Source organism: Elgaria multicarinata, chromosome 8 (assembly GCF_023053635.1).
Source record: "Elgaria multicarinata webbii isolate HBS135686 ecotype San Diego chromosome 8, rElgMul1.1.pri, whole genome shotgun sequence".
NCBI classification, from domain to species: domain Eukaryota; kingdom Metazoa; phylum Chordata; class Lepidosauria; order Squamata; family Anguidae; genus Elgaria; species Elgaria multicarinata.
Window position 1 is genome coordinate 69,529,539 of NC_086178.1, and position 543,667 is coordinate 70,073,205.

At 41.4% G+C, this 543,667-nt stretch overlaps 7 protein-coding genes and 2 non-coding genes across 11 annotated transcripts; 3 read left to right on the top strand and 6 right to left on the bottom strand.

Moving 5' to 3' along the window:
• The first annotated feature begins 170,469 nt into the window (after positions 1–170,469).
• On the top strand, positions 170,470–171,315 carry NANOS1 (nanos C2HC-type zinc finger 1). Its single transcript, XM_063131586.1, has one exon. The coding sequence runs from the start codon at positions 170,470–170,472 to the stop codon at positions 171,307–171,309; it is 840 nt and encodes a 279-aa protein (XP_062987656.1). The 3' UTR covers positions 171,310–171,315.
• Positions 171,316–179,408: 8,093 nt separating this feature from the next.
• Positions 179,409–214,436, bottom strand: EIF3A (eukaryotic translation initiation factor 3 subunit A). 2 transcript variants are annotated; one of them, XM_063132718.1, is made up of 22 exons: positions 214,313–214,436; positions 208,571–208,761; positions 208,078–208,214; positions 207,543–207,706; positions 206,994–207,193; positions 205,805–206,013; positions 205,435–205,606; positions 204,432–204,536; positions 203,191–203,289; positions 200,967–201,083; positions 199,660–199,845; positions 196,785–197,132; positions 195,477–195,581; positions 195,255–195,368; positions 194,439–194,561; positions 191,910–192,063; positions 191,453–191,637; positions 189,498–189,586; positions 183,589–184,637; positions 181,971–182,145; positions 181,363–181,550; positions 179,409–180,640 (listed from the first exon to the last, which is right to left on the bottom strand). In XM_063132718.1, exons 1-22 carry the CDS (start codon positions 214,359–214,361, stop codon positions 180,414–180,416), a joined length of 4,386 nt encoding a protein of 1,461 aa, XP_062988788.1. In that variant the 5' UTR covers positions 214,362–214,436; the 3' UTR covers positions 179,409–180,413. The 2 variants fall into 2 exon arrangements, with proteins under 2 accessions (XP_062988788.1, XP_062988789.1); XM_063132719.1 differs by having other exon boundaries at positions 196,785–197,128; positions 199,656–199,845.
• LOC134403216 (small nucleolar RNA SNORA19) lies at positions 201,277–201,407 on the bottom strand. Its single transcript, XR_010025755.1, has one exon. It is a non-coding gene; the product is annotated as a small nucleolar RNA SNORA19 (small nucleolar RNA).
• LOC134403217 (small nucleolar RNA SNORA19) lies at positions 203,753–203,882 on the bottom strand. The gene has a single exon (XR_010025756.1). It is a non-coding gene; the product is annotated as a small nucleolar RNA SNORA19 (small nucleolar RNA).
• Positions 214,437–218,098: 3,662 nt separating the features above from the next.
• DENND10 (DENN domain containing 10) lies at positions 218,099–230,162 on the top strand. The gene is made up of 9 exons (XM_063132737.1): positions 218,099–218,159; positions 219,492–219,688; positions 222,160–222,239; positions 223,817–223,965; positions 224,711–224,822; positions 225,996–226,096; positions 228,141–228,248; positions 228,962–229,056; positions 229,875–230,162. Exons 1-9 carry the CDS (start codon positions 218,114–218,116, stop codon positions 230,049–230,051), a joined length of 1,065 nt encoding a protein of 354 aa, XP_062988807.1. The 5' UTR covers positions 218,099–218,113; the 3' UTR covers positions 230,052–230,162.
• A 1,726-nt stretch (positions 230,163–231,888) lies between these two features.
• Positions 231,889–251,006, bottom strand: SFXN4 (sideroflexin 4). Its single transcript, XM_063132738.1, has 14 exons — positions 250,921–251,006; positions 248,641–248,706; positions 246,040–246,114; positions 242,921–242,947; positions 242,758–242,812; positions 241,515–241,540; positions 239,889–239,942; positions 239,707–239,796; positions 239,546–239,608; positions 237,962–238,052; positions 236,376–236,491; positions 234,988–235,073; positions 234,208–234,325; positions 231,889–233,271 (listed from the first exon to the last, which is right to left on the bottom strand). Exons 1-14 carry the CDS (start codon positions 250,957–250,959, stop codon positions 233,194–233,196), a joined length of 984 nt encoding a protein of 327 aa, XP_062988808.1. The 5' UTR covers positions 250,960–251,006; the 3' UTR covers positions 231,889–233,193.
• Positions 251,007–254,763: 3,757 nt separating this feature from the next.
• Positions 254,764–268,589, bottom strand: PRDX3 (peroxiredoxin 3). The gene is made up of 7 exons (XM_063132739.1): positions 268,517–268,589; positions 267,558–267,681; positions 265,810–265,951; positions 261,334–261,469; positions 258,346–258,449; positions 256,990–257,155; positions 254,764–255,893 (listed from the first exon to the last, which is right to left on the bottom strand). The coding sequence occupies exons 1-7, from the start codon at positions 268,559–268,561 to the stop codon at positions 255,840–255,842; spliced, it is 771 nt and encodes a 256-aa protein (XP_062988809.1). The 5' UTR covers positions 268,562–268,589; the 3' UTR covers positions 254,764–255,839.
• A 14,843-nt stretch (positions 268,590–283,432) lies between these two features.
• On the top strand, positions 283,433–462,568 carry GRK5 (G protein-coupled receptor kinase 5). Of its 2 annotated transcripts, XM_063132734.1 has the most exons (17): positions 283,433–283,691; positions 337,689–337,784; positions 374,973–375,085; positions 389,501–389,578; positions 420,798–420,898; positions 424,667–424,759; positions 428,800–428,863; positions 430,110–430,250; positions 430,868–431,058; positions 439,329–439,366; positions 442,567–442,656; positions 444,397–444,605; positions 450,211–450,348; positions 454,608–454,745; positions 458,083–458,214; positions 461,192–461,260; positions 462,205–462,568. In XM_063132734.1, exons 1-17 carry the CDS (start codon positions 283,640–283,642, stop codon positions 462,226–462,228), a joined length of 1,767 nt encoding a protein of 588 aa, XP_062988804.1. In that variant the 5' UTR covers positions 283,433–283,639; the 3' UTR covers positions 462,229–462,568. The 2 variants fall into 2 exon arrangements, with proteins under 2 accessions (XP_062988804.1, XP_062988803.1); XM_063132733.1 differs by lacking the exon at positions 462,205–462,568 and having other exon boundaries at positions 461,192–461,710.
• Positions 462,569–498,649: 36,081 nt separating this feature from the next.
• RGS10 (regulator of G protein signaling 10) lies at positions 498,650–523,600 on the bottom strand. The gene is made up of 5 exons (XM_063132720.1): positions 523,510–523,600; positions 509,021–509,139; positions 508,187–508,273; positions 505,302–505,445; positions 498,650–499,140 (listed from the first exon to the last, which is right to left on the bottom strand). Exons 1-5 carry the CDS (start codon positions 523,556–523,558, stop codon positions 498,994–498,996), a joined length of 546 nt encoding a protein of 181 aa, XP_062988790.1. The 5' UTR covers positions 523,559–523,600; the 3' UTR covers positions 498,650–498,993.
• Between the last annotated feature and the right edge of the window lie 20,067 nt (positions 523,601–543,667).

Here is a 543,667-nt window from a genome sequence, read left to right on the forward strand (position 1 = left end):
TTTGAGACTTAAGTTAATCACTAGGGGTGTGCAAAGTGGGTCTTCTCTGCCTCGAAATTCGATCTGGAACTCCATAGAGCTGTTTCTCTGCCTTGATTTCAGGGGCAGGTCCCTCTCGTCTGTTGGGCAGATGCGAAAAGCACAGGAGACATTTTTCAACAAAAAAATAGTTTTGATTTTCTCAGAAGTTCACCCTTTTTCAAAAAGTTTTTCAGTCCCATCATGGCAGTAGCAGCTGACCATCACTTTGTTTAGACACATCAGCATTTACATTAAGTAACTGAAAAAGTGACAGCAAGAACAAATCGTCTCGCTTTATGGAGCTGATTGATACCAAGCAGAATTCAAGGACTGTAATCAACTTAGAGTGCAATCCCATGCATGTTGAGACAGAAAGAAAGCTTACAAATCCAATCATGCTCCAGCCATCCATGCTGTCTGATGCATGTTGGGAGTTGTAGGCCTTTTTTTCTGTCTAAACATGCATAGGATTGAGCCTTGCTATTATCGATAATGAGTTCTTCCCCCACCCCACCCCCTACCCCATTCTTAGAGCCTGTATAATAGAAACCGTGCTAACAAAATAACAGAAATGCATTTTGTGTTACACCTAATTTGGTTTGTTTTAAAAAAAGTGTATCTCAGGAACAGCCACCCTTGTCAATATTAAGGAAGGTGCCATGATGCGTTAATGTGCGCTCTTGTCGAAATTGTCAGCAGGTGGGCAACTTCCGCTGCTGGGCTGTGTGCTGTGTTTAAAAAAAATCACACACACACACACACACGCGCCGTGCAGGATATTAAAAGTTCAAAAGCTGCAGGCTGCTGAGCAAGTATAATGAGGGTAAAATACAGGTCTAGTTAGGTATGAAAAGTTGCTTCAAGGAAAAAGGGGTATTGAAGTGCAAAAGAAGATTCCAGGAGGACAATTAGCAGCCATAACAAGGTTCCTGGTGATTTGTGTAAGCTCAGCTGCCATCCCAGCAGGAAGAGGACGAAAACTGTTACACGAGTTTTTGATCGTTGGTGAAAGAAGACCAATGTAAAATGTCAGCGTGAACCTTTGGATTGTGTATGTTTCTCCTACAGCAGGAAGGCATTCTCTCTAGAATGGATTTGTGGGTGTTGTTTTCACTGCTTTAATCAAGCCGCATTATTAAAACATGCTCTGGATGGGGAAGGCTGATTGGCAATGGCTCTGCAGCATTTCAGACAGGGTTTTTTGCCTGCTCTACCTGGAGAAGCCAGAGAGTGAATCTCAGACCATTTGCATGCAAAATGTGTGCTCTCTACCACTGAGCTACAGCAGTTCCACCAGATCAGACATCGGCCTGCAATTGTCCAATTCATGGGGACCAAAGGAGGGCTTCATACGAACACGGCTATATGTGATCTCCACGATGCTTTTTCCTGAATTTTCTGGGTCCCTTTTGGATAGTGACGCAATAGAAATATCTCAGTGTCTACTGCTGAGGCCACGCCACTTCGAAATGAGCTAAGCTCATTGTGAAGGCCAAAAGGTCATTTAAAACCAGCTAAAGAGAACAGAATGCACAACCCCTAAAATCACAAAGATTCCTCCCACACCATTTTTTAAAAACTGCTCCTTGTTTTATTTTTTAATAATATGCTTAAAGCTGTGTTTTACAACCACCTTTTTCCATGTTTTAGGTTCTTGATGTTGATCTCTCCTTTTAAAATTTATTTTTAAATTATTGTCACTGCTCTTGCTTTTAAGTCCTTTTAGATTTTTATTTATTTATTTATTTATTTATTTATTTATTACATTTCTATACCGCCCAATAGCTGGAGCTCTCTGGGCGGTTCACAAAAATTAAAACCATTCAAAGTATAAAACAGTATAAAACCATAATATAAAATACAATATAAAAGCTCAACCGCAGCAATGCAAAATTACAAATTTAAAACACCAAGTTAAAATGTATTTATAGATTGTTAAAATGCTGGGAGAATAAAAAGATTCTTCTAATGCGTTTTATCATTGATTTTATTGCAGATGTTTTTATTATTCATGTCATCCCGAGAGCTTTGGCTATAGGGTAATTCATAAATTGATTAAATAAATATCACAATAAGATATTGCGTAGGCCCTACAAGAGTAAAGGACTCATTGGTTCCTTTCTTTCCCTTGTACTTCCCTGTCTTGGGGAACATCTAAACGGGATCTTTAAATCGAGCTTTAAATCAGGCTCTTTAAATCTGCCTGAATCCCTGGAGAGCTGCTGTCAGTCAGGGCTCATCTACACCAAGCAGGATATTCCACTATGAAAGCGGTATATAAAAGTCTGGAGCCACACTACAGCTTTATAGTGGTACTGAAGTGCACTGACAAAAGTTGGAGCCCATTGACACATACCATATACCGCTTTTATACCACTTTCATACCGCTAGATCCTGCTTGGTGTGGATGTGTCATGGGCCCCAACCATTGTCAGTGCACTTCATTACCACTATAAAGCAGTAGTGTGGCTCCTGCCTTTTATATACCGCTTTCATAGTGGAACATCCTGCTTGGTGTAGATGAGCCCTCGGTGTCGACAATACTGGGCTAGATGGAGCAATGGTCTGTATAAGGCAGCTTCCCATGTTCCTAAGAAGGGAAAGAAGCTAGAGAGAAAAGATGGGTCTTCAGGAATCTCTTGAACGTGTAACAAAGGCCGTGGATGTCAAACAGGGGGGTATTCCAGTAATAGGATGTGGCATGAGGAAAGAGATGTAGGCAGGCAATAGAGACTGCAATCTCAGACTTAAAAGGATACAGTAAGTGAAACCAAGGGCCTGGGAGGAAGCATATACAGAGGAAGAGGTTTGTAAATTAAAAGTAAGGACAAGAATCTTATAATGAAGAGAAGGTGAGAAGAAGCCAACAGGGGAGAATGAAATGTAAGCCTATGCGGCAGGGTTTTGTTATTTTATTGTTTTACTCTGTACAGCACCATGTACACTGATGGTGCTATATAAATAAATAAATAAATAATAACAACACAAAAGTAATGAGCTCTGAATGACAAGCAAAGAATACCAAATAGCAGCATTTAAGGAAAGAAAGAAAAAAAGGAAGACTTAAAAGAAGAGAGAGACTAAGAGCATCATCAGACAAGTGTTTTATCGCATGCTCGTAACTCCCCACTTACGGATGTTCGCAAGTCCTTTTGGCGATGACATCCGCCTCCTATGTGTCTTCCATTCCTTCTTGCCTTCTTTCCATCACAAAATAGACACCTTTAAATTCATTTTTTTCAAAACGGAATGTGCTGCCATTTCCTACTATGTGCAGGGAAAGCGGCATGATAAATACAGCCACCGAATGGGCCACGTGGTCATTGTTTACTTCCTCTTTCTTCCCTTGTGTGAAGAAAGAGGAAGTATCATGGGGCAGAAGCAGGGAGGAAAGCGACAGTAAGGAAACATGATTTCCCCCATCTGATGACGCTCTAATGAGATGAATAGAAATAAATTAATCACAGTAAAAAAAAAGAGAGAGGATTTTGATGCATATTGAGTATAGAGTATGCATATTGGTGGGGGAGAATGGATCCTAGATGTATAGATAAACTTAAGCCAGGAAAACTTCATAACATCCTGGACGTATAGGAAAAGGGAAATGGAAGAAAATGGTTCTAATAGGAGAGATGTCAGCAAAAAAGGAAGCAGAACTTAGTCCAAATTGCCAGGCAACAATGCATCAGAAAGAGAGTTGTCCTCTTTTATGAAGGGCCAGTAGCATCAAAAGTCTGACCCATGAATGAACTACTGCTGCACAGGCCAGCCAACTCTGCCAAAGCAATCAATTCAGAGGCTGTTGTGAAATTAATGCATAGCATGTGTGTGTGCAAGTAGTAGGAGCCCCATATTTTGCCCTGCCAACCGTGGCCTCCAGGACATGTTCCAATCACAGGTGGTGCTGATGATTTCACGTGCATGATTGTCCACTAGAATGAATTGAAGCAGCAGGGAAAAACCAATACCGAAACAAGCAAACACAGAGACCCATCACACCAGCGATTTAGTGCACTCTCAACATGGATCCTTGATAACAATATCTTGGGAGAAGAACAGATTGGCTTTAAAGCAGGCTGCTCTACTCTTGACCATTGCCTGGTACTGGCTCACCTGGTTCATAAATATTCTACACCCAGGGGAGGCAAATTATTCACCGCTTTTATTGATCTCAAATCTGCCTTCGATTCAATATGCCGAGCCCATCTTTGGAGCAAACTGGAACAGCTTTCTATCGAAAGCAGGCTTCTGTTCCTGATTCAATCTCTGCATCATAAAACATCTGCCCAGGTTCGTTGCAGTAGACAAGGACATCTCACAAATGAGATTGTCACTTCACTTGGTGTCAGACAAGGATGTGTTCTCGCCCCCATCTTGTTCAACCTTTATCTGGCAGACCTCCCTGTCTGGTTGGCGTCATTACCATCGCATGCACCCAAGATTGGTTCAACAAAAGTTTTCGTTCTTCTATATGCTGACGATGCCGTTTTGATCTCCCAGACTCGACTGGGCCTCAAGAGATTACTAAATGGTTTTGCCAAATACTGTGAGAAAAATCTGCTGACAATTAACTATTCAAAAACCAAAGTGGTAGTTTTTGCCAGGAGGAAGGTAAGATTCCCCTGGTCCATGGGGGGAAACAGAATCAACCAAATTGACGCATATAAATACCTGGGCATATGGTTTCATGAAGCTCAAAACTGGAGGACACATGGCAAACACACCAAGAGTAAAGCTGAACAAACTATTGGTGCGTTATCCCGATTCTTCTTTGCGAAAGGTGGGAAATATCTACCGGCAGCCATCCGGGTTTACAAAGCTAAAATAGTGTCTCAGACTCTATTTGGAGCTCCAATATGGTTCCCACACTTCAAAAGTTCTCTTGAAGGAGTGCAACATCTCTACCTCAGGCTTATATTTGAAGTCCCTAGATGTGTTTCTGGTGCTGCCCTCAACTTGGAGGCTGGACTAAGTACACTTAAATGCCAAGCTTGGATATTCACCATACATTACTGGCTCCGCTGTCACCTAATGCTCACTCCCAACTCCTTGGTTACCAAAGTCCTGTTAGAACCCTCCGAATCTCACTGGTCTAGGGCAGTGGTGCAAAAAGTAACCTCAATAGGGCTATCCCCTTTTTTCCTGCTATCTCTGGACTTGGACAGCGCTAAACAGATCACCAAACAGAGACTACTGGATATAGACCACCAAGAGCTCCGGGGAACTGCCTGGGGACCATGTTCCCCCCAATCATTGGGTCTCCTAGTCCCTTCTTGCAAAGATGGAATGCCATATCTGGGTTGGTTAACCATTCCCAAATACAGGAAAGCATTCACCCTAGCAAGATTTAATGTCCTCCCCTCCAAGTTGCTGGAGGGCAGATATAAGAAAATTCCATCCAAAAACAGATACTGCCCATGTAATAACATCGAGGTGGAATCCATTCTGCATGTGCTCTTCCATTGCAATTTTTACCAACAGGCAAGAAAAGACTTATTATGTCCTATTATGCAACGTCTCCCTGGACGATCCCCTGAGTCACTCCTGATTAGTCTACTTCAGGGCTCCAGTAAATCTACCACTGAGCAGGTGGCCAAATTCCTGAATTTGGCCATCCGCACCAGATCGCTTATAGATGTTGATTGCGTTTAAATCCACAGATTAGCAATTTTATTATCTATATATCCCTCCCTTTTTCACTATGCTAGGCTCCAATAACCCAATTCTGTTCCCTTTTCAGAAACCAACAATCTAGTATCTTTAGTGATTTTGTAACACTCCTTCTTTTTTATCCCTACTCTGTATTGTTTTATATAATGGTGTATCTTCTTGTTTTATATTGGTCTGTTGACTGTAAATAAAGAAATACTACTAAATACTACTAGTGCACTCTCACCATGTCTGGTGTGCGGACTTGCAGCACAGTATTCACATGACACCATGCCTGTCCTGCTGACACCCCGCCTCTTCCCCAGCCTTTTCTGTCTTTTCCTAGAATGCCTAAAATCTGGATTATTTCCCTAAGCACGTTTAATGTGCCCTTAAGTCTCCATGTAGTGCTGTACTCACATTTTCCTTTGTTGGGGGCATGTGCTGTGACGGGAGACTTGCTGTTGGCTTGAAGGGATTGCATCAGGTCCTGGCAGGGAAAAGCAACCTCTCCCAGCAGCCGACTCGAAGCCTCAATATAAAACCCAAACCTTGCATCCCAGGCTCAAAAGCATTTTTAAAAATCGTACAAGCCAGACTAAAGAGTCGTTCCATTTTTGCCAGGCAGGAATGTGGTCTGGTTGAAGTACTCAGCTCACAGGACCTGCTTGTATATTCTTGTTCAAGGTGCTGCAGGGAGCAACCAGGGAGAAAAAGAAGGGGTGGGGTGGAGTGGAAGAGCAAAGGAGCAAAACAGCATCATGGGTCGATAAGCTTGACGCACTTATGCATCGGAGGTAAAATTTTAAAAAAGCAGAGGGAAAGCAGGGGGAAAAAGTATGTGTGATGGAGCTGAAACAAACAAAAAGCCTTTTGCTGCTTAACAATGCTCTGCCACTCCCCAGTAATTCTTCATATTTTGGCTGGCTGCTGGGCCAGCAAATTGATTTACTTGGTCAGTTTTATATAAGATGGTGGTGGTGATGTTTTTATTCTTTTTTTAATGCTGTTCAAACAGCTTCCTTCTTATGTGAAAGCACTGAATCCTCACAGAATCCTTTTGCCGCTTGTCTCTTTTGTGACACGGACCCAGGACCATCCATTATCCTTCAGCCCAAGTGCTATATTTAACTCAGCCTTCTGCTCTCCTAACTCTGGTCTGGCAAAAAGGGGAAAGAAATTGCCGTCATGAATAAAACACCACAAGGGAAGTCAAATTGTTCTGCCAGCTTTTAAGCAAATTATATATAAAGGGGCTGGTTTCGAAAAGGTCCTTCCATATTTCAAAAGGTTTTCCATGCCATTACACTGTTTCTGGAATGAAATATAAAACATTAACATAATATTAAGGATAGAGCATAAAATATTCAAGGGCATAGCCCTTCCCACAACAGTTGTACTATCTATTCATTCATTCATTACATTCAGTACATTTATATCAGCAGTGCAGAATTTTATATAGGTTGGTGAGTAGATTGCCACACCCACTGACGTCATTGTCCTGCCCTGCAGCCATCTTGGCCTTTCTTCATGATGAGAGAGAGGCTGAGTTCGGATGACACGCTAATCAATGGTTGTTTCCGTTCTTTTCCTATTACCCCCCACCCCCAGTTGATTTGTGTGTCGTCGAAATTCAGCCAGAGACAGAGAAGGTTCCGGCCTTCCAGCAACAGCTGAATCTGTTCCTGCTCACATCTCCAATCAGCAGGGATTCCTCTGTGCCCTGCTCCCTGGAGGAACCTGTGGCTGTGAGGGCCATACTGGGGAGCCCCTCAAACTGTAATAGGGAACCTGGTAGACTGGGACTTATGCACCCCTTATTTATATCCTGCCTTTCATTCATCATGCAACTCAAGACATCATGCATGGACTTCCCAATTGGTCTTACATCCAGGTACTAACTATACCTAGATCCACTTAGCTTCATTAACATGGTTGCATCATGTGCCCTGAGACCATGCCCTTTCCTGTTTGCTTCATGATGTTGGGGAAAGACCAATGGCATGGTACCACACACTCCTTCCTCACGTGTACATTGAATGCGCAGGAAATGGCTGAATAGGGCTAATGGGGCAAAGAGGTCCTGCAAAATCAGCTTGGGGTATTATTTTTGCCTTTGCAGCAGCTGACATGTTCCCCTACTCATCTCTTCCCTGTCCCTTCTAACCTATCCTCACTTCTTTCTCCCCCTCTGTCCTTAATACATTCCAACTCTTACATGCCAAGCAGTTTGGATAAACATGCAAGAAGGGGGAACCTATTAGCCCCACCCTCTCCTCATGCATTTCCATCATCCTCGGCCATGGGGGGTGACATTCTGAAAAAGGGAACCCCCTGGCTCCATGGAGCTTCTCCATGTAATCCAGAACACTGGGAAATGAGCATTCAAAATTGTGTGGACAGCCTCCATGGAGAGAGGAAATTGGACATGGCCCTGCACATGTAGAGGGCAACAGAAATGCCCAAAGAGGGGGTGGAGCTAGTACACTCCCCTTCAGCGTGTGTTTACCATGCACAGCTAAGGAACACTTGAATAGAGCTTATAAAGAAGCGGCATGACCCCTTTGTTGATATCTCTCCAAGCCTGTCTGGTTTAGTGGGACCATAGAATTGCCTGTCTAAGGGTTACATAAATGATAAATGGTATTAACAAAGACTAGTTGTCATCTATGTTCCAAAAGTAATATAAATGTTTACTGGGAGAATGTCCATGTGATACAGCAGCTCTTTCACAAAGGCATCTTTACTGTTGAAACTAAAAAAATGTTTATCTCAGTTTGGACACCAGAAGATAAGTGCTGTCGGACAGTTTATCACTACAACACATTCCTGTCAAAATATTTTAGCCTTACTGACAACTGGTATGATTTTGATAAGAATGTGTGACCATAAAAGCATTAGCGGCATATCAAACGAAAATGTATGCAGTTAAAATCATTCCCTTGCCTTTCTGAAACAAGTTTACCTCACATACCACTGACAAGTAGTGTTATCATTTTGCTTATGGGCCCTTTATCTCACCAAATGGGCATATGATTGCATCAGTGTTATCTGAGGACATTACACACAGCAGAGCCAACTTTTATTAAGTAGGCATCTTGATGATATTTCTTGCCTAATCTGACTGGTCTGCTTTGTAGAAGTTCTCCAAAGGTATCTGCATGAGTTTGCGGGAAAACTGGTAGAGGAGATGGTGTGTATATTCTAATAATATTGACTTGCCCGTCAGCAGTCCTACAGGGTAATCAGAATCCTCTCCTCCATTAGGGCCTGTGGAAGCAGGAGAGACCTGAGTGTAGCCATTTTATTTTATTTAGTAAAACATTTATATATCACCCTTTCGTTGTAAAAGCACCCCTCTGAGTGACTTAGAACATTTAACAATCACTATTTTGCAAAAACAACAATATAAAACAATGAACCAAAAGTCTGCACTTAAAACCAAAACATAAAACCTTTGCTTTCTTAGACGATTCCATTTAAAACTGGATTTTTGTCATTTCAAATTTACTCCTCCCATGGCACACATTGGGCCCATTCAGAAGACACCTTAAACCATGGCTTTAACCACAGTGGTTAAGCCTAAAAGCTGGGCCATGTTCAGTAGACACCTTAAACCATGGCTTTAATCACGGCGAAGAAGGTTTTTTTGCTTTATTCACCATGGTTAAAGTCATGGTTTAAGGTGTCTTCTGAACACAGCCCAGCTTTCTGGCTTAACCACCATGGTTAAAGTAGGGTGACCATATTTGGGAAACCAAAAAAGAGGACACCTAGTGTGTGTGTGGGGAAGCAGCTTTCTGAGTCCTGCAGAAAGTACGTTATTCCCACGCCACCTTAAAGAACCCGATTGGAGTGGCGGAGGGGAAAAGATTTCATTCTGCACCACCACCATCAACTCCAATTGGGGCCTTTCCTATAATGTCCACGAATGACCCACTTTCCCCTTTAAGACCTCAATTGGAGCTCGGGGTGGGGGAATGACGTGCCTCAAGAAAGCATGTCATTCCCTCCTGCCATGCTAATGGCAGCCTTAAAGAGGAAGGTGTATCATTCCAGGACATTATTGAAAATTATAGAAAATCCCCCCTGACACCATGGAAAGAACAAAAACCAGGACAAATCCGGGGAAATCCTGACAGTTGGTCACCCTAGTTAAAGCCATGGTTTAAGGTGTCTTCTGAATGGGGCCATTGCCAGCTAATGCAGCAGATACCTTGGGGAAAACCCACTGTCGCCAAGCAACTGTCAGTAGGAGAAACCACATTGTTTTGTGCATAAATAGTTTGGTCTCAAGACCAAACAACACGACATCAAAAAGTTTCCTTCCTTCCTTCCTTCCTTCCTTCCTTCCTTCCTTCCTTCCTTTCACAGTCATTAAGCTTGGTGCAAAAGAGGGGACTTTTTATGTGTGTTTTTAAACCTCATCCCAAAAGCAACTTGCTGACTTTCTCAGGAGTAAGTCTCATTGAAGAGAATGTGATTTATTTTTGTGAACAGGCATGGTTATCCGTGTCAGCTAGTTGTTCCTTGAGGCAAAGACATAAAAAGGACAAGGGAAAGAATGTGTCTCATTCATTAAGGTTATTCAAGGGTGCAATGATGAACAGGTATGCATTAACAAACAAACAAAAAATCCCAATGGTCACTGGAGGGTGAAGCCGACAGGAAGGCTTAATTCCATCCATCTCTGTCCGGTCCATCCTTAACTGATGCAACTTCCTCCTTGCAGTGCTGAAGCCACTCATACGCCTCTCAAGTAGTACTGCAAGCTTAGGAAACCCTGAGTCCCAAAACATATGGAAGTCGCAGTAAACGAAAAATCCATCACAAAAGGACTTTGTGAAAATGCAGTTTTTATGGCAAGAATACCCGGGACTGATACAGATTGGGGCATGTGTCATGCCCGTGTGTGAGGCACATTAGCACTGCAGTAAATTCCCTATGTAGATTGGGCTATTATCTCACAGAGACAGACAGACAGACAGACACCCTGCTGGGACAAAAAGGCCTTCAGCAACTAGTGAAAAATAGTAAGGCAGGGGAGCAGCCATACCTCATAGAGCAAGGTGTTCCATAACCTGGGTGCAGCCACTGAGAAGGCCTCTGTCTTGTCCCATTCAAATGTGCTTCCCCCCTAGAGAGGTGTAGAAAATTTGCACGTCTATGGCCTAATCTACACCAAGCAGGATATTGCACTATGACAGTGGTATGAAAGCGGTGTATAAAAGGCAGGAGCCACACTACTGCTTTATGGCGGTATTGAAATGCACTCACAGCTGTTGAGGCCCATATACCACTTTCATACCACTATATCCTGCTCGGTGTGGCTCCTGCCTTTTATATACCACTTTCATAGTGCAATATCCTGCTTGGTGTAGATTAGGCCTTATGTTTCTGCACCCTGCCAGGAATAAGCTAGTGCGAAGCTGAACCCTGAACCCTGCTTTCATGACATTCTTTCCTCCATGTGAAAAAGGAACTGCTTTTCTGCATCTTTTGCAGGAGAGTGGAGAATTGAGCAGAAAGTTCTAATTGAGGAGTGGGGGGGGCAGGGCTCATGGTTGCACTGCTCACCTCAATTAAGTCTGGGGCACAGGACAAAGGGGAGAGACAGCTAAGGAAGATGTGGTCAGACTGATTAGGTCAATGTTTCCCTTCTCCACCACTACCCCCAACCCCTGAATTTCAACTGTTCTCATACCACTCCACATGGGAGCCTACACTCATGGTCAGAGAGGTAGAGGTGAATCAAGACCATCCCAAGCCATTTTGTTGCTTGAATTGAAGGACAAGATAGTGCCCTCTCCATTCCATATAAAAAAGCCAACTGGACTGGTAGTAGTTGAATCTTACTCCAGTACTGGTGATGGGATAACATCCTCCACCATACCTGAGAGCAGCAGACTAGTTCAGGGGGCACAGGGTCAGCTGCATGACACTCACAGTTCCACCATCCCCAACACTTCCTACCTCTCAGCATCTGCTGCCTGAGGCAGTTGTCTCACGCTGCTTAATGGTAGGGCCGGCCCTTGGGTGAGCTATGCCAGCACAAGTTCTAGGTGAGTCAATTGACAGCAGAGGATGGTGGACTAGAGGGAGAAAGACTGTCTCCAAATCAATTTGCTCCCTTCCCCAGCCATGTCAGTAGCTCAGGAGTGTGAAACCTCAGGCCAGGGGCCAAATCTAGTCCTCCAAGGTTCCCTGATGGTCACAGCCCTTTCTCCTGCCACCCCCCAACCACTGATTTTTGGTGATTTCCAGGCTTTTGTCCAGTTTTTCCCCTGTTCTAAAAAGTTGAAGTGGTTCTCCTAAGGCTTAAGAACATAAGAAGAGCCATGCTGGATCAGGCCAGCACTCTGTTCACACAATGGCCAACCAGCTGTCAACGAGGGACCCACAAGCAGGATACAGCAGCACCCTCCTGCCTATGTTCCCCAGCAATGGGTGTATACAGGCTTATTGCCTCTGCTACTGGAGCAGCATATAGCCATCAGAACTAGTAGCCTTCTCCTCCAGGAATTTATCCAACTTCCCCTCTTGAAGCCATCCAAATTGATGGCCATCATTACGTCTTGTGATAGTGAATTCCATAGTTTAACTATGCACTGTGTGAAGCTACTGGCAAAAAGAGCTTTAAGCTACGATATGATGTTCCTTTTGTATTTTTGGCCTCAATTCCTGTTGCTTTCAGTTTTGTCGCTGGAATGTGCCCCCCCCCCCCACACACACACCCGAGCTTCTTTGAAACTGAATCCGGCCCTCGAGCAAAAAGAGGTTCCCCAGCCCTGCTGTAGCTCATTCAGGGATCACACCTAGGATTTGGTTTGAGTTTTAATGCTGATGTCTGGAAAACCTGGAGCACAAGGCAACAATTCTGGTCCTCCTCCCTGCCTTCTCTCCCCTGCAGCGGGGCCCCTCTTCCACCCTCTTTTACCATCCAAATGGGCTTTGTTAGCAAGTGAGCAACATCAGTAGCAGTGAATGTTGCTGTTTCCTTGGTACGGCAGAAAGAGATTATACAGAAATAGCACCGGGGCTTAATAACAGGCCTACTACTCTGGGAATCATAGGCACTTCCATTGGATTTCCTGGCAGCAGCTACACACACACACACACACACACACACACCCTCAAGCTGCCCTGAATAGCCAGGCCACCTTAAAGCCTCCCCCCTCTTTTCAAAGCACAGCATTGTTGCACTTCCCTCATTGGATACATTCACATTCAAGGTGAATGTGCAGAGAGCCAAGAACCAAGCACCTCTGAGCCGCTGTGGAGTCCAGCAATCACATCTTTGTTGCAAAGAGGACAAGGAAAGCTGCTGTGCTTCATTATCCTGTAGCTGGAGATGGGCCAACCTGGCTATTCTTGGGTGGGTTTTTTTTTAAAAGAGGCATTCACAAAACCTTTCTTTGGTGGTGGAGGGTGAGGCAGGATATATGTCCTTTTTGTTACACCAGGCCCTGGTCTAAATCGGCATTTCCTTCTCCCTTAATGAAAGCGGCTTTACAAGTTTTATCTGGAGGCTGTAATCTCAGCCCCACCCCCGGTTCAATTTAAATAGCTCTTGTTTGGGCAGCAAGCTTTCTGGATCCCGTCTCTCCCGCTCCATGCCAAAAAAACAGAGATGGAGAGATTTTCGCCCACTGTTAAAAGCCATCTGGCTGTGTAGCTCTGCAAAGTGAGATAGATAAGGAGCTGTGTGATACCCATGTAAGGCAATTTGCTGGCCTGTTCATCATACCTGACTCTGGGGTGTGCACAGCTTTATTTTTGATTTGATCAAGAGATGTGGGGCTGGGCGGAGGGAGAGCAAAGAGTACAGCTGCAGCACACTGCTAAAGCCAACAGATGGGCAACACCGTAAGAAAGCCACATGGCATTTGTTGTTGCTGTTGTTGTTGTTGTTGTTGTTGTTGTTAAATTCAGCTCATTAAGTTTTATCTGCAATATGTTGCTGTATTGGCAGAAAAGCTGCCAATACTGCAGCGTTAGCCAAAGTTTGCCAACAGCTATACGGAAAATTTCATTGTGGAAGTGTATTTGCACAAGTGAAATTTGATTGCTTTTAAGGTCCAAACCCGCACCCCCAGCCCAAACTCAGACCATTCTTCAAACTTCTGTTAAATCCCTCTCTAAATAACATGTTTCAAAATGGCATCCCTGACTAGCATATTAATTGGATTGCTATTCAATCTTTACAATTGCTGGTGTACTTTGGATTTGCCAGCACGCACATGAAGAAAAGAGAGAGTTTTGCTCTCCTCTTCCATATAGGGAGAAGGGAAAACATCTCGCAAGTCTAAGATTACTATATAGCCCCTGTTTTAAAAGTTTAAAAGGATATGACACCCCTGTGGAATATGGTTTTGCTCAAAGCAATGCATTTAAAACTCCAGAGGGAGAAATGTTGCTGGGGTAGTAATTTGGGGGGTGTCTATATGGCAGCACTTTGGCTACTGATTTCCCCCCAAAACCTGCAGCATCACTGCTGCGAAGCAGCAATGATAGCATTACATGGAAGGAGTGAGTGTGGGCTACCCAGCCAGGAAAATTCGCAGTGCCGTTGTCACACTGTGGTAATGCGCAGCAAATATCAAGAGACTGAAAACCTCCATTTTTTCCCTGACAGCTCTGCGCAACATTGTAACTTTGAAAACCTGCAGCTGCACAGTTGCGCAGCTACAGTTCATTGAATTTATGCATTATACATAATAATTGTCCTTACTTCCATTCCAGAATTGGTTTTCAATGTTGCCATGGTGACCATTACTAAGCACTCACCTGGGGCTCGCCATCTACCCTGTCTTCTTGCGTCTATCCTGCTCTGGGATCTGCCCCCTAACTACACCCACTCTCTTAACCCAAACTGAAGCCACCACTGACATATGCATAAACAACCGTGATGACATTGCAGCAAAGTAAAAACCTGCAGTAAAATGAGACATCGAAAATGCACAGCTTCAGTGTGGCTGCAAATTGATGGCTGTGTCATATAAACAACAGAGCACAACAGCGCAGCCTCTCTGCTTCTGATTGCCCCTATCATAAGTGGCTTTTCCTCATTTAGAGGAACAAGTCAGGCAACCACTACGTGTATGTACAAGTAACATTTTATTTGAACCCCAGTAAAGCAGAAATCTGGGTTACTCATAATGACTCGACAGCATGCCCTATCCAATAACCTTCATAGGATTGTGCAAAAAAGGACTAGGTACCTTTTTTACATGTGGTGAATATGTCCTATTGCAACTGTTTACTGGATTTAAAAAACCAGGCAATTAATTAATTCTGTCACAGAGTTAAGTTTGAATCTGAATCCTTTATTTCTACTTATACATATACAAAAGATATTGCAATAAAAAATAAAGAATTACTCATACGTGGTCACTGCCACATATCCAATGCTTTACTCTATATGTGAAGCATTGGGGGAGGGGGAATGGCACCTGTTTGACTAGGCCACAATGGCAAAACATATGTATGAACTAAAGAATGATTTAGTTTACAAAAAAGTGATTTGTAGAAGAATGGCCTGCTTTCATAAACTGCTGGAACAGTAATATACAATCAGCAACGTATGTACTGCATGTAACTACAATAATTTGACTTCATTCTAAACGTGTGTGTATGTGTGTGTGTTCGTTCATATATAGAGAGAGGGAGGGTAGGTATAAAGCGGCACAACAGCAAAGCAACGAAGAGGCTCTGGATCCACTATGGATGCCATCCATAGTGCATTTAACTTTCTTAAGTTAAAATGTTTAAGCACAATAGAGTCACAACATAGTAATTTCAAAATAGAACGAAATCTTTTGGCTTCCACCACCATCAATAGCTGTGTTGTGTGTGTTTTAATGTCATAGTTACTAATGAGGGCAGAAGCCAAAGCATTTAGCTCTAAATATATTTTAAAATTACTCTGTTGTTAGTCTGTCTTTCAGAGATTAATAGACAGACAGACAGATCGATCTTTTACTCTATTTTTCTGTTATACATTTTTGATTTTTAAAGAAGTCTGGGCTACTGAGAATGTATCTGCTTTTGTATACAGCCCTACTAGCAGTCTGGGATGATTTGAGATCGTTAAAGATAATCATCATCATCATCATCTGAGTTCTCCACCACAGTATTAATCGGGAAGGGGGGGAGGAAATGACCCTATCAAACAAAAATGCTTGGAAAAACTATACAGCTATTTAGTTGTCTATTGGAAAATGTTGGCTCTTTTGCAAGTTGATATATACCTGTACACTGTATTCCTTGACTGTCAAAGCATCCACAAATGCATTTTCATCACTTGATGACTGCAGCATCACCTGAAGTCAGATCAAACATAGTGCTTTTCAACAGAGACAGCTCATAAATTCAGCTGCATGTCATTAAGCAATATAATATCAGGTAATAAGTGAATTAGTTTGAGCTGCTGTGTTCTCTAAATACAGCACAATCCCATGCATCTTTACTCAGAAATAACTGTATTATATATATTTTGGGCTATTGAATCCCTACAAACTATGCACAAGAGCCTCAGTTAACTGAGTTGTATTTGGATAGCAGGGACCTTCCCATATGCAGCAGAATACTTTGATGAGGAGGAGGCACGGGATCCTTTCTTGGAGGTAAGTCAGTCAGTACCTTATTCAGGGCTGACCTGGCCACAGCACTGCCATTGTCCTCTGACTCAGCATCTCAATCTCCTCAACACATGAGCCCCAGCAGAGCTTCACAGATGTCTAAAAATGCAAAATCAGGTGAGGGCCCTTTAACAATCCAGTTAGCTCCTCCACATGGGGTGGTCTTGTCAGCTTACATAGGACTTCAGTTGGTTTTAGCTCTCTGCTGAGACAACATCCTCCTATTGTCCTAATAGGAGAGAGCTCCAGCCAGCAATACTCACTTGGACTGAATCAAGCTCCTATCTTCATCTGCCCTCTGCATGAAAAATAAATGCAATGTCTCTGAGGGAGGGAAGCAAGCAACAACACACACACACACACACACACACACACACTTGATGTATTGCAACAGATGATCATGTTCTTTGGATATCTGGGGCGGCGGGGGGGGGGGGGTTAATTGCCTTTTTTACTCCAACATCATTTGCAGATTCTCTGCTTCCAGATGGAGAGCTGCTAACGCTACCAATAAAAACACATTGTGAAGCTTTCCCACCCTTTTCTCTTTAACAGATTGTTTTCATGGAAAGAAAAAAGAAGAAGGAAGCAGCAGTGGGAAAACATAGAGTGTTACAAGTGGGAAATGACATTGTCTAGACACCCTATACAATTCCATAAATACATCAGGCTACTTCCATGATGAAAAAAAAAGCCTTGTCTGGAGCCACACAGGGCAATTGAAACCAACCACTCTGAAAGCAAATGGTGGTTTCATCTATAGAAGAAAATAGTTTTTTTTTAATCTTTAGTGCTATCATTATGACTGTTTCAGTGTCGAAACTGCCCAGGCATTTTCTAGTGAGCGTCAACCAATGCAAGTCAGATAATGAAATAAGAGAAACATTTAACCCCTTGAAAATATTCCCATTTCCCCAAAATGACTCTTGCCACTACTTGCACAAAACATTTTCCATTCTGGGGTCAGTTAGAAATGAAGGAGGAGGAGAAGGAGCAGCAGCAGCTAAATTCCACAGTAATTGAACTTGGTACCCTTCTTCTGCTGCCAACATTCCAAAGTGTATAAAAACATTGCTATGAATATTGCCTCACAGTCGGCTTTCAAAGGCAGAAGTGGAATTCCTCATACAAAAGAGCATTGTATTTACAGACGCAAAACAGAAAGAACAATCATAGAATCCTACAACGACACAGGAGGAAAGCTGGCAGATTTTCCCCAGGAAGGTTTGGGGATTAGATATCAGCTCTGGAGAAAGCTCCAAAAGATCCTCTGGAATCTAAACTGTAATTGTTCAGGATGGGGCTCTTTTCAATGGAAAGAGTCAAGGCCTAGATGGTACACAATTAAGGGCAGAAGAGAGGATATTTTCTTGAGGAAAGGCAGAATGCAGCAGAGAATCAAGGATTATCAGACAGCTGAGAGGAGCAGGGAAGGGTAGGGAAACGGGGTGAACATATTTCTCCATGCAGTAGGATAAAGCCATGGTAATTATGAGTCTGTATGGCAAATGTGAGGCTGAAAACCCAGACCACTATTGCACAGTGGTAGGAGAGGGAGTGGTTCACAGGGCATTAAGCAGTGAGAAGGAGTTGCTTAACCTATCCTCTACTCACTGTTTTTCTCTACACCCCTGTTGAACATGTGCCCTGTCCCTGGCTCAACTTCCATGCATGTACTCACCCCAACCCCTCAGTCCCAAACTACCCTGCTTTGAGCAGGGAGGTGTACTTGTGTTCACTTGAACATGAATAGAACCCACCCACAACTGGGTAGCCTGATAAACTAGAGACCCCAATCATGTAGTGGGTTCTACTCATGAAGCATGGGTAGAACACCCCTTCAGATGTTGTTGCTCAATCTGGCAAGGCCAGAAAGAGGGACTTTAGTGCGGGGGTAGGTCCAGTATTCATGTCCCTATGAATTCTGGCATTTCGTTGTCCTCTAGTCCTTCCTAGCTTCTTCTGGTTTGTCCTTTGATCCTGGCTACTGATGTTGTTCCACAGTCTTTGTCCTAAATAAAGGATTTGTCCAGCTCATCTCAGGCCACTGCCTTTAGCCTAGCCCTGACACTGGGCTTGGTGTTGAGATGCCAAACAATTCTCTGCACATTCCCAAAATCTTGATAAGATTAATTCTGAGAACATTCATAACATAATTTGAACTACAGCATTCTCGTTGAAACAAGGGATAATGTACTGGGCAAAGAGGGATATCTTGTGCCAGCCAATGAGATTGCTAAATCAGAATGAATGTGAAATCTCTGTCCAAAAGTATTTCGTGGGTGAGATTCCATTGGCATATCACCCAAGAAATCTTCAAACTTGGTTTCTAGTTCGGTACACTTTGAGTTCAGACTGCACTGGGGTATTTCACAACCTGTCTTGATGAAATCGAATATACAAATGTGGATGTTTCAAAAATTAAAAACTTTAAAGTTTTGAAATTTTGAATTTAAAATCTTTATGTTCAATTCAGTATAGATTTTATTCAAACTAAATTCACAAATTCAGAATGATTTGATTTCTTAAGAGCCCCAGGTTTACGAGGCTTATATCAAGGGACCAGTGCATGAATTTTACTAGAACCAAAATTTATCTGTGTAGTTAGACTACATATGATCAGATTCCTGGGGGACATAGAAGTTGTGAGCTAGGAGATAAAAGCTGTTCAGGGTCTTAGAAGTAAGGCTGTGCACTGCCTCAGCAGCAGCTCTGGGTTGTGGGGGACAAGGGTAGAAGGGGAATGAGGGGGCTGTGAGCAGGAAGTGGGGAGTGAGGAGTCCCATGGACTCCTGCTTGGCCTTGAACCCAGCCCTGCAAGACCTGACCCTCTTTGGTGGTGTAGGGGGGAATCTCGCTTCAGCGCCAATGCAAGGCAGGCACCTCTTAAAGTGCTCCAAGTCAAATTGGACCCATTTGGAGGCTCTGAAACAGCTTCCAGGGTGAGTCAGGGGCTGTGCACAGCCCTACTTAGAAGAAGCACATATAAAAGAGACCAGACAGCATGAATGGAGACCAGACAGCAAATGTTTTATTTGCACTGTATGTTTTTATCTATAGCACCATAATTTCAACCCCTCTAAGCATCACATAATCATATAAATGAGCCATTAATATTTACTTGGAGGACTGAAGACGTTTATTTTTTCTCTTATTTAGGGTGCGATCCTATGCCTAATTAGACTGAAAAAAGCCCTACAACTCCCAGCATGCTGAAGAATGCTGGAAGTTGTAGGACTTTTTTTGTCTGAACACGCATCGGATTGCACCCTTAGGGGCTTTATTAAAAGATGTGGTTCATAGTGATCTGAAGCAAGGCTAAGAATACATGGTGTTCTATTCCAGCCTTCCATTGTGACACTATCTAGATGTGTTGAACTACAATACTCATCATTCATGCTGTCTGGGGATCATGAGAGTTGAACTCTAACGCAACTGGACTGCAGCAGTTCAAGAATGCCACATATTCTAACATAAATAAAACTGGATTTTTAGTAGGGAGTTCCCCTTACAATTCCAAAATAAATGCAGAGATTGTGAGCTCCATCACACCAGGCTGATAGTGTGCTTTCATGGCGAATTTCATGCAAAAGTCTCCCATGACGATCACCTTTTAGTCTGCTATCTCGGCGAAGGACTCGGGTGACATCGAATATGTCCTGCTGTGATTGCGGCTCTTCCCCCCCTCTTGGCGACATAGTTTGCCACTCAGAAAGTATGATTCTTCTTGAACTCCAAGCAGCCACTGGGGCGCGGAAGGATAACGAGGAGCAGAGCCACCTCCCTTGGCAGCCCCCAAGCAAGCGCCACAGAGCCCAGAGCAGACCCCGCCCTCCTGGGGCACGGTCTGCTGCAGGAAGACAACGAGCAGGGCCTCCCTCGGCAGCCCCCAAGCGAGCACCGCAGAGCCTGGCCCAGCCCTCCCAGGGCACGCACTGGAGCAGGGTGGAGGCACAGAGGCTGGTGTGATGGAGTTCAACAACATCAACAATAACAGCTTTCATACGCTATGGGATAATTTGAGGGAAAACCAGGGCAAATGGGTAGGTGTGATGGAGCTTTGTATGTCTGCAGTCCAATTTGTTACAGAAATTTAAAGAAAGAATGAAAGAAAGAAAGAAAGATGCCATGTGAGCAACAGCTACACTTTTCGGCCCACTAGAGCCTCAAGCCCTTTCATTGTGCTCGCAGGTCAGTGAAAGGAATGCACAGGAAGGATTAAATGCCTTTGAAAGAATGATGGGAGCTCAGCACCAGGCAGGAGATATACAGGTTCCCATCTGAATGGAACCCCTTCCATTGTTGCTTAAATAAAGGTTTTATTTGTACCTCTGAGAAGTAGGTCGCAGATAACCTTTGCAGATCCCCTTTTAAAAAGAGCCGTTCTGCAGTGGATGTGGACCAGCAGGAAGCAAGTTTCCTTTGTTTCATTGTCAAATAAAGATGATGCAAATTGTCGTCCTCCTTGTAATTAATTTCTCCGAGAAGACAAAAAGGCAGCATTTCTGCTTTTCCTCATATATAATTTTGATCTGTAAATTCTCAGTGGGTTATTAACACCTCCCTGCCAAAAGCAGCATGTCACGAAAACATCCCTTTGTCATTAGGAAGTCAATCGACTTCCCCCACTGACACCAAATATCCTGGGAGAAAGCATTTTCTAACCTATTAAGTAGTTTCTGAACAGAAAAGAGCTGCTTTCTCTTTCTTTCTTTCTTTCTTTCTTTCTTTTTGGTCAAACACTGCTAAACAAAATTGATAACTTCCCTTAGGGGTTTTATTTTTTAAGGGAGAAGACTTTGCTTAATGCCTGGCATAAACCTGCTGAGCTCTCTCTCCCCCCTCTGCGCATTACATAGGGATAAACATCACAATTTCTCTTTCTTGGGTTTGTCTTTCTGCTTGCTCCTACTGTGCTACGCTTCTGATCCCACATGGTGTACCTAGTTGCGTGCGCAGAGAGACTGCTGTTGGCCAAGCTCATCAAGACCAAATCAGTTCCCCAGGCAGCCTTTCTTGTAGTTTAATTGACTTGTTCTGTCTCTGAGAATTTTATAGGCCAGTTTAGCTTATCTCCAAAGCAACACTACATGTGTGCAATAAAGGCATTCATACTCAGCTTCAAGGACTGCTGTGCTAACTCGCTCTCCCCTTTTAGGCATCTGTGACACTGTCATCACCATGGTGTTTTCTATGGTGGAAGGCTCCATGAGGCCTCTCAAGAGGCAAACTATGATGTACTATTCCTTTCGACCCTTGGCTTTCATCCCAGGCAAAGCTCCGTCTTCTGTTTCCTGATTCCCACAGCATATTAAAGAAGTCATCGAGCACTCGTTGTGCTGTCCTGTGTAAGGCCCATTTCACACATGTTCTCTGTGGCATGATAGCCATTGGCATGTAACTATGGGGAGATGTTTCCACAAGGCCATCTGTGTGAATCAAGCCTCAGTTTCTCTTCTGAGCCCACAAACTGAACAATTCAAACCTTACTCATCCACAAATCTAAAAGGAGCATTCTTGTTAGGGTGGCACATGTCCTACTTAACAGAGCACTTCTCTATTTGAAGGGCTGTCAGAGGTCAGTCCTCTATTAGAGAGAGCTTTGAATGTGAAAGGCTGTCCAATCCAAGTCCAGTTTAAAAATAACAAACCAGAAGGGAGAGCAAGGGTCTTGGAGTTGCCCATCAACATCAGGACAGCAGACTGAGCAAGAGACACACTTCACCTGTCACAATCTTCTGCACTATTGTGTGATGTATTGTATTACCATATACATTATAGTACGTATCTCTGAGTGTGCATCTATCCATACATAGAAATTAACACCTGCAAATTTCATGCAGCTCTATATCCTCTTTTGTCCTCTTTTTGTTGATGATGCATTTCCTTTTTCTGTCTTTTTTTTTGGCTATGTATAAGTGGCCATCCTAATTACTGCTAATACTACACTGCCCTTTTGTCTGCTAAAGAGCCAGTGTGGTGTAGTGGCTAAGGTGTTGGACTGGGAGTCGGTTCTAGTTCCCACTTGGCCCTGGAAACTCACTGGGTGACTCTGGGCCAGTCACAGACTCTCAGCCCAACCTACCTCACAGGGCTGTTGCTGTGAGGATAACATGGAGAGGAGGAGGATTATGTACACCACCTTGGGTTCCTTGGAGGGGAAAAAGGTGGGATATAAATGTAATAAAATTAATTAATTAATAAATAGAAGATTAATTTCTAGAAGCAATTAAGTTAAGATCTTAAGTTAAGATCTTAACATAATATCTAATATTGAATCACCATGTGAGTAGGAAGCAGGACCACACCAGCTAGCACCACCCTAAGGTCCAGGCAGTCTGTCATCCCAATTGAGCAGGGACCTAGATTGTGTGGATGCCTTTGGATCTCCAGTTTTATGGGCATATGTTAGTAGGTAGAGCAAGCCAAGACACTAGTCAGTGTGGCCCCACTCTCCACTCACACGTTGATTCAATTCAAGAGTATTTCTTTTCTGAACAGAGCTACAGCCCTTTTTTAAAAAAAAAGTCCCTTTTTTGTACTGTCTTCTGTCTCATCTCTGCTCTGTAGGAGCATCTGAATGAGGTTAAAGCAACTTCCCCATAGCTCCCTATATTGTAGACTGGGCATGCTCATTCAATTACAAATACATTTGTTTTCATATTCCAAAATAAATAAATAAAGGCCTGAGAGAACTCTTGCACTGAAAATGTTCAATTGAAGCAATGTCAGAAAAAGAAGGGAAATTACTTCACGTAAGGACTTCATGTAAAATCCCTCATGTAAATTTGGAGAAATCAAAAGAACGCAATAGGAAGTACACCTTCCACCCCCCACCAGCCACAGCTTCAGAATCTGTTTCATAAGGTACTCAGCACTGAACTACATCTGTGGCATTTAATGCATTGGGCACTACATATGTATCTTTTATTTAATTTAGACACTGCACACACAGCCCAATTTTAATAAGGACTGCAGCATAGAGGATTATTTAACCATAAATAATGGTTTCCCACTCCTTCTGCCATTTTTTTCATAGTAAAATAGTCCAAACAAAATGCAACTGCTCTGAGTTATAATGAAATTGGTCGCCATTTCCTGCCAAAAGGCAGAGAAGTTTCACTATAAAACACCCACTATAGGGCGCTGCCCCACTATACTGAATGGGCTATGTGGTTGCAGCTTGTTTCCCCTTTCTCTCCTGTGTGATTCTTCTCCTCCCTAGAGCGGAAGAGCGGCAGGAAGCAAGAGCGACGGTAAGGAAATGTGATTTCCCCCCGTCTGATGATACTCTGAGAATGGAAGGTAATTCAGCGAAGGAAAAAAACATGCCACATGTATAGCTTGAACCATATGGTACAATCTACTGGATTTAGAAGTCCCCCAGCTCAGCCTCTGTTGAAATGAATAAGAGTAGCAGAAGAACAGACCAGTGAATATTGTCTTCTGAAAAACATAAATGTGATGGTAGTTCCTTAGTTTGGAAACCTTATGGACCAAATTAGGTATTAACACCACCACTGTCACATGTCGCTTTGCCAGTTTTCTAATCTCTTCCAGAAGTCTTTCTTCCTGTGCAAAAAAAAAAAAGAAGAAGAAGAAGAAGAAGAAGAAGGGGCTGTTGGGATAATGTTGTACAATCTTCTTGTAACATCTAACTCGGCACTAAGAGAGGCATGTTGCCAAGAATCTGTTGTTGAAGTAATTCAGATAATTTAGAGAAAGCTGTATTCACTACTGTTCTGAGAATAAAATTGGATTGTACACCTAAGTCTATTCAGTGTAAAATTATTCATAGAGTCCATTTGTTCTTGTTACACACTTTTTTGGTTTATACTTTTTTATTAAACAGTTGGCAATATTTTAAGTCCAGAATATAATAATTAAATATAACTACAGTAGGGGGGAAAGTATAGGATACAAATTAGGGAGAAGTGGGGAAGGATACGCCAGGAAACACTGCTTTGAACATATGTTGGCAAAGCAGCAGATAAATGCTAATAAACACACATACACACATACACACACAAACACACACACACACACACACACACACACACACACACATTATATTTAGCTCTCAGAAAAGCACAACTGTTCGTGTTATAGATCAGCCATAGGGCTATCCCACATGAGGGGGAGGGAGGAAAACTATGAGGAACTAAATTGTTGTTACCTAGGATTTATTTATTTATTTTGATGAAATTTATACTGTACACATTTTTGTGGTGAATGTGGCACCACTTTTATAATGTTTTTTTAACCTTACAAAATATAATTTTTTTAAAATATAAAAGTTAAGCAGCTATCTCACCTCATAAAAAGGCCAGATGTATTCCTAATGCCATGAGTTACGACTTTGTGAAATGCTACAGTTTTCTTTATTTGCCTTTGAAGCTAGTTAAATTTAAATGCTACTTACAGATTTCTGCCCAGATTCATAAGGTAATAAACAGCTTTAGTGGTTTCAATCTCCTCTTCTTTGGAGATCTAAACTGATGGCCTAAACCACAAAGAAATAAACTTTTCCATGAATATGGAAGGATAAATTTATCAGGCCATTTGACTTGTTTTATTTCCTTCCCTGTTTCTTTCCCACCTAAGGGACCCCAAATACAAATACATACAGCAATACATACAGCAATGCAGGGGAAGAAGGGGGAAAGGTGTCTTTAGAACCAATCCTTAATACTCTTTAGGTTCTGGAGACTGGATGTTGATAAGGACAGATACGTGAACAGCATTTTGTAGCCCTTTCAGTAGAGTGACAGGGAAATAAGAACAGAAGACCGGAGGGATAAAAGTATAAAGAAGATCAAGCTCAACACCAGCTCTGGGAGAAAAAAATGAGTCATATCCAAAAAGAAAAGTTTACTTTTTTATCTAACATCCATCTATTTTTGTGATCTTCTGTCCTAGGGAAAGCTTTCACTTTTATAGGCAGTTGTGCAGTTAGGGAATTTTATACTCTGGATTTAATAGTCTCCCCTCTTTAAATGGTCATGTGTATTACTTCACTCAATTCAAAATGTGATAAGCCAGCCCTGCTTCATTTGAGGGCCCTCCTGCTCATTCTGAGTGGGACCCCAGACATCTGCCCCATAGTCCTGCCCAGAGAGCACTACTATGAGCATTGGAGGTTGGTGACTCGATATCAGTGGGGCAGTGAAACCACTCTGGATTTCAGCCAGAACCTGCCAGAACTCTAAAGGAGCTATCCGGAATACTCACTCCTATCCCCAAAATAGATTCAGCACCTTGGATAGCTCTTTTAAAGTTCTTATGTGTTCTGACAAACCCAAAGCAGATTCACTGCCCCACTGACATCAGAACCACCAGCCTCCACTAACTGCTCGTAAACATGCAAGGTACTACTCAGAGAGTCAGATGAGCAATGAGTGCCTATGAAAAAGGGGAAATCAATCACATACTACCTTTGGCCATGATACTCACAATTTGCCTGGTTTTGGAACGGAAACTGCCTTGGTCGCCCTGTGGGATGATAGGGGGAGTGTGACCCTGTTGGTTCTCCTGGACCTCTCAGCGGCTTTCAGTACCATCGACCATGGTATCCTTCTGGATAGGTTGTCTGAGCTGGGAGTTGGCGGTACTGCGTTGCAGTGGTTCCGCTCCTACTTGGATGGCCAATTCCAGAAGGTGGTGCTGGGGGATTATTGCTCTGTGCCATGGCTCCTAAGCCATGGGGTTCCACAGGGCTCTGTCTTATCCCCTATGCTGTTTAACATATACATGAAACCACTGGGGGAGGTTATCCGGAGATGTGGACTGAGGTGTCATCAATATGTGGATGATACCCAGCTCTACCTTTCCTTTTCATCAAACCCAGGTGAGGCAGTGGCTGTTCTGAACCAGTGCCCGGGCACAGTAATGGACTGGATGAGGGCTAATAAACTGAGACTCAATCCAGACAAGACGGAGGTACTGTTAGCGGGTGGTTCATCTGTCCAGCGAGGTGATGTTTGCCCTGTCCTGGATGGGGTTGCACTCTCCCTAAAGGATCGGGTCCATAGTTTGGGGGTGCTCTTGGATCCAGAACTGTCACTTGAGGCACAGGCGAACTCAGTGGCAAAGAGCACCTTTTATCAGCTTAGGCTGATATACAAACTGCGCCCTTATCTGGACAGAGATAGCCTAGCTACAGTTATCCATGCTCTGATAAGTTCTCGTTTGGATTACTGCAATGCGTTATACATGGGGCTGCCTTTGAAAATGGTCCAGAAACTTCAACTGGTACAAAACAGGGCAGCACGGTTACTAACAGGGGCTGGCCGACGAGACCACATCACGCCAGTCCTTTTCCAGCTTCATTGGCTGCCAGTCCAGGTCCGGGCCCGATTCAAAGTGCTGGTATTAACATTTAAAGCCCTAAACAGCTTGGGGCCAGGCTATTTGAAGGAATGCCTCCTCCCGTATGTACCTGCCCGGATCCTAAGGTCATCCTCAGGGGTCATTCTCCATGAGCCCCTGCCAAAGGAAGTGAGGCAGGTGGCTACCAGGAGGAGGGCCTTCTCTGCTGTGGCACCCCGGCTGTGGAATGAGCTAAGGAGGTTCGCTTGGCACCTACATTATATTCTTTTAGAAGCCAGGTGAAGACCTTTTTATTCTCCAAGCATTTTAACAGTCTATAAATAAATTTTAACTTGTTGTTTTAAATTTGTAATTTTGCTGCTGTTTTTATCTGGTTGAGCTTTTATATTGTATTTTATATTATGGTTTTAAACTGTTGTTTTATACTTTGAATGTTTTTCATTTTTGTGAACCGCCCAGAAGCTATTGGGTGGTATAGAAATGTAATAAATAAATAAATAATGATGGGAATTGTAGGCCAACATATCTGGAGGGCACCGGTTGGAGAAAACTGCCTTCAACTCACCCTCCCCAAAGAAGTTAGTCATATCTCGGCCTCTGTGCATATCCATAGGATTCAGATTAGTGGCTGTTTTATAGTTATTTTATATAAATTGTGCTTGTTTAGAGAATTTTATTGTAAGCCACCCTGAGAATTTTATTTAAAGCTGATGTGTGTCTGCATGTCTCTGTGTTAGTGGGTGTATGTATACACACACACACCTCTTTATTTGTGAACCACCCAGAGAGCTCCGGCTATTGGGCGGTATAGAAATGTAATAAATAAATAAATAAATAAATAAATAAATAAATAAATAAATTTGCTACCGCACCACCAAATTTTGGTGGCAAACCATGATGGATTTCCTTAAGGAAAAAGCAGCCTTTTTTTGGCTGTTGCACTGCTGAATATTGGTGGCAAGTTTAGGGGGCGGAGGGGGGGGGGCAAAAAAGGCCAGGAGGGAACATGCAGCCCAGCGCTGCCATAATCAGTCATTAGAAAGACTGCCACCCTTGAATCAAAATGAAATAAATAGGCCTTAACCACACTTTCAGCTATTGAGTTCCAGTGATTTCAATTGGACTACTGCTTCAATCCTAACAGTATACTTATTTGGAATTAGCTCCCATTCAGATCAGTGGGACTTCCTTTTCAATAAACCTATTTTCTTTAGGGTTTCATCTGTTCTTTGAAAGTTGGTTCCTTTGAAATTGACAGAGCTGGCATTCAAATCATGTGTTAAGACTGGGTTGATGGCGTCTTCACTTTTTAATGCAGATGGTGAAGCACTGAATATGCAATTACAGCATATACACTTCCTCAAGAGAAGGACTCTTTTAAGAGGCTATTGTGAAAGGTAAGGGTTGGTTTGTTTTTACTCCACAGCCTTTTCGGTAGGTCAAAGTATTTTGTTTAGATGACAAAGCTGCCCCTATTATATTTTGTCCCTGCTCTAAAACAGGTAGGCAAGACAGCTGAGCACAGTACACAATTATTTTCTTGAGAGAAATATAGGACAACCATGTTTTAACAAAACACCTGGGGTTCAAGCCACTCATCTGTTGTACACTGACAGAAAGAGAGCAAGTAGCACCAAATAGCTGTTTTGTTTCTAAGTTATGAACCGAAAATGCCCCTGGCAATTGGAGTATAAACACCTCCTGCACTATAGTGAAGTTGAACACGGACCAGGAATGTGAGGTTATGATTAAAAAATGCAGATGACATTTTGATATGCATTGGAAAAACCATGGCCCACAACCAAAACCTCACAAAGAACGCATTCCATGTTCAGCTCTCACATCTGAAGCCCCAGCATGCTGCTGACAAAACTCCAGGAGGAGCACTTATTTGGCCTGCATCGTAACCTGCTACTCTGTGATCCTCTAGCCCCTATCAGCCTAAAAGGTTCATCAGACAGGGGCAGGGATCGTGTTACCATCGCTTTCTCTCCCCCCCCACTTCTGTCCCACAATACTTCCTCTTACTTTACATGGGGAATAAAGATACGGTGACCATATGACCGGGTTTGCCCAGATTTGTCCAGGTTTTTGATGGCAAATCCGGGAGGGGAGGGGAAAAGAGCAGCTCTAATGGGAATTAACAAAAATGCTTATAACTCCATCATTTTTTAAGATAAGGACATGAAACTTGGCACAAAGGTAGCTCTTAGGAAGGGCTTTAGTCATACCAAATTTGAAACAGATCCATTCATCCATTGATTTTTTAAGGAATTTTTTAAAAAATGAGGTTTTAAAATTATTATTTTTAAAATCATCATTTTTAAAGATAAAGAGATGAAACTTTGTACCATGATACGATTTAGGTAGAGCTTTAGCTGTACCAAATTTGAAACAGATCTGTTCATCCATTGATTTTTTAGGAATTTTTTTAAAAATGAGGTTTTAAAATTATTATTTTTTAAACTTGTCATTTTTAAAGATAAAGAGCTGAAAGTTAGCACCATGAAAGCTTTTAGGTAGAGCTTTAGCCGTACCAAATTTGAAACAGATCTGGGGGCAGTAGCAAACCCAGTTAACAACAACAGCAGATTGCAATGAGTGAAGATACAGTCAGAAAAGATATTTGAGGGAAGGGGAGAATGTAACACACAGAGTATAGCAAAAGCTTCAAAGTACAGCAAAACGTACAAAAGTAGGAGTGAGTGAAGTTCATTTCAGATACATTGAATCTCTCACTTGTTCTTTATTTCAGTGATTTTAACATTAAGATGTTATGTAGAACAGATTTGTCTTAAATGTGTGCTGTAAAATCAGACATGTGACCAAGGCTATGTTCGGGTGGGCACGCCCTCTTGGTACTGGACACGCCCCCTTGGGGGCGACCATATTGTCCTCCTTTTTGGTTTCCAAAATATGGTCACCCTAATAAAGAGAAAGTAAACAATGACCACGTGGCCCATTCAGAGAGCTTTTTTATCCTGCTGCTTCTCCCGCACACAGCAGGAAATGGCAGGACGTTTTGCTACAGCTGGAAAAGTCAGATTTTCGGGTCTTTTTTGCGATCGAAAATTGTGCAGAAGCGGCAGGAGACGTGCGGGAGGCAGACGTCGTCATCAAAAGGGCCCACAAAAAAGCGTGAGTGCATCTGCTGCTAAACGCTACAGCCATGGCAAATTCAGTGCAGCTGGCTTTAAATATTCAAATAAATTATTAAATTATTCAATCCAACTTTTGCTTTAATTATTCTTTTTTATTTATTTATTTATTGAAAGATTTATATCCCTTCCTCCTAATGGGTTCATATTGGGAGGATCTCACAATAAAACAATGCCGTAAAAACCAAACCCTATAAAAACAGGCTCCACAAATATAAAAGAGTGACTCCACCTGGGAAAGAACAATGAACGCTGTCTTGCTTCATGGTGTTCACATCACAGGGTGGTTTCCTCCCTCATCTGCCTGGGATCCTGATCCCCAAGAATGCCTTCCCTGTTCCTGCAACATGTGCGCTGACAGCAGGCTTGTGGTGGCTCAGACCCAAGGGCTCCGATGCCCCAGAAGGAAACTTAGTGCTGTTTTCCCAATCTGGGAATCCTGAATACAGTTGGAGTGTGATTTTCATCAACCTCAGCCAACATGGCTAATGATCAGGGACGATGGGAATTGTAGTGCACCAAAATTTTGGAAAAGCTGCTCTAAGTGTTAGTTGGGAAAGGCTGCTTTAGTATATGTACATTATCAATGTCAGCAGGCTGTATGACTCAGGCACTGTGCTTATAGAGACGTATATAGACATAGGATCACTTCCCAACCATTCTGAAGTGATTTCTGATGATACAAATTTAGACCTATGTATGGCACACCTGCTCACACATTACAAGCATCATCAGATGGGGGGGGGGGAATCCTTTCTGTTGCTCCCCGCCCTGCTTCTGTCCCACAATACTTCCTCTTTCTTTACATGGAGAAGAAAGAGGAAGTAAACAATGCACGCAGCAGGAAATGACAGCACATTTCACTTCTCCCCCCCCCAAAAAAATTGGATTTACTGGGGTCTTATTTTGTTGTGGAAAGAAGACCAGAAGGAGTGGGAGACATACGAGAGGTAGACAGCGTTGCCAAAGAGTGAATGACCAATAACGAGTGTGCAATAAAATGCTTGTCTGATGACGCTCTACATCATACATGTGCAAGAGGGATATCTCATGCTTGCCATTACACTATTCTGTTCTCAGATGATTTTCTTCCTAGCTCTTGAACAATCCCTCTTTCAATATTCCCAGAAGGAAGGGGTACAATCTTTTCGGTGTCAACGGCCACATGCATTCATGGCTGGGGCTGCAGGACACACATATGCACTTTTACATACACACACTCAAACGTTCCCAAACTCTCTGGCCAGATCTACACCTTCTGTCAAATCACTACAAATGTGTTATAAAAAATAGGAAATAACACTATGAAAGCAGTATATGGAATGTGGATTGTGCCCCAACAGTTATCAGTGCACTTCAATACCACAGTAGTAGTGTAGTTCTAGACTTTGAGCATCATCACACAGAGAAAAATCACATTTGCTTACTGCCACTTCTCCACCCATGCTTTTGTCCCTTATTACTTCCTCTTTTGAAAGAGGAAGTAAACAACATGCACATAGCCCGTTTAGTGGGCCGTTTTGATTGTGTGGCTCCTCCTGCACACAGCAGGAGATAGCGGCAACTTCTGTCTTTAAAAATAAGTCAGACTTACTGGGGTGTTTTTTTGTTGCGCGAAGGCTAGATGGGGCAGGAGGTGCTCGGGAGGCAGACGAGATAGTGAGAAGGACCCGCGAAAATCCGTGAGTGCCCAGTAATGAACGTGCAATAAAACACTCATCTGATGGAGCTCTCTGCCTCTCTCTTTCTCTTACACACACACTTCAGCATGCAGGGATCAGGACATTTAACTTCCCTTCTTTACCTGCTGAGATTTAGGAGAAGTGATAACTGTTTCTCCACTACTGCTAGCAGCAGAAAAACTGTTGTCTTGGAAGTTAGAGTTGGGAGACATGCGGGGGAGCCTTTGGCAGCTGGTACTTTCTCTTTCTCCATTGAAGTCCCTCAAGGACTATTTTCTTGGCCCCACTTTGCTTTGTTTCTCTCTCCTCCTATATCCATGCCTGTGACCTTCGCTCATCTAGCTCCAGCAATGACGACCATCCAAGAGTCCACTGTTCCCTCAAATGATGCCACCATCACTGCCTTGCTATTCTTTATGCCTGGAACTGCCTCCTATCGCAACTGCTTCCCATCCGAGAATGCCATTGCAATGCCACATCTTTCATTTCCTCATGCCCTGCCTTTTCCATTAAACCTTTGGCATAATCTATTAGTCCTGTAAATAAACCTAAGTCCATACAGCTGAAATAATGACATATTCTGCCCCTCTTTACCCTTGCCTCCATCCCTTTCCTTTATCATCTCCCCTGTGTCAATTTTTTAGGATGGAAACTTCTTGGGGTAAGACCAGCCCCCTAGCCAAACATAGCAAAGCATAAATTGTCCTTCTCAGTGACAGAAACATTTAGAAAACGATGCTGAAAAAGCAGCGTACAGGGTCCAACTCGAAATTGTACACCATGTTAAGGAGGAAGGGGTGATATAGCAATGCATCTGCTTTGGTAGCAAGATTATTTATTTGTTTCTATTTAGGGCCAATTGTTACACACTGACACTATCTAGGATATTTATTATATTCAACTTTTTGACCTGGTTCATTCATAGCACTAACACAAAATATGGGTTGTTGGAATTCTGGGCTGTCATGATATGTGAATGTGGCCATCTAATGAATCACGGTTCGTTAATTATGAACAATCCACAAAGAGAACATCTGGTTTGTTGTTGAAGTGTGAATGCTGGTTGTTTAAACCATGGGTTGTCATTATGTGAGAATCCAGAACCATAGGTTGTTTATCAGTTGTTTCGCCATGTTACAGAGGTGGTGAGAAGAGCAATAAAAATGTGGTGCTATAGTACTTGCCTACATAGCAGTACTATAGCACCACAAAGACATTTGGGATAAAGGGAGATAGCAGGCAAAGGAGGACGGAAACAAACAACCTAGGGATTCAGAAAAGAAACTATAGTTTGGTCAACCATCTTGCCAGACATAACCTGGGTAGGGCAACAAACCATAGATTAAGCATTATGTTCAAACCAGGCCTTTATCTAGCACTATCCTTGGTATGCAACACAATGCTTGAGTAGAGAGAGTGCAGAAAATAATACATTGCTGTAGGGGGAATCAAAACACAGCTATTCAAGAGACACATAGATACCTTGGCAAGGACATCAGGCTCAAAACAGCTCAAAAATGGAAAGAAATTAGCATAATACATCTTATTAAAACAATGTATTTTCATTTTTGCCTTGAGTTGGGATGGTCTTTCCAGTATTTTAGAAGCAAGATGAGACAGCTCATTATTCACCGATCACATGGACCCATAGGCTGGGAACATTTTTGAAAAGAAATATTTAATCCATTATTCAGTCCTTCAGTTTCCCTGTGATGCTGCTGGACCATATTCTAACATACAAAAGAAGATTCACTCAACAAAGGAAGAATTACATCTATTAGAGGATTGAATCCTAAACATACACTGAGTCTTTCTTGCTCTGCGTGGGATAAGAACTATTACATTTTTTCAGGTTTGTATTTTAAAGATAAGCTTTAACCACAGATTACATGATGGATCCTTTACAGTCTCCCACTGTACAACACAGAGATGTTTTCAAATATGGTACTGTGAGCCAGTTCTTGCTAGCTATGAAGGTGGCTGGCTTAGGCATCATTAGCATATTTTTATTACTTGTCACTCTGATTAGCATTCTCACTGTAGCAACTTTCTCCATTGCTAAAACGAATTTCACTGGCAAAGAGAAAAATCTGTAACAGCTGGAAAGACAAAAGGCAGTCAGGGAAGAAGGCCATAATTATATGCAGTTGGCACCATGATATATAGCCTGTAAGAGCCACCCAGTGAACCAGATGCCCCAAGAGACGCAACATTGCCATGGGCATCCAAAAAGAAAAATAATTAAAGGGGCAGCTCATGAGATACCACTACAAGTATGACTAATGATGACTTGGCATCTGAGTGGTTAGAATCAACATGCGGTACTAAAAAGGGAGTGAGGGAAGGAAAATCAAAATGTTTAAAATGTGCATTAGAATAAGATAAGTTTTGTGTTAGCAATGTACTGGACTGGTAGTAATGTTCATATTATGGATGGAGAGCAAAATCTGTACCAAGATCTGCAATAGATGCATTCCATTTAATATGCATTTCTAATCTGGAATCTGGGGAATGAAGTAGCAAAAATCCTTAGCCATGAGAAAATGGTTCGAATCAGAAGCTGAACTGCAAAGCTGAAGAAGGGATACACACTAACAAGAGACTGAGCAAGGAAATGACAGATAATATTTGATACTTGCAGGAACAGCAAAGAACTGTGTCACACTTAACGCACTTTTGTAGCGTGAGCTTTTGTAGATAGAAGCCCATTGAGGAAACTCATGCTGCAACCTCTTCCTTGTTTTTGCTACTGCACACTAACAACTACAAAGGTCCAAAAAGTTGTTCTAATTGGCTATATATATTGTTGTTGTTTTTATTTTATTTTATTGTGAATATTATGGGCACCCCGGTTGTGGAATGAGCTCCCCAGAGAGGTCCGCCTGGCACCTACACTGTACTCCTTTCGTAGCCAGCTGAAGACCTTTTTATTCTCTCAGTATTTTAACACTTAATTTTAACTTAAATTTAAATTTTACTGTTCTAACTCTGTATTTTAATCTTATATCAATTTTGCTGCGTGGTTTTATCCTGGTTGTGCTTTTTATACTGTATTATGTATTTGTGCTTTTAACCTGTTGGTTGTTTTATTATGGTTTTAATTTTTGTGAACTGCCCAGAGAGCTTCGGCTATTGGGCGGTATAAAAATGTAATAAATAAATAAATAAATTAGCAAAATAGAACAGAAAATACATTGTGAAAATGGCAGGGGGGACATACATTACGTATATAGGATTATCGTCAATTTCCATCATGTGTACTGTTCATTAAAAAAGGGAGAGAGTTATACAAAGGTTCCAAAAAAGCAGACCAGATATCCATGTATTTATCCACTTACAAGTTGGGCCTAGAGATTGAGGTAGACCACAAAAATCTAGCCAGGTGAATGCAGAGCAAAAGCTATAATGACAGGAAAAAGGTGAGGAGCTGTCAGGCCTTGTTGGTGTTGCTCCACTCTTCAGTGATGCCACATGTTAGAATGAGTGTTTTGGCCTGGCAACATTAGGACTAGAAACTAACTTTAATAAAATAATATTCAATAATAATATTCAATAATAATAATAATAATAATAATAATAATAATAATAATAATAATAATAATGGCACCATTTGAAGTAACATGTTAAATCTATACTTTGACAGCTGGTATGATAATGATACTCAGACAGCTTCTCTGCTACAAACATTATAATGAAGGCTGAAAGAAAGCAAAACACCAAAAATTGAAAATAAACCCAAACGCTTGTCACATGAATGGAACTTTATGGCATACACAAATGTGTGGTGGGAGTGGAATGGGAATGAGAAGTCCAATTTCAAAACTAATATCTACATTCTTGTTAGAGAAACGCCCCTCATGTTCTTTGTGTTTCCTATTTGTGCAAAACACCCCTCCGAATTTTTTTTTTACTAAACATATCAGAATTATTTTAGCTTCCTTCAAAGTTCCTACCAAAGTTTTGCCTCACTGAGGCCATCAAATTTTACTTGTCATTTTGCAGATGTTTCCTGAGAAGTGTCTCAGGAATCTCATCAAAAATTCTTCAAGCTCATCTCCAAATTTCTATGAATGACCAGAAGCTCTTCAAATTCACCTCAAATTTTGCTTCTGATGAAATTTTATGGCAACTTTAATATAATTCTTTTGTGGGGCTTAGCCAGAGCATGAGCAAAACAGCCAATCAGAACCAGTGGAGAGTGGTTGCTCTGACATCAGTGAGATGATAAATCCACTCCAGGTTTCAGTCAGAATTCTAATGGAGCTATCCACAGTGCATAACCCAGAGTTCTGACTACAGTAAAGGTCTCAAATGTGGCACTCAAATGACACCCCCCCCCTTTTGTCACTGCCTTGAGCTCCCTTGGAAGGAAGGATGAAGACTCATCATCATCATCATCATCATCATCATCATCATCATCAGGAAGAGGGAGAAGATCCGGCAGGAAAGTAGTGACCCAGCTGGGGACTAGGAAGAGAAGAGTAATAAGTATATAAGACTCAGTGTCTTCTGGATCTTTGCTGGTTTAACTTTGAGCCATTATTGCCACTTCCAATTCACAAACATGAAGGCAGGGAGCAACCCCATGCCCCAATTTCATACTACATGTGATTTTTCCCAAGACATTTTGCTGCTTGGCGCAATTACACAACAGCCAATTGGACAGGTTTCTTGAATGCTGGCAGTGTCTTTCACTGCAACTAAGGGCAGCAGGCTAGTTTAGCATGCACCAGGCAGGTAGCACACAAGCTTTCCTACAACACCATGCCACCAAGCATCTGACACATGAGCTGGCTGCCTCACTCTACCTTACAGTAGGGCTGGCCCTGAAGTGCCTATGAGCTTCATCACGCCTACCCGTTTGTCCTGGTTTTCCCTCGAATTATCGCATTTCATCTCCATAGCGTATGAAAGCAGTTGTTGTTGTTGTTGTTGCGAGCTCCATCATACCAGCCTTAGTCCACCTCCACACCTCCACTCTGCCCTGCTCTGGTGCGCGCCCCAGGCTGGGCCAGCCAGGCTCCGTGGCACACGCTTGGAGGCTGCCGAGGGAGGCAGCCAGGCAGTTTGTCTTTCTGCTCTGGCACGTGCCCCAGGAGGGCTGGGTCTGCTCTGGGCTGAGAAAAGAAGGGCTCCGCGGTGCTCGTTTGGGGGCAGCTCTGCTCCTCATTATCCTTCCGTGCCCCCAGTGGTCATCCAGAGAACAAGAAGATTCGCACTTTATGTGGACCAAAATACGTTGCCAAGAAGGGGAGAAGAACCGCAATCACAGCAGGACATGGTCGCCGTCATGCGAGTACTTTGAATGCAATTCACCATATAAGGTCATGTCATATGAGTCCTTTGCATACCATTCGTTGTGAGAGCACACTATAATATGAAGTATACACAATTATTATTAAGTATGCAAAATAACTACATTGAATGTTCTTAAAATACACCATTAAGGACAAAGTAGCCTTGTCGAGCTGGGGCAGAAGAAGTTGGCAAGCCTACCTAGAACTAACACATTTTACCATGGATGTTAACTTCCTGTTCCCCTACCCCCGCATTTCACAACAGCCAAAGCATCTGTGTGTCTGGTCAAACCCGTGCATTGTGTCACGAACCACCACAGATTTAAGCTTACCTTAACACAACAACTTGGTGTACTGAAAGTATTTCACCGTATGCCATTTTCAAAAGGAGTTACAGTATGCTGGTATCTTCCAGCTCACACAGTGTAATTACATTCCTTTAGCTACAGTCTGAAAAGAGCCTGATGGTAGCAACAGCTAAATCTGAAGATGAATCACTTATTGCCAATGGATGCTGCAGGTGGTTTATCACAGCAGCAGGCCAATTGGCTTTTTGGACAGGTGGCATTTCTTGGGAGGGAAGGCCTTTTTTGTTTCTGGCATTTGCTCAAACACAAAGTAAAAAATCTCAGCCATTTCATTCTATCTGAAATAGCTCGCACATAAAATGTTCATGAGGCAATCTTACCAAAAATACAATGAGCCACCAATACATTTTTCTTTCCTGTACTAAAACATTGGCCATGCATACAAAACAATCTAAAGGTGGCTTGCTTTACAGCCTTGTAGACTCATTAAAGCAGTTGCTCTGTTGATTGTAGCATAAAAATAAATATGAGATAAAATCCCTGTCACATCAAATGCTTTTGCAATCCAGAGGCAACAGTATAAGGCATAGTTCTTTAAGTAGAATCCTATCAAGCTTCAAATAGATGTTACCAGTATCAGTGCCATGTTTGGATCCTGAGTCGAGTGGCTTCAAAAGCCAAATTGTGAGTGTATAATAATTGGAGCTGAAAAATAATGGCTGGACTCTAGTGTAATTTATGAGTCATCCAGAAGGAGATGGTGGCCTTGTTGGGCTGCCCCATCCTGAACCTGTTTCTCACTTCTATAAAATGATTCTCATGTTGGCCCATTAGGATGGGTCAAGTTAAAACAGTATCTTTATTTGGACTGAGGCTGCAATCCTGTGCACCCTTACCTGTGACTGAGGCGTGCTGCACTTGCTGAGATTTACTTCTGAATAAACAGCAACAGAGGGACCAAGGTATTATCCAAAGACAAAAATCAAAAGGACAGGTCATAAGTCTGACTAATGTTCAAGACAATAAGGCACTTTGGGCATGCTTTATAAATGTAGCTGTTTACATGCCCGGTAAAAATGCAAGATGTGAAAGGGAAGTTACATAACTCATCCAATGGCAGATCATATCTGGCATTTAAATATTGGAGGTCAAGCACCGATGACAAAGTGATACACATATCTGATTAAAACCTTCACTAACATAACCTGCACATTGTTCCTAAAACACAACGAACCATGTTCAAGAGCATAAGCGGATGCAATATAAACCCTACATTCACTACAATGTCTAAACATGTTAACATTGTTCACAAGGTGGAAATGCTTCATTAGTTTCTGACTTGAAAATAACTCATGATTTTATCAATTATTTTGAAAATAAACATTGCAGATTTGAGGAGTAATGTTTACATTCTTTGGATCGTGCAACTCGTAATGGATATCAAGGTACTTAAGTTACAGGCCTTAGCTAGACTTACCTCATAGTCCACGATGGAGGAGGGAAGATCTCACATTGTGATTAACGCGAGATCCCTCGTTCGTTTACACGTGAGGCGCGATGACCTCAGGAAGAGAGGCGGTGCGCCCGCCATATTTTTTTAAAAAAGAAGACGGAGCGCATAAATGCTTGTGTGTTAAAGATAGTTTTTTTAAAAAAATTAACTTAATTTCCCCGCTTCCCCCACCCTATCCCCGATGGGCGCAGCTCCTGGCTCCATGAGAGGAATCACGCGGAGCCAGGTCAAACTGTGGCAACGGGCCACACGTTCTGTGGTCTTGGGCTTAGCCCAGGTCTGCAGAAAAAGCAGGCCCAAAGGGGAGGGTGAGATCCCGGGGCAAGGGAAGGAATCATCCCTCCCTGATCTCAGGATCCCCTGTGTGTCATGTGGAAGCACAGGGACTATCCTGGGTTTTGCCCCAGGATTTCGCCTGGTCTAGCTAAGGCCAAAGTCTCTGGCTCATTCCCCCCCCCCCACAACCTTTTGCCATCCGTTAATTGCAAATGCTGCACAATAGGCCCTGTGAAGTTGTGAGGCATTAACTGCCCTCATTTTACAACAGGGCTAGCATCTGAAAATGTGCAGCAGTAGTTATGACCGGACTGCCGCTGAATCCAAGGAAATCCTGGTAAGATCTATTCATTGGGAATCAGAGCTGCGAAATATGGCCCCAGGTGTGGAGAAAATAAACACTTTTTTTTCCTCTTTACTTGACAAAAGAAATCTTGGCAGGAGAAAAGCAGTTGGTTTTTCCAATTTCCATGTCATGCTTCAAATCATGTCATGGTGAGTGGAAGGAGTTTCTCTCTCTCGTTCCTGGGCAAACAGCAGATACAATTAAACACAGGCAGACGCAAGTCATGTTCAAAAGCCATTCTTTTTAAAGAGAAGAATTAATCAACTTAAGAAAAAAAATAAAAGGGGAGGAATGCAGGCAACATTAGCGTTTCCCTGCGGCTTGTTTGCTTATCTTGCATCCTAGCCTTTGAGACCCATTACAAAAGGGATTCCTGGTCTTCTTTGTCATCTTTGGTTCTTCTTTTCTTTTCTTTTTTCCTCCCATCCCACCATGACACAGTTTTCCTGTTTTGTATGAGCAATTTGAAGGATTGGATATTTCAATCTTCACCCTTCAGACTTAATACGTTTTCCAGGCAAAATTTCAAAGCAAATTCCAATGTGATTATGTCAACACATGGATGTTGCAGATTTACCCTGCACAATGCTCCTCTTTGTTGTTGTTGTTGTTGTTTTAATTTGCAAGCGCTTCTGTATGCTCGCTTTGCTCCCACCATACAGTAACTTATTACACCCTGCTGTGGTAAGATGGGGACTTTATTTAATCCCATGACAGTTGGGATTCTCATTGGCCCTGGTGTCTTGCTTTTATTCATAAAAGAAGATTCACAAAAGGAGATGCCGGGGTTGCAGGGAGGAATAAAAAAAATCGTCTAAATCTTCCTGTTGATTAATGCATGCAATTAGTGGAGTGGAGAGAAAGCAGGTTGATATGTTCCAGTCCATCATGGCTGTAAAATTGAACTGTAAGTGGTACCTAGTGCACTCAACTGAAACAGGCACCATGCAGCGAGTTAATGGAAACGCAGAGAGCTTTTCTTTTTAACAAAGTACTTCAGCAATTATCTCTGCATACCCATGGTAAAATGAGATAAAGTTGATCTGAGAATTACAAAGGCCGTTAGTGGCAAAATAAATTTACTGCCGCTACCAGTCATTTGGAACCTGTAGTTCATTGTTCCATTCTCTGCACCTATTAGCGAAAAGATGACAAGCAGCGCATGTCAGAACAAACAGCCAGCATGCTTCAAAGGCGATATCGCATTTGTTAAGGGGCCTGTGAGAGGCCCACAGTCAGGGCCATTTTGAATCTGAGGTGCTCATATTGTAACTAATGAAAGAAAAGTGAGGCACATATGTGATGGGATTCTTGCACTATGGGACCTCAGGCTGTTTGTATTGCAATGCTTCCCCCCACACTGTCCCAGAGGAAGGCAGATAGAATATGTTGTTACACACTCCCTGCTTCTCCAAGTGGAAGAAAATCCCAAAGCTAATCTGCCTACGGGCCTGTTCAGATGACATACCAACCATGGTTAGGCCGCTCACCCTTTTGCAGCAAATGGTTAGTGAGCGTGTTTAAACCATGCTTATACAGCCACCATGGATAGGAATGGTTCACATGACATGCTAAGTCATGGTTCACACAACCCACTAAGCCTTAATGTTTAGCTCAAAATGCTTAACCACCATGGCTAAACATGTCATCTGAACAGGGTCTATGAGGAGAAGAGAAGAGAGGAGAGGAGAGGAGAGAAGCCACTTACCAAAAGAGAGGACAAAATAGGACAGTAATTCACATAGACTTTGCATATGTAGGGTGACCATATGAAAGAAGGTCGGAGCTCCTGTATCTTTAACTTCTGTATAGAAAAAAGAATTTCAGCAGATGTCATTTTGAATGCATGCAGCACCTGGTGAAATCCTTTCTTCATCACAACAGTTAAGGCTTCAGGAGCTATATTAGAGTGACCGGATACAAAAGAGGGCAGCTTTAACTCCTGCAGCTTTAACTGTTGTGATGAAGAGGGGATTGCACCAGGTGCTGCATGTATTCAAATGGCACCTGCTGAAATTCCCTTTTCTATACAACTATTAAAGATACAGGAGCCCTGTCCTCCTTTCATATAGTCACCCTATGCATATCCTAATTTTTATGTGCATATGTGCAAATGTAGAAATGCTTACTATAATTTAAATAGAAATACAATACATCTCATCATACTGGGGGAAACTGTGACCTGTTCAGTCTGCTGCCCAGGTGATAAAATAACCGTGGTGGGCAGGGCCAAAGGCACAAAGGGTAGAACCAAAATACCTGTATATTTTAGCTGAAGCTTCTACTGCCTGTAACTAAGTTTAGGGAAATACGTTTCATAAGAACATAGGAAGCTGCCTTATACTAAGTCTGATGATTGGCCCATCTAGCTCAGTATTATTTGTCAACACTGACTGGCAGTGACTCATCAGGGTTTCAGCTAGGATCCTTTCCTAGTCCTACCAGGAGAAGCAAGAGATTGAACATGGGACCTTCTGCATGCAAAGCAGGTGCTCTATCACACTGAGCTACGGCCCGTCCCCATTTCATTTCAACCTTTTAAAATGAGGGGGGGAACTGCACAAAACCCAGGAAATAGCCAAATGTTTGCTGAGTGGGGGAAAGGGGCGTGGACTTTGGGGGAACCATCAGAAGGCCGGATTTAGCCACCTGCCCTGAGGCTCTGCACCCCTGATTTAGAAAAACATAGAAATAAACAGGTTCTCTCACTTTGCTAGGCCCAACAGACTAGCATAGCCCATAACTATGCTTTTATTTAACACCTTTGCCTGGTTGCCATAGCCAACAAGGAATCCCATGCAGCAGGCGAGTGAGCGGGTTGGCACTCTTCCAGCTGCCTGCTTGGTTTCCATGCTGTCTCCATGAAGGACTTCCTCTTCTCCTGCAACCACCATAGAAATGCAGTGGGCTAGTGGAAGAAGAGGAGAAATTCAAGCCCCACCTCCATAGAATTGCTCCATCAATTTATTATTGTGTGTCCTGGCTTTCTTTGTAAAGAAACAAAGAACACCAGAAAGAGACGAGCATCCAAAGGAGGTCACAAAGGAGAGAAACACATTCTCAAGATACAAAATAGATTTACTGACAAGAAGCCTGACTCGTTTCAACCTGGTCTTTATTTCCATGCTTTCTGCAGGGGGCTGGAGCATCAATAATAAAACAGAATATAATGAAACAACATAGTTTTAATACTATGTGTTCAGAGATTCACACTATGGGTGCAATCCTATGCATAGGATTGCTCCCATAGACAGAGAAATGTCCCACAACTCCCAACATTCCCCAGCCAGCACTGCTGGGAATTGTAGGAGTTACTTTCTGTCTAAACATGCATAGGATTGTGTCTTAAACTACTTTTCTCTTCCTGGATTTATTTTATTTTATTTATTTATTATAGCATTTATATCCCACCTTTTTTCCTCCAAGGAACCCAAGGCAGCATACATAATCCTCATCTTCCTCTCCTTATTCTCACAAAAACAACCCTGTGAGGTAGGTTGGGCTGAGAGTCTGTGACTGGCTCAAAGTCCCCCAGTGAGCTTCCATGGCTGAGTGGGGACTAGAACCTGAATCTCCCGACTCCCAGTCCGACACTTTAGCCACTACACCACACTGGCTCTTCCCAGCCATCCCTGCCTTTGCAGCAGGGGTGGCCAACCACAGGCCCAACAATCAAATCTGGCCCTCCTGGAGTCCCCAGAAGGCCATGCCCCTTTCTTCTAGCCACTGATTGGCCCCATTACTTGATGGGGTCCCAGCTTTTCCAGAGATTCCCCCCCAATCTAAAAGGTTAAAATCATCTCCTAAGGCTTAGTTACTGGCAGTAAGAGCTTTAAGTGGAAATACACTGGCATGTTTGGTGGCTTTGGCCCCACCCACTTTTACCTTTGATCCCACCCACCAATGAAATACATCCCCCAAGAGTTTTTCCAAAATTGTATTTGGCCCTTGGGCTGAAAAAGGTCCCCCAGCCCCGCTGTGCAACTTTTCCAGTGTGTTTCCAAGATCAGATTAATGATGATAGCACTCTTCAAGCACTTGTAAGGTTGTCACCCAGAGGAGGGCCAGGAATTCCGGCCAGACATCAGTGGGGGGATCTACACAACTGCTTTTAAAGCACTTTAAAGCACTTTGAAAACGTTTTGACAACTGTATATGCAGTGTGTCCTGGGCCCCAACAGTTGTCAAAACTGTTATAAAGCGCTTTAAAGCGCTTTAAAACAGTAGTGTAGATTCCCCCCCCCCCCAGGAAAAACTTCCTGACTGTAGGAGCAGTACGACAGTAGAACCAATTACCTATGGAGGTCGCGGGCTCTCCCACACTAGAGGTGTTCAAGAGGCAGCTGGACAGCCATCTGTCAGGTTGCTGTAATGTGGATTTCTGCATTATGCAGAGGAGTTGGATTTGATGGCCTTATAGGTCCCTTCTAACTCTACTGTTCTATGATTCTATGTTGTTGAGCAGTGATGTTTTCAAGGTTGGTTTCAATGTGGGCTAACAATTAGTGAAGCAATCTTATCTGTCATAATTAGAGACCCATATAAAAATAGATGAGCCAAAGTGGGGTGAAAGATGCTATCATTTGGTCTCTGGCCTCTTTCTCATACATGCAGGGCAGGCAGGCTTCACAAACGAGAAACAACAGTGGATACATCTCTATGTTAACAAAGCATCCTTGAGTTTTTCTTTAGCTTTATTACACATCATTTAGCCCAGCCATTATCATTAGCAGATCTCAATGATGGCGCTACATTTTTGCAAGCAATTATAACGGAGGTTGCTGGGGTGTGGGTCCTTTCCCTTTGCAAATACCTTGAACAAATGCGAAGGCCTTTCAATCACTAGGAAAGGAGAAAGAATGCATTTACTTATGAATGACACAGAACTCACTACTGAGAGAGTTTTTACCTTTAAATTTGTTAATATAGATAAAAGATTTGTATGCCTTTGATCTTCTCTTATTTAATTACTAGCAAGACCAAGCATGGTTGAAAGTGACACCTGGTTTAAGCAGCAAAATACAGTAGCAGGGATTTGGTGGCCCATCAGAGATTTCATCAGCCTTTCATCTGTGCTGATCAAAGTGATCTGCTCTGACCTAGATGGTGTACAACCATGCTGCTCAGACTCCTTGATAAAGGATTTCTCTCTTTTTATTGTTATTAGGATTTCAGGGAACGTCACAGCAGGATCTCAAAGCTCCCATTGTTCACTACCTTTTACTAAGCTGGGCTTAAAGTGTATCAGAACAAACTCCACAGCTTACTCTAAATGCCTTAAGGCAACAGTGAAGAGAACTAGGCTGGCAATACATAGTAGAGTTGGAAGCAGTTTCAGAGAAGAATTGCTGCTCCTCTGGTAAATAGGTTGTGCAGGTTTGAGGGGACAATACAAAAACCTTCAAAAACTGTTTGGCCGCAGACAAAAGAAATATTTAAGTGCACTTATCAGAACTGCTGCCTCTCACAAAACACTTTCCATCATTTCTTACAATAATTCCCTGTTTTCCGCCCCTATTTTCCCTTAGGAAAGCATTTTTCTGGGATCCCAAGGCTATAGGTCTCTCCTTGCCACAAGAAGCAGATTCCTGAGGTAAACAAAATGCAGCTATGGGAAGCATTCTGGGCAATGCCCAGTTCAACCCTCACACTCGGTCTGCCTCTGTAGCCATGCCCACATGCTCACACCCTCATGCTGTGTGCCAATGTAACAGTCAGTGTGGTCAGCTTGTGCAGTATTCAGAATGTTCAGCTTTCTGCTGCCAGCATAGGGTTTTTTCCGGGGGTGGGTGGGGGGGAATATTGGCTTTTCCCAGTAAATGTTCTGCACCTGTTTGGAAGCTATAGAACCCATCTGGCAGCCCAGGCGGTTGCTGTGATCTCTTGTAATCACATCAGGGATGGGGACATGGTTATTATAACACTAAGGCCAGATTAGTTACCACTTCCAAGCCACCGAAGACTTGGAGAAGCCAAGTGACACCCCACCATTGCAAACCATGAGCAAGACTGCTTTAACTGTTGAGAGGCCAAAGTGGCCCACATCAATAGAGGGCTTACGGGGGTCTCAATAAGACTGGTCCCAGCCCTGTCCCTTCAGTACAGGCTCCTGATGGAGCACTTGGTGTGTGAGAAGCTCAGACCGAGGCAGTCCCAGCAGAATTGACTGGAGCTGGGCACAGCCACTGACAGCCACTTACCTCCCCTCCTTGGTGATGCTACTCCTCAATGCTCTATCAAGGAGCAGCATCGGCAACAAGAGGATGTCTCACAGGATGCGAGAACCTGTGGGCTGCCAAAGGCATGCTGGGAGGTGTAGTACTGGCATGTAGAGTGGCTGATTTTAAATAAAGCATAGGTTAGCAATCCAGGTTACTATGTGCAAACCCGGTCACTATCTCTCAATCCTAACTCAGCTCCCACTTCTCTGACCTCTCACTAACTGTCTTTGTTCTCCTTCTAGCTGACTTTCTCCAACTGCCACTCACACCACCCACCATTCCATTCTAGCCTCAGCTATCAGTCATTCCTCCATTCACTCTTCTGTTTCAATGGTATAGTCAGGCTTTTACATAAAAATCATAAACTTTATTCAGTAATTCCTGCATCTGTCTTGGAATGTTGTGGTTTAGTTATAACGGGGGGAGTGGGGAACACAGCACTAAAACATCTCATCAAGTTAAAAGACCTTGGAAAATAAAAATAAAAAATCACTTGGCACTGGAAAGCCATTCATGCTGTCACTAGCCAAGCCTGCCTGAGAAAAAGAAATCCATGAGAAGGGTGCCACAACTAAGAAGGCCTGCTCTTCACTTGTCTCCCACCACACCTCAGATGGTGTTCAAAGTTTAACATGTTATTCAGGGAGCTAGGTTTGCACCTACAACTCCCAGCATGACTTGGGTGGGAGGAAAGGTTTACCAGGCTTTGGCAGCCATCATCTGGAAGTGGCTCACCATCCTGGGCCTGAAGGGAGAGCGCCTGGTGCTGCTTGCCTCACTCGCTAGGCACCATCAGGAGCGGGAGGGTGCAGCTCCAGCCTTGTTGCTGACAGCAATGACTGAGCTAACTGGCAGTCAGTCAGCCAGCTGGCTCCCTCATGGCCTACCTACGGGCACTGATAGTGCAGTGCAGCATGGACCGGCTCGGCCAGACTTGCTGGCCCCGGCCCTTCAGTACAGCCTCCTGCTGGAGAACTTGGTGGGTGAAAAGCGTAGGCTGAGGCAGGCGCAGGCCTTCAAACCAGCCACCCTCAGAGGTTTCCAAGCACCTGCCAAAGGACCCAAGCAGAAGATGGTCGAGCAGGCCATGGAGAGCTGTGGTTTTAAGGCAGCCCTGGTCTGCATCAGGCGGGGGGAGAGAGAAAGAAGAATTTAATTAGATTTTAAGTTACCTCACAGGCCTAGCACCAGCCTACATTGCAGGGTTGCCATGAGGGTGAGAGAGGGGAAAAAGAAACAACTTTAATTCATTTAAAAGTTAACTCACAGGCCTAGCACTGGCCTACTACCCATAGTTTAAGATGATTACCTCGCAGACATATATCTTAGGGGGCCTAAGCAACGCCAGGTATATCAGCTAGTATATTCTAAAATAAATAAATAAATAAATAAATAAATAAATACTAGTGACCACATATTTTAGTATTTCCACCTGAAGAGAGATTGTCAAAGGAGGCGACATACAGTCTCACATTAAGCAAACAGTTCACATTTGTGAAATGCTTTCACGAATACGGGTGGAAAGCTGTACTCGCTCCAGCATCAGCACTAATCTTTGCTTTCATACGCCTGTAATTGCCACTGAGCTAGTTAAATGCTGTTTCCATAAAGAGCATCAGTGAAGCCAGTGGTTCTCATCATTAAGCAATTTTCGCTAATTGTAGGTTTGGGTCTTCAGTTTCCTCAGTGTGTAGAGCTAGCCTCTTCCTGCAAAAGAACAATCTCATTGAACAAAAAACAGGAACCTGAAAGGAAATACACATGCATGTATTTCACAGGCAACTTCTCTGAGTAATATCAGCATTGCTTCAAATTGCTCTTTAGGACTTATTTTAAACTCGTTGCGATAGTGTGCCACTCTAATCAGACTCTCACATTTTCCACAAAATGTCATGCATGTTTATTATTAGATTAGACTCGAGAAGATTTAATTTTAGATCTTGTGATTTAAGTGCTGCAGTGAAGATTAAATTCTAGTCATAATTAAAGATGCTGATGTAGTTTTGAGTGAATTATAAACCTCATTAAGTGTGATGTCCTAAACAAGTTCAGGAGATAAGCTACAAAGGAAATTCCTCCCTTGATCCTAAAGTTAGTAAATTTAACTACAGAGAGAGAGAGAGAGAGAGAGAGAGAGAGAGATGGAAATTGCAGTTGGAAGGATCATTTCTACAATTTATTGCAAGAGTCCCATTTTTAGTGTAAATGATTCTCTATTTGGAAATTATAAGATTTTCTATCAAACTGAAATATTTATTCTCTGTGGCATTTGCACAAGAACAGCCTATAACTCCTATCATCACTCACCATTATCCTTCACCAACTTCCCTCACCACTGATAAGAGTGGTGGGACAAAACAACTGGAAGGCCATGAGTTGTCCACCTCTGCAACAGCATTTCAGCACAACCTACTGTTCAGTGCAGCAACAACAACAATATTAGTAATAGCAGGAACACTTTGAGATCTGGGAATCGGACTCTGAAGAACATCTACCCCCAACTCCTGCCACCACCACCACCACCACCACCACCACCATCATCTTTGGAGGATGAAAGGTAGAAACTGCAGCAGTTTGTCTGTCAGCTTGGATGAGGAAGCCTACCCTATCCCAGAGACTTTAAAAGAAAAGAAAAGAAAAGAAGCTATAAAGACTGATCTCTTCCGGCAGGCCTACCCAGTCAAATTTTAAGAAGCCTGGCTGTTATTTTAACAATGTATTGGTTTTATATGTTTTAAATCAGTTTTATGTATTTTATAATATTTTTGTCTTCTATGATGTTCTCCGCCTTGATCCAGAGGGAGAGGTGGGTAAGAATTTATTATTATTATTATTATTATTATTATTATTATTATTATTATTATTTCAACACAAGGCTGTTTCTCCTGCATCTACTTTTCGTTTCGTTTCAGAATTAAGGTCTGAGCACTACACAAAGAACATTTCCTTTCCTACTTTTCTTCTACCTAACCTCTAGGTGGTGCTGTGCTGTAGTGGAATAACACAATTACACATCTAGGAAAATACATTTTCTTTCGCTTTCACAATAATGCCACATTTTCCCTGCTCTTAAAAATCTTGCTGAAAGTTCTGTTTAAAAACAGAAATGAAACAAGAGGATCATGTTGTCATATAAAAAACCTGTAATGAACTGTCAAGTAGGGAATGATAAGCACATAATACACGCCTGATGTATAAAAGCTCTTAAAGCATCTGTCTTTAAGGCTAAAGCAGCCTATTTCAAGAGGCAGTTATCATCCCATGGTCACTGCTGCATTCCAGGGGTGATTCTGGACAGATGCTAATGCTACTCAGTGTCATGCTCCTACTGGAGGAATCCGCTTCAGAGGAAGAGCTGGAGGCCCTGGAAGCTCAAGGCACTCCAGACCAGGGACTGCCACCAGACCCATAGAACCCTGAGCCCTCAGGGAGGTGGTTGCAGGGCCAGCCCTGTGAGGAGAAAGGAACTCTGCCTCTGAGGCAGAGGCTGAGCAACCCCCTGATCCCTGGGAGCATCATTGCCTCAAGCGACAGGCTCATAGGGCTGGCTCCTGTGTGAAGGAGTGCTTGCCTCCAGAAAAGGTCTCCTCAGGAGGAAGTGACTCCTTGAGAGCAGGGCTCTGGAAAGAGAGCTCTGATGATTGCAACTGGGCTCTGACTGGGATCCAGCAGGCTTTGGGCTTAAAAGCCTTCACTAGAAATCCAGCCAGTGTTCAAACAACTTGATCCATCCTGCCTCTGCCATGTCCCTAGCCTCCTGAATTTTGCCTAGTGATTGATGACCTTTGGACTGCTGAATGACCCTGCTTCTGGGCTGCATAAAGTACCTGACTGATTTACTGTGTTTGACTTCTTGCCTGTTCTCATGACCACTCCTGTTGTTGCCTGATTGACTGACTGTGCTCTGACTTCTGCCTGGATATAAACCACCTCTGGTGTAGCCTGAACCCCATTGGCTAGCCACCTGTGGATCTGAGTGTTTGGTGATTCCACTGCATTTAGAGGTTTCTAAAGCAGGACACCAATCAAAAGACATTGCGTGGCTATTCTGTCTTTTCCTACTTAATTTCTTTTCTTATCTTTCTTTTCTTTTTGGTAGAAAGAAAAAAAAAGGAGAAACTGAGGAAATGACCTTGAGTGTTATTTTGTTGGTAGAAAGGTGAGGTACAAATCAAATAAACAAATTACATGGGAATGCTACTAATGAAAGACAATGGTGTCAAGACCTCACACAACTTTGTGGGCTTTTCTCCACAAGACTGCTAATGTGTTGTATCCCCATTCAGTTTTGTCACAGAATTTAGAGTGCTACACAAAAAGAATTTAGAGCTCCTTTTCCACTAATTACCTCTAGATGGCACTGTGGTATAGCAGAATACTGCAAATGCATGAGTGAAAAAAGTATTTTCTTTCACGTTTACAAATAATATCACATTTTCTCTGATCTAAAAAATCTCACTGAAAGTGCTGTTTAAAAACAGAAACAAAACTGGAGGGTCATAACTTCGTTTAAAGAACTTGTAAACAACTGTGAGTAGGAAATAATGAGTACACAATAAATGCCTTATGGTAATAATAATAAAAAAGCTCTTTGTTAATAAAACAGGCCAACTGTATAATAAAAAAAAACTTGTTTGGAAGCATTCCCAGTGAGGCAACATCACCAGCAAGAATCCCAGTGCCTCCAATAGCCACTGCCCCTGAGAGTTCTAGTCTTAGGAGGCATTTATAACATCTGCCCAGAGCAGCAGCAGCTGCAGCAATAGTGGCCATAGGAGGAACACCTGGAGGACAACCGAGATGACTCTCAAGAACATCTGTTCCGCTGCTACCCCTTCCATTGACGAGAAGCAGAGCTAGGAGCTGTAGCAGCTGGACAGCAACTCAGATTTAATACTGTCAACAGACCATGTAAACCAAAGACAGATGTTTTAAAATGATGTCAACACCTTGCCAGATCTGATTAGCTATGTAGTATCATGACAGCATCCCATTGAATTCTAATTGGATGGGTTCACTCATGTGACCGATCCAGCAAGAAGAAGATGAAGTAATTTGAAGTGGGGAATGGTTCCAAAACAGCAGCTAATAATGGAAACAATGAGAGCGAAGGAGCAGAAAAAGTAAATATTCTCACAATTAAGGTTTGTTGTTGTTTTTCAGAAATATTTCTCTTCCTCTGCCCCCATACATACACCAGAAGGACTCTTTTAAAGCCTGAAAATTAAAATGGCAGAACACTTAGTGAAACCCTACTTTTAATGAAAGAAATGTTTAAAAGCATTCCAGAGGATAAACTAAGAGCTCCAACAGACGAGCGTTTGTTGTATGCTCATCACTGGGCACTCATGGATTTTCACAGGTCCTCACAACATCATCTGCCTCCTGCATGCCTCCTGCCCCTTCTGGCCTTCCTTGCGCCACAAAAAGTCACCCAGAAAGTCCAATACATTTTCTCCATGTGAAATAAAAGCACCCTTCCGTCGCGATGTATTGCTGTCCTCACACTATGCTGCTTTTGTTGGGTGTGGTCCTGCTGACGAAAAAGGAGGTGAGGGTGGTTCTCCTCCAGCTTGCCGTACTAATGAAACAGAGGTCAAAAATTCAGGTGCATACCAGGAAAAAAAAGTAGGTGTGATGGAGCCCTAAAACTACAACCCAGATTTTAACAGGAAAATCAGCTTTGAATGTGAATTTGAACATCTGTCTTCTTGGAATTCACCTCAGCTGATTACGAAGTGGAACTTAAATGCTGGTTTCATTTTAGCCTTCTTTCCACCCTTTCATAGCAGCTTACATCTTTGTTTTTATTCAATATGGTTGTTTACAGTGGATCAGAATGTATTTGAGCAAACTAAACCTTCAGTCATGTGGCTTGTGCTGAGACAGGTCTCTTTGGAATTTAGCCTTTAGTCTCTGGACTTTTCTGGCTTACAGTCTGATTATCATCACCTTGGTAACCCTTAACGAAACAGCGCTCGCTCCAAATGTTACCTCCAATCGTAGCATAAATCTTAGTGAATCAGTGTTATGCATATTAGATTGTGACTCTCTATTTGTATTTCTAGCATGCTATTTTGATTTCCATGAAACCCTTTTTGCCACACTCTCCTGTCAGCAAAAAGGGGCAGATTTCAGTGTCTAAAGACACAATCCTATACATGTTTAGACAAAAAGAAAAAAGGTCTACAACTCCCAGCATGCCCAGGCCAGCATTTCCACATCCAGCAAGCCAACTTCCGTTCAAGCAGAAGGCTATTAGGTTGTCCCCTGAAGAAAGCTGCTTCTCCCTTGTGCTGCTATCTGTTCATAGTCCTCCAGCTTCAAACACACCTTGACATTTTGCTGCCTGAGGCATAAGAGCAAGTGATGCCCCTTTCCCCAAGTGAAGGTGTTTAGTACCTAAGTCTGGCCAAGTTATTTTGGCACCTGTGGCAGAAAATCCCCAAAGTGCTTCTCCCTTGGAATAAAAATGCAATAATAATAATAATAATAATAATAATAATAATAATAATAATAATAATAATAATAATAACTTAAATCATTAACAATTTGCTGCCTTTTCATGTCACTCAAAATCTGCTGCCTGAGCTGATTGCTCCACATTGCTTAATGGTAGGGCCGGCCCTGCCACTAGTACTAAGTTGCAGCCATGAGATACTCTGAACAAGAACCTTTGTGTGATTAAATTGTGTCAATACAATTTAGCCTTTCATCTTCCTTGAATAGCTCAAGCAAAATTATTTATTTATTTATTTATTTATTTATTTATTTATTTAGCTAAAATCTATCTTGGCCACCTTTCAGGGCAGAAGCCCTCCTAAGGTGGCTTACAGCAATAAAATACATTAAAAGAATTAAAATATTAACAGCAATAAAAAAAACACATAAAACACAGTGAAATAGCAATAAAATCAGTAAAAGCCGACACTAATACCAACAACAGCAGTCATATCAAGAGAAGGCCAAGGTAAAATAATACGTTAGGCCTTCTTAAAAGCCTGATGGAATGTGGCGGATATCTGATGGTGACTTGTTCCACAAGTGTGGAGCTACTGCAGAGGCCTTCTCACATGTCAACACCCACTTAACTGCTCTCACAAGTGAGCAAATGAGAATCTGATCTGAAAGTGTGGGCAGGCTGATTTGGGTGAAGGTGGTCCTTCAAGTAATTCGGTCCCAAACCATTTGAGGCTTTAAAGGTCAAAAACAGCACATTCAATCAGGCTTCGAAACACACCAGTAACCAGTGCAGCTGGAGCAATATAGGCATAATATGATCAAACCATCTCATTCCCACCGGGTGGCCACTTTCTGCACTAGCTGAAGTTTCTGAACCATCTTCAAAGGAAGCCCCATCTACAGTTACAGTAGTACAGCCTGGATGTCACTAATGCATGGATAACTGAGGCAAGGTCTGTCCTCTCCAGATAGGGCTGCAGCTAGTGGGCCAACCTAAGCTGGTAAAATACACTCCAGGACACAGCAGCCACCTGGGCTTCCCCAGTGAACTCAGAGTCCACGAGCGCTCCCAGGGGGACCACTTTGGTCTTTTAGGGGGACCACTTGGTCTTTTAGGGGGAGTGCAACCCCATCTAAGACCAGTTTATACCTGAACTTTACCTACTGAACAGCTCCTCTATTTCTTGAACCTCTGCAGCTAGACATGTAAATGAGACCTGCTGAGCTACATTGATTAGATGTGATCTTAAATACATCTAATTTTGCTTTTTGCTTTTTCTATCACTAGATGGCAGCATTTAGGACCTATTATTTCTAATTTATTTTATTTTGAAAGTTTATAATAGGTTTTTTAAAAAGACACTTTATATAGCATATCCCCACTCTCATATCCAATCAGCAAAAGAAGAATTTTAAAAAAAAACCTGAAATGGAAAAAGACTCCACTTTCTTCATATGCAATAGGTTTTTTAAATATATATATATATATATATATATATATATATATATATATATTGTGTCTTTCTGTTTCAAATTGAAATATGCAAGGCAGATAACATCAGCCTTTAAATGCGCAGAAGCACTGACTTTTAAATACCTTTACATACACAAAAACAACAAGACAGGATGCAGTTACAATGGGTTGTATCCAGTGTTGGTTCCAAGTCAAGTCTGTATCAGGTTGTGAGCTGTTTGTTTGTGTTTCGCATGAAAATCCGTGCATTTTTTTTCCAAATGTACACATCAATTCTTCACGTCTTTGAAATTTATGTATTCTCCTATTGATGAAAGTGTATTTATGCACATTTTTCAAAAGTAGGCATTTTTCCGTGTTCATTTTTCAAATATATGCATGCTGTTGAACACTTTTTTCTTTTCTTTTTTGATCCGGGAATCACACTGCAAGCTCAGAAATGTTGGACCTTAACTACAGATTGCATCTGAGTGCATGTTCAATTCGGAAGGTGCGAAATGGATAAATCCTAATCAAAAACAAACAAACAATTTTGCCCTACATTCCTAGTCCTACTTAGAGTAGACCCATTCTAATGAATGGGACTTAAGTTACACTGACATCGGATGGGGCACATAAGTTGCCTCCAATTACACAACTGATCTCCTAGCCTGCCCAACTCTCCATTTGTTCTCTTCCGCAGAAGTATAATTTTGACTCATAGCAGGCAGGAGACATTGATGTACCCCATATAGGAGATGTTACTGAAGAGTATACCTTTGGCCATTCCTTATCTCGAAAACACATCAGGTGCAATATGGAGTAAGTTAAGCATAGCCAAGTCCTGCTGATTTCAGTAGCAATGTATTTCAGCCCAGTCACTTAGAAGTAACCGCAAACCAATGCAAGTTAACCCATTTAAGTTCACTGAAATCAATGAGCTTAAGTGCACTTAAATCTGTATTATAATATGGCCACTGAGTTTAAGGGAAATGGGTTGGAAGTAAATATCCAAAGAATACCGCTCTGGGCAAGAATCCAAAATCCATTTTTCCTAGAGCCATTCCATGATAGGGTTGGCTCACAGTGGGTGTGGGGTGGCACAGTGTCAGTTATACGATGCAGCAGCCACCTTGCAGCCATTGTGGGGCTTCCCCACAAAGCTGAGAGTTTAAAAAGTCAGGGGTTTACCCCAACTTTTTTGCCATTCGCTCTGGCATCATAGCGGAGGCAGCAGATGATGACCCCTGATTGGTCGCCATCCCCAGGGGCAGGCTTGGCAGGCTGAATGCTGGAAACTCCACCCTTTCTCTGTTTTGGGATTAGTCGGCTCCACCCTTCAGCAGAGAAAGTGCAGGGTTTCTTTAAATGCAACTTGGGACCATCTAGGCAGCCCCCTTGGTGCCTGCCTCAACAGGTAAGTGGGATAAGATAATGGGTTTTTTTTTTTCATTTGCCCAGCTAAAGTTTTGCATGTGTGTTGATTAAGATATTGATTAAGCAAGGATTTTCCCTTTCCCTGCCAAATTGCTGTGGACTAACTGTTTAGAACTAAGTGAGTTTATTTTACATATAGTGATGATTCTGGCGAATCAAAAGACTTCATCCCAAAACTCAACAACACACCTTTCCTAACCCTCTACTCAAAGCATTCAGTTGGGATGTACCTTGCCTATGAATAGCAGCATTCTAGCTGCCAATTTCCCAAAGATTCAAAAGGTCATTTGTAGGTGTTTCTGTATAATCTTGTGCCTGTCAAATGACATACAGCAAAGCAACCTCATTGGGCAATGTAGGGAAAGAAAGAAAGAAAGTGGGGGTGGGGGGACTCCAGGATTTTCAATTAGTATCACCATGTCATGTGAAAAATAATACAGTGAGACTCAACTTCCTGCCAAGTCTCCCAGACTTTGCCTTTCTCTTGTCATTGCAACACAGGGCTGCTTTAAGCAAACCTAATGAACTTGCATTCCTTGGCTGGGCCGTTCCCAGCATGGGAGCAATGCTTGGGATTTTGCTGATGAAGACCTTCCTAAGGAAACTGATTTTATGAACAATGAACAGACGAAGTTCTCCTGCCCATCCCTGTCTTGTGTTTTGCTTTGTCTTGAATCTTAATTGCTGTAGCATTTTATGGGTCTATTTTTATGCTCTCCCATTCTTCAGAGAGAACGTAGTTTTTGCCTCCCAACGTAAACAAAAGCGTGTGTTAGGTCCCTCATTTTCAAAGTGGAGAAAACTGAGGTGGGCTGCGTCACAATTGCATCCGAGGCAGATTTGCTAAGAAGTGATCATCCGGATTTGATGCAAGATCAAGGCAAGCCAAAGCAAGTCACAAAAGCTGATGGCATTGAGTGGGCTGAGACAAATGCAGTGTCAGAAAAAGCCAAAGGTAAAAATGGGAAACTGCCTAAAATGCTGTGACAGAATGGAGAAGTCCGCGGCAACTGCATGTTCAGTCCTGTACATGAGGCTGTTCAAATCACATTGACTTCAACAGCCAAAACGTGCACAGGAGTGCAGCTCTGGTCAAGTATGAGACCAAGGTGACCAACCAGGTGGTGGACTTCAGTATTGACTACAACAGGGTTTGACAACTTCTAGGGGTTGGGGATCTGCATAGCCTTCACAAAGCCCATCAGGGGCCACAAATTTTGCCACTGAAATTTGGTACTGTGGTGGCAGCAAAGAAGTGGCAGTATTGCCTTAAACTAGAGTGACCATATGAAAAGGAGGACAGAGCACCTGTGTCTTTAACAGCTCTATTGAAAAAGACATTTCAGCAGGTGTCATTTGTATGCATGCAGCACCTGATGAAATTCCCTCTTCATCACAACAGTTAAACCCTGCCTTCTTTTGTATCTGGTCACTCTAGTATAGCTCGTGCAGCTTTAGCTATTTATTTATTTATTACATTTCTATACCGCCCAATAGCCGGAGCTGTCTGGGCGGTTCACAAAAATGTTGTGACGAAGAGGGAAGTTCACCAGGTCCTGGATGCATACAAATGACACCTGCTGAAATTCCCTTTTCTCTACAATGGTTAAAGATACAGGAGCCCAGTCCTCTATTCCATTTGGTCACCCTACCCAATATGCCTTATTTTAAAGCAAAAGTGCTGCTTTTTCCTCACCATGGCAAATGCGGCAGCAGTTGGTGGTCCATGGGGGCTGCACAAAAGGCCTAGAGGCTTCATGTGGCCCAGAAGCCACGCATGGCCCACCTCTAGACTAGAGGTTAGAGTACCATGTGAACAGGATCCAGATCAAACCCATAATACAGATGGAGAAAAAGCCATGAAATATAGGCATACAGAGACAACAGATGGAATATAGAGAGGTATGACTAAGGTCCAAGAAGAAAACAGAGCACAAAAGCTCTATTTGCAACACAAGGAAATTCAAGCCATATCTCCACACTGGACTGCAGGTCTCCAGTATTTTGGCCAAGCTAATACATTGGAAATTTTCTTCTCCTTACTCTTTTTTTATATATAAGGTTACTCCATGCCATGTGAACCCGGGCACTTTGAGCTATTTTTTTAATTAATTCTTGGGTTGACTTTGGGTTGTTTAACCCATGAATAACCCATAGTGCCGGATTTGCATATCACAGAGCAACCTATGATCAGACTGATTGAAGGTTGCATATTTAAAGAGATAGCAGCACACGGACAGCACAGAACCCATGCAAATCAGGTCTGTGCCCGCTGAAGGCACATAAAAAATATCACTTGATGCTCCAGCCATCGAGTGATCATAGATGTTAATAACTGTGAATGAAGAACTAGGATGTGATAGGGGGGTTTTCTGATTGAATTAACACAAATATGATCTTGTGTATGCAATGTGCAACAAAAAAAGCCCTAGGATATAACCTCTAACTGTAAGCAACAGTAGAATTAGCAGTGATTAGAAGCATGCTATGATTTAATTGGAGATTAATATGTAATAAAACATGTTCTTTCAAAAATAAATGGTAAGCAGGTGGTGAGCTGTGATTACAATCATTATGGCTACTTACTAGCTATGAAATATACTAGGCTATTGGCTGTGAAAAATGCCAAAATATCTCACTACTTGTGTTTCCGTTCCCGTTCCTACTCTGCCACCTGTTTGTTTTACTGACCTCTTTAATCCTGCTCTTCTGTGAGAGAGCCTGCTGAGCCAAAGAGTGATGCATCATTTTAACTCACTGGAGGATGCTGGCATGTGTGATTTCTTTCATTTTAATCTATTGAAATCTAGGCCCAGTTGAACTATGCGAGAAGGTTTTATTTCATTATCGACTGATATCTCTCAGTAAGTATATTTAACTTGTCTGGGTGATACAGTGACCCAATTTCGATTGAAGGCTCCTGGAAGTCACTACATTTTTGCTTTCAGGTACTAAAGGTCTCAACCCTGGTCCTTGGGAGAGCACTGCACCCTTTGCCAACAAGGGTAGTGGTGTAATGCAGCCTATGTTTACAGAGACTCATTTCCAGCACTTTTGAATTGGCAGGGACTCTGATGTCACTGTCCCCCACCCCCGCCCTCAGAATTCCCTGTTCCCTCTGAGCTTAACTGCCATCCTCACAGTGGATGGGGAGAAATTAATTTCCCAACCAAGAATATATTCCCTGATGTTATACAAAGTATTTTTAGATTGGGTTAGTCTGGAACAGGCATTTAAATCGAAGCAATCCAAAATTAATCCAGATATCTTGTAATCCGGTCCATAGATTTCATGCTGGACCAGGATCTTCATATCAGGTGAATTCTGTGGACATACAGCTTTAAAATAAATCCAAAATTTATGTAAGTAAATTTGTAAGCCAAACTGCAAGATAGATGAAGAGTGTTATGTGATCCAAAAATAAAAATTCTGTAAATTGTTACAAAAATACTTCTGTAACTTGCTGTGAATTTATTTAGGTAATTCTCTGAGCGGGGGAGGGGGGGGTACCGAATTTGTAACTCTGCAAACAATGGACTACAAAACTCCATCCAGTTCACAGAACTCATGTGGAACAGATTAAATACAATCTGAACATTCCTGATTTTAAGAACTATTCATTTTTCAAACACCTGCTCATGGTGGAGATGAAAACTGCTAGAACTGGTTTGTTGATATGGGTCAATACAGCAACCTGCATTGTTTGACTCTCCTTGGGGGTGTGGTATAGCTATGGGACTCTCATGATGAGCTCCTGCACTTCAGAATTTACCACCACACTACTGATCAAGGGTGGAAGCAGATGATTTCCAGGCTTAAATCCCTCCTTGTTTTCCACAGTGATGCTCAATGATTCCTGCAAGAGTCCCAGTTCCCCCGTTCACACACTATTAAATGGCATTTTGTACCCTGCTTTTCAGACCATAGAGTGCCCAGGGTAGTGAATCTAAAAGCAAATACCTTGAAAAGAAATTTCGTTTTGGAAGACCAGAGAAATTCAATGATTAAAAAACCTGCCAAATTCAGAATCATGTTAAGGCTATCTCATGTTGACTCAAACTCTCAAAATGCCAGAAAATTGGAAGCTAAGGCTGATGCCTTAACAGATGTGCCCCATGATCAGGATGATGTTGCAAATTGTGCTTGCTTACAAGAGCGTCATCAGAAGAGGAGGAAATCGTGTTTTCTTACCGTCGCTTACCCCCCCACCCGGCTTCTGTCCTGCGATACTTCTTTCTTCGCACAGGGAAAGAAAGAGGAAGTAAGCAATGACCACGTGGTCCATTCAGTGGTCACTTTATTGTCCCACCTTTCCTGCACACAGCTGGAAATGGCGGCACATTTCATTTTTAAAAAATCATATTTAAAGGGGTCTATTTTGTAATGGAAAGAAGGCAAGAAGGAGTGGGAGGTGGATGACATCATCAAAGGGACCCACAAACATCCGTAAGTGGGGAGTCATGAGTGTGCAACAAAATGCTTGTCTGATGATGCTCCAACTTATACCCATACTTTTTCTTGGCCTTCCAGGCCCAAATCCAGATGGAGAAGATGGAGTGCCTGGGACCAGCAAAAATGAGATAGCCTGGTCTTAAACCAGCAGGTTTTTTTTATGTCATTGATGTATGTTCTCTCTCTCTCTCTCTCTCTCTCTCTCTCTCTCTCTCTCACACACACACACACACACACACACACACACACTAACACACGCACAATATAGATTCTTTTAATTTGTTTCTTGTTTGATATATATTATGGTCATTGACTAATGGTTCCTGTTTAGAATTTATTTATTTAGATATATACACACACGCATGCATGCATGCACACTTACACACACATTATAACTATGACTGCAAATCCCATATCTATAGTCTGATAGATTTTGTGCACCTGAGTACAAACAAGGTGGATAGTAATAAGTAGAATATTCTTGCCTGAAAATAATGGAAATAAATTTAAGTCTTCCAAATTCCAACTACTGTCATACAGGAATGTAAATTGCAAAACTTAAAGTCCATATCTTTATACTCCCACAAATCTTTTGCAGACAATGAATTGCTTAGAGAATTCAGCAAGAGCAAAAGTCTTGAAAGAGCCTGACAGTCCTTCAGAGTGTTCTTTAGAGGTTATCGCTGCAAGGCAGGTGGAAGAAAAACCAGATGAGCTTAACCCTGGACGAATAATTATGATGTATTATTAGCAACTAATGGCAATCTAATGAAGGCTTTTCAATAGACACACCACAGACTGCAATCTTTCTCTGTCAGAGGCCTGAAGAAAGATACCTGAAATGCAAGTATGTTTTCTGGTAATATTTCAAACTAAATGAGAATTAGGGATCTAACTAAATGAGAATTAGGGGGTTTGATCTAGACCAAATTAGTTTAACTTAGTTCCCTTTGAAATCAATGGGAGTTAAGTCGGGGTCATTTATTTCATTGGGACTTACATTCAATTAACTTGGGGGGAATCCGCACGTCGTTCCAAGATCGCTTCTAAGCGACCCCAGTGCGGCGTGAAAGCGAGCGTGTAACTTGCCTTTTGAAGAGCCGACGAAGAGACGTCCTTCCCGCCACCACCGCCGCCGCCGCCACCCAACTCCCTCCTCCCCGGCTGGGACGGAGAGCTCGGGGGAAGAAGGCGGGGTGGAGAGCTTCTTCCGCTCTCCACCCCGCCTTCTTCAGCCGAGCTCTCCTCACCGCTCGGCGAGGAGGTCTGCGGGGTGGCGGCGGGGGGCGGGAAGGACGTCTCTTCGTCGGCTCTTCAAAAGGCAAGTTACACGCTCGCTTTCACGCCGCACTGGGGTCGCTTAGAAGCGATCTCGGAACGACGTGCGGATTCCCCCCAAAGTATGGATATAACCCTATGGGTAGTATCCAACTGTGTCCCAGGCTTATGCAATGTAACTAGCACTCGCTAGGTTAATGGGGGAAAAGTGGCAGAAGGGGTCTCCAGAGGGGTTGTTTTGTCTGACCAAAGTGAGAGGCAGATGGTGGTGGTGGTGATGATGGTGATGATGATAAATTTATATAGCACTTTATTGTAAAGTGCTATTCATAAAATAAAATAGGTCAGCAGTTTACAAAAATACAATAAATACAGTAATCCCAATAGAAAACCACTGAATTAAAAGAATATAACAATAAAAGCTTAAAAAGAAACCCATACAAAAGATATATTGTCCGACACAACATAAACATTGCAGACTGTAATGGAGAAGAGGAGGAGCAAGTCCAGGGTGCTCTTGTCAGTGGGCCCCTACTGGGGCATGGGCCCATGGCAGGTGCCTGGTCATGCCTACCTTTGATGCTCTCCCTGATGAGTAACAAAACTTGCCAAATTCAAAAAAAGAAAAGAAAAAAGCATTACACTATTTTTTAATTAAGGGTGGAATCCTCCAGGTGTATAGAAACAAATTTATGGAGCCCAACCCACTCTGAGACACAACAAACATTTGTCGTCGCACCTCCAGTTCTTCTGTTGCTCCTTTTTAATTAAGGAAGCAAAGAATGACAACACCCAGGAAGGGCTAGACAAAGTCATTTAACGTTCACACAAATTGCCACATTTTCATCAGGACGAAACTCGTTAAACTCATGACTGGAAAGTGCATGTTAACCATCCATCCATTTATATGGCCAGTGATTAAAGCACCCTTTTTACTAATAGAAACGTTACATGGAGTAGAACATTCAATCAAAGACATTTTGTGTACTAGCAGAAAACACACACGCTTAACCCTTTTTGTTGTTCAAATGGCACATTTTAATATGGAACAACCTTCTTACTTGAAAGAAGAGCCCTGTCTTGATGAGGGGAAACCCCAATGATGCAGCAGCCATTGCAGAGCCATCCCGGGGCTTTCCCCTGAAGCTCCGAATGTAAAAAGTCGGGGACTCCAACTTTTTTCTCTTGGAGCGAGGCAATGATGGCATCTGCTGTCTGTTGCCTTGCTCCAGAGCTGCTTCGGAGGCATGTCTGGGCAAATGGCAAACCCTGACTGGTTGCCATCTGCCCAGATAGGGGGGAGGGGGTGGGCCATTGAGCCAAATGGCCGCTTGCCCACCTCCATGCTTCTCCAGCATGGGAAGAAGCTGAAAAAAAAGGTCAAAAACACACACACACACATGGGGACATGAGTTGGCACGGGTGTCCCAGTGCACAGACACTCCTCCTCACATGCAACTCCCCTTCTCTCTCCTTTGTGTGGGGACAACCCCTGCCTCCTCACATCCCTGTGCAAACAGGGGGGTTAGAGGGCTCACAGCGCCAATCAAGATGGTCCCAAGGTTTCTGGGTTCTCAGAGACATTTGGAAGGGCATGAGGGGCCTTTCAGACAGTGGTAAATTAGGATATTGTCTCTGGAGTCCATTTGTGTGATCTGAATGGATTAAGTTATGTTGGATTCAAGAAAAGCAATATTCGCTACAGCTGTTCTGTCTTTGGCTACCAAAGAAAAGTTTTGGAGGAGCAGGAGGATGCAATTCTCACCAGGTAAAACCATTACACATTTGCTTTCACAAAAACTGAACCGATCTGGGTGCTTCCCAGTTTAGTTTTTTCAGCAAAACTGAAGAATACATGCAAAAGCTTCTATACTGTGAGAAAACACACACACACCCCAAAACATGTCTCATCTTGTATCCGTTTCTCCTGCCCAGTCTAGCACAAGTTATTTGTAGAGAGCAGAAAAAGAATCCAAGGCACTGAAGTCTGGATTTGGATTTTGAACATCTAAAAAAAAGAAAAGAATATCAGACATATTCATATTTGGATTTCTATATATTATGGAGATGTTGCATTTAGAAATAATAATCCCATAGATTTGGACAGTCAGTATGAAATTTTAAAAAATCACTATTGATTCTCCTCTTTGTCCATTACATTTCCTGTAAAAACTACTGTTATTTATTATTGTCATGGGTAATTATCACTGTCTGTACTTTCTGCATTTCAGTTTACTTTGTCCACTCTGTTTATGAAACATACACTGCCCAATGATGTGTATGTGCATGTAAGTTACAGGATAACACTTCAGGCATCTGCTGAAGTGGACTGAAGGTCAGAAAAGTATATGCCATAATACATTTCTTAGGTTAGTATTGAGTGATGTCTCACTGCTAGTGCAACAGGAAAAAAGCAGCGATTTGACAGCAAAATTCAGCTGCATGGCAGCAAAAAGGGACAAATTCTCTTTAAAACAACATGATGTATTTATTTAATTAATTAATTGCATTTCTATACCGCCCAATAGTTGAAGCTCTCTGGGCAGTTTACAAACGTTAAACCAATCAAATACAAATCAAAATATAAAGCAAACACAATATGAAAATACAATATGAAAGCATAACCACGGTAAAACCAAGCAGCAATGCAGAGATTCATACAGATTTAAAATACAGATTTAAAACAGTAAAGCTTTAAAAAAAGCACTAAGATGATTGTGAACATTCACCTTTTTTTTGAAGGGAAATCACCCCTTTTTTGCCACTGCACTACCAAAGCGCAGTAGCAAATCACCCCCTTTCCTGTTGAATTAGTTACATTGCACAAACTTTTGTTTATGCTATTGCAACATCGTTGGCGTTAGCACCGGGACTAGCATTGGAGACTAGCATTAGTCTTTAAGTTCCCACAAGACTCTTTTTTATTTTACTTTTTCTGCAACAGACTAACTTGACAGACTGTCCACACCACTAGTACCCAGGACCACTTCAATCCCCCCTGTGCTGATGATGTGTGTGAGGGTTTAGGCCTACTGCTGCTGCTCCTGACTCGCCTTTATTCTTTAGGCCCCACAGTTCCACAGCCCAGCAACCTAGCCCTCAGTTTCCCATTCCGCTGCCACCATTAATTGTTTTCTCCTCAGTCACCCCTCCACAGACCACACCAGTTGTTTTTAATGTAATTGGAATTTATTAACATAAGTATGTGTACATAAGTGTATTGGTTTCCTCACTTCAAATGCATATGGTTACAAGGTTCCTAAGCATAATGGTTTCTGTCAGTTCTTTCTTACAAGGTTCCACTATAGAATACTAAAATCATCCACTTTTCTCTACCCCACTTCTACCCTTCACTTCACAGAATCATCAGCCACTTCAATTCTCTACGTCTCTTCACAGAATCCTAACCCACCCACTCTCTGTCTCATACACTTTTCCCACAGAATCCTACACTTCCGTCTCTTATCATACTCCTTTTCCTGTTGCATTAGTTACATTTCATAAACTTTTTTTCATGCTATTGCAACATCGTTGGCATTAGTACTGGGACACCGTTGGAGACTAGCATTAGTCTTTAAGTTCCCACAAGACTCTTTTTTAATTTTATTTTTCTTGCAACAGACCGACTTGGCTAACCCTCTGGAAATTAAAATTACTTGAAAGCATTTGTCCCCTTCCTCGCTCGCTTCTGTGAGAGCCAGTAAGGATCTTTGTCAGAGCAAGTTTATTGAAGTATCCAGTTTGCTCCCAAATGGTCATTTCATTTATTTCATTTCTATACTGCCCAATGGACAAAGCTCTCTGTGTGGTTTACAAAAATTACCAAAGAAAAACATAATATTAAAAATGTTGACATACAAAATTTAAAAACAGTTTGAAACAATAATACACCGGAACCTGGACAGGATCCACACTACTGCTTTAAAATGGTTTATAACAGTAGTGACAACTGTTGGGGCCCAGAATACACCCCATATACAGTTTTCAAACTGTTTTCAAAGTGTCATATCCTGCTTGGTGTAGATCTGGCCCTGATAAAACATCTGAGCCCAGGTAAATATTTTAGGTTTATTCCTGTGGTCCCAGAAGAAATCTGTCATATCATCCATTGATCACATTTTATTTTATTGATTTAATTACATGTGTATCCTACCCTTCTTCCAAGTTGCTCAGGACACGATACATTGTCCTCTCCCACACATACACACTTCATCCTAACAATGTCCCTGTGGAGTACATAAGAACATAAGAAGAGACATACTGGATCAGACCAAGGATTAGTCCAACATTCAGTTGGACAATGTCACCTGCTGAAATTCCCTTTTCAATACCACTGTTAAGGATACAGAAGCCCTGTCCTCCTTTTCATATGGTCGCCCTACTTAAGGACCACCTGACCCTACCTGTAATCTAAGACCAGTATGGGGGATCCTGCTCATGTGCCCACTACTGACATCAGCCAGGGTTTTCTTTGTGGTGGTCTTGCAATAGTGGAACTCTTAAATTCATTTATATCTTCTGGCATTCAAGAAAGCCATAAAAATTATTATTATTATTATTATTATTATTATTATTATTATTATTGCATTACCTTAATAAATTTTGTGATTTAAGCAGTTTTTCTTATGTATCTATTTAGCTATATCCATTTTATGCTTATATATACATTTGTCGAATGTTCTATTGCTTTTAATTTTGTGTGTGCATTGCTTTGTGAAGGATTGGCCCCGAAAAGGAACTTACATATATTTGGAATGACTGCATCAATGAATATCTATCCAGAGAGCTTCAGCGATGGGACTGTATACAAGTGTAATAAATAAATTTAATGAATGAATGATGCTATAGGAAAACCAGTGGCTACTTGGCAATCACAACAAACATGGTGTCCAAAACTTCAAACATCTAGCTATACTGCTAATGCAATCCCAACTGCTTATGCATCATTTTCTTGGGGAAAAGGTGGGATAGAAATAAATAATAACTGTGTTGAGGTAAGGTTATGTAATATCATCTTCTTAGCCAGGTTACAGATTTTAATCCCATTTACTTCAATCGATTTGTATTTTTTTAGCAACATCCCCATTCACTTTCATCTGTCAAGGTACTCCAGAAAAGCTGATACGTACTATTCTCTTCTCCACTCATTCTTTAATAACACCTTGAATAACACCTGTCCTCCTACTATATTTCCTAACATACCAGTCTGCTGTGGTATGCTCAAGAGAGGCTCTCTCTTTTTTCTCTTTTTTCTTTCTTTTTTGGCAAAATGTGAGTCAAGCAATAAGCAGGAGAGCAGCACAAGAAGTTTAATTTAGCCAAGCAGTAAATCTTGCCTAATGACAGCTCATCTCTGCATCCAAGTAGCAAGGAAACAGGTGATACATTCATAATGCAAAGAGCCAGAGGCATACATCCCTGCATTTAGAAAATGACTTCAGGAGAGATATGTATTTATTTTTTTGCCATAGAATGTCTCTCTCTCTCTCTCTCTCTCTCTCTCTCTCTCTCTCTCTCTCTCCCTCTTTGCTTAAAACATCAGAGCAGAGTAATTGTAGAGTTTGTTTAAACTGACAGATGATTTTTCCCCCTCATGTATTTTGCTGTCATTTGATGGCAGACACAAGTGGGGAGGCAAATGTGCTCTCCAAAGGCTTTTATCAGTGAAAACCAGTCAGGGAAATGTCACCCAAGACCACAATATTTTCATGTGTGCTAGAATTCTAAGGAGAAAACCATCATTATTACTAATGGCATGGCAGGGGAAAAACATAGTTTCATTTACAGGTCTGGACCTTGTGAAGGAGATCTTCCTCCATGTTTGTGGGGAAAGAAAGCATCCAACATCACAGGTAAGTAAAGGTATGTATATTTCATCATGATGCCTGGATTTGCATGACATGGTCCCCCCCCCAAGGCTTGCATATTCAAAATGGCAGCCAACATATGTCTCAGAGCCCCATGGGTTAACTAACCCATGGCGGCTTATCATGACGTGCAGACTGAGTCACTTCTTTAGTCATAGCACTGCGAGGGACTGAACGAGATACAAGTGTTCCAAGTTTAAGTCCATTCCCCACCCCCAAGATATCCCTTAAACACTGCCAACTCCAAGTTTTTGCAGGGATTTGAGCAAGTCACCCTCAGTGGCCCCTCTCTTCCAGTGAGCTTTCCTTCTCACCACCATTGCCAAAAGCTGCTATTGCTTCACCTCCTCCTCAGCTCTGTTACCATTTGCTTGCTTGATGGACAACAAGCCAGTGAGCAAGGAGGCAGTGGCATCTGTCGCTTCTCCTTCTCACCACCACCATTGTCTGGGCCAGAGCGGGAGGCGGATGAATAAGCAGGTTGCAAGAGTGAAGAGGAGGATCCACTTGCCATGACACAGGCTCTTTACAACAGGCCTGTCCACGGACACTCCCTGCTCAAGCTAAGTGCCACCACTTTATGAGCCTGAGGTGAGGGACAAACACCACCTTTCTACAAACTATGTGGAGAAAGGGGTTAAACAGGAATAATTTCAGGAATAAAATAATGTGCTGTGAATTATATGTGCTGATGGTGAATTAATGTCAGAACAGGTGTTATATGTATATAACTGCAGATGATAAATGCCAAGGAGACACGTGGGATTTTTGTGGTAGTAAAACAAACTGAATAAAAATTTATTTCAATGTTCACAAACTTTGTTTCATAATAAAACTTTTCAGACCCTTGTTAAAACCTCTCATCCAGTCCTTTCTCTCTTCTCATACACGCTTTCCTTTCTCTCACACCTTCACTCTTAAACTTTCTTTATTATCAGGATTGTTTAATATACACCAACTGACTATCTGCACACTACACTCAAAAGACAACCCTCTTTACCCTGATCCTCTAATTCTCCCTCCTACCAAAGTACTTTAAAAACACACCACACTATCACCTCAGTCATTCCCTTATATATCCTCCTCCCCCTCCTAAGATATTCAATCTCCACTCACTCAGGTCAACATTCTAAACACAATAGACTTACAAATCTTAGACATACATTAGGGAACTGACTTGTGCGGTGTAACGCCACAGCACTCTGGGGCACTTTTGTCAGTGGGACCTTGGCAGGTGCCCAACCATACCTGCCTGCCCGTAAGACATATATCTTTGTTAAGGTTGGCCTCTGAGACCAGGAATTGGTTAACAGAGGCCAGTTGATATACAACTGAAGAAGATTTATATTGAAACGGAACACACAATCTGGAATGACCGTTTTGATTGTTGATTGATATTATTTTGATTGTTGATTGATGTGGTTGTGTCACTATTATGTTCCTTTGGACTGTATTATGATTCATTATTGATTTGATTGACACTTTGATGGTATATCTATATCTGCAATCTTGACCGTCCATTATTGTCTGTAAATTGGACTATGGTTGGGAGTTGTGATATTCACTGATTAGTGTGTAAATACATATTATTGAATAACAATTGTTGGATACTTCTTGTTAATATAGGAAATTGAACCATATCCCTTAGGTTCTTTTTCTTACCGACTCTACGTGAAGGCTACTCCCCTTTTTTCTTCTGGTTTACATTATGTCATGCTGTGCTTGCAGAAATGCTTGAAATGCTCTTTCTGTGTTCAGGCCTCCATATGAAAGGCACAATCATTCAGTAGCCAGGTCACCATCCCTCTGAGGTTTGGGGAAGGGAGGAAAGGGGCAGAGGGCACATGTTTTGCATGCAGTGGGTCTACACCAAGCCTTATCCCAGGGATCGCCCCGGGTTCATCCCTGTGCATCCACATGGCACACATAGGATCCCAGGAGCAGGGAGGGAAGAGCCCTCCATTTCCCCAGGATGGCTTTTAGCCTGATTTTTCCTATGGTCTCAGGATCATCTTGAGACCGCGGGAGGTGTGGGCAGCCATCATGGTTTCATCCCAGCTTCTTGCGAGTAAACGCGAGGAACCAGGAACTGAGCAGGGAACTCTTCAGGTGCTCCGTGCCCATCAGGGGTGGGGAGCGGGAGCGGGACTTCCTTTTTTTACCTTTTATTTTTCACTGGAGCACTAGTGCACTCCAGCTCTTCTTGTATGCAAAAATAAAAAATGGCCACTGCAACAGCCAGAAAGTTGTGTGGCCCATGTGGCCTGAAGGGGAGGATCTCACAATCAGCATATCGTGAGATCCTCCCCCACCCCTCCCCCTGGTGTAGACATGCCCCTAGACTAGGGAAGTTCAACTCCCCACTCATCCACAAGGGTTGCTGGAATAAGCAACAGCCACTAGTTAAAACCCACTGTATGGAGGGGGAAATAGCTGATTGAAAAGCCCCTAAACATTTAACGCCTTTGGGGTGCTCTTTTTAGTTTCCTTTTTACCTACTTGCTTTTCACTGTAACAAGAAGATTCCTGTTAGTGTTAAGTAATGGTCCTGTTTAAAGCATGCAGTTGATTTCTTTCTCAAGTGTGGTCAGACGAAACTGCCTCAAGCACAGTCAGACAAAACTTGTTCCACAGGTGTGGGGCCACTGCTGAGAAGGCCCTCTCCTATGTGGAGACCCACCTAATTTCTCTCATTGATGGGCAGATGAGAAGGGCCTCTCTTTCGGAAGTGTGGGCAGGCTGATATGGGTGAAGGTGGTCCTTCAAGTAGTTTGGTCCCAAACCATTTAGGGCTTTAAAGGTCAAAGTCAGCACTTTGAATTGGGCTCTGAAACACACAGGTAGCCAGTGCAGCTGGTGCAGTATAGGCGTTATGTGTTCAGATCGCCTTGCCCCCATCAATACTCAGGCAGCTACATTTTGCACCAGCTAAAGTTTCTGAACCATCTTCAAAAGCAGCCCCACATACAGCGCATTACAGTAGACCAGCATGGATGTGACTACTGCGTGGATAACTGAGGCAAGGTCTGTCCTCTCCAGATAGGGCTGCAGCTGGCGTACCAGCCTTAGCTGGTACAAAGCACTCCTGGACACCACAGCCACCTGGGCTTCCCCAGTTAGCTCAGAATCCAGGAGGACTCCCAAACTGCGTGCTTGGACTTTTAGGGGGAGTTCAACCCCATCTAAGACCTCTAACTGAAATAGTTGGGTTCCCCACCCACAATACCTCCATCTTGTCTGGATTAAGGCCTTAGCTAGACCTAAGATTTATCCTCGGGTCATCCTGGGGTCATCCCTGTTCATGTAAGTGACACACAGTGGATCCCGGGAGGAGGCAGGGACGACCCCTGGACGATCCCAGGATAAACCTTAGGTCTAGCTAAGACCTGAGTTTCATCTTGTTCACCCTCATCCATCCCCAATCAGCCTCCAGACACTGGTTCAAGAGTTCCACAGCCTCCCTGGGATGTGCAGCTTGAAACGAGAGGTAGAGCTAAGTATCATCCACATACTGATGACACTTCAGCTCAAACCTCCTGGTGACTAGTTTGCCTTTAAAAAAAAAAAAAGCCATTTTATTGGCATTAAGCTGCCTCTGTTCTATCCCACTTTTCTGTGTACATGTGCTGCCTGCCAGAATCTGAATTCTATTGGGGAGGTTTGGAGGAGAAAGACATTTGAGAAAAGTATGGAAGAAAGAAGTGGGAAGAAGGACGAATTTAGAAAATGCTAAGAGGAAGAGAATGGGTTAGGGGACTTAGGGAGCCTGACAATCAGGAGGGCACTATGAGTTTGGAATAAATATACCTTATTCCTTTCAATTCCCCGCCCCCAATATATACAAAACTATTATTCAAGCCTACAAAATGAAGCCGATACAAGTTACATGTATTCAGCATTATTACAGCCTTGGTAAAGGACATTGCTAAATGAATGGATTTTGTATTGCAGAAATACATTATGGATTTATGTAAATACGCATATAGCTCATACTTAAAATGCTTCTCAATTAAAGTATTTGTATTTAAAGTGCTCGTTATTCAAAGTATGTGTGTTTTGTATTTGAATGGAAATGTGTCTTGATTGAAGTTTTTGCATTATGTATCCGAATTGCTCAGTGATCATCATTTCGCTCAGTTTTACCCCTTCTGTCAAGCACCACATTCCAAAAGCAGTAGTATAAAACACGAGTAAAGGCATTAGCAACTTCCTGCTACAAGTTGGAAGCAGGATGACCATAATACTTCACATGCCATAAGTAAAAGAAGGTCTGAAGCAAGCGAGCTATGCTATAATGAGAGAGTAACAAATCCCTGAGTTACCGTCGAATCTGGCTTCATGTTTGTGGGGAAGGAAGATCCTTTATGCTTGAATTACAGTGCAGGGTGGCCAGGTGTCCTACTTTACAGAGGACAGTCTAGAGCTGTCCTCTATTTTATAGACTGCCCCATCTAAGGCCAGATCTACACCAAGCAGGATATAACACTTTGAAAATGCTTTGAAAACTGTATATGGAGTGTGTTGTGGTCCCCAACAGTTGTCAGGAGTGTTATAAGCCATTTTAAAGCAGTAGTGTAGATCCTAACCAAGTCTGGTTTAAAGTCAAAGATAGGGTGACCAGATGCACTGGGAAACCCGGGAAACCTCCAGAAAATGGAGGTATCTGGGGCAACTGGGACTTGCCCCAAATCACCGGGGGAAAGGCTGGGAGAGACGCATTCCCAAAGTCCAGAACGCGTCTTCCAGCTCCTCCCCCCAGGGCCGATCTAGGCTTCTCCCATGCACTGGCATGATGGCGCCAGAGCACAGGAGAAGGCCTGCATTGCTGGAGGTCAGAGGAGCTGCAGACACGTTCACAGACTTCCAGGAATGCATCTACCAGCCACCAGCGACGCTCTACCCTTCTCTTGTGCGTTGGCGGGACAGTGACAGCACACAGGAGAAGGCCTGCATCGCTGGCGGGGGAGGAGCTGGAAGACGCATTCCCAGACATCTGGGAACGCGGACGCTCTACCCTTCACCTGTGCATTGACACGACGGCGCCAGTGCACGGGAGAAGGACTGCATTGCTGGTGGGGGGAGGAGCTGGAAGACATGTTCCCAGACTACTGGGAACGCATCTCCCAGCCCCTGCCTCCCCCAGTGCAGGAAAAGGGCGAAATCGGCTCAGGGGGGCAGAAAACATGATCCATCCTCCAGCTACCACCCCCAGCACGATCTAGCCCTCTCTTCCTGGGCTGGTGCGATCTCCAGCCGAGGAGGAGGAGGAAGAAGAAAAGGAGGAAGAAGAAAAAAGAAGTAAGCAGGAGGAGGAGGAGGAGTTGTTAAGATTAAGGGGTGGGGTGGGGGATGTGCACGCATGCTGGCAGTGTGTATTCATGTCTGAATGGGGTGTATGGAGTGTTTGACTATGAATGAATGCATGTGCATGTTTGCAGTGGGGGGGGCTGTAGTTTTCTGTGTTTGAGTTGTGGGGGATGATTTGGAGGTGATATTCCTATTAAATAATGCATTTTGACCTATAGACCTTCCTCTCCAATTTGTTTGCTGTAATTGGCATGACATATATTTTGTAACAATGGCTGATAATTGTTCATCCTTCTTTAAAATCTTTTTTAAAAATTACAGTGTAGCCATTATCATCATCATCATCATTATCATCATCATCATCTATGGATATGAGAAAGGTGTTAAATGTTAGGAAAGGTTAGACTGTGGTCATCCAGTGAAGGATTTGCAGTCAGAAAAGATATTTGAGGGAAGGGGAGACTGTATCACACAGAATATAGCGAAAGTGCAGCAAAAGTGCAGCAAAAGCTACAAAAGTAGGAATGACTGCAGTTAATTTCAGATACATTGAATCTCTCACTTGTTCTTTATTCCAGTGATTTTAACATTAAGATGTTATGTAGAACAGGTTTGTCTTAATTGTGTGCTGTGAAATCAAACATGTGACCAAGGCCATGTTTAGGTGGGAACTCCCCCTTGGGCACTGGACATGTTGGTGGGCACGCCTCCTTGAGGCAGCCATGTTGTCCTCCTTTTTGGTTTCTGAAATCTAGTTTAGGGTGACCATATGACCGGATTTGCCTGGATTTGTCCAGGTTTTTGGTGACAAATCCGGGAGGGGGAGGGAAAATCCGGATTTTCCCAATCTTCCCCAGCCAAAGAGCAGCTCTAATGGAAATTAACAAAAATGCTTATAACTCCATCATTTTTAAAGATAAAGACATGAAACTTGGCACAATGGTAGTTCATAGTTAGGGCTTTATTCATACCAAATTTGAAACAGATCAGTTCATTCATTGATTTTTTAAGGATTTTTAAAATATTTGAGGTTTTAAAATTATTATTTTTAAACTGTCATTTTTAAAGATAAAGAGCTGAAAGTTGGCACCATGATAGCTTTTAAGGAACGCTTTAGCCATACCAAATTTGAAACAGATCTGTTCATCCATTGATTTTTAAGATTTTTTTAAAAAAATTGAGGATTTAAAATTATTATTTTTAAAACATGTTATTTTTAAAGATAAAGAGATGAAACTTGGCACCATGTTTGCTCTTAACAAGGACTAGCTATGCCAAGTTTGAAACAGATCTGTTCATCCATTGAGTTATAGGATTTTTTTTAAAGTTTGAGGTTTTAAAATTATTATTTTTAAAAAATGACATTTTTAAAGATAAAGTGCTGAAAGCTGGCACCATGATAGCTTTTAAGGAGAGTTTTAGCCATGCCAAGTTTGAATCAGATTTGTTGATCCGTTTTTTTTTAAGGATTTTTTTAAAAGTTCAAAGTTTTAAAATTATTGTTTTTTTAAAACTGCTGGAGCCATATCAATCAAACTCAGGTTGTCAAACCTCCTCTTTGGGGTGTTGCACATTGAGCAGTTTCAGCCCTTGGCATTAAGGGGATCTCCAGTCTTTAGGTAAGAAGTCCTGGGCAAGCAGGGCACCTTTCCTGTTGCAGATTTGGTGTGCAGTCGGGTACCTGGAGCTCAGCAGGGGCAAGACATCCACAAATCAAAATGTGGGAAAGGAGAGGTCAGTCAAAGCATCCCACAAGGCAAAACAGAATGGGCCAGAGGCCTTTTTCTCAAATTTCCACATCATGGGCGATGAAGGGTCATCCTTAGAGGAAAACTCTCATGACCAACAGTAAGGTGCCAGTCGAGAGAGAGGCTCTCTTCTTTGCAGATGCCCTGTTGCTGCGAATGTTGGAACCTGGCATATCATTGCTTTGCTTCGCTACCACTTCCCTTCCACTTCACTTTGTACACTTGTGAGCTGGGTTCTGACTGCACTGCTGGGATGCAATGCAGAACATTTGAAATGCATACCAGAGAAAAATAGATAGATTTGTGGCTTTGGCTGGCTGGCATATCTCTTAGAGACAGAGTTGGACTGAAGACACAACTCAGAGATGGCTGTAGCTGAGCCCTGAGAGGCTGCTGTACCACACAGAGCCTTTTTAAGAGTGTCTCAGAGTCCAGTTTTGGTGCAGGCAGAGGCGGCTGGTGGTGGAGTTTTTTTAAAAAAAAACAAGAGTCACTGGATGAAACCAAGCTATAAACTGTTGCCCTACCCCCAGCCGCAGGGTACAAGTGCACAGCCTGGCTGGACTGTTGGGAGACTTTGGCAGAGAGAGAGGGGGTTGGCGGATTATTTGAGGCTGGAAAGGTTGGCAGGCTGGCATAAGGCAGAGAGAGGCTGAAGGCAACCCAGATGCACCTGTAGCTTGGCCCTGAGGCTGGTTTGCCACGCAGAGTGTTTTAAGAGTGCATCAAAGTTATGCAGGAGGAGAGGAGGTGGAGGCGGCTGGTGGCAGAGGTTTTTAAAGTATTGGGCAAAAGGCGGGATATAATAATAATAATAATAATAACAACAACAACAACAACAACAACAACAATAATAATAATGTAAGAGTCACCAGACATGACCAAGCAATAACCTGCAATAAGCTATATCCCAAGCCACAAGTGTGTAGCCCAGCTGGACCATTGGGAGACTTTGGGAGAGAGAGAGAGAGAGAGAGATTGTTTGAGGTTTGTCTGCAGTGACTTAGAGTGAGAGACAACAGAGGCTGCGCAGACAACCCAGAGACATCTATTGTAACTTAGCTCCATGGTGCTGGCATGAAATACAGGGCATTAGGAAGAGGGTCTCAGAGTCGCATGTTTGTGCAGGAAGTAGACAGGAGTTCAAAGTCTAGATGTGCGAAGTGGTGCCAACACACAAGCCTTGAGAAGCTAATGTATATAAGTGAGAAGTGTGAATGGGCAAAGTAGTGTTCACTGCCACAACACCCACCCTAATGTTAGAGTAGAGAAACTTGTGACAATTATACGCAAGCTTTTTAAAAAAATTGAAATTAAAAAAAGCCAGCCATCCAGCCAGCCAGTAGCAAACCCAGTTAACAACAATAGCAGCTTGCAATGAGTGAAGATAGAGTCAGAAAAGATATTAGAGGGAAGGGGAGAATGTTACACAGAGAGTATAGCAAAAGCTTCAAAGTACAGCAAAACCTACAAAAGTAGGAGTGAGTGAAGTTAATTTCAGATACATTGAATCTCTCACTTGTTCTTTATTTCAGTGATTTCAAGATAAAGATGTTATGTAGAACAGATTTGTCTTAAATGTGTGCTGTAAAATCAGACATGTGACCAAGACTATGTTCAGGTGGGCACGCCCCCTTGGTGCTGGACACGCCCCCTTGGAGGCGACCATGTTGTCCTCCTTTTTGGTTTCCAAAATATGGTCACCCTACCCTAGTTAAAAGGCCTTGGATTTATTATTATTATTTTAAAAATCCACTTGGCATTGAATAGCAATGAATGCAGTTACTAGGCAAGCCTGCCTGGGGAAAAGAACTCCTTAAGCAGGGTGCCGCAACTAAGATGGCCTGCTCTCCAGCTGTCTTCCACCACACCTCAGATGGTGTTGAGAGATTAACATGTGACATCCCGGCTGTGGCACCCCAGCTGTGGAATGAGCTCCCCAGAGAGGTCCGCCTGGCGCCTACACTGTATGCTTTTCATCGCCAACTGAAGACCTTTTTATTTTCTCAGTATTTTAACACTTAATTTTAACTTGAATTTAAATTTTACAGTTCTAACTCTGTATTTTAATCTTATATCAATTTTGCTGCATGGTTTTATCCTGGTTGTGCTTTTTATACTGTATTTTGTATTTGTGTTTTTAACCTGTTAGTTGTTTTATTATGGTTTTAATTTTTGCGAACCACCCAGACAGCTTCGGCTATTGGATGGTATAAAAATGTAATAAATAAATAAATAAATTCAGGGACCTAGGCTTATACCTACAACTCCCAGCATGCCTTGGATGGGAGGGACGATTTATCAGGCTTTGGCAGACATCATCTGGAAGTGGCTCACCATCCTGGGCCTGAAGGGAGAGCGCCTGGGTTGGCTGCCTCAGTTACTAGGCACCATCAGGAGCAGAAGGGAAAGAGGTTGTAGCTCTGGTCAAAAGGCATGCTGGGAGTTGTAGTTTTTGTTTTCTGTGGGGAAAAGGAAAATCATGATGACAACTTCAAGGTGGCCCTGGCCAGGCTTTGAGGGAGGGAGAGAGAGGGGGGTGGATTGGGTTTGTGGATTTCATTTGGAACCAGTGAAATGATGGAAACTTTCCTCCCCTTAATTCAAGCACTGTTTCTCTCCCAATGGCAATAAGGTAGACCCTGAGATGCAATAGTTACAAATAACAAGGGAAGATCACTGCATGTAAGCCTCCAAGAGGCATCTGTCTTTCTACTGATAGAGTCTTGAGACCAGATCTTGAAGGGCTGATACTAAAAGAACTGTGCTGCACCAGTGGTGCAAAGGGTGCAACATAGCTCAGCCCTTTGGTGAATCCATTCGGTGAGGTCTTGGACAAGGTCACCTTACCCTACATCTGAGCCATGAGGGATTTCTCTCCCTTTTTTCATACAACATTGTACATTGTTGGATATTGACCCACTTTAAATGTCTTTAATGGTTTGGGGGAGGTGGATTGCACAGAATCTTTAGAAGCTTTTACTTTACAACTGTCATGTAACACTTTGTGTTACTTTACACATTGTTGTGTTAGAGTTGTGTAACACTGAGAAAGGGAACAAGGAAGCACAGCACTGGCCTTAGATGGACCCTTGGGTTTTTCTCATATTCTGATATCTTTTAATGTTGAAACACTGAAGCTTGACAAATGATATAATATTAGTCATCTCAGAAGGTGAAGCAGTCTAAGTCATCATTCTAGATATGTTTCTGTTGCTTAGTTCAACAGATTGGGCGCAGCACATTATTATTTATTACATTTATATACCGCCCCATAGCCGAAGCTCTCTGGGCAGTTTACAAAACCACAAGCAGCAATAATATTAGCAATATGTCCCAAAGCAGCCTTCCCCAACCTACTGCCCTCCAGATGTTTTGAACTACAACTCCCAGTATCCCTAACTATTGTCCATGCTGGCTGTGACTGATGGGAGTTGGAGTCCAAAACATCTGGAGAGCACCCGGTTGGGTAAGGCTGCCCTTAAACTTCTCTTCTCCCCCTACCCATTAAGTTTGTCTCCTTTCTAAAATGGACAACTGATTCATTTCTGTTCAACACGAGAGTGACGTGGATTAGCAGCATTCGTAGCTTTAATTAACAAATAATTTCCTTTAAGAGTAAGCTTAGCAGGCACTACTGTAAGAGCTTTAATGCAAAAGAAAAGCTCATCTTCATACACTTCAAAAAGCCACATTGTTAATATTTCATCTCTTTGCAAATTATATACACAGAGCCGTTTTTTACTCTCTTCAAGCATCACTCCCCTCTTTCCTCAAAGGTCAGCTGTTAGTCATGAGCTTCATCCATCAGAAGCTGTTTCACATTAGCAAGTGTTGCACCTCACCAACAGCGATGCAATACAATCCCTTATTTGGCCATGCTCTCGTCTAAATCACTCTTTCCTTCCATGATGTCATCTAAGAGCCAAGAAAGGCAATGGAATAAAAACTGTTTTTAAGTCCAAACCTACTTTCATACAGCCAACGTCAGCCATAGATGAACTACAAACTATATTGAACCTGGGGTTGGGTTGGTTCCACCACAGCAAAGGTGATAGGATGACAATTGGGTAATGAGTGGATATAGGTGCAGATACCCTGTGACCAGCTCTGATTTAGCCCATGTCAGTCAGAGAAACATTCCAATAATCCTCGTGTATCCACTAGGTCCATGGTCTTCAACTGGTCCAGACCTGAGGCCCACCTTGGATTCCCAACCCGCACCACGGGACCCACTTTCACAATTTCACAATTGCCCAACATGGCAGAAACAGCATCATGACTCACTTTTGGGTCACAACCCACAAGTGGAAGACTGCTCCACTAGGAAAACATAGCTGGTGCTGAAGACTCATGACACAATGACTGAGTTGCACATGGTAATTCCCTTTAAACACTATAGTTTGCTCCAACGTTCCTACTTCCATGTTTTCTAGTAGTGTTAATGTGCTAGAATCAGGAGCAGTTCAAGCCCAGATTTAGCACTGGCAATGACTAAATTCACATGTGCTTCTGAAGTGACCTTACCCATACACTAAAGTCTTCATCTGAGAGCCCCCTCCCCTCTGAGTGTCTCCTGTGAGGGAGGTTCAGAAGATGGCAACAAGGAAGAGGGCCTTCTCCCTTGGTGCCCCCTCCAGTTATGAAACACTCTCCAGTGAGGTCCACCTGCCACCAACATTGTCCAGAGCCAGTTTAAGACTTTCCTCTAGTTCCAGGCATATGACAGCATATGATAAGAGTGTCAACAGGTACAGGGATTTTTATTGTTGATTAAAGTTTGTTTTATATTTTTGTATGCAAAAGATTTTATATTTAAAATATATTGTATTTTTAAAAATACAATATATTGTATTTTTAATCTTTGTAAGTAACCCGGAGAGCTTTGGGTATTGGGTGATATGGAAATGTAATAAGTGAATGATAACTTTTCTACACAAAGCTGTTAATCTGTTGCATCCACTTTTGGTTTCATTGCAGAATGGAGAAGATTCGAACTCTACACAAAGAGCTCTTCCTTTCCTGCTTTTCTGCTACATAACCTCTAGATGGCACTGTGCTGTAGCAGAAAAGTGCAATTACACAAGTAGGAAAATATGTTTTCTTTCACTATCAGAAATGATACTCCATTTTCCTTGCTCCAAAACAAACAAACAAAACAAAAAAACAGGATTGTGCTCTATGAAAACAGAAGCAAAATTGGAGAGTTATGACATTAGCTAAAGAACCCATAAACAAATATGAGTAAGGAATGATGAACACACAATGAATGTCTTATATAGAAGAGCTCTGAATTGATTAATAAAGCATTCTTGAGCCTCTCCCTGGGATCACGAAAGTTGGTTCTTCACCACTTTCCCATGGCTCTGAGCGATTCACTTTCCCACTAGCTCATGGTGGCTTTTAGTTTAACACAAAGTTGCAGCTTATAATAAATAATAATAATAATAATAATAATAATAATAATAATAATAATTCCCAACAGCAATGCACTTGACCCTCCCTAGCCCTGGAGCCAGATGCCATGGCCAGTTTGGGATGGAGCCAGGATGTAGTTGAGTAACAACCAGGCTTCTCGCTCTTGGTCACCACCCTCTGACACAAGACACAAATGCCTCTCTTATGTTTGGTATCCTGGATAACATAGGACAGATAATCTGTCAGAAATATTCAGGTTGGAAGCCAAGAGAGACCAACTGGTTCATTTGCCACCTGAATGTTTCTCTTTCACTTCAGTTCTCTGCTTCAGTGCTAATCAGTTCCCCTATATTTAAATGATAAAAAGCAAAACAAACATAAAATATGGATGCATTTCATCCCTTCTGGGAGTAATGGCTATTCTATAGCAAATGGATAGAAGGCAGAGAGATCACTGGGAAAGAAAGGAGAGGGTAGCCCGTCAAAGAAGAAAGCGTTGAGGAAACCATGATGGAAACAACAGATCAGATCAGTTTCAAAGAGGGCAGTTTCACAGATTAAACTAATAACAAGTCCCCAGGCTTCGTATAACAATAGTAGCCTACTTTGTTTTAAGAAGAAGTTAACTTTTATATGATAGGGGGGTTATTAAGAGGTACTTATCCATTTTTCCTTTGTCTGCAGCACCGAACAGGGCAGCAAAAAGGTCAAGCGGAGTTCTGGACAGAGCAATTACAAATGGGGCCTTGCAGAGGAAAAACACTCTGTTGACATGAATAACCCAGAGATTAACCATTCCTTTGCTCAGAAGGAGAGGCGGCTTGAATTAAAAGGTGCTATCATGTCTCCTGACTTCCACACTGAACAGACAGATGCTGCAAGGCGTTCGAGAGGCAGCTGCTTATTTCTTTTGCACAAGGTTGTTTCGAAAAGCTACCGTGGTGATTGGCAGTAAGCAGAATGTAATCGCAGTTGACATTTCAGGTCAATAGGAATGCAGGTCTGGAGCCAGGCATTTTGGAAGCCATCCAGATTGTCGTTTCAGTTCTAACGAAGACGGCGCTTTGACATATTCTGCGCAATAAAACATCAAGAGTGGATTTTCTCCACTGTGCTTTGAACAGAACTTAACTGTTCTGCCTTTAAAGTTCATGTGTTATTGTTTCGCTGAATCGAGCTAATAGCTTCCCTCCCACTCTGCTTCAAAAAATAGAAATGTACTGCATTCAGATTTTTCTATACTTGATTTGAATATGCAGCCTTTACAATGATCAATCCCACCTGCCCTTTGGATTACATAGGTTAATGGGGGGAGGGTGTGCTGGAGGTGCTGGTCCTGACATGTGACAGTGGGTTAGGCTGGGTGGCGGTGTGGTTTCTTTCAGTTCTATGATTATAAACATGGATGTGTCGACAAAGAAGTAGCTGCTCAGTGACATATTTCTCCAAATGTAATGACACAGAAAATTGTCTAGTTTTGAATACAAAAGCAAAACATTACAACCATGAGATTTGTCAAATCAAGTAGAAGCGCAATAGGAATTCAGGTCTGGAGCCAAGCATTTTGAAAGCCATCAATGTTCAAGTTAGTGTAGTAGAATCGTATTTGGGAGAACTGTACTACCTTGCTTTATTATTATTATTATTATTATTATTATTATTATTATTATTATTCATTTTACTCTGTAATTTGATGGATTGGTTCCATAACATTTGCAGCCCTCAAGCAATCTGAGTCTGGGTCAATGTAGCAGATATACCCATTTCCCCTTTACCGCTTCAAAAGAAATGTATACCTTTCATTTATATTTATTATCTGATATGATATAAAGATTGCAGATCAATTGCCTTTTTTGCCGGCAAAGCAGTCAGAATAATAATAATAATAATAATAATAATAATAATAATAATAATAATAATTTAAAAAACTTTGCTATGGCCTTATTCTTCGCTATATTTTTGCAGCATTTCAGAGGTTTTATAGATGTTTATATTTTAACTAATAGTGACATACTCCTAAAGAAGGCTGGTTGATATGCATATTATTGGTAAGTCAAAGGTGAAATCACAAAATTGTAGGACCTCAGATATAAGATTGTAAACTATTTAATGAAATAATTAATGGGGAAATAAGATTGCCCAAAAAATGTGGTTTAGACCCATTCTGGGCATCCAAATGTCCTCAAATGAGCACATCCATTTGCCAAACAATTTTTGCAATGCTTCAGTGGTGCAGGCAGGAGAGGAGAGATCAGAAAGTTCACAGGGAGAAAAAAGGAATTAAGGGAGCTTTTACATTGAACATCTGGTTGAGCTTTTATATTGTATTTTATATTATGGTTTTATACTGTTGTTTTATACTTTGAATGTTTTTAGACATTCAAAGAGAGCTCCGGCTATTGGGCGGTATAGAAATGTAATAAATAAATGTAATAAATAAATAAATAAATTATAAATAAATAATAAAAATTGCTCCACTTTCATTCTTTCATTTCATTTATTATATTTCTATACCACCCCATAGCTCTCTGGGTGGTTCACAAAAATTAAAAACCATTAAAATATATTATACAAAGTATAAAACCATTTACATTAAAAACATATAAACAGGTAGCACATACATAGAGAGAACATATATCTAAAAATTATTTTTAAACAATCAACCAAAGACAATCCTGGACTTGATTAAAAACTCATTGTATGCTATCAAATGCCTAAGAGAAAAGTGCATTTTTAGCCTGACACCAAAAAGAAAACAATGTCAGCGCCCTGTGGGCCTTGTTGGGGAGTTCATTCCATAATTGGGGATCCACCACCAAGAAGGCTCTATCCTTTCTTGCCACCCTTCATGCCTTCCTCGGAGGAGGGACCTGGAGGAGAGTGTTAGATGCTGAATGTAGTATACGGGTCTGTTCTTGTAAACGAAAGAATTGACAGTGGTGGTTCCTACTGATTTATGATGTATTTTGTAGCGGGTTTAGTACTAACATCAATACTTAATGAGTGAACTTCCTATAAACTGGTTCACCAATGGCTCAGGGGGCATTAGGGTAAGGAGCAGGCATGGTTCTTCCCAAGGACTCCTAGATTTTTCCACAGGAAGAAGTGCCATCATGAGACAAGCTGATACATGAATGCTTTCTGCTTAATAGAGGACCACACAGGGTCAGCATTAGCATTCAGCACCCTGCCTAGGCCCACCAGCATTGACACCTCTTTTGGCTTTCTCACTCCCCTGGCACCAGCCTAATCTGAAGCCCATTTTTTAAAAATCCCACAATTCCCTGATGTGCCCAGCATAGCAACTGCCCTGTAGAATCCTGGACAATTAAAATGGCGGACCATTCCCAGGCCTAGCCACTGCTACCAGGTAAGCCTGTGGCTGGGAGGGCAATGAACAATTGGGACCCAACTGGAGGGCATCTTGCTGGGTACCTCCTCAGATGTGGGTCCAGTCCTGAAGCTCCATACATATTCTCAAGTTTAAAACAAAGACCCATTTAGGAGAACTATGTGAGAAATTATGTGCAAAAGCTATTGAGTCTGCATGCATATTTTTAGGTTTATTTTTATATTTAAAAAAATGGAAATCATACACTGGAAAGAGCTGAATGGTTATAAATAATCACAGTAATCACTTCAGAATGGTGAAGGACGCTTTTCTCTCTCTCTCTTTCGCTTAATGAATATCCTGTCAATTCAGTAGGATAAACACAATTGTTCCAGCTGCTATGCGGAGATGAATTGCCCTGTCATTTACAATTAAGGATGCTAATATGATCATTAATATATTACCAAGGGCTCCTAAGCATCTTCTCAGATTGCCATGATGCACGTGGGGTTCATGGCTGATTTTAACATACAGGATAGTGATATCAGGTTCTTGACCTGTGGCACAGCAATAAGTCTAAGATTACTGATTCGTGTAATCTGATTGCACTACCTGACTAATGTTCAGAAGGGCATCAAAATCATAATCCAGAATATCCCATCCAGCAAGATAAATACAGAGTCGTTCAAGAGCAAGAACAAAATACCATTGAGCATGAAAGCTGTAGGCAAAAACAACAAATTCAGCCAAAGTTATTTGCAGCTAAGGGCAAATTATCATGACTAACGCATTTTGTCTGTAAATCCTCAGCAATAGTCCTTCCTTTGTCTCTTGAATAAGGAGCACTTTGTCTTCAGGGAAAGCACTCTTTCCGATCACACATATAACCTGAAATGAGAACCTGCTGCAGGGTTGATCAGTGTTATTACCCTCATACTACAAATGCAGTAGTTAGGGCAATAATGGTTTGCCTAAGGCCCCCTTGTGGATTCATGGCTATGGTGACATTTGAACCAGGTTCTTCTTCACTCACACTCTTAGCCACCATATTAGCAATAGCTGTCCCCATGCAGGAACTCACTATTGGTCTATTTATTTATTTCAAAACATCTGAGTCACTTTTCCAGAAAACCTCTCCAAAGCCACATAAGAGAGCCAAAATCATGTGTGTCAATAAAAAGGAAAATAAAACAGTTATCGCTGAAAGGTGAATCACATCTACATCAGTAAAGGACTAGTATACCAATAGCCAATAAAACAGTAGACCAAAATCATTGTAAAACCTCAAGGCCTTAATTTGGTGCCTAAATGACAATAGTGAAGACATTATTTGTTTGGGGAGAATGTTCCAAAGATGGGAAGTCACCACTAAAAAGGCCCTCTCCCTGGTAACCAGCTGGGTAGCTTTGGGGGGCACCCCAAGAAGGGCCTCTGAAAATGATCCTAAAGGGCAGGTGAGTTCATATGAGAGTCAATGATCCTATTGGTACCATGGTTCCAAGCCTTTTGGCATTTTAAAATTTAAAACCAGCACATTGAGTTAACTGAGCCAAGGGTGTATGCCTCCAAATGTGACTAGGGCCCTTTCTACACCATACGGGTGTAGAGGGAGGGAGAGGGGGCAATCCCGGACTTACCTTCTTCTGGGATCATCCCACATGTCTAAATGGAAGTGCGATGTCCCGGATGGAAAGAGGGACATCATGCGTGTCACAATTGCCTCTTTTTTAAAAAAAGGAGCTCCAGCAAAAGGTAAATGGGAAAAGAAAAGAAACCCCCCAACCCTGCTCCCCACCACCTCCGATTCTTCCCAGCCCACAGATCCCCACTACTCGCAGGGAGGAGGGAAGAAGCCACGTCCCGCAGTCTCGGGACAATCCCAAGACCACGGGAAGAATCGGGTTTTCCCTGGGATTACTTATCCCTGGGATAACCCGCACTTGTCCCCCCTTACCCCCAGGAGTCCCTGTGTGTCATTTGGACCCACATGGCCTCAGCCGTGTCCAGCCTGGGTTTTTGGGCTGTTGTAGAAATGGCCTAGGACTCAAGTTTCAGGGGAGGTAAAACTAGCTTGAGGCTAAACCAGGAGTTTAGTATGGAATTCAGCAGCGGATAGTGTCAGACAATGGCCAAAATATGTTAGATATTACTTTAAGTCCATATCTAATAGCAATGTCTTCTTCTTCTTCTTCTTCTTCTTCTTCTTCTTCTTCTTCTTCTTCTTCTTCTTCTTCTCCTTCTTCTTCCATTTTTAATCTAGAGTAGGCACAGGGAGGTAGATGATCCATATTGGGATCCTAGCATAGGGGTAGGGAGTTTAAGATCCAGATCAAGGGCCCTGCACCTACTCTAGAGTCAGAGCCAGCATCAAAGTTTGGTATGGCCAGGCACCCGCCCGGTGTCACACCCCAGCAGGAGCCCCCTGACCAAAGCCCCCTGGAGTTGTTCCTCCTCTTCAGCAGTGCAACTTCAACTGCTCTTGCTCTAGCCAAGCAATGGTGGTGATGCAAAGGAGGAGCAGTAGCCACTATTTCCTTACGTGCTCACTAACTCTGAGTCTGTCTGCCAAGCAATTGGCAACAATGATGATAGACAAAATGAGGAGCAACAGCAGCTGGTGACAATGCCAATGTGATGGGAGACTCACTGAGGGAGGGGGGCCATTGAGGCAGCAAAAATGAAAAGAAAAAATGGTGTAGCTGGTTTAAAGTAATGCCTGTTTTGGCCCTTGGACTGGTGAGACCTAGCTTCAAGTTTCACTATTCAACAGATAACATTGGACAGTCAGAATTAATCAGTCTAACATATCTCAACAAAGGAGAGGGAGAAAAGAAACATGTACAGCATCCTAAAGTAATTGGAGGAAGGATGTCATAAAAATATAATCCACACACCAACAGAATAGTACTAGCTATAGCTGAGCTATTGATTCATGTTGTTGCCTTCAGATCACAAAAAAAATCATTGCATTTTCCTACATTATAGGAAGCTACAGATTGTGTGCCTCTTGTTTTAAGTCTTATTTGTGTCTTGTGCAGAATACTGATATTGACATAGATAGCTGTGTGCTCCCTTGAACTCCATTTTCTCCTCTATTTAATTCCACAAGCCAGTTGGGAGTTGTTATATTTTCAAGAGTTTAGCTTACAAAAGAGCTAAAAATAAACCAACTTCCATGAAAGGTTTGCACTCAGTCTCATATTTCAGAGAGAAGGATACATCTGGTTGTGGCTTTAAGCTGCCAGGAGATTCAGAGCGAACATAAAGGAGTCGTATTAGATTGGGTTGGGAAAAGACGAGAAGATAAATGGAATTCAGCTCAAGCTAACAAAGCTTCTACTGGAAGTTTTAGTTTCGTCTTTCAAGGCAGTGGAGGAGAGGAAAGATGTATTTAGATTCAAGAACCCATTCCGCAAACACAACCATTCTAGTTTAACACCATTGCTGTTTCGGAGTACATAGGTAACTTTTCTGCAAGTTTGAAAATACAATCCCTAAATGTGTTTAAGAGTGCAGCCAATTAGCAAGTCCTGCTGGTTTTAACTGGATTTACATACATGTATATTTTGGGTAGTTATATTGAGTTTAAATATATCACACTACAATGGCCTGCTTGTTGCAGAGGCTCACAATGGCGGTAATTTTGTTCCTACATTTGTTGTGTGAGGGGAATATTGTGTTCAAAAATATCGATATTTATAGATTTACAAGTCATCTGTTGTAATGTCACAGAGGGCAGGATTGTAGTCTTTGTAGTTATTTGCCTCTTGACAGATTAAATTAGGTTGCTGAATAAGTGAGTATGGAATACAATGGTAAACCTGTTACAAAAGCATGTTAATCACTGAGCAACTGATACTTGACGTCCACTGGTGAAAGGCATTTTTTTACAGTGTTTCATTAAAACTAAAAAGAGGATTAAGAGGCCTGTTTCTTGATTAATGCCTTCTGCGACTGCGAGATGTGAGTTCTAGATACGGTTACAACAGAGTGGAACAAAATTAAATTTCTGCCAGTGGATCATTCTCGACACACACTTGAATAAGCAGTAACGTAATTAGTTTCTTCGTCATAGATTAAGCAAGGCATAAAGGTGCTTCTTTAAGACGTAGCCATGGCGAGGGTTGTCAGAGAAATCTGAGGCGGATTCAGATGAGCTTGGATTGGTGTAAATCTGGGGGGGAATCCGCACGTCTTTCCGAGATCACTTCTAAGCGACCCTAGAGCGGCGAGAAAGCGAGCGTGTAACTTGCCTTTTGAAGAGCCGACGAAGAGATGTCCTTCCCGCCGCCGCCACCCGCAGACCTCCTCGCTGAGCGGCGAGGAGAGCTCGGCTGAAAAAGGCTGGGTTGAGAGCGGAAGAAGCTCTCCACCCCACCTTCTTCCCCCGAGCGCTCCGTCCCAGCCGGTGAGGAGGGAGTTGGGTGGCGGCAGCGGCAGTGGCGGCGGCGGCGCGAAGGAAGTCTCTTCGTCGGCTCTTCAAAAGGCAAGTTACACGCTCGCTTTCACGCCGCTCTGGGGTCACTTAGAAGCGATCTCAGAACGACGTGCGGATTCCCCCCTGACCTATGGATTCTGCAGTGGACCGCCTTTTTCTGAGTCGCACAGATTCCACAGATTTGCAAACCTGTTTTTACTTTGGGGGGGGGATTTGCCCCATTTTGTTCATTTACCAGTGCACATTTGCACACGTGCATATTAGCGTAAGTGCACACTAACTAATGCATATTTGCACTAATGCACATTTGCAAAAAAATAAAAAAATAAAAAAAACCTGAAATTAACTAGTGCTGGGCCAAATCCTGTCCTGTATTTTCGGGAACGTTTTCACTTCCTGCAAAAGAGGCATTATTTTTTCTTCCTCTTTCACAGGGAGGGGGAGAACTTCTGAGAATTTTCTCCTTGGGGAGAGGGACAGGGTTTCTACATACCTTTTTAAAATGTAGCCAGTTGTTGAGGGGTCTTCTTTCAATATATATTTTTTAAACCACCCCTGACACTTTGAGGAGCCCAGCAGTTCTTCCTGAATGCATACTGGAGACCATTTGACCTCACACTTTCCAATAAGCATTCAAGAAGAACTCCTGAGTTGCTGAAAATGCTGGGTGTATTTTTTTTTAAATAAACAAAATAGAAAGAAGTCCCATCAACAATTTCCTACATTTAAAAAAGTATGAAGAAACCCTGTCCCCCCTCCCCAAGGAGAAAATTCTCCAAAATTCTCACCTCTCCCAGCCTCTTTCCACAGAGTTTTTTTTTTCCTCCACCTGCCCCCCACAAAAGACCAAAAATGGAATATTCACAATTTTTGGCACAGCACTAAAATTAACATACAAAACCTCCAATCCTGTCAATGAGTGGAAGAGAGAATGAAAAATGCCTGACAAGCCACAAAACACAGATGGAACAAATTTACCAAAATCCTCATATCCCTATGTACAGCAGCATGTATTGTATCTAACATTCATTCTAATTAGGGACTTAATGAACACGACTTAAGTAAGACTAACAGTGGATGCAATTCCATTTTACTGTCTGAAGTAGAGCACTGTCAAGGTAGGGCCCAGGCTCCCTGGTTTGGTTTCAGATTCTGAGTCAGGTTTGGAGGCAGAACTAGAAGAAACTCAGTCAAAACAGAGAGTGGGGGAGGAAATTCCCCAAGACTCTCCAGGAGTAAGGATGAATCTTCCCAGGAACTTATCAAACAGGAGGCCCAGGTTCAGTTACTATCTTCCCCCTCCCCACACTTGGAAACTCAGTCTTATTTGGAGGGGGAGGGAGCACTGGAATTGACAGCTCCAAAAGTCCACCAGATTGGATGCATGTCAAAAGATGGGTCAAGAGGACCTCCCTGAAGGAGGAGTCCAGTAAAGGCCTGTTGGGTGTGGCGGGAAACCATCTATTTAGCTGATAGGCAACTGCCTTGCTTTGTTTGACTAATTAAGGTTAGAGGACAGCTCCTAGCCTTCACAGACATTACAAGTGTGGTGTGCTTTTTACGGAAGACTTTATAGATTGCACAGCGAGTCTCTGTTACCTCAAATTTTGGTAGGAGGGCTTGACAAGCGCAAATGTTATACACACATGCACATTGCTGGGGCCACCTTAAAAAGTCTTGCTGCACCATTCAGATACCAGTTCCTTCCTTCATATATTCTCTCTTCTCATGTCAAACAAAGAAGTTGCTTCAAACTGCTGCATGGCATGGCTGTTTGTATCGCAGCCTTTTCCCAAGGAGTTCAAGGGAGAGTACCTCCACATTTATCTTCACTGCATCTCTGTGAGGTAAGTTAAGCAAGATCCTATCTCTCAGCTTAAGGCTACAAATGTGAATCCAGCTCTATCACTTTCCAAGGATAGAATCTCTCTAAGATTACTTGGGATATAGCCTGAGTTTGGGGACACATTGATAATTGTTTATGCTCTTTTAGAAGATTTTGTGAAGCCCACTGATAGCATCTTTATAACCATAGATGCATGAGAATTTTGTTTCTGTGCACATGCAAACATGTCCTGTTAGCAATCCCGAATGCAAACACGAGCACAGCTTCTTCTTTTTTTGAGAAGTGTTAGCACATGCAAATAATTTGTGATTGCAATCGAGAAATGTGTATTTTTTAATGAGCACTTTAAAATGTGCATTTAAAAATGTGCATTTTCACATTTTAGTCAATGGGGGAATGCTCACTTTTGAAAAATATGCACAGAAATTCTCACTTTCTCCATACAAAATGCAGGCTTTTCCCATTTGAAAAGCCACAAAACAGGTCAAAAATGAAATGGGAGTGTGGCAAATGAACTTCAATGTGATTCTGGAGAATTTAGAGCTCCATCACACCTACTTTTTTTTCCTGGTACGCATCTGCGATTTCCATCTCCAATTCATTACCACATTAAGCACTGGTCATTTTCAAATGTGTGCACTGTTATGCTATTTCAGCTTGTTTACCATTTATTATTATTATTATTATTATTATTATTAATTTATTTATTTATTTATATAGCACCATCTATGTACATGGTGCTGTACAGAGTAAAACAGTAAATAGCAAGACCCTGCCGCATAGGCTTACATTCTGTTAAAATCATAGTAAAACAATAAGGAGGGGAAGAGAATGCAAACAGGCACTGGGTAGGGTAAAACTAACAGTATAAAGTCCAAACAGCATCAGGTTTTAAAAGCTTTAGGAAAAAGAAAAGTTTTTAGCTGAGCTTTAAAAGCTGCGATTGAACTTGTGGATCTCAGATGTTCTGGAAGAGCGTTCCAGGCGTAAGGGGCAGCAGAAGAAAATGGACGAAGCCGAGCAAGGGAAGTAGAGACCCTTGGGCAGGCAAGAAACATGGCGTCAGAGGAGTGAAGAGCACGAGCGGGGCAATAGTGTGAGATGAGAGAGGAGAGATAGGAAGGAGCTAGACCGTGAAAAGCTTTGAAGGTCAACAGGAGAATTTGTGCCACCTCATGCTTCCTGGAATCGCCGCCCCACCCCGCCCTTTCTTCTTCCCGCTCCAGTTCATTGGTTCTTGTGGTTGATGGACATTCTGATACACGTGGGTGCCTCCCCCACCCCGTTCTACTTTTGTTGTCTAAAGTTTAGCAATTTAGCATTTCATCAGCTGGGCACCTCGTACAGTGGTCAAAATAAAGAGGAAAGTTAAAATGGGTGGATGATAGAGCAATGAGAGTAGGGTTGGAGCAGCGAAAGTCCATTCGACCATCTCGGCGCACTGGAGGAGAATCGCCCTGCCCTCCTTTTTCATCAGCAAAACTGCCCATCAATGCACACGCCCCCAAGAAGGGACATTCTGTGACATAGTGTATGGACAGCAATACAATGGGACAGAAGGGCGGTTTTATCCCATGTGGAGAGAAAAATACCGCATTTCCCCCACCCCAGAAAAACACAGAAAATGGAAGGGAAGAGGTGAGATGCACTCATATAGATTACAGAATGTTTTCAAAATTATTAGAATTAGTGTAACAACAGATATGTTGCAAAGCAGGCACTCTGCAGATGCATCACTTAAGCCACAATCATATACATACTTACCTGGGAGTAGGTCCCATTGAACTCAATATACCTTACTTCTGCGTAGTCATACATAGTGTGTGTGAGAGAGGGGGGGGGAGGGAGGGAGAGAGAGAGAGATTCATAAATGACCTCTTTGGCCAGTGCTCAATCACATATTATTTCGTGCTGTTCCACCAACTCTGCATTGCGGTGACCTAATGGTGGAATAAAGAAAGGAGACAAATTGCAAAAGAAAGGGAAGTCAAGCAAGGCTGAACACTGTCAAAAAAAGAAATAGTATGAAAAATAGTCTGTTTACTGCAGCTATTTATTTCGTCTCCCCATCCCTCTGATTCTTCCTCAGTCCCCAACCAGAAAATAAAATGAGGCTGCAAAAGACTTTTCAAACAGGAAAAGAAAAAAAGCACAATAAATGGGTACAAAGACCATCTATACGAATATATGGTTGTGTTTAAAGGAGATGGAAGAGAACTCCATCATCAACACATTGAATGTTTCAGAACCCCCACCTTTTGATGCAGTTATGACTTTCACTATACTGATGCAGAGGAACAGTACCTACTCCAGTTTTTAAGGTCCCTTGGGCAAGACACCCTCAATGGATCCCCCTACCTTCTCACTGCCATTGTCACCTGCTGCTATTGCTCCTCATCTTCTTTCTCATCGTTGGTACCACTTGCTTGCTTGACAGGCCAGAGAGCTTGTGTCAGGATCAGGCCTATTCTCCTTAGTGTGAGGGACTGAGTTTTGGAGACTCAATCAGACTTGAGGCTGAAGAAGCAGAAGCAGATGTACACCAGGAAGTGGGGGAGGAAATTCTCCAAGACTCTTCAGGAGTCCAGGCAGAATTTTCCCAGGAGCTTATCGGACAGAATCCCCAGGCACAGAGATCACCCTCTCCCCACCCCCAGTATACTCAGTCTTTGTTGAAGGGGGAGGGATCATCAGAGTTGACAGACCCCAGAGTCTACCACAGGGTCAAGCGGGCGGAGTTGAGAGGAGGTGGTCCGCAAGTCTGGCCACTAGACAGAGGCTTCACCTTGAAAATGCACCCTGGGGGAGATATTCAGTAAAAGGCTGTTGAGAATTGTGGGGTAAACTGGCCATTGCCTTGATAGGCAGCTCTCTCCCTTTATTAGGCTGGCTTGCTTATTTATTTATTTAATTAATTTATTACACTTATATACCACCCCCATAGCCAGAGCTCTCTGGGCGGTTTACAGAAATTAAACTTAGAGGATATGTCCTAGCTTTCACACTCTCTTAATGTGCGAAGAGGCTGAATGAATTTACTGAATAAAGCTTTGTGGATTGCATGATAGCCTCTTTATTGTCTCACATTTCGATGGGAAGGCTTGGAACCATGACAGCCAATGAGCAAGTAGGCAATACCACTGACTGCTCCTCCTTCTCACCACCACTGTTGTCAGAGTAAGAGGCAGGTGAGCAAGCAGGTTGCAGTGGTAAAGGGGAGAAGCAAGTCCAGCGGACTCTTGAAAGGTACCCAACCTTGCCTACTCTTGATGCCAGCCCTGTAGAGGAGTTAAAGGTGGATGTCTCCATTAGATATTACAGATACTCACAATTTTTCATATCTTGTTACCAGGTTCACATCCAGTATACTAATAGTGAGTGAGCCCATTCTCCTCGTTCTGATCCTTATGTAGCCAAAACTGCACAGAGGCAGATCTGAGCAGGGCTTGGGGGAATCCCAGCAGAAATATAAAAAAGGAAATGTTAGAAATAAAAACACATGGGGGGAACCCCGAAATCGCTCAATGAGGACTGGCTATATTCAGTGGCTACAGACACTGAGCGTCCGTTGGAGGAGGGCAACAGAAAACTGGGAGGGGTGGGAGAAAGGACTGAGATATCCTGGGCGGGGTCATGGCTGGCTGAAACCTATAACAACATTCAACACGATTGCAACATGTTTATTTTTACTTTTTTGCAGTTACCATTTGTAATATTAATGGTTTTTATTTAAGGAAAACAAGGCCACATAGTTATCAAAGATATCAAGGTTATGCAACTTGTTGATTTGGATCTAAACTTTGCAAGAGGAACAGAGGAGCGTTTAAGCAGGTAACGTTTTAATTAAGGCTGTGCACCAGCTCCCCGAACCGCTTCATGGCCCGATCTGGAACTTTTGGATCAGACCCGAACTGCTTCGCGCTGATCCGACCCTCCCCCGACCCGCTCCAGGTTGGATCCCAGAGCAAGATCCGAAGGGTCGCATGGTGATTCGCCCGCCATTTCCCTCCCCTTCCCCACTTACTTGCCTCCACAGCGGACAGCAGGTAAGTGGGGAAGGGGAGACAAAATGGGGGGCAAATAGTCCCCCTTCCCCTTACCTGGCTCCACCATCCGCTGCTGCATGGACCGCGGCGGGCAGCAGAGCCAGGTAAGGTCCCCCTCCCCCCCACTACTTATCTGCCTCCATCTCAGTCCAGTGCTGGCTTCAACTGAGGGCCAGACTTCAAACCAGAAGAGTAGGCCGCGGCCGCGGCCTGCTGTTCCGGTTTGAGGCCTGGGCCTCAGTTGAAGCTGGTGCTGGACCGAGATGGAGGCAGGTAAGCTCCCCTCCCCCTGCCTCCTTACCTGGCTCCGCCGCCATCACCACACAGACTTCGGTGGTGGCGGCGGAACCAGGTAAGGCCCCCCTCCCCACCACCACCACTTACCTGCCTCTGTCACAGTCCAGTGGCGGCTTCAACTGAGGCTGAGGCCTCAAAGCAGAAGCTCTTCCAGTTTGAGGCCTGGGCCTCAGTTGAAGCCACCGCCAGACCGCAACGGAGGCAGTTAAGCCCCCCTTCCCCCTGCCCCCCTACCTGGCTCTGCCACTGTCACCGCACAGACTGCGGTGGTGCCAGGTAAGCCCCCCTCCCCCACACTTACCTTTTTTTCAGAGCTCTGGATCGAGGCGAAGGATCCGCTTCGTCTCGATCCGCTTCATCTCAATCCACAGCTCCCCCGACTCGATCCATCTCCGCCTCTGGCAGAGGTGAAACAGGCCGCTCTGCTATCGCTTCTGTGAAGCGAAGCGAAGCACATCCCTAGTTTTAATCATTCCGCATTTTTGCCCAAAACTGAAACCCAAGCAGCAAACAGCTGTGAAATGCAGGCACCCATTTCCCATCTTTCTTTCAGCAGGCTCGTCATCTCACTCCTGTCATGTGCAATTCTTGGCCCACTCTGGTCCCACACGCACTGCCTTAGTAGCATGGACAGGAAAGGACAGGGCAAGGCCAGAGGGAGAAGGAATTGCTGTTTGCGCATCTGTGCCCCATCAAAATGTCATCTGAACGAACCCGTCTCCTGTTATCTGCTCTTTATTTTCCCCTCGTCGTCGGAAGGGAGCTTATTGAAAGAGACAAATAGAAAGAAGCACCGTGAAAGGGAGATGGAAATAGAATCACGCCTCAGCCCTATGTGTATTTGGAAAATTATACAATTTGAAAAATGAAGAACAAACGTGGTCCATTTTCTTACTTGCTCAAGTGCCACAAATCAGACCTGGAGATAAGTAAAAATCTTATTTCTGGACTAGAAAAGAGATGGCCAAGCCAAACTTCTGGCCACCAGCTACTCTAGCAGCCACTATCCCAGGGATAATCCCAGTAGGACATAGTCATGATACTCTGTGCTGGTTTCCAGGTTGTTGGGGGTGGGGTGGCATTGGGCAAGGTGCTCTCAATGGGACCCCTTCCCTTAGTGGGCCTCCTCTGCCTCCTCCCTACTGCTGCTACCATGGCCCATTTGCTTCTAGGCCCAATCTGCACCATCTCCCAGAAGGAGAGAACAAGAGATCCAGAGGCTGCTGCTGCTTCTCTTCACTTCTTTACTTGTAGAGGGCAGAAGAAGAGTACAAGAAAGAGGAGGAAGAGCCAGGCCAGAGGACTCTGAGGATCAGCAGTGGGCTCCTTGCTGGTCTTATGGTGGCCACTTATGCATCACCCCAAAAAGAGGACAAAAGAGAACACCCATTTGGATATATTAATTTATATTATAAGTGCAAATTTAAATTATTACTATAATTTAAATAGAAATACAATGTATCGCACCATCATGGGAAAGACTGACTAGTGACCTGTGTGCCTGCTCAGGTGCCCTGCTTAGCCCGGTCCAGATGTGATGTGTTGATGGGGAACTTCAAGAGCATTGATGCTCTTCCTCCTCATGCTTCTTTAACATTAAGCCAGACCTAGGCTGGGCAGCCCATCAAACAGAGGACACCTTCAAACAGAGGTCTGTCCTCTGACAGCTCTTCAATTAATGGACTGACCTCTGTAAAGTAGAACCCCTGGTCAACTTAACTGGTCTTGACAGTTGCCCAATGACACCAACCTCTGATGCCGGCACTGATGGCCCAATGCACTGACAGCAACAAGAGTTGATGTAAAAAGAAGCACTATCATAAGAATTCCCGCTGTACACCTGATAACTCTGCTACTACCCAACAATCACAGTATCATGCTCTGATGATGCCCCCACGTTACTCATGTATTAAAAGGCACCAATCAACGCACAGTGGTAGCTGAAATGCCAAAATGACATTTCTATCCAGTCCATACCCCTTGTAATTATGTAAGAAGAGCCCTGCTGGATCAGGCCAAGGGTCCATCAGTCTGTTTCCAGCAGGAACCAGCCAGATGCTTCCAGTAAACATACAAGTGGGACATGAAATCAACCACCCTCCTCTGCACTCTCTCCCTCTGCACTATTTAAAATTTCAATATACTGCCTTTCACAGTATTCTGGTTTTAGAGTACTAAATCAGCAGTTGACACTTAAAACACTGAAACTAAGCTATATCCTGCACTAATTGGAGCTTCTGAGTCATCTTCCAGGACAGCCCCACATATAATGTATTGCAGTAATCCAAGGTTATCAGAACTTCTTTTACCATGGCCAGAATTATCGCAGTCCAAAAATGGTCACAACTGGCAAACCAGACAAATCTGGAAACAGGCAATCTATACCACTGAGGCCACCTGAGTCTCTGATCACAAGACTGGATCTAGGAGCACCCACAAGCTGTTAACTTGCTGCCTCAGACAGAGTGTAACTCTGTCCGGAATGAGTGGAAGACCCAGTCCTCAGACATGGTAACTATATTCCTATAGTCCCACTATCCTTTCTGGATTAAGTTTATTGACCCTCATCTAGCCTATTACTGTTTCCAGGCACCAGTTCAGCACCTTCACAGCCTCACCTGAGTAAGAAGTCAGGTGAAACAGAGCTGAGTGTCATCAGCATACTAATGGCTCCTCACTCCAGATCCCCAGATGACCTCCTCCAGTAGCTTCATATAGATGTTAATGAGCATGGAGGACAAGATAGAGTCCTGTAGAACCCCATAGCACAAGTCCCATGGGGTCGAGCAGCAATGCCCCAATGCCATCATCTGGAATTGACCCTGTAGGTAGGAGAGGAGCTACCATCTCACCATGCTTCTCACTCCCAACCCCCAGAGTCAGTCCAGAAGGATACCATGGTTGATGGTATCAAAAATTGCTGAGAGTGGTAGTTTGATGCTGGAATTGGTGGCGTGAGACATCCACAAAAAAGGGGTGATTTTTCTTTAAAACAAGGCATGCAGGAAGCACACTCCTTGTTTTGAATCAGAATCATACTCCCAGAATCCTGGCAAGAGCACAATTTTGCTTCACAATGAGACACATGAGCCCCACATGCCTCATTTTGAAGAACAATCACCACTTGTTTGCCACCGCCATGCCATTGAATTTCAGTGGCAAATTCAGCAGGAGAGCAGCAGCAGGAGGGCAGGGTCCTTGCCCACCCCGGTTGGAACAGGTGGAGGCCAAATGAACCACAAAAAATGCACACCACAGCAGTAAGCTTACATGTGACCTATCCGGTAGCTAGACAAGAAACTATCTTGATCTTTAGAGTATAAAACCAGGGCCTACATCAAGGGTAGACATAACTAGGCACCAGCCAAGGAGGGCCCACATGCCAGCACAGGCAAGGGCCCCATGGACTTGCTCCTCCCCTTCACCATTGCAACCTGCTCATCCACCTGTCTCTCACTCTGGCTCAGACAATGGTGGTGGTGGTGAGAAGGAGGAGGAGCAATATTGGTGCCATTGCCTATTTGCTCAGTGGATCTCTCCCTGTCAAGCAAGCAAGTGGTGGCAGTGATGCAAAATAAGATGAAGAGCTATAGCAGTTGAGGACCATGGTGGTTGGAAGGTAGACTCATCAGGGGAGGTAACCCATTGAGGCTGTCTTGTCCAAGGGCCCTCAAAAACCTTGAGCCAGCAGGGTTTAAAACACCCCAGTTGTGTTCTGAGCATATTTTATTCCTAAGAATTTTATAATGCCGAGGTTCTGCCCTGAATTATCTATAGTTTTTTCAAGAGAAAAACCTCAGTTCTAAGAAAGGAAGAACCATCACCGCTTATTCATGATACGTCCATGTACTAGGCTGGCATCCCATTGAGAGAGCATGAAATCATATACAAATAGATATTGAATCTATTTTGGGTAGAGCAATGAAATGGCATTCACGAACCAACTGTGAATCTCTGATTGCATATATGAATGGTGTTAGACTTAATTTGAGTTTCTTGTTAACAGTCAATATGTAAATGCTTTCTATGCACATTGCACATTCTTTTTCCTCCTCCACTTTTTTTCATTACCAAATATGAAATGTTAAAGAGATTGACAAGGTTGTTAAATTCACTTTTTGTGTGTGTCAATCTCTATTTTAAAATTGTAACTTTTTTCTTTCTTTTCCCCCTTTTGTAAATGTGTTATAACATCCAAACAATCAAAATAAAGCATAAAATGTACTAAATTAATAAATAAATAAAACAAAACACATTGTCTTCCAAACATATTCATCTCTGAAGATTATTTCAAAGTAGCCCTATCAAGGGAAAGACATTGCATTGGATGTGACCAAAAATCTTCCTTTGCACTTGTAGCAGAACAAAAACAAATCATTCAAATACTTTGGGAAGTTTGAATGAATTCTCTCCATTTATTATGCTTCACTTCAGAACGTCATCAGCCCATCCACACAAACAGCAGCACAGCCAAAATAACCCACGAACTGGAGGCACCGGGGTGCATTTCAGCAGATAACATTTTCATCCTTCAACTGCCGTACATGGTTACAGCATTGGGATTATGGGAGGGGCTTTATTTTTACGAAGAGCTCCTACATTTATCATCTGATTAAAAACATTTATTTATCTCCCCCGAAAAAACATCCATCTCCTAACAAGTGGAGACATTTATAAATAACTTATGGCGCTGCAGCCAACTCAGAAACCTAATGATTTAGGATGAAAGAAGGAGGCTCTCTGATCATTGTCCTTTAGAGTTCCAAAGCCCATTTTTCATGTTGATTCGCTGTCGCTGATAAGTGATTGCTTGATGGTATATTGCATTTCCTCTGCCGTGCTTAAGTTGTTTGCAAAAGGAACAGAGGACAACTTGTCACATCAATGAAAGGACTAAAGCCTACTAGGAGGTGAAGCAAGGGTTTATAGTCCTTTGCCCTGCATTTTGACAGTTAATTAGTTCTCATCCAATTTATGTGCTTGTGACAGCTAGGCGAGGGTCAATTGAAACAACTTCAAGGTTAGACCAGCACAAAGTGTACCTACGAGTGGCCATTTCTTCACCATCGCAACTGATTGAATAGCTCCCTTGTTGATTCTTACCTGGTATGAAAAGAACATTCAGATCTTCTTCTGTATGGATCTGCACATGACAGAATGGTTTGTTTACATGATCTGGGGTTGTAATAGAGGCAGTTGGTCTGAGATTGATAATCCCAGGTAAAGCTTTTCGCTTCAAACTTGTTTGCCTAGATTGTGCTGGGCACCTCACCTGCCAGGGTAACAAATGTGGAAGCTGGCAGCACACAAATGAGTGGCTGCTTTTGCTCTCTTCTCTGTCTCATGTGCCAAAAACATTCGTAGTCTCACAAATGTACACCCATGCAACCCACCACATGGGAGATGCACAGTTACGATAACCACACTAGGGAGGCTTGAAAAACGTTGCCCTTGTGAATACTGATACAAGCTGACTTGATCCACAACAGCCAAGCTAATGTGTGGATCCCAGTGTTGTCTACTGGCTTGCGTGCTTCCTGAGCGTTCCAGTGCACCATTCTCAGTTCAAAAATTGTATCAAAATGTTTTGCAGAGAAAATACATTTAGAAATGTGAATTGAAAGACTATTTTAACATGAATTTTCATGCAGATGACTTTCTTTTTAAAACTGCAGTTTAATGCAAAAAATGGGTAAGAATGAGCCTATGAGTGATTCCATGTGAAAGTGATTGTAAATCGACTGATTCATCCATCACTGAGTTACACCACCACCACCCAGGGAACAAGTGTGTAAATATTCTAACTATGTGGGTAGAAGCCTATCAGTTGGGTCTTCCTTGTGCACTCAGCACCCTTTCCCCTAGCGAGATGAGGCAGGGCTGCGGTTCAGTGACAGGGAAGGCCCCATCACCTCCAGGTAGGGCTAGGAACACTGGAGGCAGGTAGCTCCAATGTCAGTGTGGTGGTGAATTCACTCTGGGGCCGTAGCTAGACCTAAGGTTTATCCCTGGATCATCCAGGGGTCAAACCTGTTCACCTAGGTGACACACAGGGGATCCAGTGCTCAGGCAGGGGTGAACCCTGGATGATCCCAGGATAAACCTTAGGTCTAGCTGTGGCCTGGGTTTCAGTCAGAACCAGTCAAAACTCTAAAGGAGTTATCCAAGTTGCAGAATCATCTTGGATAGCTTCTTTAGAGTATTATTATTATTATTATTATTATTATTATTATTTATTTATTTATTTATTTATTTATATAGCACCATCAATGTACATGGTGCTGTACAGAGTAAAACAATAAATAGCAGGACCCTGCCGCATAGGGTTACATTCTAATAATTTTGACTGGCTTTGACCAAAACCCGGAATGGATTCACCACCTCACTGACATCAGAGCCACCAGCCTCTGCTGGCTGGGAAGGAGTCCACCTGAAACCTTGGAGAGCTGCTTCCAGTCTGTGTCAACAATCCTGCATTAGCTGGAACAGAAGGCTTTTCTTCCTTTCTTCTTGTGTTCCTATATCAGTTAAGTAGGGGGAAACCACATGGTTGTGGTATCCACACTCCCCAAAATGTAAGATCTCCCCATCCAAGGAACACCCCTCTGAATATGTATATCACTAAAGCCCTCTTCATGTATTCTTCTTACTGTGTTGAATGAACATGCAGGGAGAGGAGCACTCCAGCATCCGTCACCCTTGTGGCGGGGGGGGGGGGGCAGAAGACCCTCCTGTATCCATGGAAGTTCTCCACACCATCAAAAACCCTGGAAAATCACATACTGTAGGGAAATGGAAGGACGGGCAATCTTTTGTTGGCCTAGTGACCTACCTTTAGAAGCAACTGGCCTAAACCAAATGTATTTATGCTTGTTTCATTCTGGGGTTTCCATACTATTTCACCTGGCCTGCAAAGCTCCATCTCACATCCTGAACAGAATACTTATTTAAGAAGGTGATTAAGCTGCCACCATGCAGCCATTGCTTTATGCCTCATGCTCTTATTAAAAACAGACTTTTTACAGCAGCTTTAAGAAACGCATCGCCACACAGCGAATGCCTCGTGATCACATGCTGGAAATTTGATGGTGAGCCAGGGACCGTAGCTCACTGAAGAAATAAGCTATTTACACTCGTCATGAGCTTGAATCTACTACTGTTCAAAACCAGGATTTTTCCAACAACTTAAAATCAACTCAGAAACAAGATATTTTCACAGTGGCATAATATAATTTGTACCCACCATCCATGTACCAAGATGGCAGCTTGATGATAATTAGAGTAAGGCTTCAAGCAAATACTATGAGATTAATTGCAACACTTTTGATCTTTATCAGCTGTTGGATTTCATTTCTTTCTTTCATCATCTATATTCTATAATTGGCTAATGGTTTTTAGTCCCTCTGCCTGCCTCTTATTTTAATTTTCTAACACACTGCTCTGATCCACCCTCTCTTCACTCACACTACTTAGCTCTTCTTTGCTTATTAATTCAGCAGCAGCCTTTCTCTAAAAGCAGCATGTAATGAAATGTGTTTCATTACTATTCTGCCTCTTAGCTAGGACATGCAGGGCATGTCCAGGCCACTATAATTTAGGGAATGAAATGCACTATATCAGAGCACCCATCCCCAGTATACACAGTAGCAGACTGCTTCAAAATGTGCTGGTCCCCAGTATAATCCTGTGGGTATTCACTCAGAAGTAAGTTCTGTTGAGTTCAATGGGGCCTACTCCTTAGCAAGAGTACATCAGATTGCCACCTAATGCAAGGCCCAGAGAAGCTCCACAGTTCACATGGTTGTGCTCTTGTAATGAGTATCTGGTGGGGGGATTTGGATTTTAAGCTCTCTTGCATAACATACAAATGTGGGTATTGCTTTTGAACTGTGCCTTGGCTTAAATTGCCTTTGCTATTAAGGGGCCACATGTTCCTCTTGATAGAAGACAGGGGTAGGCAACTTGTGGCTCTCCAGATGTTCTGGCCTACAACTCCCATCTGCCCTAGCCATCATAGGCTATGGTTAGGAATCATGGAAGTTGTAGACCAAAACATCTGGAGGGTCCTATATTGCCCTCCCTGATCCATGATATTGGTTTTTTAAAAAATAAATAAAATAAATAGATTCCATTTAAACTCAGTTGGTTTTGACATTTTAAAGAAGTAATGTTTCCCACACTGACCACTACAACATAGGATATACAATCCATACATTGAGTTCCACCTCAAAGGTATTACTTCATGTGATGCTCAACAACATGTAACATCCACAGGACAAATGTGGCCACTAAAAAACACCATGTCAAGCAATCAGTTTTCTCATCTTGTCTCACTTCCTTGCTTTCCTGCCTGTCTCTGTCTTCATTTCCTGCTATTATTGTTGTCACTAAACTGGGCATAAGAGCACAGCAGCCCTGGTGGATCAGACCAAGGGTCCATCTAGTCCAGCATCCTGTTCTCCACAGTGGACATCCAGATGTCTCTGGGAAGCTCACAAGTAGGCCTTGAAAGCAATAGTCCTCTCCTGCTGTGGTTCCCCAGCAACCATCATTCCAGGACATGCTGCCTTTGAACCTGGAGGAAATATATAGACATCATGACTAGTAACCATTGTCAAGTTTTGTTTGTGAATTTAGCAAATCCCTACATCCTGAGCCAATATGCGAGCTAAGACAAAGCTGCTTGTAAGGAAACAAATGTGCAATAAAACTATGTGTGTTACTGAAAGGTACACACAAATTGTGTATATTTGGGGAAAGTGTGCAGAAAACTGCAGTACATCAATGAAAAATACTGGGGGAAATGGATACATTAGAAAAATGTGCATACAAATTGCATACATTTGGAAAAATGTGAACAAAAAACAGGAATTTACATGTGAATTTTTAAACAGAATCCTCGAAAAGGTGTGTAAAAATGGGACAGAATGAGCTTAATCCTGAAAATCCGACGATCTCTTTGAGATCCATCCAGATCCATCCATTCCTCGTTGGGACTTTATGGACAGAGGATACTGTTTCAGTCTAGTTTTAATTGTGAAGTGTCCAGAGAGACTCAGCTATTATATAAAAATGTAATAAAAAAAGAAATAATAACTCTCAAAGTCTTGCGTGCCAATGCAGAAAGTCAAAATAGAGCCAAAATAGAGAAACAAATTATTTTTATCCTTTGCTTTCTTTTTCAAATGTCTGTATTTTTAATACCTTTATTGCTCTATATTTACCACACACAAAAACACCCCCACTTTGTTTGCTTTTATCTAAATGTTCTAAACTGTCATAGTTCTGTGCTCAGTGTGTCCAAGCACTTGAGAAACACTATGGTTTTGAAGAGGATGAGCTTTGCAAGAAACCTCACAGAGATAATGGGGGGTCATTGATCTGTCCTTGAACATAGCCTCCTAAGGATTCTTTCCAGAGTGGATACCTGTGTTGGGGTCTGGTAGCTCCAATGTCAGTGGGCCACTGAATCTGCCCTGGGTTTGAGTCAGAACCGGTCAGAACTCTAAAGGAGCCATCCAAGGAGCTTGGATAGCACCTTTAGAGTTCTGACTGGTGGTTCACACTGGCACTGAGATAGCTGTGCGTTAAATCTCAGAACAGACTTCGTCTGAAACCTCCTCAGGTAAGCAGGCACATTGACCACTGCTTTATCACCAACAGAAGGCACTACTAACCCACAAAAATCAGTTTGACTCACATCAGAGGAAAACATCTTTAAAAATAGTACTCATCAATCAAGCAGAAACCAACTTGCAGCGGCTTTCCAAAACGCGGTGGTTTCCTGCTGTCAAAACTACTACGACACAACATCGTTCCAACAATATTTTCTTAACATTTCTGATTCATTTTTCCACCCATGCATCAACGATAGAGAAGATGTTCAATAAAAAAAACAAAACCTACCATCCACTTTGACTTCCAAGCCCAGCCCCCTAGAGAACATTTGACACAAAAGGCCTGCTAAGTGCAGCTGATGAATTCGAAATGTGACAGATTGGCCCACGTTTCTTTATTGTGCTCTTAAGACTTTGCCGAGATGCTTTGGGTGGATGAGCATTCTTGGATGAGAAGGGTGGGTGGGTGTTTTTTTAAAAAACCAAGCAAACAAAACATTACATTAAATTGTGCAACAGATTAAGCGTGCCTCTGGGTGAAGTCTAAATGAGCAGTATCTTACAACTGCGTTAAAAGTCAAGTCAGCCACATTTTATTCACATTCCCTAGGTCGTTGTTGTTGTTGTTTTTCAAATCCTTTTCAACATCACTGTTATTGTAAAAGCTTCTTCTCTGGCAAAGCTGGAGCAACCTGCAGAGATTCAACTTCCCTTGTCCTCTTGTGAGAAGCCCAGGGGATGCCGCCTACGTTTGCCCTCTCCTCCTGCACATCCCAGTCTTGTTGCAACACAGCTCCGTATGGCATTACCAGATATTTGGGGAAGCAAATGAGAAGTTAAAACATGCTAGCAGCATCCGCAGCACCCCTGCTGATATTTGTGTGTGTGTGTGTGTGTGTGTAGCATTCCACATTAAAACAAAGCCTGAAGCATTTAATAACTTTGATCAATACCAAGCCTTTGCTCATCCCCTCCCTCTTGCTCTTATTGGTGACAACCCTCTGCTTTTTGCTACCAAATACAAAGAATTAAATACCCACAGCCTTTCTAGTTACTTCTCATTTTCTTTTTCTTTTCTCCCCCACCTTGGCCAATACTTAGGATTAGTGTGGGTGGGGATGGGGGGATGACGCAGGATCCTTATTGCCAATGGTTAATTTAAAAAAAGAGAAAGTAAGTCCAAACAAAGGGCTTTTATTGCATAGAAACACAGGAAGCTGTTTTGTACTGAGTCAGAGCCTTGGTCCTTCAAGCCCAGTCTTGTTGACACTGACTAGCAGTGGCTCTCCACAGTTTCAGGCAGGAAAGTTCCAGTCCTACTTGAAGGTGCCAGGAAGTGAGCCTGGGTTTTCTGCATGCAAAGCAGGTGCTCTGCCAATGAGCTACAGTCCCTCCCCAGATGTGTAGGACCAGGCAGTGGTTGCACTCTTGTCAAGGAGCAATCAGGGCCGGCCTCACCATTATGCAGAAGGAAGCTGGCACAGCCGAAGGAGGAGGCGCAGGGAAAGAATTGTTGTTCTGAGTTCCTTAACGAAACGGTAAGGCTACACCTATGACTAACGAATAAATGAGTTCATGTTTAAGGGTTGGAAATTTGGGTTGGCCCACAAGGTTCACATTTATATTATGAATATGTATTCATAAAATATACTTCTATTATAGAGTGGTTTTAAAATTGTAATAAATAAATAAACCACCCAGAGAGCTTCAACTATTGGGCAGTATAGAAATGCAATAAATAAATAAATAAATGAATAAATAAATGATTTTCCTACCATAGTACACAAAGCAATGCACAACAATTTAAAAATCAAAGTGACTTAGCAGCAGGACAGTCAAGAGCTGTTTGCTTTGCCTTGATATTGTTGATACTAGATTAGTCTACCCAGTTTCAAAAGTTGTCAAAACAGCAGCTTAAGAAAGCTGCACCTGGCTTCCATCCTTTTCCCAACCTCACTCCTGGTGTTATAAATGCAGTCAAGGTCAAGCACTACAAATAGAGGAGATAATTAGCGGGCAGCTTTGCGCTATTTCACAAACAGATCAGACCTAGGAAGATGTTCTCCTTTAGGGAGGGAAGCTAAATTGCATGTCGAAAATCAGCCAATCGTTTTTATTGTTTTGTATATGCACACCTTTCAAACGTCAGGCAAACTCCCAGCTGAAGCGGTACAGGGCAAGCATATTAGCAGTTCACATTTGTGTTTTCAGCAGTAACCTTCTTCTTAATTATTCAGCCAACCCAGATGTGAGCAAGGCTTTCCAGACTTGAACAACAACATTGGTATGCGCAGCTGCACAGCTATATAGGGCTTCTCCACATTTAGCAAAAATCCCACAGCCTTACCGGGGCTTTGTCTTCCGGAGTCTTTACAGGTTTAACGAGCAACGCAATACATATGCTCTCCCACCCTTGTTTTTGCCAGTTCCTTCCCATATGTTTCAGTTATACCACCAGCAGATGGCACTATTTCATTACACCGTTTCAATTTATTACAGATTTTCAGGCTTTTATCATTTATTTATTGGTTTGTTTGTTTGTTTATTTATTACATTTATATACCGCCCCACAGCCGAAGCTCTCTGGGCAGTTCACAAAAGTTAAAACAGTTAAAAGTTTTATACATTAAAAAGTATAAAAAATTTAAAAACCATCAGAAACATAAAAACAACAGTATCCATTTAAAAAACAACAGTTCTAGGGTCCGTTAGCGATGTTAAATGCTGTTAAATGCCTGGGAGAAGAGAAAAGTCTTGACCTGGCGCCTGAAAGATAACAGTGTTGGCACCAGGCGAGCCTCATCGGGGAGATCATTCCACAGTCGGAGGGGCCACCACCGAAAAGGCCCTCTCCCTTGTTGCCATCCTCCGAGCTTCCCTCAGAGTAGGCACTCGGAGAAGGACCTTAGATGTTGAGCGCAGTGTACAGGTAGGTTAATGTCGGGAGAGGCGTTCCATCAGGTACTGTGGTCCCAAGCCATAAAATGGTGGATTCCTGCTTGAAAACAGCAGGAGAGGCATCGGAGATTGATGACGTCATGAAAGGACCCGCAAACTTCTGTGAGTGACCAATCACGAGCATGCAATAAATCCCTTGTGTGGAGAAGCTCATAGTCTTTCTGTCCCCAGTTTTACCAGCAGAGAGCTTGGAACTTGAATCCCTTCAAGACTTTATGCAAATTTCCCTTCCCATGATGCAACTTACCCTCTATGGAGGGCTGGTGCATTGCACTGCCTAAGACAGGCATCCCCCTTCCCCTCTCAAACTCATTTTGATTTGTTGTGGCTTTTGCCTGAAAGAGCCCTTGGAGTTATTTGGAGATAGGCACGGCAAGAAAATAATCTATTGGCACCACGTAATAATGTACTAATGGAGCAGGTATTACTAACATGGATATAACTGCCTTACCATTGGGAAGTGTGGTGCTTGCATGCAGGGCCAGCATCAAGGATCAACATGAGTGGGCAATCGCTGAGAAACTACACCCCAGCAGGGGGCCCCTGGACTTGCTCCTGCAATTCAGCATGGCAGCTGGCTTGTTTATCTGCTTCTCAGTGGAGCCCAGACAACAGTGGTGGTGAAGAGGAGGAGCAGTAGAGGCCACTGTCTCCTTGCTCATTGGTTCTCTGCCTGACAATCAAGGAAGTGGTAGTAATGATGAGAAACCGCAGTAAGAACAAAAGCAGCCAGAGAAATTGATGGAGAGAAGGTAGAATCACTGAGGGAAGAAACCCCTTAAGGATGTCTTGCCCAAGGGCCCTCAAAAACCTGGAGCTGGCACTGCCTGCATGAATGTAACAGACAGCCAAATGATAGGGCCGGGAAGTTTTCCATGTTACTGAAACTGAGAAGGAACTAAAATAATATGTAAGTTAACCTAAAGAATCTTGGCTAGCATTCAATGCTCACCATAAACTGGCTCTCCTAGAATCATAGAGCTGAATGAAGACCAGAATCCAATCCAACCTCTTGCTCAATGCTGAAATTCCAGCACTGGAGCATCCCTGACAGATAGCTGTGCAGCTCCTGCTTGAAAACCTCCTGTGAGGGATAGCCCCCCCCCTTCTCTAGATAATTCGCTTTGTCACCTGCTGCGGTCAGGTACAAAGGTCAATTCTCAATTTTCCCAAGGAAAGCAAAATCAGCCAGAAATGCACACTGTACATGCTCAGTTGTTATCATTAGATCCTTTTGTTCCATTAGGTCCTTTTTCAGGAGGAGAGTCCTGAGGCAAAAGGAATTCTGCACACGCATACAGGCACTCCAGCCCATGTGCCAGAATTTTTGCTATCTGACTTCCAGGTTGCAGGCTCATGGCTGCTTTAGTGCCATAGTACACCAGTGGCTTTTACCAGAAATGACTGAAGATTATCCTCTTGTACTTCCACCTGCATTTGTATGGCGGGGAGTGGAAGATAAACATTGTAAAAGGTAGGGGAAAGCATTCAAGCCCATGTGAAGCCACTGTAAGTATAAATGCTCTTTGAATGATCACAGAAAGGCAAGGAATCTTGTAGGAAACAAGAATAAAATCCCTTTGTGCCATTATAACCCCCCTATGTTTTTAACATTTTTAAACCTTTTATCTGGCATTAAATGAAATTTAAGCAAATATTCTTCAATGTTATAATAGCTGGAACAAAACCCATTAGCCAAGCTAAATGAATTCTGCTCCCAGGCATTGTGATACATTATCAGTTACTTCCTTCATCCCAGGGGAAATATTTCACTATAGCTGTCAGTCAATTGCTTGAATGCTTCAACTTGTACCAACTGCATCACATATATTGATTTTTGATGAATGACATCTCTCTTTCTGGGCTATTGTGGTTTTGTTTTCAAACCTTATTTAATTGTTTGAGTATTTCTTGTCCCTAAGAAAAAGAAAGGCAAAATGTTTATTCTCCAAAGGCTGTAAACAGAGATCTCAGGTCTAGTTACTATGACAACCCCACTTGATACAGTGAGCCTAGATTATCTCTAATGACAGACATGAAGTTTAAATTGCATATTCTGAACAAACAGTGCACTGTTGACCTTTTATTGAAAAATGGAATACAGCGTGATTAGCATAATGTGTCTGATTAAAAGAGAGAGAGAAAGTCGTAAAATAGCGTGCGTTAATCATTACCTACAATACTAATCTTTAACAACCTATTTGCCCATACATAAAACTCTAAAGTATGGGAGATTTATTCCAATGCCATTTTTGAATGTAATTTTGAAAAATACATTTCAGGAAACACTTGTGGCTCCTGTAATTTCTCCCCAGTTGTTCCCTTCAATAGGGGAATAAAAAACAGATGTGGAAATACAGGCATTCATTGTGATGATGACGACGACGACGATGATGGTGAAAGAATATAAAAATAGAATCAACTGTGCTAAGTTCTCTTATGTTTATATCTCTGCTAGAAGAAGTGCATGTTTTCTTCATTTGTCAAGTGCCATCTGCTAAAATATACTTCCTTCACTAAGATGAGAATCCGCATGAGTATTGCTCTGCCAGCTTCATTCGCCATATCTGTATGGGCATTTGAGTGATTTATTTGACAGCTCCCATTTTGAATCACCTGGAGTGCAGAGTGGAGATTCTAGAATGCCTCTATCAAGAGTTTGTGGGACAGTTCAACTGCAATAATGTTCTGCTTCCATTTTTAAATTTTTCTTTTTTCTTTGAAGTTTTCCACAGAAATTTCATAGGTATTCATGATCTGAATTGTGGCTATGAGTTCCCCTCCACCAAACAAAGATCTAGACAATATCCACCTTGCAGGCCCAGAGCTTGGGGGGCGGGATTTCCTCTGCCCCCCCAAAAAAAAAATTGTTTACAAACAATTAAATAAAACCAGTTCAACTTGCCCACAGATCAGATAAACTGCCCCCTACTTTTTTTGGGGGGGCAGCAGAACTTTTAGGCTGACTACAGTCTGCCACACTGATATGCCTCCATTAAATCCTTACCATCTGCTCTTTCTCATCCCTGGCCTTGTCTTGATGAAGGGTTTGCGCCAGGGTGGATTTGGAGTAGCGGCAGGTCATCTACATGACATAGCCGCCATTGTGATACCATCCAGGGGCAAACCCCAGAAACTCTGTTGAAAAAAAGTCAGTCACTTGCCCCAACGTTTTTGGCTGCGGAGGTGTGTCACAGCTGATGGCGCCCCCTGATTGGTCGCCATCGGCTGGACAGGGAGGAGGTGAACGTCCAGGATCTCAGGAGAGCCCCGTGTGTCCCTGTAAATAAAATAATAATAAAAATTGGGGAGGAGAGGAACAGGGACCCACATGTCCTGTAGATGAAAAAAATAAAAACCAGGGGGGGGGAGAGGAACTGGGCCCATTCCTCCCCTCCCACTGGTTTTTTTTTAATTATCTGTATCTGCGAAGCTTCTCAGATACAGATAATTTTTTAAAAAAAAACCAGTGGGAGGGGAGGAATGGGCCCAGCTCCTCTCCCCCCCCCCTGTTTTTATTTTAAAAAAATGGGGGGAGGAACAGGCAGCCAGAGGGAGGTCAGAGGGTTTGGGCACTCTGTGTCCTCCTCTTCGTCCCCCATTCCCCCCCCCAGTGCTTAGTGTGGTGGCAGCTGCAACTCCGCACATGCACTCCTTTCCATGCAGATGCCAGGAAGGCACAAATGCAGGAGCCGGAGGGCTCGCAGCACCAACACAGGGCCATCAAGACAGGGGCACATTGTAGCATGATTTGGGCATATAGGGAAAGAATCAGCAAATAGAAGCCCTTGGGTCAAACCTGCCTCCCAAAGAGGTCCAACAGTTCCTAACTCGGAACCAGAGAAGTTGAGAAGTAGGCAGGTATATCAATGTTTATGGCACAGCAAAAGGGCATGTTGGGCCATACTGGGACACATACTAGTATTGGGGAAATGGAGAAAGTAGCAATTGTGGCAATCTCCAATTTTTAAGGGTGGAAAACAGCCTTAGCCCATTACCGCCTCCACTATTCAGTACTTAGAGTGGCTCTCTGATGATACTAATCCAACAGAAGACCTTCCACAGACCTAAAGGAACTCCCTATCTGTGATATGCAACTCTTCTTCCCTTGCTTCTTCACCAAAAGTCTAAGAGAGGATAGTACACGATACAACTCCGTATACTTATCACAGTTGCAAATTTCATCAAGTTTTAAATTGCCAAGTAAATACATTAGCAGATACATTAGCATTCATAGTAGCAGTTGCAGCATTTTACACAGTGTCAATAGACAGGAAGGATGGCACATACATGGAGGTTTCTATTGCACTAATAAGAGCTACATTGCCTTAAGCAATAACAAAGTGCTTAAGTGTTTTGCCTATGTCTTACTCTGTGGTATACCTTTAATTTTATTCTTTCAGCATTGATAAAACTACCAATGAAAACATGTGTGGCATCTAAAGAGATGTCATCCACATTTTGTGTTCATTCGTATGAACAGCCTAGAGACTGTGGAAGCATACAATGCCAAAAATAGCTCTAAGTTGTCAAGAGAGTGGCGAAAACATTTGAAAACTAAGCTCAGCTTTTGGCCTTGATGTGTGGCATTCTTAAGCAGTTGTCAGTCAATAATAGTGGGGGAGGGTGTCACTCATCAGGCTGCAAGCCTTCTCATGTCATTGACTGAACTGCTGTGATGTCAAAGAAGACAGAAATAATAGGTCTGATGTCAGTTTTTGGAAATGAACATGTGTTAAGTTTGCATGAGAGGAGTCATTTTCTAATCAAACACAATGCTGGCTAATTTAGCTTTTACATTCAATTTACAGCATAGGAACAAGAATTAAACATTGCTTGGGGGGGAAATCAGCTCTCTTATACTTCTTTCTGACTATGATGGGCCCTTCAGCTTGCTGAATTTATTTACCTTGCAATATGTCAGGTCTTATTGAACTGTAATGACGACTTTTCTCTCTTTACCTAATTATCTCATTACCATGCAAATGCACTTTTGCTGTCTCACCTACAAAGACCAGGACAATAAGAAAATTCTACAAGGATATAACAAGAAGCCCAGAAACCTAGTCGAACAAGTTATTCTCTCTCCAATAAATTAGGGCTTATAGAAGCATTGAGAGCTCAAATTTACCAAAAAAAAACACCACAAAAAACAAGGGCCTTTTTTACCAGTATCCTGTCCTTCAAGAAGCCAGACAGCTGATCCTCCTTTGCTTTGAAAATTAGTCTTTAACTCAAGACAAGTGCCCACTTAATATGCTGTGTGTTTGTTCTCAGAGATGTAACTAGGTTTGTGAAATGTCGGAAAGCTAAGGCAAGTTTCATTGCCAGAAACAAAACAGTGTTTTTTACCTTGAGAGATTGAGACCTATTTATCTCAGCCTACATACATCTTGGGTTTTCTGTAAGACTGACAAGTTAATCCCAGAACTAATTTAAACAATCAGTGATACCACAGATCTGGGAAGCTTGCCTACCATGACAGTGACTGCCACAATGTCTCATGACAAGAAGTCCGTGGGGGTACCAACTACCTATGAGAATGGTTTTCTCAGAATACTTCTTCCCCTTATGAGTGCTTCCACAGACTATCATATAGCTGGGCTACTAATGGAGAAGGCACAATCCTATGCATATTTAGACAGAAAAAGTCCTACAACTCCCAGCATGCCCCAGCCAGCTGGAGCATGCTGGGAGTTGTAGGATATGTTTCTGTCTAAACATGCATAGGATTGCACCCTAAAGCAGCCTTCTCCAATCTGATAAGATCCTGATGTTTTGGACTGCAATTCCCAGTCATCCTGACCATTGGCCTTGCTGCCTTGGGCTGATGGGAGCTGAAATCCAAAACTTTTGGAGGGTATCAGATTGCGGGAAGCAGCACTAAGATCAGCCCAGTGGGGGGCTGTCTTCATGGCGCTGAGTTGGAACCGCCTTCCCCCAGCCCCCTGCGGTTTTACTTATCCAGGGTGGTGTCAGGTAATCCTGACACCAAGGAGGGAGAGCGGGCTTTCTGGCCATCTTCTGGATAGTGGAGCCACTTCCCCCCTGCCCTGTTCCTGGATTCTGGTGACAAATCACCAGTTGCCTTCCACCAGGACCACCTCCAGGATCGGCCCCAGAGCAAGGTCAAACAGTGGAAGAGCCAGGGTGACCTCACTCCCACTGGAATAGTCAGGGTAAGTCCCTGACTATTTCTGCACAGCTTCATGGGGAAGCCCCACAGTGGTTGCAAAACTGTGGCTGCGTCATATATTATACATGATGCACCGCAGATTCACAGGCACTGCAGGGCTTTGGGACTCCCAGGATCCATAAATATATGCCAGGTTGATGGTGTTCAGTATGCAGTTGTGCAGCTCTGTTGATTGCCCCCACCCCCACCAACCCCACACTGATGCGGCCAGTATTGCTGGCCTGAAGACTGGAGCACACATTACAGTGGGGTGGTGGGAATGCTGCCCCAGGTGGCTTCTTGGTTCCAAGTGTTCCCTTCCCAGCCCACAGTGTTTAAAAACAATTAGGAGACTTGTCAACTGAACAGTGTTTTAGCTTTCAAGAAAGCTATAAAGACTGATCTATTCTGGCAGGCCTATCCAGTGGAATTTTAGGATGTATTTAGGATGTTTGAATAATGTATACTATGTTTTTAATTCAGCTTTATGAATTTTATACTTATTGTTGTTCCCCGCCTCGATCCAAACATAGAGGCGGGTAAAATTATTATTATTATTATTATTATTATTATTATTATTATTATTATTATTATTACATTATTATTAGCTACCACATTTTGATACTCAAGCCCTTCCTGGCAGCTATCAGGAACACAGACAGAGTGAGCACATGGACACTCAATGGCCGATCTCCACAAAACAGATGCTTTTTAAACGTTGTGGTCATGTACTCGTCCCTTACCATGGAGAGAACGTTTTTGGCAGCATCTCCATGACAACTGTAACAAGGGCTTTTGGGCCCTTAGTTTTACACATGGCATAAGGAAAGGAGAGGGGCTGGACAAGGTAAGGTCAGAAGCCAGAACTGAGCCTCCAATTAGGCCTCCTACATATACTTGGGAATAAGCACTACTTTGTGGTAGAAAATGATAATGTTTTTTTTAAGTAAAAATAATAAAATGAGAATTTGTAAACATGCATATGCTCAGCTAGCCAACCCCTGACTGTACTTTTTTAGAGAGAGAGAGCTAAGATATTGTGGTATCCGGTGACTTTTATACCTTTGAATCTGTGATTTTATTAGAGCTATCAAGCAGCTATTCCCACCCCATGCAATCTTTACCACACATCTGTCACCACCTCAGCAGTTCACATGTCATCCCCTGAGGATGCAATCTTATGCATATTTAGATAAGGGGTTGGGGGGAGTCCTAGAACTCCCCGCATTCCCCAACCAGCATGGATTGTGCTGTAAGGCTGCACTGAACTTTGTCTTTTATGTCTTGTTAACACTCACAAGGCATAAACCTTGTGTATAAAACGGAACCACACGTGTCCTTTTCATTACAGATATGAATGTGGGGAATGTGACCAAAATAAAAACATTTTTGTCTGACCGTTTGTAAATTGCAAGACACATGAAATTGAAGCCCTGAAGACTGCAGCAGAAGCTGGAAGCAACGCAAAAAGGCAAAGAACTGTACAGACTCTCTGGCACTCCCTCAGTTTTATCATTATCCACCCTGTGGTAAACAACAGAGACATCCCAAGCTGCCTGGCATGCAAGGAATGTTAGGCAAAGGTGTCTGTAAACTTCTGCTGACCCTTGACATCAGCCCAGTCAAGAGCTCTTTCATTAACTCTAATGGTTTTCATATTAGAGCTCACATGAAGAAATCTTATTGACTCCTAGGGTCAGGAGGTTCACAGGAAACCTTCAACAATACCTTCGTGGTTCTTTCTGACATGAGGCCTTTGCTTATGAAGGGCTGTTAGTGAGAGGCTCTAGGAAAGGTCAGAATCAAGTAGCAGCTGAGGCAGCCTATTAGGTAGTTAAACAGAGTGGGGGTATTTAAATAATTAACAGTCTTTTTCATATATGTAGGAGTGACTATATTGAAATTGTAAGTCGGGGTACTTGAATGGCCAGGAGGACACTCAACCTGTTCAGATCTTAAGAGGTTTGGATTAACGGGACTGTTACTCGGCCAGAGACCTACTGGCATGGTGTCGATAAAACAGCTTGTAAGGATTTCACCAGTCAAGGAGACCTAGGGCACATCTATACAGCTTGTTTTCCCCGACTTAAATGTGCATATTAATGTTTTAGGTTACATGCCGCAGCTGTCCATTCACCCTAGCGGCAGGGTTATAGCGTGATAATGCACATCTTCGCATTCGTGATTTACCACAACTTTTAGATAATGTCCGAGTTTGCACCGCATTATGGTTATGTGTCTTTGGGGAAGTTGAATCGCATTTTGACATGTGGGCGGATCCACTCAGCATTCCCTTTCGGTGATATAATGCGGATAGTAAATGACAACAGATGAGAAATAATCCAGTATAAATAATCCAGTGTAGTGTGGATTATGCCCAGTTAATATCACTGCAGAACACTCTGAATTTGAATATCACACAGTGCAGGTTCATCAAAATCCAGCTGCATTTCTACGGTAGTGCTCAGCAACTGGCTGCCTTCGAGCTAAATCTGCCCCCCTCAGTTGGGTGCCATCATGATCCCAAATCAGAGATAAGATGGAGCTAGCAGTGAGTTTCTTCAGAGGAGTGCTTTAAAGCACGCTCATGACTGGCCACGCATGGATCTTCGTGGGTCATTTTAATGACACCGTGTTCCTCCTGCATGTCTCCCACTCCTTCCGCCACTTTTTTCGTCATTAAATAATCTTCATTAAACGCAACTCTTCTGAGCTATAATACGATTTCCTGCCATGTACAGGAGAGTTTTTGCTATTAACACCCACTAGAGGGCACTGTCCCGCTAAACTCAATGGGCCACGTGGTCACTTCTCTTCCTGCACTCTTCAGGCTTATCTACACCAAGCAGGATATTCCACTATGAAAGCGGTATATAAAAGGCAGGAGCCACACTACTGGTTTATAGTGGTAATGAAGTGCACTGACAACTGTTGGGGCCCATGACACATCTACACCAAGCAAGATATAATACTATGAAAGTGGTATGAAAGCAGTATATGGTATGTGTCATGGGTCCCAACAGTTGTAAGTGCACTTCAGCGTTACTCTAAAGCAGTAGTGTGGCTCCTGCCTTTTATATACCACTTTCATACCACTTTCATAGTGGAATAGTGTAGATGAGCCCTTCATCCGTGTAATTGCAGCTCATTGCAGAAGAAGAAGAGATACAACTTCAGAGCAAATGGTAAGGGAACATGATCCCCCCGGCCCCATCTGAAGGAGCTCAGTATCTATGGTAAGGCCAGGCAACCTTTTTGGATGTATGCTGCCGCTGCTGCTGCTGCTGCTGCTCCTCCTCCTCCTCCTCCTCCTCCTCTTCTTCTTCTTCCTTCTCCTATTGGAGGTTAGCTATCATTACAGCTATTTCTGGTTTTGACGCTGCTGGCTGCTGCTCTTAATCATTGTATAGGACTACATCTATATCGTTCCCACAAGTTCTTTAGCCATGATGTTCATCTTCTTCCCACTGAACTTTTTCCTTCAATTGTCCTTTGTATAATAAGTCAAGCAGCAATTTTCTCCCTCCTCCCCGCCAGCATACGAGATCGCTTCCCATCTTTTTCTTAGTGGCCAGGTGCACTGCAGAGCAAAGGATCTGCCTGCAGCTGCCCACCATGTTCATATCCTAAGCACTCTGGGCTACAAGTGGCCCAGTAACATTTATGGGAAATGAAGATGTCCACAGCTGGGGGCCTTCACTTTGCTTTGAAGTGATCCCAGCTGCTGGTAAGAACATGTGTTTTTGTTTTAAGTGGGAGGGGTAGGTCACCTCGAAGGTGTCCACAGGCACACGTGCCTGTGGGCATCACATTCCCTAGCCCCTGTTCTATGGTGACAGGATATGCAAGTAGTGATTTTAGAAGATGAAGATGGTCTGCTGACAAAACTAGCTTCTTCTACCCACCCCCCAGATCCTGATAATCTCCAAAGTGCCCCCCCCCCATCTGTAGCATACCTTGAGTAACTGTGTGGAGAAGAAAACCATAGAAGTGGAAATGAAGTGCATCCAGGAATGAAAAGGAAGATGGGAGGCAGATCAAGAAGCAGCTGCGCCCTAAAAAGTTATTTCCTTTCCTACTTTGAAGAAATGTATCCTTGTTTTGATTGAAATTGATGTAAAGGGTTGGTTAGAGTTTGTGTGTTTCATTTTTGTTTTTATCCTGGTTGCAATATTGTTTCCATATGTATGAGTAGCTGCATGTAGGCTCTATTTTTCAGACATGTGTAAATGATGGGTTCCTTTTTTTAAGCATTAACTAGTGCAATTTGTGGTGGTAAACACAGGACTTTTATTTCCTGCTTACTTACTAAGATCCAGGCTCAAGCAGTTGATCTTTATACGTGAGGCACAAATGACATTAACAGTACAATCTTATAAAGGTCTAGTCAGAAATAAGTCCCATGGAGTTCAATGGGGTGTTCTTCCAAGTAACTGTGTATAGGATTGCAGTCTTGAAGTCCAGAGCAAGGAGGTGAATGGTCATCAGTCAATTATTGGCCTATGGGTTTGGGGGCAAGTTGATTTTCTTTTTGTCTCACCTGTTTGCCTTCTGCAAAATGGGAATTTTGTGATGGACTGTGCCTACCATGATTGTGAGAGTATCTGCAATACTCTCTCAAAATGTCAAATGTACTCACTGACCTAAAAAGGTTGAGGATTCCTGGCCTACCCCATCTTTACAGTTGCAGCATCAGTTTCAAGAGTGGAGAAGGTGTGATTTTTCTTCCTTCTCCAGGAAGAAATTGCTGAAATGGAGAAGGTTGACTTTCTTAGTAATATTTCCCGGGGCCTGTCTTCATGGCACAGCTTCGCTGCCCCTTTCCCCTGAAACCCCCTGGGAACCGCTGCTGTGGGGTAGGGGTAGGAAATCCCCTTGGGAGCATGGGGGTTTCTAGCCATCTGGGTACTGAAGTCCCCCACTGTGCCCTCTTCCCAAACTTCAGGTGACCAATCAGCAGTAGCCATCCACCTGGAATGTTCCCCGGATCGACTACAAAGTGAAGTCACATGGCGGAAGGGGCATGCTGACCTCGCTTTGAAGGGGGAAAAGTCAGGGTAAATCCCCGACTTTTTTAAAGTGCAGCTTCAGAGCAAAGCCTCATGGTGGCTGCAAATTGGCGACTGTGTCATATAAGTGATGCAGCACTGATTCGCAGCCACCATGGGACTTTGAAGACATATAGGCAGTCCCCTATTATTCATCACTATTTCATAATTGGTTCTCTTTTTTACCTGTCTTACCTTACTGTGGCTGGACTGATGTAATCAATACAGCTTTAAGTAGACTTTTAGTGGCACTTTTAGGAACATAGGAAGCTGCCTTATACTGAGTCAGACCAGAGTTCCATCTAGCCCAGTATTGTCAACACTGACTGGCAGCAGCTCTCCAGAATCTGGGGCAAAATGCTTTCCCAGCCCTAAGTTCAAGCCAGGGATTGAACTTGGGGCCTTCTTCATGCAAAACAAGGGCTCTACCACTGAGCCACAACTCCTTCTCAGCGTTTCTAACCCCATTGTGCTTTTCTCTCCTTTTTTAGCCCACCCCATTTTATTCATCTAATAGACGTAGGAAGTTAATGTATAGTCAGCACAAATGGGTTTTCCAAACTCTTATGACAGCCAAAAGACTGATATTACCATGTTGGAAGATAAATGTTCACCTTCCATAATGCAATGGACTAAGGATTTAACAACACTATCAACATTTAAATGAGTGGTATATAGGCACTACTTGTGAGTGGATAAATATATGGATATTTGGTCTACTTTTCTTGAAATTTATGTATAATCTAGCACCCACCCACCCCGCCCACACACACATTTTTTAAAAAAGAATGTTGAACTTGATGGGATATTGATATTTCTATCCATGTAATTCTCTGTTCTTGTTCTTTTTTGTTCTTTTTATGATTTGTTTCCTGTTTTGTTAAATTCAAAATAAAAGGGGGAAAAGATTATTTTTTAAAAAAATCCATCAAACAAACTATACATTATACTGAACAAAAAGAGCTGGCCTCGATGAATTTTGTGTAAGAGGGGAATGTGCATAATGCCTCTATTTTTCAAAACAGATACTTTTAATGTGTCTTAATGAACACTGAACGAAAGAAAAAATACGCTTAAACCTCTATAAAGCATTTGTCACTATATCACACAATATTGCAATGAAGACATACATATTAATCTTTCAGCCATGCGCTGAAGGTCTCATTATTCCGTCTTTTATATCTATCCTTCTTCTGAGTCAGTACATCTTGACTAGAATTTGGGGTTTTCATTGTCTGGTTCTATATCCGATTACAGACTATTTGACTGCCCTTAAAATCTCTTCATACATCTCAAACTTTTCCATTGGCGTCAGACAGATATGCATAGATTGGAAGATTTCCCATATTATTTTTCTGGAACTAATGAAAAACAAAACAATACACTTGCCAAGAACTATGCTCAGCCTAATGAATTATCTCTGCTTCATTAATTCTCCAGCATTATTAATCAGACAAGAAGCATAAACTGGACTTCATTAGCAAGATCATAAAAGAGTCATAATGACAGCGATCATTTGACTTGTGTTAGGAAGGTCAGTTGCCTATTAAAGCAAAGGGGGAGAGATTAGTTTGCTTGATTTTCTCAACTACAAGAATGTGTCTTAGATCTAAAATAGACCAAACGATTCCAATAGCAGAGAGTAATTCATAATATCTTTGTTGGACTTATGCCCATGGAAATACACTGCATTAAAAAAAAATCTGGAGGATAAATGGGTGAATGATTTCCATCAGGGAAAATAAACTCATGTTTCTTTACTCTGCCAAAGCATAGCCAGCAAAAAATATTTTTTTGAAAAAATAGCCATATACTATAGATTTCCCCACAATTCTTATCATCTACTTCAAGTCAACAAAGGTCTTTACTTTAGGTAAAAGGCTGCAGCCTCCTGCTTCTCATGAGGTGTTTCCTGTAGCAAAAATGTTTCCCACAGAATTCCAGAGTTTATGAATGCCTCAGGAGGAGCTGCGAGATGGTTTGTAACTCAGTTCAGTGTTTATTTGGACCCTGCTTTTTCCTCCAAAATGAAGCCCAAAGTGATTAACAGCAATGCCATACTAAAATGAATATAATAATATCAAAATAATTCAAAGCATATGGAAAGTTAACAATAAAAGTTCTATAGTAAAGCTAAAGAAATTCAATTAAATAGAGAAGGCAAAAAACAATATAAAATATGAAATTCACAAACTTTAAATCAATAAACACACAACACATCTTTTAGCCCAAAATACACACTTATAGCCCACACACTCCACCAGTCAATATATAACAAGCCATTAAAGATAACTAATGCACCCTAGAGGCAGCGGAAAGCAGAACCAGGAACACCCGAAAAATTTCTATCTGAACATCCTCGTTGCTGAATTCCCCTTAGAGTGACCATCTTTTTCATTGGCCTTTAACCATGCCCCCCTCCTGGTTTAAATACATGTTGCTGTCAAAGCCATTTAAAGCAGTTATCTGCATGCCAGGAAAAGAGTAGTGAACCTCTTTCAGTCATATTTTAGTTTAAAGCTCTTACTATCAGTAGCTAAGTCAGGATCTACACTACTGCTTTAAAATGGCTTATAACAGTAGTGACAACTGTTGGAGCCCAGGGCACACTCCATACACAGTTTTAAAACTGTTTTCAGAGTCATATCCTGCTTGGTGTAGATCTGGCCTTAGAGTGTCTCTACATTAAGGGAAATCCCATTGTTTACCAGGCATTGTTGTGCTCCTGGTTCTTTGGCACAATTGATATGAGCTGGATTACATGGGACGAAAGGGGCGTCAAGGCGGAAGATCCTGCTGCTTGCTTCCCAGGCCACTTGAAATGGCAGACACGGTTGAATCAAGGAAGCACCTCCCTCCCTCCCTGGAATGTGTGCAAAGGAGCAGGGTGGGGGGAAGTCTTGCTTTTGTCTGTTTCCTCACATCCAAATTTATGGGGGGTGGGGTGAGGTGGATGTGATCAATCTCTAGTTCTCCTGCTATTTTTCATTATTTTTAATAATGACTGCTGTTTTTAATTGTCTGTCATAATATATAGTTTTAATATTGTATGTTATTATTTATTGTATTGTTATTTCATATATATATTTGTAAGCCACTCTAAGTACTCATTGAGTAGAAGAGCAGGGTAGAAATAATTGTGTTCCTCAGTAAGGCAGGTTTTGTAATAGTCAGCAGAATTTCAGAGTATTGTACTTGGTCATATCAAAAGGTCAGTCCAGAGTTATTATTTGGTCAATTAGGGCCTTAAGGTATCCTTAGAGCCAGTCAGTTTTATGATGTTTAAAATCAGCAAACACAGAAAGTAACGTATGGTGCCTGCAATCACTCCTTGTTTTTCTGGTATATGCACACACCAGCTCATCATCTTTTTATACAATGTCATATATATGCTTTTATAGCCAATCATGAAATACATCCCAGGACCCTCATCAGAGTTCAACTATGATAATGTGGCATGTGAAAGAACTTTTAGACTTCAAAATATTCCTGAAGGCTTCATCTCAGAAATCATCTTTCCTATTGACCATGGATGGTTCTCAAAAAGAATATATATAGTAAGACTTATCCCAAGTTACCACTCGTGAGGATAATGGACGCATTCACTACTGAATATCCTGCTACTGATGGCTTTATCTTGACTATCCAGTCACTAATCGTGCCTCCACTCAGTGCATGGTGCATCTATAAGATGCAAGTCTGAAGAGGTCCAAAGAATAATTGCTATTCACAGCAACTTTATAGAACATCTCATACCTCCTACTGACAAGATTGAAGAGCTACCAAGTGTTATGAGTTAGCAGTGGAAGAATTAATAATTTGGTTTTGAAGTGAAGTTCTTTAGATAAATTAATTTGGTTTTAGGAGCAATCAGTTGGATCTTGTTATGGACCAAATTACATATGATCTGAAGTCACATGTTTGAACAAGTAGGCTTAACCTGGCACTTTATTTTAGTCATGGGAACAATGCAGCTGTGGGGCCCCAATCCACAGCATGCTCCCAATCCATATCAGTGTCCTGCACCAGTTTTCTACTGAAAATCGCTCCCCTCCTGGCTGTTGTTTGCTCCCAAAAGTGCAGTTTGCTTTTGATAGCACATTAGCCAGCAAAGAGCAGCCAGGTAAGTGGCAATGTTCAAATTAAACCTTTGTGGAGCCTCATTCCAGATCAGGAGTACACTCCAGACTAGGGTCCCAGGGCTGGTCCCCCTATACTTCAAAATTAAAGCAGCCAAATTAAGCACACTTGTTTAAACATATGACTAAAGTCTTGTACAGTTTGGCCCTTCACCATCCAGTTTGAGTTGTTTCTCTACCACAGAACAAGAGGAAGCAAGTTCCAAGGTGATAAGAGAGGATGATCTATGATACCAGATCCATGAAGGTGTCTGCCTGCACCATGCATAGACCTATAGTGGGGACAGGTTGAGGGTGTGCATGTAAGCCCCACCCCAAATTTCCCCATTTCCCCGGCTGCCATTGAGATCTTTGCACATTTGGCACAGAGCTCTGAAGTGAGTTTTGTAAGTGTGTTCAGCTTACAGAGCCCTTTCTGGATTTCCATGCTCAATGTGTGAAAGTCTCAAGAGCAGCTGGGCACGCAAAGAAGTTGGGGGCAGGGCTTACATGCATGTCCACATCTCCCTCCTCACTTTAGCATGTGCAAGCAAAGGGCTATCATATTTCACACATTTAAGTAATTTAGTTAGCATAGCAGTTCTCACACATGCAAATGTCTAGTGTGCTAGCACTTTAATTGTCCGAATGAATCTGTCCCAGGTTTTGTTTAAATGCTCCTATGTAGCTGCCAGGTACAATTGAATGCCAGTGATTTATTTGTGCTGGGAGCTGGACATGAAGAGCATTTTATTTGAAAGCATTAAAATCACACTGAAAGCATCAAAATCTATTACAAATGTCAACCATTCCTGCAGTATTTATTTATTTATTGAATAGCATGAAAATCCATCAATTGATCAATAACAATGAAATGAAGTGTTTTCAGGAATGCCTGAATGAATGTAGAAAATAAAGGCACTTTGAGTTTTATATCTTTATCTAGCTTCCCCAAAAAATGTCATCAGGGAAAAGTTTTCATTCAATAATAATAATAATAATAATAATAATAATAATAATAATAATGAGAGGGAACCTTCCAATTAAAGCCACATAATGCAATAACTTCTTAGATCGTTAAAAGCATGCTGGGGATTTGCATCACAAATTGTTTGGAGTACATAATACCGGTCTTAACACTTAACTGTGTCCCATGGCTGGGTCCTTTATATTTGCTAGATTGACTAAGGCTACACAGCTATTAGCTCTCTGTACATTTCTTCTTCAATTTCTCCTCACAGTAGGAGAAACATAAAAATGGGGGTCAACGCCTGGTCATTACATTACCTCTGGCTGAGAAATGTATTTTGTAGAAATGGGAGAAATAGTGTAGAAGTGACAAAAGGCAGGCGCCCAAAGTATGAAAAATTATAATGATATCATAACAGAGATTTCATAAAATAACATTAAACTAATACGCAGCATAGCTTCAGTCTTCTCATCTGGTGAATCTCATTGCTCTCAGTTTTAAAGGGCCATTAGCAAAAGCCCTGCAAATGAATTGCTCAAGGTCGAAATGAAACCAAATGAGAAGGCCCAAGCAATAATTCAAAAGCATTAAACCGTTTACTGCTCTGAGTGGAGAGAAACAGAGGAAATCAAACCCCAAAATCTTTCAAGCAGATTCCATAATAACTCTGTCGTCTGGAATAATAGACTTTCTATTGAAAACAGTTTATCATCTTATTATGCTTGAGCATAATCTAGTTAAAATCAAAGTAAGCAATGATGAGGCTACTAAGAGGGCTGTAGAAAAGGAGGGCTCTCTTTGCAAGGGCTGCCTTGCTTATGTACTCAGCCCACAATGTCTGCTTGGTTATGATCTGCCTTGTGTACCGGGAGAAGAAATCAAAATATCACATGCTATTAAGCAGTAGTACACACTGAGAACGCACTAAGCAAAATGTTGACTTCTACCCACATCAAAGAGGAGTAAGATGACATGATCGCCATGTCAGGCAGCCTCCATGGACACAGGGAAAATAGCCACTCACAGCTTCTCTACACACAGGAAAAATCCTGTGTCTTACCGTGACTTTCATCCTTACAGTAATCCCACCGTTACGACACACTCCTTCACACATGACCATGTGATTTGTTCCATTTTCAGAAAGACCCTGAAGGAGTGTGTATTTTAATGAGACAGTGGCCTCATCTACACCAAGCAGGATTTTGCAGTATGAAAGCAGTATATAAAAGGCAGGAGCCACACCAAGCAGGATATAGCGGTATGAAAGCGGTATATGGTATGTGTCAATGGGCCCCAACAGTTGTCAATGCACTTCAATACTGCTATAAAGCAGTAGTGTGGCTCCTGCCTTTTATATACCACTTTCATACGGCAATATCTTGCTTGGTGTAGATGAGGCCAGTGCCATCTATACAGTTTCTCTCTTTAGTTGTTGTTGTCTTTGAAGAAAACCAGCATAATTGGTGTTAGGGATATTTTCATGACCAGCCAGACCAGCAAGAGTTAGCAGTGGCTGGTGACATGAGAAGCATTTCCATGTCCGTAGGTGAAGGGGATGCCTCCTAACGAAAAACTGCCCTGCTGGGTCAGAGCTAATTCAGAGGTCCATCTATTTTCACATTCTGCAGTCTGATAATGCCTTCAGCAATCCACAACTAGGCCACCAGACCAAACCAGCATGGCTTGATTTTGTAGCCACATGACTTCTTTCCCAATGAGGTGAGCAGGAAGACATCTTAAATTTTATACAAAATTTAGATGGAATGAGAACATACATGGGAAAGTAATGGCTTGTGTTTTTGTCTGAGCAAAGTGATGCTCCTAAAAAGCAATCTCATGCCACCAAGGGAATCAAATCAACTGTATAAAGCTGGCGAAGAACACTGGCTGAAGCAGCAGCAGCTTTTGGTTACCACAGTAGTTTTTTTTGGGGGGGGGGTTAAAACTCCCATAAATCCATTCCTTTGCTGCCAATGGTGCTTGAATGTGTACACAAATCTTTCAGCTTGCTTTTTACCCTTTGGTACTGTCAACATTCCTAACAAAAATTGTGTCTGTCCAAGATCACTATCATTTCATCACCACTTCACTTTAAGGTATGCGTTCTAATGAAACAGCTGCATGTCTTTGCTACAGTTCCTCCTGTTCCCATGGTAACCACCAGTGTCATTTACATCTGCCAAGGTTTTACCACAGGAATGCAACACTCCTCATTTCTTCCCCTTCAAGGTGGCTGGATGAAGCATTTATCCCGGGAGCACACATGGGGCACACTCCACCTCACCAACAGGTGTGCAGAGCTGCCCTCAGCCGGGTGGCTTTAACCAGAGTCACAGCTAGAGATGTAGGGATTTTGTTGAATCAGTTCTGTCTGTATTTTGCAGATGGTCAGGCGTCTTTCTTTCCATTGTCCACTCATGGACGGAAATGGATTTTTTAACCAAGAATTTCATTCTACTTGCTGGAACTTTGTTCTAATTTATATCAACTCTAATGCACTTAGCGGTAATGTGCATTAGTTAATGTAAAAAAAGTGCAAATCTTCTTCCCCCACCCCCCACCCCAAGAAAAAAAAAACCTGTCCACAAGTCCAAGGACTCTGTGTTACTCCAAAACAGCCAAACTGCTGCAGGTCAGATTCATAAAAATCTGAACTCATTTGAATCCACTTGAGATTTCTCTGACATCCCTAGTCATGTTCCCACGTTCTATAGCTGTCATGATGCAAACATGTATTTAGTTCATTTGTTTGTTTAGGCTGCAAACCTAACTCTGCCAGAAGCCAGCTAAGGGGCCTCAGGAAGTGCTGGTCCACCAGCAGAATGATAGAGGTAAGTCTGTGGAACGGCACTTGCACTGCCAGAAACCCCCTGACAAGCCCACCAGCATAGTTTACCTTAAGAACATCCAGTCTAGTATTCTGTTTACATAGTGGCCAACCAGCAGCCCACAGGAAGCCCACAAGCAGGAAATGAGTAAAACAGAACCCTCCTGCCCATATTCCCCAGCAACTTCTATACATAGGACTAGCTCCCATTGACAGACTACTTCTCCAGGAATTTATCTGACCCCCTTTTAAAGCCATCCAAATAGGTGGCCATCACTACCTCCTGTGGTAGAGAATTCCATAGTTTAACTTTGCATTGTGTGAAAAAGTACTTCCTTTTCTCTGTCCTGAATCACCCACTAATCAGCTTCATGACATGACCCTGAGTTCTAAAATTTTGAGAGAGGAAGAAAAATGTCTCCCTATCCGCATTCCCCACACTGTGCATAATTTTGTACATTTCTGTCATGTCTCCACTAACCCTCCTTTTTTCCAAGCTAAACAATCCCAGCTGTTGTAACCTTCCCTCATTGGGGACGTGCTCCACCCCCTTGATCATTTTAGTTGCCCTTTCCTGCCCTTTTTCCAGCTCTACAATATATTTTTTAAAAAAAGTATGGTGGCCAGAACTGCACATGATATTCTAAGTGTGGTTGCACCATAGATTTAGATTATTTATTTATTTATTTATTTATTGCATTTTTATACCACCCAATAGCCAAAGCTCCCTGGGTGGTTCAAAAAAATTAAAACCATTCAAAGTATAAAACAAACAGTATAAAACGTGATATAAAAGATAAAGGCAGTACAAGCTCTGGCTGTTAGTAACTAAGCCTTAGGAGAGGCATTTCATCCTTTCAGAATGAGAAAAATACATAAAAGCTCAGGGAGCACTGAACAGTCAGTGGTTGGGGAAAGGAGTGAGACCAGGAGAAGGGGCGTGGCCTTCTGGGGAGCAAAAGAGCAACCCCAGGTGAGCCATCTTTGGCTCACGGACCTGAGATCCAACACCCCTTGTCTAAAGTAGCAATGTTGATGGCTCCTAGCCTGGAATAGAGTAAAGAGCTAAGTGTCATCACTGGAGCCCTAATCCTGATTCTGACAGTCTGCAGAGAACACAACATGGGTTCCCTCTATTGCCATAAAACTTAGAGGGACAAGCATTGTAAACCAGTTTGCAAAATATGTAGCTATCTACTAGTCATTTCTCAATTGTCAAGAAAAACGCAGTGGGATGCATTTGGGGTGTTCATGTGTGAATTTGTGTTACAAAACCCGTGGCAAATTAATGCCATGTCAGAAAGCGTTAAAAACAAAAATCTGTCCTGCCTCCCTGTATGAATGGAGGCTGTTGTTGAAATAGCCTGCCATTCATGCTACTGCTGTACCATGGGAGTAAGGAATGTCAGGATGTGACCCTTCCCCTCTCCTCCTTCACTTTCCCTCCCACATACAGTACACAGCATATGACAGCAACAGCACTCGCATGTTCGGAGAGATTAAGTCCACAGTGAGAATGGCAGCATTAAGTTACCAGCCATTGTTTTACCACCAAGGCTTTTTCTGACAGAAAGATGCCTTTAGATTGAAGTGCTTCCTTTATTTTTGTACTTTGCTCTATTTCCACAGGCTTGCGATATTATAGTATATACCAGCCTTCCCCAACCTGGTGCCCGCCATATGTGCTGAACTGCCACTCCCATCATTCACAGCCCATCTATTTTAGAATGTTTCATATATAAATAATGTGATTTAGAGGTGGTTCACACTTCACCCACAGACAACTTCATCATGTGTGTGTCTTAGCTCTCTACCAGTGTACACTTAAAATATTAAAGGAGGCATGAGTATCTCTAAATACAAAGGGACATGTGCCATGTAAGTGCCAATGAGCCAATATTGACCAGAACTCCTTTGTGCATGTCTAGGAACAGACATCTCCCCCTCATATTTTATGGTGCTCATTCTGGCAAACAATATTTACACATCAAACGAACCTGTCATATAATGTGTGAATTGGCTACTAAACACTTGCCAATTCCACACACCCACCCCCAGTGAATGACTTTGGGTTGCATCTGGATTTATGTGTGTGCAACTGAGCTGGCAGAAGTGGATCTCCCTTCCTTTCCTAGCCACAGCAGCACATCCAGCTCCCTCACCCACGCCAGAAATGCTGCACAGAGGGATTTTGGGGGGTTGTTGAATGGGGTGAGCTGTATGCAGGGGGAAAGGAATCCCAAGATTGTACGCAGGCACTTCCATGAATGATGCCCTTCTACTCACAGAAGGCAGACCCTGAATCCAACAGGAGTTTTAAATTATATATTGTTTTATTCTGTGTTTGTGTATAATGGCAATTTGCTAAGACACGATAAAAAACTTCTCTGTGTGTGTGTGTGTGTGAATCCAAAACATTACTTCTAAAATAGGGGTACCATTTATGGTGCCAGCGGGCCCCTCTCACCGCACCCACAGAGATCCCCAACACGGTGCCTATGGACACCTAAAAAGTTTTGTTTTTTCAAATATACATACATGGATTTGTAGCAAACTAAATACATAAGTATCCATTTGAAGGTGGTGTCTATATGTCAGCAGTGCAAATATTGAAACTGTTGCTAGGCCCTCAAACCATTGCATTATAGCAAGTGAACGTTTATCCTTCCAATGTTGTAATATCAGTCTTTAAGCTTTCAAAAGGGTGTAGAGAATCTGTTTACATGAGGATTTATTCATTTCCATGAAGCAGGTAGATAACTTTTAAAAATAACTTAACTGAATATTAAAAACCATTCCAGTACAAAATGTATCTGTGTAATAATGCTTGCCCTGCCCTACTCCCCACCCCCCAAAAGAAGCAACTACTGGACATTGCTAAAAGAAGCATTCACTGTATTGCACCATCAGCAATTAGCCAAATTAGACAATCCCTTAGTAAAGAGACGCTTCAGCATCCAATAGGCATGAAATTTATGATATGTTAGGTAGATGTCAAAGTGGTGATCCACTGAATAGGCATTTTGTGCTGGTACCCACAGCAATTTCTCAAATTCCTAAATGTGCCCACAGGGCCAAAAAGGTTGGGGACCCCTGCTCTAAAAGATGCCCAGACTTTGGCAGACCTCCATGAGACAGGAGCTGCTGATATGAGTAACAGCTGAGAAGCTCTCTCTTCAAGTTCATAGCACCTTCCATAAATCATATCCAAATGTTGAGAGCATGTAGACACCTCCAAAAATTACATTGGTAAGGAGTTGTATCCATATATATTAGGACTCAAGTCAGTTAAGGTTTTATAGGCCCGAAGTAATCCAATGTAGATTCAAACGCTGGCCACCGTGTGGTCCCAGTAAAGTCCCCCAACCTGCTCAAACACATTATGAACAACCTCCAACCTTCCTTCAAGGTGAGCCCTAATTTGGACCCCAGGAGAAAAAAATAAGGATCAATCATTTAGTGTGCTTCTATTCAGTCAAATAAAGGGCAACACACTAACCAAAAAATCTCCGTTGAACTTGGCCACAGAATCAAATTCTTTTATTGAAAGGCTATGTATAAAAAGCAGATTACACATTAAATAACTTGTAAATGGAAAGCATTCACATTGTGTACTGGTAACTGCTGGGCAGCTCACTTGGAACAAGATTTATTGATGCTTGAAATAGATTACCTTTAATTTACTGCCTGAGTGTGGATGTAAGAGAAAGGGGGGGAAAGCTTTTGCTTGCAGTTCCATTAACGTCTTGCACCTGGCTGTGATAGACTGCTGGTGGAAAGAAACAGCACAAAGGACAGAAATGCCTGCAACATAGAAACATGCTTCTCTGGATGTTTGACTTGCAAGGTTTTGAATCAGTCGAATATTGGAGAAATAACTCTTTTTACAGTTGAATTACCACCTCTTTGTCAATGACCTGGAGTCTGCTCAACAGACTGCTTTACTGATTGAATACAAATAGTTTAAACTTTTGGAAAAAGAAAAACAAGATATGCAACCCATGCTGGGGATACACAAGTAAGCATGCACATTAGGCCAAACAATTTTGTTCTATTTAAATATGCAAACACATTGCTCAGAGCGCCTTTTTTTTTAAGTAAAAAAAGTGAAATCCAGTCCTAGTACATTTATATTCTAGCTTTCTTCCATCACAGAATTCAAGGGCAGGATATACACTATTGCTTATTACAGTTTATAATGGTTTTGACAACTGTTGGGGCCCAGGACACATTACATATACAGTTTTCAAAGTGTTTTTAAAGTGTTGTGTCCTGCTTGGGGTAGATCTGGCCAAGGCTGCAGATATGGTCTCCCATTCAAACATGGACCAGACGAAGAACTGCTTCACTTCAGCAAAGTGCCTTCAATGTGCTCTCAAACCATACCCTAGGAACAATGGCTTGTTACAGTTAAAACCCCACAACCACATAAATTATTTTAGTTATTGTTTTTTTGAAAAACAACAACAACAACAACACAGAAACAACAAAAAGAAATGCATATAGACAGCTGGAGTATGCAAGACATACTATCCAAAAATTATCAACAATGTAAACATTTATAACACAAACTGATTAAATAAATTATATAAGAGAAATTTAAAGGGTCACAGTAATGCACCTTTAGCTAAGGCAAGTCACACAAAACATCTTTGCCATTTTAAGCCTCAAAGGCTTATTGCTTAGAGAAATGACACTTGTTGAGCTAATGACTTGAAACATAGCAGCTATGATCTACTTGATGAGGTCTACAATTCAGATTTTACACCACCCCGATAAAAACCACCAGAGGTACAGCAATTTAAAAGTGATGAAAGCTGACACATCTCCCCTTTTTACTCCAATTTTCAGACAGGCATATCATATTTCTGACATGTTTTTTTTATGAAAAACTACTGCTGTACTTTATTCAGGTTTAGAATCATAGAATCATGGAATATTAGAGTTGGAAGGGGCCACTAAGGCCATTGAGTCCAACCCCCTGCTCAATGCAGGAATCCACCCTAAAACATACCTGACAGATGGTTGTCCAGCTGCATCTTGAATGCCTCTAATGTGGGAAAGCAGACTTTCATTGGTTTGGTAATGTTCTGAGCAACATTTCAAAAGTTATTAAGATTTCCCTGCCCCATTAAAGCCTACGGCAGCAAGTACTGACAAAGTTATCTTGTGCATGGTCAGCTCCATTCTGAGGATGCTGCCAGTACTCCAGTGTTTTCAGAGGGAGTCTAGGGCGCAGAGGGAAACTAGTCTATCCTACATGCAATGCCTATTCCTTTATTTATGGAATGTGACCTTACAAGGTCAGACTACTTGTTATTACACAGATTGAGAACCTAGCATTGGGGAATAGGGGGCTTTAAACCTTTCCCCCCTTGCAGGATGCCTTGAACACAACTATTTTTGGCCCTGGAGAATTGCCGTAGGGGATTCTGAGGGGGAGCTTTTTGTGAGACAATTCTGAAGGAGAATGGAATATTTAAGAGAGGAAAGAGATTGGAGACACCATAGGGAGCGAATGAATAAAAGCACCAACTAGAGAAGACAGTAGAGGCTAGAACTGCAGCCAAATACTCTCAGACAGCATTCAACCAGGGATTAGGAGAGCAAACTTAGAAAGCTGGGAATGGTTGGATAAATTGTGTTTTGTGAATAGTCAATAAACAGGCTAAATTTCATTGAGATCAGCTCAGTGGGTTGTTGTTGTTAAAATTAGCTGTTAAGTGGCCCAGTTCATTTTAGTCAATGGGAATCTTATCACAGAAGTCAAGCTTGCCCAGTGTAGTTTTCCTGCCACCATTCTGACAGTAGACGAGGGGTAGCAGGGAGGGAAATGAAATAGGTATGCTGGAAACCTGTGGTTTACTCAGAAGCCTTTCTGAACATGAATGTATTTGTTCGTTTACACCCATCTACTTAGTTAATGACTTGTTTGTGTTTGTGTTTGTATTCTGTTTTGCTTGTGTTTTGCTTTTCAGAACACCGTAATGATAAATTTCCTTTTTAAAAAAAAAAACACAGGATAATTAAGTGATTTAAAAACCCTGCCATTGTCTATAGGGCCTGTTTACCCCAACTTAAATGTGCATATTCACATTTCAGGACACATGACACAGCCATAGCGCCGTGTTTTTAATGCGATAATGCGCATATTCGCATTTGCGGTTTACCATGACTTTTTGATCACGTCCGAGTTTGCACCACGTTATGGTTATGTGTCTTTGGGAGAGTTAAATCACATTTTGACATGTGGGCAGAGCTTTGAGGGTAGGACAACATGATTGGCCGATTTCCAACCAATCGGCTGCCTTGTTTCTTCACACCATTTTTAGTTTGAATTCTGATTCTATGGAGCTCCACAGACAAAGCCTATTAAAACAAAGAGGGAGAACAGGCATCCTTGTCTGCTGCCTCGGTCTTTCCCCCACCCCCACACACACACACACACTCCTGGTTTCCCTGTTATATGAATCTGCAGAGCTCCACATATAAAATGTATAGTTTCTATCATCTCTACTCTATAGCATCATATCATTGTATATAGGCAGCATGTGGGCATCTTCACCAGCACCGTCCCTGATCAGTGGGCACTGAAGCTTCTAGGGATGCTCTGGGTAGCTGCCATTTTACACCATTGGGGGATTTTCTGGTTGTGTGTTTATCTCCTGCCTCTCTGGCCACGTGCACCTATCTGTTTTTTGTTTTTTTGTTTTTTGGTAATGCAAATTTAGAAAGAATTGCTATAATTGAAATAGAAATACAACACATCTCACCATAGCGGGGAAGATTATGGCCCGCTCAAGCTGCTGTCCAGCTGCTAACCACTGATGGGCAACTTCAAGGCCCAGCTCTCCCTTATTTATTTATTTATTTTTATAACATTTTTATACTGCCCAATAGCCGAAGTTCTCTGGGCGGTTCACAAAAATTAAAACCATGAGGAACATAATAAAACAACCAACAATCTAAAAACTTTTTCTTTAAACCAGACTTGGACTGGACAACACTTCAAATAGAGGAGTGTTCTCAAAACTAGGGCACCTGGCCAGTCTAAGCACACATTGGATATAGCAGCTGTTGCAGCAACATTTATTTACACACACACTATTGTGTGATGTGCATGTAGGATTGTTCTGATCCTCCTTTAATCCTAATCTGGAATAGTGCTCAATTATTGACATTAAATTATAAACACCCACCAAACGTGTGCTTACTTTCTCATTTATGGGAACGTTTAAACAAAAAGAATACTGTGATTAATTCATTTTAGAATTAACTACCCAGTTTTTAATTTTAATTATTTAAAGCTTTCATTATTTTACTGTCAAAATATTCATCCCACCGGCAGAGGAGTGATACTGATTTTAATAGGGTTTTTATTAAGCAATTCATGTACAAAATGGCCCCAAATCTTTATTCGCTTATAGCACCATTTGTGTGCATGGAGTTTTACGGAATACAGTAAGACTCTGCCCCAAGGATCTTGAAATCTAAAATTTGACTTGGTGGATAAAAGGAGAGCTTGGAATAATCGGGGGGGGGGATTATGATTTCAATTACACATACTTTGGCTTGGGTATAGGTTTAGCATTTCAGTAAGGCATGGGCATTATGAGGTTGTACCAAACACTTCAATAAAAAGGTGGATATTAAGGAGGGATTTGAAGGAAGTAAGAGACTGGGTTCAGAAAACACACTAACCAATGGTAGTTTAAATAGTTGACGGTTGGTTATTTAACCCACTGTGGGTTATCATGTTGTGTGGCAGGAGTTTTTTAACCAATGGTTGGTTATTTGGCTGAAGTAACCAGTGCAAATAACCAAAGCTGTTCAGAGTTGGCTATTTCAACCACCATTGGTTATCATGTTGTGTAGAAGGCACTGTTGGTTATTTCTTCAGCCACCATTGGTTATTTCATCAGCCACAGAGTCACAAGGCAAAAGCGGTCAAAGCGGCATCTGCCGCCACTCTAGCTCAACCAACAGCATAGGTTTTTGGCAGCAATGGCTGATGGGATACTAGCAGAAGGACTGAAGGGGGGACGGAGGGTGTGGGATGAGTGAGCCAACTCAACATGTACTAATAGTCAACTCAAAGCTGATCCTAATCCATACCAAGGTTGATTATTTTAATGTCATGTGGGAGGTACTCCCTAGATAAACAACTATCAAGTTGATTATTACTAGTGCTGTGTTGAAAATTTCAACCATTCCATTTTCAGCATTTTGTGAGGGGTGCGGAAAAAACAAAAACTTAGGCAAAAGAGTCTGAAGAGGTGAGAATTTCAGAGGAAATTGGGGAGGGGAACAGGTTTTCCACATACCTTTTTAAATGTACCCACTAGTTGAGGGGTCTTCTTTCTTTTTTTAAACACCCCTGCATTTTCAGGAGCCCAGGAGTGCTTACTGGATGCTTATTGGAGAGGGTGAGGTCACATGGCCTCCAATAGACATTCACTTAGAGTTGCTGAGCTCAGCCAAATGCTGGAGAAAGGGGGAGTGGTGTTTTTGGAAAAACTAAAAAATAGGAAGAAGAGCCCTTAGCATCCAACTACACTTTAAAAAGCTATGTGGAAATCATGTCCCCCTCCCCAAGAAGAAAATTCTCCAAATTTTCCCCCCTCCCTGTGAAAGAGGCAGAAAAAAACAATGTGTCTTTCGCAGGGAGAGAGAAAGTTTCCAAAAATAGGGAGTAGGTCCAGCCCAGCACTAACTATTACCCCACCATTGACTATCACAACCTCTGACTTAGCAAGTTAGAGGTATTCCAGTAACAGGATGGCTACCTGGCCAAAAATTTCCCTAGATTGGTAGTAATTGTCCTGGTCAGGTGCCTAGTGATTGGTCCCATGGCAGCCAGTGGGGACAGCCATCTTTTCTTCCCAGCAATGCCCCTGGGAACAACAAGTTGTTTGGGAAAAACCCATTTTAATTAGTACAGATAATCCACTGCAAAATTGATATTTAAAAAAATTCTCAAATGGAAATGAATGCCTTTTCCTACAGTGTACTTCTCATGTGCTCCAAAACAATCGTGCACAAGTCTGTGGTACTTCCCCCAGAATAAGTTGCCGAGGGGTTGCTGCTTCTGCATTTTAATGAATAGAAACCTGTTCAATTTTGTGTACAAAGAAAGAATATGATTCCAAAACAAAAGTAAGTGTGTGTGTGTGTGTGTGTGTGTGTGTGTGTGTGTGTGTTTTCCCCTCAGTCACCAATTTAACTCAAAGACATCTTGAAAATATTTGCAGCTAAGTTTTGAACTGTGGCGCTGGGTCAGTACCAAAACCAGACTTGCTTCACATTGATGTGGTTAGTAGCTAGAAGGCATAGAGGAAGTAAAGGATTTCCCCCTTGGTTTTATTACTGAATGCTTAAAATGTTTCCTCAAGTAAACAGCATGAAAGACATCAGATTTTTTTTCCAAAATAAAACCAGGAAAATAAGAAGGCGACTGGCAAATGGGACAGTACAGGTTTAGAGACACATAATGGGCCCTGCTTTCATCTAAACAGAATACATTTATATTCCTGGTGCACACTCTAAACAGCATTTAGAAAAGTTCAAATGTTTGATTTCTGGCCTGGTAGAGTCTGCCTAATGAATGAGGGAGATCATGACCAGGCTGCCAGCTAGCTCATTAAAGACTATATTTTTACCATGAAAAATTGCTCTTTCCAAAGTTCTTAAAACACAGCCTCCTGACTTAATAATTCACATCAGTTTCTCCATTGTTAAAAGAGAAAAGGCAAGGCAATCGGGCCATGAAAAGTTACTTTAATTTAAGCAAATCCTTCCAACACATTTATGCCTGTTCTAAGGTCCACTTCATCTATTACCTACAGTTGCACGGGAATGCGGCCTATTGGCTGGCCCAGTGAAGGGGCTGCTTCATGATAGCCACTGTATCATGACTGCAATATCTCTAATTTTAGGATATCCATGTGTAGGGTGATCATATGAAAAGGAGGACAGGGCTCCTGTATCTTTAACAGTTATATTAAAAAGGGAATTTCAGCAGGTGTCATTTGTATGCATGCAGCACCTGGTGAAATTCCCTCATTACGACAGTTAAAGCTGCAGGAGCTATTCTAGAGTGATCAGATACAAAAGAGGGCAGGGCTCCTGCAGCTTTAACTGTGGTGATGAAGAGGGAATTTCAACAGGTGCTGCATGCATGCAAAGGACACCTGCTGAAATTCCCTTTTCTATGCAACTGTTAAAGATACAGGAGCCTTGTCCTCCTTTTCATATGGTCACCCTATCCATGTGAGATGAGCTTTAGCATATATATATGGTCGCCAGGTGTCCTACTTCACAGAAGATAGTCCTCTACTGGAAGAGCTGTGAGACGGCAGTCCTCTATTCGAAGGTGTCCTCTGTTAAATAGGCTCTCCAGTCCAAGTCTAGTTTAAAGTCAATAACCATAAAGAGGGAGAGCAGGGGCTTTGAATTCGCCCATCAACATTTAATAGCTGGATGGTGCTAAGCAGCATACCTGAGCAGACACACAAGTCACCTAGCCTGACTATCCCACTATAGTGAGATGTATTGTATTTCTATTTAAATTACAGTCATTTCTAAAATTTGGATCTATAATACAAATTAGCATGTGCAGGTGTTGTACAAATTGGTGTTCTCTTTTCTCCTTTTTTTTGTGTGTGTGATGTGTATGTCCTCTTTTTTGGCAATGCATAACTGGTCGCCATATATTTAACTTATAATTGCTGACTTTAGCCAGCTTGACATGACTGGCTTCCACTTTAAAATACATTTTGGGACACCACAAAGCTTGCAGAGCTGGTAGTCTTAACTGAAAGTGTGTATTATGTACATTTAATCTCCAGTATATCAATCTTGTCTGTGACGTTGAGGAAGAACGTTTGTAGATTATGCCTAGTGTTCCGTTTCCTCTTAGAATACTCAACTACTACTCCTGGGTTGGTGGGCACTTTTGGTAGAATATCATGGGCACTCTTACAAAATGGCTGCCACAGGGGCCTTGCCTAATCACAAAATGGTTGCTATGGGGGCATGGCCAATCATATAACATCCATTTCCCAGAAAGCAAATGCTCCATTATTGCAGGCTTGTAAGGCGGCCTTGAAAACTTATTTTACCTTGGCCTTCTCTTGATATGACTGCTGTTGCTGGTATTATTGCCATTGTTGCTGTTGGTTTTATTATCAGCTTTTATTGGTTTTATTACTATTTTACTGTTTTATATTTTTATCATTTTTAATATTTTAACTCTTTTTAATGTATTTTATTGCTGTAAGCTGCCTTGGGAGGGCTTCTGCCCTGAAAGGCAGCCAAGAGGTATTTTAAATTAATTAAACAAACAAATTGCTTGGTGAACTTGGACCATGACTTGCTCCTATCCAAATACACCTAGGAGTTTAATAGTAAAATGGTGGAGAAAATCTCTTGCACCAAAACTGAATATCCCAGATCTTGCTAACTTTTTCATATTAGCGTCCTGCTACTGCTGAATCAGGTTCAGCTTTAGAGAAAACTAGGGAACAAGTCCAATAGCAAGTCAGTAAACAGGCACAGGTTGACAACATAGCATTATCAGTCACCTACGTGATTTCCAGAAAGCAGAGCCAAGGCCCAAACATGGGAGAGCAGTCAAACAGAAACATAATCCAAAACACAGACTTAAAAGCAGGAGTCCAGAGGTCAGTAGCATTGAGGTTCAATCACAAGGCAAGGTCACACAAATGTTATATAAGACACTAGGAGCTGAGGTAGATGTTAACAATAACTAAAGTGAAACTGAAGGCTTATATAGGCAGAGATTTTAGAGACCCACCCCAGGCTCAGCTGCAGTTCATTACAGGCTTTCTGGTAAAGCCCTGCTCATGAGGTGAGACTTGCTCATGAGGAGTCCTTTCCTTTTGTAATCAAGCACTCCTTCTCAAAGGAGCCCTACTGGCCTGCCTTTTGAGGTAACAATACTATTGGGGGCTAGGTGGTCATCCAGCTTCTGCAACAGAAGCAGAACTCCCCTTCTTCTGTGGGGATGGACCCACAGTCATCTTTCCTTAGGGCCCAGGTTCTCCTGATATGATGTTTCCATGGAATCATCTGTCTCTGTTTCTGAGAGCTATCTCTTCAGTGGAGGAAGGTTCCTTGGCAATTTGGAACATTTGTATCATTTCTAAGTTTAGCAACAACCTTGTTTCAAAATAATTATGTGAGCCCTCCCATACTTGAATGGTACAACTGGCAGCACTCAGCCTGTGCAGAGCTGGCTGTAGCACTTGTCTATGTTATCTCAAGCCCTGGCCAATATATGCAAACGATATGCTTGCAGCGACATTCACATAGCAGTCACTATCACAACAATTACTGAACTATGTGTGGTAGGGAGATATTTGTATTTACAAAATAGCACAGCTTGAACACAACATACTACCATCATCAAATGATGACATCATGACCCAAACATCAATTATCACAGCATCTGACTGTCCTTTACTTTGACTGAGACCTGTGAAGCATAAAGGGGTCAATAAAATCTTTGTCTCTAATGTACAGTAATGTTGTTGTTGTTGTTTATATTCTTGTTTAGTATAACAAGTGTGTTATAAACTAACATTGTTATAGGCCAGGAATGGAAAACTTGTGGGTTTCCAAATGTTTTGACCTACAACTCCCATCATCCCTCATCATTGGCTATTATTATTATTATTATTATTATTATTATTATTATTATTATTATTATTTATATAGCACCATCAATGTACATGGTGCTGTACAGAGTAAAACAGTAGACAGCAAGACTCTGCCGCATAGGCTTACAATCTGGTGAGGGCTTGTGGGAGGTGTAGGCCAAAACATCTGGAGGGTCACCAGTTGCCCACACATGCTCTAGACAATCCTAATTTTTCATAATTCCCCCTAGTTTTCTGTATTGATCCTTCTGAAAGCTGGTAGTTCCAATGATCTATGTAGACTGGAACAGAGGAAGTTCCCTTATATCAAGTTAGCCCATTGGTCCATCAGGCTCAGTATGGCTTACACTGACTGTCAGAAGTTCTCCAGGGTTTCCAGCCTATCTGGTGACACAGAAGATTGAACCTGGGGTTTTGTGCATGCCATGCATATGCTCTGCTGCTGAACAACAGCCTTTTCCTTGACTACAGGGCTTATTTTTAGGTAAGTGTAGATTGATTTTATTTATTAATTTAAATATTTATATCCTGACTTTTGGTTCCACAGTAGAACTCTTAAGGTGGCTGACAATGCCAATAAAAGCAACGATAAATCAAATAAAACAAGCCATTATAGAAACAGCAGGAACATTAAAATAAAAGTAGAGCAACAAGCAGCAAGTCATACAGGCAGAAAATTACAAAATCAATCATTGAAAGGGACAACAATATGTATTTGTTTATATAGTCATTTCTGTGCTGTCTTTTTGGACCAAGTCCTCATAAGGCAGCTCACATAATAAACACACACACACACGTAATACAGTTTTTAAAATCCAAATCAAACAAACAATGATAAAAAGCAGCAATTTCATTTATATGTCTTCAATTGGTGGCGAATTTCTCTTAGGAGAAAATGCCTTACCTGGGAGCCATTACTATGAAGGCCCTCTCTTCATCATCTGCACTTTAGATTGGGTGGTGGGACAGAGAGGCCAAAGTATGCAGGCAGGTTTGTATGAGTGGAAGCACTCCTTTGGATAACCTGGTCACAAACTACTTAGGACCTTATCCGTTAAAACCAACACTTTGAATTGAGCCTGGAAACAAACTGAAAGATTTGGGAGCCAATGCAGAATGCTCCTCACAGTGTTCTAGTTGCATCATTTTAGTGTTCTCATATCTTAACAAATATAAGATTCCATTTGAGATAATTTAAATTTGAAGCTACAGTTGCACAGGGTTGAGGGACCATTCATGAAAGAATGCCCGATGTACACTGATGTACCAAAGAAGGAATGGCTCCCTTCCATCTTCCTAAATATTGACTTTAAGAACAGCCATGGCAATCCCTCATTCATGTAATGTGGCCAAAGTCATCTATTTGCAGGGCTGCCAGAGGACAGCTCTCTATTTTGGAGATGCTGGGGGGAATCCGCACGTCGTTCTCAGGGCGCTTCCATCCTCCCCCAGTGCACCCCGAAAACTATCGTGTAACTTGCCTGTAAAAGAGCTGAGGAAGAAGCATCCTTGCCGGCGCCGCCACCCAACTCCCTCCTCGCCGGCCGGCTCAGAGAGCTCAGCAGAAGAAGGCGGGGTGGAGAGCGGAAGAAGCTCTCCACCCTGCCTTCTTCTCCCGAGCTCTCCGTCCTAGCCGGCGAGGAGGTCTGTGGGTGGCGGCGGCGGCAAGGACGCTTCTTCCTCTGTTCTTCCAAAGGCAAGTTACACGATCGTTTTTGGGGTGCACTGGGGGCGGATGGAAGCGCCCTGAGAGCGACGTGCGGATTCCCCCCAGTTCAAATCCTATTTGAAGTTCAAGGACCATCAGAAGGAAAAGCTAAGCCTTGGAGATGTCCATCCACAGCACCTGGAGAGCAGACTAAGCAAAAGCCACACACCTCACCTGGTCACATTCCTCCACACTATGGCCAGATGTATTGTATTTCATAGTAGTGATTTCTAAATGTGCATTTATATCTATAAATTAGCATATGCAAAATTTATGCAAATATGTGTCCTCTTTGGTCCTCTTTTTTGATGATTCATAAGTAGTCACCATACCCCTCAGTCTTGTGTTTCCTATGTAATCGACAGAAATAACTGCTTAGTTATCATATTTGATGCAAGTAAATGTGCTGCCAACATAGCATATATACCACTTAAGCAATTAATTGTGAGCCACATAACTACAATTAAATGCAATGTGCATCTGCAGTTGCTTCAATTAACTGTTTAGGGAAGGGGGGAATTTGAGGGAACTGGGAAACTTTAAAAATGCTGAAGCAGACAGGCAGACAGTTTCCTCCCAATCCTTACCCAGGCTTACACATACACACACACACACACACACAAATCATTCAGCACTTTTCTTGCTGTTGCTGCAGTTTGAATTTCCTAATACCTCATTAGCCATCCTGAACATTTGCTGTTTAGTGACTTTGCCAATGCAGTGGGGTTTTCCCCTCTATCCATAATGCTTCACTGGAAATGCTCATACTTAAGTGAAGAATTAATGGAAAAAATCAATATTTTGCAAACTCCATTGAGCCCTTAAGTTCACACAGATCATTGTTTTGCTGACTGGCATTATTAACAAAAAGTGGTGAAAATCTAGACAGCTACTTGAAGACAGGTCTGTTGCTTGGAGGAGGCCGTCAGATCAGCAGGCTCCTTGCAGAGCCTTTGGCTGTTGCCAGAGACTGTACACAGCTTTTCGATGGCTTGACATCATGGCCGTGCAGTGGTTGAACTAGAACAGCGGAGCAATGTTTGTGTTCAAATGTTTAAGGGCGTGGAGGAGAGCTGTGTCTTACAAGCACATGCATGCTAGCCTCAGTGCACAGCCCTTCTCGAATTGGAGGTGGGGGTAGGGGGTGAAGAACTATGAACTGTCTAATCCAGGCTTTCCCAACCTGGTGCCCACCAGAAGTTTTTGACTTCAACTCCCATCAGTCCCAGCCAACATGGCTAATTATCAGGACAGCTGAGAACTATTGTCCAAAACATCTGGATAGTACCAGATTGGTTTGCTGTAACCTCCTGTATGGTTACAGCTGTATGGTTATGTAAATCTATCAGTATATGATTACAATGATTCAACTTCTTCCTATCTCCACTAGATTCCAGCAAGAAAAATAAAACAAACAAGGCAGGATTCATTTGTTTATTTGAGCAGAACGTGAAGGCTTTTGCCAGATGGGTAAGCAATGCTCCAGCAGAGTCATTGCTTTAAAGGACAGAAGCACACTTACGCATCTCCCAGCTGTTTAGAGCTGACGAAGTTCCTACTCTTCAAAAATCATTGCCACTGGCTTCCTCATTATAATTAAGCAAAGTTAATACCCTTTGCTAGCCTGTGGAAAAGTCTGAAAGATCACCCTTGTGGCCAGCCACACACAAGAGGCACAATGTCATCATGCCAAGCTGTTAGCCAATTCATCTCTGGAGTAAGTCAACCGGTCCATAAACTTGGATTTCTTTATCTCAGGACAGCAGACTGAGCTTTGGTTTAATTACTCAGCTATGCTAATGAGGCTAATACGTGACCTCAGGTGCTTTGCGGTAGCTCCGTTTGGAAACAGAGAAGAACAAGTCTCCAAAATGGCTAGAACAAAAGCAACAGTTTCTCGCTACCAGTTCTTTCAAGGAGGCACATTATCAAAAGCTTCAAGATTCATTTTCCTGGACATTCTTGACAATGAAATAACAATAACTAATAATAATAAAAATGAAGTTTTGAGACAATCAGCCACAAAACGAGAGCAAGGAGAAACCCTGGGTGTGTTTGCATGTACCTGCTGCAGCTTTCAGCTGTTCTGATTTCATTGCTATAGGTAAAATTCCTACATAAAAGCTAAATCTCAGACAATTTCTTTTAATAGCCTTTCATGGTGCTCTTATGTTTTAGATATTGGGACTCTTCCATGATGTCATCATGGAAATTAACTTCCTTCCTGTTTGGTCTCTCAGCACTGGGGGAAATGAACTTTCTTTCTGGGAAGCTTCTCAGCCAGGGATATCTCCAGGTTTGGGGGGTCCCTGGTCCATGTGTCTTTTGGTGGGTCCCCTCCTTGCCTGGGAGATTCCCTGGCTCTAAGGCTCTAAGCAGCCCTGAGTGGCTGGGTGTAACGACTTTCCCACAATGCACCAGAGTAACTCTAGATCAGGAGCATTGTGAGATATTGGAAGAGTGACCAGAGCCAACTGCTTGGGCGCTACTCGGAGGGCTGGGCCACACACATATGCACAAAACCATGTAAGGGTGGGGGCGGGGCAGGCATCAGCAGTGGGCCTTACCTGGGTTTTGGGACCTTGGCAGTTGCCTAAGGTTGCCAGGTGCTGATGTTGGCCCTGCTCTTGGCCTTCTGTGCAGGCAAGTGAGGAAAAAAAGAAAAGGGTGGCAGAAGCACAGCAGATGGGATAGAAGGAAGAATAGGATAATACTCAAAATAATAATAACAACAACAACAACAATGATCCTATCTTTATACCAATGGCTAATAGGACTGCTGGAGCTCCTGATCACTCTTACTTTCAAGGGAAGCATCAGCCCAGTGCTCTCTTGCATCAAGCAATTTTCTCTTTAACAGATTTTTCTCTTCATGTATATAATAAGTTGACAGACACAAAGGTTTCTATAGGGGCATCTGCCAGCTTGGGGCTCTGTGGCAGGCCACCGTGTGAACAGAGTGCTGGATTAGATGGATCCTTGGTCTGATCCAGCATGGCTCTTCTTATGTTCCTATGTTCATACAGGTGCCCATATGTGCTGAATCCCATTCAATGTCCTGGACTGATCTGACAGATCTCCTGAATACCGACATAGCTACTTTGACAGATTAATACCATCACAATCATTCAAACATTAAAGCTACACTGCCATGTGCCATTTCTTGAAAGTAAGTTCCATTGAGCTCAATGACCTATTCAATAATCTGCAAGTGTGTCAAAACAGATTCAAATGTGTTCCTTTCCCATAATTCTAAGGTCTTCATAATCGTTTATTCAAAACAGCAGTGAAAGGAAGACACATAACTGGGGAAATTATATTCTGGTTCTTCAAAGGGGGCTGCCATGGGCTTGCTGGGATTTAAGTGGATCTGAACTCAGAAAATTGGGGTAGAACAGCTTTCCCCAGCCTGATGTGCTGCAGATGTTTCAGTTTAAGGCTCCCATCATCCTTGACCATTGGCCATACTGGCTGGGGCTGATAGAAGTTATAATCCTGATCATCAAGAAAGTACCAGATGTCCAATTCTGTGGTTACTTGAAGTTGGTAGCATCTGATATAATCAATTCTGATATAAGTAAGACCAAGGCAGGAAGAAAATAACTCCAAGTGGGTCCTGCTGGATGAAAAACTCTCCTACTAGGACAATGGGAGATTGTTGTCTCAGCAGGAAGCTGAAGCCTTATGCAGGTTGATAAGACCTGTGAGGTGGGCAGGAAGGAGGAGTTGACTGGACTGTTAAAGATCCCTCACCTAATTTTGCATCCTAAGACTTCTGCAAGGCTAGGAAGATTGAGTTTTTGTTGGAGATACATCCTTTGAGCCAGAGGACAATGACAGGGCTGTGTCCCCTGGCCGGGAGGGCCCCAAATAAGGCACTGACTGTCCTACCCCTAAGGAAGAAACCTGTACCTTGTCCTCATCAGAATCCTTTGCTGCACACAAGAAGGTCCAAGAGCTGATGGTCATGGCACAAGGTTATGGAAGGCTGGCTAGAGAGTTGAAAGTAGGTATGATTCATAGCAGGTTTGGGCATGATTCACACTCATTAGGATACAGGATACAGCATGTCTGTCAAGTGAGGCATTCAAGATGTCTGTCAAGGGATACAGGCAGCTAACGTGGGAGACAAAGCAGGGCATAATGGAGAAACAAATGAAGACAACAGACAAGTTCAGGGGCCCAGAACACAGGAAAACACAGAGAAGAAAGTAGGTCCAGATAACAGTGGTTGACTAGTTAGTCAGCCAGCAGTCTCCTCCCAGCCATTGAAGCTGGGGTTGGAAATATAGTCCCAGGTGAGCTTAACAGAAAACTAGCAGGGCAGAAGGGAGGAGTGATTCCTGTGCAAACATTGCAGTCAGCAGATTTAGGTCTCTGCTTTTAGGCAACAAAGAACTGTGCTCCGGTCTGGGCCTGTTTCTTTCACAGCAGGTTAGTCAATGTTCAGTTGAATGAAACCATGCTTAATGAGCATTATTTCAGGAACACTGCTGATAACACCATTGCTGCAGTTATAAATAATAGTAGACTGAGTATTAGTCCTGAATTGTATTGCCCCCACCATCCATTTAATGTAATAGCATTATACCCCAGTTGGTATTCAAAATTTGCGACTGGGCAGATTAGATATTGTAGCCTGACATTTTTGTTCCTCTGGTGTTTTGGCTTTCATCTCAGCATTTTTAATGCTAATGCGTGCCGCTTGACATCTCCCATTGTACTCTTCATCATAATTGAGGAGGAAGAGGAGGAGAAAACTTATTCAAGGACTCTACAATCCATCATTTAAATTAATCTACTACATTGTTGTTCTTCTTAGACTGTCTTAAACCATTTCCGGGTGAATGAAAGGCATTGTACTGCCAGCAGATTGAGCTAGGATCACTAAAAATAGAATTACCAAAGAAGGCAGATGTGGAATGTCACAAATGGCAAAATATATTGTTGAGGACTACCCACTTGCTCAATCTTCTACATGCTTGAAAGCTTTAAAAAAATGGGTATAATATAATGTTCTGACTTGGATCAACTAGCTGGTGTTAAATAACTTAAAATGCTAATAATAACATTTATAATTTTAGAGTGTTATTTCTAGCTGCTCAGACCACTTCACATCCTTTACCTCACCAACCTTAACAACTGTTTTATAATGCAAGTGATGGCCCATACTATTATCCCCATATTTCAGATGTGAAGACTAAGTCTGAAAAATTGCAGCAAGGGATTTCTTGGATGCTTATGTTATCATACATGCTTATATTATGAATATGCATTGCACTGAATGAACTGTAGCTATATAGTGCTATTTATTATAATCGTGTATTGTTGTTTTCAAGATGTTTTATGGGCTTTGTGTTGTTACTGTAAGACAGATTAAGTTCCACTTGGTCATAAGGCAAGATATAAATCTAATTAGTATTATTAATAATAAAAACAAGTACATAGTACGTAATCACCATGCTACATTTTTGTCTCAGATTGGCTCTTTTTAATGTACTATTTCCAGTGCAATGTTCTGTGGTCCCAGTAGAACATCTAAAGCAATTAAGTGCGCAATCCTGTGCATCTTAGGTAGAAGAAAGTCCTACAACTCCCAGCATCACAGACAGCTATGCTGGTTGGGAATGCTGGGAGTTGTAGGACGTTCTCCTGTCTAAAGATGCATAGGATTGCACCCCAAGTGAGTGCCACTATATGGAACATTACATGGGGGATTAGGCATCCATGTAATTTTTCCAGAGGTGAATCACTAAATAACATCTAACCGATATCCAGAATCCTTTTTATGCATCCGTGATGGAAATGGTACAACCACCACCATTACCCCACCCCACAGACGTAACCTCCTAGTCATGGCATTGTCTGAATGATTGCTTTAAAAAAATCTGTTTGTGGCACAAGTGCAGAATATTATCCTGAAAGCAGCCCCATGTGGTTTAGGTTGCACATAGACAAAACATTTTTAAGAGAGTTGAAGGTGAAATGATAAAGCCATTATAATTCCTGGTTTATATGCACTCATTGTCTTGCCCTGCTGTCATCTCTAATCATACAGGTTTGCAGGTCTCTGAAGCACAACAAAAGCCTTCCAAGCTGTGAACACAGATGATCATAAGATGAGTGTACACACCAGGGCTAACAATGACTTTTCCATATAGCCTTCAACTCTCTGGAAGAAAGATGTCATCTCTTTCCAGCCCAGGTTTAGAAGTACAAAAGTATGGTGCTGCTTGCATAATTGGGCAGTGGGGATATGCAGAGGGATGAGGAAATATGTCAAGCTCATTCAGGTTCTCCGTTTTCCACTCTCCCACCCACCCACCCACCCACAGAAATCCATCCATATTTTTGTGTGCATTTTCAAATGGATACATCTTTGTGTGCGTGCACCGATTGACTATTGTATGTTTGTGCACATTTTGGAAATGTACCCTTTTTTTTTTTTGCTTGTGCTTTTTTCAAATGTGTGCATCTTGTCAGAAATGTATGGGTTTTCTACCACACTTTGCATTTAGGTCTGCATTTAGTTCCTGGAGGTGAGAATTGGATAACCTCGCATTAAACCTCTCTGAAGCAGCACCCACCCTGTCGAAAACCCTCCCTTGTGCAGTTCAGGAGGCGGAAAATGTAATATATTTTAAACGCCTCCTAAAAACATATATTTTTAGACAAGCCTTCCCTGGACTGTGACTTATTCTGGTTTTATATGACTTTTAAGTTTTCAGTTTTAATCTGGATTGTTGTTATATTATGGTTTTAGTTGTAAACTGCCCAGAGAGCAATATAAATATGTAAGAAATAAATAAAATAAATAATTAATAAAGTGGGAAGCCAATGGAGTTCTCTCTCATCCCTAGATACGCAGGACATCTGCTTCCAGGCAGTAGTGATGATCAGGCTATGTCCTTTCCCCATCAAACAACAGGCATAGCAACGTTCTGGCTTAAACTATTTTCGAATTTGGGACTGTGCTGTTAAATAATATGACGTATATAGGAGCAGGGGAATCAACTGAAAAGACAATGACACAAAACGTTTTCTTCTTTGGTTATCTTAAGTGAGAAAGTTTTATATCAGTCTCTGCTTTTGGGAAGAAAAATATCAGACAGGTTTCTGCTGGGAAGTTACAGCTGCTTTGTCTCTCTAATAAACTTGATTTCTGGGCCTAGATATGCCATTATTGCTTAATGGGGTTGTTGTTTGTGGTAGCTGTGCCCTTGAGCACTGACTAAGAAACCAGCCTCATTGCACATTTTATCTTATGAAAGCTGCCCAGAATGATAAAATGAGCTCAACATGAATTTTCAGTATGACTTGTGCCATGTAAAAATAATAAGCCAAGGAAAACGGCACAGTCAGGTGAGAAGTGTGTAAATAAAAATAAATACTATGTTTTTGTTGTATTTTAATAGGTTTTATTGTTATCTATTTTAAATTGTTTTTGTAAGCCACCTTGAGTACCAGTTTTTTTTGGTAGAAAGAAAGGGTATAAACCAAATAAATAAATAAATATGTTTAGCCCTGATTCTGTGTGGAAAAACAGGGCTACCCATCCTCCATTCTGAGGACCTTTTCTGAGGATTTTTAAATGACTTGACATGGCCCGTTGAGCCCAGATAATGGACTGAAATGTACCAGAACCCTGGTGACATTTCAGGGTTGTCCCAATATTTATATTAATATAGTAAATATTCATACATTTACTATATATGCACACTTTCCCATGTTGAGACTGTGGGTTGAGGTCTTCCTCACCACTACCAAAGGAGTAATGCTGAATGCATGCAGTTACACCAATGTGCACCATTTACATGCTGAACCCTTTGGGTGGGAATGAAAATGGTTCCATTTATGAAGGAGAGGTAAGCCAATGGCCAAAGTAAAAGGGAACATGTGGCATGACACCAAATGACTGAAGCAAAATGAGCAAATATATATATTGCTTTGATTGTTGAATTTAAACTGAATTTGCATTTTGATAATTTTTTCAATAGGCTTTGCATTTTTTACTTCAGTTGGGAAAGATAGAGAGCTGCCTCATACTGAGTCAAACCATTGGTCCATCAAGCCCAGTATTAGCGACACTGACTGGCAGCAGCTCTCCAGAGTTTCACGCAAGACTTTTACCAGTCCTACCTGGAGATGGCTGAGATTGAATGCAGGATCTTCAGCATACAAAGCAAGTGCTTTGTATGCTGAGCCACGGACACTCCCAATGAGACCACGCATTTATACTTTTCCTATCTCACAATCACCACGTGCAGTGAAAGTACTTAAGTTTAGAACTTGGCTTATGATACTGAGAAAATATGAGGAGAAACAGATTCAAGTTATCTAAATTTCTTAAATTCAATGGCTGTTTTCTTTTTGCTGAGGAAAAAAATCCAGTCAGTTCTAGACAAAACTACTGATCAAAAAGCAAAATGTCCTCCCAAGCATCATACTATTTTCACAACCCCATATAAAATATGACCTCTACACAACTTCTCAAAGGACAATGCTCCTCTAGAGACCTGTTATCTGCCCAGGTGAAAACCCACGGTAATAACTCATTAGTACATGAAGAAACATTACATCTGCAGTGATATTTCTCTCATTCTGACTGTAATAATGTTTTCTGGCTAGGAAGCACTTTCTAGTGAATGGGAAAAGGAGAGCAATGTATTCCCTACAAATTGCTGATACTATGGTAATTTTCTTTTTATAAAGAGAAGGAAAAATCAAATTCCCAAATTTGAGTAAGGAATAAGGAACCCACATATTATAGCTTTGAAGATCTGTAGTGTACTGTTTCGTGAAGAATTGTGTGTATTCACACTGCTGAGCAATATTTCCTGTCGTTTTTCTTCTAAATGCTTTTTCTTGCCATTTGCAGAAGATATTTTTCAAAAAAGCCAACTGTCAACAACAACAAAAGTTCCCCTCACTCCCATTTCAATTGCTCTAATGCTATAAAATTAGAGCCAAAAGTGGGGGAAATGCATATCCACTGAAGTAGCAACATATCAGTACCAAACTGGAAAGATTCTTTCACCAAAGGAGGAAGACTTTCAGAACCAGGTGAAGGATATATATTGTAAGAATGCAGAACATTTCAAGCCATTTCTAGTTTAAGAAGCAAAATTGGTACAAAGTGTTTTCTTCTCCCCCCCCCTCACCCCCACTTTATAGATACATTTTCCCCACAGGGATATTAAGTTGTTGTTTTCACATGGCACATTATACTGGGAAAATGCTTGTGTATGTTTATTAATGCAAAATAAATGGATGCAATGATTTATTCCTCTGGTGAGGCTGAAAGCTTGCACAACAGCAATGAATCAGAATAGCAATATCCATTTAGCAAAATATTCATTGTTAAGATGTGATTTTTATTTTTTGACAGTTCAGTTATTTTCTCTCTACTTCCTTTAACTATAACCCTGGTTACCCATATTGCTCCTCTCATTTTTAGATTCTGTGAGTGTGTGTGTGTGTGTATGTATTACTATTAACTTTTTTACTCTTCTCCAGCCCTGAAATATACAAGCTGTTCTGTGTATGCAATTTATAACTCTTACACAGGATTCAGTTGGTATAACTCCATATGCTCCAGTTTAAGAGGTAGACAATATAAGTGTCTTATTCCTTTCATGTACAACTGATAACAATCCAAACTTCAGCTATTTGGCAATATTGAAATGTAATAAATAAATAAAACTGTTCAGCCTATTCAGCTGAGAAATGGCTGATCCATGCATTATGTTGGATAAAGCATGTGGATTTAAGCATTAGTCTTTTCCTAAGCTCATTCATATGGCATCTTCTTGCTGTCCAGGTCTGGCATCCAGGAAAAGAATACTCCTGCAATGAGGCCCAAAATACATATTTTGGGCAGATACATGGGTACCACTAACCCACATCTTTCCCCCCTGAAAACATGGAGGTGGTATGTGCGTGTGTGTGTGCATGTTTTAAAAAATGATGTGACAATGACATGATCATGTCAGGATATTTTCTTCCTCTCCCACCCCTTCCTGGTGGCAAGCTATGAAAGGAAGGCAGGGGCAAGGAAATGCTAAATTCATGCCATCATTTCACATGGCTCTTTAAGTTCATGTTACCAGGGAAATGTGGGTCCACAGAATCCACATATTTCCCTGCAACATATCATTTGGTCCCAAGTAATGAGGTAGAATGGGATAGCTGACCTATAACCAGCCCAGATTTTTTCAGGTAGACATGACTGAGTCTGGCTTAACCACCTGTGTTGCCAAGAGGCAACTGTTCTTTTTAGGATTCAATAAATACACTAATGCAATAAACACACGAATGGCTGAAGGATAGAGATTTTATTAAACAAAAGCAAATTAACGAAGTAGCAGAAAGCAAGACATGATGGTTGCAGCAATCTACTTCAATGCAAGATCATATGCTTACATCGCTACAGTCATCAGGGGATCCCAGAATCACAATGCAACAATGGATGGATAACAGCCTCTGGTACCCAGCACATCTCCAGATCAGCCTGCATCAGGATCCCAACCCTGGGACTCTCTCAGTGATTCATAACTACTATTATGCTCATGTTAAGCCCTCCCTTTTCTGATGCTCTACTCCACTGACTTCAAGATTGTGTGGCAGTAAGCCAACATAGATATAACGATCCCAGCTACCCTCTCAACAAGTGGCCAACCTTGAGATCTTGCCAGAGGCTTATCTGTTTGTTTGTTTGTTTGTTTGTTTGTTTGTTTGTTTGTGACGCTTATATACATTACCCAGGCACTGATTCAGACCAGCCACTGCCTTGCCTGGATTTGATGAAAAGGAAGGATAGAGCTGGGTGTCATCTACATAAAGGATGACACCTAAGCACAGGGAAGGATAGGGAGGATAAACATAGTGCACATATAGCATCGAATCTGATATATGGATTTTATTAAATCCATTCCATCTGTGTTTCATGGATTGTCAGGCAACTTTGGTTCTGTTATCCACTAATTGATGGAATGACATTTTTTTAACCAGAATTTCATTCCACTTGCACTCATTCACATTAGCACTAATGAACACTTGCGCAGTTACACAAATGTACTGATTCACATTAGTTGATGCGAATTAGCACAAATGTGAATTAGCACAACTTCTCCCCAAAAGTGAAAACCTGGTCTGAACATCTGCTGAATCCACGTGAATCAGAAAAAGGCAGTCCATAGCAGTATCTGCTGGTCAGATTCACAGAAATCCAAACTCATTTATATCTGTTGCAGATTATTCTGAAATCCCTAACTGTGGGCAAAGACAGTGGCCAGATCTACACCAAGCAAGATATAACACTATGAAAGCTGTTTGAAAATGGTACATGGAATGTGTCATGAGCCCCAACAGTTGTCAGTGCATTTCAATATCATTTTTTTTTCCTTTTCTATTGTGAATATTAATTAAGCAGTAGCATAGATCCTGCCAGTGTGAACATACCTAGGCTTCAGGTAAGTCCATTCTTAATCACCAGCCATGTTGTCAGTGGTATGTGTAGAGGGAAAACTCTATGAAATTATGCTGTGGTTTTATTAATAATTTCTATACTTTAAACTTTTTCAAAATACAACTCCATCAGTGTCCAAAGAATCCTTCTCGCTTGAGCGCAAGTGCTCTCTCTGTCGTTTCACAAATGTGTCCTGTGTGTGCACAGTCATCCAAGTTCTTTACCAAGTTCTTTACTAATGAGCATCAGTTTTAGTTAACTAGAATATTTGGTCTGGACTTGGATTAGCTCATAGCCTGCAGAATCCTTGAAATTAAGGGCCTCCAAAAAGTACTTGTTACATAACGTCCCTATCAGGTTTTGGATACTTGCACATTCTTTTAACATCCCAGCGTGATTATCCAGTCTGAATCAACTCATTATGACAACTGAGCTATTCCACCTCCCCTCCACCACCACCCCCTTAAGTCAACATTCCATTTCCCAGTGAATAATCACAATGCTTGAAAAATCGGCTTGGCACTTAAATGGAAGCATGTGACTACTTAATGCAATAGGTCTACAAACAGAGGCCCAAATGTAGTGATTCACAGCGGTGGTGATGTGTTTAGGAATTCAGATTCCTCTGAGGAAGGAAAGGAGATTCTTGTGATAAAAGGGTAAGAGGTTGCTCTTTTTTCATTCCAGTTCTGCCACCAGCTATCAGTATGGCTTGTAGTGTTCATGTTGCCTTTCCCCACCCCCAACCCACACTCCTAATCATTGAGACACACAGAGTGGTTTACAGCTACATGAAAGCCATGTCGCCTCGTTCGAGAAGTGTGTGAAATTGTGACATGTTGCCTAAAAACAAGCAGATGTTCCTTTTGGTTGCAGAGCTGAGGCCTAGCATTCGAGCTGGGTTCCATGACTTGGCCTTAGCAAGACTCAGCTCCATAGAAACAGAGCAAGATGTTCAGGGGGTTGTATGTGAAATGATTCCCTCACTGGTTCAGTATGAGTTCATTTGCAGGGTCCAACACCCTGCCAATGCTAGTGATGTGCAAGGAGTACAATAGAGTAACCCGAATCTGTAAGAATGGTATTGGAAGGCTAAGAATGGTGTTAGAAAGGCTAAGACCCAGTATAAGCTCATGCAAGAGATGCTAAAACCAATGAAAAGGGTATCTTTGGTTCTGTTCGGAGCAATAAGCTCAAAGAAGGGCTGGGTCAGCTTCTTAGGGAAGTTGGTGAGTTGTTAACAGGAGAAAAGGAGGAACCACTCAACTCCTATTTTGCTTCAGTCTTCTCCCACAAGGGAAGTTATGTTCAACCTGGGACAAGTGAAGAAATGATAGGATAGGTATGAAGATGATTAGAGAACACCTAACTATTTTAAATGAGTTTGAGTCCCCATAACTAGATGAATTATATCCCTGGGGCTGAAGGAGCTTTTGGACATTATTTCAGAGCAACTGTTCCTGGAGATCAAGTGAGGTGCCAGAAGACTGGAGTCAAGCAAATGTTGTCCATTTTCAAGAGAGGAGGAAGGTGGATCCAACTACAGACCAGTCAACCTGATGTCAATATTGGGGAAAGTTCTACAACAGATTATTAAGCGATTGGTCTGTGAGCATCTAGAAAATAATGCATTGATTATTAGGACGATTTGTCAGGAGTAAGTCATGCCTGACCAACATTAGCTCCTATTTTGATAGAGTTACTAGTTTGGTAGATCATGAGAAAGCTGTGGACATATATCTCGACTGCAGCAAGGCATTTGACAAGGTTTCCTATGATGTCATGGTTAACATGTTGGTAAAATGAGGGAGGTGGAACAAAACCAGAGCCATACTCAACCACGCAAGGCAAATGTGAGAGGGGAAACTGGACCTTTCATTCAATATAGTAGTTTCCATTATGGACATGAACTGGACTAGATTCACTTGTAATGTAAAAAAATCGTATTTATGTTAAAGTAAGTGAATGAGGCCAGAACAGAAGAACCATATAGTTCTTTAATTAACTATCTCAAAATTCTCTGATTATTAATTTTCAGCCCATCACTTTGTTCACTTTCGTTCTTAGGCCTCAGTGGTTTTATATTAACTTCCTCTACATAAGTCATACATAGAGTCCCTAAGTCAAATGTGTTGTTGCTGGTTTACAACCTTCTTCTCTGGTGTAGGGTTGTCATTTTTATATTCCCCCGAGGTAAGATCTATGCCCTTAATACAACAGGCATAAATTCAACAGATGCAGACTTAATCACTGTTTCTTGAGGCTGATCTGTGTAGCCATTAAATATGGTGACCATATGGAAAGGAGGACAAGGGTCCTGCATCACCTGGGCCGGATCTACACTACTGCTGTAAATTTATTTATTTATTTATTTATTTATTTATTTATTTATTTATTACATTTCTATACTGCCCAATAGCCGAAGCTCTCTGGGCGGTTCACAAAAATTAAAATCATAGTAAAACAATCAACAGGTTAAAAGCACAAATACACAATACAATATAAAAAGCACAACCAGAATAAAAACCACGCAGCAAAATTGATATAAAATTAAAATACAGAGTTAAAACAGTAAAATTTAAATTTAAGTTAAAATTAAGTGTTAAAATACTGAGAGAATAAAAAGGTCTTCAGCTGGCGACGAAAGGAGTACAGTGTAGGCGCCAGGCAGACCTCTCTGGGGAGCTCATTCCACAACCGGGGTGCCACAGCAGAGAAAGCCCTCCGCTTTCTCCGCTGTATATGGCGTGTGTCCTGGGACCCAACAGTTGTTAAAACTGTTATAAAGTGCTTTAGAGCGCTTTAAAGCAGTAGTGTAGATCTGGCCCTGGTGCATTACCTGGTGAAATACTGTCTTCATCACAACAGTTAAAGCTGCAGGAACTCTGCCCTCTTTTGTATCTGGTCACTCTAGAGGACCCCTGCAGCTTTAACTGTTGTCATGAAGAGGGAATTTCACCAGATGCTGCATGCATATAAATGACACCTGCTGAAATTCCCTTTTCTATGCGTGTACCTGTTAAAGATACAGGAGCCCTGTGCTTCCTTCCATGTAGCCACCCTACATTAAAGGCATTTAGAGTGTCTCTCAGAGAAGAAGTTTCACTAAAGAAGGCTGCAACCTTGAAAGGCAGCTAAGAAATGTATTAAACCAAACAAACAAAACCCAGTTTTGCTAAACAAAGAGCCTGATCAGGCCTGTCTCTACTATTAATCAGACTGAGAGCCAAAAACAGACCTTATTTTAAATCCGTATCCAGCAACTCCAGCTTTTTTTCAGTTGTACTTTAGAGTAGGTGCCAGGAGCCCTATCCAGATTGGGACTCTAACATGAGGATAGGGGAACTTTTAAGATTTGGAATGTGGGGGGGGGGGAGCGTGCCTACTCTAGAGTAAAAATAAAACCTAGGTAGTGCTAGATACAGATTTAAAGTAATGGTGAGAGGGGGCAGGGGTGTTGGAGAGTAGAGCAGCGTGCTCCACCTGGCCTGCATTGCACCCCCTGAGCTAGTCCGATGCCCTCAAAAATGGCAAAAATCCTGTAGAACTAAGATTCAACTACCAGTCCAGTTGGCTTCTTCTGTATGTAGAATTGATGGGGGGGGGTAGCAAAATGTCTTTGAGACAGCCCTGACCCTGAGGCTAGGAAAGTCTTCGGATATTTAAAGCTAAATCCATGCTCCTGCCACTTCAAATAATAGACACTGCACCCTTACTATATTGTTTTGTTTGGATTTATATGGTGTTCTGGATTTTCATTAAGAATGTTAATCACTGACCATCTTTTTCCTATCCTCTCCTGCAGGGAAGCTTATAATCCAAATCTTGTGATATCTCAAAAATGGAAGAAATCTAGGCCCGAGTGAAGGAAGGAAAGTTCAGCTTCATTATAGAATCAAAGGCGCCCCTAATCAGCAGCAGAAGCAGAAGCAGCAACTACACAAAAGCAAATCAATTTAATTCAGGGTACCGAGTATAATGTCAGGTCATAATGCAGGGCAAAGCAGCTTGCTCTCCAGATGTTGCTGGACTGCAAGACCCATTATCCCTTACCATTGGCTATGCAGACTAGGACTAGATGGGAGTTGCAGTCTAACAACATCAGGAGAGCCACAAGTTGCCTAAAGCCACATTTCTCAGTTCCTTCCATTATAACCATTCTATTTTTGTCAATGTCAGAATTTGGAGGGGGGAGGACCGGAGCTCAGTTGGCAGAGTACTTGCTTTGCGTGCAGAAGGGCTCAATTTCAAACCCCTGCATCTCTAGTTCAATATGTTAGTGGGTGATGGGGAAATTGTCTCCCTCAGAGCCTATAGAGTCATTGCTGGTCCAAGAAGGCAACAGTGAGTAGATCTATAGTCTGACTCAGTATGTGGCAGCTTCCTGTGGCTTGTGTTTTCAAAATAAGGTAGCCACTGATGAATCACCAAAAGAGAGGATGAAAGATGACATCGATTTGTATAAAATGTGCATATGCTAATTTATATGTATTTCTCCCTGAAATCTTGCTTTAAAAAAACACAGAGATAATCCAGTATCTAAAATAATCATGGGATTAACTCAGCCACTAGATGGCACTGCTTCATTGAGCTTTATGGAACATTGCCGAGAGGGGGAGGTTTCAGTTACAAATGACGTGATCGCATCTGAAGGAGCCCATAGTGAACGCGGAAGGTCCCGAGAAGAAAAAGGTCTGGTAAGGGGGAGGATTTTTACCTTAATTTAAAAGGACATTTTTAAACCAATCAGGTGCTGCTTTGGGGTGGACACTGCACAGGGTGGTCTTTACATTGTTCCTGTGCCTTCATAGGCAGTGTCCCCACCACCACCACCACCACCACCGCCAAAGGCAGTATCAAATTGCTTCAGTTCGCTACCACACACAACTTTAAAATTGCATGCCGGGCTGGCCACCACAGCCACCACCGCCTGCCTCTCCACCAGGTTAAAAAACACTGGGCGTATGGCTGGGGGGGCGGACAGCGGTGGGGCAGATGGGTAAAGGCCACTGAGTGGGGGCTTCAGCTGCAGTGGGGGCATGAGTGGGCAAACGAGAGGCTGCAGTGGGTGGATGGGTGTTCTGGGATGGCAAGTGGGGTGCTTTGGTGATGGGGGGTGCAGATCAGTAGCAGGGAACACCGGCTGCTGAGGGCCCAGTGGAGTTTAGGGCCAGCCCCAGACCAGGTGACCTGCCTAGTCAATCTGCCATCCAGGTGTGAACTATTCATTTCTAGCAGACTGGTAGTCAGACGGGATGAAGAAAAGAGCACTGCTCAAAGAAAGCAAATGCATAGGAAAACATAATATTTGTTTACCCTAATGTTAGAGTTGCCAGGTTGCAAGGTGAAGATTCTTCCAGTCGCTTCAACAGCCCAGCTTTTCTCACCTGTTTTGCCATCAGCTCATTCATTCCCGCCCTCCATTGGCTGGGCAGAACACCTGACGTCCTGCTTGCTACTTCAGGTGGGAGGTGGGGGCGGGGGGGCAAATGAAAGAAGTAGGGTGGAAGCAGGATGCTGGGGACAGATGGGAGTAAGCACGGCGACCACTTTATCTCCTGACTCAGTCATACAAAAGGTACTGCGGGGAATCATTTCCACTTAAAAGCGAGAGCTGCACCAGGAAACACACATTAGCCAATAGGTGAAATGAGAAGGGCCTCTCCAGAGAAATGGCCTAGATTACCACAGTCACATGTACCAGTGTAAATGGCTCCGTTGAACATTGATTGCATTCAGGCAAAACAACCTGTAGACCTTCCTTTTCAAAGGGTTTAATTTCTGTTTAATCCCATTTGGTGATCCCTTTGAAGCTGGGATATAATATTTTGGTACCCTTCTTGTCTGTTCTCTCATTCAGCGTTTTTTCCCCTTCACTCACTCTGTTTTTCTATAGAACAAAGAGCTGGCATGGAATTTCTTTGTTTTACTTTTTTCTGTTTTCATAAACAGCTTGGAAGCTGTCACAGTCCTGGGATTAGGCTGATGGGTTGACCAGGGGCTTTCTTTGCAGGCTGTTTCTGAAACAAGAAAACCAAAATGGAACAGCAGGGCAATACAGAGGTTTACGCTGCACAGCAGAAGCGTGCAATGTACCAGTGGCATTGCAAAAGGCATATATAGGTGTTGAGGTGGGAGTGTACAGGGAATGCATATTGCATACCAAAATATATACAAGCATACAAAACTGCTTTATAGACAAACCATAGTGCAGCATAGGCCCAGTTCAGGCATTGACTGGGGGGGGGGGGAATATCTACACTACTGCTTTTAAAGCGCTTTGAAAACGTTTTGAAACCTGTATATGCAGTGTGTCCTGGGCCCCAACAGTTGTCAAAACTGTTATAAAGCGCTTTAAAACAGTAGTGTAGATCCCCCCTGGGATGATAGGCATCTTCATGTGATGGAGCGTGGAGGAAAAAATGAACCTCTATCATGCAGGTAATCATGGAAGAGTTCCCATGTAAATACTCAATGAGGGGGAAGAAGGTGTTCAAATTAATTTTAAGGTATTGTAAATTTAGATTTTATTCCAATAACTTTTTAACAAGCTGTTTTCTCCTTGAAAATATACAACATTTAAGCTGCAATCCTATGCAAGCTTAGACCAAAAAGAAAGGCCTACAACTCCAAGGTATATACATTTTATACACTGAGTGAAATTTCCAAGACCATGTTGATCCCAGTTAGGACCTCAAGCCAGAAAGCATCACAATTGGGCAATTCCATAACACACGCCCTAGATTATCCTGCAGATGGGGCTTTTTTATGGGAAGCTGTTAATGTGCTGTATCTACACAAAGAGCATTTCTTTTCTTACTTTTCTGCTATATAACCTTTAGATGGCGCAGTAATATAAGGGAATAGCACAATTACATAAATGGAAAGAGCATTTTTTCACTTTCACAAATAATACCGCATTTTTCCTGCTCGAAAAACACTTGTTGAAAAACAGAAGCAAAACTGGAGGGTCACAATTTCATTGGGAGAACCTGTAAAGAATCATGAACAGGGAATGATGAGAGCAAATTAAATGCCTCGTATAGGAAACCTCTAAGATGCCCAGGCATCTGGTATGGTTAATTTCTCTTCTATTGCAACCAGTAGGACGGGGATGGAAAAGAAAGCTTGAAGAAGGAAATGAAAGAGAAAAAGGTTTAAAAGCTTTGCTCCCTCCCTCCCTCCCTCCCACACACACACACACACACACACACACAAATACACACTCGCACACACATGGTCTGTCTTGGTGCAAATCTTCATATAGAGGACTGTTCCCTGACAACTCTTCAAATAGAGGGCTGTCCTCTGTAAAGTTGGCTGCCCTAACTCTGGAGCAATGCTGCAGTTCACAGGCCTTCTCTCTGAGACAGTTGTGCATATTGGCGTTCGCCTACTGTCTTGATTTGAGAATGACTTGTAAAAGCCAACACAGCAAGCCTTTAGAACATTGCATGTGAAGCAGCCTTGAAGGATGCCTTCTGTTTCACATTTCAGGTGAAAGCTTCTAACAAAAGCACCCAATATTAGTGGGAAGAGTGGGTTTGTAAGTGATGACCTAAATTACATATGCGATGAGAAATTTGCCAGGCTTACCAGCTCTGTCTCCTTTAACTTAACCTCAGGGCAATTTTTCTTCTCTTCTAAATGTGGGTCAGTTTAATTTATTCTCTCTTTCTCTCTAGCTTAACCTACTTGACAAATGTCCCTAAGGACTCTGCAGTGGTTTCCACTGAGTTTTAATTCCACATAGCTAAAACCTGGAGAAAATTTTCTCTTGGGTGGGATTTATTTATCTTTGAGACTGAGACGAATTCTTCCCCTAAGTGTTCCTTAGTTATCGCCTCTACACCCTGTAGTGTATGACATTCTATTGTGACTATTTCCCATACCCCAGGGGAAAGAACATGCCAAAATCCTCATCAGCATCTGTATTTTACGGAATCTTACAACAGTTTTATACTGCAGTAAAAGGAAACTTGAATCAACTTGTTCAGGGCTTTCGGGCATATTAAACGAATAGCATGCACACTTGGACATACATTGTGGAGAATTTCAAAATAGCTGATTAAGTCAGGAATTGTCATACCATGATCTGGGTATCCACTGAAACATTCACAAGATCAATGATGAAAATATGTTACATCACCCAACCCCCACCAACAATTCCCATAATGTTTGACTAGTTCTCACTTCAAACTTTTTATTTTTCCAGGCTTTTTAAGGCTCCTTTTAGGGCTATAAAAGTTTTTGAGGATGTGGTTTGTTGAAGTTTTAAGACCTTCCTGTGCCTAATCATATTGATTTATCTCTACTATGATATGTTTTTATTGAAACTGTATTTTAATTGTCTATATTGTGTTTCAATCATTTTTATGTTTGCTGCCCAGAGAACACAGGTTATGGGGTGGCATAGAAATACCATTAATAAATGATTTTTTTTAAGTTCAGTGATGAATGTGGTGGAATGATTTAACAGAACTTCTGCCAGTAGATATAACCTGTCCACTTTCACTTACACTACAAGTTGCTTTTAGGATGTTTTTGGTATGTTTTTAGGAAGTTTTAATAATGTATATTGTGTTTTGATTAATATTTTATGTATTTTATACTTGTTGTTCCCTGCCTCAATCAGGATGGAGAAGCAGGTTAGAAATTATTATTATTATTATTATTATTATTATTATTATTATTATTATTATTATTATTATTTTAACAAACAAAAATCCATTGGAAATATAGATTGATTGATTGACTGATTGATTGCAGGGCACCACCATTTTAGCCTCATGACAACTTTGTGACATAGGTTAGGCCAAGAGATAGTGACTGGCCCAAGATCACCCAGTGAACTTCCTCTCTGATGGGGATTTGAATCTAAATCTCCCCAGTCCTTGTCTAAACCAGCCCTATCATTAGGCAAAGTGAGGTGGATGCTTCAGGCAGCAGATCCTGGGGGATGGCAAGTCATGCACATAGAATGAGGTAACTCCATCTTATCCTTCACTCCAGGCAAATAACGTCACCAAGAAACGAAGGACAAGGCAGAGAGGGGGCTGAGCCTCAAGTGACAGTGGCCAAGTGTCCTCTTTTCAGAGGACAGTTCTTTATTTGAAGGGCTGAGTACTGCCCTCTATTATGAAAGTGTTCTCTATTTGAAGAGCATTGCAGTCCAAGTCTAGTTCAAAGGTAAAGAACCATCGAAAGGAAGAGATGGGCCTTGAAGTTGTCTATCAACTGCACCTCGGCAGCAGACTCAAAGCCCCATCCAATGAGCGTTTCATTGCACACTCGTTACTGGGCACTCACGGAGTTTGCTCAGGTCCCTCACATGATGTCGTCTGCCTCCTGCATGCCTTCCACCCCTTCTGGCCTTTCTTGCACGACAAAAACCCTCCTCATAAAGTCTGATTTTTAAAAAAAATCAGAATCACTGCTCTCTCCTGCTGTGAGCAGGAGAAGCAGCGCCATTAGAGCAGCGGACTCAGTGGGCCTCGTGCTCGTTCTATACTTCCTTTTTTGAAAAGAGGAAGTAACTGAGGAATGAAGACATGGGCGGAGAAGCGAAGGTAGGGAGCATGTTAACCCCCGGTGTGATGCAGCTTTGAGTAGGTACACTGGTCACAGCCGTTTATATAATGGATGATGTACTGTATTTCTATTTAAATTATAATAATTATTTCTAAATTCGCATCTGTATATATAAATTAACTTATGCAACTTTTATGCAAATTGGTACCTTCTTACATCCTCTTCTTTGGTGATGCATTTCCTCTTTTTTGGTTATTCATAAGTGGCCACTGGGTTTCCCAGATTCTCAGAGAAACATAAACACACATGGGCAAAACACTTACCTATCCCCCACCCACCCAAAAACAAAATACAAATACACCACACACATAATCCAGGCCAAATACACATCATGCACACAAATGGCACAGGCAATGCACACCTCTACTAGCACACACACCGGATCCTCCCTACCAACCCTTCAGGTTGGGCTGTAGCCACCACCATTTTTATTTTCTCTGAGGCATTCTTGGTAATAAAGATAGCTATTTATTTTGCACCAATTAAAAACATTTTTTTAAATTAAAGTATCATTTTAAAAAATCATGAGATGCAGTGATTCTGGCAGGTGCCAAGAGAAGCATCTGCAGGCACATTGATGCTCATGGGCCCAGCACTGGAGAACCCAAGCTTACACTATTTATAAAATACTTGACCTCAGTCTTTACCTTCCATGCACCATATGAACAGCCAACAAGTGCTAAAGAGCACAAAACTACAGTAATTAAATCACTGAACTTTAATATGCATACAAAAGTCTTATATACATTATATTACAGGGTGCATGCATATACATTCTATATCGAATAAAATCCAAATATACAATGCCTGAAGGTTGATGTATAATAACTCCCACCCAAAAAATCCAACTCAAATGCGCACATGTAATGTTGGAATGAAAGGCAATAAATTCTAATTTCTGAATAGATGAGTATGCAATTATCAAAAAAACCTGCCAGTTTAAAATGAGACTTAAGGCTATCTCATGTTGGCTCAAAGTCCACAAAGTCAGGAAACTGGAAGCTAAGGGTGATGCCTTAACAGACGTGCCCCATGATCAGTGATGATGTTGTGCAATGTCACAAATTGTGCTTGCTTACAAATTAGCCTCTGTGCACCCACAGTTTTTCAGGCCCAGATGGGGAGGATGGAGTGCCTGGGACCAACAAAGGTGACCCACTGGTCCAGTATTGCCTTTTGAAGCATCTGAGCCTTACTGTGTTGCAGTCCGACACATCTGGAGGGCACAGCAGGTTGAGTCAACTCACAGGAGGGTTCCTCTAGCAATACAGCATGTAAATAAAAACAGTAGGATCACCCACATGCTACACACTTAACATAGTGTGTCATTTTAGCCCTATGACTCAGACATGATGTTTTTATTAATGCAGACTAAAATTCCCTTAGCCTTTTTTGCCATCTTTACATCGCGAACTCCTGTTCCGCTTCTGATCAACTCCAATCCCAAGATCCTTTTCACATGAACTATTACCAAGCCAGGTATCCTCCATCTCATACCTGAGCATTTTGGGTTTTTTTGCATTTTATTTTTACTCAGTTCAGAATTTTGCATTTGTCTTTACTGAATTTCATTTTTTTTTCGTTCCAGCCTGACATTTGTCTGTATTCACCTACTGATGACATCTATTCTAAATGACCTTCTGCTCTCAAGAACTCTATTTGGATCTTTAAAAAATATATAATAATCATCATTTCAAATCTTCTCGCTTTCTGACATCCCTTACCTTGACTGGTTCCATTTGGAGATCCACAAGAGTCCCAATAGGACTTAAACTGCCATGCAAAGCTAAGAAAATCTGTGCAACAGCCCCAGCAGACAGGGGGAATGAGTATTAGCATTCAGTGAGCTCTGAAACCAACAGCAGCAATAACTCCCAATTTAGGCATTAAACCTCCCAGAAATACTCCAAGGGTCTCCTTTTCATAGAGGACGGATCAATAAAATGAATTTGGAGTTTATTACCCAATTTCTTTTTCAACTAGTCTTTGGGAAGAACACTTCGAAAGACTTTTAACAATTACAAACTCCTCTAACATAAACAGCCTAAGTAAAAGTGCTGAGAATGGATTAATACTGGCCTGCCATACAAGGTTGTTGTAAGGTTTGCTAGATAATGAATTTCAAGTGCTTTGAATGCTCTTCAGATACTTATTTCATTTCTATACCTCCCAGTAGCCAAAGCCCTTTCAGATGGAAAGCTAACCTCTGGAAAAGAGGACCTATGGCCACCCTACATTACATCAGGGGTGGGCAACTGGTGGCCCTCCAGATGTTTTGGCCTATAGCTCTCATCCCTCACCACTGGCTATGTTGGTTAGAGCAGATGGGAGTTCTGGGACAAAACATCTGGAGGTGTCATGCTTAGAGTACTGCCATACTTAAGAGTACTGGACTGGGCAGACCCAAGTTCAAATCCCCACTCAGCCATGACACTTACTGGGGGACCTTGGGCCAGTCTCTATCTTTCAGCCTAGCCTACCTCACAGGGGTATTGTGAAGATGAAATGGAGGAGGGAGCAAATGAAGTATGCTGTCTGGAGTGCTTTAGGGAAAAGTCGGAATATAAACGTAATAAAATAAAATGCAGCTGCTTCAAGCTACAGTCTGCTGCAGTCGAAATGGACTGCTAACAGGAGGCTCGTGCGGTACCATATCATTGTGCTGGCTGCTCTGATCAGCTTCCTTATGAAATGAAAATCCTTTTCCACATTTGAGGACTGATATTCTTATACAACTTGTCGCACTGCTTCTTTTCTGCTATGTTTGCAAAATAAATCCAAGCAAACTGATCTTAAATAAAAGATGCCTTTGGAACTTCAATTTGTGGAAGGCTGCTTGGTTTTCATCTAAAGAGAATATATGAATATCTGTGCAAGTTTCGCTTTACCTCCAAGCTATCTGAGTTATAATAACCTCTAGGATTTTTTAAAAAGTATTTTCATGACAAACATTAGCTCCGAGGTTGTAGTCATTTCATAGCAATGTAGCTCTGGCTGATAAGATGAAATTCCATTACCCTTTTAAAACCTATGTTTGTGTCTTTCATTTAAAAGACAGCAAGCTGGATCTACCATGGAACGGATGGACGCCCGGGCTGTTTGTTGACAAAAATACAAACTCTTGTGATATAGCTTAGATGTGTATTAGTCTGCGTGGAGCCTAGGGCCAATGTCAAAGGTAAGTATGGGTGGGCACCTGCCCGGGGCCTACACCCCAGCAGGATGGGGCCCCTGAGATGAGCTCCCTGGCCTTGCTCCTCCTCTTCGCTCGTGCAACCTGCTTGTTCACCTGCCTCTTTCTCTGGTCCAAACAATGGTGATGGTGAAAAGGAGTAGATGCCACTGCCTACATGCTTCCTTTTCAGAATGTCCTTTCCATGAGCCACATGAAGACTCTTGATGGCGCTGCTGCCATTCCAACGTCTATTGGTCTCACTCCCAACCCACCTTGAAGTCAACAGAGATGGGATTACGTTCACACAATATTTAACACCTACCCTGATGACGAAGGCCTTAGCTAGACCTAAGGATTATCCCAGGGAAATGGAGGGGTCGTCCCTGCCTGCTCCCGGGATCCCCTGTGTGTCATTTGGATGTACAGGGATGATCCCAGGACAATCCCAGGATATAGGCCTGGTCTAGCCATGGCCTAATTCAAAGTTAACAAGAAGTCTTCTTTCTGAGTAATGATTTTCAAAACAGAACTATCAGTAGAAGTGTTTGTGCATAGTTAATCTATAGAATCTGTGAAATTCACTACCACATGGTGATGGCAACCAGCTTAGATGCGTTTAATAGAGAATTAGACAAATCAACAGAAGATAAGGCTGTCCGTGAGCTACAATAGTGGTGAATAAGCTATCCCTGGGATCAGAAGAACCATGCCTCTGAATAACTGGGAAACAACAGCAGGAGAAGGATGTTACACTCATGTCCTGCTTCTGGACTTCCCACGGGCATTTTGGCTAGCCACTATGGGAAACAGGATGCTAGAATAGATAGGTCTTTGGTCTGATCCAGCAGGGTTCTTATTATGTTGATGTCACTTATGTGTCTCAGTCTCCACAAGACAGCTTTTTAAGTAAAAACATAGGCAGAGAGAATCACTGGACTAATATTCCCATAAACCCACATTGTCCTGTACGGTGACATTCCCATATCTGTCAGCATTAATGACAAGTGTATTTTTCTAAAACGTATATTCCATCACAGGTATGTCTTCATGCTGTTCTGTATGCTTTGCACTCCTCATACATTGACAGACAGGGACAGGTCTTTCTTCTCTAACTTATTTACTCTTATGTTTGAGTTCATTCACTTCCTCAAACTGACTGTAAATCAATACCTGTGTAAATGGTGAAAAAGATAGTAAGAAAAATGTAGCTGTGACACATGCAGGTTGACAAAAGGAGCAGAAATTATTCAGAGTAACATTTGTTTGCATTGGTAATATCATGATTTGTGAGTGATGATCATCTCCAAACTTCAGAATGTTGAAAGAAGCAACACTGATTCAGCTCCTTAAAAAAGCTTTAATATATAGATAGATAGATAGAGATATAGATAATGCATAACGTCACCTGTTATATCTAATGGATTAAGGCAGCTCCCATCCCACCATTAGAAAGTGGACTTTCTCCCATCAAAAGCATGTCTTAGGGAAGGAGGAATTTATTGGCATAACTACACAAGAGGTAGACAAGTAGATGAGTGGGGAAGAACTGTCGTCCAGTGTCTGATTCCAGACTTGCAATTCTTCTAACATTGCCCTTCTAATTCAACATCGAATAAGGGATTCTCTATATGAGTGACTTATTCTATGCTCATGATTGGTCATTCTCGGAAGTTAGCAGATTCTTTACATGATGTCAGCAACCTCCAGGATGTCTCCCATGCTTTCCCCCATTTAGCCTGTTTTCAGAAAGATCAGAGATAACGCGAAAAGTGGCATTATTCTGATCAATCAGCTGTGTGACATGCTGGTGTTGAGCTATAATTCAGCCTATAGGTGGTGCTGTGCAACAGAAAATATAGGAAAAGGAAGTTTTCAATTCAATTCAACTCAAATCATGTGACTGCCATGTGAAGAAGCCCATCATAATCCTGGAATGAAAGCAGAAGCAGAAAGCCATGGTAAGGATGCAGGATTTCAGCCATGTGTGATGATCCGCTGACTCAGTGGTAGTTGATATGAATGAGATTGTAGCATTGCTTCCTTGAACAATGCGCACGCGCACGCGCACACACACAACTTACACTGCTAATGTGAGTGAACTAGGATCATAACATACATTATTTTAGATTTGTGTCTAGCAGCTATGTCTCTTTTTATCTTTACTCTAGAATAAGTGCAGGGTCCCCAATCTGGAATTTAACCCACCCACCCCCATGCCCACCACCACCATTACCATGCTAGGGTCCAGTCTTGATCAAAGTCCCTGCACCTGCTAGGGGGAAAATGAGAGAAAATCATAGCTGCTAGATACACATTTAAAGTAATGTTTGTTTTCACCTCTAGTGGTTTTACTGCAAAACTTCTACTGGTTTAAGCCGAGTCATGACTTTACCCTTATTCACTCTACTCTAAGAGGGGTTGTTGGGTTTTTTACACTGATATTTCAGCTGATTAGAGCCGAATAATACACAGTAATCTGTATTTAATTACAAGGCTAACTTGTGTCATGGCTAGGAATCAAGGTTGTCCTAGCAACAGCAAAGAAAATTTAACCTCTGAAATAGGAAAGTGAGCTCACTTTTCTATGCACAGCTGATTTGGAAAGCAATAATAGCATTCTGTATATTTCAAAGTGGTTAAAAATGTTTTAGAACTGCATTTGTCTTCTTCAACTCTGACGTGAAGCTTCCTGATAACTTTTGCTCTCCTTCCAGCACACAGTAATCTTACTTGCCTATTTTCTTATTTTCTTCTTTATTAGGTTTTACATCACTTCAAGAATTTTACACAGCAGTGACTAATAAGCATTACAAATAAATGTTAAAGTATATATTGGATAACCTGGTAGAAATACTTAGATTTAAATGATGCCTTAGTGCAGAGTGCATTGCAAGTCCTGTGCATTATGACTGGCTGCAGGCCATTACCTGTGAGATACCAGGAATATATCTGCCAAGCCCAAAGCCTTTTCCTAGGGGCTGTCAAGGCTGCTTGCCCCAGTGTCACCAATGCACAATAGCCATGCTGTGTCCTGAATCCAGGCATAACTGGCTTTTGCCTGGGCTAGGGGAGAGGGGAGGGGACAGCAAAGCACCCCAATTCTGCAATGGGCAGCAGACTTGTGAATCTGGCCCTACAATTCTTGCCTCTGTGTAGCTTGCCAAGAACCACACAAACACACACCTTCTCCCTGCCTGGTTCTTAAGATCTTCAGGAAGGGCCCTTCTTTTGAGACCACCATCTTCAGAGGCACATTAGGTGGCAACGTGAAGGAGGGTCCTCTCAGTGGCTGCTCCCTAGTCGTGGAGCGCCCTGACAAGGGAGGCTAGGTTCACTCCCATTCTGCTGTCGGCGGTGGGCTTTTGGAGCCTAACCAGCTGGATCCTGTTTTACTCCATTATTGTTGTGTTTTTAAATTGTTTTCATTGTGTTTTAATGTATTTGCTTATTGTTTTTATCAAGTTTTATTAGTGATTGAAAGCCACCTGGAGTGTCATTTTTGGTAGAAAGGCAGGGTACAAATCAATCGCTTCTTTAACATGAAAGGATATAACTTTGAAACAAACCACACTGTAATTGTTAAATTAGTGTTAAAGCTAGCTTTTAAAAAAAAAACTAAACACCTCAAAGGTTTTGTTGTGCCATTCTGCTTGTACATCCAACTGCATTGATTAAGACAGCAGCACTGCACATTTACATGGGAGTAAGACCCATTGCGTACAGTGGGACATCTCTCTAAGCAAGCAGGCATTGCGCTGTGCAGGAACTGTACAGGTTTAGCCTAGCCAGATTTGCTCCCAACTATTTCTGGCGCACAACGCTATGATAAGCAAATCGAAGTGAAAGGTTTCTCTGCTGGGTAGTGGCTTCCTGTTCATAAGCAAAGTCCTTGTAAACATACACTGTAGCTGAGCTTAGGCTTACACTGCCTTAAAACAAAAGCAGTTATGTTCAGCATTTTTTTGCTCTGGTATTGAATCCTCAAAGGAAAAGAAACATAGACCTATAGAAATTCTACCTGTGAAACTGAAACCATTTTTACAGACCTAAGATTGCAAATATTATATACGTACATTTCCAAGCGAACTATGCACACTATGTGTAGCCCACCCATCCCAAAACATAAAATGACACACATTGTACAAAATGACACACATTGTTCTCACATTGTACATTAAGGTCAACTTGCATCAACTTCAGCAAAGTTGGGAATTCAGACTGGTGAGCTATGGGAAGTTATAACGCAAGCACAGTCTCACATTACCAGTTTTCATGCAGTGATCCATCAGATCTAATCTGTTAAAGTTTCCTAATCAAGTGCTTCAGATGATGATGATGATGCATGGGAATATCTGCATAGTAGGGTCATTCGTTGACCATATTTCCTGATGGCACTTACTACTACTGCATGGATAGAGTGTGAGAGAGGCTCATAATGGAATTAACTGGGATTATTATGGGGAAAGCACAACAGAGACCTCTTGGTCTGTCCGACCCCCTCAACCTTACTGACCTTAATCCTTAAGTAAGTACAGAAGATAGTGTAAGAAAGAACTACATGTGGCTATTTGTCAGAGATCTTGGCTTAAGGCTTAACAAAGTGCGAGGAAGCTTTAGCATAGACCCACTTATAACTTGGTAGCAACGGAAAGAGATCGTGTTCATACATCCATGCAAACATAGTGACATAATAGCAGTAGATGGTTCCACACATATAAGTATTGCTATTATGTACTCTGTGAGGAGAGAAAAAAAGGCAGTGGAGAGATGCCCTTCAGTTAAAGGGATTTCCCCCCCTGTGCCGTTTCAGTTGTGGCAATAGCAGCAGTGATAGGCCGTTTCTACACCTGCCTTTTTCCCCGGGATCGTCCGTGTGCATCCAAGTGACACACGGGATCCCAGGAGCAGGCAGGGACAATCCCTCCATTTTCCCGGGATTACCCTTAGGTGTAGAAAGGACCATTGTCTGTAAACATACAGGTAATTGGTGGTATTGCAGAGTGCAAGTGGTGAGTGAAAAGCACCTACAACACAGACAAATCGTGCATCTCTCCAGATGCATGTGAATTAATCTATCCTATGCTGTATGTGTCAGAAGGATCTTCCAGTTGGGTTCTTGTTTGCTCTGAAACAGTTATTCTGTAGGAAAGAAGGTCCAGTATAAACATAGAGCTAAAACTTCCAGAGACATCCTGCCTTGAGTATGCGTATGTCTCAGTTAGAAAGAGATGCTGCCTGAAAGAAGGGGGTGCATATATCAACAGGGGGCTGTCTACACATGGGGAAAGCCCCGCGATGGCTGTGGATCTGTGCCCCATCAGTTAGACGACACAAGCGCAGTTTCGCAGCCACCGTGGGGCTTCCCCATGATGCTGCGTTTTGAAAAAGTCAGGGATTTACCCCATTTTTTTCAAAAGAGCAACATCAACATGGCGCTTCTGCCACGTAATGTCGCTCTGCGGCCAATCTGGGGCCAATCGCACTCCCTCCTTGTTGTTGGGATTACTCAACACCACTCTGGGAGAGGGAAAGCACAGGGTGGAGGAGGGAGGGGGTGCCAACTGGCACCATAAAGACAGCCCCATGGTGATATTCTGCATGCCAGGGGGATATGATTGAGAGCATTCTGATCTTCATCAGCTGTCCAGCACATACATACAGTTATGTCGGGAAAGGCGTAGGGCAGACACTATGGGGGCTTCTCCACAATGGGATCCTAGTGCTACTAATCAGAAGACATTGTGCAACAGTTCTGTCTTTTTTCTTTAACACATTTTCAGCAGTAAGGAAAAAAACCAGAAGACGACGACATTTGGATGCCCTGGAGAAGTCCATGAATGAGGCAAGCCAATGGCACAATAAAAGTCTCCTCTGGAGGCACCCTAAAAATGAACATTGGGATATTCACTCTTTCTTTATTACTATTTTGACACCACTTAATATAATAAGACTTTTGTGTGGCTAACGCACAAAAATACTTTAAAAACCATACTGTTAAAATGCATATAATACAGTATAACAATGAAACCATTACAACTTACTACAACAATAAGGAAACAAATAAGAAGAAACAACAAAATGGAGCTGCAGCAGCATAATCAGTTACAAACCAGGGAAAGCTTGTGAAAAGAAATAAGTTTTCAGGAGGCATTCAAAACCCACCACATTTTCTGCCTCCTGAACCACATGGGCACAGATGTTCCAGAGGGTGGGCATCACTATAGTAACACATGGTCATTTTGCGTGTTATTGTTATGCTGCTTGGCAGATGATGGTGTCTTTTTAAGCAGGCACCTTGTCCCTGCAAAACCCTATACTGCCTAGAAATTCCCCTAAACAGATGCACAGAGAAAAACCAGCAGACTTGGGCAGTATGATTGGGACACATCATGCAGGAAGCACTCCTAGCGGTATGTATGTGCATGCATGTCTATACATGCAAACCGTGTGCATGGTACTTTCCCTCTTACTGGAATATTGAACCACAAAGGCAGAATGCTCAGGTTAGGGCTGCCACCATTTCGAAGAACGGTGAGCCTTTGTGCCTTTTTTAAACAGCTGCGTAAGAGGCAGAGATCAACAGGTGATGCTTTTTCCGCCTCGTCAAGGAAGCTTCAGCTGTTGATTCCCACCTGTAAAGAAGCAGCTGTGGAATCACAGACCCTCTCTGCCAGTAGGGGAAAAGTGGCCACCCCCGCCGTTGCACTGACATGCCATTCCTGTGGCAATGGAGAGCAATCACTCCTCTGGGAGTGACTATGTGTGGTGGCCAAGTCATTGTCAGAGATGCCAGGCTAGTTTGGGGTCACTTGATGGTTAAAAAGAGGCGTCAGTTCATTCTGAGCCCCTAAAAGCTGGGCTTTGAAACACTGAAAACAGGTTCTGGGGCGACCTACTACCTTACAGAGAGAGAGAGAATCCGTCATGACTAGTGTCCAAACCTTTCTGGCTGTCGTACCTGCTCTGGATCAAAGCACTAGGCAGAATCACGGCCGCCCATACCCAGCTGTAAGAGATGAAAGGCTACTAAACCTCATCAGCCAATGATAGGCGGCCAGGGCGGTGGGACAGCTTTGGCTGCTGGCCAATTAGAGCGCAGCCCCTGGGCTGCCCCTCCTCCGTCCCTCCCCCTCCCCCTCCCCCGAATGTATCTATTTCAGCAGCTGCGAGCGCTAAAACGCTCGCAGAGGAGGAGTTTGGGTGAGGGGGTTGTTTTGGTGCGCGGCTGCTTCGCGCTGACGGGTCCCACAGGTCGCCTACGCGGAGCGAGGGCTCGGTCGTTGCGGACGCGCCGAGCGAGCGAGCGCCGGTTCCGATGGAGGCTTTCCACCCCAGCCAGCTGGAGAAGCATCACCACCACCACCAGCCCGTGGAGTTCTTGCAAGGCGCCGGCCGGTACGGCGCCAAGAGCCACGGCGCCTACGGGAACGCGTTTAACTCGTGGAATGATTACCTGGGGCTGGCCACGCTCATCACCAAGGCGGTGAGCCACGAGAAGGGCTTCAGGACGGTGCCGTCCTCCGTGGTGGTGGCGGCCACGGTGCAGCAGGTCCAGGCGGCCGAGGAAGGGGATGACGAGGAGGAGGACGACGACGAGGAGGAGGAGGACGAGGAGGAAGAAGTGGGCGCCCCGTATTTTGAGAACGCCCTGGATTTGCGCGACTTCGACTTGTGCAACCATCACCATCACCACCACCACCATCTTAGCCCCGGCGAAAGCCTGCTGGAGGAGCGCTTTGCCGATTTCAGCCCCTTCTCTGGCCGATCCAGCCCGGCCTCGATGGTGTTCAATTGCTCCGCGGATCACCTGGAGCGAGATCGCTCCCCCCACGCTTGGGGCGGCCGCTTGGTGGTCGACGGCCGGCTGCAGGCTCCCCCGAAGAGCGGCTCCAGGCTGCTGAAGCCGGAATTGCAAGTCTGCGTCTTCTGCAGGAATAACAAGGAAGCCGTGGCCCTCTACACCACGCACATCCTCAAGGGACCCGACGGCCGGGTCTTGTGCCCGGTGCTGCGGAGATACACGTGCCCGCTGTGCGGAGCCAGTGGGGACAACGCGCACACGATCAAGTACTGCCCCTTGTCCAAAATGCACGGCAGCGCCCCCAAACAGCCGCTCAAAAGCTCCCGGCACATTCTGGGCAAGAAGCTCCGCTAGGGGGCGCTGTGCTCCAGGGTTTGGCGTGGCTGTGGACGGGCGGGCGGCCTGGGAGCAAAACCCACGAAGCCGGCTCTTAATTTTTGATTTGTTTTTGCGCGCGCGCGCGCGCCCTCTACAGGAAAAACACACACCACATTTCCTTTGGGATTTTTTTTTTTAAATCATCTTTAATCGAATGATGTTTCTTCTTAATATATTTAAACACGAAGACGGTAGAATGTACAGAGAAAAATGTTCTTGATTTATGTATCAAATAATCGAGTATAGTTTCTAGTTTGTATACGTAGTAGCCAGGATACCTGGCCTCTGAATTAACTCTATTAAGAATTATAACATACCGTTTAGAGGTACTGTATTTGTTTATTGTAAAACATATCTAATTTTTAAGTGGGATGAACTATATCCTTTAGGAATATGCTCCAACTGATGTAGCTTTCTTTAATATTCATTCTTGGCTGGGAAGGGAGCCCTCTTTTAAAAAAACAAAAGAACTTTTAAACGGAGCCTGAAAAGAGCCCTGCAACATGAACTGTGGCTGATTGACATGTATATGACCCAAATGAAGATTACTATTTTTTAGTTGTGGATATAAATGGGTGGGTCCTACCATGGTTAAGAAGCAAGGCTCGAAAGGGTACTGATGAATTAAATGTATTAGACTGGCGTTTGTTTCTATTGATGTCTTCAGTGTCTCTAAGCAATATTTGGTTGTAGAAGTTGGAACTGGAGGTTACAGTCTATGTATGTTTGGGAGATTTCTTACGGTACAGAACTACACGTGTTTAACCTCTTTCTGATAGTCATGTTTTATTTTTAGTGCATGTTTGCTTTTTGTTTTTCATTCCAAACAAGACGTTTTTATTCAATGCCACCCCTGCCTTTCTTTAAATGCCAGTTATCTCCCTATAGCACAGCTGAGATGACTTGGTTGATTTTATAAAGTGAAAGTAAAGGTGTTGCAAAGATCTGACTTCAGCCTATTTTTTTCCTCCTGACTTTTCTCCCCTCCCTATCTGTTGTACTTTTAATAACAATGAAGGTAGGGAGAAAGTAGAAGGCATGTTTTAATTATCAAGGTATCTGCCATAAAAGCAATAAGTCACTATGACTCACTGCAGATGTCTTTGAGGTATCCAACCAAGCAAATCTTCCTCCACTTTATTATGGTCATAGGATACTTTCCCACTTAAAAACAAAGGCAAGATAGTTGCAACACTTCCTACACCATCTTTAAAATTAAAGGAAGGTCATAGTTAGTGGCAAAATGCAAGGATGTGTATATTGTATGCATTACCCTTAAACTTCTAAAAAAAAATATGCTTCTAGCATTCTGTTACATAGAACATGAAAAGTGCATAAGCAAGATGTAATAATTACCCAAGTGATACTGCAGGAAGGATTGCAAAGGTAAGGGTGTTGTGTCCCATGCTTAACAACTTTCCCACCTCTAGTAAAATAGTTCTGATATAGTTTTGAGCAAAAGCCACAATGTCTATACTTAATCCAAAACAGAATGTTTATGTTTTGAAAACTTAAGTTCTAAAGCAGCCCTCCCCCCTTGCCAGGGGCCTTTCAGATGTTTTGGAGACAACTACAACACATTCTGGGATTCCAGGAGTTGTAGTCTACCCTCCACATATGGAGGGCAGCAGGTTGGGGAAGACAATCTCATTAACATGACTAAGGGCAGACACTGTCACTTTAATGGGTTTATTAAACTAATGCTTGCCTCCAGCAGCTTCTGTGGGAGTGCTTCAATATGGTTTTCCCAAGATGAACATCATTTATAAAACAGCCATGCTTATTTCATTTTTTAAAGGTTATAGGCTGCTATTCAGAGGACTAAGAAGCATAAATAAGATAATACAAACCAATCAAAACTGAAAACGAGCACCTAAAACACTGAATCAGAAGATCTGAAGGAGAGCCCTTGCAGTAAGGGACAGCAACTGACTTTCTCATAATTTCCAAAGGTGCTCTGAAAATATCAGCTGTGGAAAGTCTGAATCCCTAAGGAAGAGCCTCAGAATGTGGGTGCTTCTACTGAAAAAGTCCTGCAGCTAGTGGCTCATCTAGGTTCTGCATCAAACAATTCAGAGTAGAATCTCATCAGAGGATTTTGAGGGTTGGGGAAACTCATACAGACCGAGACATCCCCAGAGATATCTGGGAATGAAGCGGTTTACTGTAACTTTGTGGCTGAAAGCCATGGTGTGCAGCAACATCCAAGATAACATTGTGGCAAAATAAGACAATTGCATGGCACACTCTGTGCTGGTGAATACATTTTCACACCTTGGAATGCTATGTATGTTTGTAAGGAAGCACCGATGTTTAAAAGTGCATTTGCAATATTTACTCAGCAGTTCCACGGAGTCCAACTGTTTTTAAAAAGTGTGTTTAGGTATGGTAGCTTCCACCTAAATTGAAGCCTAGACTTCTGTGTATTATTTGTGTTGATGACTTACATGTATGGATCCCTAGAGCAGCCGTTCCCAGACAGGTGCCCTCTAGATAATGTTGGACTACAATGCCCCTAGTCCCTGACCCTGATCATGCTGACTGGGAAGATAGAAGTCCAACACATCTGGAAGGCACCCAGTTAGGAAAGAGTAGTCTAGAGAACAGAATACTACGAAACTGGGTTTATTCCCTATGGTGCTGGGTGGCGGGGGTATGTACTTTCTGCAAAAACAAGATTACAGCAGTGTAGTATATCATGGTACTACAGCATGTGTAAAAACCTGATGATGCTCTTTCAAAGAAGAGGATGATCAAATGGCAATAGGGAGTCAGGTGACTTCATTCCGAAAGATCAGTAATTATGGTAGCTTATACGTCCTATTTTAAGTTCAAATCTCTTGCTTTATTGCAGAAATATTCTCTCAGCAGTAACTCTGGTTTCTTGAGGCACCCCAAAACCTATGTATTTGGACAGGTTTTAGAAGGTCAGTAGGTTGACCAGTTTTTCTCCTCTCACTTTGCTCCAGATAGCTGTCAAATATAAAGTTTACCTTTTGAAGTCTGAAAACTGGTGGCATTTATATAGAACCTACCAATAGTTTTCCCAGTCTTTAAGTATCTTTGTGTTGGATTTGAGACATGAAATCTGTAAGAACTAGTTTCTCAATGCTTCTTTTCAGATGTAAACTGTAATATGAAGAATGTAAATCCTTCTCCGGTTCTCATAACTGACTCAGCTGGTTCAAGTAATGTACCTGTCCACATCACATAAATGTGGTATAAGGAAGGTGAATCTTGGTGATTTTCTTGCTATGTGCAAAAGATTCTTTCAGCAGCAAGGGTGCTTTCTTTTACGATTGAGAGCATGAACTTTGTTTTTTCTCCTTATCCTGTTCTGCTTCAGCACTAGCTAATGTTAGTAAACTTAATAGTCTGTCAGCTTGTTTTGTGAATAAAACATTCATCTCAAAATAGTATGTAAGCCTCTTACCCATATTTCTGGAATGAAAGATGCTCAGCATCTCCCTTAGCATACACTGTTTGATGATGAAGTTACATTTGATTAGAGGTTATATAAGCCAGAATACCAAAGCAGCACACAATGCAGTGTTCAAGTCTACACTTTTGCATCCTGTTCTGGCACACCTAAAAAGTGATTGGTTTAACATTTTAGTTTCCACTCCGTTACATGTCTAGTAGGACCAATGATTTCTTTACCAGGATTCTTCTGGGATCTCTACGTAGTCTTCTCTACCTTCATAGCCAGAGGTCAGTGGCCTGACAACAAAATAGCCCAATTAAAATTTGATACACCTTGTATTTTTGGTGTTTTCACATCTTTTTAAGACATCTGTCAGCTCTCAAAACGTAGGGAGGTCCTGCATTGCCTGAAGAAGCCCATCTCAATCTCTTTCTGTCAATGATGAGGTTTTTGTGATGATGGATGAGCTCAAGGAAACTATTTGTTGTGACATTTGCAACAGAATTCTATATAGTTTTCCCCTATAATACAATGATAATTGGAAAAAGGTATCTCCTGGGCAGATTTTGCATCCTTTTCTTTGAGTGGTATCTTCAAGTACTGTGCTATATTGATGATGAAATATATATCAATAGCCTTGGTGGTGGTGTTCGTAAAAGATGTTCTATTTAATATTATGTATTGCTTTTAAGAAGATTTAGAAGGCCTTGAGACTGCATGTAGTGGCTGCCTTCCTAACAGCTCCTATAACTTTTAACCCATACATACTATGCTCAACTAATACATCCTACGTAAACTACTAAAAACATATTTTAGCCTATTAAAACATTCCTTTTGTACATTTTTTGTGCCTTAACTACAAAAATCAAACATGAGAGCAAAGCCACTTTTGTCATTTTCAAAACTGTATCTGCAAGCCCAATATTCTTTGTCATGGTGTTAGAACCATTTCCAATGGCTCTGTTGACCTCAAAAAGAAACCCATAATTAACATCCATATTATGTTTCTAAATTACCCAGGAGGGGAGATGCATGCCCAAACAGTATAAAAGGCAGCCATTTCACAAAATGGCATCATCCCAGGTTCTGTACCGCAAATTGTGAGTTCTGAGTTTTTCCATATGCATTCATTGAGATGCAAGAGGTTAACTAAGTGACTTTACCATGGAGGTATATACCAGGGATTGAACTAGGTTACTTCAACTGTCTGTCACTTCAGGCTCTTTCCTCCATTGACTGGCTAACTTCTTGTATCAGAATTACACTGAAAGAAAAGTACTGCAGAGAATAAGCGCAGAGGTAAAATAGGAAGGGTGGAGGTTCTACTTTTGTTTAACTACTAAGGTTCCCCCGCCCTCTACCCATGAACACCAAACCTTGGTGCACTATCATCATGTCTAGCTTGGCCTTTGGGCTAAAGCCTAAAACCACTAGTGAAGTATGAACTTTCAACCTATAGCCTTGAAGGTGGGAGATGTGAAAACGTACACCCTCTTTTCTCCCATTTCATTTTCACGTTTTACTTGTATGACTGATTTGTTTTAAATGGAAGTTGTCCACTGTAGGCAACCCAGTTTCCTTTGTTAGTTTAAGATCATTTCATCTGTATTTAGGGCTAAACAAGAAGTGGCTGCTGAGGTGGTTAGCTAGGTGGAAGCAACAGCAGCTCTCACATGATTGAAAGAAGAGAATTCTCATTCGTACCTTTAAGCACCAAGATGCAGGTGCACTGTAGCAAGAAGAAGGGGATCACTATCCAGTCAGCAAATGCATACTTGCACAGTACTGGCTGTGGCAGGCAAGCACTTCCTCCACCATTCTGCTGCTTAAGGGTCTGAAAAGGAATTCCTCTCCAGAGGGGCAGTCAACTCTTTTGCCTAGGAAATGATATCAGTTTGGTGCTGTGTCATGGGAGTGGAATGGATTTTAACAACAAAAGGAGTGTACATGGATGAGGGTATAGAATGAGAACCAATGTGGTGTAGTGATTAAGAGTGTTGCACTGGGAGTCGGGAGATCTGGGTTCTAGTCCCCACTCAGCCATGGAAACTCACTGGGTGACTTTGGGCCAGTCACAGCCCGACCTACCTAACAGGGTTGTTGCTGTAAGGATAAAATGGAGAGGAGGAGGATTAGGTATGCTACCTTGGGTTCCTTGGAGAGAAAAAAAGATAAGATATAAATGCAATAAATAAAATTAAATACAGAATATCTCATAGCCTCTCCCCCAAGGGCTTTTCCAGTGGCTGAGATATTTCCAGTGTACTCTATACCTTTGTGCCCTTATGTCTTTGATCAACACATGTTACTGTTGCCAACACATCAGCTACATGTCTGAAAGCTTTTTCCTATGACTACTGATGCACTCAACAACAAATACAAGGTTAAGTGGCTACTTGATGATTAAGAGTTCAACTTATACAAATAACAGTTTTTCCCACCTCTGAATAGTACAACAAAACATGAAAGGCAGGAATCAATATAGCAATGACAGCTGCTAGTTTGTTTATGCCAGAAGTGGATGCTAAAATATCCTTTTTTTTCCCCTAAGGCTCCTGCTCCCTAGCAAACAAATCAATGTTTTGATATTGCAATTTATTTCAAATCAGTATATTGGATCAAGAAAGGGTAGTGGCAAATGTGAAAGTAATATTGGTCTCAATAAATACTGAAACATTAAGTGTCCAAGTTACATTGCATTCAAACTGTGTGTGATGAAAAGGTATTTTTAAGAGTTATAGTCCATTCCATATAATCTGAATAAAATCAGGAAATTCAAAGCATAAAATTCACCCAATTAAATTCAAACCGTGACCTCTAAAAACCAGTTCAAATATAAAGGTCTTGAAGAGCTTTTGAAAGAGACAGGCTCAACCCACTCTTACTATACTAGCATAATTATTGCCTCAGTTGGTTTTTATTCAGAAAACAGCATGGCATAGCTTGAGTTTTATATAATCCCTGTACATATTAGAACCAATAGCCAAAGAGTTGCTCTAAGCATGCTCAAGTGCTTATGCTGTACCTGCTGGGATGTTTCCTTTTTTTCTCTGTCTCAACAGCAGGACTTTATGGCATATCTTAAAACTGTTTTTGAAACACTCCATAGTTTTGAAACAACTCCACAGTTCCCAAATGGCATGGGCAGCTGCTGTTTGAGAAAAGTCCAAACAAATCTTGGACACACAAGTAGGTACATGATTTGCCTGAGCAACAACTATTATGAAACACTTTCTCTGAGAGTGTACTGAACTGCTGCAGACAACAGGGGCCTTATTTATTTATTTATTTATTTATTACATTTATATACCGCCCCACAGCCGAAGCTCTGTGGGGCGGTATATAAATGTAATAAATTTATATACTTAAATTATAAGTTTATAATCTTACACCTTTTAGATTATATATTTTATATAGCAAGACAGAGGACTATTTCTCAGATAACAATTTTCATTCCTGAGGGTTTCACCCAAGTCATTTATTGATAAAGGATTGAAACATAGACTTCCACAAATTTGTAAAATCCAAGTTAAATCTTAGTGGATCATTTAATCTTACTGTATATTAATGTGAGATGTTTAGCCTATCTGTATGACTATTTTAAAAATGAGATTTGTAATTCTTAGTAACTTCTCTGAAAATGTTGCTCTTTTATGTCTCCCACCCATCCACCAACCCACCCCTGTGAGCCGCTTTGAGCATAGTTTTACCTTGGAAAAGTAGCATACATAATGATGGAGGAGGAATTTAATTTGTTAAGCACTGGAGAGCATTTTGTCCATGTACAAAAAGGATGGGCTCCACTTGAACCAGAATGGAACCAGACTGCTGGCACTTAATATCAAAAAGGTGACCAGAGCAGCTTTTAAACTAAACCCTGGGGAAAGACCAACAGGAGCTAGAAGGCATCTGGTTTAGGCTGAACCATCCCTAGGGGATGAAAGTGAAAATATTTCCAGGCCCAATGGGGACAAGAAAGAAATAAGCCAGGCGCATACTGTAAAACATGATAGCCACTAAAAGGAGCATACTGCTATCATCAAGGCCAACAAATAAATAATAATTATTTAAGGACGCAGTCCTATGCATATTTAGATAGAAAGAAAAGTTCTACAACTCCCAGAATGTCCTAGCCGGTTATGCCGACTGGGGGACACTAGGAGACATGAGTGGGACATTATTTCACTCATGTCCTGCTTGTGGGACATGATAGCCATTTGTGCTTAACCCAATGTGAGACTCATTTCTGAAAACACAATGCTTAAGTGATACAACTTTTCTAGGAGAGATGGGCAAATGAAGAGGCTACATTTTCTTTACTGTAAACCCTATGAGTAAAACTAGGGCATGGAAAAATACACTTGCCTACATTCATAGTTGGATAATTTTTGTGATCAAGACCAAATAAACTTAATTTCTCAACTTAAAGATTTGAGTTTACCTGGTCTCTATCCAAAAATTAAAGACACTAGTTCTCCGTGATAGACGTCAGAAGAAGGTTAAGCATGATGCCTTGCCCATCCCTTAGGTTCTGCAAGTCAAAGTTACATCTCCTTAAACCAGACCAGCATGGTGAACTGGCAATGACTCGGGGTCAACTATGATTATACAAAGTTGCAATATTAATAAGAAGCCACAACAAGATAGCACCTTATTTTGTTAAGTTTATTTATCATTGAAGTTAACACATAGCAGAAAGTTCTGTGTTGGCTTCAATTAAAAACAATCATTAACATTGCTACTTCTCCCCCAAAATCGAAGACAACCCAGCCCTTACTACAAAGCACTTGGTTTAAAGGTAAAGCACTTACCCTGAAGACAAGGAATTGAGAAGGAAGGGAAGAGTGAGCAGTTCCTCCAGACCACATATTTGAATATGACACTATATATGAATGCTTCAAAAGGCATGAATTATCCAGAACAGAAAAAGCAGTCTCTACACAGCAGGAGAAAAAGAACCTCAGCAGTATGTTTACTCAAATGCTTTCAGTTTTAAAAGCCTTGTGTTTTGGTGTTTTGACACTGCAGTGGCATTCGTTGTGAGAATAAAGACTGCAAAATGGCTTGATAAGAATATGCATTCAAGTAGAATCTACAAAAAATATCCCAGTGTAACTAAAAGGTCCATAACACTTATTGTATGTAATTCAAATTAAAACATATAATACCACCAGCCAAAACCTCTTGCCATCAAAATACCCAAATAGGAAGTGTGTTCTTCTGCCTACTTTAGACAGTACGGTCTTACAAATTCATCACTTTATGTAACTAGAAATATAGTTTCAACATATGTTTTGTAAACCATATGCATTTCCAGGTGAAGAGCTACTTAAAATCAAAATTAGATTTGTTTTTGACTTGAGATATACATGCCACTCAAAGATACCTACCGAGTTCATTTTTTTATTTCTTACCACCAAGTGATCTGTGACATATACAACATTTGAAATTTCTGATAACCAGTATTTAAATTTCCAACTTTTAGTTGCAAGTTCTGTGCATGATCAGTTTACATACGAGTAAGAGAGTTTCATGCTTTCACATTACCTAGAAAATTTTGTTAAAGATTTCCAATTCAGAGTGTTAAAGCACCAATATTATACTCTTATCAAATCAATGCTAAACACCAACTTAAACCCATATTTAGGTTTTGAACTTAACGTCGCACGGTGGTCCAACCATCTTCATCAGTTTCATTTTTAGTGCGACGAAGGGCTTCACGGTCTTTTTCTGTTCTCCAGGCCCCCTTCTCTTTCTCACTATCATTTTCTCGCTCTTTTGAAACAGAAGGAGCAGGAGTAGGAGCAGCAGCAGGCGGTCTTCGGACTGTTTCACGTTCTTCCCGTTCCTCCTTTCTGTCATCACCGCGTCTCCATGAGTTCACTGAAAAATAAATAGACAATATTTCATCTGTGTCTCATTCACTGCCCTATACAATAATCAAATCCAGCAGAAACTTTAATTACACTGGAATATAAGCTATCGAAAACAGTTTTGGAACAATTCAAAAGTGATAGCCATAGTTCTGGCTTAACATCTTTTACACAACTTAAACACACAATCCCAAAATAGAAGTTTCTATTTTAAGGAGGAAGAAAGGATGATCAAGTATGATTCTTGGAAAATAGTTGCAGAATGAAAAGTAAACATGATTTACAAGTTTGATTAACTGATATGCTCTGAAATAGCAGAATGGAAAAAATACTTATTCTAGCCCAGAGTATTTAAGGACGCAGAATGAATGTGTGTGTGTGTGTGTGTGTGTGTGTCAGGTAAAAAACTGAAGGAACCACATTTTGCAAGCCTTGGAATGATAAAAAAGTATCATAGAATCATAGAGTAGTAGAGTTGGAAGGGGTCTATAAGGCCATCGAGTCCGATGTGAAACATTTTCATCAGCAAGAAAAGGCTAATACCATATTTTTCACTCCTTAATGGGAAAGCATCCCTGTTTAGATCATTTCTTAGCTCACTGTTGACTTATATTTGTTTTTAAAAGTATGTGCTCAAAGTCTTCAGAATTATGTAAACCATGTGCATACTTAGATAATGGGAGTGCCTTCCCTAACATGACATCAAATGCGGGGAACAGAAAACAGGTCTACCTTCTTCCCGATCTGCTCTGGGAGGTGGCAGCCTCCTTTCTCTCTCTTCACCACGCCGATCCCGAAGATCACGACTACCTCGGTCTTCTCTAGAGTCACGGCCAGCTCTGTCCCATTCATCACGACGACCTGAATCTCTCCAGCTAGAGACTTCCTCAGCTGGTCCTCTTCTCCAGCCAGCATCATCCCTTTAGTTATAAATATATATATATATTAGTAATAAGAAAAACCCTTTAATTGCAGCTTTGGTTGCAACAAAATTAATTAAATTGGCCATACAATCCAGAAGCTATTTTAATATAAAATGCAGACCATTACTAGAACAAAACCAAACTTGATTTTTTAAAAAAGTATTTCAATCCATTTTTTTCAATGGATTCTCAAGTGTTGTGGTAAAGTAAATTGCGAAGTCTTTTACGGCCTTTGTAGGAACCCATGCACATTCTGTCGACTTAAAGCAATGATAAAATTAGACATTGCTCATGTGCTCCAAACTATCGAGCCCAATATTCCTTTGTAATGAAATACATCTATGAAAAAAATAATCTGATTCTTAAGGGAGAAAAAAATCATACTAACAGACATTGTTAGAAGGTACAAAATCAAACCTTGGGCGCCTGAAACGATCTTCCCGATCAAAGTCACGGTCTTTCTCAACTTCCCGGTCCTTTTCATTCTCATCACGATCCTTATCTCTATCCCATTCATGATCTTCTGAAGGTCTGGATTCTCGTGGAGGCCCCCAGCTGTCTTCGCGAGCCTTTTCTCGTTCTCTCCATCCACCTACCAAAAGGAAAACATCTCAGTTTTTGTGGATTAATCTCACAGAATCATAAGATAGTAGAGTTGGAAGAGGCCTTATAAAGCCATCAAGTCCAACCCCCTGCTCAAATAGTACAGGAATGAACGTGCTGCTTCTGCTCGTGCAAGGTCTCTCTCCCCGATTTCTTTCAATTACCCACCACCAGTGCAGCATCCCATGCTACATCCCACACTATTCTGGGAGATTCTCCAACTGTCAGGGGTAGCTTTTCAAGGGATGCGGGGAACTACAGTAAAGAGGAGGGGGTTGAAGCCTCCTAAAACAAGCATCAAATCTGGATCCAAGCTGTTGTATTTCCAGTTAGCGTTACAGCAACAAACACATCATAAAACTAGAGGAATCTGAGTAGTTACTGAGATGTTCAACACACACACACACACACACACACACACACACACACACACATATATATATTCAAATAAATCAAGAATGACATACACTTGATTTCTTCTAAACACACTGAAGAAAATCAACTTTGTTCATTACAAGCAATTGCAATGATCTGTAATCTACGGATAATAGCCACAACCAACAGAATTGGAGAAAACCTGACTACCAAGTTGCCTAGAAATTTGACACTGATACTGAAGAATGCAAAGTGTTTTCTAAATCTGGCTAAGTAGGCTTTTCTTTGTAAACAGCAGGAGTTCCTAGAATGCATGGCATACATGGAACATAATGTGTAATAACTTGTTTCATAGGTTTATATTGTAACAGTCTTAATTTAGTCAGACTTCTTTGTAAAAGGAAAGGGCTTCCCCCCCTGCAATCAGTATACATACTATTAATTCATTTTAGATTCATCAAGTTACATATTACAACTTTGAATTGTCTCCATTTTATTCCATTTGCTTATCTGTATTCAGCAAAGTACAAAACCTGCACTTTAGGATAACTTCAACTGGTTATCGAAGGAATGAAAATCTTACATAGCAGCAGCAACAATTTAAGAGACTAGAAAAAAACAAGCACATTTGCTATGCTATTTTGCTGCATTAGTGGGTTTTAACTTCAATTATCTGTATCTTTTAACTTCTTATGTAACTATCGTTACATTTCAGGCAATGATTAACAAAGCCCATTTTGAGATTTGTATCAGTACGATGCAAAATAATGCAATTGTTTTTATGCAAAATTATGCAGAATATATACTAGTTATTCTTCAGAAATACTGGGCCTGTTCAGACAACACGCTAAACCATGGTTCAGCTGTTAAGCCTTTTGCAGCAAACGGTTAGTGAGTGTGCTTAAAACCATGATTATGTAGCCACCATGGTTAGGATTGGTTCAAGCGACACGATAAGCCACAATGTTTAGCTCAAAATGCTTAACCACCATGGCTTAACGAGTCATCTGAACAGCGTCACTGAGTAAACATTTACAATTTGTATGAATCCACTTACCTGGTTTACCAAATGGTCTCCATGGTCCAGGTCTGGAATCATCCCCACGCCTGGAATCATCCCCACGTCTAGGACCTCTATCATCATCACCGCCACGCCTGGGCCCCCAATCATCATCACGCCTTGAAATCCTATCCTCATCTGTGTTACGCCATGGTCCCCTATCCTCATCACGCCTAGAAATTCTGTCATCATCTAGCCCACGCCGGGGGGGCCTATCTTCATCTGCGGCTCTCCAATTTGGCCTGTCGTCATCCAAGCCCCGTCGGGGGCCCCGGTCGTCGTCAAGTCCACGGCGGGGAGGCCTGTCATCATCCAATCCACGGCGGGGGGGCCTGTCATCATCCATGTTGCGCCAACTTGGTCGGTCATCATCCAGTCCGCGGCGGGGCGGCCTGTCGTCATCCAGCCCACGCCGAGGGGCCCTGTCATCATCCAAGCCACGGCGGGGGGGCCTGTCATCATCCAAGCCACGGCGGATGGGCCTGTCATCATCCAAGCCACGGCGGATGGGCCTGTCATCATCCAAGCCGCGGCGGATGGGCCTGTCATCATCCAAGCCGCGGCGGATGGGCCTGTCATCATCCAGGCCGCGCCGGGGAGCCCTGTCATCATCCAGGCCGCGCCGGGGAGCCCTGTCATCATCCAGGCCGCGCCGGGGGGCCCTGTCATCATCCAGGCCGCGCCGGGGGGCCCTGTCATCATCCAGGCCGCGCCGGGGAGCCCTGTCATCATCCAGGCCGCGCCGGGGAGCCCTGTCATCATCCAGGCTGCGGCGGGGGGCCCTGTCATCATCCAGGCCGTAACGGGGGGCCCTGTCATCATCCAGACCGCGCTGGGGCGGCCTGTCTTCAGCTGTTGAACGCCAATTTGTTTTCTCATCATCCACAATTTTCCTAGGACCTTTGTCTTCATCAAGATCATTCTTCAACCCTTTGTCATCTGGCTCTTCATGGGGAGACTGTGCTCTGTCAGCTGAAGTGGTACGAGTCGCATCTTCTTTTTGCAATGGTTTTTCATCATCACGAACTTCTCCACGACGCCACTCTCTATTCAAGCACAAAAATAGTGAATTTTGAATACATAAACATTTTGGGTTCAGTTGTCTAATAGCCAGTTTCTACATTATTTCTACACAGTAGTGGTATTTACATACAGGATGGATTTAAAAAGTATTAGTAGCTTTTTTTTTAAAAAAATGAACAAATTCTTAATTTAAATGAGGGTTTTTTTGGACAAACATTAAAACATACATCTCTCTCTCACTGAATAAATAATAGTTGCAATTAAATCTAAATATAATCATGCTAAATTTACACTTACAGTCTCATAAACATGAATTAACAACTCTGTTGTACTCACACATTGAGTTATCTATCAATCAAACATGGACAATCATGTTTTTAACCGCAAAAGGAAAAGAATGGCTTTGTCTAGCTCTTGCTTTTAAAAAAAATCTGGGCTTTTCCATAGCTCAGTGGTAGAACATGTGTTTGGAATGCAAAAGATCCCATGTTCAATCCATGGCATCTCCAGGTAGGGATAGGAAAGAATACTTCCCACAACCCTATAAAGCTGACTATGAAGAGTATTAAGCTTCACCTCCAAATCAATTTTCCTCTGTAGAAAAACTAGCAACTAAAGAATTCTAGGATCCCATGGGATCCTTTGCTGTAACACCAATTTGTGATATGGACCCAAGTGTCCCATAATCCATAGTCAAAATCCTTCTAGATGTTAACAGTTGATTGGGACCCTGCCCCAGCAGACAGAGAACAGAGTATCAGCTATATCACTGCAGGTCCCATGAAATCAGCAAACCAGGGACACCTTTTCTTTCTCCCAATTATGGCAACTACTCAAGATAGGAAGGAAAGGGAGGAGCCCTTGGGTTCCTCCAATATAATTCTTCTTGCCAATGGGCCTCTTGATGTGGCAAAAAGTTGCCCCATTTTACCAGAAAAAAATGCCAAACAGGTTCCAGAATGGCACTCCATATCTTCAACAGATAACTTGAAACAATGATTCAAGCTCCCAACTGATCCCAGGCCAGGAGAGACTTCTTTGGAGAATTAGGATTTCACAACATTCCCCAGTCCCATAGAAGATGAGGGGCAACCTGAGCAGTCTTGTTGCAGGGATACTTTGCCTGCAAGTCTCAAGCCATCTATTTGACTCCATCCCAAGCCCTGCCTTGTCTCCTGACTCTCCTTCCTCATTCCATGGCTCTCTGGAGCACTGGTGGTGACTAGATGTGAAGGCCTGTGGAAAAAACCAGGAAAAATTCGGGAAAAACCCATTTCCCCCCACCCCATTTTTTTCTGAAGCCTTTTTTGAGCTTTTTCCAAAAAAATGGAAAAAATTGAAAAAAATGAAGAAAAAATGGTTTACGGAATGTTTTATTTTACCATGATGAATAAAATGTTTAAGACAAGGTGTTCAGATATTTACTTCTCCAAATGATTTCTAAAAACTGTACAGTATCAGATTATTACACTGTCTGTGCACCAAGGACAAGCAAGCCCTAGGTTGCAAACTGAGACTACAACTCTCAAATGCAAGAGGAAGATGCATTTCTGCCTCTAGGGGGCACTTTCATGGAAGCAGAGACTGAAACTAATACTGATAGCTAGAGGTCAGAAAATAAGTCTGATTACATTTCATGCATATTCATTGAATCTTGGTCGTCGTCGTCCCCTCCCCAATTTTTCTCAGTTCTTTTTATGGGAATGGGGGCTTTATGTCTTGACACTGGAGGACTAGCGGAGACATAAATAATTTTCTTTGTTACTAATGTTGGTGGTTTCTTCAGTTGTTGTTTTTTTAAATTGTTTTTTGCCTGCTACTCATAAACTAGCAAAACCAAAGAGGTTCATTACAGTTCAGGTGTTCCTAACAGTTCAGGAGCTTGTAGTTCCACTTGTTACCAAAAAAAAGTTTAAAAAGTAAATTAAATTTGTAATAATTGTTTGAATACACTAGTTTTAATGTACCAAATGTAGTAATTTTATGCCAAACCAACTTGGACTTAATTACATTTTATGTTCCTAAAGTAACAAAGTGACTTTCAATCTGTAAAAAGTGCAAATATTGTATTATTTATTTTTTCCAAAAATTTCCGTTTCCCCCCGGAAAAAAACAGTTTTTTTCCATGGTTTCAAAATTTCCAGAAATTTTTACATCTCTAGGGTGACACATCAGGCAGGAGACTCCGAATCATCATCCAAGCACCTGCCTAGCTGGCCGAAGACCCTTTTACCCAGGGATTACTCAGGAGGAAGGGTCTGCACACAAGGAGGGGAAAGTCCTAGCTACAGTCAATGAAGAAACAGAACCAGCTGCTAAGGCTGAACCAGGAAGAGAGTTAGCCAATAGCATGTAGTCTCCCAGGTCTTTGTTGGGTTAACTACTCCAGTTCATTGCTCAGGACACTAAGCCAGATGGCCTACACATTCTCCTCTTTGTTGATCAACCCTGACAAGACTTGCTTCCAGTGTGTTTAACTGGACTTCCCTTTGCTTGCTGATGTGTAACATGGCCTAACAATTTATTTATGTGGATCACATGAAACACTATCAGGGTGTACCTTGGAAGTGATGGCATTCCAGAAAATGACAAATGACTCTCAGGTTTAATACATGGAATCTGATTCAGTGATTTTTTTTTTTTAAAAAAAATGTTTATCCCACGTATGAGTGACTAGCTTTTGTTGCATGGTTGAACTAGGACTCAACTATTTTGAAAGCCAGTATATCTCTGAATTGAACATGGTCTGTGGTTATTCAGAAGCAAGTCTAAAGTGCTCTATATATGGTCAGAGCCATGTTAGTTGTTTATGCACGATCTTGATGAGTATCCATCGATACACATTTGGTGCTTGAGATCTGAGTATGCTCAGATCCTTATTTGATAGTTAAGTTTTTGGTTCCCTTATTATCATGGCATGAAATGAGATTGGTATTGGGGTGATACTTATCTGAACTGCTGTGAAATGCTTATTTCTCAAGGGATATTTGATAGAGGATGGGAAATATTTGCATTTGAGCTCATTTTTTTTGCCAAATATTGGTTATCTTCCATGGCTAGATGCTATCATCCTTACTGCAATGGCTTTGGAAGGAGAATATGACAAGAATTGCTCCTGCAGGCCCAAGGACAGAGCAGAACAAGTGTGTTCACAGAAAAATACTATTTCGGCACCACATTTATATTACACAAATTTAAGAATAGTATTTCATATTTTAGTGTCTGAGGTGGAACTTTGTTTAGTTTGATTTCTGTTGAAAAATTAGGTACACAGAGTGGGCAATTTGGCTTTTACACTTCTAGAGTTTGACACTACAAAAGTAAAGCTGTCCAATGCAGGCCAGGCCATCTTATCCTATTTTTTCAGGATATTACTGCAGCTCAAAATGCTCAGCTCAAAGGAATCCCCTTCCAAGACTTGACCGTAGGGGTTAAGAAAGCAAACTTCAAGATTGATAGACAAGAGACCTCTGTCTCCATGCCCCAACTTTTATGATACCAGGAACTTTGGAAAGGTGGAAAACCCAGTTTTGCCTCCCTGAAATGCTTAAGAGCTCACAGAAATCAAAAGGACTATGTTCCAGCTGTTAATTCAGACAGAGGGATGGTTTCTGTTGTGCATTCACTTGTGGTCAAGATATCTTTTCAGCAGACTTAGACACTTGGGTCCTTTTCTCACCAGAAGTGGAACACACCAACACATTGGGGTGGGTGGGGGAAAAGAATGACTCATCCTTCACTGTTTTGTAGCAGATTTACCAGGGAGAGTATGCCTATTTTCCTTCAAATACACATATGGAAGCTGAAGTCAACCACAAATTTCCAGAACACATGTACTTGTTTGTCTTCTTTAGAATTAGTCAAGCACAGATACATATCCACAGTTAGAATTGAAAGGAATCCCATGTACACCAGAGATCTGACTTCCCCTACTAACTATTGTTTCTACTGATATTATTATTATCATCATGATCATCATCATCATCTCTATACCATCCAATAGCAAAAGCTCTCTGGGCAGTTCACAACAATTCAGGTCACAGACAAAAATACAAACTACAATGTCAAAACATTATACAACATTATGCTAAATCAGAGCTTTCTGTAGACTGGGGTGGAACTAGAGGAACCTAAGAACCTCCAGAGTATACATAAACGCTCCCACATGTGCCCAGAAGCTTCACATGGTGCACTTTGTATCCCCTTCTATATGAGCATTTTTACTGATATTATAAAGGCATAATTTAACATTTTCAAGCATGTTTCTGATCCCCTAAACTTAATTCCTAAGCAGTATCTTCATTTTATCAAACCACTAACTTTTCATCCTTGAAATTAAAGTGATTGGATAATTAGGCCACATAAATTTGCAACCATCAAAAACATAAATAAGTGATTTCTCGGGCATCAAGTAAGCATATGGAGCTTTTGAAAAAAGCAGGGGACTCTTAAACTATATAATTAAAAATACAAGAAACAAAATATAAATGGGGGGGGGGGGGGAGTTGTAAACATTCTACAAACATATCCTGCCCTCAAAGACTAAGATAAAAGAAACCCATGTCAGACATACAATTGGCTTGTGGTAGTTGTTATACACAGCTCAGTTCAAATATATAAATAATTGACTCACTCCTTATTTGCATGACAAAATACCTGTATGTGAAACACAACTTCACAAAAGAGACGAAGTTTTCCAATAACTTTGTGGAATCTATAATGACAACTATTGCAGCATAGCAATAATTTCTAACTAAGTAAATACTTATGCAGCCAAATATTTTTGAAATCTACAATGATATTCATTCTTGCACAGGACATTAGAATCACAAAGGAAAACATTAACAAGTTGTAGAATGTTTAAGTATTATTCCAATAACTACCTCTCTGGTGGTGGGCGCCTCCATTCTGAATCTGGCTCAGCACTTCTTCTCCAGGTGCTGTCACCTTCTCTATCACCCCAACGAGATTCCTACATTTAAACAAAATAAAAAAGAACCTTCAGTAACTCCCAATAAGGTTTTGTATATACTGATGATCAACTGTTTTATCAGTCAAACTTGGTTTTAGCAAGTCTAAAGTAGATTCTGTGACATTACAGATAGGAGAGCATCTGACAAATGTATTTACTTAACTAAGTCTAGAAATACAGTAACTTAATATGTGACCCTATTAGTTATAGCTCAACAAAAGGGAAGGTAGAAAAGGAGCAGTTCCATGTGGTAGAGCCGTTCTAAAACAAAAGCTATAGCCCAAAGTATTTCCCAAGTTAAGAATAAGTATTACTTGCACATCCCTAGGTACCGTTTAAAGTAGCTGATAGTCATTTCAGAAAGGACCATGCAACTGGAAAATGTAGGCACAAATGTAGACACACTGCTGGCAACAGAGAACATATCAAATGCAAGAAACTGCTAAACTGATGACAGTTCAAATTAGAAGAAAATATGGCCATGGAAAAATTGTATTATAAACAATGGGTAATCCAATCAACAGCAAAGGCAGACTTGCCTGTTATTCTTTCTTAGTTCTAACTTCTACATTAGGAGCTTGGAGTCGCCAGCCCTCGGACTCCCGGTCACCTGCCACCTCTCCATGTTGCTATCAGGCTTCTAAAAATCCTTCAATGGAACTAATGGACTGTTTTTAAAAGCTTAATTGCCATGCGCACAGCATTGCTGCTGGGGAGGGAAGACCTAACTCTCCTGCCCCCAAGTGCTACAAAACCTCCCCCCCCCCTTAATAATGAATTGTCTATTGTTGTTGTTTGCTCATAACATATTATGTGTTCAAACAAGCTTCCTCAAAATTTTGCTATTGAGGAGGATTGTTTTTTTAATCCAATCAACTAAGCTACTGATGCAATGTTCAAAACTGAGGACGAGTTCATAAGACCAGCAGGAGAAACAATGCAGTGTTGGTTGTTTCCCCCGCCTCCATCAGTCACATGTCCAGGATTACCCTAATTACCTGTGTGCCGCATTGTGGGTCGCCGTGTCACCTGAACCCAGCACATGGTGCAAGCATAGTTCTTTTTCACCCACCCTACAATCCATACTGCAAAATGTGGGTGAAAATGAACTACACCTGCACCATGTTCAGATGACAGTTACCCATGGCATGGGTAATTAGAGTAATCCTGGTTGCACGACTGGAGTGAGGGAAACAATCCACGCTGCACTGTTTCTCCTGCTGATAGGCTGGACCTGGCCGGTATGTTTTAATCTTGGTATAACCAATCTTTTGATCTTATGTAATTACCCTAGGTTTTTGCCCCCAGATAGATGACGATACCAGCTTCTGCCTTTTATTTAAATATACATTTGAAATTTTGAATGAAGCCGTTTAGGTAATAGAGTAATTTTACAGACAAAGCTCTTCCCAAAATGGAGAGATCCAATTTTGACCCTGGGGAAGCATGATTTTGCATTAAAACAAGTGCAGGCTCCCAGCACCCTTCTTTTGAATGGAAAAAGTGCTACGATTTGGCGGGTGGTAATGGCTGAAAAAAGACAGGGAGGCACATGCTGCTCGCAGGCCAGGTGTTGCTCCCCCTCCCAAGTTAAATCAAAGAGCAAAGATTGAATATCATTTGAAATAATATTAGCTTAATGTTTTGCCATATATAGAACGTATCTATATTCTTTAAATGGAAAGTAATGTAAACAACACACACAGACTCTGTTGCATAAGACTTTTCTCCCATAATATAAATCTGAGTAATAGCTTTGGGATAGTTCAACCATGTGTACTTTTTATTGTTACTGTATTATTTTTCCCTACACACTGAAACAAGTCAAGAATTCAGAATGTTTGATTTATTAGAAACAGCATTTACCTTCCTTGAAAGTGGATCGTCAAGATTCCTCCTCTCTTCTTCTCGTCGACGCTCTCTCTCTTCAATCTCCATTTCTCTTTGGCGTTTCTTTCTCTCCACCTCTTCTAGTTTTCTGACTCGTTCCTGATATTCACGCATTTCTTGTTCATGTTTTTCACGCTCAACACGTTCTTTTTCTTCTTGCTCTGCCCAGACAATTCATGCAGATAAATAAAGTGTCTTTTCATGTTGGCTTTGAAATTCCTACCACTCTTCCTCACATCTACTGATTCTGTACAGATAGCATTTCATGCAAGTAAATTTTAGTATGATTTTTGTAAGTAGGACATTCAATTTTACCAGTAGCAGCCATGGCACACCTCTATCCAAACAAGAAGATACGATCCTCTTAGGAAATCTAAGGCTATATGAGTGAACAGTCAAGGTGCTCTTTCAGCAAGAGCCTTTCAGCATTTACCTTTAAGCATCTTCTCCTCTTGCAATCTTTGTTCTTCCTCCTCTTTCTCCCGATAATAAGCAATGCGTCTTTCCTCTTTGCGCTGCCTCTTGCGTTCCTCTAAGCGGTTACGCCTTTCCTCTGCTAGCCTTTCTTCAAATTGTTTAAGTTTTTCCTGAAATATATATATGAACAGCACTACTTAACCTTGAACTCCAGAAATGGTATAAGCACCCTACAGACCAATGGTCAAACATGGACTCTGTTTGTTGTGCTTAAGCTGTGCTTAAGTGACTATTTGTAGCTTGGCAGCTGTTTATAATCTGAACACATGGGGGGCTCTAGCAAAATGGAGATTTGAGCATCCCCAGTAATAGGAAAACAAATGTTATATTCTTGCAACAACATGGAAATGTGAAGTAGCAGATATATGGCAAAGCTTGGCGAAATACTAAAGACAGCTTTCTCTTCACACACAGCAAACACATGGCAAATTTGCAAGCAGCTATTATGCCACCAATATTCTTGTATGGTAGTATGTGATAGTATTTATCTTTCAGTTTCTTAGCTAAGAACATTTTAATGTTCTCAAATCAAATTATTTTATTGCCCGTTTCATGACCAAGGAGCTTCAAGATTGTTAACATCTGAATTTAGCAATAGCAGGGGTCTTGTTAACTGTTTAGCTGGAAGATTCCACTCATTGAAGGCAGGGGCAGCAGACTTCAGTCTTGCAGGATTTACTTTGTTGTTAGAACTCCAAGAACAACCAACCTGGTGCAAAAAACATACAGGAATTTGTTTTGGGTACTAGAACTGAACGGAGCTCAGAGTCCTTTCACACAAAAATCTATTTCTGGTTACCCCAAGCTTTCTCATCTTAACAGTATAATTTAGGGTGGGAGGGGGTCTTGCTTCAAGGGACCTGCTTCTTTTCAAAAATGCATTTTATTGGGTCTATCTTATAACAGTCTATATATCTGTGAACAAGTATCTTCATTACAGAACTTTGTTAAACGTTAAGTGAGATCTGCTAACTGGTGCATGATATCAGGACAATATTACACCTGTCCTGAAAGACCAGCACTGGTTGCCATTTGATTTCAAGGCACAATTCAAGGGTTCAACCTTCAAAGCCCTAAATGGCTTAGGTAGGACCTGGCTATTTAAGGGATTGCTTGTCTTGCTATGAAGAAAGTAGGGCTGGATAGTGACATCAGAGCTTACTTCTGGAATTGTTTGTGCCAAGGAAACTGTACGTACCAATGCTGAACGTTAAAATCTATTTATTATTGTTTAGATCCAACAAAAGGCGGGGCTGTTGAAAAATTCATGTGTGAAGTGAAAACTATACGTTACTGGATTAGGTACAACTGTCAGCTCCAACAAGAGACAGAGCTGTAACCTAGCAGCTTCAATGCATTGTGTGAGGTTGGCTAGTAGCACTCCACTAGAAAGAATTGAGGGTGGAACTTTGAGAAATACTCAAAATACCAAAGCTGGAGCTGGGTATCAAATCTCTGTTCTGAGAGGCCATGGGTATTGAGACTCTGTGCCCAGAGGTACTCTAGGAACCAAGGCTCTCTCAGGTACTGAGACTATAGGACCACACCTCTCCATACCAAGATGGACTCCAGGTACTGATGCTAGAACTTGGTAGTCAGTCCTATTTGAAGTCCCATGCTCCTGGCATCAGTCAGTATCATTGAAAGAATTGATAGGTAGATCCTCATGGCCAGCTGAAACCAATCCTTCAGGTAAGATGGTCAACGAGACATGATCAAGGCCAGAGTAGCAATTGAGCGAGGTAGACCCACATCCCACACCTGAAGGTTCAGAACTGTACCCAAGGAAGCTATATGCAAGCCCTTAGGTTGAACATCTGCCGTTGTGGGGGCTGTACACTTGTAGGGGCTGAATCTTTGTAGGCTATTATAAAAGCATTGGGAGATGAATGCTTAAAACCAGAGAGAGGTTATATCCAAGTGGAGGAATCTAAGGAAATATTTTCCATTTTTACTTCTTCTTCATCATCATCATCATTATTAATGCAATGACATTTCCTGAGGTGTTGCCACTGTGAAGGTCAAAAGAGAAATGACCAGGAATGCAAGGAGTGTGTACATGGAGGATAAGGGCAGAGCTCTTGCCAAGACTCTAGTCTAGCTTTAGACATTTCCCTGAATGGAACTCAGTGTAGCTGCAAGACCCATATGTCAAACTGAATAGAGACCATGAAGCACATTAAGTTGAAAACAATTTATAAAATGGGATAATTCCACAAATGGCACCCTAATCTCCTTGAAGAGTGCAATATAATGAAACAAAAGAAACCATTAAAAGACACAAATCACAGGTGTTGTATCAGATTCTTTTGTCAGAAAAAAATTGATACTCATGATGGGCAGAATCATGGTAGCCTTGCCTCTCATCTCATGCATAAGACACAAATATGCTGATATGAAGGGGGCGCTATATCACCCCCACTCAGTTTTCTAGAAAGCTCTGCTCTATGATCCCATAAGCACAGAACACAAAAATCAGATTTACCTCATAAACTGATCTTCTTGCTTCCATAAGCCTAGTTACAAATAATTCACTGTCATCCAACATCCTTGACATCCTGTTCTTATGCTCAAGGGCCTTTTCACGTTCCACCTGCATAGTTGTGATCTGTCACATAAGTAAACCCAAGTCAGTACTACTGATATGCATAATTTGTTCCAAACGTCGCGTGCGTGCATGTGTGTGTGTATACTAGCACCCAGGCCTCTTTTCCTAGGCTTATTCAGATGCCAATGTCATGAAATTTAACAGACCAACTGCACACTGTAGAAAACACCAGCAAGTCTATTATTTGTTACACAAAAGTATGCGGAAAATTAGCTTGTGTACAAAAGCTATACAAAGCCTTTGATCACCTTTCTTCCTGGCTTTCATGGTTCCTAAATAAACAAATAAAACGACTCTAGCAATTACAGAACTGCAAAAACTATATAGCATCCAAACGGATTAATTTATCATGCTTGGCATAGTTTACATAATTTATTCTAGTCAGAAGACTTGCATTCTGTGATGGCAAAATTTGTAGGTCTAGCATAGATTGAGACTTCCTGATTGCAGCATATCCAAACATAATTTATTCTTCACCACTTACGTGACAATATTTTTTGCAATCAAATAAGATTAATAATTCTGTCTATTGGGGCAAAGTAAATTTCTACAAACTAATGGAGTGAGTGTGATATCAAGTTATGTATGTAATTAATTTATAACCTAAAAAATCTAAAAAATGGTATCTCAAACTTTGGAACCTAGGGTGCTTTTCAGTAGCTATAGTTTTTGACTTCTCTCAAAAAACCTCACCCTTTCTTCTTCTTGCTGTTCCCAAAGGTCCATATCTCTGATTCTTTGCTCTTCATAGGCACTCTTAATCAGTGGAATTTCTTCTAAGCGTTTTGCTCTTTCAAAATGGTCAATCTAAATACAAGATGAAATGTTTATTGCTCAGGTTAAGTGAAAAACTGTAATAGACGCTGTTCCTTCCATCTATTTCCAATGTCTAACAGCACTGTCTTTTTCTTATACCTTCTTCTCCTGATTCTTCAAGCGCTCTTGTAGTTCCTTCTTTTCTTTTTCTAGCTGTTCAACCTGTTTTGCCATAATGAAGTCTGGGTCCAATTCTTCAAGATCCTACAATGAGACATTAAATAAAGAAAAAAGAAAAGAAAGCACATCACTGTGTTTTAAATGCCAGCAACTTGTCACGTAGCTCCAATACTTATTTTACTCTTTGTTCTTTAATGCATTGGTTCAAATATTTCAATGGTAAGAAATTAACTGCATTCATTCCAATCAAGTTGTGGGGATGTCATTGTTAGGAAGCTTAATTCATGAAAGATGGAGGTGCTGTTATTTGGTGGTTTATTTGGGATTGCACTTTCTCTGAAAGATGAGGTTTACAGTTTAGGATTACCATGAAATCTCGCCTTGGCCATGGATGCCCAAGTAGAATTTGTGGCTTGAAGTAAATTTCTCCAATTTAGGATTGGTATGCCACCTGTGACCACTCTTAGAGGTTAGCCTGGCCACTGTTTATCTGTGTTCCGATAACAATCGGGGTTTTATTGTATTGTGTTGTATATGGAGCTGCCTTTGAACACTTCAACTGGTTCAGAATATAGCAGCTAGATTTTTAACTGGGACCTACTATTCTGAACATATTTTGCCAGTGTTAAAAGATCACTGGCTTCCAAGGTGCAATGAAGTGCTGATTTTAATCTATAAATCTTTATATGGCTTGAGACTACAGTACCTGAATGATTTTCTCCCATGTGACATTCCACTCTCCTTGAGACCCTGCTCCAGGTGCCTCTGCCCTCTGAGGTTAAACAGGTTGCAACCAACCTTTTGTATAGAAGTCCCCCACTTTCTTGACTCAGAGTTTTCAGTAAAGGAAGAGGAATTTCTCTCCTATAAGCTGAATTCTTGCAGAAAGCACCTGCATCACCACCACAGAGAACTTGGGCGTGGAAAGAAATGACTTGGTCATTTCTCTCTTCCTCCCCAAAACCAATGCATGGGAAAGAAGACACACAATTTCTACGTGTAAAGCTTTTCCAGACAGCATAATAAGTGCCTTCATACTGCTGCCATCTATAAAAGCCCTTCGAAAGAAAGAGAAGCCATCCCTCATTGAAAGGAAAGGTGGTTTCTCTGACATCCCTCTGGGCTTTTGCATCCAGCCCACAAGCCAGAGGTTCCCCACTATTGCCTTAGAATGTGCAGGCGGACCAGCTTCATTTGCAAGAGCTTCATATGCTCTGCAAACATGATTTCAGTGAATAGTAAAAAAAAAAAGAGTAAGTTATCAGAGGAAAACACCAAATTTCTTACTTCAATATCAATATCTTTGAAGGCCTTGGCACCCAGCTCAGTCTTCTTGATCTGCTCCAAACGTTCACGAACAGTTTTCTTTTTAATCTGCTCATGTTCCTGCAGAATACGCTCCTTTTCTCGCTCTTTGGCTTCCTGACGCAATCTCTCTTCTTCAGCTTTGCGAACCTTTTGGAGCTCAGCTTCACGCTGCTCCAACTCTTCTTTCTCACGCTGAATGTTCAAGCTCTCAAGACGTTCCTTCCTTTCCTCAATAGTCTGACGGCGAGCAAGGATACGCTGGTGTTCTTTCTTTGAATTTTTTAAGTAAGCTGTAACAGCCAGCTGATGTTGTTCTTCCTTCTCTAGCTGAGTAAAAAGTAAAGATACAACAAAATTCCCGTTAAAAAATGCCAGCAGAGAAAAACACTGCTGAATTCCACACAATTACTGATGCAGTTTATGTATATGTGTGTTGTTTATACAGTTGCCTATTAAATACCTAAGGATACCTAAGAGAGCGCCTTCTCCTTTACCAACCTGCCCGGTCACTGAGGTCTTCAGAGGGCATGCTCCTGGTGGTTCCACATGGACCTGTGGCCCGAATGGAATCCACCAGGAGAACAGCCTTTAGTGTAGTGGCCCCACCTCTGTGGAACTCTCTGCCCCTGGAGGTCAGGCAGGCACCAACACTAGGCTGCTTCTGGCACCTCCTGAAAACATCTCTTTCAAGAAGCCTTCCCCAATTGGCTAGCCACTGTTTTTCTGACACCTTTGTTTTTAGATCGAAATTTTTTAATTTGCATCATTATTATTATTATTATTATTTCCCGCCTTTTCCCCAGTACTGGGACTCAAGGCAGTTTACAAAATTAAAACATGTACAATTAAAACATATAAATATAAATTACTAAAGTTAAAATAGAATTAAACCTACAGTAAAATTAAAAACATGTTAAATTTATTTTTAAAAAACGGTAACAGATTAAAAGGGGGGGGGAATCCAATACATTAACACAAGTCCAGTATAGTTCCAAAAGCCTGCTGAAACAAAAAAGTTTTGCCTGACTCCAAAACTGTAGCACAGAGAGCGCCTGCCTAGCCTCCCTGGGAAGGGAGTTCCAGAGCCTTGGAGCAGCCACTGAAAAGGCCCTCTCCCGCGTACCCATCAGGCGTGCCTGGGATGTTGGTGGAACTAAGAGAAAGGCCTCCCCAGAAGATCTCAGAGCACGGGCAGGCTCATATGGGAGAATACAGTCTTTCAGATAACCTGGACCCGAACTTTTTAAAACTTCATTCTTTTACTGTTTATATCTATGTTCACTGCTCTGAAATCTGTATTAGATAATTGAACAGTATATAAATGTTGTAAATAAAATAAATAAATATTATAATTGATTCAATCCATCACATATTTACATACTTGAATAAATATCCTAGAACAAAACAAAACAAAATTAAGCCACCTAGACAAGTATTTCTAGGGTTAGAGCATCTTAAAGGTATGGCATTCTAAGAAATAGGAATACACTGCAATAAATCTGTTAGGTCAAATTCCACTATACAATGCAAGTATTTGATGGGGAGGAATTTCTATGTATCCAAGTTCTACCTTTTAAAACTATGAGATTTTAAATCTTTTACACATACGCACCCAGCAAAACAACCCCAAATACCTCACTAATTAGAAGGAGCAATGAACAGAGGTGTCATTTCCTTCATTTTCCTGTAATTATTTACTATGTAGCATTAATTGCAGCTCATTCTCATCAGATTACATACACTGAAATACCACAAAAATACTTTTTATCAAGGCAAACCCAAAAAATGAGCACGTGCACACACTTTCATTTATCCGAACAGTTTTTCGTTTAAGGTAGAAACTGCCATGTCAGATATGTAACTAAACTGCCAAGTTGAAGAGAAGAGTTATTGTAAGCAATAAAGTATGAATATGTTACAATCAGTCTTGATTTATTTACAATTGGTATTTCCCCCTAAAAGTTGTACACAGGATGGTCTTTATAATCATAAGGTTAAAATTTTCCTCAGCATTTTTCTTTTCCTCCAAGATCCTATTTACAGTACAATCCTATATCTACTCAGAAGTAAGTACTATTGCATCCAATGGAACTTACTCCTGAGTAATTGGGTATAAGACTACAGCCTTAATCAGCTAAAATTACACCTAAAGGGAGAAAGAGGCTACAGTGCTGTCCTAGTGCTTTGCTGACTGCAGATCTTGCGAGATCTCCTTGCCTAATGTTCCCCTCCCAAATACTTCACTACTTAGAAGTGGCAATAAATGGGGCTGCCATGATTGAAGAGGAAACTCTGGCATATGTTCCGCTGATTATTACTAGTTAACTATACTATTGTTTGCAAGATACATTCCCTGTACCGAGCAGACTTCAACATAGAGCAATAGAACTCTTGAACAACTATTGTCCATTATATCTGAAGAAATTACAGGAAAAATAAAAAAGACAATGAAGATATGAAGGGTGAGAACAAAATAGAATACATGCTGACTATTACAGACACTGCTAGAAAAGTAAATTAAATACTCAGGTATAATGCTCTACCTGCAGTGTAATGGATGGTAAAAGTATTTATTTACTACAGTTCAATACCACTCAGCTATTCCAATAGGTTCAAATAAACATGAAATTGCACCCCAAAGTTTTTAAACCTATGCAGCTACCCATCACTCTTTTACTTGCTCGTTTGTCCATATCTACTCTCACCTTGTAAAAATTGCTATAATTCAACATCAGGAGAATCAAATGTAAATTGGAGGAAGGAGAGAAAAGACTTAAGTAATGAGTGGGCACACCAATGTTTCCCAAGAAGCATCAATATTGTTTAAAAAGCATACCTAAAACGTTCAACTTACCAATAGGTGAGGCGGCTTAATCACTTCAAGAGCCTTTGCAAGGGCAGCTGACATAGCTGTCAACTGGTTCCTGATCTGCTCTGATGGCATACTTTGCAGCTGAGGTCCAAGAGGAGCATCTTCCCGTGTGCAATAGTTCAAATCTGACCCAAAACTCAGAGTTCGAGTGGTATGATCAATGCGAACCTATTAAAATGGAAGATAAAATAATTCAGATATTTATTCAGTGCTGGTTTTGACCTATACAGCTTTTCACAGTGTAGGACCTCAGTATCTGATGGCATGCATCCTCCTATATGTGCCTACTCATGCGCTAAATCAAGGATGGGGAATCTTTTTTGGCCCGAGGGTCAAACCTGATGTGGGCAAACATGTCAGGTGCTGCATATTAGCAATGGGTGGGAACACATCCAAAAAGTGAGTGACAACAATGGGTTTCAGTTGGGGAGGGGTGATTTTTCAAGGGGGGTGCAGCATCAGAAAGGGGGAAAGTAGCCCTTCCCTCCTCAGTAGTGCCGACCCCATCGTCCCTTCATTACAATCACTTTTTAAAAACCTCCACTGGCACCAATGGGAAATCAGACATAATTCAGTTTTGCTTGGGGTGAGAGAGCTTACAATCTTTTTTTAATACAAGTACGTATAAAACTGTAATATTTTAAAAATCTGCTACCTGATTAATCAGAAGCACATTTTAACTGATTAATTTAAATTGATTAAGCAACTAAATGTTGCAGTCCTACTACCTAACAATATTGTGAGAAAGCTCGCTTTTGTATCCCAAGAGTCAACTACTCTGTAAGAAAATAATTAAGTTTCTACAGTTAAGGCAGGGGTGGACAACCTTTGTGGCCATGAGGCTGTATGTGATACTGGCTCAGGGCCAGCCCTGCCTATACGCACACACAATCTTTATAAAGATCTCTGTGGGAAGAAGTTGAGAGCAAACATGGTGGGAAAACAGCAGGGGGAGGGAATCCAGTGGCAGTGGGTCAAGGTACCAATGGAGGGGCCCTGTGAATCTGTGTGTGGCAGCCGGGGCCGCTGATTGTGCACACCTAAGTAAAGAAAAAAAATGTTGGACTTGCTACGATAAAGTTCATTCTCTTTAATGGATAGAGGGTATTCTAGAATGGGTGACTCCTCTCATTTAGGGATACTCCCTTCCACTGAAGGAGAATGTGTTAGAACTCCTTATTTGGAATACAAAGATATAAAGTGGCTGTCATGTTTTGAATGAGCACATTTTAATCTGAACACTCAGATTTACCTGTTTAAAACATCTGGAACTTTTGTACCATACTTACTTGCAAATCGCAATGTCTGGCTGCATCTACTATTGCACGTTCCAGTTGGAAAGCATCAACAAAAGGAACCAGAGTAGTCAGGCGAGAAAATTCGATGCTTTGATAAATTTGGGCCACCTGCGTAACATATGAATATTGAAATCTTTCCAATCGATCATTACAACACTATACAGGCATTTGTTTTTTTAAGAGCTTAATCAACTTAGTCAAGAGCTTAGCCATCAACAAAAAAACATTCACATGTAAAGGAACACTTAAGATTTGCTGTCAGCATTTATTCAAAAGAAATGTTCGCTCTCCTGAGCAACAACTCTGTATGAAGGAGACTGGCAGCAATCACTAAATAGAACAAAGCTGCTAATTAGCCTTCAGCTATCCTTTAGCACATGAGAAATAACACTGCTTACTAATGCAAAGCAAGCAGGTCAATGAGATGTGCATTAGAAGAACACAAAAGACCAATACATTGAACATGCCCAGCATAGGGAATGCATACATGATTTAAAAGCTAGAGATACCTTATGCTCAACTCCAAATGTAGGCAATGCTTCTTAGTCTCTTACAACTTGCCCAGAATACAACAAAAAAGTAGCTTACTACAGTTGTAGGCTTTTATTGTTTTATGTGATGTGTCACACAACTATCACAAACAAGGCAGGGAGAGTAGAATTGGGGCGGCAATCCCTCCCTCCATTATGCACATTCACTGTATCATTTGCACAGTTCCTTCATATGTGCACTAACTGTACACACCATTGGGAACCACACTTCTGCAGTCACATGTAGGTCAAAGGGTTCCTCAAAGCACCCACACTTCCCCCTACATGTGTTCACTTATGCATATTACAAATCTGCCTCACACCTTTTCTTCTGCTGCCCCCAATCTGTGGAATGGCCTGCCAGAGGAGATTCGTCAGCTTAATACTCTCTCTGAGCTTAAGACAGCCGTACAGACTAGTCTCTTCCGGCAGACCTACCCAGATAAATTTTAAACCTAAGAATTTTAAGATGCTGTGATTGTTATTTTAATATTGTATTGGTTTGATATGCTCTTTTAACTAATTTTATGTATTATATTTTATTTAGTGTTGTTCCCTGCCTCGATCCAGAGGGAGAGGCGGGTAATAAATTTATTATTATTATTATTAGCAGTTTGCCAGTTATTAATTGATGACTTTTTTATATATTACCACATGTGGAATGGCGCTTTCATGATTACTTCCAGACTATTCTTTGGTAAAAACTACACCTTTTGGTCATGTTAGGGTAGACTGTGTGGTCACATAACACGTTAGTGACAGTTCCCTAAGTCTCTAATGAAACAGAAATTACACTTTTATTGCATCACTGTCTCAAGAATAGGCAAACTTTTTGAAGTTGAAGGTTACATTGCATTGTGGAAAAGTGGTTGGGTTCCCATACTAATGGCAGACAGAGCCAAAACTCAAAGTGGGTAAGACCATGCTTTTCTTTCTCTGCACCATTTTTCCTCCTCTTCACCACCCATCCATTCACAAATCCACAAAGCATGTAACACTATCCATCCATCCATCCTCTCTCTCTCTCTCTCTCTCTCTCTCTCTCTCTCTCATACATACATACACACACACACACACACACACTCATTTCTCTCAACTCTCATCTATCCATTCTATCAGTAATCTGGCATATGACTCCAGGGTCTTCCTCAAAGATTCCCTGGATCTGCCTGCCCACCAGAAATTTTTCCTCTTAGTGGTAGCTGTGGCATATGAAACAGAAGCATGAAGGTTTGGAGGGCATCACCTATAGCATCATGCCAAATGGAACTGCACTGCTCAAGCAGTTATGCATGTGCCTCCCTTCACCTTGGTGCTACATGATTTGCTTTAATCACATGAAGTCAAAGATATTACTGGAAGTAATAAGGGACAACCACGCTGCTTATGTTATGTATAAACTGGGAGCCAGAGATAGCTATTAGATATTCCAGTAATTGGCAATATGAAGATTAGTTTAATTAATCTCTTGAGTTCAAACAAGAAACACAAGTCCAGGAGTTACTGTATTCAGCTACAATTAAAATTAGGATAACCCTTAGATCTTTAGCAAACTGGTCCCTCAAAGATTTGAGACACAGGAACAGAAAATTCTCAAAGCACTTTAATGGTTCACTGATTTAGGAATTCAGGAAAATTCACTCCAACAATACATCTACCTTGAAGATTTTGTTTTGCAACCATACCTGCTGAAGCAGTCTGAGAATGGTGTTGTTTTGCAGATGAGGGATATATAATTGCAGTTCGGGTTCCTTTTCAGATTGGTCTCTTACCCAGTTTAAAACCTGTACAGAATCAGTTAAGAGACTGTAAAGCAGCAGGGCTAGTTCAGACAGTACATTTTTGTCAAACAGTATCATTTTTCTCAGCACAGTGTACTGTCCCATTCTTCTCAAGAGTACACTCACAAGATCTACAGTAACATATGTCAAAAATGTGTAAATCTTAGCCAGCACAACCTTTGCAGTATCAGAGAGATATTTTTCAATCATGAGAACGCCTACAGCCAAGAACTTCTGGCACAATGTGCTACACAGTTCCTCATATGACTGTCTCCTCAGGAATACAGAGGAAGGCTCATGCAAATGAACATTACTACAATATAAGGAAGCTCTTAAACTTTTTCAACATAAGGTATTTCCAAGTCCAATATACTCTTCCATGTTCATAGTAGGCCAGAAAAGCATTCTTTAGTTCAATCAATAGTGTTTTTCTTTTAATCTTCCAGAAAGTGTATGTCAAGTTAAATTTTGTTTGAAGGTGACTGACAGTGGTGACCATGTTTGCCACACTGCTAATTTACCTTCACCTATTATCTAGCACATCAGAAATATCTTTGTTCTTACACGTGTTAAGAAAAAGACAATAAAATGTGCTTCACTCTGTACAACTGAGAGGAATTACTCCCATATGTCAACTAGGGGTACACTCCTGAATATTCCTGCACTGCAAGAAGCGGTTATTCCATTTTGTGGCTGCACAATACCATCTCAATCAGCCACTTAAAAATCAAACTCAGGAGCTTATTCTTGCCGTTTTCCTTTCTACGGCACTTTTACCAGTACAAAGAAGAAGAGCTAAAATGTAATTTTGTGAACAGACAAGTGTTTTAATTTGTAATATTTATAAGAATGCAACATTTTCATCCAGTTATAAACAGATTGTAATGCCAATTACAGTGAAATAAAATAATGCATTAAAAGAGAAACACATAAACAGGAGAACTAGCATTTCAAAAACAGCTTTTGTAGTAAAAAAGTTTGTATCATTCCCACACTAATTAAGATAAGCTCCAGGCATGATAAACTTAAGAGGCGGCAGTACAAAACAAAGTAAGGAACAGTGGCAATGCTTTACAGAATGATCAAGATAGGCTACAATACTTTTTGAAAGTAATAGCTCTTCCTCAAAATTTTTTAGCACTTACCTTGCATACACGGCCACATAACTTCAGTGGATGAAAATCTACTTCAAGCCAATTATAAAGTTCCTTTACATCTGGGACAACATGCTGTACTACATTGAATCTCACCTATGAAACATAACGAATTTTTAAATAACAATTTGAACAAGCTGTAACACTAATCATTCAACTTAATAGATTTGCTTAAATTCAAAAAACATTCATAATTCAAAATAATCAAAATATGACATATACCTGGTTCAAATATCACAGTGGCAAATTGTGGGTTGACAAAAGATAGGTTAACTCTGGGATGTTTAACCCATAATAAATCACAAGTGTTCAAGTTTGGACATCATGCTAACAATCTACGAAAGGGGCATACTTCTCAACATGCCTAGAATGTCACATTTACAAGCTAATTAACACATTTCTAAGACATCTTTTAAACCACTCAAAGCCCTTATTTAATATACCTACAACAAATAAAACATAAAATAGTAATATAAATATAAAATCAATGTTCTTAAACTATACGCACAAACCCCTCTAAAATTAACAGTACTAAAAATTATCAGGATAGTGATTAATAAAATGGGGACACAAATTATATAGGAAAGCAAGTCCAAAGTCATTCCATGTAGATCTAGGTCAGAGGTGGGTAACACACGCCCCCCACTGAAATCTGCTGCAGTGGCAGTAGTACAGCTCATGGGGGCGGGGGGGGGAGGTCCAGGAGGTGGAAAGAATTCCAGTTGCTGCTACAACTGGCACCTAGACTGGATTTTAGAGACAAAACATCTGTAAGGAAATGAACAAAACTTTTAGCTTTCATTAGTACTATGTATTGTAAATTTCATTCTAAACTTATTCTCTGAGTTTTACTAAAGTTCCTTTCAACAAGGATGCAAACGTCTTTTGATGTTTTGTCCTAAGTTTATTGTGGGGGGGGGAGCATAGTTATACTGTTTTTATTATAAAACAAGGATGACCACCATGTAAAAATAATTTATGAAATGTTACTTACCATATCATTAATGAGAGAAATTCGGGTAGGTGGGGCTTGGAGGCCCAATAGTGTTGCCAATCGCCGCTGCTTTTCAACAATTATGCCATCCATGTCCAGAAGCCGAGCAATGTCAGTTCGTTCAGGAGTTATTGGAATTGAAAGAGTGGCCAAAAGGACTCTTGTTGACATCCTACAGACCAACGATTGGAAGAAAGGAACCTGGAATACTATCCCTTTGTTCGCTTTTAAACAGTTAAATCCTCCCCCCCCATTCCAAATGCTAAAATGGTCTATTTAGAAGGTTTAAATGCCCAACTGCTACTTGAAATATACTATTAATACTACTTCAAAATCAAAACAAAACCTCCCAAACCATAAGTTTTCTCACCTCTGCATCTCTTCCTGTGTGAGATTCTTTCGCATTTCCCTTGAAAGGTGGTAAAGACGATGAAGTGTGGATGCATGAAAGAGTGCATTTCCTGATTTCCAGAAGACAGTTGAAACTTTATGATAATAGTTTGCCATCAGCTGGGGCTTTGGTGGTTTTTTGGACAAGGAGAATAATCCATGTATATCCTCCACAGCTTTGAAGGCTTCCTGAAAACATTGCACAATGCAATATAATATAGATATATTTAATACACATCATACCAAGTTGTCAGCCTAAGCACATTTAACTAGAAACCCTTAATAATAAATTGTACATGTATTGTTACATATATTGTCCTCCAAGCTAACTCTACAGCTCAGTTCAGACGTGTTTTTCAATGATGGTTTTAGAACACAGTGGAGTTTTACACCACCATTAAGAAATGTGTTGTCTGGTGGGAAAACTCCACACAACGGTGAAGGATTTTTTTGGAAAACACTCCATGAAAAATATCCACGCTGTCCAGAGGAGAGTTCCTGCACAACCATTGTGTTGTGTGGAGGGCTTCATGGAGTTTTCCGTTGCGTTGACTTTTCCCACTAGCAACAGAATTCCCTGGCAAGAGAGGCAAAAGGAACGAGTTCCGCTCTAGGAGAGCCATGGGGATTGTTTTTTTGCAGCAATGGCTGATGGTATACTATCGGGAGGACCAGAGGAGGAGAGAGGGCAGAGGAACTATCAATCAAATGTCATGATGGATTTCACTCAACTCCACAGTACCCCACAGCCACACAATGATGGAGTTAGAACATGTTGTGAGGGGAGTACCTCCTAAAATCTCAACCGTTGAGTTTTCACACTGCATTAACAAATGTGCTGTCTGAACTGAACCTACATCTGTGCAGCTACATCTCTTAAAACATGAAACAGAATTTAAAGTTTAATGGGTTTAATCCAAGTGGACAACTGCTCTCACAACAGGAGATTCCCTTCTCCTCTCCCCTACACCCCCTAAATCTGCTATGGAGGATCTCTTAACCCACTGAAGTTATTTGGTGGGGAGGGTGCAGGAACATGCAGGAAAAATCAGAATTGCCAGCAACATCTATTCCATTGGTAGAAGGACACTATTGGATGCAACCCAATGAATGTGAAGAGTGAAGACTAAAGGAAAAGATCAGTGCCTCCATATCTGGTAAGTACACACCTGCCACAGTTCCATGCTGATAGCACTGTCCAACTGTACAAGCCTGGTCTCCAAGTGCATCGACTGGCTCTCTGGATTATTGAGATTAATGGCTGTACTTTGATTGTGATGACGCTGGATCTGACCCAAATGCATTCTTAAGTTGTCACAGAGTTTGCGAAACTCAGCCTTACGTGTATATTGTAAGCAGAACTTGAAAGCTGCAAAATTAAATTGTTCCAAATATTTTGTTTCAGGAGTTAAAGACACAATTTAACTCATGCTAAAAGTATATATTAAGCCCCAAAATATCTTTAAAGCATCAATCATCTTATTCTTAGAAAAACAAGTACTACTTCGGATCAGTTCCTAAATAAAAGGCCAGGTATTACTTGAATTGTTCCTTTAAAATATATGCTTTAATTAAAACTGTGAAGATTTCTAGTTTGCTTTTTTAAAAATTGCTCTTCCTTCCATTTGTCAAAAATTGGCAATCAATAAGAAATCCCAAAAAATTTTAATCTGTTGCTTTTAGAGGCTGCATAAGTCTCAAAATAATTTGTATTTTACCTTGTTGCGCAATATCATGGTAGAGCCGCTCCACTCTAGAATTGTTTCTGAGAAGGTCCAAACACTGCCTGTATGATTCCCATAGAAACTTAACCCAGGGAGTCAAAAGTAACCGATCAGTACGATCCTGAGTATCTTCCCCACTTACAGCACTTAGGAGAACACTACAGTCAAGAAACAAACAAACAAAAAGAATATTTTATTCTATATAATTTCTCACAATGCCCTCACCTGCCAAGATTCGTAGAAAGCAGCACAATAAAATGCTAATGACAAACTACAGCATAGTTTGAAAGAATCTTTCAAGGTCAAGGGAGTGCATTTTTTGTTTTTAGCCAGCTATGGACTTGCCACCTCATTCCAAGTTGAAATATGGCCTGACTGAGCCAGGTACAACCCCAGAAAAAAAATCTACTTGGTAAAGGTTTGCGTATGATAGGCCCCAAGATCGTAAATTGGGGCCATTTTTCACTAAGAACACTTAATATAGATGAAATTAAACCTCATGCAATAAGATCATAGCTCAGCCTCCTACCTTTCTGGAGTCTGAATATTATCCAAGTCTTCTATATCTAGCACCATCTGCTGGGACTCTTCTTTAGCAGCTTCAGTTTTTTCTTCTGCTAGTTTTAAATAAGCCCGAACTACATCCTCCAAGGACTTGATATTAACCTATATCAAAATTGAAACAGCTTAAGTTGCTTTTCTTAGACATGAGGGGAAAGAATTTATATAGGAGAATCAAACTATGATAGCAAAATATAGCAGAGTATAGCAAGTAAATAATTCCCAATACGCCTGAGAACAAAAGAGTTTTTCTTCTACTGTTAAGATTTCAGAGGAACTGAATTGTTTTAGGAATGAATTATTATGCTGAACATGTCTAAAAGGTGAATCCTACCAAGCTGTTTTATTGACGAGTTCCATATAAATTAAGGAACCAACAAGTACATTTTTCCAGAACATCTATAAATATTAAACATATTAAAATGCTGATTTTTAATTTCCTACTTTTCGACGCTCATTACCTGCTGGCAGATATTCTTGTACTGGTATAACCCTTCCTTTGCAAGGTGGCTCTTGCGGAGGTCCACACATAGCTCCAAGTACTTGAGCATAATTGGCTCGTGGATCTTTTGCCATGTTCGGTGTTTTTTACTTTTCATAACATCGTAGAGAACATCAAGAGCAGGTTGCTTCTTCCCAACCTCAAGAAATTCTGGAAAAACACACACACTGCCATTAAACATTCACTCCCAGAAAAAACAAGAAGTTACTTTTGTGTAAAGAAATATCTTTAGTGAAACAGGAAAGAGTGGATATAATCAAGATTTGGTTTAAAAACAGCCACTTTACAGGCTACTTACGGAAAACAAGAATCACTTCCAGGCAAACAGGCTGAGCAACTTTTGAAAATGTGGAAAGTATTTTTTTTCTGGATTTTGATGCCACAAATTACTGACATAGGCGTGTATAAGCAAACCGTTAAGTAACCTTTTTGGGCTAATAGATTTTTTTGAACTTGTCCCCAAATTCACAAGAAGATAAAATGACCTCAGGAAGCTAATGGACAATTAACTCCTGCAACGTTTAAGTTGCATAAATTCCTCCCTATCTTAGCATAGGGCCCCCTATTCCAACACATGGGGATTGAATGTGAACCATGTTGAATCTCTTTGCAACCTTGGAATTAGCTCAATTTCTGGCAGATTGAACAAGAATTCAAACACGGAGTGACTTCCAAGCGGCCTATATTTCGATGTCTTTTCAGTCTGAGCTATTCATAATTTGGGGCTTGGGGATCTCAGGCTGGGCATTATCTCACTCTCCTTCTCATTCCCTACTCTTTTTGATACGCAATCCTTTGCAATCCAAGTTCAGACTAGAAGTCTAAAACATTAGGAAAATTGAACAATTGTTTAAAAATGCTAGCCTGAACTCAAAGGGGTCATTTTTTAAAAAAAAGGGGGGGGATTATACCAGGTATGATACTTCTTTTATCCTATGAATCAACCATTGTTGCAAGATCTAAGGCCTTAGCTAGACCTAAGGTTTATCCCGGGATCGTCCCATGGTCATCCTTTTTCATGTAAATGACACACAGGCTATCCTGGGAGCAGGCAGGGATGATCCCGGGATAAACCTTAGGTCTAGCTAAGGCCTAAGTCTCTAGCAAAATAGATCAAGGAATATGAAATGCTTAAAAGTTATTTGTAAGATAGTATAGCTTTCGTTTCCTTTTATAAAAGAAAGTAAAGGTTGTAACAAAGTAAGACAAAGAGTTTTTGTTACGCAAATGTTTAAGAATATGGTGGAAAGTGATGCAATTTGTAGCAATTTGTAAAAAAATTAAGTTTTCAACTGCTAAATATTTATGACTCTACCAACTAAAAAGGGTCATTTGGGATGCAATCCTATGCATGTTTAGACAGAAAAAATGCCCTACAACTCCCAGCATTCCCCAGCCAACCAGCTATAGGACTTTTTCTCTGTCTAAACATGTACAGGATTGTGCCCTTACTTTCCAGTTAAGAAAAAAACCATTTTGCTAATAACTACCATCCTTTGCTTATAGAGAATTGTTCCAGTATGATCCTATGCATGTTGATTAAAAAGTCAGTGATTAACTTTCAAGTCAACGCACACAGTATATCAGCAATATAGCTTTCATGATTATTATATTTATCTGTTATTCTAAGGAGCTTCTGGTTCTATCGTCTCCACCACCTCACCATTCTAACTGCACAACAACCCTGAAAGGTACCTAAGGCTGAGAGATAGGTACTGCCCCCGCCCCAAAAAGCTTTACATCTAGGTACAGAATTGAACTTTGGTTTCCAAAGTCCTAGTTCAACATTCGAACCACTACAACTATGCTGGCTCTCAGAATCTCACACCGCATACTAACATAATAGTCCTATATATGTCAACTCAGACATAAACCCCATTGGGTTTCATAGTGGGTAAAAGATAGCACTTTAAATCATCCTGATTACAAGAAAACTATTCTTGTACACTCTCAGAGGAAGACAGACAGAAATTTTGAATCCTTTCTAAACAGATATAATTTTGCAATGCAAAAGGCATGTTCGCTCCAAAACCAAAGGTTTTGAATTTTGCTTTTCAGTTATATACAGGTCATAATTATTTGAAAACGAATGTTAGATCTAGACTTAGTCATACTTAGAGTAGACCCAATGAAACCAATGGGACCTGTCAATTATTTCAATGGCGTATTCGAGGCCCAAGTGAAGATTCAACTCAATGTGAATATTATTATCATTATTAAATGGAAACCTATACAGGTTGCCTTACTTTAAAAATACTTAAATACATGTTGGTACAGCATGCTTGGCAAAAAAATACATGAATTTCAAAATAGGAAATATGATTTGAATAAACAGGTATTTTTTCTTGATTTAAATCAATTTTCCAATTTTAAAATTCATATATGTCCTTATAAAGATACTTGTTCAAAAGATTCTTGGGTCCACAATTACTATTCACCATTTCTAGGTTAGTACCATTTTGTATTCAAAGCAATTAAGAGCGCAATCCTATCAGTTGCTCTATCAATAAACAGAGGGCTGTGTGTATCCAAAGCCCTTCCAGAAAGAGCCAAGCAGGCTCCTATGATTTTCCTCCAATTTTGTTGTTCAGGTTTGATGGACCCCTTGGCCTACCTAGCTTGCCCTGTCTAGTTCCAGTGGGCAGGGGCGGTTGATGGGAGAGGCTTCTGGATTTTGTTAATCCACTCCTTTCCTTCCCAACGGAACACACCCTTTCCACCCTCCCCAACTGTTGGGGCCTCAAAAAGAGGAGCCACAGATAGGAGCAGGCAGAGATTCACAATTGAATCTCCTCCTCCATACCCATAGCTCTTGCCTATGGCTGTGGAGAATTGCAGCACCCTATGGTGGCGCAGACGCTATCTAGGGTCATAGCTTTACTCTGTCTCTGTGTTTAAAATTCTGTCAACATGCAGAAGTATCTCGTAGTCAGGAATGGATAACATATTGTCACCTTGATGTTGTTAGATTTCAACTCCTTATCTTCCCTGACTATCGACCATGCTGGCTGGGACTGATGGTAGTTGTAGCTGAAGGCCACAGTTTCTCTACCCCTTCCTAGATGTTAAGAGAAGGGAAGGGGAAACTTTCAGGGTAAAGTACTCCCCGCCACACCTGGGGAATTCTTTCCAATAAAAACCTGTAAATGTGGGGGAATAATGGGGAAAAGCCTCCTATGAGACATATTCTCTTTTGGAATGAGTAAAATGCTTTAACAGAAGCTTTTACTCACTCAAAATGTGCAGATTGATATTTTTATATCAAACAAACTACAGCATTACAGGATAATTCCTGTGTACTATAGAGTTCATATTGTTATAAAGTTTAACTTGATATCCCCATATACTTTTTAGGCCTTAATATTGTGGCTGTATAGGCTAGTTTATGTCTAAATAATACACTTTCTTTTGACTAATAAAAAATGTGTGAGCTTTATTTTCAACCTTATTTTTCCCTTTTCTTAAAAGGAAAAAATAAGATACATGTGCCTAGATAGTACGGCCCAATGGTTTGCAGCTCTCTCTTTTTCTGTAGTACTGGTAAACTGTATTCACAATTTTGTTTGTACAAAACTAAGGCTGCAATCCTATACTGCCTTACTTAGGAGTAAGCTCCATTGAATTCTGCAGTGCTTACTTCTAAGCAGATATGCAGATTACACTTCAAAGCATTTATACTTTTGAGGCTGCAGTCCTATGTGGGTTTAGCTGGGAATATGCTCTACTAAACAGAGTTCTGTGTAAATGTGCATTTTTTTAATGTAAGCTGCTCAAAGCCAGCCTAGAAAAATATTTAAATAGAAGTGTTCTGTAAACTCCAAAATGTATACAATATACAATTGTACGATACAATATTATAAGCTAAGTTATAAATTATACATTTAATGTTATTAAAATAGTAAATTATGCTTAGGCTTTATAAGTATTGCATATATTTTGTTTTCCCAAATTTTCCCCACCATGGCTTCAAAATTCCCAGAAATTTTATATCTGTCAGTACACTGAGACATAATGCTATCATTCAGTATTATAAAGACTAACCCTCATGTTAGCACACTCCCATTTCCCTTTGCACACCATGATTATAGTAACTCCCCATCCTTGTCTGTAGCAAGCCTTCCTTTTCCATTTCATCCAAAGGCAAACCATGGCTTGCACTTAGCAGCAAACCAGGTTTGCAAACCAAATGGAAAAATGTAGTTTGCCACAGTATTTTCCAAGGGGAGAAGACTGTGTGCAAATTGGTGGCATTTTAACTCCAAATGAATTCTCTTTTGAATACCAGAAATGAAAAGAAGAAAAACACTTATGTAGTAGCTTTGACCAATTCCTATGATAATGAAACTACATAAGCATTTTTATGAAATGGAATGTTTTACCAATACCTGGAATTTCAGAACCTATTTGCATCTGATTAAGATTCTTAATAAATAAACAACACATTCTGGTAACTGCAAATAGCCTGATTAAGTGTATATTTATTAAACAAGTTACAATGTGTTCACAAATTTAATGTGAGTCTCTCATGGAAAGCCTTACCACTTAGAAGTCGTTTTAACCAGCAATTTTGCTTATTAAATTGGCTTTCAAAAGTGGGTGTGTTATTAACCCAGTGAGTTGTGTTACTGGAATTTTTAGTGCACTATGTAAAAGACACAGAATAGATCAAAGAGATGTGTCAACTATGGTGACTACGAACTTCCAGAGTATTATTAAATTTTGTCTTGTTCAACTGTTGCATGTTTTCAAGAACAAACCATTTCACAGTGTTGCAAATAAAAGTAATTAAGCCAGAGCCTTGAATAATTCTCCTTCTTTGACCCAGCTTTAAAAGCTTTGGGCATGCATCAATCAATAAAGGTTTTCCGGGTTATACTGGAAAGCAAGAATCGTTTAGTTTTTGTCCTAACTCACCAAATGTTTCATACGCTTAGTTCTTTATCATCAAGTGAACTTTAGAAAAAACGATTTTATTTCCACATCACATCAGAGAGCCCATACTTTTGAGTCTTAAAGGGTACTGTCTCAGTTCTTCGGTTTTTAAATGGCGATGGGGGAAAGAACCCCCCCCCCCGTCTTTATATCTTCCTACCCTCAACTGCACAGTGACTTAACAACACTATCGAGTTAAGCAGGTAACCGAGTTTCAGCAGAAAACGAAGGGAATGAGAATGTTCTAATGGCGATCAGGGTGCGAAACCTTAAAGTAGGCTGTGAACATATGTAGGCAAAGGTATCCAAAATAAAATAAAAAACCCGATAGACTGTGAGGGGGAGTAGACCGTAGTCTATGACCAGCATAACACGGTGGTCATCGGAGGCAAACGGGGGCATATGCGAGCATTTTTCAATCGCGGCAAATGAGGAAGGCCGCGCACATTCCCGTGCTGGGCACACACCCCTCACCCTTCGCCAGCACAGGCCTTAGCTCAAAGAGGAGGGAATGAGTTACCACAGAACTGGCGGGGCGCCTTGTCCCTTCGCCGCCTTAGGCTAGCTGGCAGGCCGACCGGCCGGTAGTTCTCTCCCCACTACCAAGGCAAGGCAACGGGGAGGAGCCATACTCCGAGTGCGGCGGGAACCTAGGCCTCAGCCTCCATTACTGGGCATAATGAAGCCCAGCCGGGCGGGGCGCGCAGACGTGAAGGAGCCGGAGGCGGCCTCTGCTCAGACGCCAGCGGCCACAGAGTCCCGCACTCACCGTTCGCCCGCTTCAGGGCGTTCTCGGGCCGCTGGAAATAGACCGGCATGATGGCGACGGCTTCCCCTCACGCGGCAACGAGCCCTAAGGAGCGCCCAGCCAGGCAGCAAGCGAGGCCGGAAAGGGAGGGCGTCACGTGACCTACGCGCACGGACGTGTCCGGAAGTGAAGGCGACGACCCGCCGGGCCTTCTGCCCCCACGTCAGAAGGGCGCATGTGCGTGTTGGGGAGACCTACGTAGTGCGGGGTGTTGCCTTTCGTGTCGGAGCCCAGCTCTGCCCCTCGTGTAACCTTCAGGCCGAGCCGAAGCTTGTTTACGTGGAAGTAACTCCCATTCTTTTAATGGGGCTTGCTCTCTAATAGGTGTTGGTTAGGAATACAATCCTACTTGCTAAATGCTTTCACATTGAAAGCTGGTGTGGTGCTGGAGGGTTGGCCACCAAACTGGTGCCTTTCAGATGTGTTGTATTGCAACTTCGATAATTTCCAGCCAACACATCTGAAGGGCACCAGATTGCGGAAGGCTCACCTAAGACCAGCGAGACCCTGGTTGAAATCCTCACTCAGTTATGGAGCTCATCTTGGGCCAGTCACTGAGCCTCTTAAGATAACATTCTACGCCATAGTTAGGCTGCTAACTCTTTTGTAGCAAATGGTTATGTAGCCACCATGGTTAGGAATGGTTCACACGACACACTAAGCCTTAATGTTTATCTCAAAATGCTTAACTACCATGGTTTAGTGTGGCAGGCCACAATCCTATAACATATTTAGCCAGAAAAAAAGCCTACAACTCCCAGCATGCCCCAGCAAACCCTGCTTGCTGGGAATTTTAGACCTTTTTTGTGGCTAAACATGCATAGGATTATGCCTTAAGGATGCAATCATATAACCACTCATGTGGGAGTAAACCTTATTGAACTAAATGGGATTTCGTTCTGAGTATATATAGTATTGTGCCATAAGAGTGAATTCATAGAGAGAAAACAGGGTGCCCTACCCACTTTGGGTTCCTGCACTGTTCACTGCTGGAAGGTGACTTCCAACAGATTATTTATTTTATTTATTAAAACATTTATATCCCGCCTTATATCACAAAGATCTCAGGTACAGATAAAATCATACGTATAAAATAGAATAAATACACAATTCTACAACAAATTAAACCATTAATATATTAAAACCAACATGAAATTTTAAAGTAAAATCCAATTAAAACGAGACAGTCTGCAGGCTGGTAGATTTAGCCATCAAAGGCTTTGTTAAAAAGCCATGTCTGGCATCAAAATGAAGTCAGTGCTAGCACTAGTAGGGCCTCCTAGGCGAGGGGTGCCACAATAGAGAAAGTCCTCTCCCATGTCCCACCATAGCATATATCTCGTGTTGGTAGGGCATGGAGAAGGGCTCCTTTGACAGATCTCAGGTCTCAGGCAAGCAGATATAGAGAGAGGCACTCCTTCAAGTATTGAGGTCCCAAGCCGTTTAGGGCTTTAAACGTCGTTACCAACACCTTGAATTCTGTCTGGAAATGTACTGGCAGCCAGTGCAATTCTTTTAAGACCAGTGTTATATAGTCTGTATGAGATGTCCCAGTCAGCAGTCTAGCTGCTGCATTTTGACTAGATGCAACTTCTGAGTCGTCTTCAAGGGCAGCTCCATGTAGAGTGCATTGCAGAAGTCTAATTGGGAAGTTACCAGTGCATATATTACTGTAGCTAGGTTTCTCCGCTGTGGCACCCCGGTTGTGGAACGAGCTCCCCAGAGAGGTCCGCCTGGCGCCTACACTGTACTGCTTTCGTCGCCAGCTGAAGACCTTTTTATTCACTCAGTATTTTAACACTTAATTTTAACTTAAATTTAAATTTTACTGTTTTAACTCTGTATTTTAATCTTATATCAATTTTTCTGTGTGGTTTTATCCTGGTTGCGCTTTTTATACTGTATTTCGTAATTGTGTTTTTAACCTGTTGGGTGTTTTATTGTGGTTTTAATTTTTGTGAACCACCCAGAGAGCTTCAGCTATTGGGCGGTATAAAAATCTAATAAATAAATAAATAGGTTATCCCTGTCCAGGAAATTGTGTAGCTGGTGGATCAGCCGAAGCTGACTCCCAAGTACTTTGGGCCACAGAGTCCAACTGGGCCTACAGTGACAAGGATGGATCTAGGAGTATTCCCAAGCTATGCACCTGCTCCTTCAGAGAGAGTGCAACCCCATCCAGAACAGGTCACTTGCTGAATTTCTGGACTAAGGAACCACCAATAGTGCTTCCATTTTATCAGGATTCAGCTTCAGATTACCCCCTAAAGCACATATCCCTTGATAGAATCATAGAATAGCAGAGTTGGAAGAGGCCTACAAGGCCATCGAGTCCAACCCCCTGCTCAATGCTGGAATCCACCCTAAAGCATCCCTGACAGATGGTTGTCCAGCTGCCTCTTGAATGCCTCTAGTGTGGGAGAGCCTACAACCTCTCTAGGTAACTGATCATTGTCGTACTACTCTAACAGTCAGGAAGTTTTTCCTGATGTCCAGCTGGAATCTGGCTTCCTTTAACTTGAGCCCGTTATTCCGTGTCCTGCACTCTGGGAGGATCGAGAAGAGATCCTGGCCCTCCTCTGTATGACAACCTTTTAAGTATTTGAAGAGTGCTATCATGTCTCCCCTCAATCTTCTCTTCTCCAAGCTAAACATGCCCAGTTATTTCAGTCTCTCTTCATAGGGTGGGGGGAAGTATCCCATCCCTATCTTAGCCTTACCTCACAGGGTTGGAGGGAGAGGTGATATATAAATGTAATAAATATAAATATGTATTTTACACCAGTCCTTTCCTTTGCTTCACTTTATTGTTGTTGAGAGAGACTTTAGGTGTGTGGGTGCTGTTACTTTCTTCATTATAATTGTGGTCCTATACCCATTTAACTGAGAATAAGCCCCACTAAACTCAATAGAGTGTACTTTTGAGTATACATGTATTGGATTTGCTGTTGATCATCATGTGATTGCAACAGGAAGTGTCATAAGCATTTGTGTTTTCTGTAAAGAAATAAAGTTAATGATATTAAAAATACACCTTGTATGCACACTGACTTCTTTAGAACCAAAAACTAGAAAGCTACTTGTTAAAAACTAAAATGTGATGTAAAAAATAGCATTTTATTTTTCTCATATCTAATGTAAACAGAATCTTTTATTTTTGAGAAGTCTACACCACTTCCACAGAACTGTACAAATATAAGTTTAAAAATTATATAAACTATTAAAAGAAAAAAGAAAACAACAGCTGCAAAATGAGCGAATTCATCAACTCAAAGGCTCCTTGGAAAAGAATCGTCTTGACCTGCTGTAGAAAAAGACAGCAAGGAAGGAGCTATACAAACCAGGATGAGGTAGGATCTAAGAACCTCCCTTCCGAAACCGAAACTCAAAGCTTAGCTGAATGCAGTCACCTCATGCTCCACTCGCAGGCAGATATGTTTGGTTTTACCATTTACTTCAATGTATCGCTACATGACTATAAAAAGCAGCAGGGGGAAAGGTTAAAGACACCCCACCACCACGGTCCTGATCCAGAGCGGGGACTCCCTGCTTACTCTAGTATATATTTTTGAACGTAGCTGCCAGCTATATCTTTAAGGAAACGTGGGCTTTGGGTCGAACCGTGCAAGGTGGAGCTCCCAAATCAAACCGGAAGCCGGGGGGCGTGCGTTGCTCAGTTTTTCTCGCTCTGTGAGGCCGATCATGAGGCCAGGCGAGGCTCTCAGGAAATAGGCGGTGTCCAGGGGCTGGAGGAGGAGAAAGATGGCAGAGACGGAGGCTCAACTGCTCTTGGGTGTGGGGCTGATTGGTAAGCACACCTCTGTCCTCTGCTACGGATGGGAAGGAGCCAGTTCATAGTCGTCTCCATTCTTTCTCCCCCCACCCCCAGAAAATCCCCATTTCCCTTTTGAGGAGGGGCAGTGGTTCGTGTGCCGATGGAGCAATCGGGGGTGGGGGTGAGGGTTCCTTCCCTTTTTCCCTCTGGCCCGACTAATAAATAAATATCCCTAAGTGCTTTGTCTTTAGAATAACTAAACGTGCATAGTCGTCATATTGGTCGAGTGGAATGGATTGTTCCACCCTTTCAGTTCAGTGTTTGCTTATGGATGAAGAGCAATTGGGGAGAGAGCTATTCTGGATTACGGAGTAAAAGGTTGTAAGTTTGTTTATGCCTAAGAGTTACACTCTTCTGCAAACACAAGCTCACAACCTCTTACCCAATAATTGTATCCCTAAACTGCCAGGACCCTGTATCCATAAACTCCCTGTCAACACTGCTTGAAATATCTTCTATCATGTCTCCTTTAAAATCGTAGGAATGTAGACATCGAAATATGCAATCCTTTTCCTACTCTGCTGTTTAGAAGGCTTCAGAACTGTCTATAAAAAGCTTACATATCTTTCTAATTGTCCTGCACAGACACACTCCTTGTCTAGTGATGAGTGTGATTTGTTAAAGTCACAATGTGCAGTCAGTTGCTCTGTCATGAGCCTTATCTGACTGATAGACTTCCTTTGAGAACAAGGATATTATTCAGGAGTAGCTTCATTTCCATTCAGAGAGAGGCAACCTAGGGGACTCCAGTTGTTTTGGACTACAACTCCCATAAGTGCTGACCAGCATAGTCAATGGTCAGAAGTTATGGGAGTTGTAGTTCAAAACATCTGGAGAACACTAGTTTGCCTAACTCTACATGCAAGAGGACAGGTCTCTGCCCCAAGTAGCTTACAATCCAAAATTTGACTTGGGGAAACAACAGAGGAAGTGGAGGGAGGGGTAAACAAGCATAATGAGTGATTGTTTAGTTACATGCGCTTAGGCAGCAGTGGAGGTGGGGAGTTCCAGGGTTGTTGATGCAGGGCATTTAATCATTTTAATGATGTTATTCCAGAATCTCTGCCCTAAGCATGAGAGATGCCCTCCAGATGTTTTGGACTGCAGATTTTATGTAAAGAATATATCACAACATAAATTTAAAATAGAATCACTGATTCAAGATTTAAGTAATAGAAATGAGCCAATTTAGTAAGTGTAAAATGGGGGTATTAAGGTTATTGCAATAAAATAGATCTGATTAACCAATCAATTTACTTCCTTGCTGCTGTTGGCATTCTCACAGTGAACATCTTTCCACCATAGAAAAAGATACCAATGGAGATGCCCTGTGGGTTTGGTGTTACCCATCTACAACAAATGCATTAAGGGATCTCTTGTTGAGAAAATGCTGCCTTACGGACGAAAGCAAACAACTTCACACTTTCATATTTGGTCAGTACAGACTGACATGGTTTTATGTTACAACTATGGAAGTTCCAGATTCTTCAGCTTTGAAAAAGGTAGGTTTGAAATTCTGAGAAGATGAATTTATTTATTACATTTTTGTACTGCCCATCAGCTGAAGCTAAAAACCATAAAATACAAGTATACTGTAAGTTTAAAACATTAAAAGTTTACTCTCTTCCATCCAGATTTTGGTGGCAACTCCCCTGCCCTATGGGATATTCATTGGAATAGTTTATAAAGCTCCAAATAGAAGGATTTTATCCTGCATATATCTTGACTTCAGCAAAGCTTTTGACAAAGTGCCCCATGATATTCTGATTAACAAACTAGCTAAAAGTGGGCTAGATGGAACAACTATTAGGTGGATTCACAGTTGGCTACAGAATCGGACTCAAAGAGTGCTTATCAACAGAACCGTCTCAAACTGGGGGGGGGGGAGGTAACGAGTGGGGTACCACAGGGCTCAGTCCTGGGCCCAGTGCTCTTCAACATTTTAATTAATGATTTGGATGAGGAGGTGCAGGGAATGCTTATCAAATTTGCAGATGACACAAAATTGGATGGGATAGCTAACACCTGGGAAGACAGAAACAAACTTCAAAGTGATCTTGATAAGCTGGAGTGCAGGGCTGAAAACAACAGAATGAAATTTAATAGGGATAAATGCCAAGTTCTACATCTAAGAAATAGAAACTAAATGCACAGCTACAAGATGGGGGACACTTGGCTCAGCAATACTACAAACGAGAAGGATCTTGGAATTGTTGTAGATCACAAGCTGAGTATGAGCCAACAGTGCGATATGGCTACAAGAAAGGCAAATGCTATTTTGGGCTGCATTAATAGAAGTATAGCTTCCAAATCGCGTGAGGTACTGGTTCCTCTCTATTCGGCCCTGGTTAGGCCTCATCTAGAGTATTGCGTCCAGTTCTGGGCTCCGCAATTCAAGAAGGATGCAGACAAGCTGGAGTGTGTTCAGAGGAAGGCAACCAGGATAATCAGAGGTCTGGACATCAGGAAAAACTTCTTGACTGTTAGAGCAGTACGACAATGGAACCAGTTACCTAGGGAGGTTGTGGGCTCTCCCACACTAGAGGCATTCAAGAGGCAGCTGGACACCATTTGTCGGGTATGCTTTAGGGTGAATTCCTGCATTGAGCAGGGGCTTGAACTCGATGGCCTTGTAGGTCATCTATTCTATGATTCAATGCTAGCTATAAACTTACCAATATGAGAGGAATGGGATTTATTAATAGTTGCCAAGTGAGGCCTATTTTATATGCCTTGGTATTTCAATTATTATGTCAGTACCCAGTATGACACTTCCTGCTAACTATATTGTGCTAACGTAAATAACCACTAACACAATGCACTTGTTAGCCTGACGAGTTTCCCCAGAAAGCCCGTCACACTAGCAAGTGCTGTTGTTCTGCTAGAGTAAATGACCTCCAGTGCAGCAGCAGAGCCAGTGTGGTGTAGTGGCTATAGAGTTGGACTGGGAATCGGGAGATCTGGGTTCTAGTCCCCACTTGGCCATGGAAACCCACTGGGTGACTTTGGGCCAGTCACAGATTCTCAGCCCAACCTTGGTATTATTTCCCCCCGTGGTCCTTCGCAAGTGTGCACAGAGTAGCTATCCAGACCTACCCAGATGAATTTCAGACCTAAGAATTTTAAGATGCTGTGATTGTTATTTTAATATTGTATTGGTTTTATATGCTCTTTTAACTAATTTTATGTATTATATTTTATTTAGTGTTGTACCCCGCCTCGATCCGGAGGGAGAGGCGGGTAATAAATAAATTTATGATGATGAAGATGTGCAGTCTTGTCTTGTCAGTTTCCTTGTATGTTACCTACTCCACTCCCAGGCTTTCTTTGACTGCTGTAACATATAAGGAAATTGACAAGACGAGACTACATATAGTGGACAGCCAAATCTGCACACTTACAAAAGACCAGGGGATTTTTTTTAAAAAAAAAATATATGACCCCATTTGCGTACTTACAATGCACCCCATCCCACCCACCCCAAAAAGTGGCAACCGAATTACAATTGGCGGCTGGAGGTGACACTGGTAAGATCATGAAGAGCAGCATGGGCTTTTTTGTAGTTCTTGCCAAGCAGCTTTGTAGCCACTTGGGACAAGCTTACGCTGCCAGGTTTGGATGTCATGACAAGCCCTCCTGAGAATAAGATACCTTCAACAACCCTACTACAAGCCATGGGTTCTCAGGGTGGCTTGTTTGCACAAAACTACCCATGCTGAATCGTCCACACAAGGTTCGCACATCACGGTAATCCACACTGATGCTAGCAAGGTTCACAACCCACTGTGGCTTATCATGTCATGCAAACCCAATCAAAATCCATCCATTTTTCCAAATTTACTGTATTTCACTAAGATTTGATGCACTAAGTAGCCTGGTGTTGCTTGAGTATCTTGTATATGTATCGTAATGAAGTATATCATTATAGTAGAATATATTATTAAGCAACTTCTCTTTTCTGTGTATTGGACAGGTGACCCATTTTTCCATTGTCCTGACCACCAAAGACTTTAACCCAGAGAAATATGCAGCCTTTACTAGGATCCTTTGTAGGTGTGTATCACTAACATATTTTAATACTGCATCTACAAGGTTTAGTAGATAAGTTAAAAAGGTTTTGACCTACTAAAAAGGTGTTTCCAACTAACAGGGCAGTAACTGTCTTGAAATAATTGTTAACTTAAAAAAAATACAAGCACCTCCAAAAAACAAAATGGAAGATGTCTAGAAGGTCATGCGTGCATGTGTCTTTGCAGATGTCAGCTAAAACCAAAAGGATTATTTTTGTCATCAGAACTACTGTTCTATTCTAAGCACATTCATTCAGATTTAATCTATTAAAATTGATCAGATAGAATCAATATAATTAATTGATCAACCAAGGTTTCTTTAATTGTCATTATACTAATGTGGCCAGGACCACTTTTCAGAAGATTTGGCTGGTGTGCCAGTTGCTTCCATACTTGCAAAAAGCAGACTTGTCCATGGTCATGCATGACTTGCTTAGGTCCGGGCTGGAATATTGTAACCTAGTCAAAAGCAACCAATTAATATTCCCATTTTACAGGTGAGGAACACTGAGGCTATTTGATAAGTGATTAGCGCAAGGCTAGCCCTAGCAGAGGTTTCTTTTTACGTTTCAATGTTACTTGCTGTTGTTAAATAATAGGGAGTCAAAAATCCTTACCAATCTACTGGAAATCATCCAAAGATCTACCAGTAGATCCTGATATACCTCCTGGCTGCCCATGTGTAAGGCAGGGTTGCTCCTGACATTTTGTTTTGGCTATTGGAAAACTTCCTTGTGGCTGTTTTTTTGGGTTGTTTTTTTTAAAGTGTTAATATATTCATATTGATTATCATTTTTGTGTTGCCTTGAGGGTCTCTGATGGAAAGCTGGGATTATAATTTTTTCAATAATATCTTGAAGCAGCCATAGAACTCAGAAAGACAAGTATGCTTGTGTGTGAATCTCAAAATGCTTTTATTTTGGCATATATAAATTAACAGCACATGGGTCAATTTGCATGTAAAATCCTGCCAGTGGGAGCAGCTAAGCAAACCAGAAAACCTCCAGTGTCAGTTTGTTTATTCTTATGTCCAAACCAGAAGTTTGGCTTGATACTCCTATCAAGTCAGAATCTGAAGCCAGCGTTTTTCTTGGTTTCTGATTCCCAGCTTGTTTGGGAGCAACAACCCAGGAATCCTGTTTTGGACCTCATGATAAAGCGGAGCTGGAAGTTGCCCAATTTGTTTAGCTACTTCTGATTGCAGTAGGAATCAAGTGAGAGCACTAGAAGAGCATGCATGAGGACGTGGCTTGTTAATAAGAAGCCAGAATTCTCAGCAATTCTGTCTTACTGTTACATCCAAACCAGGCCAGTGTTTCTTAGGACAGTTGTTCTAGAAGAGGTAGCAGGCAACCTGGTACTACCCAGATGTTTTAGACTATAAGTCCCATAATCTCTAACCATTAACCATGCTGACTGGGGATTGTGGGACTTGTAGCCCAAACATCTGGAGGGCACCAGGTTGCTTACCTTACCCCTGTTCCAGAGTGAACTGGCTTATTTTTAATTCTCTTTGCTTTCTGTGCAGTTTTAAAAAGTGAGACTCATTTCGTTTTTCAGAATATACCTGAAATATGGGAGTCCTGTGAAAATGATGGAGAGTTATATTTCCGTCCTTACCAAGGGGATCTGTCAGAGTGAAGAAAATGGCTCCTTCTTGAGCAAAGATTTTGATGTCAGAAAAGCTTACCTTGCAGGCTCCATCAAAGGTGGGGAGAAATTCCTCAGTCTATTATTACAATTCAACCCCAGTTCTAAGTTTGTATTCTTGGATGTAAGCACCATTTATTTCAATGGAATTTATTTCCAAGTCTGCTTATACTTAGGGATTGCAGCACAGGAGCCAATTCTATTTGAAATTACAGTTGTGATGAATTAAAATGCAACATAATAAGACACTACAAGAGTTCAATCCACCAGGGATTTCAGGAACTTGGGAATTTGTTGTAGCCTAACTGCTAAAGTTAAGCATGACTAGGCCACATGAGAAAGCACAGATGCTACTTGCTCCTGTTCTGTGTATTAGTTGATGCTGCTGGTTGTTAGAATGTTTATCAGAATGTTGTATTTTTATTACTGATTTTTTTTTTAAAAAAAAAGTTGTATATGTATTTAAATAAATAGTAAAAATAATAATAATAAAGGTATTGAGAGGCAAAATTTGATAAAGGGAAATAATTTCACACACTATAATATACAGAGTTTCAGCTATTTGATTGTATAGAAATATAATAAATAAATTTACAATAAAAACTATAGCTTTTTCCACTCCAGAAAAAAAATCAACTGTAGCTTAAACACCGAGGAAATTTCCTATCCTTTTATAAAACAACTTTATCATGATAACTAATTCAAATGAATCACTGTAAATACTTCTGTTACATTACCGATAGTTTTATAGAAATCTGCCGTGTAGTACTAAAGCTCTATTTTCTCTCCTCCTGTCTGTCCTAGATATAATATCTCAATTTGGAATGGAAACTGTCATCCTGTATACTGCACTCATGTTAAAGAAAAGAATTGTAGTATATCATCCCAGAATAGAAGCTATCCAGGAATTTACCAGGTACATCACAGATGTAAAACAAAATAAAAGTTCAGCAAGGTGACGAACCCAGCTTTTCTAGAAAAGTCTTTGAACAATGAATATGACAAGGCATGACCAGACATCTATAGGCAGCAAAATCTACATTACCACACATTTCACCACTACCACATCCATCCTTATGATTCTGCTTTATGTTAAATAGGTACCTAAAGGACATATGATCTGGTAATTTTAGGCCTTCATTAGTCAGTCTGTGTTTCCCTCTTTGGGGCTTGCTCAGCCCCCATAGAAATACCTTTGCTAGTGAAGTATTCCTTTGTATTCAAGTGGGTAGCAAGCCAGACTGAGCCACACTGTGGAGTTATCCCTCCTCCACGTGCAGGACTTATCCCTCCTCCACGTGCAGGCTGCTTTGGTGAGTTAATTCTATGATTTGTTTTAATTTTGAAAACAACTGACCATTTCTTGAGTACGTTATACTCTATTGGAAACCTGAGTGGGTTTTATTATTTTGCCTAGCCTTACCCAGGCCACCTAGACAACTTGGTACATTCTACCAGAGTTTAAAGGAGTTTAAAGTAAACTATTCGTTAGCTTGGGTTTTTATGTATGCAGGTGAAGAGGAATTATTAATTGCACAAGAGAGCCCTGCAGCCTATCCTACCTCACAGGGTTGAGGGTGCAGGCTCCTGTTCATCACCACAAAACCTGCTTAATTTTCTTTTCAACGCTGTTAGTCATGACTTGTATTCACTAGGGGGGGATCCGCACATCACTCCCAAAGTGCTTCTATGCGACTCCAGTGCACCCCGAAAACGATAGTCTGACTTCCCTGTAAAAGAAACGACAAAGAGCCGTCCATGCCGACGACGAGGAGAGCTCTCCGCCAGCGAGGAGAGCTCGGCAAAAGAAGGCGAAGTGAAGAGCGGAAGAAGCTCTCTACCCCGCCTTCTTTTGCCGACCTCCCCTCGCCGGCGGAGAGCTCTCCTCGGCGGTGGCGGCATGATGGACGGCTCTTCGTTGTTTCTTTTACAGGGAAGTCACACTATTGTTTTCGGGGTGCACTGGAGTCGCATAGAAGCGCTCTGGGAGCGACGTGCTGATCCCCTCTAGGTTCTCTTCTTGATTTGTAACCCAAAACTGTAATGCTAAAACACAATATCAGTTATGATTTTAAAATTATTATTTTAGGACTCTACCAGCTTTGGTGTGGCATCGGCAAGATTGGACAATCCTTCATTCATATGTACATCTGAATGATGATGAATTGGAAGCGTTAAAAATGTGTCCAGGTATTCATAACAAAAGGATGCAATTCACTGCCAATAAACACAGTGATTAAATTCTCCTCTTCTATAATAGAAGTGGACAGGACCAAATGACAGAAAACTACTAAGCTTATAATCTATGGAGATACTACTGGTGCTGTCTTTTTATCCTTTTTGATGCCAGGTCAAAATCTACTTGCTTGCCCAGGCATTTTAAGCTGGTTTATCCTAAACCAGTTGATGTGAACTGTCTAGTTCCTCATCATCATCTTTATTTGCAGTCAATTGACCAGAAAGAGAAAAATACAAATCGTTTCAACAGGGAATCAATACATTGAATTAATTACAGAAAACATACCATTAAAACATATATGGAAATAATGCATAGGGATCAAGTGTGGAAGGGAGCAGAATCAAAAGAAGGATACATAAATTAACATTAGGTCTTGAGCTGAATATATTCAAACAGTTATACAATCATACGTGGTCTAGTAAGGATGGCCAGGTCCAAAATTTGGCAACCTGTATGGTAATTGTTTTATTTTGCCCCTGAAGGAGACTAATCGTCAGGGACTCCGGGGATCGGCCGGGCAGAGCCTGTGTGATAGGACGGATCAAATCCTTTCTAATGTCTTCATAAAGATTGCAAAAGAGCAGGACATGAGTAATATTCTCTACTTCAGTTTTATTGCAAGGGCAGCATCTTTGACATAAAGGGATTTTTTTATACCTACCTTCCATCAACTTGGAAGGGAGGGCATTAAATCTAGCCAGGATAAATGCCCTCCTATACTTGGGAACAGTCAGCCAACGTAAGTATGGAGGGCCGCCTTTATCAAGGTGACTAGTTAAACCTAGTGAGTAGGGAGAGCATGAGCCACAGGCAGCTCCCTGTAATTCCTGGTGATCTATATCCATTAATCACTGTCTAACAGTCGATTTAGCCTTTACTAGATCCATTGATAGCATCAAGGCTGTAAAACAAAAACAACTTAAAATCACAGACTTCCTCTGCCCCAATTTAGAGACACACTCAAGTCCGAAACAGGAATTTACACAGCACAATGAGAGTATACTGGATTGGTCACTTGGGCCCCAGTGTATAATGAGATCTCGGAGAGGAATGAGCAAGATCACTTAGCCTCTGTGCTAGCCCTGATTGAAGAAGCACCATCGAGCATCATGCATATTCTACACCCGCCTGACTGTCCTATGAATATTAGTGAACAACAGTCCAATACACAGTGCAAAGAAAGTGACCCCTTGATACCTAGTTTCTCCCTCTACCCAAGCCCCCATGGAACAAAGAGTAATAACCAAATAGACTTAACAAACTTACTCAATAATCATCACGAAAGAATCAAAAGCCTATTGCTAGAACTGTCTAGTTTTATGTATTTTCTGCCTTTTATTTTTGTAGTTGATGGTGCCTTTACTATATTAGGAATTTGGTTCCATTTTGTAATGGAAGGTGAAGGGCAGTATAAAAACAATTTAAATAAATAATATTTCCGTCAGAGCTAGTTTGCAGGTGTTCTACTTTTCAAATATAGTTGGTGCATAACTTTTTGGGCCAGGAAACACCACTAGCCACAAAGAAGATGCTATTCATTCTTTGTTCCTTAACATCACATCGACAAACAGCCTTATGATTCAGCCAGTTTTCTGTGATCTGTTCATAGGTCCAAAGCCAATTAGGTCCTTATTTCCCTAGGGTGAAAAGCAATCAGTTGTTGCTTTCTTAAACCCTGTTTAAGAATGGGTGGGGGGACGACCCTCTAAATATGTTTCAAATATTTTCATGGATATTATGTATCTTATGGCTGGTGTTCTGCTGGGATTTTCCTGTAGAGCGACTAGGTAGCAGAATGTTTAGCATGGAACGTTAGACATGGTGTTGTTGTTTTAAGTACATTTGAAAGAAATTGGTAGAAATTCAGCATCAGCATGCTAGTTTATATTGCTAAAAGCAAGGAAATAATTGTAGTGCAACCTATTATTTTTTTATTAACACAATTTCCAAAGAATGGTCTTGCTCAAAAGTTATGGTAAAATCTTTCCTGACCAGGTTACATTGCTGGATTTATAGATTTGGAAGTGAGCAACAGGCTAGATCTCTATGATGTATATGTGAACCTGGCTGAAAGTGAGATCACCATTTCTCAGCAAGCAAAAGGTTTGTTGCCATTTGTCTTCCTCCTCCCACCCCTATATTTCTATTTGTTCTCACTTGGGTAGCAGATTTCAGCAGTTTGTTGCTACTTTCTAATCTTGGACAGTGAGTTGGGAAACGACACAGTCCCAGTCTTACCCAATCTGGGTCCCGTTATATGGTCGGATGTATCCTTCTGTTCCAAACACATTGATCAGCTTTTATTAATGTAAGCATGAAAGGCAGATGCCGTTGCAGCCAAAGCTAATTTACAACTACAGTGGTATGCCAAGGATAGCCAAAGCAGGCACCTAGGAAAGGATATGAAGAATTAAGGTTATAAAACACAGGGGTGGGGTGGGGAAGACATTAGGGGTGGCGAAATCTTACGTTAACCTTGGGGTCTGTAGTCAGAATCAGTGGGATTGGATCACAACGACGCTACAGTTCCATTATGTTTCTTGACTGGAAAAGCAAACTTACGAGGCAACGGAAGCAAAAAAGATCTGGGTGCTAACAGAAAGGTCCTGTCAGCTCAACTGGCACAACACAAATAACAAAAAGATAACTGAGTGCTAGTATGGTTTGGGGGAGGCGGGAGCTCATTTGTATTTTCTCCACAACAATGTGGTATGTTGGGAAACGGGTGTCAGAAGGAGCCATATATATCCGTGTATTTTCACTGAACTAGATGACAGGGATGTGTGACAACAGCTTCTCTCTTTCTCTCAACCTAGAGGCAATCACAATGGGAAAACTGCACAAAGAAATTGGACAGCTCATTGTTCAGTCTGCAGAAGATCCAGACAAAACTAACAGTCAAGTTGTGAAGGTTAAGCTTCTTGTCTTTGGACTATTTCAATCTTTTAACACGTTTTTGTTGTCTGAAGTATTGTGACCATCTTCCAAGATTAGAAAACGCTGGTTTGGATAAGGGGGCTGTGGCTCAGGACATGTTCTTCAAGCAGGAATTTCCAGTCTCGCTTCCCAGCTTCTCCAAGTAGGGCAGGAAGAATCCCTGCCTCAAACCCTGCTGCCAGTCTGTGTCGGCAATACTGGGCTAGACGGACCCCTGGGCTGCCTCAGTCTAAAGCAACTTCCTGTGTTCCACCTAAGCCACTGGTGAGGTGATTGGCAAAGAGCTGTAGCAAGCCTTGGGGGCCCCATGTGCTCTCTCCTTCACATGCCAAAGAAAGAGTAAAAGCTTCCACGTTCATTTCAGAGCAAACTCTAATTTGACTAGAAATTGTGATTTGTTCTAACCCAAGTTAGTTAACAAATCAGAATCTGACACTATGGTTTGATCCTGAATTAACTAACTTTGGTTAAGAGCAAACCATGTATCTTGGTTGCCTTTCCTCCTGACGTTAGGCTACTCCACAGAGCTACTAGGGCTGACACTGCAGCTCCTCCATCTCCCTGGCTCACACACATTGGAAGTACAGTTGTGACCAAGAGATAGAAGTGCCATTTGATCTTAATCTCTTTTACGTTTTTTTTTGCAAGTAAATGCCCCAATAATTCTGTTGCATCTCACACTTCTCCTTCCTCTTCACTCCAATATATTCTCCATCTCAAAGAATAGGAGGAAGCTTCTTTGGCTGCCCTGACTTCATGCTTATTCTCTTTCAAAACTGTTCATGTTTGCAGGACATTTCGCTGAAGACGAAGGAAATCTTGACAAACCTGGCTTCATTCACAGAAGTTTTGCACGACGGTGAAAAGCCATCCCTCAACTTTGAAGCACTGAAACAGAAGCGGTTTCCACCAGCGACTGAAAATTTCCTCTACCATTTGGCAGCTGCTGAACAAATGCTTAAGGTCTGATGTTTTAGATGAACTTCAGCACATCACTTCAAAAGGAAACTCTTCTTTGCCATAATACTTTAAGTATCCCACACCTTTATAAAGCAGTTGACAGAGAAAAGAGGGGTAAGGGTGATACCCCTCAATGTGTAGTGGGATACCATTCCATTTTCTGTTCATTTATTATTTTCTGCCAGGTGGGACAGATTTTTAAAGACAAAGGAAGGACAGCTAACACCTACTGTTCATCTTATGAAAGTTGTGAGGGCATGATTGCTTTTGCTGGAAGTGTCTTCTGTGCATCAAGGTGAAAATATAGTTGATGAATCCTATGAACAAGTGGTGGGCAACATGTGGTCCGCAAGATATTTTGGCTTACAACTCCCATCAGTGCAGGCCCTTGGGAACTACAGGCCAAAACATCTGGAGGGCCACCAGTTGCCCACCCTGGTATAACCAAATGGATGACGGCAAAAGTGATAATGAAAAAATGTTAAAACCAAGATGAGTTATTTATCTTGCATCATTGCTTTTAGTCAGTAATTGCCCCTGAAGTCTAAGAACCATATGCATGAACCCCAAGTCACCAAATGTGCAAGGAGGCAGTGGAATGGCATTTCTTGATGACACCTCCAGTGGCCATGTGTTATGTACTAACATTATTTACATGGACAGCTTTTCCTCACAGTCAAGGTTTCCAAGAACAGCAAAGAATCCTGTTCATGGACAGCTGTACTGGTGCGGGACGTATTTCACATTAATGCTGTACATGTGAGCATTGGGGCCAAAGGGCATGAATTTACGATCTCGTCTTCATATGTTTGGTGATCATGAGGGGAGGGGCAGGGCTTGTGTGTACAGTCCTTAGCATTCTTTTCAATCGGAACCTGAGGGCTAAGCTAGAAATACCACCACCACCACCCCATGGTTGCAAGGCTTTTTTCTGCTGGAAAAAAAGGGAGGGTGACCTCCTTTCCCTTCCTGCAGTTACTCTGTCTGTGGGGTGCCAGAGACGTGTTTGCAAGAGTAAATATGCCTCTGAAACCATGCAGGACAAATATGGGGTGAACAGGAGTGGGGATGCACCCACACAGCAATTTACCTGCTGAAAACTGCCCCTTGTGAAGCTGCCTTTACCTTGGAGTTGCCTTTGAGATTTGAATGCACATGTCTGAGTGTACTATATAGTTTAGCCCTTTAACAAAACAAAAAATGTAGATATTATAAACCAATGGTTGAGTCCAGATGTAGCCATGTTCAGAGCAGAACCATTGACATTAATGGGACTTCAGTTTGTGAGTAATTGAAATCCCATTGACTGCAATGGGTCTACTCTGAATATGACTTGGGTCTGAGTCCAACTCAGTAGGTTTTGTAGAAATCTGGGACCTGCTGAAGAGCCTCTGCAGTAGCACTTTGCTATATTAAAAATCCATTTATGACCCTTGCCTTCATAAATATATGCCTTAGCATGTGACAGATTATTTACCCTTTTTAAAAAAATCAGTAAACCTTAACATTTTTTGAAATACTACTCAATTATTAGTCATCACTGTACTAGCAATATTAATTTGAGAATCATTGGTCTTCTACTTATACTATGAACTACGGTATGTCTTAAAATATGGAAGATACTAAAAGAAATGGAGAACTATTGTTAAGAATACCTAAATTAGTTCTAGTAAGTTTTGTGAGCCTGATTCTGCTCCCCTATTTTCAGGGGTCTGTCATTCTCTTTTGTACAGAAATCTATGTTGATCTAAACATGTGTAGATCTCAAACTCAACTTACTACATTTTTCTTATTTAATTTTGGTGTGAGTCTTTTTCCACCACCACCCCTCCTATAGATTTAAAACTGTATATGAGTTAGGGTGCTAATCTGGAGGAATCCCTGTGCATTTCTTTCCCTTGCAATCAGCATATATGTTTAATAGCAGTATTGTATTTATACACTCACCTGGTAGCCATAGGTGACAAAGACTTGCATGCAGAGAATTGAGTGGGTTGCAGAAGGAAGGGCAAAGCTCTCTGTCCCTCCCATGACAGCAAGCTAGTAACTTTTGTGGGCTTATTTACAAGGCTAACAATATTTATATATCCCAATACACACCTATAAAAAGTGGGCCCAATTTAAATGTGATCCTGGGCATATTGTTTTCTGATGTTTCAAGTGCCTTTTATCATGTAAGCAAAGGTTTTCATTTCTATGGGTTGATTTGGCCATATTTAGAAATTAAAATTATTGGGTCTAAGTTAAATTCCATTTGTTTCAATGGCTCTACTCTAAGCACAACTATGCCTGGATCCAACCCTATGCATGCAGCCATCATAGGCCAGAGAAGTAGTGTGCAGGCATAAGCAAGGCAGCTTCATCTTAACACTAACTACATTGGCCCTGTTCAGAAAACACTTTAAACCATGGCTTTAGCTACGGTGAATAAGGCAAAAATCTTTACTCACTGTGGCTAAAGCCATTTTCTGAACAGGGCCATTGAATATTGTCCTCGTATTTCCTATATACCTGGTTTCATGTTTAAGTTAAGTCTCAGCCCTAGGACTTTGCATGGGGGAAGCGTTAACTGCTCCAGCAGGGGCTTTTGTTTATCTTGAGGGTGGGGAACCCACAGCCCAAGGACCTAGTTTCAAGCCCTGCCCACTTTGGGCTCTGCATAACCTTTTTGAAAGCTCAACTAGGAGCCATCCAACCAATGTAGCAGCTCCAATTCCGTCAGAAGTAGTGATCACAAAGTTCTCTTCAGTGATGTCCACTGAATTTATTCCACTGAACATTCACTGAAAGCATCCAAGGCAAGAGGGGGGGACCTTTAATTATAACAATTACAGTACATAGATCACAAAATTAAATCCTTTCTCTTTTGAAGGGCATCAGTGATGGGAGGTTGGGATTTTCTTTTCCCAACAAAATTTAGCAGCAGTTCTCACACATGATTGCATCAAAATACAGAGTAAACATACAGAAGGTTGGTCTGAATGGGTGTTGATGAATATATTAAAACGAGCTGAATAATCCATCACATAAAGCTCAGCCTTATTGGTCAAAAATACCAAAGATGCCTGTTTAAGCTTAAAAGCAAATGTTTGGACATGTAAACTCCATTGTACCAGGAATAGCATTCCTGGTAAGTTAAGTTCCTAAATGATTACAGTCCTTTATTGAAAAAGAATTCTGTTTCTTCAGTGGAGGAGACTAGTTCAGGTTCAAGGTCACTTCGTTTTATCTGGAACACAGACACATAACCTTCTTACTATTTCAAACCATTACTGACTGCTTTATAGCATTTGCGTTCAGTTTTATGCAGAAGATTCACAAACACACTTCCATTAAGGTAAGACCACCACCTAAAAACAAAAAAGTTGGCTACAATGACCAGTGAACATATTGCCACTTACACAGAAATCTCAAACTAGTATGTCTGAAGTATTAATGCCAAAAGGGCTAATTGGTAAGCAAGAACAAATTTTGGCTCCCATATTTCAATGCATGCTAAATACCCCTGAAATCAATGTAAGGTCTACAAAAGAACTTTGAATAGTGGGGCTTATAGTTCTAAATGCAGACTCTATAACAGGGGTAGGTAATTTTGGGAGGTCTGGGGGTCATTCAGCAGTGCCCCACTGTAGTACTGGAAAATTTTGTTTTTAAAAGTTATTTCAATTTACAAGCAGGAGCAATTTTGAAGCATATTGCTCACTCCCATTCTACAACGTCTTTATGGGACAGAAGAGAAACTTGCATATTCTTACAAGATATTTTTTTAAAAAAAAATCCCTATCATTTTTCTATCTTTCTTTTCAAAGGTGTGATGGATTGCTTCCACCTTGTATACTGATAATATTCCATCCATATGCTAAAACTGCACCTTTGGGGTAACAACACCTAGAAACTTCATAGTCACTACTAACCCCATGGACTACGCATACCCAGGTTTTGTTCTTTCTTCTCCCCATTCCAGACAGCAGTTCTGGAAGACGGCAGTTTGATGCTGAGAACTGCTCCAAGGACAATCCCAAGTCAACAAATGCATCTCTTGCAAGTGAAAACCCAGCTCAGATGCATTTCAATCTTCCTGGGGTTTTGTTATTGTCTTTGTTTTTTGACATTGCCCTTTAAGTGCTCAGCAAAGATTGCAAGGTGAACAGAACATGAGAATTACCTTGCCTATCTGTGGCAGCCAACTAAATGAAACGGGTACCATTGCTCCAAGGATGGAAATCATTGCAAGAGATCTCAGTGGATTCAAAAACAATGGATTTTGAAGCAAAAAGCTTTTTCTGCAAGAGATTGAAAGGATAGATTAATGCACAGATGTCAACAACTGATCAGAGGCCCTGATAAAAGTTTAAAATAACAGAGTGGGCAGTAGGGGGAGAGATTTATGACCTGCTGCCACAATCCCAACACTGCAAGAATGGTGGCTTGATCCCTTCAGGTATGCAAGGTTGAACCATTAAGCCCTGAAGCCACAGAATGGTGGCTCCTTGGTCATAACAGGTCAGACATTTTCCACTGGGGCTTCTACCATTCTACATTCCCTGGTTTATGCTGTTGTCCAAGGAAGAATCCTTCAGGTTGAAGTCACTTGATATTTGTGCACAAAGAAAATCCCCATGATCCTGCATTGAGCAGGGGGTTGGACTCGATGGCCTTGTAGGCCCCTTCCAACTCTGCTATTCTATGATTCTATGATCAAGAAACACAGCTTTCAAAAAGTACTTCCCTCTCTCAAATGAAGCTGCAGTCTCTGAATTTAAGAAGGGTGAAGCAGCTTACAGAAGCTCGCTGCAGATCCAGAAACAGGGCAATCACTGCAGACTGCTCCTGCAGCAGCAAGATGGGGGTGGAGGGATCAGTTTGTGGCTTGAATGTCCATCACACAGCCACCAGATGCTTCCATTTCTCCTCCTTCATGTTTGTTTTGCTGCAGATGCCTTACCTTCTTAAGCAGAACAGAGTTAAATCAGGGATCCATATTGCCGTACAAAACATTGCTGCTCTGGATAATGCTGTCTCTTTTACAGCCTAGGGGAAGGAAAAGAACAAACAGACAGACAAAGACTAAAAGGAAAGCTACACCACAATAAAGTCCAAGGACTGCACTTCTGCAGCAGTCTCTTGAATGGTCCTGGATTTTCAGGGATCAGCCAAACAAAAGAGTAGTTAGATTTGTTTTACAAAAGGCCAAAAATCTTCCCACACAGACCAATGGAAGACATCATCATCGGCCAAGTAGATTACCACGGCACAACTTACTTGAACCAACTTTCATTATTTACTAGATGTACTTCCTGTCCTAAAAGCGTAGCCTGCTACTAAGACACCCTGACTGATTTCACCATTGTGAGGCACACCAGTATATGGAAGACCATACCAAGTGTTTCCATTGTATGGGCTACATGTCACGACGTTTTGGGTGTGTGGTATAGGAGATTACTGAACCCTGGGACAAATGGGAAGGTCACAGTATGGGAAGATATAGCTAGATTGATTGATTCCACTTCTATACTGTCCAATAGCTGCAGCTTTCTGGGTGGTTCACAAAATCAAACTAAAAAATGCAATAAGCATAATAAAACATAAAATCATTTAAAAGTTCAATGTTAAAAAGGTAAAGTAAAAAGAATAGAAGTGTAAAGTTAAGAATAAAACTAGAGTAAAAACCAGCAGCAATGCAAGGATCATAAAACACAGGAACCCCATTTTTGTTTTAACAGAAGTCTAAGAGCCTGGGAAAATAAAAAAGGACTTCACTGGACACCAAAAAGACCACAATGTAGGCACCATGCAAGCCTCTCTGGATACCCAGGGGCTGTAAGCAACCACTAAGGCTGGCCTAATTAGCAAATCGGGAATATGCTCAGCTATGGACAAAGTAACCAAGACCGCCACGCTCCTGCCAAGAAGTCCCAGGTGTCCCACAAGACAAGGGCCAAAGCAAGGTAGTGTTGGGACTGAATGTGCTCCTTTTAAAAGCAAGCTGGGCAGCCAGAGCAAATGGATAGAGAATGAGAAAAAGTGGGAAGGCTACTGCAACAGAAATTGGTGGGGTGCAGCTGAGGAGGAGTCCTGGGGAAGTGAAGAAGAACGAACCGGGTAAGTGCAAATCCCTTGATGCCAAGGTCATAAGGGGCAGGTGATAAGAGTAAGAAAGGGTGGATGATAGATTATGGACTCGCCTTCCAAATATACAAGTGATTTAAAGAGAAGCAAGACGCTGCTGGTTGGCTGAAGATTTAATTCAACATATAGACAGCTTTGGTTAGAATGGGGGGGGTGATGGGGGGGAAGAATCAAGCCAGTGGAAAGATACGATGCTGTGCTTACCTTTTCTCCAGCTCTCTGAGACACTCCGATGACATTGCCTTTGCTGTCCATGACTTCAATCCCACTCTCAAACTCAGTGCTTCTGATTACCATCACGTTAAATGCACAACAGAAGGCTATTAAAAAAAGAAACAAACAAGGGAAGAGAGTAGGCTTGGTAAGTAACACAAGCAAGCAGGGCTTGCCTAAAATTAGTTTTTGGATGATTTTTACATTCACATTTAATGCAAGTTGTATTCTACATTCAGCTTCCTTGGCTGAAATCACAGTTCTCAACTAGTGCTGGAACTAGTGTCACGTGTTAATCACAAGAAGGGGACCATGGAATTAAATGAGCAGTGAGGCCACATCACTGTTCCCACCCCAGTGTCCATGCATTGAGCATTGACACCCGCAGGGAGAAAGCCTACATACAAGTCTGCGTGATTGCGGTTCCACCTCCCATAGAGATTTATGCAGGTTCCCCTTCTGAGCCATCCATGCTCAATGCTTGGACGCTGGGGGCTGGAGCAAGGAAGCAGTGCAACCTCAGAGATGGAGCCAACAGTGTAACCCCTTTAGTCATGCAGACCCTCTTCAAACAATTAATGAATAAAGGCAGCTACAGTGAGCTGAAATATTGGTCCAGGTGTAGGGTTGTACCATACTTCGCTCCCAAAATGAAAGTGAGGGATGTATTCAAATGTGAAAGGAAAAGGGAATGAGCCCCCTGTAGGTACCAGAGCTCCTCAGCAGAGTTCGGAGATCCTATGTTATGTCTGCAACAGGCCCTAGGAAGTACCAGAAAGTTCTATTGGCCACTAGGCCCCACGTTGAATCTTGACATAGTAAAATGTATGGGAATCTTGGGTCGATGGAAACCTTCTTCATGGCATATAGGCCTTTGGCAGGAGACAAGCTATATATTCAATAAATGAACCAGCATTGCATTACTTGATGATGATGATGATTAAAAAAACTGCACAGTTTATGAAGAAGTATGCTGATACATGTCACTAAAACATACTACAACACTTTGCTGTTACTCTGCAAGAAACATGTGGCATAGGGGGAAGAGAGCTGCAAACATGACATCCTAAAAGAATCTTTAGGGCCGTTATAAATGGAGCTAAGGAAAAATTATCAAGGCAAATCAATGGCAGTTCCTAGTCCTAAGCATGGAACAGCTGGAAGAACAAGCTCCCACCTTGAAGGCTGTCGCTGCTGAGGCCATCGGAGGGAAAGGAAGCAGCAGCCAGGCACCTCTCCATCGTGCCAGGGTCCAGGTCCAGCTGAGAGCCCCCTCCCTCCTGCTACCAACTGTCGCTGCTGAAGCCATCGGAGGGAAAGGAAGCATCTGCTGAACTTTGCAACTAAGAATCAAGTGCCAGAATTTGCGCTTTCACCCCACCCCTCCTCCCTCCCAATCCCCTTTCCTTTTGTGTCATGTTTTTTAGATTGTAAGCCTGTGGGCAGAGACTGTCTTAAGAAATATTTTTGTAAGCCGCCTTGAGAGCCTTTTTGGCTAAAGGGCGGGATAAACGTGCTAAAATAAATCGTATAAATAAATAATTAATAAGGCCCTTGAATGCTTTTGATTCACTCACCTGTCACTGGACCTGGTATGCAATACTTGATCAAACCTTGCACAAAAGAACTCTGTGGTTTAAAGCGAGCCATAAAGAACTGAGGAAGAGCCTAGAAACAGAAGGTTGAGTTATACACATTATTTATTTACAATATTTATATACCGCTCCCTATTCAGAATTTCAGAGCAGTGGACGAAATGAAACAGAACAAAAACACATTAAAAGAATATTTTTAAAAGAAACAGAGTGCAAAATAAATCGTGGCTGGTCATTAAGGCAAGGCTTCCTGGATCAACGATGTTTACAGGAGGCGCCGGAAAGAATACAAATTTGGCGCCTGCCTGACCTCCAGAGGCAAGGAATTCCATAGGAGTGGGGCCACCATACTGAAGGCTCTTCTCCTGGTGGACTCCAATCAGAAGATGGGTCTATATGGAACCACCAGGAGCTTGCCCTCAGATGACAGTGACTGGGCAGATTGGTAGGTGAGAAGGCTCTCTCTCAGGTATCCAGGTCCCAAGTTGTTTAGGGCTTTGTACACAAGTACAAGAACCTTAAACCTGGCTTGGTAGTGAATAGGCAGCCAGAGCAGTTCCCTCAGCAGAGGAGTTACATGCTGGAAAGGGGCAGCTCCAGACAACAGCCAAACTGCAGCATTCTGCACTAGCTCCAGCTTCTGGAGCAGCTTTAAGGGCAGCCCCACATAGAGCGCATTGCAGTAATCCAATCTTGAGGTTACTAATACTTGTCCCTGTCCAGGAGAGGTCCTAATTGGTGAACCAGGCAAAGCGGCCACTTGAGCCTAAAGCAACGGAGATGGATCTAAGAGTACCCCCAAACTACGAACCTGATCTTTCAGAGGGAGTGCAACCCCATCCAGAACAGGCAATGAGCCTGTCTCACAGACATTAATAGGTACTCAGCTTTTCCATGCCATCCATAAAATATATTTATATAGTTTATATCCTGAGTGGAGCTGGCATCCCATCCAGGGCTTAACTTAATCCTGGACTTAGAGTAGAGTAAAAATCTGAAGAGGGCTTAACATAATTCTGGCTCCAAGCCATAGTTATTCATTTCTGTTTACAATTCTGCAGTCCAGTGAGTTTGATCGCCATTGAAAAATCATGACAAGGTGATCCTGTTCACCCACTCTTAGCCTAATAAAGTGCTTCTATTCAGGGTTCCAAATGTACCTCATACAGCAGGATCTCTATTTTCCACATGCTCAAAAAGAGGCTGGAAATTAACGTCTTCCCCTGTTCATTGGGGAGTCAAGTTCAAAGCATGAGCTCCTGCCGCCCCAGTGGGTACTGTTACGCATATGCCGCCTGCCCCACACCCTCCAGTTGCTTGGTGATTCTGCTCCTAGTCTACTGCGCCAAGGACAAGTAATGCAGCACAGCAGAAACAGGGAGGAATGCTGCTGTCTTAGGATGATGGGACTTGTAGTCCAACATAGCTAGAAAATACCAGGTTGGGGAAGTTTGCACTAGGGGTTTTGCTTTCTGGGCATGAAAGGCTGTTCCTGTGCGAAGCTATATTCTAGTCAAAAACATGGCAAGTAGAAAATAAAACCAGAGAGAACTTGGAAATACATACCCCAAGAGTGGCAGAATACAAGACTGCCCCAGTACTGAGAAAGAACTGCTTGTATGGAAGTTCCTAAAAGCAAACACGCACACAACAAATCAGAGCCTAATCAAACGCCGCAGTGTGGAGACCACTTGTCGCACACCTGCCCCTTTAAAAGTAACACATACTTTCATCTTTTCTGGAGCATTCTCGTTTGCTTCTTTTTTAGAATTCCCATTTGCCAAGGTGAATCCGGCAACGTACGTATGGAAAATGAACTGCAAAATTTGAGATTGCACAAGCACGTTAGTTAACGGATACATTCACTCATCAATATGAACAGGTGAAAACAAAATGCATTGCTTTGTACCTGCCAAAGGAAGGCGTGCTTCGTCCCTCTGTATGGTAAAAAAGAAGCAATAACCTGTAAATTAAAACGACATGAAGGAAGAGAGTCTGGACAGCATCACAAAGGCACCTATCTGCACTAGCAGTACAGATAAGCAGGTATTTGTAAGTTTTGTATTAACTCCTAAAACTGGGGTGCACAACTTGATGCCCGGGGTCCAAATCTGTGCCACTTGGGGTCCAAAAGTGGCCCTCCCGAGATCACCTTCTCCCGGCTCCACCCACCAATCGTTTGGTAGTTCCCGGTTTCTGTGCAGTTTTCCCCCCTCTATTCTAAACGGTTGAAATGCCTCTAAGGCTTAGCTACGGGCGAGTAAGAACCTTAAGTTAAAATATACTGACATATTTGTCCCTGCCCCTTCTGCCTTCAGCCCCGCCAACCACAGGGACCTGGCCCCTGAAAGCATCTCCAAAATCTAAAGAGACAGAAACGCATTTGTCTGGAAGATACCAACTTCGCATCCAGGCTCAGTTCCAATGCTGTCTTGGGAGCCACTGTGCTAGGGCTGCCCCTGTACCACTTTCAGTAACATCTGAAAGACGTGGCTCACATGGATGGGCTGACATCCACAGCTACTTCTCATGCCACCTTGGCCTGTGACCCAGGTTACTCACTACCTTCAAATGTTACAGGAATGGTATGGCAGGCAAACCAGTTCTGACAGAATATGAATTAGGTCTCAGCTATGGCTGTTCATACGTTATGAAAATCCTACATAAAACTGCACAAATCCAGTTCTTATTTTTTCCCAACTGTCAGTCAATATTCTGTGCCCAACAAGCTTGCTCAATCTCCAGAGAATCTTCTTTCTCTCTCTCCATTTTGGAGATTTTCTAGTGTGTGGGTTAGACACACTTGTGCCCAGTTCTAGCTATATTAAAACTTTGGATTTCTCCATTGATGTCTATGAACAGCTCTCACTTATCCCTGAGGACATTCTCAGTGTGAACTAGGAACTGACTTATCCAGATGACAAGATAGTTCTGTCAAGTCTTTTTATCTCTATGTGTCTTTTCCTCCCTCCACCTTGTCCAGTCACTCCATTCCATTAAACCTCCAACCCATTTCTCTCTCTAAGTCTGTCAACATTTTATGCCATTCGGTTATTATCATGCTCTTTGGGGCTGTTGTTTTCCCTTAAAATTTCTCATAACCCTGCATGCCTTAGGATCACTCAAGTCTGCTGATACTTCCCTCTTGTGAGGGGGTGACATGGCTTTTGCATGAACACAGAAAAACTTGAATTGGTATTAGAAGGGATGATGATGATGATGATGATGATGATCCACATACACACATACTGATTTGCTCTGCAGGAATTTTTCAGGAACACACTTATTCCCTGCTTATGGTCCATTGTAGCCATAGACTAAATTGATTCACCTCTTAAACTGGGCTAGGACGGGGAATGGTGGGTGAACTGGACCCTGACCTTTTGGGCTGGGGGCAGGGGAAATGTAGCTAGATTTCTCTTTCAGTCCATTCTGATTTTTCAATATGGCATCCACTGAAACCACAGTGTTCTGGAAGGAACACCTGGCAACTCCAGTGCCCACAGACATTCTGGAAACGTCTGTCTTTACTCACCAATGGAGCAGTACAGACCAGGAAAGCTTTAAAAGAGAAAGAGAGAGAGAAAGAGAGAAAACCTTATTTATTTTTGTCAAATCAACTGTTCTGGAGGCTCTCTTGGTGAATTAACAGAACAATCAAACAAACAATGTATACCAGGATCTCAAATGAAACCTGATGTTGTTCCTCAAGCCAAAGCTGATGGAAGTGAAACGAGTAATTCAACTCTAAGACCAACATGACCCATGGAGTCCAAGAAAGCGAATTGGGAACTACAGCTCCCAGGACAACTCTGTTCCCAGAGGAGATATGTGGCAATGTGGATTGTACTAAATGGAAGCAAAAGGTTATCCTAGGTAACAGAAGAGAGACATCAGGTGTGTTTGGACGACACAATAGCCAACCTTGTCCTTATATTCCACTCCACGGGTGACTATTCGCATGTTGCACTTGGGCGACATGCTAGTAGACATCCGTGGAGTAGGCTATAAAGGCAGGGTTGGCTATTGCTTTCTCCTCCAACCCTTCCACCCTCTCCATTGAATGGCAGCACTGGTTCCCGCTTACCTTATCGGGGCGATACCTTTCTGCACTGCCTGAAAGTCTGCTCCAGAGGGTTTCTCATTCTTCTGGAGTAGATTTTGAGGGTGCGCAAGGATAGGGAGTGGAAATTGTCCCCACTCCCGGTCCCAATTGTCCCCAATCCTGAGTAGCTTTTACCAGCAGACCACCTGCACTGTATACAACCCAATGCAACAAACCTGTGTTGCATTTTCTGAAAGTAGCTCTTCACACACTGGAAGCAAGTGACAACAGGGCAAGTATTACTAACCCCAAATGTTCCAAAATTACTAGTAAGGCCTTAAAAACCATGACATTAGTGGTTTTTTAAAAAAACAAAGCAGTATATTTCTCAATTCCAGCCCACCACAAACTATGGTATTTAAATAACTTATATTCCTGCATCCCTGGGATACATTCCCTTCATATTCCGAACAAATCATTGTAATAATATGGACTAGAAACATTTAAATTAAACCTGAGATCTTTAAATTTTATTGTACACTCACTGATTGCATAAAAATGCTCACAGGTTGTTTGTTGATAAATAATAGTTATAAAGGTCTTCATGCAGCAACCAGCATGAGTTCCTCTGATACCATTTACTAGTTGAACAGTATTCATATAATTCTCAATCATAGGCCGTACATTTTTAAAGGATGTATCCAATTTCAGTAAACTACACATGGAAACTGACCTGGTGGCCTATATGCGACAGGAATTGTATCGCCAGTGCCAGTATGCACAGATGCCTTCAAGGAGAAAAGCAAACACAAAAAATGAAAGGTTTAGGAAGTCTTTGCTAAAAGATGAAAAAGATCTAAGTGAAAATAATTCCTATATATTTTATAAAAACTTACCAGACTTAGGTACCAGGCCTTTTTTATCTAAACAAGTGGAAAGCAGGGTTTTAGAAGTATTTCAGAATACATTTTATAAATGAACACATCTTTCTTGATTTGAGTTTTCAAGAACTACTTATATAGTAATGGCCCAGGCCCACACTATCAGCCATACATCTAGACCAGCCGTTCTCAACCTGATGCTCTCCTTATGTGTTAGGCTACAACTCCCATAATCCCCAGCCAGCATGGCCACTGCACCAGGTTGAGGGAGATAAAAATAAGTAAGGTATACCGTATTACTTTGAAGTCAAATTAAACAAATTGACATATTTATTTTGCTTCTGCTAGCAAATAGCTGTGCAAGGACTGAATATTTATCCCCTGCCTGACCAGTTAGAACTCTGCCTGGTAACTTCTCTAGCTCCATCAGGCACTGACCACATCAGGCACTGACCACATTCACACATAACAGGAAGCCAGGACTGCTAGCAAATTCTGGCTTATCATTATTATTATTATTATTATTATTATTATTATTATTTATTTATATAGCACCATCAATGTACATGGTGCTGTACAGAGTAAAACAGTAAATAGCAAGACCCTGCCGCATAGGCTTACAATCTAATAAAATCATAGTAAAACAATTAGGAGGGGAAGAGAATGCAAACAGGTACAGGGTAGGGTAAGCAGGCACAGGGTAGGGTAAAACTAACATTAGAAAGTAACAGTAGAAGTCTGCACAACATCAAGTTTTAAAAGCTTTAGGGAAAAGAAAAGTTTTTAGTTGAGCTTTAAAAGCTGCGGTTGAACTTGTAGTTCTCAAATGTTCTGGAAGAGCGTTCCAGGCGTAAGGGGCAGCAGACGAAAATGGACGAAGCCGAGCAAGGGAAGTAGAGGCCCTTGGGCAGGCGAGAAACATAGCATCAGAGGAGCGAAGAGCACGAGCGGGGCAATAGTGTGAGATGAGAGAGGAGAGATAGGAAGGAGCTAGACCGTGAAAAGCTTTGAAGGTTAACAGGAGAAGTTTATATTGGATTCTGAAGTGAATTGGAAGCCAATGAAGAGATTTCAGAAGCGGAGTAACATGGTCGGAGCGGCGAGCCAAGAAGATGATCTTTGAACAAGATGATCATGAACAAGCTGCACACTGGTGCACATAGTCTGACTGGTTCCACTTCAATCCTCCTGCTAGCATAAGTGGGTAGATTCTGTTTTGCTTTGTGTGATCATAGAATCATAGAATAGCAGAGTTGGAAGGGGCCTACAAGGCCATCGAGTCCAACCCCCTGCTCAATGCAGGAATCTACCCTAAAGCATCCCTGACAGATGGTTGTCAGGATGTCTGAACCCAGGTTCCTAGTTTGTTGCTCCCAAACAAGCCAGGATCACAAACCACAGTTTATTGCAGCTTACAAATCCTGGCTCTTTGGGAGAAGCAAACCAGGATCCTAGGTTTGGACATCATGTGAAGAAACACTTTCTGATTTGTTTACCAGTTTGTGCTAGCAAGAGAATCAAATAGCCTGCATGCATTTCTTTGTGAGCTGCCCAGAGAGCTTTGGCTATTGGGCGGTATAGAAATGCAATAAATAAATAAATATGCAGCTCATTAAGGTGGTATTTGCTGGCAATCCTAGCTTACCGTTACATGTGAATATAGCTACTCCCTCTTTGCAGTCTTAAGAAACAGACATTATTTTAAAGTTAAAACAATCCAGAATGCTGAATTTTGCACCCAGTACAGATATATGAACTTGCCCATGCAATCCTGGAAGGAACACTGTTCTGGCAACATCCATGGCTCACCCGAACTTCATGCACCTCGATCTCCTTTTCAGAATGCATCTCATCCTTATATATTAGGAGTCAAGTATACATAACATAAGCCTGAGCTCCATTATCAGCCTGGAGAGCGACTGAGCTTTGTAGAAAACCCCTGCTAAAGAAGACTGTCCACTGAAGGATTTGCTCTGTAAGATCAAGATGTGTATAATACCAAGTGCTTTAAAAAAAAGTAGCTATTCGTTTTTTTAATCAAAAACAAAAATATCCTTGGTGTCTATTCAAGATAAATGACAACTTGTTGTTTATACATCATTTTTGATGTAAGGACACCATCTTCCACAATCTGTAATCCTTCCAAGAGTAATGAGCAACATCCAAAAAGGCAATCACTGGTCACCTTCTGGAGACGAAAACAAATCAAGGACATTTTCTTTAGAGATGCAGATGTTGCCTTTTCAGTTTCACGGTAATGAATCTCACAAGTATTTCTATTATTCAAATTCAGGTGCAAGATTTTCACGCTCCTAAAGGATCCCAGACTCTGAACTTTTTTGTTCAGAAGAAGCAGCTGCTACCCAATGAGGCGAACACCAAGGACATTTCCTGTGCTTTAATGATGCTAACACATCTATACAAGCCAAGGTCCACACAGTAGCCCTGGTTCAGGTGTTACCTGTATGGAGGGCAATCATGGGTTAAAGCATGAGTGAGGCCATGTCCCTGGACTAGCCTCCCCCATGACACCTGCGTGTTGAGTCCAGACATCTGGAAAGGAATCCCTACATTTAAGCAGCTGCTAGCACAATGAGGCTCCACACAATTGGGATGCCTCTGCAACCAGATGTCCCAGTTGTGTGGAGCCCCTACGCAAGAGCAGTTTCTCAGGTGTAGGGGTTCCTTTCCAGATGTCTGAATTCAATGCGCAGACATCAGGAGAAGAGGCTAACTCAGGGATGTGATGTTAAGGGCAGGGCCAGCATCTCTAACACAGAGACGCAAGTGACGTGTGAACTGGGCCAATGGTGGGCCTCAATTGTGGAGACCTGGGTTCAAAATGACAGATTGGTAATGGACTCTCCATCTCTAAGCCTCAATTTCAGCCTAGCTAATGGCGTCAAGCAAAGAGGAATCGAAGCACTTAGTACAACCTTTCCCAAACTGGTTGAGCTTCAGATGTGTTGGAATCCAACTCCCATGCTGGCTGGGGAATGCTGGGAGTTGGGGTCCAACACATCTGGAGGTCACCAAGGTGGGAAAGGCTGACCTAAATATACTAAAACGATAATTAACAACATGATATACAAACATAAGGAAAATATTATTACTGGAAGAAGAATGTCAGATACCTTTTTGTCCTGTAAGGACTCTGTAATGTTTTCTCCAGTGTCCTGTAAATGCTTTCTGGCATTTTCAATGTCTGCCTATATTTACAAGAAAAGGCACCAAGAGAAACCACAATAGGTTATTATTATTTTTCCATGAACATCCACAGATCTTCTCTTATCCAGTCCTTCTGCTGTAGCCAGCCTTCCATTGTATGCTTGGTGGATACAAAAACCTACATCACTCTTCTGATCTACTTCTAGCCTGCCTGGATTGTTTTCCCGTGGGAGGCAGGGAGGATATTTAAAACAGCTTCCAGGAGGCTTTTTGATCAGAGAATTAGCACATGTTTCTCCCTCGAAGTAAATTATGGGGACTCAAGATAACACATGTAGCCAACTTGCATTAGCCTTTCCCTAGCATGTTAGTTGGGTATTAATTGAACAGCACTGCTTATTTCTCATTGAGAGATATGACGCTTGAACTATAGCTTTTTGTGAACCGCCCAGAGAGCTCCGGCTATTGGGCGATATAGAATTGTAATAAATAAATAAATAGCTGAAAACAGCAGTCCTTTATCTTGTCCTACCTTTTTCCCCTGTCATGTCTACAGCAGGGCTAGGCAACCTGGTGCCTTCCACTTGTTTTGGACTACAACTCCCATAATCCCTGACCATTGGCTATGATTGCTGGGGTTGATGGGAGTTGTACTCCAAAACACTTGGAGGGCACCAGGGTGCCTACTGCTGGTTTAAGGAATACTCAACATATGGCTGGTGGGCACATTTAGCATTTTGAGAAATGTCACAAAACAGCTGTGCCTTGGGGGTAGTTACATTCACTGAAAGCCATTTCACAATCTCTGGGTCCATGTGGGTCCCAGAGACATTCTGGGAAAAGGAAATTAGGACGGCAGGTGGCAGCAAGCTAGGTGATTCATTTTCACGCAAGGTTTAAAAACTACCTCAACTTTAAAAATAAAAATTGGGAGGAGCAGGGAACCTTGACAGGCACCAAGGGAAGTTGCAAGATCCCAAATTTAGGACACATTTATGTTTTAGTACATTTATATCCTGCCTTTTATCTATCATGGAACTCAAGGCAGCATGCACAGGTTTCCAAGTAGTCTCTCATTCCATCTCCACAAGCCACAGCCGATGGGGAAATGTAACATGCTGATGTTACATTACATTCCCAAGAGAGAGATGAAGAAAGAGAGAGATGAGAAAAAAACATAGGACTGTTGGATTTCCTGGCAGACTGTGTTTGCTGCAATGCCTAGTTCCAGCCTGTGCATAAGTAAAAGCCCAGTCTGAATTGCCAGGGTTAGTTCTTTCTCCATCTTACTGTTTTTACACATTACAGCTTTGTTCTTATTACAAAGGCTGAAAAGTTGTTGAGTAATATGCAGATCACACTGGCTTCTGCGTATGTTCAAGGAGCTATGATTTATCTTTCCAATTGCTTGGCCATTGCCAAGTGACGTACAAGCCAAGCAGGTTCAGAAAGTCAATACTGCAAGGTCTGTAGTCAAACAACTGGGGTAGGTGAGGGTAGGTGTAAAGATTTTTTTTTAACTTTGATAATTCATGGGGGGTTATCATCAAAATAATTTTGGAGAAAAGAAATATAAAAGCAGCAAGCAAAAAGCTGCTGCTCCCTTTTTAGGGACTGGGGAAAATGTGTATTTAAGGATCCCCTTCTGCTGTATTGGACAGCCGTTTTTCATGTACACCTTATAAAAACCAGATTTGCCCCTGTGGGAACAGGGCTATAGAAACACTAATCCATGTCTTTTTGTACTTAGCTTCAATAAAGACGATCAAATGGATTATTGACTCCTATCCTATCAAAATACCCAGGTAGGACTGGAATGGCATCAAGTTTATTGGCTAGCAGATGAGGAAAAAATAATAACAGAAATAGTGACCAGGTTTCTGTTTTTAGCTGCAAAGCCACATAAAAGGATTCTCTCTGCCAGAACTCAATTTGTGTTGTTGCTTCCATTTATTATATACTTTATTTTTATATCCTAATTTATTATTTTATACATTATAGTTTATATGTAGTTTATGCACTATATCATATATTATAGCCTCAGATGACATGATAACCACCATGTTTATTGTGAACCGTTCAGAGATTTTATTATATTCAACAGCATACAAATGTCACAAATAAACCTTGATTTTTTTTAATTTAACACATATTTTTATCCTTAAAGTATCGGGTTATTTATTTTAGTATATAAATTTTAATTTACTTTTTGCTAAATCTCACTGATTCTGGTTTGTCTTTGTTTGTTGAACGGGTCTGTAACCATGTAATAAACTGATTGATGACTGTAATAAACTGTAATAAACTGGATTGATTTAAGGTTGCAATCTTGCACACACTTACTAGGGAGTAAGGTCCAATGAAATCAGTGGGACTTACTTCTGAGCAAACATGCCTAGGACAACTGCCTTGCATGACTTTGGCTGGGTTCAGATGACACAATAACCAACAGTTGGGTTAAATAGTCAACAGTGGGTTAAATAGTCCCAGTCTACATTCAGGTTTCCAATCTCATATCAGTCACATATGCAACTCACAGTATTAACTTACATAACTAAGCTACTTACATTGGATGAAAATAGGAGTGTCGGGTCCAAAATATTTGTCCAATGGTGAAATCGTTGGAAAAAAGTCTAAAGAAAGAGATTTACTTTTAAAAGATGCTTGAAAGTTTAGCAAGTCTGTGCTGCCATAACTCCTGAAGCTAGCCAAAGTTAGCCAGTAATTGGTATCCTAGCACTAGTTCTATCTGTACACCAACCTTCTTTATTTTCACTGCTTAAATTGCCTTCCATTATACTGAGCCTATTCCTGTCACTAAAGCACCACATGCAATATAGCCATGTTGCATACTGACAAGCATAATCCTACAGCACTTCGAAAACATGATACCTCATCTTTTCCTGTGCCCTGCTAAGGAACCAAATAGAGCAACTGATCACATCCTACACGGGATAATTTGTTAAATGTTAATCTGGTAGCAGATTATCCAGTAAAATCATTTGGGCGATTTTACCTGGATCCTACTTCAGTTCAGGAAACTAAACTAAGGCCACAAACCTGTGCACATGTACCTGGCAGTAATGCCTACTGGACACTGCAGGCATTACTGGCTAGTAAACATATACTGCACAAAGCAAAATCCTCACCTGTTGCAACAATCTTGTAAATAAACCCACAAAAGTTATTAGCTCAGAATTATGTTTATTATAATACTGGAGGCTAGCCTTCCTCCAGCAGTGCGCTGCATTTCTATGCTGGTTGCAGAGGATGGTCTTCCCTCCTCTGGCATACCACTAGGTGTCTGTGCTGGTGCACCTGCTGGCTCACTTTCATGCAACTCCATGCGCTCGTCTGTATGCAATTCCTTGTCCCTGTAGCTACCAGGCTCCTGCTTAAGTACAGGACTGCATCAGTACATTTTGTTTTTTAAAAATGAACTCAAATAAAAATCCACTTCCACTAAGCCATACATCTAAGCGAGCCTTCCCCAACCTGGGTTCCTCCAGATGCGTTGGACTACAACACCCATCATCCCCAAGTAGCATAGACCATGGTGGTTGGGGATGATGGCGGTTGTGGCCCAATACATCTGGAGGGCCCCAGGTTGGGAGAATCTGATCATGTAGGCTGTGGTCCTAAGTTACTTACTGAAGATCAACCTGCAAAGCAAGCTTAATTCAAAATGCATGGAGACCCCCACCCAGGCAGCGTAACATTTGAAGATGGCTTGTGAGTGTGGCTGTTCCCAATTGCATGGCAAATCACTACATCTCTTTCCCTGGCAGCTGGTGACACAGAAACCTTCTGCGCAATTGAAGATATCTCTGTTGTGAGCCATTTTCAAATATGGCTCACTAACAGCAGAAAGATTTTTTTAACCTCCAACCCTGACAAATGGATTGTTAGTTGCACTTCCCATCCAGCAACTGCTAACCTAGATTCTGCTCCCAAGTGTACCTTGTAGTAGAGATCAAGCAGAACTTCAGAGCCATTTCTTCTCAGTGACATTGAAATGTTAAAGGATAGACGCTATGACCTTTAGCAGCCATTTTTCAGACAAAAGATACCCCACAATCCTTACACTTTTAGAGCACAGTGAGATTGGGCCATTTCAGGAACTGAAATGATAGGGGAAGAAACTCTCTTCATCCAAACAAATGTGAATCCCAGTTAATTCTGATACAGACAGACGTTAAGGCTGCAGTCCTCAACTCACTTATGTGTAAATAAGACCCAGTAAAATCAATAAGACTTATCTTTGAGTACAGTTGTACAAGATTGTGCTCTTAAAAGCACAGCTGTACAGTATTTCTATTTGGACTAGATTTGAATTATACTTGTTAGAATATACGAATGAGATTTCAGTACACGTTGTTAGGTTGGTTCTCTCGTTCATTGGCATTTTATTGTTTATTTGTTTGAATCAGTGTAATTCACTCCGAGTCACAGAAATACAGCCTTTAATCCAATACACACTTCCTCGGGAGTGAGCCCAAGGGAACATACTAGGGCTTACTTCTGAGTAGACAAACCTAGGAGTGCACTGACGGAGCACGTGGTGCAAATCAGCCTTTCCTAACCTGGCGCCCTCCAGATGTCCCGGTTGAAGCATGCTGGGAATTGTAGTCCAACGCATATGAAGGGCACCAGGTTGGGGGAGGCTGGCGCAACTCAGCACAATCTGCGATGCTGCCCTTTGCAAGCCCTTCAACCCTATCTGCTCTTTTAATGGCTGCAAAGTCTTTCCATTTGAGCCACGGAGTGCTCTGCGCCCCCTCCCCAATACATGCCCACCCCCCACATCCTCTCACCCCCCACCCCCGCGCAACGCGTCGTAGCCATACTTCGCCCTCGCTTCTCCAGAACAGCGCATTCAAATCCATCACGCTCCGTGCGCGACGCCGGAAAGCGTCTACGCCGGAAAGCTCCGGCTGAGGCACCCTCCGGAAGCGGCGTCCCCTGGCTGCTGAGGTTCAACCCCTGGCGTTAGACGTCACGAGCATGGCTTCGCTCTCGCTTGGTCGCCCTTAGTTGCCTGGAAGGGCATCTTTTAAGCCGGGCAGTCAAAGGCCCGTGGAACGAATCCCCTGCAAGCTCCATGGCACTGAAGCCGACTTCCCCTACCTTCTAGATGTGTTGTACTACAACCCCCATCATTCTCAGCCTGCAGGGCCATGTCAGGGGATGATAGGAGTTGTAGTCCAACGCTTCTAGGGAGCGTCATGTGGGGGAAGGCTGCATGATTGAGGAGGGAACCAGACGTCTCGTCTCAGTGGCAGGACGCGGGTACAAACGTTGCATCTACCAATATGTTACTGCTCTTCCGCTCATTTTTGAAACCAAATAGGGCTCCAATTCTATAACAACTGGGTGATAGGCAAAGAGCCAATAGAGCTTTTCCTGCTATGCAGGGTTGGGGAATCCTTTTCTTGATTTCTGCCTGTCGTGCCAAAGTAACTAACTCTACATGTAATATGCCTCTTAATGATTCTGAACATTTCATGGCCAGGTCAGAGAAATATTCAAACAAATCACATCTTTCTACTTTTATTGAAATTCAAAATAAATGACACCTCCTCCAAATTTAATTTATGCAGCTAGACTTTTCTTTTTGTGTATACAGATGGTGCATTGAAAGGAATACAACTAGCCACTAGGTTTGCCAGGTCTGGATACCCAGAGAGCCTTTAAAATGTGTAAACGTGCCAAATGACACTGGATACACCTTCCAGTACATTACTTTTGGGCAATATAATCTGTGAACAGAAAAGACCCACTGAAGCCTATTTTTTGAACTGTTGCATTTGGAAATATAACAATCTTTTCTCACTGAGTGCAGTGGGACTTCGTTCTGAAGTGTGCATAAGATTGCAGACCTCCAATGCAACTTCTCCCTTCTCTGTCATTTTATAGGCATAGAAACTGATTCAAAATCCATAAAACTGATTCAAAATCCATAGTAGCCATTGATAGCCTTCTGATAGCCTTCTCCCAGGAGAAGGCTATCAATGGCTACTAGTCCTGATGGTTATGTGCTACCTCCAGTATCCGAGCCAGTAAGCCTGTGTGCACCAGTTGCTGGGGAACATGCACCATGTCCTGCTTTGTTGGTCCCTGGTCAACAGCTGGTTGGCTACTGTGTGAACAGTGTGCTAGACTAGATGGGCCCTCAGTCTGGTCCAGCATGGCACTTCTTATGTTTTTATAGTGTAATACCTTTATTAGAGGTATTACACTATATAATACATTCAAATATATTATATTTGACACTATCTAGACATTCAAATTGGCCCTTCTAAGTGATGTGATTGATGGTTTTAATGCCTCTAGTGTTGTCCCTCAAAGGGGTGAAAGGCTCGCTACCCCAGCGTGTTAATAGCTAATCAAACACACGAGACTGGAGGATTGAACTTAATCCATTTACTTCTGATACTGCAGTATGGGGTTGCTCTCCGGTTCTACAAAATGGAGGCACACAGAACAAAGGAATCTTGCAGTATATATATGCTCTGATTACACAGGGGGTGTTATTTCTTTCTAACCCCTTGATCGGTCAGGATTGGGTTAGCAAGTTAAGTTACATTCAATTTGCAAGTTAAGGTGCACAATCTCAATGTGTCATAGGTTACATTCAAAGCTCCGTTGGTTGAAAGTTTCTCTCTGTCTGCTAGCACATGATGTCCACCATTAAGGAATGCAAATCTGGCATGTAGCCACCTGCAGCCACCCTTTGGCAGAGAAGCCATCTTTAACCCTCGGCACATTACATTCTTCCACAAGATGAAATCTCTCCCCTCTAGGACAACTAAAAACAGTATCTGCAAATCTTCATCCTAAGTATCATCTTAAGATTCTTTACTATGGGGACATCCAAGCTACAACATCCAATCACCCTCCCCGCCTCTGTTCCTATTCTCCTTCACCACCAATCCTTTTTAACGTCATCTGATGAAGAGATCTGGAGATATTGGAAGCTTGCATTTTTTTGTGTGATCTTTGAGTTGGCCTAATAAAGATATTACAGTATATGGATTTTTTTCTCATGGTCATCATGACTGGTGTTTTTTCTCAAGAGACTGGATAACTTACCTGTTTTTAGTCCAGGAACATGAGGGTTTGACCCAGAAGAAATTTGAAACAAGCAGCTCCTGCACATGCTAAAGTCCCATCTTCCACCTTAGAAAAATGCCAGCTACTATATAAATATGGAAAATGACCACAATGTTACAAAAAGATGTGTTTGGGACCCAACACCCACCTCAGTTCATGGTTTGATGTATAGAACCATGTTAGAAAAGGAAATTGAGAAAAGTCATGTTTTAAATTCAGGCATGGGGTAAAAACGGTGTTGGTTAATGTATTTGTTAGCATTATACTGTTGTAATAACTAATAATTGTAAAATAAATGTTTGTTTTGCCTTAGCATTAGGAGATTTGAGTAGAGATGACTGAATCTTGCTGTGTACTCTGTGATGGTAACCTATAGAGTGCTTCAACAGTTGCAGTGAAAAACGGTCTGCAAAAAATTCAGACCATCAGTGTGGCAAAGGGACAGGCCTAGTCCACTTTCTCTACCCTGGCACTCCCTAGATATGGTGTACTACAACTCCCATCATACCTAATCAATATACCCAATGGTCAGAGATAGGGAATTGTAGTCCAGCACATGGCTGAGCAAAGCTGGCCTAGAAAATAAACTTACAGGGTTGACACATGTACATGTCAAGTGTCATAAAGATTATATGCAGCATATACCAACACCAGTTATTCATGTTCTCAGCGTAAACGACTAATTCCCAGCTTTCAATATTCTTATATTTGAGCAGTAGTTTAATTTCAAGACACACAGCATGCCTTGCTTCCAGCCAACAGTCAATGACGTTGAGGAAAGGGAACACTCTGATCAAGGGCCAGCTGTCAGACTCAGTATGCTCACCACAATGCAACTCCACAGCTCAGTCAAGGAACATGTAACAAAATGTGACAATTAATATGGATGTGTAGCACTGGCTTGGATACTGCTTTGCCTTTCTCCAGTTGTGGGCACAAGAACATTCTGAGCTGACTGGCGAGCCAGACCTGGATAAATGAATGTGTGAAAACTTCATATGCTCCACTCTTTCCCCTGGAAGTTCGGTGGGGCACCCCCACCCCGTGCTCACATACAGTCAGTTGCCCAGAGAAACGTACAGGATGACAGCATGTTTGCAATTTGTTAGGGACTGTCTGGAAGTATCAATATCATGAACAGCATCTTCAGGTGCAGCCTGTACATGCAGCTACCATCATTTGCATGATCACAACATTCCTTGGAGCTGTGCAACCCACAGCAGGTGGGCATGCAGCCCGAATGTGATAGCACTCGTACACGCAAGTAGTACCTCTGCATAATCCCACAAGTGCCTGAGCTCTGCACTGGCCCTATGAGAGGCAGCACTAGCTTCCTTTAAAGAAGGAAACTAAAACTTTCATGGCTAAAAGGACTCATCATCACCATATAAAAATTACCAGTGGACCACAACTCATCTTCTGGAGTCTAGAAGATGAACCCTGCATTGAGAGGGGGGTGGACTCAATGGCCTTATAGGCCTCTTCTAACTCTACTATGATTCTAACTCGAACAGCAGAACCTGAACAGTTTTGTTTTTTTCCTGAAGATTTGTTACGTTTAATACAGATACTCAAAATAATTTTAGAAGTAAGCTTTATTAGTTCAGACGCTTTAATAAATTTTCTACATAATTACAAACATCCGATCAGTATAGTATTTGAAAGTCTGCATCCAAAGCAGCACTAGACAAAGTAAATAGCAACTTTTTCTAGAAGGCATGGAAGTCACTCTTGAACAGTACCAACAAAAGGCTTTGGTTCATAGCTTCACCTTGCGTTTTTCAATAAAATACAAGCATTTATCCTTCAGTATTTTTCCTGTAAGTATTTCAACACATTTAATAAGCTACATATTATGTAGGATGGTCACAGATGTCTAAAGGCTTGAAGGGCAATTCATGTAGCAGCACAACTCTATTTCCAGAGAGGTGCAAGGGTGAGCCATGCACACATACGTGTGCACAGAACAAATCTGCAAGACACTGACCCTGGACCTGTGTATATACATTTGCATGTAAGAATTTTCCCCACCCAATCTATGGCCAAAAAGAAGAAGAAAGCATGGACAAATCAGACGGGTAGGGCATATCCTCATAAGATAACTATGTATGACCCTCAACTCAGAGCAATGTATTTTATATATTGGGGTAGAGGGGCTATGCAAGCCTAAAATTTGCTAAACATGATTAGGACCTATGTGAATTTGCCCTTAATCTATTAAGAGCACATGAAGGAAGGAAAGGGCATAAACTAGTTTTCAAAGTTTATTTTTCCCCTCCATGCTGTATTGAATATCCTACAAAATATTATTTAAAATACTAACTTCAAGAAAGGAAATGTCAGTATACAACTTTGTGAGCAATCAAGGAGCATCAATACATGCCAGACTGAGTATGCTAGAAAGGAATTATTTTGCTTCTGACAGTAGAGATGCATCTTCCTCTAGCGCTGTTCAATGTGACCATAGATTTAAGTGTAGCTTAAATCTACTTGGGGCTAGAGCATCACTCATCACTATGGGAGAAAGTAACCCCTGCAAAATATAGCAACTTTTCATCACAACAAATATTGACACAATTCTGTGGTTTTACTACAATCATGGCTGGTCTGACAAGAAGTCAACTTCTGGCTTGAGGAAATAAAATTCATTATCTTATTTATTTACTTTTGTAAAATACTCCTTTGATCCTTCTGGACTTGGCTTGATCTGCAAAGCAAAAAAAAGGTAAAACAAAAAGTCAGTACTGAATTATATATTATGTCTAATTTATGACTAAACTTGGGACCAGCATACCGCCTTCCTTTATATACACCCAGACAACAACTATGATCCTCAGAGGAGGCCCTACTGGCCATTCCGAGACAAACAGAATGCCACCCTGAAGAACCTCAGTGGCGTGCCTTCTTTGTGGTGGCACCCACCCTCTGGAAAACCCTCCCTCATGCAGTTCCGGAGGTGGAAAACGTAACATCTTTTAAACACCTCCTGATAACATACCTTTTCACACAGGCTTTCCCTGGTTTTTAACTTAGCTGGTTTTTATATCTCCTTTTTAACTGTTAATGTGTTAAATTTATCTATTCTTGTTATATTTTATGTTTTTTAATTGTGCACTACTCAGAGAGCTTCAGCTGATGGGCAGTGTAAATGTAATAAATAAAAATAATTTAATTAACAGGCATTTCAGGCAAGTGGATCCAGTGGAGTAGTAGATCCAGGGCTCACAGGGATGCAACACCACCGCTTCCTTTATTCCAAGGATGCCAACTTCATAGGCCACCCTGCTCAGAGTTCCCTGATCCCTTTGAGCTTAGCTGCCATCCTCACAGTAGCTCTCTGTGTGTTTGTGTGTGCATATGGGGTAGGAGGGATGACTTTTCTCAGCAACAACATAGTTAGCTATCCCTGTTGTTATGCAAAACATTCTGGGATGACTTGGTCTTGAATGAGCAATTATGATCCACTAGCTTTACAAAAGACCCGCTCCTGGTGGAGATGAAAACTGCTAGAGCTGGTTGGATATGGGTCAACACAGCTGTCTGCATTTTTGGACCCCCCTTGGCTGTTGGGATTGTCATGATGGAAAAATTACCACTACACCACAAAGTGAATATCTCCCACTGCCGAAAACCAGGGCCTGCTACATGCAAAGGTGAGACCAACTACAGCCATTTCTGTTTAGGCTGTCCCCTAAAAGAATTATCAGCCATTTTAAAATTTCAGTAAGCCCAGAAATGAGACCCTCCTTTATAAAGAGGCTTGCCAGGATTTAGAAATGAGAGTGTTAGGTTCATCAACATACCGTGGGGGCATCTGGAGTCCAGTTTGCTGGGCAGACTTCTCCATGTGTTTCTACAAACTGGAACGCCTTCACCAAGCGAAGCGTTTCTTCTACACTGCGACCAACCGGGAGGTCATTGATGCTCAGATGCTTAACAATTCCATTAGGATCGATGATAAAGAGACCCCTATAAAGAAATAAAGTAGAATATACACAAAAATGTACTTCCCATAAAAGTTGCTTTTCAGTTTTAAATGCATTCTAGTTGCACATGTGGATCTTCCCCGTCATATCACTTCATTGGATAGCAGTTGTAAGGTAGTGGAAACAAATATTTTAACTGTATAGATTTAACATCTAATAGGAGGTTTATAACGTTCACTGTGTTTTGTACTATTGTTTGCTCTTTTAAAGTGGTTGTTTTGTATCATACTAGTGAACAGACCCAGCTTCACATGGGTAGGAATAGCCCTTATTTTAATATGGTGAAGCGTTCAAGCAGTTACTCAGCTGTCAGAGTTGGACACATTGTGCCTGACTTGTCTGAGTAAAGTCGCACCCACTCACACCACTAGGCACAAGCCATGCCATGGTCCACCTCTATAGCCATTTCATTTCATAAGTGGGGCTGACCCATTGCGTGGGTGCGTGGGAAGAAGCAGCCATATACTCTGTCCCTTAAACTATCCCACCGTCCCCAGCTTCAAACTGTATCAATTGGAAAGCTATGTGCTGGTTAGGGATGTTTGCTACCTAGTGACTGAAGATGGTACTGCAGGCTTCAAACACCTGGAAACATTTAAATAAATTAAAAGTAATTAATATGTTGTAAAAACCAATAATCCTTGGGTCCCATAAGCAGGCATGCCAAATTTCAGATTTCTAGGTTTCATGGTCTTGAAGTAATTTATTTATTTCTAAAATGTATTAGTCAACTACAGCTAAAAGCTCTCAGAGAAACATACAATTAAATCCAAAACACAAATGCTGCAAGAAATATTCCAGATCAGCAAAGGATGCTATTCTTCACTCTTTGGCAATATAAAATTAAAGGTGAAGGCAAATACCTGAAAAAGCCCTTCTGACATTAACCCTTCTCATGAAGGGTAATGTTTGAATATACCCTATATAAAAAACATTGTACGCATACAACTAGCAGATAGGAGATTAGGATCGAGGCATCATGAGAATCTGCCAATAGTATTATCCAACACAGTTTCTCTTTAAATTATGTGAGGGAAAGTGGAGACTGTACATAGACCATCCCAGTGCCTCTCCAAGCTTAAGAGATTTAAGCAACTCAAGTGGTTTAACAAGCCTCAGAAAGATTCAGCCATACTACAGTCTGGCCACAGAAACATTTAATGTAACTCTCACCTTAATGCAAGGCCAGGCCCTTCCAAGAGCACACCATAATCTCGGGAGATCTGTTTCGTTAAGTCTGATAGAAGTGGGATGTTCATATGGCCCAAGCCACCGCTCTGATGAAAAAGAGAAAGGGAGCTGCAGCCTTCTTCAACTGAGAACTAACCAATAACAAACCCTTAGTTTTTTAAAAATAAAATAAAAGGGTTCTGTGATGAAAAGCTTAATAAATATAAACACTGAAAAGGGGGAAAAATCAATTGCAGAAAGGAGGGAATCAATTGTGGAAGGAAGACAGATTGTCATGACGTTGTACTGTATCATCATTTTATTGATGTTTCTGGATTTGTGTTTTTTAAAATTTTAGTATAAAGGGAGAAAAGCAAGGAATATAAGATTAACCAGCATTACATCCTACCAGTTATCCTACCAGTGCCTGAGCACTAAGATGGTTTTTATGTAATTTATAGTGCAATCTTACAGATGTAATGCGCATTGAAATTAGTTCATTGGCTGGAAGGAAGATATGTAATTGAGCTGCTGGAAGAAATTAAAGTTAGATTTTCAATATTTGCAATAGGAAGGCAGAAACAAAAGCAACTTCAGATGCGTGGTTGCTGCTTTGTATGAAGGAAGTGGACACTTTTTATTGCTTCTGATCCTTTTTATTTCCTGCAAAAGGATTTGAAAAGTACTGCTGTTCTGTTGAAGTGAGTGTGACTAGGTCGAGATTGGTCTCATATAGATTCTAAAATGATGTCTTTTGTTAAACTAAGGCTGCAATCGTATACACATTTACCTGGGAGCAGGTCCCATTGAACTCATAGTGTATAGAGCTTTTAATAAATAGAGGGACTATGAAGGGGAAGGGACATGACAGAGGCTAATAAAATTATGCATGGTGTGAAGAAAGTGGAGAAAGAGGAGAGAGGCTTCTCTTCCTCTCCCACAACACTACAACTTGGAGTAAACCAATGAACTGGATTGGCAGTAGATGCAAGACAGGCAAAAAGAAAGTGTTTTTACACTATGCATAACTAAATCATAAAATTAGCTGCCACTGCAAATTTTCTATCACCATGAAATAAAATAAATAAGTAAGAATTAAAAGGTTTCCCCCCTTCTTCTGTGTTTAGTGGTTCAAATACATAAATTGGACAGATAAGTTCTCAGCCATTTTTTTGTACCTTAAGGATGCAATCTTACTATTAGTTATGCATGTGTAAGCCTGCTTTTGCACTGCTTTCCTAGTTATTAGTATAGGCGGGTACATCTACTGAATTTCACAACATCTCTAGAGCCTGGAAGATAAACGACCTATCCTTGAAACAAGGCCGATGAGTTTCATTAGTGTTTCGGGGCCATCCAGGGTCTGTCTCTGGACATCCTTGGGTGATCACTTGCACTTCAATTTTGCAAACACTTTTGCACAGATATAAATTTATTCACATGACAACACTGGCTTCAAGGCTATCAGACATATAATCGAAGTAAAATCACTGATAAATGCATGCAATCATCAGGTCTGACCCACTTCTTATTTATACTAAAGAAATAAAGAATCTTTCTGCATGGCAGCAAAGTGTTCTAGAACACGAGGTGGGAGCAGTACTCTGAAAACATGCAAGTTCTCCTATAGGGCAGAACTATGTCAAAAGCAATAGGTGCTCCAACAGAGCTATACAGGAGGACTTGATTTCCACTAGGGAAATATTCAGAGATCCCTTTTGTAGGAAGACATTGGGAGGGTGGTGGTGGTGAAGCGTGGTCCACTTGATTCTAACCTTTCAAATTCTTCCAAGGTAGCAATATAAAGATGTTAGCAACAACAAGGTGGACTGATTTAGAACGAGGCAAATTAGCTATGAGCAAGCTAGTTTACTGGTGGCCCCTGCCTGATCACTTCTGCTTGGCTTCTCCTGCTAACAAAAGCAGCTAAAGAAGCCAGGGAAATCTCCATCCATGGTTTGTTTAGCATGATTTACAAACTGGGATCTCTGGCTTGTTCCTCTCCTGACAAGCCAGAATCATACACCGGGGTACATCCTGGCTTATGATTCTGGCTTGTCAAGAGAGGAACCAGCCAGAGATCGCAGTCCAGCTGTAATGCTGAACAAACCACAGGTAGTTCTGCTCCTTGGTTTGTTTATTTGCTCCATTACATTTGCACCATCATGCAAGGTAAGCCAGAAATCTTTAGAACTGGGCCAGTTCAGAAGTCATGAACCTGGTAGATGCATTGATTCAGTTTCGAGATTAACTAGAAGGCCTTCCCCTGAGTATGTTTCAGTGGACTATTCTGGGGTTTTAACTATAATTGTGTTTTAGATTTTATTACCATTTGGGCTAGATGTTTTGCTGCTGGTGCATGCTGATTTTATTATTAATTTTGGTTATTTTATTGTTGTTATAGGATTTTATCATATTTGTTTTATTCTGCAAGTCTTGTTAATATTAAATCTGGATATAAGCATGCTTTTGTTTATTTATTTAGGATGCAATCCTATGCATGTTTAGGATTAAAATAGTTTTAGGCGGTCTCCTGTTTTTTGCCCTTAAATGCAGCCTAGATTTTTTTAAAAATAAATAGACAAAAGCATGCTTATATCCAGATTTGATATTAACAATTATTATGCAAGAAAAATTTGGCACTTATAGTTTTAAATAACTGATTTAAATAAAACAATCTGATTTTTAGTTTTAGATTTATATCATCAGTTTTGATCCACCATGAGTAACAACAATTTTGGTTCAAGTGAGATACCCCATTTATTTTCTGTTAGGCAAATTGACTGTTACCTCTGGATCCCTTTTACATAGAGAACTGAACATGTTAATCAATCATCCTTCCAGCAGGAGCTCTAACAAGGGAAGAGGAGGTGCTACTAATGAGAAGAAACAAAAAAAGAAGGAAGGAAGGAAGGAAGGAAGGAAGGAAGGAAAGAAAGAAAGAAAGAAAGAAAGAAAGAAAGAAAGAAAGAAAGGAAGGCCTGTTTGTACCTTTCGTGGGGTATTTATCCAGGCGAGGTGACAAAAGTGAGAATCCACCGATACAGCAACAACCTCACAATTCACATCATGGAATTCATTGGCTTTGTCGCTAAAAGCAACAATTTCCGTTGGGCATACGAAAGTGCTAGTGGAAAGAAATACAACCAGAATGTAAAGTAGGAACCAGAATGCTCTCTTTTAATAATGTACGTTTTTCCACTGTAAGTTTGAACAAAGAAGAGAAAAATAAATATTTGCTCATCTAGGTACAAAAAAAAATAAGGTTAATAAATTCTCTGGGTCCTAGACTTTTAGTTCAAAGGACAAAGTTCAGATGAATAATGCAGTTTCCCATGTAAATACATTGGGAAACTGAGCATCAAAATTGGAACACCACTTTTCAGTTCTTTGTAGATAGGCTTATCAGATCCTTATCTAGGCACCTACATCTCATATTCCTAAGGATCCCAAGAAAATCCAGTGATGAGCTGCAAGCTGCCCTCCTTATGCTACTGCTGAGATCCTCCCACACTCCTCCTCTACCCATATCTCTCCAAAACTACTAATTATTATTATTGTTTATTATTATTATTATTATTATTATTATTATTATTATTATTAAAAATAGGCCACAGCACTGCTGCAAGGAGGAGAAAGGTGTTGAACCAGATCTACACCAAGCAGGATATGACACTTTGAAAATGGTTTGAAAACTGTATATGGTGTGCGTCCCAGGTCCCAACAGTTGTCACTACTGTTATAAACCGTTTTAAAGCAGTAGTGTAGATCCTGCCTTGGTCTCCCTCTAACAGAGTCACTTAAGGCTACCAGAAGTTTGTATATTAGAATTTGGTAACCCTACATTTCTTAAGACTTGGTGAGACACAGTGAACTCTGCACAGCACTAGTCTAACATGTTGGTTATCTGGACAAGGATCATACTTGTAGCAGGTTAGGCAAGTTAGACACAGAACAATGTCCACATTGGTGCAACCAGGTATTTAAAATTGTAAATGGTAATCCAAGAAGTTTTGGATGCTCAGAGTAAATGGCTAAAATCAAATGTGTATTTTTGTCAACACAAACATTTTTCTCCTTCAACTCTGTAGTGGTGAACGTTACTGATCATAGAATCATAGAATAGCAGAGTTGGAAGGGGGCTACAAGGCCATCGAGTCCAACCCCCTGCTCAATGCAGGAATCCACCCTAAAGCATCCCTGACAGATGGTTGTCCAGCTGCCTCTTGAATGCCTCTAGTGTGGGAGAGCCCACAACCTCCCTAGGTAACTGATTCCACCGTCGCACTGCTCTAACAGTCAGGAAGTTTTTCCTGATGTCCAGCCGGAATCTGGCTTCCTTTAACTTGAGCCCGTTATTCCTTGTCCTGCACTCTGGGAGGATCGAGAAGAGATCCTGGCCCTCCTCTGTGTGATAACCTTTTAAGTATTTGAAGAGTGCTATCATGTCTTCCCTCAATCTTCTCTTCTCCAGGCTAAACATGCCCAGTTCTTTCAGTCTCTCTTCATAGGGCTTTGTTTCTAGACCCCTGATCATCCTGGTTGCCCTCTTCTGAACACGCTCCAGCTTGTCTGCATCCTTCTTGAATTGTGGAGCCCAGAACTGGACACAATACTCTAGATGAGGTCTAACCAGGGCCGAATAGAGAGGAACCAGTACCTCACGTGATTTGGAAGCTATACTTCTATTAATGCAGCCCAAAATAGCATTTGCCTTTCTTGCAGCCATATCGCACTGTTGGCTCATATTCAGCTTGCGATCTACAACAATTCCAAGATCTTTCTCGTTTGTAGTATTGCTGAGCCAAGTGTCCCCCATCTTGTAACTGTGCATTTGGTTTCTATTCCCTAAATGTAGAACTTGGCATTTATCCCTATTAAATTTCATTCTGTTGTTTTCAGCCCAGCACTCCAGCCTATCATGATCACTTTGAAGTTTGTTTCTGTCTTCCAGGGTATTAGCTATCCCACCCAATTTTGTGTCATCTGCAAATTTGGTCAGCATTCCCTGCACTTCCTCGTCCAAATCATTAATAAAAATGTTGAAGAGCACTGGGCCCAGGACTGAGCCCTGCGGCACCCCACTCGTTGCCTCTCCCCAGTTTGAGAAGGTTCCATTGATAAGCACTCTTTGAGTCTGATTCTGTAGCCAACTGTGAATCCACCTAATAGTTGTTCCATCTAGCCCACTTTTAGCTAGTTTGTTAATCAGAATGTCATGTGGTACTTTGTCAAAAGCTTTGCTGAAGTCAAGATATATGACGTCCACAGCATTCCCACAGCCCACAAGGGAGGTTATCCTATCAAAAAATGAGATCAAATTAGTCTGACAGGATTTGTTCCTGACAAATCCATGTTGGCTTCTAGTAATCACTGCATTGATTTCAAGGTGTTTACAGATTGACTTCTTTATAATCTGCTCCAGAATTTTCCCAGGGATGGATGTCAGACTGACTGGTCTGTAGTTCCCAGGTTCCTTCTTTTTGCCCTTTTTGAAGATAGGGACAACATTAGCCCTCCTCCAGTCGTCCGGCACCTCACCCGTCTTCCATGATTTTGCAAAGGTAATAGACAAAGGTTCTGAGAGTTCTTCCGCTAGCTCCTTCATTACTCTAGGATGTAGTTCATCGGGCCCTGGAGATTTAAACTCATTCAAGGAAATGAGGTGTTCTTTGACCATTTGCTTATCAATCTCAAACTGCAATCCTGCCCCCTCAACTTCTTCTTCACTTTTTCCCGGGGGGTCATAGACCCGCTTTTGGGAGAAGACCGAGGCAAAGTAGGAATTGAGCACTTCAGCCTTTTCTTTGTCATCTGTTATCAATTTGCCATCCTCATTAAGCAGTTGAACCACCATTTCTTTCCTCTGTCTTTTACTACTCACGTATCTGAAGAAAGCCTTTTTATTGCTTTTAGCATCCCTCGCTAATCTCAGCTCATTCACAGCTTTAGCCTTCCTGACGCCATTTCGGCACTTCTGCGCCACTTGTATGTACTCTTCTTTTGTAGCCTGGCCTTCCTTCCACTTCCTATATGTATCCCTTTTTGTTTTCTCTAAGCTTTTTGTGGAGCCACATTGGTTTCCTCTGTTGTCTTCTATCTTTTCTCCTTGTTGGAATTGTTTGTAACTGTGCCTTTAAAATTTCCTTTTTAAAATACTTCCACCCATCCTGCACTCCTTTTCTCATTAGGCTCCCTTGCCACGGGACCTTACTTATTATAGTTCTGAGTTTATTAAAATCAGCTTTCCTAAAATCCAGAGTACGTGTATGGCTACGCTCGACTTTTGTCTCCTTCATAATCAAGAATTCAAGTATGACGTGGTCACTTTCCCCCAGAGTTCCCGTAACTGCCACTTTATCCACTAAGTCATCCCTATTGGTCAATAACAAGTCAAGGATTGCCAATCCTCTAGTTCCTTCCTCCACTTTCTGTAGGAGAAAGTTATCACCCATACATGTCAGGAATTTCTTGAAAGGGCCGCTTTTGGCAGTAATGGTCTCCCAACAGATATCAGGGTAATTGAAGTCCCACATCACTACTACATCACACTTCCTTGAAACACTGGCAATTTGTTTCTCAAAAGTTTCGTCCTCGTCTTCTCCTTGATTGGGTGGTCGGTAGTAGACTCCGATTATCGTATTCTTTTTATTCCTAGCCCCATTTATTTTAATCCAGACGCTCTCGACGGGGCTCCCAGTCTCATCCGCCTGTATTTCTGTGCAGGGATAGGTATTTTTAACATATAGTGCAACTCCACCTCCCTTTCTATTTCTTCTGTTCTTTTTGAACAAGTTATATCCTTCAATTGCTATATTCCAGTCATGGGAGTCATCCCACCAAGTTTCAGTTATACCTATCAAGTCATATTTGCCTTCATGTAATTAGAGTTCAAGTTCATTCTGTTTGTTTCCCATGCTCTGGGCATTAGTATATAGACATCGAAGACCATGTGTTTTATAGTCTGGCTTTGTTCCTACATTGTTGCAGACACTATTTTGGGGCACTATTGGAGCTGTTCTCTGTACTGTGATTCTCTGCTGCTCTACAATAACTCAAAACTGCATAGGAGAGTATTGCTTCCACTTTAGCCTATCATACCTGAATGGCTGGAATTAATGTTTTTCCTCTTATCTTAGGCAGAAACCCATTGCCTTTATAGCAATCCAGCTGCTTGTTCCATCCTGTTATCTGAATAAGCCACTAGTAAATATCTACAGAAACACTTCTTTTCATTACTATCCAATCATCTGTTTTTTAAACACACATGCACACACCCAAGCCACAAGAAGACCTTGATAAGACTGCCTCCAGTCCAATTTTTAACACTTACACCTTACACAAAGTGACACCCGCTGTACAAATATAAGCAGAATGCAAAGAGAAAGGAAATAAACTAAGGGGTTCCTTTATCTCCAGAAAACGTTTGCTGGCCAAGTCTGTTTAAAAGATACGACAGTTACTTACAAATCCAAAGGGTAGAAGAAGAGAACTAGGTATTTCCCTTTAAAGTCATCTAAGCTCAGCTCTTTGAAATCCCCATCAACCACAGCTGTACCCTTAAAGAAGGGAGCATGCTGAGTGACAGCAGGAACAAACCTTGAAGAACCTAGGAAAAATTCGATATAGCATGAGATACATGTATGGTAAGAAATGGGTTAGAAATGACACAAGCCTTATGCAGGCATTAGACCCTCACACAGAGAGTGAGGATGTCTACCTGCCACCCCCATTGTGTCCCCATCGACCTCCACACACTTTAGAAGGTCTGCAGCAGGGTGCTGGTTGTATTCATGTACGTTCCCTGCATAATTCAGCATCCTGCAGTTGTGTTTCTAAATCACACACACAGAGCAGGCTCCCTGCTGCAGTCAGTGGAAACCAGCCCCGTTCTCCCCCTCACACCTTCAGCACTGAACACCTGAATAGGGCTAAAGTGTGGCTGTGTGGAATGCTCCTGTTCAGGGTTCCAGCCATTCAGCCATACTCTTTTAGGATACTCCATTCCATCACACTTCCCTCCAGTCATCGTTCTGTGCCCACTGAGCATGCTCAGTCTGCAGAGGTGCCATTTCTGCTACATAAGGATCCACACTTGGAGAATGAGTGTGCTATCGGTATATAGGAGGTCTACTTGTCTGGAAGCCATTTTTTTCTGACACAAGAATAGTATACACAACAGGAATATGGAATTGGCAGCCCTGGCACAGACTAAACAATCCCCCAACACAAACCCTTATTACATACCTCAGTTGTCTGCCTCTGTGCACAAGCCAGGACACAGGCAAATGGGAATGCATGGTTAGGATACATAAGGATGCAAAAGCCTCTGTGGCTGTTGTCACAAGGGTATGTGTGTGTACATTAGAGAACCCTTTGCCTGGGTTTTGGTTCATGTGAAAGTGAGTCAGTGGATAGAGCTAATGTTGTCTATTTCTGTCTGGCTCCCCATAAGCCTTCCCCAACCTTGTGGCCTCCAGATGTGTTGGACTACAACTCCCATAATTCCTAGCCAGCACAGATTCACGTGGATCCTCATGGAGTGAAGATCTTAATGAGAATTGAGTGTGTGATTGAACCTGGGGGCAGGTGGGATGGAACTGAATGTGTTGGGAATACTTGGCAACATCGGTACATCTGCTCCAAATGTTACTATTTACTAGTACAGTCCTTATTTTATCTCTGGTTTGCCTTTTGAGAAGATTTGGAGTATCCCTCTTAAGTCAGTGAATGCAAATTGATAGAATTGTCATCTTGCAACCCTCTTCCTCATCCCGGTCTCCAGAAGTTAGCACTCTGCCATGAACATGCCTGAGCATTAAGGCAACCAAATAACACACAGGCGATCATTTCACACATGTGACATTTGTATTGAACTGTTTGCAACACCTTTCAGGAAAAACATAGTTTTGCAGTCTTTTTATAAAGGTCAGTGGAGGACCAAATTCGATTGCAGCCTAGGGGTGCAATCCTGTGCAAGTTTAGACAGATAAAAGCCTTACAGTTCCTAGCATTCCTCAGCCAGAAACGCTGGGAGTTGTAGGACTTTTATTTTGCCTAAACCTGCATAGGGCTGTACCCTATGGAAATGAGCGTGTTTAAGCAGGGATCGCTGGGGTTTGAAGTAGATAACAACGCTCCTGTATTCATCTGCGAAAAATTGATGAGTATCAAGAGTCCCTTCAACCATCATTAGCCAGATATGCTACACTTACTCGTACTAAAGCGCAGACGAGGAAAAGGTGGCACGGCGCCCGCAGCGCATTTCCGCCCGCCTGCAGCCGCCGACGCCGTAAGACACCTTCCAGCAGCAGCGCCCGCCTTCCAGGTCCAGCCCGCCTGGGAAAGAACAGACCGCAGGGACTCAATAAGGGCAAAGGCGAGATGGTATTGCAGCGCGCAGGAGAAAAGTGGCCAAAGGGCAGTATCCAATGAGCAGCCCCGTTGAAATGAAAAGGGCTTAAGATAATGGTGACTAATTTAAGCCTTCTTCATTTCAGTGAGTCTACTCTACACAGGACTGGAGACTACCCAAAGATCTAGCCGGAAGTCTAGTAAGGGATTGTACCAAATGCACCAGTAGAACTCCTTGCTACCAGATGGCGCTTCTCAAATTTTGAGAAGATTACGATGTAGCCTCTCGCACACGTTTGCGTCGAGGAGGAGGAGACTTCTCAAGCTCTACAGGATCTGGATGATTGGAGCTGGGGGGTGAAAATGGTTTGACTCGGTTTTAATAAAAGGCATTGCGCTGAAAACACACCCACCCGCCTAATGCTGCCTGCGCGTCTAGCCTTCGAGATAGGACAGGCTGCAAAATGAATCTATTTTATAGAAAGCACGTTCATTCCCCCCCCCCCCCGAGAAGAATGATCTGATCGTCCGGAACGGGGAAAGGTGGGGAGGAATTCTATAATTAAGACAAGACGGCTCGTCCTCACTCCTCGACAAGCGACCTTTCGGCTGGAACCAGGCGTGCAGACTTGCCCAAGGGAGACTTGGAAGGAGAGAAGGGAAATCCACGATCGGGCCTTTATTCGGGAACGAGAAACTCAAGCGGTTGCAAACCACGGGCAGAGCACAAGTATGATGCCGGCACGGCAATGCCAACCCATTAAGGATTGCTCTCCCCGGACTGTTGAGCTGCGGCGGAGGAAACGGAGCTCGCACTTACCGAGGGCTTCAGTAACCTTCCTAGCGCCCCAGCAACAGCAGCCATTTTCTTGCTCCAAAGCGTGAATGAAGAGGGTGGGACCTGCCCGCTACTCGGCACATGGAGAGGCCGGGGCGGGACCACGAAATCTCGTAGCCCAGAGCTGCAGGTTTTTCGGGGTGGGATGAGTCTGATATGACGAATTGCGGGTTTTCTGTAATAACTACGAAGGGCCCAGTAAGAGCTTGAAATTGTTGGCCACGCTTGGTTCAGCGTAACGGGCTTAATGTGCTGTTAGGAAACAACCAGTGGGACTTTTTAAATAAATAAATGCTTAACTTTGGCTGCAAGCCCATAAACACTTAGTCGGGATTGAGTCCTATTGAAGTCAGCGGGACTTACAGCTGAGTAAACACGCATAAAATCACGCTGTTTGATTGGATCATGTCCTAAGTCTCTAAAAAATACTTTTAAAAGCATGAAATAATTTACACTGCGAGTCGATATATGTCTATACAGAAGTCCAGTTGATCCAAATGGATAGGGTGACCACATGAAAAGGAGGACAGGGCTCTTGTATCTTTAACAGTTGTATAGAAAAGTGAATTTCAGCAGGTGTCATTTGTATGCATGTAGTACCTGGTGACATTTCCTCCTCATCACAACAGTTAAAGCTGCAGGATCCCTGCCCTCTTGACCAGATACAAAACTGGGCAGGGCTCCTGCAGCTTTAACTGTTGTGATGAAAAGAGAATGTCACCAGGTGCTGCATGCATACAAATGACACCTGCTGAAATTCCCCTTGCTATACAACTGTTAAAGATACAGGAGCCCTGTCCTCCTTTTCATATGGTCATCCTATGAATGGAGCTTATTCCCAAACAGTGGGACAACTAGGTAATTTTAGGCCCTGGGCTTATTTGTCTAATTGGGGTGGGGGGAGGCTTTAGATAGTCATGTCTATTAAGTTATGAAGAAGCATATAACTAACATTCATCTCTCTCTCCCCCCCCCCTTTCCAGATGCTATTCAATGTTTTAAAACTGCTTCAGCATTCCTGGTATGTTAAAACTACAACAGCAAAACCATTTGCCAACTCTGATTTTTCTTTTTTAAAAATGTGTCTAAGCATGTGCAGTTTTCCATTTTAAACTCTCTTAACTCATAGCACCACCATGACTACAGGAATAAACGACTTTGCTTCTGCACTTGGATGGTCGTTTGAGGACCCACTTGGTTGCAGGGTCCTGGACTTTTCCCCCAAGATGCTGCCCTAGCTACATTGGTATTTCTATTATTATTTATTTATTTATTTATTTATTACATTTTTATACCGCCCAATAGCCGAAGCTCTCTGGGCGGTTCACAAAAATTAAAACCACAATAAAACACCCAACAGGTTAAAACACAATTACGAAATACAGTATAAAAAGCGCAATCAGGATAAAACCACACAGCAAAGTTGATATAAGACTAAAATAGAGTTAAAACAGTATAATTTAAATTTAAGTTAAAATTAAGTGTTAAAATACTGAGTGAATAAAAAGGTCTTCAGCTGGTGACGAAAGCAGTACAGTGTAGGCGCCACGCGGACCTCTCTGGTTTATTTATAAATAAATATTTATAAAGCACCAACTTGGTGCTGTACAGTATGTACAAATAAAGCAGCAACAATATCCTGCCCAAGGCTTACAATCTAAAATCACATTAAAACATATGAGGGGGAGAGGTTACACAAAGACAGAATAAGGGAATAATCGAAGTATTGTGAACAATAAATCAGGCTAGTGTTCCAAAAGCTATGGAAAAGAGATAAGTTTTCAAATGCTTTTTAAAATCTAGGATAGAGCTCGTAGTTCGTAGATGTTCTGGGAGAGCATAGATAAATGGTTACAGGACTGTAATACAGAGGAATCCCCATTGAAACTTCTGATTGAATATGCACAGGGTTGCATTATAAGGGCGTGGAAAAGATAGCAGGAAATTTAGTGCCAAAAAAATATTCTATTTCTGCCATGTAGGCTGAACAGAGTAGTAATTCACTTCCCCACCAAAAGGAAAGGGGCTAGGCTCAAACTTTCTTAGAAACACAATCTGCCCTGGAAAACATGCCACTTAACGGATGGATGCAAGTTGACAAATTTTGCTGAGAAATAAACATTTTTACTTAAAAAACAACAACAAAAGATTACATTTCTGTACCACCCAATGGCCAAAACTCTCTGGGTGGTTCACAAGAATTAAAACAATACATTACAACATGATACCATTTAAAGCAGCGGTTCTCAACCTGTGGGTCGGGACCCCTTTGGGGGTCGAATGACCCTTTCACAGGGGTCGCCTAAGACCATCGGAAAACACAAATTTCCGATGGTCTTAGGAAACTGTATTGACTGAACTATGTCATGTATCATCTTTTGTATTATTAAAGCTATTGTTATGTATTATTTTCATTAGCAAACCATCCCATGACAATGGATCGTGTACAGAAGAACGAAAATAATTTTATGGTTAGGGGTCACCACAACATGAGGAACTGTATTAAAGGGTCGCGGCATTAGGAAGGTTGAGAACCACTAATTTAAAGGTTTAAAATTATAGTATAAAATGAAAGTAAAAACCAAAATAAAACCTAGGCAATGATTTAAAACAACAGAAATTAAAAGACTAAAATGCCTGGGAAAATAAGATATTTTCACCTGTTTCTGGCAAGAGCACAATGTAGGCACTAGGAGAGCTTCTATAGGAAGTTCATTCCACAACCGGGTGCCAAAACAGAAAAGGCCCTCCTCTTTGTAGCCACTCACCTTACTTCCTTTGGCAGGGACTCCCAGAGCAGGGCTGCTGAGGATGATCTTAGTGTCCAGGGAGGAGATAATCCTTCAAGTTAGGGCATAGGTTCACCTTCCAGTTCCTGAACCTGCTGCTGATCAGCTGATCAGCATGCAGGAAAAAAAGGAGATGGTTGCTTCTTGGCCCCATCTTCTTGGTCCACACAGAGCTTCCCCCTTCAATCTCTCTGGCTGAGTTGGGACAATGGGGGTATAGGCAACTCACCGTGTGTTATGTTGCTGGTACTCCCCACATGACACGTTGGACGCCCCTGTCACGTGGATGAAAGTCCCATCGTCCTTCTGGGTGGCTGGTGCTCCTCCCCCAGTCCCCCTATCACATCATGCATTGCAAGTTCTGCTGGCTATACAGGAGCAGCCAGGGCACTTTTGGCTGCTCCTGCAGGAGAACTCTGGCCAATGGAAATAATGCACGGTACACACAACGGAGCCCGCCACGCGACAATTTAATCCGGATAAGCAATGGAGCAGCCTGTTGTTTTACGTTGTGGGTTAAATGGAAAAAATAGCATGCTGTGAGTTGTATGCCTGTTGTGTGTATCCTGTCCCTGCCCGACACGCTAAGCAACACAACAGACGATTGACTCTTTACATAACCCCCATTGCTTATCATGTCATCCAAACCCAGCCTCTGTGTCTCCACTCCCAGCCGCTAGCTGTGCTATTTCTCTCCACCCAACCCCTTTCCTCACTATACCTCTCCCTAGCCCCTAGCATTGCTCTTTCTCTCCGTCACTCCTTTATATTGCTGTTTCTCTCCAGTCCCTGCCTATTTCTCTCCCCTCAACTCTTTATCCTGCTGTTTCTCCCCACTCTTAGCCTCTACTCTCACTCTTTCCCTTCCCCTTTTCCCCTCCTTCCCAGCTTCTATCTTCATTACTTCTCTCCTTCCACCTCTTTTGACTAAACAGGCCCCCATGGCAGCCATTACGTGACTAACCGCATCCTCCATGGCATCTACAGCAGTTTCTCCCATGGGTCCAAAAAGATTGGGGTGGTGGTAGCATAGAGCTAAAGGTCACTGTCATTTTTGTTGATACTGTTTGCCATATTGGATTATACAGGGTTCAACTCCCCAATGCTTCTTATGCTACCATTTTGTGATCCAATTAATGCTTGGTTGGATTCTGGAACTTTTTTTTTTTTTTTTTACTTTTGTACAACTTTTCCTGAGGCAGGAATAAGGAAAATATTGGTTAAATATACTACCCTGAACTGAATGTCATATATACTACCCTGAATTTAGTGCGCTGTCATATCCAGCTCCCACTGAAGGCCTCTCTGAGGAGACCATTCAACCCCCCAGTTATGGAATGCCTTTTCCAAAGAGGCTGGTCTAGCAACTTCTTTTATCTTTAAATATGAAAACCTTTTTATGTACCCAGGCATTTAAATTACTGTATTTTTATCTGCTGCGGTGATGTTCAATTATTTATTTATTTATTTATTTTATTACACTTATATACCGCTCCCATAGCCAGGGCTCTCTGGGCGGTTTACAGAAATTCAATATTATATTTTGTTTATGTTTAAATTGCTGTAAACCAGCCTGGAGTCTATCCTGACGTTAAGTGGAATGGGTATATAAATATTTTAATAACAAGAAAAAGATCAAGGACTGACTTCAACAGTTATAAGCCATTTTCAAATTTAAATGGAATAGCGGATACAGGCAAAGTATGTACCCTCATACATTTTTAATGAGACCAGCATCTCATATACAAATGGGTGTTCATCCATCTGCATGTCCATTTGAGCGACAGATCATAGAATCATAGAATAGCAGAGTTGGAAGGGGCCTACAAGGCCATCGAGTCCAACCCCCTGCTCAATGCAGGAATCCACCCTAAAGCATCCCTGACAGATGGTTGTCCAGCTGCCTCTTGAAGGCCTCTAGTGTGGGAGAGCCCACAACCTCCTTAGGTAACTGATTCCATTGTCGTACTGCTCTAACAGTCAGGAAGTTTTTCCTGATGTCCAGCTGGAATCAGTTACATGCCAGCACTGCACGTGTAAGGACCAGCCAATATATGTGGTAAGCATATTGAAATAAGATGTCAGCAATGTGGGATATTTATATGGGTGAGTGCTTTGCCTATGGCCAGTGTCATTCTTAAATGCACTCAGAACAGCAAATAATTTCATTTGTTGCTTCTCAAATGTCAACCTGGAAATATGCCTGTCTCCTCCTACCTCCACTCCCAATTGTACTCCACCAGCTCTTCCACCCAAACTCTTCTGCTTCCAGATGAGGCTTTTAATGGGCAATTGCCCTTTCTCACCCACAGAATTTTACAGACGTTGTTGTCATCTACTTGTTGCCCTTGGGACTGTCTACATGCTCTATTAACTCCGTAGTGGCTGCACAGTGGCGCTACTTTGTTTAAATGATGCAGCTGCCTAATCACAGCCACATCAGGATTTCCCCCTCAAAACTGTGTTTTCAAACTCGATTTACTGCAGCTTTTACCTTTGCTCTGAGTTATTCAGTAGGCATAGCTTGGGTAAGCATGGGAATGCAGGTCAGGGGGCAGACTTGACAGCAGAATGGTGCAGGCACTGCGGTTTTTCCAGCTGGGTAGCCCGTTCTCTCTCCTGCCCTATCTAGCTTTATCAATTTAGCCTCGCAGCAGCGATGTTGTGGGCTTTTGTGCTATCCCCCATGTGTGTTTTCCCACTGCTTCTCCCATCTTTTTCCTTACCATGGAAAATCCGTTAAGGAAGAAAAGACAATACCTACACAATACATGTTCTGAGCATTAGCTCTCCTTCTGAAAGCAACCTTGTCAGGACTTAAACTAAAGGTTTTGGAGCATTTATGGGGCAGGCAGAACCTCTGTTTTGGCAACTGGCAATCCTACATCCCTGCCTTCTCTACCCATTTCAAATCGCTTTTCTGGAAACAATTTGAAGTTTTCTTTTCTTTTTTCTTTTTAATTGCTAGACATTTGGCGGTGGCTGCTTTAAATTAAGTAATGAGTTCACCAGGGATTTTGGAAATGGGCAATGCGGGTGTAGCATTGACGTGCAAGCCTCACAGTTTAACAACTATAACATGCTAGGCTTCAGAGCCTGTGGAATGTTTTAAAACAAGATGTATTGCCCTCTTGCTATAGCTAGGGGGCAGCAGATTCTTTCCATATACAAAGAGAGTGTTCAAGGCATTCTGTGATACGCAGGCCGCTTGCCAGATGTTTTGCATGAGGCCAGCATACTCCTAACCCGCTGTTATGACACATCATGGAATGTTGAGACAATATGCCAATTTGTAGGATCAAAACCTCATCGTAGCCATCGCAATTAATTGAAGGCAGACAAATTGTTAAATCATTCTGAGGGAGACACTGAAAAGGCATAATGAGCTGATGGGCAGAAGCTAAGTTTGCAGATTTAATGCTACAGAGAGATGTGGGGGCAGGAGGCACAGTTTTCCTAGAATTTTGCATGAACATGATGTGGATCAATTTGCATTGACCACAACCGCTCAACATAATTCCACTTCACTGGGGTCATTTGTTTGTAATTTCTGATACGTCACTAGTCGCAATAAATCTTGAGATGTTGTGGATGCAATCATTTGGATTCAAGTGGCATTCATTAAGGTTGAGTTTGGAAAATATTTGAACACAAATATTAATGCTGCCAACTTAAGTCAGTTAGAAAGCCTTTTGTACCAGTTTCCCACATTTCTCATACACCATGTATGCACTGAAGTTTGTCATCCTCCCAGAGAATGTTGGCTGTTGGGCAGGTTAAAACTATAATAAATAATACATTGGGACATTTAACTTGATTTTTAATGCAAACTCAAGCTTCTGGATTCGAACAAACATTCAGTAATGCACAAATGTATTTGAGGGGTCGTAAATAGCCTGCAAGCTGTGGACCATTGACCCCCATAATAAATCAAGGCTGCAGTTAGAGTATAGAAAGAGCAGTGGACAGCAGGCTACTGGAAAACATTACCCAAGAATAATCCTTATAAAAATTATTTGGCGTCTCTGGATATTTTGTCCTGAAAAATCACAATTTTTTCGTCTTCTCGTGTGGAGACAGGAGACAGTCTGTTGCTGCAGTATTCACAGCTGCAGACCTGCAAGCCCACTCAGCTGGTGACTCATCAGCTGCAACAGCTCATAACACAGCCCTTCATTTAACCGTCCTCTTTTCTTATTAGAGCAAGGCCAAATCTCAGCTTTTGTACTGAAAAATGTGTTTGCGCTTCACTAAAAGGCCCCTGAAACATGGCTGCTAGACCATTTTTCCTCCCTCTGACAGGCACTGTTGATCAGAAGGTATTTTATGAAGTGTCCCAGCTTAACTGTGAAAGAAAAATACCTTCCTTCTTAAAAGAGACTGTGAAGCAAATTTTAAAGGTTTACTTGGGGTTTTCCCCACTCTCCGTCAGCTTTCTTTATACCTTTATAATTCTAGGTGTAGAGATTTTCCTCAAACCAGTTCTAAATGAAATCTAAACTAAAGTACGTGTCTTTTAAAATTTCTTCTCCAGAAAAAAAGCAAGTTCATTTGAGACTTTAGTTATGGAGGCTGCCTTCTCATATGGTGAATTAAAGCCAGAGTTTAAAGGTTTATAGTCTTGTACTAATTGACTGGAAACAAGCCCCAGTGGAAACATACATAGGATCAGACTGGACAGTTGCACTCCTTGGCATGCTTCTTTGGGAGTTGGGTATACTGAACTCATTGAGACTTGCTTCTGAGTAAACATGCCTAAGATAATACAGAGCAAAGATCCATCAGAAATTTCACTTCAATTCCAACGTCACCTCAGCCAAAACACACAGGGTTGGTAACAAACATGTAACTGCGCCAGTAAATAGCTCTTAAACAAGACTTATTTAAATAAAAATATATTTTCTTTATTGTTGCATTTATATCCCACCTTTTTCCTCTTGCAAGGAATCCTTTTGACATGCAGTTAAAGCCTGTAACATTTAATAAATTCCTGTAATTTCAAATCACTTACCAACTCAAGCAGGCCAAGACTAACAATTCTTTGGTTAACAGCACTTCTGATTCCCAGCTTTTATCCATTCTTTAGGAGAGGAAATTATTTACTTGTGGGACAACCACAAGTCTCTTGAACTGGCACACAGACAACTTTAGGTCTCTAGAACTGGCATACAAATGGTCACTTTAGGAAGCTAGACTCTCTGGACCCAACAGCCATGACTTGTCGAGGCTTCAGGATACATGAGGGAAGATGTGAAGCTTCCACAGGTCAAGTCAGGCCATTACTGCATGAAGCCCAGTAATGTTCAGAATCTTTTCTCTAAGCCCTTCTACATGCAAAGCATGTGCCCTACCACTGAGTGTACCTTCCTCCCAGTGAAGAACATGAAACAGTTATCTGATCTAGGTAAACATTTCATTTCAGATCATTTAAGCAAATGTTGAAATTGTACAATTAAATATTTGGCTATGGAGTTGCTGATCTGCATATTCAATCAACAGCCACTATCTAATGCTGTGGCTGACTCCCACTCGTTCTGTTGTGCAAGTGGGACCCACTGCTTGCACAACAGAAAGCTAGTGGTTCAAAGGGATAGCTTGCCCATGGTGGTACAATCCAGTCTACCATTGCAGACTGGATTTTTGCAATGCACTCGATGTGGGGCTGCCCTTAAAGCTGCTCCGGAAGCTGGAGCTAATGCAGAATGCAGCAGCTCAGCTGTTGTTGGGAGCTGCCCCTTTTCAGCATGCAACTCCTTTACTAAGGGAACTGCACTGCTTATTTGCTACCGGGCCAGGTTTAAGGCTTTAGTACTGGTATACAAAGCCCAAAACAACTTGGGTCAAGGATACCTGAAAGAACACCTTCTCCCTTATCAACTTGCCCGGTCATGGAGATCATCTGAGGGCACATTCCTGGTGGTTCTACGTGGACTTATGGTCCAATTGGAGTCCACAGGAGAGGAGCCTTCAGTGTGGTGGCCCCCTTCCTGTGGAATTCCCTACCACTGGAGGTCAGGCAGGTGCCAACATGTAACTTCTGACGCCTCCTGAAAATGCCATTGTTTTAGGAAGCTTTCTTTGAGTGACCAGCCGCAATTATACTAGAACTTGGGTTTTATTCGAACTCTGTTCTTTTAATAGTAGTAATTTTAATATCATGTTTTTATTCTTTTATTCTACCTGTTCACCGCTCTGAAATATTTTGGATGAGGAGTGGTATATAAATATTTAAAGCAACAACAACCCAGAAACACTTGTTTCCTGATTGGGATGGATCAATAGAGTTTCCCTCTGCAAGCTCTCGTGACTGCCCCTTTCTGGTTGCTTTTTAACTGCTAATTCCCTGTTGCTTTTTTAACTGCTAGCTCCCCACTACCTAAAAAATCTATAATAGAAAAAGAGGGGTTGCCTGTGAGTGCCTTAGCATCAAGACTGTGACACCTGACACTTGTCATGCATACTAAGGAGACCCTAGGGGTGAGAGTTCTGGGGTAATTTAGTTTTAAAAACACATTTATTTAATTTATTTAAATCTGTCTCTGTGTTTGAAGCCTGTAGTACCATCATCAGTTACTAGGAGACAGATATCCCTAACCAGTGCACAGCTTCCCAGTGGATAGTTTGAAGTCAGGAGAGAGTAGGCCAAGGGACTGAGTTATATGTCTGCCCCCTCCCCCTGCTGCGGCGTAGCCATCCGCTGAGGGAAATGGACTGGCCAAATACTTCTGTCAGGGGGCTATGGGGTGCAGCATGGCACAGGCCGTGCCTAGTCCAGAAACTTCAACTAGTTCAAAATATGACAGCCAGGCTGGTCACCAGTACACCTAGGGGTGACCATATTACACCAGTTTTAAAATCTCTTCACTGGCTGCCAATTAGTTTCCGGGCAAAGTATAAAATGTTGGTTATCACCTTTAAAGCCCTACATGGTTTGGGTCGAGGCTACCTGCGGGATCGCCTTCTCCTGTACAATCTGCCCCACACACTCAGGTCCTCTGGAAAGAATTTACTCCAGCCAACAAAAACAAGGCTGACAACTCTTACCCAGAGGACCTTTTCTTCTGCCACTCCCAGTTTGTGGAATGGCTTTCTGGGAGAGATTCGTCAACTTACCAGTCTTCTGGAATTTAAGAAAGCTATAAAGACTGATCTCTTCCGGCAGGCCTACGCAGTTGACTTTTAAGATGCCTTTTTAATAATGTGCTGCTTTTAATAATGTATTAGTTTTAAATGTTTTAATTAGTTTTGTGCATTTTATGGTGTTTACATTTGTGTTGTACCCTGCCTCGATCCATAGGGAGAGGCGCGTAACAAATATTATTATTATTATTAGCGGTGCCAGTGGGTGTGTCTTGACTTTCAGCATCTCCAGGCCCTACCTGGAGATGCTGAAAACCGAACCTGTGACCTTCTGCATGCAAAGCAGATGCTCTACCACTGAGTTACAAGCCCATCCAAACCTTACTGCTTTCTGGGTTGGAGGGGTGGCTGGAGGCAGGGGGTTGGTGGAGGAGATCTTCACAGAGAGCAGGTCATTCGCAGCACCGCCACCATGACTTCATTTCCTTCCGCAGCCTGCAGGGATGCAGCAGCTTGGCACAATGTGGCAGAGCCCACCAAGAGACGCTGCTCTTGGAGAAGCCACCGAATTTGGTGGAGCCAGAAAGTGAGGATATGTAACACAAATTTTGCACTATGTCTACTAGTTGCTAGTGCATTTACATGCCCAATTCAAAGTGCTGTGTTAACCTTTAAAGTTCTAAATGGTTTGGAACCAAGTTATCTAAAATGTTCCTTTACCCATATGTACTTTAAGATCAGCTTGGGATGTCCTACTTGTATGCTAACCAGTAAGATCAGTTGTGTTGGCAGAGATGAGAGACAAGGCCTTCTTGGTGGTGACCCCATAAGTTTGGAGCTCCTGAATGAATTGTGATTGGTTTCTACAATACAGAAACCAATGGACTTTAAAAAGATATCTCTTTAAGGCTGACTTTCCCTGAGAGAGTTTTCCCTGCAGCCAGCTCTATAAGATTCTGAGCTGTTTATTTAATTGGAATCCTTGTAATATTCTGTAGCTCTACAATGCTAAAGTGCTGTCTCAGAGTAATGTAGACCAATTTAATGTGCACAATGTATTTGTGTGCATTACCTTTCTGTGCACTACTTTGTAAGGGCTGTGACCTTAAATAGTGGCTTTTAGATATGTTAAACCAGGGTGGGCAACTTGTGGCTCTCCAGATGTTACTGGACTGCAACTCTCATCAGCCCTGGCCACCAAAGCCAATGGTAAGGGATGATGAAAGTTGAAGTCCAACAACATATGGAGAGGCCACAAGTTGCCCATCCCTGTATTAAACAAACAAAAACAAAAAACTACCTGATTTTAGCTGTTTACAATGATGCATTTTATTGTGCTGTTTTGATACTTGTGATGCCCTGAGGGCTCTCTAGTGGCATGGGGTAGGATAGAGATTGCAAAATAAAACAAAACTTGCAAAATGCATGAAAGACTTTGGGGCTTTGGCACAAGTGGCCAATCTGTGACACATTCAATAAAGTTTTGTGGCACATCTGCATAAAAGCAGGTAGACTTCAATAAGCCATAGGGCTAGTACACATGAATCTCCCTTACCTATACTGCACAGTTACCCATTTCCTGGCACACTAGACAAGAGGCAAAACCATATTAAGGAATGGATTGCTACATGTGTTCTGTAGGATGTGCAAAAGTAGCACTTCTAATACCTTAACTTAATTGGTGGCACACTTGCCAAAAAGGGTGGCTACAGCTTCTCTTCTTCAGCTCAACTAAGAGAGCCACTAGGTGGCAGCATGGTACAACTCAAGGTCTACCATGGGCATTGATAGCTCTAGTCAACTATCTGGACATCTAGAACAGCTGTTGCTAAAATGATGTTATTAATCATTCCTGAGAACAGACAGAAGTTCTGGATACGCTAGTCTCCAAACACTAAGTATCTGAATCATGTTTCTCATGAAATCTCATAATGGTTCTCATGTTTTAAGAAACTTCGTGTAAACAAATTTAACCTTCTGCAAGATGGATCCAATCAGCTAGGGGACACAACGAAGGGTTGATTGAAATAGTGCAGCCTTTATCTAGATGAAGGCCATTGAAAATTGCTTCCATATGATTTGCACAATAACTGTAACAAAGCTGTTTTCCATGTGATTCAGCCTAATTCGTAGGGAATCTCTAGGCCACCATTAAAATCTAACATTTCCAGAAATTTTGAAGCCATGGAACCCCACCCCACAGCATGCAATACATTTTTAAAAGCTTTCTATACAGACCTAAAGTTACCTTTGTTACCTTCGACTGGACAGTCCATTTTTATAGAATGTATCATATAGTCCAATCCTGTTCATGCTTACTTAAGAGTAAGTCTTACTCTGTTCAGTGGGGCTTTCTCCCTAGTAAATATATTTAGGATTGCAGCCACACGCTTTGAAAGTCTTCCCAGCCCAGTTTTCCATTTTAGCAGGAAAACAAACAAATGAACAATGGTTTCATACATATAGGGTTAAGTATCACTCAGAAACTAGTGGGTGACTCCTTAATAGGAACTGGCCCATATCAAAAGCTTCAAAATGCTGTTAATTGTCATAACCTTTTTCTTAATGCTATAAATTGAAATTATATTGTATAATCAGTGTTGTAGTGACTCACAGGGATTTTCTGATTAGCAGGGATGCTGATATCATCTGCCACCTACTCAGGCTTCTATGTTTGCTCTGAGCTTAGTATTTTGGGATGGCTTGGTATCATCCAAGGCCTACCTGCAGGAGTCTCCTCTGAAGGAGACTCAGAGGACGGCAGCAACGGAGAGGGCCTTCTCAGTGGTTCCCCCCCACCCCCATTTATGGAATGATCTCCCAGACAAGGCCCACCTGGTGCCAACATTGTCATCTTTTAAGCACCAAGTTAATACTGCCTTCTTCTCTCAGGCATTTAGCAGCATATAATGAGTCTTTTTCATCAGGTCCTGGACTACCTCTGGCTGATTGTTTTAAATTGTTTTAAGACTTTTTTAAACAAGTGATATAGCATGCTCATGACTGGCCACTCACAAATGTCTGTGGGTCATTTTGACAACGTTGTGAGCATCTTGCACATCACCCACTCCTTCCCCCAGTTATTCCGTTGTTGTTTTTTAAAAAACTTGGACATCCTGATATTTCTGATATATCTTGGGATTTCCTACCATGTATATCTGAATTTGTGCTACAAAACACCCACTAGAGGGAGGTGTCCCATTCAAGTATATGAGCAGGGAAGTTTTCAATTACAGATCACCTGGTCGCCTCTCTCCTCATGTGTAATTCAACTCATTACAATTACTGAAGGGAAGCAGGAAGCAAAGCACCAATAAGCAAATGCAATTTCCCTTTAATCTAAAGGTTGACGTTAGATATATGTTGTTGTGTTTATACTATCTGCTTTATGTCCTTACATGAATGGTTTTATACTTTATATCATGTAATTTAATGGTTTTTAATTTTGGGGAATTTACCAGAGAGCTTCAGCAATGGGGCAGTATAGAAACAGAATAAATGAAATGAAATGAATGGGCATTTAAGACTCATTAGCTTTACAAAAGACCTGCTCCTGGTGGAGAAGAAAACTGCTGGAACTGCTCTGTTGGCATGGATCAACACAGCTCCCTGCACTTTCGGACTCCTCCTTGGTCCTATGGGGACTGTAACTATGCGAAATGCACATCAACATTTGCCACTTCACCACAGCCTAGAATAACTGTGAAATGAAATGTACTCTTATTTCATGCAACATAATCAAAGGATTCCTGATAGGGTATTCATCTTGGAGTGAAATAAGCAGCACCAATAATTCTGGTTGTTTATACAGCAGACTATCTTGGTACTACAATGGTGAGGTCTTGTTTCCAAATAACTACTAATAAAAACAATTTTTTCCAAACACTGGTGCTCAGATTTCTAATAGCCCAAGCCTAAACATGTTTATTCTGAAGTAAATCTCATGGAATTAAATGAGACTTACTCCCAAATAAACATGCAAAGGATTTCAAGTTTAAGCTTGGTATCTAATACTCATAACCAAAGGTATTAGATATGATATCCAAGTAAGGAAGCTAGTTTTCTACCAACCATGTAGGATACTTTTGAGGTAGGGCTGCCGCTACCTTGGCAGATGCTTTTTGGCTTAATACCTGTGTGCCAGGGAGAAACTCAACAGGTTCTGCTTTTGAAGAGGCAGTGAGGGTAAAAGCTACACCAACGACACAGGCTGAGTTCAGACGACACACTAATCAACGGGGGTGGGATAACAGAAACAGAATGGGAAACAACAGTTGATTAGCGTGTCGTCTGAACTCAGCCTTACTCTGCAACCCTTGGAAGCTGAGATTCCAATGTGATAAAATGCATTTTATTTAATGCATTTCAATAAGCATTGAAGCTTCCATATAATATTTTTTATTATTCTGTCAAGAAAAACTACTAAAATTAAACATTAGTAACGTTATAAAATTTGAGATACTGTAACAGATATTTGCATCAGCAACTTACTTCATTAAAGCAAGGGAGCCCGTTAAAGACTTCCCTCCATTAAACCGTGCGAGGTTTTTTTTAAAAAGAAATATTTTTAATCCCTAAACGCACCATGGAATGGGTTGCTCCAGACCATTTCCGCTCCTTTCTGCTGCTTCGCGTCTCTTTTCCAAACGGCACAAGGCAACAGCTGCAAAAGCTGGTCTCCCTCCAACCTGTAGTGTGTGTGTGCGCGCCTGTGCGCGCGCGCGGGAATCGCAAAGCCCGGCACCGGCTGCCGCCTTCCCATAAACTACATTTCCCGACATGCTCACCCCACAAGTGCTAAGGAACGAGCCAGCTGTTGAGCATGGCGCCTGCGCAATGCTGCGGAACCAGCTTCGTAGTACCACACCCCCGGGGAGGGAAGGAGGCAGAAGCATCTGAAACCTTAAACCATCAGAGGAGAGGAGAGAGGGTGGGTTTTCCCTCCTCCTTCATGTAGACGCGGAGAATGGAGTAACCGTGATACGTAAGAGAGGTGGAGGGGGGGGGGAGACTTTCTGCTGGAAGAGGGAGGGCAAGCCAGCCAGCAAGCAAGCAGTGGCTCTTTCTCGAGGAAGGAACTCGACGGCAGAACCAAGAGAAAGGAAAGCGAGATAATGTACCAGGGACGGGGGGCTGCCGCCGCCGCCGCCGCCGCCTAGTCACCCGCCGAGCGCCAGAGCCCGGAGCGCCTCCTGAAACTGACATCCCCGTTGCAGCGCCCTGACGGAGCGTGTCAATGGAGCTGGAAAACATCGTGGCCAACACGGTCTTGCTCAAAGCCAGAGAAGGTAAGAGCGGAGCGGGGCTGCTGCGCCAAGCCGAAGCATCTTTTCTTTCTTTTTCTGCTTCCCTCCTGTCGCATTTTACCCGTCTGCGAAGCAATGCCCAGCGGCGGAGGGGCGAAAGGTGATGGTGGGGAGATAAGAATGCATCCTCTGTGTACGCGGGGTGCGTGTGTGTGTGTGTGTGTTTGTTTGTGTGTGTGTGTGTAGCCCAGCCGGAGCGGGGTATTCGTTGGAAACCGGCGTTCACAGCGTGCACCTTTTCCCAAGGCGTTTGGATGCTCCTTAGGCAAGAGGGAGTGGGGATTGTCCGTATATTGTTGAGACGCTAATAAACTACGGTTCCGCTCTCCCTCGCTCCCCCTTCCTTCCCTCTCCTCCGGTCTCGCCCATCAAATGTGTGTGATTTCAGCATGTATTGTTTTAAAAAGGCCAGCTGCGAAGAGCATATTCTTCCCCCATTAGCCCACATGCAGATACTTCGGTCTCTTGCCTATCTTTGGGTTCTTGGTGTGGATTGTGACTGACTGGCATAGAGGGGTGTGTGCAAAAAGGGCTTTGGGGTTTTTTTATTGAACGTTGAAGTAATATAATAAGAACGTCACCCGGCCTGACAGAGAAGAGAGGGGTGGGGGTGGGATGCAAATGCACTGAGCCAGAGGCAATTACCTTGCGCACACTGCATATGAAAAGCCCCACCACCACCCCGCCAGCAGCTGCACAATAAAGCACGGCTAAGAGGAAGGGGCTTGTTTTTGCATAAGATGTGGTGTGTGTGTGTGTGTGTGTGTGTGTGTGTGTGTATGCGTGCATGCATGCATAAATTGAGGGGGAAGGACGGGATCTGCTGCTTGTAGGGATAATACACCACTAACGCAATGCTTGATTCTCTTATCAGTTTCAACTGATCCATGGAATTATGGCCATCATTAAGAATTACTTCTTAAAAAACAGCTCGAATCTGTGTTACAGCCCTGCATTATCTGGGTAGGGGGGATGTGGATGTGGTTTTCTTTTCTTGAATGACTCGGTGTTTTCTATATTCGTTTCCTTTTCCTTTTTTTTTTTAGTCTCAACTGAACCTCTCAGAGAGTAGGATATCCTTCGAGAGGCAGTCACATCTGAAAGGCTCAGTTTTTGAACGTGGCTTGCAGTATTTGGAGCTTCCATTCATTGCATTTGATGAATGAAAAAGCCCATGGCCTGAACCAGACACTCCTGTTATAGCTTTTGGCTATTCTGGGGCTCGGTTGATGCACACCTCTTCAGTTGGATAATGCAGAGGGGGTTGTTCTTTTTATCTGGTAGGGAGTGGTGGTGAGCAATGGCTATTGCTTCCAGTGAAGGTGAGCGGTCGAAGGCATTCATTTCCACTTGTGCCAGATCCCTGGTGCCCTTTAGTCTAGTAGCGGGTGGGGTACTTAATAGCAATCTTTTGTTTCCTTACCTCTAGCCCCCTGACATAACTGTGATAATTTTATAAACCACCACCGAGCATACACCACCCATGAGCTTGTCTGTTAGAAATATAGTTGATGGTCTCTTGCTTATTTTAAGGCTTTGGTCTGAGTTGCATAAGAAGATGGGGGAGGTCTTCTAGGAGGCTGTATCGGATGGCCTTATGTCCCTCTTACATTTTATCAATGTGGTAATCACTCCTCCTCAAACTTCCTATATCAAACCTTCCAGTCCTCTTGTGAAACTCTGTATGGGTATATGCCTAACACAACTGCAATCTAACGAATGTTGTTGGATTTGTCTCCATTGATTACTGATACTCGGTCATCATAAATGTTATGTAATAATACAGCCGATCATTTTGAGGCTAATTCTTGTGATTTAAACAAATAAGGAGAGATCATGTACTGGGGAGAAAAAATAAAACTCATTTTCTAAGAAGAGAAATAGATAGACATGGATATTGTTCACTACACTATTGTTACATGGTAAATAGTCTTGCATATTGATAAGAGCGTTCAGCCCAGTTTTTGTACAATAAAAGCGCTGTTAGTGTTTGTGAAGGAAGCAGCATACTGCCGACAATGCTAAAGGAAAAAAATGGTCACAAAACATCTGTGATGAGCCATCTAGTGGTTGAATGTTATTATGGATTTTATGGCTTGGGGAAAACTTTTGAACCTTTCGGCAGGTTAAAAGTAGTATTTGAAACCAATGTATCATTAGTATACTGTTTCAAGACAGAAACAATTGTTTTTTTTCTTTGAACATCTCAGTTCATCTGCAAGTGTAACTTAAGTGCCCAGACAATCCTCACACAGACACTTTTTGCGGTTACTTTATTTCTTGTACACTAGACAGTGTGTGAAGTGAAGCTCGCAAATTTTGAACGGTTTATTGCAGACCCATGCCTCAGGATAGCTGAGGCTCAAGGATGATTCGCACCTTATTTTTTTTCTATGTTCAGTGACTTAAGACAAGAATCGCAACAAACCAGACACTTTATGCATTCTTTACACATGCTATTCTGTGTGGGTGTCTTTCACACTTCTCTTCCTACAAGCAAAATATGTCTGTGTAATGAAAATGCAATGCCTGAAGTGTTGCAATGGTGGATTTAAGCTATCCTTTGACTCTTCCAATAGGTTTCAGAGATTACACATTCCTCTGACTGTTCCTCATGCAACATTCCTGCAGAAAGTTTCTGGCTCCTGAAATTTATCGATAATCATGTGTCTTTAATTTATCGATCTTCATGTGTGAGAGTGTAAACGTAACAATGCAGATGGCCAACCACCATGAGTGCATGAAATGGAACACTGAAATAGGTAGTTGTGATCATTTCACCGAAGTACTTTAAATTGGTCTAATGCCACTGATTCTAGCTATAAATACAAATTCATCAGCATATTTTTTTTCTGGATCAAGAACATTTCAATCAACACTTATTAAAAGAACAGACCCCCAGATTTTTTAGAACATTAAGAGATTCCTTCTCTTCTATTGAACCTTTTTGTTGTTTTTGTTGTAAGGAAGTATCTATGCAGGATTCTTCTGGGTGATTATATACTCACAGAACACTTACACTGGTCCTCTACTGAGTTTCCCAACAGATGTACACTAGAATGTGTCCGGCAATTGAAGATGCGACGATCTTTGCCCATTGTATTGTACTTTCTTGTGGGTACATTTTAATGCCAGACCAAAGTTGGGAGGTGCTTTAATGCAGATTCTAATACTGCCTTAATATTCCAAAATGCAAGCCAGTATTTGCCTGTTCATTCTTATAGGAAACTTTCTAGTATGCATAGTTTAAGCTGGCAATTTTAAAATCAATTCACACAATTGTGCTGCCTTCATAAGTCAGATTGTTCACACGTCATTTTGGGCATCAAGACTATTACTGAGCTCCCTGTTGTGACTCAACATTGGTTTCAACTTGCAAACCATAAAAAACCATTTCAAGTGCTATACATCTCCGCATAAATATCAGGGAAGAGCTTCAGGTCAGTGATTCAACACATGCTTTTCATGCAGAAAATCCAGGTTCAATCTCTTGATACCTTCAGGTAGGATTGGGAAAATCACCTGCCTGAAACCTTGGAAGTCTGCTTCCAATCACTATAGACAATGGCCTGACTCTTTATAAGGCAGCTTCCTATGTTCCTATCATGGGCTTTTACAACACATTCATAATTAAGCTAAATTGAATTTGGGGGGTAAATTGTTACAAATTCTTTACTGTAAGGTTCCTTGCTTTAAACATGCTTAGTTTTCAGTGTCTGGAACCTAAGTCATCAGTATTTCAGGGGAAATGCCTGTATTGTGAACTTGGTATATACACTCCCATATGCTATGGAAATAAGTTTTATAGTAATTCAGTGTGTTCGCAACAGAATACACTGAAACAATTCAAGTATCTGAAAAAGCTCAGTCACAAAGGCTAAGAAGAAGTATGTATAGAATAAACCAACTTATGTCATGACATTTTGGAAAGCTAGAGTTCTAAAAGACATTGCCCAGACACTTAAGATAACAGCATGGCGTAGAGGCCTTGATGTTTCAGAAACTAGAGATATAGGCTAAAAGCATTATCAGTACAGCAGCTGGGAACTAGACTGGAAGATTAATGTAAAAGAGAAATTACCCATCTTTTCAACCATTACATGATCTGGAAGGCATGAGATTTGTAATATGAAAAGTAATCCAAACAACTGGAGGAAAGTGCTTTGCATATTTGTCCATTAAAGTAAATAGGCCTAGTGGAAGTGATCCCATCTCAGGCATAACAGATTCTTAGAATCATTTTGATCCTATTTTGTTTAAATTATTATACCAAAACCAACAGAGAAAATTCATCCACTTGCCTATCTGCACCTCTTGATTTTACATAGCTTGTGGTTCCACCCCCCTGCCCCTGAGGTTCTGGTGTGATTACCAGAGGAGATGCTTTTACAAGCATTTTCACATTGAATATGAACAGTTCATAGGACTGGCCCTGGAACATTCACACAGACAATGTGTTTGACCGCACTCATTTAACGTATTTACTGAAACAGTCATTGCAAGAATCTCAACTGTCAGTTCAAGAAGAACTTGAAGAACCAATTCTCATGACAACTTTTGATATCAAAGCATTCATAAGAAATTACTTTTGACCACAACTGTAACTTGAGAAAATGTTGTTGTGAAGTCACCTCCCAGGATGCAAAGAGCAAGTTACCGCACAGCAAAAACAACTGTTTTCTTGCACTTGAAGGGGAGGGGCTGCCACTCAGTAGTAAAGCACCTGGGTTGCTTAAGAAGTAATGTGTTCATTGGAAATGAAAACAATTTATTTCGATTGAAAATAAATTATACATTGTATGGTCTGAAGAATCCCCTTGTTTAATTCTCTTTGCAATGAATCTTCAAACCTTATTTTGAGAGACTAGGTAGATTTGTTGCTAATATGAAACTAATATTGGGCCACACCAAGGTTTCCCTAAAGATTATTCAGTTTTAGCTTCCAAGTCCATTCTTTGCAGCAAAGGCACATCCTCCACCTTAAAGTCTAGATGGCTTAGAGCTTAGTAGTGGAGTACATGCTCTGCATGCAGAAGGTCCCAAGATCAATCCCACTATCTATAGTGAAAACATCTCAGCCAGTGCTGGGAAATATCTGCCTGAGACCTTGAAGGGCTGCCTTTAGTTAGAGTAGACAATATTGGGTAGAGGGGGCACTGAACTGAATCTAAGTCAGGCAGTTCCTATGTTCCTATGGATGTGTCCTAATGTACAAGAGGGAAACGGCAGCCTTCCAGTTCCTCTGCAAATCAGACCTTCTCCTTCCAGTACATGTGGATCGGATATTGTGCTTTTATTTTCAATTGGGACTTGCAGGGCTATTCTTCAAAGGGCAAATTTCATTAGCTGCTAGCTCTGCATGCTTGTACGAAATGGTCAGCCTTCCTCATTGAAGTCCTTTGGAGGAAGTCTGTTTTGAAGTTGGTCAGCTTGTCCAAATGTTTTGTGTAACTGGAGTGGGTAGAAAGGTTTTCTTAAATTCATGTGGTACAGCTGAGTTAGTTTTTGTGATCTGCCCAGAGAGCTTTGGCTCTTTGGTGGTATAGAAATGTATTAAAATACATAAATAGAAATGTATTAAAATACATATATAAAAAAACAAACACCATAGGCTGAAATAATGTCTGTATTTGATTTTACACTTTAGCTCCTGAAACAGGCTCCCTTTTTTCGTATTGGTTGTGCCCACATGATTGAAGCTATCACTGGCATTTCTTAAATTCAGCATTGAGACCAGCTACCCACAACATCATGTGTTCTTGGACCAGAACATCCCAATACAATGTGTGCAGGTTGCTGTAATACTTAATAGATGCGAAAAGATCAGTCTGGGATTAGAATGGGATTAAGTTTTATCAAATAGACTACAGTGAAATCATCATCTTTCTGCTTTCCTCACCTGGTGAATGTGTCGTTTGATGTGCTGGAAGCCAATAGGCGTCTGTCTGTTTATTAGCTTCTCTCAAACAAACAAGTTTACATGCAAAATGTACAAACAAACTTACATGTGTCATGCCACGAACAGAAATCGTATCCGTAACAGCTGTGATAGAAAATATGTCTATATTCATTTTTAGTATATGCAGACACTTAACCATTAATTCTCCAGCAAGTAGATTCAAAATCTTTTGCCAAGGAGAAATGGAGGCAGCAATGAGATCAAGAATTTTGGTGTGGTTGACTCAGTATCTGCTTAATATCTCTGTCTCGTGTCCAGTTTTCCAATGTAATATTTCTAAAATCTCTTGCAGGTTGCTTCTTGCATACAAAGCCCTCTTGCTTTTTAAACCCCTCTTGCTTTTTAGTATTGCAAATTAAGCAATACTAAATTTGCAAATACAGAAATTAAGTAATCATTTCTAGACAGGCAGTTGGGTTAAGTTGGTTGTAGCAAACCCAACAGTCTTCTGGCACTTAAAAGAGTAACACAATTATTGTAGCATCATCTGATGATGTGATCTGTAATTCACGAAAGTTTATACCAGCCTTCTCCCAACCTGGTGCCCTCTAGATGTTTTAGACTACAATCCCCATTACCCCTGACCATTGACCCTTCTGACTGGGGCTGATGAGTGTTGTAGTCCAAAACATCTGGAGAACATCAGGTTGAGAAGGGCTGGTTTATGCCATAATAAATGTGTTAGCCTTTAAAGTGTAACAAGAGTCTTTGATGAAAAGAAGTGGTATATGTAAATCAGACCCTCAACCTGTCTATCTCCATAAGAGAATCAATTATATTTGGGATCTTTCCAGAACCAAGCCTGGCCCTGCTGTCCCTGCCCTACGCTCTAAACCCCTCCCTTACCCATAAAGAATTGGTATTTATCCTCCTGACAGCAGCTCGTTTAGAAATTGCCGAACACTGGAAGGATCCGAAGGGCCCTATACTCACTGGATGGAAAGGGAAAGTGTGGGATATAGCCTGCTCTGAAAAATTAACCTACCACCGCAGAGTCTCATCGGGCCAACTTAGCTATGACCCATTCAATGAAATATGGTCTCCTTTTCTCAATTACATCAATGGTACAGATGTGGCATCCAACTCTGGTTTAATAAATCTTCCTCTGACCACAGTAAATTGAAGGAAACAAGCTCGGTTCGGCATCTACAGAAATCGTGTTTGTGTATTTATTAGAAACGCTGTCTGACTTGTATGTTTTTATATATATATTTAACTTTTTTAAAACTGCTTCGTTAAATAGAGTTTAATAAATAAATATTAAAAAAAATGTATTTGGGATCATCTGGCATGAGTATTATCTGTCTGTTGAATTACACACACACACACACACACACACACACACACAGAGAGAGAGAGAGAGAGAGAGAGATGCTAAAAACACACAGGCACGCTATCCCATCCAAAGATTCTGTGCTACTTTGTCATTTGGTACCACCCATTGTCTTTTGAAAGGAATTGGCACACACACCCCGCCCAATATGTTGTGTGAGAAGAGGATGCAGACACTGTTTTCCAATCATGGTGAAATTAGAAGGCTGCACTCCCACAAAACCACGTGTGCATGTTTTTAACATTACTGCTACAGGCATTTGCACGGCTAAAGAGGCAAGCCAATATTAAACTAAAAAAGGTGATTAGATAAGGTTAGAACAAATTTCCCTTATCAAAAGTAGTATTACATTTCAAACAGTACCACACTCTTCTGCCAAACTTAGAGCAAGAGACAGCTCCCTTCTCCATCAGCAGGGCTTCACTACATCTGCACAGTGGGGATGGTGTGCAATAAATTCAACCTTTTAGAATGGAGAACAGATCACACAAAAGCTGGAAACCACCAAATGATTGGTGGTCAGGGAAAGGGGGCGGGGCCATCTGGGGAGCCACAGAACACTAAATTTGATTCCCAGGAGCCAAATTTGGGCCCTGGTCCAAACAATGAAGTATGAAAATTGTGGATTTGTTTAAACATTCTGAGCTGTCACATTCCCCTCCCCACTCCCAAGCATATGAAATGAGTTGGATAAGTTGTGAGAGCCTTGGAATTGTGCTCAGCAGAGGTAATCTCAGGTATTGAATGGCTGGGCAGTCCGGTGGGGACACACAGCCAAACTCTTTGCTGATAGAACAGTAGCTGTAACACCGAAGAGTGGATGGGATTGAAGCCTCTAGCTCTTCCGCTCATTTTTATTGTGGTATCATGGGCCGCTGGCTGTTGATGCACCACATTTTAAGAATCTATTATTTGTTACAAGGTACACTTCAATCCGTACTCTGGCATGTTCAGAACTGGCTGTATCCCAAATATTGTCATTTCATCCAGTTATATGAGTTACACTTGTTTCAGGGTTTGGGCTTAGATCTCTTTGGGCCATAAGTTCCACCAAGTCTTAACTCTATCACAGCTCTGCACAAAAGCAGGGTCATTTTTCTTGTAGCAGGCTTACTGGTGCAGACATCTAGCATAGGAGTTATATATAATCTCAGAATTTCATGGGCTTAGCACTTGCTTACAAGAAGGCTAAACAGGAACAGCGGCTGATTAGAGATGTGTGTCCTCTTAACAGATGCGGTGGTAACCCTTGCTGAATTTTGCTTTATCTGTTTTGCTCACAAACCAAAAACAAGCAATTAGCCAATGAGCCTCACAGCTGCACAGCACCCCCCATCCCCATGTATAAGAGTCTAGTGGTGCATGCACAACTGGAACTAATTAAGCTCATTCTTCTTATTGTGGAACAGCCTTACGGAATATAGTAAGAATGAAAGCAGTTTGGGCCAACAAATACTCAAGTCTTAAGGAATTTCTGTAGCTTAACTTTCTTTTCTGAAAAACACTGATGCTACAGTCCTTGTACCCTATTATGAATAAAGCTGCATTAATATGCTCCATTGCCCTGGCTCTCCCAAAAGCGAACATTTCACTTCTTTAATCAAAAGTGGTGTGATATGAGCTGGCATCACTTTGGTCTCAGGTAGGAGTAGACCAGGTGTCAAAGTGTGTCCAACCAGCCCAGCATTCTTTCTTCTGACTGGCAGTGCTCTCTAGGCTTCAGAGACCTTTTCTATCACCTGATCCTCTGCAGGGGTGGGCAATTTGTGGTCCTCATCATTCCTCAATGTTTTCTATATTGACTAGGATTGATGGGGGCTGTAGTCCAAAACATCTGGAGGGCCACAAATTGCCCGCACCTGTAATTTAAGTGGAGATGCCAGAGATTGAAAGGGTTACGCATGAGACGAAGGAGTGAACTAGCCCTATTGTTCTCTGTACTCATGGAGGTCAAATGTCTGAAGAGGACATTTGTTCTAGTTCACTCTCCACGTGAAGTAGAACATGGATTTTTCTATGGTTCTGTGGAGAGCCCCTATGGATATAAGAGGCTTCCTTGGCAGGCAGTCACCTTCCATGAGTACAGACTGACAAATGCAATGGAGGAAAGGGGTGTGTCTGGAGTGCTCCTTCTCACACAGATCTGCTAACCCTTTTTTTGAATGCCTGAACTAGAGTTGCGGTATATTTTTCTGCCGCCCACTCACTTAAACCTGTTGTCACAGCACAGCAGGAGGTGGGGTTGCTCTCCACAGAAGGTATGAAAGAGCCTATATGCATAAACTCTGTCCATGTAATTGAGAACCTTTGCATAGGCAAGGTTCTCAATTACATGGACAGAGTTTATGCATATAGTCTCTTTTTTATTTACAAAGTTTATGCATATTGCCTGGATATAGCCTACGTGCATACAGTTTGTCCATGCTTGTTTGTTCGTTTATTTACCTCATCTTCTCCCCTGCTTAAAAAAAAGTTCAAGCCACTTAACTGCACAAAAGAGCAATAAAATATAGTAAAAACAACCAGGGACAGCAAAATCAAGGAGGCAGGGGAAGTGGCAGTGCTTTAGGGTGGATTCCTGCATTGAACTGGGGGTTGGACTCGATGGCCTTTAGGCCCCTTCCAACTCTACTATTCTATGATTCTATGGATGAATTAACCTCCAAAACTAAGCTACCAGAGAGATTAAAATTAACAAGCTGACATGCCAAAAGCCTTTTGGAAGCGGAATGTCATCGCACACAGTGATGGAAGATCATCAGTGACCAGTCTAGGTAGGTCTCCTTAGGAAGGGAGTTATAGAGCACAGTTGAGGTCACAGAAAAGTCCTTCTTTATGTGCCAAGCTCCTGAGATGTTGATGGAATGCACCAGAGGGCCTCTGTAGAAGATCTTGCAGAGCACTAGTGGGGGCAGTGGTCATTAGTAGGCACATTGTCCCCTCCCCTACATCCATATCTATGCTTAATGTGATAGTCTAAAGGTACTGTTAAATTTGCCATCTGGGGGTACCATGAAGCTGATTTTGTGTGTAAAAAAAACTGGGGGGCACATATCTCTAGTGCATGTGGCCTTCCAAGGCCTTTACTGTGCCCCTCCCCGCCAAACCTACACTCATTGGCAGGTTGCAATGAGTTTTCACTCTGATTTCATGCAGTCTTTAGCCACCTTTTTCTCTCTGACCCAAAGAACTGCCTGCATATTTCCAAAGGCTTGCAAGACCAGAGTCATTTGAAATTGGCTGTTGTTTGTTTTGTTTTAAACTGGTTTGCATGTGTTTAGAGGAAGGCAGTTCTGTTGTGCCATGTCCTTCATTTCTCTTACCATTCCTTTATTTTTACAGCCAGTTCCAAATGATCAAATTCATTTATATAGTTTGGTAAGTCAGTGACCTCCCTATTCTTCCCTTGAGTACTGTATATAGTCAGTGGCTACAATCCCGGGGACTGTTTGGGAATGATTTGTATTCATGCTTGGAGCATTGTTCTTAGAATTAGAGCGCATTTTAGCATACTTTCAGACTTAAAGTGTTTATCCTTGTAGGATGTTTAGTTGAATGAAATTTCACTTGTTCTTCACTAACTATCATGCAAAGCAGCCTCCGACAATATGCATTGGACTACAACTCCTATTATAACAGAATGGGATTTGTTCTCCAATTCTGGAGAGGACTAGATTGGTGGAAGCTGCCTCCAAAACGTTTCGTACCACTCCGTTCACTCCCCAGCTTTCAGTCACAGTGTATTTCTTTATAATGTGCGTTGCAAAATCCTTGCTCTCGTAATAATGGTTTTTGCCCCCTCTTTGCCCCTGCAAACAAGTTTTTCTGGAATCGCCTCTGCTATTGCAACAGCATCATTTTATTGGTCATGAGAAAAACTAACATCGGACTCAAGATCTTTCTTATATTTAGAACTGCCAATGCATGAAATAATAATAAAAAAAGAGAGCCTGAGAGATTGCAGTGGTGGAGATAGGGACCAAGCTCAGCAATTTCTGGTAGGTCTGGAGGTGGAACAACTTTCATCAAAGATGTACACCTAAGAATACCCCACCCACCCCAAACAACCTGGGAAGTTCAAGCTGGGAAGTTCTAGTCCTGCCCTTTGTTTTTCTGGTGACTGGCCCCAAAACAAAAAATATAGCCAGGATGATTGGCAACTCATTACATTTCGTCTCTCAAATGCCATCCATTGTCTTGCAGGATCTCATTTTAGGGTCCCTCCCTCAATGGAAACCGTTTCTGAGGTTGAAACGATATTGGTTCAATATGTATTGGCAACTTACTAATGCTCTCCAGTAAAAATAAAGAACTTAACATGCTGTGATCATTGAAGGCCATCTTTGCTCTTCATCCCTTTGTTTTGATGGACAAAAAAATTCCGTTTGCTGCATATAGATGTTAGTTTCTATTTGGTATATGTTTCTTGATCTGCTGCTGTGTTTGTGGCTTGGATGAAACTGTCTTGGAAAGTGGGCTTGTAGCTGGTACATTTTATAGCTGACATCCAAAAGAAAGAAAGAACACCATTTTCTCAAACATGAAGATATGTTTTTTGCCAGTGTTTTGCCTCATCCTGTGAATAGGGCAAATAAATGGGGCCTTCAGTGTTTTATGATATCCAATGTTCTTTGATTTCTGGTTTGGCAGAATGGCGCTGTATTTGTAATCCTCAAGGCTTTGGGTAAGGGTTATGGAGAAGGTGTCCTTGCTACGGGAATGCTGCTCACCATGACTTCCATCACCAGATTCCAGAATAGGAATCTCCTGACCTTCCAGTGAAGGTCAGGAGATAATGAATTCACTCTGGGCAAGTCACTTCTCCCACTTGCTGCCTGTATGTTGGACACAGCTTGATATTGTGAAAGAAATCATAGAGCTACTTCACAGGCTGTAGCTCATTCAGCAGAGGGTGAAGAATAGTGAGTAGAAGCACCAGAGACCAAGTAATGCAAACAATGATAATAGCTTTCTGTTCCAGTCCTGTGCAACTGAGAGATAGGACTAGCAGGCAATATCAGCTCTATTTAGCTGAAATCTGATACTAAGAACGTAATCTTGGGAATTCTTTTGATTGCAGTGGAACTTTTTAAGTAAGCATCTATCCTGAAAATACAATTTATACTAGTATTTGAGCCTGAAAGCTAACTAGGAGAGAAAAAGAAGTAAGAAAGGGGTTTGAGTAGGAGAGTTTGCAAGGTTAGGGAGGAAGAATTTTTTTAAAGGAAGTTTGTCTCTGACTGCCAGCAAGGGAGGATTGGGTAGCTATACTAAAACACATTCACACCAATCACCAGCATCTTGTGCACAGTCCATTTTCTCCAGCTTCCTCTTAGGGAAGAGGGGCTCAAATTCACTGCACATCTCTTTCCGGCCACAAGTGTGTCACCCAGCTCTTCTGGAAGAATTGGCTGATCCAGGGGGCTTTAAGAGGAAGCATGGAGAAGTAGAAAGGAACAAAAGGGGGTTTGGCCATGATCCTTTCCACTGGACAACCAGGGCAAGGCTGCACCAAAAGGCTGCACACTCACACACCATGCCATAGAAAAGAGGGTACAGAGGTAGAGGCTGCAACTTGTAGATGGAAAGTCCTTCAGAAGATAGAAGGGAGCTTGAAATTACTTTTCCTGTTATGCCAATGGATCCATTTCATGCAGAGTGCACTGGGGTGGGGGGAAACCCCTGAGATTGCAGCCAAAGAGAACAAAGCCTTTGGGCAAGGCTACAGGTGTGTCACCACTTTGGTAAAAACAGGTGGCTAAGCGGCCAGGCCTGGGCTGTCTGGAACAAGCGGGCAGTGAGGCCACCTAGGCATTCTGTGGCTTAGAGAGATTTCAGTGGCGGCACGAGAGCTAATAGACGCAACCAAGTCTACCCTGGCTTGTCACACAACCAACGGGGCGTGGGTGGGTATTAGGCCCTTGGATAGCCACAGAATTGTGGTGCTTGCCAATGCATCAGGAGCAAGTATGGTATCCTGCTTATATGTGGGAGGCCAGTAAACCAAGTGATTTTAGTAGAATAGGATGGGTTAGAGGTACTAGAACACTGAGTGCTTGGAAACTTGAAGTCTTAAAGCAGTTAACTATGGGATCAAAGAAAAAAGTAGTGGGGCCAGCTGATACAAAACACACAAAGAGGGAAGAACAAGCACTGTAAAACGGTCATTTTAATAAGGTGGACCCAAATCCAATCACCCAGTACTTCTCTGTTACTGCAGTTCTCCCAACATATGAAGCCTCTGGCCAAAATCCTCAATATCAATTTCAGGCAACATCCTGGGGGATGTAATGAAACTCTGTGTCTGAGTATATTCAGGTTTATTTCCTGATTGATAATATACCTTAAGCTAATCGTGAGGCTTTTGATTTGGTGCTTTTCTGATGAATTTGTATTTTTGAATCTCTTCCTGCCTACATGACTAGAGACAGGCTCCCGCTGATAAAATCACTTGCGAAATGCATTCTATTCAGCCCAAGGTGCACGGCCCTTCGGCTCGTCTTGATATCATGGGCCTAGTTGAACTTCTCAAAGCGACATGTCAAGTCATGTCAAATACTGGGGTGGGGGAAAGGGCTCCTCTGCTCTGCACCAAGCAGATTGCCAGCATTTCACCGGGGGTGGGGGGGCGTTTGTCATAAAGTGTTTGTCATAAAGCTGGGGGCATACATGTGCAGTGACGGCTGTGTTCTGAATGCAAACGAATGAGCTAAGGTTGCTCCTCAGAGCTCAGCCTTTTCACAAGAAGATTATTGGTGGCTGTCACCATTTTGCAGAGTGATTTAGGTCTAGGGTTGCCAGCCGTCCAGGAAAAAGAAATGGCCTGGTGTGTTTCTCTACAGATTGTTCTGTAGAAACTGACAGGTGAAAAACTTCATGGGGAGAATTAAGCATTATCACCTGCTAATGCCTCCAATTCAAGCTGCTATTAAAGGCACTAAAACACCACCAATAAAAACATTGCCAACTCTAATTGAGTTGGCCGACTGGCGCCTACACTGATTTTATTCCGGCGCCAAGTGAAAACTTGGCTTTTTAACAAAGCCCTTAATGGTTAAATTCACTAAGATGGCACATGGTTTTAACTGTTTTAATTGTTTTTACTGTTTTTAAATTATATATTGTTTTAACTTGGTTCATGGTTGAATTTTTTTTAGCTGTGTATATTTATTGTTTAATACTGTATGCTTTTATCTGTATGCCGCCCTGAGATCTTAATGGTATAGGGTGGGATACAAATGTTTTAAATAAATAAATAAATAAATAACTCTATAAGGAAACAAAGAAGCTTGCTATTTTAGCAGTTGTACAGGTGCCTCATCCAGCACCAATCTGGTGCATTCCAGCTGTTTTGAACTTCAACTCCCATCAGCCCCAGGCCAAAAATGCTGGGAGTCATTGTCCAAAACATCTGGAGGATACCAGATTGGGAAAGGCCGCTATGTGCTCAAAACAACTCAGTCCCTGGTGCCAGCGAGATAGCAAACAAAAGAAACAGGAAGCCTTATGGGCCCTTAACAATCAAGGAATGTGTTACGCCATATAAGCAGGTGATACACCCAAGCGGATGCATCAGGTGGCAACCGTATCCTTATTTTAGAATACTCCCATGACTAGAGCACTTTATAATACAAATAGTACAGTTTCAGAAGTACCTTGTGTAATTTGAAATTCTAATTTCAATTAATCAATTATTTATCACGGTTGCAGACCAGCAAAATCAATATAAAACATACAAAAGATAGATAAAAAGTGACATAAAAACAAAATACACCTTCATGAAGTTCCTTCTCTCAGGAGGATTGCAACGGGGTTTTTTTCTAATTTGCATTGAGGTCATAAGAAACTTAAAGACCCTTTCAATAATATGGGAGGACACATCCCTTAAATGAATACAAAAGTTGTGGGGTTACATCCAGAAAACGCTGTTAATAATGGAAAGATTAGCTTCTTTCTGCATTCCTCATACATGTTACAATGCAAAACAACATGTTTGACAGATTCTTTTGCTCCAGTGCCCCAGGGACATATCCGTTCATTAACCGGGATTTTACTAAATCGTCCTTCTAGTAGTGCTGATGGCAACACATTAAAGCTAACAAATTTTGATTTGCAAATAGTAAGAACTGCTATGCTGGTTATTCTACATGTAGCCACGATGCTGTGCTTCATCCATTTGTTGCCAGTTGCAGAGTCTGAGACAAAAGGTTAGAATTTCATACCCATCTTCTTCAAACCTTCTTCATATTTTGCTTGCATAAAGGGGTCAAGTATGTAGAATGGGGCTGCGGGGACACCCCTGTAGCCCTGTCTCCAATGATGCACAACTCCTTCTGGTCCTGCATTCCACAAATTCGCTGGAAAGCCTCCACGCACAGATATCTACATGCAGAGGTTTTCCTGGGTTCTGGAACACCTGCCCATGCAGGATTCGGGGAAGTTTACCTGCATAGAAGTCTCTGTGATTAAGTTTCCTGGCTCAGTTACCCATGCGGGACTAAGGGTGGGAGCGGAGGGAACCCTGCATCATGCCCCACAGTCCCTTTCTACATGCTTTCCTGTTTCACATGAGTAACACTTGAAGGGGAGCGTCAGTCTCCAGTGAAATCGAGTTTAGATTAATAATAATACATTGAAGAAACAGGCTAATAAATAATAATAATAGTAATAATAATGATAATAATAATAATAATAACAACAACAACAACCAACAACAACAATATATAGCTATCAGGACTAATAGCCATTGATAGCCTCCTCCTCCATGAATTTGTTCAGTCTCCTGTTGAAACCATCCAAAGTGGTGGCCATCACTACATCTTGTGGAAGTGAATTACATAGTTTATCTGTGTGCTGTGTGAAGAAGTACTGCCTTTTATCTGTCCTGAAGGTCCTGCCAATCACCCTCTTGGGATGACCCCAGGTTCTAGTATTATGACAGAAGGAGAAATGTGTGAAGGGGTTGTGCCAGCTTCCCCCTCCTCTCAATGCATTTGCTGGTTACACACCTTAGGTCAAAGGTGAGGATGTGATCTACGTGCATGTAACTGTATGCATGGAGGTCCCTTGTGCTTGATCAGGATCCATCTCTGACTCCTCCAGCCTAACACACAGAGGTCAGAGGCAGGCCCAGACAGTATGATTCCATTCCCCAACCCTCCCCATGCTAAAGCTGTGCAAGAGAAGGTGACAATAGGGTTACATTTGGGAAACTCTAACTAGAATCCCTTTGAAATGTGAGTTGAGCCAGAGGTAGTGAGCTGCAATCTGGCCACTTTTCTGCAGTGTGTTAGAGAGAGCTAATGGCTGCCGCTCAAATAAATAAATCTGCCCTACAGTGGCTTCACTGTCTCAACTGTTCCTCCAAATGCAACCAGTATTCACATATTGTGCCACTAAACGTTGATGAATAAGTGATGATAGAACCCGTACATTACAGAGCATGTGTTCTTTGAATGTTCCCACAATCCCTTTTATCTTTTTCTTTTTTTAACCATGGTGTATTGTTCCTCAGGATTCAATATCTGGACAAGGCTTGGAACTGGAAAACAGAGGTTTTTATATCTGTATTCCAAGAAAGAAGCCTTCTGGAGAAGCAGCAGCAAAGGCTCGGACAGCTTCTTCTTTGTTATTGCCACCTGTTGGATGCAGAAAGAACAGCTTTGCTAAATGCCATAATGGCTTATGTTAGGGGTCGATAGGCACATTTGGAATTTTGAGCATTTCGTCAGCAAAATGGTTGCTATGGGGGGGGGGGCTTGCCCATTTTCAAAATGGCTGCCAAGGTGAGTGTGACCAGTCTCAAAACACCCATATCCCAAAGGCAAACTGGGGAAGCTAAAAGGAAAGTAACCCGCTTGAAAACCTAAATGCAAGGCGGAGGTGTGGGCTGATTCTGAGCTCTTAAACACCTCTCCTGAACCTTATGTTTTAGTAGGGCCCAGGGAAATGGCAGGTAGCTGCAGTTGGAAGCTATTCCCAACCAAGATCTGCTTCCTTATCTGAGGTTTTAGACTAGGTTAGTCAACCAAGGGCCTCAGGCATCAGCAATTACCATGGTGTGGCACCTGCAAGGACTCACTGCCAACCACACCCACCTGCTTCTCCCCCTAGCAGTTGCCACCTGCTTGCTTGCTTCCTCTGAGATGGATCCCCACAGCAACCCAGAAGAAGAGGGATAAAGACTGAGTGGCTGCAAACTTGGCTGCAGTTGCTGCTGTTTGAAAAGAAGATAAAGAGGCGTGGAAGGGACCTAAGGCTGGCGTGTCTGCCTCCCAGCCTTGTATGAGGACTCTCTAACTGTACTTAACCTGTTAAAAACACACACACAGTAAACCTATTAAGACTTTGTGGAACTTGAATTGAATAGGCAAGGTTCAACCAGCAATATGCTTGCCTCTCTGTCTCTCTCTCCTTCCTTGCATTGAATATATACTTACCTTTTCTGTTCTATCTCCTTGCCTTCCTCTCTAGTGTGTCTGCCACAGTAAGGGCCCAGTAGAGCAGCCATCAACTACTAGGTGTGTGTTTGCATGGCACTGCCAGCATCTCTGCCCCATTTCCTGACCTCCTTGTTGGAGGCTTATCTTGGCATCCGCCAGGGTCTGGAGGCCTGCTCTTAAGCTAACTGCAGACCCAGCCTAGGACCAAACGAAAAAGTCTTGCTTCATTTTGTGGCCAAAATAGCTTTGGCAGTAGCTGGTGAAGCCTGTTCAGTTAGTATCTGCAAAAGGGTATCTTGCCAAAAATAACGGGTGACATATTTGTCAAGACAAAGTGTGTGCCAAGAGGTTGGTGCAGTTGTTAAAACAAGAATCTTGTGAATCATATGTGTAAAAGCACAGCCATGGGGGTTAAAGAAATAAAGAGCAGTTTTCCATTAGCAGAGGATAATTATTAAAGTTAAATATTTTAAATGTATATCTAGAATTATCAGGAGTGAAATGGTAAAAAACACTTCAGCCAAAGTTAACTCCACCTAAAGTTTCTGGCTTGGGCTCCAGACATGGAAGGCTAGCACCCTAGCAAAATGTTATTTTATTGCATATTTCTCTCAAATATAAAACCTTTTACATAAGAAATCTTCAGGCCCTTGTCCTTGGCTGCTGCACAGTAATAATGTCAGTAGTGCCAGTAGCTGCTGCTTGCTAAACTCTGGCCTAATATTCCTTTGTGAAAGAAAAAAAGGGGGCCATTTTAGAGCGAACACAATAATACAAGAGGCCAAAGAATGGCCTCTCTGTTGAATGGAAACAAAGTCACTATGCAGTAGCTGAAGTACCAACAACTGCAATGCTTTTAACTTGAGTCCTTTTTAAATAACTTACTCAATGGCTGCGTTCAGACAACACGATAGTGAACGGTGGGGTAATAATCAACTCGACAGGTGTTTATCTAGGGGGTATTCCCCACACAACAAGATAATAATCAACTGTGGTGTGGATTAGTCCACGTTGAGTTGACTCACTCATCCTTGCCCTCTTTTCCCCCTCAGTTCTCCTGCTAGTATCCTATCAGCCATTGCTGCCAAAAATCTATCTTGCCAGATGGACTAGAGCAGCAGCCACCCCTTCGACCGCTCTTGCTGTGCAACTCTGTGGCTGACAAAATAACTAACGGTGCCCTCCACACAACACGATAACCAATGGTGGTTCAGATAGCCAACTCTGCACAGCGTTGGTTATTTTGGCCAAATAACCAACCATTGGTTAAAAAACTCCCTCTACACATGGTGGTAGCCAACCGTCAACTATTTAAACCACCATTGGTTATCATATTGTCTGAACCCATGTAGCCTAATGGATGTTGTGAAATAAAACCTCTGTAATCTACCTACCTTCCAGATGGCAGTTTTTTTCAGCAGAAAATGTGAAGTTGCTCATTTCGTGTGTGTGTTTTCCCAAGAATTTTTTTCTGAGATGATATGTTTTTCCAATGCTCCGACAACAATATAGTGATTCTGGGAGGGAGCCTAGTATTATATAAGCACTACACCAGGATCTACAGACATGTAACTTCCATATAACTCACCTAGCTCCTGGAGGAACAGTTATGGACAGTAAATTTACAGCAACTCAATGCCAGCCCATATGTTAATTTAGGACAGTTTACTTGAACATTGAACTGTTCACTTGAGTATCAACTTGTGTGACCAGTGTAGCATTAAAGAACAAAACTAGTAAAACAGGACTTCTGGTTTTCAAAAACAGTGAGACAGTGGAATTTTCTATAGTTATATTTTGCATGTTACACTGCTCACATGAGTAGACTAGTTTCACAAGAGCAGCAGAATGAACTGATTCTTAGAACACTAAACTCAAGGATTAGAAACGGTTAGGTTTCCAAGCCAGTATGTTCGTGTGTAAGAGAAAAATACCCAGCTGTCTTAAATTGACTAAGTAACTATATCAAAAAAATTGACCCCTCAAGCTTTGGGTTTATTTAACTCTGGATACACAGATTGCCTTCTAAATTTTCCAATTAAAGTTGGTATTTGTGGGCTACTTGGGTAACCACACCTTCATCCCATATCCCACAGTTTTATTAATGTGTTCTGGGGTTATACCATCCAACAGAACTTTTTGTTTTTCTTAAGGCTTTTACTTTCTCTGTCCAGTTGTTATAATAAGAGACTTCTGACCCACATAATTACAGAAGAAGCTATACCTTTTATATTCAAACATTTCTGAATTTTGGCAACTTTTGCAAATCAACTTTTCTCTTTGGTGCTTTGAAATGCAAGGAAATGGGTGGTTTTTTTGTGGGGGAGGGACAATTTAAGAGTTGTTTTTATATATTGTTCTGTAAAGAGTTTGGAAAACTTTCATTCTCTGTCTAGTTCAACAGTATGACAGGTTTTACTGGTATTTCAGCCCTCATTTAACCCTTAATTCTGTGCCAGATGCATAGCAGTTCTAAATAAACTACCCAGAGTCCTCATTCCAAATTCAGTGGGAACACAGCAAAATATATACCAGCTGAGGAGCAGTCTGCTTTTAAGGTGAAAGATAGATTCAAGGTGTTCTTGAACTATTACAAAATTCAGTTTCATATCGAGGTTGCGCAGCTTATGCTGAAACCTGATTTATTTTTCTTGTGCTTTAGTTTCATGCATTTACAGCTCAACCTTATGCATGCTTACTCAGAAGTAAGTTCCACTGGGTTCATTGGGACCTCCTGGTAAATGTGAAGAGGATTGCAATCTTCGGACAAATGCAAACTTTTACACTCGTACTTTAGTAAAACCACTCTCCTTCATTTAACGTTGCATCATAAGGTGGAAAACATGAGTTAACTGGTGTTTTAAAAGCAAGAACTAAAACTCAAGCAGCGCATTGATAAAATTAAAGTGGTTGATCTCCATAGAGACACATTCCAAGCATAGCTTTGATTTGGTGTTTGAAGAGGAATAACTCTTGAAAATTATTTCCTGCTATATCATTCCAAGCATCCTGAGCAGCAGTGCAGAGGGATTATCAGTCTAACTACTCCTTCCGCTAAAGTACTTCACGTCATCTTTCTTGTAACTTGCTATTTAAAAAGACAACTGTTAGGTACATATGAATTGAAGTAGCTTCACTGTGATGACTTGTATGACATGACCCATAGCCACACCTCCACAGACAGTCCAAATGCTGGCAGCTGTGTATTATATATAATTTCATAAATTCCCCAAAAGCACCAGTACATCGCATAATAGTCCATTTATTTGGATCAGCTGAAAAAAGTGCCACAGCTCTGCTCCCCCGACATACACCACGTTCCTACTCTAATACACCACCGCCATTCACATATGTGGATATGCGCCCCAAGATAGGCTCTTCATCTCTTCCCCTCCACCCTGCCAAGTCAGCATACGCAATCCAGACCACAGTTTGTTTATAAGCAGGGAGCAGGTCAAACGCCGAAGGTATTTGTAAGGCAAATCACTCCAGGTGATCAAAGCACATGAGCCAAGGCACACCCTCAAGGACAAGACTGCTCCTCCCCAGATTATGGCCCAGTTTGATCTAAAGGATAGTAAAGATGGTTGTGGGCTTGACGCCATACGCTACTTCATTTAAGACGGCAATGTCTGGATTGCTTCAGTTTCCTTATTGGTTCTGTTAAATGAATGAGCCAAGGTGTCTCAGCTGAGCTAATAGCTTTTATTAATTCTGCAGCTTTGATGATGAGTCAGATTTCTTAGTTCCAAAGGGCTGGTGGGGGTGGGGTGTCTTGAAAAGCAAAGTGAAATTATTTACCTAACACCCGTCAAATGTCATGCAGCTGATGCTTTGCCACCAGCTGATGCATTGTCTACCACTGCAGAATAACATACGCATTTAGAGAACCTTTATTGAGAGCACAACATGCAAAGGTTCTGAGAAATCTACTCACTTCCTTGCTCCTGCCGCAATGTTTACACTTCAGAAACGTGATACCATCCATGTATTTTATGTCATTGAATTGTTTCCAGCAAACATTAATAGGAGAAGACAGTTCCTGCCATTTACTGTGTCAACACAGTTTCTGATGGGGTGTGAGATGAAATAGTTAACTAGCTTTGTGGAAAATGCAGGCACAGTAGGTGCATTTCAGCAGTGACTCACTGTAGCTCAATGTTTCATGCTACTGGGAAGGTCATTGAAGACTCTGTAAGTCCGAGGCTATGGTTGCTTACTACTGAAGTGGGCATTCCTGTTGATTATGGGAAAGAAAACAGGCACCAAATGTATTTTTTTGAAAAGTCAGTAGTGCAGTAAATAAACCTGAGCTATTAAAAACCTGTTTCTAGTGGAAATACTTATGAATGGGTGTCTTTTTGTGGGGGGGGAGTGGGATGCAGACGTAATGTATTATTTAATGGCTAAGGCAGGTTTCCCTAAGCTTTGAGAAATTGTCCTTGGCTTCTAAACTTGATGGATCTTCAGCCCCTCCCTGCAACCTAGAAATATCTTTGCACGTACCAACCTAGCTCTTACATCTCCTGTATAGCTTTCCTCCCACCTATCTGGCTCTGATACTTGCCAAAACAATCCACAAACAAAAAGGAGCTAAAAGTGCAGAATGGTTCCGTTTGATACAAAAGCAGGAGAGAATGTTTGTATACACACAGTGTATTTAGACCAGAGAGATTGTGAAGCTGTGGTCCATGGACCACTGTTTGTCCTTGCCCTCCATTCAAGTGACCTCTGGAAAGGTTGCAGAACAGTCAACAATGTACTTGGCCCTGCACTTGAGTGTTATTTTTTCTTTCCTGACAACAGAGATTGAGGCTGGTTTTTGAGGGCCAGAGTATTGAACAGACTTACAAGGCCTGGCTTTGGACCCATAATTTTCTAATATGGGTCTGGTACAGTCTACTTATTTTCCCCTAAAAATATGGTCATTAAAAAGCAGGAATACAGTTGTCAGTATATGAGTTCTGTATGTAATTTGATTTATAGAACCAAGATAAACTTTTATTAAATGGATGGCCAAGATCACCAGTAATTTTTAAGTGGTCAGTGAAAGGCAGGGTTTGAAAATTGCTCGTTTAGAGGACAGTTGTTCCATTTTAAAGCTGAGGAGCACTGATGCACAGCAATAAATGAGTAGCTCGAGATCGCATAGGCCTTAGCTAGACTTAAGGTTTATCCCGGGATCGTCCCTGCCTGCTCCCGGGATCCCATGTGTGTCTTTTACATGAACAGGGATGACCCTGGGACGATCCCGGAATAAACCTTAGGTCTAGCTAAGGCCTTAGTGAATCCATAGATGAATTAAGTGATAGAATAACCCTGTTTAAATGCTATACTTAAACAGGGAACTTCCTTTTTTGGAAGGGGTGCTGGGTCACGCATGCATGCCCTTATGCATTTCAGCCTTATATTCTCCACTTCCTACTGAAGGTGGCTTTTGATTGAATACATGTAGAAGCTTCCCTGCAATTGAGAAACCTGCTCAGGGGAAAGTACATAGAAGCTCCTTTCAGACTTTGCTGCTTGATGCAGGAAGGCCAGGAGTAGAGCGAGCAGGAAGAGGATGTTGGCAACAGGACCAGCATGTCCCCCCCCTCCATGAACTGGAGTTCCTTCTTTCGGCACATTGAGTTAGCATATGCGTATTGCTTTCTGACTCACCACTGAGCATATGCAGAGTTCTTCTGCCTCCACCACTAAGCAACTGCAATCTTCTCTCTCTCTCAAATTAGAATTAAAAACCTGGGCTTACAAGGGGATGCCATATCTCCCACAGAGAATGAACATCTTTCTTTAGAAATTATACACTCACTTCACTGCAGCCTGAGAATACACACATTCTGTTTCCTTCCACATAACAATCTACTCCTTGTTTCCCCCTCACCTGTTTCTAGGATCCCTTCACAAAAGCAGTTTTTTGTCCCCCTCACCTCTCCCCTTTTCCTTATTGTTCTAGGCATGCTCTTCACCCCTAGCCCCCATTATTTTATTTGTTCTATTTTATATCTCAACTTATATTGTTTGTGATAATGTTGAATATAGGAGATAATCCCTAATAAAAATTATAATATCTCGCCTTTTTTCCTCTTGCAAGGAACCCATGGCAGCTTACATGCACACACACCCCATCTCTCCATTTTATCCTCACAACAACTCTGTGAGGTCGGTTACACTGAGGGTCAATGACTGATCCAAAGTCGCCCAGTGAACTCCATGGGGACTAGAACCCTGGTTTCCCAACTCCCAGTCCAGCACTTTATCCACTACACCACACTGACTCAGTTTGTGCCAAGACTCACCAGGGCTGAGTCCAGGTGAGCTGAGTCGAAGAATACAAGGGCAAAAGTACAGAATGGCTTCCCTCATGAGTCTCCCATCTTCCTGCACAGAAAAGGGCCAAACTATATCTTGCTTCTTAAAAAATGTCATTAGGACCTTCCACTTCTCTTTCTTAACACAAAATAGTTGTTGTAGGCTCTGATCCAGATCAGGAGTGTGGTGTGGGAGAGTTAACACTTCCCCACTCTCCATATCATATTCCCATGCGAAATCACACACAAACACACATCCTCTTTGTTCTCCAAGGTTCTGTTTGTAGCTGGTCTCCAGCTTTAGCTACTAGAGAAATGTATGGTGTGAAGAAATAAAGGGAGAGAACTAGGGTAGGGTGGGGAGTAGCGTGAGACCACAACCTAATCCCTCCTTTAAAATTGTAATTATTGGAGGATATGGCTTGGGACCTTAGTACCTGATGGAATGCCTCTCCCGACATGAACCTACCCATACACTGTGCTCAACATCTAAGGTCTTCCTCCAAGTGCCTACTCTGAGAGAAGCTCGGAGGATGGCAACAAGGGAGAGGGCCTTTTCAGTGGTGACCCCCCCCCGACTGTGGAATGATCTCCCCGAAGAGGCTCGCCTGGCGCCAACATTGTTATCTTTTCGGCGCCAGGTCAAGACTTTTCTCTTCTCCCAGGCATTAACAGCATTTAACAACGCTAAGTTTGTTTTTTAACGGACCCCAGAACTGTTGTTTTTAAATGGATACTGTTGTTTTTATATTGTTGTTTTTATGTTTCTGATGATTCTTAAATTTTGTATACTTTTTAAATGTTTACTGTTTTAACTTTTGTAAACCGCCCAGAGAGCTTCAGCTGTGGGGCGGTATGTAAATGTAATAAATAAATAAATAAATAAATAAATTTTCCCCAGAGAGGTTTCTGAAAATTGTGGTGAAATGGTTAAGCTGACTAGAAATTGATGGATCTGAAAGTTTAAATAGTTCCCAAATAATAGATAGATTAATACATAAGATGTTACTCATCTTTTTAATAAACAATAATTAAATGCCTGCATTACAACCCTTACTTTACTGGTTGCTGTCAACTTGTCTATGCATGAAACTACAATTGAAAGCCCACAATTTGATGGGTGTTTATTCTTTAAAATTGCTGAAGCATTTAGAAAGAGTACTTTTTCTGTTTGATAATTTGCACATATTCATGAGCAGTATTTTCTGGTTCCTGTATTTAGTTGATAGGATTTCGGCACCACCAGGAAATATTTCTGATGGTGGGTAATGCTACAGTTTATTTGTCTAAATAAACCGGTCGAGTCAGAGTTATGGTTTTAAATTCAAGCTGCCATTATTTAAAATGTTTAATTTTCCAGTCCACCTTGTAAGATTTCTTTAAAAAAAAAAAAAAAAAAGACCTTCCTGTGCATTTAATAGTTTTTGATGCTCTTACTGACCATTATTCACTTAGGAATTGTTAATGGATTTTGTAATCCCATTAGATTAACACTTAATGCTGGTGCTTCAATTCCACCATATTGGAGACTCTCTCATTTAAAAATTAAATGCCCATGAGAATGCATTGTAAGCAACTCTGCACGAACCCTGCCAACATCCTGCCGAACTCTGCTCATTTTTCTTCCTTGTAACAGCATCAGGGAAAAACACAGTGATCAGTGATGGCTGTTCTCAGCAAAATCCTGTCATGGTAAAGGCCGGTCTACTTTTACTGAATCCCATCAGAACGATGCTTGAAACAGTCTCTGCATAAATTGTATCGAGTAGTTTATTACATGGAGTAAACCACCATATGTAGTAAACTAAAGTATAGAGTAGTTTACTATATGGATTGCAACCATTGCTGGCGATTATAAGTCCTTGACATCATAGAATTCTGGAGCCTTTAATTCCCCCCCCCCCCCCAATACTATCAGCTGTTGGAGACCAGCAATAATGTTTTCATTTCCATCTTGATCTCAGACAACTGTGGTGGTGAGAAGGAGGAGCAGTAGATGCCACTGCCAGTTTGCTCACTGGCTGCCTGGCTGCCAAGCAAGCAAGTGGCAGCAATGATTAAAAAAAACAAGTTAAGGAACAGTAGCTAGCAGTTAGTGGCATTGGCAGTGAGAAGGTAGACTCTCTGCAGGTGAGGATCCACTGAGGATATCTTGCCTAAGGGCCACTGAAAACCTGGAGCCAGCACTGATCTGAAGAGGTACAATCGAGGATTTTACCATCTTACTCTGCATATTCGAGATAACTTCTGATGTTTCTTTCAAAGCAATGGAGGCTACTAAAGCACAGCTCCTTCTCATGGTGGAAATCTAATGTTGGAAGCCCAAGACCAAGAGGAAGGAATCTAAGAAGTGGGTCTTTCCCAAGCCAGTATCTTCTTTCCTGGGAAGTGGCGCACTGCTGATGTTTGAAGGAGCCATGTTGCGGACTCCTCCCATGTGATATGGTGTTTCTCACATTACATATGCAATATAAGAAGATGCCACCTTGCAGAAGCTTACATGCTGGCAGTTGCAGAGGTGGCATAGAACTTTTCCGTAGGATACTGGCCAACTGAGTAACCCATTCTATCTGTTCTTGCCACTACATGGGGAAGCCCCAGTATGAGGACTACTGTCATGAATACAAGTCTGTACTCTGCTCCATAGCTATGATACCTTGGGACATTTTGTAAAATTCCTGTGCAATAGAAGACCTATCCATGTGTTCTACCTCAAGTGATTACTTTTTCATTAAAGGGGAGTAGGGGTACACTTGCTGGCTCACCCCCTCCATCACGTCCTGATCAATCAACCTTACTGTAGGCCGTTTATTGGATGGAGAAAGTTTGAAACATGCATGGGGGGTGTAGTGAAGGGAGATGGGGATGTGATGGAGGGGGTGGGCCCAGTAAGTGTGCCCTGTTTTCCTCTTACTCAATAGTACTCTCAGAGCAGAATCCGTGAAAAGGGCTACCATAGATCTTCAAAACGTATAAAAAATCTGTCAATTTCATCCTATACCCCACCTTCTGGTACACCTGGGCCGGATCTACACTACTGCTTTAAAGCGCTTTATAACAGTTATAAAGCGCTTTAACTGCTTTAAAGCGCTATAAAACTGTTATAAAGCGCTTTAAAGCAATAGTGTAGATCCAGCCCTGGAGTTAGATGGTAGAAATTACTGTAGATGGTAGAAATACGGCTTTTTAGGCTCTTAAGTCTTGTTTCCAAACTCTACCTATTCATCAGTGCACCTTTGTTCAATTAAACACCCAAAGCGTTGCCCACCAGTTTACAAGACAATGTCTTCTTGTCTAGAAATCCTTGCAAGGTGTTCTACCTGGGCTTTCAGGTTCATTCTCTCCCTATTTGTTAATTTCAAATTTTCAAAAATTAGTATGAACCATTTTAAAGCAGAATGCCACATGTATTTCAACTCTTGTTCAGACATGAGGCTGTATCTTTTCTTCAATTACTTCTGTGCATGCAGAGGAGCTGCTGATTTAACAAAGCTTCTATAGCCAAAGGTAAGCCTCTAACCAATTTTGCCATTTTAACTGATGGACATTGGTATCAATACCAAATTGATACCACCACCCCCTTTAATACCATCCATATTCATTAAGGACACATATTGCAAACTCTGTCTGGACTCTTTTTTAGTGGTGAGAGTCTCTTGCATCTTCTAGTTTATGAAAGCTTGGCCACATTTTGTGTGAATTAATTAGATTATTGAAAATCATTCTGTGGTTTTCCGAGGCCTTCTAGGTGTGTACAGGCCAAGACATTACTGGCTGATATAAGATCTGAACTAGAGAACCTTTCATTTTAGATGCTGTGGTAAAGTGTTATGCTACTTTCCCATAACCAAATGTACAAAGTGTTAACACAATAAAACTATGACACCTCAATACATATTTAATCCTGCATGAGTTGGGGGTTGACACTGCAAATGCGGCCATCTTTGAGGATGGTGTACATGGTTACTTTTATAGTCACCTTAGGCTTTGGCAATGATTTACTTTTTGTTAGCACTCATGGAAACCTGTTGAAGGGCGAGGTATAAATCAAATAAATAATAACCAAGACCCTCAATATGTCATGGTCAGAGTAACTTTTAATGATCAGCTGTTAGGTCATACAAGCAGCATCAACAAGTAACCTGCTTAGGGCTCAGATACTTTTTAAATGAGGTTCCATTCTTCCATTGCATGTCCACTGGATGCTTCCTGCTTGCATGTGCTGGGATGCAGCTAGGAGCGAAGTGTGGTTTGCATGATTTACCACTGCAGAGCTGATGGGCTGCACACAAGGAAAGACGAAGGAGGAGGCCTCTTGTCACTTGAAGAAGGCTTCTCTTTTGCCTGACACCTTGGAGAGTCACTTCCACTCAGGGTAGACAGCACTGGACTAAGATGCGCAAGTAATCTGACTTAATAAAAAGCAGATTCTTCTTTTCCTGTGAGGACAGAGCTCCAGCCTATGGCTTGTTTTCTCTCCTTCTTCAGATTTCCTCCATCAATACTTGTCTTGCTGTGGAAGGAGCCTTAGCGTTTCCAGTGCTTCTCATGAATACAAATTCTCATTCTCTAAACAGATAGCTGTGGTATTAAAATGGCTACATAAAGTTTTCCTTCTTGATTGGTAGGATAAATATATGCCTACAATAAGCCAGTATTGCTGTTGAAGAATGATTCCCTGTTTTCCATATCAGAGGATGTTACTGGTGGCATTAGTAACACTGGGCATTGTGGTTGTAGTTGTTGAGTATGTGTTTTTTTAGAGTGTTCAAAGACCATTCTGATCTTTGAAATACTCTGTGTGTGTGTGTGTGGTTAGGGCTTTTGCTCGCACACTGAGTACTAAAGCAAAATTTGGCAATATGGTTTTCCTAAGAACACCAGGATTGGGTGAGGATGGAGGCTTACAGTAGCTTGAATACTGAAAGCCCAAATTCATGGGATTTTTATTGCAAGTGGTAAGAGAGAGGTGACAAGGTGCCAGACAAGCCTTTCTAACAAACAGCTGTTGTGATCTTCAGGGTAATATGCAATAGTGTGCTGCAATATTATTAGTTTTTATTTATTCCATTTCTATTCCACCTTTCCTTGAAAGAGTTTGATGTGGCATACATTATTCTATCCTCTTCCATTCTGTCCCCGCAAGAACCCTGAAAGGTGGATAGATAACTGCCCCAAGTCCATCCAGTGAGCTTCATACCTGAGTGGGGATTTGAACCTGGGTCTCATCAATTCTAGTCCAACACTCTAGCCAATACACTATACTAGCTCAGTGTGACAACGCAAAACGCCATGCTAACCTGACAATGCACCACAGCAGTGCTGTAACGATGCCTTTCAAAAATTTCCGCAAGGGCTCTTTTAAATAATGATATGGAATAAAAGCCCCACTGTATGTGGAGCTGCATCCGCTTGTGGTCTTGATGTATCATTCATTCCTCCTTGTTCTTCTCTTCCTAGGATTCTATTCACAAATTAATATTGAACAGATGTAAAAAGGGGGCAGGGAGTGGTATTGCTCTGGCATGATGGCACCATCCCTATAAACATTCTGCATAATCTGCTAAAGAGCTTAAATTCAAAGGTTCTTATGTATCATCAAGAGCCACTGACTAAGTAAGGTCCCTGGTTGTGCCTACAGAGCCTATGATATACAGTTTTTGTATGCATGAAGGCTCTTCCATAAGTTATAACAAATTTGTAGCACATGGGCATTGACTCTCTTTCAGCCAAAGGGCCGAATTCCATTTCAGAGAAGCTTTCCAGGGGGCGGGCACATTCCAGTGGTGGGCGGGGCTAAAGGGAAAATGGGTGGGACCAGAATACAAAAAAATGCAAGCATATGTTAGCTTAAAGCTCTTGCTTCCAGTAACTAAACCTTTGGAGAGACATTACAACCTTTTATAGTTTTCTCCATGCCCAACATGGTGGCAGCAGCTTTGCCATGACCTATCTGGACTGCTCTTGCGATCCACTTTTGGGTTGTGACCCACCATTTGAAGACCACTGGTGTAGAGGTTAGGGCCAGGAGGTGTAATTCCATTCCTCTAGTCTGTGTAAGGTGAAGTAACCTTACGTGTAACATATGAAGAGACTTTTATATGAGGAACTGTACAAAGAGCTATTTGTTTAGAACAGTGGTTCCCAAACTTTTTCAGGTAACCACCCCCTTTGTTCCACAAACTCATGCCCAGTGCCCCCTACCCTACACTATAATAATCATTATTCAGAATAGCGGTTTTCAACGACCCACTAAGGAAGATAATAACAATAAAATTCAAAACAGTAACAATTAATTGAATATTCAAAATCCATTTATATATTTTTTTAGTTTATTCAATTAAACATAATTGATGAACTTGATCCAGTGATATCTTTTCAAAGTCTGATAGTCATTTAGCAAGAGTATTAGATATCACATTTAGTAACTAGGGTAGAGTACCTCACTATTCTGTAAATTCTTAATGGGATGGAGTGATGACGTGATACCAGTTTCCCAATGTCTGGTTTAAAGTCACTTAACATGAGTCTTAAATCACAACGTTTAGTAATCTGGAGTCGATTTCTTTGCTTGGAGAGAAGTAGGCAGACCATACTACAATCACATTCCATCAAATATGATGTTGGAAATGCAACCAGGAGCTACTGAACCACTCTCCTTAGTGCAGGAAAGCGATCAGAAATTTCCTTCTGTAACCAAAACTCCTGGTACGATTTCTTAAACTTTGGCTTCAGCTCAATGTCATTTTGTAGCTCAATTGGACCCTTTAAATGGGAAGCACCCGCCACAGGCTTGCCGAGGGAGGGAGGGAAAAGAGCGAACACCTCTGTTTTGCAGCCGGTGTGGCGGGGCACACCAAGCAGGGTATGTGTCTCTTCATTAGCGTTTTGGTGCTTTTGAAACAATTCAGTTCACCGTTAAAAGGACTTTTCTTAAACAGTATTAATACATGTGTGGATTCTTCCCTTATATGGCTTGGGACCAAACTACCTTCTCTCATAAAAATGTCCCTGGGTTTTAAGACCTTCTGAAGAAGCGCTTCTTGGAAAAGACCACCTCGAGCGCCCCCAGCCGCCCCCTTGCCTCTTAACACCCCCCTATGCAATCCCACCGCCACTAAGGGGGTGGTACCACCCGCTTTGGGAACCACTGGTTTAGAAGCTCCATAACGATAGAGCAACTATCCTGAAAATCGGCTGGCCCACCAATACCAAGCTTCCACTAGATTGTGCAGTAAGTGTTGGCCACACTGTAGGGCTCACTCTCATTTTTGTTTGTGCAAAAGTGTCATCTTATGTCAACTGAGTGTGACGCCTACAATGCACCCTAGACTCTTTTGTACCGTGTAGGGGTTCCTTAGACAAATCAATGTATAAAGCAACTTTTCCCAGATGCCCTCCAGATGTTTTGTACTTCAGCTTCCATCAGCCCCAGCCAGTATGGCCATTGGTTAGAAATGCTGGGGATTGTAGTTAATAACATCTGGAGGACACCTGGTTGGGGAAGGCTGATGTAAAGGTTTTCCTGAAAGTTTTGTCAGTTGCTTGGAAGGAGTATGAATTTTGTCGACCTGCTCTATAGTTAGTAGATTCCATTCTGATAGTGTTGTGCAGGGAAATATATATATGGTCAGCTTTGTGTGTGTGTGTAAAGCTGTTCCAGCAGATGGAGTCTGGCCTTGAATTTTTAAATATGGAAACTGTCTGTGTTTATTTGTTTCAATGTTTAATATGATGGCAGAGATGTTATCGCTGTTAATCCATGTGGTTTTTGGAGGAATGTCTTGGTCTGTGAGGATTAGTGGTTCACTGATGCATTCCTTTAACTGGCTACAGCCTCTGCTGGAAAAGCTTTTCAAGGGCATCGCAACCATATGAGAGATCCGTCATTGAGAAAAACCACGGATCCAGGCAAGAGGCTTGAGGGAGCTTTGGGCAGCACTGCATGTAATAGCTTATTTCCTCTGCCACCTAGACAATGAGCAATTGCACGCAATCTTTACAAAACAAAGTAAAACCACAGTTCCTCCTCCTTCTTCTCAGTACACTTCAGTTCTCCCCCTTCCCAATATCTTAATTGACAAATAGATTCAATTTAATTTATGGCTTCATAGAAGAAGATGCTGCCAACTGCTTTATAGGGTTGTTGATTCCAAAAATGCTCGATGTTCTTTTGGCTTGCTACTGTCATACCGGAATGTGGATCAAGATGCATTATGTTGTTCAGGAAACGTCCTACAAAACACCTGCGCAGTGTTGTTTTGATTATTTCTAATAGCTCTAACTGAGCTTGAGGAAGGAGGAGAGGGCTCTGTCCTCTAGCTTGGTTTTCTCAGACTTCTAACACTTGCTAGGAATCTTGGCTTGATGGGGAGAGAGTCCAATCCCCCCAGTACTTCCAGTTTGTTCAGCATCTACTCAAACTCTGTACTACTCACCGTGTACATCTCTCTTTTCTCCATAATTGGGTATTTTGTGCCAATTTGGGGGCATGGTCAGAGCTGTATTAGAAGAGTATCTTTTGATGTTTAATGGTATGTAAGCTTCTGCAAGGTGGCATCTTCTTATATTGCATATGTAATGTGAGAAACACCATAACACATGGGAGGAGTCCGCAACATGGCTCCTTCAAACATCAGCAGTGCGCCACTTCCCAGGAAAGAAGATACTGGCTTGGGAAAGACCCACTTCTTAGATTCCTTCCTCTTGGTCTTGGGCTTCCAACATTAGATTTCCACCATGAGAAGGAGCTGTGCTTTAGTAGCCTCCATTGCTTTGAAAGAAACATCAGAAGTTATCTCGAATATGCAGAGTAAGATGGTAAAATCCTCGATTGTACCTCTTCAGATCAGTGCTGGCTCCAGGTTTTCAGTGGCCCTTAGGCAAGATATCCTCAGTGGATCCTCACCTGCAGTGAGTCTACCTTCTCACTGCCAATGCCACTAACTGCTAGCTACTGTTCCTTAACTTGTTTTTTTTTATCATTGCTGCCACTTGCTTGCTTGGCAGCCAGGCAGCCAGTGAGCAAACTGGCAGTGGCATCTACTGCTCCTCCTTCTCACCACCACAGTTGTCTGAGATCAAGATGGAAATGAAAACATTATTGCTGGTCTCCAACAAGTTGATAGTATGGGGGGGAAATTAAAGGATCCAGAATTCTATGATGTCAAGGACAGATAATTGGACCAGATTGGCCTGACTTAGTAATGCCGTTCTTACGTTAGTTGTTCTGAAATAAATTTCAGTAGTGTTGCTTCTCAGGTGTACAAACCAAGCCTTAATACCTTTGTGAAGTTTTGGTGATTCTTAATAGACATTCTGTCTTCTAAAATAAATGCAAATCTGTAATAGCGGGAGACGACTGATGCTTCTGCCACACAGCCCAGATAGGCAGGAGCCAACAGCATTCATATTTGTGTAATTTTTCTTCTTGAATTAATCAGGAGATAGCTAAATCAGCTAACCTTCCAGAGGCTTGTAAATTCCTAGAGCAAATTCCTTGCTTGGATCCACATGGCAGATCTCGTCTCTGATATGCCAATCTCCGTACGTGTGCAGTGCTCCTATTGACGTCAGCAAGAGATACAGTCTTTCAGGGATAAGAGACGTTTGGAGTCTCCATTGAGCTTGCAAAGCAAGCCTTATCCGATATTTTTAGAATACAGGCTTTTTGCTTAAATGTAATTAGCTGGTTGATTTTCTTGGAATTTAAACAATCAAACTAAAAGGTATGTTGTATTTATCTGACTGTTATAAAGGTCAAAAATCCCATAAATTCAGTGATTAAAATATCTTTTGTTAGGGACACAGCTAATTAGTTCTATTGGCAAGCTTCGAAAGGATGTACTCATTTTCTTTTGCACTGAAAGTGTTCTCTTTCATGATTGAGAACTGTAGGGAAACATTCCACTCATTCCAGCCTACTGGGTTTTTTTTAAAGGCACATCTGTCAGCATTAAAGCCCTAGACAGCAGCAGTCAATAGCTGCATCATCATGTGTTCATAACCCTTGGCATTTAAATTGTGCCCTAAAGGTCAAGCTGTGTTCAAATCAAGCATCAGAGATCTGAGAAGTTATTTATAGACTGTATTACGTTTTCAACCATTTAAATGAATGAAAGTCTCCCTCAAATAGTCAATTGCTACAGACCATGTCTAGTGTGTGTGTGTATAGTACTGTATTTATCACATGTCTAATTTTCAGTTTTCACACTTGCATGTATAAATCCAGATGAGCATTGATTATAAAAGTGAGATTTTTTTTTTTTACTAAACTCTTAGTGTTCAGAATCCCTTAGGATCAAATTATACTTATTTTTTTCCAATAAGCCTTGCAGATAGATGTTTCATTATTCCTTTTTTACTTTATTTTTCATGTTTTACAGATGTGGAGCTAAAACTAAGAGGGGACAGTTGGAGCTGCTTCTCATATTATGTGAGATGATTCCCCTGAAATTAAATTAAATGCGAGCATCTTATTGAAACAAGTTACACATACATCCAAGTTTCAGCCTCAGTGAGAGCACAGGCCTCTCAAACCCATTGAAATTTGACTGGGAGTCAAATCTGACAAGATATTTTGCATGTTAAGAGGCTCTGTGGTTAAGCTGAGACTTAACCAAATTTATTATTTTTATTAACACCCAAATTTATCATTTTTATTATTTAAATGTATGTGCCACTTTTCGAAATGGTATCAACATGGTGAAAATAAAATACGATATCATAAAAACGACAATAAATGTACCAATAGAAACAACACAATGCAGCACAATTGTTATTAAGCAACAATAACTCTACTGTGTGCTTTAAATCATAGCTGGCTGAGTCACACTCCAGGGAAAGGCTGTTTAAAGAGATGAGTTCTAAGAAGATGTCTGAATGTCAGAATTGTGGCGGTCTGTTGGTAAAGTGTTACAGCGGGTGGGTGCTACAACACCAAATTCATCTGAAGACTGGAGATCAGACAGGGATGTAATAAATTAATACTAATACTAATAATAATTTCTTACCTGCCTCTCCATTCTGATCAAGGCGGGGAACAACAGCAAACACAAAACACATAAAACTGAACCAAGAACATAACATACATTGTTAAAACATCCTAAAAACATTCTAAAAACCTCCTAAAATTCTCCTGGATAAGCCTGCCGGAAGAGATCAGTCTTGTCTAACCTAACCCCTGAGGTACCAAAATCCCTCCCCAGTATAATTATTCAAGTACAATTGGTTCTCACCGACTTATCCCCACCTCCATTGGATCCTCTGCCCCATAATAATATTGCCTGTAAGGGGTAAGGCAGTCCTAAGGTAAGCTGGTCCAAAGTTCTTTAGAGCTTTATATGTTAACACTTTGACTATGCCCTGGTAGCTTATTTGCAGTCAGTGTTGTTCTTTTACAATGGTGTAGCTTCCTGTTGGAAGGAGGCCCCAGTTAGCAGCTTCACTGTTTTGATCTTGGACTTTTAAATGATGGAACTGGAGGTTTTATCCTGTTATTTAAAAGATTTAATAATATTGCCTGTAACATTCTTCATTTTAGATCTTCCCAGAGTTGTGTGACATAACCAATTATTTAGAACTTGGATTAAGTTAAAAATAGTGATGGCCTTATTGAAAACTGTCTTATGGAAGGAAGCTTGAAGAAGTAGAAAAGACATACAACTTATAGAACTTTTTTCCCCCAGAGGCTTATTATCAGAGGACTCTTTGATAATAGCCAAGGATGGATCTTTTGTACCAAAGCATTTGACCCTGACCGCCTTAAATACTGTAGTACCAAAGGTGAAACCCTTTTTGTGAATTTTTCAACTGATTAGTGAATTCCTTAATGCATGAGAACGTCAGGGATTTAGTTATTTATAATTTAATGTTGATGCAGATGCTTTTCTTGCTAGCTATATTTAAATACAGTTTTTACTTCATGGAAACTTTTGTGAGAAGGAAATATTTTGGTGAGTATTTTTGTAAGATTCTGACTTATTGCATCTTGCACTTACTTCCTTTGAGTTAATGGGAAACAGAGTTTCTGTATTGTAAGCATCACAGAGAAGGGATAGATATTGGGGCTCTGTGATGTATTCAAATCCTATTCCTCCATTGACAATTCCTGCAGCTTTTGTTAATGTATTTATTTATGATTTATTTATTTATTTATTTATTGCATTTATATACCACCCCATAGCCAAAGCTCTCTGGGCGGTTTACAGAAGTTAAAAACAGTAAACATTAAAATAAATATGCAAAGTTTAAAAACATAAAAAGCATAAAAACAACAGTATCCTTATAAAAACAGCTATTATGGGGTCCGAATGTAAACAAGCAAAGTAGACTGTGCGATTTTTGGGTTAGAAAATGGCTGAAATAAAATCCCAAAACCATGTTAATATGTCAAAATTCATCCGGACCATTTTCAAAGGCGGTTCCACGTAATCCAAGTGAGAGGTTCAACTCTATATGACTACCTCTGTATAACTTGTCCCACTGCTTCTGTATTCCAGGGAAGAGGCTGCATGAGTCAGGGATTAGGAGAAAGTGAGGGAAAGCTGAGCTATTCCCAGGACAGGCTGTTCTTGTTGGTGAGGCCTCAAAGCTTCTCTTGGCACTGGACCTAATGCACTTGCATTGTGTGCTTAATCACAAGGCCGCCTCTGCCTCTACAGTCACTCGTTCACAATGAGTTTTTCCATTCAGTTATTTATAAAAGCATGCAAGCAGATGTGGAAACTTCGTATGTGAAAAGCTCTGAAACATCAGTGGATCAAAGAGAGCATTCTTTTTCTAAGATTTTTTTTCATTACTCTGTAATTTAGTTTAGGAAAGAAAGCATTGGATTAAAACGTGGTAAAAAATCATTTTCTGCACTAGGGTCCTTTAGTACTGCTAAGGTATTGCTATTCTGCAAAAATATTGGAAGCAGGTCTGTTATTGTGGCTTTTAATTTAATATAGTATTCCATCCGCAATTCCCATCCACTTGGCAAAGACACAAGATGGAGCACTTCTGGATCAGACCAAGGGTCAATTTAGTCCAGTGTCTTGTTTTTCACAGTGGACAATCTGATGTCTCATGGGAAGCCCATAAGTATGGAGGAAATGGCTCTCTCTGGTTGTTGGTTCCCCTGCAGGGCTCTGAAACCTGGGCATTGATTATAGCCATCATGTCTAGTAGCTATTGATAGACTTTCCTCCGGGAAGATAATGTTTCCATGATTATCTTAAAGTTGTGGGAAATCTATCTATCTTAAAGAATTATAACCCATTTGTCAGTAAAATTCCCAGGGAGGCAAACAAAACTGCAAAACAAAGTAAAACAAATTTTAAAATATACTAAAAGCAATCAATGGGAGCAGTGTAAAAACACAATTCCTACCAAGACAAAAACAGATCAAACTGAATTAAAAAGCCTGAGCAAATGAAAAGGCTTTTGGTTCCAAAATGGCATCAAAGTAAACAAAGCATCCTTGGGAAGAGCATTCCATAGTTAGGGTGCCACCACTGAGAAGCCCTTTCCTTAGTAGCCATACCCCATATCTCAGATCTATGGGCAGGCACATGTGGAGAGGGAGATCCTTCAGTCCTCAGCCATGAAGTAAGAAAACAGCACTTTGAAGTAACCTTGGAAACTGACAGGGAGGCAGGGCAGTTGTCACTGTGAAGTTGGAAAAGGTGCAGAAAAGGGCAACCCAAATGATCAAGTGGCTGGAACAGCTCCCCTTTGAGACAAAAGACAAGTAAGGGGTCAACATGATTAGGGTGTATAAAATTGAGCATGGTGTTGAAAAAATGCATAAGGAGAAGTTTTTCTACTTCTCTCATAATACTAGGATGTGGCATCATCCAATGAAGTTAAATGGACAGATAAAAGCAAGCACTTCTTCACAAAGGCATAGTGACAAAAGTAAGTACTTATTCATAAAGGCATAGTAAAATGATGAAATTTGCTTCACACAGCACATGGTTAGTGTATGCAACTTGCCATTCCCACATTCAAGAGACAGCTGGACAACCATCTGTCAGGGATGCTTTAGGGTGGATTCCTGCATTGAGCAGGGGGTTGGACTAGATGGCTTTGTAGGCCCCTTCCAACTCTGCTATTTAAGATTTTTTTAAGATAACCTGGATGACTTTAAATGGGGATTAGACAAATTGATGGAGGATAGGGCTATCAGAATTTCATTTCACTTCGCAAATCATGTGAACGTGCCCTGCTCGCAGTCCCAAACACGAACGGGGATGTATTTTTTCAGGAGGGTGCAAATTTCTGAACTTACAATTGTGTTTGGGTGTGTGTGCTTATTTTGATAAATGAGCACTGAAATGCACATTAAAAAACAAACAAATTTTTGCTCTGTAGTCAATAGGGAGAAGTGCTCACTTTTGAAAAATGTGCACAAAAGTGCACTCTTTGCGCTTGAAATATGCACTTTCCCTGTTCAAGTGGAAAGAAAAGATGTTACTGTACTCATGTCCTGCTTGTAGATTTCACATAGGCTCCTGGTTGGCCACTATGGGAATCGAATGCTAGACAATATAGGCCTGTGGTCTGATCCAGAAGGGCTCTTCTTATTAGGGATGTGCTCCGCTTCTAATCGGACCGGCGAATTAGAAGCGGAGCGGGGGGCTTCGCCTGCCCTTAAGGCGGAGGCGAAGAGGATTGGGGGGCCAGCAGAGCGTGGCGAAGAGGATCGAGGTGAAGGTGGATCCTTCGCCTCGATCCGGAGCTCTGCCGGAAAGGTAAGTGGGGTTTACCAGGCCCTGCCGCTGTCGCTGTCGCCCATGCGGCGACAGCAGCAGGGCCCGGTTCAACCAGGAAGCTTGCAGCCCAGACTTCCTGGTTGAACCACGGGCTCAATTGAAGACGCCGACGGACCACGGACGGAGGCAGGTAAGTCCCCCCTCCCCGTTGGTCCCTTACCGGGCTCTGCCGCCGTCGCCGCACGGGCGGCGATGGCGGCAGGGCCCGGTAAACCTCCTGCTCTCCTCTCCCAGCCTTACCTGGCACCACTCCCCTTCACTGCGGAGCTCCGATTCAGAGCCGGAACTCCACAGCGAAGAGGAGCGGAGTATGGGCGGAGCGGCGCGGGCCGATCCGAAATTTTCGGATCGGCCCGCGGGGCGGAGCGGGGGGTCTGTGCACACCCCTACTTCTTATGTTCTTATGACAACGCACTAATGTGATATTATCACGACTAGTAAAGCAGATCATTGTACACTGAGTTATCACTGAATGTGTGACTAGTGTGGGTGGGTGGACAGGCAGGCATCTACTCCCTATTCCCAATTTTCTGAACTATTTAGATGGTAATATTAAAATAAATTAGGCAGGAAAGGCATGGCTCTTTCAGAAACATGGCAAATGACCATTTTAATGTGAGTGTACAGGTTGATCAGTGCTTAGAAAATGGAAGTATGAAAGAGAAGCAAGCAAAGCTTTACCTCTGCACAAATTGGGTGGCATGCTAACCTAAGACTGCACTCCTAAACATACTTAACCTGCAAGTAAATATATGGAAACAAGTGGGATTTAATCTAATATGGTTAGGAGCATTCTGTAAGTCTAAGAAATGCCACAGATTATGTATATAAGATAATTATAACAGTCCTTGATAAATAATTATAGAATCAAGGTAGTAATTGCTTGTTGCACATGAATGCTGCGAGAATTAATTAGCGTGTAGTATGCAATAAAATGTGAAGTGCTCCGTAACTGTTAATACTATTAAGACGGATGCTCAATGGATAAGCAGATGGTAAACTGCTGTTTGGACCCGCACCAGTATGCTCTTTCTACTCTCGCAGAGCTTCTTATCAATAAGGATTTACTGCACAGTCCATGGACATTTCCTCTCTTCCTCCTTTCCCCTCGGCACATTGCGGCACAAAACGCTCAACTTCACAATGGCAAACCCAGTTGCTGTCCACTTAATTTCAGTGTATATTCAATAGTGCCTCATCTAGTAAATTGGGCTGGGATATTTAAAAAAGAGGAAGAAAAACAGAAGCCTGATGGTCTAGAATGCTCTTCTACATGATTCTTTTAAGGCTACTTATAGAAACCTCCTGTGGTTAGTTCAGATCTAAGTGTCAATGTTCTTGGCATTTTTTTACCCCCACACCTCATCTTTATTGTGCATATCCCAAGAGATTCCAGTTCCTTCAGGAGAGTTTGGCACTGGGAATGTGAATGGAAGTTGAGGCCTTACAACTAATAAGTCAGTTGATCCTCCAAAGTAATCTGACCCCCCTTCCTATTGTGGCCATGTGTCCTACTTTACAGAGGACAACCCTCTATTTTGAAGTGTTGTTCAGTCTGCTTTCGATTCCTGCATTGAGCAGGGGGTTGGACTCGATGGTCTTATAGGCCCCTTTCAACTCTACTATTCTATGATTCTGTGATTCTATAAAGAACCATAGGAAGGGAAATCAGGGGCCTTGGAATGGCCCATTAACACCTGGACAGCAATCTGAGCAAGTCTTCCACTGTGGTGTTATTTATTATATGTCTATTTAAATGATAGTAATTATTTTGAGATTTGCATCTTTGCATGTTATAGCAATAGCAGCTCTTAGCCTTTTGGGGCATTGACCCATTGCCCAAATGTCTCAAACCTCAAAATGGTTGAAAGTGAACTCAAATGGATATGTGATAGTAAGGGTAAGCATATCAGGAAAGGTCCACAGCTGAGTAGTGGAATACATGGTTTGAATGCAGAAGGTCCCATGTTGAAAAAAAAAAGACCAAGGAGCAGGTGCAGGAAAAATTCCTGCCTGTGATTAGGGATGTCGGAGGCTTCCATCTGGGGGGTGAAATCCGCCGTTCTGACTTGCCACCCTGTGGACTGGCCTGACTGGATCTGTGCCTAGAGGGAGAGTGGGAAGGTTGCGCACAAAGGTGGTGATAGCTGTGGCGGGCGGGAGGGAGGAGAGCCGTGGTGCTGCCTTCCCTTCCAGAGACCACTGCTATCGCCGCTGCCATGCACAGCTCTCCCGCTTGCTCTTCCTGCCAGTGTTGTCATTGGTAAAGAGAGAGGGAAGGTTGTGCACGGTGGCTTTATTTAATTTAATTTTTTGCCTGTGAAGATAGCAGGATGTGTGAATTGCAGCTACAAATTGCACATAACTAGGCACATTACGGCCGCACTTTGCGTAAATGACACTAATTATGACCATAATTTGCCCAGTTGCAACTGCACTTTGCATATCTTCCTGTTTGTACAGGGAAAGAAAAATGTGGAAATCTGTGAGTTCCGGCTGGAAGCCGGCCACTTGTATTTGAAACGCAAGTGCACCTTGATCAGTGAGGATCCAGGGAAATCTGTTGATGAACAAAATCTGGCTTCGTTTAAGGTAGCTTCTAATACCTATAGTGGTCCTTTAACCTCCCTAGGGTGACCATGTGTCCTGCATTATAGAGGACAATCCTCTATTTGAAAGCATGCTCTCTTTCAGGGATGAGAATCTCCAGTACATGGGCCACATTTGGCTCACTAGGCCTCCCTGTCCAGCCCGCAAAGGCTTCAGGTGAGGCCTCTCCCTGAAGCCTGCCTCCTCGGCAAAGAGGGAGAAGCAAGGAGTTCTTCTTGAGGCTGTGGCTCAACCCCACTCCCTTTTCCCTTGTTGGGGAAGGCAAGAGCAGACTGAAGCCAGCTCCCAACTGAGCCCACGCCTTGAAGAGCTGGCTCAGGGTTTTCCTGCTACTCACTATTCTGATCAGGAAGGCAGGGGATTGGTAAAACAGGCTCAGGGCTTCACTGAGCCTGCACCTCAAGGAGTGATTAATAATGGATCACCTTTGGTCAATGAATATTATGGGCATGGGAGGGGGGCAATATGGATGGATCCCAGCTGGGGAAAAGGCTTAGAACCCTTCTACCCTCCACTGCTAGGATCCCAATCTGGATTGGAGCCCCTCTACTTACTTTAGAACAGAGGTGGGCAACACGTGGCCCATGAGTTTGGCAACCAACTACTACAGGTACTCAAAAGTGCCACATTTAGCTGGTTTGCAAGCTAAATGTGGTCATTTTGAATCTCTTCAGGGGGTTGCTGTCAAATTTCGGTGGCACCCCACCAATTTTTATTTTTATTTTTTTTGCTGCTGTAGGTGGTGAGGCAACAGGAGTGCTGCCCCCACAGGAGTCCAGGGGCTGGAGATTGGTCACCATACCACCCAAAAATTTCTAGCCCTGCTTTAGAGGGGAAAAGAAAGAAAGAGATCATCACTAGCTAAGTCTTCAAAGTCACATGTAGTTTGGGTCTTATTGTAGTCAAGACTTCAAAATGCTATGTACCCTGCTGACACACTCAGTCTTGTTTCAAAGAGCTTTCGGTATCAGAAGTAATCCAAAGCCTTTCTCCCGCTGAAGTTTCCCCCCCAAAACGCCTCTTGCTCTGCAGCATTACATTATATTGAGATTTAGTTTAAAAAGCAAAGCAAAACTCTAGCCTGTTTGAATTCTGTTTCCTTGTTTTCCCACAAGCTTATGAATATCACGTTACCTTCTGTAGTCATTTTCCTGTTCCTCAGGTGCGTAATAGCCAACTTTTAGCAGTCCTTGGCCGTGTGTTAGTTATTCATTCCCACTGATGAAAAATGCAGTTTGGCCAGGAAGTAGAACTACTGACCTCTGGAATGTTACTTTAAACTGGAGGACACCCAGAGTGGTCAGGAAAAGCGTTGATCAGTCTTGGTTTCCAAAAGTAGATATTATTAAAGGGCATTTATATGAAAAGAGATGGGTTTCCATTAAAGCTCTAGTCCAGAGTTCCCCATTCTGGGGTCCATCAGATATATTGGACTCCAACTAGACTACAGAAAAGGGCAACTAAAATGATCAAGGGGCTGGAGCATCTCCCCTATAAGGGAAGGTTACGAGAGCTGTTATTGTTTTGCTCAGGAAAAAGAGAGTAAGGGGAGCGTGATAGAGGTGTACAAAACTATGCATGATGTGGAGAATGTGGATAAGGAGACATTTTTCTCCCTCTCTCATAATACTAGAACCTGGGGTCATCCCATGAAGCTGATTGGGGAGAGATTCAGGAACTACTTTTTTAGTTTATGGAATTCACTTCCATAAGATGTAGGGATGGCCACCAATTTGGATGGAGGAGAAGCCTATCAATGGCTACTAGTCCCAATGGCTATGTGCTACTTCCAGTATCAGGCAGTAAAACTGTATGCACCAGTTGCTGGGGAGTATGGGCAGGAGAGTGTTGTTGCACTCATGTCCTGCTTGTCGGCAGCTGGTTGGTCACTGTACGAACAGAGCGCTGGACTAGATGGACCCATGGTATGATCCCGCATGGCTCTTCTTATGTTCTTATGAGTTGCAGTCCAACATTTCTGGAGGGTGCTGGACTGTGGCTATTTTGATTGCTTTTATTTGACTCTGGTCATTTTTATGCTTTCTTCTCTAGCTCTTAATTTAGGCAAGCAAGGGGGGACTTGCTAGAGTGTACAAAACTATGCATGTGGTGGAGAAAGTGGATAGGAACATATTTTACTTCCTTTCTTATAATATTAGAACTTGGGGACATCCCAATGAAGCTGAATGATGGGAGATTTAGAACAGATAAAAGGAAGTACTTCACACTGCGCATTGGGGTTGATGGCTACCAACTTGGATGGCTTTAAAAGGGGATTAGACAAATTCATGGAGGATGAGGCTATCAGAGTCTACTATTCATAACAGCTATATGTTCCCTCCAGTATCAGAAGCCAGTGTGCACTAGTTGCTGGGGAATATGGGTAGGAGGTTGCTATTGTGCTCCTGTCCTGCTTGTGGAGTTCCCATAGGCATCTGGTTGGCCACTGTGGGAACAAAGTGATGGACTAGATAGGCCTTTGGTCTATGTCCTTTTTGTATTGTTGTTTTATACTGTTTAATACTGTGTTTGGGTTTTAATTGTTATTGTGGTCCTCTTTGGTCAAAAGGCAGGATACCAATGTATTAAATAAAATAAATAAACTTCTGACAATGACGTTTTGGTAAGTCAATATGAGACTGCTTGAAAAGACCTAACAGTGACCTGAATATTCCCACCGTTGTTATGTGCTTTTATATATTTTTCCTTTGCAACATTCATCTCCTGGAGGGAAAAGATACTGGTCATGATAGCATTAATAAAAATAGCTGCTCACCCTTAAATTACTATCCCATGAACTGTTACATTTTTCATCTCAGGGAAAACCACCTCCCCCAAATGTCATTTTCCAATCTGATTTTAGTACCAGTCTGTGGTACAAGTCAAAATCTACTCAGTATAAAATTCTAACGGAGTTCCACTTGCTCTGACTGCAGAGATATGGCTAATAATAGAAGTACTATAAATGCAAGAGTAGTGAGTAAAATCAAGGCAGATTTGTCAAATGCAGCATTAGTAACATGACAGAATAGAGCTGTAGCAAAACGGTTATTCTTTTTCTATTAACTTGGGTAGCTTTATGCATTAGAAAATATTTACAAGGAACTCACTTCTGTGTGGATACTATGCATTCTTTTATATCTTTTGATCAAAGCTGAGATTTTCACACCCCCTCTGTTAAAAGCAATTATTTACGTCATTTGAATCACAGGGAAATTGAGTTTTGGGTTGAAAAAAGAAGAATAATTCTAATCTAAATTGTCCAAATATTTTGTTGGTTGTGTTAACATGTGCTTTATTCTGTGTTCATTTTGTATTTTAATGTTGCTGTTGTTGTTTTAGTTTTGTTTTAAAATGTTGCTCACTGCCCAGCACCCACAGAACATTTTGTTAATGGGTGAGATAAAAACTACTGTAAATAAAAGTGACACTGGAATTTACCTTTTGGGGAATTCCTTTCACAATGACATTTCCTGTTTAGACTTAAGACGAGCTCCACACAACTGAAAGAGAAAGGTTTTTTCTCTGTGAAGGAAATCTAAAAGCAGCACCTTTGCTTTTGAAACTATGCAGACGTCTTTTCATATTTCCTTCTTGCAGAGTAGTAACATAGATTCCTGCCTCCCATCCACATAATTTCAAATAAAACATTGGGTTAGGTTTAGGGGGACTTCACACACATTTTATGTTTCATGTCTTCATGCATGTTAATGTCCTCCCCCTTCCCAAAGTTAATGGAACATAAATTGGATGTTGTTTACATTCATCTTCCGTTCCTGCTATATGCTCCTCCTATCAGCCTTCACACCCCAGGCCCCCACATCCTGCCCTTTGTCTAAACCAGGGGTGCAGAACCTCAGGCCCAGGGGCCAGATCTCGCCTTCTAGGGTTCCCAGAACACCCCACCCCATTTTACCTGGCCCCACCCCCATCCCCCAACCACAGATTGTATGGTGGTTTCCTAGCTTTTGTGCAGTTTTCCCCCCTCTTGCTAAAAGGTTGAAATGCCTCTCCTAAGGCATATTTACTGACAGGAAGCACTTTATACAAAATGGCAGTGGTATTTTTGCCCCTGCCCCTTTTGCTTTCAGTCCAACCCATCAATGGGACGCGGCCTTTGAGAGCTTCTCTGGAATGGAATTCCACCCTTGGTGCCCCTTTTATAAGCATATGGATCTGCCTAATAGGCACCCATTGCTACTTCCTCTTGCACAATATTTGATCAAACCCTACCGTCACATCCCTTTCTTTCATTGTGCAGGAGGCCTAATCTGAGACACTTATTTACAACATTTGTATACTGCTCCACATCTAAACAGATTCCAGAGTAGTCAACAACAAGAGATAAAATGATAAAAAGTTAAAAAGAAGAAAACGTGATGTTAAAATTATTCTTTTTAAAAACAGAGTGCCAATAAAACTGTGGTTAGTCAACCAAGGAAGGTTTCCTGGAAAAGAGCTGTTTCCAGGAGCACCAAAAACAATATAGTTTTAGTGCCTGCCTGACCCCCAGATGCAGGGAGTTCTATAGGAAGGGGGACACCACACTGAAGGCTATTCTCTGGGTGGACTCCAGTTGGGCCACAGGTCCATGTGGAACTACCAGGAGATATGTGTGATTATCCCATAGTGCTGGACATAGAACAATGGGGTCAAGTTACAGGAAACCAGATGGCAGCTGGACTTCAGGACAAAATTCCTGACTGTTAAGTATGACAATGGAACCAATTACCTAGGGAGGTGGTGGGCTCTAGAGGCATTCTAGGCTCCTTCCAACACTACTATTCTATGATTCTATCTGATAATGCATATTCCGGCAGCTGTGCAACATCAACTAAGCCTCTTGTGATTGTTGCCGGCTAGAAAAGTCAGGCCCTTTATGCTACATTCCTTTATGAGCTGGACATGAACTTCTGTGCCCACTGCAGAATAACCAGGATGCAGATTGAGATCTATTGTCCAGGTGCTCTGTGTGTGTACATTGGGTGTGGTACAATTTTTTGAACAACATTATTAAGGTTAAATGTGTATCCAATGCACTCAGGTGCAGGGTTACTCATCTAGTCTTAAGAAAAGATGTCACTAACAATGTCTTCGTCCAGGACCCATTTTCTACCCTCTGGATGCCTTTCTCCTCATGGTACACACCTCTGCTGTCGCTGTGGTACCAACAACAACAGCAACACGTTTTCAAGTGAAATTTGCCTCTTTGAGCCTCCATTGCAGTTTGCTGTCAACCACCTTATTTTTGCCACCGGCACACCACAGGCCACACTAGAGGCCTGAGGGGGCCACATGTGGCCCACCTCTGCCTTAATCATTCCATGTACAATGTGTATATATGGGGAGATATATATATATATATATATATATATATATATATATATATATATACACACACACACACACACACACACACACACACACACACACATATATTTCCAGGATTGGGGGAGTTGTGCATCTTCTTCAGTGTTAGAAGCACTTTAAGGATCTGTAGATTGCTTTTCCTTTTTGTGTCCATGAAGAATCTGACTCTGGTAACAAGTCCCAAGTTGCTCAGCAGAAGGAGCGAAAGGAAATTGAAAGAGGGGAGGAGGAAGAGGGAAAATGAAAAGGGTTTATGGAAAATAAAGTTCTGTTGTGTCCTTCTTGTCAGGAACAAATTTTACAAAGTCCCAGAAGGTTTAATTTGGACTATTGACCCTGTAGAATACACATCACAATTATTTTCAGTTATAAGGCCAAGAGACATAATCACTCCTTTATCCCACTATGAATTTATTTAGTTTCTTGACCACATTTCTGTGCTGTCTTTTATTTAATTTTCCATTCAATAAAATGATTGGAAATATTTAATGTATATACACTGTATATACAATTTTTAAAAAATATTTTTAGCAAAACAGTTCAGAAACATAGCATCATTCTAGTTAAATCCCAAATGCCTGGCAGAATTAAAATGTTTTCAATGGTCTTCATGAGTTAAGAATCTAATAGCAATGTGGAATTCAAAAATATTCCCCAAACTACAAAGCTTCTCTTTGGGGTACTCCAATCCAGAACAGACCTTTCCCAAACTGGATCATCTTCCAGGTCAAAACTCTGCCTTAAACTGGTTGAGAGTGAATAAGTTTATCACCAATTCCATATATTTGTTCAGGGAATTATGAGCATAACATCTGCATTTGATAAAAAGGAAAAATAGAGCCAGGTGTCACAAACATACTGATGACACCTCACTCTATTCCCCAGGACAGTGTTTTCCAACAATTTCATATACACAATGGGCCTGTTCGGACAACGCACTAAGCCATGGTTAGGCCACTAACCCTTTTGCATGTTAGAGAGTGTGTCTAAACTGTAGTTATGTAGCCATCATGGTTAGGAATGGTCACATGACACGCTTAATCATGGTTCGCATAACACGCTAAGCCACAGGGTTGTTATAATTCATGAAAGGCTTAATTGAACCTTATAAGGCAATTTCCAGGGGCAGGAACACTAGTGCCCTAACACTACCTCCTGGTGCTATGAAAAGATATACTGCCCGCACTCCAGCTTGAAAGATGATCCTGAAGGATACCAGTAATATCAAAAGCCACCAAGAAGTCCAGAGAATTTAACAGAGTCACAATCCTATTTCTCTCTCAACACTCAACTAACTTCTCCCAGGATAGGTCCTTAACCAGGATGGACAAAGCAATATCTTTGCCAAACGCAAGCCTGAAAGCCATGCTTCTCAGGATGATGGGAGTTGTAATCCAACACATCTGGAGGAGGCCAGGTTTAGATAATCAATTTAATCCCCAAACACCAGTTTTTCAAGCCCTTTGTCCAGAAATTTGAAACTCGCCTATGTTTCCTCTCCTTACCCAAGAATATGGCAAGTTGATGATTTAATTTGACAATACCATCTGTGTGGGTATGCACATTTTAATTTCATTTGAATTAATTGTGCATTCTAACAGGATATTGGTTTTGGAAAGAAGGCATTTCTTCAGAGTTGAAAGAGTCTCAGCATGGATTGCAGTTTCCATTAAAAATAAAGGAATACTGCTGAACTTTGTGGATTGAGATATTTGGCCCACATTCACCTTAAGGGGCTGAAGTGTGTTTATTTCCTACCGTTATAGGCATCTGTTTGTAAGCACATGCCATCATTGCTTATGTGAACAACATTACAAGGGAGGAAACAGCCATTAATCACTGTTAATTTGTTTGGTAATTAAGCCCGTGACCTCTGACTTCACATCATTAACTGCTTGGTGCAGGGAAGGATTCCACCAGAACATCTGTTCACTGTCAATTCCCAGAGCTGCCTTTATTTACAAAGAGACTTAGCCTTTATCTACTACCAGACAAACACGTACACTCCGTAATGAGAACTGCTAATAAGCTGTCTGAGCTAGCAGCTGTCTTAACCTGAGGACCAGGGCAAGAGCAAACAAGGGCCAGCTCTCTGTCAGTGAAGAAATGTCCAGTTTGACGAACTGGAAGAGATTCCATTTCGTTTACTTTTAGAAATCTCTGTAGAGGCTACTCAATATTGTTGTGATCTGTTCTGAAGTTGTACTGTAGGATATAGACCAAGTACTTGAAAATAAGTTCTTTGGAACTTTGAAGAAAGTGAGCTAGGGCGAAGTCATATGTTGCTAGAATAGCATCGGGGCTTTTGCTCATGGTGCAGTCTGAAGGCACTCCAGTAGCAACTGTCAAGCAAAACACATTGTCCAGCTTTGGGGAGGGGCAGTACCTAAGTGGTAGAGCACATGCTTTGCATGCAGAAGGTCCCAGGTTCAATCCTCTGCATCTCCAGGTAGGGATGGAAAAGCTCCAGCATTAAACCCCAGAGAACTGCTGCCAGTCAGTGGTCTCAATGGACCCGTGCTCTGACTCAGCGTGAGACAACTTCCTATGTTCTTATGAGACCTTCCCACGAAAGGGTGCCGTCTTTCAAAAGAGGAAGAGTTCCCTGTGCTTGCCTGTAACATTGGAAATGTAGATATAAAAGAAGACCTATATTCAGTTCAAGTATTTTATGAACTGAACTTTAAGGTCCAAACTAGATGTGACAATATCTGGTTTAAATCCAGCTGTGCCCCGTTCATATATAAAGCAGAAAAGGTTTGAAGTTTTGTTCTAAAGAGGCATGAAGGTGGTAAGGTGCCAAACCTGCCCACGGTTTACCTCCCTATAGTCTCTTCTGGTGTGTTTGTACTCAGCCAAGCTCCAGTCTGGAGAATAGCACTGGGAAGGGGAGAGGCTACAGGGAGTTAAGTGTTGGGCGTAGGGGGAATTTGACCTAATTTATATGTGATTGGGATGTACTAGGATTTACACAAATGTTGGCCCCTGTGGGAACAGAATGTTGGACTATATAAGAAGCCCGACTCTTATATTCATTGTTTTAAAAACACTCTTGGATTTCTTCATAGCATTGTTAGTATTCTGAAAAGATGTAACAGAGAGGTTGGTTTTGAAAATGATCTCTGCCTGTGGTCATAATAAGTGGTTGTGTTTGAGCAATTTATATGCAACAAGATCTTGGCATGATAAAAGGCCGGTATAAGATTGTTCTGTTGTTAACTTATTTGTGACATGTGAACATCCAAAGTGGAACCTTAGCTCCCTTTTTTAACTATATGAGAGCTTCCAAAGCCTTTGGTACTTCTGTGGCATTCTGAATGCATGTGGGCTCGAGGTTGCTGGTGTCCACATCCACTTCACTCTGACCTTCATGGTCTAAAGGAGGCTTCTACAGGCATTGGGTGGACATGGTTTAGAAGCCTCCATGCATTCAGGAACTCCGCTAGATAGCCATGCTGGATTGTACAATGGCTTCTAAGAGTGTTCACCTGAACACGTGTAGAAACTCCCTTCAGACCTTTGCACTATGTCAGAGTGGAGCAGATGGGGCAGTGTACATAGTGACATTGATAGTGGGGCTAGCATGCATGCCACATCCCCCAGTTTTAGCCCTCTCACATTCAGGCTAAACATTTTTATTGGAGACTCCCCATCCCACCTTACAACTTTTCTGCAAAATTCAACAGCAGCCACAACAACAACAAAACCCGCCCTTATAATTAGGTATTCAATCTCTGATTTCAACTTCCATTCAATGAACTCCCACATATCCACTAATATCAGTCATAAGGATCATAATCAAATAGTAAAACTTGCTTGTTTGATCCTTTGACTGCTGTAGCACAGTGAGAGTATTGGAGCTGCTGAATTCAGTACAAAGAGCACTGTCCAAATGCTGAGTCTTTTAATGAGAAGCCCAGAGATACCTCACTGTAATGGTTTAACTTGCCACATGGTGCGCCAGAAAACTGAGAGGCCGAACCCATTCAGACAACTCCAATCTCAAGTGGTAAACCTGAGGTGCCCAATGAGGTGCTTCTATTGGGTTTTGGTAACAGAATGAGTGGTGAAGTTCTAGAGAACTTCCCAACAGGGACAGAAAGAATCAAGGCAGGAAAGGAAATGCCTTCATTTCCACACCTCTGCAATGACCACCCTGTTTCGTGAGATTCCTACTTTTAGCCAAGTTAGACAATTTACCTTGTCTCCGTGCATTATGTTCTTCCAGTCCTCATACACGCGCGCGCGCACACACACACACACACACACACATACATATATGCCTGCCATCCTGCCAAATTGTATTTGGAGAAAGCAAGTGAGGATGCTGCAAGCTGGAAAGGTCAGGCAGATTAAAGCAGTTGATTGGAAGCTTTATCGTAAAGACGTCACAGGCAACAGAGTGCCACTATATTACGCTCAGATGCAAGCAAATGAGTCATCAAACGATGCTGCTGTATTTGTAGGACAAGGAATAAGAGGGGAGAAACCATTGGCTAAATTGTGCACCAATCACGCTTGTAGTTAGGGAACTTTTCAGTTTCTCCTCCCTCCAGATCTTGGCAGAAATGCATGTCAAAAAACAAACAAGAAACCCCCATCATTTGGGTATGCTTGTGCATACCTCTTTCATCCAGAGTAATTACGTCCTACTTTTCTCCCATGGTAACAACTTTTTGCTTCTGTTTCATTTTGCATCATAATTACTTTGCACTCCTTTTGTTCTTGTGCATTTAATGCTTGTAATAGCTATTCCATATTCTCCTTGCTGTTGTGAATAAAGGAGTATACAGATTACCAAGTTTGATATGGCTGCTCTAGCCAACTGTTTCATACTTGTTTGGTAATTAATGTTTATATAGCTCTGTGAATTCCCTAGGGTTATTTTACAACCAGAAAGAAGGGTTTTTTTAAAAAAAATCTGTGAAAACTAAGACAAGATAAGACTTCATGAAGGCAACACAGAGAGGCAACACAGACAAATAGCATTTTTATAGTGGAAGCAGAAGTGTGTGTGTGTGTGTGTGTGTGTGTGTGTGTGTAAATATATGATTTAGAAAATGGAACTGCAAAAATTTTAAAATGTGTATGATGGCATTTAATGGAAGATGCAATTGTAAACAAACTCAGAAATGTAGGGCAATGCAAAATAATATATTCCTTGTCTCAGAAGAGCATGGCATGAATGCAGTGACTAAGGCAAGAAGGAACATAAAGATGGAGCATTGAGTGGGTTCACAGAGAAATATTGCCTACAGGCCTATTGGGAGAAATATAGCTATAGATTGGAGGTGGTAGTAATTCACTAAATCACTTTCTAAGGAATTGACTCCACCACCCCAAATCTAAAAGTGGCTCTGCATAGGTAGGCAATACAAAATGTATTGTTTTGCCAGGTCTTTGGCTTTTAAAATAGTGTCTGGTTTGTTTTTTCAAGGATGTTCTGTCTTAGTTTTTTTATGTTACGATTTTATTACATTTTATTGTACATTACTTTGAGGGCAAGAAAGTGATATATGAATACCTTTAAATAATATATATATAGAGAGAGACATATCAGCTCTAAGGGAACTTGATGGAATTTTCCAAAACCACTAAGTCTATACAGTTCCAGTCCATTGATTTTGATTTGGTAATGTATTAATAGGCATAGGGGAGAAATTAAATTTTGCATTTTAATGTGAGTTTTGCACTTTTGAACAGCTATGCAAACCAAAACTCAATTATCTTTTGAAAATTGCACATCTCTGACATTTGTAATGGAGTTCTCCAATTAAAAATGCATACATTAGGAGAAATAACATTAAATATGTATTATATTAGGTTGCAAAAATGTGTATATTAGACAGCGTCCATACAAAATTGGATGTGTTAGGAGAAATTTGCACAAAAATGGTTATGGAATTTCCTGTGAACATAACCCCCCCCCCCAAAAAAAACCCTCACATAATTCTATGAGCAAAGGGCTCTGGTGAGGCAGGTTCACACTTCTGCTTTCCAGCTTGCTCCTTCTTGCTCTCATCTTGCTCCTTCAAAGCTTCTCTGAATTGTGCTCAATCTAGGTTCTTTAGACTCTGCAATGTTGGTACACTTTCTCATGCTTCTAGGGAAGGATTATGGCCTGGGGGACATCAGTGCTCACAGAGGTAGAGGCAGGAGGGCCACAGGACCAGTTCTTCCATTAGACAGGGCAAAGAGGTCACCTCAGGCAGCTGATTTGGGCATCATAAAAGAACAGTCAATTGTTCATTATTTCTTTTATTGTTATTGCATTTTTTTCTGCCTCAGGGCCCAAAATAATGTGAATGGCCTTGGGTACTATGCACCTTGAATTGGGCAGGGATGGTAGTGCACCATTTGCTGCTCAGCCTCTTTCAGCAAAAATGCCCAGTCAGTAGTGGAGGGCCAGCAGGCTAAATAGTGCCACAGACTTTCTGCTGGGTTCACTTTGTACTTCCCACTGCCCATGTCAGGCCTTGGCAGGGATCGACTCTTGGAGGGAGAAACAAAAATGTGGTCCGAACAGGCATGGCCAAGGCAAAGCAAGCAGATAAGGGTCTGAGGGACCAGAGGTAGGGGTGTGGGGTGAGATCCACAGAAGATGGTGACTCGAGTCAAGGCACCAAGAAATGGTGTTCTCTATTACTGGTGTTGAGTTGCTCAGACTAATGGGCCATCTGAAGACAGGGCTTTATAGATCTAGGTCACCAGGGATTCATCCAAAGGGTCAGCTGACAATTACAGAAGTCTAGGAGGTGCCCTGCCCTTGCAGTGCTTGGTCAGTTGTGTTTGCAGGGGAGGCGGAGCACTGGTAGCTTAGGAGATAAGACACCAGGACCTGACTGCTAAGTCCCCAATTTGAGACTGTCAAACATCTGCATGCAGCAGTGCCTTACAGCACAGGGCTGCTTCACAGCTATGCCACAGCTGACCCCTCTGCCTACTTTTGCGATGGGAAGAGGAGGACGTGTTTACAGTTGCCTGGTAACCACTGCATATCTTCATAACACTGAAATCTCGAAACCCCCACCCAACATTTTATGATATTGAAGACAATGGGTGTTTTGTTTTGTTTTTAAAGCGTGTCCATGCATGAATGCACCAAACCACAGCTGGCGTGTATGTATGTGTGGGATAGGGGAAATAAGAATGGGTTTTAATAAAGAACTTAATCTCAACATCCTTTCTTTTCCTTCAGGGGGAGGAGGAAAGCGCAAAGGTAAAAGCAAAAAATGGAAGGAAATCCTCAAGTTTCCTCACATTAGCCAGTGTGAAGATCTTCGAAGAACAATAGGTAAGAACTGTTTTCCTGCTTTTGTTTTTTCAAACGTTTTGATGGACAGTCTTTCATGTAGGTCTGTCTCCCCTAACCTGGTGCCCTCCAGAACTGTTGGACTACAATACCCATAACTCCCAATGGCTGTGCCAGCTGGGAATGATAGGGATTGTAGTCCAGCACTTCTGGAGGGCACTAGGTTGGGAAAGACTAGGTTGGGGAAAACTTCTGGAGTAAGAGCCATATTTTTTCATTAAACATGTCATTTACAGGAAATCTATATAAGGTGATGACAAGGTGGTAGATGACACCATTTAAAATAAACAAAATATATAAGAATTATCCAATTAATTGTTGGAAGTGTCAGAAACAAATAGGATATTTATATCATTTATGGTGGGAATGCTCTCTGGCAAAAAAAAATATTGGAGCATGATTAACAAGAATATGGACAAAATATTAGGTTACAAGATTTCACTAGTTTCATCATCTTAATTTTATGGATGGATTTGTTAGTCAACAACATAAGGAATTAACACCAAGAATATTGTATGCAAAAAGTCAAAAGGACAAATGACACCTTCTAGTGATGACTGGGTGGAGAAAATGTTAATTTTGCTATGATGGCAGAATTATCATATTATATTAGAACCACTGAAAATAGTCAAAGACAGGATACATTTGTAAAAAAAATTGGACGTGCTTTATTAATTTCTGTAGATATAAAGCAATATATTAAAAAAGTTTTGTTTTTCAATAACTTGATTTGGTTATTTATAAAATTTATGGATAAATAAAGAAGAGGAAATTGTTTATTAGTAACTTTGAATTTTGCATATGAAAATTATATATATTCAAGCAAGTGTGAAAATGTATCTTACTTGATTCAAAGAAGGGATGCCTTATTGATTGATATATTTAATATGCATTGTATTCCTCTTATTGTATGGTGCGAAAAATGGTTTCAAGATGACTGTACTAACAGAACAACTTCATAAAACAAAACAAAAAGATGGCTCCTAGTTTTAGGCCTGCAAGTATTTCTTACTGTGTAAAGAATATGGCATGTATAAAAACAAAGGAATTTCCACACATTATCAAATGGTGCTTGGATTAGCTCCAAATGCTATCTTTTTGTTGGCTAATTCCGCACACCCACCCTCCCAACCACTTTGAAGCAGCTTCATTTATATGCCGTCTTCTAGTCCAGGGTGGGGTGGCAGCTATATCTGGATCTATTAGTAGTTCTCTCATTGACCTACAATAGATCTCTAAGGATTTCTGATTTCCAGTTGTTTAACAATAGCTGCAATAAAATGCATCTCCTCACACCCTAAATTCTACTGCTGAAATGAAGAAACCTTGGGGCAACAAGGGGTAGATTTGTGTGGAAGGACAGTGATCTCCATTCAGTTGTAGTCCTCACAATAAATTCCTGGGCTCAGAATTCTTTAATTCTAAGGCCATAGCTAGACCTAAGGTTTATCCCTGGATCATCCAGGGGTCAAACCTGTTCATCTAGGTGACACACAGGGGATCCAGTGCTCAGGCAGGGGTGAACCCTGGATGATCCCAGGATAAACCTTAGGTCTAACTGTGGCCTAAGTGTCTGTCTATTGCAGGGGTAGACAACCTAGTGCTCTCCAGATGTTTTTGACTAAACCTACATAAGCCCCAGCCAGCATTGTCAGGGATTATGGGAATTATGGTCCAAAACAGCTGGGAGGGCATCTAATTACCTACTCCTGGTCTATTAAAGAAGGTTCAGGTTGGTGGATTCCAGGGTTCTAGTAGGTCCCACAAACTTGAATTCTGCTCACCTCTGCTTCTGTCCTTTGTGATGGTTTTGGGGAATCTCTGCCTTCTTCCTGGCTCTTTTCTTACCTGTCCTCCTCTGCTGAGGGAGACAGAATTCCTGTAGCTGTCTTAGGTAAGCTTCCTGCGGCAGGATCTTCACAGCCACCCACAAAAGGTTTGTGTGGACCATCCTTGTTTGAATTTGGAGGCTTCATTGCAAAAGCAGTGCCACTGGCCTTGCTGACATTTTGGTGAGTTAATCTGGGGAAGAGGAGAAAGATTTGTATCTGAAGTTTCCTATTGAGAAAACGCTGCATGGAACAAAGAACTGGCAGATGATTCAAAACTACAAGTCAGAGTGTATAAAGACATTTGGTGATGGCATGGAAGAAATATATTTTAATTGTAAGCAGAATAATAACCTAAATAACAAATTGATATTATCCTGTTCAGGTCGCACCATGGTCTCTCCTGACCCCTATTTTTCTGTTCTACCTTCTCTAATCTTTTGAAACAGTGTCTTCCACCAATTAAGCTGTGTTGGAGAGATCCAATTTTGATACCTGGCTATCTATACATTCAAACATGACCCCGACATTGCAATGTGAGCTTGCTGGGTTGGTCATATCCCAGGAAACAGTAAATATGCCTGCATGGGCTGTCTCACGTCCATAGCCTTCACAATTACAGTATACTTCCCTCCAGTGCATAACTGACCAATTAAGTGGTGATTGTTAAGAAACTACACCATCCTGGGGGTTAACCATTGCTTTTCCTGCCTGATGTGCCTTTAATAATTAATATACCACCTGGAAGGGTCAGATTTAAGACTAATATTCCCACTGGCTACAAGTGTCAGTAAGTTCAAAACCTGTTCCCTGGTTGCCCAAATCTGCCTCCAAAATTATCTTTGTTCAAAAATATTCCTTTTTCTCCTACCAATGATTAGAAATCACCCATGTAGAGGAAATGTCATCCATCATGCCTTGAATCCTTGCGATTTGAACAAATATCTCCATCACCTTGTTAATTCCTTTTAAACGACTTTGTTATTGAGTAATGGCTTCCATATTACATGAACTAGTGTTTAGCTATGACTAAACACTATTGTTTAGCTATTCTTGGATCTCTTCTCTTAAAATATTTGATGCTCAAATATATTTTCTTTGGACGAAATGTGGAGTGTTTTCTGTCATTGAAGGCTTTGGATTGTGATGCATGGAATCAAGAGTAAAACGTATTTTTTTCCCCTTCATACCATAAGAGAAAGTATGTGAAAAACAAGCCATTTTATGCATCTAGGGAGACTGAAAACTAACACTGAAAGAAGAGGCTGCCTGTGCCTGACGGCTTCCAGGACTTTAAGGGGTCCTTGGGGAAATGAGTTTAAATGATCTCAGTCCACATTCTATTTGCAGAATTTATTTTGCAAAACTTAATCCTTTAAGAATTACCTTGGCAATGGCCAACTAGAGAGAAAGCAAGAAAGCTGTTGCTCTTTTCCCACAAAGGGAAGGCAACAAAATCCACACCTCCTATCCTACATAAAGTTAGACAGCCCGTATTTGACATTTTTCGCAACCAAAGCCTAGAACTAATACCACTAAGTAGCTTATTTTATTTTATTTGTGGTCAAGAGTTGTAAATTTCCCACAGTGAATTCCCATACACATGTTTAAATGTTATGACATATACTGAATTTGTTCCATAATATGATACAATTACAGGCTGGGAAATGGCCTTTTAAAGCCGCTTTTTATTTATTATTGAAAATTGTGGGGAGCTGATTTTGGAGTTTCAGGGTGTGTCATGATCGTATTGGATAATACCAAGTTATTAACTCTAATTAGTACTTATGCAGAGTGTTTGAAAGTGTAGAGTGGTGAATTAGTGCTCCGTGCTCATGCTGAGAAGGATTAGCTAACTGTTAAGTGAACTGTCTTCAAAACCAATTTTAACAGCCAAACTACATGTGAGGTATGAGATCAGTGGATGGAGAAATATGCAGATGCGATACAAGGGCATTGTTTCTCTCTTTCTCCACAGTTAATAGCAGCTTCTAGAGGGAGGGTTTGCATCTAAGAACAGTGCTGGCTTCCGGTTTTTGAGGGCTTTTTGCCAAGCGCCCTCAGTGGCCCAGCTCCCTCAGCGAATCCATGTTTGTTGTTGTTGTTGTTATTATTATTGCATTTATATCCTGCCTTTTTTCCTCCAACATAATCCTCCTCCTCTCCATTTTATCTTCACAACAACAACCCTGTGAGGTTGGTTGGGCTGAGAGTCTGTGACTGGCCTTCTCACCCCTACTGTCACCAGCTGCTACTGTTCCTCCTTTCCTCATCCTTGCTATCCCTTGCTTGCTTGACAAGCAGGGAGTCAATGAGCAGGCAGTGGCATCTACTGCCAACACCAAATAGGCAGTGGCATCTTCTCCCAACACCATTGCCTGGCCAGAGCGAGAGACAGGTGAACAGGCAGGTTGCCATGGTGAAGAGGAGGAGCAAGTCCTGGGGCCTCTTGTCAGTGAATCCTGGTTGGAGTGTGAGCCCTCAGCAGGTGCCAGGCTATGCCTATCGTTGACACCAGCCCTATCAGGGAGTCAACGTGGGGGTGAAATGGTTACAATCACTCTCCCTCAGAACTGTGGCACTAGTCCAAATCAACCCTGCCCTGAGTTTACTCACCACAAAATAAAAAGTTGCTGAGTGCTCCAGTGATGAATCTCCTGTATCACACATATTCTGGCCTTAGGATTTATTGTTTGAGGGAGAAACACAGCAGTGATTCAAGGTTTTGGAAAACATGTCATTCTTAGAGAGAAATCCAAGCCTGGAGCATTTGCTAAAATTGGTTTAGGAGGCAATCCTATAGACCTTAGACAGAGTCCAGGGCGCCATAGGAAATTTTGGATTCCTGGAGCCAAGGTTGGAGACAGCACTCAGAACCAGGAATAATAATAATAATAAATTTATTATTATTATTCTCCCCCCCCCCGCCCCCTTAGCCAGCGTGGAGAGAATCGCACTGGCTGCTTCTCCAAGGTCACAAAAGTGACCTTGGATAGGCATTTAAAAAGGGGTGTTCCTGTGCTTCTCTTATCTCCTTAGCTATTTGTTTCTGCAAACCACTGAAATATTGTGGAGCAACATGCCCGTTGTGATGTAACGTCATAGCACAGTGCATCATTGTACAATGTTAGTTTTCAAGCCTTTTGTTTGACATAACTTCTACAGAAGGTTGGTTTTTAAACACACATCTTTGTTATTGGAAGTTGATGTGGGAATGTTATGACTTACGTCTGCCACTTGGAAATTTACATATGAGTAACACCTCTCCTTTGTATACAATAAAATATAATATGTTATTGTAAGCCATACTGATAAGGCATTTGAAGGGAGGGCAAGAATCTGAATAATAGAACAAATGAAAGGCCCAGTCTGCTGGTTGTCTAAAATGACACAAAATAGAGGTTTGTGTAATCTGAGCCCTCCGTACAGACCTGTGGAATTCTGATGTTTCATCATAGGCTTGAGAGGCAGGGGTATCATTTGGCTTTGGCACATACTTGGATTCAGTTCTGCTGCAACTAGGTGAGGATTCCATGTCAAACTATAAAAAGGACCTGTTGTTGATGATGATTTAAACAAATGGGGGCCTTCAGCAAAACGTTGCAATATCTTCCTATCTCATCTTTCCTGTTCCAGAGTCCAGCCATCCTGAAAGGAAAGACTGCTGTAAATCCGAGAAGCCTGAAAAGAATGATAGGTTCTTCCTGTTAGGAAGGCAGCTTAATAGGTCAATAAAATCTTACCAGAATCATATACTAAAATCTGCCACAGTGGCTTTTATTCTTGATTTATACAATCCAGCCAGGTGATGAGTGCTGTAATGACCTTTTAATGCTTTGGTGTGACTCATTCTTGGCTTTCTTTATTCTGCCATGTCGTTGTGTGTCTATCTTGAAAGGACCACATTTAAAGGAGAGTGCTTAATCCTGATCCTGTTAAAACTATCCATCATCTCAATAGTCATATTGTTGAAGTTTTCCTATTTTGTTCAATTTGGGGCTTGGTTGTCAATTTAATTTTCCAAATGATTTTATCGCTTAAGAACATAAGAAGGGCCATGCTGGATCAGACCAAGGGTCCATCTAATCCAGCACTCTGTTCACCCAGTGGCCAACCAGCCATTGGCCAGGGATGAACAAGCAGGACATGGTGCAACAGCACCCTCCCACCCATGTTCCCCACCAACTGGTGCACACAGGCTTACTGCCTCAAATACTGGAGATAGTGTGACAAACATGATTTGTTATACAAAAGTTCAACTCCTAGATAACAGAAAGCCCTGGCTGGAGAATCCTTGGAGTTGTAGGAGTTTTTCTGTCTAGACATGAATAGGATTGCACCCTAAACTGCTAAGTAAAACTTTCAGTCACATGAAGAGCACACATTTATACAACTAATACCGAAAGAGAACATTTTCCTTTATTCTTCATGAAAACCTATTGACCTGTATCTACCAACTTTTCTAAAAAATGAATTGTTTAATGTTTTGTTTTATTTCATTTCAGTGTATATCCCATATCCTAGCTGTGGTTGCAGAGGCTTACAAAGTATCAAACTAGACATTATGTGTTTTTTTAAAAAAAAATCAGGACTTTTAGGATCTCCTGTTTTAAAGGATAGAATTAAAATGGCTTTCATGGGGGCACCAAATCTGATTCGGGCCCCTGCATTGGGGAGAAGTAGAGTAAACAGTTTACAGTTCTAATTTAGCAATAGAAGCTCATTATCAAGATAAAACCTAAGAATAATAGTGCACAACCCTAAATACCTGCACTTATTTAGAACATGGGAAAAGTTAAACATGGCAGCTGGAGCCATTTCACCCCTCTTGACACAGATTCCATTTCCCCACCAGGGGATGAGATTTGAACAAAAAACAATTAAGCAAAAATTAAAGTGCTCTTTCACTGTTCCAAGATGATTTCTCTCTCTCAGGATCTGAGTTAAGCTTCAGCACAACTTTTTTATTCTTTTGGGACCTTTGAGTTTGCTTATTGTATGAACTGGTAAGTTAGAGTGGGAAGGAGAAACAGTTATGACTTGCTCCTACGTTCCTATCCATTTAGGGCAGCCTTCCCCAACCTGGAGCCCTTCTGATATGATGAACTACATTTCCCAGCATCCCTCAGGCAACCACGTTGGGAGTTGTAACCCATGCTGTCTGAGAATGCTGGGAGTTGTAGTGCAAAATATCTAAGGACACCAGTTTGGGAAATGATGGGTTAGGGTTTTCATGGATGGCTTTCTTATTGTAATATGGGTGTGGAGATTTACACTTTCAGTAAGCTGATTAGTTTGCTGATAACCACTGTCCACTGACCTCACCCTTGTTCCTTCCCTTTTCAGTCGCATTTTTCCTGAAGTTGCGCTTTTCCTTGTCTCTGGTATTCCACAGTGCTCTCGTCTGCTCTCTTCTAGTTGCTCATGTCCTGCCCATCCTTTTGGCAGGTCAATACTTCCCCCTGACTATATTGAGGTTTCCTGGCCTTCTCTGTCTCCCGCTTTATGCTTGTTTGTCTTTTGCATTCCTTATTTGTCAGCTTTATGAAGGCCATAACTTTGTGGAGGAGTGAGTGGAAAGAGTTCTTCCGGCCTGGCCTGTTTCCTTGTGCTTCGACAGTCCAGGGGAGATATATCAGGGTGCACTGAATGCAAGTTATTCAAAATCCACAACAGCAGGTCTTAGTATGTGCATGGAGTGGCTGCCATTGCACTCATTCTGAAAGATGGGAGCGGGAGTTTTCACCTGAGGTCCAAAAGGGGAAATTTGTGCTTGACTGGAAGGAACAGATATGTGTCTCCTGCCATTCTTGGATTATTAGAGAGCAATAATGGTAGTTAGACACTGAAAGGAAAAATTAAGATGATGGTAGGAATTGTCCTTCCACAATACAATATCCGCATCTTTAAAACGTAAGCACTTGATAATCAAAAGTCTGAAATTTCTCCGTTTGAGCGAGTTTTGCGATATACAAGACGCAACATTGGAAGTGCTTTCTGAAAATGCTGTTGGGTTTTGTGGCTGCCAGCTTTTTCTCTCTCTCTCCGCAACACCCCCCCCCCCTGAAAAAAAAACATATTTATTTATTTATTTATTTATTATTACATTTCTATACTGCCCAATAGCTGAAGCTCTCTGGGTGGTTCATAGCAATTAAAAGCATAAAACACACGATAAAATATAATATAAAAGTATAAAACGACTGTATAAAATTAAAATAAAAACCAAAATAAAGTCTAGCAGTAATGCAAAGATTTAAAACATAGTAACAAATTTAAAACAACCAAATCCCCCTTCACTTGGTATTTTACTCAGTGGTATAATATGTTATGTTAGAAATCTGAATTTGCTCAGCTTCATACTTCATGTAAGTACATAGCAGGCTTCTTGAGTCTATCCGTCCCTCACACATGTAAAATTTAAGTAATCATCTATCCACTTAACTTGGAGTAAGCCCCATTAAACTCAAAGGGATATGCTTCCGAGTAGACATGCACACAGTTAGGATTGCAGTGTGAAGTCACACTGAAGTAGACTAGCATTAAAAAGCTTTGCTTTCTCTGTGTGCCAAACTGTCTCACTAGGTGGTGGACACAGAGTATTGTGCCCAATCATGAGGTATTGATTGCCATTGCTGAGTTATTCATAGAATCATAGAATCATAGAATAGCAGAGTTGGAAGGGGCCTACAAGGCCATCGAGTCCAACCCCCTGCTCAATGCAGGAATCCACCCTAAAGCATCCCTGACAGATGGTTGTCCAGCTGCCTCTTGAAGGCCTCTAGTGTGGGAGAGCCCACAACCTCCCTAGGTAGCTGATTCCACCGTCCCACTGCTCTAACAGTCAGGAAGTTTTTCCTGATGTCCAGCCGGAATGTGGCTTCCTTTAACTTGAGCCCGTTATTCCGTGTCCTACACTCTGGGAGGATCGAGAAGAGATCCTGGCCCTCCTCTGTGTGACAACCTTTTAAGTATTTGAAGAGTGCTATCATGTCTCCCCTCAATCTTCTCTTCTCCAGGCTAAACATGCCCAGTTCTTTCAGTCTCTCTTCATAGGGCTTTGTTTCTAGACCTCTGATCATCCTGGTTGCCCTCTTCTGAACACGCTCCAGCTTGTCTGCGTCCTTCTTGAATTGTGGAGCCCAGAACTGGACGCAATACTCTAGATGAGGCCTAACCAGGGCCGAATAGAGAGGAACCAGTACTTCACGTGATTTCGAAGCTATACTTCTATTAATGCAGCCCAAAATAGCATTTGCCTTTCTTGCAGCCATTCTGTCATATCTCCCTGCCTCTGACATTTAAAATAATAAATTCGTACTCTCAAAGTTGCTTAGCTTTTAGGATATTTGTATGTATTGCCACCCAAGTGTAGTAGCACAGATCTCCCATCCAATACTCCTCACCTCTGCTTATGGCACATATTCAGTCTTAAAAATACTCGATAGTTATCTCATTCACAGTCATATTCTAATAATTCTGTGAGACAGATTTCTCCAGTGGGAAGAAGTAGGGAAAGAGCTTGTGTCTTTCCCCTAAGGGTCCATGACCAAGGATTTATTCAGATGTTAAGAAAGAGCTTGTGGCACAATCGTTCTTGGTCTCTGCCATTTCAGGGTGCAGGTAGAAAAGTTGAATGTTTTTTTTAAAAAAAAATTCCTCTCCCTGTATATTCAAAATTAAGATGCTGGGAGGAAAGGCTAAGTTAAGATTTAGTTCTGTGGGGGATTACTTAGATTTTGTACTTATATATTATAGAATTTATTTCAAAGTATTTTTTAAAATTAAAAAAGATATTATAATATTGCATTTTTATGCATGTATTTTGTTCACTGCTTTGGGTAGAATTGGTTCAGATAATTGGCTTATAAATATTCGAATAAATAAATGAAATATATGATACTCCCACCAGCAATCTCAAGTGATATATTCGAAGAAAGGCTCTACCACATGCTATTTTTTTAATATTGACTATGCTTGCATGGTAGAAGCTGTAATCCAAAACCTCTGGAGGGCCACAAGTTGTCCACCACTGAGATAGATCAATTGCCCTGTTTAGACAACATGTTAAACCATATTGTTTAACATTTTGAGCTAAACATTATGGGTTAACATGTCATATGAACCATGACTTAGTGTGTCATGTGAAACATTCCTAATCATGGTGGCTACATAACTACAGTTTAAATATGCTCACTAACCACTTGCTGCAAAAGGGTTAATGGTCTAACCATGGCTTAGCATGTTATGTGAACAGGCCCACTGTTGCTATCTTGGAGAGAAAGTAATTTTATATGATGTAACATAATTGATTTTATTTCCTGCATTTAAAAAAAACCCACCCCTGTAGTTATAATACTGATTGTGGCACCATTAAGGTTTATTTTGTGTTTTTTAATTGTGGCATGAGTTTTTGGGGGCAACACAGCAGCCTACAAATAAGCAATTGTTTATTAAAGCCCCTGACACAGTAATCAAAGGTACTCTTCTAACTATGTCTAGATTGTTCCATGTTTTCGTTCTCAGAGCATCAGCTTCTTGATGCACAATGTGATGTGGATGAGAGAGAAAAATGCATGATAACCAACAAGTACATGGACTATTGCAGTATATCGAGCCAGAAACTGCAAGCTTTGCGGCATCAACTAATCACACGGATCAGACTAACATAAAATTTGTCCAGCCAACATTCTGGGTTCCATACAACTTTGTGTGAGTGGGCTTCTCCTTCCTCTCATTCACTCTGCATCCCATAAGCTGCTCCAGAGGGTCCCCCAATACTCCAGAGAAGATTAAGGGGGCATGTGGGAGGCTGCAGAGGGGTGTGGTGGAATCCATTCCATTGGTGGATGGACACCATTTCATTTCATTTCATTTCATTTATTGCATTTTTATACCGCCCAATAGCCGAAGCTCTCTGGGCGGTTTACAAAAATTAGAACTACAGCAATATTTAACAATATACTAATCAACAACATCACAATAATACTCAAAAATATACTAAATACAAGTTCACAGCAAAACAAACTAGATAAAAAGATAAAAAGAAAAGAAAGCTTGGTTGGAACAGCGTTTCTCCCCCTGAAGCACCGCCTCCCTTCAGCTCCAGCCTTGCTTTTAAAGCCTCCAGGTGGGGGGCGGAGGGGAGCAGGTGGAATAGCTCACCCTTGGTGGAACAGCCTTTCTCCCCCTGAAGCAGCCATAGGGTTTCACCCTCTGTTTCCTGCAGTGATCAGTCACAATCCTCCAGGCACTCACACTCAGGGCATTAAATTGATAGCATCTGGAAATTAGAGTGATACTAGCTTTCTTCAGGCACTTGGTACCTATGGATACTAAAGCATGAAAGAGACATCCAGCCATGTAGGCTAGTCCATTCCCCTCAACACCCATGTATACTCTTGCCACACCTCTCCATGATGCTTGATCAGTTTCAGTCTGAAGGGGGTTAGGCACTTATAGCTGCCTCCATGATAACAGAAAGCCTTGTTGATCAGGGTTTCTATTACTGTGAAGGGAGCAACATATTTATTTATTTTATTTATTTTTTATTGTATTTATATCCTGCCTTTTTTCCTCTAAGGAACCCAAGGCGGCATACATAATCTTCCTCTCCATTTTTATCCTTGCAACAACAACCCTGTGAGGTAAGTTGGGCTGAGAGTCTGTGACTGGCCCAAAGTCACCCAGTGGGTTTCCATGGCCGAGTGGGGACTAGAACCCGGATCTCCCGACTCCAACACTTTAGCCACTACACCACACTGGCTCTCAAATCACCCGTAGGTGGGTATGGCCTGTGTAATGGTGAGACTAGCCAATGTATTCCGGATATCCCCTTCAAGCAGTGACCATAGTTATCAAATGTCTGAATAAGGACTACTGCCTCTGTACATCAGGTGATCTCTGTAGATGTAATGTTTTTAGGAGCCTACAGCTGAGTTTTAGTGACAGCCCTGCATAGAGTTGAACAAACGCATTGGACTTCTATGTCTTGGCATCACATTACTAGTGATCAAATTCTTATTTTATTTATTTTTTTAAATCCTGCATACATCTTTTGGAAGTCCTTTCAGAAAATTTCCGAAATCCATGTCACCATAGCTTTAATAGGTCAACACAAAGTTAACAGAATACTGTGCAAACTTTTGAGTTCTCCAAAATTCTTAATCAGGTGAGGTGGGAAACAAAGGTAAAAAGAAAAAGAAAGAAAAGCCAGGTCTGTGGAGGGGCGAAAAATGGCTCATATTCAAACCATAGACTCTGCATTTGGTGACAAACTTAAGATGAAGAGTGGGAGGAGGCTGCAGACATTCGTCTACCAGGTACAGAGATGGTTTTATGTGCAATATAAAATAATTGGCCGATATATGGGAATTTTAGCAAAATATAAAATGAGTGAATTTGATGTGGTTGTAGTCTGAGGAAGATGTTCTTGCCAAGAGCAGACTTCCAGCTGTTATCAATGATATATAAACAGCTTTCCTAGTTTACAGATAAGGCAGAATAGAAGCTATAGTGGATGTGAGCAGAAACAGATGCACAAATGTCTTCACATGTTCCGTATGCCAATGTGTTGCTGTCAGAAATAGCAGAGCACACAGGAAACAAGTGAAACCTGAACCATCACAACAACAGCTCTTCAACTTTACAGGGCTGTGAATTCCTTGATTTCAGTGGAGATGGGCCACATACATTTTGACTAACACATTTGTGAATGGGTTCCTCAACCCCTTCACCATCACATTATTGCCTCTAACATGTAAGAGTAACACCAGGTGAGAGACTGAAAAAGCACTTGTTAGGGCTGAGGAATAGCACTTCAAAAATGGGTAGAGGTTCCTTTTAAGAATGCTCTGTTGTTGCAACTCCGATTTTTGATAGGAATGACATTAATGTAATGCTAAATTTTAAAAAAAACTTGGACGCAGGAGTGTCTATGAATTTGACTTTATAAAATCCACACCCACCCCTGCTCTAGGTCTCAGGTATCTACTTGAGGTAGTATGGGATGGCTATAGATATGGGATGGGTACTCTAAAAAGAGGGTAGGGGGGAGAGAGGAGGAGAGAACACAACATTTCAAATAACAAGTGTTACATTTTACTGAAGAAAAATGTCAATGGGGGAAAAAAATCTGAATGGATACACCCACTCACCCACCACAAAAGACCATATGACCAATAGGGTAATTAAACAACTGGGGATAAACACATGCAACTAACATGCTAGACTGTGTCTCTGTTTTGCACAGGTCCCTTATTCAAGCAGTATTTTACAGTCATTGGTACAACTCCACAGTCAGTTCTCCAGTTCCAGCAGTTCTGACCCTTTCTTTCCACTAGGGCTCTGGCCTTCTTTCCTTCCTTCTCTTTCTCATCCTCCCTCCCTCTCTGTCTTTCTCTGCCTGCATTTTATCTTCTAAAACTATTTTCCCCTACCCAGCTCCAACCAGTCAGAGTTGAGGGGGAGTTTCTTATTCATTTCTGCCAACTTAAGTTTCTGTTTCCTAAGCTAAAACTGTTTCTCTCTTCTTCTGATCTTCTGTAGAACTTTATAATCTCCTGCTTCCTGACCGCTATATTTTAATTAAACTTTTGACTTCTAAAGTATTAATCTTTTGGCTGAAACTGAGTAGTCGACACACGAGGGTTAACCCCATAATATCCTGCAACCAACTAAATGCCAAAAATGGAGGACAGTTCGGTTCCTTCACATAAGAGTTTTAAAAAACGTTGGATTTTATGCTGCATTGTGTTGGGAGTTTTGTACCGGTTTTATATCTGTATCCATAATAGATTTGCTACAATGTAATCGTTTTGAAATTGTAACGGCAGACATGACACTAACCTTGGGTTATCTTCAATCGTGCTTTTGCACTAGGGAAAATGTTTCCATTTGTACAAGGCAAAGTCCCCAATTTTTGCCAAGCCCCTTTAGACTCACTGCAGCTCCCTGAAAAACTGCTCCTGGGGACTGATGGACCCTTCAGAACCATATGGGATGTGGCACATAGGGCTGCAATACATAGGGGACATAAAGCATCATCACAGACCACGTGGCTCAACTTAATAAGCAAAAGCACTTTCCACTAGCACAAAGCCACACTGGATACAACCACTGAAAATATTTAGCCCGGACACAGCTTTAATTCTTTTGCTGTTGCCATCTTTAGAGTTAAAACTGTAGATGTTCTGATTTTGGATTAATTTTTTTCCCCCACCTTCCTGAAACTGTTGCCCTTGTTTGGAGTGTGTGTGTATGTGTGTGTGTATTATATGGTAAGGACAGCCAGGCCAGAATGAAATAAATTGGTTTGTACAAAATATGGTAGGGCCTTTCATTCGTGTGTGGATAAAGGGAAGGAAGGAAGGAATGGTCTCCACACTGAAGACAATTTTAAGTGTGCCATATCTTAGCGTCTGGGCAGGGAGAGCAAAACACAGATGCCAATTTGACCCCTTCAAAGGCAGGCTGAGAGCAGACGGTTTGGAGCAAAAGTCAGAATGTCTGAAAATTGGTGTGTTGAATATTGTTTCACGGCATGCCTTTTTTGTTTTGTTTTTTTGCATTTGACATTTTGAGCATGTGATTTAATAGTGGTTTGGCTGCTTGCAGAAAATAGGGAAGAAAATGTTCCTGGCCTTTGGCAGAAGCGAAAGTGACAACCTTCCCAACACCCTCATTTCCTCTAGTTTAAGGTCTGGCTTCCAGGGGGTGGGAGGCTGTCGTCACATCATCAGTGAGTTCAAATGAGAGCATCATCACGCCAAGGAGCCGACAATTCAGAGGAGAGGGAGGTGAAACCAGGCAACGTTGTTTCCTTCTTATGGAGCATGTTCCAGGCATCGCCAGGAAGAAAATCACTGGCATAACATCGCTTGCTCCCATAGCAAATGTCACTCAACAGTCTGAACCACATTTTGGGATGGTTGGGGTCAATTCAACCTCTTGCAATTCCAAGGCATATAAACTGTGGTCTGTTCCGTTTGCCCTCTGTGGATCTTTCAGAGGAGGCCAAAACACTACATTTCTGTCTGCTCTGTTTCTGTGCTAGGCTGTGCCTGGCATTTCTTGTCCGCGTGTTAAACCAAGTATTTTGGACAAACCTCTTTTTGGGTGTTTGCATGTGGCTCACTTTAAGATTTTCCCCTTGGAGGAGGATATCGGTAATTAGCAATAAAACGGTGAAGGTTGCCTTCAAAATAGGATCTGTCCTGCCTCTCCGTCTGTCCAAATTCTTACGTGATCCCCATTTGAGTGGTGGGAAAGTGTGATTTCTTTGCAACAAATATGCTAGCCGTGGGGAAAACCTGTTGAACCCCTTAAAAAAAAAGTATGAAGCTGAGTCTTTGGTCCTTCTAGCTCAGGAATGTCAAAAGGCCTTCAAGGTCTCAGGGCCAGGTTTTCCCAACTCTTCTGTCTGGGATCCCTTTTTTTTTTTTAAATGGAGATGCAATGGATCTTCTTAATGCAAAGTATGTGGTCTACTATTGAGTTGGTCTTCCCCAAAGGTGCAGCTTCCTTTCAACTTTGGCAGAGTTTGCCTGGCAGTTGAACCCAGGGTTTCTCACATCTCAACTAAGAATCCCCCCAAACCAATAAGCACACAAATCAAGTAACAATTGCAAATGCGTTGCACATTTATAAAACAATTCTCTCCCCACCCACCCCCGCAACACATGCCCATGCAGCATTAAAAGGAGCAAAAACAAACTTGATTAAGATATTGGTTAAATTATGCTAATTTCCACCATTCAATGTCGTTTTGGAACATCTCACAATGACAGACAGTTAAGGATGAGGAGACAGTAAAAGAAAAAAGTTGGCATCTTGCAAAAGTAACTACTGAAACTTGGCAAGATGGTTAAAGTCAGTAATTGAGAGATTAGCTGAGGTCCGGGTATGTGTTAATGTTGTTTTCTGTTTGCAGTTTATTTTTAACCAAGACACAATTGACTTGAAGAACTGGTTTCACTTGTTGTATTTTTAGACAGCTCTCATGCCTCTTTAAGTGAAGCAGTATTTGCTTCTTCCTCATACCTGGGTTTTAAATTCCTAATCAACAGAACAAGAGCAGTAGTCTGTTTGGGTGGAGGACCAAGCAAAATAAGATATATTGTAGATCGAGGGTGCTCCAACTTCATCATAGAGGGTCCACCCAAACCACGGAGATAATTGTCATAGGTTTCTACATATGAAAGAATAATTCAATTCAATTGGAACAGCAGACAGATTGAAACTGAATCCAGTTTTTGAAAACATTTTCATAGTAGCGAAGTGTCATTAAATGATCACAAGTTAAATCATTGACCAGTTACGTTCACGAGAAACAGATGTGGAAGGTGGGAAGAATATACTCTTGTTGACTTCCACCTGGTCATCTAACCTGTTGTCTTTTGTAATCCTTACGCTTTAGAGTAGGGGTGGGCAATCTGTGGCCTTCAGATGTTGGACCTAACAGCCATCAGGCCCAGCCAACATGGCCAATGGTCAGTGATGATGGGAGTTGTAATACAAAACATCAGGAGGGACACAGGTTCCTCAACTCTGTAGAGAATGTGTTTTTCATTTGGCAGTAGCTCATTGGAAGAGAGTGTGGTTTGTTCCAGGTTACCCTAGTTCAGTCCCTACCATGTAGGATGGCACACGTGTCTTGCTTTACAAAGGACGGTCCTGTATTTTAAGGGCTGTCTGGTTTGAAGATAAAGAACCATGAGATGGGAGAGCAGGGGCTGAAATGACCCCATCCGCACAATTAGCAGCACCTTGACAGCAGACTGAGCAGGTGCACATTCTCACTGTGACAAGATGTACTGTATTTCTATTCATAGCCATTATTTCTAAATGTGTGTCTCTGCATATAAATTATGCATGCAAATTTTGTTCATATATGTATCCCCTTTCATCCTTTTTTTTAAAAAAATAATGTGTTTCCCCTTTTTTGGCGATGCATAAATTGCTGGTCTACTACCATCTTTAGTTATAAGGCATAGTTAGTAGAAAAACTACTGCCTGATATCCTGCTGTACTGGTCTTGATAGACTAATAAACTGTCCTTGTATTGATTATGCAGTTCCTCATATTTGCATGACTGTCAGTTTTACTCGGTAAGACAGCAGTGACTTTTTTATTTGGTTTTTTGCTGGTATAACATTTATCCCTGAGTTAAATAAGATCAGACTTTTATAATATGCTCTTAAATATTGTTTTGAGACTCTGTGTATTTCAGAATGCAATAGCCTACTTTCTTATGTAGAAACATTATATTTGTTTTAAGTATTTTGGTACTGCCCTTCAATAGTTTTCCCAGTGTTAGGATTAGTCTCAGTCTGTCTGGTGTATTATCTTGAATCAGACTCCGAGGGAGGAGGAGGAGGAGGAGGAGGAGGAATCTTCCCAGGAGCTTATTGGATTGGAGGCTGAGGAAAGTCTTATTGGAGGGGGAGGGAACATTGGAATTGACAGATCCCAGAGTCCGCCACAAGGTCAAGCAGGTGGAGCTGAGAGGACGTAGGTTAGCTACTTGCTAGAGGTTACAACTTAAAGACCCTTCCTGAAGGAGGGGTTCAGTAAAAGACTGCTGGACACTGTGAAGAAAATCTCCATTTAGTTTATAGGCAACTGCCGCTGTGGCTAACTGAGTTTAGAGGCTATCTCCTAGCCTTCACACTCCCTTCAGGTGTGAAGAGATGTCTATTTACTAAATAAAGTTTTGTGGATTGCATGGCAGATTTCTTTATTGTCTCACATCTTGTGGGGGAGGGCTTGGAGTCATGAAACCCAGGGTGGTTGGTTTTAATTAATATGTAAAAAAAACACATTTAAAAGGCCACAAAATTATAAAAGGAATATTTTTTTCTCTAAAAAGCTTGAGTTGACTTTTCCCACTGGCTACGAAGTTCCCTGGCAAGAGAGGTGAAAGGAGTGAGCGGCGGTCTTGGAGAGCCACTAGGATTGTTTTTTTACAGCAATGGCTGATAGGATGCCATTGGGAGGACCAGGGGAGGAGAGAAGGTGGAGGAACTGTCAATTAGCTGTCATGTTGCCTTTTACTCAACTCCATGGTAGCCCACAATCACACAGTGGTGGAGTTAGAACATGTTGTGTGGGGATTACCCCCTAAAAACTCTACCGTTGAGTGGAGTTTTCACACTGCATTGACTAACGTCTGAACTGAGCCAACTTCACAGCCAGTCTGGGATATATTTGAAGGGAAAAGAGGCCTCTGCTCTCATTCCGCATCATTATATCCCTCTCATCCCCTCCTCATGCTTTCCCTTTGACCACTGAACTGTCCTGGGCAGCACTATCCTGGATGGAAACAAAGGATTGGATTCAGCTTTTCTACCAGCAGGAGCATTTCCTGGGTTGGATCCAGATTTACTCCTATACCCCTCTAAAATACATGTGAGCCATGACTAAGAGAAGTCCTATTTATTTATTTATTTAGAATATTTATATACTGCTCCCCATTGAAAAATTTCAGAGCGGTGTACAAGGTAAAATGAAAATAAAAAATAAAAACAGAATAAAAACAGTTAAAACAAAATTTAAACCTTAAACCTGGCCCAGTAGCGAATAGGCAGCCAGTGCAGTTCCCTCAGCAGAGGAGTTACATGCTGGAAAGGGGCAGCTCCAGACAACAGCCGAGCTGCAGCATTCTGCACTAGCTCCAGCTTCCGGAGCAGCTTCAAGGGCAGCCCCATATAGAGCGCATTGCAGTAATCCAATCTTGAGGTTACCAATGCCTGTACCACCCTGGCCAAGCTATCCCTGTCCAGGAGAGGCCGTAGTTGGCGAACCAACCGAAGATGGTAAAAGGCACTCCGAGCCGTGGTGGTTACCTGAGCCTCCAACGACAGAAATGGGTGTAAGAGTACCCCCAAACTACAAACCTGTTCTTTCAGAGGCAGTGCAACCCCATCCAGAACAGGCAATGAGCCTGTCTCCCGGACTCGGGAACCACTCACCCACAGGGCTTCCGTCTTGCCAGGATTCAGTCTCAGTTTATTGGCCCTCATCCAGCCCATTACTGAGTCTAGGCACTGGTCCAGGACCTGCACAGCCTCACCTGATTCAGTTGTCACAGGGAGATAGAGCTGTGTGTCATCAGCGTATTGATGGCATTTAGCTCCAAATCCCCTAATGACCGCTCCCAACTGCTTCATATAGATGTTAAATAACATTGGGGACAAGATGGTGCCCTGCGGCACTCCATAGCTCAATTGCCAAGAGGCCAAGGACTGATCACCCAATGCTACTCTCTGAAAACGACCCCATAGGTAGGACTGGAACCACTGTAAAACAGTGCCTCCGATGCCCATCCCACAGAGTCGATCCAGGAGGATACCATGGTCGATGGTATCAAAAGCCGATGAGAGATCGAGCAGGATTAACAGGGTTGCATTCCCCCTGTCCCTCTCTCGATAAAGGTCATCCATCAGGGCGACCAAGGCTGATTCAGTCCCGTAACCAGATCGGAACCCAGACTGGAATGGATCTAGATAATCAGTATCCTCCAAGAGTGCCTGCAGTTGTTCCACCACAACCCTCTCAAGTACCTTCCCTAAAAAAGAGGTGTTTGCAACTGGGCGGTAGTTGCCTAATACCATCGGGTCCAGGGTGGGCTTCTTCAGGAGTGGTCGCATTACTGCCTCCTTAAGGACAGCAGGGACCACCACTTTCCGGAGAGAAGCATTTATCACCCCCTGGACCCACCCAGTCAGACCCCCTTGGCTTGCTTTTATAAGCCAGGAGGGACAGGGATCGAGAGGGCAAGTGGTCGGCCGCACTGCTGCAAGCACCTTGTCCACATCATCAGGCCGCAATAACTGGAACTGATCCCACAAAATTGGGCAGATGATGGCATTGGACGCCTCAACTGGAGCAAAGTCCTATTGATTTTGCTCAGGACTAAGTCCGGATCCACCCCTCTGGGTGGAGTTCCTGCAGGCAGAAAGTGGAGGAGGCCATCTTTGTTCATTTCCCATCCTTCGGCAGCCCCCAGCTGTTCCAGAGAGTTTCACCACCCTACAGAGCAGATTGTTGCACTGGAGGTGGGGGGGTGGGCATCCTGTCCACTTGTTCATCATGCCCACCTGCTGTTGTGGCAAACATTGGTGGGTCACAAATGGTTTTAACTGTGAATGCCCTGAGATGCTAGCTTCAGCTCGAAGGATGAATGTTTTGCGGAAGTTCAAAGTGGGATCTTGAGTAAGCACTGCTTTCCATTTAATTATGGTGGTTGCTGCTGGCGACGACTGTAACATAATAGCTGAGTAGTTGCTGATTTAAGATTATTTCAGATTATTGTTTATATTGTTTGCACTCTTGAATGAGAGTCCCTGAAAAGGGCGGCAATGTGGCATTGTCTGTCTTGAAAGGCCTCGGCAATTTCCAGCACACTTAATCCTTGCTTTTTCCTTTTAGCTTTAGATAATTCACAGACAGTTGTTCAAAATGAGAATACTGACTCAAGAACTCAGGATTCGGCTTGTTATGGGGGAGCGAAGCAAAGCTGCTTGGTGCTCCCCCCCTTTTTTTTTCTATCAATGCACAAATGAGATCAGTGGAAAGCAAAATGGGAAGGACATGGAGGCGGCGAAATCTATTGGAGGAAATGTACTTTTCCATGCACATCTGGCTTTCTGGGCTGTACATTCCTCTCTACCTGATGACAGTATTATATGCTGGGCTGTGGTGGTAGTTAGGCAGCTGCCCAAGGCAGCAAATCCCAGGTGCCAATGAAACTTTCCGTTGACTGGGCAGGGGGGGGGGCTCAGTGCTAGCTCTAACAATTCTCACTTCAACCCCCCCCCCTTTTTTTTTGCTGGCTTACTGGGATATTTTCAACAGCTATGAAAACTCCAAACTCCAGCTATATTTTTACACTATACCTAAACCCGCTCACTAATTGCTTAGAAAGAAATACATTGAGGCTTTTTGATGTTTCATATTTTGCCATTGCTGGCATTTTACAGGCATGGTCAATGACTCAACTTTGAATTTTTGAAGTTGGACTGTCCTGGGAGTTGTAACCTCAGAAGCCCTTGCCTTGCAAGGGAAAAAAAAAACCTGAGGAGTGCAAGGAGATCTCAGTAGAGCTATATATGCTGTTAGAAGCAATTCAGAGCACACTGATGTGTAAGAATGATCATTCTTGGTGGTTGGTGTGTGGAAAAACATACACTCTACAGTGTATAAATTAAATTCAATCTAATGTGTGCTCTGTTTATACAAAGCACTAACCCACAGTTTATTCTATCCATGGCTTATTGCCCTATCCAGGTTTTGTTTGGCAGATGATTGAACAAATTGTGGTTTATTTTCTCAATCCCTGGTTGTTGTTTTCCCTCCTCCTTTGCCCACTCCCTACCTGTATCCCAAATGCCTTTCAGCACTGTAATATTGTACTGGTATGTAGAGTGACTGGTGTTTTTCCCCCAACCCTTGCTCGCCATCTTTGTAGCCTGACATAACAACCCATTAACAACCCACAGTTCTGGATTCACCCATAGTTTAAACAAACCAGAGTTCACAACTCAAAAAACAACCACACAAGATGACAGTCCAGAATTCAACAACCCTTACTATGGATTAGTGTTATGTATGAACTTGATAATGGATGTTTTCTATAGACTACCAACATTTTGTTTTTTAAATAAGAAACTTCTTATTCAAGACAAAATTATATGTGATACCTTTCACACAATTTGCTATTGTGTGAATGTTTCTTCTAAAAAAAAGTAAACCAACTCATATGTACCGTGTGTGTGTGGTTGTAATTCTGAAGAGTCAATGAACATTTTGAACACTGCATGATAAAGGAGTCCAGGGATGGAAAACAAAAATGGCATGAATTAACGGATTGTGCCAGGACAAGAAGAATAAACTTGGTAATGTCTGAAAAATTTGGATGTGAAGTGTAAACAAGTTTTTGAACATGTCTTAGCATCTATATCCAGCATTTGTGGCAGATAGCCCATCCTCTCACTAACTTTGGCTATGTTAAACGGATAATATTTTTGCAGAGATGGCCTGCTCCATCAATGCCTCCTAATGTTAAAGTGCTGGCACAAAACCTTTCCTTTTCAGGTCAGGCCTGCAATTCTGCATTTTTCTATCTTTCGTCTCAAATTTTGAAACATCTAACTATCTGATGTGGCTTGCAAAATACCATCCTAAATTCCAGTTATATTCTTAGTCTTCTTGGCAATTTGCATAAGGTGACTTTCTTACATGGGAAAACATGTCTATTTTGCTATGTTCATACAAGTGATTATGAATTTCTGCTGGGTATACACTTGAAGTTAATATGCAGTATTTGTCACATAATAAGGCTGTGGTCCCCAACCTTTTGGACCTGTGTGCACATTTGGGAATTTGGGAAACTGCTGTGAGCACCACTATAAAATGGCTCCAGTGGAGGTTGTTGCTAGTCATATAATGACTGCCTGGCTAGTCAAAAGAGGTGGAGGGAGAGAAATAGTGAGTCTAGAGGCTGGAAAAGAGGGGAAAATAGCAAGGCAAAAGGGGAGAGGGGAGAGAAAGAGTGACGCTAGAGCCTGGGATGGGGAGAAATAGCTGAGATAAAGAGATGGATGGATAGAAAGAGTGAGGCTAGAGGCTGGGACTGGAGCAAAATAGCAAGATAACAGGGTGAGAGGGAGGGAGAGAGCAAGGCTAAGGCTAAGAAGATAGAGAAATAGTGAGAAAAGAGGGTTGGGTAGAGAGAAATAGCAAGGCTAGTGGTTAGGATGGAGAGACAGAGAGAGCAAAGCCTCTCTTGAGATCTTCTTCCTCCTCCTTCTCCTCCTCCTTCAGGTAGCACTGAGTAGTTTTGCAGACTCCTCTTTAGAAGGCACAAAATTAGTTCCAGTACGCTTCCTGTAGTTTCCTGGAACCAAAATGTTTGCTTTGTGCTACATACAACAACAGTTCCAGAATCTTTTCAAGCATTCAAAATAGAGCTTTGCCCTGAAATACTACTCTGTAAACGGATATCATCAAGCAGAAGATTAAATAAAAACACTAGAGAGGAAAATAAGTTGTGTATTTTAGTCAAAGCAGCTATAACCGGACACAAGCATCCGGAGGTAGAAGAGTTATTTTACTGGTTGCCTCCTTTGACGACAAGGTACTTAACACAACTGCCAGTGCCAAAGCCACTACAAATAGAGACTACAAAACCTTTATTCACACAACTCCAAGGAACGCCCTCAAATTCTTGAGGTGACCTTTAATGTGCATCATTTTTCTCTCCCCGTTCATAGGATAGGTCTCAATACTGTTGGAATCTTACACAGATAAAAAATAAACTAAGTTGCATAGATGCAAATAAAGTATCGTTTTAAGAAATGTTTTATTGAGTACTAAAAAAGAATTGAATAGTGGGGAAATAGTTAATTATGTCAGGGATATGCTCAAACCATGAAGAATTCTGGTGCAGATAAATGGGAGAAGCATTTATATGGGGTTCCCTTTTAACTGGCATATGCTGGGCACAGGGTGTGTGTGTGTTAAGCTCTTTCTTTCTTTCTTTCTTTCTTTCTTTCTTTCTTTCTTTCTTTCTACTCCAACCAATAGCCAATGCACTCTGGGTGGTTCACAAAAGCTAAACCAAAACCAAATACAACATGATAAAATATTAAATCTGGGCAGGGCAAACCTATGCCCCCTAGACATTTTCTGGGCCATGGGATAGCAGAGGGTTTCACCTCCAAGGCCGTAGACAGAGGTATGACCTTGAAGGTGAAAATCCCCACTGAACTTCACCCGTGCCCTCTCGCAGTTGCGGTGGAAAGCGCTGTGATGGCTCCTCTTCAGAGGTTGGTCTCATGACCTTGGAAAAGGGTGGAGTGAGGGAAAGGGTGTGTGCCGGTGGACGGAGGAGAAGAGACCAGGATCCGCAGGATTCTAAGCCTCTCAAGCCCCATCCCTGCCCCTGACTATGCAACTCCACTAGACGTACTCAGAAGCCGTCCTAGTAGAAAACATTGGAAAAAAGGCTGGAGAGGCAAAAATTGCCCCTATTGCTCCTCCTGTCCTGGCAACAGTAATCCACCAGGGGATTCTCCGAAGCCTCCAAAATCCCCATCTGTGTTTATTTCTGCTAAGACTACTGTAACACACAATGCATGAGGGTTCCCTTGTAGATGGTTCAGAAGATGCAACAAATCCAGAATGTAGTTGCCAGACTGATTTCAGCGGTTAGTTCCAAGGAACATGTAAACTGATCCTACTTGAGCTCTCTTGGTTACAGATTATTTATGGGCTAAAATCCATGTTCTAGTGCTTAAAAGTCCTTTACAGTCTGGCTCCGGGAAGGAGTTTTGAAGTAGCGTCTTCTCACACATGAACCTTGCAGCTCTTTTCAGAACTTGCACAGGTCTTATGCAGCTCCATTGTTACTAAGGTGGTGCTAACCCCCAAATGATTTGAACAGATTTGAGACCTTGGCCATTTTAAGAAGGCTTTAAAGAGTTGTTTATTTAGACCAGAGATTAGCAACCTTTTTGGGGCCCATGGGTACATTTAGCAATTTCAGAAAGTGTCCTAGGCGCCACCACAAAATGGCTGCTATGGGAGGCATAGGCACATGTCTCTCCCTTCTCCTGCTCAGTGAAAGGACACACACGAAACCCCACTCACTCTTTTTCAGGGTCCCTCCAAATTCCCCCCTAAGCCCCCCCTCTTTCTCACACACATGCAGGCCCCATCCATTCAAACATACAAGCACACAACCCTCCCAGGTTTCTGCCGGCTGGCTCCCCCGGGCCCCCACTGACTTCCTGCTGGCCTGTCTATCCTCTGCTGGCTTTCTTGCCCCCGCCCCTCAGCTGGCTTCCTGCTGGCCTTCCCAACCCCACCCACGGCTCTCTTTAGTCCTCCCTTACCAGACAGAAGTGACAGGAGCCGCTTTTCTTTTCTTTCTTCTTTCCTTTTCTTGGTAGCTGGGCCAGCGACAGAGGAAAGTAGCAGCCTGCAGCTGTGTGCCGTCCTCATTGCCTAAGACTGTCTCTGAGCCCCATGTCTGGCCCAGAGGCATTCATGGAGAATGGAGATGGCAGTGGCCTGGATCCCAGCTGCAAGTAGGAAAATGTGTGAATTTAAAGAAACCAACCCCTTCCCCAAAAGTAGAAGGGCCAGGACACCTTGGCAGGCGCTAAGAAAAGTGTCTGAGGTTGGGTTAGTGCCCCTGGGCACCATGTTACCTACCCCTGATTTAGACAGCCTTTTATGGTTAATATGCTTATTTATTTCTATTGGTTTCTGTAATTATTTTTATGCTCATCAGCTTCTTGCATCAACGGTTTGGCTGTTTAAAAAAATCTAAATAACTAAATAATGGAAGATTTAAAGCACTTAAAACTGCTTACTTTCTTCCTTGCTACTGCTGAGCATGTCTTGAAAAGATATGTGCTAATTCTTCTTCCTGTTGCTTTCCAAAATTTGCAAAGACTTTCCCATAAACATTTCTGGTACAAATATTTATATGAACACATTTGTGCAAGTGCGTGTGGGATTCTACTTTCCAGTGGCATGAAAAGAAAGAAAACATCCCTCCAAATGTTTGTAGAAAACAAATTTATAAAGGGACATTATGGGCAATATTGAAGCACACTTAATTTGAAAGCCATTGAAATATTCTCCAAGTGCTGTTTGCGATACTGGCCTGGTTTCTGCCTTGGAACATTTCCATCTTTTAACGTAATAATTCTGCAATGCATGGTGTATTTATCCCTGTAGCATAATGCTGTGAATGAAGGCGAGGATATAAAAAGAAAATAAGACTGGATGCACAAAGCAAACATTGTCTGAATCTGAATAATTAAATTTCATAAATAAAGATGGGAAATGATTTTTGTTTGTTTTTAAGCGACACAGTTGATGAGCAGAAGAAATTAAACTGGCAAGATTTAAATACCAGTTTAAAAGAATTCTATTGTCAAATCTTGATTGCATCTATATTTTTCATTAATTAGACCAACATCATATGCATCAAGCCTGAAGCCACTCAAGAGGCTTAGTTGAGAATCTGTCAAAGTTTCCATTATAAAATCCTGCATTCAAGGGGGAAATAGCTCGGGCATAAAAACACGCTCCAGGCTGGAGCTGTACCATACTAGGTCTAGACAGCTTTGAATTATGCAAGTGTTAACGGACACCCACCCACCCCAAAATCCCTTTCTTTTAATATGCCGCTAACTGGAAATAGTTGCAGCTTAATATAAGGAATTTGGCAAACAATTAACTCTTCAAGTGACCTAATAGACTTCAGTGTGTAACTGAAAGAAAAATGGAAATGACTGAGGTGCATTTAACTGCAGATGTGGAAGCATTTATTGCTCTAGTGGTAGCTTCTTCACAGAGGCGACTTTTGGAATTTGCTTTCTGCACTGGAAACACCTTCCTCCAAAAGAGAATTAGTTGTCTTAAACACCCACAGCATGGACTTGCATAACAAATTAGAAATAAAGACTATACACACACACACACACACACACCAGTTTAATGGAAGATGCACATTTTACAGCTTTTCAGAAATGTGTAAGCAGTATTTTAGAGCTGCCACTGCCTAGCCTCCCCCCATCTTTTTCTTCACCATAGTGCCTGATCAATAAGATTTGTGGGATCTATTCATTCCATCTATTCATTCCATCTTTATCTCACCTTTTCCCCCACAGAAGCAGAGGAAGACTTTATAACACACCAAATGGAAAAGATGAAACACACCCAGAGAATGTGACCACCATTGATTTTTATTTATTTCGAATCTTTATATGCTTCCCTATAACCAAGTTCTTAAGGAAGCTTGCAACAAAGATATAACATCTGATACAATAGATGTGTACATTTTGGTATGATGGCTATCTCGGGTGCCTGTTGAGTAGTGATTATAACAAGTAGTAACACGTTTTCTTTTTCACCTCTCATTCCTGAAAATTATTGTTGTTATTTTATTTAAATATGCTAAAAAGATTGGATACATGTGTTCAAATATCCCTTTAAAAATTGAAACATTTGCTTCACTATTTGGAATGAAATAGACAAGACTAGAAGCTACTTGTCCTCTGGTCTAGTCAATTTCACATCTCCTTTAAATTCTATGAGAATACCAGAGTAGCTGCAATTAGAAAATTGGAATTAAAAGGCTTTTCCACTATCATCATCCGCCCACAGCAAGATACTTCCCCTTCTTCTATTATGTTTGGGTGGATATCAATCTGCTAGTACTATGATAGTGTTAAAGGGGAAGTCACTCCTGCTGCATGTCAGAAATTCAGGGTTCTTTGGTTTTTTTTAGAATCCAACCACCTAAAAACATTAATTGATTCACCAATTCAGAGACATGAGGTGTCAATTGCTGCCAGGTACCTTTATCTGCCTTGCTATCTAATACTAAATAAATAGCATTTCATATGAATATTTTGTAAAATTATTTATCTGGATAGGCCTATTTCCACAGGATTATTTTTTTTTTATTAACAAGGTGAACTTATGATTAAATTGGCTAATAAGGGAGACTGTAGGTTTCACCATAGACTTATTTCTTCAGGGGTTTGCAAGTAGTCATTTATTTGAAACCATGGGAGTGATTTCCCACTGTAGTGTGCTATTTTCTCTGCCTTCTTTTGTCAGCAATAGCGTGTGATATATACAAATGTCATGGGCAGGAGAAGAACCTTAGTTCACTGAGAAGGACTTAACCATGGCGGAAAGGGGGAAGCCCGTTCCCACTTACTTCTTTAGGGAGATTGGGAACACACACAGAGCCAGTATTTTTGGATTTAGAGTTTGGAAATAGTGAGCAGTGGTTTAGCAGAGCCAGGGGTCACAGGGACAGAGAGCCACCCCACCCCTCAGAATTCCTTCTTCCCGCTAAACTTCACTGCAATCCTCACAGTAGCTGGAGTGGGGTTGGGGGTTATTCATTTTCCCAGCAACAATATATTGTTCCCTGTTGTGATGCAAAGTATTTTGAGCCTTGGGTAATTGAGACCAATCAGCTTTGCAGAAGACCTGCTTCCTGGTGGAGATGAAAACTGCTAGGATTGGTTTCTTGATATGGATCAACACAGCTGTCTACAATTTTGGACTCTTCTTGGGTGTGTGGCTCTGGGGACCGTCATGATGAGCGCCTGCACTTCAGACCTTATCACTACACTATTGATAATGAGGGGTTGCAACAAGGAGTGATTAGCAATGCATTTTCATTTTCTGAAGCCCTTTTATAAATGTGTATGTGGTATAGCAAAACAACAAAATATTTTTATTTTATATATTTATTTATTTGTTTGTTTATTATATTTATATACTGCCCCATAGCTGAAGCTCTCTGGGCAGTTTACAAAGATAAAAACAGTGAACATTAAAAACAAATATACAAAATTTAAAACCTTAAAAAGCAGAATAATAATATAATATAATATAATATAATATAATATAATATTTCTTACCCGCTTCTTCCTCTGGATCAAGGCGGGGAACAACATAGAATACAAAAATATTATAAAATACATAAAACTGATTAAAACATATAAAACTAATACATTATTAAAATAACAGCCAGACATCTGAAAATTCGACTGGGTAGGCCTGCCAGAAGAGGTAAGTCTTTATAGCTTTTTTATATTCAGAAAGACAGTTGAGTTGACAAATCTCTCCCGGCAGGCCATTCCATAGTCTGAGAGTGGCAGAAGAGAAGGTCCTCTGCGTAACACTTTTAAAACATCTAGTTTTAGCTGGCTGAAGTAAATATTCTGGGGTCAGTTAAAAAAGTCAGCATATGCTGTTAAATGCCTGGGAGAAGAGAAAAGTCTTGAGCTGGCACTGAAAAGATAACAATGTTGGTGCCAGGTGAACCTTGTCAGGGAGATTGTTCCATAATTGTATCATTTAAAAATCTTCTAAAGACAAGATCTAAACTTTGTGGGACTTGGATGAGTTGGGGAAGATAGTTCAGCCTTCCCCAACCCAGTGCTTTCCAGATGTGTTGAACTACAAATCCAGTGTTGGATGGGAATTATGTGAGTTGTAGTCCAACACATCTGGAGGGCAGCAGATTGGAGAAGGCTGTTATTTCTTATCAGTAGTAATGAAACAGGCACCCCTCAGTAGATTTCCATCACAGTGTCCCAGAAAGGTTGCACACCACTGTTACAGTGCACCAAGCCAATGAATTAGTTGCACTAGCTTTGGGCTGTGGTGATGTTATGGTTTTCATAAGCCAGGTACTGCACAATCGGTTCCATGCACCTGAGGGGAAATTGAACTTGAATCACAGCCTTCGTAACTCATGGCAACCTCAGGAGACTTTAAAAAGCAGTTGTTTTATGGTGTTAGGTTGCGACATTCAAAGAAAAAGAAAATCCCACCAGGTGTGCCCAAGCCCTTTGACACACCTAAAGTAGCTCTTTGGCTTCTGGCCATAGTGTCTGTATATGTTAGGAAATGATGTAGGTTCTCTAAGGAATAATGGGTTTGACTTTAGGAGTCTTTGTAAATACCAGGATGATCTTTTGTACTTAAACCCCTATTATTACAAGAGATGGAACTCTTCCCCTGCCCCCACATGCATTGGCCCATGTTCTAGCTTTGCATTTTGATCTCTAATTCAATGGTAACACAGGCTGTGTTTACTGCTGCAACCAAAACAATGCATAAGCCCTTCCAAAGAGTCCATAAAGAAGCTTTTGATGGGAAGCAGCTTTCATCTTCTTTTGAATCAGGGTGGATTAGAGTATGCTCTTCATTGGCTTTACCTGGAGACAACTGCATTCTGCTACTTAAAAGGTGCTCTCTGTAGATTCGCCTCTGCACTTTGCAGAGGGAACAAGCAGTGCCCTGCAACCACACGTTGCTTGTGAAAAGCTCCCCTTTCTCTGGTGGGGAAGCTGCTCAAAGTAGGAAAGGTTTGAAGGCATGGAGTGGGCCAGCTGACAGCCCACTCAATCCATGCGTTTAAGGGCTCTCAGGCAGGAGGTGGACAGCTTCCTGCCTGCAAAGGGAGAGCTTTGAAGGAAGCAGCAAATTAGGGAGGAGAGCAGGGTAGTGGCTCAAGATGTTACTGGGGAGAGGGAGGGATGAGCTTCGGTCATGTGTTGAACTCCAGCGGAGGCTTAAAGATTTCAGCCACAGGAACCCTAGGTCAGAGTGCAGGGCCCTTTCAGCCTGAGGGCTCTCTTCCATTTTGGGGATGCTCTCAAGGAGGGAGCACATTCTAGCTGTAGGTGAAGCCAAAGTCCAAAGGGGCAGGGCCTGAAAGAAACAAACCTGCATAGTTTAGCTTAAAGCTCTTACTGGCAGCAACTCAGCCTTTGGAGAGCCGTTTCAGCCTTGGAGAATAAGAGGGGGGAACCCACCTTCTCATAAGTCCCTTTCCGGGGAACCTCGGCGGTCCGTATTGTGATCCCTGGGGGTGAGGGCACCCTAGGACAAGGGTGTTCTGCACCCTTGTCCTAGCTACTTTTCAGGCAGCCAGGGATACAGTATGATTTTCTTGGCATTTTGAATGCACTCAAAATCACCCAAGCTGTACAGCTGGTAGAAGTTCTGGTGTTGAGGGTAGGATTTGGACAATGACTCAGGCCTGGAAATCATCAAAGAATATGTGAACGGCCATTGAATGGCACAGGCCAAGTTGATGTCCAATCTCACTACCCCCGGCCAATTTTGTTCTATGGTCTCAATATACCCATATGTCTTGTCTAAGGGAGGGTCATCTTTGGTCACTTCCAGCTGTATTCCTGGATTCCTATCTAGCTCCCCTCCTGCCGAAGCCTACATGATGTCAGGTGTTGGGCCTTCTCTACAGAGCTCTTGCCCCTTCTGCCTGAAGCCCCACTCCCAGATGTAGGGGGAGTTTGTCCATGCAGAGAATGCCTCCATCCCTCTCTCTGCATGGATAAATTTCTTTTCTCCATGCAAAAAGAGGCAGGACGATTGCTCCGTTCTCTCTGCATGAGGAACTTAGGTTCTGTTCACAGACTGGGGGATGGGGGTGGAATCACTGCTGTCTCTCTCTGCAGGAGCTCACTTCAGTCCTCCCTCATGTTCCCTCCATGGAGAATGCAGATGAGCAATGAAACTGAGCCAGCTCTGTCCCCTTCCCTTGCTTTCTGAGGGAGAAGTGAAGGAGACTCTCCCACCCTACCTTCTCAGGGGGAGTGGCTTCAGGGAGGGGGAAAGATCCCCCCACAAGCCTGACAGGCCGAATTGGCTCATGGGCTAGAGGATCCCCATTTAGAAGATTTATATCCCACCTTTCAATCAGAAGACCCCCAAGGAGACTTACAAGACATTGCACTAATATAAAACCAACTTCCCCACCTCTATAAGCCAGCATTCTTTAGTTCTCTGATGAATGGATGGGGCCAGTCAGTGCTTCTCTTCAGCTCCACAGTTTCAGAGCATCCAAGCATTAGAGCTGGGTGTCTTTTTGGAAGGGAGTGGGGAACCAACGTGGCATTCATCTAAAATCTCTCAAAGCAGAGAAGCGATACAGCTTTTCATGACAAGTTTGGGAAATAAAGAAAAACGAGGTTGATAAAAGTTTAGAAAGATAATTATATGTACAGTGCAATCCTTTATTCTGAACTAAGTGCCACTGAGTTCAGAAGGACTTACTCCCAGGTAAGTGTGTTGTAGGATTGCACCTTGGATCTTCTGATAACTGATTCCCTATACCAGGCTAGGCTATTTTTTTTTACATGTGTCGATAGATTTGTTCTTTTTTTAATCCATGGCTGTCTTCCCAAACGTGGCACCCTCCACATCTATTAGATGACTCATCATTGGTCTGCATGGGAGTTGCAGAACAAAACATCTGGAAGGCACCATGCCTCATCTATGGTATGGATGCAAAGGTGCTGATACATGAGCAGAAAGCACATCCACCCACATAAGGAAGGCTTCCCGACTTTGTCAATTCTCTTGATAGTTTGGAGTGCTGGGCTGAAAACAACAGAATGAAATTTAATAGGGATAAATACCAAGTTCTACACCTAGGAAAAAGAAACCAAATGCACAGTTATAAGATGGGGGATATCTGGCTCAGCAATACAACAAGTGAGAAGGATCTTGGAATTGTTGTAGATCATAAGCTGAATCTGAGTCAACAGTGTGATGCGGCTGCAAAAAAAGCAAATGGTATTTTGGGCTGCATTAATAGAAGTATTGCTTCCAAATCGCATGAGGTACCGGTTCCCCTTTATTTGGCACTGGTTAGGCCTCATCTTGAGTGCCACACTTCAAGAAGGATGCAGACAAGCTGGAGCGTGTTCAGAGGAGGGCAACCAGGATGATCAGGGGGTCTGGAAACAAAGCCCTATGAAGAGAGACTGAAAGAACTGGGCATGTTTAGCCTGGAGAAGAGAAGATTGAGGGGAGACATGATAGCACTCTTCAAATACTTAACAGGATCTCTTCTCGATCATCCCAGAGTGCAGAACATGGAATAAAGTGACAGGAAACCAGATTCCAGCTGGACATCAGGAAAAACTTCCTGATTGTTGGAGCAGTACAACAGTGGAACCAATTACCTAGGGAGGTAATGGGCTCTCCCACACTATATTCAAGATGCAGCTGGACAGCCATCTGTCAGGGATGCTTTCCTGTGGATTCCTGCATTGAGTAGGGGGTTGGACTTGATGGCCTTATAGGCCCCTTCCAACTCAATGATTCCCACTGCGCTCCCTGCCACATCTCATGCCATTGCCCCAGACTTCAGGGATAGCTTTTTGAAATGGATGTTAGGTTGAGTTGCAACCCATCTCCCTACATCCATAATATTAGCAGGACAATCCAAGATTCTGAAAACGTAAGTGACTCTTAGTAGTTTGGTCTTGAAATTTCTCCTAACTGGTGAGGCTTGACATTTTTACTACCTGTTGGCCTTACAACTGTTATATTCACTACATCAATGCAAACATATGGTTTCGCTTCCAAGCATTTAACATTTCCATTTCCTCAGGAAATCATTCTCCTCATTTGTTAGAAGTTTTGAATCAGAACTGCTATTTTATTGGCGCCTGTACAGAGAATGACATTATTGAGGCCAGGGGAGGTTTCTGCCTCTCCAGTTGTCCTCTTTCTCCCCCTTTGAGACTGGTAAAGTGGATAATTTGACTGTAGCTCAGCTTTCCCCAACTTGGTGTCTTCCAGACATTTTGGAAGCAACTCCCATCATACCCAGCATGGCATGATGTCTGGGGATGAAAGGAATTGCAACACATCTGGGGAGCACCAGGTTGCAGAAGACTGGTGCAGCTCATCTGTTTGGTTTGTGATGTTACCTCCATCCCCCCAAAATGGGAAGACACCAAATATGGAGAGGAAAAGTGGGAGGAAGTCTCCTGGGGCACAGAAATATATTTACTGAATCCAGTGTCTTTCAAATATCTTCAAAGAACCAGAATTGAAGGCCAAACATTCACATTCATCCCTGAAGAAGATATTTGAAACGCATTAGTTTCAATAAATATATTTCTGTGCATTCAGAGGCTTTTCCCCTGTTTGTTTTTGGATTATGATGTGCCATAGGAAAAAAGTGTTTTGAGTCGATGTACATTTATTTATTTATTTATTTATTTATTACATTTCTATACCGCCCAATAGCCGGAGCTCTCTGGGCGGTTCACAAAAATTACATGTCATGAACCAAAAATATGTCTTCCAGCTTAATTGGTAAGAGGTGTGATGTGCAAAGCCCCAGGGCTGCTAGTGCCCCAGGACACTAATGTGCCCCAGATTGATAGCAGGGACCAAGCATATAACACCGATTCTGGCCTGCTTGTACTGGCTGCCTTTATGTTCCCAAGTCCAATTCAAGGTACTAGTTTTGACCTATAAAGCCCTAGATGGCTTGTGACCACAATACTTGATGGAGTGCCTCCCCAGTATGAACCTACCATCATCTGAGACCCTCCTTGAAGTGCCTCCTTTGAGGGATGCTTAGAGGACTGCAGCAAGGGAGATGGCCTTCTTGGTGGTGGGCCCTTGATTATCGAATGATCTTCTCAGTGAGACCCTCCTGGCACCAACATTGTTATCATTTCATCATTAGGTTAAGACTTTCCTCTACATCCAGGTATTTGACAGCATATGATAATGTTTTAATGGGTCCTTAGATTTACTGTTGATGTTTTTAAAAAATGTACTTAGGTTTTATATTATTATTATTTTAGGGTTTTAATCTTTCTAAACTGCACAGACAGCTTAAGCTATTGGACAGTATAGAAATGTAATTAAAATGACATGAAATGTAGTTCCTCAATCCTGAAAGATTGAGGCATTACAAATTATTTTATGTCACTTAGAAGGGAATAAGGATTTCATTTATGATTTTACCAGCAAGTTCATCCTGTTCTCATAGATTAACGTTGCCAACTGGATGACTTACAGCTATTGTACGTGTTCTTGCATTATCCAGGTTTGTTTTTTTGGCATGATGCTTTTTCTAAGTAAAAATGATGAACGTTCTTCTGTTTTGGCCACAACATTATGGCCATAATCCAGAGAATCCCTTTAAGACATGCAAGAGTATAGAAGACCTTGTAGTATGTTGAATGCTGTTTTCTTAAAGCTCCTTAAACAAAAGAAAGCAGAAAGATTTATAATACTGCCGGTAGAGGTTGCTGCTAAGAAAAAGACGGGCAATGCCACTGGGCGTGAGGCTAGACATAATCCTGACTGATTATGGTCTGGATACCCCAGCAGCAGAGCTGTGTCTGGAGATGCTCTGGCTCCTTTCAATCTTTCTGTGATGTTTTGATGACTTGACATTTTATCTCATACATGGATTTCCTAGAGCATCTGGAATTAAACTCTGAATCCTGTAGACCATGGAAACTAAGACAAGAATACACACACCTGCCTGTTACTTTCTATATTCTGTACTCACCCCTTGGTAATGACTAAGAGCCGGTAGTACTTCTTCTCTATAGGATAGGAAATGTATTTTCTGTCTTATCGTGGAAGCTGAATAAGAAATAGTGACTTAAGATTTGCAGGTGCTACATCTCTATGCTCGGGCTGGGCCTGTCAAAATCTTTGCTGTGTAAGCCTGGAGAGGTCAGAGCTACCCCCCTTAGCTAAGCATGAGTCAATTTCAGTAGTCACAAGCAAATGTGCTCCATAGCTTTCCTGGGAGCTCCTTCTGATGTTTTGCTAGTCTAGCCAAAAAGCCAGAAAATTACTGATAATAAACATCTTGATAATATCACAGAGGTCAGAATAAAGTTTTTAATGTACTCTGGACTTCAGACATCTAGAATTCACACATCTCATGTTCCCCCTCCCCCCAAACACATTTTATAATACTGTGTGTCTTTGACTATGTTCTGGTTAGCATCCCTATGTGTACTTTTTGTACAGAGAATTTGTAGGCAGTGTCAGAAGCCTTGGCATCCTGCCCCTCTCCTAGTATTGTTTATGCAGGGGCGGGAAGTTGAGCATGGTTCGAAGAGAAGAGCCTATTTGCTGGATCACCTGTAGATGAATTTAAAGCTACCTGGATTTTTCCTCCCCAAATTCTTGCACAGTGTACAGGAATACTGCAAGCCATAAGGTCTTAAATTGAAATCTTCAGGATGGTGGCTAGGAGTCTATGATTGAGGGGTAATTCTATGAGAATAAGATTGTTATGGTCCCAGTTTTATTTCCTTGTAAGCAGAGAAGAAATGGATGTTTGAAGAATCGAGTCCATGACTAAATTTCTCACTAGTGTGCATTTCCCAATGTTGTCTGCCTTTTATTCCTGGGTAAAGGGAGCAATACAGAAAGGAAGATTTTCATGTAGCACTCCTATCCCCCACCCCAGTCTGAACAGGCAACAGCTGCTACTTAAATAGAGCTACCTACAGCTTCTTATGAGTAAGCAATAGTAAGCAACATCATGGCCTTAACCTCTCTGCAGTTCAAGAAATGTAGTGTTTTTTTCTCAACTGGGAGGAAGAGCATGTTAAATCTATACAACCTATTACAGTTCTCTGTAATATGTGGAGTTAGACAACTTGTCTGTCTGCCATGTATCTTCATGTGTTAAGGTAAGGAGTGGGTTGTTGTTGCAATAACAGAAATTGCCATATGGTGTTGAGAAAAGTTGGGGCAAGAATGTTTAAGGAAACACAGTCTGTGGTTTAATACTTCGTGAGACAGTTTTTTAAAGAGCAATGAATATATCTTAAACAAGGATACCACTATTGCACATTCTTGGGTATGTTCTCCTGATTTTACAATAATAACAGCCCAGTGCACCAGCTGGTTTCATACTTGTGCCAAGTTAATTCAAGCTTTTTGCATATTTCCCCCACATATACACACTGTTTAGAGTATATATATATATATATATATATATATATATATATGTATGTATATATATATTTAAAATAATGTTCCTGTCCAGAAAGTGTGTGATCACAGCAACTTTATCATCGTCCAGCTTTATATAGGGGCGAATGAATGCTGTCCCTAACAGCAAATCGAGACTTCCATCCATGCGGAAAATCATTAAGAGGTTCACTTGGAACAAGCATTGTAGCAAATACAAATACACCTACTTATTTAGTTCTGTTTAGTAGCAGCTTCCCAGTCTGGCAATGGACAATGGAGTCCAGATGGTGGGCGCTGAGTGTGCACTCACTAGGACAGGATCTACACTACTGCTTTAAAGTGCTTTATAACAGTTTTGACAACTTTTGGGGCCCAGGACACACTCCATATACAAATGTCAAAACTGTTATAAAGCGCTTTAAAGCAGTAGTGTAGAGCCTTCCCTGGCCTGGCATCCTCCACATGTGTTCAACTACAACTTCCATCATCCTCAGCCGAGCATCCTATAGCCTGGGCTCTCAAGTTCTACAAGTTTGGAGTCCATGGCTGCTACCAGGCAGACAGACAGAAAGAAGGGAGCGCATTGGGGTGGGGGCATAATTTATAATGTTACTGCAAGTCATGGGAAGAGCAAGGTGCTATGAAGGACACCGAAGCTCTCTGCCCACTGGAAATCCAGCTCGGATGCCCTCCTCGTCTTTTTTCTGAGATTCCAACAGGCTGTGACTTCCCTACTTCCATGCCTATCTTTCCAGTTGTATTTTTATTTAAATGCCAAGATGCTTTTAAATCTAATATTAATTTTCCTGTGGCCATGACACAATTGCAAAATATGCATAGCCTTGGCCAGTCTTCATTTCTGTGAATCGTTTGTGTGTGCCTTTCAATTTGTATTGTTCGTTGCTGTTGTTATTTTTTGTCTTGCGTCCTCAAAACACACAGACTGAAAGGCATTAAAATGTACCTCCGTTTTTCACCTTCCCTCCCTCCTCCTCTTTATTTCCTCCAGAGAGAGATTACTACAGTTTATGTGACAAGCAGCCAATAGGAAGACTACTCTTTCGGCAGTTCTGCGAGACTCGCCCAGAGTTTGAGTGCTGTATTAGGTTTCTTGACTCAGTGGTAAGTTGGTTCTTATGACTCTTTCAATAGTTTATTGCACCTTGTTCATTGGTAAAAACTTTATGGGCCCCTATATACAGGTACAAAGAATAAACTCTTGTTTCTGGGGGATAATGACCCCTCCACATGTCCCTAGACTTTCTGTTCATGTCACAGACTGTACTTCTTGTATTTTACGACCTTTGTAGCCTATTCACAATTTTCTTCTTGGTGTGTGTCTGTGTGTGTTTGTATCAGTGGTCGTATACCGCTTCATATACATACATATTGTGAGTGAGTCTCTCTCTCTCTCTCTCTCTCTGATTGATTTAATATCTTTCAAGACTCTCAGTTCACAAGGATCCCCAATAAGGATTACATTAAAAGATATGTAAAAACATTTTATTTATCTGCCTGTGTTTTGAGATCTCCTGATGAAACTCTTCTTCAGTTGCCTTTTTCATGCACTACAGAACAACAATTGATAGGGCTTCTTGGTTGTGGCACCCGAGATATGGAATGCCCTCCCTAAAGAAGTGTGCCTGGCACCCACATTACATTAGTTTAGGCTCCACAGATTAAGAGATTTTTATTTCCCCAGACGTTTTAATTTGAGAAATTTTTCGGCCTGCTGTATGTTTTTAATTGTTGCCTCATTTCATTGATGTTACGATTTTTATTTTTGTATGTTCTAATGTTTTTGATAAATATGCTGTTCACTGCCCTGGAATCTATTGGAGGAAGGACAATATATAAATATTTTAAATAAATACGTAAAATAAATAAACCCAGACCTGTAAAAGAACATTGTGCATATTTGAGCTCTCAAAGATCTCTCTGGTGTCAATCAGCTGTGTGTGGCAAAATTAATTCCTTAATTTAAAAGAATATATCTTCCATCATGAAATTGTTTTTATGGGGTGTCTGCCATGGGTAGAGAGGAAATGAGCCAAGAGCATTATTTTCCTAAGGAAAACCAAATGTAATCCAATTGTAAAAGTTCCAGACTAGTGAATTTACATTCTGTACGGTAAAACTGCCAGGTACCATCATGCAGCTATCATGAATAAGCTCTGAAAATGTTGCTTTGACAGGTTTGTGGGTTAGTTGGCCCATTTCCATGTGAAATGCTGAAGCTGACTTTGGCTTTTGCATTGGATATGTGTGGAGCCAAATGAATGCAAACAGCATATTCTTTCAGATGAATTGGATGTGGGCATCCTCTTCCCCCAAAAGTAGAATCTTTCATTGTATATAAACATCCCAGTCTACTGCATTTGACCTACACCTACGGCACAGTGGGGTCCCTGCTCCAAGAACCGTTCATAGCATGTTTCTCTATGTCTTTCACATTCCATATTTTGGAATCCTTCCCTTTTTCTGTGCCATTTCTGGCATCTTTATTTCTTATGGAAATAAAAACGAAAGTTGGTGGAAGCAATAAGTGAAAGAAAAGAGAGTGTTAGAGGAGAGGGAGAGATAAAATGGAGGGGAGCAAATGAAGTAATATGAAAATTAAGTTTTTTGAAATGATTGTAAATCCTGACTAAGCCTTTAAGAAGAAACCAGGAAGATCTGGAATTCAGCAGTTTGTGTGTGTGTATATAAGTACAGTTGAAGCAGTGATAAATCAAAACTTTTGGTATCTGCAATTGAAAAGTTCAAAATCGATTTGGTTTTGTCCCCTGTAGCTCTGCATCAGTGTAACCGTATAAAGATATCACTCTCACTGATCTAAATTTCTAAAAGTTTTGAAAGTTTACTCAAAGCAGGAAAGCTTCAAATTGTTCCCATTGTTACATAAGAACACAGGGACTTGCCTTACACCAAGACAGACCATTGTCTATCTAGCCCACAGTTGTCTGTGCTGACTGGCAGTGGCTCTCTAGGGTCTCAGACCAGAGTCTCTCCCAAATCTACCTGGGGCATGTCTACACCATGCCTATATCCTGATGTAGTCCTTGGATCATCCCAGTGCATCCACATTACGCACAGGGATGATCCTGGGGGCAACCCGGGACTAGCAAGGACTTATCCCGGGATATCAGGAACCGTGGAAAACCCGACTTTTCTGCGGTTCCAGGACCATCCTGTGGAGCGCGGCCATGTGGCCGCTGCTCCCGGGTTGTCCTGTCCTCCCCGTGAGTAACGGGGACCGTTAAATGGGCACGGAGTGGCACGGCGGCAGTCCATGCCCATTGGGGGTGGGGAGCAGGGGTGGGGTTTCTTTTCCCCTTACCTTTGGCGCTGGAGCACAAATGTGCTCCTCTTGTTGTTGTTTTAAAAATGGCAGCTGTGACGTCCTTCCGGGACATCGCGTAGCCATCTAGACATCCATGGAGGATCGTGGAAGCTGGTAAGTCCTCGATCCTCGCCCTACACCCTTGTGGTGTAGACATGCCCCTGGAGAAATAAGGAATTGAACCCAGGACAATCTTCATGCAAAGCATGTTCTCCCTCTGGGCTACAGCCCCTTCCCTGAGTAGTGAGAGCAACAGCTCAAGTAACTACTCTGCCTCTGACAGGTTTCTAGACAAATGTATATTCATATAGCCACAGATGTGGGTCTTGTTCAAGACAACATAGAGATAACAAGATGATGATCTGCAAATTGAATACATATGGGGAAGATGGCGAGTGAATAGAGTATGTTCAGCAAAATCCAATGTACCAAAGAAGCTGCCAGCTTACACCCTCTCTGCTATATTTACTTTTCATGCAAGCTAGGCACCCTAGTTTGGGAATGATCCATGCAGAATATGTGATGCATAAAGATATACAAAGGTGAATGAAGAAGACATATCGCCTCTTCCAAATGGTTTTAAAGCATGTTCAACCACATCTAGAGAAAACTGGATATGTTGCAGTTACAATTTTACAGTCTTGAGGCTGAAAGCAATACATGGTCCCATCAATAAACCTTTGCCTAGAACAATTTCCCAGTAGAAATCTGTGATGGGCCAGAAGTTGTGACATTAATTTTCTTCTAGCCTGAGGGCAGTAGATATGGAGATGCCATTATTAAGAGGTCCAAGGGGGTGGTAAAAAATGAACTAGCTGTGCTTATGAGTTTAAAAAGATACCACATCCTTTTCTGCAGTAATACTATAGCCCCTGCTCCCTTTGTTTTCTGTCTTGGTCCTTGATAATTTGGGCTATTGTGGCATGATTCTGGCTGCATAGTTTAAACATGTGCGTTGTCAGCCATTCTGTGTAGGGATACAGAATTCTTGCACCTCAGGTCCCAGTATGTGAAGTTTTCCATTCTCCTAAACAAAGTTAAAAACTCACACAAGGGAGTTTTATATGGCAGTAAATGTCCTAACACATCCCGAGAAGAAGTGTGCTGTATTATTCAGTGTCTGTGGGGCAGACGTCTTTGACTTAACCCAGGCCCTCCTTGCACCAGTACAACCTGTTAATTCACCATGTTGAGGATATTTTGGCTGCCTTACAAGAGCATTTCTTCCCCCCGCCCAAAAAAACCCACCCATCTGAAATAGCACAATAATTCTTTCTATAAGCATAACCAGGGCCCAACAGAGCATATTTCATTGTATATTGCTGAACTTGGATGTTTGATGCAACACTGCAGTTTTCAAAATATGAAGGAGTTGCTGCGTGATTGCCTGGTTTTTGGCCTATATGATGAGGCCCTGAAAAAGTGCCTGTTGACAAAAAGTCAGCTTACATTCCAAGAAGCACTAAAGGAAACTCTGGCTAATGCAGATGTGATGTGATGATGTCTGAAAGGGGTGCCTGGTTGTTTGACTGGAGGATGCATTCCAGAAGCACCGGAAATGTGTCCTTCAAGCCCCTCCTCTGCACCAATCCGGGCTTCTTCGTGGCCAGCGCAATGTCGTCAGCCAAGGAAAAAGAACTAGATCAGTGTGGGGGAGGCCCAAGTTTCCCAGACATTATAATAAAATTTGAAATTTGCTCCCGGACTTCGGATTGCCCCCCCATTTCTGGACTTTTCCAAGGGAAACCGGACATATGGTCACCCTAGTCAACATCTGAATCAGATGAAACTGTGTTTGTCAAGTCCATCCATGATCTCTGAATGCACTGGAGATGTTCAGGTGGCAGGACATGATTAGCCACTGGCAGCCCCAGAAACCAGGCAAGAGCACTTGGGCCTAGATCCTGTTAGGGATTAACGTAACCCAGAGCCCAGGGAAAAGTTGGGTGCTTTTTCATCAACTCCAGTGCACAATGAGCACCAACCAAACCATTCTATGGCTCACATGCCAGTATCTTCCAAACCATGTGACCTAGCAGGGAGGGATGTAGTGAATTGGCCCTCCTGGCCAGCCATACCAGGAATTATGCTTTCAGTTTCTGTTCAGCATTATCCACAGCAAAGTGCCACCTGGCCTGTTTTCGATAAGCTTTCTTAAAGTTGTTGTGGTTTTACAGCTTCTGTTCACCTCAAGTGGATTCCATGATTCACCTCAAGTGGATTCCATTCTAGCATTTTAGAAGTAATGGAGGCAAGACCTCAGTGGGTGATGGTCTGATATCTAGAACTCTGACCTTTTTTTTTTTCTTAATCGTCCTTATATCCAGTTCACATGAACCCCACTCATTGCTCTTACTTTAAGGTCAGTATTGATTTGTGTTACATAGTGATAAATCATGGCCTTGTCCAGTTGATGTGATTTTAAGTGGTTTTTTGAGAAAGCCCTTCATAGAAAAATCTACATTTTGTTCTTTTACTTTGAAGGGCTAATATCCCACCCTAAGATTTTATCATCACTCAGATTAGAAATGGAGACGATGCTTCCCACATGCCCACATTTCCTTTCGGAAGGTGAGGTTGCTAGATTAAACAGTTATCGCTTGAATTCTAATGACTGAATTAATCATTTTGCCTTTTTTGCATGTTGGAGATCTAAGATAAGAGTCAGGCTCAGTTACCCTTCTCTGGAGGCTCGCCCTGCATTCTCACTGTTCCCTTGCACTTTTTAATCCATAGCAACAGCTAGGTCCTCGTTTTCCACAAAAGTGGAGGAACTCTCAGCATTTGAGCAAGAGCTGCATAGATTCCCCAAAGTTGGTCTTTCTCTTCCTTGGCTTTTCCGCCATGGTAATGCTGGCCTCTTGAAAACGCCACACTTTTTATTGGGACCTGCAAATATACCATAGCATAGGTGAGCAGACAGTTTGCAGTGCCTTGGAAAATATAACTGTTCTGGGTTATTACTACGTAAACTGTGGTGACTGCAGGAAACCACAGATATATCATGTTTGTACTATAGAATGTCTAGCATGAGCTACCTGGGCTGGTATCGCAGCATTGCCTGGGCTTCTTATCAACAAATCCAGCTCTTGCTGGATAGACCACACCTATCTACTCAGTGTTTACCTTCATGTCTCTTGAATTAAGAGCTTTAAATGTTAAGTTTTTAGATCTTGTTTAATAACGATTTAGATAGTATGGTGGGGCAAAAATTACATTGTGTACATTTAAATTTTAATTGGTTATTCATGTCAGTTTACTCTTTGAGCTCTTATTTATATTTCTTTTAAATATATACTCCAGCCTATCAGATTAGCTTTCTCAGCAGTTTATAGTTTAATTAAAAAAAGAGAGAGATGCTTATTCAGAAGCAGGTCCCACAGAGTTTAGCAGCAGATTTTGCTTCTAGGTAGCTATAAGAATTTCAATCCAAAAATTAACTCTTCACTTATGCTTCAGCCTTTATTCTTGACTAAAACCTGAAATTTGGCTCCATCAGGGACTGCTGCAGGTTTTAGTGGTCCTTGGGCAACAGAATATCAGCATCTCCCTTTGATGTGAAATCACTCCTTCCTCCCCTAGCCAAACCTCTGCCCTCCCTGGGCAACTTGTGACTCTCCAGATGTTTTGGCCCACAACTCCAGTCAACCCCAATCAGCATAGTCAATGATGAGGGATCATGGGAGTTGTTGGCCAAACAACTAGAGCTGCACAAAATTAGGGATGTTGCGAGAGTCCGCGGCGGGGGTGGAGTCTGACAGGCTCACCCCTGCCCAACCTCCTGTATCTTACTTGCTGAGCCACAGGGTGCTCATGGGCCCACTCACTGAGCAGCTGCACACCCAACGAGCAGGTCCTGCAGCCGCCCGTCCCCATATAAAGCTGCCATTTGTGTAGAAATGGCGAGTCGGAGTTTTCCGTAAAAGTAATGTTGCTGAAATGTTGCGGCCGTAAAGGGGCCATTAATGCAACATTACAAGTGTGAATGCTCAGTTGGCCCTTTCCCCTCAGAAGGAATACAAATCTTCCCCGACATGGCAAGCCCTTATTGTCAGATAAAAGGCTTTTGATTTTCATTGGTTGCCTTCTATAATGTTTTGTAAAAAGAAATAAAAAGTAACTTAAATATAAGCAGAAAATGCACACATCAAATCAAACAACCAGAATAAGTTGACCACCACACTGTTAGAAATGCAGCTTCATTTCTGTGTATTGCAACAAACAAGCACATTGACTTGTGGAGTCTTAAACTAAAAAAAACCCACAGTAATACATAACTGCCCCCCCTCCCAAACAAATGGCTTCAATATTGCTGAATGTTTATATCTGTGGGTGCATGCAGAGAAACAAACTTGTTCCATGTTTTTTCAGCAGTGGTCCTACATTCATAACTCAATATGAATAAACATTTTAAAAATGTCAGTGCAAAGAAGGTTCACCACTATTATATGTAGATTGTAGGGACTTAGCACTGTAGCCCAGCAGTGTGTGTATTATGTCAGCTGTTTAATGTTTTCCATTGTTGTTATACTCATATTATTGGAAGGCGCTGGCTGAGAGAGAGTGGCGTATGGCCATCCTGTAGTGTAAGTCCAGTGTTATCTAGTCTCCTGGCATGTTGGGTTTTATTATTATTATTATTATTATTATTATTTATTTATTTATATAGCACCATCAATGTACATGGTGCTGTACAGAGTAAAACAGTAAATAGCAAGACCCTGCCGCATAGGCTTACAATCTAATAAAATCATAGTAAAACAATAAGGAGGGGAAGAGAATGCAAACAGGTACAGGGTAGGGTAAGCAGGCACAGGGTAGGGAAAAACTAACAGTAGAAAGTAACAGTAGAAGTCTGCACAACATCAAGTTTTAAAAGCTTTAGGAAAAAGAAAAGTTTTTAGTTGAGCTTTAAAAGCTGTGGTTGAACTTGTAGTTCTCAAATGTTCTGGAAGAGCGTTCCAGGCGTAAGGGGCAGCAGACGAAAATGGACGAAGCCGAGCAAGGGAAGTAGAGGCCCTTGGGCAGGCGAGAAACATGGCATCAGAGGAGCGAAGAGCACGAGCGGGGCAATAGTGTGAGATGAGAGGGGAGAAATTAGTTCTGCAGTTAGAAAAAAAGAGGGAGAAGCAGTGGGAGAACATGGGAAGGTTACAAGTAGAAGGCATCATCAGCTGAACCCTCTGTAAAATTCTCTGATGAAGCAGGAAGAGATGGTATGATAAAAGTCTCATCTGGAAGCACCCAGTGCCTTAAAATGCTGCAGTAGACGTTAATTACCACCACTACTCTGAGCACTTTCTGCCAGGGGCTGCTTTGGTTTTCCACTCAAAAACACCTTGCACAAAACACACCTCAGGTCATAGGTCAGTTTAATTCAATTGCTTCCTCTAAAAATTTGTTTGCAGCTCACATCCAGGGTTCAGTTGCAGTCAGAAGCCTGATGTCCCATTGCCACGTAAAACTGTTAAGGATAAGAGAAAAGGAAGTACCAAACGAAAGAGAGGAATATAATAATGAATATTGCATTAAAAAAACACCACATACACCAGTTGATGAAGGGTACCTACAGCCTTCCTAAGTAAAATGAGCATTACTTAATTGGACAGTGCGATGTGATACATGTTTATTTACTTCTACTGTGTTCTCTGAGGCTTACTCACAGGAATGTTTACCTAGAATTGCAGCCTTAGACTTCTTACAGTGTGTAATTGTCTTACCTTTTATTTAGCCTTTGAGGGTTGAAATACACGTTACATGCAAACCGTCTTAGACAAGGCTGGGGAATGTGTGGCCCTTCCGATGTTGTTGGACTACAGCCCTCATCATTCCTCACCATTGGCTATGCTGAGTAGGGCTGATGGGAGTTGTAGTCCAACAACATCTGTGTAGCCAAACTTTCCCAAGCCCTGATCTAAGAAAACCCAAAGTTCTGTTTCCTATCTATAAAGCAACTTTGAAAGGAGTGAAAATTAGAAGAAGGGGGAGGGGTTGGTCAACTCCTTCCCAACCAATCATGTGATTTACACAATGAATAAATAATTTACATACTATACAAATGAGTCTGTCTGGATTTGGGGGACAGGTGTATGGCAACCCTCAGATCTAGCCATTTCGAATGTAAATGCAATTGATGTGAAATTTGTTTTAGCAATCTGTAAACCATGTCCTATATGAGATCACCAGATTTCTACAGTGATAAATATATACTTTGAAAGGTAGTGAGGGGAGCAAACTGAGACATAATTATTGGGTCACGCTTGTATTGGATTGCATTTTGAATTATTTTGCTGCTTAGTAATCTTTGGCTCTTTCTGGGGCTGTACAGTGATAGAAGCTGAAATACAAATATTCTTTCTTCGTATTAGAAATCCTTTGAATATCCATAGTTTCTTTTAACATTGCTGCCACCTACCACCCTTGCTTTGCAATGATAATAAATTGTGACAGCTGAGATAAGACTTCAGGTTTTCTAACTTTTTTTAACTAGCTCTTTTATCCATGCATTTTTATTCTTCAGAATCAGTTCAAAAAGGTGGGCGTGGGAGGACGGAATAAATGTTGTTAGGATGCCATAAACATTCTTGCATGTTCATGCTTTCAAGATGCAAAACGACCTGTAGTCAGATAGTATCTAAATGGACAGGAAATTGGATGAAAAAGCTTTGCAAATCCCCTTTGATTCAGGTTTATGGGTATATAATTGGCTCATTCCCATACAGTTATGGTAGTGGAAGGTTTGCAGTCATGTATTTTCACAGTCAGTGCATTCTTTATCTGAAGCATGGTTATCTCAAAGTTGATTTCACAGTTGCTGCTTAACAAGAAAGGTCTAATTGTATTGCTGTGCTCTTGGCACCCTGGACTAACATTAAAATAACAGCAGCTGAGTCCTGGCTTATATCATATGGACCCTTCAGAGGCGGTGCAAAAAGAACATGCCATCCCACTTTCAGTGTGGTGAAATGCCCTTGGAAATACCACCACATTTAGTATGCCAGAGAGGAGGTTGGTTATCATGCTCTGAAGTGAAGAAGGTGTTACTTTATGCAGTTAAAGCATTCCATTATCCATATTTTCCAGGGCCCACCATGTCAAAATTTGGCCCAAAGTATTAGGTTCTCTGTACATTTTCCTTATGGAGTATAATTTTGATGGAGGGGGTTGGGCTGGTGCAAATGGACTGGTTCCATTTCACTTTTGACACATTGGTTCATTTCTGAAAGCCCTACAGTGTAAAGTTCACATCACCATACAAACATGAGAAGCTTCCTTTTACTAAGTCAGACCATTAGTCCAGGGGTCCCCAATCTGTTTGGACCCGTGGACAAATTTGGGATTTTGAGAAACTTCTTTGAGCACCACCACAAAATAGCTCCGATGAAGGAGGTGACTAGTTACATAATGGCTTCTGTGGGAGCTTGGATAGTCAAAAGAGTGGGGGGAAGAAAGAGCAGGGCTGGAGGCTGGGCGTGGAAGGAAATAGAGGGTAAAGGGGAGAGAGAGAGAGAGAGAGAGAGAGAGGCTAGGTGCTGTAAGGGAGAAAAAGAAGGCTAGGACAGAGAAGGGAGAGAAATACTGAGCAAAGGGGTTGGGTGGAGGAAAATAGCAAGGCTAGAGGCTGGGAGTGGGGAGAGAGAGAGAGAACAAAGGTGAAAGGGGGAAGGTCTGTGGGGACAGAAGAATATTGGGAAACAACTCTTCCCTTCTCTTCCTGCCCACTGAACAGCTGATCAGCAGCAGGTTCAGGAACAGGAAGCAGAACCTGGCACCCTAATATTTTTCAAGTTTTTTTCAAAACAATTTTTTTTTAACAGGGCAGGAGTGGAGAGCTTTGCGGGCACCATTGGAGGTCCCCTCAGGTGCCATTTAATCCATTGTCTACAATGACTGACAGCAGTTCTCCAGATTTTTAGACAAGTCTCCCAGCACTACCCAGAAATGACTGGCATTGAAATTTGATTTGCATACATAGCATGTGTTTTGCCATTGTATTACATAGCCCTTCCCATCAGGCCTTTTGTGGAGGGCAATGGAGGCCACAGGTCTCAAACTCCACTCAACGTTAACAAACAACAGTACATTCTGAGAATAAAAGGAAGGAGATTCTGGTCCTCTGAGCTTCTTAAGAAGCTCCTAAGGACCTGCTTTCAGAACTGGATAATTCACGCATTAGTCTAGAATGTGCCATCAACCTCCCCGTGTTGTTGTTTTTGAAAAATGATGTGCAGAAAATCTTGAAATTTGTATGCGTGGTCAGGTCCATATAGGTATACATTTAACTTCAGTAGATATGTGCCCGTTCTTGAACTAATTCTGTAGCTGCCATTTTCTGAGATGGCCGATATGCAAATGTGACAGTCATGAACAAGTGCATGTAGAAAGCTCATTTTTGTGGCAAAATTGAGTTCTTTGCTGTCAAGATTGATAGAACTACATGGTCATCAAATCTTGGTAAACAAATCTTCTGGTAAAGGCATGAGGGTCTTAGATGATTCCAAAACACAATCCACTTCCTCCCAGATGAAGTCCACCTTGATTTAGCTTTGTGTAGTCTTTTCCCAAGAGATGGAGTGACTTTATGATAGCAAGGAATGGTCCTTAGATATATCATGTAATGGAATGGAGGATGATCAGTGAATTAGTCTATTCAGAAGCTTGGAAAAAGTACTGTAAAACACTGTAGTTTTGAGTCCTTCTGCTTAGACTAAGCCCTGCTCAGAGTAAATCTCTCATGCTCCAGGCAGTAGCTTCTGAAAATCCAGAAAGTTTTTGTCCCTCCCTGATACTCCCAGTTGCAAGGTTTTTTGTTTTTGTTTCTTTAAACTGCTTTTAAGTTCTCTGTGGTATTCACATGTGAGTAAAGTGCTGAGTCTAAGCCTGTTTAGCAATTTAGTCTGTGAGTAAGGACTTATTTCTCCATAATTGCCACTACTAAGTTGCTGTTAACAGCTACTTGATACCCCAAAATTCCCCACAAGCTGTGGGGGAGAACTGCTTCAAGTTTCAGGACCACCCTGTTTGTCCCACCAAAGTTGGCTATTCCTCCCTTGTTAATCAGGACATGAAGTTTCTTTCACAAAAGCAGTCTAGGCAGGCGCTTTCATTAAAATAAATGATAGCTGGTAGTTTATTGTGGGTTTGCCTAACGTGTCTTACACATTGCACCCCTGATGTATCAGAAAGAAAGAAAAAATGGACTCCATATTAGTGTAATACTTTTATTGCAGCAATCAACAGATCACAGAAATATGCCCTTTATTTGAACATGCAGACTTCACCATCAAGTCAGTTTTTCCTCCTCCTTCCACCAAAGCTGGGTTTTTGTTTTTTTGTTTTTTGGTAACAACTTGCCTGATGGAGAGATCTGGGGATCTCGAAAACATGCACATTTTTTGTGATTTGTTTGGGTTGGCCTAATAGAAGTATAACACTACTGTTGATTTTGAAGCTTGTTCGCCTTCTCCATAAGAATTTCAGGAAGGATAGAATTTCTACCTGACACATCTCTGAGGTAGTCTGACCAGTACCATCCAGTTGTTGTTTAGGTGACAACAAAGCTGTACACGTAACCCTGACTGTTTTGCTGACTGTCAAAATTCAGCTTTGCTCTTTTAAAAATTTAAAGCAGTGATGTCAAGCTGCCAAAACTTCAGCATTTATGATCAATATAGGGCAGGTTCATCACATTTGCGTCCAGCTACACAGCAGTGCAGCCGGGTAATTTTAGAACCTGGATGTAATGGTCTTGCTAGTAGTCAAGTGAAATGTGTCTGCATTAATCTCCTGCACTGTCAAGCTCCCAAACTACACTCCACACATACACATTTAAAAGGCTCAAGAACCAGAATATTCAAAAGTGCCAAAGCTTGATGCTTGGATGGATGCAGGAGAGTAATGGCCTATTTATGTATTGCATTTCTATACCGCCCAATAGCCAAAGCTCTCTGGGCGGTTCACAAAAGTTAAAACCATCAAATACAAATCAAAGTATAAAAACACAATATCAAAGTACAATATCAAAGCACAACCAGGGTTAAATTGAGCAGCAATGCAGAGATTTATACAGATGTAAAATACAGGTTTAAAACAGCAAAGTTAAAAGTCTAAGATGATAAACTGTTAAGGTCCTGGGAAAATAAGAAGGTCTTCACCTGGCATTGAAAAGACTATAATGTAGGTGCCAGGTGAACCTCTCTAGGAAGCTCATTCCACAGCCAGGGTGCCACAGCAGAGAAAGCCCTCCTCCTGGTAGCCACCTGCTTCACTTCCTTTAGCAGGGCCTCATGGAGAAGGACCCCTGAGGATGATCTTAGGGTCCGGGCAGGCACATATGAAAGGAGGTGTTCCTTTAGATAACCTGGCCCAAGCCATTTAGGGCTTTGAATGTAAATATCAGCACTTTAAATCAGACTCGAACCTGGACTGGCAGCCAGTGAAGCTGGAAAAGGACTGGTATAATGTGGTCTTGTTGGCCAGTCTCTGTTAACAGTCTTGCTGCCCTGTTTTGTACCAGCTGAAGTTTACAGACCATTTTCAAAGGCAGTTCCACGTATAACGCATTGCAGTAATCCAGACAAGAGGTTATCAGAGTATGGGTAACTGTAGCTAGGCTATCTCTGTCCAGATAAGGGTGCAGATGGTATATCAGCCTAAGCTGATGAAAGGTGCTCCTTGCCACTGAGTCCACCTGTGCCTCAAGTGACAATTTTGGATAGCTGGATAGATGAACCACCTGCAAACAATACCTCCATCTTGTCTGGATTGAGTCTCAGTTTGTTGGCCCTCATCCAGTCCATTACTGTGCTCATTCAGAACAGCCACTGCCTCACCTGGGTTTGATGAAAAGGAGAGGAAGAGCTGGGTGTCATCTGCATATTGATAACACCTTAGCCCATATCTCCGGATAACCTCTCCCAACAGTTTCATGTAGATGTTGAACAGCATAGGGGATAAAATAGAGCCCTGTGGAACTCCATGGCCTAGATGCCATGGCGCAGAGCGATAATCCCCCAGCACCACCTTCTGGAATCGGCCATCCAAGTAGGAGTGGAACCACTGCAACACAGTGTCTTCAAGTCCCAGCCCAGACAACCTATCCAGAATGATACCATGGTTGATGGTATCAAAAGCCACTGAGAGGTCCAAGAGAATCAACAGGGTTGCACTCCCCCTGTCCCTCTCCTGGCAAAGGTCATTCTACAGGGTGACCAAGGCAGTTTCTGTTCCAAAACCAGTCCTGAAGCCCAATTGAAATGGATCTAGATAATCCATTTCGTTCAAAAGTGCCTGCAGTTGTCCTGCAACCACACGCTCAAGCACCTTGCCCAGGAAGGGGATGTTAGCCACCAGCCTATAATTTTTAACATCCTCCAGGTCCAGGTTAGGCCTATCTGTGCCTGTGTGAGAGAGAAAGTGACCAGATACAAAGAGGACAGGGCTCCTGCAGCTTTAACTGTTGTGATGAAGAGAGAATTTCACCAGGTGCTGCATGCATACAAATGACACCTGCTGAAATTCCCTTTTCTATATAGGTGTTAAAGATACAGGAGTCCTGTTCTCCTTTACATACGGTCACCCTATTTATACCAAAACTCATCATTGACCCATCTAGTCTACTGTTGTCTACTCTTCTTGGAGGTGATTCACCAGGATCTCAGGCAACATTCCCTTTTTTACCTGGCAATTCCAAGGACCCTAAGACTTTTTGTTTGCAAAAAGTATGTGCTCTGCCTTTGAACTATGCTACCACCCCATGACTGTAGTAGTACAAGGAATGAAGGAGATTGTATGAGATTTTTGTGTATTTATTTTCATCCAGAATCTGCCACCATGCCAACCCTGCTGTTTCCCTGGCCTGGCATATGGGCTATAGAGGATCAATATGTGTGCCTTGTGGTTTGTGGGGGGGAAATATCCATGACCACAGAAAAGAAAAAAATGATTGGCACATGTACCGTACATACCCAGAGCTTGTGCACGGATTCATTATCACAAAGCCATGAACTTGTCTGGAGTCAGATGGTCTTGAGGCTAAATGTTTGGTTTTTGATGCAATGAGCTGCAGCATATGAACTCCAACAGAAGTCTGCAGATGGTTCACCAGATTCTTAGAGTGCAACAATCTGCTCTGAACATTTCCAAAATGAAACTCTAAAGCATCACTGTTGATCATTTCTCTTTTTCTTTTTCAGGCAGAGTATGAAATTACTCCAGATGAAAAACTGGGAGAGAAAGGCAAAGAAATTGTGATGAAATACCTCATCCCAGAGGTAAGAAACACTTGAAAAGGGTAGTAAGAAAGAAGTGCATCAGGAAAGCTGCAAGCCATGTCTTAGTGTCTTAGTCTAGCAGGTCTTGTAAAATATCCTGCAGGAAACAATATCAGGAGCTGATCTGTAAGTTCAGGAAAATTGCATGGGAAACTGTCCTGGGACTATATCACTTCATGCGAAATCCCATATCCAAAGACGCACACTCCGCCACACACACACAATCAACACTTCCCATCCAAGTGGAGAAGGATTCTAACCTGGCATTCTTCCAGAAATGCTAGTTCTCTATATGCAGGGAATTCTTGATATGCCACCTGTTGTCATATCCCTGCTGTGAAGTATGGTTGTATATTAAATACTCAATGGATAGTGTTTCAGAGTTCTACTGATTTTCCTTTGTTCTGTACTAAAGGCACCTTCTCAAATCCAAACACTTCATACTTTTAAAACAATGACTGACCATATAATGACTTTAATGTTCAACCTAACTCCACAGAGAGTGTTTTTGTCCATGAACAACTGGGCTTATTTCTTTTTTGGTGTTACTCTCCACTATCAAAAAGGAGCTGGAAACCCCCGAAATGGTAGAAACCAGTGTTTACTACAAGGTTGTAATGCATTTCAGGCACCAGGCTCTTCTTCATGAGAGTAGTCACTGACATAAACAAGCTCTATTATCTAGTCCTGGGTTGGCAACATGGTGCCCACAGACACCAGTGAGCCCCAAACACCTTCCTTGGTGCCCACTGAGACACCCTACTCCTTCCAATATTTATTTACAAATATTGGTATATTTTCTTAGTAGTAGTTGGGATTGTTTCAAAGTGAAGAGAAGCCCTTTAGCTGCTGCCATCTTAATTTCCCATGAATGCTTCTGGGCAGCTTACTTGTCCTTTTACTTGTCCTTTGTGACTAGCCATGCCCACCCCGGCAGCCATTTTATGCTGTGCCCTGGACAGTTTCTCAAATTTCTACATGTGCCCACAGGCCCAAAAGGGTTTCTACCTCTGCTCAAGGCATATGGATTCTTCTTTCTAGTCAATAATCCTGAAGTCGTGTTTTGTGCTCTACGTATGTATGGACCTTCTAATAAATTAGGGTGGCCATCTGAAAAGGAGGACAGGGCTTCTGTATCTTTAACAGTTACATTGAAAAGGGAATTTCAGCAGGTGTCATTTGTATACATGCAGCACCTGATGAAATTCCCTCTTCATCACAACAGTTAAAGCTGCAGGAGCCCTGCCTAGCATAACCAGATACAAAAGAGGGCAGCTGCTGAAATTCCCTTTCCAATACAACTGTTAAAAATACAGGAGCCCTGTCCTCCTTTTCATATGGTCACCCTAAATAAATATGGGCTTGACTTTAGCATTTTTTACTCTTTTTTGGTGTTTTGATCTACTTGTGCAATTGGCTTGTATTGCTCTATTACCCACTATGCATCCAGGTTGTACTTTGCACTGTGCACACTGGAAAATGTTAAACTTATTTCTTAAAGATACCATGTCCATGAAAAGCAGACATGTAGCAAGAAATAACCCCATTTGTCTACTTGTTAATACTCCATGCAAAAGAGATATTAAAATGAGGGAGGAGCGATCATATTGAGCAGCACTGCTACCTCCCAATGAGGCAAAGTCCTCTTGATTAGCAGCCACAGATTACTTCTGACATTACCTTCCCTGAGGCGATTTCTAATTTCATTTATGGTGGGGTGAAATGTAGCCCAAATCCTCCCTTTCTATATAGCTGTCACTGATTTTCCTTTCACTCTGGATTAGGGGTCATTACACTTGAGTTGGCTCAAGCACTTAGAATTGTATGTAGGGAATGTGACACCATTTGTTAACCTCTGCTTTAGATCATGGCTATTTGTGTCGGAGCCCATGTTGAGGTGTATCCACTAGATGGCATTCCTAGCAGAACATAAAATCTCATTGATTCAGTTAGACTGCAGCTGGATGGGGTCAACATTATCTTGGCTTTTTCATTTGTTCACTCTTAGTCTCAGTGCAGGAGTCTCTGCCATTAAGCAAGAAGTGCTGAGTTTTGAGTACATGAATTAACCGTTTTTTTTTCATGAGAGTAACTGGGTCCCATGTTCATTGCTTTGATTATTTTTCAGCAGAAACGTGTTTGACCCTGGGAACAATGTGTTACCTTTTTTTAAGCATCCCATTTAAAGTTTAAATGGTACAATATGTTTTGGCAGAGGAAAAGGCAGATTTTTTTGCTTTGTTTTGTTTAGTCAACAGTTTTCCTACCATAAATTTTTCATTGGTTTACGTTTTCTCTCAGGGAGCTCTTTGGAACCTGTTTTCACTTATTTAGTCTGGTTAATGTCAAGTGGATGAGGGTGAGATGCCACTGCTAGAAGTTGCTGAAATCAAGTCATTATGGGCCCTAAAGCTGAGACCCAAACAGGTTTTGTTTTATCAAGTTGGTATTCGACTTTATGGCAGAAGCTGTATCCTTTAGCCGTCCTTCAATCTTGACTTCCAGCTTTCTCTGTGATCTCTCCTCCTAGTTTGTCCTGTAAGCTAATGAGGGACACAAACTGCATATGAGGCTTACTGTTTGGTAATGAGAAATGGCCTGCCTTTTCTTCCACCGCTTTCCTAGCTGGATTTCTCTTGAACTTAGGGAACAAGTGTTGGTGTGCCAAGTACTACTACTACTACTATTATTATCATCATCATCATCATCATCATCATCATCATGATGGATCACACAGCCCAGCTGTGCTTTAAGGCAATAGTTCAGACATTAACAAACAGTCCAGACATCACAGGAATCATAAGGGAGTAGGATACAAACTTCCAGGTTCATGAAATGCTATGTCAAAATGTTAATGTTGTAAAATTTCATGGATGAAAATTGAGGTTTGATTTATGGCATTATTATCTTTAATTCAGGTTCAGCATGATATATTTTCATCATGGAGGAATCCATGAGGAAACCTTTATTCCAAAACTAAAAAATATGTGTGTGCATATGAAAGATTTGTTATCTGGATGCTAGGTTTTATAGTATGGGTGGGGAACCTGTGGCCCTCCAGATGTTGTTGGACTGCCATGAGCCTTAGCCAGCCTAGCCAAAGTTGCAGTTCAACAACATTTAGAAGGCCACAGATCTGCAGCCCTGTTTTATAACAATATCAATATCCTGAACATACCTGATGGGTTTTCCTTTATGAAAGAAACAAAACCGTGAGATTGCTTTGTGTATTTATAAACAGATGCACCTGTGTTGGAAATATATGGAAATATGTGGAGGTATATATGTGGTTCAGACTGTATTGCTTTGAAGGGATAATTTCCTACTATTGCCTAATGATCTGGAGATATAGGGACAGAAATCCTGTGATAACTTCTGGCTTGACCATCATGTTTATACAATAACCATGGTTATTGTATGTGTGCCAAACCATTATATCTGTCTGTCCTTCATTGCCCTCACAGAAAAGATTATACACATACTCGGGCGAGCCTCTTTTCTGCATGGTTAAGAATATTAGATGAGCCTTGCTGGATCAGACCAAGGATGCATCTAGTCCAGCACTCTGTTCTCAGAGTGGCCAACCTGCTGTTGACCAGGAACCCACAGCCAGGACACAAGTGCAGTAGCACCCTCCCACCCATGTTCCCCAGCGACTGGTGTAGATAGGCATTCTGTCTCAGATACTGGAGGTAGCACATAGCTATCAGAACTAGGAGCCATTGATAGCCTTCTCCTCCAGGAATTTATCCAACCACATTTTATTTTTATTTTTTCTTTTTTTTTTTTTTTTTTTTTTTACTTCTTTTTTTTTTATTATTAAATTTTTATTCATTTTCAACACTATATAAACATAGATAAACATTACCAAAATATAACTGAAACAAAAACACAATAAGAAAAAGAAAAACATCAAATATCTGCTGCATACATATTGAATGATTGTTGAGTACAAATATCAAAAACTATTACATATACCTTATCATACTACAACATCTTCGTTCTTAACATAAAAGTGCACCCCCCACCTCGGGATCATTCTTGAGTCCAAAATCTAATCGTTTCTTCTGCTGGTGGTTTCCCACTTCCCTTAGTAAACACAAACACTAGGAACTGTTTCCAAATTCCTTCGAACTCATTTATTTTAGTTACGCCTTTTCTCCACTTAATATTACATGTCAGTTTATCATTAATGGCTATGTCCCAGACTTCTTTGTACCATTCCTCAATAGTATATTCCCCTTGGACCTTCCAGTTCCTAGCTACCATCAGTCGTGCTGCAACCAACAAATTCGATATCAGCTCTATAGTTCCTTTTCCACACTTTATATCTTCAAATAGTGACAGCAATGCTATTTTTGGTGTTTGTTCTATTTTCATTCCCACTATTTCTTCAATTTCTGAGAACACCATCTTCCATAATCTTTGTACATATTTGCATTGCCACCACATATGTAAATACGTTCCTTTTTCCCCACAACCTCTCCAACAATTTGCTGAATGTTGATCACTTATCTTATTCAATCTAACCGGGGTTAGGTACCACCTCCATAGGATTTTAAAATAATTCTCCTTTATTCTTACTGATAAACTTCTCAACACTCTTTGTTTCCATAGTCCCTCCCAGCTCTGTCGCCCTATTTGTATCTTCAAATCTGATTCCCAAACCATTTTCTCTGTATTCTCTCTAAACTCCTTCTCTAACAATATTTTATATATTTCACTCATTAATCCTTTTGAAACTATACTCCCTCCTTTCCCTTCCTCCTTACTTACTACTAATTCTTCAAACCTCGTCATCTTTCTGCACATTCTATTATCTTTAATCCACTTTTTATTCCATTGCTCTAATTGACCATATTCTAGCCAAGATAGCTTCTTCTCCTTTAACAAATTTTCCATATCCTCTCTTGTTTTAATATCTCTTACCCAATCCTTTAATCTTATTTTATTTTTCTCTTTTAATATTTTACATAATCTACCCTTTAGATCCTCTGGGAAATTCTTTAACATTATTATCGGTGCTAGGGGAGAGTTGCTCGGAAGCAGCTTCCCTTTAAATTTACTCCAAATTTCCCATTGAGTCCTCAGGAGTGGATTATCTATACTTCCAACCCACTTTCTTCCTCCGTCTTTAAAAAAAACATTCTCCAAATTCATCTCTACCTTATTTATGGTTTTTTCTTCCATCCAATATAAATCTCCTACTCCCATAATTGCTTCTACAACATGTCTTAATCTATTTGCTACGTAGTATAATTTTATGTTTGGGAGACCCATTCCCCCCTTTTTTTGGCTTAGGTACCAATTATTTTTATTCACTCATCCAACCACATTTTAAAGCCACCTAGGGAGTTTTTAAAGTTATTTTTGTGCAAGTATAACTTTTATGGCTGCATTGTTCCATTGTGGTGGCACTGTGCAATTGTTCACTTCTTCCTAAAGATTTAAAACAAAAAGAACTAACTTGGAGGATGACAGGAAACAAAATCTCTCCCACATAGTAAGTTAGACTTTTTATAGTGTAAACCTATACATATCAGCTCAGAGGTAAATCCCATTAGTTGTCTTGACATTACCATGACATAAATGGACTATGTAAAAAATTAAATAAATAAAATTGTAGAGCAAAGTTGGGAAAAGATGAACAATAACGGTGTAGCATTTATTGAGAGAGGGGGAGGGGCTATCATCTCTCAGCTTAATAAGGCAAGCTTCAACCCATGATTTACTAACTTTGCTTATTCCAAAGCTAGTATCTATAGTTTCCCGGTTTAGACAAAATGGGAAACTATAGTTAATTATAGGCTTCATGGTTTGATTGATCATGCTGTGAAGGAAGGAGAGGAGAAACTACACATATAGGCAAAAGGCGCAGTGATGCATTAGGTAATTTTAGACTCTGGACTTAATGGTCTCTTTTCCCCGCTCAAGAAGATGGTAATGTGTATTACTTCACTAACTTCAAAATGTATACATCTGCTCAACTGTGTTTGCAAACACCTCTTCCCCCCCCCCCCCCCCCCGCACCGCCATTTAATATTTGGTGCCCTGGACTTCTGCTCTGCCTTGACAGCAGGACTATTTATTTTTATTTATTTTATTTATTATTACATTTATATCCTGCCTTTTTTTCCTCCAAGGAACCGAAGGCAGCATACATAATCCTCTTCCTCTCCATTTATCCTCTCAACAACAACCCTGTGAGGTAGGTGGGCTGACAGTCTGTGACTGGCCTAAAGTCACCCAGTGAGTTTCCATGGCCAAGTAGGGACTAGAACCCGGATCTCCCGACTCCTAGTGCAACACTCTAGCCACTACACCACTAGTTAAATGTTTAACAGCATTTAACAGCATATGCTGAGTTTTAACTGACTCAAGAATAGTTGTTTTAAATGGATATTGTTGCTTTTTATACTTTTGGTGGTTTAAAATTTTGTATATTTATTTATTTATTTATTTATTTAAGGATTTTTATGCCGCCATTCAGCCAAAAAAGGCTCTCACGGCGGCTTACAAAAGTATTTCTTGACAGTCCCTGCCCACAGGCTTACAATCTAAAAGACATGAACCAAAAGGAAAGGGGATTGGGAGGGAGGAGGAGGAGGGGGGAAAGGAAAGCAAATTCAGGCACTACAATCTTAGTTGCAAAGTTCAGCAGTTACAGTTGACAGCAGGAGGGAGGGGGCTCTCAGCTGGAGCTGGACCCAGGCACGGTGGAGAGGTGCCTGGCTGCTGCTTCCTCCCTCACTGGTGGCCTCTGCAGAGACAGTTGGTAGCAGGAGGGAGGGGGCTCTCAGCTGGAGCTGGACCCAGGCACGGTGGAGAGGTGCCTGGCTGCTGCTTCCTCCCTCACTGGTGGCCTCTGCAGAGACAGTTGGTAGCAGGAGGGAGGGGGGCTCTCAGCTGGAGCTGGACCCAGGCATGATGGAGAGGTGCCTGGCTGCTGCTTCCTCCCTCACTGGTGGCCTCTGCAGAGACAGTTGGTAGCAGGAGGGAGGGGGCTCTCAGCTGGAGCTAGACCCAGGCACGGTGGAGAGGTGCCTGGCTGCTGCTTCCTCCCTCACTGGTGGCCTCTCCAGAGATATATATCTGTTTTTAATGTTCATTGCAAAAGGCTCATTCGTATCCTGGTTTTTTAAGACAAGATAGTGAGTGTTTCATGAATCCAGGAGATAGGCTGATTCTCTCTTCTGGATAGGATTGCACTCCCTCTGAAAAATCAGGTCTGTAGTTTGGGGTTACTTCTAGATCCATCATTGTCGCTGGAGGCCCAAGCGGCCATGGCAGTTCCGAGTGCTTTTTTACTAGCTTTGGCTGGCTCACCAACTATGACCTCTCTTGGACAGGGACAGCTTGGCCACAGTGGTACGGGAATTAGTCACCTCAAAACTGGATTTTTGCAATGTGCTCTATGGGGGCTGCCCTTAAGGCTGCTCCAGAATTTGATGCTAGTGCAGAATGCTGCAGTTCAGCTATTGTCAGGAGCTGCTCTTTTTCAGCATGCAACTTCTTTGCTGAGGGAGCTATATTGGCCACCTATTCACTACCAGCCCAGGTTTAAGGTTTTATTACTAGTGTACAAAGCCCTGAACAACTTGGGACCAGGATACGTGAGAGAGCGCCTTCTCCCCCACCAACCTGCCTGGTCACTGAGCTCATTAGCGGGCATGGTCCTGGTGGTTCCACATGGATCTACGGAGACATTGGAGTCCATCAGGAGAAGAGGCTTTAGTGTGGTGGCCCCTTTTTGGAACTCCCTGCCCCCGGGAGATCTGGCAGATGCCCACACTGTGCTGCTTCTGGTGCCTCCTAAAAGCAGCTCTTTTCCAGGAAGCATTCCTGAAGTGACCCACCACTGCTTTTTATTGGTATTGGTTTTAAATTGAACAATTTTAATGTGCTGTTTTAATCTGTTTACCTTTTTACTGTTTTATTCCTATGTTCACCGCTCCAGAATCTATTTTAGATATGGATCAGTATATAAATATTGTAAATAAATAAATAGGATCATCCATACTAGAATGTGGTATGGTAACCTGCACTGTTGACCTGTTCAGTAAGTTTGGCTTGGATACAGTTTTGTGAGATGGGTGACATTGCAAATTCAAGGTAGAAAAGGTCAAAAGCATCCTTTTCCTGCTTTTGTGTTCTCATCATTTCAGCAAATGCTCTTTTGGTTTCAGATTTAGCTTCCAGTGTAGAATCAAATCTTAGAGAAAGAGGTGTTTAAAACGATTAAAGCTAGAGTTGCCCCTTGGCTGGAATAGGCCAGGATGAACGCCTCTGTTAGTTGCTCTTTTAAATTCCATGCTGCCTCTGTATGCCATTTTTCTCCTTGCATGTCGGGGTGAGAGTTGCCATCTCTGTTTCCGCTAAATCATTAGCTCATTATCTTCTCCCTCCCAGTATAACTGCTTGTGATCCTTTTGTCTGAAACATACTATACAAAAGCAAATTGATTGGAAATTGCTGTTAAGACACTCTCTATGTGCCATTAGGGCTTATATTCGGACTCAGCTGGGTACTAAAAACATTGTTGAATGGGAGGGCTAATGTGCACTGTTATTGCCATTAATGTACTTTGCAGATTCTGAAGAATAACAACTGCAGCAGCTTTATGATCTGAATTCCTGTTGGTTATCCTTCTCTTCAGGAAATGCATGTAATAATGGAAATGTTTGCAGGAGGTGAACAAGGCAAGGGTGTCATTGAAATCTACCCAGAAGAAGGAGGGTGAAGGAGAGAAATGTGTAGGTTTCTTCAATAAAATGGTTCCCTTTGTTTTTCAGAACAATGATAGGGTGAGGAAGGAAGGGCCTACTCTTAGGAAATTGCCTGATACTTCCAACTGGTACAGCAGCTGAGGAGTGCATGAATGCTTTGTTTCACAGTAGGATTGTAGAGAGATGAAAGGGAGAAATTTTAAAACCTTGTTAACTAAACAGTCACCTTTCTCTGGTGTTTCTAATCCACGTAAATATGGAGGAATATGCTTCTGATAATAATTATGATAAGGCAAGAAGAGTTAATTTCAGCCATGGTTATATCATTGAGGAGGATGAACCCAGGTTTTTGTGGGTTCCAAAATACAAATATGGAACTCTGCAAGCTACCCAGTACCTGCAGCCCACCTGCTACATAGCTCACATGACTCCCAAATTGCTCCACGTATCGTTGCCTCTGACTAAAGTAGCTTCCTGCTCATGCTGACTAATTAAGGCACAACCTGCTATTTGAAGTGGCACCTCGTTGATGTAGGCTAAATGGAGGCATCCAAAAGGTGCATGTTCTCCTCATGGTCAGTGTCCGCTCCAAGTTTTTGAGGGCCCTTGGGCAAGACACCCTCAATGGGACCCTTCCGTCAGTGAGTATCTTCTCACTACCATTATCCCCAGCTGCTATAGTTCCTCCTCCTCTTTCTAATCATTGCTACAAGTTGCTTACTTGACAGGCAGAGAGACACTGAGCAAGTAGGCAATAGCATCTACTGCGCCTCCTCTTCACCATCACCATCTGGTGGGCCAAAGCAAGAAGCAGGTAGACAAGCTGGTTGCAGTGATGAAGAGGAAGAACAACTCCAGGGGTCGGTTGGCAGTGGCCCCCTGCTGGAGTGTGGCACCTTGGCAGGTTCTCAATCATGCCTACTCTTGACATTAGCCCAGCTCACAGTGATGAATCAGAAGGTCACTTAGCTATGATTGGGTAACCAGTGACCATCACGACTAGGGCTTATGTTCCAGCTCTGCTAAAGATATCCCTGGTGTTGGTGCAAATTGATCCATTCTGCTTTTCATTTTGTGGAAAGATAATAATTTCATTCATAGGCAATTTTAATTTTGTATTACGCTGCTCAATTTCTAAGGATGGTGTCCTGTCCCTGGGTTTACTAGTATACTGAAACTTCATTCTCCTTCCCATTCAGCTTTTTTAAATGCTTACTGGGTAAAGAGTTTTTAATTACAATGAATTACAGCTAGGAAGATACACTGAAGTTTGCAAGGAATGCAGTTCTGAGAGGCAAAAGAAAAACTCAAGATGCTTAGCATTAACAACTTTTCCCCTCCTGTGATACTAGACCTCCATGGATTGTTTTTCCCAAACTGCTAACTTCCTCAAGCAAATTCAGCAAACTGGTCAAAAATCCCACCGGCTTATTTTCCATTTAAAGGATGAACTGCTGGCAAGAGCAGATCCACATACGCTTGATTGCAAAAAGGAATATGACTAGATTTTGATGTTGATGTTGATGAAGATGATGATTTAGAGTCCCTACAATTTATGTTACTTAAAATCAATCCCCAGGGGTTCTCTAGCAAGTGGGAACTAGTCACTGGATAGAATTTGGGATGGGGTTTAGTGAAGCATGGCTAAGGTTGTTGCTTGTATTGGTTAGCACAGACGTCCCCAGCCTGATGCCCTCCAGGTGTTTTGGACTATACTCCCATCATCGTTCCCCATTGTCCATGCTGGCTGGGCCTGATGAGAGTTGATTCAAAATATTTGGAGGGCACCAAGTTGGGAAAGGCTGGGTTAGCCAGTTGTGTTATCTCAGTCAGTGGTTTAGTGATAATAATGTCTCAACTATTTCCTGACAAGGGATATTACAGCCCCAGATGCTGTCGTCATCGTCTGCTGTTACTGCTAGTCCTTGGGACTGTACAGAGAAAGTTAGAAATGTGTGGGATATATCTGCTGATCCAAGGGAGCTTTAGGTCCTTTCCAGATAAATGCTTTTTTATTTTATTTTTTTACATAAGTCATGCATAGATGCTGGGAAATGGTCTGTGGTGGGTGTGTGGAGCTTCTACTTTATTAAAACTAAACAGCCCCCAGCATGGTCAGTGCATGAACTGCAAGACTGCTGGAACTGCATTCAAACTGCTCCTTACTTCCCCCAAATCCAGACCTAAGCAAAAGGCTGGAACTAGATTTTTTTGAATGAGTCTTGACTAAAATCTGAGGTAGAGTTGGCAGGGATGTGTAATTCAGGCCTTCTCTATTATTGTACACACACTGTGGAACTCCCTGCCCTGGGGAATCGCTCTCCCTCTCCCCCACTTGCTGGTGTTCTGGCATCAGCAGGAAAGCCCTTTTTTTCTGGCAAGCCAATGGCCTGTCCTATTGTTCAACATTTATTTAAAATCTTTATATACTGTCCTTCGTCTTATGGTACAAGGGCAGCTTACAAAATGAAATTTATTTTAAGCAATCCTAACAAAACCACAGCAACCTATAACATATGATGCGTATGAAACCTTCATTTCAATGAGATTTAACTTTCTGTGGCCTTGTGCTCCGTATCATCCCTGATCCCCACTGGCATTCTGGTTTTGGCAACGGTCCCATTAGCAGTGCTGTTAACCTAATTCCTCACATCAGTTTCCTGTAATCAGGATTTATTGTTAATAAGCATTTTTTTTCCCATCAGTGGAGCTGTGCTGTAATATAGGATGTCACCGGCATCTAAAAAATGAAAAGACCAGCTTGATTAGGGCTCATTTTACTTAGACTCAGTGGCTTTCTCACGGTCTACTCTGGCCCTGTCTTCTAATCCTTTACCCACTGTTTATAAGCCAAATGCTAGTTTAACTAAACATTTTTGAGTATTTCTCCTCTGATACACCACTGGCAACAGTATGATGGTCTGTTCTATTCCATCTATCATTGCTTTAGGAAAATAAATATCATAATCCAAGTGAAGTGTGTGTGTGTAAGCATTTAATATGGGGGCAAGGTTCTCTGGTACATTGTCTCACAATTAAAACACCAGATCTCATTATTAAACATGATTTTGTCAAAGGTCCAGAGAAGGGACATGGCGTAGTTACGTGGTTGTAGCTAAGCATGCCTACTATGTTCTATGTCATATGTATGTCTTTGAGCTCCTATAGAGAAAAAATGGGATGCAAGACAAATAAGTCACATCTTTAAATAACACATCTCTATGTTCGTTCTACACAAAACTTCGATGAACACTGTTAAAATGGCTTATCCATAACTTTCACAATGAATTAAGTGCTTCATCAAGTCATTAAATATGTCTTTTCTCCAGTTTTACAGAGTGAAACAAGACCACCTTTGGTGAAAGTTTCACCTGAGGAAATGCACTTGTACTCTTTTCGAAATGGATTTGCAGATGAGACCTAGAACATTGTTGGGTGGTGTAAAGTTTAAAAACAACAACACCTTAATGAGCTTCTGGATCTTATGTACATATGCACAGAGATGCTCATAATGTGCTGGTGCCACAAGGCTTCCCCCTGTAATCTGCACTGAATGAAAGCATCAGCACTAGCTGTTCTGTCTGCACAACTGTCTTCTCCACTTTCAAAGGGGTGGGGTGGGCGCTTCCGTCTGCAAGATACCCTTCTCCTTAGTTCTGCATCACCATAGATGATGAATAACTTCTGAGCAAGTGATGAATGCACCAGCCATGGGGAAAACAATAGAAGCTCTTCTTCTCCGTTTACGGTTTAATGACTGAAACGTAAAGCCATGGTAGAAGTGAAATCAGAAGCCATTGCTCAGCCATAGTGGGCTACTGCCAGAGCAACATGGGGACATCTGGGTAACATTTTCAAGACCTGTTTGTTCAGTGTGTAATTTGATTTTGGTTGTAAGGAGAGCATTGCAACAGGAGTGTGATGGTGCAAAGGTAATAGAGCCGGACATCCTTTTTTATATTGCTCCTCTCATCACAGTCTTGCTTGAAGTTTTGGCTTTATATCCATCAAACGTGTACCAAATAAGCATCAATACTGTACTAAGACAAACTGCCCCTGAAGAAGAATGTAAATATCCAACATATGTCTGTCTTAGAATATAGCATAGTAGAGTTGGAAGGGGCCTATAAGGCCATTGAATCCAACCCCCTGCTCATTGCATGAATCTACCTTAAAGCATACCTGACAGGTGGCTGTCCAGCTGCCTCTTGAATGTCTCTAGTGTGGGCGAGCCCATGACCTCCCTAGGTAATTGGTTCCATTGTCGTACTGCTCTAACATTCAGGAAGTTTTTCCTGATATCCAGCCAGAATCTGTCTTCCTGTAACTTGAGCCCATTATTCCGTGTCCTGCACTCTAGGATGATCGAGAAGAGATCTTGGCCCTCCTCTGTGTGACAACCTTTCAAGTACATGAGATTACTAGTCAGGGGTTGGGTGGGTGCATGGGATCTGTACTTTCTTAGTTTCATTTTAACTCTCAGATTTGTTTTTTGAACACAACTAGCCAAAAAGAGCATTCCTATTGTAACAGCTGGATGTTTGCCCATCCTTTTTTCTGCTTGAGATTGTTGAGTTGATTTGCTGCCAGAAACATAACATTTTCTATGTTCATCTTATACAATGTAATGGGATTGGCCATAGCTCAGTGGCTGAGCTCATGCTTTGCATTCAGAAGGTCCCCAGTTAAATCCTTGACATCTCCAGGCAGGGCTAGGAAAGAATTCTACCTGAAACCCTGGAGAGCCGCTGCCAGTCAGTGTCAACAGTACTGAGCTAGATGGACCTCTGGTCCGACTAAGTTTAAGGCAGCTTCTTATGTTCCTGTATATCTGCAACCTTCTCTTCCTGCCAGACTTATTCCACCCTAAAGATTCCACCAAATTCCTGCACTTCCACCAGCACAGTCTCCTGCATCTCCTTCTTCTAACTCTTAGCATACAGCACAATTATTTCTTTCCCTTTGAACTGGCTTACTTGTAGCTCTCTGATCCAAAGATCTGAGCTGGCTGACTGAAGAATGGTGGCCTCTCTTAGTCTCTTTGCAGGATGCAAAGGTTGATCTGATGACAACAAAAGTAGCAATTTAAGTAAGGTTATGACAAGTCTTTAACTGTTCATTTCCTGCCATGGGGTTGTGTCCACACCCATTATAATCACTCTTGGGTGGAGCGATTTTGCACTTCAAGGAATTATATCATTAGCAAATGTATCCGCTTTAATGCATTTGAGCAAATCATGGAAAAAAGTCTGCCTTCTTGCTTTAATTTGTTACAGTGTTGTATATCCCACCTGTCCACAGAAACTGTACTCAAGGTAGTTCGCAGTTTTAAAAATGAAAACTATAAAACTACAAATAAAATAAACATTGATTTATTAGAATAACAACAGTTATCTTAATTACCCACATTGTTTAGTTTTTTAACGATTTTTAATGCTTTATGTGTGTATGTTCTGTGTTTTAGAATTTAAAATTTTGTATACTCGTTTTTATCTTAATTTTAGAATTTCTGTAAACCGCCCAGAGAGCCCTGGCTATGGGGGCGGTATATAAGTGTAATAAATAAATAAATAAATAAATAATCAGCAGCCTATAAGTGCTCCAGAAAGAGAGAGAGAGCTGAAACAGATGTTACAAAGGAACCACACAACACTCCTGTGTGTCCCTTGTAACATTTTTTTGGAACTCTCAAAAGTGTTTAGCAACATTGAACATGGACTCCTTCTGGGGTGTCTGGCAGAAATGGGTATATGGGGCATTGTGTTGTGCTGGCCATGCTTATTCCTGAAAGGCAGGCTGGATATAGACGGTGGTACTGTAACTTCTTTTGGACATGCAGGTGACATCGGTGGTGAGGAGTACCTTTTTCTAGCTTCAGCTGGAACACCAGCTGTGGCTTTTCCTGACAAAGCAAGACTTTGACACAGTCATGCATGCCCTAGTTACCTCCAGGTTAGACTACTGGAACACATTCTGCATGGGGCTTCCTTTGAAAAGTGTTCAAAATACATCACACCTATTTTATTCAACCTGCTGATTCATTTCTGGGCTCAATTCGAAGTGCTGTTTTTTATGTTTAAAGTCTTAAATGCTTGGGACTTTGAGGATCACTTTCTTCCACATGTTCTTCCTCATTGCTCTAAGAGTCTGTGGCCAAATGAGATATGGGAGCAGGGCCTTTTCAATAGTAGCACCCACCCTGGAATATTCTCCCAAGACAAATTTCTCATGCCCTGACATTTCATTCTGGTCGACGGCTCACAAAGTCATAACTGTTCCAGAAAGCTTTTAATTGTAGTTTTAATTTGTTCACCTGCATAATTGATGCTTGATTTTGTTATTTCAACCAGTTTGTAATGTTATACTGTAAAGTGGAAGTGAGCTAGATTAGAGGAAAAACTGGTTTGCAGGCAAACATCAACAGGTGCCAGGAAAGGCTAAGCCCCCCCTCCCGCCCCACCAGCCGCCATATAAATGCAGGGTTGTCCCATATTTTTTCTGAGATTTCATCTGATTCCATACAAACAGTCTTTTGAAATCCTACTGGAGGTGTGTGTGTGCAATTTGAAGTAGGGAAAGGGTTGGTGGGCAAAGGGTTAAGTGTGTGCGTGCGTGCGCGTACACACCCACCCGCACACCATTGCTTCTGCATTGTCAATCAGACTTTATTGAAGAGTTTTTTTTGGTTCAAACAGGGTGTTGGGCTACCATGGCATATGTTTGTAACATGTGGCTTGGACAAAGGTCTGAAGATTTGCCTTAGATTGATGGATTCAGTAGTTTTCTTCGATTAATGTGGGTTCCACACTTTCACTTCCAAGGGAACGTTGTTCCTTCTGTGGCTTTAAAGAGCATTACTTTTGTTTGTGCCATAGAATGCTGGTTTTCGAAATCTCATACAGCTTTAAATGAAAAGGAATGAAGTTGTAGTGTTAAGGAAATGACATGCAGAAAAGCACTTGACCTGCCAGCCAAGTCTCTCCTTGTAAATTAAACTAATATCATTTAATCAGGCTGGACTCCGTTCAAAATCCAGAGCATCACAGTTTAAATATTCTAGCCCAGCTGTTGTTTGTCCCAGTAGTCAGAGCTGAGGAAAAACAGATTGTGCCACTGTAATTGTGCATAGATTCCCACAGCAAACTTTGTCCCCCTGCATGCGCTAGTAGCTGTTAGCATGAGCATGGTCACTTGGATGGATCAAATGATCACGGGAATATCAGCCTGTTTAGGGGAAGAGCAGCCTTTAAATTTGTGGCATTTTCAGGCCTCAGAGAAAGCGGATGCATGCTGTTGGCTTATTTTAATTTTACTTGCTTCTCCTGAAGGCCTTTTCACAAACCTGTCCATGCTCAGTGACGGCAAATTGGTGTGAGAGAGCAGGATTGAGCCTGCCGGCAGGGTCAGTCTCCACACTTTCAGCCAAAGGTCTGAAGAGAGCCGATGCACAAGCAAGATATCTGCACATGGCCTATCTCTTTATGATTGGAAAACCTGCCAGAAGCAGGCTCCTTGCTTGGCCTTGCAGAGCCAATGCAAGTCCAGTTGTACTTACATCCAGGGATGTTCATAATTTGGAAATCCAGCCCTTTGGGGGATCGATGGATTTCTGCTGCCCGCCTAACTCAGTTTGCATTTACAAGTGAGGTTGCAGGGTTCCCCCAAACGCCAGGGACTTTTTACGACTTTGGGGGGTGGGGACTGCAATTGGTGCAAATAGAGAAATTGTACAAATTTGTGCAAATTGCTGCTGTGGTTTGCACAAATTGAAAAATACAGAAAATCCTCTCTCTGGTCCAATTAGTCAGGCCAGATAGAGGAAAATGGAATGAAGTTTGGGGGGGAGGGATGAGCTGACAAAAGCTTGTCAAGCTCCACCACCCTAAATGGATCCCCCCGACATCCCTATGCACCCCTAACCTCCTGCTGAATCTGTGGAGCTTGGGGAGCAGGCCCAGGAAAAAAGGCAGGTGAAAAAATGGCCTGAGTGGAAATAAAGGGGACAGGATCGAGTATCCTGGTAAGGCTCTTTCATTCAGTTACAGGTCTTTAAAATATGAGATGGGCTTCCTGGGGAGGTGGAGGAAGCATGCAGGGAGAGGCTGAAGGGCACCTCTGACTTACCTTTTTGGGATACCTATTAGGAGTGGGCCAAAAACCAGAGTTTGAACCTGTTGCTTTTAAGTGGAGCTCCGCCTCAGTCACATATAAAATGGGAGCTGGCTTTACAAGCAAAAGGGATGTGTGGGTGAGTGGCTTTCTCCTTCAGTTTGTTCCCTGATGTCCACTTCTAACACCAGAAGTGAACTCAGTTGGATGAAAAATGTCCGAGGGAATGGGAGACAGAAAGCAGAGAGTGGCCCTTCATGTTCGATGATTTAGAAACTGGTCTAAGAACATGTGATGCTGTAACAAGATGCACTACCTCTCATTTGGCTGCTGCCTTAAATCTGGAAACCTCGTGTGATTCTCATGTAATTCTACCCTGCACTTTCGCAAAGCTTTATGCTTGGACATAAAACTGCTCAGTAAAACTACTTCTTTTTTTGCTTGGTTTGCCTTTCCCTGAGCCAGGTACAGTTACTGATGATTATGGCTGGTGTGGGCTTCCCATAGTCATCTGGATGGCCACTGTGGGAACAGAATGCGAGGCTAGATAGGCCTTGATTTGATCCAGCGTGCTCTTCTTAAGTTCTTATGACGTGCTAAGCTCTTTTCCCTTCTTACTATTGTATTTTGTGATGGGGGTGTCTTGAATTAAGAGCCAGTGTGGTGTAGTGGTTAGAGTGTTGCATTGGGAGTCACAAGATCCAGGTACTCCACACTTGGCCATGGAAGCTCACTGGGTGACTTTGGGCCAGTCACAGACTCTCAGCCTAATCTACCTCAGAGGTTGGTTGTTGTGAGAATAAAATGGAGAGGAGGATGAGGATTATATACTCTGCCTTGAATTCCTTTGAGGAAAAAAGGTAGGATATAAATGTAATAAATAAATAAGTCCAGTTTGACAAAAATTAAGACCCTCTGTCAAATCCATCCAGAGATCTTACTAAAATATTACTGTGTCATAATGAGACACACTCATGGACATTTCTCCAGGGACGCTATGATTATGTCTTAAATTTGCTCTTTTGGGGGCATCTTTCACAAAAATAGAAGATACGCTGTGATTTGGTTAATTATTATTTCTAGTGTTGAGATTACCTCCAGTGATAGCAAAATCTGTGTGGATGTAAAGAGTTTCTGACAGATAAATAAGTGGTTGCTTTTCAAAAACAATTTAAGCATCAGATGCTGTATAAGAAGACTTTTTGAAAGTATACATTACCACAGCATCTCTTCATTTTTACTATGAACATTTTGTTCAGAATATGTAAAAATACATATGAAAAAAATAGTTATCTGAACCTTTTGAAACTGAAAAACAATTTTCGATTTAATCGCCAGTAAGGACTGGCAGGAACCAAGTTTGGAAACTATGAAAGTAAAGGTTTTGTTTGGCCTATTCCAAGGTGTAAAGAAAGGCTAGAGGCAAACCTGGGTCTTTATTACAATCAAGACTTTCCATAAAGATAATCAATTCCATAGTTTATGTCAGAGTTGGGCCAAAATCTAGCATGAGTAGGAAAAATTGAGATTAGTTCCAAATGTTTCCAAGCAACATCATTTCCATTCCTTGGTTTCTATTTTCTCTTCCACATAGATAAGTCTGTAGAGCTGGTGTAGTGTAATATTTGTTTTTATTTATTTACAAATTTTAGGTATTGCTTTTCTGTTAAAACACACACATATGCACCAACAACACTCAAAGCCTTTTGCGTATTCAGAACACACACACTAAAAACAATAAAAATGGAACAAAAAACAGTGTCAAACCAAGCCAACACCAGAATAAAAGGGTGTATAAAACACATTGCTGCTGCTGTAGATCTAAAAAGCCCTGGGAGAATCAAAACATTTGCAGGGCATGCCAAAAATTCAGTTAAGTGGCCATTTGGGAGGCTATTCTGTTAAGAGCAGTTGCCCTGCTCCAGGCCATGCTCAATCTCACCTTTGAAAACAAGGTATTGGAACCAGACCTCCTTTGAAGATCATAAAGAAACATTGTGATTCATATGGGGAGAAACATTCATAGGCCAAGGTCAGACGATCACAGGGGGAAAAGAAAACACCCTGGGTTTCCCCTCCTGCCGTGTGTGTCACTCCTGCTACCACCGTTTCCCTAATTTTCCTTGATCCAGCACAGGTTGTCGTGTTGTCTGAACCCGCTGAGGGATTTTCTTATATTCAGCGGTATATAAATCCCACAAATAAGTAAATAAAGAATCCCAGCAAAGTACGCTGCAGAGATAGCTTCTAAACCACTCCAAAAACCTTGTCTTGTTGTAGGGGTTGTGAGGTGGTGTAGAAGCCTCCATCCCCTGCAGAGCAACAGCACTGAGTTGCATCGCAGTTAATTAAGGAAACCGTGGTTGCACGTGCAGCACACACAGGGTGTGGAAAAGAAGACATGGTGGTTTGTTCCCCCCGCCCCCCCATGATTGCCCGAACCAGTCCATAGAACTACAAAGTATGGAAGGGGCTTTTTAGGCCGTTTAGCCTTCACTCCCACAAATACAATTGGCCCAGGCATTAAAGCTGATATCTAGTGATGCTACTAAAACCCACAATTATTTGGTTCATCTATACTTTGATTTGAGGCTGGCTGTCATTCCCATATGTATAATGAAACCTGACTTTGATTAGGGTGGCCTCTTATGCATTGCCAAAATAGAGGTACATTGTCACAAAAAGAGAACATTAATGTACATAAAATTTGCACATGCTAATTTACATGTAGAAATACAGATTTAGAGATTATTATTATTATTATTATACAAATAAGACTGTGACTGTGTAAATTTGTAATATTGGCCTTAATTTATAATATTGGACTTGTAAATCAACAGCCTAATGCTGAACAGTGATACTGTCAGTTCGCCCATCACTAATAATAACCAGAATCTTAAGTTTGTTCCAGAAACTTGTGGGAAGCCAATGTGAATTATCAAGACAATGAACTAATATATTCTCTGTGTCCAGCCTCTGTTAGAAGGCAAGTAGCAATATTCCGCACTAGTGGGAGTTTCTGGACCATTTTCATCAGCAATCTATCATCTGATGGCAGATTCTCAAAACATCTGGTGAACAAGGGGAAAATACAGTTCTCAGTTTGTTTTTTGAAGCCTGGAAATTGGCATAGGAATATATATTATGGTAAATATCAGAATTTTGTGAGTATTGGCATTTTTGAGAAGTCTAAAGATTTAAAGTGACCAGATGATATTTACCAGTACATCCAAGGCCAAGAAGTGTCTTTTGATCAATAGCTAAATTTTATACCCACCTCTGCCAATTACAAAGATATGACATGTGATACAGTTAAGGTGGCATTGTATGCTATTTTACCAAGGTCTGTTCTCTATTTAAAGGTTTCTCTGAAGGACTGTCCAGTTCATGTCTGATTTAAAGATAAAGAACCCTAAGAAGGGAGAACTGGCTCTTGAACTTGCCCATCCACAGTGAGCCCCTGGACAGCAGGCTGAGCAGGCGCCCAGGCCACCTAGTCACAGCCTTCCCTGCTGTCGTGAGATTTATTGTATTTCTGTCTAAAGTAGTGTAAAGCCCATGTCGCTGTGGGCACTTGTCGTCTGATGGCGAAACAGTGCAGATTGTAACTCTGGGAAGGGCTGAGCAGTAAGAAAATCCCATCCATTGGGAAGCCTGCTCATTGGCAGATAATGTGGATGATGCGCTCCCAACTCCATGGAACAAGAAGTGTCTTGGCTTAGTTCAGCCTTTTCTGCCCCTGCTCCATGCACCTTCTGAGTCCAGGCTGGAGCAGAGTAAGGAGGAGGTGGCACCTTTGTAGGGGTTTGCTACTTCCTAGGCTGCACCTGCATTCAGCAAAATTATTATTATTATTATTATTATTATTATTAATAATAATAATAATAATAATAATATTTTAGGGTTGATGGAAACAAAGGACCATTGCAAATTGTGACACTTGGGGAAGAGAATTGGGGGAACAGTAACAATGGGATGCTGATGGGGACCCAAGATACTAACCCTAAAAAGAAAGGGGCCAAAGGGGGCTTCTCTTTTCTTTGAGGGGCAGAAAAAGATGGCTGGATGTGGGTGTCAGGCCACCCTCTGAGAGTCAGCGAAGGAAAAAAGAGGCCTTTTCTTGGGGGAGGGGTCGTTTAAAGATAGGAGGATGAGGAGATTTATTTATTTATGTTAGCATTTTTATACCGCCCTTTAGCCAAAAAGGCTGTCAAGGCGGCTTACAAAAATATTTCTTAAGACAGTCCCTGCCCACAGGCTTACAATCTAAAAAACATGACCCAAAAGGAAAGGGGATTGGGAGGGAGGAGGGGGAGAAAGAAAAACAAATTCAGGCATTAGACTCTTAGATTAGGACACGGGGGGGGGGGGCGCTTTTTCTGAGGGGTGGTGTTGGGTAAGGAGGCAGAGGAGGGCCTGGATGGTTTCCATGGCAACCACAGGGCCTCTTCCTTCCCTCCCAGGAGCCTGCTTTTCCCCATATCCAAGTGAGGCAACAGCCGTGCCACGTCGTGAAATTCACCAATACTTTCTCTTGCCGCCGCCTCCTTCTTCCCCATTTTAGTTATTTTTATATCAATAAAGCTTTTCCTTGTTAAACCTCCAGTCAGGTGAAGCCTTTTCTGTGCATGCTCAACATCTAGAATGATTGAGGGAAAGATGGATAAATGGTGCAGTGGGTGACATTTTTGTCTCTGGCAGGGAAGCTGTTCTTTTTGAAGCAATGACAGCAGGTTGTGACATGTTTGGTTCTGGCCCGGATGGAGGCGGGGGAGGGAAAGAGAAACCAACCAGCCAGAGGTATCATCTTTGTGTCTGGCACAGATACTTCACTTGTTAACACGGCAACAGCAAGGAACACCATTTTTGCTTCTGGCAGAAAGGCTGTTCTTTTTAAAATACTGTTTGGTTATTAAAGCTCTAGCTTTGAACTTTTTTGAATTTTCAACATTTTCTCCATATCTACACTGCTCAAGATTCAGTTTAAAACAAAACTGAGCAAAATTGGTCTGATAGATCTCGAGTAATAAGCCTTACATGACCATATTCTTATATAGATTATAGTAAATATATCTAAATTTATACATGTAAATCTATACATGTAAATAAGCATGTGGAAATTTTATGTATTTTTGGATGATGCCTAAGTGGCTCCCCCAGACAGAATCAAGGCAAATGTACTTTACTAGTAAATTATGAAAAGGGGCAAAAATTCACAACTAGAGACAGACCTGAAATCAATTAAGCAGTTAGCATATGATATCTGGATAATAAAGCAAGGCTTAGTTTGATCCAAACCCGAATTGGAACTAGGAGGATTCCCCCCTTTATTTAACCAGGCTTTCATTCCGGCCTATCGTAGGTATGTCCCTGGGGTAGGAAAGGCATCTTTCTGTGCCAGGCAACGCTCCTTCAGTGCCATGTGGATCATGTGTGATATTCCAAGAGAGAGCTGTACATTATAATGGAATAAAGAAGAAAAGGTCCGGTTGGATACAAATGCCTCTTTGAAAGGTCAGGGGCTTTTAAAACTTCTGTTCAGGGTGTGGAACACAATATATGCTGCATTATGAATTAACCATATTACAACCTTTAGAATCAGTCCAGACAGAGCAAATGCGTTTGTTCTCTTTTTATTCTATTTTTTTCCTTATTGGAGGAAACCCGTTTGGAACAAATGCCGCAATAAAGCAGATTTATCTAACTGCCTGTTTCCGTCTCAGCTTAGCTGTCTGATCATGACATAAATCTTCATAGCTGGTTCTGCTGGCTTGCTTTATTAAGATGACAATTCAGTGTTGCTTCTAATGCCTGCTAGAGATGTCAGATCTGCAGCAATGTCTCTAAGAGTAGCACAGGTGAATTTATCCGAGTGAGTGTGGCGGACCTATAGACAGGAGTTTGAATAAACAGGATTATCAGGTGATGCCTGTGCTCTCTTGTTGTGGTGGCAGTGAAGCATAGGATCAGAATTGAGGGTTCCAGTTTTGCCAGGCTCCAGTGCTTCAGCTCAACATCTACCTGTGACGGTATCCCTAGGGCTTGCAGTCTTGCTCAATCAAGGCATGAAGGCAGTAGAGGCCGGTGGCTTCTAGGTTTGTAGGTTTTAGTCAGAACCAGTCAGAACGCTAAAGGGGTTATCTAAGGTGCTGAACCTGTTTTGGGGATAGATTTCAGCATCTTGGATAGCTACTTTAGAGCTTTGCCTGTTTCTGACAGAAACCCATTCCAGACTCACTGCCCCACTGACATAGGAACCACCAGTATCAACTGCATGAAGGGGTCTCATACTAAGAGCCCTTCCTTAATTTAACTTGGAAGACTCTCTTGCGATTCTGCAATATATCCCTGCAGAACCCCTGCAAAACCACTGCTTGCAGAACCAATGCCGTGGAGCAGAGAGTAACATAATTCCTTCATGGCTATGTTTTTTCTATACATTGCAAAAGGAGAGAATTGCTGTCTTCTTTTGGCAACCCCCAGATTTATTGTAAACCACTGTGCATCCTTAGGATACATCATGTTTTACCCTTTCTAGGATACAGCACAGTGCATAGTTGTGGATTTGGTTGCTGTAATAATGACCGATCCCCACAAGTGCTGGTGAAAGAGTGCCCAATAGCTGTTTTTGCCTTCAGGAGGTGGAGCTACACTGTGAGGACCAGCACTGGTTGCCCAGCAGTACCTTTGTGCTATTCTTTACATAAATTGATTATGGCCTGAGTTGTCAAGCTCCCACCACTTGTATTTGTGTCATTCTTCATGTCATATATTTTCAATTAGAGCTGCTGTGGATTCCACTCAACATGGTTGAGCTGCATGTGGACTTTCCAGCTCCTTCTCCATAAGTTTATTCCTTCTTTGTGGGAAGGCAGGGGAGGAACAGTTAGATAGGCCCTGGCTGATTGAGCTACATAGCACAAGACCATTATTACTTACTCTGTTTATACCCCACCTTTGGGGTATAAACTCAAGATAGCTTATACAGGATTCCCTGGTTGTCTCCCATTCAAGCATTGATCAGACCCATCCGCTTAGCTTCAGCTTGATTGCTGCATGTGCCTTCAGACCATGCTCTGGGACTCCCTTGGCACTAAACTAGTAATAAAAATAGTTATAGGAGCAAATGATGATGATTAATGTGAGCCACAGATAATTTTTATACAGGAAGTATTATGGCCATCTCAGGTTCTAAGATCAGGGATGTTTCTTTACTGGGAGTTCTTTGTTTCCCATTATTTGTTTTAGTAAAAATAATGAACTCGTGGAGCAGGGCTTGTGGAGTTCCAATAAAACAAGAGTTTGCACATCAAAGAGCAGTGCTTCTTGTGACTCTAAAAATGAGTAATGTTGGCAGTAAATTAAAGGCTTTTGTTTTTCCCTGATGAACTGTACTGCTTTAACTGATAAATCACATCTATGAGTCACTTACAAGCCTCACGATTACAGAAACTTGGTACCACAGACACATAGTGAAGTATTTTCTCCTCTTTGTTTTCTCAGACCTGGAGATAGTTCTCAAAGCAACTAATAACTGCTATAATCTACCAGGACTTTCTCCTACCTTCACTTCATTCCATAAATGTCACTCTGTCCTATCATACAAGAACATTCAAGAGACTAGGACTACAAATCTGCCGGGCAGTAGGGGGAAGGAAAGGGTAGAATGTTGAGTTCAACTAATTGATGCTCCTATTTTTAATCTGTGATGAGAGCTTTGATTAGTACACTGATCCAGTTAAATAACTAATACTTCCAACCCTAAAAATAAGTGGTATGAGATTTCAAAATTACTTCTAATGTTTGCTTCTGAGTCTGGAAGTTCGATATGAGCATAAAAACACATTAAGAAATTTAGGGCATAATCTTATGCATGTTTAGGCAGAAAAAAGTCCTACAACTCCCAGCATTCCTCAGCTAGCATTGAAGACTGAAGACACATGGTACCCATAGATTCCAAAACATTGGGATGTATCTTAAGCCATTTGGTTTGTTTGTTTATTTATTTATTTATTTATTGCATTTATATCCCACCTTTTTCCTCCAAGGAAATAGGTTGTGGCACCTATCAGACCTAGTTAGTATGGTCAGTGGTGAGGAATGATAGGAATTGCAGTCTAGCAACATCTGGAGGACCACATGTTCCCCACCCTTTCTTGACCACTCTCTCTACCAGTGGTGAGTTTGGAGTGCAGGTGGGCTTGAAGCAGTGCTATTGTACACTGCTTCAAGTGACACTGGCTGGCTGGGATTGGTAGTATTTGTAAATAAATAAATCCAGTATTTGGAAGGAGAGGCAGGCTCTGTCCCACCAGGCCAAGGAGTTAGGGTGGCCTGTTGTCCTACTTTTAGGGGACTGTTCTCTATTTTGGAGAGCTCAGATGACAGTCCTCTATTTGCAAGTGTCTTCTATTTGCTGGGCTTTTCAGTCCAAAGTCTGGTTTAAACACAAAGAAGCATAAGAAGGCGAGAACAGGTGCCCCTTGAAGTTGTCCATCCACAGTGAGCACCTGGACAGCAGACTGGGCAGGCACATAGGTCACCTGGTCAGTCTTCTCTGCTATGGTGAGACGTACAAAGAGTATAGGCAAAAGGAAACTTGGGGAAGTGGAATACTACCTCCTGTCAGGCCTCCTGTCAATGAGGATCATGAGTGTTGGCTGACCTGGCAGAAGCTTTTTCTTGCCATTGAATATCCTGTTATTGTTCTGAGAAGAAGTGGGGCCAGGCCTGATCTTCTGCCCTTCACCTTGGTTGCCCTCCAATTAGACTCATTTTCAGTAGTTGGCAGACCAAAGAGGCAAGCTGGAAGAAGAGCAATGTATGTGTGTGTGAGGTAGAGTTCTCTTTATCTGTCCCTCAACTTGCCTGTCATGTGTTATGGGCATTATGCTAGCTTTTATAATTCAGAAACCATTCTTCATATTCAACCCACAGCCATTGTTTCTTCTTGTGGACGCTGCATCTATGCCAGAGGTCCGAGATAAGAACTCCCTAAGTCAGTTCTATGAAGCATTTATTCCTCAGCCCCTGAAATGTGCCCCTTTTGGTTCCTATGTGCCTGGGTTATTTCAGCACCAGGATAAGCCCATTTTATTTGTTTTTATTTTCCCTGACTTTAAAATAAACCTTGAGTATTTGAAGGATTTGTAAAAAAAATATTTCCTGAAAATTTAAGACCTGTTTAAAAATCATTTGTGCTGTTGAGAGTCTTGATTTTATTCCTTATTGCTGAGTTTTTATGCTGCATTTTGTATTTGATTTTATGATTTGTATTTTAATGTTTTATAGTTATTGTAAGCCTCCCAGAGAACATTGTCACTGAGCAGCATACAAATGCTATTAATAGATAGATTATTTTAACTGTTGCTGTTGTAGTCTCCTTACAGAGTGAAGGCACAAGCCTATGCATGCCTACTCAGAACTAACCCCCACTGAGTTCAGTGGGACTTACTCCAAGTTAAGTGTGTGTAAGATTGCAGACTGTGAAGGTAATGTAGTCACATAGAGGTGCATTCACATGACAAGCACATGGTGAGACAACAGCTGAGTTGTGATAGAGTGTACTTTAGATAATGGTTCCATTTTTGACATAGAGGTTAAGTTCATTAAAATCACACCAAAAAATCAGGCTTTTTATGGAAGGGGAAAGTGGCCAAATCCAACAGCTCCTCGTGCCACAAAACCCCCAACCTGTTATGCTTAGGGAATGCCACAAATCTGAGCAATCACTTACTATGTTTTCCCTTTTAAATGAGTTTGTTCTAAATGACAGCAACGTCCCAGTTGGTGCACACATAGGGCCAATCCAGCATAGAATTAACCGTGCTTAAACCCCTTCATTCAACCTCTGCATTGGATTGTAGCCCTTGTTTATCTTGTGTTTGCACAGCACTGGATGCTGGCTTAGGTTTTTCAAAGCTTAAAAAAAACATAGCAGTGTATTTAGTTGTTTTGATTCATTAGATATTTACAAATCTAACAGCTTTGAACAAATCTAACAGCTTTGAAAATGAGAGCCAATGCATGCAATTTAATAATTCACTGGCTCACAAACTGGGCTTCTAGGAAAAATGAAAAGAATGAATAATGTCGATGTGTTAAATGTATACAGAACTCTCTTTGGGACTATAAAATATCTACAAACTTACTACTGCTCATTGCACTGCTTGGAATGGCTTGTCTTAACTAAGCTTGCATTCATAGACATGGAATAGGGGTGTGTGTGTGTGGATAATGTTATTAAATCGTTTAGTCACTAGGTGGCACTGGCTTTAATTGTGTGTGGAGGAGAATCAGGAGTTTTCTGTTGCTTTTCTTCTCTTGTCTGAGAGTGGCAATTGTTCTTGTCTAGTTTCCTGACTGGTGCATCCTCTAAGCCTTCCATGAGGCTGTCTAAATGAGCTTTCTAAAGAGAGGGGGGATTATTTCTGTTAAAAATAAACTGTCTAGTTAAATGATTTGCAGTACTGAATAGTGGGATCAAGTCCATCCATATGTTTCTTTTTATGTATTAGACAGAGAATGATAGCATTCTAAAGAGATTTGTCTCACACTGATAAACAAATGCTAAATATATACAGATTGGCTCAGAAAGAGGAAAAGTGAGAGATTAGATCACAAGTAGTTTTTGCAAAATGAGGCTTGGACAGTGCCTCTCATGAACTTGCAGTGGGAAAGGGCAATGTGAATGGGGCATGGAAGCCTCCACTGTTCTTTTTCATCCTGAATGGCCTTGTTCTTTAGAAAGCTAAAATCCCATTACTGTATGCAATCTTTTTATTAATTATTTCATTGGGCTTTGGTTTAAAAAGAACCTCAAAATACCTCAAAATAAGCTGTTCTTTGATCAGCTAGAAAATGGTTCACTCTGTACAATGTGCATTTAGAGTGGGAAATTCTAGCCAAAATAGATCATGAAAATAAACATATCTTTGAACGGTTGTGTTTCCTGAAATGGTTTTCAGGATCTATTTTGTTCTTTCAGAATTTGATTTTGTTCTTTCTTGAGTTGAAAGATATCAGTCCTATTCAGGTGTTACTCCATACCATGTGGAAATATTGTGTGAAGAGGGAGTGGGCCTGCGCCCACAACCCTCACCCCAGGCATCCGCACTGGCTCCTTTCATTTTCAGCTGAATGCAAGTAGAAGTCGCCACACAATTGGGAACCCTACATTATCGGTGTTCATGGGGAAGCTTCTACATGCATTCAGCTGAAAGGACTTAAAATTACCCTCTATACCTTAGCACTCAACATACAAAGAATAAGAGGAGCTGGCTCTACACCTGCTTCATGCATTATTTTCACACAGTTTGGACTAAGTACCTAAATAGGGCTATTGTTGGACACATGTTGCCTCAGGTATGCAGTTAATTCTGAAAACTGAAGAGTGGTTTCATGCTTGTATTCACAAGAAGCACAGAATAACCCCTTTACACTATCTTTGTCATTGTAATTATAATCAGGGACAGCGTCAGGGGTAGGCATGGATGGACAACTGCTGAGGACCCACACCCCAGCAGGGGCCCACTGACAATAGTCCCCTTGGAGCTGCTCCTCCTCTTCACTGCTTGTTCACCTGCTTCTCGCCTGCCAAGACAGCAGTGGTGGGGAGAAGAAGGAGCAGTTGATGCCCCGGCCTCCTCCTTGCTCACTGGCTCTCTGCCTGTCAAGAAAGCGAGTGGTAGCGATGATGCTAAAGAGGACAGGGAGTAGCAGCAGCTGGAGACAATGGCAGTGAGAAGGTAGACTCACTGAAGGTGGGGACCCGTTGAGGGGGCCCAAGGTCCTTCACAAATCTGGAGTAGGCACTGGTAATGGTTAACTGGGTAAGAAGTGTGTGTGTGTGTGTGTGTGTGTGTGTGTGTGTGTGTGTGATGGAGGGAGAGAGAGAGATGGCAAATATATTTAACTTGGCTCTGCCGCTGCTAAAGCCTTTCTTTTGCTTCCACTTTTCTTCCCTGACGTCATCCATGCCATTTTTGCTTGTTTTACTGAAGTACGTTATTAATGGATTGCAATGATTTATTGAAAGACTTCCCATGATACTGTATTCTTTTCAGAACGCCAGAAGAGCTTTCTTTATGATGTGCTAAACCCTGCAAACCTATCGCAGTGGATGTTTAGGATTACCTTCCAGATAGGTCACAGATGGCCTGGCCCACTGTGGCTCCATAGGCCGTCGCCTCTGTGTTCAAATACGCAACATTTGGCACATCTGTTTCTGTTAAACTAGCAAAGATCCTGTATGATTGTACTGCCATTCATCTTTTCGCAGCATTATTAACACGGGTTGGTTAGAGTAACCTCCTAATTTTCTTTCTCTCTACTTACTTCCCTGTACGAGGGGAAGTTGCTACGACACCCCTTTGCAGGTTGACTGGAAAAAAGAAATGCAGACTTATGGTACTTTTGCAATATCTCTTTGTGATATCAGATGTACATAATTGGGCAGGGGACAATGGGAGCAACTGGGCAGCCAGGTGGACTATGCTAGTCTTTAAAGCAGCATGGGTGCTGCAACACTATGCAACACTATGCAACACTGTGCATTTTCAGCCCTGCAAGACTCCTCCATGTTAGCAAGCTGCAAAATGCTCTCTCTCTTTCTCTCTCTGATTATATTCAAACTGCCAAATTCTGTCTTCCTCTTGTTGTGTGTGTGGCCAGGTTCACACACCACTAGGGTTTAACCCTGGACAGAGACAAGGCAGTATTCCAGGTTCTGATGTCATGTTTAGCAAGTGCTTGTTTCACTGCTCCCAGTGACAGGAGGACCCAGGTGGGAGCTATCGAGCTGTTTGAACTAGCATGCTGGCTGGTTCATGGTCACCGAGGATTTAAAAAGAAACTCTTGATTGCCACGATCTGCGAACCAGCCCCCCCCCCACTTCTCTCTGTGTGTATTATACAGAGAGAGAGAGAGAGAGAGGCTCACATCCTTGCAGTTAAATGTTTTACAAGTTTGAACAGCTAGTAACCATTAGTGGAGATAGAACAATCATTCTCCTTCTGGTCTATGTCTGTTTTGCATGTGTTCATTCGAGAGCCTATCCTCATTAATGTGTGATTTTAACAAAAATTTGCAGACATTCATATATAAATGTTTATTTCTGAACACATTTTCTCACAAAACTCACTTATCAATATGTATTTAAATATATGTTTTAACATATTTATTTCATAAAATATGCATTTATAAATATTTATTTCTGAATTTATTTTATCCTAAAATGTGAATTTCTAATATATTTTGATACTTTTTTAAAAAGCTGAGAACTGCATCATAAAATTCAGAGAAGCGCAATATCTAAAGAAGAATTACATTTCAGTCAGCATATTAGTTCAGTGCGTGTGTGTGTGTGTGTGTGCAGATCAGTGCATTTGCTGCAGAATTTGTAAATATTGAATTCCTCAAGCATCCCTATCCACTAGCAAACTAGGCCACCAAACGAACAATCATATTTTATGAGGCCCTAGTGATAGCCACCTTCACTAGATGCAAAACAAATTCCACAGTACCTTGCTCATCAGTTCTTCCAATAGTAAACACAAGAGGTGAATACCGACACAATTGTTTCCAAAACCGGGCGACTGAGAAACAAGGAGGAGGTATCAGAATGCGTGGGGAATTGCAGAAGTACAAAAATAAATAAATAAATGAACAAAACTTTTTTTAAAACAAAAATATATATAAGCGTGTAACTACCACCAGCCGCCTGCTAAAAACAAAACAGAAAACTTCCCAGTGACAAGGGTTGAGCATACTGGAAAAGAAAACCTGTCAGGTGAGGAAGAGTGGAATTGGAATGACTTGCTGGGAAAATGCATGGCTGCCTGCCTGAAACCTTGAACAGAAATACTTCTGCTAGGAGCTGAGAATACATTGCAGCAAAGTGTTGTATCCAATGTTAGTCTAACTTAAGTCCCATTAATTTTAATGGGTCTATTCTAATATGACTGACATTGGGATATAATCCATTTTGTTGCAGGTCCTACTTGTAACAAATATTAATTCAATTGCACATAATGAGCAGGTATCAACAACACAGTGTCTTTGCTGAGATTTCCCATGGGGCTCAGGAATATCCACATATTCTATAAACCATGTTTTAAAAAGATGACCAGTAGGACTGGTTCGATCATGGACTACCTTGGGTTGTCATTACTATTGCAAATAAATCTCGGAATTCCTACATGACTGCTTTTGTAAGCTATAAGGAATGTTTTTCTATTAAAGCTTGGAGTCATCAGCCATATGAAGATAAATTCTGGTAGAGTTTTCTTAAAATTGGGAATGTCCAGACGAACGTGGTTATCAAGGAGGTGTTTTCCCTGATCATAAAGTTAATATGTTGATTATTCTCTCTGCTTTTTCCTAGTCTCCAACTTATGTAGCAGAGGTCAGTCAAGATCTTGTCCAGCAGACAAAAGAAAAACTTGAAAACAGCCCCTGTAAAGAGTTGTTCTCACCTTGCGTGAAGTAAGTATAGTTTGACATCCAAACTTCGTATTATTTTGTTGATGCTGTCCATATGATTCTTTTCCCATTAGGGGTCAGTTACAGGTGGATAATTTTAATTAGTCTCCTTATTTGATGTTGTAAACTAACATTTGTGACCTAAGGCTTTACCAGACTATGGTTTATGTTTATTTTTGAGTGCATGGTGCTTTATGTGGTTGGAATACCTACTCCCATATCAACCTGCCTCTTCTTAGGTTCTTCCCCATGTACCACTTTGATCAGAGATTGAGAGATTATCTACAAGATAATTTCTCTGAAATGTAATGCCCTTCCCAAAGAGGCTTGCTGGATGCCAACACTCTGTCATTAGGTGCCAAGTAACCCCCGTTTTTTAACCAGGTATTTTAGTTGTTTTAATAATTTAATTGTGTAACTTTTAGGGAACATCCCTCCCTTCAAAGGGGTCTTTAAAAAAAACTTTTTTAAAAAAGGTGTAATTTTTTTTTTTTTTGGGTGGATTTTTTTGGGGGGGGGTATTTTATCTGCACACTGCCCTGAAATCTGATGTGATAAAGTATAAAACTGTTTAAATAACTAAATAAGGTTGCAATCCCGTATCCTGTGAGTAAGTCTCATTAGACTTACTGGAGTTTACTTCTGAGTGGGCACGTATAGGATTGCTCAGTAAATAAATCCAAATCTTTCCATATTAGCACACTCATTATTGGAAAAGCCTTTCAACACCACCATGATTCACCTAGCTAGAGCATCCTCTCTGAGGTTTCAGCACTCATACTGCGAGTTTGCCACAGTTAGGAAAATGCACAGTTCCCATTACTTTTCCAGTAGTCATGTTTATTGTGGTTGTACAAGTGTCATGAGAACAAAGAAGATAAAACCCAATAACTCAAAATTGAAAGAAAATAAGTCAATCATTCATTCATTCATTACATGTGTATATCACCCAATAACCAAAGCTATTAAGTTTATAACCAAAGTAATAGTTTCCAAATGGTAGAGTTTATGAATAATAAACTCTATTGTTTGCACCTCTTACTTATTTCCTTTGGATTTTTTCAAGTATCACGAAAACCTTTAGGCAAGTGCCTGTGACATCCAGTTCACACTCAGTGATCAACCTTGGGTTAATTAACTCATGGATGCTTCTGCCCACTTGCCACTTCCACTTTGCATCTGGTTTAGCAAACAACCCAAGAACACCCAGTTTCTGGGTTGTTTGGCATGACATCTGAACCCAGCATTCTGGCTTTTTGAGCGGGGGGGAACCATAGTTTTAACCCAACCACAAGCCATCATGTTCCAGGGTTGTTTGTTAAATCAGGTACAAAATGGAAGCAGCAAGTTGGTGTGAGGTAGCACGTTTATCGCTTGTGGCCCCAACAACCCGTGAACTGTGTCACTATGACCATCCCCCCAGCTGCATTAGCCATTTTAATAACTTGTTTAAAAAGAAAATGAGCTGGAGGGGGGGGTGGAGTGGAGGATGGTATGCTTAAATTTGTGCCTAAATATTGACTGGTGTACCTCTGAAATGTGTAGAATAGAAAAGAAAGAAATGCGAAGAGCAGCAAGGCAAGGCCTTCTCCAGAACCACTGCCCAGGCCTGCCATTTCATGAACCTTTTTCTTTCCTTTCTTCAGCAAGACTGAACCTCTGACATTTAAAATAGCAGCAGCAATAATAAGGTGAAAGAAAAACAATAACTCGGGGAAAGACCCATAACTCAGTGGCAGAGCACATTCCTTGCATGCCAAAGGTCCCCGGTCCAATCTCTGGCAACTCCAGCTAGGTTCAGAAAAGGGCCCTGTCTGAAACCCTGGAGAGCCCAAGTATAAGACAACTTCCTGTGTTCTCTATGTAAGGTTATACCTGCAGCAAAGGATGCTCCTTTCTGATTAATGTAGAAATGCTGGCTGTTATGCTACTAGGCCTGATTGGATTAGAAGTAATTGAGAAAATTGGTGTTTCTTGTTCTTTGCAAGAGCCTTAGTGAAATGGCTGGCAATCGGCTGCAACTTCCCAGTGTGTGTACATGTGACAAAATAGATGTGTCTGTTCATGAGAGTGGGCATGCTTTGTATACTGCTTTTTCCTACATAGAACTGATATCCAGCCTTCCCCAACCAGGTGCCCTCCAGTTGTGTTGGACTAGAACTCCCATCATCCCTGGCTACCATGCCCTTTGAAGGGCACCAGGTTGGGGAAATCTGGTGCAGAGGAGAAATCATCTATCAAACTGAAGGAATTTTAAAAAAAGAGAAACCTGTTCACAAAGGTTCCTACTAGAATAATGTATTTTTAGCCCAATGCGTTTTGGGCCAGTGAGATCCTTCATTAGGGAAATCAGTCAAATTTGGAAAATAAGCTAAACAGCTCACAGAGATTGTGACCATCCTTCTTGCACCATCAGCCTTGGTGTTGTGGGCATTTGATGACAACATGTTCTAGCCAAAAGGACAAAAAAAAAGAGACAAAAATACATCTACTCATAGGCTTCCTGCTGTTTCAAAGGGGACGTAGAGAGACCACTTCCTTCTGACACAGAGTTACACTCTGTTTCAAAACAGATAACAAATTAATAGTCTTTAGAGCCTGCTTAGACAAAAGAACATCCAAATGTTGCTGTACGCTGTTGATCCAAAACACCTCAAATAGGAAGACATGGCATGTATATTGTGTTAGTCTTTTGTCTAACACAGAAATGGAAAGGGCTTACCAGTTCTGCAAAGTCATGGCAATGTTCCTATTGTACTGTAAAGCTCCATATAAAAAGATTTGCATCTGCAAACACTGGCTCTTGTATTTGTCAGGACAGCAAGGCCTTAAAACAGCAAAAGATACTAAAAGAGAGAGATCATCAAAAGTCATCCCCTTGTAGTCTGTTTTGTAGTTCTGCTGATGTGTTTGAACGGCCTTTTTTCCTGCTTTCATTTTGTTCTTTGCTGTGGAAGAAGACAAGAATTGTTCATGGCATTAACAACAAGCTAGTTTTTTCCCATTGGCTTTGTTTGTATCATGTATGTTGGGGTAGTGGTTTAACGTATACCAGATGGATGGAAAATTTAGTTATGACAAAGACATAGCTGGGCTTGATGTTAAAAGCTCTTGGTTATTCTACCGTCTCATACTGGTTTCAGAGCTTAAGATGTATTGTAAAAACTTGTCTTGTATCAATGTGAGAAACCAAAAATCAAGTAGTGATATGAAAACAACGCTTGTTCTTTACAAATAAAGAGCTGTTCTTAATTACCTAGCTGAAATAAACCAGTTTTGCACAGCATGTAGTTAACTATGTACATTCGGAAATGGTGCCTGGTTGTTTTTAAATAAACCACCAGGCAGCTCTAAGGCCTTCAATAAAGGATTTACTAGCAAGGTAGAAATTGGTTGATAGAATGTGGCCAGATCTACACCAAGCAGGATATAACAATTTTGAAGCAGTTTGAAAATGGTATATGGAATGTGTCATGGGCCCCAACAGATGTTAATACAATGATAAAGCAGTAGTGTAGATCCTGCCTGCGTTGACATTAATCAGCAAAAATCTAGGTATCTGCTAACCTCAAATATTAGCAATGACTGGTACCATCAACATCTACAGAATTTGATATTGACCATAACATGCATTATATTTTTTAACATTTCTTTACTTGTGATGTAGTGGGCATTAGACTAACCACACTCATTTCCAAGGAAGTGGAACACCTCTTTGTAGTGAAGCCTAGGATTGTAAAATGTTCGTCTTGTTTTTTTCATCTGAGACAGATCTGTTCGTGACTACCTAAGTGGAGAACCTTTTCAAGAATATTCAGATAGCATGTATTTTGATAGATTTCTCCAGTGGAAATGGCTGGAAAGGTAAGTGTGGCAGGTGGACTCTGTATGCATGTATGTTATCATGGAACATAAGAAGAGGTGGGGTGGAATGATACTTTTACTACTTTCAGCAAATAAGTCAAAGTTTATGTTTTGGGCCTTAAGAACATAAAAAAATGTAAGAAAATCAGTGCTGGATCAGGCCAAAGGCACATCTAGTCTAGCATTCTGTTCCCATAGATGCCTACCATGGACAGGACATGTTCTCCAGACACTGGCATTCAGAAGCATACTGCTTCTGATATATAATTTATTTATTTATTTATTTATCTATTACATTTCTATACCGCCCAATAGCCGGAGCTCTCTGGGCGGTTCACAAAAATTAAAACCATTCAAAGTATAAAACAACAGTATAAAACCATAATATAAAATACAATATAAAAGCTCATAATCATAACCATCACGATTAGTACATTGATAGCCTTGTCCTCCATGAATTTGTCTAATTCCCCTTTTAAAGCCATCCAAGCTGGCAGCCATCCCTACATCTGGGGGTAGCACACTCCATGGTTTGACTGTGTGAAAACAGTGCATGAAGCCTTCTATAGACAATGGGGAAATTTGGTGCTAATTTACTCTAATGCCTTTTCTTGTCTTTTACTCTACTCTGTCTTTGCAAACTGAAATATTTAGGAATTGACAAAGATCCATGCGAAATCACAGAACATTTAGCAGATTTCACAGAACTGTTGAACAGTCATGCACTTTAGTGATTCACAGAACATTTGTCAGGACTTTGCCTAGAACCTGTTTTCAGCGTAGAAAATATGTGAAATAATAAGGAAGTGGACAACATATTTGAGCATGTGTGGAATGTCTTCTCTTGCCACTTTTGTAGAATGCTTTTATTAACAAAGCAATCCAAACAGTACAGGAATTTTATTTATTTATTATTTTATTTTTAACATTTTTGTTAAACATCATAAGTTGGAAATAACAGCAAGGCTAAAATCCTCAGTATGCTTACCTGGAGGTTACTTCTATTTGAATCAATGGAACCTCTTCAAGGAAAATATGTGTGGATGAGAACATTAATGCAACTTATACTGTTATTACTCTTTCAGGAATTTAATGCATAGGACATGGGTGGGCAGCTTGTGACCCTGCAGGTTTTTTTGGCCTACAACTCCCATGAGCTTTAGGCAGCACAGCCAATGGTGAGGGATGATGGGAGTTGTAGGCCAAAACATCTGGAGGGCCAGAAGTTGCCCACCCCAACACAGGACATAGCTCCTTCCACCCCCACTCCAGAATGTAATGTTGTCCCCACCCCAATATTTCTCTCTGATGCCACCACTGCACATCTTATAAAGTATTTTTCCCTTTTCCAAAAGAATAAATTTACCAATTAACTCTCCCAGCAGTAATTTTACACATCAACAGGCACTCCCAGAGTTTTAATCAATTTATTAGTATTAGTTTGCTTTTTCAGTTTTTAGCCATCAGCACAAATCCTTTCCCTTTCCTACTAGGAGGAACTACAGGCAAGACAACACCCACACATCTGGGATTAGAAAGGGCAGATGAATGTAGCTTTCGGTCAGGCAGGAGTCTTCAGGACATCTCACATCCAAAATTTAGCCATGCGGATGTAGAAACCCCATTATAGGGTTTTATGAGAACTTTCCGAGAAGCTTGCATATTGGGGTTCATCTTTTCCAATCTTTTGATATTCCCTCCCCATTATTTTAATTTTTAAAAAGCAAACAAAAAAGGCTCATGGTAGGTAGTTTACCATAATGGCTTTGATCTGTAGCTTTACCCCCAATGTATTAGCACACCGCCCCCTAGTGGCTGGATTGATTTAGACAAGAAAACGGCAGCAAAGATACTATTTTGAGAATTGCCTGTGGATACTGTGGATTTGACATGTTCACTGAAAGAGTAATTTTTTATTGTTGTTGGGGGTTTTGGGGTGTGGGAGCTAGAAGGAAACAAAAATATGAAAACATGTTTTTCCAAAAGTTTACAAAATCCAAATATAGATGGGAGTTGGATGACCCAGATCTAGACTTGACCTTTATTCAAAATATCCCCTGCAGAAGGCTGGGGTGGAAAACAGTCAGCTCCACAGCTGACATGCCTTCAACAAGAAATTGATAGATCAGTAGGAAATTAAATTGCCAACATGACTGTTCAGTTTGCTGACTCAGCCCGTTTCCTGTACTGAATTGTTTGTTTAACAGACATCAGAAAATGACAATACGAAGTTACACCCCATCCACAATCATATGGTTTGCATTCAAAGAATGTTTTTATGATCAATTTGCAAGTGTGCACTGGGGAGGGGGAGTCACATTGCCTTTATGAATGCTGTGATACTACCTAAAGATCACCCAGCTTCAACCACAAAAAGAGGGGGGGATTTCACCTAGGATGGAAAAGGCAGAATTCCTTTCACAGTAGCTGTCTGTTTTTAATCCAGCTTTTATTTTTATTTATATATTTATTTATTATTGCATTTATATTCCGCCTTTTTCCCCTCCAATGAACCCAAGGCGGCATATATCCACCTCCTCCTCCTCTCCATTTTATCCTCACAACAACAACCCTGTGAGGTAGGTTGGGCTGAGAGTTTGTGACTGGCCCAAAGTCACCCAGTGGGTTTCCATGACCAAGTGGGGACTAGAGCCCAGATCCTCCTGACTCCCAGTCCAGCACCTTAGCCACTACACCACACTACACCACACTTTTTATCTGGCAGGACATCAGGCAGTTTTGATATATTCCTCAAAACGTATCCCAACTCCATATTTTATTTTTGCTTTATTTTTGCAGAGTATATCACAGGCCGTGATATTTGAACCCTCGATTCTATGGCTCAATGTTCTGCCTCTATATTCCATGGTAATTTCCACAGCCATGTGCCTTTAATAAATTTCTAACACACCACAGGGAACCTTTGCAAGCAAACTATACTGTTATATCTACAGTACTACTTATTGTTGGTGTTTTCTCCCTGGAGATCTGAAGTGTTGATTGACCCTGCAGGCATCCCATCCTGATATTCAGTAGTCTGCAGGCAAAATGGTGGAACTAAGGGGAATTCACAGAATTGGCATAGTCCACATACAGGGAAGGATGCATGAATGCCATTTCCTTACAATTCTGATTATGTCCTAAAATTCAGCATAGGAGCAGAGAAAGCTTCTTTGTAGACATACCCTGAAACTACTGTTGCCCTCTCTACACACTACACCACCGCTATCGTGCGGCAGTATTTAAGACAGGTTCAGAGGTTTGGTTGCCAATACGTATTATGAGAGAAACGGGATTCCTAAGCAGTGTTTTGGTTTTTTTTTTTTAACATTAATGTGGAGCTAAAGAATCATTTTACAATGGAAAATTGGTGGGTGTGAGTAGGCTCTTAAACCTTCCCCTGACTGCTGATTCTCCTCTTCTGATTTTCACCTGCCAGACTCTGAGACCTAAAGTAAACCCATCTAGGTGAAAACAGTGGTGGTGGGCATTTACAGGAGAGAATCAGTGAGCACAGGAAAGTTTATATGCCTTTCATCCAGTCTGCCAATTCTTCTTGATTGAAGTTCAAGTTGGCACCACAAATGAGAGTTTGGAAAAACACGTTTTTTGAGGTAACATGTGGTTCCCCCTCTAATTGTTCTTGCTGAATTTAGAAAGAGGAGTAGCATAATGGCTCATACATCAAGCCAGGCCCTGCTACCTCTGCCCAGTGAAGAGTAATGGAGCTACCAGTGTACTGAACCTCTGCTACTGCTCTTGAAGAGCAGGGATCAAGTCACCACAAAGGGCATTGTTTGAGACATTTAACACCATGTGCATTGTTTGAGACATTTAATACCATGTAGAAATTTTGAAATGCTGGTACATCATTACATATTGTTATGGTAGTGGCTAGCTACCTTTTCCTTTGTTAAGCTAATAGCCTCAGTTGATAGTTAGGAGATGATTCCTTCTAAATAAACTTTAAATCAGCATTTTGGAAAAGGTATTAACAGTATTCTCTCCCCCCCCCTTTTTTTTTTTTTTAATTCTTTCAGACAACCAGTAACGAAAAACACATTTAGGCAATACAGGGTATTAGGAAAAGGTGGTTTTGGGGAGGTGAGTAATTCTGAAAACTTATGTTAATACTATTTCCTCCTCAGGATAACAGACTAACCTGTAGCCAAATAAATCTAATGGATTGATCATGAAAATGTTAATCATTGCATGATTTTCATGTTTGACCCTTAAGTGGTGTGGATGTGTGAGGGAGTTAATAATTACTTGCATGAAAATCTAAAGTACTAGTAAAACAGAATGGGTTGGATCCATATTTAGTGATATTTAGAGTGGATCCATTAAATTCACTGGTGCTTAGCATAGTCATGACTAACTAAAGTCAAATTTATTTCAATGGGTGTCCTCTAAGTATGACTAACTCTGAATCCAACTGAGATTTTGAGAGTCCTCATTTAAAACAGTACTTTACAACATGTTTCATAGATTTCTTTGTCCCTTTGAAAAGAAGCTCAGGGTGCATTCCAGTTTCCTAGCTTGCTGCATCAGGGTTTTCCTTCCCTCGTGTGACTTAACCCTCTGGAGGGTTAAGATAGCCAGTTCTATAAGCTTTATTGTTTATTTTTATGCAGTTGAGTCACGTTAAACTCTGGATATATTGGTCTTACTGGGGGGTGAGGTACAGGGTCTCTGGCCTTAACTATCATATAGGGAGTCTTCTCTTTTGGCAGTAAGGTTATTTAGGGTATGAAAATATGAAAAGGAGGACAAGGATTCTGTATCTTTAACAGTTGTATAGAAAAAGGAATTTCAGCAGGTGCCATTTATAAGTGCAGCACCAGGTGAAATTCCATCTTTGTGACAACAGTTAAAACTGCAGGAGTCCTGCCCTCTTTTGTAGCATGACCAGATACAAAATAAGGCAGAGCTCCTGCAGCTTTAACTGTTGTGATGAAGAGGGAATTTCACTAGTTGTTGCATGCATACAAATGACACCTGCTGAAATGCTCTTTTCTATGCATGCAACTGTTAAAGATACAGAAGCCCTGTCCTTCTTTCCATATGGTCATTTTTTCATACTTCAAATGCCCTTTCTCCCTCCCCCTTTAGAAGGCAATGTGCTCTCTGCATTTCTCTTCATAATTTGCTCCTTTCACCACACCCAAGACCATCTTTTCCAGCAGTAGCAGAGTAAATCCGCTTAGTTAATTCCAAAGAATTTCTTTAAGAGATCAGGGGGGTTGAGATATGTAGTTTTGTCAGAGGTTTTGCTAACTAAGATGCTAATTTCTCCTCTACTCCCCTTCCATAATTTGTCCTCTCCCCCCACCTGCCCCACCCCTTTCAGGTATGCGCTTGCCAAGTACGAGCAACTGGGAAAATGTATGCTTGCAAAAGGTTAGAGAAAAAACGAATAAAGAAGAGGAAAGGTGAATCCATGGCCCTAAATGAAAAGCAGATTCTAGAAAAAGTCAATAGTCAATTTGTAGTAAGTATTGACAAATTTGCAGTGGGGCCCAGTTTTCCATTAGGTGGCACACCCATCAGTGAATGCAATTGGTAACAGAAACTTCCATGGTTGCATCTTCTGGTGTTGACAGTGTACGATTTCTCTTGCTATTGCTGTTGCTACCACAGATTTTTCTGTAAACCATTCACTAGACTTTGCTAGAATTGAGTGGCTCCAAAGTTAGTGCTCCTGGTGTTATTTTCTGCAGCGGGATCTCGATAATGGAATGCACGCTCCTTTGGCTTGCCTACAAGTACCTACTGTAGTACAAAAGTCCGGAATATATCGTACTTCTTTTGACAGCTGTTGAGCTGCTGCTGACATGATTGGGGGGGCAGATAAATGAGGATATATATTGTCAAATCTGTACATTTCCTAAAAGCGTTCACGTAAGTGTGAATCCACAGTATTGCTTGTGATCATCATGATCTTATACACCCAGTGAAATTATCTGGCTGCTTTTTATATAGTTGGCCTTTTCTTCCTTTTAAACCATATGATGTCTTATGTCATTCCTAACACAAAACATTTGCAATGAATGGTATCTATGCAACAAGAATTTCCTTGCGCTTGAACTGTCACAACTATCTTTCTAGGTCAACTTAGCCTATGCCTATGAAACAAAGGACGCACTCTGTTTAGTTCTAACCATAATGAATGGGGGTGACTTGAAGTTCCACATCTATAATATGGGAAACCCGGGCTTTGAGGAAGAAAGAGCTTTGTTTTATGCGGCAGAGATTCTTTGTGGCTTAGAAGACCTGCATAGAGAGAACACTGTGTACAGGTAAATATACTTCCAGTGCCTTCAGAAAGTTGTATGTGTCTAATGTTTCCTGAATAACAGCTATGGTCTGTATGTGGTTTTCTCACCAGTAGGTAAAATTCCCCAGTTCAATCCCCAGCACCTCTGTCTTTGGTATCAGGGCTTGGACCTCTGCCTAGGACTTCAGGAAGCTGCTGCCAGTCAGAGTAGATGGTGCTAGTTAGATAGGCAAGGGTGACTATCCATAGGGTTCCTGTCCTAGGTTTATAATGGAAGAGGTCATAGTTTACATGTGCAGAAGACCACATATTCAGCCTTTGGCATCTCCAGCTAGAAGGCTTCAAGGTAGCAGGTGTCAGAAGACTGAGGGGAGTCTTCAACTGCTTGAAAGGTTGTCACACAGAAGAGGGCCGGGATCTCTTCTCAATCATCCCAGAGTGCAGGACACAGAATAATGTGCTCAAGTGACAGGAAGCCCGATTCCAGCTGAACATCAGGAAAAACTCCTGTTAGAGCAGTATGACAATGGAACCAATTTCCTAGGGAGGTGTTGGGCTCTCCCACACTAGAGGCCTTCAAGATGCAGCTGGACAGCCATCTGTCAGGGATGCTTTAAGGTGGATTCCTGCATTGAGGAGGGGGTTGGACTTGATGGCCTTATAGGCCGCTCCAACTCTTCTACTCTGTGATTCTGTGTTTGAATGTTACTTCACATTGAAAAGGTCCCTGAACATAAAAAAGAAACATATTAAGCAGAAGGCTAATTTATGCCCTTTCTCTCAAACATGATGTTTTCTGGGTTCAGGGAGCTTTTTACACTGGAGAACATTCAAACAAGCAGTTCCTTACACAAAGTCTGGAGTGGTACAATCCCCCAAAAGCTGCATCATATGATTTCTCTACATGAGAAGAGTTCCTTATATACTGCTTCTTTGGGCATACATACTCAACACTTGAGTGTGCGTTATCATGTTGTCTGAACCCAGCCTGTGGATGTAACCTTCTTTGTACTTCTGCAATGTTCTCACTAAGCTTTCTCTCTGACAGTTTTATCTTCTTCACGTTATTTCTTATGGCTAAATGCTTAACCCATCATACTTTTATAACCTAATCCCATACAGTGGAATGTATTTAAAGAGATGAAAGAATATTAAGTAGAAACCTGAGGAAGATAATAATCATTAAGGCCGAAAGGCTGCAGTGGAGGAGAAGGCAGCTTGGAAACATGTTCACACCATCACTTTTGCTATAAAGCCCCTTAACTCACATTTTCAAAAGCTCTGTTTGACAGCACGAAAGAAACCGATGGCTCTTCCCATGACTTTGCTTTTCCCTAGGGATAATTCACCATAAAAACAATAATTCATTCTCTAGGGCAGGCTTGCTAATAATATATTTATTTATTTATTTATTTTTAAAAAAGCTTTATAGCAAAAACAACCAGAATATCTATTCTGCAGTTAAAAATAAATTATCATCATTATTCTGGTTGTATGACATGTATCCCAATAAATTATTGTGTGTACCGTCAAATGAATAGAGTGTCTCAAGATCTCAAGTAGAAAATAAGCAATTATTTGATGCAGTGTTTAACATGTAGAACCGTCTTTTGGCATGCGTGGAGTATCAATGTTGGGCTATAGTTTTTTTTCTCATTACTCTCCCTAATGCTACTACAGATTTCTGTTACAGCAGCTCAGCCTTCTCCAACCTGTGCCCTCCAGATGTGTTGGATTACACTGCCCAGCATTGCCCAGTCATCCATGCTGGCTGGGGGATGCTGGGGGTTGTTAGACCATCTGGAGGGCACTAAGTTGGGGAAGGCTGTACTAGCCAAACACATAGCTGATTCAAGGAGTTGGATCCAGATTAGAGTAGACCCATTGAATTCAATAGGCTGTAAGTTGTTCCCTACTACTACTTAGTTGATTTCCCACCTGCTTGTTAGTGGGTCTACTCTTAAGTATGAGTAAATTAAGATCCAACCGAATGTCTTCAGTTTGACCTTCAGCTCTGAAATCCTTTGTTTATAATCTAAGCTTCTTTTTAAAACTTGTCCCAGTGCTTCTTGCCTTGGCTTTTCTGATCCACATTGAGATAAAAATGAGCCAAAATTGTATTATTATTATTTATATGGGTAAACTCACCAGTATTTATTTGTGGAAAGAATTCAGAATGGATTTCCTAGCATCTCGTTTAATTTGGCTCTGAGAGGAATCAGGCACCAGAACACATCATGATAATGGTAGTTTTAACATCTATAATGTAAAGAGAAGATAATGTAGTGAAGTAAATTTGCTAAGTCCCCCCTCCCCCCCATTTAACAACTGCCTCACAGCACGGCTCTTCTTATGTTATGACTGGGGCTGACGTGCTAGGGGAGGATTTTTTAATCCTTTGCCCCACGCCATGATCTAATAAAAATCCCCTCCAAAGCTTCCCTGAGTTGCAGAGGTGGAAGAAGACAGATACCCATTCTGTAACCACTTTTTACCTCTCTGTGCCAGTTAGTAGCCTTGGTATCCATGTAATTTAAAACTGGGAAACAGTGCAGTGGCAAAGGGTTAGAAACCCCTCACTCAGTACCATGACCCCCAACTGAAATACACTTCCTGGTCCAATGGATTAAATCCAATGTCCCATTAGTGGAATTCCACTAACACCTCTGCACTGCCCAGAAAACTGTTCTGGTGGGAGGGGGAATTACACTGAAATACACTTCCCGGTCCAATGGATTAAATCCAATGTCCCATTAGTGGAAGTCCACTAACACCTCTGCACTGCCCAGAAAACTGTTCTGGTGGGAGGGGTAATTGCCCCCCCACTTCCCATTTCCACTGACGAAACTGCTTCGGTTCATGGAATTACACCATTGGATGCAACCCCTGATCACAGATATCAAAAGTCTCATTTAGTTTGGCATTAAGAACAGAAACAACATAGGCTGCAATTTGTTGGTGAAGAAATAGGGGGCAGAAGTATGTTAAGATTCATTCATCCCATCTTTTCATTCATTCAACAAAGCTTGTCAGTGATCTTGAAAATGTTTCTCAGTCTATCGAAACAGAGGATTTTCTTCCAATAGGACATGTGCAAGAGATCGATCTCTGACCAAGTGATTTGGTGTTGAACTTCGTCTTTTTTGTTTCCTCATTTCTCTTCTTTCTTTCTTTTTGCAGTTGTTAAAATGTTGAATGTTAATCAGGGCCAATCTAAGACACTTTCCAGCTTGAGATAAAAGACAAAATGACTTTTTCCTTCCTGCATTCTGCAGATACCAACTGGATTGGGAGCTGAATCTTTCTTCAACGCTGCCAACAGAACAGCATCCTTCTCCACACCTGAGGATTGCAGGTGTGGAGGGGATGCAGGGTGGCTGCATGGCACACACACACAGATCTGCCCTCCAGCAGAAGAAATGGCTGAGGGGGGGAGGACTCAGGAGGAACAGCTGGGAGGGCCGCTGGTGCTTCCCCCACATACACCCCTCAGCTGCCTCCTGATGGAAGGGCTGGCCTTGGTGTTAGTTCTCAGTTCCAGCCAGTGTGTAGAATGCAAGAGAATTATGACATCTAGGCTCTTCTAGAAAATGTTTAAAATTAGAATGAAAAGTATGTTGAGAATGATCTTTATAACATCACTCCAACCTGAGTCTTTTATTAACACTGAGAATAAGCCTGCAGCAGTATATAAAATAAAGCCATCTATTTTCTCTATGTCCTCCCGCCCTTCACATATTTTCTCAGAATTGTTTGTTTGAAAAGTAGGCTTGTTACCATTGGTTTATCTTGTGAAGTTTATCTTGTGAGGTCAATAGGGATTTAAACCAACAAAAGGAAGGGAACAAAAATGTACTTAGTACATATGCCTTTGCTTATAATAATAAATAATGTGCATGATTTGTTTTGAACAAACATGAAAGTTCCCTCCTGGTTAGCAGAGTGGTTGGGGGAGCACTAAGTTTCTCATCAAGTAACAGCAAAACTTAAAAACATTTAAACAGCACAACTCAAAATAGTAAAGAAGAAACCTTGTATAAAGGGTAAACCTCTCACCCCCCAAAAAAAATCTCTTGAAAATTAACTGGAATTGTAGTCTAGCCAATTTATACATGTTTCCTCCATGGCAAAATTTCTGTATGTTGACTTTGTCCACCTCATTTTCACACCGAGTAGTGTTTGAAGTAGTCTTCCCCCCAATATAAATATCTTGAAGATACCACATGAGTGAAAGCACTTTTTGATATGGTTAACTTATCAAACGTGTTAACTTAGATGATTTTATAGCGTGGTGCAGTGCTTAGAAGTTGTATTGGGACTCAGGAGACCCGGGTTCTAGTCCCCACTCATCCATGTAGCTCATTGGGTGACTTTGGGCCAGTCACTGACTCTCAGCCTAACCTACCTCATAGGATTGTTGTGAGGATAAAGGAGGGAGCATTGGGCTCCTTGGAGGAGGGTGGGGTTTGGTGGCGGAGCAGCGCCAATGCGGCGCATGAAGACAACCCCCGAGAGAACTGAGTTGAGGATGGACTTCTTTGTTGGCCAGTTCCTTCTGTTTTTTCATGAACTAATGAATGCTGAAAAGCTTGGCCTCAGTCAGGAATTATAATGGTATCAAATGATGGTGTGCAAGTAACTGGAATTTTAAAATTATGGGTTGGGTCCAGACATCTGCTTGCAGAAGGAAGATTGTTTTTCTACCCCCTCCTCTCCCCACCAACTCCCAAAGATCCCCCCATACTCCCTCACAAGTCAGAGAACCCTGTTGAGAAGAGAAGAGGGCTGAGAGGGAAGGGAAAGATTGTGGGTGGAGTCACTTTCTGCTCCACTCAAAGAAGGTGCTTCCCTTTATCTTCCCCTCAGTCTCCTGTACTCCACTTAGCAAGCCCCCTCTACACTTGAAGGAGCATTTGGGAGGAAGGGGGTTCCTGGGAGGATGGCAGGGAGAGGAGGGGTTGGGGAAGTCAGCTTCCATATGGCCACTTGCATAGAAGGATACCAAGATCCAACCCACTGAATCAGTTTATTTTTGGTACATTGCAACTTCCACTGTTCTGTTAATTCACCTGTGTAATGCATTCTAACAATATGGAAATGGAAGTTAGCTGCAGCCATAAATGCTAGGAGAATACTTAAACTTGGGGAGAGCCATGTAAACACCTCACTGCTTTTAAAGCTAGTAGTATTGGTCTGGAGTTAGGACCCAAGGCCACATAGCATCAGGCAAAACCTGCATTTTGTCAGTTCAGGCTTCAGAACAGAACTTACAAACCTGCTCACAAAGCAAGCTCTAGGTCTTTTTAACATAACTTTAAGAGCTGGTGGGTACGGTGCATTTCAAAAAGGTTTTCAGTTTTTTCCCCTCTTCTAGTCACAGAAGTAACTACTGTGATCTTCTATGGTTTGTCTGGAGTGGGGAATCAAGGAAAAATACAGTGGTTACTTCTATGATTAGAAGAAGTAACTTTTGCAATCTTTCACGAGTCCCCATTTCAGATACTAGGCTATTTTTATGAGCAGTTACTTATGCATGACAAACAGTAGTTAGGTCTGTTACAGTGTGAGATACCAGAGGATTACTCCTGGCTATGTTGCTGATTTTGTTCTTGCTTTTAGGCACAGTGGTGCAGCTAGGGATGGATCCAGGGTCCTGCAGCTCAGGGGACCACCCAGAGAGCAGTAGGTGATAGTGGCTGTGGCAAACAGGCTTGGCATCTGCACCTGGGCCAGCATGGGCACCAGGGCTAATGTTGCTCAGTGCAGCATCCTGTCTTCCTTCTTATTTAAAAGAAAAAAATATTGTATAGCCGTTGTTTTCAGCTGTTTTAAAATTTGTGTCTTGTAAATCATCTCAATGTTTTAAAATATCAATCAATCTTTATTTACAGTCAACAGACCACCAAATAGAAAAGTGACTAAGAAATTATTATTATTATTATTATTATTATTATTATTATTATTATTTTAAGCATTTATTCCTTGTAATAGTCACAGCCAGTTTAAAGATGTTGGCAGGAGTTTGAGAAGATGCAAGACTGGCTCTAAGTTCAGAGGGGCCCTTGACAAAGTGCTGTCTGGTGGACTTTATCTTGTGTGATATGCCCAAGAGTGGCAGGCGGGCAGTAGCAACACTCTCTTCACCACCAAGGGCCACCATTTTCCTTTCCCACAATGCGATACAGGAAGCCAGCATACACCAAGGCCATAGCTAGACCTAAGGTTTATCCCTGGATCGTCCAGGGGTCAAACCTGTTGATCTAGGTGACACACAGGGGATCCAGTGCTCAGGCAGGGGCGAACCCTGGATGATCCCAGGATAAACCTTAGGTCTAGCTGTGAGGCAGGTTACACCGTTGGTCCAACTAGCTCAGTATTGTCTACATGAACTGCCAGCGATTCCCTGGGGATTGTGACAGGAGTCCTTCCCAGCATGACCTGGACATGCTGGGGATTGAACCAGGGGTCCTTCTGCCTGCAAAGCATGTGCTGCTCTACTGAGCTCGGAGCAGCAACATTTCAGCAATGTTGTGTGAAATTGAAATGGCAGCTAGTGCTGATTGTCGGAGCCTCAGCAGCTGCCTGAGGATGCTAGCATGCTGGCACCAGCCCTGGGAGCACGGATACGGAAAGGCAGATCGTGCAGTGTAAAATCTTTACCTAGTGAGCATTGTAACTACAGGTAATAAAGGTGTCACACCAGATTAAACCATGAATGATTGCATATGAACATTTTATTCTATTTTTATTTAGTTTTCTTCAAAGTAATGCATTAAGGATCTTTATGAATATAAACCACTCTTCATTTAGGAAATATATCAGGTAGCATAGGGAACTCCAGATTTAGGTGTGTGGAAAGGGGTTGATGGAAATGGACGTCCCTGCCCGCTCCCCCCATGGCAGCCCCTCCAGCCCCCTGAAAATGCTACCTAGAAGGACAGGGGAGCTTTGCTTGAATGGGAGGAGATGTGGTGTGCCAGGTGGGAGAGGAAATCCCTGAAAATCGGGCAGAGGCACCTTCTGTGAGCAGAGCCCTTCTGCCTGCAGAAGCCATCTTATATATACAAAAACGGTAATAAGCCCTTATCTAATCCAATATTTATCCATTATTTCAGTGGCCTTTGTAACTATTGTAAGTATTCAGCTCTTTCAAAACCTAGTTATTTCCATTGGAAAGTTCTAATTAAATCAAGCATACGATGAACATTTTTTATAATCTCGTTTATGTTTCAACTATTTGCATCAAGTGGGAAAGGATTGTAATTTAGTGGTAGAGCATACCAAAATTCCCAAGTTCAGTCCTTAGAATCTCAATAGGGCTAGGAAAGTCCCCAAATGAAATCCTCGATAGACACAGCCAGAGACACAATACTGAGTTGGATGGACCAATGATTTATCTCTATATAAGGTAATGTCCTGCATGCCCATGTAAGCTACCCTGAACTTCCCAAATTATTTTGTTACATTTATATCTTGCCCCTCACCGAAGGAGATGAGGCTAGAGTGACATTTTAACATCATAAAACTCCCACGAGATAAATTAGGATAGAGATCGTAGCCAATTTCAGACAGATGTTGGATGACTGAAGTACATGGCGGGGCAGGGTAATTGAATTTTGGTGGTCGGACCCATCTCCACCTGGTCCTTATTCAGTACACTGAACAAATAGTCCTAACATATTTAAACACTGAGCTATCAACTGAGAAACCCGCACAGGATTCCCATTCATGTGGACAATTTTACAGGACATGTTCTCATGGTCTACAATTTGTTCTTACAGAACGAATGTAGGGTGATGATGGAATCTGCTGTCCAACATTCATTCACCTTATATTTCTTTTCTGGACATGACTAGTGAGTTGCCTAAGGATGTCAAGTGTTATTCATAGCTGAGTTTTATATACCCTAATTCTCTAACCACTCCCCCCTTCCAACACACACACACACACACACATACACACACACATACTTAACATACTAGTGGGGTACAGAATACATTATAATATGGTGATAGGTATGGTACATTACTTACATGATTCTCAGAGTTCTCTGTTGACACAAATCCCATTGAAGTGAATGATCTTATGTCAGTATAGCAGACTATTATTTGGTGGATCTTCATATTGCTGCAGAACCATGTTTTTTTAATTGGCTTTTGGGATTCTTTCATGCTTGAGATTGGCTCCCCACTGTTTAATGGCTGGAAGGAAAATGCATTCTGGTGCCTCGCTATTCCTGCGTTATCAAAGCTGTTTTCACACAAATAATTTCAATCTTTCCTCCTTTTTTAGGGATTTGAAGCCAGAAAATATCCTGTTAGATGATTATGGTAAGTCTGAGAGCTTTAAGGCAAGGCCTTTCTTCCACAGTAAAGTAGCTTACATTTAGTTGTGCAACATGGTCTTCTACAAAGCCAAATTATTCTCTGCAGCGGGTAAGAGGCTAACCAGTAACCGATGCATGACTTGGGATACAGAAAACGATAGCATTTTACCCAATGAGAGAGAGGGGAGATGGAAATACCATTATGAAAAGCAATGTGCAGTAGGCTGATGATAACATAACTAATAGTGAGCTTGTCTTTTCTCCTCATTACTCTGGGAATCTTCTTTAATAATTATCAGGGATTTGTATAGCCCATTTTTTATTATTATTATTATTATTATTATTATTATTATTATTATTATTATTATTATTTGGTAGATGTCCTTCATCCTCCTCTTTGGAGTCATTTTCATGACAAAACATCACCTTGTATTTTTGCATTACTTGTGTAAACACTGGCAAATGAGCGAGGTAGGAAAGGCTATGGGGCGGTATATAAATGCAATAAATAACTAAATAAATAAGGCTAGTCTTTGGTTGTGCTTGAGAAGTGCTCCTTCCAACTTCAGGCCCAGTGGGACTCTACACTTACATATAACATAACATAAAGCAAGGGTTACAATAACTCTATGGGCCACATGACACACTTCATTTCACCATTTTTCGTCATTATTTTCCCTACTTTCTCCTGAAATATATCTTAGTTGTTACTGTTGAGAAATTGTAGCATTATGTAGCATGTGTCCCATCTCAGTGTTAGTGCTACGTCTGCCTCTATTTCCAAACTTTCCCGTTTAGCCAATCGCTGCCCTGGAGGCGTGGACATCTGATTTCGGTGCCGAAATCAGCAGTTGTGCTCGCCGTTGTCCTGCGGTACCACTTACAGATGAGGAGGCGTGACCTCCAAATCTGTAACTCCTTATTATCAAGATACTGCAAGGTACAGATTTCAGTGCTGTATCGTAACCGTGAGGACTTCCACGATAAACGCTGAATGCACATGCACAAGATCACCGGCCATCATTGCAGTGGAGTGTACAGCAGCTACTGCAAGCTGGACAAGGAACTAAAGTAAAGCAACCCACCAATAAAATCTGAATTTGCTCACATGCGCACAGGTCAGAAAATATGAAAAAAAGGAGGGTGAGGGGTGGTTAAGAGGAAGTGTGCATAGCATTGTAATGAGTGAGGCGCAGCATGAAATGTTTAAAGAAACCCCATGCTACTGTGGTGCGAGAAAGAGATTGTGTCCTGATTTAATTGAGTATTAACGGGTAAGAGGAAGGAAGCTAACACTATAATCTATGAGTGTGCCCCAAGATGTTTAAAACCATGATTAGTCATAATGTTAAAAGGAGTCCCCATTTCAGATACTAGTCCTAGCCCCCAGGCACAAAAAATGCTTTTTGTCTGCTCTTGTCCACACAACTGACACAGACTGTCATGTCCTTTCTAGTTGGCACAGCTGGTTTTCTTGGGTTGGATGTTGAAAAAAGAAAGGCAAAAGATACCTGCCTTAATTGAGACAATATCCAGACTCCCAGTTTATGCCACAGCTTTCTGCAGGGAGAACAGGAAACCACAACTTGGGTTAGTCCATTGCCCTTTTGTGCAAAACAAGCATGATATGAAGTAGCACTTGGTCAAAGTATTTGATCTAGTGATTTTCATAAAAAGCAGGGGTGGGATGCTTGAGTTAATCTCAGGATGGTGGGCAAATTTTAAGAAATTTAATCTTCCCTTCAATATGAATGGGCTGAGAGTTTTCTCTTTTCTTTTTTTTACAATAAAAAAGCCAACGCTTCAAGTGGCATCTTGACTCCTATGGTCACATTCCCGGGACAGACTACCACTAGGAACTGTGATGAATTTGTCCTTGGCTAGGGATTCTCTGAGCTGTGATTTCTGCATGCAGGTGGCCATAGTCTAGCAAATAACTGGTCACATTCAATTCCCCAGAGCAAAGTGTCATCTTGGATATGTGGGTTCTATCCTGATATTGACATACAGGAATTACTTTGCAAGACTGTGAAATCAGGGTTGTCTTTCCATCTTTTTCTTCAAAAGACCAAATGCTTTTTATATGATAAAAAGATAGAATATGAGAGCATAGAACCTATGCAAAAATGCGAAGTATTTGTTATAACAAGCAAAACGGATTTCAAAGATTTTTCTAAGATGTTTCAGGAACAGGCCATTCTTTAAAATAAAAGAGTAAAATGTCTTACTTAGGTGACATTTCTGAGCTGGCCCAAAAGGAGTAGAGGAGTCAAGATGAGGACACATGTTCTCATCCAGACATCTTTCATTTTCATTTCTGTCTCTAATATTTATATGATTCCCAAGGAGCAGATATATAATACTTCACAAATAAAGGAACTCAAGTTATTCAATTTTTGACAACTATTATTTTTTCCAAAATTTCAAGCTATAATCTGGGAGTGATATATTTATTCCATGTTTTTGTTGGCAGTGCTGCACAGTAGATTTCCTTTACGTTCCCCAAAACAAGATACTTGATTTTAAGTCGTATTTGAATTCTCTTCCTTGACATCTATTGTCTTTGGGCTAGCTTGACCCTGAACTTTTTCCAGTTCTGTTCATTACCTAAAATATTTCATGTCATCTTCATTCATTTACGTCATAAGCAGAAAATATTAACTATACTCTCTTTGGGCAGTATTCAGTCGGATACTAGCACTAACATAGATTATACTGTGCTAGCATAAGGGACCTCTAGCACAGTGCCAACAGTGTTAGCTGACAAAATAACACTACATCATGACATATCATTGTTTCTTGCGGCATTCTATTTCAATAACATGGCAGCAAGAGGTTTTTTTTAATTGTTGTTAAAAATAAATAAAAAGGAATTCAACAACCTTGAACACCTTTAATTTAAGGTAAGGTGAAAATTCTTGAAATTCCCCGTTAACCACCAAAATCTCTTGATATCTCTACCACTTTCATGGGGGATGAATAGTTCCATGAAAGAGGAAGGATATTTGTTCCAGACATAGTATCAGGCAGTTTCCTATGCTCCTTTGATTGGTTTTCCAGATGGGTTCCTTCAAAGAGTTGGTATTATTTTCTTCCTTGCAGTGCTGAGATTTATTTGATTATGTGCATTTAATAGAAAAAAATGGTTGTTTTCTACAGGTTTGTGGCTATGCTAGAACATTTTCTTTTTTCCACCCACTTTAGGCCATATCAGAATATCTGATTTGGGTCTAGCTGTTAAAATCCCTGAGGGTGAATCAATCCGTGGACGGGTAGGAACAGTTGGTTATATGGGTAAGTGATTTGGGATCTTATGTTTGCTCTTCTCAATTCTGGATATTATTATTTCATACCCTGAAATGAAAAGTAACCAAAACACATTCACGAATGAGAAAGCAGTCATAAATCAGCATGGGTGAGTTGCGAGTTCCCTTAGTCACTGACATGTGGAATAACTTTACCCAGTCGCAGTTGTATATACATTCTGTCCAACTCCCTGAGTCCAAATTCTGTGTCCTTAAAATTGTTCAATTTATCATTTGTTTACTTAGCTTAACTTGTTTTGCTTCCATGATCCAGGTTTTCAAAGATTTAAGAACTTTTTTTTTTACAAGAACTGTGGTGTCGTGGAATAAGAAGTTGTGATGAATGTCATAAGGAAACATGGCATCCATGACTGGGACTTGAGCGGCCACTGGTTGAACGGGATGGTGGCTCTATGGCCACAAGTTAGGCCATTGGTCTGGCCTAATGAACCATTTGAGTAATACCGTCCTACATCCAGACTGTTTCTGTGCAGCAGTCTCTGTTATTTCTGAGCTTGTTTTTGGGTAACCGTTAGGGCTTGGAATTTTTTTAAATTGAAAGCTATAATTCTCAATATATACCCAGTGCCATATTCTATAACTGTACTACAACTATTAATGCATGAGAATAACTTCATTATGGGAATCGCTCCAGTAGAGTCCAAAGCGATTTTCCATACCTGAAAGGGACAATTAGTTTTACATCTCACAAAACTGAACCATTTGTGAATTAGGAAAAAGGGAGTATCTTGCCCATTTACTTGCAAGAATATACTACTTATTTTTACATTTTAGGCAGTTGTTTTTAAACCACATATTTCAAAGTACTTCCAAAGAAGTGAGTGAGAATGAGATTACTTTAGAATAAATGTTGTGAGGATTCTAACTTTGCCATTTCAGTATAAGTCAGTGGCCCAGTTTGGAAGCAATGATAATCCAGGGTTCCAGGGAAACCCCAGTTTATTGATTATGAATAGTGTGCTACTGCACACTGCCCAATCAGACTTGCTGGGCTCCTCCTGCAAGTGGCCGAACAAACAATCTTTGTTTTATCATTTCGTGTTTTTTATCATTATGTGTGAACTGCATGGAGAGAGAACAGCCAGAGTCATAACTGAACAAAAAACAAACAAACATGGTTTATGACTGGCTTGTCTGTGGAAAGACAAGCCAGAATCCCAGTTCACACATAATGATAAACAGACTTCAGATTGAAGGTCCATAGTTGCAGGAGGAGCCAAGTTAGAGAGGTCTAATCTAAATAAACTTCCACCCTGCCTATAATCTTAGCAGAATTTTGTACATGCTTCTCCGGGTGTGGATCTATTTTGTATTTTCTGAGAAGCCAAAGTACTGTACATAGAGTGACTTAAATTGCTACACCTGACTGATATCTTCATGTGATAAATGCATGTATGTTTTACTTCCCACAATGTGGGTGACTATCCTAACAACATTTGGAAATAAAAGTATGGACTAACATGGACAAAGTAGTTCCCAACTATCTGGTGTTCCACTTCACATAAATGTCTTTTACCTCAGGATTACAACTACAGGTGGAACAACTTAAGGTGAGCTTGCAGAAGCAGTTGTAACATAAACTGGTCCTTAACCAGGCCAAAGACCAGATAGAACCTTTTCTTTAATTCTTGAACTTATTGTTAATTGTTTACCGTTAATGTAGAAATAGCAGGTGTTTTCATGAATCTCATTTTTCTCTCTTTCCCAGCTCCAGAGGTCTTGAATAACCAGCGATACAATCTTAGCCCTGATTACTGGGGATTAGGTTGCCTGATCTATGAAATGATTGCAGGACAGTCACCCTTTCGTGGGAGGAAAGAGAAAGTGAAGCGAGAAGAGGTAGATAGGAGAGTCTTGGAGACTGAAGAGGTGTATTCCCATAAATTCTCTGAGGAGGCAAAGACTATCTGTAAAATGGTAAGAGGATGCTCTTTTTTTGAGACTTGGGGCTCAAAATAGATTAGCAAGCTGTATTGAGCAGGTAATGTATAGTTTAGTGAAGAAAATGAATCTAGAGCTAAGCCTATACTTCAGGAGCCTGGAAATTAATCACAGGTTATAGAGGTTGAACTGAATGTCACTTAACTTATTAGTTAGTTACTTAGTTTTCCTCTGAAGTGTTATTTCAGTATTATAATACGTACCAGCACATATGGTGGGAATATGCTGAGATTCAAAAATTCTGGACAGCAGCGTTTTCTGAGATTACCCAGATTGTAAAAATGGAAGTACATATGGATTCTGAATTGGGTGTATTGAACTTATTTGTTGAAATAAATATGAATTTGAAGCATAAGGAGCTAATCTCGCATCTTTTGTTTGCTGCCAAGAAAGTAATAGCATTGCATGGGAAGGATTTCAGATTTACAGACTTGAATGAGTGGTATAAATTGGTGTGGAAGACAGCAATAATGGAAAATTTGTCATATAAATTACAGGTCATGAGAGATCAACGAAAGTATGATTACCTGCATGTTATAAATCACTATGGTTGTTGTAAATGATTTGATATTGTTTATTTTCAAAAGTTGAATATGCTTCCTGGGGGATTCTTTATTTTCATACTTTGTAACTTGATCTAGGTGGGAGGGGAGGGTGGGAAGTGTTGTATGATATTGTATTTTGTAAAACACAAGAATGAATATATATATATATATATATATATATATATATGCACCAGATGAGTAGTAGCCAAATTGTGGCTTGGGAGTAGCTTTTAGAAACATCAGGTATGCTGTCTGAGCACTTCAGGGACAAATGGCAACTTCAGAGTTCTTAGTGCCAATTCCAGAATTGCGGGGGAAGGGGGGGGCTTGATCAAGATGCACTAGGGATGTACTGATTTTGCAAAATCTGTTCCATCTTCAGTTTGCAGATTGCCAGGTACTTTTCATTCCATCATCTGCTCATTGACGGAATCAGATCCTTTCCAATTTCCCAAATTTGGGAAATTCGCACTTGTGAAAAATATGCAAATACCCCCAAACTGCTCAAATCTCTCCAAAATACACATGTTCATGCTTTCGCCTATGACGGAAATGTATATTTTCAGCAAGTATTTTTTTTATAAATAATAATTGTATTTTCTATTATTAATTTTTCTATGATTAAACTGGTACCCAAGTTCACTGTTGAATCTCAGACCAAATTCTTCTGGTTATGAAACATTATGAATGGTTATATTGTATATACACAATTCCATGATTTATATAAACATTTTCTACCCACATTCCAGGAGTTGGCAGTTGATCCTATCATTGTATAGGAAATAAAAATAATTTTCACATTAATAAAATATTTTTTTATTAGTAAATCTCAACAAACCAAAAGGAAAAGGAAAAAATGTAGCTATATAAATGTAAATATATCATTTTCAGTGCATACATATGAAGTGTGTGTGTGCATGAAAATAATTAATACATGAACTTCACAAAAGCTGACCAAATATCTATAAAGGTATCCATTCACAAGTGGTGTCTATATACCGTCCATTCAAATGTTGACAACATTGTTAGGTCCTCAATTCATTGCATTATAGGAGGTGAGTGTTTATGCTTCCAATGTTGTAATAATTGTCTTTTAGTTGTCAAATGTGGGTGGAGAATCCATTTGCATTGACTGTGCGTTATTTATTTATTTATATTTATTTATTACACTTATATACCGCCCCCATAGCCAGGGCTCTCTAGGCGGTTTACAGAAATTCTAAAATTAAGATAAAAACGAGTATACAAAATTTAAAATTCTAAAACACAGAACATATACACATAAAGTATTAAAAACCATTAAAAAACTAAACATGTGGGTGATAAAGATTTGTTTCATTTCTATGCTGCCCAATAGCCAAAGTGCTCTGGGTGGCTCACAAAAATTAAAACCACAAGGTGCAACATAAAATATAAAATATAGAAGCTTAAAACAACAATATAAAAGTATAACCAGAATAAAACCAGCATTGACTTCCAGAAAACAGGTAGCAGGGTAGAAAATTTAAGAGGAGACGTGTGCCTCAGTAAATATTAAAGAGTTTTCCAATACAAGGTTTATTCATATAATAACCTCCTCTCAAAAAATGACAACTATTAGGCATTGCCTAAACATATTCTTAAAAAACTCGTTAACTGTGTAACACCTCCAGTAATTAGTTGACTCAGTCAAACTCTTATTAGAGATGATGTTACATCCAATAGAGAAGGAAGAAGTGGTTTTGCTGAATAAGGCATAATTGTTTTTTTTACATAAAAAGTTTCATATTTTTGGCTGGGGGTGAGGTTGAAGAAAAGTAGACATCACTGAGGGTGTTTGAGGGGCAAACACCAGAAGGTTGATGAGACTTCCTATTGGAAAAATACACATGCAAAGGTCTTTCAATTAAGCGTTCAGGTAGTGTAGAAATGAATAAATTAATGGAGTCTGTACACTAAAGCATGGGAACTCATATGACCACAATGACTATTCCAATAAAGGATAAAACTATTCCATTTATCTGCAGTTTTATTCTTTGTTGGAATAGTCATTGTGGTCATATACATCTTGATTGAACGCTGTTCTTGACATAATTTGATTTGATAATCCTGTAATGGACTCTTTCAAAATAATGAATGAAGTAATGAAGACTAAACACCAGTGCGGTATAGTGATTAGAGTATTGGACGGGGATTCGGGAGACCTCGGTACTAGCCCCCTTCAGCCATGAAGCGTACTGGGTCATTTTGGGCCAGTCACTGACTCACAGCCTAACTTACCTCAAAGGGTTGTTGTGAGGATAAATTGGGAGAGGAGGAGGAGCATGGGTCAGCAACACCCAAATGATTTCCGCTTGTGATTTTGGAGGCCATAATGCTGCTGCTAACACTTGAAGGGAACATTGTAGGGATTTGTTCCATTTACGGTGTGTGGTCCTCTTGATCCCACGTTTGTGTCTGAGTGCATTCACAATGGGATCTTCTTGCATGTTGTAAACTGTTGGTAACCAACAGACCCAGTTCTAGGAACAAGGCTTGCCATGCGAAAATCTCCCTGGTCTATTTCCTAACTTCAGTCCACGATGCTTGTAGCACAGCTCTTCTGTTTAAATTCTTCCAGTTTTGGGACCTGTTTAGCTGGAGAATTTTCCAGAAGCATTGGCCAAATCATTGCTGGGACATAAGGAACCAAGAGCCCATTCCTGCCTATTGAAGCTGAAGAATTATATAGAAATAATCAGACTGAACAATTAAAGGGAACTAGTTGAATTGAACTTTCTGTTGCCTGAGAAATAATTACAGCTATTTGTTTTTGGGTTTTTTTATGATTTCTAAATTGTAAGCCTATGCAAACATCATATTTACAGGGCCCATGCTGTTAACTTTTCTGCTGCTGCCCTCTAATGGACAAAGGGAAAATGGACGAATTGCAGCTTGCGTAAATACTTTTCCTTTTAGACTCCTCTTAATTTCGCCCCCTAAGAGTTTAACAGCACAGTCTACTCCCATTATATCCAGGTCTATTCCCATTGTGTCCAAAGGGGCTTACTTCCAAGTACATAGGCATGGGATTGCAACCTAATTCGTTTTCCTCAGCTTCCTTTTATTTATATTTATCTTAAATGAAGCTTGCAGTCACTCAGCCAGTTCAGACAACACACTAAGCCATGGTTAGGCTGCTAACCCTTTTGCAGCAAATGGTTGTGAGCATGTTTAAACCGTGGTTATGTAGTTGCCATGGTTAGGAAACATTCACACAACACGCTAAACCATAAGTTTAGCTCAAAATGCTTAACCACTGTAGCGTAGCATGTCTTCTGAACAAGGTCACTGTAGCTTGATAGCTGAGCTATTTTAAACTCTAATATTGCACCTGAGACGTGCACAATAACAAGCACTTCTTATGTGGAATATCTCTGGCAAATTTTCAAAATTAAGCTGCAAGAGAAAAGGCTGAAAACCAAGCTAGCCAAATATTTCTATACCGCCTTTTCACAAATGTCAGCCAAACAGTGTATAACAATTCAAATAAAACCGTATTAAAATCAGTATTCACACAAAAATGCACATTGTGGTTTGTGTGGTGAGCCCCCACGGATAGAGGAGGCTCTCCTCTTCAGATTGCGGCCCTCCGCAACTAGAAGGTGACAAACATGGCAAGGGAGAGGGGCGGGGCTGGAACATTTCTTTTCCTCATGCATTGATTTTAACTCCTTTCTGAACGCCTGATTACAGCTCTTAGGTTTCTAGTGAGAGGTTGTGAGGGAGCTTCAAGCAGCTCTGACTGTTATTCCACTGGAGTGCTTTTGCCTTGGACAGTGTAGTTTTTCTTTTTCTGTAGTAAATGTTTCTGGAATTTTAAGCCTGCCTGAACTTGCTCTCTTCAGCAATTCTCCCCAATCCCAGATATCCATTTGAGAGTGAAAGGCACTCTGCATATGCTTTGGAGGCCCAGAATCCTTTGCACAGGCACTTTTCAGCAAGATGGCTTGCAATGAATTATTAAAACAGGGATTAGATTCTCATGTTTCTTCTCCTGGCCCTCCTTTCCTATGGACCACTCTTACTGTAAACAGCGGGGCCAATCCAAAATTATTTATATCTCTCTCAGATTTTCTGCCAGCTGCTCTGAAGAGGAAAACATCAGGCAGGTTAATGTGAAGCAGGAAGAAAAGAAAGTAAGGAAGAGAAGGTTGAAACAGGGGATAGGAAAATGGGCTAGACAGAAAGGGGTTATCTCTTTCAGGACATGAACTTAAAACTTCCTCCTCAATCTTTTGTGAGCAAGTGATGTGAACACATTTCAGACTCTTTGATTTTCAGCAGAGATGAGTTAAGCAAGTTGAACTAAATTGACTTTCCATAGGAATAAATGGCCTGGAAAAGTGCTTAACTTTGGTGGGATATATAATAGTTAGTTTCATGCTTGAGTCCTTTGCTTCCTTTAGAAAACTCAGTGCAGCTTACCAGTTCCCTGGGCTTCCTCACTTATTTATTTATTTATTTATTTATTTATTAAACGTATATACTGCTCCCATAGCCAGGGCTCTCTGGGCGGTTTACAGAAATTCTAAAATTGAGGTAAAAACAAGTATACAAAATTTAAAACTCTAAAACACAGAACATACACACACTTAGGCACTGATCAAATCTCAATTCTTTGACTTCAGCAATACTTAAAAGTATTGGGTGCTCCTTGACCAGCCTTCCCTTTCCCCAACCTGGTGTCCTTCCGATGCGATGGACCACAACTTCCATCATCCCCATCCAGCATGGCCATTGACTTGGACTCTGTGAGACTCAGGCCATGACCAGCCTTACTACAAGATGACATGAAGTAGTTCACTTCAAATGGTACATTCCAAAGGCTGTGCCATTTTCTTTCCACCAGTCTCTACCCAAGTATGTCTGAGATGAGCTACAGTCAAGAGAAGTGTGTGTGTGTGTGTGTGTGTGTGTGTGTGAGAGAGAGAGAGAGAGAGAGAGAGAGAGAGAGAGAGAGAGAGAGAATAAACAAAAAAAAATGCTTTCTTATAAGTATCTTGGGTCTTTTTCAGCTACTGACCAAAGATGTGAAGGAAAGACTGGGTTGTCAGGAAGAAGGTGCAACTGAAGTAAAGAGGCATCCATTTTTCAAGAGCATGAATTTCAAACGCTTAGAAGCAGGAATGCTGGACCCTCCTTTTGTCCCTGACGTAAGTAATGCTTGAAAGAGAATCGCAGAACTGAAGTGGAACTTGAAAGCAATACTCAGCACACCACTTGAGATTGTTCTCACCTGAATGGCTGCTGGTTGTTTTCTGTTCCTTTTGAGGTCTATTTTCCTTGAGAGCCAATATGGTTAAGTGAGCATATGTTGATCTGCCTGTGTCCTGTAAATTTTTTGTTCAATCACAGGCTGAAAGCTTATCTCAGAAGTCTATTTTTGAGGTGGCATTGTCACTGTATGGTATAAATGGGTTTAGCATACATTGAAATAAAAAGTTTATATTCTTTTAGTTAATTGCATATATATATTGTTTTATGTTTTCTGCTTTGTATAATACCTTAAAAGGCAGTATGAAAAAATGTTTTATATACATTAATAGGATGTTTTCCATCTAAACGTGCATAGGATTGCACCCTTAGAATTTTAGTGTAGATTACTTTTCCTTGCAACTGTGGCATGGTGAAGTGGTTTTAAAAATGATCCAGTTGTGGTGAGATTTCAATTTAGTTCATCTCAGATCAATCAAGTGTGTATATATGTGTGTGTGCGCACGCTTACGCTTGTATTTTTTTGCTAACTTTTTGAAAAGTGTGGTAGGTTGTGAGCTCAGTCTGTATTAGAATATTTATATTATTTCACCACACCAGAACTTCAGTGGAAAAAAACCACCACATAAAGGTGGGTAGAAGGGGTCTAAAGGAGTCCAAGAGGACCAGAGCACAGCAAATCTACTGCCTCATTCCAAACCCTGTTGTCCTAGTGGCCAAGGGAAAAGTGTGTGGGGGGGGGGGAAGTTTTGCTGGACTTCCCAGACTGGTGGATCTGTGTATTTCCAATTCCCCTCCTATTGACAACAATTTAGAGAAGGGGGAATTAGCTACACTAGCTCCAGAGCTAGCATAGCCAGATCAGGCCCATCTGGAAGAATGGAGTGGGTTTTGTTCCAGGGGATCCAAAACTGACTCCTCCCCAATCCACCCAGAGGACGTTCTATTTTGGTGGGCTCCACTGGTGGCAGCTGTCCACCTACTCAGACAGAGCAGGGGACCAACTCCAGGGTGGAGCACCTCTCATTGGTGGCATTCCTGTCCAACAAAGAAGGGCACCAAGGCACTATCCTAACTCCCTGGCCTACATCTGTCACCATTCAGAGTAACTTTGCGCTCTTTACCTTGAGCTTGTGGCCTGGGGCAAACCACTGTAGTTCAGTTTAATTTCCAGTTCTGTAAAATAAAATGAATATTGACTTCTGCAGCAAAGGGGGCGTTCTGTGAATGAATCTCATAAAGACTGTAAACTTCTTTGCGGATCAAAAGTATTATAAAAGTTTCAAATAAGCATCATGTTTGAGAAGGTACCAATGGCCTGTATACAACATCTTTTTCTGAGGTATTACACCAAGTGTCAGTAAATTTTTTGAGGTGAAAGTAGACTGATAGTGACATATATTTCAGCTAATATCTGTGCTCCTGAACAAAATAATAATAATAATAATAATAATAATAATAATAATGGATACTGAGAATAATATATCATCAAAAGAAACCAAGGGTTTTTCTGTCAACCCAGACACAGTTATGGTGATGTTAACATTTATAATGTCTTGCCATTTTCTCCACAAAGTATCAACTATGAATAACAGCTTTAAAATACTTAATAATAAAACAGTATATTTTCCTAATATATTCATATCTTATAATTGGCATCAGTTTTACTTACTTTCAACCAGCTCTCTGGGGGGTTTCTTGAATTTTAGGCCACGATTGGAAAAGTTACTTCAGATGCACCCCATTGAGGTGCATTTTCCTCCATTTTCCTTTGAATAGCAGGCTCTCATGCATGTCACAAACCGCATTTGATACTCCCCTGAGTTCCAAAGTGGAGTGCTGAGAATAGAGGGCAAAATCAGTGCCTGGTTGGATATATAGACCAAGCTTTATGGTTGTCTGGGCCCTGACATAAATGCCAGGTTAATTGAAAATGTCACTCAGTTTGGTTTTTGTCCTTAGATTTGGGTTACTTCAAAGGTCCCGCCCCCACCCCCACCCAAAGTAAATTACTGACACTGCTCTTTTCTATCATGGGAACAGCTCAGTATTAACACTGGGTAATATTTCTGCATAAAAGAAAACTGTTTGAGCTGTTAGAAATAGAGGAATAGATGGTGGATGTTGAATCATCCTGGAGCTTACATGTTTTGACTTGGTGTTTACTTTGATTTGAATAGTATTTTTAATGACAAACTCTCTTCAGTCTTAGTGTGCAACCCATTTAAGCAACAACCTACTATTGGCCTATTCTAAGGTTGTGAAACATTATATGTGAACTCACAGTGCTGGGTTATTTAGAGGCTAAACAACCCAATGGTTAATCCAGCAACAAACCATGAGTTAATCGTTTGGTTATTTAGTCCCCTAATCACTGTTGTTGGGCTCAGGCTTCATGGCAATCTTTGATAAGTCCAAAATGGAAGCAAAAGCTTCCAAACTCCTCATCTTCAGCTGCGTCGGAGAGAGTGGAATGTGTGTAAGAGACTGGAAAGAGGCTAGATTCATTATTATTATTTATTTATTTAAGCACCATCAGTGTACATGGTGCTGTACAGACTAAAACAATAAAACAGCAAAACCCTGCCGCATAGGCTTACATTCTAATAGAATCATAATAAAACAATAAGAAGGGGAAGAGAGTTTATCTATGGCTTATCATTGCATGTGCAGAAGACCATAGAGAAGGTCAGTGACACAGCAACCTACCCTTTCCATGAAATATATTCCAGCACCATCAGACAACATTTATTTTCATGACATATTTCTTCCTGGGCTTTCCTATCTAGCTGTAATGTTCTCAAATAGTTCTAAGTACTCCTGCAATTTTGCCATATTAGAGGAAAAAACTGATTGGCACAGCTCTGTGGCAAAAGCAACCTAAACAATTTGGTTGGAAGCAGCAAACTTTTCTTTTTAGTTGCTCTTGGATCAGTCTGCTTATTCCAGGATAACTCTTCTAATAATCTTTACATTTGATGTTGATATCATGGTAGTTACGAATGGAAGATCTTCCAGGATCCAGCTACAATTTTGCCCTTTGGGTAGAGTGTACAGTCATCTGCCAACCACACAATGTGGGCAGGACAAATACTCTTTCTGATGTCCCAAAGCCAGCTTGGGGGATGGGGGGCAGGGAATGCAACTTTTTCCTTCTTCCTTTTTTCCACTTTGCCTTGGCCCATGTTACTCCACTTGCCTGACCATGTTACTCCACTTCTGAAATCTCTTCATTGGCTTCCAATTCACCTCAGAATCCAATATAAACTTCTCCTGTTGACCTACAAAGCTTTTCACAGTCTAGCTCCTTCCTATCTTTCCTCTCATCTCACACTATTGCCCCGCTCGTGCTCTTCGTTCCTCAGATGCCATGTTTCTTACCTGCCCAAGGGTCTCTACTTCCCTTGCTCGGCTTCGTCCATTTTCTTCCGCTGCCCCTTACGCCTGGAACGCTCTTCCAGAACATTTGCGAACTACAAGTTCAATTGCAGTTTTTAAAGCTCAGTTTAAAACTTTTGTTTTTTCTAAAGCTTTTAAAACTTGATTTTGAACTTACTTTTATACTGTTAGTTTTACTCTGCCCTGTGCCTGTTTGGTGCATTGTCTTCCCCTTCTTATTGTTTTATTATGATTTTATTAGAATGTAAGCCTATGCGGCAGGGTTTTGCTATTTTATTGTTTTACTCTGTACAGCACAATGTACACTGATGGTGCTATATAAATAAATAATAATAAATAATAATTGAACCCTACTAAAATTTATTAAAAGTGTGGTGTGAAAATTTTGCTCAGTTTCCCTTGAAAGGAAAAATAAATTTCTTCCCCAATGTTAAGAAATTGCATCCTTTAATATTAGCTCTGTTGGGGAGGGGGGTGTTCTATGGAATTAATGATACTGATTAATACAGAAATGCTTTTAGCACAACAGATACTGGTTAAGGTAACCATGCCTATGAAGAATAGGTACTGTGTAGTAATGTTATTGTTGTTGTTTTAATAATCCTCCCCAAACCTGGTTCTCTCTGGATGGGCTGGACTATAAGTCCCATAATGGCCAATGGCCATACTGGCTGGGAATTATGGGAGTTGTAATCAAACACATCTGGAGGGCACCAGGTTGGGGAATGCTTATTGTTAAGCATTCTAACTTCAGCCACCTGTTCGGACTCTTATATTCTTTCTTTTTCCACTGGAGCAGCCTCGAGCAGTGTACTGCAAAGATGTTTTGGACATTGAACAATTTTCGACTGTCAAGGGAGTGAACCTGGACCAAACAGACGATGATTTCTATTCCAAGTTTTCCACAGGCTCTGTATCAATTCCATGGCAAAATGAGGTAAACATATATTCATCAAGCTATCCTAATTTATTTATTTACACTTATTTTTAGATAGCCTTTAAGGGTGGACTCTGTAGCACAATGCTGACAGCAGAAGAAAAAAGAAGAAGAAGAAGAAAGCCAGATTTTAATACATAGCTTGTGGTTTGAAGGGCCGATACTTCAGTATCATCTTATTAAAATGAGGAAGGATATTCCTTTCTAAAGTTTTGTTTTATTTTTAACTTCTCCTGAGATTTCAGGCATGGTCATTTCTAGGAGAAGACCAGGTTATGCTTATAATAATGAGCTAAGAACAACCAGTCCTTGCAGTCTTGTTTTATATCATACCAAGCAAACAAATATATATTCACCATGATATCTTTTGGGTTTAAAAAGCAACAACAGGAATGCATGTGTGCAGCATCAATAATTGCAAATGACAGCTGGGACCAGAATAGCAAGGTAATAGAAAAGAGAGGCAAATGCTTAGGACATGGTCTGCAGGCCAAACCAATATGAAGCAGGGATCATTTTTAGGGAAGCATTTGAGCATGGTGCACCTAGGTCACTCCTGCTTTTTCATTGTGGCACACTTGTTGGATTGTACAGACTAATTTTGAAGGGGATGAGGACTTCTTTAGCTTGGGCTGTATATTAGCTGATCTTAAGAGCTCTTCCAGAGTAATGATTTATTTATTATTACATTTATACCCCACCTTTTTTCCCTTATGAGAAACCCAAGGTGGCTTACCTGATCTTCCTCCTCTCCATTTTATCCTCATAACAACCCTGAGAGGTAGGTTAGGCTGAGAGTCAGTGATTTGCCCAAAGTCATCCGGTGAGCTTCCATGGCCATAGAATCTGGATTGTCCAACTCCCAGTCCAACACTCTAGTCACTTCAGCACACTGGCCCCCAGTATAGTATTTCATGTTGCGCTCTTTCCTGACTGTGATTCCTCAGGTATGTTTGGAAACACAACTTGCTCCCATTGCTCTCCATAGAGACATTTGGAGAAGGTTATGTATGTTTGAAGGAATGCTACACTGTTGTGATGCTCTGTCTTCAATGCTCATTTTACTTATCTAATGGCAGCTTTGACGATGCATTTTGGGCTTATTTTACCACTTCAAAGGTATTCCCACCCTACAGAGAGTATGTGTAGAAAGTGGGGTAAAAGCTCCTGGTTTTTATTTTATTCTTTAATACTCACTTTACTGTTACATTTCTATTACAGAAAATAGACGTGGCATTTCCTCTTTATATGTGTACCTCTTTATATCATAGCAGTGTGCAGAGATATAATAAGCACCCCTGTTTGTGAGGAGCTGGTCTAAGATGGACTTCAGCACTTTAAATGATTCTCTCAGAATGCCAAGATAATCCAAACCCAGCTGCTGCTCCTCTTCCTCTTCTTCTTCTCCTCCTCCTCCTCCTTCTCCTTCTTGTTCTTTACCATAATGTAACCAATTCTTAAGAGCATAAATTATTGGATGTAGCACAGTTTAGATATACCCAGGTTAGTTATTATGAATATGGGCTTGTGTTTCATATTTGCTATTATGTATATAATATGTTCCATCATTATAGAATTCACCACATTACAGGAAATTGATTTTATTAGTGACTATTTGCAGGAGTTATATTAGATCTTCTTTTTTCCTGCTGCAATCATTCAGGATTCAGTAATGAGCACTTTGTTCCCATTTTCCATTACATGGCAGCATGTAGGCATATCCTTCTCACATCATATTTTATATATCATGGGAAACAATGCATATCCCAACGGTAGTCAAAAGGATTGCCTTGTTCTCTAGAATAAGTTCCTTTGTTAACCTCTCAGGCTACAGTAATTGGCCTCACATCCATCAAATCAGCTTTCCCATAGTAATTTCTCTGAAGAAACTGTACACGGTGTTTGGAGAATGTGAACCGGTTCTAGAAGGGGTACAACTGTGGAGGGGAAGGCACTGTAAACAAACGACAAAGGAGGAGGCAAACTCCAGTGCTCAAAGAAAGAAAGAAAACTTTTTGTGCTCTACATGTTTCAGAGAGGATCTGAAGAGCTATAAAACAAACAAATTAACCATAAGGGTAGTATCGTATAGACAACAGCCTCACTCTTTTTAACAAAGTTTTAGGGGCTTTTCTACATAAGAATACTACGTTTTCTTTTAAAAAATTAAAAATAAATTCCCACCTCTAATGTTACATACATTGTTCCCATGTTTTTATTCTTAGCTACCGTATTTCTTCGATTCTAAGGCACACTTTTTCCCCATATAAACATCTCTAAAAACGGGGTGAATCTTAGAATCGCGTGTGTGTTTATTATTTCTTAGAATCAAAGCTTTTTTTTCTGTTGGTGGTACTGAAATTAGTGTGTGTCTTACAATCGATGGCGTCTTACAATCGAAGAAATACGGTAGCTAGTATGGGTGCCATCATGTGCATCACTACACTCGTGTAGGTCTTATTGCAATCAGTTTGACATAACGTATGAAGAATATAATTGCTGCGAGGTTTTCCATAAAACAGTGAAGAGCTTCCTAGTATGGGCCAACCTTTCCCAAACTGGTGCTCTCCAGATATGGACCATGCCTAACAGATGCAATAGAAGATATCCTGTGCAACCAAACCAGAGTCTAGTGTGTCAGAAGCAGAAGAAAAGGGAGCACAGTCCTGCAAGAGATGTCTCCTGCCTGTTCACCATCTGAATGATATACTGAGAAGGAATGAAAAAGGACAGTTTAGTCAAGCTCCTGATAGTGACCTAACATTAACACTGATATAAGCTAGATGTGATTTCTCAGGCCATGGCTAGACCAGGCATATATCCCTGGATTGTCCCAGGATCATCCCTGTGCATCCAAGCGACACACAGGGGATCCCGGGAGCAGGCAGGGATGACCTCTCCATTTGCCTGGGATAATCCTTAGGTTTAGCTAAGGCCAAAGTCTCAGAGATGCAATCAGACCGTGAGTGAAAAATATCCAACGAATGTTCTCAAAGGAGACTTCATTAGAGCTCAATGTAATGCTACCCAGCCGCCTTTTTTTAACTACAACAGGGATTGTAGTTGGGATGATGTGTATAGTAAACTGACTAATAAACTAGTATTCCAGTTGCCAGTAAGTAGATCCTCCTCCAGTGGATACTGGTGGCTCCAATGTCATTGAGGTGGTGAATCTGCTCTGGGTTTCAGTCAGAACGAGTCAGAACTTTAAAGGAGCCATAATATAAACTATGCATCTGTTGGGGGTAGGTACCGCATTTCCCTCTGCTTGCCTAGACCTTTTCAGGCTTCTGGCTCAAATAAAAACAGGTCTATTTTTTTCTTATCATTTTACTAGATGATAGAAACAGAGTGTTTTAAAGAACTAAATCTATTTGGACCAAATGGTACTATCTCACCAGACCTTAACAAAAGCTACCCACCGGAACCACCGAAGAAAGGATTGCTGCATAGAATATTTAAACGTCAGGTGAGAGCCTCTATTCTTAAATGGGGAAAAGCTGTTCTAAATGGAAATGGGTTTTCATGTATAATGTGAATATATATTAGCTTTGATCAAGGCACATGCAATTTAGGAAGAAATGCTTTCTTCTTTTTACATCAGCACCTCTGCTAAAATGTAAGGATTAAATTTGGAAATATCAAATGACATTTCTCAACATTGTAGACCTTGGGTTGGGTAGTATGTGCTCTGTGTGCCTTATGCAACCCTCTGTGTCCTTAAGTGTGGTCCCTGCCATCCCCCTGCCCTCAATGCTGCTGAGATTTGGCAATGGCATCTACCTTGACGGGGGAGGGTGGGAAGAATTCGAGAGACTCAAAAGTGCTAATTTCAGCTTGTTTTCAAGCATTGTGGCCCTTTTGAGTCTCCATAGTAGTTTGGCACATAATTTCAGCAGGAACTGCCAAACATTTTTGCCACTGCTGAGTTTTGGCAGCAGCAGTAGGGGTGCAGCGCTCAGGGAGGATCTGGGGGCTGGAAATTGACTCCTCCCGGATCACCCAAAATTGCTCAGACCTGCTATAGACTGACAGTGGAATGAGTAGCAGACAAATGCAGAGAGGAGCCCACTGAATGGAATCTATAGCATGCTTGTAACACAAACTCACTTACTCTAGAAATAATCCACTGTCTTGTCCTACAGCGATGCCTTACTTTTTGTTTCCTTGAATCTCTGCCGTTTCTCAAGATCATGTGCATTCAGCACTTCTCTGAAAGTGAGCAAGAGACAGGTACATAGGAAGCTGCTCTACACTGAATAAGACCATTGGTCGAAGTAGCCCAGAATTGTCTGAATTGACTGGAAGGGGGTCTCCATGTTTCCAGGCAGGATTCTTTCCTAGCCCTGCTTAGAGTAACTTGGAATTGAACCTGGGACCTTCCCCATGCAAAGCAAGTGCCCTACCACTGAGCTATAGTCCATCCTCAGTGAAATGGAGGAGATCCTCATTTGAAGCAAATATAGCCCTTGTTTCAGGTCACTGGGATTGTAGTGAAGATGGGGCAGGACTCTTATTCCTGTTTAGTCAAGTCAGCAGCAAGATCTAGGGGTAAGAGGCTGGAGATTAGAGAGCCATTCATTCCCTGAAGGTAAAGTGAGCACACAGAGCTGTGTACTACATTGGAGACCTAAGAATTAACAATGAAGCAAGACATAGGTTGGAAACAGGCAAGGCCCTTCCCTTTGTTACAATCAGAACAAATGGGAGTATCTCCCAAGGTATAAAAATGTAATAAATAAATAAAAATAAATAAAATAAATAAGCTTACCTGGTCCCCACACTGCTATCTTTTTGGCACCAGGCTAAGACTTTCCTCTTCTTCTAGGCCTTTTAAGTTACTTAAAGTATATTTAAACATTTTAGATTATGTGTATTTTATTATCCAGTCCTTGTAATATCCAGTCTTCTTATACCTGTTATTGTATTTTATGCTGTGCTGGCATGTTTATTAGTTTTAAACTGTTGATTATATTGTGATTTTCTTTGCAGCATTGTTGTTGTTGTTGTTGTTGTTGAAAGCCGCCTAGATGACAATTTAATAAATTCAATAAATGAATAAGATAAACCAAGTTTCAAAGCAGACATTACTTTAACGAGGTAGCTAGCAGCTATGTCTTCGTTTCATTTTTACTCTAAAGTACATACAGGCTGGGGCAATCTCTATTGGGATCTCAACTCACCCCACGCAATGGGTCTAATACAGATTGGGGCCCTGCATCAGCAATTTCTGTTGAAAAACAGTGAGCTGTTTGCTCTATCCGGATAAGAACACCTGCACCTAGTTTTAGAGTAATAATGAAAAAATGTTGTAGGCCCTAGCTACATCTTAAAAGTATTTTCTGCTTTGACCCAAAGCTTAGAAGAAGAGAATAGGGTGACCATATGAAAAGGAGGACAGGGCTCCTGTATCTTTAAGAGTTGTATTGAAAAGGAAATTTCAGCAGGTGTCATTTGTATATATGGGGAACCTGATGAAATTTCCTCTTCATCACAATAGTTAAAGCTGCAGGTGCCTTGCCCTCTTTTGAATCTGGTCACTCTAGTGTAGCTCCTGCACCTTTAACTGTTGTGATGGACAGAATTTCATCAGGTTCTCCATATATACATATGACACCTGCTGAAATTCCCTTTTTCATGCAACTGTTAAAGATACAGGAGCCCTGTCCTCCTTTTCATATGGTCACCCTAGAAGAGAAGAGAAGCCAGAAACATTCAAGATGAGAGGTACTGAAGCAGCTTGTGTTACACTGCAAGCCAAGGAATTATGCAATTTGCTTTTTTGTTTAAATTCACATCTCATCCCATTTTGAAGGCTTGGAGGGACCCAGCAGAGTAGAATACACTTTAATAGAATTCACTCATATTTCCCTGTCCTTTCATGATGTAATCCTGAGCCCCAAAGGCCAGCTGAATCAGTTAAGTCTTACACTACTTCCAAAGGTCAAGTAGATTTTGTTGGTCAAAATATCTAGAGGGCCACAAGTCCCATTAGCCTGCACTATTGGCAACAATGGCTAGGGCTGATGGGAGTTGTACGCCAAAACATCTGGAGCACCACAAGTTGCCCACCTCTGCTGTAGCAGGAGAAAGTTCAATAACTTGGGAAGACACCAAGAGCATCACTCTACATGCCCTTGCAGGCTAAACCTGATGGGATTATTTGCATAAAACTGAGACTCACCTTGACCAAGGAAGTTTTATAAAACAGATCACCTAAGAGGAACTATGGAAGCTTGAAAAGATGGCAATACAGTTAAAAGGCTGCAGTGTCCCCTTTTCTACTGCAATATGGATTGAAGACTCACAATTCTTGTAGATCATCACAGGCAGAAAACAAATCATCCTGGGAATTCTAGACAAAGAGATGTACAATTATCTAGAAATTTAACCTTTTATTTCAATCTCTCCCTCCCTCTTTCTTTCTTTTGTTTAAACCTCTTCAGCATCAGAACAATTCCAAGAGTTCTCCAAACTCGAAGGCCAATTTAAACCATCATATAAATTCCAACCATGTAAGTTCAAACTCCACTGGAAGCAGCTAGTTCTACCTTGGCTTTTGTGAACCTGCACTTTGCATCCTTCCACTATAATGTATTGGAGCTTCAAGGATGAGAGAGCAACCTCCATTGAGCTAGAAGATCAACGGTCTCCTACTGAGGGAGATGTTTTCTTCTCCGTTCCTTCCAGGGGAGCCTCCCATTTTACAAAGAAATTTCCTCTCAGGTCTGTTTTTGGAGGTGGCACTTGAGGTCTTGTGACTCAACGTTGTCTCTGTAGGACATTGCAATAGAAATCAGAGTCGGACAACTTGCACGTATTTAAAATAGCATCATAACTAGAACTGAATTTTGACCTTATTATTTTTAAAGGAAAGGTTTTGTAAATTTCTCTATTGTCTCAGTTTACATTTTGTACATTTGTATTTAAATGAAAGTCGGACTTGGGGATGTATATTTTCTGAGCAGCAGCTTGTAAAGCCATGTGTTTTAAGGTTTTTTTTTTTGTTTGTTTGTTTTTTGTTTTTAAAGGAAAACAAAGAGATCAAGACTTCCAGAGCCTCAAAATGAAATTTTTATTTTTTTGCAAATATAGAAAATATTCATATTTTCCATTTTTTCCATATCTATTGATATGAATTTTATGACATACTCCATTCTTTTTTCATCTGTCTTATTTGGTTTACAGCAACACTGCAGACTAGCGTCTTCCCTCTGTTTTGTAAAAAAAAAGCAAAAACTTTGTATTGAATGCAAAACACAGTCAAGATTCACCATCTCTAAGGAGGCTAATACACTATGTCTGAGGTTCACAATGTCATGGGACCAGCGTTGCTGCTATTTGCACTTTTTGTAGCTAGGTTACCCTTTTATGTTGCTGAAAAGTTACCCCTGTTGTAAATCCTTCCTCTCTTCCTTCTTCCTGGGCTGCTTCCCACTGTTTCTGTTGTTGTTGCTAGAAAGAGAAGAACAAATGCACATGATCACCGCCACAGATAGTCATCTGCTGTCCTGCTGTCCACATGTGAAACTCAACCTTGATTGCTGCCATCAAGAAGATACTAAGAGATTGTCTTGACGGCTTTATCTCCCATACATTGTTTTCATCCTCAAGTGGCTTTGCGCATGACATGGGGAGGGGATATTAGATATGTGTTGATGTGTGGTAATGCACATTTCACTCCTCTGTTCACATTGCATTGATCTACAACTCATGCTTGTTCTTGCCCTTCTACACTGCATCCCAGGGCAAGAGCAGAATTGGGGCAGTTGGGGCAGTCTACATGCCAGCAGGTGCTCCCCATCATTCCTTCTCTTACAGGTTCAATGTCTTGTGTTCTGACCTTCCTGCTTATGAGGTCATGAACTGGCAGAAATGGAGGGAGTCAAAGCTTGGCTCTTAATGGCAGCTTCCACACCTAATAGCATTCTTTGCTGTTCAATCTCTATTGTTCTAGGAACTTCAGAGACAAAATGTACCTGTATTTTAGATCCTTGCCAAATAGGTTTTTTTAAAAAAAACATATCATAGGCCCTGTTCAGAAGACACCTTAAACCAAAAAGCCTTATTCACCATGATTAAAGCTGTGGTTTAAGGTGTCTTCTGGACAGGTCCATAGTGTTATGAGTTCTTTGAGATCTTTGCCCATTTTATTCAGCTCTTTCTGGTTTATGAGGTGTGAATGAGTCATGTGGATTCTTTTTACTCTGTTGGATGAGTTAAACTTCTGTCATTAGGTTGTAATGAAGAATGAATAACAACACTTTTGTGTGTGTGGAAAAAATGTTAATAGCCTCTTTTAAAACAGCTTTTTGAAGTAGGGTGTTGGTGAGAAATATCCATTTTTACTTTGATCTTGTGGATAAATAATCATGGAAATTTTAAGAGCTTTAAACTGCATAAGCAAAGGTAGATTATATAATCATGAGTGACTACCTTTTCGTCACAGAATTTCACCCTCTCTACTCGGAGAAGCTAGAAACAGTTATTTCCCACATTAAAAGTATATGATTTTAGTCTTATCAGCATATTGAGGCTCTGCACTTCTAACCAATGGGAGGGTATTTCAAATATGCCATAATTCAGTTTCAAACTTAGCATGATTCATGGCATATAAACCCATTTTTTCATAGGGCTGCTTCTCCTGTTATGTCTGAAAGACATTCACCATACTTGCATTTAGACAAAGTAAACTGTAATTATTTGAGAACATAACATGCTTACCTTTCCAGGTAATAATATGTGATGAACTGAGAGCTGTTTCCAAGTTTTTACCTTCCTTGCATCGTTTCACCACGATAAACTTATTTTTTACAAAAAATAAATAAATGTGGGGCTGGTGTGAAAAACAACTGTGTTAAGTTCTTCCCCTCACATATTCTAACATTTCCATGCATTGATACCCAATTTGAGGAGGGGGTGCAAGAAAACTCACAACCTAATGATGTCAGGACATGGGGTTATGTTACACAGGAAAGAATGAGAACTCAACAATTGGGGAGCCATTTTCATTGGCAGCCATGTTATTTTTATGATATCTGGTATAATTCCTCTCAGGAGAGTGAACCTGTATCTTTCATCACATGTAGTAATGCCAAGAAGCCTTTGATTCTTCTGCCATAACCATGCCTGTGGTCAGAAGCACATTGCAGCCCAGACATGCTGATAAGTCATAAATGCTGCTTTTTGTCCACACAGAATTTACATAAATCCAGTTGTTCAGCAACTTCAAGAAATGGCTTGTAAAATCTAATTTTTATTAGTTCACCAATCCCAAATTCTAGAGGTATGCCCAGATTATATGTAAGTATTACATCATTAGCTAATGCAAAGATGTGCATATTGTTTAAGCATGTTGATTCAAAAGATAAAAGCAGTTTAACTTTGAGTACTACAGGAAGGACAATATAAAGGGACTACTTGCAACAAAGGGAATTTGCAGTGCCACCTGTTGAGGGCAAACAGTGCCAGCTCCAGGTGTGTGAGGGCCCCTTGGCAAAGCACTCTCAATGGTTCCTCTGCCTTAGTAAGTCTACCTTCTCAGTGACATTGTCACCAACTGCTGTTGCTCAGCCTCCTCTTTGTCATTTTTACTGCCACTTGCTTGCTTGAAAGGCAGAGAGCCAGTGAAACAAGTAGGCAGGGGAACAAGTAGGTTGCAATGGTGAAGAGGCAGAACAATTTCAGGGAGCTTGTCAGTGGGCCCCTGCTGGGGTCGAGGTCCTTAGGAAGTGCCCAACCATGCCTTCCCTTGGCGCCAGACCTGAGGGCAAGTATTCCATCCAGTGATGATGCCACTTTTCTTCCTCTTCCTAAAAAGTATAGACCACATCACAACCTCTTGCTTTTTCTCTTCCATCTCCTTATCTCTGCCTTTCCTTGGCTCCACTCTATGGTCCCCCTTGGATATTCTTCCAGACTTTCCAAATAATATTAGACAAATCCAAATGTAGTCTGGGCTACCTCTCCTAGCTCAAGAACAAAATGAAGTTAGGTAGTAGAAAGGGAATTGGGTGGCCTCTATAGCTGCCCTGTCTGATTTGAGTTGTGGAGTCTTTCTCTTTCAAGAAAATCCAGGTGGTGTGAATTTTCCTTCATCTCCTCCTCTGTTTTTCTCCATAAATGTTCACAGCTTTTTAATAACAACAACAACAACAACAGCATAGATCTGCTATGGCAATAAAAACACAACTTTGTGCAGTTGTGTAAAACACATTTTGACTCTTAAAAAAAGCCCACAGGATTGAATAAAGAATTATAACTTGTTGTGTGCTACAAGACCTTTAAACTCGAACCCTTGTATTCTTAATTTGAAAAGTCTTCCTCTGCAAATGTTTGTGTATTTCAGATTTATTATTTGCACCTCATTCATAAAAGGAATCATGGAGTAGGGGTCACCCACTCACTTGACTTTCAGTTTTTCTGTCCTTGATCAGATCAGTTGTTTTGTGATTGTTTGTTTTATCTCTGTTTAGTGATAAAAGGATGGAAATTAACAGGTGATGAATTTTGTGAGGCTAAGCTGTCATTTGGAAGGTTGCAATTTCAACATTTGTTTCTTTTTCATTATTTTGGCTTAGGTGACTGGTACTGTTTCCTATATAGAACCTCAGTGAATTGTCTCCTTAATAAGAACTTAAAATTGTGCTTTACATTTCACAATTTCTGCAGAGGTGCTATAATGACCATTTATGAGTTGCTGGGGCAGTAGCAGCAGTAACTCTGAAAGTACTTTGCTTTGTTAATATTACAACCAGTTGGCATGGAGGAAAGAATGAAAATGATCTCCATCCACCCATATTTATTCTGATTGCTTAGGCAGATAATTCCATGGCCCTCTGAGCCTGGAATCCTTACACATAGGAGCACCCTCTTGTGAGTGATCTCCCACGATCCCCTCCCCCTAGTACAATTAAGCGCTGGAGTGGCGCTTTCCGGAATTTCAGATAGAGATCTTTTCCATCAGCTGCTATCTGATCCTTTTAACTGGCGATGCCAGGGATTGGGACCTTCTGCATGCAAAGCATGTGCTCTACAACTGAGCAATGCCCCCTCCCTGATACAATAGAAAAGAGGAAACTAGTGTTGGCTGTTCTCCCTTCTCATTAGAAATACTGCTCAGATCAAAGGATGTGAAAAAGAACTCCAGTCTCTATCCCTTAGCAAATTTGGCTATGCAGGAACAATATTTTTACACCCCATGGACCCTTGATGTGAAGTTCCTCCTACCCCAATTACTCTTTTGCACAAGCAGGACCAAATGCAATGGGTGAGACACCTGTAGCCCAATTCCGTACATGGCTTGACTGCTAGGTTGGGACATGTGTTCCAAGTAGCATCACACAAATGTATTTAAAACAGGATCACACTTGATCACTGGACACTGCAAATATTTATATGTTTATTAAGGCAAGTGCCATATGTTCAGGATCAAAGGCTATTAAGAACTCAAGCTTTATTACTATGAAACAAAAAAAGTTAATAGCAAACTAAGATAGTAAGGATGTTTTCGTTTATATTCGTGCCACGCTTATAGATTCTTGACTTTTTCACCTCTATGAAGGAGGCAATGTAAGTTCACAGCTTCATTTCTGAGCAACTAACACTTTCATGAACTCGTGATGTAGTTAAACATAGCAGACTGTTGATTAAATTGTTAGACAGAGATCCGTTTTAGGACTAGGCTTATCACTGACTTTAAAAAATAAATAAATCACACTTGCTCATCACACAACTACATCATGGATCCAGTTTAAAAAGCATATTCAGGAGTCAGTATTTTAAAACACTTCTCATAACGTAGTATCTGTAAATGAAACAGACACTTCTAACATAATAAAGTTTTCCATAATTTAAACAATTATACATTTATAATAAACAGAACCAAATGTTCTCAACTAGAAAAATTAGTGGCTGTTGGTATTGTAAAATAATAATAATAAATCTTATTGATAATAATAATTCTAGTATCCAAAGGGTTTTTTCATTTTGTTTTAATTTTCAGGGAGTTTTTTACATTGTTGAATGAAAATAGTTTTCATTTTGAGGTTGTTACTGACAATAATGGCTTCTGTGTCTTTTGGCTGCTTGAATTCTTCGTACATGTCTAATAATATTGCAGTGCTGCTGTATCTAGATCAAACCACTGTTTTGTTCTCCAGTTTTGTTTTGAGAAATTTTTTTTTTAGAAAAATAAATTCCTTTATTTAAGTAAATGCAAAGTGTTTGTTCTTTTCCATGTTATGTTGAAGTTCTCTTCAATCGTGATGTGCATATAATTGAGCTTGATCCTTTTCTTGGTTAAACGTGGAAAACTATTCAATTGACGTATTTAAAATATTTATATTTCTTCCTGATGACAGGCCCCCAAGATGGCTGACAATAAGTGAGAATAAGCAAGATCCTTTAAAAAGGCAGTGGTGATTTATGAAGGCCAGAGCCTTCATTAGATGATGATGATGATGATGATGATGATGATGATGATGATGATGGAAAATGACCTCTCCCAAGGCTTTAGATATTGCTACTTCTGGTGGTGTGGCTGCTCCTACTGCTGTTCTTTGAAGGTTCCGTGGAGACCACAGTGGAGAATAGTCCCATCCCCTGAAGTGTAATACCAGGTCCAGATAGCAAAAGATGGTTTTGTCCCTTGCAGGATAGGGCATCTCCTCACATAGGCACATGTTTTTTTCCTGGTAGGGGTGGGTGGGTGGATGAAGTTTCTGGAGCTGGGGTGATAATGAAAAAATGTCCACTGCCCATAATGTTGCCATTGGTGGTTAACAACCAAAACATCCAGCCATGTTTAAGTATGCTCAACTATTTTCAGTGGAAGAATTGAAACACATGCTTAAATCTAGATGTAGGGATTCATTTTGGAATGAATGAAAAATGAACTGAAGTGGGGGCATCCAGTTAATTCCACAAAGAAAGCATTGATGAATGAGAGGATATGAATGGGTATGCTTTTCATTGCTCCCATTGATTCCCTTTTCATACCACTTCAAGGGAGTTGCTGATTATTTTCCCAGTGGTGACAGCAGAGCTGTTTTTAGCAGGCACTGCTGGGGGCCGCCATTTTATTTTCCCAGAATGCCCTGGATGTTGCACTGTTCCAAAGCATTTCAAGGGGAAAGGGGAAGGCATCATTTTTTGAGGCAATCACCATTTTCCTCCTAGAATACCCTGGGACAAGGCAACATCTGGGCATTTTGGGAAAATAGAATGGTGGCCACCAGGAGTAGCTGCCAAAATTGGCTTTCCTGTCCTTGCTATCCAATAAAGGTATAAATAATGAAATGAATGTATTATTGTGGCATCACAACCAAAATGAATGTGATTTTAATGTATGATTGAAAAAATTAAAATATATTTAAGAAAATTAATGGTGTAAAACCACAATATCTTCCACACCCCTAATTATCTATTGACATCATTAAATTGGGTTCTTAAGTCTTTCTTGGATGCTGCTCACTGGGGGCAAAATAGCTCTCAGGTGCAGTCTGCCTATATGTATGATACACTCTGTGATCACACAAAAGAGGCGGTGCATAAATTATTGCCCAAAAGACAAGAAGAACCAAAGGTGCTCTGTGTGTGATGTGTCTATATATGTATGTGTATAACACATACATGTATCAGCCTTCCGCCACCTCGTGCCCTCCAGATTTTTGGACTACCAATTCCCATCAGTCTCTGCCACAATGGGGTTGGATACAAATTTATGCTTACATTTATATTCCGCTTTCATCCTAGGAGCTCAAGGCAATATACATGGTTCTCCCCACACCCTGCCCCATTTTATCCTCATAACACAGTAATAGGTTAGGCTTGAAGATAGTGAGTGACCCAAGATCCACAATGGTGTGCTTTGCAATAGGATGACCTGTATTTGGAAGAACCTGGAGGTGTGGCATAGAAACCTTTTTATAATTTTGCATATAGCTTTTTGGATGTTAATGGGGTTAATTGCCTCTCAGGATAGCTTTAACATATAAAAAGTTGAGGCCAAAAAGTTTTTAGAGATGAAGAGAGAAGGTTGAGAGGTTGGAAGGATGGAAGGAATAAGATCAAGAAAAATAGCAGCATAGAACTCTGACAATGAGATATTGCTGGGAAGCTTGGATAAAATAGGGGCAGTATAGTTAGGATTAGCTGGATGCATTTAACCCTGGTTATTCCCACCAAATGGCAGAGGAAAGGTCATAGGATGGGAAGGACCAACAGTGGAGCATTCTATTTGGCCTGGTCTTCCTTTCACACATGAATCAGGGTGTCACCGGTCCCAACACAGGCAGCTATTCATTTATATGGCAGAAGGTAAAGGGGTGAACTCAAATTCCTCACTGGAGTAGGGCAAAATCTGGCTCAGGTGATTTTGGCTTCTGTGCAAAGAATCAGGTTTGTCCCAAAGACAATGTGAAAAAGAACTCGCATAGGAGGCATTGAGAACTGAGCCGGCTCAATCTCCAGTGCTGCACCCCCTAACCTGCATTCATTTCTTTGTGTGACCTTAGCAAATCTGTGAGCCTCAGAACTGGCATCCAACACATGTACACCAAGAATCACATTACCATTGCATTGTTGAATACATAGTGGTTATCTGATACTTCCTAAACATGCTATCTCATATTTATGGCTTCCAGCCCCCACCACTTATTCCCCTTTCCCCTTTACTTCAGCCTTCTTCAACCTGTTCTCTCCAACTGTTTTGGACTAGAGCTCCCCATCATTCTTGACCATTGGCCATGCTGGATGGGGTTAATGGAAGTCCAAACATCCAGAGGGAACCAATGTTGCGGAAGGCTGCAGCAGCAGTCTTTCTGATGCCATCCACAACCTTTTGGTCTTCAGATCTACTGGAAATGGAGGAACAAGCATTAAAACACAGCACTTAAATTGTTGTGTTATACACATGCTATAAAGTGATATATTCAAACCACAAGAACAACATACATGCACTTATGGGCAGATAAGTATTAAAATAATTTCATTATTAAAACCAAACATACATTGTTGTATATTTTTAATATTACTACCTCAGTTCTAGAGTGCTTGACAGTTTTTCAACTTAGAAAATTCTCCTTTGTCTGTTTCTCTGTTGAATGGTCATCAGGTGCTCTCTGCCTGCCCAGATACTCTTTATTTGTCAGATGTATTCATACCCAATGATATTCAGGAATTTTGATAAATGAAGTAATAGCATACAAATGTTTTAAATAAACAAATATTTTATTTCAATATATATCTGACATTTGATATTGGAAAGTTGGCATGCAATGATATCACTGATAGAAAGCTATCTTCAAAAGACACTTTCCAAATCAGCATCTGCCAGGGAAACTCCATGTTTTTGGCACATAAACTGTGCACACTGCAGATATTATTTGACATGTTCTGGGGTGCACACACAGTTCTCACGGGACATTGTTGGGCCTTGCCATCACACAATGAAAACTAAGTATGTGTTATTGAACACAACAAGTCAGACCATTGGTCCACCTATCAGTGATGGGGTGGAAGGTGGGCACTGTTTTCATTGAGGAGCCCTGATAAGCCTCTAAAAAACTTGAGGTACCTGGAAATAACTACTGTATCTTTTTTGACAGTATTGGATAGCTGGCATGCAATAGTATTTCATATTACATAGCATTTTATAGATAACATGCACTTGCATTATGCCGTAGTGACAGCATCTGTCTGATAGTAATTAACAACTGACAATTTAGGCTATTTCATATTTGAAGCCCGCCAAAATTTTAAAAAGTCACCAAGTCTAAATCATTCCAATTTTGAGGTAAAAAAGTTCACATTCGGAATGCAAATTTGAATGTTGCTTTGAAGTTTCCCATTTGAAAAATGCTTTTTTTTATTGTTGCAATTTTCAGGTATTTCTAAATAATTCATTTCAGTGCTTATTCCCATACCATAGCTGCATCTATGAAATACAGCTGTGTAAGAATGAGTATAAACTCAGCAGGTAAATAAGAAATACAACCTTTGAACTAGACAAAACAACTAGATCAAGTTATTTCATGTGTGTTTTTTAGAATGAGAAACATAGACACGTTGAAACTCCCTGGAGCTGCTACTTAAGGAATTAAGAGTATAATTCCTTTATCTCTTGTTCCAGACTGTAATTTAATCATCATCTGATCATGGTAGACTGTACAATCATGTGCTAGCCAAATGTTTAGCTATCACAGACCATAAAAAGTGTCATATTCAAGCAAATATGTTTGAGGTATGTCCTGGTATAAAAAGATTATATGAGTGAAAAAATAGTTACTGGGCATTAATCATTACTTTGTAGGAATTTGTTCATTATCTGCTTAGAGCTTCAAAATTATTTCCTCTGCAGAAGCATTTCTAGGGGAGCATTAATGCTCATTGTCAAACATTCCAAATAGTTCCTCTTACAACAATCCTGAATATTATGAGTATTGCCTTGGTCCTCTGTGCAAGTCATCAAGCTGTCATTGGGAAGGTCTGCTGAATCACTGGATTCTTCAGTCAACTTCATGTGGTTGGCCTGTAATATTGCACTACAGCTGCTCCTCCGCCTTAGTCCCCGGCTGTTGAAGATGAGTTTCTGGTTCTCATTAGGATAGCCTTTCATCTTCCCATTTGGCGTTTTTGTTTCATAGTTTCTAAGCTCTGTGAGCTTCTCATTGAAATACTCTTGCAAAGTCTTGTCACAGAAACTATTCTTGGTTTTGCAATGGCTTTTATTGAAATGATCTGTTGAGTGTCCCAGGTTTCTGTTTTGGCCCACAGATCTCATACTTGGAGGGTTTTCAAACCTTATTCTTCCCAGATCCTGCAGTACCAAGTTAGAACCTCTGGAATAGCTCTTCTGTTTAAAAAAAAAAAGAAGAAAGTGTGAGTTAAGAAAGACATTATGATTATATGTTAAAGTGTACTGAATTTCATCCTTAAAAACAAGAAACCCTATTCTCCAACCCACCCAAATCGTGCTGACCATGTAGTTTAACCTCCACTCAGTAGAAGAACTTAAGTGATGCATGAATTAACAATAAGGCCAAGAAGACTAGAAGTCTACCTAGCAGTGACCTGACCCACACTTCCTTCTCCAGATTTAATGGAATCTGGAAAGTGCAGGCTACTGGATTTTATATTATCAGTGGGCCCTTGCGCAAGATATCTTCAATGGATTCCCCTCCTCCTCACTGCTGTTACTGCCATTGATCAAGAGAGCTGGATTAACATAAATTATTTTGACATGGTTATGGCAAATGTATAAATATTCTTTTCTGTATTCTCAAAGCTACTCCCTGTGCAGTGGTTAACCTTCTGCCACATAATCCAGATATAGTAACATGGAAATCAATTACTCTGAACAGACAATGCATTGATTCCACAGAAGTGAAGCAAAAAGTAAGACTCCTAACCACACTTTACAGTTTGTTCACACAATCTATTGAACCTGTGTATTTGTGTGAGGGAACCTGCCACTGTGAACCTGTTTCTAGTCACTGACCCTGGATCATCTGTTGAAAAAGGGCTATAGAGAAGTTTAGTTGTTAAATAATCCTTCCTCCCAAGAGGCTTCCTCAATCTCCCTCTCCATCCCAGGCCAAAGATAGTGACTATCTGTGACTTTGGACAGCCTCTCATTTATTTTGCTTTGGATTGGCCAGAGGTTAACTACAACCACTGTAGATATCTTTCCTATCAACCATCAATAAAGCCATTTAAGATATATATTTATTGATTATATTATCTACACACACACACACACACTATACATATTAACTAGTCTCAGAAAAGTAACAAATTTACTTGTTTATATATTTTAGTTTCAGTGTACCAAAAATGGCCATCAATTTTAATAAAATCAACTTAATATTGAGGATACTTTTTGTCCAATGTCTTTATTAAGCCATGGAAAGACCATAAGATACCATGGTCTGAACCTTCCATATATTCTTTCAGAAACCCCTCTGATACATACCTCAATATCCTGGAAGCCTGGATATTCTGGGATGCTTGGTAAGGTGCACATGCTGATACTGTTTGACCGCCTGCGTGCCACCAGTCGCCGAGACCTCCTGGGAAGATGGCAATGTCCTGGATCGGTTGACTTTTCACTGTGGTAAAGCAAGTTACAGTCTTTCAAAAGGCAGGTTGTTGAGTACATGCTTGAATCGCATTGGTCCATGTCTACCCTTTTGTGAACGTTTAAATAGAAAACAAGCTCTGTTGTGCCATCATGTTAACTTTCAGTCACTGAAGTACATTCGGTAGGCTGTGTTTAAGTTGTTGCACATGGCTCCAATGACCACCACTCTAGGGAGCTGCAGAGAAGTTGCAGATGTGTGTAGCCCTCTGGACTCTCTGTAAATATGAGCAGCTGCAGCCCTTGATGCTGCATTTATCAGCTGCCAGCTCTCCGTGGTATGACAACAAAGCCAAGTCACCAACGCAACTGGGGTTTACGTGTTGGGGAATTTGCAGGGATTACAAAAGCTCGGCCTTCTGGTGTTAAATTCCCCTTTGCCGTTAGGCCACGCCAAACCTGATGCGAGTGCCGAAGATGTGATGACAATTAGAGCTGATCAGCAGCAGGCAGCGCACGCAAGCAGAGCGTTGGCACGCCTCGATGACATCAATGAGCTAGATCACAGCCATTGAGACCCTTGCTGTTCCCGCACAGCTTAGCACAACATTTATGAGCTTATGCTAAATGTGAGATAATGCCAGAACGTGAGCCCTGTTAACCCACAGGTCAGAAAGTACACCGTAATATACGTGTGTCTATTTTAGGAGTTGAGTGGGGGTGGGGGCGAAAACTCAAAGAAGAAGCAGGCAGTTGGGATTTTTCCTTTCATAACGTTATTGTTTATTAGGGAAAGGAAAGAACCTTATTTTATGACATAACAAAAATTATATTTGTTTTGGATTTGAGAGGCCATTTCTATTTGCATGCTTTACAACAGAGAATACTGATTGATCTGAGAGCCATATTGAAGGGTACTGATCAAACACCTGGGCCAGAAGGAAGTGTAGATGGACTCTTTGCAGATTCATACTTGGGGTGCTTCTAAGTCAGGATGACTAAATTGCCTCTTGGTGTGTTTGATTGCCCAGCTGCTTCCATTGGCCAAGCCCTCTTACACTGCAGTCCTATTCCCTCTTTCCTGGGAGTAAACCCCACTGGACTCAATGGGGCTTACTTCTGAGTAGTTGAGATGTATTAGATTGTGCTGTAAATGAGCACCATAGGTTGATGGAATTCTGCATACAACAAGCATCTGCAAGCCAAGTATGCACCTAGTTTTAAAGCAAAATCACAGCCCTGGGGGCTTTTGCTTTAAACAAAGGCATACAGAGAGCCTTCACCTTGCTTTAAAGCAGTCTTCCCCAAACTAGTGTCCTCCAGATGTTTTGTATCACAGATCCCAGGAATCCTGACCACTGGCTCTGCTGGCTGGGAGTGATGGGAGTTGAAGTCCAAAACATCCGGAGAGCACCAAGTTGGGGGAAGCTGTTTTACAGCAAAATCATCAGGTTGTTTTGCTTCCCGCCACTACAACAATTAATTCAGCCATGGTGGGGTGGCATGGATGTGCCCTACATGTTGCCCATCCCTGCATTAGGTAAACACTAGGGCAGCTTTTCCCAATCTCCAGATGTTTTTGGCTTCAACTCCCATCAGCCCAAGCCAGCTTGGCCTATAGTTCGGAATGCTGGGAGTTGTCGTCCCAAACATCTAGAGGGCTCCAGGTTTGGGAAAGCTGTGCAACAGGCCACACTACACTGTGCTGTACTGAACTGATGTTAGCAAACAGAAGAGAATCAGCAGCCAGGCCAACTGCAACCACTGTTTCATTCTATAGAAGCAATGTATTCTTTGCTTCTATAGAGTGTTTCATAGGGTGACCATATGAAAAGGAGAACAGGGTCCTGTATTTTTAACAGTTGTGTTGAAAAGGAAATTTCAGCAGGTGTCATTTGTGTATATGGAGAACCTGGTGAAATTTCCTCTTCATCACAACAGTTAAAGCTGCAGGTGCCCTGCCCCCTTTTAAATCTGGTCACTCTAGTATAGCTCCTGCACCTTTAACAGTTGTGATGAAGAGGGAATTTCACCAGGTTCTCCATATATATAAATGACACCTGCTGAAATTCCCTTTTGTATGCAACTGTGAAAGATACAGGAGCCCTGTCCTCCTTTTCATATGGTCACCCTAAGCATGGGTCAATGTGAGAGGCCATAGTTTAGTGGCAGAGCACCTGCTTTTCATGCAGAAGGTCCCTGTTCAATCCCTGGGAACTCCAGGTGGGGCTGGAAAAAACTCTGGAGAGTCATTGCCCATCGGTTTCGACAATAATGAACTAGATGGACCCATGGCCTGACTCAGTATAAAGCAGCTTCCTATGTCAATGAAGCTGAACAGAAGGCCTGTTCAGACAACACACTAAGCCATGGTTAGGTCGCTAACCCTTTTGCAGCAAATAGTGAGTGTGTTTAAACCATGGTTATGTAGCTGTCATGGTGAGGAATGGATCACACAAAACACTAAGTCATGGTTCACACAACACGCTAAGCCATAATATTTAGTTCAAAATGCTTAACCACCATGGCTTAGCATGTGGTCTGAAAAGGGTCAGGGAGAATTAGGGAGAAGATCCCTTCCACGCTGCTTTTACATCAACATGGCCACTATCAGCACTGAGCACTTTTGCTTACAACTGGGGGACTCATTTACAAACCTAAACAAAGCCCTACTGCAATGCAAATTCAAAGAAAGCCAATGGGTACCACTGACAAGCATTGTGATTTCACCCTATCTGTTTCTGAATCCCTTGTCTGGGCAGACCTTCCTGCAGATGTGGTCCTTGTACAGAGTTGGCCACATCGGTGTAGGCAAGATCTTGAAGTCGGTCATGCTGACACACTGCATCACTCTTCGAGTGACAAGTGGCATGAAATCTGTTTTTGTGACAGAAGGTACTTTGCACAGCTGAGGAGGAGAAAGAAAAAAAACCCAGCAACAGCAGGAGTCGAGCTAATTCCACATGTGACACATGGAATTATGCTTTCTTTCTTGTAAAGCCGGAGGATCAAGGTACTAATGATACTGCTCACGGTTGTCATCTGATTCAGAGGAATAATTAATTGCTCTACAAAATAGCTGCAGCTGACATGGCAGCTTTATGAGAGGAAGCCTATTATAAACCAAGATTCTTCACCAGGGCTCTCTCTACAAATGTAGCACTTACTGTCAGCACAGAAAATACTTACCACCTTCCATCGAAACCTGCAGGTCCCAAACCTGTTATTACAATTGTTTCTTTCATCATCAAAACACATTTCCAATCCCTCTCTCCCTCCCTCTCACCCCTAAACCTGTGCCTCCTCCCTGTACTGAGAAGCCAGCATATTTCCATTATAATTGCTCATTCTACTTAATGAGGCTTTGATGGAGTCACTTGTTGGAAGCTGTCACATACACAGAGGCCTGAGGGGAGGGGGAATAGTAGGGTCCCTCTTTAATCAGGGGTTTGAGCTCCATTCCCAGTAGGTTGAAACGGGAGTCCATGGTGAATGTTCTCTTATAATCCCACATGCTCTGCTGTACCATGCCATTACTGCACAGAGAGGAGGGCAGGATATGCATTTCCGTCTCTGCAGTCAAGCTCTGTATCCTGTTTAACATGAAAGGTTATCATTAGTGTTGTGATTGCAATTCCTTTATCCTCAGATGAAAAGAAATGCAAATTTCTATAACAAGTAGGCTCCCTTTTAACTTTGCGGTTTAAGGGTGGGGTAGGGAAATAGCCAGATTTCAGAGTACAAATCTTAGGAGCATAGAATCATAGAATAGCAGAGTTGAAAGGGGCCTATAAGGCCATCGAGTCCAACCCCCTGCTCAATGCAGGAATCCACCCTAAAGCATCCCTGACAGATGCTTGTCCAGCTGCCTCTTGAAGGCCTCTAGTGTGGGAGAGCCCACAACCTCCCCAGGTAACTGATTCCATTATCATTGTCATTTTGTAAAGACAGAGAAGATTCATCTGTGATAGGTAACCTTGGGCCTTCTAGACGTTTTACACTACAAGGCCCATAATCCCTGACCATTAGCCATGTAGGCTGGGGGTGTTATAGGACTTGTAGTAGTCCAAATATCTGGAGGGCATCAGGGCCAGATCTACACTTCATGTCATGTTGATACAGTCTCATTGTTATGAGGCTATATCCCTCTTGCACATTTTTACATGTTGTTGTGGCATTTTGGAGAACGCAGAATAAAAAGCAGAAAATAACACTAGAAAAGCGGTATATGGAATGTATAATATACCCTGACTGTTATCAATGTACTTCAATACCGATAAAAAGCACTAGTGTACATCTAGCCCAGGTTGCTTATCTTGTGTAGTCCAATTTCCATTTGAAGCCTGGAAATCTTCCCAGGCTTCAAAATGGCAAAACTTTGTGCTGGTTATGGACATCTGCCCCTAGTGGCTGAAAATGTTACTGACCATCCATGAGCTCCACCTCCCTCAGAGGTGCAATTCTTACCTGTGTATTCCAAAAGCAAGTAACAGATGTGGGGCATTAAGAGATAGCAAAGCAATAGTATCAGAGGACTTAAGCAAAAACCAGTGATCAGGACAGGGAAAAGCCAATCAGTTAATGCGTGGAGGTGATGCATAGATGGATGAGAGAGCAAAAATTAATATAAAATAAGATCACCATCTTGTTTGTGATTTTGACACCTGTTGTGGATACATACGTCAACAGACTGGCACTGTTTTGCCCAAACTGAACCAATCAGTGGGGTCAGATTGGGGCATTTCAACTAGTATAACACACACACCCCAAATGGGCGCCATCAAAAATACTTCCATATGGCAGTAGCTATCCACAGTGTGTGTGTGTAGTGCAATATTCCCAAGCTGGTGCCCTCCAGATGTTTTGGAACTGTAGTCCAAAACAACTGGAACACATCAGGTTGAGGAAGGCTGATGTACTGTTCATAAACCACTTGCCATGTGAATTGGCCCAGTCAGGTCTCTACATCCATGTCTACTCTGATGTTAAAGAGTTGGCAACTCCTGTATCAAACAATAGACACATGGAAATATTTTTGCTGGCCTCCACATGAGGTCCATGTCATTGAAATCAGAACCAGCATGATACACTGTATAGAGTACCTTCCTCCAGAAGTGATTGACTACAACCCCCATCATGCTAGTTGAAGATGTTGGGGGGTGTAATCCAACAAATCTGGAGCGTGTCAGCTTGAGGGAAGACTGAAATACAGTTGGGCTAGAGCGGGGTAGAGTCCTACACAAATAGAAACTCACACTCAGCCATGAAACTCACTGGGTGATCTAGGCCCAGCTTAATCTATCTCAGACTTGTTGCAAGGATAAAATGAGGGAGGAGAAAATATCTATATACCATGAGCTATTTGGAGGAAAATTAGGAGGAGCATGAAATAATAGTGAATTAACAACCAGCCCTGAGGGTAGGGAAGCACAGTGGTGGCTGATGGCTCCAATGTCAGTGGGATGGTAAATCCTCTCCAAGTTTTAGTCAGAACTCTAATGGAGCTATCCAAGGTGATGACCCTTAGCCTAAAAATAGGTCAAGCACCTTGGATACCTCTTTTAGAGATCTATCTGGTTCTAACTGAAACCCTGGGCAGATTCAACACCCCACAGACATCAGAGCCACCAGCCTCCACTGCAAGCACACTGAGTTTCACAAACCAGCTTCTCTCCCCCCCCCCAGTAATATCCCATAACTTCACTGGCATACTGGGTAAGAGTAAGTTATTTTTATTTCAAATAATTTTTAGGATGCCTTTAAGGCCCTCTCAGTGTTAAGAAGCTGCCTGTTGTAAATTTTCTCCTCATTACAGTGTATTTCCTCTTGTTAGATTAAACATGGTCTGTTTGGTTCAAGTATGTGCAGGGAATGCTTATCAAATCTGCAGATGACGCAAAATTGTATGGGATAAGTAATACTCTGGAAGACAGAAACAAACTTCAAAGTGATTTTGATAGCTGGAACACTGGGCTGAAAAACAACAGAATGAAATGCCAAGTTCTACACCCTGGAAAAAAAAAATCAAATGCACAGTTACAAGGTGGGGGTTACTTGGCTCATCAATACTACAAGCAAGAAGGCTCTTGGAATTGTGGTAGATCACAAGCTGAATATGAGCCAACAGTGTGATGTGGCTTCAAAAAAAGCAAATGCTATTTTGGGCTGCATTAATAGAAGTATAACTTCCAAATTGCGTGAGGCATTGGGTTCCCCTCTATTTGACACTGGTTAGGCCTCATTTGAGCACCACACTTCAAGAAGGATGCAGACAAGCTAAAGCGTGTTCAGAGGAGCACAATGAGGATGAACAGGGGTCTGGAAACAAAGCCCTATGGGGAGAGTCTGAAAGAACTGGGCATGTTTAGCATGGAGAAGAGAAGAGTGAGGAGAGACATGATAGCACTCTTCAAGTACTTGAAAGGTTGTCACACACAGGAGGGCCAGGATCTCTTCTCAATCATATCAGAGTGCAGGACACGGAATAATGGGCTCAAGTTAAAGGAAGCCAGATTCCAGCTGGAGATCAGGAAAAATGTCCTGACTGTTAGAGCAGTATGAAAATGGAACCCATGACCTAGGGAGGTTGTGGGCTCTCCCACACTGGAGGCATTCAAGATGCACCTGACAGCCATCCTATTTATTTATTGTATTTTTATACTGCCCAATAGCCAAAGCTCTCTGGGCAGTTTACAAAAATTAAAACCATGAAAACCATTCAAAATATAAAACAAACAGTATAAAAGCATAGTATAAAATGCAACATAAAAACACAACCTGGATATAAAAACACAAACCATCTGTTAGGGATACTTTAAGGTGGATTCCTGCAATGAGCAGGGGGTTGGACTGGATGGCCTTATAGGCCCCTTCCAACTCTACTATTCTATGATTCTATGTGTTAAGCAGCCCAGATTCATTCTTTAAAAAAATCATAAATACTGTTTTACCTAAATAGAGGCTTTAGTTTCCTTCAATTCATTAGCCTGTACTGGAGGTGACCTCAAACCTTCCATCATCAGAGAATCACTCTGAAAAGATGCCTGAACAGTACCTCAATACTTTGACCTGTGCGTTAGGCAGACCCTTCTGTCAGTAATAAATCGCTATTCCAGCCATTTCTTTCTCAGGGTAAGTGTTACAATGCTATTGTGAATCAATACATCAAGTTCGTGAAATCATAAAGGCCTGCAGGGAAATGAAAGCCAAACAGCTCCTACTATTTATTGAGCACAGTGGAAAATGGATTTCTTTTCCAGGAAAAAACGAACAAAAAGCAATGCACTGTGCCCTGTTGCTTTTCCTAGAAAAAGATGCCTTTTTAATCAGTAAGGTGCTCTTGGAAGTACAAAAGTGAAAGGAGCCCAAAGGCCATTTATTCCTGCAACCTTCCCTAAACAGCTCCCCGAAGATCAGCCTCTGCAATCCAGACCAGATTTGTGCCATAGAAAAAAAGGTTTCACTTGGAAACGATCCCTTTTATAATTCTGCCCAACATGGAATGTGCCTTTTTCACAGTAGCCCCACATTGGGAAACCCATCTAGAATGCCCCAAAACTCAGGGATAGAGCACAGGTGTGACATGTAGAGGGTTCCAGGTTCCTTCCCTTGCAAATGGATATTGTCGTTTTTATGCTTTTGACAGTTTTACATTTTTGTATATTTGTTTTTAATGTTCACTGTTTTTAACTTTTGTAAACTGCCCAGAGAGCTTCGGCTATGGGACAGTATATAAATGTAACAACATCGAACATCGGGGCCTGCTCCTGCTGGACTCTTCCCCCCCCCCACAGGGCAAACTGCCATCTTGGCCCTGTGGGGAAGAAGAAGGACTGAGGGGACAGGAGCAGGCAGAAGTAACATCGGGGCCTGCTCCTGCTGGACTCTCTCTCTCTCTCTCTCTTTCTTTCTCTCTCCTCCCTCCCTCCCTCCTTGACTCCTTTTCCTTGTGTGTCATGTCTTTATTAGATTGTAAGCCTGAGGGCAGGGACTGTCTTTTTTCCTAAGTGTAAGCCGCTCTGAGAGCCTTTTTTGGCTGAGGAGCGGGGTATAAGTATGATAAATAAATAAATAAATAAATAAATAAATAAATAAATAAATAAATAAATAAACAACAACCACCTCCAGTAAAAGCTCCAAGTAGCAGCAAGGGATGCGAAATACCTCCGCCTGAGTCCATAGAGAGCCAACTGCCAATCAACAAAACTGGCTTACATTCTTGTGAACGTATATCCCTTGGGCCTGATGCCCACACTGCCTGCTGTCTTTCTAGGGTGGCCACTTGTGAATCCCCTCTCAAAAGAGGAAATTCTAATATGGATAGTATGGAATAAAAAGTGGGAAACAATGCTAGAAAGCGGTATACAAAATGCGTAATGTTCCCCAATGGTTACCTGTGCACTTCAATATGGATAAAAAGCACTAGTGTAGATCTAGCCCGGGTCACCTGGCTCAGTATGCTACCTTGATAGTTCAAGGCCCCTGCACTGTCTCTCTTCTTTCTTACGGTTCTTTATTTTTAAACTAGACTTGGACTGGACAATCCTTCAAACAGAGTCTATCTTCAAAATAGAGGACAGTCTTCTGGCAGTCCTTCGAACTTCTTTCCTCCTCTTTATCCTTCTCTTTGATCATTCCAACCCTGTCATGGATAATCCTTCTGACGCTTTGGAGTCTCACACCCACCCTTTCTACTTCTAACCTGCATCTTCACAACCCCCATTCACAATCCTGGGAATGTTCTTGATCTCTCCGATTGGTTGATAGATTCAGGCAACCAGTATTCAGTGTGGCACCCATTTAAAAGCTCACCATTTGGCACCCTGTAACTGCTTGGGTTGGTGGTGATCTCTCTGTAACCTCTGGAAACTACACAGCAAATTATTATAATCACCTCCACGCTCACGTGCCTTTGGGGAAGTGGGGTGTGCATTAAACCACCAAAGGACTAATTCCTAACTTTGTCTCTTCCCTTTTAGACATCCAATTTATTTCTGAACAGGTTTTTGAGTGAAAACACATTCTATCAGGATTCATTCATGAGTAGGGTTGCTGAATATCACAAAGAACTGGGCCTACTATTAGACAGAAAGAGGTGGCCATCTCAGGCAGTTGATCTGTGTGCCATGAAAGAGAACTACATTTGTTAGTTAATAGTATTGTATTATTATTATTATTATTCCCCAGTGAGAGGCACTTCTGCTTATCTCCAGACCTATAAAAAGGCCAAATCTCTAGAAAGCTCCTCTGCCTCCCAATAAAGCAGACAATTTAACTGGGAACCTGGGATTAGGAGTTTGAAGTAATGACATTTCCCTCTATTGTAGGTTGACCTGGCCTGTGGCAGAATATACTTGTTTAAAGAGGAACTATGTGGTGCCCCTTCTGGAATGTGGCACAGGGACAAAACAGCAGCAGCACCAAAAGTGCACTCCATCTGTGGCACAGGTTGCTCAGGATGGCTGCCCACACCTACTGCATAACCAACCCCCAGTACATCACAAATCATACGGGCCAATGTGTACTTGATGTACAACCAACCAGTGCATTTGCAGACTCAGGCTAACATCTGTTCAAATTATGATACTCCTTGAGGGCAAGACAATATTTGTTTATTTAATTACTTTCCTTCTTTCCATCCTTGGCAGTAGTTTTTATTTAAAAGAATTTAGTTAAAAGAACTGCACTGGCTGCCTATTAGCTACCGAGCCATGTACAAGAGTATTCTATTGTCTTACAAAGCCCCAAGCAACTTGGGACCAAGGTACCTAGCAGACCGCCTTCCCTTATATATACCCAGGCGATATTTGCAATCTTCAGAGGAGGCCCTGCTGGTCATTCTAAGACGAAGAGAACGTTGTCATGAAGAACTGCGATGGCGGTCCTTCTCTGTAGCGGCCCCCACTCTCTGGAGAACCCTCCTTCATGCGGTTTGGGAGGCAGAAAATGTAATATCTTTTAAAAGCCTCCTAAAAACATATCTCTTTAAACAACCCTTCCCTGCACTGTAAATTATTCTGGTTTTAAGTGATTTTAAAGTTTTAAACTGGATTTCATGGTTTTAGTTTTAAACTGCCCAGAGAGCTAGGCTGTTGGGCAGTATAAACATGAAATAAATAAATAAATGCTCATTCTTTGCACATGGCTCTGAGAGTGGCTTACCAATACAAAGGTGAGACAGATTTTTTTAATGCAGAAAAATATAAGAGATTACTGATCTTTACAGCATTGGGGGTGGGGGGAGACCTGTGGCCCTCAGATTAATTTCATGTGGGCCTCACCCTAATTTCAAAAGGACTTTGCATTCAATCCGTTCAGACCTCTTCCCTCTCTGGCAGCCTTCTAGTCAGGAAGGAAGAGGGAGAGAGAGAAAAGGAGGTGACAGAGAGAGAAAGGGTGATCCACTTTTACACGATAAAGTTTACGAACAGTAGCTTGGCTTCTTTGCTCAATTTATCTAAATTTATTGCTCTGTAAGCACCTCTTGCAATGCATCTCCTTTGTGCTTGTGGGGCTGATGCATGTATTTTAGGAGTGCTGGGTGGATTAATAGTCCTGCCTTATGGCAAGGGAGGATTTAGACTGGATGGCCTTTTAATCACCCACTTTCCTCTCTATGTTGTTGTGGGGTTAAGGGGCCTCTAACCTTTACTGCCATCTTCCAAATCTCAATTTGCAGTCAAGCTTTTAGCCCTGCTGCTTTTCACTCCACACCAACTTTCGCACATCTCTTTCCATTTATTAGACAGCTAATGCTCTCAGCGGCCAAAACAGATGGCACTAATTTACAAACTCAGGTTCACGTGGCGGATGATGAGCACACTAGCATCTGAGTGCAGATGGGTCAGATTCCTACAGTGTAATCACTTATTTAAAAATAGAAGCATAGATCCACTATGATTACATTTGTATCTCTCTGTGTTTCTAGGCTTTGAAGTGATTGCATACTCTAGCAGAGGAAATGAATTACAAATGCTTAGAAGCAGGAAGTGAAGTATTATATATGTTTTTAAGCCTCATCCATTTCCTTTTTATTAGTATTAACCTTCCTGGGTGGCCTAGTTATGCTGTTTTCTTTGTCTTCTTTTAACTTTGTAGAGTGCTGTCCAAATATTTTAATGAAGTGACTGTATAGCATGGGCTGAGAACCAATTCTCAGAAAACTATTTTTTATCCCTTTTTGCTCAGCATAGGTCACCTTCCACTAGCTGTCATTCAGAGAGAAAGAGAGAGAGAGAGAAAACCTCTCTGGGAAAGAATGTTAATTTGCATGTTATCATTGAAAATCTGTAAAGAAAACAAACATACACATGAGTATCTTGCCAAACAAATTATTTTTAATCTTGATATTATTATTATTGTCTTTCATCCTTTGCAAGTAGAAAGGAAGTAGAAAAGATGAGCAAGAAAGGTAATACAAACCTGCCTCATTCTCATATATATGGCGTATGGCAGTTCTTGTTCCAATGGAGTTTGTAATACAAATGTTTAAAACCCAAAAAGTACATTGGCCAGAATCCCCGCTTATATTACAAATGCCTCCTCACTGCTTTCTTTCCTGTGCAAACAATAGCTATACATTAACATTAATTCTGTGATTCTGTTCAAAGCCCTAAGATGAAGTGGGGGAGGAGAGGGTCTACAGACATGATTACATCACATGACCTGCAGAGCCTAATTTGAATAACTGCAGACCCCTCCTCTGGACGTTTCAAAAAGTTTGTACAGTTTTTGATGATCTGTTAGTTGACCCAATAAAGGTGTTACACTAAAACAGATTTGCGGATTTTTCTTATGGTCAACAATGCTTTAAAAGAATTCTCAGGTTCTTAGTGTCCAGAACTACTGCTCCCAGGATCCCTTGGAAGAGAGGAAATGAAGATTAAACCAATTTAAATTTGATCCCAAGTAAAAATGTATATTAAAAGATACAAAGTTAGCAAAAGCACATTATAATGATGGCTTGCATGCTATATGGATTGTACCCAATAGTGCCTTTTGTTTAGCGGAACTTGCAAGTTGAGGCACCTGATTTTTGCAGCTCTGTCTTACTTGCTGCAGTCCTCCGCTATGTATCCCAATTTGTTGTGCTGATGGGACAAGGAACTTAAGTGGGTAAGTGGGACCTGAAAAACCGGGTGCCTTGATTTGCTCTGGCAGAAGTACACTGTTGGATACAAGCCTGTCCAACAGAGGTACTATTGGACTTTGCCATAGAACCTCTCTAAACTGAAATGTCATGTCTTAAGAGCACAATTCTTTGCATTTTTACATAGAAACCCCACTCTATTCAAGGTGGGTTATACCCAGGTGTTCATAAGACTGCAGCCTTAATTGGAGGTGGGGGGCAGTGTAACTACCCTAAAAACCAGATGGTTCAATGGCTTAGGTTTAATAGATATTAGAAACCCTATAAGTTCAAACAGACCCTGTTATCACTGTTGATGCTGTTGTCCATATAAGGCAGCGCATCCTACCAGTATGGCCCAACCAGCATGATGACAGCCAGAAAGACTCCGCACACACACACAATAAAATACAAACTGCAGATTTTACATTTGTTAAGAATATAAAGGAAACTGCAAGGGATCCCACACTGCTAGTCACAAGAGAATCTTTCTGCCCGCCTATCTGTGTATTGCTGAGGGTTCTTCAGCAACAGTTTACCATAAATTGCCAGTGATAAATGTGCCTTCCCCACTGACTGACTCACCCACCCAGGTATTGAAGAACTACGACAACTGCATGGAACTGGAGTGCCACCTGCTGACTAGACCTTGCTATCAGTCTTACACATATCACATTTCAAATATTCATGTTTATCACTTGTACATGTATCTTTTTATCTAACTTCCAAAATCCCCTCTTTATGGGGCCAAAGTTGAAATACATGGCTCTGTAGACACATAAATCCACATGGAGGAGCCTTATTGGTCCTAATAAAGGTATTGCCTAACTGTGGATTTTCAACCAGGGCAGCAATCTTTTTCTTTTCTTCGTATGGAGCAGCCTGTTACGACTTAAATATGGAAGATCAGACTGCATCCATACAAAGAGCTGGACTGGACATTCTTCATAGTTTTGCCCTGATTTTCACATTTGCCTACATTGGCATGCAATTTAGTAAATGGGATTTATGGTGGATCCAAATTCAGTGCAAGCTCAATGCAACATTGTCTACCAGAATATATATTTCTTCTATATGTGACTATGCAAATTGCCACATGCCTTTCTGAATATTCATGGTGCCTCTGATCCAATAGGCTCATTTGCACACTGGACCGCTACTACAGAGGGTGGCCACTTATCCGTCTCCAAAAAAAAGATAAGAATTTTCAAAAAAATGTCCATATGCTAATTAATAACTATAGCCACATATTTGACCATAATTACTGTAATTTAAATTGAAATATAATACATCCCACCAAAGTGCCTGTGATTAGTCTGTGACAAGGTGACCTGCTGAGTCTGCTGTCCAAGTGCTGACTATTGATGGGCATCAATGAGGACCCCAACCTCCCTTCTCATGGGTCTTTATCTTTAAATCAAACTTGGACTGGATAGCAGAGGACAACTCCTGTTAAAGGACTGTAAAAAAGGGGACACGGCCAATCCTCGACCACAGTATAGACATTTGGTTTTCAAACTTTGTTCCAAAGCCTGTTGCCACTAAGCAGGGGTAGCGCTATTGGAAAACAACAACAACATTGGGATGGTTTGTCATTTAAGCTATGGTGGCTTATTTAAACCATGGCACCTACTAAGTGCAATCTGAATAATCACCAATCTGGTGTGGCTTGTGACATCTGAACTGGGAGGCATAGTTTGTTGGAGAGGGAAACATCCCTCTGATGAACCATGGGTGGCTTACTTTGCCCAAGGTGACTTGTTTTGATCATGTGAGCCATGTCACTGAAAAGGGCCTGTGGAAATGACTAGTGTTGATGTTACATGATTGCCACTTCATACAGACACTGGGTTGGATCCAGATTTATGCTGGCTCAAGATGAAAGTAGACTCTGTCAGTCTGTCTATCTGAAAGTATAAAATTAAATTCTGGTGAACTGCCCACACAGCTTCAGCTATTGGCAGATAGAAATGTGGTAAATAAATAAATTTCTATGCTACCTTTAAGGGTGGGATCCTTCCCATGGCCAACCCTCCAGTTCCCTTAAAATGTTACACAGAGACTCAGAAGACCTCTGAATAGGGTGAGCTGTGGTGTGGGGGAGGGGTAAGGGAGATCCCCCAAAATTGGGCATAGGATCCTTTCACAAGTGTCCTTCCTCTCATGGAAAGCAGAGGAACCCAGAGTTGGTGTTTTTTTAAAATGGAACGTCCTACTTCACATTGCATACTTATTTGAGGTTCTTGCTGGAATGATAAAAACTCAGTTTTTACATTAAAGACATTTTTTTTAATTCTCAAGAGTAAAAACAACAAATGGAACCATTTGAAAAATATGCCACGCTCAGCAGTTTGCATCACTATTGGATACATCTTAGCAAAGCCTTGAGTTACTGCTTTATCCTAGTTTTCAAATTAAGATAGTAGAGTTTTTAAAATTTACAGCATTATTGGCCCAGCTACAAAGAATTATCATTTCCTTTTTGCTTTTGCCCAGGACCTGATGATGACTCCAAAAATAACAAGATGCCTTGAGTTTGGAAACGAGTTCAAAGAGATTTTGTTCATGTTTTGCAAATGATGCACAATTATTCTTCCAAACCAATGGAAAATACTTAAATGGTTTAAACACGAACATGCAACAAGTGAGACAGACCAATCCTAAAATGGAAATAATTTGGTTAATTCTTTGCAGGGGCTGCTGTGCTGTCACTTGCAGCCAGTATATTTTCTTAGCCTATTATCAGCTCTGAGGGACTTTATAAAAACACAGATCAGAGCCAGTTGTTCATTGATCTCTCCTCCAGCAAAATAGAAAGCAAGAGCCTCACAGATGAATGGACAATCAATTTATGGGAAGAAAAAATGCTTTAAAATGTGAATTATTAAGGATTAGAAGGCAGATCCTTGAGGCATCTAATAGATTTATTTATTTTTATATCTTTAATTTACACATAAAAGCTAAATTGATTTACTGGAAAGAGGGCACAGGAAACAATTTCTATAAGTTCAACATTGTCAAACTGGGGACAGAAAAGAAAAAAAAGAGGCTTTTAATTAATAGATGTGTAACTTTCTAAAATAGTTTCCCTACATCTGCAATCAGTGCATAGACAATTCCTGGGCTCAACTGATAAATTTGTGAAGGACATTGTGGTCATGCACACACACACACACACACACACACACACACACACACACACACACACAGAGAGAGAGAGAGAGAGAGAGAGAGAGAGACAGAGAGAGAGACAGAGAGAGAGAGGGAGACTTGCTCACCCAAACACACACTACTTCTGAGGCACAAGGAAGTGCCAGATTCAAGGACAGGATGCTGCTTGGCATGGACATGTATCCAGTACATTTCCTTTGAGATATTTTAGCAGATATATCTTGTTCACATTCAGGATCTGGAGTGTGGAAGATTTTTTTCCCACCAGCTCAAACCAACATGTGACTATGGGATTTTCCTAAGCTTTCTTTGCAGTGAATGGCTTCACTTGTTTGCATTAGTCATCTTGAGTTTATTATTTGTTTGCTTAGTGCATTTATATAGGCTACCCATTATCATATGTTCTCTGGTCTTCACACAGGGGGGGGGGGGGGGAATACTTGCTCATCTGCAGTGCACCTGCTCTCTGCTTGTATTGAAGACTGCATGTTTATCTGAAGAAGGTTGATGGATGAATGGTCCTCCTTTAAGGCAGTGGTTGGACACAATGGTCTTTTGGCACATTTAAACCCTATGATTATCTGACAGAGAGATTGAGACCTGGGCTCAGTATAGCACACTCACTGTTTGGCTTTGGCCTAATCATTTTGTCTCACACTCAGTTCCTCCACCTATAAATGGTTAATTAAAATGATCTTGAGCATGGAGCTCAGTCCTGCAGGTTGTTTTTGGAAAGCTAGAGCTCTGACCAGGAATACGTGAAGGAATATCAAGGGAAGGGACTTCAGCATGCTGTTTTCTCACCAGTGAATCTCTACATTTTGAATTGGTGGGTGGGCAGGAACTCCAAGTCAGAAGTTGAGGCTTCTAAGCAAGTAATCCCCCATACCCTACTAATATATTGTTAAAGAGATGTCCAAGTTATTCTTGAAATATGATTTAAGTGTGGTAATAAAACACATCCCATCCCACAAGTAATTGTGGAAAATGTTGGTTTTGCTTCTACACTTTGGATTTGCTATTTCGTTATGCTCTGGAGCTATTTTACACCAAACTGCAGGATTAGATTTAGGTGACATCATTTCAGCTAGTGGCACTGATGGAAAGTCTCTTTATATGTAAATATATGACTTTACAAGTATGCACTTAATAGAAACCACATAATTGATGGCTTTCTGCAAACCAAAATCTTCTGGAAGAGGACTTTCTAGAAACATCTAGTGAAAAATTGGTGGAGTAAAATGAAAGAAATATAACAAATAAAAGATGGGTACACACAGAGAAAGGGGAAACGCATTTTAGAGATTGCACAGGATTAATTGAAACACACAGCTGTCCCCCTTACCTGTAATCTTAAGTAAATACATATTATACCCTTTGAAACAACTAGGGAGTATGTAAAGTTGTAGGAAGAGAGTAATATTTTTCCATCTTTCTATTTTCATCTTGATTCAGGAACTTGCGAAATAGAAAACTTTTGCTTATCTGCTTTTTTTAGGTTTGGTAGAAGCATGTACTTAGCAAACTGTAATCTTTTAAACTAGAAAAATTCAGTCTTATTCTATTTTTTGTTTCTGCTACCAAAATACATAATTACTATACTACTGCAAAAAGTAAAAGGGAGTAAAAAAACCTCCCTGTTTTAGCCCAGAGGAACTTCCAGGAGATGGATCCTTTGCACTGTATCAATTTGGGTTACTGCGTGGGGGAGCAAGTGGACTCCCCCCACCCAGGTTGTTAAATGTACAGGATCATCGATCTGGAAGTTCCACACTTGTTAATATTGTTGGTTTCCTATACCCACTTACCTGGGAGTAAATCCCATTGAACTTAATTGAATTTACCTCTGAGTAGACATACATAGGATTCTACAGTTAATGAAGAGGTGTTGCTTGAGTGTGTGTTTTCATTTGTCATTCCTGGACTTTATAGAAACGGCCCCTGTTGGAGCACTGGGGGGCAGGAATGATGCACTTTCCCCTCCTCTGAGCTTTAAGGCCCCAATTGGAGCAGAGGAGGGGAAAGTGCACTTTCTGAGGTCTACAGAAAGCACATCACACACACACCACACACACGCACACCCACTAATTGTGGCCACCCAGAAAGCATGCTTTCCCAGCTCCCCCACTGGGAATCCTCTTTTTGGTTTCCCAAATATGGTCACCCTATTAACGGAGAGATGCAAGTGGGGGAGGAATAAATGGTGTTTCTCTTTCTCTCCTTGTTCTTGTTAAATTGTTGAGCAGGTTACTCTTTAATCAGGTCAATTTTCAAAATGCAGCAACATTAAAATCCAATGGGAGTCTTCCAGTTTGTTGGGAATGCCACATCTGTGTGTGGGGGGGGGGAGGAGTGAGAGTGCCAGCAATTGGGACAGGTAGAAAAAGGGAAATACTACCCATTCAATTTTAGCAACTTGAAATTTTACATATTTTACCATATCTTTGAAATAGGAGTTAGGGTGCAATCCTATACCCACTTACCTGGGAGTAAATCCCATTGAACTGGCCAGCAGCCACCCCCCTAACTTGGGCAGATGGGCTGAGACAACGCATTAGCTATGGGCACATAGCCAGGGGTGGGCTAAGGAGGTCATGAGCCATAAAATTTTCTCTGCCCCTTTATTTTATTTTTTACAAACAGATAAAAAAGTTTATTTTTAAAAGGCCTGCAAACCAGCTGAACTGCCCACCCACTTTTTATGGCAGCCTCCCCCCCACCCGCAAAATGTTTAGGCTGGCTATGGGCTTGATTAGCTAGAAGGAAATGGATATTTTAGACCTGGAAAGCCCATTAGCAGAGCCGCAGCCACCACAGGGATTGGCAGATGGAAGAGGGCAGGGTAGAGCAGGGCAGGGTGGGTAGGCAAAGGCTCATACTCAGCCCAAATCCTTCTTTCCTTCACTCCTTCTTCACTTCCCCCAGAACAACTCTTTCACGCACACTTTCCCCATGTCCATTTGCTTTCTACTGTTCCTTTGAAGGCCACATGTGAAAAAGAAATTAAGTACTATTGTATATAGCTTGGGTGTTCTTTTTAATACAATTATATCAGTTGTAAGAAGTTTGATGGGTGCTTGATTTCTGAAAAGGCAAGCCATGTAGGGAATCTAGAAGCCAGGGAAACTCAATCCTATAACCCCTGCTATAAATATTGACGTTTCCTACCTGTTAATTACTGAAATATGAAGGTAAGCAAAAGCATGGTTACAAGCTTTGAAGTTAATGAATTAATAGAAGTGGCAGTTCCGCTCTACTTGTGACTCACCAAGTAGAATGAAGCATCACTCACAAGAGTGATGATGGCCAACAGAAAGCCCCAAATCCTCTTAGTCTTACTGGCTGCATAGGAATACAAAAAAAAAAAAAAAAATCAGGGAGTTGTCAGGTCAGAGATTATGCAGGGCTGAACTATAACACACCATGACTCAGTGAAACGAATAATGCATCGTTCATGAACATTATTGTTGTGAGAAAGTGAATGATAGCCATTTTATAAGCACTGAATGCGCATTCTAGTAAATGTAGCTTTTTACATTCAGTTTACAGGAAAGGCAAAAAAGGAATTGAAGTTCTGCTATAATATGACCACCTGAAACTGGTATAAGATGGCATAGAGAACAGCCAGAAGGGAAGAGAGTGGTGGCAGACATAGTTGGCTAGGATCTTTAAAACAGAGAAAATTGTGTAAAAAACCAACCAGCCACCCACACAGAGTACATAGTCCTTTAGATAATCCTGTTAGTAGTCTCTTGCACCATAAGGTAAATTCTCTTGTGCATACTGCAAGAAGGAGGATAATATAAAGCTGTAACATTCCAAATTTAATACCATATTTTAACCTGTCGTATTATATGTCCTTTTAATTCTTTAAGTCAGTAGAGGGTGCTATTCAGTTTGGCAAAACATTTATTTCTAACTCATAAATCTACTCTTTCTACAATACGATATGATCCAAGCATATACTTGGATTTAGCTAAAATTATGATCTTGTCTGATATTATCTGTTAACTGACAATCTGTAGTCACACAGCCATTCTGACTGTAAGATTTAATTAGCATTTTAGAGTGCAACCCTATTCATGTCTAGACAGAAAAAGTCCTACAACTCCAAGGATTCTCCAGCCAGGGCTTTCTGTTATCTAGGAGTTGAACTTTTGTATAACAAATAATGTTTGTCACACTATCTCCAGTATTCGAGGCAGTAAGCCTGTCTGTACTAGTTGCTGGGGAACATGGGTGTGATGGCGCTGTTGTGCCATGTCCTGCTTGTTCATCCCTGGCCGATGGCTGGTTGGCCAATGTGTGAACAGAGTGCTGGACTAGATGGACCCTTGGTCTGATCCAGCACGACACTTCTTATGTTCCTTTAACATAAAAAATAGCAAAAAGGCACATATTTTGAAGTTATAGTAACATGTACAATCATTGGCTAGAAGGCAAATAATTAATCAACTAAACATTTTTTTTAAAAAAAATAATTGGTAGGCACCCCTAATACTGAATAATTTGAGCCGTGCTGGAATACATCAAGCTATAACTAGCCCAGTATTTTGCTTCCAATAGTGGTTAGGCAGATGCCTCCAGGAAGTTTCCAAGCAGGGCATGAAGTTCATAACCAAGGTATTACTTCTCAGAAACATGTAGTACTCAGACATATAATTGCCTTGGAATATGGCAGTTCTATTTATGTATGTGACATGGCTAGCAGCCTTTGATAGCAAGCCCTGTATGAATTTGTTTAATCCTTTTAAGAAACTATCTAAGGCAGTCCTTATCACGTCTTGTAAATTCCTTAAAGTTGAGATTAAATATATATGCATTTGAATGATTGAATGCTATCATAGGATAGATGCAGGTGACAGATCCCACCCTCTCCCCAGTGTTTGGTTCGTTGTATGTGTTTGCAGTCATAAAGCAGAATTCATTAGGGACTCACTAAAGTCACTGAAAGATCTGAAAAAATGCATGAAGTGGAATCATCAAAGGTGCACAGAGAATGATTTATCTTATGACTGTTCCTCAGGGTAACTGAGGAAATCAGATGATGTGGATTTGGTTTTCCTTTGAACTAAATCAGTTGCCTCTGAAAGAGAGTCATAAGACTTGAAACACCTTAGGGTTAATACATCATCCTTTGTGCATGCATTGAAGTCTTCTCCCTTCATATTTGCATTTAGTGCCCTCTCAACATTCTGTCACATGTTCAAGGATCTGAATACATGATTGGCTCTGAAAAAATCACACATGTCAGGAAAATTTCAGATGGCATAATTGCCCATGGATGCTATCCACCACACACATCATCATGGTGGGGAAAATTGGCTAGATCTAAATCCCACCTAGGTCTCAAGATCGCAGAAACCATGGTGACAATTTGACACCAGTAGACATCTTAAAAATAAATTTCCCAGATGTACCTGCAATAACCAGCAATGGAACTATTCATCCCAAACACATTAACATCATCAATTCTGCAGAGGTCATTTATCCCTGCTACCACCAATATCAATTGGTGGGAAGAAGAGGCAACAGAAAATCATAATATCTAATAGGCATGTGCTCCGCTCCGATTAGAAGCGCAGAAGCAGGAGCGAAATGGCCTGCTCCGCCTTGCCCAGAGGCGGAGTAGAAGCGGACCGTGGACCCCTAGAAGCAAGGCGAAGAGAAGCGCCCATTTTTCGGAGCTCCTCCTTCAGGCGGACCACTCCGATCGCCATCTTGAAACATTTCGCCCATAGGATTGCATTGCGGAAAAGAAAGGGGGATAACTGTGTTGTTTTTGAAGCTATCGTTCTGAAAATTCTTGTGCTCAGAATCGTGGATGGGGGTCATTTTGAGACTACTCTCAGCTCTCTGCGTGGTGCGGGTCGCGCGCTAGAATTTTTTAAAAAACCGTCGGGAAATACCTTTTTTGAAGGGCTGAGGGGCAGAGTCAACTCCCGGTCATGATCACATGATCCCAAAGTTGGAGGAGGGGATAGGCAAAACGGGTAACTTGGGATTCTGGGAAACTTCTCTTTCTTAGTCTGAACAGACTTTTCCCAGTGTTTTTTAAAACAGTAGCCCCACCAAATGCACAAACACAACCTGAAATCATATACTAAGCCAATAATAAGAGAGCACTGTTACCCACCCTAACTTTGGGGAACAACTGAAAAGATGTGGTGCGAGGGGATGAGCTCCCCTAGGGCATGCCATGTGGACGTGCCCCCACTCTCTCCTGTACTTGAGGGGCTATCACAGCCCTCCAAAGAGAGTAACCCGGTGGAGCAATGCCTATCATGAGTTGAAGTGAGCGTTTTACTTCTTAGTGGTGGAGCAATGTCTTTCATGAGTTGAACTGACAGTGTTGCTTCTTAAAAGACTGGTCACTACTAGGACCAGTCAAATTGGCAGCTGCTTCCCCCTCCCCCGGGCACGTCCCCCTATTACTGGTAAAAGACAGATATAGCCTTTTTTTAAAAGTTCTTCTTGTTGTTTATTCAGCAACACTGCTTTTAATTCCACCCCTCCTTTGTTTATTTATTTATTTATTCCATTTTATATGCATTACTGGCTTATCCTTGGCTCACTTCCTTATGCCCCCAGAAATGTCTGCTGCCTGCCTGCCTTCCCTCCCTCCTCCCCTGCCCGCCTCGCAGGGATGGTTTGTGTCTGGCTTTGACTCAGCTGAGAAGTCCTTCCTGCGCTCAATTAGACTTTTGGAAGTTCCAAATCCATTTTTCAAGTGTGGAAGAAGATTTCATAGGTTTATCTGTACAATTCATGGCATGTTGGGATTTCCTTTGAAATGGCCCCATTGAGATGTCTGCAGGTTTAAGCCCCGCCAAAAATCAGGGGATGATGGGACTGCCTTGAGTCTTGGCGTGCGTGTATCCCTGGATAAGCTTTCATGGTGGCGAGTTTGAGATTTTTAACGTGCAAATTGACGGAGCTATGGAAAGGGGTGTGAATGGGGTGCCCGATTTTCATAAATTCCCCCAAAATCAGGGGATGATGGGACTGCCTTGAGTCTTGGCATGTGTATGTATCCCTGGACAAGCTATCATGGTGGCGAGTTTGAGATTTTTAACGTGCAAATTGACGGAGCTATGGAAAGGGAAAGGGGTGTGAATGGGGTGCCCGATTTTCATAAATTCCCAAAAAATTAGGGGATTATGGGATTGCCTTGAGTCTTGGCGTACATGTGTATACCCCCATGAGGTGTCATGGTGCCAAACTTGAGGCTTCTAACTTTCACAGAAAAAAAGTTGTATACTTTTTTAGCTTAATGCAAGCCTATGGGGGGGGGGGAAACGGAGCTCCGATCCGGATCCGGAGCTCCGAGCGGAGCGGACATAGGCGGGGCGGAGCGGGCCGATCCGCAAATCACAGATCTGGAAGAGAAGCGGAGCGGGGGGTCCGTGCACAGCCCTAATATCTAACTGCCTGTTGCAACTGCTACCGCTAGACAAGCGGGAGTACTCACTAACCAAATACTTGGAACTGCTGATTCTCCATCCACTCTTGAACTCATTTAAAACAAAACAAAAAACACCACTGTGGTTCATGGGAGAAGGAAAGCAACTTTGCTGTTATTGCTTTTCCTAAATCAATTCTGAAAATGGAGACCTTGTGCAAAATTTTACTTTATAACCCTTGGATGCTGTACAATGTATAACATTGAGAATCTAATAGGGGTTACCGCTGCTGTCTACCAGATTCTAGCATAAAGTGAAGACAAATGGCAACTAAATCAGGTATTGTGTATGTACACAAATCCTAAGTAATAACACAAATAAAACATATATCTGTACTGAAGTATCAACAATGTATCTGTATGTATTTTCAGGAGAATAATTAATATTCCTACTAATGCAACACTTGGGCACCGGAGGACTTGTGTGAATACAACATGGACACAGGAACTCTTTACTGGCCACCACAACCTTCTCATATATGCATGTATTAAGAGGAAAACAGAAAATCATAGCTGTTTTCTTTCATATGTAGCCTGTTGTGACAATCCACACACATGTACCTCCACCTGGCAAATTTTACTGAGATTTTTAGAAAGATTGCCAGGAAAAAATAATCTACAGACACAACTGGCATTGCAAGGTAAACAGAATGTTTAAATATTTAAAAGTTAAATTGGGCAATAAAGCCCACACATAGAGAAAGGAGGAGTAAATAATGAGAAAAGATGAGCCAGAATTATATTGCACATGGCAGAACTGGTAAATAAAGTATGCCAGCCAATCTGTCTTCCTCATGTTTAATAGCAGTGCAGTCATTTGGCATCAAACTAATGAGTATAAAAAAAGCAAACACATGACAGAATTGTGCCAAAAAAGCTTTTCTACCCACAAACAACTCTAGCCTGGAAATGAGAAGGTGGCTAATTGGACAAGATTTAGAAACAGAATTTTATTTTATTTCTTACATTTTACTATTAAATGTCATTGTTATTCTCAACTAATGAAATGTTGAAAAATATGCTTCTCCTCATGCATAGAGGAGAAATGTCTCCAACCATAGACAAACATAAAACATCAAAATATGCTGGAACCATTCCATTGGCATCACCAAAACTTGAAGATTGTGCATAAAAATGAATAGTTCTTTATAGATTAAAAGAAAAATAAAGCACCAAGAGAAAACACCAATATAAAAAGGCACCTACTAGGAAATTTCTCTATAATTGCCTGAAAAGTTCTCTCCTGCCACGTACCACTATCTTGCTTCTTACAAGATCCACATATCTCCAGAAGTTCCCTACTTCTCTCAAGATCTTCAGCCTTTCTAGATCCCAACCATTATGACAATTCCAGCATCGCATTTATTTCTAAGACTGGCAAGCTGAAGAATACTTCTTCATCATAATCTCATTTTTTTGGGTTTGCCAAAAGAAGTGTACGGAGCAAGACTAAGGACTTGTCCTTTTATGTATTTTACTCTTAGCAGCTATTCTTTGGCATGCCGATGTACCTTCAGCAGAATTTGCTGTACCTTAAAATTGATGCCTTGTTTTAAAAAGCAGAATCAATGTTTAAAATGCTACCACCTGCTCCAGGAGCGGAGAAGGCTTTGTGAAGAAAGAAACACCAGCCAAATATCCCTGTGCACTGCTGCTGCTGCTACAAAAATAGCAGAACCAGTTTCCCCTGAGCTTGACTCTGCCGTGGATTAGGTATATGTAACTACATGATGAGTGTACTTCTAGTCTGCAGCAATGTATTTCTATATGCATGCTGGGTTGCCAATTGTACCTAAATTCAGGCCTTAGCTAGACCTAAAAATTATCCCAGACAAATGGAGGGGTCATCCCTGCCTGCTCCCGGGATCCCCTGTGTGTCATTTGCATGCACAGGGATCATCCCGGGACAATCCCGGGATATAGGCTTGGTCTAGCCATGGCAACAGATACAACTACACATAAATGTCTGACACTAAACCCTCTTCTAGAAACCCTGCTTCCAGGGAAGTGAGGCAGAAAGGTATTAACTCAAAAGGAATAGATTTGCTTAGAAATAGGAACAGGATGACCTATAATAGTAGAGTGATGGTTGTTCCAGCTAAATGTTGTGATTCTATTTTTATAATTACAGAAAAGCATGCTGCATAAATCCAAACAGGGCTCAGTGAGGATTTACATTTAGAGTCAAGCTGAACATGATCAGAGTCTATGGTCTGGGGGAGGGTGCTTTGATTGGTAAAGAAATATTATGTTGCACCATATGAAAGCAATTTTAGATAAACGTAGGTGGAAATGAATGTTGTCTATAACATAAAAAAGAGACTTGGCAACGAAGATAAAATTCCTTTGAATGAATCATAAGGGCTTAGATCTTGCTCATACTTGCTGTTGAGTTAGAAATACACACTCACTGGGAGTGACACTAGCTTTAAATTTCATCCCGGTAGGTTAACTGATGCATGAGACTGCACCTGGAAAACCTGCAAGTGCATTTGAAGTGCAGAAAAAAGGATCAGAAGGGTTATGTGGTAGAGGCTTGCTACAGCAATAAGTGAGCTGTAAGTTGCTGTTTGATGAAAAAGCCTACATTGTAACATGTAAGGGAAGCATTTGCTTCCCCAGAATCAAAACAAATATCACTCTGGGAGTGAAGCTCATTTTCAATAGAAAACTGGAGAGAAAATGTAAGACCCCTGAAAAATAAGGTGGTTGGAGAAATATTTTCCCAACTCATAGATTTAAAACTAGAGAGCCCTAAAAAGCCATTCTGAAAGCAGCTTTTAGAAAGAAAAGAGAATTTTAAAAATGAGGTTTTGTAATTATTTTCATTAGCTACTGGAAAAAGGTAGGTGTGGTTTAAAAGCAGTGACTCACATTATTCCACTGCCTTTATGCTTTTCCCCCCCAACTGTGGTTTCTCTGTTTTTGTCAGAGTGGGGGGGGGAGGGGGGAATCAGCTACTTTTCTTTTAGTTCTGCTTTGTCACCAAGAATGCAAAATTCAGGCAGAATTACCTTCTCAGTTAAACCTTGAAAAACTGTGTATTCATTTGTATATGAAGCCTGTGCTTCAAACAGACATCTTGCCTTTTCCTTATACCACCTCCATTTTCAAACTTATCACAATTTTTATGCTATGTTTTACCCCAATGATGCACAAGGAAAGGAATTTAAAATACCAGAAGGTAAAACGTCCTAGTCTTCTGTTTGCAGATGTCTCACAAGCTTGGTAGAAGCCATCATGAAAAAAACAATTAGGTCAATCAAGCAACTAAGGTTAAGCATCGCCTAACAAAGTTCTATATTTCCAAGCTTTAAATATAACTGTGTTAACCTCAAAGACTATTCCTGAGAACTCATTTGGTTTTCATTATACTCTCAGTGGGATCTATTGTTTGTTGTTATTTGGATCATGTGTTGTAAATTCTAGAAGCTCTTTTTGCTACAGTTTGAGCATCTGGTGAACTTTCTTCCTGTTCTTCGGTCTGCTTCAATTTAAGAAACACGTCTGATTTTAAGAAGCGGCTGTAGCTGTCGTACTTCATGAGATTGAAAATCTGAGTGGAGAGAAGAAAACAACATCACAATCTAGATGAAACAAAGCCTGAATACATACGCAGTAATGCAAGAAAAGTTAAATAAGAAAGGATTTGAAACTGAGGTCTCCTATGTGCCCCCAAATTGTTCGACCCTAATGTACTGTATTAACCGAAATAATAAAACAGTGTGAAATATGCTCTAAAGTAGGAGAAAAATTTTGTTACTATGGACTTTGCTTTTCAATAACCATCCTAAATAAAATACGGTCAGTTTAAGAGCCTGCCGGAATGGCCACATATCTTAAAATCTACAAGATTATATTTTACAGCCATGTACAGTGTCCTTAATTCTATTTATATTTGATATAACTGCTTAGCTTAACATTTAGGATGTACTTCTGACCCCAGGTTATATCTGTATTTATAATTCCCTTATCATAAGAGAAAAATCAGTCTGAATAGAAGGCAAAAGCAGTACCTTCAAGATAGAACATATACAAGAAATAGTATGTTTTGGGGTTTGTACCATGCACTTGAGAAAAATCTGATCATCTTATCTAGGGATTAGATACATTCTTTCTAGTCTTGTTTATACACTGCATACTTAGGCTAACCTTTCCTCCCGCCACCTGATTGTTAAATATCTTCTCAAAACATGCTATACATTTTAGCTATTTCAGCTGTAATGGAAGAAGAACAAAAGCCTATAACCTGGTTTGCACATACCTTTAATTCTTGGGTAGAATTCCTGCCCATGGCAATGCAAGAGTAAGTGAGCATGGTGCCTCCTGCCCACTCCCTGCTTTGTTATTCTCATTACATGCAAACCTGGCACTCTGGGTTGTTTACAGTTAAACAATCCAGAGTTTTAATCCAACAACAAACCAGGGATAAAACTCTGGATTGTTCGCATGTTACAACAGTGACCTAGGAACAACTCGTCCCTGGGTTGTTTAGGAAAGCGGAAGAGCAGGTGGTAGCCACCATGCTCACTTATGCATGCTCATTAATAACCGATGATTTGTTAACCATGGGTTGTTTGATCATGCAAACTAGGCCACTATTTCCAGCTGCAAAATAGAAAGAGTAGCCTTTGTGATGGACTATAGTCAATGAAGTTATCGTGCTCAACTAAACAACTGAGGAACATTTTTTATTCTCAACTCAAGCAGGGTAGCAAATATCATGTGTAGAAAACTGAAACAGAAGCTTTATGAGGTCCATCTCTGAAACACATCACATGCCTAGCACAACTATAGACTTTTGGCTTTTTGAAAGGTAAGTCTCTGTCTTCCTTTGCTCTGCATAGCTCCAGGAACTCCGCACAACACATTTTGCAACAGCTTTCGAATTAGTGTGCATCTTTGCCCGTCAGTTATAACATCCTGATGATCAGATAAGGAGCTTGTTGATGCTGTTCATTTTCAACCCATTAAGAGGCTTCCAAGCTTTAATTTACTTTAAACAAAAGCAAACATTTCTGATCTACCACATCTGCCAAAAAAGGTATACTGAGGAACGAGGCTATTCTATTACTGTCCATTATCATAACACTTCTTGTACACAAAGTGCTTCAGAAAGTTCAATAAAAATATCAGGCAAACATGACAGAGTCCCTAATGTTAAAATTAGGGAGTGATCGTGTATATTCAGCAAAGCCATACACCAGATTGTACCACAACAAAGATTGCAGCTCTCAAATCATATTTTTGAATACTCCTCTAATGTAAATAATTTCTTTTACATACAAAATTAATATACCAGAACATTGAGAGAATGTTTAGGACCCAGATGCCTCCCAATCAGTCAATCATCATGGTTAATTCTGATTATCATTGGTTAGCTAGATTTTTAAAGTCCACTGATGTGCATCCATATTTGAGATTGGGCTAGTTGTTTTTTTAAAAAAAATACAGCACTTCAATCTTCCCTATTCCCGTGATTGTTGCTGCTCCAAGGAGGAGGGAGACTTTTTTCTGGTGGTCATGGACTCCTTCAGAAGCACATATATACATATTAGGACTGATATGTACAGTAATATTTAGAGAGAAGTTCTATGATCCCTGGAAGAGGAACCAAAGAGGCCAGGATACAAGTTACCCTGAACCTTGCCTCCCCCACCGAAGCACCACTGCTAGATGGGCTAAAAAACTGGTCTAGAAAAAAAAACACAGGAGATTGGTGAAGAGGGATGCAAAGATGGCCTCCACTGTTCCTTCCACCCTGCCCTAAGAAGCCTTGGTGTTCCCGACATTATTAAATATCATGATGCCTTTCAATAACACCAACTTCTTTCCAATATTATATAAAGATTTTGATATAGCCTGACAGAAATAGAACATCCCGAAGATAATTTTCTCAATTATTTCTTTTTGCCCGATACGAATAGAAATACAGCTATATTAAATACCCTTTTTTTAAAATTTAGCTTCCAAATTTGGAATAAATAATGCAGATATTTAATAGCTCAAATCTCCCTCTCACACTTTTTTTTAATTCATCACCTTTTTTTATTCTGATAAAAAAGCACAATTTGCTGGTTGGAAAGACAGCGGTTTACGTAAGGTGCTGGAGTTTTAACAGGACAACAAATTAAAGACAGAATTATGAATATTCCTAATCTGTGGTTTCAAATCCACCAAATATTTCATTTTCTAAATGTACTGTCAGGTAAGCAGCAGGCTACAAGGCCACTTACACACTCTGAAAACTGCCTAGTTAATTATATCCCAGCCTCTAAAGGAATAGTCTCACAACTTGAAAAATACTTTCTCAACACTGCTAATTATTTTATGAACTGCCCAGAGAGCTTTGGCTATTGGGTGGTATAGAAATACAATAAACAAATAAATCAAAGCATGAGAGGTTTAGAAATAGCCTGGGAGCAAGATCTAGGATATGAAATAAATAAAAACTGGCAAAAAATTTGGTCTGCCCATTCATTGAAATCAAACAAGGTGATTTACAGATGGCACTTCAGCCCAGCGAAGTAAATCTCCATATTCTGGGGTGTGTGTGGAGTCATTGGCACATACCTCCATTACTGGAGGACTTATTTATTTATTTATTACATTTCTATAATGCTCAATAGCCGGAGCACTCTGGGCAGTTCACAAAAATTAAAACCATTCAAAGTATAAAACCATAATATAAAATACAATACTTGCCCATTTGCTCAACCCTTATGGGTTAAATTTGCAAATGAAATTACCAAAATTACCAATCAATCAATTAATCTCAATCCAGGCCTTGCCTTTCATAATATATATCATGAATTCAATATTAACTATTTGCAAAAAGGTCTAAGCTCATTCTCTGTTTTTTACATTTGGACGAATCTGTATATTAATAAAGAAAAGATTTTTTTTAAAAAAAAAGTCCCATTCGTTTCAATAGATCTACCTTAAGTTGTACTAATATTTGATACACCCTTACATCTCTTGCAATTTATGACCATGGGCCATGCTGGCTGGGGCTTATGGGAGTTGTACTAGAAATATCTGCTTAAGTCTGACTTGTGACTTGCAGGGAAATGCTTAGTGTGCCTAGCTTCCACCTCCCCTTTGTCTTTAGTCTAGATTAAAAACTCTGCTATCTCCCATTAGCAAATATAAGATAATTGATCTCATCCACATACTTGTTCAGGGTGACATGCCAGTTTCCATTATTTCTGCACCTTTTGAACAGGAATGATAAGTACAAATAAACTTTAAACCTTTGATTCCCATCTTATCACTCATTGCTTGAGTCAGAGAGTAGGGAAATGACATTCACCAAATGACATTCACCCCTCAGGATGTGTTTGATGAGTGCTTTTGTGGGTTGCTTGAAACTTAGTTTGCTAGAGAAAGCTAATTGGGGCTAAAATTATTTCCTTATTTGCTTAAAGTTAATAAGGGAGTCTGAACATTTTGACAGTCGTTTAGTTAGCGCAACAAACAAGAGAAACAAACAGTGTTACTGAAAGCCAGTTTTTTTTGCTGATAATCAATTGTTCATGAGAAATATGTTAACATCTATGCAGATGTTTGCCCTATTTAGGTCAATTGGGTAAGTGCTCCTAAGTAAGTGTGCATAGGATGGCAGCCTTACTCTTGTAATTTAGTATGTGAGATTCTGGGCACACTGAATTGGATCCAATTGGGACCTTGCGTACACAGCCAGCCCTGCTAAGCCCTGATTCACATATGCCCAGATCAGCGCACAGCTGTGATGTACTGCTTCCAGAGGGAAACCTCAAAATGAGTGCAAACATTCATTTCTGGAAGGGCATGATCTGCCCCTTCCAGAAATGAGCTTTCTTGCTCATTTGGGCTCTTGCCTCTGGAACTGTTATGTCACGGTTGTGCAGATCAGGGCCCTATGCATGCAGATTTGGGTTGGCAGGGCCGGCCGGGTGCAAAGGGCCCCAATTGGTTCCAACCCTTTATGTACAGAAAGATGCAGAACTATTCATAACCAATATAAAGCAATAAGCTACATTGACTTTAAGTATCCATCATAGAAATTGTGTTTCTTTATTGCTTTAATAGTAATGTATGCCATCTCCCAGAATTTCCAAATGAAGAATATTTATGGAAGTTGCCATTTAAGATTGCAATCCTAAGCACATTTACTTGAAAAATTATTTGCTTTTGATTAGGCATCTTAGGCTAGATCTGTGAGTCTTGTTCTGTCCCAAATAATCAGTGTACAGAAAATGGAAAGAATCATTTTTAAAGCATAAGTGAGTCCCTAGGTCTTCCTAGAAAATACAGAGAAATTTTATTTCATGTAGATGAAATGTACAAGCTGCTGAAAATTGTGAAAATACAATGTACTGTAAAAGTGATATATAAATGCTTAATAATAAGGCAGTTCACAGATACCCTTTTAGTTTTAAATCATGTTAATTTGTCTCTTGTGTGGTACACCTTTCTACCATAACAAAGAACAGTTAAGAATTTTCTGCCACATGACATAAAATATGATACTTCTATGACAGATTTCATTTCCTCAGAATTACATTGGGGTTAGATGCTGCCATTTTATAATTGCTTCGATTTTTTCATAGAAATTATTTAAATAACTTGCTTATTTAATCTCTTTTGAATTATTATTAATATTTATTTATAAAGTGCCATCAATGTTCATGGCGCTATACAAAATAAAACAAAACAAGACAATCTGCCATATGGTTTACAATCTAAAATCACAGTAACAGACAGGGCAGGGAGGGGAAGAACCAGCCATGGTAGGGGGGGCATTAAAACTAAAATACAGGCTGGTATCATCACGCTACGATTGATAAGCTGTTGGGGGGTGGGATTTCAAGTGAGATTTAAAAACTGAAATCAACGTCACGGTCCGCAGATGCACTGGAAGAGAATTCCAGGCATAGGGGGAAGCGACCAAGAATTGGTGAAGATGAGCGAGAGAAGTGGAAACTCTTGGGCAGGTAAGAGACATGGTGTTATTGGAGCGAAGGGCACGAGCAGGATGGTATAGTGAAATAAGGGATGAGAGGTAGGGAGATTAAATTATTTAATCTCTCTTGTTGTGAAATTACTTCTTCCTTTGAGTTTACTACAGGTACCTTTTCATTAGCTTTTTCAGAAATAGCCATTTTATTTTCACAGATCTGGCTTCTATATCTTTCCTCAGTGAGTTTCCTTTCTTTACCTATTCCTGCTCTCCATGGTCTAACCCCTCAGACCAACCTTTTCTTTCCCATGGACTATTTTCACTCTTCTTCCACCCATAACTAGTGTTCCATATCTAATCTTTTTAGTTATACAAACTCCATGGCCCATCAAAATGAATTTCTGCATCTCAAATATGTTTGCCTTCTCCAGTTACATTTTGAAATAGGTAATTATTTATTACACCTGATAACTTTTTAGTATTTGCCACTAAAAGAAAAATGAAGAATCATGGGTTTAATTAAAGATTAAGTATGAGGGAAAGTACAAAAGGGTAGGGGGAAATGTACAATGCAACAAGTTGTGTGGGGAAGTTCCATCACTGAAGGTTATAAAGAAGAGTCTAGAGAAGCATGTTGGGAGTGACTTAGCCTCAGGATCAGAGAAAAAGTTATGCCTTGAGTCCCTTCTCGCTCAGTGTTGCTGTGATTCTGTGTTGCTATCAGCTACTAGCCATTCACCTTTCACAACATAATTAAGAAAGTTTCAGAACTTTACCTGATCTTGAAGTTTCTGAAACATTAGAGGGTGAGGTTCTTCCAATATTGACTCGTCCAAACGGGATTGCCCTTCAACGTTGACTTGATAAGAAGCTTTACTTGATAAGAAAGTCATGTAAATTTCATTTGCCTTCGTTTGCATCTGTGATGAAAAGGACATCCAATATTACAATAGTAGCATAGGCTTGGATCCTAAAGTGCTCTTGCACAAGCCAAAAGCACTTCCACTTGAGCAAAAAGGGGGGGGTGATTTTCACAGATTCACTCCTATCCTGCCATTCTGTTCCAGAGGGTCCCCCCAAACCTGAGGAATAGATCTGGGAGGGCACATCTGCATTGGGTGATAGAAGGAAGGGGGAGGAAGAAAAGCCCCATTCTGTGAGTAGAACTCAGTTCTGTAAATGGAAGGTCAAAGCCATCATCTATCAAATGCATACATTCAAAAGAGTTATTTAAAGGCACGCTACTGTAATTTCCCTTCTTTAGTGGCTCTCATTGACTTCAAGTGAGTGCAGATATCCTTAAAATGCATTTAATAACAGTATAGACACTAACAACAGATACTACCACAGGATGTCAAGTAGCAGGATCAAGGACTCACAATCCTGCTTGTGGCATGATTCATTAGACCTAAACCATTCTGACAGATGCTTATCCATTTCTAGCTTATCCAGAAGAGGCAATTGCACAACTCTTCTCTGAAACTTTTTCCATTCCCCAAATGTTTTCACAATAAAGACACTTCTCCTAATAATATTTAGCTTAAATCTCCTCATCTTGAACTTGTTAACTCTTGCTTTCCCCCACCTTCTTTCAAACAGTGTAGAAAAACTGTTCTCTTATTATTACTGGTAGCCATACATATTTGAAACTCTTATCCTGTACTTGCGATCCCGCCTTAATCTTTTGTTTATTCAGTTTCTTAGACTTCACAGTCTACATATCATGCAATTGAAACACTGGCCATAGCTAGACGGGGAGAAATGACGGGGCAATCCCCAGGATCGTCCCTGTGCTTCCACATGACACACAGGGAATCCTGGGATCAGGGAAGGATGATCCCTCTGTTGCCCCAGGATCTCACCCTTGCCTTTGAGCCTGCTTTTTCCGCAAACTCGGGATGATCCCAAGACCACGGAATGTGTGGGCGAGCATTGCGGGTTGTCCTGGTTCCTCACAATTTCTCGCAAGGAGCCAGGACCCGCACACGGGGCACAGAGCTCCTCAGGAGCTCTGCGTCCATCGGGGGTCGGGTGGGGAAAAATTAAGCTTAAATTTAAAAAAAACCCTACCTTTCTGTGCACAAGCGTTCATGCGCTCTTCTTCTTTAAGAAATTTTTTAAAATGGCAGCCGTGACGTCCTCACCCTCTGAGGTCATCGCGTGCCGTGTGTAAACAGAGGTGGAGATCTCACGATAAAAATATCGCAAGATCTTCACCTCTCCATCCCGCTAGATGAGGCCACTGTATCAAAAGAATGAAAACAAAGTTTTCAATTCACGTCTTCTTTCATGTTTGATACCAGCTGAACAGCAGAAAGTCATAAACATGGGGAAGCAAACTAAGGGCAAAGGTTTAACTAAACTCCATTGAAGTCAATAGGATAAGTTAGTCAAAATGAAGTCCCACTCCAATCCTTTGCAATATTTATTAAAATAATCAAATATATAGGAATTCAAACAAAATATATCAACTCTTACATTCCTTTCTTTTAAAACTGAGGATTTATTCAGAAAGAAAAATCTGCACAGCTTGTTATAGCAAATACACCATGTCAGACTGAAGAGCTACAATGTACAGAGGGATCTTGATGGATTGCAAAAGACAAAGAGATTATAACATTTAGGCTAATAGTATGTAGGAACTATTTCTTGTGACCATGTTGCCAGAAGTCATTATAGTCAGGCAAAGAGCTGTTTAACCCAGGAATTACTGGGGATGAGTAAAGTGGCAAGTGCACAACCTCCCACATGTTTGTCATATTTACTTCAATTAACAACCCGGAAATGCCCCATTCTTCATTTGTTTCATGATATGCTAATTGCTGCAGATCATATAGAGCAATAGGGATCAGTTAGCTTCTGGTAATCCTTTCCTCTTTCTATTCCGCACTTACACCAGACAACAATGGCCAAAGCAGGGAAGGAGAGAATATTGAGAATTGTTCTAGTAAACCATAGTAATTGACATATGCAATAAAAATGAACCCTACAGTCTTCTAAGATGTAAGTAGGATAATTAAAGGATCTTTTCTGATCTAAAAAACAACAACCCACAAGCATTATCATCCATAATCTCAGTCTGCATCTGTAATCAATCAGTTTAGGAATTTTGGCTTCACTGATGAAAGTATTGTATTGTAAATACAAAAGAAGTAGGTTGTTGTTTTCTATGTATATTTTCATCCCTGGGAGCCAAACTGCATGTTACTTTAATTGTATAGCCTGTACCTGAGGCTTATCTTACTCTTTATGCTGGCATAAGCACATATGTCCCCAATTTGGATTGGGACCATGTCATTCTGGGAGGGGAGGGTTAAATCTCCCCCACCACATAGATTTCCCTGACCCCCTTTCTTAGTGGGGAAGGCAACAAAAAGGAAAATGTCTGCAATGAAGACTTCCTTCATGGGGGGATTTGGGGGGGATGGGGAGAGGTTTAACTCTCCCCTTCCACTGCGCCATGATCCCAATTTGAATTGGGGCTGTGTATGTTTACCCAAGAGTAATAAGTAAGAAAAGCCTCAGCTGCATGCTACACAATTAGCGTAACATGTAGTTTGGCCTTATGTATAGTCACATATCTGATGTCTATGGAGGAAATACACAATATGCTAGAAAAATTTAATGAAATCTTTTCAGTCTTTGTTTCTGAATACAATACCTGTTTCTTATCTTGTATCTTCTTAAACTCTTCACATGCTAGCCAGAACAAAACATTTTCTTCACTAAACTCTCCCTTTAAAAACTCCTGAAGAAAAAACGAGACAGAAATTAGATAATAAACAGTGTCTTCTTAACCTAGTTACCCTTTATCACTCTTATCCTAACTGTAAGCTGTTACGAGGTTAAAACATGGCACTTACTAAACATTTTATAATATCTCAGTACTAGTAAATTCTGATTGGGATTTCTGACCAAGAACAAAATAAAAGTTACAATATTTTTAACTGAGCTGCAAGTTTACAAATTTTTCTTCTCTAAGGCAGAACTAGAAGTTTTCGGGTTGCTTAGGGCACATTTATTTATTTATTGCATTTCTATACTGTGCAATAGCCGAAGCTCTCTGGGAGGTTTACATGTTTAGACAAGGGGGGAAAGTCCTACAACTCCTAGCATTTCTCAGCCAGCCATTTTGGAATGGTGCCCTTAAATTATTTTGACCTTGACTTTGTGACTTTGTCAAGATAATTGATCAAACAAGGTTTTGTAAAGATAATTGATAAAAATAATAATTTAAGCAGCCCCCAAAATTCCAATCCTTAGCTATAGAAAAGGAAAATCCAATACATTGAAACTGAAATGTACAAGATTAACTTTTGAGAACACCTGAAAATATTGTTTTTTATATAGTAATGTTTTTATATAGTAAAAAAAGTGTGAAAAAGAAAACTATTTCTCTAAATGGGATTGTACTTTCCAGCAAATTAAGTTAAACCAAAATATTATTGGAAACAGTAATTTAACTTATGTAGGCAATAATAATTAAGATAGCAACCCTAAATCTCTTGAGGCCTTCTGGATCTTCCAGTAAATTTTCTAGAGATGTTGCCCATCTTGTGGTGCCATTTTGACTTTGATGGCTGCTGCTTGGCTTGCTATCATTGTCAGTTATTTCTGCAAAATAAAAATGAAATTATTTTTTCATCTCCAGCCTACCTATACGCTTTAGTGTTTCTTCTTACTTCTAGCAAAAGGCTTAAGGCTATGTAATTCATGAAAACATCTGAAAGCCCAAGATGTAAATACCTTCTAGTTCTCTGTCATTTAGGCCCAAATTGCCCACTTATCTCAGCATTCAGAATCAAAGGCTTACTGTTCTCCCTAGGCACTTTGATCTGAAGCTAGCACGAACATCTTAAGAACATAGTAAGCTGCCTTATACTAGCTAAGACTATTTGTCCATCTACCCTAGTATTGCCTACTCTGGCAGGCAACAGCTTTCAGGCAGGGGTCTTTCCAATCCATTCATACTTGATCTTTTTAACTGGAAATGCAAAGGATTGAACCTGGGATCTTCTAAATGCAAAGCATGTGTTCTACTAGTGAGCATAATTCCTTCCTGAAAAAAGATGACTGAAGCAATGGCAGCAGAATTTGGGGAGAGGTGACACCTGAGGATCCTCTTTTAAACCTAGGGCCAGGCAGCTTACTCTTTTGTAAAAGTAACAAATTCTGGCTGTGGCACCAGACCAAATCAGCCAATGGCATCTGGAGAGGCTGAGGAGAGTGCAGGATAATCAAGAGAGAGGCTCAACAACTTTCACTACTCATTGTACTTATAGAAAAAGCAAATGCACATGTAGAATGCATTGAGTGCTGTAAAACTACTGCAAATTTTAGTAAATTTTGTCAAATTTCTAGGAACTGAGGGGGGAAATTTAAAATCCATAGGCAAAAGCAAGGAATTGGACAACCAGACTCCTGGGGTTTTTCTAGCCCTCTACATACCTTACATATATTTTTTCTGATATCCATTAGTTTCCACTTCAATTGCAATTAGACTTGCATAGTAGCTTTAAGAGGGTTGTATGTTAACTGAAAACAAACGTTTTCTATTCTGCACCTTTGAAATTTGCATGCTGCTACACCAATCAGGAATTTGCAAACAAATTAAAAAACAAATCAAGCACTGCTGCCCCTTATGCAAAAAAAAAAAAAAATGTCTACAAGCGCTGCTACAAAAGAGTGACAATTTGTTTCTTGAATTGTCATTGCCTTCTGCCTGGTTTAGGTCACCCACATGAAAGGTATGAGACAACTCTTGGTAAGCTGCAGGGACTCTTTTCAAAATTAAGAGTTTGGGAGCAGGGTGCCCATGCATGTATGTCTGTGAAAAAAGAAAAGTGGCTTTATTTGTTAAGGAAGGGGAAGAGAGGTACCTAGAAATAAAGCCTAGAAATTAACATTTTAATTGGAAATTGACTGAAACTACATGAATTTTTTTTTTTGCAGTTTCACAAAACAACATGCTGCTGAACACCAAAAATGTTTCTTGCTGTACGTTTAAGCCAGTTGGAGCATTGCCTAAACAAAGACTGTGTAGCTGAACAAACACACATGTATACCTCCATATAACTCCTAACTAATATTACAGCATCTAAGCAGAAGGAAATGGGATAATGCTGAATTTTTAAGAGATTGGCTCAGCTAAAATTGAATATATCAAACCGCGGGCTGCAAAGCAAAAGCAGATTGTTACATTCTTTACTGAATACCATTCCACTGCCTGTTTCTTCAGAAGTGGTGCTCTAAGATATAACAGAAGAAAATGCTTTAAATAAATAAATAAAAACCAAAGCAGTTAGTTCATTCTTGTTTGCATTCAAAATTTGTACAAATAAGCACTAAAGTGGGTAATCTATTATTATTAAAGTTTATTTTTACAAGTGAGATCTGCAACAAATTAATGTAGTGTTAAATGCTGTTAAGTTCAGGGCTCCAGCCACCCAGGTATGCTCTATTCCAGGAAATTCCCTTTCACTCACCACCCCCCTAGAGACACTCAGCATGCTCAGTCTTCATTTGGCTGTTTTAGGCTTCATTTGTTTTTTATTTCAAGTGTTTTTCCCCAAAAGATTTTTTTGCACTTCTGCAAACAACGGAGCATGCTGATACTTCCCTTCCCCCCCCTCAATGGCCTTGTTTTGGCTAGAATCATAGAATAGTAGAGTTGGAAGGGGCCTATAAGGCCATCGAGTCCAACCCCCTGCTCAATGCAGGAATCCGTAAAGCATCCCTGACAGATGGTTGTCCAGCTGTCTCTTGAATGCCTCTAGTGTGGGAGAGCCCACAACCTCCCTAGGTAACTGGTTCCATTGTCGTACTGCTCCAACAGTCAGGAAGTCCCTCCTGATGTCCAGCTGGAATCTTGTCCGCTACTCAGTTGCTGAGATTGCTTTTAGGACTGGTGCCACATTTTACCCAAAGGTAAAACGAACAAGACGCTGAGGCAGCTGAAAAAGTCTGGGAGTAATATGGCAGATGGATTCTGCTCCAGAGGCAGTTCCCATTCACTCTTCAAAGGCAGGACCATGTACAGCATATAGCAGTAGCCTAACCAAGATGTGACTAAAATATGCATGACTTTGGCTAGATCTCTCTTCTCTAGGAAGTACTTTGGCACGCCAGTCAAAGTTTGAAAAAGAATTCTAGCCACAGCCATCACTAGAACATCCAGGAGCAGGGTTGGGTCAAGAGCTCAAAATCTGTGCATTTGTTCCTGGAGTATTGCCTTATTTATTATTTATTAAAACATTTGTATCCCACTCTATAACACTGGGTTCTCAAACTATGTATTTGAAAAACGTACGCTGACTTCCAAAACCGTCATGCTACTATGACAAGATACACTGTGCAAATTCAATAGTATTTACTTCAACTCCTCCCAGAACAGTCATAAGCCATTTGGTACAGAGCCTGAAGCTACAACATTTTGCCTCTTGTCCCCGCTGTGATTTCATTTCAAAAATTATACAAATGAACAGTATTTTCCTAAACACAAAATCTCAGTTTCTGATATTACAATAGTCTTCCCCATGTCACATTACAGTGATGTTACAATGTGCCATGGAACGTTGACACTTTTTATGGAGAGAGGTTCTGAGTAGCATAACAAGCAGAAACCAACAATAGAAGCTGTTCCTAAACCCTCTTTTTATTCCAGGAAAAGCTTCATTGCTTCATTTTCTTCTCTTATGCAGCTTAAGGATAAAGCTTCTATTCATAAAAAAGGTGGCAACCTAGTGCCATGATATAATTTGATTCTATACGAAAAGTAGGTGGCACTACATCCTGAAACGTACAGCTTTGAACAAACTGATCTCTTAGCTGCCAGCTGATGAAGCTACAAATTTCATTTTGCAGCTCAGTACATTTTATCTGCCCCTTACAAGTAAATCTACTTTTATGGCTCTATAATTGCCTCCTGGCTTTTTTGTATTATGCTCCACAGTCTTTGTGCTACAATCAAAAGCAGCACACTAATATATATATATATATATGATTTATTCTGTGACTCAAAGAGCAAAGGTTTTATGGGGGCACAGAAATTCAACAACGGATCATCAATAACCAAACAGTGGCAAACATTCCATATTGCATGAAAGCAATAATCCTAAGGGAAGTAGTGCTACTTCAAAACTTTGACTAAGAAGCAAAGTCCTAAATAAAAGAAAGCAAAAAGCACTATCAAAACATGGGTTTTTCTGTACTGCTAAAGAACTTTTCTATATGGGTTTTTTAACATTTAATGAGGCTTCTGCTTCTGGATTTTTTGTGGGATTAAGATCAGTGCCTTTGCAAGATCAGGGTGCATCCTGGAAGTATGGTTGGATAACCCTTCCTCTGAGCTGTTTTCCCCATTTTACAGCACAATCCAATATGTCCGGGAGCCAGCAGGAGGAAGAAAATGCACAGTGGGACATGGGGTAGCTGGAACCCAGATAAAGAACTATATTACAGGAGTATGATCTCCCTGTGCCTTCCAAAATGTTGCAGTGTCTCCCAGCCCACCTTTGCCACTGAAAGCAACAGCAGAACCATAAATTGGTCCTCCAGCTTCATAAAGGGTTCTTTTCAGGTCTTAACTGGGCCTGGCATGAGTTTAGGGTCACCACTGACGAGACACTGCTGAAGGTGTCTGCAATACCAACATAGGTTGTCTTTTGGGGGTGAACCAAGGGCAACAGCCAGGATGTTGTGAATTTCTGCTGAGGTTTTTGAGGCAGCTATTAAGGACCCAGGCTGAGTCCCAGACATCTCAACTATCTGGGCTGAGAAAAAAACTCTGCCTAAGACAATGCCCAAAATGCCAGACAAAGTAGACAACAGCATGCTAGATGGGTCGATGATCTGACAGTAGAAAACAACTTCATATATTACTCTGCTTAAAGAAAAGGAGCAATGCAGAGCACTGGTGACTAGAAATCCCACTTAAGTAACAAATTTTGGCTTCTGAGATTGCAGCAGGCATTGCTCATTCACTTAAAGTCTTTACAGCATAGGCGGTATAAACTTGCTTTTTGCTTTTTAAAATTGTTGTAGCTTCGCAATTTTTTTATTTTTCTTGCTCTGCTGCTGTGCTTTTATAGCAATCTGATATGCAGGAATTAGGCAAGGGAAACTTTTACCACTGAGTAATTTCCATGCCAGGAAGAAATTCCCATGATAAATTTCTGCATGTCATGCTACTTGGAAAGGCACATGAGCACAACCATTAAAAACAGGGCAACCCTACGCATGTCCTGGGTTTCCAGGGTGCCAGATAATAAAGAACAGCAACTGTAGCAGTATCCTCATCAGGGCTCCACTGATGAAATACATAATGACGTGGATGGAGAGTTAACTGTCATTTATAAACTACCCCACATTTATTGTAGAATTTAAAGACCATCTTATGTTTTGAGCAGTTAATCCTGAGCATTTGGGGCTTGCAGCAATAAAAAAAACCCTGTCTCCAGAACAGTCTGGAAGGTCTCTATTGGTAAGATGAAACTTGCCTTCATTCCCAACTTCTGTTTTTGGCAGGAGATCCATATGTGAGCAAACATTTGTATTGACTGAGCACTGGGTTCTGCATAAATGGCATTAGAGAAGGAACCGTATATATTCCTTCATCAAGGTTCGTCATACACTAAGGCTTTATACAAACATTAGACTTCCAATAATCATGAATTTAGCAGCAAGCAAATGCTGAAATTGTGGAAGGGGAACCTGGATTTTTTCAGCTCACATCTTTCAAACACCTGGATATTTGCCCCAGGTGTTTCTTTGGAGTTTGTATATTCCTGTGAATTTTCCTCTACTCTTGGCAAGTGGACATTCTCTATTGCATTTGGTGCAGCTTGCTGAATTCAGTCTATGGTTGTGCACTTGCGAATATTCACTCATGGAAATTCGTGGGTCCTTTCCATGACATCAGCAACTTCAACGTTTTTTAAGGTTTATCCCGCCATTTCAAAAATCACCAAAAATGTGGTAATAAAAAAGCCCTACCAAATACCACCACCAAAGAGCTGGTGTAATTCAAGAATCATGCCTTATTTTAGAAATCTTGCATCACCATCTATTGGCTGTGAGCTCCATCACACCTACTTTTTCTCCCTGCTTTGAGTCCATGGTTTTCCCATTTCCTTACCGAGTCTAGTGCTTTCATGTCTGTGCACTGTTGCACTATTTCAGCTCATGTATCTTTTCACCTGTATCGCTACTGTGCTGGCAAATTCTCCCACCCTGCCCCCTACGTTTTCGTTCCCCCTGAAGTTAATTTTTATATATACTTTTTATTTCTGTGCAAATACAATAGTACAGCAGCCTGAATCTGTGTGATTATGGTAAAACAACACACTATGCTTTCCCCTAAGGTCATATTAAACAATACAAGTGAAGAGAAAGTATTACAATTAGTTTTTGGAAAAGTTTGTGGTCAAAGTTGGCATAGCAATGGGAAGCCGACATTGTTCTTGTAAGGAAACCTAGAATGCCTTCTCAGGAGTAAGAACCATATAGTTGAATGGGACCGAGTCTGCGCATGGGCAGTTGCAGCCTTGCTCACCTTCTCCACCACTGGGTGTTTGGGCAAACTCTCCCCTCCCCCTTCACGTTTGAGCAGAGAACTGTCCCACCCTCCTCTTTTGTCAGTGAGACTGCCCTTCGACACACATGCCCCCAACAAAAAATGAGATGGTCTGATACAGCACAAGGACAGCAATACACAGGACAGAGGAGCAGCTGTATTGCACACAGGGGGGGGGGGGGAAATGGACTTTCCCTACTCTAAAATAAGATGGAAAAGGGAGGGGAAGAGGCAAGATGAGCACAGGACAGGGATGACGTCATGAGAGGATCGCACTGAAAAAACACATACCAGACATGGTGAGAGTGCGATAAATTGCTGGTGTGATGGGGCTCTGTATAAACCTATGGAAAGTGCTCACAAAGGAACCAGGAAAACAGAGTGGGGGGTGAAAGCATGTGTATTGTGCCGACTGTAAACTCACAAAGACTCCAGAAGATGAACCCCCATAAGTTTGTGGGATTTTCCTTAATGTAGAGAAGCCTTATATAATACAAGCACAACTGGTTTATATGCATTCCTACATTGCATTTATATTTATTTGATTTCTCTCCATGAAGAAGCTCAAGACAGCGTACATTGATCTCCATTTTATCCTAAGAATAACCCTGGGAGATAGGTTTGGTTGAAAGATAATAGTCTAGCCTCAAGTCACCTAAGCTATTTCATGGGGATTTGAACCTGGGTCTACCCAGTCATTCTAACCACTACACCATGCTAACTATATAATATAATCAGATGCCAGCATCCAAACTTCAATGAACAGCTGAGTATGAGCAACCTGCAAGGTTAGAATATGTGTATTTCAGAACTAGTTGGTTACATTAAGCCAGAGATAGAGAACACGTGAACCTCCAGAAGTTGTTAGACTGCAAATCCCATCATCCTTCACCACTGGTTATGCTGGCTGATGGGATTTGCAGTCCAACAACATCTAGAGAGCCACACATTCCCCAAATGGTCCTTGATTTTTCAATGCCTATAGAATGCTGCCGTAGACTAAGAGTAGATGAGTCTGATTAATACTTTCTTTTGTCATCCCACAGCTACCACAGCCGAGCAATCCTTTGTAGAAGGCACACAGGGAGTTTTCTGCCTTTTAAAGCTTCCTATTAAACCTGGGGAAGATGGCAGGTTCAGGATGGCCTCTCTATTGAGTTCAACGAAGACATCACCATATGCAGAACCTCCATGTGTGAACTGTAGCACACATGAGACTCTGGCAGAGTTGCTAAGACCAGACTCAAATAGGGCTCCCGTACTTTTAAAGAGTTGCCTACAAGGGCAAATTCCATGATGAGATGGGATTTACACTATTAGCTTGCAGTCCTATACACAATTACTTAAGAGGAATTCTAATCTCAATGGGCCTTACTTCTTAGTAGATCCATATATGGTTGCACTTAGTAGTATATAATTCCTGTTCCTCAGATGTTTTATTGGACTAATTGGAATTTGGTTCCTCTTCATTTCACACAGACATATTCTCCAGTTTTTAATATCATTGCATATTGTGCAATGGGATATGGGGTAAATTCAAGTGTCTATTAAGATTGCAATTTGTTAGTATCTTCTTTATTTACTTGATTTGTACTCTATCTATCTATCTATCAAGAAAATGGCACTCAAAGTGGCTTACAATAAATAAAACTTAATTAAAACAATAGTAAAACAAATACATTAAAATAACATTAAAAACAGAACAGAAACAAAATAAAAACAGCACCCAACCCAACAGACCTGCTTACATGCCAAAGCCTGGATATTTGCCTGCCAGTGGAAGAACAACATATAGAGAATCAACCTAACCTCTCTAGGCAGGGAGTTCCACAGCCTCCCATGGCATACGTTGGATGTTTTGTTAATATCACTGGAAAATATGCATCAATGTGTTATAAATCAAATAAAATACATATGGGGAAAAACATTAAATATGGCTTCTTCCATCACTGCAGCAGTGTGACAGAAAACAAAAACACTTAGTGAAATGTTAAAGAGACAACTCTTTAAGGCACGCATGAGGAACCTCTGGATCATGGGCTGGATGTGGTCCCTGGGGCCTCTGCTCCTGCATCTTGCTTACTGCTCAGCTTCCACGTCATAGCCAGCATGGTAAAGCATAAAATTGTAGGAGGTGTGTGGGGGAGTTGATCAGGACCTTGGCAATGCGGGGGTCGGGGGATGATTAGTCAGGTTAACCTTTTGCCACCCATTGCAGGCCTGATCCAGATCAGGCCCTCACACCTGCAATTTGCATTGCCAAAAAAGGATACAGTGAAACAAATCGATCCGTCTTTGGCAATGCAAAATGCAGGAACTATTTACATGTTCTTGTGTGTGTCCTCTTAGAATGAAAGTACTTCCCAAATGCAAATTGTGGTGCATTGCTTGTGTGTTTGTGTTTGTATGTGTGTGAGAGAGAGAAAGAGAGGGACGGAGAGAAGGAGGTGGTACGGGATATGCTTGTACATTAGTGTGAATAGATGAACAGGAGTGGTGTGTGTATGTGGCTGCTGAGAAATGAAATCTGAATTTGGGCTGGATCTTTGTTTTGCTGTAGGAGGAGCAATCTGTGTTTTGCAGGCTGTCCTACCCACAGTGGCTCTGCCACCACTGAAATGTGGCCCTCAAGAGCTTTCCAAATTGGCATCTGGTCCTTAGGTTGAAAAAGGTTCCCTGGCCCTGCTTTACGGTATAGAAGTCCTCTCTCTCTCTCTCTGGGTTTGAACACCACAATCCTATACTCTGGATATGGATGCATTAAGTCCAGTCCACACTAAGACAAACAGATTTCATAGGGAAGTTTACAGAGATATAGAGGAGTCTGCCTGTTGCTACTTCTAGCTTAGGATCAAACTAAATGTGATGATCATTGCATTGTTAGCAACTACATCTGGGTATTTTTTAAACTTAATACTAGGCACATACTATGTTTAATACTACCCTCCCCAGCCAGTGCCAGCAGGAACATTTTCCCTCGTCAAACAAAGCATGGGGCGAGGGAGTTTTAGGGTTAAACACCACCAGCCCTGCATCATCATCATCATCATCATCATCATCATCATCATTATTATTATTATTATTATTATTCATAGTTACTAATGCCGCATTTAGCATCAAACATCTAGTTTGGCCCTTACTCTTCTCAAGCGTCTCTCTCACTGGAGGGATTTAATTATGTTCCTTGTTTGGCTATTGAAGAGTTAATTAAATGCCAAAGGCAATGATATATTTCACATTTTCATTTGGATGTAGCTTTTGATCTTCTGATAGGAGTGCTTACTTGCTTTGGTTGATGTATCCCAGGAAGTTATTTATTCTTATTTTTGGAATCTGATTAGCAAGAAAAATTGACCCAGTAGCAGCAACTGTTGCAATGAACGGTTTGCTAGAATTGTGGTTTTTTTTTACGAGAAGGGCAGATGTTGGGTTTATAATTGGGCTTTTATCCTACTAAATACTAATTATAAAGATGATTTTCTTCCTATGTAAAATCAACAAGACAGAAAATCTGCTACAGAAAAGTTGCAGTACAACATTCACAAGTAACTGGAGAAGCAGCCTAAACCTAAACTATCTTGTGGTTTCTTGGTAGCACCAATAGTCCACTGATATAATTCTTATGAGGCTCCAAACACCTATTTGTCCTGCCCCACAAAAGTTCATTGCTTTGAACTTGTTCTGTGCAATCCTATGCGTATTTATTCAGTCACTGCGCTACATTAGTAATAGACCCGAATCTAGATAAAGTTAGTTAAAACTAAGTCCCACTGAAAGCAACAGGACAAGGGATAGTGGTGAAACTGGCCTCTGTTAAGCCTATGGGGATCGCTCTGTCAATGGGCTTAGTGTTCGTGCAGGTAATGAACATACCCAAAGGTTTTTTAAAAATCAGTTTGAAATGCATAGGTGTTTAAAGGACACTAACAAGCTAGTGGCTGAAAAACCCGGGGAATGCTGGGAGTTGTAGGAATTTTCCTGTCTAAACATGCATAGGATGGTGCCCTTTGTGAGAAAAAGGAGCATCCGAAATTTAAGACAGGATTGTCAAAAATGCCTGTTTAATTGGCACAAATTGATACAAGTGATACTAATTATTGAGCTCACTTACCTAACTGCAATTCAGAAGGGTCTCATCTCTACTTACTACTAGTAAACATGTATAAATAGTGAGGCTTCAATATTAAGCATACCTCCTTGGAAGCAAGCTCTACTGATATCAGCTAGACTTTATTTTTTTCAAATAAAATGTTTAGGATGTAACGTAAGAATACAAGGTCTTTTTAAGTTCTATCAGCTATTTAAGGCTGGCTCAAAGGGTGCTTCCAGTTTCTGTGTGTGCGTGCGTGCGCGCGCTAGCACTTACATGCAGAAGGCACTTTTTCTTCTTCTTCTTTTTTCTTGACAGATTTTCCACAGTAAGAAAACAGACTGAAGAAGTAATTGGAAAACCTGGGAGCATTACAAGTGGCTAATGATGTTATATGGGCAACCCCTGTAAAATTCTGTGTGTAAGGAAGGGTGATTGTAAGTGAAAAGCCTCCTCTGGAAGCAGACGGAGGGTTCCTAGCAGTATCAGTCAAAAAGGTTTCTGCAACTATTGCAACAATGTATTTCCATCCTTAACAACTGTTTTGTGGTAAGAAAAAAATGGAAGAAGCAACTAGAAAACATGGGAGTGTTACAAATGGAAGACATCTGGACACCCTCTCCCCTGTAAAATTCTGTGTTTCAGGCACAATTAAAAATATCATCTGGAAGCACCCTTAGATTATCTTCTCTCATTACTTACATATTTCTACTGCCAAACATGAATGAAAAAGCAAACAAATAAACAATCAATAAATGCTAACAAGTTGGATCCTGACTAAATTGAAAGGTCCCATTGAAAAGAATGGGATAAATTAGTCATGACTTAAGCCGCACTAACTTCAGTGGGAACTAAGAGAAGCTAACTCATCCTCAATCCAACCCAATGATTATAAACAGCACTATCCCTTTGCTTTGTTTATTTAAATAACACGTCTGCTAAATATGTTAGGAAAATGTGCTGTTTTTAACCCATTAGATTATTGTTAGCATGCCTTGCACACTATTTTCATTTTTCATTCACAGTTCTATTTATATTTTGCAGAAAGCTGAGGAACCGTACCAACATATAATACAATATAATGTATTTATTTATTTCTTACCCACCTCTCCCTCTGGATTGAGGCAGGGAACAACATTAGATACAAATGCCATAAAAGACATAAAACTGATTAAAATATATAAAACTAATACAATATTGAAATAACAGTCAAATATCTTAAAATTTGACTGGGTAGGCCTGCCAGAAGAGATCAGTCTTTATAATATATATGATATATATTATCCATCAACATGATTTCTTATACATTGTATTAATTTATAATCACAAGAATGCCCTTTCACTTGCAAACTCCCAGCTTGGAATGAATAACCCATAGTGAAAATCATTCATAGGTATACAAGAAAAGAGATAACGTCCTCTTACTTTCCATGTAGCCAAGAATCACTTGGGAAATTCTATATTCATACTTTCTTCTACTGGTTGCTGTTTCCAAAGGACATTTGGGGTATGGTAGCTTGTGCTTTGAATGTCTGGGTTTGCTCAAATTACAAGCCCAAACATCCTCTTTTGAACCACTGGTTTCTACTTTTAACTACAAGGAAAGAAACTAAAAAGACATATGTAGCATATCTGAGAGTGTTCATCAGACATATATTGCATGTTGCAACTTTAGAATCCTTTGCTTGCTGTTGATAGCCCAACTATATCATAGACTATTATATTTGTTTAATTTCGCTGAACTACTGAATTTATTATACCAATGACATTCTACAAGAAAACCATCTGTTGTCCAAACCAGATATATTACTTCCAAACCAGATATATTTTGTATAAAATGAGGACAGATTGAAGAAAAAAGCTTCTAGCCTAGAGTGAAAAAATTAGAGGAAAGATAAACCATCTTCATACAGCTTAGAAGGTTGCAGTATAAAAGCTGGAAAACAAGAAGGGCAAGAATGGATTTAAGATTTCAGTCCTAAAACACTTACTGAAACATCTATTTTCAGGCAAATCGTGCTTAGAATTGGGGTGTTAGTAGGTTTAGGCTGAGTATTTGGAGGAAACCACTTCCAAATCATAAGAGCAGCAAATGAGTGGACTTCATGGCCTGCACAAACAATAAATCAATGCAAATCCATCTATCAAGAGAAGATTTTGAGAAGCACTGACAAGCATATGTCAGCAATGTATAAACTGAGAGATTTCCTGCTAGTAGACAAGATGTCTTCAGTACTTACATACTTTTTCTTCTTTTTAAAAATTCTATATAGTTATATGAATTAATACTCTGTGTACAATCTAGGGCTTTACATCCGAGCCATGCTCTGTGCATCATTCGTCAAAAACTTTAAAATGTGATGGCAAACAATGTAAAAAGTTATTCTGCAACAGGAATTCTCACCCTGTTCTGCAGTGCAAAAAAGAACCAGAAGTTATTAGCATTTTGGTAATTAGGATCTATACTTGGTAATCCTGAGCTTAACATGTAATTTAGGGTGCAATCCTATGCCTGTTTAGACAGAAAAAAGTCCCACAACTCCCAGCATGCCCAGTTCTGAGGCATACTGGGAATTGTAGGACTTTTTCTGCCTAAACAGGCATAGGATTGTGCCCTTAGGCTGTAATTCTAGATATGTCTACTTTGGAGTAAGTTCTGTTGCGCTCAATAGGATTTACACTCAAGTGTAAATTGCACTATTATCTAGTTTAAACTATGATTTTGAATCCATTGATAAATTATTAGCTTCTTTCTTCTTCATTTCGGTCAGGTAATAAATATGAACACCAGAAGTAGCTATGACCCCTTCCCTGAAAAATTCATCATGATCCTTGGCTGGAAGTTATTTCAATGTGATGTTGCTTTTCTAGGTATAGATCATTCCCATTATGTATTTTATTTTCCTTTGTCATTTTTACCCAGTAAATTTAAACTAAGTGATTTGCAAATACAATTGCAAAACAAAAATGGCATATTATTAGGAAAAGCTAATTCTAATTTATGCCATCACTTTTTTTTAAAGAAAACATGTATTATTCAAAGCATTTCATCTAAATGTAGTCCGACTAAGATTCCCAATTATAAAGCATTGTAAAGTGATATTATTGGTATATTAGGTAAACATTAAAATGCCGTATGCATAGTTTTTCTGATGGGGATGGGAGGTGGGTCTAAATGTTTAGCAAGAAGCTGGATTTTTCACTTTTTGGTATGGACATGTTTTTCCAGATGGAGGCCGGCATTGTGCCCAAAATTGCTACTGAATAAGCATGCGGAGATTTATTTTTGCAAGTGGAGCAGGATTTCATCATTCTCACAGCAATTCCTTCATCTCTAAATATTTTCTTATTGTAAAGTTGATTTTCAAATACTCTTGAGCTCCAGGGTTCCAACAGAAGTCAAAGTCAGCTGGAGAAGGCAGTGTGTGATGAGCTCCTGCTGGTTGGGTTTATTATTATTTATTGCATGTATAAGCTGCGTTTTCCATTCAGAGAGGTGTGCCATTAACAGCAATTGGCACCACTTTGCTCCTTGATGCTTGTTACAGGGCTTCTTCTGATGTTCCTTCTTGTAACAAAAGTAACAGCAGCAGGAGCAGTCTAGCCTGTGTGACTCACAGGCAAGAAAAAGAGTGGGTTGATAAACACATCTGCAAGCAAAACGTGAGCTTCCACCTCACATTTCCAGACATACCCCTTATTGTAAGTACATGTCTGTTCACAATATAGCCCCAAAGCGACAAGAGGGATAAAGTGAACTTGCTCTTTATTTTACCGCTCCAAAATAAGTCTGTGCGTGTCTTTTCCTTTACTTTCCTTCCTTCCTTTTTTTTTTTTTTTTAAATCGGTCTGGGTCTGGCAAACCCTGAGCCAGACAGTCAAAAATCAAGCGACAAGCCTTCCTCTTTCGCCTAAACACTTCCTCTTGGGGGTTTTTTGTTTTGTTTTTTCGCGGCTTTGGGGAGCAAATGAGAAGTTACTTTGACATGTCTTCTTTATCAAGCCTGAGTAGCAAACTCAGCATCAGCTCCCTGAGGGAACCGCGAAGAGGAAGCAGCTAATGCAGAGCCGGGGGGTTAGCCGATCTCTGTTGGGGAGAAATAAACTGCCCCCACCCCACTCCCGCTCCCTTCAAGCACGGAAAAGTGAGACGATTTGGGATGAGAGCATCCCACCCACTCAGCAGTAGATTGTCGCCTGCCATGTACAGGCTGGGCGCGCAGCGTTTTCTGCCTCTACGGCGCGCCGCCCCCGCCGCCGCCCCGGGACTGTCTCTCGCTGCCCTCGGCGGTGAAGTAACTCGCCACGCTAAAGGTCTTACCTGACGGAGGCCGCTTTCTGCTGAGTCTGCTCACGGCGCGGGTGAACATCTCTCGCTGGCGGTTGCAGCCCCGCGGCAAGGAGGAGCCGAGGGGGGGGGAGGAGGAGGAGGAGGGGGAGAAGGAGGTACCCGACCCGGGCGCTCTCTCGGCCGGCGCCCGCCCAGCCTCCCTGGGAGGCGCCTCGTGAAGCGCTTTGCGCGCACCCTCCCCTTTGGCGCGCGTCAACTCTCATCTCGTCGGCGGCAGGGAACATCCCCGGAGTGAGTTGCAACGCAGTGCCAGGTTTGCCCTGCCTTAAATTTGGCGGGAAGGAGGAGGGGGCAGTTGGTAAGCGCGCGCTGCTCTCTCTTGGCTCTTCACCGGGCTCGCAAAGATTCTGGCGGGCGCAGTGCTTGTGAATGGTCTGGTCAGCATTAGAAGAGGCGCTCTTGACTGACCCAAGACATTTTTATGTGTAAAATATATAAACACACACCATCACACGGGGTGGTGGTGGTGGTCACGTTTCCTTACCGTCGCTTCTCCGCACAGCCTCATTCTTCCTGGAGGGGAAAGAGGAAGTAAACAAAGACCACATGGCCCATTCAGAGGCCGTTTTAATCGCGCTGCTTTTCCTGCACACAGCAGGAGATCGTGGCACATTCTGTTTTGTTTTGTGTTTAAATCAGATTGACAGCTCCATCGGACTAGTGGTTTATTGCATGCCCGTTTGGGGATACTCAGGGGGTTTTGCAGGTCCCTCTCACCATGTTGCCTGCCTCCTGTGTGCCTCCCACTCCTTCTAGCCTTCTTTGTGCCACAAAAACATATCCCAGTAAATCTGAAGCTCTTAATCCGACCCCAGTAAGGAGAAGCAGCGCAATTGCTCACTGAATGGCCCACATGCAGGTTGTTTACTTCCTCTTGCAAAGGAGGAAGTGATGGTAACAGAACACCATTTCCCCCTGTGTGATGATGCTCTATAAGGGTTCTATTTTGTGATGGGAAAACGAGCAGACGGAGCGTGCGGAAGGCGGATGTCATCGTCTAAATACACGCACATCCGTAAGTGGGCAATATTGAGCATGCAATAAAACGCTCAGCTCATGAACCAGTGTGAAGGACAGCAAATCCCCCCTCTCCCTTAAGATACATAGTAACAATGGCTTAAGTCAAGTTATTTTGACACCTGAGGCAGAAAATCCTACCTGAGGCAGAAAATCCTGCTAGCACTTCTCTCTTTCCCTTGCACAGTAAAATAATAAAACAACTAAACCTTGGCTGGCCTTTCATGACAAAAAAAAATCAGCTATCTGAAATGGCTGCCTCACTCTGCCTAATGATAGGGTTGGCGCTGATGTCATTCTGCTAGCACAAATGACCTTGTGTTATTGAACTAGATTCCTCTTGTTTGTGCAAGAGGTAGTGCAACCACTTTCAGGAGTGGGCCATGTGCTCTACTAGAATAATGCCCAAGCGCTTGTGCAACTGAAAGATTTGTCAGAGCTCCACTAATGCTACTTCAGTTTGTGGAACGACACTGTTACTTACTCCCCAAGGTGTCTGTGACACCTTCTTATGGGCATCCTGCAGTCTAAAGTGAGAAAGATGAGGGTGGTTCACTGGAACTTTCCTAGATGACTATCTTCCCCTATATGAGATCTTCAGAGGAGTCCTTTAGTATATAAGAACATAAGAAGAGCCATTCTAGATCAGACTAAGGGCCCATCTAGTCCAGCATTCTGTTCACACAGTGGCCAACCAGCTTCCCATGGGAAACCCACAAGCAGGACATGAGTGCAACAACAGCTTTCTGCCCAGGTTCCCAGCAATTGGTGTGCACAGGCATACTGTCTCTGATACTGGAGGTAGCATGTACCCATCAGGATTAGTAGCCATTGATAGCCTTGTCTTTACTGGTCATTCCACAACCAACAGTGTGTTGCCAGGCAACAGCACATAAGCGGGTCTTCTTGGTAGTGGCTCCCACTCTCTGGAACACTCTCCCATGTTTGATTTGAGAGCCAATACAACAATACAGAAGGCAGCAGTTGGAACTGACAAAATAGAATAATGCTAACCAGCACACCTGCTAAAATATTAAATGATGTAAGAAGAACTGGGGTGGGGAAACAGACATTTTTTATAACTTATAGGTGAACAAACATTTTATATACCTTATCATATAACAAATGTAAGAATACAGTGATAGTCTATAAAAACCAAACAAATTGTTTTGCAATAACCAAGCATAGTTTACGGAACTAAACAAACAATAACCGAGCACAAATGGTTTACAGAAACAGAGTGATAACTGAATAGTTCGCAATAACTAAGCTACAGGCCTCCGGTTTCTTCCACCTGCTTCGTCAGAGTCAGTTTTAGTCCTGCTGGTCAGGAACTCACCGCTATTGAAGATTTGCGTTTTCCGACTGGGGACCTAAGTTAATCCTTTTTTGGAGGACTAAAAAGTCTTTTTGAAATCTGAGGAACAAATTCAACAAATCCTCCTCTTTCCCCAACCCATAAGCAGTGTTAAGTTGTTGTGATATTCTAGTTGCAAAGCAAGTGGAAGAAGCTGGAGGCCTGTAGCTTAGTTATTGTGAACTATTCAGTTATCACTCTGTTTCTATAAACCATTTGTGCTCGGTTATTGTTAACAATTTGTTTAGTTTCGTAAACTATGCTTGATTATTGCAAAACAAATTGTTTGGTTTTTGTATACTATCATGTACAACCTGATTGTATCTCTGGCATATTTTCTTGTATCTGTGGCATTGCTTTCATGAGGCTTATTTCCAAGTAAGTGTGCACATAATTGTAGCTTAGGTGCCAAAAAATTGCAAATCATAAATTGTCATGTAAATGATAAGCATTCCAATGTAGTTCTGAGTTCTTATTGCAGCAGGATTTTGCTAGCTCAGGAATATGGATTTCTGCACATAATCAGTTAACACAAGTAACCTGTACTCATACTGAGAAATCGGATATTGTGCCTATTAAATAGATACAATTGAAATGAATGGGATTAGGTCATACCTTTCTTGCAATTTCTCAAAATTTAAGGGAAATCTAGCAAAATTCTGGGCATATGAATGATAGCAGGCATGAGAAAGAAGGTAAAACACTCGTACTAGTTTGTCTGTCTTCAACCAGGAAATTGATAGCACACTGCTTTGCTGCTAGATCAGGGAAGGAAGTCAAGATAACATGATACTGGGTTTTGATACTGGCTATTTTATTATTTTTAGAATATGCAATCACAAAATAAAAGCCTATCCATAGCCTATCTTGGGTGGCCCACTATAGCAGTAAAAACAGAGAAAATGAGTGAATAGATGGAGGAAATTAAAGGGGAAAATAGAATAATTCGGCAGTGGCTTTGCACATGATACTTTTTGAATTTTCTAAGGATTTCATACAATTGCTTGATGTCCAATAGGAAAGACAGAGAAAGCATGTTCAATCATTTTGCCTCATCTCCCAGGTATGAAAAGTGTGAGGAATGAATGACCATATATTTGTAACATCATTGATGCTGCATACATTCAGGATAATGTGTAAAAGTATAGGCTGATGGTAATTTCAGTTGATAATGTTTACTGTGCAATTCTATGCATGTTTACTCAGAAGTAAGTTTCATAGTATTCAATATGGCTCACCCCCAGGTAAGTGCATAGGATTGCAGCATTAAAGTGGTGGGTTAGCTTGATAGTCCTCTGTTGTGGCTGTTTAATCCTATCCAACTCCATGATTCTGTTATTCATGCAACTGACCTGCCTTGCTTCTTCATTGTGGCCAGTGACAGTCCCACTTCTTTCTATTGCATATTCGACTCCTGCATTTTGTATTATTAGTTGATCTATTACTCTCTTATTCATCCTTTTTGGAAGCTCCAACTTCTCCTTCTTTGCCTTCATAAGATTTTTCTTGTGACATCCCATGTCATTACTGTTCATCCTATGTATCCTCTCCCTGTCCTGCATTCCTTGATTTGTACAGATCTTTATTGTGCCATGCACATGCCTGCATCTATCAGCAATACAGAAGGAGCCAGAAGCAAATGCAGTTGTGAGAGTGACTGTGAGAGTGAGAAAGAGGGATGTTTAGTGTCAAATCATTCTATTTCCATACTACCTGCTTTAGAATACAACAGATATGCTTTGAAGACATGCCTGTAGCAAGCTGGCTATCATGAACTGTGTGGTTAGAAATTTTGGATTTTTTGCTCCGTGGGAAGGTGCTCTCTTCTCTCCCTGACAGTGCAATCCTATGCATATTTACTAAGTCAGTCTGAGTCAGTCACATTGAGTAATGAGACTTACTCGGACATCAGTTGTGTAAAAGATTGCAGCTTGAGACTTCAAAGTTTAAATTTAGGCTTGTAAATAGCCACTTGCCTAATCAGCCTATGGAGATTCCAACTCATATCTAAGTTTCAGGCAACCAGGCAGAAAACCTGTGCAAACATTAGCGCTTTTTACTGTAAATCATAAAATATATGACATAACTAACTACATTGCCATATGAAGTACAGAAACCTAGTAACTTTTCTGCACTTATTTGTAACATTGAATTCAGTTATCAACCAAGGAGGGAACCACTGAAAAAAACTGCACAACATTTTATCTAATCACTTCGTCAAATTTGATACATTCTTCCCATTTGAAAAATTCAGCCAAGTTTTAATCAACTCTAGTTATTTATATAACCAGAAACATTAACCACAAAGAGGGTGGACATTGGTGTCAGATGATATCTGTCTTATGCACAACCCCCTCCCTCCACAATGTTTCAATTATGTGATTTTGGGGAAGCATGAAGTTATCCTGTACTTCTCCATTCCAACCAGAGCCCCAAATCCTGTTTGTGTCTGGTAGCTTTCTGACTCGCAGAGTCTTTTCTTTCTTTTAACTTCTCTTTTTTCAGTTCTCCCTCAGTGCTGCAAACTTTGAAACTGCTGAGCTAAACTTTCCATCCTGGCTAACTTTAACATAACCGGTGATATTTTGTGCCTGAGTAATACATTGTTCAGGAAATATCTCTAGAAAACAAAGACAAAAACCCAGGTCTTCCACAAAAAGCTAGCTATTTTTCCAACCTAATTCATTACTGCATGCTGGCACACAGGGGCAGGGGGCAAAGAATCACTGCAACTTGCTTGCCACAGTTGCTTGGTTCACATAGTCATGGTGGGGAAATAAGCCATGGTGGCATATTTCCCCTGCCGTGCATTCTGGTTGTGTGCTGGGGGGATTTGCATATTTACCCTCATTAGTGTGGCTTCCATCACCAGGATGGAAAGTTTAGCTCAGCAGTTTCAAAGTTTGCAGTGAGCCTGGCAAGGGTGGCTTGTTGCCATGGGTAACAAACCACCCAGAAACCAAGAGCTGTTTTAGGGTTCTGGGGCGGCTTCTTAACTCCAGCAACAAGCTGTCCTTGCCCAATTTGCATGACATGACAAGCCACGCTGGCAAAGGTAATAATGCAAATAATTGCGCAAATTATGCACTGGAGCTCATTTACCCCACCATGACTGCATGAACTAGTTCAGTCAGTGAGCGAGGTGTGGACAATAAAACTAGCTAGTGAAGGACCAGCTGTGATTCTCTTTTTCCTATTGTATTGGGAAGTTTACATAGGAATGTATCAACAGTTATGGGGAGTCTTTAAGTAAGTTTTTACTCAACCTACTTTTGCAAAAATTGCAGTGGCGTGGATAATTGTAGTCTCAGTCACTATCAGAAATCCCTGGGCTGAACATGCTTTTTAAGAAGTCCAACATGAAAATGTTTTAAACAGTTTAACAATCTTGGAGGCATCACACTGCAGCATCCAAACTGCACTGACTAATCAGAAGACCATTTTCCTTTTGACAAATCCATTTGTATGGCCATCACTGGGTGTCTGCTGCAAATTTAGCAGTGCTTGCTAGGAGGGGGTCACTTTTGCATTGGCCAAAAAGAGGAAATACATTATCAAAAAAAGAGAAAGAAAAAAGAAAGGGACAACATATTACACCTCTGCTAAAAGCACTGCATTGGAGGCAAATAAGCTACCAGCTAAGGGCCTTGCAGGACCTGCCTTTAAATCCCAGCATGTGGAGGGGACAGCCCGCGGTAGAAATAGCGTGGGCTGTCGCTCCTGTCCACACATTGATGCGATGGGGTAAAGCAAAGCCCCGTCGCGTCGGCCATTTTTTTCTGCCTTAAAGGGGCCAAGTGCACACCAACGAAAAAGGTACGTTCTTTAAAAAAAAAAAAAAAACAGGGTTCCCCGCTCCCCCTCTGCCCTGATTTACCCCCCTCGTGATGTCCGATCCCACCCACCCACCTGCCAGCCTGCCATGTCTGATCCCCTGCCCACCTGCCATATCCAATGTCCCCCCCCCCATTGCCCCTGGGCCGCAATTCCCCCTGATGTCCCCTGGCTCCGCTCTTCTCCCCACATCTCCCCTGCCGGGTCCACTCTTCCCCCCCCCCGGCCCGGATCTCCCTCCCCCCTGCGATTCCACCCCTGGCCCGATGGGCACAGCGCTCTTGTGGAGTGCTGTGCACAGTGCGCAGCTTCTCCCAGCTACTCACAAGTAAGCTGCGTAGCCGGGAAAAGCCGCAGAACTGGCTAGACTTTCCGCAGCCCCAGGCCGGTGCTGGTTATCCCGGGCCAAGAGAGGGTTTACCCCTGTGCGTCATCTGGACGCACAGGGGTGAGCCCAGGTATCAGGCCAGGCTAAACCCTCGTCTAGCAATGGCCTAAGTGTAAGGCTTCGTTGTTAAAATATAAAACCCTAAACCAAGGGTGGACAACATCTGCTGCCACAGACTAAATTTGCAGTAGCAAAAAACACACAAAAAAGTCAAATTATTATTATTATTATTATTATTATTATTATTATTATTATTATTTATATAGCACCATCTATGTACATGGTGCTGTACAGAGTAAAACAATTACAGAGCAGAAACTAGGTTATGTTTAACTTGTTTTCAAACTGTGTTTGTCCTTATCAATTTATTGCATTACCACTCTGTATTCACCACTGATTTTTCTTTTGCCATTGCTGCGAAACCCCGAGTATTTCTGCAGAAGAGTACAGCCCATAAAGGAAGAAGGGGGGGTTAAAATGGCTCCTGGGCCTCCAAAGTTTCCCACTCCTGCCCTAAACAACTTGGAACTAGATTACTTTAGGGACTGCATCACCCGTTACATCCTTGCCTGGTCCTTGTAATCCTCAGAAAGAGCACTTAAGAAGAGCGTTTAGTGTTGCAGCACCCATCCTCTGGAGCACGCACTCCATTAACATTACACAGGCAACTACAGTTTTAATCTTTAGATGCTTCCTTAAGACCTCTTTAGGAAGGGTTTCCTTGAGGTACAACAGCCAGCTAGTATCCTCATTGCTTTGATATTTTTATTATTTGAAAGTGGCATACAAATTTATGTAATAAGTAAGAAGATGGAGAGCTAGAGCTATGTGTCATCAGTATACTGCTGTCGTCTTACCCCGTATGTCTTGACAAAGTATCCCAGTGCTTTCATTTAAATGTTAAGCGGCATGAGAGGCAAGTTAGAAACTTGCAGAACATCACAAGAAAAACACCATAAACCAGAGCAGCAGCTCCCCAGAAACATCTTTTTCAGCACACCAGTCAGATAGGAACTGAACTATGGGAGTACACTACCCTCAATTCTCATCCCAAATGAGTGGTCCAAAAGGATACTGTGGTTGATGGAACTGAAAGCCACTTAGAGTTCAAGGTGAACTAACAAGGACATAATGTGCCCGTTGTTTTTCTCATGAAGTCATCCAAAAGAAAAAGGAAAGGACCCTCTCGTGCAAGCACTGAGTCATTACTGACTCTTGGAGGGACGCCTGCTTTCGCTGACGTTTTCTTGGCAGGCCTTATAGCAGGGTGGTTGCCGTTGCCTTCCCCGGCAGTTATTACCTTTCCCCCAGCTAACTTTACCGACCTCGGGAGGGTGGAAGGCTGAGTTGACCCGAGCTTGCTGCCTGAAACCAGCTTCTGCTGGGATCGAACTCAGGCCGTGGGGACAGTTTTGGCTACAGAAACTGCTGCTTTACTGCTCTGCGCTACATGAGGCTCTCATCCAAAAGAGCAAGACCTAATTTTTAGTCTGAAACCTTAGCTGGTAACTAGATTCAAAACACTCTAGGAAATCAATTTCATGTAAGAATATATGGAACTGGCCAGCCACCACCTGCTCGTGCAACGTGCCCAAAAGTGAATGTTAGCAACCAGACAATAGTTATTAGAATCATCTAGTCCAAAGAGGATTTCTTTAGGAGTGCACTCATGACCACCTTGCTTACAACCAGCTTCTGAACAAAATCCTCTTGCACGGAGAAGACTGTTATAGGTACTCTTCCTTTTCCCTTGCTGCTTGTCTTCAACGGGACTAATTCTGCAAAGACTTAGACCTCACATCCTTGGGGGGCTTTGATCTTGTTGGAACGCATCAGCCCCCCAAGTGTTTGTCCAATGAGCTTCTTCTCCAATTGTTCTCCTGTCATCGACACAATTGGTGGGGGTGGAAACTGGATTGATGCAGGTTTTACTCAGATATCTTCTTAATATTGGTATGAAGGTGTCCTGGGAAGGAATAATCTCTTTTTATGAAAGAACATCAGTATTTCTGGTAGTATTCTGTAACACAAATTCAGAACTACAAGAAGGTGCCATTCTCCCCCTCTTTTTGGATAATAGGAAGACACCAGGGGGTGATAGAGAATGTCCTGTAGCTTGACCATTTCCTATTTCCTGCTTCCTTCCCTGCTTCTTTCTTCTTCCTCTGCCTCTGCATCAGCAAGCACCTTGTGGTCTCTCCCTAAAGGAAGCACGTAACCATATCTCATGCTTTCACTCATACTCACACACCCAGTGTTAGGAGGTGCTTGTAGTTAAACAGTGTTAGATAGCCTTCTCTGATAACGTTTATAAAAAAAATAAAGTAGATTGATTTTAACTTCTTTTCAACTGGCTCTAGTCTGTATTTATTGCCTCCAGTACTAAATATTATGTTACCACACTTCCTTTGTATAAAGTAACTCTGATGTACATCATACCATACTTTCCAACTATCTTAACACAAACACAGATCCTGATTTTGTTTACAATTGCACTGCAAAAATTCTAACAGCTAAATATGTGGTTCTTAGTTCTAAACAACTCCCCTGTCCTTTGATGTATATAAAACCTGTTCTGGCATCAAAGATAACCATGATCAGGCACCTGCTGAGGGCTCACAACCCAAGAAGTGTGAACCCTCAGGTGAAAGCCCCCTGGACAACCTCCTTGTCTTCATCATTGCAACCTGTTCATTCACTTGCCTTTCACTCTGGACCAGACTGTGGGGGTGGGGGTGAGAAGGAGCAGTAGATCCCATTGCCTACTTGCTCACTGGCTTTCTCTCTCTGCCAAACAACCACGTTGTCGCAATAATGAGAAAGAGGATAAGGAGCAAGAGCAGCTGGTGACAATGGTGGTGAGAAGGTAGACTGACTGAATGTGGGGGCCTACTGAAGGTGTTTTGCCCAAGGACCCTCAAAAACCTGAAGGTGGTACTGCCCAGTGATGAGCTGAGCTGTCCCTGCCCCCATCTCAATGCCATCCATAACATTTGCCAGATTTCTACCATTCTTACAACTTTTCACAGTTCAGTTTCTAAGAATTATTATATTTTATTATTTACAAAGAAGTTGTATTATTTTCTATTTGCTCAATGGCAGTATTGTGAGACTGGGAGCTCCATCACACCTACTTTTTCCCCCTGGTATGCATCCATGATTTCCACCTCCATTTCATTAGTGCATCAAGTGCTGGTCATGTTCATGTGCCTGCATTGTTGCGCTGTTACACTTTGATTACCTTTTCACCTGCACCAGCTCATGCTTCCTGGTATCGCCGCCCCGCCCCACCCCTTCTTCCCCTTCCAGTTCATTGGTTCTTGTGGTTGAAGGACATGGGTGCCTCTGACCTCCCCCACTCTGGTTTTGTTGTCTAAAGTTTAGCCATTTAGCATTTCATCGGCTCGGTACCTCATACAGTGGGGGGCGGAGAGGAAAGTTGAAACGGGTGGATGATAGAGCAATGAGAGTGGGGTTGGAGCAGCGGAAGTCCATTCAACCAACTTGGCGCATTGGAGGAGAACCGCCCCCGCCCTCCTCTTTCATCATCAAGACTGCCCTTCAATGCACACGTCCCCAAGAAGGAATGTTCTGCGACACAGCATGATAGCAATACATGGGGACAGAAGGGTGGTTTTATCCTGCATAGAGGAAAATATACTGCACTTTCCCTGCCCCAGAAAAACATGGAAAATGGAGGGGAAGCGTTGAGATGACTACGGGACAGGGACAACATGTGAGGGTCGTGGGTCAAAACGGTAAACAAGGCAGGACAAAAGTGTGATAAAACACTGGTGTGATGGAGCTCTGGATACATGCAAACCACAGTGCTGACCATGTGTGATGAAGCAAGTATAGATGTTCAGGATACTTTAAAAAAATCTGTGTATGTGTATCTGGAGAATATACTTTGTGCTGCTTCAAGTCAATTTCTGACAAGTGGAATCAAAGGATTACTTTGCAAACAGCAAGATCATCAGCAGGCTAGCTTTTCAGAGTCACTAATTATATTGAGGTTTCAAAATAGATGGTTTGGCATATCATCTCCCAAGTGGTTTATACTGAGTTTGTACAGATGTTTCATTTTGCGAGAGATTACAGCACATTTGTAACTTAATAACTGCAACGGATACAAACTTATTCTATCCACACTGTACTAGCTAGAGCATTGGGATCACAGCATTTGCACGGCAATGCAGTTGTTACTTCTGCTCACTTTCCCCCCTACCACAAGTTCAATCATAGTTATTGATGTTTCATGTGTAACATGGTTGCACAGTGCAATTATCACTCCCCAAAAAGAGTCCACCCGAGTGACTAACAGTGAATACTATACATGTTTACTCAGAAGTGAGTCCCACTCCATTCAATATGGCTTAGCCCCAGGAATGTGTGCCTAGCATTGCAGACTAAGGGCATGTCTACACCTAAGGGTGTAGAGGGAGGGAGACTTACCTGCTTCCATGATCCTCCCCCAGCATCAAGGCAGCTGCCAGAAGGGAAGATGGACGTCGTGGCTGCCATATTTTTTTTAAAAAAATTAGGAGCTCTGTACGTGTGTGGGGCGAAAAAGAGATTTAAAAAAACGTGCCCAACCATCCCACCATCGCAAAGATTGTGAAAATGCTGCCCCCACCATCCTAAAGGGCACAGAGCCTCCCCCGCAGTTCCATGCCTGTTTCCAGTGCTGTGCTTACTCATGAGGAGGCGGGATTGCATGCCACACCTCCCATGGTCTTTGGGATGGTCCATGGACCACGGGGAAAATTGGAATAACTGGGCAACCAGTTATCCCATGAAAACGGAGGGATCATCCCTGGTTGCCTTCGGGATCCCCTGTGCTTCATTTGGACACACAGGAGCGACCCCGGTAAAAATGGCTAGTGCAGACATGCTCTAAGTCAACATCATATCTGGGTAAACCTATAAAGAAACTGTATATCACAAACATATCAAACCATATAGAGTACACTCAATGATAAAGTTGTAAAGACTTAAAGTTGTTTAGAAAAGAGAAAGCCTCCCGTGTCATAAAATAAAACAGACATATGTAGATGTAACTGCAGACTGTGAAATCCACTTGTGGAACAAATGGCAACATCCAGTGTGTAATTGAACTGTCAAATATTCCATATCCCCTGCACGTTGAGAAAATAATGTGGCAAGAAAAACTTTCAGTCCTCTTGCTCATTATTATTATCATTATTATTATTTATTACATTTATATACCGCCCCATTGCCAAAGCTGTCTGGGCGGTTTACAAAAGTTATCTGACTATACTGTTGATATTTACAGGTGTTGTATATTTTGGAGCATCTTCTCTCTGACATATTTTGTTCACTACTCAGAAAGACTCGATTTAATCATGTGACTCCCCTCCCTCCAAACTGCACTCTTCCTCGCTATATTTTACACAACTCAGAGTTACCAAAGACTCATTCTTGCTGTTATAATCTTAATATTTACAACCAGATGAAGGTTTCATTTTTAGAATAGCAACTTTTCAGTTTAGTTTTACAGTTATATCAAAAAATACTGATTTGGTTATACTATTAGAAACACATTATAGATAGATAATTATGAAATTATTGTGAGGTGAACTATCTCCAGTTTAACTGCTAAATCATTCATATTTGGACAACTTTTCTGCTGTACTTTATTGGAAGGAGAAAATAATCTTACAGAAACCTCTGGAAGAGCATGACATTGTGAATGGATTAATGGAATTCATTTACCAAAAAATTCAAACAGACTCATGCTTCATAGTTTAATCCTTATTTCATGATGAACTTTGGACTATAATGTATCTTAAATAGAAATCTATCTTTAGATAGATTTTTTTCCTCAAAAAGCATTTTATTAAAAAAAAATCTAATTTAAATTTAAAAAATCCAATTTAAATTTAAAAAAACCATTTTTAAAAAATCATTGATTTTTATCCACCCTGATTCTTTTAGAACAATCCTGTAAATGTCTATTCAGAAGTAAACCCCACTGAGTTCAATGGAACATTCCCAGGTAAGTGTGTATGAGATAGCACCTTAATTCTACAAATAAATTTATTATAATTGACATAGCTGTCTTACACACAATGCCATTACATTTGCAAGTTAAGCTACTTAAAAGCCAACAGCAGAAAAATAAAGTGATGTAGTGAAGATAGTTTTCACTTACTTCTCTTTCCTCCCTCCCTTTTAAAATGTCTACATGTTATGATTAAAAGGCATTTCCTGTGTTTGCATACAAGGCATGATGGAGGAATGCTTTAAAAAACGTTTACAAAACTTACAAATATGTGTTTTGTTTTGTTTTTAAAAATGCATTTTTTTCTCCTGTCTTTTGGCTAGAGTTTACTTTGAAGTATCTAATGAAGAAGTATGAACATAGTACAGGTCAAAAACTACGAGAACATCAGCATGCACACTATTGCAGCTACGAATATATTTTTTATGGGAAACATAGAGCACTTATTTCAACAAAACTCAATATAAAATAAATGCAAAAAGCAGAAGCTAGTACATCAGTATGGGCTGGTTGTATTTTAATTTTATTTTAAGTTGCATTGATTCTTTTTTTCTTTAGAAAGGGATTTTAGAAAATTTAATCATAATCATAGTCATCACAATAACAATGACAGCAACACTGATAAAATAATTAATATGGAGAGACAAACAATCTTTTTTCCCACTAAGATAAGCAACATTTTTAAATCTACAAAAACAGCTGCTGTTTTAAAATACTATACTGTGTAGCATTTTGGAAATACCTTGAAAAATGTGGGAGTCCCCATAAACTACGGTATCTGGGAGGTTCCTTGAAATATATTGTTTGCAGTATATGTGTAACATACTCATATTACAAATGGATTCACCTTACAATGAGCTCCATCCGATGAGCATTTTATTGCGCGCTTGTTACTGGGCACTCATGGAGTTTGCTCAGGTCCCTCACATGACATCATCTGCCTCCCACACACCTTCCGCCCCTTCTGGCCTTCCTGGTGCAACAAAAAAACCACCCACATTAAGTCTGATGTTTTTTAAACTCGGAATTGCTGTGTGAAGCAGAAACAGCGCCATTAGAGCAGCAGACTCAACGGTCCTTGTGCTCGTTCTGTACTTCTTCTTTTGAAAAGAGGAAGTAACTGAGGAACGAAAACACAGGCTGAGAAGAGAAGGTAGGGAGCGTATTAACCCCTGGTGTGATGGAACTTTTAGTATGCCACTCATCCTCCCTGCCCATTCCCCATGCCTGACTAGGAGGGATGGGGAACAAGAACTAGCAGTGAAGCTCGGCTGCATGTTTGGCTAGTGTTTCCAGAAGTCCCAGCTGGCACTTTGGCCAAGTGTGCTTTGGTTCTTCAGCCAAGTGTGCTTTGCTCTGGCTTCTGCAAATGCTGGCCAAGGGTGCTTTGTCCTTCTCCTTGCCCATGTAGGGAAGGTGACGGACAAGTGAAGCCAGATCCCCGGCTGAAGAGCTTGTTGGAAAAGCTCCTACACTACTGCAGCTGAGGGCCTGATGTGTGTGGCCAGGTGTGTGGCCATGCCCAATGACAACATTCAACCCATGGAGGGCTGGGGTGGGGCAAAGCTCTTTCAGCCCAAGGACCAAATTCAATTTCAAGGAAACTCTCAGGGTCTGGATTCCATTGGTGGGTGGGGCCAAAAAGATAAAAATAATATTTTAGCCTAAAACCGTTACTTCTAGTAACTACACCTTAGGAAAGGCATTTCAACTGTTTAGAATGGGGGCAGGGGGCTGCATTAAAATTGAGAAACCACCCAATGATTGGTGGTGGGGCCAGGAGATGAGTGCTGAACCCCAGAGTGCTGAATTTAGCCCTGAGGCCTGAAGTCACCCTCTCTTGACTTAGAAAATGATTTAAGGGGATTTTTCTTGGGAACAATATAAGCCTATTGCCAGCTAGGTTGAGCTCCTACCGTTTGGGTAGGGTAACATCATTAGATCATCATACCATGAGCAGAAGAGGCCTTTTGGCCAAGTGTGCTTTAGTCCTTCAGCCAAGTGTGCTTTGCTCTGGCTTCTGCAAATACTGGCCAAGGTGCTTCGTCCATTATGAAACCACTCTGCACCCTGAGTGGTAAACATTACAGGATACCTAAGGTTCTGTAAGAATGCACAGGAGACTAAAAAGTAAATACAGCTCTGATTTGGAACATGAAGACACAGAAGAAGATTGAGGGGGAGGGGAGATCCTGTCCATCTGTTCTTGGCCAGACTATTAACCAGCTGTGAAGTCTTGATCAATCTCCCAGTAAGGACTGGAGATGTGGTAATATAGACACTTCACTTCTGTTTAGTGCTAGATAGCAGTTAGAAAGAAATTTGTAGTATTTTGATGTGTTTGCTGTGTGAGCAAGTATAGCCTGCATAGTGTGTGTGTGTGTGTGTGTGTTCTTTTGGTCATATGGTGGTAAAAAGGATCTATAAGTGGTTGCAAGGAAATATATTCCCTAGGTCAAAAACCTGCCTCTAAGGAACAGGTAGCTGTTAAGAATAGCATGCATCTTATATTTAAAATGTAGAAAATTTCTTAAAAGATTAGCTTATCCATAAGATGCATATATTAACATGCAGACATAAAATATGCAGCAGTAGAAAAAGCAACCAACAAACTATTTCAGGGGACATCCCACTGAGGATTCTGAAAACCTCCATTGATATAACACAAGAGTAACTTTCTGCCTCTGTCTGTCTCCGTCTCTTACACCCACACAAAATATAAGTTAGATTTGTATTTAAATTGCCAGCTGTCCTGATATTGTTCATTTTGCTGAAGCAGGCCACTAGGCAAAACTCTTGAAAGGACTGGGGAGGCAGGGAGGATTCCTGTGGCCTACCTCCAGAAGAAGGCCAAGCCAACTGCCTGGAGCAATTGAGAAGAGGGAAGACTGACTGGAAAGAGAGCAGTTGCTGCAAGTATCGTGCTTGGAGGAAGAATCCAGAAAGGAGGAATTGCTACAGGCTTCCTTGCTCACCTTGCAGAGCCCTCAAGCTAAACTGGGGGAGCTAGGCTTGCGTTGTTTCTATTCCAGAATCATTCAAATCACCTGACCTCTCTCCCTCCAGATAACCTAGACAGCAGCTGGAATACTCACATTGAAAACTGGCCAAGTTGAAGAGCCCTGAAGGCCCACCAACAGTCCACTTGTAATTAAACCAAAACAACCCAAGAAGCTACAAGATTAACCAGGAGCAGGACAACAACAGCAGCCCTCATCTGGAGAACCAAGAGAGGAAGAACTTAAGAGACAAAGAATCTGGGCATGTGCCATGGTCATTCCCATGGAGTTGCATACCCAATAGAGTTATTAGCCCTTATGGTCTTAAATGGAACTACTTGCCACTATAATTGCCTGTGCCAGACATATTGGGGCATTTATTCAAGAGATGCAGGGGTAATGACTCCTTTTTCTGCAGCCATAGAGTCAGGATCAACGTTAGTTTAAAAATTCAGTTCAAACTGTGAATCCCTCTGATCTCTATGGTCCTAACATGTGCCAGTGGCAGGAACCTTAATTAGGGTGAGATGCTTGCAAGGCATTTAGTATTAGCGGAATTTGTTGACTTCAAAGAATTATTGTTGCTATAGAAATTACATACAGGTGCTCTGCTGGGCTTGCAATCTATTCTTCAAGTTGATATATTCTGGGGGCTCACCCTGACTAAGGCCTCATCTACACCAAGCAGAATATTGCACTATGGAAGTGGTATATAAAAGGCAGGAGCCACACCAAGCAGGTTATAGCGGTATGAAAGCGGTATATGGTATGTGTCAATGAGCCCTAACAGTTGTCAGTGCACTTCAGTACCACTATAAAGCAGTAGTGTGGCTCCTACCTTTTATATACCGTTTTCATTGTGCAATATCCTGCTTGGTGTAGATGAGGCCAATGTCAGTTGTGAGATCTCTGCATCAGGAAATCAAAAATACACTTGGCAGCCATTGTGTACTTACTAAACTGGTAGCGGAATTTGTACTTTGGGCTTCATATTGCCTCCTTGATAAGAATGTATCTGTGAGCATCCAAATGAATATGAACATTCACCTAATTCAAAATGACTTTGGATAGTGACCTCAATTTGGTTGGCTGGTTCTTCAAAGAACTTCCCAGATAATTTACACAGTTGATTAATGTAACATGCAGCCCAGTCCAAAGCGTGATTATTGAGATATAAGTCTTGCTGAGTTCTATGGGACTTTCTCCCACATAAATGTGCACAGGATTGCGTGCTGCTCTCTTGAAGGATAGGCACTGTGATCCCCACTATATACTGCATAAAGGCCATACGCCAGGAGAGATACATCACTGTTTTCTGTGTGTAAACTGAGACTAGCCTCTTACTCTAAATATTTTTAAAGTCTTTTTGGATCCATGGCCTCTTTATACAGCCCTGCATGAATCTTCCTGGAAAGCTTTAAAAAATGGAATGGTTGCCAAAACTGTAATGAATACAAAGATGCTTTTATCGCTTTGCCGCACTTTAGTAAAACATGATGTTAAGAATTCATGCCCACAATTTCTGTCAAAAGCCCTGCACCTACCAAAACCAGAGCCTTTCAAAATATTAGTAATCTTTACATGAGAAAAAAGAGAAGGTGCTTCAGGTCCTCTGTTTTACACACATCCAATGCATTCTAAAATTTTCTATAATCTCTTGGTACAATAAGAACATAAGAAGAGCCATGCTGGATGAGACCAAGGGTCCATCCAATCCAGCACTCTGTTCACACTCAGACCCCAGCAACTGATATATATCACACACACATGCTTACTGCCTCGGACACTGGAGGTAGCACATAACCATCAGGACTAGTAGCCATTGATAGCCTTTTCCTCCAGGAATTCACCCAACCCCCTTTTAAAGCCATCCAAATTGGTGACCATCACTACATCTTGTAGCAGTGAATTCTGTAGTTTATTTATGTGTTGTGTGAAGAAGAACGTCCTTTTATTTGTCCTGAATCTCCCACCAATCAGGTTCATGGGATGATCCCAGGTTCTAGTATTTTGAGAGAGGGAGAAAAATGTCTTCCTATCTACATTCTCCACACTATGCATAATTTTGTACACCTCTATCATGGCTCCCCTTAGCCTCCTTTTTTACAAGCTAAACAATCCCAGCTGTTGTACCCTTCCTCATAGGGGAGATGTGCCAGCTTCTTGATCATTTTAGTTGCCCTTTTCTGCACAATATTTCTCTTTTACAAAATATTTCTCTCTCTTTCTCCCTCCCTCCCTCCCTGTGGAATTGCCACATTTCAATATCAAGAGCATTCTGTTAACTTGAAGGATGCATGCTACTAGCAAAGAACTCAGGCATCAAGCAGAAAGTCAAAGTTATTCCTTGAATTTTAATTGACTGTAATATTTTTGGTTTGTTTTTGTTAGCTGTTTTGAACAACCTTTGGAGAGGAAATTGCAGGATATAAATGTTATTATACATAAATAATATAAATACAAATAACTTCATATCTACTGGAACTCCAAAACCACATCCTGGCCTCACAGGTATGGGTTGAGAGAGTCCCACGTGCCATAGCCAGGAAGTAAAGGGAGAACAAGCTGCAGTAGCACCATGGCAAAGAATGAAAGGGGGAAGGGGGGAGATAAAGCATTTTGCTTGAAAGCAGATTTCATTGCCACATGATTTCTTTAGAACAGTAAATTGGATTGTGGACCAAGATCTGGCAAACCAATTAGTCCACATTTTAATTTACCTCAGTAATATTTGTTAGGATGCAATATGAGAAAACTCCTGGGTGTGCCTATGCATATACATCAGCAGAAAGTATATTATATTACTTAAATGGAAAACTTATGGATGAGATTGGAGGTTGTTGTGGTTTTACAAATTAAGTTGATGCCTGTTTTAACCTTCCTGAAGGAAAAGATGAAATCCTATTCCCACCACCTCCTTCTGTAACAATGCTGGTAAACCCCACTGAACAGAGAGAGACTTACTTCTGAGTAAACACATATAGAACTGACTTTTAATAGTGTGGTCACTCAGAAGCTTAAAAAAAAGTCTAAAGAAGTGCTCTGCAACCCTATGATTACTTCTGAGGTCTTACTTCTGTTTACTCAGAAGTAATTCTCTGTTCAATGGGGCTTACACAAAGGTAAGCATGCATAGGATTTTAGTATGATTTGGATGTAAATGCAGTTGAAATCAATGGGATTTACTCTTGAGTAAGGGAACCAGCAGATCTCTATTTTATGAACTTGGAGATGCACAGCTTTGTATGATCTAAGGAAAAGAAAATCGATCCTTCGCACTATCAGGAAAATGGGTTTAAGGGGGGAAATGAAAAAAATCCTAAAAAATCAAGGGATGAACCAATCTGATTAAAATTTGTCATGGCTAAAGCCCTCAATAAGAACTATCACTTTGTCAAGTTTGATCTCTTTAGCTTTAAAACTTACACAAATGTAAGCATTTTGTTAATTTCCATTTTAAAAAATTCTTAAAATCAAGAGTTGAACCTATCTGATTCAAACTTGGGGTGGCTAAAGCCCTCCTTAAGAGCTATTATGACGTCAAATTGTATCCCTTTATCTTTAAAACTTATGCAGATGTAAGCATTTTGGTTACCTTGGAGCAAAGGAGGGGACCTAACCATCTTTACAAAGGAAATTAGTTAAAATGATTGTTCATCTGTCCTCCATTTGAAAAGAGCAAAGCAATGGTTTGCTCCCCCTCCTCTGTAAACCTTTCACAAGCCAAGGGGCAGCAACAATCTCGGCCCATGCACTCCCTCCTGTTTCCTACAAACAGCCTCCCTTCCTTGGAGTTTGTTTAATATGATCTTAGGGGAAAGAATAGTGAGTTGTTTTACCGTAATTGCACACTTTCAGGCTGCTGTACTATTGTATTTGGCAGAAATAAAGAAATGTTTTTTAAAATACACAATTAACTGCAGGGGAAAGGAGAACATAGGGGGCGGAGCAGGAGATTTCACCAGCATAGTAGCACTCCAGGTGAAAAGATACATGAGCTGAAAGAGCACAACAATGCACAGATGTGAAAGTGCCCTGCGCTTGACTCGCTAAGGAAACGGAAGGGGAAACCATGGATGAAAACTGGATAAAAAAGTAGGTGTGATGGAGCTCTGAGTCATGCTGAGTGTAGTCTCATCAAAATCAAGGAGACTTAAGTTAGTCATGATTTACTCATCCCATTGATTTCAATGGGTCTATTTCCAATCATGACTAAGTCCAGATCCAACACATTCTATTCAGCATGGCCTTGAAACTGGGCTTCTAAAGGACATCTTTGGCAGAAACTTCTATAGCTTCATAAATTAACTCTCATTTACTCCAATTTTGTGTCTAAATACAGAAGACATCTGGTTTGAATAACAGACTCTTCTACAAGGGTGTTTATTATTAATGAATGGGAGGAACAGGCATCCTTCAGACCAAAGAGCTATGGTATTTTGTACCCCCACCCCCCTGAAAACTCCCAGAGGACAAATACTAGCAGTAGTTAAATACTGATTAGCAAA

Coding starts and splice junctions, on each gene's coding strand:
- PRDX3 (XM_063132739.1), bottom strand. CDS start 268,561: ATGGCTGCTGTTGCTGGGGCGCTAGGAAGGTTACTGAAGCCCTCG. Junction 267,682..268,516: donor GAAGGTTACTGAAGCCCTCG/GTAAGTGCGAGC, acceptor GTTCTTTCCCAG/GCGGGCTGGACCTGGAAGGC. Junction 257,156..258,345: donor GGGCCTGGCCTTGCATTAAG/GTGAGAGTTACA, acceptor ATTTCTTTATAG/GGGTCTCTTTATCATCGATC.
- SFXN4 (XM_063132738.1), bottom strand. CDS start 250,959: ATGGATTTGAATGCGCTGTTCTGGAGAAGCGAGGGCGAA. Junction 242,948..246,039: donor AGTCCTTACAGGACAAAAAG/GTATCTGACATT, acceptor CCACTTGTTTAG/ATAAAAAAGGCCTGGTACCT. Junction 236,492..237,961: donor CATACCAGGTCCAGTGACAG/GTGAGTGAATCA, acceptor TTTTTTTAATAG/CCTTCTGTTGTGCATTTAAC.
- RGS10 (XM_063132720.1), bottom strand. CDS start 523,558: ATGTTCACCCGCGCCGTGAGCAGACTCAGCAGAAAGCGGCCTCCGTCA. Junction 509,140..523,509: donor CAGAAAGCGGCCTCCGTCAG/GTAAGACCTTTA, acceptor TTTATTTTGCAG/AAATAACTGACAATGATAGC. Junction 499,141..505,301: donor TTCAGAAACTTCAAGATCAG/GTAAAGTTCTGA, acceptor CTCTCCACTCAG/ATTTTCAATCTCATGAAGTA.
- EIF3A (XM_063132718.1), bottom strand. CDS start 214,361: ATGCCGGTCTATTTCCAGCGGCCCGAGAACGCCCTGAAGCGGGCGAAC. Junction 195,369..195,476: donor TGAAGAATCAGGAGAAGAAG/GTATAAGAAAAA, acceptor TCTTGTATTTAG/ATTGACCATTTTGAAAGAGC. Junction 189,587..191,452: donor ACGATCCACTTTCAAGGAAG/GTAAATGCTGTT, acceptor GTTTAAATGTAG/GAATCTCGTTGGGGTGATAG.
- NANOS1 (XM_063131586.1), top strand. CDS start 170,470: ATGGAGGCTTTCCACCCCAGCCAGCTGGAGAAGCATCACCACCACCAC.
- GRK5 (XM_063132733.1), top strand. CDS start 283,640: ATGGAGCTGGAAAACATCGTGGCCAACACGGTCTTGCTCAAAGCCAGA. Junction 337,785..374,972: donor AGATCTTCGAAGAACAATAG/GTAAGAACTGTT, acceptor TATTTCCTCCAG/AGAGAGATTACTACAGTTTA. Junction 454,746..458,082: donor CAATTCCATGGCAAAATGAG/GTAAACATATAT, acceptor TCATTTTACTAG/ATGATAGAAACAGAGTGTTT.
- DENND10 (XM_063132737.1), top strand. CDS start 218,114: ATGGCAGAGACGGAGGCTCAACTGCTCTTGGGTGTGGGGCTGATTG. Junction 222,240..223,816: donor TTTACTAGGATCCTTTGTAG/GTGTGTATCACT, acceptor TTCGTTTTTCAG/AATATACCTGAAATATGGGA. Junction 228,249..228,961: donor CATTTCTCAGCAAGCAAAAG/GTTTGTTGCCAT, acceptor CTCTCAACCTAG/AGGCAATCACAATGGGAAAA.